This window comes from Homo sapiens, chromosome 2, assembly GCF_000001405.40.
Source record: "Homo sapiens chromosome 2, GRCh38.p14 Primary Assembly".
Classification (NCBI taxonomy): Eukaryota; Metazoa; Chordata; class Mammalia; order Primates; family Hominidae; genus Homo; species Homo sapiens.
The window spans coordinates 37,920,506-38,456,078 of NC_000002.12; the positions used below are offsets into that span (position 1 = coordinate 37,920,506).

The window sequence follows — 535,573 nt, forward strand, 5'->3', positions numbered from 1 at the left end:
CAGAATATTGTATAAAATCCACTTACCACCCAAGTCCAAAATGAAATTTTTTTCCAATTATTATATGTAATTAAGCATATCCAGTTATTTTAACTTTTTGTACACGTGTTAACAACATTTTGTCTGATGATGATGAATATTCACCTTTATTTTTAATTAGCGCCAGTGAAACTGACCTTAGCTTGTGAAGTTGATGTATATACTGTCAACAGTGTCCCTGAACATCATCTCCCAGGATGAAGAAAGAATGCAGAGGGAGGGGCAAAACCACTCTTCCTCTGAATCTGTCAAGTTCCACTTTGGATTGTATCCAAGGCTGTGCTTTATTTACAAAGGCCATGGAAAATCAGTGGAGGAATGTGACTTAAAAAATCTTCCACAATTTTTAAAGAAACGTCATTCTTTTCTTGAATCATCACCGAAATACTGCGGAAAACCACTGAGCAAGGTTAGTACATGCCTTTTTGAAAATGACTTTTTTCATGGAACAAAAACTTAATGTTTCTAATGAAATAGAAAGTTTCTAATAAGAATTCTATATCTTAATTAGGTATGTATACTTTTAATAAATTGATTCAACATTGAACTGCTAAGTAGCATAACATAAATATCGTTGTTAATTTTTCTTTCATACATATCTTCCTAAAATACCATTTTTAATTTGTTCAGTATAGGAGTATTAGGCCAACCATTTTATTGGATTTAAGTGATTAATAATTTATTGCACTAATCACTTAGTCTATGGAAATATTTAATAAGCTTATCCTAATGCTTTTTTCAGATAAAACATTTTTACCTTAGAAAGTCCAAGTTAGTTTCTTTTCAGAAATTTTTTTTGTAATTTTCCTGTGTTCTAGAGACTGCCTAATTTTTTTAAAACTACATCAGACATAGTATTATATTCCTCTTTTCCCCAAATTCTATTCCTAGCCTAACCTGAATATCATAAACACAAAGTAATTTTATACTCTGTGGATTAGAGGTTGTGGTAAACTGCAGAAAACCCCCCATGGGGCAAATGATCAGATTTGAGAATTCAGTTTCTCCTCTAACAGAAGCAGTGAAAGCTGAACCCTAAATAACTGAAGTGGGGGATACAAATGATGTAATATCACATTAGAAGGGCTATGATGTTCTTGTAAATGGTGCTATGAAGAGTCCCTTCAAGTGTTCTATCAAAGGCAGGGTCTGGGGGTCCAAGATGGGCTGGGTTAAGAGAAAAGGCTCTCAGACAAAGTTAAGTTTGATATTTGTCTCTAAAACTGACTATGTGGCCTGGGACAAGTTTCTTCACCTCTTGAAGCCTTGGTTTCCTCACCTGTATGTTATTTACTTCATTAGATTGTTGGGAAAATGGAATAAGATAATTCATATAAAGAACGAAGCTTGAAAACTGTGTAGAAGACTCAATAAATGTTCCTGCTGTACCTGTTGCTGCTGCCCTTTGCTCCTCCTCGTTTACAAATGATTCGGGGAACTCAGAGCTTCGGTTACACCTGGGGGACTTCTTCCTCTGCCCCTGCTCTTTGCCTGTGCGCTTCTCCCTCTCTAAATCCCTCTCTCTCAATGGTTAGGGTGTTCTTAATTTAAAAGTTTTTCCCCAGCTATTTGCAGTAAAATATTTCCTTAACCCTTTCCTTAAAATACTTTCTTAAAACCAGCCTGGAAATGAAGGTTGATTCTGCTCTTTGAAGCGGGGGTTGGGGATTTCATAGTGGTACTAATTATACCTGCAGCTCAGCCTTCAGTTTACAAATTAAGAAATTCAGCTTGTAAGTTTGATAAGATTTGGAAATAACAACAAGGAACTAGAAAATGAATAGTTAACTATATAGCATATTGGTAACTGTTAAAGGGTTAAAACTAACTTTGTCATTCAATTGCTTCCTGGAAATAAAACCACTCAAATAAAACCTAAAAAAAAAAAAAAATTGACACTCCCATCTCACATTACTATAATGAAGGACTATACATTTCCTCATGCTTTTCCCTCAAATGTACATACTACTTTCAAATAGTTATCTAATATAGAGGGTGTGCACCATGCCAGGTTCCCAAGATACAAAGATAAATGCTACCATCCTTGAAGATGTTCACAGCCTCACAAACACACAGTCACTGGCAAGCAGTAATTATATAGTGTACACCAGAGAGGTTTGCTGTAAGCTAGCAGGGAGGCATTTTGTATTCATTGAAACTCCTGGTCCTTCCATAAGTTTTGATGGGGCATGGATGAATACTTCTTATGGGGAAGGAGAGAGTGTGTAGCTTCTCAAGGGAAAGAGGTTGAAGTGGTTGAATTGGTTTTGGACGGGTGGCAAGCAACAGGATATTCCAGGCACAAGGAACAGGATAAAAAGGATACAGCTTGTGGAGAGACGATCAGTAGCTTAGCTAGTGCTGAAGTGTAGAATGATGTCTGGTGGAAGTAGCGGAGAAAAGCTGGAAAAGTAGGTTGGGGCAAATCGTGAAGGGTCTGTACCCACTCCTCCCAAATGATTGTCATGCCGTACTGGTTTGATGAATAACAGCAACTCTGAGATTCTTAGTATGTTCTGGTTTTTCCTTCAGATATTCCTTTTAGACTGACATTCCTAGTAGTGGGGAGGGGAATCATTTCTGCTTTTTTATGTCACCCCTGCAACAGTACCTGGCAAAGATAGCGCCTGTCTTTGCTATTTAGTTACAGCTTTGCCAAGGTCAATGGTTGTCACTGTCCCTGAGTTTCTACCTTTCAGATAATTTTTACTCATCAAGGAATAGAAACAAATGTATTGGAAAGGAGCAAGTGTGACATAGTCTATGTCCTGAACCTGAAGATCAAGTCAGTATCAGCTGCCATCTTCCTCTTGGAATAGACTGGTAAGGCCTTGTTCACAGCCCATACGTCACATTTTTATTGAAAGCCTCTTCTGTGCAATGTGCTGGGGATGCAGCAGTGAACAACTCAGTGGGCTCCTGGAAAAGCTTAAATTTTGTTTTAAATACTGAAAAGCTCCTTTTAAGTATTAGCGAAGAGACAGTCATGTTTCTTTGGTATCTAAATCTTGTTAAAAGAGAAAATTGTTTTGCATGATCGGTTTATATCATATTGTATTCTAGTTAAATAAAGCTAGCATTATATTGCAAGATTGCTGCAAACCATAATAAATAGGAGTGAAGTGGGTTTGTAGAAGGTAATATTTTACTAGTTCCAAATCTGAGAGGTTAAAGATTAATCTGCTCTTTTTCCAAATACAACTTAGGTTTTTGCTCTTGTTTTTTGAGACAGAGTCTCATTCTGTCCCAGACTGGTGAGCAGTGGCCCGATCTCGGCTCACTGCAACTTCTGCCTCTGAGGTTTAAGCAATTCTCATGCCTTAACCTCCCGAGCAGCTGGGACTACAGAAGTGCGCCACCACACTCGGCTAATTTTTGTATTTTTAGTAGAGATGGTGTTTCATCATATTGGCCAGGCTGGTCACGAACTCCTGGCCTCAAGTGATCCGTCCGCCTCAGCCTCTCAAAGTGCTGGGCTTACAGTCGTGAGCCACTGCGCCCTGCTACAAATTACTTTTAATAAAATGACCATGGCCAGGCTTACTTATTCTTCAATGCGGCTTGCCTGAAGCTCAAAAAATCATCTTAAAGAGCCTATAGAATCCCTGAATCCCTATCCGTAAACAGTAGTATATGGATTGCAAAACAAGCCTTCTGGATTCTTCATGGCTTTATGGGTGTTGTCTGCTGTTGCTGTTTTGAGAAAGAGTGTACCCATTTTTAATTCTGCTCAATATATTGGTGGGAAGTTTAGAGATTAATGTTATGCAAACCTAAGCTTGAGGCAGTAATACTCAAGGTGCGGACAATACAGAAGCAGTGTATGTACTGTTTTGTTTTTGTTTTTGAGACGCTCTATCACCCAGGCTGGAGTGCGGTGGCGCGATCTCGCCTCACTGCAACCTCTGCCTCCGGGTTCAAACGATTCTCCTGCCTCATCCTCCCAAGTAGCTGGGATTACAGGCGTCCACCACCACGCCCGGCTAATTTTTTGTATTTTTAGTAGAGACAGGGGTTTCGCCACGTTGGCCATACTGGTCTCGAATTCCTGACCTCAGGTGATCCGCCTGCCTCAGCCTCCCAAAGTGCTGGGATTACAGGCGTGACCCACCGCGCCCGGCCCAGTTTTTAAGAGCGTATTTAGCAGAATTAGTTTCATTATACAAACCACAGAAAGCTGGGTAAAACCTTAAATGTCAGGCATCTGAAAAAACAGCGGCTTTCATCTAAAGGCAACTCGGAATGGCGGGGAGAAGGAAGAGGCTGTCAAAATTGCTCATTAAAAGAAAACGTGAGATAAAGCTATGAACACGGGGCTGCAGATATCAGTAATTAGTGCAAGGCGTCTGCCTTTAATTCAGTCGTGAGGAGTAAAGTGCAAGGTTGTGCCTAGAAAGGGCACAGAAAAAGGTTTAACTAGGGGAGAGGGAGTGGGTTTGAGAGCCGGAACGAAGCGAGCTGGCGGTGGGCGTGCGGAGTGGCAGCAACGCGAGAGGGAACGCGCTGGGGCTAGCGCGGAGGCCCAGAGCCCAGGCGGGGGAAAAGGTGCCGACCGGCTTCGAAGGGAGGCGACGGCCGAGACACACGGTCCGGCGCGAGCCAGGCGCCCCGCGACGTGCAATTTTATTTTGCAAAAGGTGCACCCAACGCCAGTCCCGGTAGAGTTGAACCCACCACGAGAGGGAGAGGGGGCGGGAGCGGGGGGCCGAGCGGCCGCGGGCTCCTCCCCCGGCGCCTCCGCTATCTGGGTCAGGACGCGACGGCCGCGGCGCGGGACCTTAGGACCCGCGGGCTCCAGGGCTACTGTCCGTCCGCCACTGCGCGCCAGCAGGTCCTGGTCTCCGCTCTCCAACAGCTGAAAGGCCGGCGCAGTGAACACAGGTGCGTGCGCAGTCTGGGAGGGGGCTGCTCAGCCGCTGGGGGCCGGACCGCGCCGGGGACTTGCGGAGGGAAGCGGAAATACTTGCGGTGGGGGCGACTGCACTTCCGGGTCGGTGTGTCCCTGGCGAAGCTTGAGCCTGCTAGCCAGCGGTGCTCTGCGTTCCCGGGGCTGGAGCAGCGGCCCATAGTGGCTTCCCGGGTTCATCCCTCGCTGACCCTGCGCCACGGAAGCCCTAGCCCCGGAGGTCGCTGGTATTTCCTCGCACGCGGACCCTTCTGGGGTGCGTGGGGAACAGGCAGTTTGCTGCCTCGGCCCGGCTGGTCCCTGCAAACCCCAAAGAATTTCAACAGAGACACTTGCTGGGCTCTCGCTCGGCTTTCAGCCTTGCGCAAACATTTTGTTTTTGTTTGTGTGGGGTTTTTTTTGCTCTCAGACTCCGTCTGTGCCTATTTCACACAAAAACGAAGGCCGGATTATCAGTGCTGCCAACATAGGGGAATGAGGCAAACACTTGGGAGCCCTAAATTTAAAATAAATTATAAAATACAAAAAAACCATGAAAACCTGATGAAATGAACAATAGAATTCACTTCGAAAGTACCAGGTTTTCCAGGACGCTGTAGGAAATCTGATCACTAGTTCAAGGTCTCAGTGCAATTCTCTTAGGAAACTTAAACCTCGGGCTTTTTTGTAATGTCTCTTTATCCTTGCAAAATTTGTCATACCTTCCCCGAGTTTATTAGAGTTATGCATTTTATATTTTTCTCCTCTAAGGGTCTGCTGATGAAGTTAATGAATATCTGTGCTAGATTTATGGTGAAAGCATTATAATTAATTTAGTAAAGCATAATTTCTACATCAAAAAATTAATTTTAAATAAAACTAGAACATGGAAATGAAATGTTTCTTCAGACATTTCTTCAGAAAACATTTCATATTCTATTTTCTTTAGAGTCAACATTTTGATGTCATTTTAGAATACTTGATTCTCATCTCAACCTTTAATATTACACAATAATACACATTAATTAAGTGCCATAATCTATATTAAAATGTCATTTTCCATTGTTATTTACTAGCACCTTACAAATTGAAACGTAACATAATACTTTGTATCTGATTATTAAAATATTAGAGTTTTAAAATCTGTTTGGTAAAGTTTTTAATTACTATATTTTTTTATACTACAAGTGTATACTATTAACATAATTAGAAGTATGAAAGCTAACAAGGCTGGAGGCAGTGGCCCATGCTGCTTATCCCAGCACTTTGAGAGGTGGAGGCAGGATTGCTTGGGCCCAGGAGTTCGGGACCAGCCTAGCAACATAGGGAGACTCACTCTCTACAAGTAATGTAAAAATTAGCCGGGCGTGGTTGCCCACGCTTGTGGTCCTAGCTACTAGGGAGGCTGAGGCAGGAGGATGACTTGAGCCCAAGTGGTCGAGGCTACAGTGAGCAGTGATTGTACCACTGCACTCCAGCCTAGGTGACAGAGCGAGACTCTAAAAAAAAAAAGCTATGTAAATGACTTCATACAACCTTTGAAATTATTCTGAAGGCAAGCAAGTACTCTGATGTATTTTGTACATTATTTTTAATGTGTCATTTTTCAAATTATCAGTGTTGAAGCACATTTGTTTTATGCTGTTATAAAACTCAAACATAGCTTGAACTGTTAGTCTTTAATTGTGTTTGTTTAAAACATCAGCTCCGTTGATTCTATTTTTTTCTAGTTAATTTTTGTGGTTCTGAAATAATATTTCAGCTTTGAGCATCTCTGTTCAGTCAGTACTCTCCTTCACCTCCTTGTTGATGCTTTCCAAATCTCCCACATGTTGTGGGTGCATCCAAGAGTTAGGAACAGGTTGTCAAAGGTGACAGTTTTCACTTCCCAGTTGGGTGATCACTGGGTAAGTGACTTGACACCTGTGTGCCTCAGTTCACTTATCTGCAAAATAATAATAGGACCTGCATGGAAGAGATGATTTGGAATTGGTGCAGTTCCTAAAGAAAGGGCCAAGCAAAATAAGACTTTCCCACCTGCTGAAACCTGGTCCTGTCTCAAGAATAAGTTCTCCTTCCTAGGTAGATTTTTACTTCTACTTATTTGCTTATTAAATGAAAATATTTTCAAACTAGGCTATATTTCTTAATGTAAAAGTCCAAGGTATGGGCAAAAGAAAGCAATCAGAATAGGAAGATTTCCTTTAATAGACCTCTATATCAGCGAATGGACATCCTGCCTGAATAATTTTATTGACAAAAATAAAGATGATTAAACTTGATGTGTGAATATTAGCTGGAATGCAGTTGTAATTAATGGGCATAGAGTGACTTATTTTTTTGCAATAAGCTTTCAAGATAATTTAGTTTTGTGATACAATTTTTTTGTAGAATACATTTACACATCTAGCAATAATTAGCTACAATTTCAGCTGAAGTTACAAATTGATTGGAATCTGTTGCTGGCATGTCTCCTGGATGAGCTGGGAGTGGGCAGATGGTTATAGTTCCCAGTTATACCAATTAGGTGAAAAAAAATTTTTTTAAGTTAATTCCAGGCAAATTTCTGTGAGGTAAAGCAGGCCAGATTAAGTACCAAGGCTTTCTCTGGAATCTTTGGTTTAAAAGAAGGAATTCTTAAATCTCTTGGATATAATATTCACTAACACCTGAGGTAATTTCTGGAAGATTATTTTAAAGTCAGTCCTTCTCTTTGACACTTAGGCCTGTAATGAAGTGTAGAACATCCAAACAGGATACTTTCTGTGTTCCAGGCATATACTCTAGTGAAATAGGAATCCAAAGACGTTCTTATTTTAAGCAGGCTTTTCAGAAATAGATTATGGCTGCTTGTTCTCTCAGACCCTCTTCCATAGGGCATTTGCGAGCCCAGAAATCCTAACCAGTAGACCACCAAGGAAGCATTTGAAACATTACATTTAGTTGGCCATTTGAAGTGTAAGAAACAATGCTTGGTAGAATATGTGGAATCACAGGATATAAAGCAGAGGATGGTGAATTTCGGGTATACAACCTAATTCAGAATTTTCATCTTACTGATATTTTTTCCCCAATTCACACTCCCAGCTATTTACTTTGCTTCCTATCTTCACTTCCTATCTTAGAACAGTGAAGCAATCAAAGAGAGCTTGCATAACCTCCCACCACTGCATCTACCCACCTATTTAAATCTCTGCTCACATAATCTGCCTTTTATGACTATGAATGAATGGTTTATGTTCCCATCAAAGGTCAACTCCTGTGCTTGTGCGATAGAGCCCACCTCCTTTGCCTTCTCAAGTTTATTGCTATGCAGTTTTCTATATGTCTACTTCATCAATTTTTCTTTTCTTTTTATGGACTCTTTTCTGTTGGCAAAAAAAACCTGTTATTTCTTGATCTTTTGGCACCATTTTCGCACTTAATAATGGCGTAATTTCTCTTCTATTTGTTTTCTATTTGCCCATCTGTTCTTTTTTCTCCTTTTCCTGCCTTCTTTTGGACCAAGTGAGTATCTTTAGTGTTCCATTTTTATCTCTATTATTGTCTTGATATGTATTGCCTGGGGTTTTTTTGTTTGTTTGTTTTTTAGTGGTTATTCTAGGGTTTACAGCTATGCATCTTTAACTTAATATGATAATTCTTCATTGTAATCTAAGACTCTTACAACAGTATACTTCCATTTGTCCTTTCCCACCCTTTGGGCTATTGTCCTACTTTTTGTAAATCCTGTGATGTAAACTTGGCTTTTGTTGATTGAAAAAGCACCTATATTTTTGTCTTGGACAAAGACATAAACAACATTCATTTACATTTATGTTTTTAATTTTAGAAACGAAAACCAAGAAATGCCTTATTCCACAAACAAAGAGTTGATACTTGGCATCATGGTGGGCACTGCTGGAATCAGCTTGCTGCTCTTGTGGTACCACAAGGTCCGTAAACCAGGGATAGCAATGAAGTTACCTGAATTTCTTTCTCTGGGTAATACATTTAATTCAATAACTTTGCAAGATGAAATACATGATGACCAAGGAACAACAGTAATCTTTCAAGAAAGGCAACTTCAGATACTGGAGAAGTTAAACGAATTACTGACAAATATGGAAGAACTCAAAGAGGAAATCAGATTTCTTAAAGAAGCTATTCCAAAGCTGGAGGAATATATACAAGATGAACTTGGAGGGAAAATAACTGTTCATAAGATAAGCCCTCAGCACAGAGCGAGAAAAAGAAGACTCCCCACAATTCAAAGTTCAGCAACAAGTAATAGTTCAGAGGAAGCAGAAAGTGAAGGAGGGTAAGTTTCTTTAAGATATTTCCTATGTTGAATTGGTTATTATCATTATTACTATTATTTAGGTATTTTCATTATGGGTTCCAGTCATATATCCTGCTGCTCACATAAAATGAAAAGGAGTGATATTTTGACTTAGATTATAATTAAAGTCATATTCAGTAGTCAGTATTTAAGCTAGTTTAGACCATATTGACAAAAGGAATATAAAAAACTTACTGGTAGCAGGTGGTATTATGTGAATATTGAGGAAGGCAGTAATTACTTGCCAAAGTGTATAACCTACTGTTTTAATGTAGCCACTCTGACTCCTTCTGAGAATTCTCTAGACCACTCCTGTTCAAAAGAACTTTCCGCAGTGATGGAAATGGTCCAAGTCTGTGCTGCCCAATGTGGTAGCCACTAGCCCCCTCTGGCCACAAAGCACATGAAATGTGGCTAATGCAACTGAGGAACTGAATTTTCCTTTTATGTCATTGAAGTTGTAATTTTATTTAATTGTAATTAAATTTAAATAGCCACTTGGGCTACTGGCTACTGAATTTTAGTGCAGGTCAAAAAAGACTTGAGAGTATATAGGTGACTCTGTCTCATCTTTGCATGGGTTAATCCAGTGGCTAGGTCTCTTTTCTTTTCTTTTTTTCCTTGCAGAAACCCTCAGCTCACCCGAGGGCCAATGGAAATTTATTAATTTTTTTGTCCTTTTCCATCCTTCCCCAAGTGGCTTTTCCTTGCAAAATGCCTGACATGACACCAGAGGGGAACCTGGGAGCGAGGGGCACCCCAAGGGGCAGCCCAGGGACTTAAATACAAGCTGGAGGGCAGGGCGCAGGTGGGACAGGCAAGAGACAGCACGAGGGACATGGCTTCTCAGGGAGACCAAAGACTTACTTTCTTGCAGGAAGCAGCCGTGCCAGAGGGCAGGGGACTAGGATCCTGGGTGCAGAGTGGGTGAGCAGAGAGGCCCCCAACCCTGGATGGAACCCACATTCCCCAAAGAAGTAGCAGCAGGGGATGAGGGCCTTCCCTGGTGGACTCCAGAGACAGAGGGGAGAGTGAGCCAGATGTGCTGCCTCAGGGAAAGGGAGGAGGTGCTAGCAGAGTGAGGGTTAAGGCTGGTGCCCAGCCTCTGGCACGGTGGGCCTTCCGCCTCCGCCTGACATGAGGACAAAGGGGCACAGTGGGCAGGCAGCGCATGGGTCTGTCTCTGGCAGGGCAGAGGGCGGCAGGAGCAGACTCCCTCCAGGCTCAAGACACAGGCCCAGCGCTGCTACCCACCCACCCACCCGCCGACTAGGTCTCTTTTCTGAGTCACAGTTTCAAATGATTTAAGATTATTTTAGATTCCTTCTGAATATTTTCCTTCCCTATTTTAAAACCAGTCAACAACTTTTTGTTGTTGTTCAAGAACACAAATTTTTTAGATCTTCCTAGAGCTATCATTTGTGGCTCTGCCCTATTTGAAAATTATTGAGAGTCATTGTTCTAGTTCATTTACAAATGTAGGAAGATCTAAAAAATTTGTGTGACTCAGAAAAGAGACCTAGTAGTTATTTATTATGGATGTAGAAAACAGCAGATTAGTACTCTAATAATGACAAAAATCCCAGTATAGCATTGAGCATCATTGAGAGTTATCGAAGACAAACCAGGTGGTTATCCTACCTGTATGTAAATCTGTGGTATTTCTTCATCGTGTGTCCTGTGTGCAGTTTTGGCAGTTGCATCTTAGAAAAGACCTAATGGAACTAGGGACTAACCAGAGAAGGTCTGCTAGACTGAGAGGAAAAATGGCAGTTCTGCTGAAGGAGTATAGACCAAAAGGGTGAATGGCCTTCAATCTAAAAGGACACTGGTTAAGTTGAGCTTAGGCTTATTCAAGAAGTTCTGAAATTCTAGAAAAAGAGGCAAACTTTGATAAGTTTAGGATTCATTTAGGACAAGTAAAAAGAAGATAATTATGGGACTTAATGAATTTCAAGTAATGGTGTAGGCACAGATGTTTTATGTGGGTTCAAGAAGGATTTGTGAAATTTATGAATGACAGTAACATACAGCTAGTTGGAAAAACTAGACACGTCAAAACTTCAAGACTGATGTCAGGAGAGACATTCCCTCCTCTTGCTTGATCCTGGGTGCCTTTGTTAGCAATAAAATACTAGAGTAGATGCAATACATCCCCAGTGCCTTGGACTACAGCAAATGGCACTCAGTAAAGAAGGGGAGAAGCTTTTTCCTGTTTAGCTCTCCTTTAGAAAAATAAACAAAAGCAGACAAACAGTTTGGATTTTTTTGAGAAAGGAATAAGATACAAAAAATTTATTTATTTATTTATTTTATTTATTTATTTTTTTAATTGATCATTCTTGGGTGTTTCTCGCAGAGGGGGATTTGGCAGGGTCACAGGACAGTAGTGGAGGGAAGGTCAGCAGATAAACAAGTGAACAAAGGTCTCTGGTTTTCCTAGGCAGAGGACCCTGCGGCCTTCCGCAGTGTTTGTGTCCCTGGGTACTTGAGATTAGGGAGTGGTGATGACTCTTAAGGAGCATGCTGCCTTCAAGCATCTGTTTAACAAAGCACATCTTGCACCGCCCTTAATCCATTCAACCCTGGGTGGATACAGCACATGTTTCAGAGAGCACAGGGTTGGGGGTAAGGTCACAGATCAACAGGATCCCAAGGCAGAAGAATTTTTCTTAGTACAGAACAAAATGAAAAGTCTCCCATGTCTACCTCTTTCTACACAGACACGGCAACCATCCGATTTCTCAATCTTTTCCCCACCTTTCCCCCCTTTCTATTCCACAAAACCGCCATTGTCATCATGGCCCATTCTCAATGAGCTGTTGGGTACACCTCCCAGACGGGGTGGTGGCCGGGCAGAGGGGCTCCTCACTTCCCAGTAGGGGCGGCCGGGCAGAGGCGCCCCTCACCTCACGGGGCGGCTGGCCGGGCGGGGGGCTGACCCCCCCCACCTCCCTCCCGGACGGGGCGGCTGGCCGGGCAGAGGGGCTCCTCACTTCCCAGTAGGGGCGGCCGGGCAGAGGCGCCCCTCACCTCCCGGACGGGGCGGCTGGCTGGGCGGGGGGCTGACCCCCCGACCTCCCTCCCGGACGGGGCGGCTGGCCGGGCGGGAGGCTGACCCCCCCACCTCCCTCCCGGACGGGGCGGCTGGCCGGGCGGGGGGCTGACCCCCCCACCTCCCTCCCGGACGAGGTGGCTGCCGGGCGGAGACGCTCCTCACTTCCCAGACGGGGTGGCTGCTGGGTGGAGGGGCTCCTCACTTCTCAGACGGGGCGGCTGCCGGGCGGAGGGACTCCTCACTTCTCAGATGGGGCGGTTGCCAGGCAGAGGGTCTCCTCACTTCTCAGGGCGGCTGGGCAGAGACGCTCCTCACATCCCGGACGGGGCAGCAGGGCAGAGGTGCTCCTCACATCTCAGACGATGGGCGGCCGGGCAGAGATGCTCCTCACTTCCCAGATGTGATGGTGGCCGGGAAGAGGCGCTCCTCACTTCCTAGATGGGATGGCGGCCGGGCAGAGACGCTCCTCACTTTCCAGACTGGGCAGCCAGGCAGAGGGGCTCCTCACATCCCAGACGATGGGCGGCCAGGCGGAGACGCTCCTCACTTCCCAGACGGGGTGGCGGCTGGGCAGAGGCTGCAATCTCGGCACTTTGGGAGGCCAAGGCAGGCGGCTGGGAGGTGGAGGTTGTAGCGAGCCGAGATCACGCCACTGCACCCCAGCCTGGGCACCATTGAGCACTGAGTGAACCAGACTCCGTCTGCAATCCCGGCACCTCGGGAGGCCGAGGCTGGCGGATCGCTCGCGGTTAGGAGCTGGAGACCAGCCCGGCCAACACAGCGAAACCCCGTCTCCACCAAAAAAATACGAAAACCAGTCAGGCGTGGCGGCGTGCGCCTGCAATGGCAGGCACTTGGCAGGCTGAGGCAGGAGAATCAGGCAGGGAGGTTGCAGTGAGCCGAGATGGCAGCAGTACCATCCAGCTTCGGCTCGGCATCAGAGGGAGACCGTGGAAAGAGAGGGAGAGAGAGACCGTGGAAAGGGGAGAGGGAGAGGGAGAGAGGAGTACAAAAAAATTTAGATGTGAAATCTTTCTAAATAAGTATGTAGAAACTCACTTTTTAAATAAATAAAATATTTTTCAGAAACAAGGTTTTTGTAAAGTACATTTGTGTAAATTTTAGACTGCCTGTCCTTTTATAATCTCCTGTGGGACTGAAGACTGGCCATGGGGAGGAAGAGTCATCCCCTCTTTCCCATTTTTAAGGTGGGATGTGCTCTTCATACACAAGTGTCCTTGATAGCAAAAATTAAAATATTAAGTGACAGTTACATGTTCCATATGTAACATTTCTCTTTTGCAATAGGTACCTGAAGATTTTTACTTCTTTTCAAAAAATGGATATCAGCCACAATTTTCTAATACTACTTGTTTCACACAAGAAAGGAAAAATATCTAATTATATCCTTAGTTGTTGACAAAAACTTGAGTGGAGGACTCATGGAATTTGGGTAGATCAGTGGAACATGTTTTCTGTAACCATTATTAGAATCTCTTGTATTCTGTCTCTTAGTACACAAGTATTATGGACCTATGCACTTATGCCTTTTCTGGGGCTCAGCTGATTTTCTGCTGGGTATGGTGGTGATGAACAATGCTCAAATTCTCATAAGGTGGCCCTCAGAGGGGTCTGTTAAGTTTGTGTCTGTGTCCTTTTTAGCACTAGTGTTAACATTTTGGAAAGCATCTTTGCTTCTTGGTAATCACATGTTGTTACTGATTTATTTATTTATATTTTATTTTTTATTTTTTATTTTTTTGTCACTCCGAGGCAGAATCAGCTATGCTGTGGCAGCATCAGTTTCTTTCAGTAAGAATAGTATTCGACCCCAAAAGCTGGGTATATGGGGGAGTACTATTTTTAGGGAGGATGATATCAGAGGCTGGTTGGGTCCCTTTGAGGACACGGTAAAAAATATACTCTTAAGGTCACTAGTTCACATTGATGTTTTCAGTTTCAATTTTAAGTTATTTCTGAAAACTTTTCAGTTCCTTTTATTTTTTTAAGCTTCCTACCTCTCTTTGTCATATTTGACTTACGTTGCTCTATCACTCTATGGGTCTAAAACTATTATTTGAATTACAATATTATATGAAGCTTTAGAAACATCTTTTTAAAGAGTTAACTTTGATTCCAGTTGAAAGTAACAAATTCATTATTCTTTCATTTCACTGTGGGCTTTAGGAAGAATAGATGAGTTTCAAAATTAGACTCAGGGTTGTATAGTGACCATATGGGTCTTTTTTCTTTTCTTCTTGCCCTAGATATTTTCATTTACTGTTAGGTTCATATGATACTCTCATATAGTATCAACAAAAACAGTACTGATTATTCGAAAATAACACAAAACACCACGAATCCACTCCCAGAATACCAGCATAATGTCAGGCATAGTATATATTGCCTTAGATAATATTACTTCGTAGATAATAGAGAATGATGATGAAAGTAAGACCACAGACAGATACAGATTTTTGAGGTTTTATTTGAAACTCTTAACTTTCACTTTCATGAGCCAAAAATATAGACAGTGCTTTTTGTTCATTTGTGTTTTTACTCTTAACATTACTTGCTCCTGTCAGGTCCGTTTTAATGTGGAACTTCAGTTGTTCAAAGCATGGAGATGAACAGAGATTCAGAAGCTCATTGTGTGGTGATTTATATGCCTTGCTGTTATAGTTGTCTAAATTTGCAAAACAAAGTTGTTTTCTACTTCTGATCTTTTAAAAAATGAAACATCACGTATATAATTGAAGTACCCTCTCTACTCCTTTCTGTCAGGGAAACTGTTATCTTGAAGTTGGTGTGCATTCTTCCTTTGAAAGTGTTAATGTTTCTCCTACATGTGCACTTTTATATAAACAAGACATAAATGGTCTTTTCTTCTTAAAATTTACATACATATCATTATATGGCACACACATTTTGTAACATGTTTTGCAATAAATTTTTTTGAGTTTTTTCCATATTGATATGTATATATATAAAATTATTTCATTCTTTTTAAGTGCTATGCTGCATTCCTTTGAATGAATATACCTTAATTTATTTCCCTATTGATGGATGTTTAGGTTATCATGTTTTTGCTCCTTTTTTCTTTTATTAACTTTAAGTTCTGGGATACATGTGCAGAACGTGCAGGTTTGTTAACATAGGTAGACATGTGCCGTGGTGGTTTGCTGCACCTATCAACCCGTCATCTATGTTAGGTAATTGTCCTAATGCTACCCCTCCCCATACTCCCCACCTGCTGACAGTCCCCGGTGTGTGATGTTCCCCTCCCTGTGTCCATGTGTTCTCATTGTTCAACTCCCAGTTATAGTGAGAACATGCAGTGTTTGGTTTTCTGTTCCTGTGTTAGTTTGCTGAGAATGGTGGTTTCCAGCTTCATCCGTGTCCCTGCAAAGGACATGATCTCATTCTTTTTTAGGGATGCATGGTATTCCATAGTGTGTATGTGACACATTTTCTTTATCCAGTCTATAATTGATGGACGGTTGGTTCCAAGTCTTTGCTATTGTGAATAGTGCTGCAATAAACATACGTGTGCGTGTGTCTTTACAGTAGAATGCTTTATGATCCTTTGGGTATATACCCCGTAATGGGATTGCTGGGTCAAATGGTATTTCTAGTTCTAGATCCTTGAGGACTTGCCACACTGTCTTCCAAAATGGTTAAACTAATTTACACTCCCACCAACAGTGTAAAGTGTTCCTGTTTCTCCACATCCTCTCCAACATCTGTTGTTTCCTGACATTTTAATGATCACCATTCTAACTTGTATAAGATGATATCTCATTGTGGTTTTGATTTGCACTTCTCCAATGAACAGTGATGATGAGCTTTTTTTCTTATATTTGTTGGCCACATAAATGTCTTCTTTTGAAAAGTGTCTGTTTATATCCTTTGCCCACTTTTTGATGGGGTTGTTTGCTTTTTTCTTGTAAATTTGTTTAAGTTCCTTGTAGATACTTAATATTAGCCCTTTGTCAGACGAATAGATTGCAAAAATTTTCTCCCATTCTGTAGGGTGCCTGTTCACTCTGATGATACTTTCTTTTGCTGTGCAGGAGCTCTCTAGTTTAATTAGATCCCATTTGTCAATTTTGGCTTTTGCTGCAATTGCTTTTGGTGTTTTAGTCATGAAGTCTTTGCTCATGCCTATGTCCTGAATGATATTGCCCAGGTTTTCTTCTAGGGTTTTTATGGTTTTCAGGTCTTAACGCTTAAGTCTTTAATCCAATCCATCTTGAGTTAATTTTTTGTATCAGGTGTAAGGAAGGGGTCCAGTTTCAGTTTTTTTTTGCATATGGCTAGCCAGTTTTCCCAACACCATTTATTAAACAGGGAATCTTTTCCCTATTGCTGTTTTTGTCAGGTTTGTCAAAGATCAGATGGTTGTAGATGTGTGGTGTTATTTCTGAAGCCTCTGTTCTGTTCCATTGGTCTATATATCTGTTTTGGTACCAGTACCATGCTGTTTTGGTTACTGTAGTATAGTTTGAAGTCAGGTAGCATGATGCCTTCAGCTTGGTTCTTTTTGCTTAGGATTGTCTTGGCTATACAGGTTCCTTTTTGGTTCCATATGAAATTTAAAGTAGCTTTTTTCTAATTCTGTGAAGAAAGTCAATGGTAGCTTCATGGGAATAGCATTGAATCTGTAAATTACTTTGAGGAGTGTGGCCATTTTCACAATATTGATTCTTCCTATCCATGAGCATGGAATGTTTTTCCATTTGTTTGTGTCCTCTCTTGTTTCTTTGAGCAGTGGTTTGTAATTCTCCTTGAAGAGGTCCTTCACATCCCTTCTAAGTTGTATTCCTAGGTATTTTATTCTATCTGTAGCAATTATGAATGGGAGTTTGCTCATGATTTGACTCTCTATTATTGGTTTGTAGGAATGCTTGGAATTTTTGCACAATGATTTTGTATCCTGAGACTTTGCTGAAGTTGCTTATCAGCTTAAGGAGATTTGGGGCTGAGACGATGAGGTTTTCTAAATATACAGTCATGTCATCTGCAAACAGAGATAATTTGACTTCCTCTCTTCATACTTGAATACCCTTTATTTCTTTCTCTTTCCTGATTGCTCTGGGCAGAACTTCCAGTGCTATGTTGAATAGGAGTGGTGAGAGAGGGCATCCTTGTCTTGTGCCGGTTTTTAAAGGAAATGCTTACACCTTTTGCCCATTCAATATGATATTGGCTGTAGTTTTGTCATAAATAGCTTTTATTATTTTCAGATATGTTCCATCAATACCTAGTTTATTGAGTGTTTTTAGCATGAAGGGGTGTTTTGAAGGCCTTTATTGAAGGCCTTTTCTGCATCTATTGAGATAATCGTGTGTTTTTTGTTGTTGGTTCTGTTTATGTGATGGATTATGTTTACTGATTTGTGTATGTTGAACCAGCCTTGCATCCCAGGGATGAAGGCAACTTGATCATGGTGGATAAGCTTTTTGATGTGCTGCTGGATTTGGTTTGCCAGTATTTTATTGAGGATTTTTGCATCAATCTTCATCAGGGATATTGGCCTGAAATTTTCTTTTTTTGTTGTGTCTCTGCCAGGTTTTGGTATCAGGATGATGCTGGCCTCATAAAATGAGTTAGGGAGGAGTCCCTCTTTTTCTGTTGTTTGGAATAGTTTCAGAAGGAATGGTACCGCTCCACTTTGTACCTCTGGTAGAATTCAGCTGTGAATCTGTGTGGAGCTGAGCTTTTTATGGTTGGTAGGCTATTAAGTACTGCCTCAATTTCAGAACTTGTTATTGGTCTATTCGGGGATTTGACTTCTTCCTGGTTTAGTCTTGGGAGGGTGTATGTGTCCAGGAATTTATCCGTTTCTTGTAGATTTTCTAGTTTATTTGTGTAGAGGTGTTTATAGTATTCTTTGATGGTAGTTTGTATTTTTGTGGAATCAGTGGTGATCTCCCCTTTATCATTTTTTTATTTAGTGTCTATTTGAGTCTTCTCTCCTTTCTTCTTTATTAATCTGGCTAGCGGTCTATCTATTTTGTAATCTTTTCAAAACACCAGCTCCTGGATTCACTGATTTTTTGAAGAGTTTTTTGATCTCTATCTCCTTCAGTTCTGCTCTGATCTTAGTTATTTCTCATCTTCTGCTAGGTTGTGAATTTGTTTGCTCTTGCTGCACTAGTTCTTTTAATTGTGGTGTTAGGGTGTCAATTTTAGATCTTTCCTGCTTTCTCCTGTGAGCATTTAGTGCTATAAATTTCCCTCTAATCACTGCTTTAGCTGTGTCCCAGAGATTCTGGTACGTTGCATTTTTGTTCTCGTCGGTTTCAAATAACTTATTTATTCTGCCTTAATTTTGTTATTTACTCAGTAGTCATTCAGGAGCAGGTTGTTCAGTTTCCATGTAATTGTGCAGTTTTGAGTGAGTTTCTTAATCCTGAGTTCTAGTTTGATTCCACTGTGGCCTGAGAGACTGTTATGATTTCCATTCTTTTACATTTGCTGAGGAGTCTTTTACTTCCAATTATGTGGTTGATTTTGGAATAAGTGCGGTGTGGTGCTGAGAAAAATGTATATTCTGTTGATGTGTGGTGGAGAGTTCTATAGATGTCTATTAGGTCCGCTTGGTTCAGAGCTGAGTTCAAGTCCTGAATATCCTTGTTAATTTTCTGTCTCGTTGATTTGTCTAATATTGACAGTGGGGTGTTAAATTCTCCCACTCTTATTGTGTGGGAGTCTAAGTCTCTTTGTATGTCTCTAAGAAATTGCTTTATGAATCTGGGTGCTCTTGTATTGGGTGAGTATATATTTAGGATAGTGAGCTCTTCTTGTTGCATTGATCCCTTTACCATTATGTAATGCCCTTCGTCTTTTTTGATGTATGTTGGTTTAAAGTCTGTTTTATCAGAGACTAGTATTGCAAACCCTGCTTTTTTTAGCTTTCCATTTGCTTTGTAAATCATCTTCCATCCCTTTATTTTGTGCATATGGGTGTCTTTGCATGTGAGATGGGTCCCCTAAATACAGCACACCAATGGGTCTTGACTCTTTATCCAATTTCCAGTCTTTTGATTGGGGCATTTAGCCCATTTACATTTAAGGTTAATATTGTTATGTGTGAATTTGATCCTGTCCTTATGATGCTAGCTGGTTATTTTGCCCATTAGTTGATGCAGTTTCTTCATAGTGTGGATGGTCTTTACATTTTAGTGTGTTTTTGCCGTGTCTGGTACCAGTTTTTCCTTTCCGTATTTAGTGCTTCCTTCAGGAGCTCTTGTAAGGCAGGCCTGGTGGTGACAAAATCCCTCAGCATTTGCTTGTCTGTAAAGGGTTTTATTTCTTCTTCACTTGTGAAGCTTAGTTTGGCTCGATATGAAGTTCTGGGTTGAAAATTCTTTTCTTTAAGAATGTTAAATATTTACCCCCACTCTCTTCTGGCTTGTAGAGTTTGTGCAGAGAGATTTCCTGTTAGTCTGCTGGGCTTCCCTTTGTGGGTAACTCGACCTTTCTCTCTGGCTGTCCTTAATATTTTTTCCTTCACTTCCACCATGGTGAATCTGACAATTATGTGTTTTGGGGTTTCCCTTCTCGAGGAGTAGCTTTGTGGTGTTCTCTGTATTTCCCGAATTTGAATGTTGGCCTGTCTTGCTATGTTGGGGAAGTTCTCCTGGATAGTATCCTGAAGTGTGTTTTCCACCTTGGTTCGATTCTCGCTGTCACTTTCAGGTGCACCAAACAAACACAGGTTTGGTCTTTTCAGATAGTCCCATGTTTCCTGGAGTCTTTGTTCATTCCTTTTCATTCTTTTTTTCTCTAATCTTGTCTTCACGCTTTATTTCGTTAAGTTGATCTTCAATCTCTCATATCCTTTCTTCCACTTGATCAATTTGGCTATTGATACTTGTGTATGCTTCACAAAGTTCTTGTGCTGTGTTTTTCAGCTCCATCAGGTCATGGTCATTTATGTTCTTCTCTAAACTTGTTATTCTCATTAGCAATTTCTCTAACCTTTTATCAAGGTTCTTAGTTTCCTTGCATTGGGTTAAAGCTTGCTCCTTTAGCTCGAAGGAGTTTGTTATTACCCACCTTCTGAAGCCTACTTCTGTCAATTCATCAAACTCATTCTCTGTCCAGTTTTGTTCCCTTGCTGGTGAGGAGTTGCGATCCTTTGGATGAGAAGAGTCATTCTGGTTTTTGGAATTTTCAGCCTATTGGCACTGGTTTTTCCTCATCTTCGTGTATTTATTTACCTTTGGTCTTTGTTGTTGGTGACGTTCTGATGGAGTTTTTGCGTGGTCTTCCTTTTTCTTGATGTTGATGCTGTTGCTTTCTCTTTGTTAGTTTTCCTTCTAACAGTCAGGCCCCTCTTCTGCAGGTCTGCTGGAGTTTGCTGGGAGTCCACTGTAGACCCTGTTTGCCTGGGTATCACCAGTGAAGGCTGCAGAACAGCAAAGATTGCTGGCTGCTCCTTCCTCTGGAAGCTTCATCCCAGAGGGCACCCGCCAGATGTCGACTGGAGCTCTCCTGTGCGAGATGTCTGTTGACCCCTGCTGGGAGGTGTCTCCCTGTCAGGAGGCACAGGGGTCAGGGACCCACTTGAGGAGGCAGTCTGTCCCTTAGCAGAGTTTGAGCACTGTGGTGGGAGATCTGCTGCTCTCTTCAGAGCTGGCAGGCAGGAATATTTAAGTCTGCTGAAGCTGCGCCCACAGCCGCGCCTTCCCCCAGTTGCTCTGTCCCAGGGAAACTGGAGTTTTATGTGTAAGCACCAGACTGAGACTACCGCCTGTCTTTCAGGGATGCCCTGCCCAGAGAGGAGGAATCTAGAGAGGCAGTCTGGCTATAGCTGCTTTGCAGTGCTGCGGTGGGCTCCACTCAGTCTGAACTTCCTGGTGGCTTTGTTTACACCGTGTGGGGAAAACTGCCTACTCACGCCTCAGTAATGGTGGATGCCCCTTCCCCACCATGCTGGAGCATCCCAGGTTGACTTCAGACTGCTGTGCTGTCAGCGAGAATTTCCAGCCAGTGGATCTTAGTTTGCTGGGCTCTGTAGGGGTGGGATCCGCTGAGCTAGGCCACTTTGCTCCCTGGCTTCAGCCCCCTTTCCAGGGGAGTGAGTGGTTCTGTCTCGCTGGTGTTCCAGGTGCCACTGGGGTACCAAAAAAAAAAAAAAAAATTCCTGCAGCTAGCTCGGTATCTGCCCAAACAGCTGCCCACTTTTGTGCTTGAAACCCTGGGCCCTTGTGGTGTAGGCACCCGAGGAAATCTCCTGGTCTGTGGGTTGTGAAGACCGTGGGAAAAGTGTAGTATCTGGGCCAGATATCTCTGTCCCTCATGGCAAGTCCCTCACAGCTCCTCTTGGCTAGGGGAGGGAGTTCTCCGACCCCTTGCACTTCCTGGGTGAGGCGAAATCCCACCCGGCTTCACCTCACCCTCCATAGGCTGCACCCACTGTCTAACCTGTCCCAATGAGATGCACCAGGTACCTCAGTTGGAAATGCAGAAATCACCCTTCTGCGTTGGTCTTGCTGGATGCTGCAGACTGGAGCTGTTTCTATTCGACCATCTTGCCTGGGAATCCTCATGTTTTGTTCTTATAAACAATGCTTTATTGAACACTTTCCTTCATAATTCCTTAGGCATATGTGGAAGAATTTCTTGAAAGTATACATTTGAAGTCCTGAGTTATAGATTAACTATATTATTATTATATGTTACTAAATTATTCCTTAAAGTGTACCAAGTTACCATCCTATGAGCAGTATATGAGAATTCTTATCTTCCCATACAAATTTTTATATTGTCAGACTTTTTCATTTTAGCCAACCTGATGAAGATGAAATCGTAACTAATTATTTTTCAATTTGTATTTCCCTGAAAACCAGTACGATCAAACTTTTCATCATTCATTTGCCATTTAGTCCTCTCCTATGAATTTCCTTTAAAAAAAGAAAAGTCACATTAACATTTGAGGTCCCCTTATTCATTCAGTGTGAGTGTCTACTCTGTGGCAGGCACTGTCTGAACTCTGGAGATCTAGCAGGGAACAAAGCAAAGTCTCACAAGTAAAACAGATTTTTTAAAAGAAAATCTAGCAAGATGGTAAAGAGTGATGCTTTTGGCCTTTTAGGATTCTATTAACTAGAACCCTAACGGCCAAGAAAAAAGCAATAAGTGCCAAGCACCTTTCCATCCTGCAGCCAGATGCTAGACCTTCCTGGGCAGGACTTGCTAAGAGATTGAAGCCACTGCCAGCATGAGCAGCCATCCACATGCCACCCATGAAAGGAACTGCTAAAGGCTGAGAGAAGCATTTCTCCCTGGAAAGCCGTTCGCGTTCTGGGCATCCCACTAGTATGTTTATGAAGCTGGATGCTGTGGGAATGGATGCCATTGCTCAAGCACAATGTGTAGCATGGGAAGAGAGAAGAGAGTGGAGTACAGAACTTTCTGGAACCAGTACTGAAGAAGTGGACAAAGGTGGATAAGCCTGAAAAAGAAGACAGATGACTGGTCAAAGCAATGAGCAGGGAACCAGAGGACCAAGGTGTCACAGAAACCAAGAGAGGACAAGATTTCCAGAATAGTGGTAAAAAGCCACAGGTTTTAGAATCTTTCTGATCCAAGCAGGAATCCCGGTTCAGCCTTTAACTAACCATGTAACTTCACTTCTCCAAACCTCAATTTATTTATCTTAAAATGTGGTTAATAATGCATGTCTCATGTTGTTTTAGATGCTAATGAAAGATGAGATAATAAAGTTGCTTTGCGTTATGTCTAAAATAAATTCTTTTAAAAAATGAATTGTTTTATAAAGTAGAAGGAAATGATCAGATGTATTAAATGTACTAGAACAGGAATTGGCAAACTTTTTCTGTAAGAATTTTAGGTTGTATATTTCATGAATCCTTCATTGCGCTCCATTCTATTATATATGCATTTTTCATGTTAAACTGCAGTTAAACTCCTCCCCTATCCTTCTAAATTAACTTTGCGAAGTTGGAGTGTAGTCTTTTCCCCCTTAGGCTATGTGTTAATTGAGGCTTTTTTTTCACCCTGACTTTATAATTTTTAGTACACAATATTTCTACTCCCCATATCTTTGCTCTGCACGGTCACCTTGCCCCTCCCCCACCACCTAAGAAAAAACGATGGTCATATGGTCATGCCAACAGGTGAAGTGTATAAGGTGTCTGCATATTTTGTGTAACTTCAGAGTTAGATTGAAATTACCAGGCACAGATTTAGGCTTGTCATTTTGTTTACACATAGGGGAAAACAATTCCATTTATTAAACGTTTTGTGTAACTGCACCACCCAAGTTTTGCCAAGCCGAAAACTTGGACCTTTTCTATTTAGTGACTTTTTAGTTTTAGTTTTCATAACCTGGAGATGAGGCCGTTGTTTTTGCATGATGTATGTAGTGTCTCATAACTGGAGTTTGCTTTAGTTTTACAGTATCTGTACTCCTTGGATTTTTCAAGAGTTATTTTATAAACAGGTGATGTATTTCTCATTGAAAACACCATTTAAAAAAACAGCCAATCTCAAAAAAAAAAAAAAAAGAATTTTAGGCTCTGAGGACCATACAGTCTCCGTCTCAAAACTCTGCCATTGTAGTGTGAAAGCAGCCATAGGCAGTATGAGTATGGCTGCATTCCAATAAAACTTTATTTACAAAAACAGGTGGCTGGTAGATTAGGCCCACAGGGTGTAGTTTGCCAACCTCTGAACTAGAAAAATACATTTAATAGTAGCCTTTCACTTCTAATGTGTTTGGTCAAGTAAAATAGGGACTGAACTGTGTTTACCGGATTTGAGACTTAGGAGGTCACTTATTGAGAAGCTTTGCAGGAGAAGTTGCTGGGTAGTGATAAGTACAGAAACCTGATCTAGGCCTGTACAAATGAAAGAGAGGTAAATATGTGGACACCAGAAGAGTAGACACTTATTTCAAGGAACTTGACTTTAGATGGAAGGAGGTTGTGTAATTAAGAAGGGGTATCAGGTCCAGAGAACATATATTTTATGTTTCACTTTTTGTTTTTGTTTTCACCTGAGAGATACTTGAGCGTATTTATGGGCCACAAGGAAGAAGCCAATACAGAGGGCAAGAGTAAAGATGCAGGAAAAGGGCCTTTTTAAAAAATATCAAGAACAAAACAAAGGAAATAACCTATGAAACAAGGTGTCACCTGACCTTTTTAGTAGCAGTACACCTTAGGTATTGGGATAACGTCGAAGAAAGAATAGTATCACTTGCAGACTCTTGGGAAACTTTATTAAGCTCAAGATAGTATCTGGTGACATGGAAACTGACAATATAAAGTAGCATTGCTGCCCCTAATAAAGGAGTAAGTACTAGCTTGAAAAGGTTAAGCTCTTCTCTACATTTTGTTATTTTCCTAATCAGTGTCCCTGTTACCATTAAATCTGTAAATATAATAACCAATAGATTCTTAAGAAAGACAGGAAGAACACATTTGCAGATTCATTCATTTCTAAAACAAATGTTTTCTGAGCAGCCACTATGAACTATACTCTTGTAGATGAGTACAGTGGTAACAAAGCCCTTGCACTCTTAGAGCTTACATGCTATTGGTCATGGATTCCAATTTGGACACATTTGTCTTCGGAAGTCTCATCTTCCTGTGCCTTCTTCAAAACTTGAAGTGTCCAACATCCATTCACTCTACCAGCACATCTACAAATGAATCTGGGTACCCCGATACCTTGGCACCAAGAGTAATACTTAGATTTCTACAAGTCTCTAATGCCTAGTACAAATAGATACAATATATACAAAATCAAAATTACAGATAAGGGAAAGAAAAAGACCCCAGTTCTGTGACTACACAGGTATTACAGAAGAAAATGGAAGTCATCTCCATCAATAATTTTTTCCAGATCCTGTCCTAAATGTTTTATATTTATTATCTCATTTAATATACACATTAACTCTGAGGTTTTAGACACAAGGCAGTGGAGTCTGGGAAAGATTAGGCAACTTACTGGTCAGGGACAGAGTCTATACACTTTACCACTCTGCTGCACTGCCTCTCGCCTTACTCATCCCCACTTAAGAAAGTACACGGTGTCAGAATGCTCTACAACAGTATCCTAGGGGAAGTAAGGTGAAGGTGCATATGAAATACCTGCTGAATTCAGACTTGACCTCTCAAGGTGAATACTCATGTATAAAACTCACCTCAATTCCATTTGAATACCTTTTTAAGCCTAACGTAACTAAGAAGGCACAGGTGGGTTCAACATACTATATTTCGTTAATTCTAAGATGAACATTTTTAACATTTTAAGTCTCAAAAATCAAATCGTATCTTACCATCAATTAATAGCGTTATAGAACTGAATCATAATTTTATTGGCAACAATTTTTTCTTTCTTACAATTGATGGTGTTTCTGACTCTATGAAATAGAAAGTAGATACCTTTGTGGGTGTAGGGGTTGGAGGTGTAGGGGGTTGGAAGTTGAAAGAGTTCCTGCCTTATAACTTTAGTTTTTTTCAGGGAGGGTGGACTGTAGGCCATCTTTTAGGGTGGAGGTGAATGGACACTGACACATTTGAGGAAGAAGGGTAAGATGCTTTATTTTTCTCTTCCCTATGCTACCCCTCTCCTCTCCTCTATCAATTTACGTGTCTTAGGACTTTGACCTCCTTAAGAATCTGCACTAATGTGTTTACTGTGGTGTTCCCAGTGCTTTGCACACTTTATCGTTTAGCACATGATACATTATCATGAAGTATTTGCATTAATGATGAATGAACATGTGAAGGAAGAAAGTTTGGAAGAGCAGGTGTGGAGAGTAGAAGAGGGAATTAACTAGAAACATGAATAAGGATTACTCAGGAGGTGGTTGCCCCATTTGAGATTCAAGACTATATACTACCAGTCTTCACTGTTGGATGATTCTTTTTTTCAATAGTTATTGCCATTTCATATATGAGAGTAAGAACCCTGGTGATTGAATTGATCCAGATTTGGGGATTTTTAGGGTGAGCTTCATAGAGAGGCAAAAGGCTGAGGATGTGGAGAGTATAGAGAAGAAAGCAAATTATCTAGTGTTGCTAGAATGCATATGTACTTGTTGACCTAGAATATATACTTATAGTTTTCATTGTTTCAAAACTACATCCAGCTTGTTTTTGCATCATTTCAAACCCTGGACTGTGTCCTGTTCTATATTCTTGACTAGAATGCCTTTAGTAACTGCTGTCTAGTGAATTTATTTTATTTTTTGAAATTATTTTTTTAATTTTGATTTTTGTAGATTTAGAGGGTAAAAATGCAGTTCTGTTACATGGTTACTTTGCAAAGTATGAGCTTTTAATGTAACTATCACCCAAATAGTGTACATTGTACCTGTTAGGTAGTTTCTCATCCCTCACCTCCTCCCACCCTCCTGAGAAGTCTCCACTGTCTATTATTGCATGCTCAATGTCCATGTGTACACATTATTTAGTTCCTACTTATGAATGAGAATATGTAGTATTTGACTTTCTGTTTCTGAGTTATTCAGTGAATTAATTTTAATAAACTTCTTTCTCTCAAAATAATATATGGATGAGAAAATTCTGAAAGTAGAATTTCTATAAAATAGAAATTTAATATGTATAAAATAACCAACATTTGTGCTAAATTCATTAAAAAAGCCATACTTTTTCTGCCTCGCAAGTCACATGCAGACAGCTGTGTCATCTGAGTAACAAACTACAAACAGGGAACTTATGTGGAGAGTTTAATGTTGTAATGAAAGGAAATACAACAGTTATCCTGGTGCTAATTTAAAAATGAATGTTGCTGTTACTGTCCACAATCAGGCACATTTGATAAACTATAAAAACAACTAAATTAATGTAATGAATTGAATAGTTTGTATTATTATTGAAGAATGATACTACACTCAGATCAGCTAAAGATGTGCATTTTTCAATAGCTGAATTCAGAGTACTTCACGATATTTGTTTTGAATAATGTAGAAAAACTTAAATTTGTCAATTCAAGTTAACTCAGTCAATTTTTAGTTTGGGGCATGTTCTTTGTGTTAAGGATTCAGTCCCAGTCAGGGTTCTCCCCTTGTGCCCCCTACTTCTCCCCGTGTGTAATGTAGATTCTCTGAAGAGACTTGTCATCTAGGTACCAGGAGGGGGACATTCAGTCCTAGTATTGTTCACTGTCTTTTCTAGACTCCAGCTTAGATAGGCAGCTGCTGTGAGGTACCTCAGAAGACGCTTCTGCCTTGACTCTGGGGGTCGTCATGACCCGTATGTTCTGGAACACAGCTACTCAAATTGTGGTCTGTGGACCAGCAACATCAGCATCCAGTCTTGCCTGTGAGAGTGTGGGAAATGCATGTTCTTAGGACATACCCCGGACCTAGCGAATCAGAATGTCTGGGAGCAGTGCTCAGGAATCTGCATTTTAAGAAGCTCTGTGGGTGACTCTTATACACCCTAACATTTGAGAAGCTTTGTTCTAGAAGATTTTCTAACATCCACATGAGCAATCATGATGAAATTTTTGTTGTAATGAGTGGTAATTATGGTTACAGATAAACAAAAGGTTCATTGGGCACAGTGAGTATAATGATGGAATACTGACCTAGGTGAGAATAGAGTGGCTGTTGCAGAAAAGGAGGAGGGTTGGGTGGCCATAGGGCATGATAAAAGCAGAAGGTACCTGGGGTCATGGAATTGATAATAAAGAGAATTGGGAATGAATTGAAGGACGAACATGTTTTAGATGCTTGTCATTATAAGGGGTTACTATTTGCTTTTGGGCTAAGTCTAATTTTGGTTCTCTTAAAAAGCCAAAAGGAGGCAATTTGCAGACATTTAGAGGGTTAGGTAAGTTCTTCACCTAGAACGATATTAATCAGCTTCTAGATATTTCCTGTACTGGTATGAGATTTCTTTTCTGATGTCTGAGCAGATCTGGATCTTCTTCCTCATCCCCCAAATGCGCACACACCTAAACACCGTTTTTTGTGTCTGCATAATCATAGATTTGCTTGAATAAGGTCGGGGGAGTGATCTGACCTCTTTATTACCTCGACTGAGCAGCAGTGATTGACAGTGTTGAGATTTAGTTACAAATAATTATTTCCTTTGGGGTAGCTCAGTGAGCAGATGCTTCTTTTAGAGGCCATTGGTGGGAGTGTTAAACAACAAGCTGGCCCAATTTTTCAAAGAAAAATTTTTTATAGAAACTTTATAAGCATTACGTATTATGTTCTTGCAATGTGCAAAAGAGATCCTTTTGGAAAATGACAATCAGACCTTAGTGCGGCTTAGGAACAAAAGACAGTAGTCTCACAAGAGAGGGAAAATGTAATAGATTGCTACAGAGACAGACAGTCCTCCTTGGGCTTCTTGTGCTCCCAGACATCTTGCTACATGAGCCATACATGTAAGGCCCTGATCATTCTTTATGTGGGCCATTTTTCAGGGTTCTGGTGAGCAACCTTGAAGAATGAGTTACTGTTTCCCTTCAGGACCAAGAGCAGGTTTAGCAGATTTGCTTACTACTTGCTATAGAAGTGGTAGATCATCTAAGCTCAGCGTTCTTTCCTGTAACACAATCCACTGTGAAGGCAAGTGTCCTTGGGCCCTCTGCATTGCCCCTGTGGCAATGTGGGACAAAGGAGAACTGATGTAAATGTCCTGGTGATTATGCTGCTTTGCTATGCTGTAAGTAACATAAGTCTTCTGTCTCTAACCCACGAATCTCATGTCTTCTGCCAGCATCCATGATACAGTAAGAGATTACTTTATTAGTTTGTATGTAAACTAAAATCAAATTACAAATCCGACCATTGTATGGTGAACGTTAGAGAGCTTTGGGTCTCTTAAAAGGAATTTGTTCAAGGGTTTCCTGCAGTAGGGTGTTAGGAAGGGAGCAAAGGCTAGAGGCGGTAGTAGTATTTAGGATCAGGAAATTGCACAGTAAATAAAAGTATTTGAGGGGGTGTTTCATGTCATAGGTAAGTATACACATACACGTATACCTGTTATGGGGACAATAGCCCAAATTGGTTTAGATAAGAAAGGACAGTGTTTCTTTTCTAATAACTCTATTAACCTTGCATTTAGGTGAGTATCAGTTGTTCTGAGGAGTGATAAATAGTGCCACAGCATATCCCCGTAATCTGTGCAAATGGCCCAAGCAGTCAGATGGCATACTTTACTGCCAAGGTGAACGATGCTTGTTTCCTTTGTGGTGGCAATGACATTTGCTACTTATTAAACTTTTTTTCCCTTCTCAATGTATCTTTAGGCCAAAGTCTCTAACATTTGCTTTTCCGTATCACTGAAGGATGCAAAAATCTGGGGTAAAGAATGTTCAAGTGAAAGAAGAAGGAGTTAGTAGTACAGGGGTGTGGAAGGCAGCTGGTGAGAGAGATGGTCCAAGGTGAGAGAGATGGTCCAAGGTAAAGGATTGTACAGCTGTCATATATGTTATTGTCCTTATCCAGCTGTTTTCCCACCCCTGGATTTGTTGGATGACTCCTCCAACAGTGAAGGTAGAAACACATTCCACAGCCATGTGAATTCCAACTTCGGAGAAAGGTGAGCTACAGAACAGTTCTAATATAAACTGATGTCATGAGATTCTAGAGTCTGCTGTCATCACATTCTGTGTTATTGCCATGTTAACTCCACATGCAGCTTGAGCATTCAGTCTTCTGACCTGTTCCACCTCTACAGGGCATTTTATGGCTTAAGGATGACGGCCTAGAAGGGAAGGGAGAGACTTACTTTGGATTAAATTTACAATGGGAAAGTGCTTAAGGTAAGCCTTAGAAAAAAACTTCAACATGTGCTAAAAGAACATTGAAAATATTCATAAACGAAGCTTTAGTGCTCTCCTTTGTTTCCCATAATAACTGGATATCCTGGACTGTCCAGATATTCACTTGAAACATTCTCCCCAGAGAGATTGTGCTTCATCCATGGTTAATATTTTAAAATACAATTAGTCAACAGAATATAAGTTTATTCTCCTTAACTCATTTAAATACAGTAGTTAGTAATCTCCAACAGATATTGTGGTTTATTACCTTTAAAACCAGTTCTATCTTTTCCTTTGGGAATCTTTTTGTTCTGGTATCCTTGCATATGTTTCCCCTGATCTTTCTTTCTACCTGCTTCCCTGATTTTTTCAACTTCTCTTCCCAAGGTTTAATAGAGTGGGTAGGTACTGTGTAGGTAGAGATAACCTCTTAGACTCCCGCATTCTTTTGGGTACATCTGTGTGACCATTAACTTAAGCTCCCCTATTCTTCTTATTCCCTGCTGTTTTCATATTAGTATGGAAACAATACCAATTGGTGGACACCAAAAGGTGGATATTATTCTTCAGGAGGCTTGGCAGGTCTCCACTCTGCTCCCTATTTTTTTTCCTCATTTGACCCTTTTCTCACTCTTAGCTGCTGCAAAGAGGACCAGAGCTTCCAACGATGTTCTCCAGAAGATCAAGTTAGTACAGACGCCCAGCATCGTGGAGCCTCTTCTATTTCACAACCAAGTATATCTCTTGGTCATAAAACATCTTATTCCCCTGTAACACATAAAGTCAATGCAGCCAAAGCAAGTAGAAGGTTATTATCTGTATCAAGTCCATCTTTCTCTGAAAGAAGATATTCTTTATTTGTTGGATTTCAAAAAAGAAATGCTTCCCCTTACTGGCAACAAAGTAGAGCTAACTTTGATTCTGAAGAAGACACAGGCTTCACTGATATAAAATCTTCCTCAGACCATTGTGGTAGCTTTATTTCCCGCAGAAGACGTTTCTCATCCCGTAAACTAAGTATAGTTTCCTATTACAAGAGTGCCATTTTTTTTGATCCTCAAGCAAGTGGCCAGAATGTGTTTAATCTAAATGAAATCGAAATCTTTTCTAAAACTTCAAGTAATACTGATGCTAAAAAACATATAACCATCTCTGCTCCTGAATATAACACTAAAAATTTTAAGAATTTTGAAACAAACACTACTTCTCCAGCCTTTGGGAACACTATTGATACAGCCTCCTATCAACAAAGCACATCATCCTTCTTTTCTCTTGCAAGTGATATTTCCTCTCCCGATCAACAAAATGGAATTGCCAATGATATTCAACAAAGGGGCCAATTATGTAAAGATTTAAAAGATTTCCTTCATCCTCGTCCTGAAAGTTACAGCACAGATCATTCTCCAATCATGATTCCACAGCATCCCTCTCAAAGTGGAACTTTCCCATTCCTCCATAAAGCTGGATTTTCTTCATCTTATAAAAATTCTGGTTGCTTTATCCCACCTCAAAGCGAATTAACTTCAGGCCTGTTTGAAGATGAAGACTTTGCTGTCTTGTTTCAAGATGAAGACAGATCTTCACCTATTGAAATTCCTAAAATAAGGTCACCTCAGACTTTACCCTCTCTTAGAAGGGCACCTCAAATAGTTTTCCCACCAGTCACTTTCATAGCCTGTAGAATTCATTTCTCATAACTCCCCTTTCCTCACAAAGCTTCACTGCATTTTCTGAAGAAGATTCCTACATTGCAGTGTAAATTTAATTGCTGTAGTTTTGAAAGTTAGTTTACTGATGTTATTGGAGTATGGAAGTCAAAGATGATTTTGTTTCAAGCTTTTTTCAGATTTACTGCTTAAAGATGGGCTAATCTCAGATTTCTGAGTGACTATTATAATACTTTTGTGGTCTGAAAATAACATCAAGCCTTGATGTATGGACTTTCTAAAAGTAATACATTCTTTGAGAGTTTAGTATCCCCTTTTATCATACTCTAATCATTAGAAATAGTATTCTTACATAATCATTAGAGCTATTTTCATCAATTCACACATTTTCATATATATCAGCCTTGCTAGCTATATTTCTCATGCCTGATGTTCCACTGACAGATAATGTTTTTATTAACACAAGAATCAAATTAGAAGTTAAAAATATTATAGCGGAATATGTAGAATATTTAGAAACCAGATATTTTAACTAAGTAATTTTAATACACATTCATGTATGTGCAAATCTGGGCATTCAAGGAATTCTGAAATCAGGAAAAAGTATGTATATTAGTCTCCCAAAATTTTATTTTTAAAAATGAATATTTTTCATTTTTTTCCGATTGTATTAACAAAGACTGTTATAAAGTATTTATCAAAGTAGCTAATGAATAAAAATGCATGTAAGCAATTGAAAACATTTAAGTTAGAATACAATTAGATTTTGTAGAGGAAAGGAATTTGCATTATTTCTAATTATCCTAATAAAATGTCCCCCAAATTTATTTCATGGGGCTAAGATGTTATTTTTACTTTTGTGGTTTTTTCTTGTTCTTAGCATGTGTCTTTAAAAAATGGCCTTTTGATTTTAATTTTTAAAAATTGTGATAAATATAAAATTTACTATCTTAACCATTTTAAAATGTGTGTTTCAGCAACATTAAGTACATTCACATTGTTGTACAGCCATCACCACCATCCGTTTCCACAACTCTTTTCATCTTGCAAAACTGAAACTCTCCACCCATTAAATAAGAACTCTCTACTCTCTCTCCCTAGCCCTTGTCAACCATCACTCTACTTTATGTCTATGATTTTGGCTACTCCAAGTACCTCATATAAGTGGAATCGTATGGTATTTTGTGACCAGCTTATTTCACTTAGCATAGTGTATAATGTCCTCAAGCTTCATCCATGTTACAGCATATGTCAGAATGTCCTTCCTTTTTAAGGCTGAATAATATTCCACTGTATGTATATATCACATTTTGCATATCCTTTATCCACCAGTGGACAATTTGGGTCACTTCCATGTTTAACTATTGTGAATAATGCACTGTCTATGAACACGTGCATGCAACTGTCTGTTCGAAACCTTCCTTTCAGTTCTTTTGAGTATATATCCAGAAGTGGAATTATTGGATCATGTGGTAATTATATTTTAATTTTTTGAGGAACTACCATATTGTTTTCCATAGTGGCTGCACCATTTTACATTTGCACCAGGAGTGTAGAAGGATTCCAGTTTCTCCACTACCTTGCCAACACTTATTATTTTGTTTTGTTTTTTGTTATAGTAGCCATCCTAATGGGTATGAGGTGGTATCTCATTGTGGTTTTTATTTGAATATCCCTAATGATTAGTGACATTGAACATCTTTTCGTGTGACTGCTGCCCATTTGTATATCTTCTTTGGAGAAATGCCAATTCAAGTCCCTTGATCCTTTTTTTTAAATCAGGTTGTTTGTTTTTTTGTTGATTTGTAGGAGTTCTTTATATATTTTGGATATTAACCCTTTAAAAAAGATATAATTTGCAAATATTTTCTCCCAATGTGTGGGTTGCCTTTTTACTCTGTTGATTATGTCCTTTGATCCATAGAAGTTTTCGGTTTTGAGGTAGTCTAGTTTATCAATTTTTTCTTTTATTGCCTATGCTTTTAGTGCCACATCCAATAAATCATTGCCAAATCCACTGTTGTGAAGCTTTTGCATTATGTTTTCTTTTAAGAGTTTTATAGCTTTAGGTTTTATATTTAGGTCTTTGATGCATTTTGAGTTAATTTTTGTGTGTGATGTTAAGTAATGGTCTTACTTCATTCTTTTATATGTGGATATCCAGTTTTCTCAACACCATTTGTTGAAGAGATTACCCTTTCTCCATTGAATGGTCTTGGAACCTTTGTCAAAAGTCATGTGATCATATATGTGTGGTTGACTTCTGGGCTTTCCATTTTCTTTCACCAGCCTATACATCTGTCTTTACACCACACTGTACCATACTGTTTTGGTTACTGTAGCTTTGTAGTAGGTTTGAAAATCAGGAGGTGTGAGACCTCCAACTTTGTTTTTATTTTTCAAGATTATTTTGGCCATTTCGGGTGTCTTGGAATTCCAAATGAATTTCAGGATAGATTTTTCTATTTGTACAAAAAATATCATTGGGATTTTCAGAGGGATTGCATTGCATCTGTAGATTATTTTGGGTAGGATTGACATCTTAACATTATAAACTTTCAAATCCACAAACATGGCATGTCTTTCTATTTGTATCTTATTTAAATTCTTTCAACAATGTTTTGTAGTTTTCAGTGTAGGTTTTTCATCTCCTTAGTTAAGTTTATTTCTAAGTATTTTACACTTTTGATGCAATTATAAGTGAAATTATTTTTTTATAATTCTTTCCAGATAGCTCATTGTTAATGCATAGAAATACACCTGATTTTTATATGTTGATTTTCTATCCTGCAATTTTGCTGAATTTTATTCTTATTTTGTGTATGTGTGTGAAATATTTAGGGTTTTTTTCCTACCTAAAGATTGTGTTGTCTGTGATCAGAGGATACTTTTGCTTCTTCCTTTCTAATTTGGATGCCTTTATTTCGTCATCTTGCCTAGTTGCACTGGCTAGGACTTTTAGTACTATGTCGAACAGAAGTGATAAAGAGCACCCTTGTCTTGTTCCTAATCTTAATAAGAGAGCTTTCAGCCTTTCACCATTGAATATGATGTTAGCTGTGGACTTTTCATATATGGCCTTTAATATGTCGAAGCAGTTAATTTTTATTCCTAGTTTGTTGAGTGTTTTTATCATAAAAAGGTGATAAATTTTGTCAAATGCTTTTTCTGCATCAATGGAGATGATCATGGGTTGTTTTTCCCTTCATTTTGTTTATGTGGTATTGATATGGTTTGGCTGTGTCCCCACCCAAATCTCAACTTGAATTGTATCTCCCAGAATTCCCACATGTTGTGGGAGGGACCCAGGGGGAGGTAATTGAATCATGGGGGCCGATCTTTCCTGTGCAATTCTTGTGATAATGAGTAAGTCTCAAGAGATCTGATGGAGTTTTCAAGAGTTTCCACTTTTGCTTCTTCCTCATTTTCTCTTGACGCCACCATATAAGAAGTGTCTTTCACCTCCTGCCATGATTCTGAGGCCTCCCCAGCTATGTGGAACTGTAAGTCCAATTAAACCTCTTTTTTCTTCCCAGTCTCGGGTATGTCTTTGTCAGCAGCATAAAAACAGACTAATACAGGTATATTACATTGGCTGATTTTTACATTGAACTTCCTTGCATTCCTGGAATAAATTCCATCTGGTTGTGATGTATAATCCTTCTAATGGGTTGTTGAATTCTGTTTGCTGTTATTTCATTCAGAATTTTTTTGTCAGTATTCATCAGGGATCAGGTCTTTAGTTTTCTTTACTGGTAGTGTCTTTGTCTAGCTTTGATATCAGGGTAATGCTGACCTCACAGAATGAGCTTGGGAGTGTTTCTTCCTCTTCAGTGTTTTGGAAGAGTTTGAGGAAGACTGCTGTTAATTGTTCTCCAGATGTTCTTCAAGTTATGTGACATCACTGTCAAACGCCACCAAATATTTGGGCTTTCACTTTTTGGGAGGTTTTTAATTACTTTTTACTAGTTATAGATCTATTCAGATTTTCTATTTATTCCTGATTCAGACTTAGTAGTTTGTGTGTTTCCAGGAATTTTTTCATTTCATCTAGGTTAATCAATTCGCTGGCATACAATTCTTCATATTACTCTTATAATCCTTTTTATTTCTATAAAATCAGTAATGTCCCCTCTTTCATTTCTGATTGTATTTATTTAGTCTCCTTTTTTTGTAGTCCAGCTAAAGGTTTATCAATTTTGTTGATCATTCTGAAGGACAAACTTGGTTTCATTGATTTCCTCTATTGTTTTTCTATTCTCTAATATGTTTATTTCTGATTTAATCTCTCTTATTCCTCTCTTCTGCTAGCTTTGGGGTTAGTTCTTTGTCTAGTTTCTTAATATTTCGATTTAGGTTGTTGATTCGGGACATTACCTTCTTTTTTTTTCTTCTTTTTTATTTTTTATTATACTTTTAAGTTCTGGGATACATGTGCAGAAGTGCAGGTTTGTTACATAGGTAGACTTGTGCCATGGTGGTTTGCTGCACCCATCAACCCGTCATCTATGTTAGGTATTTGTCCTAACGCTACCCCTCCCCTTGCTCCCCACCCCCAACAGCCCACAGTGTGTGATGTTCCCCTCCCTATGTCCATGTGTTCTCATTGTTCAACTCCCACTTATGAGTGAGAACATGCAGTGTTTGGTTTTCTGTTCCTGTGCTAGTTTGCTGAGAATGGTGGTTTCCAGCTTCATCCATGTCCCTGCAAAGGACATGAACTCATTCTTTTTTATGGTTGCATAGTATTCCATGGTGTCTATGTGCCACATTTTCTTTATTCAGTCTATCACTCATGGGCATTTGAGTTGGCTTCAAGTCTTTGCTGTTGTGAATAGTGCTGTAATAAACATACAGGTGTATGTTATTTTTATAGTAGAATGATTTATAATCCTTTGGGTATATATCCCGTTAATGGGATTGCTGGGTCAAATGTATTTCTAGTTCTAGATCCTTGAGGAATTGCCACACTGTCTTCCACAATGGTTGAACTAATTTACACTCCCACCAACAGTGTGAAAGCTTTCCTATTTCTCCACATCCTCTCCAGCATCTGTTGTTTCTGACTTTTTAATTATTGCCATTCTAACTGGCGTGAGATGGTATCTCATTGTGGTTTTGATTTGCATTTCTCTAATGACCAGTGATGATGAGCTTTTTTTCGTATGTTTGTTGGCTGCTTTTAAGAAGTGTCTGTTGATATCCTTCACCCACTTTTTGATAGGGTTGTTTGGTTTTTTCTTGTAAATTTATTTAAGTTCCTTGTAGATTCTTGATATTAGCCCTTTGTCAGATGGATAGATTGCAGAAATTTTCTGCCATTCTGTAGGTTGCCTGTTCACTCTGATGATAGTTTCTTTTACTGTGCAGAAGCTCTGTAGTTTAATTAGATCCAATTTGTCTATTTTTACTTTTGTTGCAATTGCTTTTGGTGTTTTAGTCATGAAGTTTTTGCCCATGCCTATGTCCTGAATGGTATTGCCTAGGTTTTCTTCTAGGGTTTTTATGGCTTTAGGTTTAATCATTTAAGTCTTTGATCCTTCTTGAGTTGATTTTTGTATAAGGTATAAGGAAGGGGTCCAGTTTCAGTTTTCTGCATATGGCTAGCCAGTTTTCCCAATACCATTTATTAAATAGGGAATCCTTTCCCCTTGCTTGTTTTTGTCAGGTTTGTCAAAGATCAGGTGGTTGTAGATGTGTGGTGTTATTTTTGAGGCCTCTGTTCTATTCCATTGGTCTATATATCTGTTTTGGTACCAGTACCATGCTGTTTTGGTTACTGTAGCCTTGTAGTGTAGTTTGAAGTCAGGTAGTGTGATGCCTCCAGCTTTGTTCTTTTTGTTTAGGATTGTCTTGACTATATGGGCTCTTTTTTGGTTTCATATGAAGTTTAAAGTAGTTTTTTCTAATTCTGTGAAGAAAGTCAATGGTAGCTTGATGGGAATAGCATTAAATCTATAAATTATTTGGGGCAGTATGGCCATTTTCACAATACTGATTCTTTGTATCCATGAGTGTGGAGTGTTTTTCCATTTGTTTGTATACTCTCTTATTTCCTTGAGAAGTGGTTTGTAGTTCTTCTTGAAGAAGTCCTTCACATCCCCTCTAAGTTGTATTCCTAGGTATTTTATTCTATTTGTAGCAATTGTGAATGGGAGTTCACTCATGATTTAGCTCTCTATTATTGGTTTATAGTAATGCTTGTGATTTTTGCACATTTATTTTTTATCCTGAGATTTTGCTGAAGTTGCTTATCAGCTTAAGGAGTTTTGGGGCTGAGATGATAGGGTTTTCTAAATATACAATTATGATATCCGCAAACAGAGACAATTTGACTTCCTCTCTTTGTATTTGAGTATGCTTTATTTATTTATCTTGCCTGGTTGCCCTGGCCAGAACTTCCAATACTGTGTTGAATGGGAGTGGTGAGAGAGGGCATCCTTGTCTTGTGCTGGGTTTCAAAGGGAATGCTTCCAGCTTTTGCCCATTCAGTATGATATTGGCTGTGGGTTTGTCACAAATAGCTCTTATTATTTTCAGAGATGTTCCCTCAATACCTAGTTTATTGAGTGTTTTTAGCATGAAGCCGTGTTGAATTTTATTGAAGGCCTTTTCTGCATCTATTGTGATAATCAATAGATCATCTCATTGGTCTCACTTGTCATTGATTCTGTTTATGTGATGGATTACGTTTATTGACTTGCATGTGTTGAACCAGCCTCGCATCCTTAGGATGAAGCTGACTTGATTGTGGTGGATAGCTATTTGATGTGCTGCTGGATTTGGTTTGCCAGTATTTTATTGAGGATTTTTGCATCGATCTTCATCAGGGATATTGGCCTGAAATTTTCTTTTTATGTTGTTTCTCTGCCAGGTTTTGGTATCAGGATGATGCTGGCCTCATAAAATGAGTTAGGGAGAAGTCCCTCTTTTTCTGTTGTTTGGAATAGCTTCAGAAGGAATGGTACCAGCTCCTCTTTGTACCTCTGGTAGAATTCAGCTGTGAATCCATCTGGACCTGGGCTTTTTATGGTTGGTAGGCTATTAATTACTGCCTCAATTTCAGAACTTGTTATTGGTCTATTCAGGGATTTGACTTCTTCCTGGTTTAGTCTTGGGAGGGTGTGTGTGTCCAGGAATTTATCCATTTCTTGTAGATTTTCTAGTTTATTTGCATAGAGGTGTTTATAGTACTCTCTGATGGTAGTTTGTATTTCTCTGGGATCAGTGGTAATATCCCTTTTATCATTTTTTATTGTGTCTATTTGATTCTTCTCTCTTTTCTTCTTTATTAATCTGGCTAGCGATCTATTTTGTTGATCTTTTCAAAAAACCAGCTCCTGGATTCATTGATATTTTTGAAGGGTTTTTCGTGTCTCTATCCCCTTCAGTTCTGCTCAGATCTTAGTTATTTCTCATCTTCTGCTAGGTTGTGAATTTGTTTGCTCTTGCTGCTCTAGTTCTTTTAATTGTGATGTTAGGGTGTCAATTTTAGATCTTTTCTGCTTTCTCCTGTAGGCATTTAGTGCTATAAATTTCCCTCTAATCACTGCGTTAGCTGTGCCCCAGAGATTCTGGTATGTTGTATCTTAGTTCTCATTGGTTTCAAGGAACTTATTTCTGCCTTAATTTTGTTATTCACCCAGTAGTGATTCAGGAGCATGTTTTTCCATTTCCATGTAGTTGTGCAGTTTTGAGTGAGTTTCTTAATCTTGAGTTCTAATTTGATTACACTGTGGTCTGAGAGACTGTTATGATTTCTGTTCTTTTACATTTGCTAAGGAGTGTTTTACTTCCAATTATGTGGTCAGTTTTTGAATATGTGCTATGTGGTGCTGAGAAGAATGTATATTCTGTTGATTTGGGGTGGAGAGTTCTGTAGATGTCTATTAGGTCCTCTTGATCCAGAGCTGAATTCAAGTCCTGAATATCCTTGTTAATTTTCTGTCTCGTTGATCTGTCTAACATTGACAATGGGGTTTTAAAGTCTCCCACTATTAATGTGTGGGAGTGTAAGTCTCTTTGTAGGTCTCTAAGACCTTGCTTTATGAATCTGGGTGCTCCTGTATTGGGTGTATATATATATATTTAGAATAGTTAGCTCTTCTTGTTGCACTAATCCCCTTACCATTATGTAATTACCTTGATTTTTTTATTTTGTTGTTTTAAAGTCTGTTTTATCAGAGACTAGGATTGCAACCCCTGCTTTTTTTTTGCTTTCCATTTGCTTGATAAATATTCCTCCATCCCATTATTTTGAGCCTATGTGTGTCTTTGCACATGATATGGGTCTCCTGAATACAGCACACCAATGGGTCTTGACTCTTTATCCAATTTGCCAGTCTGTGTCTTTTAATTGGGGAATTTAGTCAATTTACATTTAAGGTTAATATGTGTCTTTTAGTTGGGGCACTTAGCCCACTTACATTTAAGGTTAATATTGTTATATGTGAATTTGATCCTGTCATCATGATTCCAGCTGGTTATTTTGCACATTAGTTGATGCAGTTTTTTCATAGTGACATTGGTCTGTGTATTTTGGTATGTTTTTGCAGTGGCTGGTACTGGTTTTTCCTTTCCATATTTAATGCTTCCTTCAGGAACTCTTGTAAGGCAGGCCTGGTGGTTACCAAATCCCTCAGCACTTGCTTGTCTGTAAAGGATTTTATTTCTCCTTCGCTTATGAAGCTTAGTTTGGCTCAATATGAAATTCAGGGTTGAAAATTCTTTTTTTATGAATTTTGAATATTGGCCCCCACTCTTTTCTGGCTTGTAGGGTTTCTGCAGAGAGATCTCCTGTTAGTCTGATGGGCTTCCCTTTGTTGGTAACCTGACCTTTCTCTCTGGCTGCCCTTAACATTTTTTGTTTGTTTCAAGCTTGGTGAATCTGATGATTATGTGTCTTGGGGTTGCTCTTCTCGAGGAGTATCTTTGTGGTGTTCTCTGTATTTTCCGAATTTGAGTGTTGGCCTGTCTTGCTATGTTGGGGAAGTTCTTCTGGATAATATCCTGAAGAGTGTTTTCCAACTTGGTTCCATTCTCCCTATCACTTTCAGGTACACCAATCAAACGTAGGTTTGGTCTTTTCACATAGTCCCATATTTCTTGGAAGCTTTGTTTGTTCCTTTGCATTCTTTTTTCTCTAATCTTGTCTTTACAATTTATTTCATTAAGTTAATCTGCAATCTCTGTTATCCTTTCTTCTGCTTGATTGATATGGTTATTGATACTTGTGTATGCTTCATTAAGTTCTTGTGCTGTGTTTTTCAACTCCATCAGGTCATTTATGTTCTTCCCTAAACTGGTTGTTCTAGTTAGCAATTCCTGTAATCTTTTATCAAAGTTCTTAGCTTCCTTGCATTGGGTTAGGACATGCTCCTTTAGCTCGGAGAAGTTTGTTATTACCCACCTTCTGAAGCCTACTTCTGTCAACTTGTCAAAGTCATTCTCCATCCAGCTTTGTTCCCTTGCTGGCAAGGAGTTGTGATCCTTTGGAGGAGAAGAGGCATTCTGGATTTTGGAATTTTCAGCATTTTTGCACTGGTTTTTCCTCATCTTCGTAGATTTATCTACCTTTGATCTTTGATGGTGAGGACCTTAGGATGGGTTTTGCGTGGGCGTCCTTTTTGTTGATTTTGATGTTTTTGCTTTCTGTTTGTTAGTTTTCCTTCTAACAGTCAGCTCCCTCTTCTGCAAGTCTGCTGGAGTTTGCTGGGAGTCCACTCCAAACACTGTTTGCCTGGGTATCACCAGCAGAGGCTGCAGAACAGCAAAGATTGCTGCCTCCTCCTTTCTCTGGAAGCTTTGTCCCAGAGGGCCACCCACCAGATGCTGACTGGAGCTCTCCTATATGAGGTGTCTGTCAACCTCTGCTGGGAGATGTCTCCTCGTCCGGAGGCACAAGGGTCAGGGACTCACTTGAGGAGGCAATCTGTCCCTTAGCATAGCTCAAGTGCTGTGGTGGGAGATTTGCTGCTCTCTTCAGAGCCAGCAGGCAGAAACGTTTAAGTCTGCTGAAGCTGTGCCCACAGCCACCCCTTCCCCCAGGTGTTCTGTCCCAGGGTGATGGGAGTTTTATCTGTAAGCCCCTGACTGGTGCTGCTGCCTTTCTTTCAGAGATTTCCTGCCCAGAGAGGAGGAATCTAGAGAGGCAGTCTGGCTACATTGGCTTTGCTGCACTGCAGTGGGCTCCACCCAGTCCGAACTTCTGGTGGCTTTGTTTACACTGTGTGGGGAAAACCGCCTGCTCAAGCCTCAGTAATGGTGGACGCCCCTCCCCCACCAAGCTCAAATGTCCCAGGTAGACTTCAGACTGCTGTGCTGGCAGCGAGAATTTCCAGCCAGTGGATCTTAGCTTGCTGGGCTCCATGGGGGTGGGATCCCCTGAGCAACAACACCTGACTCCCTGGCTTTTGCCTCCTTTCCCAGGGAGTGAACAGTTCTGTCTTTCTGGGGTTCACACCCCAGATGTGACTGGGGTACGAAAAAAAAAAAACTTCTGCAGCTACCTCAGTGTCTGCTCAAACGGCTGCCCAGTTTTGTGCTTGAAACCCAGGGCCCTTTTGGTGTAGGCACCCGAGGGAATCTCGCGGTCTGCGGGTTGCAAAAAACATAGGAAAAGCGTAGCATCTGGGCTAGATAGCACAGTCTCTCATGGCACAGTCCCTCATGGCTTCCCTTGGCTAGGGGAGTGAGTTCCCCAACCCCTTGCACTTCCTGGGTGAGGCAATACCCCACCCTCTTTGGCTCGCCCTATGTGGGCTGCACCCACTGTCTAACCAGTCCCAATGAGATGAACTGGGTACCTCAAATGGAAATGCAGAAATTACCTGCCTTCTGTGTTGGTCTCGCTGGGAGCTGCAGACCGGAGCTGTTCCTAGTCAGCCATCTTGCCTGGAACCACAGAAGCATCTTTTTTCAAATCTAGGGCTCTGTGAAACATTTTGAAAACAGTCGATCTGTGGTTAATAGTTGGCAGTTAAGCCTGAGCTTCTCCAGGTGCTTCTGTTACTATACCCTTGAATTTATTAATTTGGCTTCATACACGTGAGTTTCTTTTTTTTTTTTTTTTTTAATTGATCATTCTTGGGTGTTTCTCGGAGAGGGGGATTTGGCAGGGTCATAGGACAATAGTGGAGGGAAGGTCAGCAGATAAACAAGTGAACAAAGGTCTCTGGGTTTCCTAGGCAGAGGACCCTGCAGCCTTCCGCAGTGTTTGTGTCCCTGGGTACTTGAGATTAGGGAGTGGTGATGACTCTTAATGAGCATGCTGCCTTCAAGCATCTGTTTAACAAAGCACATCTTGCACTGCCCTTAATCCATTTAACCCTGAGTGGACACAGCACATGTTTCAGAGAGCACAGGGTTGGGGGCAAGGTCATAGATCAACAGCATCCCAAGGCAGAAGAATCTTTCTTAGTACAGAACAAAATGGAGTCTCCTATGTCTACTTCTTTCTACACAGACACAGCAACAATCTGATTTCTCTATCTTTTCCCCACATTTCCCCCCTTTCTATTCCACAAAACCGCCATCGTCATCATGGCCCGTTCTCAATGAGCTGTTGGGTACACCTACCAGACGGGGTGGCGGCCGGGCAGAGGGGCTCCTCACTTCCCAGCAGGGGCGGCGGGGCAGAGGCGCCCCCCCACCTCCCGGACGGGGCGGCGGCCAGGCGGAGGTGCCCCCCACCTCCCTCCCGGACAGGGCGGCTGGCCGGGCGGGGGCTGCCCCCCACCTCCCTCCCGGACGGGGCGGCTGGCCTGGCGGGGGCTGCCCCCCACCTCCCTCCCGGACGTGGCGGCTGCCGGGCGGAGGCGCTCCTCACTTCCCAGACGGGGCGGCTGCCAGATGGAGGGGCTCCTCACTTCTCAGACGGGGCGCCTGCCGGGCGGAGGGGCTCCTCACTTCTCAGACAGGGCAGCTGCCGGGCGGAGGGGCTCCTCACTTCTCAGACAGGGCGGCTGCCGGGCGGAGGGGCTCCTCCATACACGTGAGTTTCTTTGGTTGAGTCCGTTGTACAAAAATCTTCCTTCTTTTAATGTAAGCATTTCCAGGTATAAATTTTCCTCCTATCACCTCTTTTGCTACATCCCATAAGTTTTTGGTATGTTATGTTTTCATTTTCATTTGACTCAAGATGTTTTCTTATTTGCCTTGTGATTGCATCTTTGGCCCATTGGTTGTTTAAAAGTATGTTTTTTAATTCTCACATATTTATGGATTTTCCAGTTTTTCTTCTGCTGATTTCTAGTTTCATGTTTATTGTGATCCAGAAAATATGCTTCATATAATTTCTATGTTTGTAAATTAACTAAGACTTATTTCGTGGCCTAATATATTATCTACTTGGAGAATATTCCACATGCATTGGAGACGAATGTGTATTCTGTTATTTTTGGGTGGCATGGTCTATATGTGTTGTTAGGACCTACAGGTTTATAGGTCTATAGTGATGTTTAAGTCCTCTATTTCCTTACTAATCATCCGCCTGGTTGTTTTATCCATTATTAAAATTGGGTCATTGAATTCGTTTACTATTACTTTATTATTAAAGTAATGGTATTACTATGGTATTATTATTTTATTTTTACTATTATTGTGTTGCTATTTCTTTTTTCAATTCTGTCAGTGTTTGCTTCATATATTTAGGAAGGATGATGTTGAGTGCATTTAGTGTTATTGTTATATCTTCTTGGTAATTGGCTCTTTTATTATGTCCTGCCTTTGTCTCTTGTACAATTTTTGACTTAAAGTCTATTTTGTCTACTAGTATAGCCACTCCCACTCTCTTTTGTTTACTGTTTTCATGAAATATGTTTTTCTGTCCTTCCATATTCAACATATGTGTGTTTTTAGATCAAAAATTAGTCTCTTTTGGACAGCATATCGTTAAATCCCAATTTTTAAAACCCATTCTGCCAATATACCTTTTGATTGAGGAATTTAATCCCATTTATATTTGAAGTCATTACAGATAGGAAAGGACTTATTATTTCATTTTGTTATTGATTTTGTATATGCCATAGATTTTTTTGTCCCTCATTTTCTCCATTGCTACCTCTCTTTGTGTTTAGTTTTTTTTTTTTTTTTAGTGATATGTTTTGATTTCCTTTTACATATATTCTATAAATATGTTTTGTGGTTGCCATGGGGATTATTCATAGCATCCTAAAGTTATAACAACATATTTTAAATTCATACCAACTTAATTTTAATTACATACAAAAATTCTACTCCTTTCCAGCTCCACCACCCATGTATTTTGTTGATATTACAAATTACATCTTTATGTTGTATTATCATTAATCTAGAATCATTAATATAGATTCATAATTACTTTTTACTTTTCTCTTTAGATGATGTAAAAGAATAAAAGGTGGAGTTATGAGCCAAACTTAGAATAATTCTGTTATATTTTCCCATGTCTTTACCTTTACTACAGAATATTATATTTTTGTATGGTTCAAGTGACTGTCTAAGGTCCTTTTTGTTTCAACTTGAGGGACTCCTTTTAGCATTTATTGTAGGGAAATTCTAGTGATAGTGAACTTCCTCAGCTTTTATTTAGAAATATTTTAATTTCTCCCTCATTTTTGAAGGACAGTTTTGCTGTTTATAGAAATCTCAGGTAACAGGTTTCTCTTTTCTTTCAGCACTTTAAATATATCGTCCCACTGCCTTCTGGTTTGCAAGGTTTCTGCTGAGAAATCTGCTGATGATTTTATTGAGGAATCCTTAAATGTAATGAGTTGCTTTTCTTTTGCTGCTTTTGAGATTCTTTTTGTCTTTAGCATTCAGTACTTTAAGTATGATATTCTTGGTGTGGATCTTTTTGGGTTTATCCCACTTGGAGTTTGTTAAGTTATTGCATTTGTGGCCGGGCGTGGTGGCTCACGCCTGTAATCCCAGCACTTTGGGAGGCCGAGGCAGGTGGATCACGAGGTCAAATCGAGACCATCCTGGCTAACACGGTGAAACCCTGTCTTTACTAAAAATACAAAAATTAGCCAGGTGTGGTGGCAGGCACCTGTAGTCCCAGCTACTTGGGAGGCTGAGGCAGGAGAATGGCATGAACCCAGGAGGCAGAACTTACAGTGAGCCGAGATCATGCCACTGCATTCCAGCCTGGGCAACAGAGTGAGGCTCTGTCTTAAAAAAAAAAAAAAAGTTCTTACATTTGTATTTCATTGTGTTTCCTAGATTTGGCTTTGGCCGTTGTTTCTTCAAATTAGCTTACTGCCACTTTCTCTCTCTTCTCCTTCTGGAACCCCTACAATATGTGTATATGTCTGCTTCATGAGGCCCCGTAGGTCCTTTAGGCTCTATTTACTTTTTTTTCATTTTTTATTCTTTTTGTTCCTCAGAACCAATATTTTCAAATGACCTGTCTTAAAGTTTGCCTGGTTGTTTGTTTGTTTTTTTGCCTGTTTGAGTCTTCTGTTGGTCCCTTCCAGTAAATTTTTAGTTCAGTTATCATATGAGAGGGTCTTCAAAAAGTTCATGGAAAATGAATATTATGAAAAAACTATGCACTGGTTTCACACTTTTTTGCACCAAAATAAGCTTATGCTAACTCACCATAATATATCTGAAAAAGATCTAGTTTGAGACACTAAGAAGGATAAGACATTAGTTTGATAAAAGCCCCTATCAGAGCAACATGCATTTTACTAAAATTGAAGCAAGAACAAACATCAAATTTATGGTGAAGCTTGGGTGGAAGAATGGTGAAATCATTGATGCTTTACAAAAAGTTTATGGGGACAGTGCCCGAAAGAAATAAGCCAAATGGAGAGCTCATTTTAAGAAGGGATGAGGTGATGTTAAAGATGAAGCCCACAGAGACACTTCCACATCAATTTGCAAGAAAAAAATGAATTTTGTTTGTGTCCTCTAATTGAAGAAAACCAATGATTAATAGCAGAAATAATAGCTAGTACCATAGACATCTCTGTTGGTTCTGTTTATACTATTCTGACTAAAAAATTAAAGTTAAACAAACTTTCCATTGAATGGGTGCTAAAACTGTTGCATCAAGATCAGCTGCAGAGAAGAACAGAGCTTTCAAGAGAAATTATTAACAAGTGGGATGAAGATCTTGAAGCATTTCTTTAAGGAATCATAACAGGAGATGAAATATGGCCTTACCAGTCCAATCCTGAAGACAAAGTACAATCAAAGCAATGGCGCCCAAGAGGTGAAAGTGGTCCAATCAAAGCAAAAGCAGACTGGTCAAGAGAAATGTCATGGCAACAGACTTTTGGATGCTCAAGGTATTTTGCTTGTTGACTTTCTAGAAGACCAAAGAATGATGACATCTACTTATTATGAAAGTGTTTTGAGAAAGTTAGTCAAAGCTTTAGTAGGAAAATTCTGGGGAAAGCATCATCAGAGTATTCTTCTCCACCATGATGATACTCCTGCTCATTCCTCTCATCGAACAAGGGCAATTTTGCAAGAGTTTCTTTCAGTGGGAAATCATTAGGCTTCCACCTTAGAGTCCTCATTTGATTTGGCTCTTTTCAACTTTTGTTTCCTAATCTTAAAAAAAATTTTTTAAAGCACCAATTTTTCTTCAGTTAATAATGTACAAAAGACAACATTGATATGGTTCAATTCCCAGGACCCTCAGTTCTTTAGAGATGGACTAAATGGCTGGTATGTTCACTTACAAAATTGTCTTGACCTTGATGAATTATGTGCTGAGAAATAAAGTTTATGTTTTGTATTTTTATCTTTTAATTCCTTTTTTCCGTGAACTTTTTGAAGTCCCCTCATACTTACCAAAGCTCTAGATGACATAAAATTTCAGGACATGTTGTATGTGGTAGTTTCTTGGTCTCCCACAAAGATATTTCAGAAAGTCTGTTGTTAGGCTAGGTGCAATGGGTCAAGGCCAAGCATGGTGGCTCATGCCTGTAATCCCAGCACTTTGGGAGGACGAGGTGGGCAGATCACTTGAGGTCAGGAGTTCGAGACCAGCCTGGCCAACATGGTGAAACCTGGTCTCTACTAAAAATACAACAAAATTAGCTGGGCACCGTGGCAGGCACCTGTAATCCCAGCTTGGGGGGCTGAGGCAGGAGAATCACTTGAACCCGGAGGCGTAGGCAGCAGTGAGCCGTGATCACACCACTGCCCTCCAGCCTGGGTGACAGAGCGAGACTCTGTCTCAAAAAAAAAAAAAAAAAAAAAAAGAAAGTCTGTTGTTGTTTACTTGATGTTTTCATGGGGAAATGAGGACCTATTTCAATGTAACTCACTCCTGATGTACTTATGTAAATACACTCTTTTATTTTCACAGTAAATAATGTCTTTTTCTCCCAAAATAATGCAACTCTGCTTTCAGAGATGCTGTTGTTGCTATTGAAATAAACAGTTGATCATGCAGAGTTGAAGGGATAGGAACAATGGCATAGTTTTTGTGAAAATTTAGAGCAGAAGAAAGGACCAGAAAAGTGCATGTAGAACAAATGTTTGTAAGCAAATTTGACATCTTAAGATGAACTTCTCTAGACCTGCTGAAAGGCTATTAGAAAATTCTAGGTTTGACATCAGATAATCTATGAAATGCCTTTGGGAGGAGGGCTGGGTAGTACAAAACTAATTTCTAACCCAAAGTTAATAAATACAGTTAAATTTTCTCAATAATGCATGGATATGCCCTATTTTTAAAATTCTCTTTCAGAACTTTCTTATAAGTTTCTGAGAAATATCCAGTTTTAAATAGAAGATCCCTGTTCAAAGTAGGAAACCAATTTTCCCACAGCTGGGTTTTTTTTTTTTTTCAATGTGGGAAATAGACTAGCGTACATGTTCTCTTTTGTTGCCCAGTTTACCTGTTGCTATACCAATACCACATTGACCCAGTTTCTTTAGCTTTATCCTTTATACTGCAGTTCTGATATTGGTTCTTCAAAATTGTCTTGGCTCTTCTTGCACTTGCCTTTCCATATTAATTTTAGGGTCAGGTCTGTTCCATAGAAAATTCCATTGGAATTTTTCTCAGAATTGCATTAAAAGTATAAATTAATGTGGAGCCTTATGAAATTGTTTTAATTAAATTTTCGTATCCATGAATATATTGTTTTCCATTTACTTAGGTATTCTTTAATGTTTTCAGATATTATTTTGTAATTTTCCCCAGAAAACTCATTTTAAAACTTTTGTGAAATTTTTTCATAGGTATCTTATATTTTTCTTACTATTATAAATGTTATATTTTTATAAAATTATATTTTCTTGTTTTATAGAGTATAAGAACAAAATTGATTTTGGAAGATTTATTATAAATCCTAATTAGTTCTAATTACTTATATGTAAATTTTGTTAGGTCCTCTATTGAATAATCTTCAAAAAATAAGATTGTTTCTTTTTTCCAATTATTATAATTTTTGTTTTTCTTTTAATATTGTGCCAAAAAGACTTCCAGTACAATGTTGAATAGAAGAGCAATATTGGACATATTTTTCTATTCTTGATTTTGAAGAGACTGCTTCTAATGTTTCATAATTAAGTGTGAAATGTATTATTGTATTTAGCATATAGCCTTTTTCAGGTTTGAAAGGCTCCTCCCTCCCTCCCTTCCTTCCTATTTTTTCTTTCTTTTTTTTCTCTCCTGCTTGCTTCCTTGCTTTCTCTTTCTTTCCTTCCTTTCCCTTTCCTGTTTTCTTTCCCTTTCCCTTTTCAACAGTTTCTTACTCTGTCTCCCAGGCTGGAGTGCAGTGGCACAATCATAGCTTACTGCAGCCTCAACTTTCTAGACTCAAGCTATCCTCTCACCTCACCCTCCTGAGTAGTTGGGACTACAGGTGTGGGCCACTAAACCCAGCTAATTTTTTAATTTTTTGTAGAGACAGTGTTTTGCCATGTTGTGCAGGCTAGTTTTGGACTCCTGGGCTCAAGTGATCTTCCTGCCTCCTGAAGTGCTGGGAATATACCGCACCTGGCTGCCTTCTATTTCTTGTTTAAGGCTTTGGTATTTCTTTTGTCCTGAAGTGGTGTTGGAATTTATTGGAAAAAAAAATTTTTTTGGTAATGACTGAATTGATCAGATAGGTCTCATCTGTTGCGCCAGAGAAATTGTCTAATGTCAAACTGTGCTTGTAATTTCTAGTATAATCTCAATTTGGTTGTAATACATAATTTTATATTTGTTGCAATAGCTTGATTGATATTTTATTGAGGATTTTTGCATTTATGTTTATGTGTAAGATTGGCCTATAATTTTTATTTTTTGTAATATTCATGTTTGGTTTTTGTGTCAGTTATATTAGTTTTATAAAATAAACCTGAGGGGCATTCCATCTTTAGTAATTCTTTAGAAGAATTTGAATAAGCCTAATTATTTGGATATATGGCAGATTTCACAATAAAACTATTCTATGTGTGCATGGGAGAGACAGAATTAGAGCAAGAGATAGAGAGCAAGTTGCAGTAGATACATAATTCTGATGTAATTCATTTAATGGCTATAGCAACATTTGAGTTTTTGTTCTTATAAAGAATAACATAAAGATAATAGCTTTATACCTTTATAAAAGCTGTATATTATTTGTTACCATAAAGCTCCATCTTTTAAATTACATAATTTGGTGGTTTTTATTTGCAGAGTTGCCCATTTTTAAATTGAATTATTTGTCTTTTTATTGTCGAATTGTTAAGAGTTTTATATATATTTTGTATACAAGTCTCTTATCAGATATATGATTCATAACATATTTTCTTCTATTCTGTGGGTTTTTTCACTTTTTTAATGGTATCTTTTGAAGCACCTAAGTTTTTCATTTTGATAAAGTCTAATTTATTCATTTTTTTCTTTTGTCACTTGTGCTTATGATGTCATGTCTAAGAAACCATTGCTTAATCCAAGATCACAAATATTTGCTCCTATGTTTTCTTATGAGAAAGAAAACATATACATATAAAATGTTGTCAAACATTTTATAGTTCTAGCTCTTACACTTAGGTTTGATACATTTTGAGTTAATTTTTATATATGATAGGAAGTGAGAGTTCCTTTTTTGCATTTGCTTATCCATTTGTTCTAGCACTATTTGTTGAAGAGTATTGTTTCCTCCGCTAAACTGTCTTGGCACTCTTATCAAAATAAACTGATCATAATTTTAAGAAATTATTTCTGGACGCTTAATTTTGAATAGATGATCCATAATGTCTATTTCATATGTCTTACCCCAAGGACTAAAATATATTCGTCTGTATTTTGTACTAGATTTTTAAAATATATAACATTTTCTTAAACTATCCAGTTATGTTTTTTAAAAATATAAGGTAGAGTTTCAATTTCATCTTTTTCCATAGAGATAACAATTTTTCCCATCTGAATGCCTGAATTTCCTACTGATCTTACATGCCAACTCTCCCATGTACCACATTTTCATATGCATGTGGGTCTGTTTCTAGGCTCTGTTCTATCATTCACTCATCTATTGCTGTACCAATACCACACTGTCTTTAATTATTATAGCTTCATAGTAGGTCCTAAAATCTGGTGGGGTAAGTCTTCTCTCCTTGCTCCCTTTAAGAGTGCTTTGGCTGTCCTGGGCTCTTTGCTTTTTCATATAACTTTTAGAATCATCTTATTTAATTCTACAAAAATTCCTATTAGGCTTATAAAGTTTGAATTGCATTGAATCTATAGATTAACCTGGAAAGAATTCACATATTTATGATATTGGGTCTTCTAAACCATGAACGTGATATATTTCTCCATGAATTTAGGTCATTTTAGAAACATCTTTTAATATGCTTTTATAATTTTCTCCATTGAATTTTCACATATCTTTTGTTAGATTTATTCCTAGCCATTTGATATTCTCTGAGGTCACTGCAAATTGAATATTTTATTTAATTATGTTTGTAGTTTTTTGCTGATATGTAGAAATTAAACTGACTTTCATATGTTAATATTATATTCAGCCAATTTGCTATACTCTCCTATTAATCAAAATTTGTAGAATTTTTATTTTTATGTAAATAATCATAACATCTGCAATAATAAGAAGATTACATTTGAACAAAGATATGAAATATGCAAAGAAATAAACTATATGAATATCTGGAGAAGAACATACCAGGCAGAAGAAAGAAAAAATACAAAGGGTTTAAAGCAGGAACATGACTGATATGTTCAAGGAATATCAAGGAAGTTAGAGTTTCTGGAATGCTGTGAGCAAGCAGGAAAGTGATAGAAGATAAGACCAGAGGTATTGGCCAGATTATGTTAGGCCTTGTAGACCCCTGAAAGGACTTAGGTTTTCACTCTGACTTGGACATCTGATGGAGGGTTTTGAGCAAAGGAGTGACGTGATCTGAGTTATTCTTGCTACTCTGTTGAGAATAGAATATAAGGGTCAAGGACTAAAGCAAAGAGGTGTGATAAGGGGTCATTGCAGTAATCCAGATGAGATGATGGAGGCTTAGACCAAGGTGGTAGTGGGGAGAGGTGGGGAGAAGTGGCTAGATTCTGGATGTATTTTGACGATAGAACCAGCAGGATTTGCTAACAGACTGGGTATTGCTTAAGAGAAAGAAAAAAGCATCAAGGATGATTCCAAGTTTTTTGGTTTGAGCAATTGGAAGAGTAGAGTTTCCGTTAGTAAAGAATGTTATTGAAGAAGTGGGAGATCAGTTCATACAGTATCTTCTTTGTAAGGCATATGAAAGAAATTTAAGAACTTGCTTTGTTAGTTTTTTTGTTTGTTTCTATCTAACGGGAGCTGCAAGTTGTGAAGCTGATTGCATTGCATGCTAGAAAATGAAGAACATTTGTGTCCTTTGTAGCAAAGGTATAGCTATCTAAAATTTGTGTGTTTTTTATATTGACTTCATTCACATTTGGCCTTTGTCTTTTTTCACTATTTCTAATTTATTCTCTTATATGTTATATATCCTTGTATACCTCCTTAAAACCTTTTTAGAACAGGCAGAGTCTGAATTAATAAAAATAAGTTGTTTGTATTGTTTGCTGGCAAAAATGAAATGTAGGCAATAGTATTAATTTTTAAAAACCACGTTAAAGTTTAAACTTAGATCATCTTGAACTATAAATATGTGTTTTTGTGAGTTTACACACACAGTTTTGAGTGCCTGCTGAGTTCCTACAACTGTATCATCCATTCAGCAAATTCAGTGAATAGTGCTGTTCTAGGCACTTGATACATCAGTTAATGAACCTACCATCAGGGAGCTTGCATTCTCCTGGGGAGGATACTGACAAACAGCACATGTAGTAGATTAGTAAATTATACAGTATGTTAGAAGGTAATACATGCTATGGGAAAAGAAAAAAGCATTATGAGGGAGGTTAGAGATGAAGGGAATGTGGGGATTGAGGTATTAGAGTGGTCTGGATGGGCCACATTGAGAAAATGAAATTGGAGCAGAGACTTGAAGGAGGTGAGGGCGTGAGTTATGTGGCTGTCTAAGGAAACGGCGTTTCATTAAAGGGAACAGCAAGTGGAGGTTCCGAGGTAGGCACGTGATTAGAATATTGAAGGAGCAGCTAGGTGACCTGTGTGTATTTGAATAAGAAGAGTAGTAGGAAATGAGATCAAAGAGGTAACGAGATCGTGGGCAAATTGCGCAGGGACTTGTAGACTTCTGTTAGGACTGGAGCTTTTTCTGAGTGAAAGCACGTGCCACTGCAGAGTTTCAAGCATAAGAGGGGCATGATTTGACTTGCATTTTAAAAGGAATGCTCTGGCTATTATACTTAACTTTCAAAGGAGTTGATGATTATTTCTGCGATTTTAGGTATATTACAGCTAATACTGACACAGAAGAACAGAGTTTTCCAGTCCCTAAGGCATTTAACACACGTGTAGAGGAATTAAATTTAGATGTCCTTCTTCAGAAGGTAGATCATTTACGTATGAGTGAGTCTGGCAAGTCGGAGAGTTTTGAACTACTTCGTGACCACAAAGAAAAGGTAAGAGACATAACAATAGCACTTCGTATAGTTCCATTTTTTAATTTAATCTGCCATCTGTTTCAGTTATAACTATAATAATTGTGTCATGGTTCCCACATTTTGATGATTGATGTAAAATTTCTCTATAAAATGACTAAAATTTTTTAAAATTTATTTTTTATTTAAGATGCATAAAATTTTAAAAAAGTAAATGTAAAAGTTTATTAGACTCTAAGGTCATAAAAATGAGAACCAGAGCTATAATTACGCAGATTTACTTTTATTTGATTTTTTTTTTTTACTAATTTATATATTTAACAAATATTTTGAGACAGATATGGGTATTCAAAGCTATTTCTACCAATGGTCATTTGTTGATTTTGCAGTGTTTAGTGTTGGGTCTGAATAAGAAAAGCCTGTCCAGAGCTCTTACCACCACCACTAAAAAAAATAAAATAAAATAAAATAAAATTAAAAATTAAAAGTTTGCAGTGTCCCATGGAGAAATAAATCTCTATTTGTCTGAGGATTTAGCAACTCTAAACACATTGTCTAAAACTTGATAGCTCTCCAGGATTATATTTAGGTAATTTGAGTAAAAAAAGTGACTGCTCTTTTGAGTATATGCATTTTCAATTTACAGATATTAACTGAGATGCTCATTATATTGATAATAGATAACTTGGAAAGGAAAAGAAGAAAAGGATGCCACAGCTCAGGAAGAATTTCTAGATTTTGGTGCCTATCAAATCTCTTCTCTGCATAGATGGAGCTAGTGTCTGGATAATATTAATTGGTTTTAAGATCCAAATGTAACACTACATTAGGTCATATTTCTTAGCCATGAGTATTTGGATTAAAAATGTTTCACACGAAATATGCATATACATAGATTCAATAATCTATAAATACCAGTTTACCTGCCTAAGTTTTTAAAAAGTTGCAGTAGAAAACAAGAATAGAATAGACAAGTTACCAAGTTAATTTAACAGGCAACTCCATCTTTTCTTTTCAGTTTAGAGATGAAATAGAGTTTATGTGGCGATTTGCTCGTGCTTATGGAGACATGTATGAACTATCTACAAACACACAAGAAAAGAAACATTATGCTAATATTGGTAAGCATTTTGTAAAGATTATTCTCAAGTAGCAATTAAGATCTATAGTAAATCATGCAGCCGTAAAAAAGGATGAGTTCATGTCCTTTGCAGGGACATGGATGAAGCTGGAAACCATCATTCTCAGCAAACTAACACAAGAACAGAAAACCAAACACTGCATGTTCTCACTCATAAGTGGGAGTTGAACAATGAGAATACATGGACACAGGGAGGGGAACATCACACAACAGGGCCTGTCTTGGGGTGGGAGGCTAGGGGAGGGATAGCATTAGGAGAAATACCTAATGTAGATGTCGGGTTGATGGGTGCAGAAAACCACCGTGGCACGTGTATACCTATGACCTGCATGTTTTGCACATGTATGCAAGAACTTAAAGTGTAATAAAAAAAAAGATCTATAGTAAATCACTAGTGAATGTTAACTAAAGCTAAATTATCTTAGCTAAAACCAGTATGTTTAATCTATTTTAATATATTATGGTACAAAAAAATGTACACTCTCAGAACAGAAAGGCATTTTAGGGCTAAAGTATATGTTCTTCAGAAATATTTGAATATATTAGAATAGGTAACTGAAAAAAACTTAAATTTCATCTTTTAACTTTATAAAACTTAGACAAGAAATGTAGTGGCAGTGTTTGAGAAACAATAACAGGCAGAGGACAAGTGTCTTCAGCAGTTGTCAACCACAGTTAAAGTAACACATCTTACTTCCTGTAATGTAGAACTCTAGGGACTACGAAGAATAAACTCGCAGACTTTAATGTTTTTTCCAAATGTATCTTGATGAAACAAGATTAACCTTGTTAAAAACTCTGTTTGATAATTGTCTAAGCTGAATGATGATTACATGTTGGTTCATTATTCTGACATCTATACTTTTCTACAAGTTTTTGAAATTTTTCATCACAACAAGAACAACTAAATAGATAGAATATCAAACTGTTATTTTTATACCTCACCTTGACTCTTACTGGATGTCAAAATGTGTCCTTGCAAAAGCCCCTACCTGCCATCTCTCTGAATGTCAGCATAGTACTTTGACATCAAAATCTTTTGAATTCTTCATTTATTCCGAAGGCTTCTCATTTCCAGGCTTTTCTTCTAGAAAAGATAGCAAGAGGAAGACACAGCAAGAAAGATTTCTTCCCAGTCTAGTTCTCTGTAATTTTTATTTCCAAGTAGAAAGTTTTACCAAACTCCTTGTAATTATATTTTTCCACTTGGAGATTCATTTGCTGAATGACCTCTGTGCTTTCGTTTCCCCCAGTGGGAGGAGGATGAGAGGGCTTCCCCCTCTTGTTTGCATATTCATCATCAGCTTTGTGGAGTTTTTCTGTAGCATTCCAGTTTGCAGACCATATACAAAACAGAATTCTAGAGAAGAGATGTATTAATTTCAACATAAATAAAAACTTAACCAAGGAGAACAAGGGGATTTATTTTCATATCTACTGAGAAAATCCAAGTATATCTATGTAAAGTGTTCCAACATTCATCAATATTAAATACATTTTTTTCTTTTTTTTTTTAAATTTTTTTAGTATTTATTGATCATTCTTGGGTGTTTCTCGGAGAGGGGGATTTGGCAGGGTCACAGGACAATAGTGGAGGGAAGGTCAGCAGATAAACATGTGAACAAAGGTCTCTGGTTTTCCTAGGCAGAGGGCCCTGCCGCCTTCTGCAGTGTTTGTGTCCCTGGGTACTTCAGATTAGGGAGTGGTGATGACTCTGAACGAGCATGCTGCCTTCAAGCATCTGTTTAACAAAGCACATCTTGCACCGCCCTTAATCCATTTAACCCTTAGTGGACACAGCATATGTTTCAGAGAGCACAGGGTTGGGGGTAAGGTTATAGATTAACAGCATCCCAAGGCAGAAGAATTTTTTAGTACAGAACAAAATGGAGTCTCCTATGTCTACTTCTTTCTACACACAGTAACAATCTGATCTCTCTTTCTTTTCCCCACATTTCCCCCTTTTCTATTCGACAAAACCGCCATCGTCATCATGGCCCGTTCTCAACGAGCTGTTGGGTACACCTCCCAGACGGGGTGGTGGCCGGGCAGAGGGGCTCCTCACTTCCCAGACGGGTCGGCCGGGCAGAGGCGCCCCCACCTCCCAGACGGGGCGGCTGGCTGGGCGGGGGCTGCCCCCACCTCCCGGACGGGGCGGCTGCCGGGCGGAGACGCGCCTCACTTCCCGGATGGGGCGGCTGCCAGGCGGAGGGGCTCCTCAGTTCCCAGATGGGGCGGCTGCTGGGCGGAGGGGCTCCTCACTTCTCAGACCGGGCGGCCGCTCAGAGACCTCCTCACCTCCCAGACGGGGTGCCAGTGGGGCAGAGACACTCCTCAATTCCCAGACGGGGTCGCGGCCGGGTAGAGGCGCTCTTCACATCTCAGATGGGGCGGCGGGGCAGAGGCGCTCCCCACATCCCAGACGATGGGTGGCCGGGCAGAGACGCTCCTCACTTCCTAGATGGGATGATGGCCGGGAAGAGGCGCTCCTCAGTTCCCAGACTGGGCGGCCGGGCAGAGGGGCTCCTCACATCCCGGACGATGGGCGGCCAGGCAGAGACGCTCCTCACTTCCTAGATGGGGTGGCGGCCGGGCAGAGGCTGCAATCTCGACACTTTGGGAGGCCAAGGCAGGCGGCTGGGAGGTGGAGACTGTAGTGAGCCGAGATCACGCCACTGCACTCCAGCCTGGGCAACATTGAGCACTGAGTGAGTGAGACTCTGTCTGCAATCCCGACACCTCGGGAGGCCGAGGCTGGCAGATCACTCGCGATCAGGAGCTAGAGACCAGCCCGGCCAACACGGTGAAACCCCGTCTCCACCAAAAAATACGAAAACCAGTCAGGCGTGGTGATGCGTGCCTGCAATCGCAGGTACTTGGCAGGCTGAGGCAGGAGAATCAGGCAGGGAGGTTGCAGTGAGTCGAGATGGCGGCAGTACAGTCCAGCCTGGGCTCGGCATCAGAGGGAGACCGTGCAAAGGGGAGGGGGGAGAGGGAGGGGGAGGGAGAGGGAAAGGTAAATACATTTTTTTCATAAGTACCTGCCCTACCCTGGGTATTATGTACTAAGGTAGGAATAGGATAGCAAAATAGACATGTTTTCAGGCTACAGGGGAGCTTATGGCTTTGTAGGGGAGGCAGCACTAGTCAAATAATCATACATATACAAAAACGAATGGAAATAAGCTCTTATTAAAGAAGAGTACAGAGGCTGGATGTAGTGGCTCATGCCTGTAATCCCAGCACTTTGGGAGGCCAAGGCGGGCAGATAGCTTGAGCTCAGAAGCCCGAGACCAGCCTGGGCAACATAGGGAGACCTTGTCTCTACTAAAAATAACACGACTGAGGTGGGAGGATCGTTTGAGTCCAAGAGATCAAAGCCACAGTGAGCCATGATCTCACCACTGCACTGCAGAGTGGGTAACAGAGCAAGACCCTTTCTCAGATAGATAGATAGATAGATAGATAGATAGATAGATAGAGAACAGGCTGTTTGCGAGCATATGTAGCAGAAAGGAGAATATGATGGCAGAGGATGGAGGTTGATGCAGGGAAGTCTTTCTTATGGAAGTTACAGTTTGCCATAGGTAAAATCGCTCTGGATCTCTATTCTTAAATGGAATGGGAGTTTAACTGAGTTAATGTCTTAGATGGTGAAATTCGTAAAGAAATAGGTTGAAGGGAATTCAGGGGCTAAAATGAAGCATAGAATTGAAATAGGATATATCCAAAAGAGAAGAGTTTATAGTGCCAAAGAAAAAGGAGTAGAAAAAGCCTCCGATGTGTTCATTCAGATATTGAAATAAAAGTAAAAGAATTCCTTTAATTTATCCATTTAAGAAATATTTATTCAAAATTATTTTGTCAAGGAACAGTGTGAAAACGAAGGGTGGAGGGAAGGGGAGGAGGGAGAGAAGGAGAGGCATAAATAAGATGAAGGCTGCACAACACTACGGAACCTATTCTATGGAAAAGATAATAAAGGGACAGCCAATTATATTCAGTGTATAAGGAGTAAGTGCTTAGTAATGGTAATGACCAAGTATACTGGAACTGAGAGCAAGGCAGGGGCTCAGACCAGCCGTGGAAGAACGTTGGGGTTCAGCATGAGGGAGGAAGTGCAGAAGATTTCTTCTCATAATAGCATGTTTAAGGTTGTTATGCTTAGTACAGATTTGATCACTGGAGAGTACAAAATTCTTTGATAAAACTCAAAGTGAGTATATCATTATGCAGTATGTTTCTGAAGTATTATGATATGAATCTTTATTTAAAGAAACATTTTTCTAACTTTCCTAATTAAGTAATCGATATGAATGCATCATAAAGATCACAAAATACAGTTCTCTAAAGGAAATAGCTTTACTTTTATTCTGACTGCATAAGTGAGGCTATGAATCTAGTTTGTATACTACCCGGCGTCTTTTTATATTCTTGGAGTGATGGAATCACTTCTATTTCAGGCTTCTGGCAGTACGCTGAAAGTTTTATTCATTTGGTAATGTAGCTAAAAAATTGATTTAGTTTTTAATGTTTTTACATTAAAAAGCATGTTTTTAATCATTCATTTAAAATTGCTAATTTCTTTAATATTTGTTCACACTGCAGTTAATTATTATTAAAATGCTTCACTTTTTAATTGTTTCCAATTTATGTCGATTTCTACACAGAATATTTATCTTAATGGATAGAACTGTAGAATGCCACCTTAACAAATTAACAAATAGAACCGTGGTTTTAGAATAAAATATTTTTATTTATAAAGATTATCTCAACCACTTATTTAGAAAAGCATTTTGCATATCCTTGGATAGTCTCTTCAAGATAATAATAATGGATCAGGGAGAAAAGAAGTTATAAAACAAAAGGGCCCCTTTTGAGAAAGATTCTCAGAACACAGTTCTGTTTTATTTGCAGGTATTTAGATTTTCCAAGCCATAAACAAACCTCTATCCAAATTATTATTATTTTTGGTTTTTTTTTATTTGAGACAGAGTCTCGCTCTGTCCCCCAGGCTGGAGTGCAATGGCGCAATCTCAGCACGCTGCAACCTCTGCCTCCTGGGATCAAGTGATTCTCCTGCCTCAGCCTCCTGAGTAGCTGGGATTACAGGCATGCACCACCACGCCCAGCTAATTTTTGTGTTTTTAGTAGAGACAGGGTTTCGCCATGTTGGCCAGATTGGTCTCGAATTCCTGACCTCAGGTGATCCACCTGCCTCGGCCTCCCAAAGTGCTAGGATTACAGGTGTGAGCCACCAGGTCCAGCCCCAAATTAATTATTACATGGTTAAAAATTCCTCTAAAACTAAGTAAAATAATTTGGGGGAATTATTTATGTCACTGGCCCTGTTCATTATTGTGAATGATTAGGCAAGAACTTCTCAGGGAAGCCTTCCCTTACTCCTTCAGGCAGAGTTAGAGTTACCCACTCTGCTGTGCCCTCTTTTTCACCTTGGTCTTTTTTTTTTTCTTGCATGTAACTTACTTGTTTATATGCCTGCAGCATACTGAACGGTGAGCTCTTGGAGGTCAAGGACTCTGTCTTATTTTACATTTTATTCCCAGACACTCACACAGTATGGCACATAGTAGGTACTCAGTAAATGTTGTTTGAATGGAATACAGAAAATTTCTATTACGCTTTGTAAGCAGTAATTAAATGACGTTTCTTGCACTTGGTTAAGTTGCTTAGTCTAGTGGGTGTCAAACCTTAGCATACATCAGAATCATTGGAGGCTCATTAAACCACAGATTATTGGGCCCCAATCCCACAGTGTGTGATGGAGTAGATCTCCAATGTGGCTGAAAAGTTCTTAAACAAAGTTGCCATGTGATGCTGATGCTTCTGGTCTTGGGACCATACTTTGTGAACCATGAGTTAATTCAATAATCCACCTCCTACCAACTCACATGAAGGTATTAAGTGTAAGTACTTTTATCTTTCAGGAAAAACTTTAAGTGAAAGAGCTATTAATAGAGCACCCATGAATGGACATTGTCATCTGTGGTAAGTGTATAGGATTTATGCAGTCTTTTAAATTCTAACCTGCCTCTTTATAAATTAAATGGATTTTTCAAAATACTATTGACTCATACGTTTAATCTGTCAGTCACATTCACTGAAAAATATGTATAATAGCACAGTAACTGTTCTTATTCTGTTTATTCACATTTTTATTATGCAGCCTTGAAATATATTTAAGGGAAACTTTTATTGAAAAATTATTGAATGAATCTACCAAGTCTACTGGCTTTGAAGATGATACGTTATAATTAAATCTAGTTCAGTATAACATTTTGCTTGAACACAAATACTAAAATGATAGCATGTTTCTAAATGAAATGTAGAAAAGCACATCAACCATTTCTTATGCATTGATGCATCGTAATATACAAATTCCACAGATCAAGGAAAAGCCATTTATGATATTAAAAGTTCAAACAAAGAGAATTTAATTAGTTAGATTGGTATAGGTAAATATCCTTAGAGCAAAAAAAAAATCATTCTTAATTGTGTTTGGACCCTTTGTATGTTTATGTAAACATTATTTTATAAATATAAATTATAAATTATAAAACAATAAGGAATATATTGTTTTAAATTATTATTCTTCCTTTTTCTTGTAGTTGCATTTTTACATTTGTTTTCTTTTTCTCTTGGTTTCTTTTTCTCTCCAGCAATACAGGTGCCCCAGATAGTGGGAAGATACAATAATAAATGTATGACCCTTTCTTCAGCCCTAAGTTTCCAGAAATCCACCCTTCTTTGCGGTTACTTTATTTCCCATCCCTATGATGTAGGGGCACTCTTAGGCAAAATCTCTCTTAAAATGACTCCCTTTCCACAGGTCCACATTTGTCCCACAGAAGACTCATTTTTGCCCCACCAAAATCTGAAGTACAAACCATTTCCTCAAAGGAGACCTCTTTTTTCACTCTGCCACCAGCAGGGGGAGCTCCACTCACAAACTCTCACTTAAAATTCCCTGGGGAGGAATCCGGTAACATTTTATTTGTCCGAACTCAAAGGGACACATGCCAAAATATGAATAGACTTTTTGATGCTGCCCTCACATAGCTTTAGATGAGATGCAAGCCTAGCCCCTGCCCTCTGTCATGAGAGAGTGGAAGGCAGAACCCACAGCACCCTAACCCTGTAGAAATCCTCACTCCCAGTCTCTTCCTCCCTCTGGTGAATTATTTTCCTTATCTTACGTAGCCTGGAGAAGAGTGAAGGGCTAAATCTGGCAGAACCTGTGAATAATTTCTTAGTGTGTCGCGGATGGATAGTAGAGAATCTTGCTTTAGGGATTGGAGTACCTAATAGATAAAGTATTGTTTTGTACTCGGTGCCTCTGCCAAAATTCTAGGGAAAAAGGTAATTTTTCAGGTAACAATTTGGTACAGACTTAAGATCATTTCCCTAGAACAGAGGGTCTTGGCAATTATTTATGTTAGCCAGGTTTACCTAGATAATCTAATTTACATAATAACACTAGTAAATTAACATATATGTTAAAGTACTTCTGTTCCTACGTTTAGTAGTAACTGTAATGAATTTGTGGTGATCAAGCCCTACTCTCTCTCTTCATCGCGTTTGATAATGGAGGTATTTGGGAACTGGTTAGCCTAATTAGGATGCAGAAAGAACACCGAAGTCCTACTTTTAACTCTCAACTCCTCCTCCTCCTCCCCTACTCTTCCTGTCTCTTACCTCTGACTCCTCTGTTCCCTCCCCTCCTCTTCCTTCTCTTCTTTCTCTCCCTCGTCTATTGCTCTTCCTTTCCCATCCTCTGTCCTCTTCCTTCTCTCCCACATGCATCTGTACCCATGAAGAATCACATTAAAAATGTGCATTTGGTGTAAATCGTCAATTTGAGGTTATTTATCAGTGTGGGTTTCCAAATTTTCATAGAGGAGCAATGTTGAATTTGAATTTTCTCTGAGGGCTTCATTAAGTACCTTGAAATGTATCTTGTGAGCATAGATGATGCTGAACTCTGGGTTTCCCAGTCTGTCTTCCACTAATCTGGTTACATCTCCTTTGTTCATCTTCTTTTACTTTTTGTTGAGAACTAAATGCCTTGTCTTGTTTATAATCATAGCATTTAACCCCAGTATTAAATCTTATCAAAACACAGAGTAGTGATTCAATTGTGTTTCACCTAATTTCTTATTCAGTATCAGTTTTGAATTAAAAAAATAAAATTAATCAGTTGATTAAGATTTGAGAAATTTAAATGTCAATTTAATCTTAATTCTTATACTATATCCCACTGAATGCAAAAGTCCTCCTTAAATTAAATAGTAGATGTTTGAGGGGATGAAAAAAGAAATTTAAACTTTGACTTGAGAAGCAATGGGTGAAATTTAGGTGGCCTGATTTTATAATTAATTATAATAAAATGTTCAAATCTTATTCTGCTGGACTCTCTTTAATTATGTTAAAACTGAATTAAGGCTGAATTTATTAGTATGATAATAAGACATATTCTCATTCATTCAGCATGAATGACAAACTATAGCCTGCAGATGAATTTGACTGCCTGTTTTTGTAAATAAAGTTTTATTGGATCACAGCCACACACAGGCATTTTTGCACAGCAGCAGAGTAGTTGCAAAAGACTGGCCCCAAAGTCTAAAATGTTTACTATCTGGCCCTACTGCAAGAGTTTGCAGACCCATCGTTTACAGTATTATATGATGGTTTACAAACCTTCAGTTTGAAACAAAAGATGTAATCTTTAAGAATAAATTTCAAAAAGGGTTAGTATGATTTGGGAATGATTGAAAAATACAGATCATTCTAATGACTTAGTTTTATCTCTATCTTTTCTAAAATGAAATGACTTTGTAACTTTAAGGCTGTATATGCTTTCTATAAGATTCAGTTGTTTTTGTTCTACTGACAAAAAATATTTAATACTCCTGGAATCAAGAGAATGAGAATAAAGTGACCAATGGATTTGCAGTTTGTTGGCCAAATAAGCCAGACCTTAATTATAAGTAATGTCTTACATATTGGTTGTGCTCTACCCTTTGCAAATTATATCCACATGTCTTAGAACATGTGATTTACAGAGCAGCTTGTTTTCACTTTATAGATGGGGTAAGCAAGGTACTGTGTGTATGTGTGCATGCACGCATGAATGTGTGTATTGATTAGTAATCAGAGCAATACAACAAGTGGAAAAACAGAAACTAGAACCCAGTTTTGTATTCTTATATGCCTAGTCATTTTTCTGTTAACAGTATGCTGCCTCTGCTTTTTCATAGTATAAACAGCATTGGTGCTGAATGAGAAATACTGCAGGGAAATTAATGGAGTTGTTTTAGTAGTTGTTGAAACAGTATGATAGTCAATGATTAAGGATATATTCACTATCAATGCAAAGAAAAATACAGTGTTCTTGTCAAAACATATGTAGTTAGAATGACCTCTAGATGGAGGTAATATACCATGTTGTGAATTAACTTTTTTCAGAATTTCCATCAGCCTGAGTATTTGAGAAAAAAAAATAAAATTAAGTATTTTAAATGAACAGTATTAAAAAATCAGATACACACACAAACATAGGTAGAATGGATTGAAAGAAAAGAAGTAATGACCCTTTGGGAGAAAGTGACCAGGTAGCTTTGAATTTATGATACATAAAATGATAGATAATATTTTAAACTTTAAAGAAGCAGATTCCAAAAAAATATGAAAAATGTAACTCTAGGGGCAGATTATTTAAAAGGGAAAATGTACATATTTCATATTATGGTATTTATAAATCATGGGGTTTTTTTTCCCTTGACTCAGAGTAACTTGGAGAGAATATGTTGAGAGAGCAAAATAAAAGCCTAGAGATATCCATAAGTAGTTCTGATTTGCAGAAAATAGCAGAAGATAGATTCTACCACTATAGACCAGTGAACATAGCATCTATGCTTTTCATTCCAGCACGGTTAGATGGGTTGTTTTGTGCATCTCTAGATAAGTGTGTACGCTGAAAGAGAACCAAGACAGATTTTTCTAAAAAGGTGAAATGATCTGTTTTTTATTTATTTATTTATTTATTTTGCTAGTAGAGTAGGGAAATCAATCCAGTATACCTGGATTGAAGTAAAGCACTGAGGCAAGTTCACTCATAACATTTTTTGGACAAGATGTAGAAATGTGGTCAAGCTTTGAGTCAGCTAACCCATGCTGACTAAACGGTTTGAGGCTCAGTTATGCAACAGATCACTGTCAATCTGGGGGTGATTCTAGGGCCAGGTCTGTATCTTGGTCCCCAGTGTGTTCAGTAATTTTGTTGGTGGGTGAAGATATAGAAAGTATGCTTGTAAAAGTTACAGAGAACACAAAATTAGAAGTAACAGGGTATATGATGGATCACAACAGTAACTCAAAAGATTTTAACATGTTGAAAAAGATACCTAACAAGTTATGAATTAATAGAAGTAAATATGAAAGGAAGGATGGAGAGAAAGATGTCAAAAATGACTAAGGATAATAGGGAAATATGATAGAAATTTGAATAAAATATAGATTTTAGTTAATAGTGTATTAATATTGGTTCATTGTGACAATTTTGTATCAATATTGTATATCAATATTGGTACAGTTTTGACAAATGTACTGTAGTAATGTAAGATGTTAACAATAGGGAAAACTAGGTGTGGCATGTAAGGGAATTGTCTGTACTATGAGAATTTTTTTGTAAATTCAAAGCTGTTCTAAAAGTATATTTAAATAGAAAGTGGCCTAAAGTTTTAAGTCCAAATAATTTGGAAAATGATAATGCCCATGACAAAAATAGAGAGTTTGGGGAGGTAGTCATATTGAATTTGGAAGGATTAGAATTGTTCCCCAAACTGGAACTCGTTGAGAGGAAACATTGAACAGAATGGCAGAGGCCATTTCAAAATAACATGGTGAGTAGATAATTTGAATAGGCCTACTTCTATTGAAAAAATGGAATAAATAATTTATAATTTTCCAAAACAGAAAGCATCAGGACCAGACGGGGTCATTGGTAAATTCTACCAAATACTTAAGGAGAAAATTATACCAATTACATAAGATAGAAGTAGAGGGTACACTTCCTAACTCATTGTTTGAGTGTAGCATTACCCTAATACCAACATCAGACACTGGAAGGAAACTGTAGTAGGCCATTATCTCTCATGAATATAGAAGCAAAAATCTTCAATAAAATATTAGCAGATTGAATCTGACAATGTGTAAAAAGAATTATATAACCAAGTGAGATTTATTCCTGGTCTGCAAGACCAGTTCAACATTTGAAAATCAATTACTATAATCCACCACATTAACACACCAAAGCAGAAAAAAATTACATGATTATTTTAACAGACACAGAAAAAGCATTTGACAAAATCTAACACTCATTGATAGTGCAAAGAAAGAAACTCTCAGCAAACTAGCAAACTCTCAGCAAACTTTATCAAGTTGAGGAAAATTTTATCAATTTTCCTCAACTTGATAAAGAACATTTACAGGAAACATACAGCTAACATTATACTTAATGGTGAGAAACTTGCTTTCCCACCATTGAGAAACTAAGATCAGGAGCAAGGTAAGGATGTTCCCTCTTACCACTGCTTTTTAACATTATACTGAAAGTTCTAGCTAATGCCATATAACAAGAAAAGAAAATAAAAGGTATGCAGATTGGGAGGGAAGAAATAAAATTGTTTGCAAAGACAATGATATGATTGTCTTTGTAAAAAATCTAAAAAAAAAATCTCTTGGGATTAAGCAATTATAGCAAGGTTGCTAGATACAAGGTTAAGGTACAAAAGTCAATCAGTTTCCTCTATACCAGCAATGAAGAAGTGGAGTTTGAAATTAAAAACATAACACTATTTACATTAGCACCAAAAATATTGAAATACATAGATGAAAATGAACAAAGTATGTACAAGATCTCTATGAGAAACGCTTAACAAATATTCAACAGGCGAATGAATAAAACTATGGTATATCCATTCAATGAAAAATTACTCAGGGCTAAACAGAAATGAGCTATCAAGGCCATGAAAAGATGTGGAGGAACCTTAAATACATATTACTAAGTAAAAGAAGGCAATCTGAAAAGGCAATATACTATATGGTTCCAACTATATGACATTCTGGGAAAGACCAAACTATGGAGACAGTAAAAGGATCAGTGGTTGCCAGGGGTTGCGGGGAGGGAGGGATGAATAAGCAGAACACAGAGGATTTTTATAGGAAGTAAAACTTTTATGTAACACATTACAACAGTATACACATGTCATTATACATTTGTCAAAACCCATAGAATATTAAACACCAAGTACAAACCATATTGTAAACTACGGACTTTGGATGTTACTGATGTGTCAGTGTAGTTTCATCAGTTTTAACAAATGTACCACTGTGAAGTGGGATGTTAATAGTGGGGGAAGTTGGCCAGGCACAGTGGCTCTTGCCTGTAATCCCAGCGCTTTGGGAGGTCGAGGTGGGCAGATCACCTGAGGTCAGGAGTTCGAGACCAGTCTGGCCAACATGGTGAAATCCCATCTCTACTAAAAATACAAAAATTAGCCAGGCATGGTGGCACATGCCTGTAGTCCCAGCTACTCAGGAAGCTGAAGCATGAGAATTGCTTGAACCTGGGAGGCAGAGGTTGCAGTGAGCCAAGATTGCACCACTGCACTCCAGACTGGGCGATAGAGCATGTCTTCATCTCTAAATAAATAAATAATAGTGGGGGCTATAATGTAGGGGCTAGGATAGGAGATATATGGGAATCCTCCATACTTTCTGCTCAGTTTTGCTGAGAACCTAAAAGTGCTCCAAAACATAGTTTATTAATTTTTTAAATAAAAGAACATAGGCCTGAGGCAACAATAAGTTTTTATAAAGCAGTTTGAGAGTCATTTTCTGTTAATCTGCTTTTCTTGAATTTGAAATCTCTGGAAAGATTTATTGTGGATCTAGAGAGGTACATGAAATTCAGTCTGATTTTAGAACTCGTGAGTAGTAGTGTATCCTAATCTAGTTAAGTTCTGAGGTTGTTTTTAGTACGTTGATATGGTCCTCCTCCTTGCTTTTACTATAGCAGATTCTGTTGATTATACAGAAACTGAAAACAGAGATCAAAAAGGTCATAACTGAAAAGTGGCCATTTTATTGGTTGTCCATATGTGGTATGAATTAAGTTATCGTTTGTGTCTAGGAATGGTCTTACTGTTCCAAATTAAAATTATTCACTGTTTTTTTGTACTTGGAAGTTATGGATATTCATAGAAATGGCTGAGATAAATAACATCCAAAGTTACATTTTTCATCTTAGTTACTATGACAATGCAAGTAAAAATTAACACCTACTCGAAATATTTAAGTAAATGGATATTTTACCTTAGACAAAAACACTCTGAAATACTTCAAAGATTTTTGTACAGGTAGAAACACTCTGAATGTGAAAAGCAACATATCTTCAATTTTTCCAGTAAATAAGCAAATTGCTGAACAAATATTGCATGCAACTTAAAGTCAAATAACTATTTGTATAAATTTTTGTATTCTCAGTGGAAACAAATAAATGACCCATGGGATGCACTATTCTAGCAATGAAGTGTTTCCAGGAAGGGTTGAAGGAGAAGGGGAAATTTTTTGAAAAAGCATACTCTAAAATTACCTTTGATTTTGTTTTAATCGTGGTATTTATTTGCATATTTATTGGTATTAAAGGAGCTCATGAAATTGTAAGTTTTTTAAAGGAGGGAATGAATTTTTTAAGTTGACTTTAACAGTATTTTTAATGTTATAAATCTGTTGACAATATTTTTTCTAATTTAATGCTTAATGTGATTAGACTTTTTCTGAGAGTTTCTTCATGACTTTAATATTGATGATGATGATAGCGGCAGGTAACATTTATTGAAAGTCCTTATGTCCTGGTCACTGTTCTAATCACACTACCTGTTTTGGCTTATTTTACCCTCACAGTATACATGTAAATATTGTTAGTATCCCCAGTTATAGATGAGAAAACTGGCCTCATGTTAATGTCAAGTATTTATTATTGTTAGGGCCCTTATATTTATATGAATACTCCTGTTAAATATGAATGAATGCTTTAGAGTTTCTTTTAATGTTATGTTTTGGTGGCATTTTGTTAAAAATTTACACAGTGGCCACTGTTTTTGTCTGTTTTTGTCCTTTTCAGGTATGCAGTTTTGTGTGGCTATGTATCTGAGTTTGAGGGTTTACAAAACAAAATCAACTATGGGCACCTCTTCAAGGTATTTCTTTTTTTTTTTTCATATTTCTTTTCAGATCCAGACATATGGAAGGGTATTTATTAATAATAAAAATGTTTTAATGTAGCCATATGTTCCATCAATGGGTATAAACCAGATTATTCAACAGATTAAGCTCTGGGAATTTGCTTTTTTGTTTAAATGTTAGAAAATGAAATTATACTCTTTAAATAGTACTGTGACAAAAAGAATTAAATTATTTGGGTGATTAAAGATTATTATTAGTTGGCCGGGCACAGAGGCTCACGCCTGTAATCCCAGCACTTTGGGAGGCCAAGGTGGGTGGATCACGAGGTCAGGAGATTGAGACCATCCTGGCGAACACTGTGAAGCCCCATCTCTACTAAAAATACACACACACAAAAATTAGTGGTGGCGGGCGCCTATAGTCCCAGCTACTCAGGAGGCTGAGGCAGGAGAATGGCATGAACCTGGGGGGCGGAGCTTGCAGTGAGCCAGGGTCACGCCACTGCACTCCAGCCTGGGTGACAGAGTGAGACTCCGTCTGAAAAAAAAAAAAAAAAAAAATTATTATTAGTCCAGATTCTGAAAGAAGTCACGGAGTAGATGAGTATCACTTTTTCAAAGATTAAGAATTAGCCGGCCGGGTGTGGTGGCTCACACCTGTAATCACAGCACTTTGGGAGGCTGAAGCGGGCAGATTGCTTGAGGCCAGGAGTTCGAGACCAGCCTGGCCAACATGGTGAAACCCCATCTCTACTAAAAATACAAAAATTAGCCAGGCATGGTGGCGGGCGCCTGTAATCCCAGCTACTTGGGAGGCTGAAGCAGGAGAATCGCTTGAACCAGGGAGGCGGAGGTTGCAGTGAGCCATGATCATGCCACTGCACTCGAGCCTGGGCAATAGAATGAGACTCCATCTCAAAAAAAAAAAAAAAAAAAAAAAAAGGCCTTTTGGTCATAAGCTCAATAACATCTTAAGTGTGACCAGCACTAAGTAGTTAACAATCTCTGCATATTGATTTGGTGGAGGAAAAGTAGGATCCAATGTAGGATTTAAGTTTGCCATGATAGACAAATAAAGTAAGTAATACACACACACACAAAATGTAGTATTTGCCTCCATAGCTCAATACATAACCCCTCAACGTCAATAATTACAGAGATGAATAAACTGTTCTTCCCTATTTTCCAGCTCCCTATAACCATTTGATAATGCCAGAGGAATAGGTTTCTCCCCCATCTAACTCTGCTATTTTTTCTGCCATTATCCCCTATTCCATGTCATTTGATATTTGTAAGCTCACCTCAGAATCAGTAACTATTCACTAGTCAAGTCATGGGTAGGCAAACATATGACTTCGGTGTTTTCAATTTTTATAACAGTATTTTGGCTTTAAATTACACATAGCTTTATTAAATCCTAGTCACAGTTCTGGTTCTGGTTGTAAGCAATCATTTTTGGTAATTTAGTTATTGATAAGATTTCATTGTATTAATGATAGGGATGGGGAGAACTGAGACAATATTTTAAAACCACTTTTGAGTTACTAGGCTTTGGTGTAGTTCCAGTCAACAATATCTGAAACTTGGGAGATGATTTTCCTTTGGATGCTTTTTTCAGGAACATCTAGATATAGCAATCAAACTTTTACCAGAGGAACCCTTTCTATATTACCTCAAAGGGAGATACTGCTATACTGTAAGTTGAATGCCTTTATTTATAAACTTTATTTGAATATACTATGATTATAGGATAAATTTTCAATGACTTATTGTTTTATTTTTACCCAGTGCCTACTTTAGGGAGAATTATAATAGCAATAAAATTTTATTTTAATGTATAATATATATGTTAAAATTGTATCTGAATTTATAATTTATACATTATAATTTTAAAAGCTATAATCTATGTATTTTATAATTTATAAACTTGTAATTTATATATATTTGTATGTTATATGCCACATTTTATATATATGTGATCTTTTTCTTTCCTGCTTTTTCATTTCTTTTTGCAGTAGTCACGTTCCCTCCCTTTGTGGCTGTCTCAGTTTGGGATCAACAATCCACACACACACCCTGTGTCTAGGTACACTATTCACGGTTCTGTGAGAGGACTTTTTTTCATCCAGTAGTGTATACTGAGCACAAATTATGTGCTAACTAACTGGCCAGGGATGAATAAAACACTCCTTGCTTTTAAGGAACTTAATTTGGAAGGGATACGCGACATATATAGCTCAAATAAAAGCAGCTGGTCCGTGTCTTAAATGACACTATTAGTTTATAGAAAATTACAGAATGTGAAAATGTATCTTAAGAATATGTGAAAAAAATTATCGTGAAAGGACAATGCCATTTTTGAATGATAAAATTGGGGTAGGCAAAGAGATAACTTCTTCATTGCAGCTGAAAGAGAATTAGAGGTGAAGAAGGAAGTTTGCTTTTATTGAACACCTGCTCTATGCCAAATATGCATTCTGTCCTTTATATTTCTTGCTGCATTTCATCCTTAAAACAGTGCTGTGAAGCAGTTATTATTATACCAGTTTTAAAAGATTAAAAATCTGAGTCTTCATGATGTTAAGAACCTTCCCAAAGTCCCATTTAACTAGTCAATGAAAGAGGCAGCATTGAAATTGAAATTGAATTCCAAAATTTATGCTCTTTATATTGTGTTACGTACGAAGAAAACTTACATTTTGTTAAGGAAAAAGGAGTAAAGGTATATCATCTGTTTTTCTCTTTTTTTCCTGGTTGTAAGATGGCAAAGTCAAATAATAGAATGATTACAACACTCAAATTTTTATAACCTACTTAATGTTGTAAAATACACAATGATGCCTTCATTCTCTGAAATATTGCACTGTTGAGTATACTGTTAATTTGCTAAGTTTGTATTACCTTCCAACAACTCACATGTTTTACTTACTGTTTCTTTTCTGTTGATCCCAAGTTATCTGAAATCTCTTCAAGGAAAGAATGCACATTTTACACTTCCTGGTAATTTTTCTTCAGCATCTAGCTCAGTTTTTTGCACTTAAAATAAGCTGCTTCTACAAGTATTTGTTTCTTAAATGATTGATTCACTAAAACTAGAGAAAAAGTACAAAAAAAACAAAGAATAAAAAGCAGTAGTAATAATGGCTAATGTGTACGTGGCTCTTGTAAGCATTTTATGTGACTGTAAACATATATTGTAGCTCACTCACTTTTTCAAAAACCCTATAAGGTTAATAAGGTTAATAATTTGCCCAGGGTCACTCAGCTAATAAGCAGGAGAACAGGATTCAAACACAAGCAGTTTGTTTCTTTTTTTTTTCTTTTCTTTTCTTTGACCAAGTCTCGCTCTGGCACCCAGGCTGGAGTGCAGTGGCATGATCTCGGCTCACTGCAGCCTCCACCTTCTGGGTTCAAGTGATTCTCTTGACTCAGCCTCCCGAGTAGCTGGGATTACACGCGTGTGCCACCACGCTCGGGTATTTTTTTATTTTATTTTTATTTTTAGTAGAGACGGAGTTTCGCCATGTTGGCCAGGCTGGTCTCACACTCCTGGCCTCAAATGATCCACCTGCCTCGGCCTCCCAAAATGCTGGGATTACAGGCATGAACCACCGCACCTGGCCCAGGCAGTTTACTTCTAAAATCTTTGCTCTTAACTAGTAAGCTCTACTGCCTATAAATTATAAGTATAGATAATGAATATGAATTGTGGAAGAGGAAGTTGGAACTCTTTCCACCAGGGGGAATCAGCTTCCGCCAAGGTAATAAAGCAAGTATGAGCAAATGTGTAAAGAAAGTTTCCAGCATATGCAGACTAGAGAACTCAAAATTTTCTGGCCACACAATATCTTAAAGTGTGTGTTAGTCTGAAGTGTGTATGTCTGTTTCTAATCAGGTCAATGGAAGAACCTACAGAAAAAAAAAAAAATAACAATAAGGGGAACAGCCAAAGGCCAGAAACAAAGCAAGAATACCAGTTCCAAGTACTGGTAAGCCAGCCTTGAAACCACCTGATAGTCGGAGGCATTTACCAAGGCTGGTAACCTAAAGCTTAGTCTGTAGACCTTTGTTGGGACTGGGGGACTAGAGACCTGAGCAGAGCAGAGAGCAGCTTGAAGACTGCCACAATATATCTGGGACTCCAAAAGTACAATGCCTGGTGGGGGGTGGGGGGGAGATGAACTTAAATAAAATTTATTCAGCACAAGCTTACAGCAGTGAAAATTCATTTTCAGCCTTAACAATTGGGAAGATAGAGTTGAAAGGAGGAAACGCTGCTAAGATTTAAAAGCCGTTTACCCAACCTCACAAGTGTCTGGAGCTTCAATGTACATTACCTGTCTAGACTTAAAAGCTCAAGAAAGAAATTTTAATTCAAAATGGACTCTGATCTTCACACCATAGAGAAATGGCAAAAGCACATGCTAATCCTCTGTAGAGGAAGGTACCTTTAGATAGGCTTTGTCAAACTTTCACAGAAAGTGTCCCAACAATGATGAGTTCACAGTCAAAAATTATAGACTATACAAGGAAACAAGCCAACAGTAATGACAGTCAGCAGAAAACAAAACAAAAAACCAGCAGTGGACCTAAAAAGACTTCAGATTTTGGAAATGTGGGATACAGAATATTTAATATGTAGCTATAATGTGTTTTTTAAAATAAGAGGAATTGGCATCGGATAGATGAGCAGCATGAGCAAAATTCAGTGCTGCTTTCTGAAAATAAACTGTTACGGCCATGTAACAGGACAAGCTAGAAATTTCAGAAGGACTTAACAGAGCTTTTCTCTTCCTCCATGATGTCAGGCAGTCTTTATAACATTACCTATGCTAATTACAGCATGTTGTCCAACACCAATTATAGCCATAAAATTAAATTGAAAAGATGAAAACTAGAAGTGTTTCCACATATGTTTGACTGTTTTCCAGATCACATTTCAATTACTTAACAAAAGAAAGTCTGTGAGTGGTAAGCAAGCATATGAAAAGATACTGATCATCAGTAGTCATTAGAAAAATGCAAATTAAAACCACAGAGAAAGACCGCTATTTATTCACTTTTTAAAAGGGCTAAAATTTAAAAGATGACAATACCAAGTACCAGCGAGGATATAGAGCAATTGAAACTCATATGTTTCAATGGGAATATGTGAATAATAAATACATTATCAATTCCTAAGTATTCACCAAGAGAAATAAAAATATATGCTCACACAAAGACTAGCATATGAATTTTCATAGCAGCCTTAGCAGCATAACAACATGCATGACTCTTCAAAGCATTATGCCGAGAAAGCTCACAGAAGACTACCTAATTGCATTGATATGAAACTCTAGAAAAGGCAAATTATAGTCAGATCAGTATTTGTGTAGGGCTAGGAGCAGGTTAAGGAGATTGACAGCAAAGGGGTATGAGAGAACTTTTTAGGATGATGAAAATGTACTATATATTGGTTGTTGTGGCAGTTACAGGATTGTATGCATTTGTCAAAACTCGCTGAACTGTACACTTGTAATGGAGGAAATTTTATTTTATATAGATTATACCTCAGTAAAGCCAATTTAAAAAATACCTAGTGACTGAGAAACATAGAAAGTAAACATGTAGAAAAGTTATATCAAATAGTAACCAAATAAATAATAATCAAACTAAAACATATATATGGTTTCAGGCATCTGTTGGGGGTCCTGGAATATACCCCCTGAAGAAGAGGGGATGACTACTACTACTACTACTACTACTACTACTACTACTACTACTACACACACACACTCATAAATTTTAAGGCAAAAGTATATCTAGAGATAAAGAGTGTAACTATATAGTAAGTTTAATTCACAAGGAAAGTGTTTATAAACTAGTGTGCTTGTAATAACAGCCTCAGAACTATAAAATAAAAATTGACCAAATTATAAGGATAAATGTACAGATCAACCATATACTGGTATTTTCACCCACCCCTTTTAGTAATTAATGGAACAAGAAAACAAAAATGTATTAGTTTGTAAAACATTGGAGCCTCACATTTAATAAGCTTGATCTAATAAATATGAAGCCATGTGGCTAACCATTGGAGAATAGACATCTTTTCAAGCATATGCAGAATGTGTGCTAAAATGGACCATATATGAGGCTGTGAAACTAGTCTTAATACATTTCAAAGAACTGATGTCATGCAGTTTTTCTGATCATAATGCAATTAAACTAAAAATTTAAAAAACAAAATTATAGAAATGATAATGAAAACCCCAAGTAGATGCCATTTTATTCCTATTCTTTTTATAAAAATTGTAAAATCTCAGTATGAGGTGTTTCAAGGATATGTATGGAGCAGCGGGAATTATTAGATTGCTGTGGAAACATAAATCAGCGCGACTACCTTGGGAACCATTGATTAGCATCTTTTAAATTTGACTGTTTGCCTGCCATGTGATCGTGCCTACCCTACAGAGACTCACAAATGTGCTCCACTGTTGAAATGATGAAATATTTCAGTTATTTAAATGACTGAACTTCAGTCATACTCATTATCCTGGATGAAATCTTAGAATCATACCATTAAGTGAAAAAGCAAGTCATATAAGGAAATAAGCAATATATTATTTTTTACAAAGTTCAAAGCGAAGCAAAAATAAGCATACGAATAAGAAAAATTATGTCAAAAAATAAGGAAATAATTTTTAAATTAGAGGATAATGGACTGGGCAAGGTGGCTTATGCCTGTAATCCTAGCACTTTGAGAGTCTGAGGCAGGAGGATCTCTTGAGCCCAGGAGTTCAGGACCAGCCTGGACAATATAGGAAGACCCTGTCTCTACAAAAAATTTAAAAAATTAATTGAGCATGTGATGCACACCTGTAGTTCCAACTGTTCAGGAGGCTGAAGTGGGAGGATTGTTGAGCCCAGGAGGTCGAGGCTGCAGTGAGCCATGATCGTGCCGCTGTACGGTATGATCCAGCCTGAGCAACAAGGTGAGACATTGCCAAAAAAAAAAAAGAAAAAAAAAAAAAAAAAGAGGATATTGGCTACCAAGGAATCTAGGTGATGGGACTGAGAAGGAAGATAATTTATGGGGTTGGACAAGCATCAACTGGGTCAATACCCTTTTAAGTGTTCATTTTTGAGCCAGTTTAATCTTTTAGAATGAACATCTAATATTTATATTTGGGGAAAGAGCAAAACTTTTTAGAAGAAAGCAAAAAAATCAGTGGTAATATGAAATTTAGTTTTGGTGGTTACTGATTTTTTAAAAAATCTTCGGGATTGTAAATATGTATAGTGGGTCCCCATTCCCTGCTCCTTCTGGCTTGAGGATCCCTATTCTATTTACATATCTGAGATGCTACCTCTGGGTCAGGAGGCCAGTTGGCAGCATGGAGTAGGCAGGAGGAGAGCAAAGGCGGAGTCTTGTAGCCCCTGTGTGCTGTACGAAGAGATACACCGTAGTTACCTCAGAATCCAGAATCAGATGAACAAACGGGATCAGCATTATTTCCCACCCCACCCCTTTTTCCTCTGATTTGACACAAATCTTCTTATCCAGAGTATTTCAGGTTGGTTTTGAAACCAGTGCTTCTGGACCCCATGGTTCTTTAGAATTGTGAAAAAGGAAGGTAAAATATTAACATGAATACCATGAGGGTGGTATCTCTAATATATATTATTTATGGATATATGTTTTCATTTGTATATGTTATATCTATACACACACACACGTATATACACATAACACACACACGTCTAACTGGGGAGAGATAATCCATTCAAAAGGTGAACAACTTTCTAAGAGTGATGTTGTTGTGTATTTGCAGGTCTCAAAACTGAGCTGGATTGAGAAAAAAATGGCTGCTACTCTGTTTGGAAAAATACCATCTTCAACTGTACAAGAAGCTTTACACAATTTCCTTAAGGTACATTTTGTGTATCCATTATTTTAGTGTCAGACTGATTACCATCTGCACCAATCCCTGCTGCCGTTGTCAAGGAAATCTTTTCTCCATGTGGAGCCTCAGTTTGAATCCTGGTTTTGGCATGTTCTGTTTTAAGCCCCTCATAATGCAAGTTATTAATATGTTTTAAGTCTAAACTCCTTAGAACAACTAGTTATGCCCTAGGTTCTAGGAATTACAAACTACTTTTTAAAAATAACCCAGCAGCCTAAATGAAGGTTTAGGTTTGACAGCTCTTACTGCTAAGTCCAAGAACAGCTCTCTGAGTCACTTGAGCATGTGCAGAAACAGTCACGCCCTGATGGTTAAACTTAGTCCCAGTCCTCCTGATTAGCCTAACATAGAACCAGTTTAATCTTAAGGAAATAAAAGTGCTAAAGGAAGAGTTATTTTAAAAGCTAACTCCTAAAGTTGCAGACATTTCTCTGGAAGATTCTTGGGGTATCAGACCAAATCAGTATTCTCAATCCTGTCTTAAAATGTATAATCGCTGTACTATACAACTCTAAGCAGTAATATATGTGTGTGTGAGCTCACATGTAAATGTATAATATAGCCACCCATATAATCAACTTCCTGTGGGGGTAATAATCCCTTTACCTTTCTCTGGAACCAGTTTCAAAATTTTATAGTTACTAAATGTGTTTTCCTTCCCAACCTACCTACTTCAAGTTTACAAAAATACAGACAAGGCTGCATGCAGTGGCTCACCTCTGTAATCCCAACACTTTGGAAGGCCGAGGTAGGAGGATTGCTTGAGGCCAGGAGTTTGAGACCAGCCTGGGCAACATAGCAACATGCCATCTCTACAAAAAAATAAAAAAATTTGCTGGGCATGGTGGCATAACAACAGTCCCAGCTACTCAGGAGACTGAGGCAGGAGAATCACTTGAGCCCAGTAGTTCAAGGCCGCAGTGAGCCATGATCACACCACTGCACTCCAGCCTGACCAAAAGAGCATGACCTTATCTCAAAAATAATAATAATAAACGTCTTGTACATGCTAATATTTGTGCTGTATTTCAGGGAGCAGTTTTGTAGAACTGAGAGGGAATTTGTAGATCATGTAGTCTAGGTTTCTTCTCACTTTCTATCTCTCACCCCCAATGGCCAGTGGCTGCCTCAAGTGAAAAAATAAGTGTCCTGAAATCAAGCACAAGCCCAGCAGAAAAGAGTTCAAAAAATAAAAAAGAAACGGGCTGTACATTTCTTATTTTTTATGTAATGTGATCCCTTTTTTTGTTGTATAAAAAGGGAGTCAATACCTCAGGAACTTAATTTGTTGCATTTCACACAATGACAATCAAAGATTTGATTTAAATATAAGTGAAGGCTAAGACTGTATCACTCCCATTTCTTCACCCTTTTCCTACCACTGAAAATTAGTTCCCTCTTTTTAAATTGTATAAGAATGTAGATTATGATCTATTTAAGATAAAATATTTATATAAAAGATGCCACATTAACTAGCAAAAATGTTATCTGTACTCAAAACTCATTTCCTCATAATATCAAAGTTATAATTGAGGAGCAGGTTTTCAGAACACTGTAGAAAAGTTCTTGAGATGCTAATGTGCCTGAAATAATACACAGATGAAATCAAAAGTGGTAAGTAGCACAATAATGCTGAGGTAAAGAATGCAAATTTCGGAACCAGACTACCTGGTTAAATCTCAGCTCTACCACTTACCAGCTGATTAACACTGCGCAAATTGCTTAACCTCTCTCTCAGTTTCATCAATAACATGGAGATAATAGTACTTACCTCATAGTGGTGTTGTAAGGATTATCTACATTCTTACAAGTAAATTGCTTAGAGTGTGCCTAGCACCCAGTAAGTCCTCAGCAAAAACTCACGGAATTTTAATTTCATTAAAATTTAAACACCTCAGCAAACCATCTTGGGGAGCCCCGCATTAGGTCATTACTTAGACTTTAGTCTCAAAATGCCTTCCATGTTGTTTGTCAAAGAAAAGAGAGGAGGCATCAGGAATGCTTCTTGCCATATTTACTAGAACAGCTGAGAGGACTGAGGGGTCTGGAGTGCTGAGGCTAAGGCTGTGGTGGAACTAAGAAATCTGGGAAGTGGAGGAGATGAAAGGGAAACAGCACAGACCCTGGCTCCCACACCCAGGAGAGTCTGCAACCCCCGGGTCCTACAACACAGGAGGCCGTGTTGTTGGTACCCAGACTGCCCCGAATCCACCCCTCCAAAGAGCGTTCACAGGGGCCAGGAATGTGTCTCTAGAGCCATCCAGCTGGATCCCGTAGAGGTTGAGAACACTAGGTTTGGAGTTGACAAGTGAAGTTGAGACCTGAGCCTTTCCTGTCTGAATGACCTGGACACACATTTCCTTAGTTCTCCCACTCTCAAATTCTTCATCCGTGAAATGGCCATAATAATACCTACTTTGTACAGTTTTTGTGAAGGTTACAGAAAATAATATATTTTATATTCTTACCCCAGGGTCTAACATGTTAAATGTTCTAACTAAAAATCAATGTTAGCTACTATTGTTTTGCTATTATAGCAGGGGAAAATTGGTCCTCCACAGCCTCAAAGCATCTAGGGAGGTGGTTTAGACACCTGTAGGAGTCATCTGTGAATCCCCTGGGGAAATTCTTTCAAACTATAGCATGCTTCCCACCTCATCCAAAATTCTGGCATGATTCCCTAGGGCAGTGGTTCTCAACCTTGGCTGTGCATTGCAGTCATCTGAGGCACCTTACAAAATGGCAGCCCAGGCCATGACCCAGACTCATTGTTTCAGAACCTCTGGGTATCTTGAAGTATAGTTTATAAGCAATAAATTGTACCCATTTTAAGTGTACAGTTCAGTGAAGTTTGACAAACTTATATACCTATGTAACCACCACTGTAACCACCACCATTTCAAGATAGCATTTTCATCATCCTAGAGAGTTTTCTTTGCCTCTTTGCTGTCAATTTCCCCCATCTCCTGCCCCAAGTAACCACTGATCTGCTTTCTATCACTATAAATTAGTTTTGCCCATTCTAAAATTTAATATAAATGGAATCATACAACATGTACTTTTGTGTATATCTGGCTTTTACTCAGCATACTGTTTTGAGATTCATTCATTTTATTGAGTGTATCAGCAGCTCCTTTTCATTGCTAAGTAATATTCCATTATATGGATATACCATAATTTGTTTATGTGTTAACTTACTGATAGACATTTGAGTTGTTTCTGGTTTGATGCTATTTTGCATAAAGCTTCTGTGAACATTCAAATGCAAGTTTGGTATTGACATATTTTATTTCTCTTGGATAAGAACCTAGGGGTGGAATTGTTGTGTCATATGGTATGTGCTTTTAAACGTTGATCAGTGTTTTTAAAGATCATAAAACTATTGATTCCAATGGCAGCTGCTGGCATGGCTGGAAACCACTGGATCAGAGGATGGGTGTGTGTAGTAAATGACAGGTGTGGCAATGTTGGGAGACAGGCTACCCTGATTGCACTTATTGTTTGCAGTCATATGATCCCTGAGTCTGTACTAGTGGCTTCCCCAGCTGCAGAACTCTTGGCTGTGTCCTGATATGGTATAAGGCTGCTGCTTGAGCTTATAAGATGTTTTAAAGAAGAGCTAATTTGTTCAACAGTGTTTATTAAGCACATAACTAGTGCCAAACATGGCATCAAATACTGGGAACACAGAAATGACCAACAAAGTTCCTACCTTCAGGGAACTTGGATAGCCAAGACAAATTAAATATGTATAATATTCTTTGCCAGGTGTTATGATAAAGAGTGTTCTAAGGGCCTTTCTAGAAACTGCCTCATCATTGGAACATTACATTGAAACATTAGCTAATGCTACCCTCCTTGTAATTCATCCAAGTCCTTTTGTGAAAGGTCAGAATCTGTTTTACCTTAGGAATTCAGTGTTGTTAGTTGCCTGTCTGTGTTCTGTTGGGCTTCAGATTTTTAAACCATGAGAACAAAAAGAGATGTTCTGATTTATAATCACTTTAGTTAACTAAACATGGGTGTTAAGCTATATATCCAGAATTAGAATGCCAGCATTAAAGAAATAAGCTGTTTACATGCATACACTGGGGCAAGTTATCCCCAATATGGGATTCGGACAGAGCTGAGGCAACTACCAGGCATAGAAGAAGGTATAATTGAATAAAGTTCAGTCTTAAGTCCCTCTTATTAGAATGGCTCAAGAAATGCACTTACCAAACTAGAAGACTTGAAATGGAAATGATTAGACAAGAGAGAAACAGGAGAACCAGAATCCATGGATAAGAGAGAAGAAGCAGGAAAACCAGAATCCATTGATTAAGAGAGAAGAAGCAGAAGAACCAGAATCCATGGATGCCACTGTAGGATGGTCAAGGCTCTGGCTTGATTGAAATTGACAACTTCCTTTAATTTGTTGGTAGCTTTGCTGTCTCTCCAGCAGGTTTCATTCCACGCCCAGACACTGTTAACCTACCTGGTCTTAAAGATTTATACCGAGTCTGGCTCCCTACCCTAGTAGGAGATTTTTGTCCTCCTTCTTCTAGAACCCTTCTCTTTTGGATTCTGTACAGAATAAAATGTCTTTTACAAGGGATGTGCCCTTATAAGGTGTTGGACCACTTCTTAGCACCCTGATTTGGATTTATCTTCATTAGTATCTATCTTTAAAAATATATATATTATTTTGACTCAGCAATTCAACTTCTGGGAATCTCCCTTACAGGAATAAACACACATGTACACAAGCATATGGGAAAAAGTATGTTAATTGGTTATTAGTAGTAATAATGAAAACGGAGAATAAATCAAGATGTCCAATGGAGAATGCTTCCTTTCATTATGATTCATGCAGAATATGAAATACAGCTATTGAAAATGATGAAGTATATCTATGCTGACATGAAAATGTGTTTGTAATATGGGAAAAAAAGTCTGGAGCCAATATGTAGATTTTCTATCAATGTGCACATTTATTCAGTTTTATGTATTTGTGTTTTTCTAGCTTTACTGAGGTATAATTGACAAGAATTATATATCTGTAAATTATATATATGTAAAATGGTTCCATTTTGTTTTGTTTTCAAAAGCCAAATATCTGTTTTTTTATTTGCCTATACTTGGCAAAGAGTCTGGTAGGTTACATGTCAAACGGCTGATAGTGGTTACCTCTGTGGCATGAGCCTGAAGTTGAGAATAAAACTGGGAAGGAGAAACTTTCACTTTTTAATTTTGGAAATGTCTGAATTGTTCATATCTTGTGAAACAAGGATATTTTTGTAAATTTTTAAAAGTATCCTCTTCTCTTGTGTTCTACCCCCCTCTAGGGTGGAGACTCCAGGTTGTAAGCTTGCTTGCCTGGGCCTTCAAAACAGCGAAAGCTGACTCTGAAGCAAGACTGACTTAGGTTCTAAGAAGAGCTGTCTAGTGACAATACCATACCTGAAAGAATTCTTATTTCCCAGAGATAAAGGAACTGGTACATAAAAGATCAGTAGATAGGAGAAAAGTACCTTTATAATACCTACTCATGTCTACTACCTGAACTGGATGTTTCAAGGATCTGTCTTTCCTTTAAAAGTCCATGATTTGATGGACTTCAGATATTATTTAACTCCTGTGGAATATGTTGAAATCACAAGAAATCAAATATTAATCTAGTGGAAGATGCTTGCCATGGGGTACCAGTCATGCTCTACTCTTATTTTCTAAATAGATAGTGAGGCTGGGAGTGGTGGCTCATGCCTGTAATCCCAGCACTTTGGGAGGTCGAGGAGGGTGGATCACCTGAGGTCAGGAGTTTGAGACAAGCCTGGACAATATGGTGAAATCCCATCTCTATTAAAAATACAAAAATTAGCCAGGCATGGTGGCAGGTACCTGTAATCCCAGCTACTCTGGAGGCCAAGGCAGGAGAATTGCCTGAACCTGGGAGGCGGAGGTTGCAGTGAGCTGAGATCGCGCCACTGCACTCCAGCCTGGGCAACAAAGCAAGACCTGATAGATAGATAGATAGATAGATAGATAGATAGATAGATAGATAGATAGATAGATAGGCAGACAGACAGACAGACAGACAAATATATAGGACTTGTCCTAGGAATATCACCAGTTGTTTTTGTTCTTGAAAAGAAAAGGATAGAGAAAGAAGACTGAGGAAAATGATTATGTAAAGAAATCTGAAAACCATAAAGTATCTCATTGCTTTGTAAGCTTTATGACCATGGTAATCAATTTTATTTTAATGGCTAAATGCAAAGGCTATGTTTCCACCCAAAAGATACTTAAACTGATCAAGTGATTCAAATGTGAAACAACCAACCTAAATTCTTAGGGCAGTTTGGTTCATAATATTTGATTTATTTAAATATATTCTCTTCACTTGTGGTTACTGTTATTTTAATATTGCCCTGTTATTCTCTCATGTTTTTCTCTCAAATCAGGCTGAAGAACTATGCCCTGGTTATTCTAATCCCAATTACATGTACTTAGCAAAGGTAATGAAGACCACTGTTCTGCTTTAAGATCACTTTGAACCTATCGCATAAAAACGGATTATGTTTAATATTGGTTATTTCTCATTTCCAGTGTTATACTGATCTTGAGGAAAACCAGAATGCTTTGAAGTTCTGTAATTTGGCTTTATTGCTTCCTACTGTTACCAAAGAGGTAAGTCCAGAAAGTGACAGTGAGTGCTGTTGTCTTGTTAGTACTATTCGAGCTCAAAACAGGAATAACTCGCTTAGATACATTTGTAGTTTTCTCTATTCAATTTTATGTATTTATTTTTATTCTACCTTTATTGAAGTATAATTGACAAAAACTATATGTATACAGCATGATGTTTTGATAGACATATACATTATGAAATGACTACCACAATCAAGCTAATTAACACATTCATCGCCTCACATAGTTACTTTTTTTATTGTTGAGAACATTTGAGATCCACTCTCTTAGCAAATTTCAAATATACAATACAGTATTATTAACTACAGTCACATTGCTGTCCTTTAAATCTCCAGAACCTATTCATCCTGCATAACTGAAACTGTGTACCCTAGACCAATATCTCCCCATTTCTCCCACTCTTCCAGCCCCTGACAGCCACCCTTCTACTCTCTCCTTCTATGATGGAGTTTTCTTTCTTTTTTTTTTTATTATACTTTAAGTTTTAGGGTACATGTGCACAACATGCAGGCTTGTTACATATGTATATATGTGCCATGTTGGTGTGCTGCACCCATTAACTCGTCATTTAACATTAGGTATATATATCTCCTAATGCTATCCCTCCCCACTCCCCCCACCCCACAACAGGCCCCGGTGTGTGATGTTCCCGTTCCTGCGTCCATGTGTTCTGATTGTTCAGTTCCCACCTATGAGTGACAACATGTGGTGTTTGGTTTTTTGTCCTTGCGATAGTTTGCTGAGAATGATGGTTTCCAGCTTCATCCATGTCCCTACAAAGGACATGAACTCATCATTTTTTATGGCTGCATAGTATTCCATGGTGTATATGTGCCACATTTTCTTAATCCAGTCTATCATTGTTGGACATTTGGGTTGGTTCCAAGTCTTTGCTATTGTGAATAGTGCTGCTATAAACATACGTGTGCATGTGTCTTTAAAGCAGCATGATTTATAATCTTTGGCTATATACCCAGTAATGGGTCAAATGGCTGGGTCAAATGGTATTTCTAGTTCTAGATCCCTGAGGAATCGCCACACTGACTTGCACAACGGTTGAACTAGTTTACAGTCCCACCAACAGTGTAAAAGTGTTCCTATTTCTCCACATCCTCTCCAGCACCTGTTGTTTCCTGACTTTTTAATGATTGCCATTCTAACTGGTGTGAGATGGTGTCTCATTGTGGTTTTGATTTGCATTTCTCTGATGGCCAGTGATGATGAGCATTTTTTCATGTGTCTTTTGTCTGCATAAATGTCTTCTTTTGAGAAGTGTCTGTTCATATCCTGTGCCCACTTTTTGATGGGGTTGTTTGTTTTTTTCTTGTAAATTTGTTTGAGTTCATTGTAGATTCTGGATATTAGCCCTTTGTCAGATGAGTAGATTGCAAAAATTTTCTCCCATTCTGTAGGTTGCCGGTTCACTCTGTTGGTAGGTTCTTTTGCTGTGCAGAAGCTCTTTAGTTTCATTAGATCCCATTTGTGAATTTTGGCTTTTGTTGCCATTGCTTTTGGTGTTTTACACATGAAGTCCTTGCCCATGCCTATGTCCTGAATGGTAGTGCCTAAGTTTTCTCCTAGGGTTTTTATGGTTTTAGGTCTAACATGTAAGTCTTTAATCCATCTTGAATTAATTTTTGTATAAGGTGTAAGGAAGGGATCCAGTTTCAGCTTTCTACATATGGCTAGCCAGTTTTCCCAGCACCATTTATTAAGTAGGGGATCGTTTCCCCATTTCTTGTTTTTGTCAGGTTTGTCAAAGATCAGATGGTTGTAGATATGCAGCATTATTTCTGAGGGCTCTGTTCTGTTCCATTGGTCTATATCTCTGTTTTGGTACCAGTACCATGCTGTTTTGGTGACTGTAGCCTTGTAGTATAGTTTGAAGTCTGGTAGCATGATGCCTCCAGCTTTGTTCTTTTGGCTTAGGATTGACTTGGCAATGTGGGCTCTTTTTTGGTTCCATATGAACTTTAAGGTAGTTTTTTCCAATTCTGTGAAGAAAGTCATTGGTAGCTTGATGGGGATGACATTGAATCTATAAATTACCTTGGTCAGTATGGCCATTTTCACGATATTGATTCTTCCTACCCATGAGCATGGAATGTTCTTCCATTTGTTTGTATCCTCTTTTATTTCATTGGAGCAGTGGTTTGTAGTTCTCCTCGAAGAGGTCCTTCACGTCCCTTGTAAGTTGAATTCCTAGGTATTTTATTCTCTTTGAAGCAATTGTGAATGGGAGTTCACTCATGATTTGGCTCTCTGTTTGTCTGTTATTGGTGTATAAGAATGCTTGTGATTTTTGCACATTGATTTTGTATCCTGAGACTTTGCTGAAGTTGCCTATCAGCTTAAGGAGATTTTGGGCTGAGATGATGGGATTTTCTAGATATACAATCATGTCATCTGCAAACAGGGACAATTTGACTTCCTCTTTTCCTAATTGAATACCCTTTATTTCCTTCTCCTGCCTGATTGCCCTGGCCAGTACTTCCAATACTATGTTGAATAGGAGTGGTGAGAGAGGGCATCCCTGTCTTGTGCCAGTTTTCAAAGGGAATGCTTCCAGTTTTTGCCCATTCCGTACGATACTGGCTGTGGGTTTGTCATAGATAGCTCTTATTATTTTGAGATACGTCCCATCAATACCTAATTTATTAAGGGTTTTTAGCATGAAGTGTTGTTGAATTTTGTCAAAGGCCTTTTCTGCATCTATTGAGATAATCATATGTTTTTTGTCCTTGGTTCTGTTTATATGCTGGATTACATTTATTGATCTACGTATGTTGAACCAGCCTTGCATCCCAGGGATGAAGCCCACTTGATGATGGTGGATAAGCTTTTTGATGTGCTGCTGGATTCGGTTTGCCAGTATTTTATTGAGGATTTTTGCATCGATGTTCATCAGGGATATTAGTCTAAAATTCTCTTTTTTTGTTGTATCTCTGCCAGGCTTTGGTATCAGGATGATGCTGGCCTCATAAAATGAGTTAGGGAGGATTCCCTCTTTTTCTGTTGATTGGAATAGTTTCAGAAGGAATGGTACCAGCTCCTCCTTGTACCTCTGGTAGAATTTGGCTGTGAATCCATCTGGTCCTGGACTTCTTTTGGTTGGTAAGCTATTAATTATTGCCTCGATTTCAGAGCCTGTTATTGGTCTGTTAAGAGATTCAACTTCTTCCTGGTTTAGTCTTGGGAGGGTGTAAGTGTCGAGGAATTTATCCATGTCTTCCAGATTTTCTAGTTTATTTGCGTAGAGGTGTTTATAGTATTCTCTGATGGTAGTTTGTATTTCTGTGGGATCGGTGGTGATATCCCCTTTATCATTTTTTATTGCGTCTATTTGATTCTTCTGTCTTTTCTTCTTTATTAGTCTTCCTAGAGGTCTATCAATTTTGTTGATCTTTTCAAAAAATCAGCTCCTGGATTCATTGATTTTTTGAAGGGTTTTTTATGTCTCTGTTTCCTTCAGTTCTGCTCTGATCTTAGTTATTTCTTGCCTTCTGCTAGCTTTTGAATGTGTTTACTCTTGCTTCTCTAGTTCTTTTAATTGTGATGTTAGGGTGTCAATCTTAGATCTTTCCTGCTTTCTCTGGTGGGCATTTAGTGCTATAAATTTCCCTCTACACACTGCTTCGAATGTGTCCCAGAGATTCTGATATGTTGTATCTTTGTTCTCGTTGGTTTCAAAGAACATCTTTATTTCTGCCTTCATTTCTTTATGTACCCAGTAGTCACTCAGGAGCAGGTTGTTCAGTTTCCATGTATTTGAGGGGTTTTGAGTGAGTTTCTTAATCCTGAGTTCTAGTTTGATTGCACTGTAGTCTGAGAGACAGTTTGTTATAATTTCTGTTCTTTTACATTTGCCGAGGAGAGCTTTACTTCCAACTGTGTGGTCAATTTTGGAATAAGTGTGGCATGGTGCTAAGAAGAATGTGTATTCTGTTGATTTGGGGTGGAGAGTTCTGTAGATGTCTGTTAGGTCCGCTTGGTGCAGAGCTGAGTTCAATTCCTGGGTATCCTTGTTAACTTTCTGTCTCGTTGATCTGTCTAATGTTGACAGTGGGGTGTTAAAGTCTCCCATTATTACTGTGTGGGAGTCTAAGTCTTTTTGTAAGTCACTAAGGACTTGTTTTATGAATCTGGGTGCTCCTGTATTGGGTGCATATATATTTAGGATAGTTTGCTCTCCTTGTTGAATTGATCCCTTTACCATTATGTAATGGCCTTCTTTGTCTCTTTTGATCTTTGTTGGTTTAAAGTCTGTTTTCTCAGAGACTGGGATTGCAACCCCTGCCTTTTTTTGTTTTCCATTTGCTTGGTAGATCTTCCTCCATCCCTTTATTTTGAGCCTATGTGTGTCTCTGCACGTGAGATGGGTTTCCTGAATACAGCACACTGTTGGGTCTTGACTCTTTATCCAATTGGCCTGTCTGTGTCTTAGTTGGAGCATTTAGCCCATTTACATTTAAAGTTAATATTGTTATGTGTGAATTTGATCCTGTCATTATGATGTTAGCTGGTTATTTCGCTCATTAGCTGATGCAGTTTCTTCCTAGCCTCGATGGTCTTTACAATTTGGCATGTTTTTGCAGTGGCTGGTACCGGTTGTTCCTTTCCATGTTGAGTGCTTCCTTCAGGAGCTCTTTTAGGGCAGGTCTGGTGGTGACAAAATCTCTCAGCATTTGCTCGTCTGTAAGGGATTTTATTTCTCCTTCACTTATGAAGCTTAGTTTGGCTGGATATGAAATTCTGGGTTGAAAATTCTTTTCTTTAAGAATGTGGAATATTGGCCCCCACTCTCTTCTGGCTTGTAGAGTTTCTGCTGAGAGATCAGCTGTTAGTCTGATGGGCTTCCCTTTATGGGTAACCCGTCCTTTCTCTCTGGCTGCCCTTAACATTTTTTCCTTCATTTCAACTTTGGTGAATCTGACAATTACATGTCTTGGAGTTAGTCTTCTCGAGGAGTATCTTTTTGGCGTTCTCTGTATTTCCTGAATTTGAATGTTGGCCTGCTTTGCTAGATTGGGGAAGTTCTCCTGGATGATATCCTGCAGAGTGTTTTCCAACTTGGTTCCATTCTCCCTGTCACATCACTTTCAGGTACACCAATCAGACGTAGATTTGGTCTTTTCACATAGTCCCACATTTCTTGGAGGCTTTGTTCGTTTCTTTTTATTCTTTTTTCTCTACACTTCTCCTCTCGCTTCATTTCATTCATTTGATTTTCCATCACTGATACCCTTTCTTCCAGTTGATCAAATTGGCTACTGAGGCTTGTGCATTTGTCACGTAGTTCTCGTGCCTTGGTTTTCAGCTCCATCAGGTCCTTTAAGGAATTCTCTGCGTTGATTATTCTAGTTAGCCATTCATCTAATTTTTTTTCAAGGTTTTTAACTTCTTTGCCATGGTTTCGAACTTCCTCCTTTAGCTCGGAGTAGTTTGATCGTCTGAAGCCTTCTTCTCTCAACTTGTCAGAGTCATTCTCCGTCCAGCTTTGTTCCGTTGCTGGTGAGGAGCTGCATTCCTTTGGAGGAGGAGAGGCGCTCTGATTTTTAGAGTTTCCAGTTTTTCTGCTCTGTTTTTTCCCCATCTTTGTGGTTTTTTTCTACCTTTGGTCTTTGATGATGGTGACGTACAGATGGGGTTTTGGTGTGGATGTCCTTTCTGTTTATTAGTTTTCCTTCTAACAGTCAGGACCCTCAGCTGCAGGTCTGTTGGAGTTTGCTGGAGGTCCACTCCAGACCCTGTTTGCCTGGGTATCAGCAGCAGAGGCTGCAGAACAGTGGATATTCGTGAGCAGCAAATGTTGCTGCCTGATCGTTCCTCTGGAAGTTTTGTCTCAGAGGAGTACCCGGGCATCTGAGGTGTCAGTCTGCCCTTGCTGGGTGGTGCCTCCCAGTTAGGCTACTCAGGGGTCAGGGACCCACTTGAGGAGGCAGTCTGTCCATTCTCAGATCTCCAGCTGCGTGCTGGGAGAACCACTACTCTCTTCAGTGCTGTCAGACAGGGACATTTAAGTCTGCAGAGGATTCTGCTGCCTTTTGTTTGGCTAAGCCCTGCCCCCAGAGGTGGAGTCTACAGAGGCAGGCAGGCCTCCTTGAGCTGTGGTGGGCTCCACCTAATTCGAGCTTCCTGGCTGCTTTGTTTAGCTACTCAAGCCTCGGCAATGGCTCGCTCCCCTCCCCCAGCCTTGCTGCTGCCTTGCAGTTTGATCTCAGACTGCTGTGCTAGCAATGAGCAAGGCTCCATGGGCATAGGACCCTCCGAGCCAGGAGAGGGATATAATCTCCTGGTGTGCCACTTGCTAAGACCATTGGAAAAGCGCAGTATTAGGGTGGGAGTGACCCGATCTTCCAGGTGCCGTTTGTCACCCCTTTCTTTGACTAGGAAAGGGAATTCCCTTACCCTTTGCACTTCCCAGGTGAGGCAATGTCTTGCCCAGCTTCGGCTCATGCTCGGTGCACTGCAGCCACTGTCCTGCACCCGCTTTCTGACACTCCCCAGTGAGATGCACCCGGTACCTCAGGTGGAAATGCAGAAATCACCCATCTTCTGCATCACTCACGCTCGGAGCTGTAGACTGGAGCTGTTGCTATTCAGCCATCTTGGCTCCACCCCAGAGTTTTCTTTCATACTAAAACCTTTGACTTGGATTTTACATGTACTATAAAGTTTTAAAATTTGCTGTATCTCTGTAAGATAACCTGTCACCAGGAGGCCCCTACCAGTTAAAACATCCTGATCCTTGTTAGATGTAAGACAGCAGGGAGTGAAGCAAGCATAATTCCTTCAGTGGGAAGGAGGGGGCACAGCATAATTCCGGGGAGCTGGAGATTAACTATGTAGGCAGCAAACAAGCTAGACAGGTGGCCCAGCCTAGAGTAAGGGGAGTGACCATGGGTTGCCATCCTCAGTCCTCAATTCACAGCAGGTGTGGCTATCCAAGGCCATGACAAAGATGAAAAATATGTAATAACATGTTCTTGGTTTTTGGACACTGGCCATTAATGAAAAATAAACTATTGCCCTGTCTCTTGCCCTTTGATTCAGTAAGTCAGGATTCTGGGTATGCTTTAAGTTTCAAGCATTCCACAGGGTTAACAACTCAGTCTGCTCCTGTGAGCTGTTGACTGGTGTTGTGGGAACAACAACAAAAAAATAGGTATATATTTTCCTCCTTTTCTCATACCACCAAACACTATCATCCTCTAAATCATTAACAGAAAATAAATGCCTCAGTAAAAAAAACCCTCCTCTTTTTCTGTGTTGGAGCAATACAAGTTCCAATATTTATTGTGATCTGAACTATAAACAAATAAGACACACCTGTTGCCTTCTAGGAGCCTATAGCCTAGAAGGGAATATATGATGTGTGTCCAAATAACTATAGCTCGAAGCAGAAAGCATAAGGTACTAAGAGAAGTACAAATCATCAGTTATGGAAATTTTCAAAAGGGAGAAATTATTTTTACCTAGAAGAGGCCAGGTGGCATCAGAGGTAGACTTTGAAAGATCTGTATAATATGGAGTTGTGGGCAAGTATATTGCAGGTCATGAACAGAGGCACAAAAGTGAGAGAGCAAAGCTCGGTTTGCCTGGAGCAAAAGGAATGTGCCCACTTTCCCCCGGACCACAGATTGTACCAGCCTCCCAGTCATTCTCCTCACAGCTTCCTTGCCTCCCGCCAGGCCACTCTTGACTCCCAGTAGCAGCCCAAGCAACAGATTAAATGTAAACGTCAACATGTCACTTCCCTGCTCAAAACCCTTTGCTGCTGGGATGAGGGTCAGAATTTTTAGCATGTCTTTCAAGGCTCTGACCCAGCTCCTACCAATCTCTCAAGCTTCATATGTTCCCAGCTCCCCTCTCCTCTGCACCACCCAGCCTGCCCTTCACCCTTAGAACATACTGTTCCACTTCCTGAAACACTCCTACCCACCCTCTGCTCCTTCCACTAGCTTTATTCCTTCCTATCCTCCAGGCCTTACCATGGATGCTGTTTCGTCAGGAAAGACTTCCTTGACGCCTGCTGGCAAGAAAGCCCCTATACTTTTCCTTGCTATCATTTCACACAGTTATTATGTCATTATTAATGTGATTGTTCCATGAAAGTAACAACCAGGTTTGTCTCATTCATCACTGTACCCCTAATCCTGTGTAACTGCCTAGCATATAATAAGCACTCAGTAAGTGTTGATAGAAAGAACCAAGGCATTAATATCGTACAAATAAAAATAATAGTGTCAATAGTAATAATAAAGAGGACTCCTAATGAATGTAAGAAGGCTAGACATTGGAAGTATTTCTGTAATAAGCAAAATAGTATGAGCAAATATTTCTCACATTGCATTTTTTTCCTCAGTGATGTCTCCATTTGTATTCTTAGCAATTTTTTTCCAAGTAGTAAAGGTATGTAAGGTATATTTCCATTTCTTTTTCCATGAGAAAATAGGATGAAGTGAGTTATATGTAATACCCCTCCATCTCTATAAAGTTTTTTCAGATTGAAATATACCCCATTAGTGATTTTGCTAACCAAGTTTATTCATTTCCAAAATGTCTAGCAATGCCACTAGTTACAAGAGGACAACCTAGCCATCAGTTTACTCTCTCGTGTGACATTTCATAAGATGTTTGTTTCTTTCTTGTGGCATTTATAGCTTCTTCCTTGCATTATAGGCATTTGTGGACATGTCTTCTGTCCCCTATTAGGGAACTCTCAGCTCATCACACTGCTAGTTGATATTGGGAGTGTCAGTCGTTTGGTCTCTAGAGCCCAGATTCAAAGGTGTAAGCAGCTTTACATTCCCAGAATTTGAAACTACAGTATTTTTATTATTCATGTGGACTTTTCTTGACCCTAGGAAAGTAATCTCAGATCCTGAGAAACATTTCTTTTTTAAAAAAGGGATTTCTGTGTCTAAGACAGTGTGAGAACGATTGCTGAATGAAATAATGACTTCACTGGCAACCTGAAAGTTGTTTGCCTGGAGGCAGTATTAAAGTTCATCAACGTGGAGCCTACTGAGAAAGCTCAAATATAAAAAGCATTATGTAATGTTGTATGATAAGAGGTGCTAAACTGGTAAAGAAAAACCCATATTTTAAAATTGCTGAAACATTTTGAAATGGCATTAGTCACCTTTCTAAGACAAACAGACTCATAGACTAGTAAATCCAATGTTACCAGAAACAAACCACAAAAAGAAGTGTACTCTGGGAGTGCTAAAAGTTAAGAGCACGTTATATTTAGCAAGTGGTATAGTTGTCTTTGAAATGGCCTGTTGATTAAAGTTTTGAGCTGTATTTCCAACCTGTTTTATGAGTTGAGAAGCATAACTCTCATTGGTAACTGCTCTTAGTAACAAAATCCTAATTCTGCTTTAAATGCTCTTTCTTAATTAAGATATCATATTTGATTATGATATCTTGAAAACATTGGTTTTCTGGATAAGTTATAAAACAGAATTTGTATCCATTCACTCTGCCTTCCTGTTATAGAAATGCTACAGCTCAGGGTAATAAATGGGTCTCTTGTCAAAATCCTGTAATGTTGTCTCATTTGCTAGAAATTCTTGTTTGCCCATTTCTTTCTGGTTGAAACTTATTTCTTGTAAATTAACTCATCTGTGCTATCCGTGCCTGGAGAATTATTCCTAGTACTTTTTAGAAAATTAATAAGGCAGCCGGGCGTCGTGGCTCACGCCTGTAATCCCAGCACTTTGGGCGGCCGAGGCGGGCGGATCACCTGAGGTCGGGAGTTCGAGACCAGCCTGAGCAACATGGAGAAACCCCATCTTTACTAAAAAAAAAAACACAAAATTAGTCGGGCGTGGTGGCACATGCCTATAATCCCAGCTACTAGGGAGGCCGAGGCAGGAGAATCTCTTGAACCTGGGAGGCAGAGGTTGTGGTGAGCTGAGATCGTGCCATTGCACTCCAGCCAGGGCAACAAGAGTGAAACTCCGTCGCAAAAAAAAAATTAATAAGGCTATTACAGTATAGATAGTATAGACAGACTTTTCCCGCTGTCTAAACAGTCATTTTCATGATTTGTAGAAAGTCTGTTTACAACCCGCTATTTCTACTCTTTTGACTCTTACCTTCTTGTCATTTGCATTTAAAATGTATTATTTCTTAAGATTTTGCAATATATGTAATGGTCTTGGTTGTATTGTTTAAATTGATCTTAAAAACACTCTAAAGAAGTTTCTTAGAACCCTTTTATTTATTTATTTTCTTAAAATAATTGATGATACAGCATCAGTTTGGGACTAGCTGTTCTTAACCAGTACCCAGTCTCATGAAGTTGGTGTGTGATAGTCACTACCCAAATGCTAGGAGAATAATGACAGTTTAATGTAAATAAGTCTCTCTCTTATTTATCCAGTCTTTAGCAGAGAGCATTGATGTAGTTTTCTAAACCATATTTTTCCAACACTATCAGATGAAATAAATCTATATTTTTGAATATGTGTGTTTGGGTGAAAGAGAGAGATTATCTTTATTCAGTTATTTTACAATTATAGAGGTGTACTCTGCTAGAGGCTTGTGATACAAAGAGAAAAAAACAGATACCTCTGCCATCATGAATTCTGTGGTCTAGTGGGAAAGGCAGGCACTGAAAAAGTCATAGCAATAAAATTTGATGAGTGTTTTGGAAATAAAAGCACAGAGATTTATGAGAAAATAAAACTGGTACTGCAACTTGGGCCATGGGCCAGGAAAGGTCATCCTGAGGTTTTGCTATATAATCTAAGGAAATTAGAATTTAAACCCAGTTGTTTAAATATTTAAGACTTGCTTGGACAGTAGAGGGCTCATTAAAAATACAGGTTCCTGGCTTTTTCTAGAAAGTTAGAAGGAAGCTCTGAGCTCCCGAATGTGGTAACCCCAACCCCAGTATCATCGTGGTCTCAAGTTTCTATCTGTCTGGGTTCTGCCCTTCTGGCTTAGTGCTCAGATGGCCCCTGAATGAGATTACAGAGAAAGACAGGTGGTGACTGAGTTCTTGACAGTACAACGATAGGAATTGTTGACCCTCGACTGGGCGTGGTGGCTCACAGCTATAATCCCAGCACTTTGGGAGGCAGAGGCGTGCAGATCATTAGGTCAAGAGATCGAGACCATCCTGGCCAACATGGTGAAACCCTGTCTCTACTAAAAATACAAAAATTAGCTGGGCATGGTAGCACGTGCCTGTAGCCCCAGCTACTCGGGAGGCTGAGGCAGGGTAATCACTTGAACCCGGAAGGCGGAGGTTGCAGTAGGCGGAGATTGCGCCACTGCACTCCAGCCTGGCAACAGAGCGAGACTCCGTCTCAAAAAAAAAAAAAAAGAAAAAAAAGGAAATGTTGACCTTTAAGGATAATGCTTTGGATTTTACTCAGAAAGAGTAGACTCTGCTAGACCCATCTCAGAGGAAGCTGCACAGAGATGTGATTCTGGAGAAAATCCTCAAAACCAGCATCCGGGCAAGAAAGTCTTAAAAACAAAGACAGAACTTCCGTGTAGAATATCTACAGGAAGGAGCGATCTAACAACATGTCAATACTGAGATTCGTAAGGGTGAACTCTGTTCCTCCACAGCAGAATTGGCCTGGGGAGGGCCAAATTAGGAATGCAGCACAATCATATGACTTTAATTTGAGGCTAGAGAAAGTGTGCTATCTCAGCTCAAAGGTGTGGATAGTTCAGATTTGGGAGAAAAGGAATAACCTGAGCTCCAAACCATAACCTGAGTTCTTATAAGAGGGCAATTGCATAAATATAGCCAATATATTAAGTGCTTGAAACATAATGAAAACCATAAAATTAATCATATAGCTATGCAGCTGACCTGCTACAAAGGAGAACACTTCTGTACGCAAAGGAGAGTAACACACTGTATCAGTGTAACCAACGTGGAAGACGTTAACTAGAGACTATACTGAATGCTCGGCATCAGATTCATATGTGGGAAAATAAATGAATAAATGAAGGTATTTGAGCAAGGCTCTAACAGCCTGTTATGTCCTCAGTAGCAGAGATGTCACAGTGGAGAGGAGCCCTTGGAATATAATGAGTATGAGGAAGTTGTCACAGCTCAACATTGACTCAGCATGTGTTAGCTCCCACTGGAGGGAAACTCCATAAATGTAATGAATGTAGGAAACACCTCATCCAGAGAGTTAACTTTTATTCATACCAAAGAACTCTTTGTCTGTAGTCAGTGTGGAAATGCCTTCAGTGACCATTTATCCTTTAAACAACACCGTGAATTAACACTGGAGAGAAGCCATATGAATATGATCTGTGTGGGAAAGCCTTCATTTAATGATCTCACCTTAGTCATAATGAGACAATGCACATGGAGAGAAACCCTATAAATGTACAGCATTTGGAACAGCCTTCAACCTCAGCCCTAACCTTTATAGGTGGTCTCACTCAAGTTTCCATCTATCTGAAAGATGCCATCTTTTAGATACCAGAGAGCTCCCACAGGGCTAAACCCTACACCCTTCAGGCAAAGCTCAAGCCTTGATATGGAAAAAAAACTTAGAGTAAAACAGGAAAGAAAGTGGCGAGCTTTTTCCAGGAGGAAGAAACCTGTTGGGAAAATACTAGATACTTCATGCTGGAGAAGGAATTCAATGAAATAAACATGATAAACCCTTTACTCATAGAGCGACACTCCAGGACATGTGAGGATTAATGCTGTATAAAACACTCACTAAGAGAAAAGCAACTTGTTACAATGAAAAAAAAGAAAATTATTAAAAAAAATAATAAAACACTGTCAATGTCCTGAATTAGGGAAAGTATTTGGTGATTGCACGTACCCTCATGAACCTTAAAGTTCTCATGTTGGGGAATCTCCTCAAGTCAGTGTAAGTCTGTTTCAGCATGCTAGAGTATCAAGATGAATGCATGAAATTTCATTATGTATTTGTATTTTCTTTATAGGATAAAGAGGCACAGAAAGAGATGCAAAAAATAATGACTTCCTTGAAGAGGTAAATAAACGAATTTACTCTTCAACAAATCAGATGTGGTCTACCAAAATTTAAATGAATCAAAGTTGTGCTTTTATTATCCTTCATTTTTGATGTAAGGGTATTGTGCTTAGATTTGAAGGTAAAGCCATGTTTCTGCAGAATGCATTCCACTAGTAGCACTACAAAATTAATTATGTTATTTGGAGAATCTATATACTATAATGTCAATACATAATCTATAAACATGTATGCTTTATATTTTTCTTATCAATAAACTGCAGCCTTAAGAATATTTCTTTAAATAAAATATTTAAATCCAATAAAATGAATTCTCATGAATATTTTATTGTTTCAATGGAGACTTCGTAAGACAAAATAATTTCATTAATGTGGATGAAAAATGGAAAACTCAGCAAAGGACATGAACAAGTTGTTGGCAGAAGAGGAAAAACAAACAAATGTAGTATTGTAACTGGTAATCAAAAGATGTGAATAAAATTACAATAAAATACTGTTTTACCATCAAACTAGCTTTCACTCGTGTCCATGTGAAGAGACCACCAAACAGGCTTTGTGTGAGCAACAAGGCTATTTCATCTGGGTGCAGGCAGACTGAGTCCGAAAAGAGAGTCAGCAAAGGAAGGTAAGGGTGGGGCCATTTTATAAAATTTGGGTAGGTAGTGGAAGATTACAGTCAAAGGGCCTTGTTCTCTGCCTGGCAAGGGTGGGGGTAACAAGGTGCTCATTGCAGGAGCTTTTGAGCCAGGATGAGCCCGGAGAAGGAATTTCACGAGATAATGTCATCAGTTAAGGCAGGGACCGGCTATTTTCACTTCTTTTGTGGTGGAATGTCATCAGTTAAGGCAGGGACCAGCCATTTTCACTTCTTTTGTGATTCTTCACTTGCTTGGGGCCACCTGGACGTATAATGCAGGTCACAGGGAATACGATGGCTTAGCTTGGGCTGAGAGGCCTGACACTAGCAAGGATTTTTTTTCTTCATTCGGAAAGCATTCAATGCTAGCAATATTGTCATGAGATGGAGCATTCTCATACACGGTTAGTGAGAGAATATTTTGTCACTTGGGTACATTAAATATGAAAATATAAAAGAAAAAATTTAAAAAGTATTTTGGCACAAACCTTTGGTAAAATTTATCGAGAGCCTTTGAAAAGTATTAAATCTTTAGTCATGGAAATAATCATAAAGAGTAAAGTGCAGTGACTGATTCACAGATGTTCATAACAGCATAGCATTATGTCCAACAGTAAGAAAGCAGCTAGCCACACTGAAATATAACTACAATCGAATAACATTTTGACATTAAAAATAATTACAAAAATGTTATAGGCAACGGCACAGAACATCTTAAGTGCAAGTACAAGTCAAAAATAGTACATACATAGGATCTCAACAGTATAAAAATAAGCACAGAAGAGCATCTGGTGGGGAATACACTAAAATAGTAGTAGTTTATATTTCTGTGGAGCTGTATTTTTCCTATATTTCCCAGTTTTTAATAATAAATAAAGTGATTTTTTTAGGTTGAACTTAGCAGTGAGCTATAAAGATTCCCTGCTACCTCTTAATCAGCCTCATCTTGGAAGTCAGAGTAAAAATTTGGATTTTCTGTTTACTGTCCCAAATACATGGGTGCACATGCACGCACACGCACACACGCACACACACATTTATACACTTAAAATTTCAAGCCGTGATAGACATTCTGGTTAGGTAAATTAAGCAACCCCCTAGCCCCATCTTCTATAATGATCAGTCAAGATACTGAATCAGTCCAGCTGGTTCTCACTTTGCTCTGACAACTGGTCTAATGTTGAAACTCTTGGCTAGATGGGGCAAGAGTCTTGCAGGTTCTCTCGTGGATATGCTGAGAGGCTATGGATACCTCTGGCTATCTCTAAACAGCTAAAGGAATGTGAAAGTATAGAAAGGTGAATCCAGCTAGCACCAAATGACATAGAATCAAGTATGTTGTAGGTTTTGTGGGAGCAACTCATTCCGGCAGAGTGGTACAAACACTTCCTTTACGAATTATGAGGACTACCAAGAAACACTCCTGGTGGGTAGCAGTGGGATTTGGGACTCATAATTGGAACCTGACATAAGATCTAATCAGTGTTCATGTATTATATTTTAACAAAATTATTGTTTCTCATAATATGTCTTCAATGGACAAGTTGATATCCGTTGACTGGGTAATCAGTGTAGTTGTTTCTGGATATGAGCTTGACCCAATAGAAATGTAGTACTCTTAATTCAGTCTTTAGAGAATTAGGAGTTTCTGACACATTTGGCCTTTTCTCCAAATGGGTATTAACAAAGGGAATTCCCCTCCTCATCCTGGTAATAACCTTTCAAAGGAGCATTAACTCCCTGCTGTATGCCCCCTTCCAGAGTCATACTGTCATATCTGTATTCCTCATAAAGCCATTTAATCAGAGAAATTATGTTCGGGAGGCTGAGGCGGGAGGATTCATTGAGCTCAGGAGTTCAAGACAAGCCTGGGCAACATGGTGAAATCCCATCTCTACAAAAATTAGCTGAGCGTGGTGGTGCATGCCTGTAGTTACAGCTACTTGGGAGGCTGAGGTGGGAGGATTACTTCAACCCAGGAGGTCAAGGCTGTGATGAGCTGTAATTGCGCCACTACACTCCACTCTCCACAGCACTCTGGGTGACAGAGTGAAACTGTTTCAAAAAAATTTTTTTTAATTTAAAAATAATTTTTTAAAACTAAAACCATTGCAAATAATTGCTAAATAGCTAAAAAACCGTGAACAGGACTAGAATCTGATAACCTAGAAGGGTGTGCTATACAGCAGTGGTCCCCAACCTTTTTTGGCACCAGGGGCCAGTTTCATGGAAGACAATTTTTCCCTGGATCCGCGGGTGAGGGGATGGTTTCAGGATGATTCAAGTGCATTACATTTAGTGTGCACTTTATTTCTATTATTATTACAGTGTAATATATAATGAAATAATTATACAACCCACCATAATGTAGAACCAGTGGGAGCCCTGAACTTGTTTTCCTGCAACTAGATGGTCCCATCTAGGGGTGACGGGAGACCGTGACAGACCTATCAGGCATTGATTCTCATGAGAGGTGACAGCATGCTGGCAGCCCTCGCTCGCTCTCTGCGCCTCCTCTGCCTGGGCTCCCACTTTGGCGGCACTTGAGGAGCCCTTCAGCCCACCGCTGCACTGTGGGAGCCCCTTCCTGAGCTGGCCAAGGCCGGAGCCGGCTCCCTCAGCCTGCGGGGAGGTGTGCAGGGAGAGGGTGAGAGGGAACTGGGGCTGTGCCCGGCGCTTGCGGGCCAGCTGGAGTTCCGGGTGGGCGTGGGCTTGGCGGGCCCCACACTGGGAGCGGCCAGCCGGCCCTGCCGGCCCAGGCAATGAGGGGCTTAGCACCCAGGCCAGCGGCTGCAGAGGGTGTGCTGGGTCCCCCAGCAGTGCTGGCTCACTGGCGGTGTGCTGGATTTCTCACCAGGCCTTAGCTGCCTCCCGGCAGGGCAGGGCTCGGGACCTGCAGCCCCCCATGCCTGAACCTCCCCCGCCTCCTTGGGCTCCTGTGCAAACGGAGCCTCCCCCACGAGCGCCACCCCCTGCTCCACGGTGCGCAATTCCATCGACCACCCAAGGGCTGAGGAGTGCGGCGCACGGTACGGGATTGGCAGGCAGCTCCACCTGTGGCCGGGTCTGGGATCCACTGGGTGAAGCCATCTGGGCTCCTGAGTCTGGTGGGGACTTGGGGAACCTTTATGTCTAGCTAAGGGATTGTAAATACACCAATCAGCACTCTGTATCTAGCTCAAGGTTTGTAAACACACCAATCAGCACCCTGTGTCTAGCTCAGGGTTTGTGAATGCACCAATCAACACTCTGTAGCTACTCTGGTGGCAACTTGGAGAACCTTCATGTCCACACTCTGTATCTAGCTAATCTAGTGGGGATGTGGAGAACTTTTGTGTCTAGCTCAGGGATTGTAAACACGCCAATCAGCACCCTGTCAAAACGGACCAATCAGCTCTCTGTAAAACAGACCAATTGGCTCTCTGTAAAATGGAGCAATCAGCAGGATGTGGGTGGGGCCAGAGAAGAGAATAAAAGGCTGCCGGAACCAGCAGTGGTAACCTGCTGGGGTCCCCCTCTGCACTGTGGAAGCTTTGTTTTTTTGCTCTTTGCAATAAATCTTGCTGCTGCTCACTCGGTCCACACTGCCTTTATGAGCTGTAACACTCACCGCGAAGGTCTGCAGCTTCACTCCTGAGCCAGCGAGACCACAAACCCACCAGAAGGAAGAAACTCCGAACACATCCGAACATCAGAAGGAACAAACTCCAGACACGCCGCCTTTGAGAACTGTACCACTCACCGCGAGGGTCCACGGCTTCATTCTTGAAGTCAGTGAGACCAAGAACCCACCAATTCTGGACACATAAGGAGTGTGCAACGTACATCCCTCACATGCACAGTTCACTGTAGGGTTGGCCGTACAAATCCCACCACTGATCCAACAGGAGGAGGCGCTCAGGTGGTAATATGAGCAGTGGGGAGCAGCTGTAAATACAGATGAAGCTTTGCTCACTTGCCCACAGTTCATGTCATGCTGTGAGGCCCAGTTCTTAACAGGCCACAAGCCAGTTACCAGTACGAGTACCAGCCTGTGGTCCGGGGTTTAGGGACCCCTGCTATAGAGGATACATAGGATATTTTGTCAATTTAATCCTCTGTCCAATCCAGTGAGGGAGGTGTTCTTCTTTCCATGTAGGTAATGACATAACTGAGGCTTGGAATAAATAACTTGTCACAGACCTTTCTTAACAAGTGGAAAGAGTTGGTACTTAAACACGGCTTATTTCGACTCCTTAATCTAGTCTTAGTTACTCACAACGGATATATAAAAGGTACTGTGTAGATAAAGATGAGGAAACAAACCAAAATAAAGAAGTTATCTGTAATGAGGCCACGTAAAAATGGTTTCTATATTAAATACACCTATTTTCTAAAAACTGAGTGATTTTCTTGAATGACAGGATTATATGTAGAACATTATGCCTACTCCAGGGAATTTCACACAAAGTGAGCCATGGGGAATCTCGTTTTCTATGGTTACTTCACTCACCACTCATGGTGCTTGACCTCAGAGAAGACAGAATAGCTGCAGAGTGTTCCTGAAATGAGGATTGTTCCTGCTAGATCACGAAGTCCAAGCTGATGGTACACCTGCCACTCACAGACGAAGTACCCAAACTGCTAACTTCTCAAGAGACTTCGTGTACAACTTTGGAAAGCGGGAGTTCTGACCCAAACTTTGAATATGCTTGATTTCAGAAGATAAGAATCAAACTGTATGTTGCAATTTCTCATAAAACATTAAAGAAGTAACTTAGTGGTCCACGGAAATTTTAGTGATGTCCATGTAATTGCGATGTTATCTTTCTTACTAAATAACAAATGGCCTTCATTGTAACATGAAAATCCATGCCACTTCTCATTTGTGCCTAAAAGTTATCAAAAGGCTTTTCATTTGATAATATTTTTATACTTTTCGATTTCAAAAAGCAGTGGTACAAGCTGAATGGGGTTAGCTTTTACACTAAACTTCTCATTTTTACCAATAAACAGTTTAAGCGTTGATGTGTAAGTGACAGGGTCGGGGTCAGACAACTGTAGTGACCAAGCCAGGATTGCGTTCCAGCCCTTGGAATCTCACTTGTGCTTTCTTTGAGCCCGGGGCTGTTTATGTTTAATTGATTGGAGTCCAGTGTGTCTGATGTAGAATGGGGGCTCTAAGAATGGTAACACTTACCTGGTAATTACCTATTCCAAGTGTTTTTCCTATATTAACAATTTTAAACCTCACAGCAACCTATGAGGAAGAAACATTTGATATTACCCCATTTAAGATAGGGGAGCTAAAGCACAGGATATTTCCATGCCTAACACCATGAGCAAAAGATTTGGAGTTGGGCAGACTGCTCCAGAGTCCATGCTGTGGTCAGCCACTGTACAATCCTGCCAGCAAATGGGAGAATTGAGATGTGGGAAGTGAAAGACAGTGGAAAGACAGAAGGTAAAAAAGGAAACAAGGGAAAGGAAAAAAGAATTTTAAAAGGTAGAGAGCAGTAAAGAAAGAAGGAAAACAAAGCTAGAAAATGTAAAGAAAAATCTTATATTTGTATTTTGAATATTGATAGACATTTTCTAGTTTTGCATCATAAATTCCCAACAATGTATTTTGTATCTTTTATTTTTTTCATATGCCCGCCTTTTCCTTCCCCTCCTCCACAAGATAAGGTAGTGAAGCCTGTTTTTAATGACTTGATCTACTTGAACTGAGTGTGTTGAGAAAGGTTTGGTTATGGACTTTGTGGCCTGTTGATTGGGAAATTAACAAGAATAGTTGATTTCACAAAGACAAGATACATTTTAGAACCAAGTAAAGTTCATACTTGAAGTACTGTGATTTTGAAGCCCCTCAACCTATGTTTTGCTTTAGATACTTGAAGCCAAATCATAAGGTTGGGTTTTAAAAAATATTGAGATACAATTGACATACAAAAAAACTGCATGTATTTAAAGTGTATAATTTTATAAATTTTGACGTGTACACCCACGAAACCATCACCACAGTTAAGGTAACAAACATTTTCATCACTTCAAATGTTTCTTCATGCCCCTTGGTAATCTCTCCCTCTTGCATCTCTCTCTGCAACCCCATTCCAAATAACAACTGATCTGCTTTCTGTCATTATACATTACATTTTCTAGTATTTTATATAAGTAGAATTATGTGTTATACACCCCTTTGTCTGACTTCTTTCCCTCAGCATAATTATTTTGGGACTCATCCATGTGGTAACATGAACTAATAGTTCATTTCTTTTCATTTCTGAGTAGTATTTTATAACAGAAATATACCATAGTTTGCTTCTCCACTCATCTATTGATAGACATTTGGCCTGTTTCCAGTATTTGATTATAACAAACAAATCATCTATGAAAATTCATATAAATGTCTTCGAATGTACATATACTTTCATTTCTCTTGGATAAATACACAGGAGTAGGAAGTATGGTAGATGTATTTCTACCATTATAAAAAACGGTCAAACTGTTTTCCAAAGTGGTTTTACCATTTCACATTCTCACCAACAGCGTCTGAGAGTTCCGCTTGCTTTACTTTCTTGACAACACTTGGTAGGGTCAGTCTTTTTCATTTTAGCTACTGCACTAGGCATGTAGTATATCTGATAGGGGGTTTAATTTGTATTTTTCTAATGACAAATGATGTTGAGCATTTTTTGGTGCATTTATTTGTCATCTGTATATCTTTTATGGTGAAGTATCTATTCAAATATTTTGCCCATTATTTAAATTGAGACGTTTTGGTTTTTGTATATAGTTTGGAGTATGGCTTGAACTTTATTTGTTATAAGTTATTTGGATATCTAATTATTTCAGCATTTACATTTACAAACTTGCAATCTATCTAATACTCTATAACATATCTAATGAAGTTTTGCCTCCAAATCTGCTGAAAAGACTGTTGTTTCTCCATAGACTTGCCTTTGTACCTTTCTCAAAATCAGCTTTCCATATATGCATGGGTCTGTTTCTGGACTTTCTATTTTGTTCCATTGATCTATTTATTGATCTCAACACCAATACCACATCATGTTGATTAATGTAGTTTTCTAGATTTGAAACCAGGTAGTGTTACTCCTCCAACTTTGTTTTTGTTCTGTTTGGACTGCTCTAGGTTATTTGCATTTCCATGTGAATTTTAGAATTAGTTTTTAAAATTTCCATCAAGAAAAAAGTGGTTGTGATTTTTGATTGTGATTACATTGATCAATTTCAATTGACATCAGTTTTAAGTCTTGCAACCCATGAATATAGTATACCTCTTAATTTATTTAGGTCTTTAGTTCCTTTCAGCAATATTTTGCAGTTTTCAATGTACAGGTCTTTCACATTTTTGTCAAACTTATTCCTAAGTATTTCATATTTTGATGCTCTTATATATTATATTTTCAATTTCTGATTTTTTATTGTATATAGAAATGCAGTTGTGTACACTGATCTTGCATCCTGCAGCCTCTTTAAACTCACTTATTTCTGGTAGCGTTTTTGTAGATTCCATTAGATTTTCTACTACTGTGATTATATCAGTTGTGTATAAAGACAGTTTTACTTCTTTCTTTCTAATCTGAAGGTTTTGTTTTGTTTTTGCCTTATTGTACAGGCTAGAACTTTCAATACACCATGGAATAGAAGAGGGCAAGCGTTCTTATTTTAATTTCTGATCTGAGGGGAAAGCATGCCATTTTTTGCCATTGATCACAATGTTACCTGTAGGTTTTTTTGGAGATACGCTTTTTCTAGTTGAGAAGCTCTCTTTTGTTCTTATTTTGCTGAGTTTTTTTTATGGAATTAATACTGAATTTTGTCACACTTGTGTTCATTGAGATGATCATATGGTTTTACTGTTTTAGTTTATATGATGAATTATATTTGAATTTTAAAATATTAAGACAGCCTTGCATTCCTGGGATAAAATTGACTTAGTCCTAATGTGTTATTCTTTTTATTGTATCAGTGGGTTTACTAAAATTTTATTTTAAGTTTTTGCATAAATATTTACAACGGATATTGGTTTGTAGTTTTCTTGTAAAGTCTTTTTCTGGTTTTGGTATCAGAGTAATTCTGGCTTCAGAGAATGAGTTGAAAAGTACCCTGCCTTCTTCATTTTCCTTAAAAACTATGTAGAATTGATATCGTTTCTCCCTTAAATGTTTAGTGGAATTCACTCGTGAACCCATCTGAACCTGGAGTTTTCTTTGTTGGGGGAAGTTTTCAAGTACAATTTCAACTTCAGTTCTTTTAAGAGATACAGGGCTATTTAGATTATCTTTCTTCTGGAGTGATCTTTGGTAGTTTGTATCTTTCAAAGAATTTATCTATTTTTCTATTTCATTTAAGTTGTCAAATTTGTTGGCACAAATTTAATAATATTCCCTTATTCTTTTATTATCTATAAAATCTGTAGTGATGCCACCTCTCTCATTCTTGATATTTGTAATTTGTGTTTTCCCTATTTCCTGTTTTCTATATTTGCTGTTACCCTACAGGTAACATTATAACCAATGGCTGGAAGTTTATCAATGTTGCTGAGCTTCTGAAATTAACAGCTTTTGGGTTCATTGATTTTTCTCTTTTTCTATTTTCTATTTCATTGATTTCCACTCTCAACTTTATCATTTTCTTCCTTCTCTTTACTTTGGGTTTTATTTACGCTTCTAATTTCTTAAGGTGGGAGCTGAAGTCATTGATATAAGACTTTACTTGTTTTCTCTTTTTCTTTTTTTTAATTATACTTTAAGTTCTGGGATACATGTGCAGAACATGCAGGTTTGTTACATAGGTATACACGTGCCATGATTGTTTGCCACACTCATCAACCCATCATCTACATTAGGTATTTCTCCTAATGCTATCCCTCCCCTAGTCCACTTCCTTTCTACTATAAGCATTTAGTGCTATAAATTTCTAAGTACCACTTTAGCAGTATCCTACAAATTTTAATATGTTATATTTTCATGTTCATTCAATGAAAAATAATTTCTAATTTCCATTTTGCTTTTTTCTTTCATTCATGGGTTATTTAAAAGTCTGTTTTGTTTCAGGTTTTTTTTGTTTTCAGGTATCTTTCTGTAATTGATTTCTAATTTAATGCCATCATGGTCAGCAGTTTGTACGACTTGAATCTGTTCAAACTTGTTGAGACTTGTTCTGTGGCCCAGAATATGTTCTATTTTGGTAAACATTCCATGTACACTGAAACAGCATGCATATTCTTTAAAGGTGACTTACATCAAGTGTCTTTCAAGCCCTCTACCTGCTTTGGTCTCCCCATAGCCTCAGCTCTGTCTTTCCTCAGCACGAGGAGATTTCTGGACTCCTTTTGTGTTTCTGCTCCATACACAGACCTGGATGCTCTCTCAAAGCAGTAAGCTGGGACAATAAGAAGGTTCATCTTGTTTGTTACCCATCTCTCAGGGGTTGCTGTACTTTCTTTCTTGCTGTCCAATGTCTTGAAAACCATTCTTTTTATACCGTGTCCCTGTTTTAGATTTTGAAAGCCAGAAGTTGTAACTTTTGAAAGTTGTAACTTTGTAGCATTGTAATATTTTAAAAATCTGCTCCTCACCACACTTTCCAGTCCTATAAACCATTATTTTATAGATTAAAAAAACCTCGAAAGTATTACATTTCTTTTTAAAATAAGTTTTTATAATGTTTCAAATGCTTCCACTCGATAAAATAAAGCAAATTGACATACTTGTACTATGGAATTACTTATTAAATTAGACATTGGTTAGAGCTCTGAGACAATTTTTTATTTGTCCATTTTTCAATAGTAACCTTGTGCTTTGACAAATAAAATTGCATGTGGAGAGTTAAATTATACTTTTCCTCCTTCTTGAATACTTTATATTTATACAACCCACCTAATTTAAAATTGGGAAACCTAATTGGGAAAATAATCTGCTGAAAATCGCATGTGGAAATGCCATTGGAAATTATTAATGCCACAAAACTGTGGCATTAATAGCTAAGCCCTAATTGGACTGCCACTCTCAGACAGACTGGCCCCACCATGTAGAGTGTGGAATTCATCTGGAGCCCAACATTGACTGTCCTGATCTTTAAAACATCCCAGATATAATGATAGTGACCTCCCAGCCAAGCCACTAATTCATTTATTTATTTTGTCTCTGTTGAAATGCATGTTATTTCCCTTGTGTTCTTCAGTCCTCAGAGCTCAATGTACTTTGCAATTGTAATTAATCAAACATTTATTGAGCTAAAATTATGGGGACTATCCAGAGGCTGATCCAAATTTCAGGGACCCCGAAGCTTACACAATTTGGAGAATCTTTAAGAAAAAGAATACAAAATTACAAACACAAAATTAAGTATGAAAGTGACTATTTATTTAGAATGCAAAAGACAGCATGACAAATTATAAAATTTTCAAAGCTGACAAATACTACAATTATCACGTCCAGAAAAATAACATTTTATTATTATTTATTGACTGCATAGTACATCTAGAATACTTTCTTTTACATACTCTTTGTTTGCTTCATTGTATGGCATTAATTTTAATGTTATTTTCTATTGAAAGGATAGAGGATGAAATATTGTTTTTTCCACTAACACAATTAATTGACATTTTTCTTTCTTATTATGGATCATTTAGAAAAGCTCCTCTCAGCTTCACTTCTTGCTAGTAATGGCATGTAGCAACTTCCTCAGCAGCCCTTCTTCCCAGGGTGAGCCCTCCAAGAACTCCAGCCCTTCGAGCCCATTAAGCTGGGTGCAAATGGCTGTGCTGCAGCCTCTGGTCCAGCTCTGCCCGCTGCAGCCCCTGGGCCAGCTTTGCCCAGCCTCTGCACCTCCCATTCCTACCCCCATCTCACCTCCAATTGTGGGCGGGTCCCAGTAAGAGCCTTAGTCACTGTGGGCGCTGAGCAGGGAACCAAGCAAGCCCCTTTTTATATCCTTCTCCTTGGGGGTCAAGGTCAGGGTCTGAAGCTCAATGCAGGCCCCCAGAAAAAAGCTGTAACTGGAGCCAGCTGATGCGGAGGTTGGAAATTGCCTCCTGACCATCCCCAGAGTCAAATCTGCCATGGCTCCCTCAAACCACTTTCCTGAGGCTGCAGCTGTTTTTATGTGGGGCAGGAAGGCAAAGAACAGGAGACTGGGCGGGCACATATCCATGCAAATAAAGTCCTGTGAGTAAAAGCAGACTAACAGCAATATTTTCCCACCTTCTTTCACAAGGCCTACAGTATAAAGGCTGAAGTTCTCAGCAGGCCTTTTGTGTACCCCACGCTCCCACCCAGTCTGCCTTTCCAGCAGATCTCCAGCATCCCCAACTGCACACACACACTGTCTACATTCCAGGCACACGGGATTGAGTGCTGCTTGAAACCCACCTGGCACTCTTCTGCCCTTTGCTTGGTTTTTATTCTGCCTTTGGGGCCACCTTCCCCCATGCCCACTCATGGAAATCTCCCTTCCCACTCAAGGCCTGGGCCAAGGGATGGAAGTTTTGCCACAAAACCTTCTGATCCACATAGCCAGTTGTGCTCTCACCCACCTCAAAGCCCTGGAGCATTTTTTTGCATCTTCGTTTAGTTTGACCTACCCTAAGATCTTCAATAACGTGAGGACAAGGACCTCATATTATTTACCTTTGTATCTCCTGCCTGGCAGCCTGTGCTCAATTAACATTTGTTAAACCAAATTAAACAACTCAAGAAGAAGAAAAACATTTCACGTGTTCCTAAGTTTCCTTTAAAAAAAAAAAAAAACTGAAAGTAATTTCTACCCTCAGATATGATGTGACAAGGAGAGAGTGGAGAAAGAGGGAGAGGAGGACTAGGGAGCAGGGAGAGTGGAGGGGAGGGTGGGGCAGGAGGTGGGGAAGCCTAGCAGATCAGGCACAAGAGATAGTGTATTAGTCCGTTTTCATGCTGCTGATAAAGACATACCCACCACTAGATAATTTATAAAGAAAAAGAAGTTTAATGGACTCACAGTTCCACGTGGCTGGCGGGTCCTCACAATCACGGCAGAAGGTGGAAGGCAAAAGGCACGTCTTACCTGGTGGCAGGCAAGAGAGAATGAGAGCCAAGCGAAAGGGGTTTTGCCTTATAAAACCATGAGATCTCATGAGGCTTACTCACTACCACGAGAACAGTATGGGGGAAACCTCCCCCGTGATTCAGTTACCTCCCACCAGGTCCCTCCCACAACATGTGGGAATTATGGGAGCTATAATTCCAGATGAGATTTGGGTGGGGACACAGCCAAGCAGTATCAGACAATGAGTCTGTGACAATGCCAGCGCCAGCCTTAGACCAAATTCATGATACTCTTTTTACTCCCCACAAAAACATTACAGATCTGTGTGCATTCTACTTTATTTTTTACTGTTACACCCTTCATTGGATGAAGTACAGACCACATATGAAGGTTAATCATTGTATCATTTCTCTGACCCAGTTGCTTGCTTTTGTCTTGAAATTATAATTCTTATCCCATTTCTAGGCTTCAGTTCCCAGGCTGTTTTTTTAATAATAAAGTAACTTCTGCAACACCTCAGTATGCAACTTAAAAAATATTTAGTGCAGTCACAGAGGATCATTCTTAACAACCTGTTAAGAGAATTGGAAAAGTAAAAGATGACTGATGATGTTTATTGCTTTAGAGATCCAGTCCATATAGTGAAAGCACATATATTATGTTTACAACATGTTAAAAGTTTTCTTTTAATTGTAAAAAACTGGCTTTACATGGATTTTTATTAAACATTTAATTTTTCAAACTGTTACCACATCCAGTATTTCAGTGAAACCTTTTTACTCACTAAGATAGTTTAAGAAAATGATATCACCATCATTTGACCATGGAGAAAAGTGGTACAAAGGTTAGATTTGCTGAAGGTCACACACTTTGTTTCTAAGACTGTGAAGACTAAGCCCAGGTGGCTGACTTCCAGCTCTGGCCTGCACAGCGAGAAAATAACCACATTCAGAGCCATACAATGTCTTAAATTATTTAAAATGTAATGTCCTTAGGGAATTCTTGATTGTTTCCTTTTCCTTTGTTTTCATTTTTCTAAAAAGTGCTTAAGGCAGCTAAAAAAGATAGACTTCTAAAAAAAAAAAAGACTTCTTGAAATTTGCTTAATTGGCCAAGAACATTTGTTTAATTGGCCAAGAACATTTAAGTGTCTCCCATAGGGAGGGAAAATGGTTCATTGGAAAGGAAAACAGTAATTTAAGATGGGCCTTGGATAGGAAGTTTGGTTTCTAAATGAGATAATTCATGGGAATGGCCTAGTAAGGTGCCCTGTACTACTTAAGGAACCCTTATTTGCACATGATGTTGGCCATTTCTCCACAAGAGAGTTGCTCATAGTCATACTTTGTTTCCCTTTTTTTTTTTTTTTTTTTTTTTTGAGATGGGCTCTTGCCATGTTGCCCAGGCTGGAGTGCAGTGGCCATTCACAGATGCAATCATAGCTCACTGCAGCCTTGAACTCCTGGGCTCAGGTGATCCTCCCACCTCAGCCTCCCCAGTAGCTGAAACTACAGGTCCCTTTCCCACCTCCCAGCCTCCCCCACCAGTGCTTTGTTTCCTTTTTTATTTTGATGTAATGCTGTGAATTTTCACTTCTACAGAACTGTAATTTACATTTCATAAAGTAGTTGAGATTATGATCTACCTAACTGTCACAAATCCCCTCCCGCAAATGAACTCTTCCATTTGTCTCCCTGAACTGGCCAGAGAAATCTGTGGATGAGAGGAAAGTTTATCTGGGTTTTCCTACATTCACTCAACTAAGTATTAGTGACTATTATCAACACCTGGCTTCTTTACAAAGAGAAGAAATTACTGGAGGTGCAGAAGCAAAAGATGCACATCCTCATTTGACCTCCCTTCTCAGTTTCAAGGCTGAGCATGCTTCCTGAGCAGACGCCTTCCTCGGGATGCCTGGAGCCCATGAGGAATGCAGTGACCTAACGCTCCCAGAACACAATAATGAGACCCCAACTTAAGTTTCTTGCCCAAAGAAGGAGCCCATAAATTGAGTCAGGTCTCAAGAGAATCATACAACAAAGCAGATTGTGCACAACAATGCCGCTGCCTATCACTCAGCCTCAGTCTTCTAAAAAAGAAAAAAAGTGAGTGCTCTCTCTCTCTCACTGGTTTACCTGTCCCTAAAACCCATTCATAGAAAGAGTGCCTCATTTTCTTTTTACATTAACTTTATTGAGGTATAAATTACATACAGTAAAATGCACAAATTTTAATTGTACAGTTTGATGGGTTTTGACAAATTTTAACACCAGCGTAACCCCTACCACAACCAACATATAGAGCATGACCATCGCTCCAAAAACTTCCCTTGGCTTCCTTCCCCTCACTCTCCCACCTACCTGTACCACAGCCTCAGGCAACCACACATCTGCTTTCTGTCACTATAGATTAATTTTTTTACAATACCATATTAATGGAATCATAGAATGTTAACTGTTTTAAGTCTGTCTCCATTTGCTGAACATTTTTGAGATTCATCTATGATATTGTATATATCAATAGTTCATTCCATTTTGTTGCTCAGTAGTATTGCATAGCTTGAATATGCCATAATGTAATTATAAATTCACCTGTTTGGGGTTGTTTACAGTTTGACATTATTATGAATAAAGCTGAAATAAACATTCACTTACAGGCTGGGCACAGTGGCTCATGCCTGTAATCCCAGCAGTTTGGGAGGCCGAGGCAGGCGGATCACCTGACATCAGGAGTTCAAGACCAGCCTGGCCAACATGGGGAAACCCCGTTTCTACAAAAATACAAAAATTAGCCAGGCATGATGGCGGGTTCCTGTAATCCCAGCTACTCAGGAGGCTGAGGCAGGAGAATCGCTTGAACCTGGGAGGTGGAGGTTGCAGTGAGCCAAGATCGCACCACTGCATTCCAGCTTGGGCAACAGAGCGAGAGTCCGTCACAAAAAATGTAAAAAAAAAAATCACATATAATTATTTCAGCAGACATGTTTTTATTTTGGGTTGGGGGCAGGGGAGGGGAGACATAAAAACCCCAAAGTGGCATTGTTGTGTCACACAGTAAGTATACATTAGCTTTATAATAAACTGCCAAACTGCTGTACCATTTTACATTCCCATTGAAAATACATGAGAATTTCAGTTGCTCCATGTTCTCGTTAACACTTGCTATGGCCAGTCTTAATCTTTAATTTTAGCCATTCTAACAGACATGTAGTAGTATCTCACTGTGGTTTATTCATAGTTCTCTGACCAGTGACGTCAAGCATCCTTTCATGTGCTCATTTGGCTTCAGTGACACCAAATTTGAAAATTCTATAGCCAAAAGCACCTTTGTTAGTTACTAGTAGATTTTTACTTTCTCTTTCTTGCCTTAACACTGGCAGTACACAAACTAGCTAAAAGTAGCTGTCCTTTCCTTCCCATCCCATGGTGAGATCATCAAAACCTTCAGAAACCCACTCTATAGAAAGTCAAGCAGACTTGACTAGATTAAGCCTATGGTCTCAGAACATTGTTGTTGGAAGGGGGATGAAAGTCATGTGTCCTTCTACCTCTCTTGCTCTGCTATACTTAAAGAAACTCCTAGTGATACAATCCCAACAATCAGTCATGAGTTCTCTGACCTTTCACAACACCATCTATGTTTCTTACATTGTTATCCAATTCTATATTTTTTGAATTGTTATCTACTCCATGTGGACACACATTCATTCTCCGCATAGATTAAAAGACTACATCTGATCTTGCTTCTGTGTTTTCATAGGGCTCAATAAATACTTTTAAAGTTGAATTGAATTTGCAATATTCACTATATAATTAAGAGAGAAAATTTGAGATCAAATTTACTCTAGATTTCAGATCAGTCATTTCATGGGAATCCAAACTTTCCATGTCCAGGAATTCATGAGATTCCTCCCCCAACCTCCTGCTCTTGTTGACAATGTAAAACAAACCACAGTTAGCCTGGGAATTATCTTTACGGAATATATCAGCATATTGTTTTGAGTTTTTGCACTGCATGTATTAATCAACCAAGAACACATGTCTTGGTTCAGTAAAAATTTGCAGAAAGCTAGGCATCCTATTAAAAGAATCTGTTGACGTTTATCCCCCCAGCTAGCTTTTCCTATTTTGTAACTACAAAGAATATTAGTGTTTCTTTACTTTTCAGAATCATCTACTCAGAAAGACTTCTAGCAGTGTCCTCGACAGGAAGTCACCACTGTGCTGAGGCAAGGCAGTGGGTCTTTAGGAGGTCAGGTTTCTTCCCACCCTTTGACTGCTCTGCCTGTAGATGTGTCAGCTCTTATCCCACTTCTGCTGAGAAGAGCATCCTTCAGCCGTGACACTAAACTTGTGTGAGGATGATGCAGAGAGGCTGGGCACAGGCCACATAGGCTCACCCTCTACCACTATCTTGGACATATTAGGTTCCTACATGATGGGGAGATCAGGAGGGCTAGGGGAGCCTAGTTATAGTTGCTTTATTGGAACTGTCTGGCATAGAAGAAGACATTCAGAGGGCAATAAAGATCAGACTTTTTCAGAGGCAAACAGGTGAACTTCCAGTGATTTATTCTTAGTTAACCAACCTTCAACCAACTGATAAGATAAACAGTATCCCTAATGCTGATCCTAAAGCATTCGAGATCCTGAAGTATCTTCAGCATTATCAAAAAGGATTAAATTGTATTGTGGTAAACAATGATATTTTAATTTTAAAAATTTATTATAATCCTCTAAACCCATGCTCTCCAAACTTTCTTATTTTATGCTTGAATCGGTTGTAAAAATTGTCATCCCCTAATATATTTATATTTATTTATTTATAAATTATACGTATTAATACCCTACTAAAATTTTCATGATAAAACATATACAAATATAAAATATTTTAAAGGGCAAGAATGTTTTCTTGATTTTAAAATTTAATAAGTAGAAATAAAGGAATACTGTTTTAATATTTAAAAAAAAGCTTTTTATCTGAGCTCATCATGCCTACTAACAAAGTATTTAGAAGCATTTATGCTGAAGTAAGGACAGGAAAAATGACACTGTCACTACTATTATTGAATATTGTTCTAGAGATACTAGCTCTAATTAGGAAAGACAAACAAATTAGAATATTTGAAAGTAATACATTAACAGAATATGGTAAGTATCATTTATGTTGGCAAATAAATTCACGTGTGAAAAACCTGAAAGAACGAACTACAAAACATTCTTCAACAATAAAAGAATAAATATATAGAAATCAGTAGCCATGACAAATACAGATGGCAGCCAGTTAGAAGGTGTACTGGAAGGTAATGCCTCATTTACCCTGAGTAAAACAAGATCAAATATCTAGGAATAAATATAAGAATCATGTCTGATAGGCAAGCAGAAATTGAAGGAACCCCAAAAGTTTGAACAAATAAAAAGACACACTATATTTTGATTAGGAAGACAGCATCCTAAAATTATCCAATATCCTTCAATTAATCTACAAATTTGATAAAATTCCAATACAAATACCAACAAGATTCTTTTTATGTTCTGAGGTTCAAATGGAAAATCAAACAAGTAAGAGTAGTTGTGAAAATACTGAAGAAGTCAAGCAATGAGGGGCAACAATACCTACCAGATAAGAAAAAATGCATAAAGCTATCATACTCAAAGAAATATGAATGAATAGACAAATCAGTGAAATAGAATATAAAGTCCATAAATACATCCTAATACACATAAAAATGTATATGATAAAAGAGGCATGTAAAATGAGTTATTCAATAAATGAGTCCCTGGAAGATAAGGAGGGTGGGAAACAGATAGGATAGGCTATGAATTATTAAGCAACTGGTTTATATCTAGTTTAACCAGCAAGATGCAGGAGCATCTTCAACTTAGTTTTCTCATAGCACCATGATGTCCACAAATCCACTTACAAGCAATAGTTCTGTCTTTCCCAATGTTACATTCCAAGCATTCACAACCGTATCTGGACACAGAAACTCTACCATGGTACCAAACAGTAATTACTCTGCAGAGGTAATAGGTGCACACACTATTTAGGTCTGAATACCACAGCAGGGAAAGGTATGCCAGCTAGGAAGGAAATAAAATCTCAGGAAAAACGAGGGCAAGTAGAAAAAAAAAAAGATAAGAGGAACTAAATAGCCTCGCTGGGCACATACTCATGGGAACCCTGCTGATGTTGCCCAACTTGAAGATAAAGAGATGCCTATGATATAGAATCATGAAGATCTCACCTCAGAGAGATCCGTGATATGTCACCCAGGAGCATCCGTCACCTGCCGGAGCACTGTACCAGGAAACCAGAGGCATGGTTCTGTGTAATCTCGAGCAAGCTAAGTGGCCATGATGAGAATGCTTCTTCCTACTGTGCCCAGCTACAGGATTTATGTAAGAATGACACGAAATGACAGATGTGAGTACACTTTGCAGCTCTGATCAGTGGTATCCTAATAAAGAAGAATTGTTAGCTTTGAGTTGAGCCTTGTTTGTAACAGGCACTCACTTCACTGTTGTTGCCTTTTATGTTCCGGAGTCCTGCATGATATGGACTCCAGGATAGCAAGAGTCCACATACCCCTCCCCAAGAGAAATTAAGCTGGGAGCCATGGAATTATCATCATCTCCTTGCCACCCTGTCCAACTGCAGGTCGTGGGAAGCTGAATTTACCCTGTGAGACTTCTGCTTCATTTACATTCATCTTGGCAGGCAGTGGTGGGTCGTGGGGAACCTGTTGAAAGCATGACAGCAATGAAGGCTTTCTTACATGCTGAACTCACATCAAAGCTCTTTTCTTCTGTGCTGACACATGTAACTCTTTACCAGTCTGATGATAACACATACAGAGACAGACCCTCGGATTCCTGCTGGGGAGAAAACAGAGCCAGAGATATGCTGTACTGAGCTGGCAAATACAGTGTTCTTTCTGTTAAAATCTGATGGGAAAGTAACTAGGCAAAAATCCATGGTGCTGGCTACGGTACAAAGATGACCAAGGCTGTCTCAGGTATCCTGGTGGCTTTATTGTCTATTTCCGGGAAAAGAGTAGGTAGGGATCAAGAGCAAAGAACATGGGAAAATGTGCTGCTTTGTCATTGCAGTTCATTTATTTCCTAGAAATTTTGGCTTCTAGGGAAAGGCAGCGTGATATAAAAAAGAAAAAGGTACTGGACTCAACCTGATTTAAATCCAGACCTGACACTTTGCTACCTGGATGAACTTGGGTAAGTGACCTAAGCTCTCTAAGCTTCAGTTTCCTCATCTGTAAAATGAGGATGAAATTTTCTATGCAAGATTTTGTAAGGAAGATCAAATAAATGGACATAAAGCAATTGACACATAAATATGGAAACGATTTCTCAGCTTTCCTCCCTGAGGGACAGAGACTCTTCAGGCTACTTAAATTCTCCCCAGACTTTTCCAAGTTGCTCTTTATCCTCATACCCTGGCCACACCACAAAAGCTGCCCACATAGAAGAACTTGGTGAAGACTTGCTGACTATTCCCCTAAATTCTGCTTGTTTAATAAACATCTGCAGAGACAGGCTCAGCAATGGGCTCATTGTGGAGAATCCCAGAAGTGTGTGGCAACACCAAAGGAATTTTATGAAAGTCCCAGGAGAGAGAAACTGTCGTTCAAGTCATCACATAGCAAACTGCCCCTAACACGTGCTGCACACACATTAGGTGGTGACTCAGTTTTGGTGTTTGACTTGAGTCTTAAAACATAGTTCAGAACCTGATGATACTTCCCTGAATTCCCATTTTTAGTGTGAAAGTGTGTTCGGCTTCCCGTTGGCTATTGGGAGCTTGAAAGAAATTCAAGGAAGGAGACCTACAAACTGCTTATAAAGGATACTGCGTGAGCTTTATGCACTTTGGCTCTTTTAATCCATTCCACAAGGCCGTGATGCCCATTTTACAGATGATGAAACTCTTTCTGAGGTTAAGTAGCTCACACGGTGCCACAGCTAGCGACTGCGTGAGCTGAGTCACATCCAGATCGTTCAGTATGAGAATTTTAAGAGAAGATAAACATGTGATTCTCTCGAAACTCGGTGTTCTGTAGCCTGCAAACCCCTCTGGAGCCTGGTGTTTGCTTTGCTTGCAAGCCTGACCTCCGAGGCTCCTGCCATCTTCCTTCCCTCTTCTCCCCTCCATTCTCCCCTTTCCCGAACCGTTTCTTTCCCCCATTCCTTCCCCATCTAAACCACAGAAAAGCACTTCCAGGCTCCATTTCAGCCAGCAAAAATCTCAAGCCCAGGGGAGGGCTTCCGGGACTTTCCACTGGAGGCTCTTAGACTTAGACGCAGCGTCCTCTCCTGGAGGGAGCGCAGCGCCCCCCGGGCGCAAGGGGGACGCGTTCAAGCGAGGGCGGACGCCGACTGCGAGTCTCTTTGTGCAGCACTTTGTCTTTCTCTCCCTTGGGGTGTTTTTGGGATTCCCCAACAATAGAATGAGCTGAGTTCTGCGTTACTGATTCAGTTATCTCGGTACAAGGCGGAAAGTGCCGGGAGGAAAACTGATACCCCGTATTGAGCAAGCTGTTTTCTGGGAAACTCCGAACTGTCTCCTGCACGGTTCAGGCCCGGTTACCGCTGCCTGCAACCCCCGCCTCGGAGCCAGCTGCGCCTGGAGCTAAAGCCTCAGCTTTTTAAGGCATGGTTTGCACTCTTTTATAGTTGCTGAGCTACGCTAGGGCCAAACCAACCACTCATCATCAACCTCTATTCACAGCATCTAGAATAAAACCTGCCACATGGCAGGCACCCAGTAAAAGCCTTTTGGAATCGGAATAGAAGGTGGGTTGATTACACTGGGTGCTTCTCACAGCCCACAGGGTTGGGACTGACAAGTATTCCGGCATTAGTAAGGGCAGAGACACTTTGGGCTGGCCAGACCTGATCCTGGGGAGGATCACTGGGTCATTTCTTGGCATCTCCCATCCCATCCCTGCCCTGATAGGTTTCGCCCCTTTCAGCACTCGGAGGGCCAGGCTGGTGGTTCCCATAGAGGTGTACCGCCTGGCAGCCAAACAGGGAAGGGTGTTCCCTTCTGCTCAGTTTTGATTTGAGCTTTGCAAGTGACAATGAAAATAATATTTTTGAGCAACAGTTTAAAAGCCAGATGCTATACACACACACACACACACACACACACACACACACACACACACACACAGAGAGAGAGATAAAATGTTCATGGATTAAGATTATATATTCATATAATTTTAACTATATTCATATGGATTAAAACTAATCCATATGATTATGGTAAAATAATTTAGTCACTTGGGATTGTCCTTATTTTACAAATGAGAAAACTATGGCTCAGAGAGGATAAGGAACTTGCCTAATTTCACTCAACCGGTGAGTCACAGAAATGGGATTCTAACTCACACTTGTCTGGTCCCGAAGCCCATAGATCAGCCTCGGATGGAAGCCAACATACAGTCTTTTCAGTTCTTCCTGGGCACCCCCAGGCACTCCATTTTCCCATTTCTCAGAAGTCGCTGACCCTTCTTTTATTTAAGGAGCACAGTCGCTGCTATCTACAGCCCCCGCTTCTCTGGGAAAATACAAAAGGTTTACATCATTTCTGCTTTGATGGGAACATTCACCCTCGCCCTGATTTTGTCATTTTTTCTGCCTTTTCACTCCTATCATTAAGTAGAAAGCCCTGACTCCACCTGGAGATAAATTAGGTTTGAAACAGAAGAAGGAAGTTGTCTCTCACTCCCTTGCCAGAAAATCACCCAGTGTCTGAGGCTGCAGAATGGGTTCCCTGAAGGTGCACATGGGGTCAGAAGGGACAGCTGGGAAGGGTGCCAGGCTGGCCCTGCCCTCCCATGAACCTAACTTTTCCAGTGTCGCCATCTGACCCAGGATGTCAAGAATCGGACCATGCCATAAGGATTAAATGAAACAATAAGCACAAAGGTACCCAGGACAGTGTCTGACAAATGCACACTGTGTGCCCTACCTGCCCCTTCCTACTACTTTTTAGCATCTCCTCCTCTTTGGTTTTCTCCTGTTTTCTTCTAGAAGTTGTATAGTTTTGAATTTTACATTTAGGTCCATGATGCATTTTGAGTCAATGTTTTTGAACAGTATAAGGCCTGTGTCTAGATTCATTATTATTATTATTATTATTATTATTATTATTATTATTTTGCATATGGACATCCAATTTTTCCAGTACTACTTGTTAAAAGACTAGTCTTTATTGAATTGCCTTTTACTATTTGTCAAAGATCAGTTGACTATATTTGTGTGTCTATTTCTAAACTTTCTTACCTCTTCCATTGATTTCTGTGTCTATTCTTTTATCAATACCACGCTGTCTTTATAACTTTATAGCTGTATAGTTAGTTTTTGCTATGGTCTGCATGTTGGCATCCTCCTAAAATTCACATGCTGGAACTTAATGCCCGATATGATGGTATTAAGAAGTGGGGCCTTTGGAGAGTGATTAAGTCATGAGGGTTCTACTGTCATGAATAGGATTAGTGCCCTTATAAAAGCAAGCTCCCTTGTCCCTTCCATCATGTAAGGACACAGCAAGAAGGTGCCATTTATGAAGCAGAGCAAGTCCTCACCAGACACCACATCTGCTGGTACATTGATCTTGGACTTCCCAGCCTCCAGAACTGTAAACATAAATTTATGTTGTTTATAAATTACGAGTCTAAGGTATTTTGTTGTAATAGCCAAACACACTAAGACAGTCCTGAAGTCAGGTAATTTTAGTTCTTAACATCATTCTTCAGTATTGTATTGTCTGTTCTGGGTATTTTGCCTTTCCATATAAAATTTAGAATCAGAGGGGCACTATCTAAAAATAGTTTACCTAGATTTGGAGTGGAATTTCATTAAATCTACAGATCAGGTTAGGAAAAATTAATATCTTAAACACTATTGAGTCTTTTAATCCATGAACATGGGATAGCTCTTCATTTATTTAGATTTTTTATTTCTTTCATCAGAGTTTTGTACTTTTGCACATATAGATTGTGTACATATTTTGTTAGATTTTTACCTAGGTATTTCATTTTTGTGCTATTGGAAATGCTATTGTGTTTTTAATTTCAAATTCCAATTGTTTATTACAAGTATATAGGAAAGCAATTGACTTTTGTATATTAACCTTGTATCCTGCTATAATTGTTTATTAGTTGAAGGAGGTTTGGGTTCATTTTGGGGGGTTTTCTACATAGCCTAACTTCTCCAGTTTCACCATCTGACTCGGGATGTCAAGGATCAGGCCTTGCTATAAGAATTAAATGAGACAATCAACACTAAGGCACCCAGCAGTGTCTGACAAATGCACACTGTATCTACTACCTGCCCTCCTCTCCTACTACTTCTTAGCATGTGTTCCTCCTTGATTTTTTCCTGTTTTCTTTTAGAGGTTTTATAGTTTCAAATTTTATATTTATAACCATGATGCATTTGAGTCAGACATGTCATCTACAAAGACAGTTTTATTTCTTCTTTCCTCATTTTTTTTATTGGTTTTTTTTTTTTTTTTGGACGTTTTGTACTAAGCAGGACTTCCAATATGATGTTGAATAAGACTGGTGAGAGGAGACATATATACTTTGTTCCCAATCTTGAGGAGAAAGTACCCAGTTTCTTACCATTAACTATGATGTTAACTGTCGGCCTTTTGTAGATCTTCTTTATCAAGATGAGAAAATTCCTCCTTTTTACTGAGAGTTTTTGCTGAGAGTTTTTATCATGAATGGGTGTTGGATTTTGTCAGATGGTTTTTCTGCATTGATTGATATGATTATATGAATCTTCCTTTTTAGTGTATTAATGTGATAGATCATATTAATTAATTTTCAAATGTAGATTAAGCCTTGCAAATCTTGAATAAACCCCACTTGGGCACAGAGTATGGTTGTAGTTTTTTTTATACAGTGTTAGATTCAGTTTGCTTATATCTTCTTAAGGATTATTTTATCATTTTCATAAAAGATATTGGTTTGTTGTTTTTCTTTCTTGTGCTCTCTTTGTCTGATTTTGGTACTTGAAAATGCTGGCCTCACAGAATGAGTTAGGAAGCGTTCCTTCTGTATTCTACAAGAGATTGCAGAAAATTGGTATAATTTTTTCTTTGACTGTCTGGTACAATAACCAGAGAAACCATCTGAGTCTGTTGCTATCTGCTTTGGAAGGTTATTTATTATTTATTGCATTTCTCTAGTAAATATAGGCCTACTTTAAATTATTTATTTCTCTTTGTGTGTGTTTTGATAGTTTGTGTTTTTCAAAGAATTAGTCCAGTTCATCTAAGTTATCAAATGTGTAGGCAGAAAGCTATTTATACTCTTTCTTTATTGTCCTTTAAATGCCTTGCGATCAGTACTGATAAACCCTCCCCAATCTCTGATATTAGTCATTTGTATCTTCCTTGTTTTTTCTCTTGGTGAACCTGGCCAGAGATTTATCAATCTTATTGATCTTTTCCAAAACCTCCCCCCGCCACACACACACACACACACACCACACACACACACACACACCACACACACACACACACATCAGGTTTTGGTTTAATTCATTTTCTCTATTTTTCTAACAGCAGTTTTGGTTTCTACTCTAATTTTTTTTTTCTGCTTTCTTCCGGCTTATATTGTTTTTCTTTCTCTAGTGTCATAAGGTGGAAGCTTAGATTGCTGATTTTAGATCTTTATTCTTTTGCAATATATGCATTCAGTGCTATAAATTTCCCTCTAAGCACAGCTTTCACTGCATCCCACAAGTTTTGATTAGTTTTCTTTTCATTTTCATTTAATCCAAAATATTTTAAAATTTCTCTTGAGATGTCTTCTTCAATTACTTTGTTATTTATACATTTTTAATTTATTCCTAAATATTTGGGATTTTCCAATTATCTTTCTGTTATTCATTTTTAGCTTTATTCCATTATGGTCTGTGAATATGTTTGTATGATTTTTAATTTCTTAATTTGTCAAGGTATATTTTATGGCCTAGAGTGTGGTCTCTCTCAGTGAATGTTCCATGTGACCTAGAGAATAATGTGTATTCTGCTCTATTGGATGGAGAATTCTATATCATTTATATCAAGATGATTGCCAGTGCTGTTTAAAGTTAGCTATATCCTCACTGATTTTCTGATTGTTTTATCAGTCTGTTGTTGAAAAGATGTTGAACTATCCAGCTATAAGAGTGGATTTGTCTATTTCTCCCTGCAATCTTAACTGTTTTCGCCTCACATATTTTGACAGTCTGTTGTTATGTGTGTACACATTGAGGATTGTTATGTCTTCTTGGAGAATTGTCCCCTTTAAAATTATGTAGTGACCATCTCTGTGTCTCTGACAATTTTTCTTAGTCTCAAATCTGCTTTGTCTGAAATTAATATAGCTACTGCAGCTTTTTTAAATTAGTGTTAGCATGATACAGCTTTCTCCATCCCTTTACTTTTAATCTGTGTCTTTATATTTAGTGTAGGTTTCTTATAGGCCACATATAGTCAGATCCAATCCATTCTGACAGTCTCTGTTTTTTAATTGGTATGTCTACTACGTCATTCACATTTGAAGTGATTGTTGATATTATTGGATAAATATCCACCTTGTTTGTAACTTATATATTCATTGCACTTGTTCTTTGTTTCCTTTTTTCATCTTCCCCTCTTCTTCTGCCTTCTCTGGCTTTGAGTATTTTATATGATTCCATTTTCTCTCGTCCTTTACTATATTATAATTCTTTCAAGAAACATTTTTGTGGTTGTCCTATGGTTTGCAAAATACATTTGCAAGTAGTCTAAGTTAACTTTCAAGTAACACTGTATCATTTCATGGGTAGCACAGACATCTTTTAGTAATATATTCCAGATTCCTCCTTCTTATCCTTTTTAACATTGCTGTCATTCATTTTCCTTATCCATATGCCATAATCGCCCAATACATTGATGCTATTATTACTTTGAATAGTTATCTATTAGATAATTAAGAATAAGAAGAATAAAATGCCTTATTTTACCTTCACTTATTCCTTATCTGATGTTCTCCTTTCTTTATCCAAGTGTCTGATCTATATCATTTTCCTTCTCTTTTAGAAATTTCTTTTAATATTTCTTGCAAAGGAGGTCTACTGACTTTGCAATAGATGTTAAAATATTTTACTGACCTGCCTTGCAAGAAAATTATCCCAGTTTTTGTTTGTCTAAGAAAGTCTTATTTTTTCCTTCATTTTGAGGGATAATTTCACTGGATACAGAATTCTAAATTTGTAGTTTTTCTTTTTTTCTTTCAACACTAAATATTTTACACTCTTCTTCCTTGATAAGAAATCTGATGTAATTCTTATTGTTGTCTCTCTACAGGTAAAGTATTTAGTTCCTCTGAATTCTTTCAAAGTTTTCTGTTTGTCTTTGGTTTTCTCCAGTTTGAATATGATATGCAGATTTTGTTTTCGGTATTTATCCCTCCTGGTTTTCTCTGGGCTTCCTAGATCTGTGATTCAGTATCTGTCATTATTTTGAAAACAGTTCAGTCATTAGTACTTCAAATATATCTTCTGCCCTTTTGTTTCTTTTCCTTTTGTTATTCCCATTTCCCATTATGCATATGTTACACCTTCTATAATTGCCTCACAGTTGTTATATGTTCTGTTTGGGTTTTCTTTTTTTTTTTCCATTCTTTTTTCTGTTTGCATTTCAATTTGGTGAAGTTTCTGTTGACATGTCTTCAAGGTCAGTGATTCTTTACTTGGTTGTGTTCACTCTGCTGATGAACTATCAAAGAATTCTATATTTTTGTTACAGCATTTTTGATTTCTGGCACTTCCTTTTGATTCTTTTTAGGGTTTCCAGCTCTCTGATTATATTACCCACCTATTCTTGCATGTTGTCTACTTTTTCCATATAAAGTGCTTTATATAAATATTATGAAATTCCTTGGTAATGCTAGTATAATGTAGGAGTAATGCCCAAGTAAAACCCTAATCCTAGTATAATAGGTTTGATTACTTGATTTGGCAAGTGACACATCCAAATTTGTGTAGTAAGAGCTGTGGTGTAATATAGCCCCATGCATTCAAGCTCTTATTCTAGATATTTTTTTTTTCTGTTTTATGGTATCAAATAGTAATAACATGATTATTTTTGTCCTTTTTGTCAAGAGTAGGTTTATATAACTCTGTATGTTAATTTATTAAAAGAGAAAGATCCCAATGTGTATCTAAATTTCATTTGAAAGTGCAATAGAAAATACGTAATTTAAATAGTATTTTGGCTTTAGAATGCAGGCTTCTGATGAAAAGTTCTGGTTTTCTTCTCTGTATATGCTTTTCTTTTTATTTATTTCCCTATAGAAGAAAATTAGTAAGGGCTTTTCAACAGTCGAACCAGTTTTGCATTTCTATGACTATCAGAGGAGACAATGCCTGTAACACTCTTACACTCTTAGCACAGGCTTAACAGAAGAAACTGCTGCACAAATGTAGGCTCCTGTTATACATATTAGATTTATAAATTCTATGCATATGTTTTTAATCTTGATGTTTGCATCTCATCTCACCTAATCTTTAAAAAGGAGCAGGCAACTTCTTCCTCACCTTTTAGAATGGTGGAACAAGGAGCTTTAGAAATCCTCTTCCCAACCACCCTCCACCAAAATAATGATAAAGCTAGATAAAATTGTAAAAAAGCCATTTCAGAGTAAAATGATCAAGGAAATTGATCAAATACATAAAAAAATTAAGAAGCATTAGTTAGAGTAAAATCACTAAAGCTTAGCTAAGAATAGTGAGCATCTGAAGCATTTTTGCCTGGAGCTGCTCCCAGCTCTCCCCGCCCTTCTCCCCCAGCTTAGTTGGTATGAGAGTTCTACCAAGGTGGGCAAGCAATAAAAGCTAGTGGCTTCACAATTGATGCTGCAGACTTGATTTGGAACAAAGCATGGCAAAGCATGTTTATGGCCAACAAGTGTTGCCGTAAATTGTGACCTTGGTGGAAAACAAACATGAAGGCCAACATTGCAACTAGCCCGAGGTTGTGATCTTGGTTCAGGCAAGCAACAGAAAGACAGACTACCCAGAAATTTATCAGGATGACTCAGGGAATGAGGTCGCCATTGTAGGTTCTCATATATTCCTGGTAGTCTGGAAAACTGCACACATACCCAAGGCTACGCATCCACTCAGACCAGAGATGGCCCTAGCTATTCACATATCCCTGACTGAATATGAAGTTTTCCACATGCACAGAGAAGACACATAAGAACTTTCAAGACAGTAAAAGTCTGGGGCAGACTTGTAAACTGTCTGACCTTTGAGTACATATCCCAACTCACTCAAAGATTCATTACCAAAGGATATAACCCTTACTGCCTGCAAGTATTTGAGCATAATCTCTAACCCATCATCAGCTGACTGCTAAACTATGCTGTTCCAGGGAAACCCCAAAGAAACCATGCTTTAAAATAAGAACAATAATAATAATATTTTTTAAAAACTGAGTGGAGATAGCAGCAGCAGAGAAAAAAAAGCAGAAAAATATCTGATGAAATAATGACTAGAAATGTCCAAAATTTGATGAAAAACATTAGATATCTATGAGGCTCAAAGAATTTAAAAAAAGATAAACAAAGAAATCCACATCTAAGAGACCCACATGCTAAGCACATCATAGTCAAATTGTTAAAAACTGACAACAAAGGAAAAAATCTTAAAAGCAACAAGAGAAAAAAAGACTTCTTATATTCAGAAGAAAAATAATTAATAGCTAACTTCTCATTAAAAAAATAAGAATCCAGGCCCGGTGCGGTGGCTCACGCCTATAATCCCAGCACTTTGGGAGGCCGAGCTGGGTGGATCACAAGGTCAGGAGATAGAGACCAGCCTGGCCAATATGGTGAAACCCCGTCTCTACGAAAAATACAAAAATTAGCCAGGCCTAGTGGCGGGTGCCTGTAGTCTCAGCTACTCGGGAGGCAGAGGCAGAAGAATCGCTTGAACCCAGGAGGCGGAGGTTGCAGAGAGCCGAGATTGCGCCACTGCACTCCAGCCTGGGCGACAGAGTGAGATTCTGTCTTGAAAAAAAACAAAAAAGAGCCCAGAAGATCAGAAGAAAATGGGAAGAAATACTCAATATTATGAAAGGAAACAACTGTCATTTGAGAATTCTATATCCAACAAAGCTGTCCTTCAAAAATGAAGACAAAATAAAAGACATTTTCAGATAAACAAAGACAGAGAGAATTAATTGCTAGCTGAGTTTCCTCAGAAGAAATACTATGTTTTTAGACTAAAAGGAAACGACATCATATGGTAACTTAAATACACATGAAGAAATAAATAATACTTGAAAAGGTAAATACGTAAGTAAAAATAATTCTCTATAAATATGTTCGTATAAAGATTTGTATGTGAATATTCAAAGCAGCAATATCTATAATGACCAAACAGTAGAAATAATACAAATGTCAATCAATTAGTGACATTAAAAAAGTAGTATATCCATATAATGGAATATCATTCAACAACAACAAAAAATGTACTACTGATACATGCTACAAAGTAGATGACTCTTCCTAACATTATGCTAAGTGAAAGAAGCTGGATGCAAAACAAACAAACACAAAACACATATATGAGTTTTTTGATTTATGAACATGAGATGTCTTTCTTACCACTTAGGCCTTCTGTGATTTCTTTAAACAATTTTTTGTTGTGGTTTCCAGAGTATAAGTTTGCACTTACTTTGTTAAATGTATTCCTAAATATTGCATTCTTTTCTATGTAAATGGAAAAAAAGTTTGACTTTCTATATTTTAAACTTTAAAATAAAAAAACCTCTCCCATGACGGTTAACTGTCTGCATCTCATGGCAAATCATTGAGTTCCTGAAGTGAAGTCTTTATGGCAGATATGTGTGGCTCTTCTTTCTCTTTTATCATCCCAATCTCATTCATTTCTTCTATTTCCTTCTATGTCTTCATTCCACTCCTTCCTTATATTGTTCACTGCACTTGTGGGAGACAAAAATTTTGTCTGATATTTCTTACCTAAAATACTCTGATCACTCTGACTTTAATCAGAAAACTCACTGAAATGAAGGATTGAGGTTAGCCAGATGTGCTGATTACCTGAGATGTAACACAACTTCCTTTCATTGAAATCAAAGTTTCAGATCTATCATTCTAAACTTCATTTCTCCTTCTTTGGCAAGTATGTTTGTGTGAAATCAGTTGCTGAGATATATAGGAGGCAGTAAAATTGGCTTTGCTGCAGTCCTCCCTGTCTGGGACTTCTGTATGTGCTACATTTTCTTACACTCCTTCTTCCTAAAGGTAGAGTGAAATGATTGGGTCCATTTCCATTTGAGTGTATGCAGCATGTGCTAAAACATAAATCAATAACAGGCCTGGGATATGGGCCCCAGAAGAACACCGGCCTTTACTGAAGTGGCTATTTCTTGGGCAGGACTTTACAAATTTATCCTTGTCCCCATTCCCTGACTCCTCTGGAGAAAGGAAAACAGCCTCCAGGGACTTCAGGAAGCTTTCAGGATTACCTGTGGCTTCATGCTCCAGAGAGGGGCACAGGAGAGCTATTGTGTCCTAGAAATTACCTGGCATGTGAGCTGGCCCGGCCCTTCTCCTGTACAGCAGGCCCAGAACTGATCTGTGAAAGTGTGGATCTAGACTACCTCTGTAAACAGAAACCTGAAGACTCAGAGTTGGAGTCAACACATCTGGAAAATGACCTCCGACAAACAACAGAACCACCAGGTAGTCAGGGATCCTTCCCAGTGAAATCTGCTACCTTTGGGACTGATCTGCAGAAGAAGCAAGTCATGGAAACATCTGGACTGCACCATCCCACATGGACGATAGAGAAGGGGTGGAGATTATTAGCACTGTCGCAACTTAGAGGCAGGGAGAACTACAAATCTATGAGTTGGCAAACCTGAGTTCCATGTGCAGTTGCACAAAAGATTTTAAATATGGCTTTAATTGATTGACTAACTCATTATGATCATTCCACAAACAGGTATTGAGTACCTGCTTACTGTTAGACATGGTATTTGGTGATAGGGCCATAAGATAAATTAAACTTAGCCAATGCTGTTTAGGAGCCTGCTTGTTGACATTTTAAATCATTCTGTTTATTTTCTAGTCTGTAGAATATGGAAAATATAATCCCATTTGTTTCCCAGGAAGCTGGCTATCAAATGAGTCTAGTTCCCTCATAGTTTGAGGGATTGTTTCTTATTACACGGTCGCCTAGGATGGAGCAAGTCAGACCTGGAAAGTCTACCTCATTAGGAGCCTTCCTCCTCCATGGGGCAGAAAGAAAAGGGAGTAGAAGGAAGGAAGGGAAGTTGGGAGGGAAAGTTAGGACCATCAGTCAGAGAAGCAGCATGATCAGCAAAGCTCTCACAGTGGACTGGACCATCCCAGGTCAAATGGACATCTAGAGGCCCTGTCCTGTGTCCTCGGAGATGGCACCCCAGACTTCTCCCAGACCTTCAAATCCCTGCTAAGAGTGGAATGTGAAGGCTGTGGAAGTGATTATTTAATTCTGTGTTTTATTACCATTTTTTACACATTTCTCTCAAACACTAGATTTTCATATCCTCAGTCACAGACCATGGTTCCATGGTTTATACATCATTTTGAAATTTTTTATTGCATTTTAGAGCCAAGGTCTCACTCTGTCATCCAGCCTGGAGTGCAGTGGTATAATCATAGCTTACTGCAGCCTCAAACTCATGGGCTCAAGCAATCCTCCTGTTTCAGCTTCTCAAGTAGCTAGGACTATAGGCACATGCCACCATGCCCAGCTAATTTTTTATTTTGTAGAGATGGGGTCTTGGTATGTTGCCAGACTGGTCTCGAACTCCTGGTCTCAAGTGATCCTCCCACATCAGCCTCCCAAAATGGTAGGATTACAGGTGATGACAAGATTATTGATGGTTTGTACATTTTTTATCATCTTGCTTCCCCAGCCCTGTGCCTAATACTGTCAGTAATTATTATTGTTACGGCTAATTATTGCTGCATGCTTACTTTATTGTAAGTACTGTGCTTAAGCTAATAGCATGTGTTATTAACTTGAATATTTGCAACAATCAATGAATTTGGGACCTTATTTATCTCCATTTTACACATGAGGAAACAGCCACTTGAAGAGGTTCACTTGCACAAATTCCCACATTTCTACAAACTGGCAGAGAGGATTTGAACCCAAGATTTAAAGAAAAGTTTTAAGCCTACATAAAATGAACTCTGTGAGACCTCGCACCATGGCCCCACATGATGTGCCTCCACTCCTCTCATGCCTCCTCAGGGACTTCACTTCTACAACCAACTTTTATTTACCCTGCCTCATCCTTTTCTGTCTCCCTGCTGCACCAATCTCACCAGTGTACACACATGCCTAAGTATCCCCTATTAAAAAAAAAAATAAAAAAAAAACCTTCCCTGACCATATATCCCCACATACAGCCCCAATTTCTCTGATTCTCCTTTTGTGTTCCTGAAAAAGCAAACAATGTCACTAGCCCATCATATTTTTTCAGGTCCCAGACATTTTTGCAGAGCCTTAAAAAGCCCGTAGGGACTATGTGCTTGCTGCCAGACTGGGATGCAATATAGTTTTAGTTGGTCAGAAAAGCTGACCTAGATATCCTACCATGGTTCAGTTTCCAATAGAGCTCCTAAGACAGAAAAGGATGAGGCAGGGCAAATAAAAGTTGGTTGAGAGAAGACACAATTCTGCACGAACTTCCACATATGTTAATGTAAGAACAAAGAACAATCTCATTACATGGTGGTTGTTTTTTGTTCATTTGTTTTAGTTTGTTGTTGTTGTTGTTTTTTCTGAGACAGAGGCTCGCTCTGTCGCACAGGCTGGAGTGCGGTGGCACGATCTCAGCTCACTGCAGCCTCCGCCTCCGGAGTTCAAGCAGTTCTCTCACCTCAGCATCCCACGTGGTAGCTGGGATTACAGCTGTGCATTACTACGCCCGGCTAATTTTTTGTGTTTTTAGTAGAGACCAGGTTTCACCATATTGGCCAGGCTGGTCTCAAACTCCCAACCTCAGGTGATCCGCCCATCTCAGAGTTGTGAAGAAGGAAGAGCAAGCTGTAACATGGCCTAGTGGGGCTGGCTGTGCCCCGAGGAATGAGCCTCTTTAGGAAAGACATCACCAACACCAGTGACAAGGATTAAGCTAGACTTGAGGGCATGAAACCTCAATAAATCAGGCTTCATTAATCTGGAATTCATGCAATTAGACTGAGTCTGCCAACCCTTTCTTCGGAGTCATGCAAATTCACCGTAAAAACAAAATTGTAAAAGGAGTGTTTAAGAGAGGTAGTACATCCCTCATATTCAACTAGAATGTGTCTGGAGGCACTGGTGAATGGTGATAGAACTTTAAATTCCCTCTGTACAATGCAATCAGGTGGAAGGAAAAATTTTGAGTGACTGTTCTTTTTTTAGTTTTTTATCTATTCGTAGTATTTGTACATATTTATGGGGTACATGTGATATTCTGACACATATAAAATATGTAATGATCAAATTGGGGTATTTATGATATCCAATCACCTTTAACATTTGTCATTTCTTTGTGTTTGGAACATTTCAAATCTTCTAGCTATTTTGAAATATACAATATGTTATTAACTATACTCACCCTTCTGTTTTCAAATACTAGAACTTATTTCTTCTGTCTAGCTGTATGTTTGTACCCATTAACCAACCTCTCTTCATCCTCTCCCCCTACACATACCTTTCCCAATTTCATTCTACTCTCTCTCTCTACCTCTGTGAGATTAAAGTTTTTAGTTCCCACATATGAATGAAGACATGAGATATTTGTCTTTCTGTGCCTGACTGATTTCACTCAACATAATGACCTCCAGTTCCATCCATGTTACTGCAAATGACATGATTTTTTTTTTTATGGTTGAACAGTATTCCATTGGGTATATACCACACTTTTTAAATCCATTCGTCTGTTGATGGACATGCAGGTTGATTTCATGTCTTGGCTATTGTGAATAGTGCTGCAATAAACATGGTGCAGGTATCCCTTTGATATGCTGAGTTCCTATCATTTGGATAAATACCCAGTGGTGGGATTGCTGGATTGTATGCTAGTTCCATTTTTAGTTTTTTGAGAAATCTCTACACTGTTTTCCATAATGGCTGTACAAATTTACATTCCCACCAACAGTGTATAAGAATTCCTTTCTCTCTACATCCTCCCCAGCATCTGTTACTTTTGGTCTTTTTGATAATAGACATTGTAACTGTGGTAAGATGATATCTCATGGTGGTCTTATAATAATTTGCATTTCTCTGATGATTAGTGATGTTGAGAATGTTTTCATATACCTGTTGGCCATTTGTGTGTCTTCTTTCGAGAAATGTATATTCAGATCCTTTGCCCACTTTTTAGTGGGATTATTTGGTGGTTTTCTTTCTGTTTTGTTGAGTTCCTTGTATATTCTAGAAATTAGTCCCTTGTTGAATGAATAGTTTGCATATATTTTCCCTCATTCCACAGGTTGTCTCTTCATTCTGTTGATTGTTTCCTTTGCTGTACAGAAGGTTTTTGGTTTAATATAGTCCCATTTGTCCATTTTTGCTGTGTTGCTGGTGCTTTTGGAGTCTTAGCCATAAAATCTTTGCCTACACCAATGTCCTGGAGCAAGTAGTTTTATAGTCCCAGGACCTTCATATTCTTAATGATTCTCTATAGTCATGTATGAACTTGGCTAAGGATGCTTATCCTCAGACAACTTGTCTTTTTACTGCCATCACCAGCAATTGGTGTTTTTTTTCTGGGGCCATTATCCTCAAACTTACTTTTCTCTGTTCCCAAGGATTACAGGAACTCTGAAGTCAAGTAGAAAATGTTAATGCTACTTTGACATGAGGGGGTGGGCAATGCTGCACTCACTAGCTAATGGATTCACTCCCATACACTAACCTTGCTGTCCACAGGATTCAAATTTATGCCTCAGCAAAAATCACTGTGTGGAATGGATCCTCAGTCACTAATTCCATGACTGCCAACTTTACAGATGTCAAGGCTGCCAAATGTCAAGGCTCTGTTATAGTTCAAGGTAGCAGGTTTTAATCTCAGCTGCATCTTAATTCATTGTGAGATTAAAAGTAATATTTTTTTAAAATGTACCCACAGGTGCAAATAATTCCCATTAAAAATAAGTAAGAGTGAGGGTGGTTGACTAAAGATTATCCCTACAATAACATGATTTTCTTACTCAAATTATGATTTTTTTTGGAAGGAAAAAATAGTGCTGTCTAAATATAATTGCCAAAGACCCACAGCCTCACTTACCTAAGACCAAATATACAACAAGTGATCATTATGACGTTATCATTAGCAGTTGGGTATTTTCAGTATTATTGGTTAAAACTTCCTGAGAAGCTTTTGAGGTTTCGTGGGAATGTCAAACACACACACATTATCTACCATATGTGCCACAGCAGGAGAGAGCTTTAGAAATGCTGCTGAAGAAAGTGTATAAGCTATTTTCAAGGGCTCCAAGAAGTTCCAGTTATTTATCCACAGACACTTAAAATATTAAATTAAAAGTCTCATCTAGTCCACAAAACGGTTTGCAAAGAGCATGTTACTAAGGAAAAAATTTACCTGAATGAATTTTATTAATTCCAATAGTAACTCAATTTAACTGTAATAAAATGCATTTTAAAATTTAGATCCCAAATGGTTCATATAAACGTTTCTATGCTAAGTTGAATTAATTTTCACTATGTGAGCTATTTGATCTTATTCAGTGGTTCTCAAATCTGGCTGCATATTAGCATTTACTGGGGCACTCTGAAAAAAATACCAATGCCAGGATCCTACCCTAGAGATTCTGATTTAATTTGCCTGGGGAGCAAACTCACAAGCATTATTTTTTTCAAAGTTCCAGGTGACTCTAATGTGCAGCCAGCACTGAAAACCTCTCATTTTAAATAGTTATTTTGATAGACAGAGAGTTAGAGGAAGTAAACCTACCAAGAACGACTCATTGGTTGAATTTATTATTCAGATATTCTAGGAGTTTTATTGATTAATTTCCAGTTGACCACTTATCAGATTACTGTACTCACCTCATTCCTATGAACTATACTAGTAGATGCCCCACACTCTGAACACTAATGGCCAGTGGGCTAATCTTGACTTTGCCTGTGCACTTCTGCTTCCTCAAGTTGAATTCTGTTTATCTAGAATCATTTGGGTTTGTTTTATGCGTATTATTCCCAAAATTACATAATTTAATTTATTAAATAGTATTAAACTCATCAAGTAATACTGTGAAAATAAAGAGCTGCTGTACTGATGAACACAAAAAAGATGAATGCTTTGGAAAGACTCAGTAAAGTTGACATGCTAAAAGTATTTTACTGTTAGATTAGGCAACTATAAAACATTGGAGAAAATATTAGAACAATCTTAAAAATTCTACATTCAAACTGATCTGCAAGTATTTTTTAAATTTTTGCTCCACTTTAAATACACAGAAACTACACATCATAGGTGATGCATTATGGATATAGTTCACTTAAAAAATATACCCCAAATTCCAAAATGGAGATGCATGGTTAAAGAAAAGACTAGAGTCTTACATCACAAGATTAATAAATGAATGCATTTTCCTCCATGTTTATTGTCCCCTCCCGTGTGCTTTGTTGCTCCAGGGTTCAATTCTCTGTTTCTTTTGGGTCACTCTGTGGCTTGCAGCATGACCACCTACCCATTTATGAATTCTCTTCTCTCTTCTCTACCATCTTTCTTAAGGAACATTTCTGCCATGATTTGCCAGCCAGCTCCATGCAGTCAAACTACCCAGTGCACGACTCTGGACACCTCACTACTGGACCATCCCTCTTCAAGCCCACACTTAATATAGAATACAGCACAGGACATGCTCCATAGTAAGGGCTCTGCTCTCTCAAAAGGACGGGGGGACAAAGGGCTCCAAGTGTCCCACCAGGAAATTATTTGGATATCATGTTATATTTGTAAAACTAATAAAACACATTCAGAAAGTTACCAGAAATGTCTTATGTACCATAAACCATATTTTTAGAACAGTATATTATCAGTTTTGTATTGCAAGCATTGCTTATTATATCTCTGAGATGTCTTTCAAATCCCACTCCTTCTCTATTTCCTCAGTGAGGCCAGGACCAGGTCTACTTTCCCTCTTGCCTAGATGATTTCATAGCCGTCCCCGCTTGATGATCCGCCTAGTTTCACTCCTTCCCTCTAAGCCATTGTCACATCTTGCAGTCAAAGTTGCCGTTCTAAAGCACTTGCCTGTTTTAATTCCTCCTGTGCAACCCACCCCAGGATCCTATGGGAAAAAAAAACAGACTCCTCAACCCAGCATGTAGCCTTTGCAGCCTGCCTCAACCTACCTCCCCAACCTCACCCTCACCCTATATACATAGCTGACCCATCTGTTAAAATGTCTTTGGCTCTTAGAACCAGAAATAGAAAATCCTTACTCAACTGTGTCCTATAAAGTAGGAAATTAGTTGTCTCACTTTGGAGGAAAATCAGAAGCGTAGGAAGCTCTAAGTTGGTTTACTTAATGGCTTGATGACCCCATCAAGGACAAGATCTTTGCATCTTTTCATACAGTCATTTTTGAAGTATCAGCTTGGTCCTCAGGTTAGCTCCCTTCATGACTACAAGATCACTGCAGGAGTCACATCCAGACACAATAGCATTCGACAGAGGAGGATGCACTGTCTCTTACTTGTGTGTGTGTCTTTTAAAGAACAAAGAAACCCTTCAAGCAGCCCTTCAATAGACCTTCCCCTTGCAACTCATCAGCTGGAATAGATTGCATGCCCCTGTCTATACCAATTACTGCAAGGGGAATAGGAATTTTATGATTGATTTAGGCTAGTCAGGATTTACTGTGAGTTGAGACAGAGTCATCTTCCCTGAAGACTGGATAACTGGAAAAAAATCAAGGTTCTGTTAACAAGTAGGGTGATGGATATTGGGTAGACATTAACAGTACCTGCCACACTCCCTCACCCTGACACACACACAAATACACACACACACTGCATGCAAACACATACGTGTGCTCCCCACCTCACCTGGATCATTGCCACCTCCAAGCACATCACATTCATTCAAACAGATATTTTATTACTGAGCACATAGGACGGGGCAGCACTGTGCCAGGCACCCGGGATCCAGTGGGGAGCAGGTCCTTTCATCACGGAGGGCGTTGTCCAGGATCCTCTCATCCTCCCTCCCTGATATTGTGTCTCTCTAGTCAACCCCTAAGCATCTAGGCCCAGCTCATAGGGCATCTCCTCTATGGAGCCTTTCCTAACCCTCATGTCCACACAGTCTCTAGGAGAATTACGTAGTTCTTAATCGTTGTTCCCAAAGCACTTCATACACCACTTACTACAACATCAATCACACTGTGTTGGGGCATGCCGGTGTGTCTCCTCAAACAGGAAATGAACACCTCTGCATCAGGGCATGTGTTTATTTTTATAACAGTTTTATCTTAGAATAGTATCTACTAGTGCTTAACAATGCTTAGAGACATAATAGATGCTGAATAAATGATGGCCTGGATGATCTGAATGTATATAAAACTATATTACACTTGATTTACTGTGCTCAGCATGTAAGAACATATAATAATTCTCCCAAACTTATTTCAGGGTGTCCCATGTGACTAGATAAGAGAATGAATTTTGTTTGATTAGGTGCATTCTTAGGCTATGTGTAAGAATTGTGAAATTATGACATACCCCTAAATGATATAAAATGATGGAGACCCAATTAGGAAGAAGAACTTAATTAAGCAAGGGTTTTAAGTCCTGAAATTATAAGCTTTTTTCAGTTTTGTTTTAGTTATGTTATTACACTGTGTGGGTCTGATTTTTTCCTTCCATTTAACTGCTGCATTCTCTAGTCTATGCTAAAATGCCTCCACTTGCAATATGGAATATTGCCTTTGTGAAAAATGCCTTTGACCTGTTTCTGCTTCCTAGTGCCTTATTTGGGGTCTTAGCTTTGTGGGTTCATGACTCTCTGTGAAGCAGCATCAACTGTCCAGGGCTCTAGCACAGTCCAGGGCCATTCAAAACAGAGGTGGAAATGATGTACATAGAAGTGATTTGTCAACCATAAAGTGCTTTAGAAACATGAAGAGGTTGTTACTATTACTAGTTGGTGCTGTGAGAAATAGATGGTGCAGACCAGGATTGGCAAACTTTTCCTGTAAGAGCCAGGTAGTAAATATTTCAGGCTTTGCAGGTGCCTTGTGGTCTTTGTTACAACTACCCAACTCTGCTGCTGTAGTACAAAAGCTGCCATAGGCATTACAGTCAAATGAGCATGGCTGTGCTCCAACATAACTTTATTTATGGATACTGAAATTTGAATTTCATAAAATGTTCATGTGTCATAAAATACTTTTCCTCTTTTGATTTCTTTCTACTATTTAAAAGTGTAAAAATAATGCATAGCTCACAAGCTATGGAAAATGGGTGGTGGACCAGATTTGGACCATGGGCCATAGTTTGCTGACCTCTGCTGTAAACCACAGGAGATTCATCTTACCAAGATGCTGGTAGCCAATGGAGCCTGATATAGAAACCACTTTATTTGATATGGTTTAGATCTATGTCCCCACTCAAATCTCATATTCAATAGTAATCCCCAGTGTTGGTGGTGGGGCATGGTAGGAGGTGATTGGATCAATGGGCAGAGTTCTCATGAATGGTTCAGTACCATCCCCCTTGGTACTGTATAGTGAGTGGATTCTCATGAGATCTGGTTGTTTAAAAGTATGTAGCACCTTCCCCCTCCCTCTTCCTTCTGATCCAGCCATGTAAGAAGTGCCTGTTTCCCCTTTGCCTTCTGCCACGATTGTCAGTTTCCTGAGGCCTCCCCAGAAGCAGAAGCTGCTGCTATACTTTCTGTACAGCCTGCAGAACCGTGAACCAATTAAACCTCTTTGCTTTATAAATTACCCAGTCTCAGGTATTTCTTCATAGGACTGTGAGAATAGACTAATACAGAGCCCATTGAGGCTATCTGAACAGTAGCAGAGTAACTACCCAGGAAAATGTCCGACTCATAATAGCAGCATTAGAAAGCCACCTTAACTCTTGGAAATTTAACCTTTTTTCTTTGGAAATAATTGTGCTCCTCACATGCCTTGTTCTTTTGACCTGAGTTTATTTTCTACTGGAGATGTTGACTTCTCTGCCTTTGGGAAAAACCCAGGTCAGTGTGAGTCAGCCCTGTGGGCTAGGGAAGGGGGTGAAGGAGCCCAGGGTGGAAAAATCTCAGGTATCTGAAAAATAGCATTCAATCTCTCATCATCCATTGACATAGCTCTTTAGGTCAAGCCTTCAAGCTTTGCCCTGCAGGAAGAAGCAGCATGAGGGGAAGACCCTCTTTGAACTTTAATTCCCAGCCTTGGAAGGGAAGGCTTGGAGAAGCAACGCCCCAGATTCTGTTAGCCCTCATCAGCTTTTCTCAGCTCTGCTCAGGCAGGGGACTTCAGGACCAGAAATTGTGTCTGCAGGTGTGGGGGCTGCTTGTCCCAAGGCAAAGGTGAAGGAGAAGCAAGAGCAGAACCCATAGAACATAAGGAACCATAGCTTTGAATTTCCTTGTTTGGAGTTAACTTTTCCACCAAAATATAACCTTATGTGGATCGTCTTCCTTACTTTTATCAAGGTGTTCGTTTTCTGTGTTTCAGAACTGAGGTTATGGGCAGTTTTCTGTTTCAGACCTACCTACTCTAAGAAGCTTTCTTTTATTTCCTATTGCGACCTGAGTTTATTTTCCACTGGAGATGTTGGCTCCTCTGCCTATGGGAAAAAGCCAGGTCATTGGAAAACGCAAATCTCTCCTTTCCTTGAAGCACATTATCTGAAACTACCTGAAAACTCTTGTGTATGTATCTTTATATTATATTTATGTTCACACTCACTTACTCGGAGGAGGGGCCCCTGAATCCTCCCTGAGTATTTCTCATGATTCTTATCATAGTGTTTTACCCAAAGTAGTAATAAATAGTTACCAATTGAATAAAAGTAAAACGTCCAATAAATTGAAATGGGTTCAATTATAGAAGCACTGTCCAATAGAACTTTCCGCTATGATGGAAGCGTTTTATATCTGTGCCTCTCACAACAGTAGCCACTATCCCCATGTGGCTTCCAAGCACCTGAAATAAGGCTGATGTGAATAAGGAATTGATTTTTTAATTTTTTTAATTTTAATTAATTTAAATTTAAATAGCCACATGTGACTAGTGGCTACTACATTGTACAGCACAGGTCAGTAGGACAATAAACAGCTGGCTTAACTAATTTCTTTTTGTGAGTAGATTATTTGGGCAGTGATCATACCATCAGAATTTAAAATATAATGCAAACCAGTGGTTGGATATTGTGTAGAAAATCCAGCAAGATGATTGGATATTCCACTTTCCAAGGAACATAAAAATGTCCACCCCTGTAGAGTTTATATCCTGGGAACTGGAGTGGGGACGGAGACAGACAGTAAATCATCATCAAAATGTAAAGGTTATTTTATGTTATATTAACAGGAAATAAATGTTTTATGTGTTGGGAGCGTAGGGAACAGAAAAAGTAGAGCAAGGTAGGCATGTCGAGGGAGCTTGTGGGGGCAGGCTAAGTATTAAATAATGTGGTCAGAGGAGGCTTCATTAGAGAGATGAGAGATGAACTCAAGCTAGACTGATGTAGGGACGTGGGCAAAGAAAATGAGAAAGGTGCTGACCTCTGCAGAGCCAAGGGCAGGTCTGTATGATGACCTAAACTCCCCTACACTCTGTTGCAAAGAAAATAAGCCCTGGCGGGGCACTGAAGAAGAAGGACAGGGTTTTGTGTGTGTGTGGTTTTTTGTTGTCGTTGGTTTTTTTTGTTTTTGTTTTTGTTTTTTTGTTTTTGAGACGGAGTCTCGCTCTGTCACCCAGGCTGGAGTGCAGTGACTCGATCTCGGCTCACTGCAACCTCCGCCTCTCAGGTTCAAATGATTTTCCTGCCTCAGCCTCCCGAGTAGCTGGGACTACAGGTGTGTGCCACGACGCCCAGCTATTTTATTTTATTTTATTTTATTTTATTTTATTTTATTTTATTTTATTTTATTTTATTTTTTTTAGTAGAGACAGGATTTCACTGTGTTACGCAGGATGGTCTCGATCTCCTGACCTCATGATCCGCCAGCCTTGGCCTCCCAAAGTGCTGGGATTACAGGCATGAGCCACCACACCCGACCATTTTGTTTTTTATTAACAAGGCCTTGATAGACGTTTCCAGAGCTATCTCTTGAAGTTAGAAATCAAAACAAGAGAGCAGGCAGGCTTGCCCATTTTTACAGCAATCATTCCTGGAAACCACATTGGAAAACACACAGTGAAAAGTTAACCTTATTCTTCCACCGCTTTGTCCAGCCTGTGTTTCCCCACTTTTTTCCTCAATATCAGTGCCAAGCTCTAGAATGCCAACTGGATTTGCTTGCGGGCTGTGGGAATTGCAGAATAAGAGTCTCAAATTTAAATACTGATTGCTGGGATGTGCAGTAAGAGAACAGAGGTGGCCCTTTGGCCTTCTGAATGTGAGCAGGGAGAGTGACAGGGGAGGTGCAGGAAAGACAAGCTCAGAGCATCCTGGGATTCACAAACATCCACCAGATCCAGTGGACACCAGCAGCTTTCAGTATTGTGGGTCTGGGAGCTGAGTGGTGCTCTCAAAGCTGATATGACCTGACTTGTGGGGTCCAATGGCCTAGATAATGGCCAAGGGCTGTGGGGTTAAACAATAAAGTTAGAGACAGCCAGGAAAGCATGCTGGGTACACAGCACAACACCAGGGGATGGGAGATCCCCCCAAACAGAACACGAGGCTGCCTGCTTTTCTCAGCAACCCCACTGGGATGAGGGTGGAAATCTTTTTCAATCAGATATAATAAAACTTTGACTCAAAGGCTAGACATAGTGTAGAAAATGTTCCAGGAGAAGTTCCATTAAGTGCTTAAAAGAATCAGTGTGGAGTCCTTTGGTGCACATAAAATTAAAGAATCATCAGGCCATTTTAAATTATATTTAAAGGCATTGTTGAAAAGTATGTTAGTTCCAAGAGCCTGTTTGTTCTCTGGTTATTCTTTAGGAACAAGTGAGTAGTCAGGGAAGCCTTCCTGAAGGAGGCAACACCAAGGAGTGGGCATTAAGGACAAGTGTCCTCTTACATCCTCCCCATGTGAAGGAAATGCAGGCACTGAGTTATCAGATTTGCTTCAGTGCTCCAAGGGGAAGATGATTGGAATGAGCTCAAGAGTCAATGGCAGGGAACGGTCTGGACCCACCAGTGCCATCGGCCAAGCCAGAAGCCAGTGCTGATTATGGGCCAATGTCATCTGCTGTGGAGTGCGCTGAGATTATTTTACTTCAGACTGCCCTGATTTTGTGACCATAAAAATCAATTTAATGAATTGCAACCCTCTTTTTTTTTTAAGGTAATTATACTATCTGGTAACTCAGTGCCTGTATTTTCTTCACATGGAGAGGATGTAAGAGGAAGCTTGTCCTTAATGCCCACCCCTTGGTGTTGCCTCCTTCAGGAAGGCTTCCCTGACTACTCATTCTAAACAGTGCCCCCTCACACACAGTACACACACACACACACACATACACACATATACCACTTATAATTAACTGAAATCTTATTTTCTCTCCTGCCACCCATCCCACTAGAATATCAGCTCCATGAGGTCAGGGCCTGGGTGCCTTGTTCATTATTATATCATCAGTGCCCCAAACAGTGTCTGCCTACTAATAGGTGCTCAATTAACACTTATGACATTGAATTAAAATTGCCTCGGCTGGGAGGTTCCAGCTGTTGCTCATCCCAAAGGCTGGTATTCTGCCTCCTGTTCTGCTCTGAGAATCTGGCACCACTTTACCTCTCCTGCAAGGACTTCAGCACAGGCCATGATCCTTGTTCACATCTCTAGGCCTGACCTTCTTTGTTCAGTGTTGCCATCTCGTTTCCTTGTCTGCCAGCAGCTGCCATGCTACCTGCCAATGTCAGTTCAGCTTCACTTAAGTTCATTTGCACCAATTCCCCTTTAACATTTTTTCCAATCACTTTTCATCACTTTTTGGTGTAGTTGTGTGAATTTTAACACATGTATACATCCATGTAACCACTGTCACAATCAGAAAACCTTCCAAAACTCCACCAGGCTATCCTTTTGTAGTACTCTCCCTCCCCTTTAACCCTCGACAACCACTGATCTACTCTTCATCATGACACTTTTGTCTCTCAGAGGCTGTCGTAGCAATGGAATTGTGCAGTGTGTAACCTTTTGAAGCTGACTTATTTTACTCAACATAATTCCCTTGAGATTCATTCAAGTTGTTGTGTGTATCAATGGTTCATTCTTTTTTATTACCGAGTAGTATTCCATTGGGTGGATGTAACAGATTTTGTATAACTAATTGCCCTTTGAAGGAAATTTAGGTTGTTTTCAGTATGAAGTCATGATGAATGCAGCTGCTGTAAACATTCATGTATAGCTTTTGTGTGAATGTGTTTTCATTTCTCTAGGATAAATACCCAGGAGTGGGGTCATACTGTAGCATTTTTTTTTAATTTTATTATTATTATACTTTAAGTTTTAGGGTACATGTGCACAATGTGCAGGTTTGTTACATATGTATACATGTACCATGTTGGTGTGCTGCACCCATTAACTTGTCATTTAGCATTAGGTATATCTCCAAATGCTATCCCTCCCCCCTTCCCCCCCCCCACAACAGTCCCCAGTGTGTGATGTTCCCCTTCCTGTGTGCATGTGTTCTCATTGTTCAATTCCCACCTATGAGTGAGAACATGCGGTGTTTGGTTTTTTGTCCCTGCCATAGTTTGCTGAGAATGATGGTTTACAGTTTCATCCATGTCCCTACAAAGGACATGAACTCATCATTTTTTATGGTTGCATAGTATTCCATGGTGTATATGTGCCATATTTTCTTAATCCAGTCTATCGTTGTTGGACATTTGGGTTGGTTCCAAGTCTTTGCTATTGTGAATAGTGCCACTATAAACATACATGTGCATGTGTCTTTATAGCAGCATGATTTATAATCCTTTGGGTATATACCCAGTAATGGGATTGCTGGGTCAAATGGTATTTCTAGTTCTAGATCCCTCAGGAATCGCCACACTGACTTCTACAACGGTTGAACTAGTTTACAGTCCCACCAACAGTGTAAAAGTGTTCCTATTTCTCCACATCCTCTCCAGCACCTGTTGTTTCCTGACTTTTTAATGATCGCCATTCTAACTGGTGTGAGATGGTATCTCATTGTGGTTTTGATTTGCATTTCTCTGATGGCCAGTGATGATGAGCATTTTTTCATGTGTTTTTAATTCAAGATGGATTGAAGACTTAAATGTTAGACCTAAAACCATAAAAACCCTAGAAGAAAACTTAGGCAATACCATTCAGGACATAGGCATGGGCAAGGACTTCATGTCTAAAACACCAAAAGTAATGGCAACAAAAGCCAAAATTGACAAATGGGATCTAATTAAACTAAAGAGCTTCTGCACAGCAAAAGAAACTACCATCAGAGTGAACAGGCAACCTACAGAATGGGAGAAAATTTTTGCAACCTACTCATCTGACAAAGGGCTAATATCCAGAATCTACAATGAACTCAAACAAATTTACAAGAAAAAAACAAACAACCCCATCAAAAAGTGGGCGAAGGATATGAACAGACACTTCTCATACTGTAGCGTTTTGCACTTTCCCAAGCAATGTATGAAAGTTCCAGTAGTTTCACATCCTCCCCAATACTTGGTATATGTTATCAGTTTTGTCATTTTTTTAAAAATTTAGCCACTATGATAGGTTTGTAGTAGTATTTCACTGTGCTGCATTTCTTATGAAAAAAATTTAAAAATATATTCCATCACAGAAAACAATAGTGAATCCTGTTTGTGTGTGTGTATGTGTGTGTGTGTATATATACATACATAAATATATATCTATGAAGTACACACAATCACATGTAGAGATATGTACTAAATCATGTAAAATATATTGCATACTGTGAGGCTATGGTTTAAAAAATTGGAAGCCATTGAGTTGGCATTTCTGCTTTCTTCATAGTGACTAAGCAGAAACCTAAAAACCTTGAATAAGCTCAATTTGTAAGCAAAGAGAAGAAACTGAGATTAGGGGCCGGGTGCATTGGTTCACACCTGTAATCCCAGTACTTTGGGAGTCCGAGGCGGGTAGATCAGGAGTTTGAGACTAGCCTAACCAACATGGTGAAACCTCGTGTCTACTAAAAATACAAAAATTAGCCAGACATGGTGGTGTATGCCTGTAGTCCCAGCTACTCGGGGGGCTGAGACAGGAGAATCACTTGAACCTGGGAGGCGGAGGTTGCAGTGAGCTGAGATCATACCATGGCACTCCAGCCTGGGTGACAGAGCGAGACTCCATCTCAAAAAAAAAAAGAAAGAAAGAAACAGGTTAGACTTCAAGAGTACCAATTGAAAACTGAGTCATGGAGAAGGTGAAGAGATCATCAGTGCTGAGAAGCAGGTGCGACAAAACTCACTCCCCTTTTTTCACCCTTGCTTCTGTATATACAATATGATTCCATAACAAAATTGTTGGGACTTAGTCCCTGCTTTTCAATGAATATACCATCGAATAGTGGAGATATGATGTAAACACAAATATGACTATGGGAAGTATTGAAAAATGAGGGTAGATGTCTTTTTCCTCGTTAAAAAAAAAAAATCTATGTAATGCATCTCTCTCCCAAGAGGATATATTTCATTTAAAAATAAAGAGGTCATGCCATGTGTTGGTGGGGAAGTGGGTACAGCTTCCCCTCATGCACAGCTGATGGGAGTGTGGACAGATTTGGCATTCTGGAGAACATGCAATATTTAAATTACATAACGCACTCACTTGCTGACCCAACACTTCTAATCATGCGTATGGCATGCATTACAAAGTTTACATAGGAGGGCAAGTAAACACATACCAAGCTGTTCCTCGCTGCATCATTTAGGGGCTCACAAAGTTGGAAGTTATCCAGGTATCTATTCCCAAGAGAGTGGATAGAAAAAATGTGGTGGATAAGTACCATGGAATACTAGGCAGCAGCTATAAGCTATGGAATTACACAGGGATGGAGCTGAGAAAAGATTAAGCAACAGGATGAGATATGTACAGCACTTACATAAAGTAAAACATATATATTCAAAACAATAATACAAATTTTGCTGGAACACGCAAACAAAAAGTGCATATTAAGCATATTGTAATACTTATCCATTGAGAGAGAGAGAAACAAATGTAAGGAAATAGGAATAAATTTTAAAAAAAAAAAGAAAAAGAAAGAGGCTGGCTGATTTTTCGGGCTTGCTCAATGACTCTTAGCTCTGACCCAAAGGGATCTCAGTGCTGTTAGGCTTCTACTGTATAACATTGTCTCACCTAAAGGGGCCTCAAATGATTCAAAACTAGTTCTGGTAGGTCCAGTCATTCTGTTTGCAAAGGCAAGCTTCCCATCAAAAAGCTTGTTTCGTGCCTTGGTTCTTCTCTCTCCCTCTGGCCAGTGCTCACGGGCTCTGAGAGACGGAAGGGTTCTGATGAGCCACATACACCAACACTTAGGTGATGCATGGCTATCAGATGGACAGGCCATGTCCCAGGAAACTGGACCAGCCTAAGGATGGCCCTGGCTCCAACAAGGAACCTTGGTCCAGACAGGTTCTAGGACAGAAGTTTTAGGATTATAAGACAAAGCATGACTGCTTGTTTGTTTGGCTTTTGGTTTTGCCTAAAGAACAGTTTAAAGGGGCTTTTCTCAGAAGAGAGCAGTGTGGTGAGGATTCCCGCACAATGTCAGTTACTGCCTGTCTGTAGTGTGGAATGTGCCTTAGACAAAGGAAGTAAATTGCTTGCGAAACTCCCAGGATCTTATGGCCTAAAAAAATAGACGGACTACCCTATAAATCCAAACACAGGCACACTGGGAAGGGACAAACTAGGGTACAAAGATAATGGGCTTTGAATTAGTTCATCTCCAGGGAAAATCTGGATGAGAATACTTCTAAATATATAATTTTGGCCCATTACTTTATCGCATCCCTCTGAAGACTGTTAGGCAATAATGCATTAGAGTTTAGCATAGTGATGCAAAAATTGTAAGTGCTCAACATATTTTAGTTCCATTTCTTCCCTCCATATCTGACACATGTTGAAAAGTGTGCATGAAGAGCACAGCATTTGTCCTCAAAGCCTGTATGTCGCTTAGCAGAGGTGCTACAAGCATGAGCTGTTACCCATAGCGTGTCCATACCTATGTAAACTAGATTATTTTCCTCCATAATTCCAAGTTAAAAAAATTGCTTTTAAATGTATTTGAATATATTTAATTTTTTTCTTCTTTCCTTTTCACTTTCTGAGATTTATAACTAATAGACTGAAACTGGAGAGCAGAGAGCATGTGAGAGTCACTGAGCCAAAAAACGGAGAGTTAACAGCCAGTGAACTTCTGTTGCACTGGTGCAGAAAAACAGACTGGCGTTGAGGTTGAAGAAACAACCTCTGTGAGTTTCTAACAACCACGCCTGTCTTACTTATGTCCAAAGCTGCATTCATTTCCCACCCTGTACTCCGGTCTTATACTCTGTTGGATTGATTGGGTAGAATCCAACTCTGCTAGACAGTTGTGCAAAAACTGGCCCCAATTATAATTATTTAAAGGAATATTTTTCCCATGAAAATATTTCCTTCACTTATTCTTAACTGTCCTGACATTTCCAAGATCCTACTGTCATACATCTGGAAAACTAGTGAGTATTCTCTTAAACCACTCCATAGCCATACCTTCTGGCTGCTAAAGTGAGGTTCCCACGCCAAAGTTTCAATGCCATTTTGTGCAATTTTTACTTCTTTTCCTGTTTTCACATTAATAGGAGCTGTAGTCTGGAAGATAAAGAGCCTTTGGTACCGCAAGCCCTGTCATCTGTGAGTGTGGCACAGTGAAGGCCTGGAGAGTCATGACCTAGGCCCTGTGAAGTCAAGTATTTTTACCAAGTAAAAAGATTGGCAATAAAACATTTCCACATAGTACATGACAGAATACTTGTACCCATCTTATTTTATTGGACATTAATTGCACTAATTGAGGCACATGTACCTTTAAAAAAATGAAAGAAGAAAATACTCAGAGAAAGGACTGGTATGAGGCTGAGGAAGAAAAATGTGTACTGCATTCTTTAGATGAAGCAGAAATCGATCAGCAACTTAAAGTCGCAATCTATTCAATCTTTCAACATTGCAAATTAATTCTCATTTGGCTTGATTGTTTGATTGAAATGTAACCTCCGTGTTGGTTCTTAGAAATTCAAAAATATAGAGATTAGAAATTTGGTTGATGAAAACCTACGGGAAAAAAAAGCATGTGGCCTCGGCCTGAAATGTAGAATGGACAAATAAAATGTTTACAGTGCAATATTTTAATTGAATAATCCATAGTAATAGTTGAAATAAAGTGATACATTAGACTATATTTGCTACAACATAAAACTTCATAACAAGATTATGAAAGTGATTTTTATTATTTTGGTAATGGTGTCCCAGTATAAGTAATGAGATACAATTTTTTTTTAATTTGGTATATCAAACAGTAAAGGCTACATATAAATGTTGTTTCCCCAGAATGTACTTTGTCTACAACTATGCACTGTAGCTATTATGCACACACTAAAAGCATTCATGATAAAGTACAAAAATAAGAAAAGATTAAATAAGAAGGTATCCTTGAGTTATAAATGTCTACTAAAGTATACCTTTTAATCACACAGTTGTGTCACAGCTAAAAACACACAAATTAACATATACTGCTATGCAACTATTTGATCTAATATAGATCTACTAGGAAAATATTAAGGCTGTAGTAACACTTCACAGGTAAAGGCTAAGTTCTGGGACATGAAAGCTTTTAGAAAATTCACAAAACAAACCTGAGACATCTTTTTGTTTTGGAAAAAAGCAATTTGCTTATAGAGTCAAAGCTTTGACATACAAATGAAGCATTTAATAAACATTATACTTTATTGCAATAACCTGGAGTAAAACTTCTGACTTTAATGGTTGTCAGCAAATACATTCTCTCTCCGGTAGAAACACAATGAGGGTTTCTGATTAAAGCAGTAATCTGATTACTCCAGCCTCCAAATTCAGTTATTTTCATTCGTTTTTTGTTTTCTTTTCCTTTCTTTAACTAGGTTATAAGCATATTAAATAAGCCAGGTAAACTCCAAGCACCTTACTTTCTTCCATATAAACACAGCTTTCCTTTTGCCGCAAGCATCTGATGACGACTGGGCCTACATACGTAAAAACAGATTATAGCACATCTGGACCTGGTTGACATAATGAGGCATCCAGATTGGTTCATGATTATTTTTGCAGCTACACATTTCTCAATCTAAAAAAATAGGCTACAGCAGCCCAAATTCACTGTCTCAGCCTTGGTGGGGCATAATATTTTGGAATGGCAAGTGCCAAAAAATTTAAATGTACTGGGCAAGCCTGCTTTGTGTAGTTGACTCTAATGCCTTTAAAAATACTGGCATGATTTTTTATATTCAAGAAGTACAGCTATGAAATTTTAAAATAAAATTACATGAAGTTTTTTAATATTCCAAACCACAAAACAGATCTGCTATGTTGTAGACTTTTTTAATAGCCTATTTGAGATTTAACTCTGCTACGCCAAACATCTTTCTTCTAAATGTCCATGCTTTGAATTTTGTGCTCCAAATTAATTAATTCAGAATGAGTGGGAAAATGTTTAACCATCTTTCCTTCTTTTCAGTGTTTCTCTCTTTTCTCTTACCATCCCCCCACCCCACACACACATACACACAACTATCAAAAACTCCCTTTTTTAAAATTTTGGTACAAAGATTCCAAAAAGCTTAATAAAATGTAATAAGCACTTAGCACTTAGGACACTGTAGAACTTTCTTTGGAAGTTTAATTGCAATGAACTTTAAAACTTGAAACTTCAATTCACTTTTCTAAATGTGAATGCATACATTTCATTTGAGCTTTATGCTTTCCCAGCTACCAAAGTAATTGCCATCTTAAAAAACACAACTGACCTCATCTCCACTGTCTTTTCCAAACAGCTTCCAAGACTATCTTCTGATTCTGACTTTCCAAAAAGCAGGCATTAATGTTAACTTTCAAAAAATCATCTAGAAGAGAAACTTGGTCAGTTGTAATGGGAGTTCTGTCCCCAACTCTTGTCACCTCGTAAAAAGAACATCCAGGTAATTCATGGCATTTTCCATTATTCATTGGGCAGACACAGCTTAGATTTCTCTGCCTTCCACAGGAGAATGTTCAGATTTCCACTAACTTCAACTGGAACTCAATAATCAGAATGGCTTTAAAATTTAGTTAAAATTTAAGCATGCCATGAATTTGGAATTTTAATATATTAATTAGGTTATTTTCAAAACAAGATTCTGTATTATAAATAGAATTTCAATAAAGATGTTATAAAAATAAGAACACATCTTAGGATCTAATTTTGAGATTCGCCAAAATTTGAGTGAAGAAAAGAAACCCTGCTTCATTTCCATGTCAAAAATAGGTGGTTGATTTAATCAAGCTCATTTTTAGCACACTTGGTTGCGTTAGTTGTACTTTTCAATTTTCAATATTATACAAGGCATATATTATTCAACCTTTTCCTGAACAAGATAATACTAATATACTGCTTACGGACAGTTAAGTAATATATTTCACACTATTTGGTGACTTTTTTTTTTAACCTATGAGACTTACTGAAATCAGTACATTATGGTCACATAATTTAAAGCTTGGCTGGCTTTTTTTTTTTTCTTTGCTGATAATTCAAATTCTGTACTTTGGCAAGCAAAAGAGGTACAACATCACCTTGGAGTTTTACAATTTAATAATGCATACTTTAAAATTCATGATAACTCATGGAACCCCACTATACTCACTAATTCAACTATTGATTTCTTTTTGAGCAACTGACTTTATGATTTATCCTTAAAAGTAAGGAAGTATACCAGAAGGCAAAAGGATAAATCCACCCATAAATACTAGAGTCTAAGTTATTTTCCTGAAAAGGTGAAAAGGGAATTTCTGGTCTTTATCTTTTCCCTTATCACCTTCAATCACACACTTTACACTGAAATTACTTGTCTCTGTCTCTTCAACAATATACTCTGAAACTTTGTTTAATATACTTTTTGTCTATTTCTGCATATGGGAGACCAATCTTGGATTCCCACCAAAAATGGCCTGGTTACCAAAATACTGCTTCATTCAGTAGTTTGGTGTAAGTGTTTGGGTGTATGTGTCTATATGTGCATTTTAACTCCAAAGAATGCTACCTTCAGAAATAACCAAGATGCAGTATGTATATAATAATTCATTGGGCCCTTTAAGTCTTTGACTCAAAAAAATCTCCCAGAAGCTCCTGCATAGCCCACTACTCATGAAGAACCGCTGGGTATGGAGCACACCTCACCTGATGGACAGTTGATTTATGCTCACCTTAAACGCTAATTGAGAAGCAGCACAAAAGAGGAACTGGAAAAAAACTGAATTTTACTCCTCATCTCCGAAGATGTGAATATTTCTAAAATTTCAGCTTGCCTCTTGCTTCTTATTGGCAAGTTTCCTTGGCTTGTAAATTTTGGACAGCACTATCAAGGAGCTCCATGGACTCTCTGAGAGTGACATTGACTTTAAATGACTTGGGTTTAATGGTTAGACCATAACTGAAATTCATTTTCGCAGGCTCATTTGGGTTGGCCCTGAAATCGCACTGGTGAGCCAGGATGGAGATGAAGAGAAAAAGCTGCATCTTAGAAAGTTCTTCGCCAATGCACCGCCTTTTGCCCACTGAAAAAATCATCACTCTGCTGGTCAGGTCCTTGTTGATGAGGCCATCCTTGTCCAAGAATCGAGCTGGATCAAAGTTCTCCGGGTTAGGCCACTTCAGTGGGTCATGATTCACAGACCACTGGTTGACAAAAACCACAGTGTCCTTGGGAATGTGGTAGCCCAAGACAGAGGTGTTGGCAGTGGTGGCATGAGGAATAGTGACAGGCACAAAGCTGGAGAAGCGCATGGCTTCATAAAGGAAGGCCAGGACATAGGGCAGGTTGGGCTGGTCACCCATACAAGGCAGACGGTCCCTCCCCACGACCTGATCCAATTCTGCCTGCACTCGAGTCTGCACATCAGGATACCTGTTTGGTGTTTAATGTGGAGAGAGAAAAGCAAGTGAGCAAAATTCTTATTTCATCTAGAAAGCACATTATAATTTATTTTAATTCCACTTTTTCTTAAATAGGCTATCTAGCTCAGTGACTAAATTAATATTTCTGGGAAAAAAATCTAAAACAGCTTCCTAATTTCTCACTAAATTACAAGATGGACTTTAAGAATTATATTTCCTGTAATAGGCCTTGCATGACTAATGCTGTCTTTCCCATTATAAGTCAAAAAACTCTTAAGTTTTCCCAGCCTCAAAAAGCACAATAGTAGATAAGGCTGACTTTTCCATTGGGTACCGCAGGGACAGTGCCTAGGGCTCACAACACTTTTTAGGGGCCCATGAAAATATTTTTACGTCTTTTACAATCTTCAGACCTAAAAAAACTCACTTTTAGTTAGAAGAAAATATTTTCATACATCATTTTAATGCATTCATCTTTATATCAGGGTAGTCATGAAATTTAATTTTTAATTTTTTTATAGTATAAGGAATCTACAAAGGCAAAAGCACCCAGGGCCCACGAAAGTTACAATGTGAAAGTAAATTTTTTTTCTCCCTCATTTCCCTGGACAATTCCAACAGACATGCTGTTCTCATTTTATACAAAGATAATTGGTGTCCTGATGGATAAAGCTACATACTGTATTTTTTAAATTTGAAAGCAAATACCCAATGTTCATAAAATTATGGTACAAACTGTAGTACTTATTCACTGTTGATGATACAAACTGATACAATCTTTTTAAAAAACAAAATCTTAATACGAGGCAAGAGACATGAAGGTAACCTCTTCCCGCCTCATTTTAAACCCAGTAATCCATGCCTAGAAATGTATTTTCAGAAAATAATTTAAGAGATACAAAAATATGTAACCACAACAGGACCTAAAATTCTAAAAATTAGCCAGGCATGGTGGTACACGCCTGTAGCCCCAGCTACCTGCCAGACAGCGGCGGGAGAACTGCTTGAGCCCAGGAGTTTGGGACCAGCCTGGGTAAGGTAGTGAGACCCTGTCTCTAAGGTAAGTAAATACATAAAATTAAAATAAAAATTTTAAAAATGCAATCAAGGCCAATGACCAACATTAAAGTTCAATAAATGATTATATATAACTATACATTATCATAGCAAAATACTATATAGCCATCAAAAATTACCAAAATAAATATTAAAAGATTAGAAATGTCCACTACCTTGAGTCAAAGTGTTAGAAGTCAAAAAACAAGTAACTGATTGTTTGCAACTCCGAAAAAAAATGTATACACGTATGTGATGAAGTGGAGTTATTTTTAGAATCGCTTCTTCAACATTATATTGCAGGAGTCTGCCAACTTTTTTCATAGAAACATGTATGGTGGGGAGAGCCAGAGAGTATCTATTTTAGACTTTGTGGACCAAACCCTCTTTGTTGCACTACTCTGCTCTGCCTTGTGTTGTAGAGTGAACGCAGCCATCGACAATGTATAAATGAATGGGCATGACTGCGTCAATAAAACGTATATACAAAAACAGATCGTGTAATTTGCCAAGCCCTGTCATACGTCTTTTCACTAAAAAGGAAAAAAAAAGTATCAGCATATTGAATTGAAAGTGACCTCCAAATTGTTTTATTTCTTTTTGCCGCCTAATTGGAGTACTCGGAGAACTATTGTGGTTCTAATGAAAAACAAAGGCCGTTTCAAAAGTTAAAATGCCTATCTGCGGATGCACAAAAACCTATGGAACCTATTCCGGGATTTCCTTTTCCCTGATCTCTGGTTGACTTTTCTTTATTCGATTTCTGCCTCTCCCTCACCCACCATGGGTGTTTCTATGATTTTAATACTAAAAAGCCATTTTAAGTATACAGAAACTTTTAATTTGTGAAGGTAGCTGTACAGTATCTAAGGAAATATAGATTGCAGTGGATTTTAATAAGGAAAGAGTCATTCTCTGCCTTCCAAACACCTTTCTGTGGCGCCTGCAGATTCAGCATCTCCAACTGCTCACTTGTGCTCCAAGAAATGACACAAAACCAGGATTTCTGGTCTCTTCGGCAATCAAAATTTGCCTTGCGAAACATTTGCCCCTAGGGATAGTGTTTCCACAGTAAATACTACAGGCCGCCCAGTTAAATATGGATTTCAGATCAACAAGGGCTAATCTTTTAGTGTGAGTATTCCCGTGTAAAACTTACTTTTCTTTTGCCAAATCTGGCAACCCGACACCAGGGACCTGTTGAATCCGTGCTTAGTAGAGACCAACGTGGGCATCAGGGGGTCCGCTAACTGAGCCAAGCGCAGGGGCCAGAAACGTCTGCAGGCGCCTCCTGGATATCCCATCTGCCTTTCTGAATGCTACTCTGCTTTCGTAAAAGTGACTGCTTCTTGTCTTCTACCCCGGCATTTCTCAAACTCCTAGCGCGGAGGTTTTATAAACCTAGCGCTGCCCGCTAGTTGTGGCCGCCTTCTGAAAGTTTCTGTGCGGGTTACCTGTCGGCTGGCCCGGCCTCCATGGGCTTCCTTGGCCTGGAACAAAGCCCTGACGGGCGGCCCGCTTTTAGCGCCAGGGCTGGGCGGCCTCGGATGCACGCCGAGGACTAGCCTAGGAGAGGCTGCTGTGTTTAACATATTTATGACATTACCTTTTCTTTCGGAACTATTCCAGTTCTGATTGTAATGCGCCAGGGAGAGAGATATCAGGGCTCATCTCCAAGCATTTAAAAACTCTTGTTTTTCCGGGGGGTGGAGGGGTCTTTGCAAATGTGTTCTCACTCGCAAGCAGGGGAGGGGACGATAGAGACAAGATAGGAGACCGGAGGGGTCGGGGCACCGCTGGGTGGGGCGCGTGCGCGTGTCGCAGCCCTCACTGTGAGTCCCTTTACCGACGCGATCTTGGTTTTGAGGGGTGGGGACCTGGAGCGAAACCCCAAACCCGGGGCCCTGCTTGCAAACTCAGCATATTCTGTCTCTACTCCGCCTTTTTCAGAGGAGAAAAGACCTGGCCCACGCCTCCCAGAGGCTTTACCTGGTGAAGAGGAGGAGCAGCCACTGCAGCGCGGTGGACAGGGTGTCCTGGCTGGCGCCGAAGATGTCAGTGATAGTGGCCGGTACGTTCTCCAAATCCAGCCGCGCGCCACCACCGTGCGAGTCCCCGGCCGCCTTCTTTTCCGCAGAGAGGATAAAGGCGTCCATCATGTCGCGGGGGGCGGCCCCGGGCCGAAGGCTTTCGCAGTGCCTCAAGAACTTGTCCAGGATGAAGTTGCTGAAGTTGCGGTTGAGCTGCTCGAATTCGCGGAAAACGGTGCGCACCGGGTTGGGGAAGTACTGCAGCCAGGGCATCACGTCCACCAGGCTGCCCGCGCCCACCGTGCGCCCGAACTCTTCGTTGTGGCTGAGCAGCTCACGGAACTCGGGGTCGTCGTGGCTGTAGCGGCAGCCGAAACACACGGCACTCATGACGTTGGCCACGGCCACGACGGTCAGCGGCCTCGGGTCGAGGAAGGCGCCGTCCGCGCTGCCGCGCACCAGCAGCGCCACCAGCTCGCGCGCCTCGCTCAGCACGTGGCCCTCGAGGACTTGGCGGCTGCGCGGCTGGCGCGTGAAGAAGTTGCGCATCATGCTGTGGGCTGCGCGCCGCTGCACCTTCCAGTGCTCCGAGTAGTGGCCGAAAGCCATGCTGCGGCCGCCGGACACCACACGGAAGGAGGCGAAGGCCGGCCGGTCGGCGAAGGCCGAGCCCTGCTGCACCAGGGCCTGGTGGATGGCGCGCTCGCCATTCAGCACCACTATGGGGCAGCTGCCCAGGCGGATCTGGAAAACGTCGCCGTAGCGCCGCGCCAGGCGAGCGAACGAGAGGTGAGCCGCCTGGCCCACCGCCGCCGCGTTTCCGATCAGTGGCCACGCAAACGGGCCCGGGGGCGCGGACCGGAGCTGCCGCCTCCGTTGCCTCAGCAGCCGCTGGCCCACATGCACAGTGGCCAGCACCGACAGGAGTAGCAGGAGCGTGGTCTGCTGGATGGACAGCGGGTTTAGCGGCCAAGGGTCGTTCGGGCTGAGGCTGGTGCCCATGCTGGGGACAGAGAGGAGAAGGCGTGACACTCAGGGGTGCAGAGACAGGAGCGGGCGCCCCACGCCCCTACCCCAGCCTCTGGGGACTGAGTGCCGTTGGGTGGAGAGGTCGGAGCTGACTCTCTGGAGAAATGGCCGAAGACGCCCCTTCCCATCCCCAACCCACTCTCCCTTGGAGAAGAGAAGGGGCGTGTTTCCACCTCGCTGTAACCCAGCGCCAAACCCTTCCCCTCCCCGCAAGGCGCGTAACGGTTCCTGCAATCTGGGGACAACGCTGCGGGCATCGAGGCGGTGGCGCTTGATTTCCTTTAAAGTACCTACCACGCCACCCGCTACCTGTAATAATCCATCTGAAGAGGTCGCCGGGCAGCGCCTCGGCAGACAGACTGACCTGCGGGGAGGTGCGGTTTCCAGTGGCGCGGGACAGCCGGCTCCGAGAAGGAACTGGGACCTTTGCCTAGGGCAAGACGTCAACAGGAACCCGCAGGCCCGGCCTGGACACCTGCTGCCCTCACTGGAAGCTTTAACTCCCACTCGAGTCTCTTGGCGTCGTCAGTGCCAGGAGCGCTTGGATTGGGATGGGGACGGAGAAGGGTGCCTCGCTCGCCGAGCCCCGCTGCCCTTGGGGACCTGGCAAAGTCGAGGTTTCCTCACAGCGTTGAGATTGAGACTGGGGGTCGGTGAGTGGCGTCAATTCCCATGCCCTTGCGGCTCTCACAACTGGAGTCGCAGAAGCGCTCGCTCCCACTCCCACTCCAGAGTCAAAGCGCGCCATCCCGCTCCTCCGGGTTTTAAGGACTGGGTAGAAGGAGGGCAGCGCGACCTGGCAGGGCGGGGCCTGCGGGGGGCGGGGCGCGCCGCACACCAGGCCGCTTTGACCCGGACTCCCGTCCAGGCGCACCGGCCGGCCTCGGAGCTCTACCAGCAGGCTTTCATGGGAGCGGAGGTGCCCACGTTTCCATTGTGCGGTAACCGCGCTTCATCACAGCCACCTCCAATCGAGGCCGCACGGTGTCCCCAGAACCACGCTCGGTACAACCTGCCCCGGCCGCTGCGCTCGACTTGGGAGCGCGCCCCGCCCCGAGCGCACGACCTCCCTTCCCTCTCCGCGACTTGAGCTTGCTTCCCGGAAAGCCAGTGTAGTGGCAGCGGTTTGCCTCACAGCGCCCCTGGTTGGTTGTTTAAATTTTATCTTAGGTTCTCGCAAACAAATTGCCACCTCAGTGGAGGCTCTTTGGCATGCTAAATTTTTTCCAGTTCTTGCGGCGAGATCAGGAATCCCTAAAAGTAGCCGCTCCCCCGCCCCGGGGCCCCGACAGTGCTTGGGCACACAAAGGCTCCTGGGGCGCAGCTGGCCCTGAGATTTCCCGCGTAGAGGCCACTCCAGGTGGCGCCGCCCGCTGGTGGGCGCGGGGCCGCCCAGGCTGCGATGGAAGCCGTTGGCGCAGGGCGGGGAGCCAAGCTGGGGCGACTGGGGGGGCCTGGGGGAGCTAGCGGGGCGGGACCCGAGCGGGGCGGAGAGTGGCAGGAGGAGGCGAATCTCCGCGCTCCGGCGAACTTTATCGGGTTGAAGTTTCTGCTGTCGCCTCCCCTTTGCGTGCGGAGCTGGGCTTTGCGTGCGCCGCTTCTGGAAAGTCGGCTCCAGTCATATCCCTGGGCGCTGCCTGCGGCCGCTCCTCCCGCGCTTCTCACGGCACCTGACACGCGGAGGCGGCGGCCGAGGGTGGGGTGCCGGCCACCACCACCCTTGGCGTGGGGTGCCGGCCGCCACCACCCTCGGCTGCGCACGCACAGTCGCGCCTGCCAGGCCAGCGAGGCGGACGCTTGGGCCACCACCCGCAGGCCGAGCCCGGGCGCGTATCGCCACCTCGCTGCGCACCGGCGGCTCTGTGGTCTTCCTGGGCGCGCTTGCGGTCGCGAAGGGGGCCCTCCCTTTATAAGGGAAGCCGGAGGCGCTTGGGCGGGGGTGGCTTCCCCCGCCTGGCGCGCCCTTTCCTACATGCTGATGCATAGGATTTTCAAGACAGCTAAGAGAACAAGGACTTCACGAGGCGGGGGGAAGGGCGAACTCGAGGGAAGAGGTGGGATGTATCTGGTTAACCAGGTAGGAATTGTACTGGCTTCATCAAAGGATAAATATAAAAGTGATAGGTTCACCAGGGACAACCCTGCACTTTGAGCTCCACTCGCGCTGCGAATCTCGTGCTATTATTGACCTGTTTACAGATGAATAAACTAGGGTTCAGAGAGGTTGCGTGACTTAACCCAGGTCGCGCAGCCATCAAGAAGTGGAGCCAGGGCTTGAAGCCACCAAGTCCCACTCCAGATCCTTCACATAAGTTTACACGGAAGAAAATTGCAGATAAGAGGCCCAAATGCCTTCTTTCCTGCCTCCCTTAAAAAAAAAAATGCACGTGGGGCTAGGCGCAGTGGCTCACGCCTGTAATCCCAGCACTTTGGGAGGCTTAAGCGGGCGGATCACTTGAGGTCAGGAGTTCGAGACCAGCCTGGCCAACATGGCGAAACCCCATCTACTAAAAATACAAAAGTTAGCCGGACGTGGTGGTGCACACCTGTAATCCCAGCTACTCGGGGATCAGGGGGGAAGGCAGCAGAATTGGTTGAACGTGGGAGGCAGAGGTTGCAGTGAGCAGAGATTGCACCACTGCACTACAGCCTGGGCAGCAGAGTTTAAGTGAGACTCTGTCTCAAAAAAAAAAAAAAAAAAAAAATCAGCTGGAAGAACTTTTTAATTATTGTTTTTGTTTTCATAATTGAGAATTCTGAGAATAGCAGAGAAGAAATAGTATGCTAACCCTTTGCAATTAAATTGCTTATGAGGGAGGCCAGGGGAGTGTGCCTCATAGCTGACCCTGGAATGACTGATTACATTGTAAAGAAACACAAAGGAGTGTCTGAAAAGAATCTGACTTCTTGAGAGATTGAAACCAGCAATCAATTTGCTGACCTGATAAAGAAATGTCTTTTCGTGATGGCTTTTTTTATTTTTATTTTTATTTATTTATTTTTTTTGAGATGGAGTCTCACTCTGTCACCTGGGCTGCAGTGCAATGGCGTGATCTCGGCTCACTGCAACCTCCGCCTGCCAGGTTCTCCTGGCTCAGCCTCCCAAGTAGCTGGGATTACAGGTGCGCACCACCACACCCGGCTAATTTTTGTATTTTTCTAGTAGAGATGGGGTTTCACCATGCTGGCCAGGCTGGTCTCAAACTCCTGACCTCAGGTGATCCACCAGCCTGGGCCTCCCAAAGTGCTGGGATTACAGGCATGAGCCACCGTGCCCGGCCTGTGATGCCTTTTATTCGGTATCTTTTGAAGAGTTTTCTGGAAATGATTTCACACACCATGATGGGGAACTTAGATAGTGATGGAGTTTTAGTTTTTGAGCAGTTGCATTGGTTTAATAATAAGCGTTGGTTTCCCAGAGGTGAGTTGGCCTACACAGCCTTTGAAATGAGTTTCATAGCAACCTTCCCATGTCCAGCTTTAGCAAGATCCTTGCCTAATAATTCAAGACTCTGGTGCATGCATCAATCTCTCATAGACTTTAATTTAGTAGACGGGAATTATCTATGAGCTAATGCCAATCCTGAGCTGTTGACATTCCTGAAAGCCTTTATCACAATACCTCTGCCAGAATGAGAGCAGATGGAAGTTGCCTTTAAGTAAATTCCTATTTTTAAAAAGTATAAAACGAGGTTGTTCCTAAGACCGCCTGTCCAACTCCTCAATAATGCCATCTAGTTTTTAGATCAACTAGATGCATGCTTTCCTGCCATCGCAGATAGATCAGATATATCCTCCAAGCTGTAGTTCCTTGGGCTCAGCTCTTTTTCTAGGACATGACTCAAAAATCAGAGGAACTAGGTTGGTAAGTGCTGTCAGAAAGATAAGCCCTTATCGGTTATGGCAAACCAAAATGACTGGCTATGGTAACACTTTTTGCAGAGAATCTTCAAGCCTGGAGTTCTTAGGGCTTTATGGTGCAAACTTCATTGAATGCCCCATCCGGTACCCTGATAAGGACTTCGGATAAATCCAGAGCAGCCTGTTGGCACCCCGACCCAACTCAAGGCAGAGCCCTGCCTCTAGTGAGAATCTACGCAGGCTCTTTAATTATCATCACAACTTCTCAACCAAAGCAGGGACCTAAGGCCCAGGAATCTCCTTTCAATCAACACAGAATATGGGCATTCTGCCCTCCCAAATCTCAAACTTGAATTGTTTGTTGCAAATAACTTTCAAAAAGAACAGCTAAGCTAGAGGGATAGTTTAAAGTAGAGAGAGGTTTAAAATATCTTATCTTGTATTGACTCGAAGGAACAACTTAAGCTTGTTTAAGCAGAACAGGAATGCACTGGCCCATGTGCAGAGAAGGATAACCGTGATGCTTCACAGGATACAAGGACCCAGGCCGCTCTACCGGCTCTCTGCCTATGCTGGTCTTTGCTTGGGCTTTCTCTCTTTGCATGGCAAGGAAGCAGCTTAAAATTAACAAAACAAAGAGAAAGAGAACAGCTCTCTTCCAGGGTCCTAGAAGGACTCCAGGGGGCCAGGCTGGCATCAGGTTTTTACCCTGTGGGCAAGGGCTTGTTCTGTCATCAGAAAAAAAGAGATGGCAGAACATGCTAGGAAGCCAAAGAGCTGACCCAGTCCACTCCATGTATACATGTCTGCCCACTGGTTTCTTTGGGTTGGAGGATAACCTAAGGAAACCCAAAGCCATTATTGTTATTATTATTTTAAATCAGCAGATATATGCATTGCCCTTAGAGCCAGTAGCCCAGAAAGCTCTGCCCTTCTGCTGTCAGGCTGGAACTCAGTTTTCTTCATGGTCTTCCTCTCTAGTGTGACCCCTAAGTCAGTTTAATGGGTAGCCACTGTGCTTTTCCAGTCATCTCCAAACACACATACCCACATGCACTGAGGAGAGTGGAGGAGAATAAGCCATCTCTGGTAGGCTCTTGACATTTGGGTGGGCAGGATTCAGTCATCAGGCACATGCTGGTAGGCAAGAGGAGCAGAAATAAGGAGACACACCAAGTGGCTGAGGGTGCGATAGAGGGAGGAACTGTAGGATAATGCACACCAGGGGCTGGACCATGAAAGGAATCTTAGGAATTGATACCAAAACCCTGTGCCTCACCTGAAATGCTCCACTTCCTTCCTCCTGGCAATACACAGGCAGAGAACCACAGAGCTAATAGAAAGGTATTTTATCTAATCTCAGAAGCCATCATTTGTAGGATGCACCCTTATTTTTATGTACTAACATAAAGAAAGGAAGCTACCAATTATAATTGCATCATCGACTCTAAGATACATCCAGATTTCGGAGATGTAAAATGGAAAGTTGAGGGTATGATTTGGAGCTGACAAAGCATTATACATTTCATGCGCGTCCGTGTGAAGAGACCACCAAACAGGCTTTGTGTGAGCAATAAAGCTTTTAATCACCTGGGTGCAGGTGGGCTGAGTCTGAAAAGAAAGTCAGCCAAGGGAGACAGGGGTGGGGCGGTTTTATAGGATTTGGGAAGGTAAAGGAAAAAGGGGGGTTGTTCTCTGGCGGGCAGGAGTGGGGGTCACAAGGTACTCAATGGGGGAGCTTTTGAGCCAGGATGAGCCAGGAGAAGGAATTTCACAAGAAAATGTCATCAGTTAAGGCAGGAACAGGCCATTTTCACTTCTTTTGTGGTGGAATGTCATCAGTTAAGGCAGGAACCGGCGATCTGGATGTGTACGTGCAGGTCACAGGGGATATGATGGCTTTGCTTGGGCTCAGAGGGCTGACATTCCTGTCTTCTTATATTAATAAGAAAAATAAAACTAAATAGTGGTAAAGTTTTGGGACAGCGAAAATTTTTGGGGGTGGTATGGAGAGATAATGGGCGATGTTTCTCAGGGCTGCTTCAGCGGGATTAGGGGCGGTGTGGGAACCTAGAGTGGGAGAGATTAAGCTGAAGGAAGATTTTGTGGTAAGGGGTGATATTGTGGGGTTGTTAGAAGGAACATTTGTCATTTAGAATTATTGGTGATGGCCTGGATACAGTTTTGTATGAATTGAAAAACTAAATGGAATAAGAGAAGGAGAAAAACAGGTATAAAAGGTCTAAGAATTGGGACAACTCAGGACATCTGATTAGAGAGTGCCTAAGGAGATTCAGCACAGTCCTGCCAGCAAAGATTATTTATTTACTTCAAGAGTTAAGAGTGGCAGTTTGGGGATAGCACCAGGAGATATCAGCTGTGATGGCTTGGAGAAACAGCGTAAACCGGCAGTGTAAATAAGAGCAGGGCGTGTATGAGTAGTTGAGAACGGTGAATAGGAGTATGACTAGACAGAAGATAATAGGGATGATAAGTTTTTTTGGGGCACAGTCTAAGTTGGTCTGGTGTCTGGAATGAGACTGGGGCCTAATAAAAAGGAGCGTCTATACAGGAGCTCAAATGGGCTGTACCTTGTAGCATTCTGAGGACAGGTCTGACTTCTGAGAAAGGAAAGTCGTAAAAGTATTGTCCAGTCCTTTTTAAGTTGGTAGCTGAGCTTGGTGAGGTGTGTTTTTAAAAGACCTTTAGTCCGTTCTACTTTTCCTGAAGACGGAGGACCATAAGGGATATAAAGATTTCACTGAATACTAAGAGCCTGAAAAACTGCTTGGCTGATTTGACTAATAAAGGCTGGTCTGTTATCAGACTGTATAGAGGTGGGAAGGCTAAACTGAGGAATTATGTCTGACAGAAGGGAAGAAATGACTGCGGTGGCCTTCTCAGACCCTATAGGAAAGGCCTCTACCTATCCAGTGAAAGTGTCTATTTAGACTAAGAGGTATTTTAGTTTCCTGACTTGGGACATGTTGAGTAAAGCTAATTTGCCAGTCCTGGGTGGGGGCAAATCCTCAAGCTTGATGTGTAGGGAAGGAAGGGGCCTGAATAATCCCTGAGGAGTAGTAGAATAGCAGATGGAACACTGAGAAGTTATTTCCTTGAGGATAGATTTCCATGATAGAAAGGAAATGAGAGGTTCTAAGAGGCGGGCTAGTGGCTTGTACTATAGCATAGCCTGCCTTTGCTGGTGTGTGGCGATTAGGCCTGGTGGAACTGCCATCAATAAATCAAGCGTGATCAGGGTGAGGAACAGGAAAGAAGGAAATATGGGGAAATGGGGTGAATGTCAGGTGGATCAGAGAGATACAGTCATGGGGGTCAGGTGTGGTATCAGGAATAATGTGGGAGGCCGGATTGAAGTCCGGGCCAGGAACAATAGTAATTGTGGGACTTAACAAAGACTGAGTACAGCTGAAGGAGCCGGGGAGCAGAAAGTATATGCGTCAGGTGTGAGGAAGAAAATAGATTTTGGAAGTTATGAGAAATGTAGAGAGTGAGTTGAGCATAGTTTGTGATTTTTAGGGCCTCTAAAAGTATTAGGGCGGCAGCAGCCGCTGCATGGAGACATGAGGGCTAGGCTAAAACAGTAAGGTCAAGTTGTTTGCATAGGAAGGCTACAGGGTGCGGTCCTGGCTCTTGTGTAAGAATTCTGACCGCACTAACCATGCCTAGGAAGGAAAGGCGTTGTTGTTTTGTAAGGGATTGAGGTTTGGGAGATTAATCGGACACGATCAGCAGGGAAAGCACGTGTGTTTTTATGAGAATTATGCTGAGATAGGTAACAGATGAGGATGAAATTTGGGCTTGACTGAAGTAATGGGGGCTGTCTGTGAAGCCTTGCGGCAGTACAGCCCAGGTAATTTGCTGAGCCTAATGGGTGTCAGGGTCAGTCCAAGTGAAAGCAAAGAGAGGCTGGGATGACGGGTTCAAAGGAATAGTAAAGAAAGCATGTTTGAGATCCAAAACAGAATAATGGATTGTGGAGGGAGGTATTGAGGATAGGAGAGTATATGGGTTTGGCACCATGGGGTGGATAGGCAAAACAATTTGGTTGATAAGGCATAGATCCTGAACTAACTTGTAAGGCTTGCTTGGTTTTAGGACAGGTAAAATGGGGGAATGGTAAGGAGAGTTTATAGGCTTTAAAAGGCCATGCTGTAGCAGGCAAGTGATAACAGGCTTTAACCCTTTCAAAGCATGCTGTGGGATGGGATATTGGCATTAATCGGGGTAAAGGTGGTTAGGTTTTAATGAGATGGTAAGGGATGCATGATCGGTCACCAAGGAGGGAGTAGAGGTATCTTATATTTGTGGGTTAAGGTGGGGGAATATAAGAGGAGGACGCAAAGGAGGCTTTGGACTGGGAAGAAGGGCAGCAATGAGATGTAGCTGTAATCCAGGAATAGTCAGGGAAGCAGATAATTTAGTTAAAGTGGCTCGCCCTAATAAGGGAACTGGGCAGGTGTGGATAACTAAAATGAGTGCTTAAAAGAGTATTGTCTAAGTTGCCACCAGAGTTGGGGAGTTTTAAGAGGTTTAGAAGCCTGGCTGTCAATACCCACAACAGTTATGGAGGCAAGGGAAACAGGCCCTTGAAAAGAAGGTAATGTAGAGTGGGTAGCCTCCGTATTGATTAAGAAGGGGACGGACTTACTTTCCACTGTGAGAGTTACGCGAAGCTCGGCGTCTGTGATGGTCTAGGGGGCTTCCAAGGCAGTCGGGCAGCATCAGTCTTCAGCCGCTAAGCCAAGAAGATCTGGGAAGCAGTCAGAGAGCCTTGGGCCAGAGTTCCAGGGGCTCTGGGAGTGGCTGCCAGGTGAGTTGGACAGTCCGATTTCCAGTGGGGTCCCACACAGATGGGACATGGCTTAGGAGGAATCCTGGGCTGCAGGCATTCCTTGGCCTGGTGGCCAGATTTCTAGCACTTGTAGCAAGCTCCTAGGGGAGGAGGTTCTGGAGGAACGCCTGGCCGCTGCGGTTCAGGCGTTTGGAAGTTCTTGTGTGCTGGAGATGTGGCTGGGGTTTGTCTCACAGTGGAGGCAAGGAATTGCAACTTTTTTCTATTATTGTACACCTTGAAGGCGAGGTTAATTAAATCCTGTTGTGGGGTTTGAGTGCCAGATTCTAATTTTTGGAGTTTTATTTAATGTCGGGAGCAGATTGGGTAATAAAATGTATATTGAGAATAAGACGGCCTTTTGACCTTTTAGGGTCTAGGGCTGTAAAGCGTCTCAGGGCTGCTGCCAAAGGAGTCACGAACTGGGCTGGGTTTTTATGTTTGATGAAAACGCTATCTGATTTGGGATAAAGAAAAAGGAGCATTAACCTTGACTGTGCCTTTAGCTCCAGCCACCTTTTTAAGAGTCAATTGCTGGGCAGGTGGGGGAGGGCTAGTCACGAAACGAAACTGTAAGGCAGACCAGGTGTGAGGAGGGGAGGTGATAAAAGGATTATAGGGTGGAGGAGCGGAGGCTGAGGAAGAATTGGGACCTAGCTGGGCCTGGCGAGGAGCAGCCTGGGGAGGTGGGGAGAGGTCAGATGGGTCCGTAGAAAAGGAAGATTAGAAAGCCTCAGCGACGCTTGGGGTTGGGACTGAGGGGACAGGTGGGAGGGAAAGAAGGAAGATTTGGGATGAGTTGCATTGGGAACAGAGACTAGAGAGGGACCGATGTGTAAAAGAATGCCTGGATGTCAGGCACCTCAGACCATTTGCCCATTTTACAACAAGAATTATTTAGATCTTGTAGGATGGAAAAATTGAAAGTGCCGTTTTCCGGCTATTTGGAACTACTGTTGAGTTTGTATTGGGGTCAAGCGGCATTGCAGAAGAAAATAAGATGCTTAGATTTTAATTTAGGTGAGAGTTGAAGAGGTTTTAAGTTTTTGAGGACACAGGCTAAGGGAGAAGAAGGAGGAATGGAGGGTGGAAAGTTGCCCATAGTGAAGGAAGCAAGCTTAGAGAAAAGAGAGAGTAGAGACATGGAGGGAAGGGGTTTGGGGGTTCTTACCTTCCAGAAAAGCGGGAAAGGGGTTGGGGCACGGAGAAGAGGTTGGGGCACGGAAATAAGGGATGGGGGCACAGAGATTAGAGGTTGGGGTGTGGAAATAAGGGATTGGGGCACAGAGATATAAGAGGTTGGGGCGCGGAAATAAGAGATTGGGCGCAGAGATAAGAGGTCGGGGCACGGAAATAAGGGATTGGGGTGCAGAGATACGAGGTTGGGGTACTTGCCCCTCCTCTAGAAAAGCAGGACTTGCCGCTCAGGGTGAAGGAGAAGGGGTTGGGGATTTCTTGCCCCCCAGAAAGGAGGAGAAGGGGTAGAGACACGGAGAGAAGGGGTTGGGGTACTTGCCCCTTCCCCAGAAAAGCAGGACTTGCCGCTAAGGGTGAAGGACCAAGGCAGGCGTCCCTGCATGGTCTGACACCTCTGAAACCTGGGTGAATAATCATTGCAGTCCCTGCAATGATTAAACACCAAGGGAAGGCTGCCTTCCCAGTCCCTGACCGGCGCCGGAGTTTTGGGTCCACGGATAAAACGTGTCTCCTTTGTCTCTACCAGAAAATGAAAGGAATTGAAATTAAGAGAAGGGAGAGATTGAAGAGTGGAAAGGAGAAAGTGGTTGAAGGACAGTGAGAGAGGTTGGAGAAGAGAGTAAGAAGAGGCCGCTTACCCGATTTAAAATTGGTGAGATGTTCCTTGGGCTGGTCGGTCTGAGGACCTGAGGTCGTAGGTGGATCTTTCTCATGGAGCAAAGAACAGGAGGACAGGGGATTGCCCTCCCAAGGGAGGTCCCCCGATCCGACTCATGGCACCAAATTTCATGCATGTCCGTGTGAAGAGACCATCAAACAGGCTTTGTGTGAGCAATAAAGCTTTTAATCACCTGGGTGCAGGCGGGCTGAGTCCAAAAAGAGAGTCAGCCAAGGGAGACAGGTGGGGCCGTTTTATATGATTTGGGTAGGTAAAGGAAAAAGGGGGGTTGTTCTCTGGCAGGCAGGAGTGGGAGTCACAAGGTACTCAGTGGGGGAGCTTTTGAGCCAGGATGAGCCAGGAGAAGGAATTTCACAAGACAATGTCATCAGTTAAGGCAGGAACAGGCCATTTTCACTTCTTTTGTGGTGGAATGTCATCAGTTAAGGCAGGAACCGGCGATCTGGATGTGTGCGTGCAGGTCACAGGGGATATGATGGCTTAGCTTGGGCTCAGGGGCCTAACAATACAGGCTGACAAGGATTCTTTCTTTGTATTAAGCACTTTCTAGATTTCTTGGAGTGGTTAGCACCAAGGGTATTGGCTACCAATCCTCATTTCTATTAATATTATTTCATGTAGACAAATGTAGACAATTGATGTTTTCTCAATCCTATGTAAAGTTGGTGAGAAGGTGATTTAGAAGATTCTGCTATTTTTATTGACCTAAATTAATCTAAGAAAAGATAGTCACTTGCTAAGTAGTTGCAGCTTAAAACAAGTTTCCTACTCCTGCTCCCCTTCCAATCTCGTTGCCCATGAGCTCTGTCTGGTATTAGTGAAAGTGACAGAAATACATGTAGTGAAAGCTACATGTATTCTAGTTCCTCACCAAAATGCATATTTAGAGGTAAAGGGGTGTAATGTCTGCCACTTACCCTCAAATGGCTCAAGGAAAAAATAGAGGGGTTTGGGGAGAAGGAGAGGGAGAGAGAGGAGAATGAGAAAGTAAGTGTGGTCAATGTTAATTGGAGAATCTGGGTAAATGGGAGTTCTTTGTGATTCCTTGAAACTCTTCTGTAATTATATCAAAATTAAAAGTTAAATATAAGAACATAAAAAAAGATCTTCCCAACATTTTGATCTTACATTGCCTTCTTAGCTTCTCTTGAGGGTTTCTTGTAAGCAAGGACAGTGGAAAGAAAGTGGGATTAGTCTGCTGTTCAGGGTCCTGCATCTGATGTGTCACTCCTGGAGTTCAGGACTAATAAAAAGTTTGTGCTCAATTGCAGTCTTTCTCCTCAGCACTATGGATTATAACCTGTACTTTCTGTGCCGTCCTTGTTCTTTGAATGGCTTGAGTGTGTCTTGTCTCTTTTATCTTAGGCTTTCTTCAATTCCTTTTGAAAGCAGAAGAAATATGATATAAGGCAGTGTCATGCCCTTAGTTCTACTGTGCCCCTGTGTTAAGGGGCATAATCTACTCAGGGTTCTATGTGCTTCATAAATGCAGCAAATGGTGCTGTGCTTTAATGGTTTTTCCCAGCATCATTCCCAGTTCTTTCCTTTGGTTTGCTTCCTTCTGCCCTTTTCCTTCCCCTTGCTTCATCCTTCTTTCTTCTCTCTCATTCTGTCTCTCATTTTCCCTTTCTCTGGGTCCACTCCTATCTTCCTCACCCTCATTCCCTCAAGACCTCCACTCTCGTCTCAGGTGCCCCCTTTTCTGTTCTGCTGTCTCCCTTCCTCTCTTCATTCTCTCTCACACAGAAGAGTAAAGAGTCAGGGCAGAGGGGAAAAGAGTGAGGGAAATAAGAAGGGGGAGCAGAGAGATACAGCAACTAAGAAAAAGAAAAAGAAAAAAATACCCAGCCCTGGGGCTAAAAGATAGTCACGGTGGTCAGTCACTTTGTCTGGGCTCTCAACTGGTGTACTTACCTCTCCTGCTCAACGTTTGAGCATGTGCCTCTGCTGCTTAATATTTGTGGGGTGAAGCTCCCACCGACTTGGCACAGTGATGATTCCATACGAAGGGAAGGGACGCCAGGGTCTGTGGTTGTTTTTGTACGTTTGTTCTCTGAGCTTCTACTACCACCTACTCTACTTCCTGAAATAGACTTTTCTCTCCTCCTTTTCCTTCTCCTTCTTCTTTCTTTTTTTTTCAGAGTCTTGCTCTGTTGCCCAGGCTGGAGTGCAGTGGCACCATCTCGACTCACTGTAGCCTCCACCTGCCATGTTCAAGCGATTCACCTGCCTCAGCCTCCCCAGTAGCTGGGACTACAGGGGTGCACCACCATGCCTGGCTAATTTTTGTATTTTTAGTAAAGGCAGGGTTTCACCATGTTGGCCAGGCTGGTCTCAAACTCCTGACATCAGGTGATCCACCTGCCTCGGCCTCCCAAAGTGCTGGGATTACAACCATGAGCCACTGCGCCCAGCCTGAAATCAACTTTTCTAACAGTGAAAGAGGGAGCCTACTGTCCACAACTTTGGTCAATAGGGAAACACTTTACTTCCCTAATTCTTTGACCAACCATAGAAAACCTTTAGGCAGATAAAGGATACTAGTTTTCCTTTTTATTTTCATTTTCTAAAAATAAATATTTACCAGGTTACCAAGAAAATACATAAAGCAACAAGTAAAACACCCCACCACCAAAAGAATGTACATTTGGGCTCAGCTAAGATCACAACATCTAGCCATGGACATGTTGACTGGTACAGCCTCCAGGTTTTTGGATGGTTAGCATCCAGATTCTAGTCTTTCTTTCTCTCTCTGTCTGTCTGTCTGTCTGTCTGTCTGTCTGTCTGTCTGTCTCTCTCTCTCTCTCTCTCTCTCTCTCTCTCTCTCTCTCTCCCTCTCTCCCTCTCTCCCTCTCTCCCTCTCTCCCTCTCTCCCTCTCTCTCTCTCTCCCTCTCTCTCTCTCCATTCACCTCTTAGTTTTTAGCATTAGATCTGCATTCCCTCACAGGTTTTTTTCTCTTTCCACAAATGGACCAAAATTCCGGTTGAAAACTCTGGGTGTATCCAGGGTTTGAGAAAATAATTGATAGTTAAATAACTTAAGTGGTTAGTCCTCCCCTGCATGATCCCAACGGAGAACACAAAGGCTGGATAGTTATACGTCAGCTTTTTTGACCATTGACTCCCAACAGGATTTTTCCCTTCTACTATTGAAGTGATCATTTCTCAACTGTTGTCTGTTCTATTGTTGGACTGCTTTGGTTAGAAAGCTGTAGATGCTAGAAGGTTCTTCCCAATATTAAGAAAAATTCTGGAGTGAACTTTCTTGCCTTCTGGTAAATCTAGAGCTATTCTTTGGAGTGACATAAAGCAAGACTCATTCTCCTTTGCTGTCACATGTTTGAAGATGGAATTGTGCTGCTTCTGAGCCATCCTTCCACCAATTAAAAATGCCCCAGTTCCTTATCTCTGCCTTCTGGACAATGTGCTTTTTCAGTATGTCCATCTGAGTATGGGCCTGAAACTGAACATAGTATCCCAAATATGACATTCTGTCTAGCCCAGGGGGGTGTGGTTACTTCCCATTAGACATAGTGTTACTTTCAATGCAAACAAAGTTTTTGCCCTGTTTTAATATATTTGCATCCCACTATTAAAACATCTATATTCTACTAAGATTGTGATAAGCAAAAATCTTCATCCTTTAATATAGGACTTGGTAGCTGGCTGAGTCTTCAGTTGTACTTGTATTATTGATTTTTCAAAAAAATACTACATGTGAGATTTTACATTTATTTCTATTAAATGCATCTTGTGGCTTTAGGATGGTGTTCTGGCCTACAGAGGCCATGTTGATACTCCCAGGAGCACAGACTAGGACAGGACAGGAAGACTATCCAGGGAAAGCATGGCCCAGTCTGGACTACTTCTAGGCAAAAATCTTTGGACTGCGGTTTATGTTATATAGTTGCATCATTATACATCCAGAATATTATGCATATTAAATTATTTTTCTATTTTGGCCAGATATTTATTCTTAAAACACACACACGTAGTAACATAGATTCTTGTTGCAAGAGAGTCAATCAGTATATAAAAATATGCAGAAAAATGAGAATAAAATGAGAAAACTCACACTCCCACCCCTTCCCAGAGTAACCATGGGTACCATGTGCCTTCTATTTATGTACATGCATACGGTTGTACATATAGATAGATAGATAGATCTACTTCATGATTTTAAACTACTGCATGGTATGACCATGACATTATTATTGTCATTACTATTATTATTGAGACAGGGTCTTGCTCTGTCACCCAGGCTGGAATGCAGTGGTGTGATCTTGGCTCACTGCAACCTCCACCTCCCAGGCTCAAGCAATCCTCCTGCCTCAGGCTTCCAAGTAGCTGGGACCACAGGCTCGTGGCAGCATGCCTGGCTAATTTTTGAGTATTTTTTAGAGGTGGGGTTTTGCTATGTTGTCCAGGCTTGTCTCGAACTCCTGGACTCAAGCCATCTTCCCACCTCAGCCTCCAAAGTGCTGGGATTATAGGCGTGAGCCACTGCGCCTGGCCAACATTATTTTTTCAACCATCAACGGCGACTTAGATGGTCATTTGTGTTGTTCTCAACTCTATTATTAGAGACTCCACTGCAGTGATTTCACTTTTCTGTGCAATTCTGAATCCATTTGCAAATGTTCCCCCAGTATCGATTCTCAATAGAAATGCTTGAGCCATAGGGATATATGCATATATGCTACATCCTCACTGTCTTCTAAAAAGGTTTGCCAATTCCCATCTCTATGAACCTTGGCTTTGTACCAAGTAGAATGTACCTAAATACTTTTCCTTCTATAAAGGATGGTTACTTTGACTTAGGTTTGCCAACATGGAACAAAACAAACAAAACAAAAATTTTACTTGTCTTTCAGACCTATTTCTTCTCTTAAAGAATACATATGCCTGTGTTCAGATTATCTCCTCTTCCTGACAAATGAGGGAAATCCCCAGATGAAAGCTGATAAAACATTAGACGGGGGTGATTCCGGACCTCCACATCCCTATGGAACACATCACAGAAGCCAGGATTGGAGAGCCAACTCCACACACCTCCATATCCCCTCTTAGATGAATGGCAATTCTTTACAGGCCGTGGGCGCAGGCCCAAATGCCTTCTGGGCTTGTCTAATCCTCCAGAGGATATCAAAGGCAATACAGCCAGCATACCCAATCATTAGGAGTTTGGCTTCTGGGACCGGGCACTCTTGGGTGTGAGCACCAGCTCTCTTATTTATAAGCTGTAACCTTGGCCATGTTATTTAACCCTTCTGAGCCTGACTTTCCTCACTTGTACAAGACAGGTAATATACCAACCACAGAGGGTGGTTTTGAGGATTAAATGAGATATTGATTGTAAGAAAACAAATAGCATAGTTGATGGCAGAGTGAGCACCCAATAACAGTTAGCCATTATCATTATTACTACTACTTACTAAGTCCTTACTTCTGTCCAGTAAAATCCAAGACATGGCAAGGACTTGAACCTCGCAGGAATAAAAACATGGCCCACTTGGTTCAGCGTGACAGCTCTCAGGGTGGCGTGCCGTTACCCACCTGCAAATTCCTAACAGCCCAAAGTGGCACCAGTCACTTCCTCCTTGCGTTTCTCAGGCAGCACATTGAGTGGCTGCTAGCATCACTCCAGAGCCAGACTGAATCTGAATCTGGCTCTCCTACTTACACCGGAGTGACTTCCATGCTAGAAATCGCTTCTCTGGGTCCAGCTTACACTTAAGTGAATGGAGATGTAAAATGGAGACGATACCAGTACCGATTATGCAGAGTTGTGGTGAGGACTGAATGAACTAATACATGTAAAGCTTTTAGAAGGGTGCCTGGCATGTGGTGGGTGCTCAGGCATCATTAGCTGTTATCATTATTCTGTGGGAGGCCATTTGCCGCTGCCTTAAGAAGGCTGATCTCACAGAAACATCTGCTGTTGGCAGAAGAGCTCAGCACCAATAGCCAATTTGTGTTTCCCTCCAACTCCCAGATGGCAGCTCTGCAGCACTTTCTCCTCATCTAATTTCTCCTCACCCAGACGCGCTCCACATCAGGACCCTTAGGTAGTACAGAGACAGTTCTTTAGGCAGGGGGATGCCATGTTCCCAAAAGAGCCTGATGAGGCCATAGTAGGCCTCTTCCACCAAGCTATGCTTTCGGTCAGTCCCTCTGTGACTGTTACGGATGCTTTGTAGCCCTGTGGCAATGAGGCTCCAGGACAACACTCATGCAATTCCCTGCTGAGGAGAGTTCAGAAAACTCCATGCTGTGCAGTGCAATTGGGAGGAAACTCAAGGGAGTGCTGTCGTGGGACCTCCCGGTGGTGATTTGTACAAATGACGCAACGCTATCCAGCTTCCCAGAAAACACCGCCTTTTTTTCTTACATTACAGCTCTGAGTCAAAGTGTACTGTGGCCTCAGACCTGGGGCATACAGCCCATTTGACAGCCACAATGAGGGAAACAGCCTACTTCTGGAGCCTGTACCAGAAGGCAGAACGGGAGACTCCCAGCTCTCCCTTACTAAAGGCCAGGGAGGAAATTGTCTCGAATGCTCTCCAGTCCAAAATGGAAAGTTAGATTCAATGGTCTGTACTCTTGGGCTGACTAACCTCCGTTTTTCCTTTTCCCATTGTGCTGAGTCAGCCACGGGGGGTGGGTTGTGCATTTTAAGGGTTTGAATGCAGAAGGAAGGAAGGCTTCCCAGTTTCTGAGCCTTGAGAAGGTGGCACTGTGGCCTCCAACCAGCAGCCATGCCCCCAGGCACCTCATTCTCCTACACTATTTCAGGGACTTTCTGGTGCAATAAGGATGTGACTGAGCCCTGAGCCCCCAGGTTACCAGCCACACCCCAGTGGAATCCCGGGAGCTACGGGGTAAAATGGAATCCTCTTCCACAGCAAGTGCACAGAAGGCACTCAGGGCTGGTGGGAACCTCCATTTCTGCCCTCATTTACTCTGGACTCTGAACCTAATACCTGAGGCTTCCTGCAGCAAATCAGAGAGGTGAAGAGCAACTTACACGTATCTTTTTTTTTTTTTTTTTTTTTTTTGAGACAGGGTCTCTCTATGTTGCCCAGGCTGGTCTTGAACTCCTGGGTTCAAGGGATCCTCCTGCCTCAGCCTCCTGAGTAACACATATCACTCAACAAGGAATAAACACCACAACAATTTTGAGTACCACAGTCGGAGCACTGTGTCCTGCTAAATGTGAGGAGCATTCTCTCTGATGTTATCATCATAAGGCCAGGGCCTGTGGCTTAAGCTCCTCCGTTCCCTTAGAGTCTCCCACACCACACAACAAGTTTGGAGACAGAGAAAGTAGCTAATATTTCCCCCTAAGTGCCAGGCACTGTTTTCTATTTTTTACATTGACAGTTTCATTTATTTCTCCCAATCATCCTAAAAATATTGGTATATTTAGCCTGCTTTATATACAAAGGGATTAAGGCTCAGAGACAGTAAACTATTTGCCAAATGTCACAGAGGTTGCAAGTGAGAGGGGTCAGGATTTGAATTCAGGTCTGCAGGCACCAAAGCCCATCTATACCACACCAGTACACATTTGTTGACTCACTGCGTATCATCCTAAGTCTTACAGAAGCCCCACCCCTCTAACTACAGTAACTGTAGAGGTCTCTAGTACTGTTATGCCTATTAGGGACCTGGGCCACCCCACTGCCTTCTCCTGCCCTGTGAGCTGACTCCCTCCAGGAGCCCAAGACCACAACAAGCAAAGCCATCTTGTTGCCAGAGCCTGATGCAACTCACACCCTCTTCCTCCCCTCCCCTTGCAGAATATCCTTGGTATCTGCCCAGCAATTTAATCTCCACAATTTACAATCAAATCTTGGGATGGCTTAGAAAATCTTCCTTTAACACAGTGGCTGGAACATGCAGAGAGTTGGCATGCAGCCTCCACATGGGCTTCATGACTAGATCTGCTACACTCAAACCCATTATATTGAAATTACCATAAAATTCACACTATTCCAATCCTCAGAAATGATGGTTTTATTTAGAAGTAAGTGAGCAAAAGCAATGATTTCATAGGCCCCAGTGCCAAAATCTTAGCTCAATGTTTCTCAAATGTTTTGTTTTCAGAACCTCTTCAAAGTCTTAAAAAATATTGTAGAGTCCAAAGAACTATTGTTTAGCTAAGTATCTATCAATATTTATAATTCTAGAAATTAAAGCTGAAAAACTTATAAAATATTTGTTAGTTCATTAAAAATAATAAACCTAATACATGTTAACATAAATAACATTTTATGGAAAATAACTAGTTTCCAAAATTACAAATATTTAGTCAGAGTGGGCAGTTTTAAAAAATATTGTTACAAATCTCTTTAATTTATGACTTAACAGAAGATAGCAGGTGACTCACATCTGTTTCTGCAGAAAGACCCCCCAGTAAATTTGTAAGAGAATGAGAGTTAGAAATGCAAATAATGTTTTATTCCCACAGCTGTAACCTTGTGGGTTTCCTGGAAAGGGTCTCAGGGGCCATCCCGACGGGGTGCCTGGACCACACTTTGAGAACCATTGTCTAAACTTAAGAGTGTGTTTTTTGGGCCGGGCGCGGTGGCTCACGCCTGTAATCCCAGCACTTTGGGAGGCCGAGGCGGGTGGATCACGAGGTCAGGAGATCGAGACCATCTTGGCTAACACGGTGAAACCCCGTCTCTACTAAAAAATACAAAAAATTAGCCTGGTGTTGTGGCGGGCGCCTGTAATCCCAGCTACTCAGGAGGCTGAGGCAGGAGAATGGCGTGAACCCCGGAGGCGGAGCTTGCAGTGAGCCGAGAGAGCGCCACTGCAGTCCGGCCTGGGCGAAAGAGCCAGACTCCGTCTCAAAAAAAAAAAAAAAAGTGTGTTTTTTGTTTGTGTGTGTGTGTGTGTGTGTGTGTGTGTGTGTGTGTGTGAATGTCTCTTCATCCAAGAAAAATCTAAATGGGCTATTGTCTTGGCGTAGGAAGTAGGTGAGGGTGCGGTGGATTTCAGAAAAAATAATGTCCCAGTTACTGATTTTAAGAGAATAGCCCTGAGACAAGTGTGGGCGCATTGAAACACCACTGCAACCCTCTAAACTATTGCAGAGTTGCCACCACCAGGTGTCTGGCTAGAAAGATGTCATCTTCCCAAGACAGCTACCTGCCCAGATGATGTACCTTAGCCCCAGGAAGGAGGAGGAAGAAGAGGCAGACAGAATGATGCCCAAACCCCTGCGGCCCGGAGACGAGGTAGTGCCTGAGTCAGGAAGCTGGGAGAGCCCAGCTCAGTGGAAGAGGCATGTGGATCCTGGTTAGGTGTGAAGCCAGGAGGGCTTCTTAGCCACAGCCTGAAATCGAAGCCCAGGATCGAGCCACAGTCTGAAATTTTTGGATCGCAGCTCTGCCAATTAAACCAATGGTAACAATAATAATGTACTGTCATATATGTAAGAACTGCCATATATGGAGCATTTTGAGCCAGGCAATGTGCCAAGCACTTGACAGAAATCATTTCATTAATCCCACACAGCCAACCCTTTGAGATAACCATTGCCCTCATCCCTTTTTTACAGACAAATAAAGCAAGGCAGGAAGAGTTGGAATTATCAATCAAGGTCACACACACTATGTTGGTTGAGCTGAAATTTGAATTCAGTTCCGCCGGGCTGCAAAAACTCTCTGCTGCTTCCCAGCTGCACCAGCTAGGCAAACTCCTGCCAGAGGAAATCTCACAGTTGGAGTGCAGTAGGCATAGATTTCTCCTACTTAACTGGGGGGAGGCTGTAGTCACAGCGAAGGGAATATTATTGTGTCCCATGGGAAGAAACATGAAGACGGAGTGGACGCTTCATTCCTACTCCAATCAGCCATCTGGAGGGTTCAGGGCTGAACTGTAGTGGGGGCATCACAAAACTTAGGGAGGTGAGGAGCCTCCCTTAGGGAGGTGACAGCCTGAGTACATGGCCCCCAAGCTTTCAGATCCCTTCCTGCACCCCTCCCCACCTAGCTCTGCACTTGGCATTGTTGCTACTAGCCAGGAAGTCTGAGATCTGCGCAAACCCCGCCCTTCCCCGCCGCCCCCGTAAGCACTACCGTCCCTTCAAAGTTCAGACGTGGGGTCCTTTGGAGCCCTGCTCCCTAGAGGGTCGCCTGGCACATGGCCACCTCCACATCCCGCCCCTTCTGAGCTCAGCCTCCCAGAGGTGTGAACTTCTTACAAACACACACTATCACCCAATTCCCTGGAAAAACAAACAGGACAATTGTGTGAAAATTCCATTCTAAGGCATCCTCCCTTCTCTGTAACCAGAGGCTCCAAGGAGTTCAGCATAGCACGAGCTTTTAATTTGCGTGCAGACAAGCACAAAAGGCACAACCGGATATACCTGTTATTTCCCAATGACCTGAGAGCCCGAAGTTTATGTTAAGCCTTGGGTTATGGCACAGCTTGCACGCAAGGCCCTGCAGCTCCTGCAGGCAATTGAGAGGTGGTGGTGTACAGGACAGAGGAACAACTCTGAAGTGACAGCACATAATTTAATTCCCCCTAAGCTTTCCAAGCATGCAGACTGTTCCTTTTTTGTCAGCGTATAACCTAAGTGATTTGTTCTACTCAGGCAAGAAATGTCTAATTTAAACCACATTGCAGCTAAGCCCTTAGTGAAGAAGGAGAACTCCTTGAGGCTTAGCCGTGCGTGGTTAGGCTGGTGGTAGCTGAGGCAAAGCAGACCTCTTTCAGCCCCTGTATTTCTTACTCAGGTCATGACTGGAGATACGTGGGTTGGGGGGCTCTAATCACCACACTCACTCTTCTGTCTCACACTTCATCCCTCGTGAATGGGTTTAGTTTTAGTAAGAATGTTTACAGGAGAGTGTTGGCTACATGTCCCCAACATCCCGGGTTTGAGTCCCATCTGAGCCACCAGGAGTTGGGTGACTTCAGGGAAACCTCTTAAACTCTAACCATTGTTTTTTCTTCTCTGAGAAACAGGACAAATCGGTAGTGGGGGTGCACAGATTGGCACATTTTCGTGGCAAGCGATCTGGCTTAGGAAGCAAGAGATCTGTGCTCCAGCCTAGCTTTGTTCCCAACTAGCAGTGGATTTGCAGCAAGGAACTTTTCTCTGGGCCTCAATTTCCTCATCTGTAAAATAAGCAGGCTGGATGAAATGGTCTTTGAAGTTCCTTCAGCTATAAAATACTATGTATGTCTTAAATCACTTGGAGTTTGACAAAATAATAGTTATAATAATTTTAATTATTATTGTGATTTCTTCCTACAATCCCAAAGATTTCACTAGCCATGCAAATCTTTTAAAATTCTTCTTTAAAAGTACTTTTCTTGGCCTTACTGACATGAAGCAAAGAAGGATTCTAGGCCCCCAGATGGTAGGATTTGGGGTAGACATTCTGTGTCTGTCTCATTCCCCATGGAATTATCAAATTTCCCCCCTAGCCACGCCAGACTGCTAAATGGTCTCTAAGTATAGCCTACATTTCAAGGCTGTTTCCTCAGCCAAAAATGCCCCTTCTCCTTGTCTGCTGTGAAACTCCCTTCCTTTTACCCTCCTCTTTCCATTATGGGACAGTTTTCTCTTCTGGGCTCCCTTGAGCACTTCACACTATTATTCCATTGACTTCATGCTGTTATTTTTGGTTTTGTATTCAATATATCTTTGCTCAACTAGACCCTCAGGAACTCTGTCATCTGTACCACCCAGCCTCTCCTTCCCAGCCTTCCCCAGCACCTGGTACACATTCATGGAAGAATTAACTTTTGAACCCTGTGGATTTCATCACAATAGGATAAGAATGCTGCATGGGTTTAGGATAGACGTTCACAATCTGAGATGAGCAGTGCTAGCCCCAGTCCCCAAAGGAAACCTAGTTAGGGTGGTGATTAGAGACATTTTGAACAATTACTTCAGGAAAGGATCAAATTCATTGAAAAGCTGCTTATCTTAGTGAAAATGTTGTAACTGTGGAAAGACATAAAAGACAAAATGTTCATAACTGTATCCTTGGAAGTGCCTTTCTTTAAAGAATAGGAATCATCTCACCAAAGTATTTGAAGAAGAATGTGTGTGGTTGTTTGCATGTAGCTGCCTATACTTAAGAATGTTACATATTTCATTTCTCCCAGGATCACTCAGCCTAAGAGAAGAATTCGAGGTTACTTTTAGGGAGGAAAGGACACTTACACTGGGAATTCAATCGATGGTAGTTAAGCGTCCTTTTTCTTTAATAATTGGGATAAGTATGACACATACAACTTTACATAGCATGCTCGGGGAGTGAGGAGAGAAGCTAGAGAAGACTGAGATGAGTGAAATGCAGGCTTGATTGAGAAACTAAGCAGAATTTCTACTAACAGTGAGGATTGAGGGAGAAGCGTTCCTGTAATGGAGGGGAAATGAATAAAACCTCGACTCCCAGCTCGACAGGGACCTTTCTTCTCCTAGCCAGCTGGAATGCAAGCTTTAAAAAAAAAGGAAGTGTGGGGAGGGCTATTTTTTTTAATAAGACGTCTCAGAAATGATCATGAACACAGTAAAGCTGGTTTTCAAAAAAGGAAAGTGAGAAAAGTAGTGACAACTTGAAGCTGGTAGTTGAGGAAGAAGGAGAACTTCTGAACCCATGAAGAGAGTATACCCGGTTTGGGTGGGCAGGACTCCAAAGCCTTTAGGATCGATGGACCAGAACAGAGAAATGAAAATGCAACAAGAACAGCTGTGGGGAAAAGGCAGAAGGGGGGTAGGAAGCGAAGAGGGTGTGTACTTTTCCTTTCTGATCTGAGAAAGGGAAATTTTGTGCTGGGAAGAGTTACGCGGGAGGAGGAAGGAAAGGCGCCAGGAATGCCTGGAAGGTATATGATGTCTGACCTTATGATCTCTTGCAACAATTTCTACACCGATTGTGTCCCTTCACCTCTGCTCTAAAAATGTGGTTAGGTAAATATCTGTTTTATTAACATTGTGAGAAATTAGCCTCGTTTACAGAATTCCACAAAACAACTTGCAATAATGAGAGGCTGCTAGGATGTAGGTGATACTAGGAGAAGCAATGCCTTGTCTGAACCCCCAGGGCTCTGGAGGCACCGCTTTGGGTTTAAAATCTTTCCTTAGTGACCTTGAACGTAATGAAATAGGAGAGAACGTTGATCTTAGAGTAGTAATAGCACAAACCACAGCCTTAATGCCCAGCAGGCTTAGTTCGCTGGAATAATTAGCCTAGGAAATGCATGACTTAAGATGTCCCCACAGTGGCCCCCACAAAGTCTGAAGGGGAAACAAAGAGAAAGCCAGAGAGCCTTTCATAGAAGGGAACCAACTGCGTTTACATGCAAAAGATCCATCTCCTGTGGCTACCTAAGAGCAGTGACTCTCTGGGGGTGGAATAATTTATACATGTGTAAAAACATTTATTTTTCTACATATTTACTTCAAGCATGTGTTAAAATATCTGCAAACAACTCCAGACCCCCTCCCCATCTTATTTTTATCCTAAAGGCAGTGTTACATGGATATCCAAATGTTTAGAGAGGACAATCTTAAATATACAAAAGAATGATAAATAAATAAATAAATAAATAAATAAATAAAAAAAAGATTTCCTAATTTGTCACCACTTGCATGCTGGAAACCGACAGCGCTAACTTGGGTAATATCCTTTTAACTCTGATTGAATTATATGTTAATTCCTTGCGGTGGTCTTAGATTTCAGACGCTATTAGCAAATTATGGAGGAAAAGCAAGATCATATGATTCATGAACTATCACAGCAGCAACAGTTTCTAATTTCCACCCATCCTCTGTGTCATGTGATATGTTTCAGAAACTCACTTAAAATTGAGAAAATAAGCCATTCCTAATTGTACTTAAGTAAGGAAATAGCTCATTTATGAATCTAAGAAGATTAAAGAATATGGCTTTAGTGTGTTTGTTTAGAATCTATGCCAAAATTTTTTTCCGAAGCATAAATCTGGTTTTTTTTCTTTTCCTTAAAAAAAACTTTAATAAAGCCAAAGAAAGAAAGAAAGGAAAGAAAGAAAGAAAGAGGGCTCCACATGCAGTTTCAGCACTAAGGGATCCTGACAAGTAATTCACCTCTGCTTTGAATGTGGGATTTTTGCACTCTATGATATATACCTTTGGAGTGGTTTTGTTTTCTTTGTGGTTTTTTTTTTGTTTGTTTTTTGTTTTTTGTTTTTTTTGTGTGAGACAGTGGATTTTTTTATCCATCATTGCATTATTGGAGTTTTATGTGATTTAATGTATAAAAAGTGAGGCTATTCTCCAACTAGTTGTTTGGGTTTCTGTAAAGTTCAATTTCCACAGTTTACCTCAAGAGGTCTTTTAAAAATGAAATTTCAAGCATGTTGCTTGATATTCTTTAACATGTTCTCAATTAATTTGCAATAAAGTCCAGCCCCCTTCCTATTGCACACTATTGTACCCTTCCTGCCTTTTTCATGCACTGCTCTCCACCCACCCTGGCTTCCCGGCTTTGCCTCCAACGTCAGAGTGATTTCTGGGCTTGCTTTTTTTTTTTTTTTTTTGCCTGGAAACTTCTTCTCTGAAGAACTTTCAAATGGCTGCCTTCTTCATGTATCTCCTCTCGGAGCATCATTCCCTGACCTTCCTTTCTAGGGCTCTGAATCCACCCCATTGCTGTCTATCCAGTCAGTCTCTCTTTTCTAGCTGGCATCCATCACAAGCAATCTGCTTATCTTGTTTTTGGTGAGTTTATATCTGTTTCTACCACTGGATTATAAATACTTCCAGGATAGAGATCTAGTTTATATCACTCACCATTCTCTTCCCTTAGTGCCTGGTATGTAGTAGGTGTTCAATAAATGTGTACTGAAAGAATGGATGAGTGATATGATATTGATCTGTACCTATTTTTTCTTTTTAGTCTATCTTTGTTGAGTTTTGGTATTGATTTTATGTGTCAGTACCTGAGAAGGAGAGAAGTCCTTGAGTTGTTTCGTAAATGTGGCTCAAGTGAGATGCTGAACAGTGCCAGCCATGTGGACTCTGCCACAGTGAAGGAGGAAGGTAGAGAAAATGGGTTCCAGTGTGTGTGTATGTGGGGGTGGGAGGGGTGTGTTGATTTAGGGGTGTACAGAAAATGGTGGTGTGCTTCATGACTTTTTTTTTTAAAGAATGAAACCAGGACATCAACTGAGCATATAAGAGGGGAAAGTGGTGCAGTAGGGTTAAGGCATAATGAAAAGATTTAGAATTATCCTAAAAGAGTAGGAAAGCAAACCACGTAGAGATGTATAATAGAATTCCAGTGTTGAGTTTCCATTTTATCATCATGAATTTGAAGTGAGACAGCTGGAATTTGGGATTTCCCTAACACTTGAGCTGGGAAGGTAAATTGTTAATCACTTTTATGGAGCCAGTGTCCTTTGACCAAGCAATCCTAGTCTAGGAATTTATCCTAAAGACAATTGGACAAGTTTGAGAAAATGCATATACAAAGTCGTTTAACAAAATATTTTATTATAATTGACAACAAATAAATGGAAAGTACCTAAATATTCAGCAATATGGGATTGGATAAATTCTGAAACATACAATGGGATATTTTGCAGCTATTAAAGACTGTCTGTCTATATTCATTGATATGATGAATAGGTATGATGAGTTATTGGTGAAAAAAATGCAGTTTTCAAACTAGCACATAGTGTAAAACCCTTTTTTAAAAGTCGTTTACACTCATGTATTTTAGCATAAAGAAAGACATGGAAGGATGTTCACCAAAATGTTAAATCTTCTCACCCTCTTCTATGTATCTTTTTGAATTGGGTGAAATGTTCTATAATGAGTATTTGAAAACAGAATAAACAGAAAAAAAAAGATTTAATTAGATCCCATTTGTCAGTTTTTGCTTTTGTTATTGTTGTTTTTGGTGTCTTTGTCATGAAATCTTTGCTAGTTCCTATGTACAGAATGGTATTGCCTAGGTTGTCTTCCAGGGTTTTTATAATTTTGGGTTTTACATTTAAGTTTTTAATTCATCTTGAGTTGATTTTTGTATATGGTGTATATGTAGTCTTCTACATATGGCTAGCGAGTTATCCCAGCACCATTTATTGAATAAGGAGTCCTTTCCCCATTGCTGGTTTTTGTCAGTTTTGTCGAAGATCAGATGGTTATAGGCGTGCAGGCTTATTTCTGGGCTCTTTATCCTGTTTCATTGGTCTGTGTGTCTCTTTGTACCAGTACCAGGTGGCTGTGGTTACTGTAGCCCTGTAGTATAGTTTGACGTGATGCTTCCAGCTTTGTTCTTTTTGCATACAATTGCCTTGGCTATGTAGGCTCTTTTTTGATTCCATATAAATTTTAAAATAGTTTTTCTTTCCAGTTCTGTGAAGAATATCATTGATAGTTTGATAGGAATAGCACTGACTCTGTAAATTGCTTTGGACAGTATGGCCATTTTAATGATATTGATTCTTCCTATCCATGAGCATGGAATGTTTTTCCATTTGTTTGTGTCATCTCTGATTCCTTTGAGCAGTGTTTTGTAATTCTCATTGTAGAGATCTTTCACCTCCCTGGTTAGCTGTATTCCTAGGTGTTTTATTCTTTTGTGGCAATTGTGAATGAAATTGCATTCCTGATTTGGCTCTCAGCTTGGCTGTTGCTGATGTATAGAAATGCCAGTGATTTTTGTACATTGATTTTATATCATGAAACTTTGCTGAAGTTGTTTATCAGCTGGGATCTAATGAAACTTAAGAGCTTCTGCACAGCAAAAGAAACTACCAACAGAGTAAACAACAATGATCTACAGTATGGGAGAAAATATTTGCAAACTATACATCTGATAAAGATCTAATATTCAGCATCTATAAGGAATTTAAATTTACAAGAAAAAAGCAACCCCATTAAAAAGTGGGCAAAGGACATGAACAGACACTTTTCAAAAGAAGACATACATGTGGCCAACAAGTGTATAAAAAAAGCTCAATATCACTGATCATTAGAGAAATGAAAATCAAAACCACAACGAGATACTATCTCACACCAGTCAAAATAGCTACTATTAAAAAGTCAAAAAATAACAGATGCTGGTGTGGTTGTGGAGAAAAGGGAATTCTTATACACTGTTAGTGGGAGTGTAAATTAGTTCAACCATTGTGGAAAGCAGTATGGCAGTTCCTTAAAGAGCTAAAAACAAAACTACCATTCGACCCAGCAATCTCATTACTGGGTATATACCCAAAGGAATATAAATTCTTCTACTATAAAGACACATGCACACATATGTTTATTGCAGCACTATTCATAATAGCAAAGACATGGAATCAACCTAAATGCCCATCAGTGGCAGATCAGATAAAGAAAATGTGATACATATATACCATGGAATACTATGCTGCCTTAAAAAAAACCAGATCATGTGCTTTGCAGAAATATGAATGGAGCTGGGGGCCACTATCCTTAGTAAATTCACGCAGAAACAGAAAACCAAATACCTCATGTTCTCACTTATAAGGAGGAGCTAAATGATGAGAACACACGGACACAAAGAGGGGAGCAACAGACATTGGGACCTATTTGAGGGTGGAGTGTGGCAGGAAGGCGAGGATCAGAAGAAATAACTTTTGGGTACTAGGCTTAGTACTTGGGTGATGAAATAATCTGTACAGCAAACCCCCATGACACAAGTTTACCTAGGTAACAAACTTATACATATACTCCTGAACCGAAAATAAAAGTTAAAAGAAAAAAGAAAGACCCATCTGTATAGTGCTCTCTCTCTCTTTCTCTTACTTGGTTTATTCTCTTCCTTATCCATTGCATGCATTAACCCTTTAGAACTTCCGGTGTTCTGGGGACCCTGAAAGATCAGCTAGCAGGATTATTGCGGGGCTCAGTGCAGTGATGCAGAGGCCTCCACCAGCAATCCTGAAGTTGAAAGAGAATATCCACCTCCCTTATGCATAAGGGATAGATTTGGGGGTGGCATTGAAGGTCTTTCTCTCATTTTGCTGGCAGCTGTAGCAATGCATTGATTAGCAGGAGAGGTTTTCTCTCTAATGAGCCAGAAACTAACACTTGTGGAGTTCCTGCTATACACCAGCACTGTGCAGGGTGCTTTACATTTAAAAAATAAATCTGGGCCGGGCGCAGTGGCTCAAGCCTGTAATCCCAGCACTTTCGGAGGCCGAGGCGGGAGGATCACAAGGTCAGGAGATCGAGACCATCCTGTTTAACATGGTGAAACCCCATCTCTACTAAAAATACAAAAATTAGCTGGGCATAGTGGCAGGTGCCTGTAGTCCCAGCTACTCGGCAGGCTGAGGCAGGAGAATGGCGTGAACCCGGGAGGCAGAGCTTGCAGTGAGCCGAGATTGCGCCACTGCACTCTGGCCTGGGCAACAGAGCGAGACTCCATCTCAAAAAAATAAAAAAATAATAAAATAAAAATAAAAAATAAATCTGTTTAATCTTCACAATAATTCTACAACGAAAAAATTGTTATCTCCATTTTATAGCTGAGAAAAAAATGAGGCACAATGAAACAAAAGCACTTGCATAGCACACAATATAGGAAGGAGTGGAGTGAGAATCTAAAGTCAAGTTTACAGCATGCTGTTTTCAAGGCAAAACTACTTTTGATTTAAAATCATATTCTTTTCTCTCCCCAATCTCCTCCAGCTAGCGTTTCATCCGTGTGGATTTGTCAGGAGACAAGGAAAATCAAATTTCCAGCAATGCGTATCTAGTGTTTAACAATCACATCATTACACATGAAAAAAATTTGAAGCTTGTCAGATCACCATTGTATGAAATATTTCCCACTTGGGACCATACAGCTCTGTATTTTTCTGATCAGTTACAATTTTTAGGATCTAGTCTTTATCCCAGAGACCCAGATCTGTGTATTCTGTATTCTTTTGTACCCTGTGTTATTGCTTCACCAAGAGTATACTCCAGGTGATTTTTTTGTGTGTCCTTAATTTTGTCATTTTGTGGTCATTAATAACATCAGTTAACAATAATATTATTATACTGTCCACTACAATGTGCGTTTGTGAGCACTGGCAACAATTTAGCAGAACAGAATGAGTTAGATTCCCAATTGTGGTAGATCACGTGTAGTAGCGAACAGAGCACAGAAACTCCGGATCCTAATTCTTGATTTCCTGGCAGTGATACCTTCCCATTCCATTACATAAGGTATAAGTGGCAGAAGATCAGGGAGAACCACAGGGCTGTAAGATATTTTATAAGTTGTTAAATAAGGGGACACTGCTTTATTTGGGGCATGTCACTCAATCTCTTCAACATTGTGTTAGGTAGGTATCATGAACTAAATTGTGGCCACCCAAAACTCATACCTCGAACCCCGGGTACCTCAGAACATAATTGTATTTGGATATGGAGTCTTTAAAGAGGTAATTAAGTTAAAATGAGGTTGTTAGAGAGGGCTGTAATCTAATATGACTGGTATCCTTATAAGAAGATTGAAAACACAGATGTGCACAGAGCAAAGACCACGTGAAGACACAAAGAAAACAGCCATCTGCAACTCAAGAAGAGAGTCCCAGAGCACATTGTGATCTCTGACTTCTGGCCTCCAGAATTGTGAGACAATGAATTTATATCGTTTAAGCCACCAGTCTGTTGTACTTTGTTATGGCAGCCTGAATGGGCCAATACAGTGAGGTTCCCTGGAAGACTTTCAGATGGGGACTTGCATGCAAGAAGTTTAACAGGGAGAGCTCTCAAGAGCAACCCCCGGAGGGAGAGAGGGAGGAAAGGAAAATTGGGCAGAGAGAGAAGCTGACCTCTGATGCAGCTGCTACAAGGTTCTCAGCTGATCCTAGGGTTCTCAGCTGATCCTACAGGGTGTTCTGGAGCTGGGATGGCCCCGTAGAGTTGCCTGGAATCAAGGCAGGGCCCAGGGAGGGAGATAACCTTGGCAAAGGCAGCTTCCTTCAGCGGGGGAATTCCCAGTGAGGGACTCAATTGTGGCTGTTTGCAGTGGGCACTGGACAGCTGGGGAGTGAGTTTCTCCGCCCTGACGAGGGGTCTGGGTGACATCTCACAGCATCCATCGCAGACCTGCAGCTCCTAGTCTGCAGACCAGGATAAGCACAATGCCTGTGGTGCATTTCCCCGCAGGCGGCTGTGAGGAGCTAATGAGATAATGGATATGAAAATGCTCTGCAAACTGTGAAGACTATCAATATGCTGTTATGCATCATTCTCTGTTATTTGTTGCTATCCTGTCCTTTCACCTTCCCCAGGCCGGAATGATCACATTTTCTCTTTCCCTAGCTTTATTCCTGGGTCACTAGCACAGGGAAAAAATAAGAAGAAAAATCAGAGTGGAATTCTAAAAAACAAAGGTCCTGTGCTTTTCTGCCTAAAATATGTACAATCCTCAGTTGGCACTGTCAGGAATGGGGACCGCCCTCATGGAGAAGTGGCACTTCCACTCCTAGCCAGCCTCTGTGTGAGCTGGACTCTAAGGTCAGGAGAATGAGGAGGCCGTGAAGGTCTTGGCCGTCTCTTTTTCCCCTCATCTCTACTGAGACATAGATCGAGACAGGGACCCATAAATCACCTTGGAGTTAAATCAGGGGAAAAAAGAAAAGCCCTCTCAGGCAACAGCATTTCACAGCAGCAACAGGAAGTTGTAGGGAAAAGAGAAAAGTCAAAACTCAAGTGAAAATCTGAGTCATGGTTCAGAGAGGCCACAAATACCTTTCTTATGGAGAGTCAGAAGAGGGAACACAGAGAAAACTGAGAGGTTTTTTTTTTGTTTGTTTGTTTTGAACTTTTTAAAGGAGAATTTGTTTTTAATCCTGTGAAGCTAGTAAACATCTCTTTAAAGAATGTGTGTGGTCACACAAGTTGAAGGGCTAGAAAATTACCTCCTCACAGCCCAGATGGTTTTAAGTGGGAACAGATAGGAAGGAGCGTGAGTTAAAGCTCCCACCCACACTACAGGACCCTGCTGTTCCAGCCGCTTTCCTCTGCCACTAGCTCAGGAAGAGCGAGGGCTGCCTCTCAGACACAGGGAGTTCCTGCAGGCTGACTTCAGGCACTCCAGAATGAGGTGTCCGTATTTTCCTAAGTGCTGAGGGTCACCCTACCTCCTCCTCTTTTATTAAGATTCTCTGAACCACTCAGAGAATACACAAGTTAAAAATAAATTACTTCGGCAGATAGTGAGGGTACAGAAGTCCTCGGTAAGGTTTTCCTTTTAATGAAAACCAGCCCCAAATACTTTTCCTTTCTAACAAAGAGCAGCCTGTGAAATCAAGCTACAGACATAGATGCCAGCAGAGGAATACTACCTGGGACTAGGCATGTTCAAAATGGCGGTTCCATCTTCTCTTCCTTTTTTTTTTTTTTTTTTTTTTTTTTTTGGTTAGTTAGTTTGTTTTTGTTGTTGTTGCTGTTGTTTGAGACGGAGTCTCGCTCTGTCGCCCAGGCTGGAGTGCAATGGCATGGTGGAGGCTCATTGCAACCTCCACCTCCCAGGTTCAAGCGATTCTCCTGCCTCAGCCTCCCAAGTAGCTGGGATTACAGGAATGCACCACCGTGCCCAGTTAATTTTGTATTTTAGTAGAGACGGGGCTTCACCATGTTGGTCAGGCTGGTCTTGAACTCCTGACCTCGTGATCCGCCTGCTTCGGCCTCCCAAAGTGCTGAGATTACAGGTGTGAGCCACCGCGCCCAGCCCATCTTCCTTTTCTCAGTGCCAGCCACGTGTACATTAAGGAACAGACAACATGGCGCGGGTCAAGTGGAAAGCTCTTTTGCATAGTAAGATGAGGGTGAGGTAGCCAGCCTTCCTCCTGCTATGTAAACATCACACCTAATCGAACTGATCTGTGGGCCCTATGTAAATCAGACACCGCCTCTTCAAACCTGCCTAAAAATTTGGAGAATTCCGCCCCAGCAAGTCTTTCCCTTTCAGAAGCCCCGCTCTCTCGCTAGAGAGAAAGCTGTTCTCCTTTCTCTTTCTTCTGCCTATTAAACCTGCGCTCCTAAAGGCCTCCTTTGTGTCCCTGTCCTAAATTTTCTTGGCGCCAGGTAACGAACCCTGGGTATTTACCCCAGACAACGAAGCCGCTTCAGAATGACAAAACAACAGACATGGGGACTTCTGGCAAACAATAAACCACAAATGAACAGAGAGAGATTAGAAAATAAATCTAATCACAGCAGAGGAGGAGGGGAGAAAATAGCTTCTCTTCCCAGAAACACAGGAGAGACAGAAAGCAGGCTGCCCTGTTCTGCGCCTGCTCCATTCTCCAGTAACATACCGTCCTGGTGTAGTGAGACTTTTCGCATTATAGGGCCCAACTAGAGATCCAGTCATTTTTACTTACGCTGTGAGCCAAGATTCTGAGTAAATGGGTTTATCTTGATTGCAGTTAAAGTATCTGGTTGGGCACATCCTAACATGAATATTATACCAACAATAAAAATCGTGGAAATGTGGGGAAATGTCCACGATATGTTCATAACTTAAAGTAGGTTAGCAGTGCATTGTCAACGTAAATAAAACAGTATATTGAGTGTGATTCCAATATTGAAAAACAAAATAAAGAGCACTAAATCTGCCAAGTTCAAAGACCAGAGTGCCAGATGCAAAATGTTTAATGTTTCTTTCTGTGATGGGATTATTTTTTTCTTTATATTTTTCTGTATTTCCTGATTTTTTTCTACAATAATCATGTTTCTACTGTAATCTGAGATATAAAACATTAGAAAATTTGGTCAGATGAGTTGTTCCAGGATTGTGATTATTTCTCCACAAACAGATGCTCCTCAACTGATAATGGGATTTTGTTCCTATAAGCCCATCATAAGTTGAAAATACCGTATGTCAAAAATGCACTTCATACACCTGACCTACTGAACATCATAGCTTAGCCTCGCCTACCTTAAACATGCTCAGAACACTTAGATTAGCCTACAGTTGAGCAAAATCATCTTATGTAATTTATTGGCTACCATACCGAAAGTGAAAATCGAATGGTTGTGTTGTTCGTTGAAGTATGGTTTCTACAAATACATATTGCCTTTGTGCCATCATAAAGTCAAGAAATTGTTAAGTCAAATCATGAGTGAGGGATCATCTGTACATTCATACACACACGGTATGAATACATGGGGGTGTGTGTGTGCATGTGTCTATGCATGTAAATGTGTGTTTCAAAGCTCTGGGGTCCTTCTTCCTTCCCAGCTAGGAGCCCCTTTTCCTCTGCTGAGCTCTCGAATCTTGCATAATTGCTCACCACATTTCTGAAAAGACAATCTCTTGGTACAGCACCCCCAGCCTTCTACCAAGGGATTCCAGCAGATGTTCACTCCCAGCTCAGCTTGGATAGGGCCACCAAGGAGCCTGCCTTTGGTCTCCACAGTCACTTCCTGAAGTAAGATTGAAGAGGGTGGGAGCACCATGGTTTGTTGACCTCCAGCTCTGCTTGTATCTCCTTTGGCAGAAGGGGTCCCAGGTGGTGCCTACATTCTAGATTTTAGAGAGGACACCACCTCCAGAGAGCTGAACCCAAAAACTGATGAGCTCCAAAGACGTGAAAAAGGACAGACCCTGCCAGACGAGCACCCTTAGGTTGTTGGCACGGAACTGAGGGAGGAAACTGGGACTACCCGCCTGATGTTGCAGCTTTTTTATTCTCCCCTCGTCACTGTGAGAGGTCTGGACTTCTTCTGACATAAACAGCCTCCTTTCATCAAAGGATCGTGCCATCCTTTCTATTTTCTAAGCATTAAAAGGCAGTTTAAGCAGATCAGTGAATTAGGCAAACGTTTATATTCTCCCTTGCCCTTTTCTTTTTGCATCTGGTAGAATTTCTCCTGTTCTATTGTTGATCTCTTTGTAAAAGCCCGTACATTCTTAGCTGCCAGGGCATGTCTTTGGAAGCATTACCACATACCTGTGAATGATTAATAAGCTGTGTTTGGTTAATAAGCAACATTCAGCTCTCATATTAATCACAGATTTTTAAAGTTAGACACAGCTGGTGACAATTTAGTGACACAGGGTCAGCTTAGCTTTTCTTGAGCATTAGCTGGGAGGAGAGGCTGAACGCTGCCAGATGTCACCAACCAAAAAAAAAAAAACCTAACTGGGTCCTCAGAGAGGACCTGGGGGATGCAAGTGCACACACACACAAGAGCAAGAGATCCCTGTTCTTTTCAAGAACTCCTTTTCTGGAGGACTGTCACCTCCAGAGACCCCATGCTTCCTCCTCATGGTTATAACTTTCCCCAACTCTTCAAGTGTCTAGAGAAAGCACATTTTCTGAACCAAAAATCAGGGTTTATTGATTGGCCATGAGTCTCAAATTAAGAATGCCCTGGAAAAACTGGAGAAAATATTGAGGCATTAGCGGCATTCTGCATAGGCTATATTTGTTCAGCCACATTGAATAACTTACTCTATGCTTAGTACCTCCAGAGAGTGGGGTTACAAAGAAGAATACCCCCTGTCTAGTGGGCCTTCACTGGTGTGTGAGGCTCCTCTGGGCAGGAACTCAATTCTGACTTGTGCAGGTTGCAAGTGGAGGGTCGGCCGTGCTCAGCTGGGCTGATGGTTTCCCCTATTCGAGCCCTTCCTGGCACAGTGTGTCTCCTCTGATTTCTCGTTCCCAGAGCCTTTCCTCAAGTAGGGATTGCAGTTCTTGCTCTCAGTTCCTTCAGCTAGAGAAGCGAGGTCCTTTCACTGGCCCTCTTCAGATCCTGTTCTTGAGCTCAGTCCAACAGGACACCTGGCTTCTCTGTTCACATAGGATCTTCTTTGGGCCAGGCCAAACTTTCCTCTTCCATCTCTCAAATTGGCCCTTCCCTCTCTCAAGAACTGGCTACTTCTCATGGCCCTCTTCTTCATCTCTTCATTACTCCCAGTCTGACAGTGGCTTTGCAAAAATCTTTCACATTTCTCCTCACCATGGTCTCTCTATCGTAAATGAAGATCCAGAAACGTCTTAATTTATCTTTAATGGATAATATAGAGGGTGATTCCTGTCTTCAATCAAAGAGAAAGAGGTATAAGGACAATACACCCAGGCCATTTCACCTACAAATGCTGACCTTACAAAAGACCAGTGGGTGGGGACAGGTGAGTGAAGGTCCTAACCCAGGGCTTCTCTGTGCTGGGAAGTCACAGTTTTTCTTTTCTTTTCTTTTCTGTCTTTTACTTTAAGTTCTGGGATACATGTGCAGAAAATGCAGGTTTGTTACGTAGGTAAACATGTGCCGTGGTGGTTTGCTGCACCTATCTACCTGTCATCTAGGTTTTAAGCCCCGCATGCATTAGGTATTTTTTCTAATGCTCTCCCTTCCCTTGGCCCCCACTTCCCGACTGGCCCCAGTGTGTGATGTTCCCCTCCCTGTGTCCATGTGTTCTCATTGTTCAACTCCAACTTATAAGTGAGAACATGAAGTGTTTGGTTTTCTGTTCCTGTGGTAGTTTGCTGAGAATGATGGCTTCCGGTTTCATCCATGTCCCTGCAAAGAACACGAATTCTTTTTTATGGCTGCATAGTATTCCATGATGTATATATGGCACATTTTCTTTATGCAGTCTATCATTGATGGCTATTTGGGTCGGTTCCAAGTCTTTGCTATTGTAAATAGTGCTGCAACAAACATACATGTCCTTGTGTCATTATAGTAGAATGATTTATAATCCTTTGGGTATATACCCATTAATGGGATTGCTGGGTCAAATGGTATTTCTGATTTTAGATCCTTAAGGAATTGCCACACTGTCTTCCACAACAGAACTAATTTACACTCCCACCAACAGTGTAAAAGCGTTCCTATTTCTCCACAGCCTCGCCAGCATCTGTTGTTTCCTGACTTTTTAATAATCACCATTCTAACTAACGTGAGATGGTGTCTCATTGTGGTTTTGATTTGCATTTCTCTAATGACCAGTGATGATGAGCTTTTTTTCATATGTTTGTTGGCCACATAAATGTCTTCTTTTGAGAAGTGTCTGTTCATATCCTTTGCCCACTTTTTGATGGGGTTGTTTTTTTCTTGTAAATTTGTTTAAGTTCCTTGTGGATTCTGGATATTAGCTCTTTGTCAGATGGATAGATTGCAAACATTTTCCCCCATTCTGTAGGTTGCCTGTTCATTCTGATGATAGTTTCTTTTGCTGTGCAGAAGCTCTTTAGTTTGATTAGATCCCATTTGTCAATTTTGGCTTTTGTTGCAATTGCTTTTGGTGTTTTAGTCATGAAGTCTTTGCCCATGCCTATGTCCTAAGTGGTATTGCCTTGGTTTTCCTCTAGGGCTTTTATGGTTTTGGGTTTTACATTTAAGACTTTAATCCATCTTGAGTTAATTTTTGTATAAGGAGGGGGTCCAGTTTCTGTTTTCTGCATATGGCTAGCCAGTTTTCCCAGCACCGTTTATTAAATAGGGAGTCCTTTCCCCACTGCTTGTTTTTGTCAAGTTTGTTGAATAGCAGATGGTTGTAGATGTGTGGTGTTATTTCTGAGGTCTCTGTTCTGTTCTATTGGTCTATATATCTGTTTTGGTATCAGTACCATGCTGTTTTGGTTACTGTAGCCTTGTAGTATAGTTTGAAGTCAGGTAGCATGATGCCTCCATCTTTAATCTTTTTGCTTAGAACTGTCTTGGCTATACAGGCTCCTTTTTGGTTCCATATGAAATTTAAAGTAGTTTTTTCTAATTCTGTAAAGAAAGTCACTGGTAGCTTGATGAGAATAGCATTGAATCTATAAATTACTTTGGCCATTTTCATGATATTGATTCTTCCTATCCATGAGCATGGAATGTTTTTCCATTTGTTTATGTCCTCTCTTATTCCCTTGAACAGTGGTTTATAGTTCTCCTTGAAGAGGTCCTTCACATCCCTTGTAAGTTGTATTCCTAGGTATTTTATTATCTTTGTAGCAATTGTGAATGAGATTCACTCATGATTTGGCTCTCTGCTTGTCTATTGCTGGTGTATAGGAATGCTTGGGATTTTTGCACATTGATTTTGTATCCTGAGGAAGTCATAGTTTTTCTATGTGCAGTTCCAAAGCCCCTGAAGAATGATTAAAGAGCAAATTACTTTCTCTTTTGAAGATTAAAAAGAGACTCCTTTTTAGCAAGATCAGAGTTAACAAATTACTGGCCCCATGCCCTTTCCTACCCATGTGGAGTCCTCGCCTTGCATCAAAAAGGGAAGCTAACCTGCAACAAGGGAGCAGCCACTGCCAGGAAGAAATGCCTTTGTGCCTTCCCTCTTCTTGCCCTGCTGCCTTCTTCCCAAGTCAGCACTCCTCTCTTCCCTTTCCACATGCTTCCTCTTTCCCCTCTTAGGAAAAAAATATAATATTGGATCGGCTGTGTGTCAAGCATCTGAGGTTCTAACCATAGCTCCATTACTACCAGTCCGTGTGACTTGGGGAATGCTGCTTACCTTCTTTGAGACCCAGTTTCTTCATTACAAGATAAAGAGCTTGCTAGGTGAGCTCTGTGACTTCTTTCTACTTAAACATTTTGTGATTCTGCGTTCTTAGACTTTGTAATAATTCTCTCTTAAGGTATTTGTACATTAAGTTTTACATGTCATTGTGGAATGAACAGATTTATCTCTAGTTACAGAATCCCAAACTTCAGCAGAAGGTGCAGGGAGAACCAAAGAGGTGAGGGATAAAGAAAGGGGCTCCGCCAAACCATATCTCTCATCTTGTTCTTGAATTACCAGCCCTCTGGCAGTCAACTTTCTTAACTGGCTTCCTTCTGGAGCCCAGATTTGTTTTTCCTTGCTCTCTTAATCTCTGTTCACTATTTTCTATAGAAATTACTTTAGAGAGAAACCCTCTTCCAATTGTATTTAAATCCACCCCCCAAATATAATTTATTCTCTTATGAAGCTTTGAAATGGAAAATTTTCCCCAGAAGTAACCAGGCATTGTGCAAAGTCGCATCCATTTTGAACACCAAAGCAGCTGTAACAAATAAGAGATGACAAATGCCATTGTGTAATTTAGTTCTTCATATCAGTTTGTCATTCTGACTCCTTTCTATTTAACTGGATGCTTTGTCAGACTTTGTAATCTAACCATGTGAAGGGCAGTGAATAAAGGATTAACGAAACCCTTTCCAGTTTTGCATGAGCATTTGATTTTTGGCTAACTTCCTAGCTCTGTTCCCATGGAAACCTGATAAAGGAAAGTACAAGTGGGCCCTGATTGGTAAATCCTATCTGGATTGGGACAACTATAAATACCAGAGAAGAAGCCATATTTTCGAGTTTCCCTAAGTGCAGTGACCCTTGTAACTGGCATGACCTTGAGAAGACCATGAAAGTTATGGCCATGGAGTTCCTCCAAGAGATATTAGCTGCTGTGAAATACAGGGCCTCTCATATAGTGTGGCCTCCACACCCCACTGATGTGAGTCTCATTTCTTCACAACTCAGTCCACATGGGGGCCAAAGAGAATAGCTTCTGCCCACTGTGTGGATGGCTTTGTGGTCTGCTGCGAGGTCCCGCAGAAGAGGAAGTCTGGATGTGCCCTACTGACATGCTCTGCCTCCTGGCCTATGAATCTTCTGGGTCAACTGCTGTCTAGAGTGGGCCTTGGCAGTCTTGTGAGTTTGCAGGTTTAATAGAGCCTTATGAGACCTCCTGGTGGGTCTTGTGGATGGAGGTTTTCACTTTTACTGGTTTGAATGAGTGCATTTGCCTGTGAAGCTGTGAGCATGAGACAATGTCCAGTCTTATGGTTTTTACTAATTGCCAGTTTTTCTTTACAAATTAAAAAATAATTTTGTAATGAAAATTGGCAGGTCCCACTTGAGAATATTATACTAAGTGAAATAAGCCAGTGACAAAAAGACAAATACTTTTTTCCACTTCTCTGAGGCACTCATATTCATAGACATGGGAAGTAGAATACTGTTTGCCAGGGGCTGGGAGAGGAGGTAACGGAAAGTTGCCGTTTAATGGATGCAGAGTTCCACCTTTGCAAGATGGAAAGAGTTCTGGAGACTGGTTGGACAACAACATGAATGCACTTAACACTACCGATTGTGCACTTGGTTTAAAAACTGCACATTTGTAAAATGGTTAACGTGGCAAACTTTATGTTATATGTATTTTACCATAATTTAAAAATTTTTTTTAATTGACAGTTTCCTCTAAATATCACACTTAAATCATGTTTTCAATACACAGACTAATTCTAAGTGTTTCCAAATTTCCTTCTAAGTAATATAGGAAGATTTTGTGTTACTTTTCCAATTTCATCCTGCAACCACGGTTAAAAATCACTACTATTCACTTCTTACCATTTGATCTGTTGACAGTTTCAGCCATCAGTCACTGCCGGCTCCCACTTCATTTAGTTACCATGTCCCTCACTAACACAAGATCGCCGTCTAGGGGCCAATCGTAGAACTACAGGCTACACAGAGGAGAAGGGAGCCAGGCCACCTTTCCCATGCATCCCACTCCTTGAACAGAAAGAGCAACTAAAAAGGGAGGCAGGAGTTCTAAGCACCATCTTTTTTTCACCAGTACAGTTTCCAAGATCTTGCTGCTATGAAAATAAAGATCTCCTAATATTTATAGTACTTGAGGTTAGAATAGTCTTCTAGGTAGAGTACTAATATCTTGCTGATAAAGCTTTTGATGCTGAATCCTTGATTATTCTCTTAATATAATATCTTCTGTGCGAATAAGGCTAAAATGCTTGCATACACTCTTGTACTCACTTAGGAATGTAATAGAGCAGTTTGGGAGAGTGACTGAATGCTTCTGCTTTGGGCAAATTTGCCACAAAATCATATTATGCAATCACAGGGTCACAGAACATTAGAACTTAAAGAGCTTTAGAGGCCCGTGGTCTCTAGCAGATCCCTTTGAGAGTCTGATAAAAATTAGAGGTTTACGTACCATAAAATGCTATTTTGCACAAAGCTTTGAATACCATTTTAAAATTTCATCATAGATGAAGAATTCCAGCTTGAATCCCACCCCATAATTTGGAAGTGAAGTTTCTGAGAAGCATCCTGTGTGAAGAAGCAGCTAAACAGAGGGGAATGGGAGTCAGAACTGGATGTTGGAAAGAGATGTGATCCCACAGACAGTGTAATGCTGGGTTGGAACCAGCCCTGGTCAAACCCATTCCCCCGAGTGCACATGTGTTCCAGGGAGAAGCTTGCTGGGGAAGAGAGCAGCAATTTGCCCACCAGAGGCCCAGATCTCCTGGGAGAAATCAGCTGCCATGGAACAGGAGTTTTTCTTCATGCTAGAAAGGGAAAAGAACATGAATAAGTGGCAATCCAGGGACAGCCAGAAGGAACCTGGACAATGGCTCACCGGCTGAGCAGAGATAGAGTTGCACTGGGTGGGGGGGGCGGGGGTGGGGGGCAGTTGACAGCAGCCTGGATTGTGAGCAAGGAGTACGAAGAAATAATAATTGAAGTAGCAGAAGGTAGCAAGGGGTGCAGACCAAGAGCACAGGCACTGCAGAGAGAAGTCTGGATTATTTGTGAGGACTTTCCCTAGGGACTTCTAGAAAGAAATCACTAGTGAGGTCTAAAAGAAGACTGGACTTCCAGTGTGGTGATAGGAACATTGCTCTTTGAGTTCTTACTACAAATGAGGAACTTTGATTTGCCAGGAAACAAAGGGTTCAAAGAACCAATTGTGATATATTTTGGCTTAAATCCCCCCCACTGAAATATGACAGGAGTCAAATTGGGGTACCAGGTAAGTCTTGTGAAGGTGCTGCCTGGGGAGTACCCAGCTGTCTGGCACTTTCATAATATCTTTCTGAACCTCAGTTTCCTCATCTACAAAATGGGATTAGGACTTGTTGAGCATCAAGGTTCCTTCCGACTTGAAAAATCTTCTGATTCTATGACCAAACTGGAAGGCCTGGGTTGGGCTCTCTCAGTTCTGCAGATTTAAATGAGTCATTTCTGAACTGTTGGCTTAAGGCCTATCCTTTTCACTCAAATATTCCCTTGAGGCATCATTTTTTTTTTTTTTTCAAAATTGGGAAAGCGAAGGATACAAGAAGTTGGAAGGAAAGCCCATGAAAGAAAAAAACATTTACTATAATTAAGAAAGAAAATTAAACAGATGATGATCAGAACTGCGGTTATAAATTAAAGTTAACTGATTCCAAGAGTGTACGCCATCAGAATTCGCCCTCATAACTGGAAATTTAGAGGCAGGGCAAGCTTCAAGTTTGCCTAATTCAGCAGTTCCAATCCCATTTCCTTGGGATTCTCAGCTCTGCCTCATCTGTGTTCAGTTTAATTCTCAGGCTGGGGATAACATGGCTATTGCAATAATAGGGCCAAGCTTGACAACATCCAGAGGGAGAGACTCTCTTTTCCTATGGCTCTCTCTTAAAGGTGGAGAATTTTCCAGAAGCCCCAGCAAACTTCCCCATAAATCTTATTAAACCTAATTGGTCCATATGCCTATTCCTGAACCTCTCACTGGCAGGGGGATGAGATTATACTTAGACAATTTAGGCCTAACCTGGAAGTACAAAGACTGCAATGGGGAAGGGGTGAATATTTGAAAAAAATCAGGGTTTGTTGGAATGAAGTGAAGAATGGCTGCTGGGCAGACAGTCAGCGGTATCTTGTCAGAATCAGCTGTTGAAATGCAGTGGGGCGTATGACCATGCTCCCCATTTAACAGATGGAGTAGTTAGGCCCAAGGTCACACAGTTGGGTTAGAGCTAGGGACAAAGACCTTTCTACTCAAAACCCGAGGCTTCTCTATGTACATTTCAAAAGGCTTAAATTTTGGCTTATCTTTTTACCCAGAAAGTCTACTTCTGGGAATTATTATAAGGAAATAATGAATGGGAATAAAGAGTTAGAAACAATAATTTTTAACCCAGTATATTTTTGTGAAAAAAAAATGGGAATAATGTGAAAGTCTAATAGTATGCAGTTAGTGAAATCAATAATGATACATACATACAATGGAATACTATGCAGCCATTACAATTATACCACAGAAGAAAAGGCAATGGCCTGGAAAAATATATTGTTCATAATATATTGTTACATAAAAAGTAGGCTATAAAACTGTTGTTTAACAAAACAGATCTAGAAAGATTAAGAGATGTATACAGCAACATTTTACCTGTAGTTTCCTCTGCATGATGGAATTGTAGATGATTTTAATCTCTTAGTTTGTGCTTCTTTTTTCCAGATTTCTTTGGTTGAGGATATGTAACAAAGAATATCTTTGGTGAGAACATTGCAATCAGAAAAAAATGTCCGTGTAACCATTTTTTAAGATTAATTCTATTTTCACTAAGAACACTGATTTTCAGACATAGCTATAGGTATCACAGGGTTCTATATGGAATTTCTAGAAATACAGTGGGGAGTTCATGGCAACAGCCTTCTCAAGACCTGTCTTCCATGCCCACGAATTCCTAGGATAAGAAACAACACTCGGGAGGTTTCTAAAGTTCCCGACCTCAACTGCCCTCAGAGAGGGGTCATTATATCCAGGGCAATGTTAGTGAGCCACAGTATGTGCGTTGGGAACCATGTAGAGAACAGGAAACTACAGATGCTTTTTAAGACACTTATGAGAATTGTTCTTTCTAAAGTTTAAAGTGCCTGGCACATATTTGGTGCCTAATACTGGCTAAATAAGGAGATGTTGGCTGTGCGCAGTGGCTCACGCCTGTAATTCCAGGACTTTGGGAGGCCAAGGCGGGTGGATCACGAGGTCAGGAGGTTGAGACCATCCTGGCTAACACGGTGAAACCCCGTCTCTACTAAAAACACAAAAAAAATTAGCCGGGCGTGGTGGCGGGCGCTTGTAGTCCCAGCTACTCGGAAGGCTGAGGCAGGAGAATGGCGTGAACCCGGGAGGTGGAGCTTGCAGTGAGCCGAGATCGCGCCACTGCACTGCAGCCTGGGCGACAGAGTGAGACTCTGTCTCAAAAAAGAAAAAAAAAAAAGATAAAATTACCAGAAAATATTAAACAGGTAAGTATTTACCTGTTTAAAAGAAAAATTACTAGAAAATATTAAACAGTGAAATGACCAGTGTGTCCTCAGCACAACACCTTCTACAAATTATATTAGGAGTAGCAAACAAGGCAGTGGCTCACACCTGAAATCCCAACACTCTGTCTGGGAGGCCGAGGTGGGTGGATCACCTGAAGTCAGGAGTTCGAGACCAGCCTGGACAACATGGTGAAACCCCGTCTCTACTGAAACTACAAAAATAACCTGGACATGGTGGTGGGCACCTGTAATCCCAGCTACTCAGGAGGTGAGGCAGGAGAATCACTTGAACCCAGGAGGCGGAGGTTGCAGCGAGCCGAGATCGCGCCACTGCACTCCAGCGTGGGCGACAAGAGCAAAACTCTGTCTCAAAAAAAAAAAAAAAAAAAAAAAAAAAAAAGGAGTAGAAAACAGAATGACTCTCAGGGGCACTCCGCTTTTTCTGGAGTTGTTCCTGGGTCTCCTGACCACCCAAGTCTGACTGAGTTCTCCCACATTTATCCCAGCTGTCACGGATGAGAGGCACTTTCTCTTCTGCTGACCTTCTGGCTCCTGGTGATACTGTCTACAGCACAGATGGAAAGTACCCAGGAAACAGCATAACAACAACAACAAAAAATCACATTTTTTAGCTTCAAAGCAAACACCAAAGTTAAAAGCCCAACGCCTGAAGGAATTTAAGGACCAAAGTTATTTAGGGCAGAAGCTAAAAGGAGGTGGCCTACCCCCTACCCACGGACCCCAGGCTTCAAATAGGTGAAGGTTGGAGGCTGCCAGGCCCTGAGCAAGCATCATCAAAGAAGAGCACATCCAAGAGTACCCCAGTGCTCACTCTGCTTTGAAGACAAACAGCCCTCCTAATTAGAAACAGCTTCATTCACATGCCAGATGTCCATGCTTCCCTTCCAATTATTTTCAGAAACATCATAAAGAACCATTAGCGGCAGTGCAAAATATCCTGGGTTGTTTTTTAAAAGAATTTGTCCATTCTTATGAGTTCAGTTTGATATGAAGAAGATTGCAATCCGCCTATTCCTAAGAGGTTTTTGGAGCAGGAGAGGGACTCAAGATAAGGATGTGTAAGGATTTGATCACCAGAAATACTACCACATATTTGGTTTAAGCATAAAGAACAAGCATCTTACAAAAATGTTAGCCAAATGTCTCTTTACATCACACACACACACACACACACACACACACACACACACACGATTAGTACACCCTGAGCATTTATCTAAGAATAACATGAACAATCAAAAGTTTTTGGAAGCAGAGGATCTAGATCATGAGTTATAGTTCTGAATTCTGTGTTGGTCAGACTACTTCGAAATACATTGTCCACTTCAGGAAACCACATCTGGAAAGGGACATTGACCAATTCAAGAAACCCCAGAAAGTGGGAAGAGCACAACCATGGTGGACCATAGACTTCTTTAGGGCAGGGTCTGTGCCATGCCTTTGCTCACCCCCACTGCCCTGGCACAGTGCTTTATACATAGACCATGCCGTAAGATATTTGTTGAATAAATGAGTAAATAATTCATATGTCATGCATAATTGTTGAAGGAAGTACAGTTGGTTAACTCAGAGAATAAAAGGTACAGAGGACATGACAGCTCATGTCACATACCTAAAGGGGTACCACAGAGAATAGGGAAAAGATGTATTCTCTCTTGGTCTTTGGATCAGAATGAAGACTATTTAGTGAAAGCTACAGGAAAGCAGCTTTGACCCAGGATTATTATTATTTTGTGTATCCACCATAAATAACTGTGTGAGGCTCGGGTACATTCTCACACTCAAACTTTAATTTGAGCATTAGAGGGATATAGAAAGAAATTTGGGCTTGTGGCCAGATTAATAACTTGTTCAAGAAATCTTTACTGAGATAGTGCCAGAGGATGCTGAGAAGCAGGGTGAATAAGTAACCAAAAAGGCAGGGTTTCTTCCTTTTTGAAGCTTCCGGTCTATTCAGGAATGCAGACAAGTCAGCAGGTAATCACGGTGTGCACAGGTGAGATGGACTGTGATAAGGGAAGTTCGGGCGCCTCCTGCAGTGGGTGCTCCAGCATCCCAGGGGGCTTAGATGAAGCAAAAATGGGGGATGTGATAGGGGTGGAGGATGATCCAGCATGCATATGAGCTCTAAGGCAGGACAGAGTGGCACTTTGGAGAACCCTCCACCGTCCTTAAACCAGCCCCACTTCCCACTTCCAGTTCTACCCACTCTTGGCTTAGGAAATTTTCTCCTCTTTTTGCCCTGAAAATTAGCCTTGGTGGCTGAGTTTTGCTTTTCAGGTTCTCATTGCTAGTGCTTATTTTGACGCTTAGTGACCATCTCATTCCTACTATTGGCCCGCAGTAGGGAATCAGACCTTTAGTAGACACGGAGCTCTTCAAATACAGAGTGAACTTGGGGCATCTGATCATGTGGGTCAAGATGAACACTACAGAATACAACTGAGAGCCACATGTGAGTGAAGCTGTACTCGAGCTGACAATACTGACATTCAAAAAGCAACAGGATGATGAGAATGTTCTGGAATTAGAGGGTAGTGATAGTTACACAACCTTGTGAATATACTACTGCACACCTTAACATGGTGAATTTTATGGTACGTAAATTACATCTCAATAACATTTAAAAAAAAAAAAAAAAGCAGCAGCAGATGGCTGCTGGAGGAGGCTGAGCTTAAATACCCCTGGTTACACTTCCTCCTTTCCTTGTATTTACTGGAAGGAGAAGGATTTGTCCTAAGATGAATAGTTTTTTCATCTTCAGAAATTCCTGACAAGCTACTACCCTGTCAAGGCATGAAAAATTTCATTAGTGCTGACTTGGTACACAGTCTATTAATTAGTACCTAAATAATTGCATGTTGCCTCTGTGTCATGATTTATAATTGTATGCATGCTTTGATCTTTCTCATCACAGGCAGCACTGAGAAGTGAAGGAATATTTGGGAGGATCAGAAGCTTGGTCCTGATTTTGCCATCAACAGGAACTTGATGACTTCAAGGGAGTCCCCAAACCCTGGGTTTCTGTTTTCTCAACTCTAACATGAGGGGCTAGATGCATCTGGTTTAGTTAGTCTCCATGATGGTTTAGTTCGTCTCCATGATCCTGTGAATTTCAGATGTTGAAAATCTTCGGAAAAGCCCTGAAAGATGAACAGGTAGGAGTTATTGTCTATATTTTACCCATGAGGAAACTAAGGACCTGGGAATCTAGAGGGCTCATTAGCTTTTGAACCAGTACTAGCAATGAGTTCATCTGAATTCTGGTCCCAAACTCCTAGCATGAGAGAAATGTGGACCTTTCATTCCAGGAGTTTAGCATGTAGGAGGTATTCAGCTGGTGAGGGATTAAGGCAAGATTACAGGTTCTTGAGAAACATAAGCGACAGAGACAAGAACATCAGAAAGGGCCGCTGTGACTCGGGTCGTGGCTGCCGATGGAGCTCGTAAGTCAGGAGAGGTTGTTTGCTGAGAAGCTTGCATTCCCTAGAGCCCAAGTGGGTGTTGCCAGGAAACCCTGAGTTTTCCAACTTGGCAATCAGTGCACAGCTGAGTTTTTATAGGAAATTGCCCAGCTCTTTGGAAATTGTATGTGGTATAAATATGGTTTTGAAATTCTATATATTAGCTTAGCAAAAGGCGGAAATATTTTGAAACCCATGGATTTGGGAGATCTGCCGGCATTGCTATTAAAATTACTTTCAGCAGAATTGTACAATATGACATTATATTGCTCAAAATGACTCAATTTTCTAATCTTTGAGACTTCTTAAAAAGAAATGAACCCCAAGTAGAGTAAAGGTGGACTGCAAAAAACAGCTTAGTCTGAATGAAAAAAATTCATCCTTGGCTCTGCATCTAAGAAACTGGCTGTGTGTCCTCAGACAATTCACTTAATGTCTCAGATCCTCAACGTCTTCAACTGCAAATAAAGGGGTTAGAGGAGATCATCTTTAAAGCCCAACTCAGCTCTAACATACTATGATTGGATACCATACACTTGTCCACATTCTTTTCTCTAGCACTTGGGGATTTCTGCTCTTCCAGCCTTTACAAATACAACCTTTCACTGTCACACTCATTCTTCCTTGTCCTTAAAACAGAAAGCCCAGGCATAGTCTGATGCCACTTCTGAGGGCTATAGCAGGTGGCATCTAGTGTCTCTATAGTAACTATTTACACTCCTAGGGAAAATTATCTCACAGAAGCATAGAGAGCCTGACCTTGTCTATAAAGACAGTAAGGTACAATGATTAAAAGAATAGGCTCTAAAGTCAGGCAGACCTGGGTAAATCTGCCACCTACTAGAGAGCTTGGGCAAGCAAGTTCACCATGCCTGGTACCTAGTGAGTGCTGTGGGCCTCTATTCTGGAGGGACAGCAGGGCCTTACGAAACCAGCATGAGATTGTAAATGCCTTGCAGGCTGGATTTTCAAGAGGAAATGCTACCCCCTTTTTCTCCAACATCTCTGGCAAAATTGCTAACCCAAAGGTACTAGGCCCAGCTAGTTATGAAGGGGATGGAAGTGATCTCTATCCAAGGGAAGAACATTTGAATTGATGTTTAAAGGAGTTGTTTAGATTCTTATGAAGGAATAGAGGAAGAGTAGAGGCAAAGACAGAGAAGGGGATGGATGAGAATAAAGAACAAGAAAAGAAGCAGTAGGAGACAAATGAGAAGGTTAAAGCTGATAATTTTTACTTTTATGATAAAAGGAATTTCTAAGCAAATTCTAACCATTTTATCAAGAAGAAACAAATTCACTAACTTATATTTCTGCTTAAAGAAATGCATGGGCATTTTCTTCGCATGTGCAGTTTGTTTAAAAATTAGGCATTGAATGCTTTTTAAAAAATATCTAGATCTATTCTGGACATGCACATTCCAATTGATAGATAGATCAAAATGTCTGATTTTCTTACTGGTAACTTGGCACCAGTTGCCAGTGGCTTCATATGAACCTATCAGCTGCTGTGGGATGGCAGAGCAGTTAAGAGTCCAAGACTAGTCCACGCAGGCCTGCAGCTCCCACATTCTGATGCATCAAAGCCACAGCAAGTTCCTAAAACATAGGCTCTGGATCCAGATGCTTTTGGTTCAAATTTTCACTTCATTATTTCTCAGATGTGTGACTTATGGCAATTACTTACTTCTCTAAGGCTCACTTTCCACATCTGTAAAATAGGGCTAATGATAGTATTTGCTTCATAAGATTGGGGATTGAATGGGATAATGCACTTAGCTCAATACTCACCCATAAACTTTTTTTTTTTTTTTTTTTTTTTTTTTGAGACAGAGTCTTGCTCTGTTGCCCAGGCTGGAGTGCAGTCGTGCGATCTTGGCTCACTGAAATCTCCACCTCCCAGGTTCAAGCAATTCTCCTGCCTCGGCCTCCCATGTAGCTGGGATTTCAGGCACACACCAACACCCCCGACTAATTTTTTTGAATTTTTAGTAGAGACAGGATTTTACCATGTTAGTCAGGCTGGTCTCAAACTCCTGGCCTCAAGTAATCCGCCCACCTTGGCCTCCCAAAGGGCTGGGATTACAGGCGTGAGCCACCACTCCCAGCCAACAATATTCAATTACATACTCAATTACTATGTTCTTTTTCTGGTAACTAGAATGTAGGATCTTATGATTGGCCCCAAGTTCAAAGATATGGGCAAGTAAGTATAATATAAGAGTGTAGATACAGATTTTGTAGGATATATGCCATGGCCTCTGTCCCATATCAGTTTAATACCTATTTTCCAATGTAATGCCCTGAAATCCCAGAAGAGGAAAAAAGAATTTTTTTCTAACAATTAGAAACATGATAAAAAAAACTATCAAAGGTATATTCATTCAGCCATGCAAATTGTAAAACCATAGCAATCATTCTATTTGTTTGGTCACAGTTTAAAAAAGGAAATTTGCTATAAGAAAAATAAATACAAACAAACACAAAAAGAGTTGAATGCCACCTGCAGAAGAAGCACCAATCCAACTATTTTACCCTGCCCACATTCACCATGTTTCTCACAATTGCCTATAAAAAGTAGTCACCATTTATTGTACCAGGCAGTGAGCTAAGTGCTTTATGGACCCTGTCTCGTTTAACTGTCCCCAGAGTCCTATGAGTAGGTATGTTAGTGCCATGCCCATATCACGGATAAGGAGATATGCCAGGTCAGAGAGGCGAGTTGGGATTCACACGCAGCAGACTTGCTCCAGGGCCTGTGTTCTCAACACTGCATGGTGCCGCTTCTGATCTGGATTGTTAAATCTCAGCACCCAGCACTCCTGGCTTGGGTAGAAGGGAATGGGCCCAGAGGTGCTGAGAATGGATCTCATGTACACCTAGGGTCGAAGTTGGAACAGAGAGTATGTGGAGAGCCTGGGCTAAGACTGAAGCCGCCATGATGAAAACCAAACTCAAGCAGTCTTGTTTTTTAAAACCAATGGGAGTAGTAAAGTATAAATGTAAATCTCAGTTATCTTATCATGCCACCCTATAGGTGTTTCCAGTAGTTACTTTAGAGCTATCAAAGATACATCTGAAATAACGGTACTGTGTATATACTTGAGTCCTCTTCCCCAGCTTGACACTCCTAGGAGTCAGGTGTTCTCTGGGCCAGATCATTTGCCCACAAACATAGCAATATGCCTAGCCTTCTCATTATATAAGGTCCCCCATTATATGGGGGACCTTATATAATTTCATCATATGGATGAAAAATGGGATTATTTTATTATTTGACTCTTCTCTCTAGGATTCAAAGTGCTTTTATTTATAGATTTTCATGATTTAACCAATTCACCCAAGAAGTAGGAAGAGGGCAGCTTTATTATTTTCAAATTGTGGACTGAGAAACTGAGATATGCAGAAAGAAATAAAGCTGCTCTGCAATTTGGAAAACCATCTGTGATGCTATAAAAACGTCTCACTGTACTCTCAACCACATAAATCACTATTTTTATTGCCTTCTCTCTGGATGAGATGTGGCTTAATTTGAGAGAGCTGTTTATCATTTGGCAAGCTGAAAGAACCTAATTTCAAGTCTCCATTCTAGTGGGTGGTAAGAATAAAGGGAATTTGCTTTAAGGGAAGAGGAAATGATAAGAATGGGAAGGAAACGGTTAGACCTAAAAAAAATCGATTTTGAAACCCTTTGGATTATCATGGATTTAATTTGCCAAGCATGGGTGAGGGGTCACATGGAATGGGTTTGAATTCTAAGCCACCATTATGACCACTCACTTAATGTTTCTTCCTACCACTCCCATTCTACAGTGAGCCCATGATTAAGATAACAACAGCTTAAATGAGTTAGTGCATAGTATGGTTTGGCTCTGGGTCCCCACCCAAATCCCGTGTTAAATTGTAATCTTGAGTGTTGGACGTGGGGCTTGGTGAGAGGTGATTTGATCATGAGGGTGATTTCTAATGGTTTAGCACCATCCCCACAGTGCTGCCTTATGATAGAGTTCTCAGGCGATCTGGTTGTTTGAAAGCATGTAGCACTTCCGCTGCCCTTCTCCTGCTGGCCATGTGAAGGTGTGCCTGTTTCTCCTTTACCTTCTGCCATGATTGTAAGTTTCCTGAGGCCTCCCCAAAAGCAGAAGCCTTTACAGCCCACAGAACTGTGAGCTGATTAAACATCTTTCTTTATAAATTACCCAGTCTCAGGTAGTTTTTATAGCAATGCAAGAACAGACTAATGAAGAAAATTGGTACCAGAGAAGTGAGGCATTACTACAAAGATACCTGAAAATGTGGAAGCAGCTTTGGAACTGGATAATGGGCAGAGGGTGGAACAGTTTGGAAAGCTCAGAAGAAGACAGGAAGATGAGGAAATGTTTGGAATTTCCTAGAGACTTGTTTAATGGTTTTGACCAAAATGCTCATAGTGATATGGGCAGAGATGGCCAGGCTGATGAGGTCTCAGATGGAGATGAGGAACTTATTGAGAACTGGAGTAAAGGTCACTCTTGCTATGCTTTAGCAAAGAGACTGGTGGCATTGTGCTCCTGCTCTAGGGATCTGTTGAACTTTGACCTTGAGAGATGATTTAGGGTATCTGGCAGAAGAAATTTCTAAGCATCAAAGTGCTCAAGATGTGGCCTGGCTGCTTCCAAAAGCCTAACTCATCTGCATAAACAAAGAAATGACCTGAAAAGGGAGGCAAAGCATAAAAGATAGATAGGAAAATTTGCAGCCTAGCCATGTGGTAGAAAAGAAAAACCCATTTTCTGGGGAGAAATTCAAGCCCAATACAGAAATTTGCATAAGTAAAGAGGAGCCAAATATTAGCAGTCAAGACAATGGGGAAAATGCCTATGAGGCATTCCAGAGACCTTTGGGGCAGCCCCTCCCATCACAGGCCTGGAGGCCTAGGAGGGAAAAATGGTTTCATGGGGCCAGGCCCAGGGCCCTGCTGCTTTGTGCAGCCTTGGGGCATGGCACCCTGCATCCCACTTGCTCCAGCTACAGCTGTGGCCAAAAGGGCCCCAGATACTTCTCAGACTGCTGCTCCAGAGAGTGCAAGCCACAAGCCTTGGTGGCTTCCATGTGGTGTTAAGCCTGCAAGTACAAAGAGGATGAGAGTTGAGGCTTGGGAACCTCCACCTAGATTTCAGAGGATGTATGGAAAGGCCTGGATGTCCAGGCGGGAGTCTCCTGCAGGGGCAGAGCCTTCATGGAGAATATCTAGTAGGGCAGTGCAAAGGGGAAATGTGGGGTTGGAGCCCCCACACAGAGTCCCCACTGGGGCACTGCCTAGTGGAGCTCTGAAAAGAAGGTCATCCTCCTCCAGACCCCAGCTTGCACTGTGTACCTGGAAAATCCACAGGCACTCACATCAGTCCATGAAAGCAGCCACAGGGGATGTACCCTGCAGAGCTGCCCAAGGCCTTGGAAGCCCACCCCCTCCATCAGCATGGCCTGGATGTGAGACACAGAGTCAAGATTATTTTGGAGCTTTAAGATTTAATGACCGTCCTGCTGGGTTTCGGACTTGCATGGGGCCTGTAGCCCCTGTGTTGTGGCTGAGTTCTCCTTTCTGGAAATGGAGTATTTACCCAATGCCTGTACTCCCATTGTATCTTGGAAGTAGCTAACTTGTTTTTGATTTTACAGGCTCATAGGTGGAAGGGACTTGCCTTGTCTCCGATTAGACTTTGGACTTGGACTTTTGAGTTAATTCTGGAATGAGTTAAGACTTTGGGGGACTGTTGAGAAGGGATGGTTATATTTTACAATGTGAGAGGATATGAGATTTGGGAGGGGCCAAGGGTGGAATGGTATGGTGGGGCTTTGTGTCCCTACCCAAATCTCATGTTGAACTGTGATCCCGAGTGCTGGAGGGAGGGTTTGGTGGGAGGTGATTGGATCACAGGGGTGGTTTTTAATGGTTTAGCGCCATTCCCCCAATTTCTTAGGAAATCTGCTTGTTTGAAAGTGTGTAGCATCTCCTTTGCCCCTCTCCTGCTGCTAATGGCCTGTTTCCCCTTCACCTTGTGCCACGATTGTAAGTTTCCTGAGGCCTCCCCCAGAAGCAGAAGCCTGTACAGCCCACAGGAACCATGAGCTGACTAACCATCTTTTCTTTATAAATTACCCAGTTCTTTATGGCAACGTAAGAATGGACCAATAGAGCACATCACTAGGGTAGCACAAAGGAGAGGGCCCAGAAGCAGAGGAGAGATAAACAGCTCATTTTTTTCATCTTTCTCAATGTTTCTTGCTCACTCTCTGTTGTTTGCATCCATTTTTCATTTCATCCCATTTCCTCTTTTTTCCCTTTCATTTCCTCATTTTGGGACAGCAAGAGGTCATGTTCTTGCTGCCAACAGTTACGACATTTTCAGTAGTCATGACAGCCACAAAGCCAGGGCTGGACTTGTCCAGAAGTCTGATCTGCAGCAGGAGGGAGTCTGTAGTGTGCAGGGGCTCTCCAGCTGTCACTTAGATCCCAAGCTGCCCCTTCACTTTTAATTTTGCTGATGGTGGCTTTTGTCAAAGGCAATTTAAAATTTAGGGCTAGGTAGTCTAATCTGTCAATCTTTTCTTTTCTTTGTGGTTTCCAGGTTTGTGTCTTACTTAGGAGGGCCTTCCCAATGCTAAAATTATATATATAAACAGATATACCACAATTGCCTAAACAGAAATTTGGGCAAGCTGGCACATTTGAAACAGGGCTGTCTCCTAAAATTTGGAACGTGTGGATAGCGTGCATATGCTTGGACTCTAGGACTTACTTTCTCTGGAAAAATCCGTCTAGCTTCCTCACTCACTGCCTCTGCCTCCCAGCTCCAGCCTAGCCATTTCATCTTATGGTGGGGGAGCACTCAGTTGCTAGGGCCAGAAACCCACTCAGAGTAACTTAAGTAAATGGGGATTACTTGCACAGTGATAACGGAATACTGTGAAACCCAGTTTGAAGAATTGCACCTGGATCACTGAAGGGCTAGAGTCTGGAGCTGCCCTTCCTCCTCCCTTTCTCTCAGTTATCTTTGTCTCTGCTCCATCCTCCCCCTTCGTCAAGCATACTCTGTTACCACATGACCTTAAATGACTGTCTAACTCAGTCCTTGAGCCCACAGAATCTTGTGAGTCTAGCACTCACAGATAAAAAAACACCCTCAGGCTTTCTGTGTCCCAACTCCAAGTTCTAGATAAAGATGTCTGATTGGTTAAAGTGGGTCATGTTTAAAGTGGGTCTACTCCCAATTCAGTTATTGGTGGCCAGGGCCATGAGCCACATGGTTGCCCCTTGGGGCAGTGGGCAAGGTAAAGTTCACAAGATGTGGTGGGGAGGAAATGACCACTGTAACTCTGTGGTCCAGTTCCCACACCCATATTGTGATTTTTGCTCCCCTTCAAGTTTGCCCTTGATGTTGTCTGTAACTGAATTCTGTTTTCTCCCATGGTTAGATTTATACCAGATCCAGGACCTTTTAGGGAGGGCTGTGGTCCTGTCCCCTTGGGGAGGCTCTGATCTAAGACTGCTCCCTCATGGAAATTAAGGAGAAGGGGAAAGCCTAGGCTACAGATGGAGAAGGATGAGTCATTCCAGCAGCCATGGCCAAGGGAACTCCTGGAGACGTAGGGACTGTTTATGTGGCCACTCACCATCATGCAGGCCCCCAATGGGGGTGAGGCAAGGAAGGACATAGAAAGACTGCTCAAGTGCATTTCTGGTTTTGCTTCCTACCGCAAACGACTCTTGTCATATGACTGGGGGAGTGTGGTGGTGGCAATAAGCAGAAAAATTTGAGTCTAAGAGTTGCTTTCTGAATTCTATTAGGGTCAATGTAGTCTAAAGAAGTTGACTTTTGAGGAAATAAATCTTTTCTGTTTTCTGCAGCCAGACTAAGGATTTAGTGGTGAATGGTAGGTGGGAACATAGTGGGACTCTGACTGCTCATACGGCCTCTGTGAGGCTCAATTCTTTTATCTCTAAAAGAGAGAACTGTCTACCTGGTAAGAGAAGATCTTTTGGGAGCCCACTAAACTCTAACATAATGTTATTATACAGTAAGTTCTCACTTAATGTCATCGACAGTTTCTTGGAAACTATAGCTTTAAGCAAAATGACATGTAACAAAAGCGTTTTTTTCTCATCAACGTTATAACAAAACGTTAAAGGAAGTGACATTATTTATGAACCTGCTGCATGTTGTTTTGCTTAAAGTTACAGATTCCAAGAACCTATCGATGACATTAAGTGAGGACTTACTGTACTAGTATCATTTATAACTTATAAAAATGACTTAATTAATATACCACAAAATATGCAGCTTTCATGTTAGAGACCAGATAAATATGAATATTTTGTTAAAATGTCTCTCTTCTCTACTTTACCAGTCTTCACCAACCTCCTCCCTCCAGAATATTCCTCAAGAATATAAAATGCCTCATCAACATGAGACAACAGCAGGAAGCACCCATTCGTAGTAATCCTCTGTATGGAGGAGGCTGTTACATAACCACAAAGGCACAAAGCTGCAGTTTTGAGAACATCTTCCCACGCCAGTTCTAAGCATTGACTTCAACTATGGTTGCTAACACAAGAATCGGCACTGGTGACTTTTGAGCCATCAATCATCCTTTCCTAACACATGAATCTTTTGGAAAAGTATGTGAGATTGGAGATTACCTGTGATGGTTTGGATTTAGATTTTGCCTCCAGGTTTAGGCAATGGTAAATAGGCAGGAGTTTAATAGGAACTAAGGTTATTTGATAATTCCTGGGCCACTGCAAATAGAAAGTGTTGGCAATTTTGTCTTTTGGGCTGCCTCTGATTGAAGGCACAGGCCTGTTTCATGAAGTTCTGAAACATGAACCGGCTGTATCTGCGTCAAAGTCAGTGGTAACCAGGTTAATAGCACTGACAACCATGTTCTTTTTACAGGAAACACAAACGTGAATCACTTGTTCTTACTTTTCTTTTACAGTGGTCTCAAATAGTCAAGACCCCCTGCTGGGAGGAGCTTCTATCCTGCTCTGTGGAAGAAATGGGCATGCCAGATGCCTGGAAGATCAGAGGCTCACATTCCAGGTGGGTCACCCTGGTTCTTCTCATCAGAATCAACTAGAGAGATGGGCTCCCTCTCCATCCCTACCCACGGGCATTGGTCAGGCTGAAAGCAAAGAAAGACAATCCATTGCCCCCAGGAGAACTGGTCTTACTCTAAATCAGTGGCCTGCAAACTGTTTATGTGGATGTCCGGATAGTACATTTTTTGCCTGTGTGGGCCTTCCAGTCTGTCTTAGTTACTCAACTCTGTGATTTTTGAGCAACCATTAGACAGTATGTAAATGAATGAGCATGGCCCCATCTGGCCCTCCACCCACAGGCCATAGTTTGCTGACTCCTGCAAGAGTAAAACCCTTTATGAACTAGAGAGTTCCAGGCTTGAACATGGGTCCAGAAAATATGGGAAGGCAAACCTCACACATTTGTGGTTGTGTGCCTCCTAAGTGCTTTGTGTCACTGTTGGCTTCCAATTCCTAGGAAGGGCCTTGGGCACCAACCGTATGTTGACCCAGGGAGAAAAGGACTTTTGGGAGTGAGAGTCAGAGAATGGGTACCACGTACCCTTCAGATCCCTCAGCTTTCAGATTGACACAGCAACAGATCATAGTCTCCTAAATTCTCTGGCTTAAAGCATGGAGCCACACTTATCCTGCCAGGCTGGGTCCCCAGTTCTTAGATGAGGCTAGCAGTAGCCATGAGGAGTGGGCATGTGGCTAGTACAAGAGAAGGAATGCTAGGTGGCACTTGGTCAGCAACTTTCCAATATCATGTTTCTTAATTGTATCACCAAATGTGTATTATCGTCCTGTCTTTTTTTTTTTTTAATTATTATACTTTAAGTTTTAGGGTACATGTGCACAACATGCAGGTTTGTTACATATATACACATGTGCCATGTTGGTGTGCTGTACCCATTAACTCGTCACTTAGCATTAGGTATATATCCTAATGCTATCCCTCCCCCCTCCCCACACCCCACAACAGTCCCCGGTGTGTGATGTTCCCCTTCCTGTGTCCATGTGTTCTCATTGTTCAATTCCCACCTATGAGTGAGAACATGGGGTGTTCGGTTTTCTGTCCTTGCAATAGTTTGCTGAGAATGATGGTTTCCAGTTTCATCCATGTCCCTACAAAGGACATGAACTCATTATTTTTTAGGGCTGCATAGTATTCCATGGTGTATATGTGCCACATTTTCTTAATCCAGTCTATCATTGTTGGACATTTAGGTTGGTTCTAAGTCTTTGCTATTGTGAATAGTGCCACTATAAACATACGTGTGCATGTGTCTTTAAAGCAGCATGACTTATAATCTTTGGCTATATACCCAGTAATGGGTCAAATGGCTGGGTCAAATGGTATTTCTAGTTCTAGATCCCTTAGGAATCGCCACACTGACTTGCACAATGGTTGAACTAGTTTACAGTCCCACCAACAGTGTAAAAGTGTTCCTATTTCTCCACATCCTCTCCAGCACCTGTTGTTTCCTGACTTTTTAATGATTGCCATTCTAACTGGTGTGAGATGGTGTCTCATTGTGGTTTTGATTTGCATTTCTCTGATGGCCAGTGATGATGAGCATTTTTTCATGTGTCTTTTGGCTGCATAAATGTCTTCTTTTGAGAAGTGTCTGTTCATATCCTGTGCCCACTTTTTGATGGGGTTGTTTGTTTTTTTCTTATAAATTTGTTTGAGTTCATTGTAGATTCTGGAGGTTAGCCCTTTGTCAGATGAGTAGGTTGCGAAAATTTTCTCCCATTCTGTAGGTTGCTTGTTCACTCTGATGGTAGTTTCTTTTGCTGTGCAGAAGCTCTTTAGTTTCATTAGATCCCATTTGTGAATTTTGGCTTTTGTTGTCATTGCTTTTGGTGTTTTAGACATGAAGTCCTTGCCCATGCCTATGTCCTGAATGGTATTGCCTAGGTTTTCTTCTAGGGTTTTTATGGTTTTAGGTCTAACATTTAAGTCTTTAATCCATCTTGAATTAATTTTTGTATAAGGTGTAAGGAAGGGATCCAGTTTCAGCTTTCTACATATGGCTAGCCAGTTTTCCCAGCACCATTTATTAAGTAGGGGATCATTTCCCCATTTCTTGTTTTTGTCAGGTTTGTCAAAGATCAGATGGTTGTAGATATGCAGCATTATTTCTGAGGGCTCTGTTCTGTTCCATTGATCTATATCTCTGGTTTGGTACCAGTACCATGCTGTTTTGGTGACTGTAGCCTTGTAGTATAGTTTGAAGTCAGGTAGCGTGATGCCTCCAGCTTTGTTCTTTTGGCTTAGGATTGACTTGGCAATGCGGGCTCTTTTTTGGTTCCATATGAACTTTAAAGTAGTTTTTTCCAGTTCTGTGAAGAAAGTCATTGGTAGCTTGATGGGGATGGCATTGAATCTGTAAATTACTTTGGGCAGTATGGCCATTTTCACGATATTGATTCTTCCTACCCATGAGCATGGAATGTTCTTCCATTTGTTTGTATCCTCTTTTATTTCATTGAGCAGTGGTTTGTAGTTCTCCTTGAAGAGATCCTTCACATCCCTTGTAAGTTGGATTCCTAGGTATTTTATTCTCTTTGAAGCAATTGTGAATGGGAGTTCACTCATGATTTGGCTCTCTGTTTGTTTGTCTGTTATTCGTGTATAAGAATGCTTGTGATTTTTGTACATTGATTTTGTATCCTGAGACTTTGCTGAAGTTGCTTATCAGCTTGAGGAGATTTTGGGCTGAGACAATGGGGTTTTCTAGATATACAATCATGTCATCTGCAAACAGGGACAATTTGACTTCCTCTTTTCCTAATTGAATACCCTTTATTTCCTTCTCCTGCCTAATTTCCCTGGCCAGAACTTCCAACACTATGTTGAATAGGAGTGGTGAGAGAGGGCATCCCTGTCTTGTGCCCCTTTTCAAAGGGAATGCTTCCAGTTTTTGCCCATTCAGTATGATATTGGCTGTGGGTTTGTCATAGATAGCTCTTATTATTTTGAGATACATCCCATCAATACCTAATTTATTGGGAGTTTTTAGCATGAAGGGTTGTTGAATTTTGTCAAAGGTCTTTTCTGCATCTATTGAGATAATCATGTGGTTTTTGTCTTTGGTTCTGTTTATATGTTGAATTACATTTATTGATTTGCATATGTTGAACCAGCCTTGCATCCCAGGGATGAAGCCCACTTGATCATGGTAGATAAGCTTTTTGATGTGCTGCTGGATTAGGTTTGCCAGTATTTTATTGAGGATTTTTGCTTCAGTGTTCATCAAGGATATTGGTCTAAAGTTCTCTTTTTTTGTTGTATCTCTGCCAGGCTTTGGTATGAGGATGATGCTGGCCTCATAAAATGAGTTAGGGAGGATTCCTTCTTTTTCTATTGATTGGAATAGTTTTAGAAGGAATGGTACCAGCTCCTCTTTGTAACTCTGGTAGAATTCGACTGTGAATCCATCTGGTCCTGGACTTTTTTTGGTTGGTAAGCTATTGATTATTGCCTCAATTTCAGAGCCTGTTATTGGTCTATTCAGAGATTCAACTTCTTCCTGGTTTAGTCTTGGGAGGATGGATGTGTTTGAGGAATTTATCCATTTCTTCTAGATTTTCTAGTTTATTTGCGTAGAGGTGTTTATAGTATTCTCTGATGGTAGTTTGTATTTCTGTGGGATCGGTGGTGATATCTCCTTTATCATTTTTTATTGCATCTATGCAGTTCTTCTCTCTTTTCTTCTTTATTAGTCTTGCTAGCGGTCTATCAATTTTGTTGATCTTTTCAAAAAGCCAGCTCCTGGATTCATTAATTTTTTGAAGGATTTTTTGTGTCTCTATTTCCTTCAGTTCTGCTCTGATCTTAGTTATTTCTTGCCTTCTGCTAGCTTTTGAATGTGTTTGCTCTTGCTTCTCTAGTTCTTTTAATTGTGATGTTAGGGTGTCAATTTTAGATCTTTCCTGCTTTCTCTTGTGGGCATTTAGTGCTATAAATTTCCCTCTACACACTGCTTTGAATGTGTCCCAGAGACTCTGGTATGTTGTGTCTTTGTTCTCTTTGGTTTCAAAGCACATCTTTATTTCTGCCTTCATTTCATTATTTGCCCAGTAGTCATTCAGGAGCAAGTTGTTCAGTTTCCATGTAGTTGAGGGGTTTTGAGTGAGTTTCTTAATCCTGAGTTCTAATTTGATTGCACTGTGGTCTGAGAGACAGTTAGTTATAATTTCTGTTCTTTTACATTTGCTGAGGAGTGCTTTACTTCCAACTATGTGGTCAATTTTGGAGTAGGTGTGGTGTGGTACTGAAAAGAATGTATATTCTGTTGATTTGGGGTGGAGAGTTCTGTAGATGTCTATTCGGTCTGTTTGGTGCAGAGCTGAGTTCAATTCCTGAGTATCCTTGTTAACTTTCTGTCTCGTTGATCTGTCTAATGTTGACAGTGGGGTGTTAAAGTCTCCCATTATTATTGTTTGGGAGTCTAAGTCTTTTTGTAAGTCACTAAGGACTTGCTTTATGAATCTGGGTGCTCCTGTATTGGGTGCATATATATTTAGGATAGTTTGCTCTCCTTGTTGAATTGATCCCTTTACCATTATGTAATGGCCTTCTTTGTCTCTTTTGATCTTTGTTGGTTTAAAGTCTGTTTTCTCAGAGGCTAGGATTGCAACCCCTGCCTTTTTTTGTTTTCCATTTGCTTGGTAGATCTTCCTCCATCCCTTTATTTTGAGCCTATGTGTGTCTCTGCACGTGAGATGGATTTCCTGAATACAGCAGACTGATGGGTCTTGACTCTTTATCCAATTGGCCAGTCTGTGTCTTTTAATTGGAGCATTTAGCCCATTTACATTTAAAGTTAATATTGTTATGTGTGAATTTGATCCTGTCATTATGATGTTAGCTGGTTATTTTGCTCGTACAGTTTTTTCCTAGCCTTGATGGTCTTTACAATTTGGCATGTTTTTGCAGTGGCTGGTACCGGTTGTTCCTTTCCATGTTTAGTGCTTCCTTCAGGAGCTCTTTTAGGGCAGGTCTGGTGGTGACAAAATCTCTCAGCATTTGCCTGTCTGTAAAGTATTTTATTTCTCCTTCACTTATGAAGCTTAGTTTGGCTGGATATGAGATTCTGGGTTGAACATTCTTTTCTTTAAGAATGTTGAATATTGGTCCCCACTCTCTTCTGGCCTGTAGAGTTTCTGCTGAGAGATCAGCTGTTAGTCTGATGGGCTTCCCGAGAGATCAGCTGTTAGTCTGATGGGCTTCCCTTGTGGGTAACCCGTCCTTTCTCTCTGGCTGCCCTTAACATTTTTTCCTTCATTTCAACTTTGGTGAATCTGACAATTATGTGTCTTGGAGTTGCTCTTCTGGAGGATTTTCTTTGTGGCATTCTCTGTATTTCCTGAATTTGAATGTTGGCCTGCCTTGCTAGATTGGGGAAGTTCTCCTGGATAATATCCTGCAGAGTGTTTTCCAACTTGGTTCCATTCTCCCCGTCACGTCACTTTCAGGTACACCAATCAGATGTAGATTTGGTCTTTTCACATAGTCCCATGTTTCTTGGAGGCTTGGTCCATTTCTTTTTATTTTTTTTCTCTAAACTTCTCTTCTCGCTTCATTTCATTCATTTTGTCTTCCATCACTGATACCCTTTCTTCCAGTTGATCGCATCAGCTACTGAGGCTTGTGCATTCATCACATAGTTCTCGTGCCTTGGTTTTCAGCTCCATCAGGTCCTTTAAGGACTTCTCTGCATTGGTTATTCTAGTTATCCATTCGTCTAATTTTTTTTTCAAAGCTTTTAACTTCTTTGCCATTGGTTCGAATTTCCTCCTGTAGCTCGGAGTAGTTTGATCATCTGAAGCCTTCTTCTCTCAACTCGTCAAAGTCATTCTCTGTCCAGCTTTGTGCCATTGCTGGTGAGGAGCTGCGTTCCTTTGGAGGAGGAGAGGCACTCTGAGTTTTAGAGTTTCCAGTTTTTCTGCTCTGTTTTTTCCCCATCTTTGTGGTTTTATCTACCTTTGGTCTTCGATGATGGTGACGTACAGATGGGTTTTTGGTGTGGATGTCCTTTGTTTGTTAGTTTTCCTTCTAACAGGCAGGACCCTCAGCTGCAGGTCTGTTGGAGGTTGCTAGAGGTCCACTCCAGACCCTGTTTGCCTGGGTATCAGCAGCAGTGGCTGCAGAACAGTGGATATTGGTGAACTGCAGATGCTGCTGCCTGATCCTTCCTCTGGAAGTTTTGTCTTAGAGGAGTACCCAGCCATGTGAGGTGTCAGTCCGCCCCTACTGGGGGGTGCCTCCCAGTTAGGCTACTCAGGGGTCAGGGACCCACTTGAGGAGGCAGTCTGCCCATTCTCAGATCTCAAGCTGCGTGCTGGGAGAACCACTACTCTCTTCAAAGCTGTCAGAGAGGAACATTTAAGTCTGCGGAGGTTAGTGCTATCTTTTCATTTGTCTGTGCCCTGCCCCCAGAGTTGGAGCCTACAGAGGGAGGCAGGCAGGCCTCCTTGAGCTGTGGTGGGCTCCACCCAGATCGAGCTTCCCGGCTGCTTTGTTTGCTTAATCAAACAACTAACTGGGCCACGGCTGGCGCCCCTCCCCCAGCCTCGCTGCCGCCTTGCAGTTTGATCTTGGACTGCTGTGCTAGCAATGAGCAAGACTCTGTGGGCGTAGGACCCTCTGAGCCATGCGCGGGATATAATCTCCTTGTGTGCCGTTTGTTAAGCCCATTGGAAAAGTGCAGTCTTAGGGTGGGAGTGACCCGATTTTCCAGGTGCTGTCTGTCACTGCTTTCTTTGACTAGGAAAGGGAATTCCCTGACCCCTTGCGCTTCCCAGGTGAGGCGATGCCTTGCCCTGCTTTGGCTCGTGCATGGTGTGCTGCACCCACTGTCCGGCACTCCCCAGTGAGATGAACCCGGTACCTCAGTTGGAAATGCAGAAATCACCCGTCTTCTGCATCGCTCACGCTGGGAGCTGTGGACCGAAGCTGTTCCTATTCGGTCATCTTGGCTCCTCCCCCGTCCTGTCTTAAAGAGAAGAAATATGAGTCTCTCCTGCCTGACAGAAAGTAAGTTCCAGGCAGCAGAAGCATGACCTTGGCATTATGGCAGACAGAGAGGTGTCCTTTGCTTGTGCCTTTCCTTCAACCTGCCTGACCCCGGCTCTGCTCAGCAGTGACCCATGCTCTCTTGACCACTTGTCTCCAGCAGACCTGTGATTTGTCCACCTTGCTGCATCCTGGGCTGGTGGAACTACCCTGTTTGGGGCTTCTCCTCCAGGGGTTCACCCAAGTTTAGAAAAGCAGTAAAACAGCCACCATGCAGACCAGCCTATCCTTTTAACAAACGTCTTTGAAGCTACCATGTTCTAAAACATTTTCAGCATGTTTTGAAGCTTTTTATTATTACTATAGGGAACACTCTGAAACTAATGCTATGGTTATAAGGAACTCGGAGCCATCCCCAGTATGATTCCATTTCCCAACAAGTTCAAGAAACAGAATCCAGGCACGTAGTATATGAACAATGCCAAAAGATGCAACCGATACAGTGAAACTTCATGGTGTTAGAGACAGGAAGGAGGTTGGAAATTACCCTCTAAGTTTGTTCTTTTAGCTCATTATTTACTTTTAAAGTACTGCTTGTGCAGAACCCAAGGACAGCTGCGCATTTATTGCACATTTATATTCACTGCTTCCTGATGACATTAAATGTAAGCACCTGCAGCAGGGTATTGGTGAACTGTCCAGGGGAAGCACAAATTAGAAAAAATACAAAATACGCTTCCCTGAGCCCATGAATTTACCGTATCAGGAATATGTAAGATACATTAATTAGTTCATCAGTAGGCTCCAAGACAGACATTGCAGATGGTGGGGAAGGTGGGGGTGGGGGCAGGTGGGTGGGCAGGCACCACTGACTCAAAAGTTATTGCGTGTGGGACACTTTGCCAAACTCTGGGGCCTGTGTGGGTTGAGGCACATATGTTGGGGCCTCCATCAGGGCTGGGTGGAGGCCAGGGCAGGACACAGTGGTCTGGAGCTGAGGAGTACGACACACAACTCCACAGGAGCCTCAGAGTTTAGCACGTGTGCAGGGTAGCATGTTTGGGCAATGTGTGTCTGTCTGAGAGTCTTCTACAGCTGAGAGCCTGGGGTCCCCAAGGAAATAGGGTGATGTCAGCAGGGAAGAGCCCAAAACGCTCATCAGCCTTCAAAATTCAGCATACGCTAGGGACCTCATGATTCCAAGCAGAGAAGCTAAAAGAAATGCAGTTCACCAAGGCATGTAGTTCAGGTGCCTTCTCCCAGGACCTATGTAGCATTGAGACTTCCCTGGGGTCCTTTAAATTATGCAATTATCAAGCCTTTTTTGAAGATCTTTTTTAAAATGATTTTTCTTTTTGCATTGTCTTTTGGTTTTCAAGGAAACATAGGTTCTTTGGTGAACTGTTTTATAACTACAGCATTTGCTGTAAGGAGGTGTTCATATTCTCTTAGTGTAATAACATCAAGAAGCTGAAAGAAGTCCGAGATCTCTAGGAGGGAAATGGCTTCAGAATATGCCTCTCAGGCTACCATAGATCTGACACCCCAGAAATATTTGGAAGACAGACTGGAGTTAGATTCCATAACTCAGGCTATGTGGCCTACCTGCTGGGGCTCCTATGGCCTTCCCTACCTCCACTCCCCAAGTTGTGGCAGAGAGCCCCTTCCAAATTGTCCTCGGTCTGATTAACCTCAGTATGTTAGAAGACAGGGGGTTGTCAAAGGCCAGGATGTTCTTTGCTGTCTCTCATTGTGCTGCAGTTGTTGAAGCCTGGAGTACCAACCGGGATTTCAGACAGCTTGGATGATGTCCCTTCTGGTTCTGCAATGGGTTCTCTTATTTGATGGGTAGCTGAGAAAAAGAGAGGCAAGGGGGCTTTAGATCTTCTGGAAATCTTGATTCGTCAGAGTTGATTGACTCGTCTCTTCCCTGGAGTCAGTGACAGGCAAATTCACAATTTCACTCAATGCTCGCACTGAATAGCTAAAAAATGGCCAGTATTCTGGGCTAGAACCTGATGACAGAAAGAGATATGGAAGGAAAACAGTGTCCTACCACAAAGTAGCAAAGACACATTGCCTTGGTGTCAACACACTTATACTTAAAGCTTGGTTCTGCCATTTATAATGAAGTGACCTACTGCTAATTGTTAACTTCTCTGAGCCTCAGTTTGCTCATCCATAAAAATAATGCCTCAGTGTTGCAGTGAAGGCTTACTATAAAGTGACCAGCAGGCAAGCTAGACATAGTAAGTGGTTGGTGCAAAGTAGCTGCTGTTGGGCTGCTTTTCATTCGGTTTAAGTACTCATCTAGAACTGATGCGCTATTAGATCTATTTGACTGTCCTGTGAACAAAAGATAAATTGTTTCCTAGGAGTATTTTATTTTTCTAAGCTAAACACTTGGTGCATAGGAGCTTACCACTTGCATGTAATTTTCTTGTTTTGTATAAAATAAACTGAAAAACCAGTTCTTTTTTTGGCTGAATTTAATCATCAAACCTATTTTTAAAATGCTCTTTGTGTACTTTCTTTCCTTTTTAGAAAATTCCTTTTGGTATTTAGGAAAATGTTTAATTTTGTTCTAATGGTTACCTTTGTAGTACTCTTTATTACCTTTTTAAGAATTTTTTAACCTTTTACCATATCTTTTGGCTATTACTTATAGTGTAAATTCAATGATCTTATTCTACGTTCTTACCCACTTCTCCCATTTTAAAAATTGTACTGTTTCTATTCTGTTAGAAAATGCAATGTTTAACTACCATTCTTATACCCATATCTCCAACCTTGTGTTAGTCCTAGATCTATATATGAAATATGTAGAAGCCCACCTTCAATCCTCCTGCTGAAGTGTCTGCAGTCAGCTCTTAGTTGAATAAAGTACACTTAATTCTGCAGTGGATTCGTCAGAAAGGACACGTGGGCACAGTATTCTTGTGTTCTTTCGTCTTCAAAACTGCTTTTCTATATTGTTAACATTTGAAGAACAGCTTGGCTAGATATAAAGTTCTTGACTTGCATTTTCTCAAGCTTCTCAAAGAGCTGCTTCACTCACGTCTTGCTTTATATGTTGTTGTTGAGAAATCCAATGTCAGCCAAATCCTCTTCTCCTTTCAAGCTATTTTATGTTTCCTCCAAAAGGCCATATGGATTTTTTTCTTTCTCTTTAAAGCTTAGCAGTTCTACTAGGATATGGCTCTGATATAATAATGCCAGGTCAACTTTTATAATAATGCCAGGTCAACTTTTTCAAGTGAACCCTTTCACTTGTAGATTCAATTCCTGATTTATTTCCAGAAAGTTTTCTTGGATTATAATTTTAAATAATAGTTATATTCCATTGTTTTGCTCTCCTCGTTCAAGAACTCCAGTTGGACATCCTTGGCTGGTCTTCCACTTCGATCACTTTCCTCTGACCTTTTTTCTTTTTTTCTTTACCTCCTTTTTGCTCTCTTGTTTTCTCCTGCTTTCCTTCAATGTCTTTTGTTAAATTTCCATTTAAATTTATTCTCCCTTGGGCCTCATAATTTTGTCTACATTTCTGGTATGATTTTGCCATTTTCTTTGATATTCTTCCTATGTTCAATGACTATCATTTCATTTCTTCCTTTTCTTCTTTCTTGATCTATTTGTGTTGCTGAGTTTTATATTTCTGATTCAGTTTTATATTTCTGATTCAGTTTTATATTTCTGATTCAGTTTTATATTTCTGATGCTTTTTACGTATCTCCAAATTCTATTTTGAGGAAAATTAATTTTTGTGGGAGTATTATGTTACAGTTTTCCTCAGCTCATTGTTCCCCCCACCACACCCTGCCCCTGAGGTGAGGGAGTATTTTCTTCAGCTGAATTACCTTGGTTCACTTTTTACGACAGTTTTATTTGGATATGACTGCGGTTTTTCTGTACCTCTTCATTCTGTGGAGAGAGTTCATCGTGTGACATCAGCATTTCCTTTCAGTTCTGCCCTTTTCTGTGAAGTTTCTTTTATGGAAGATGTTGATGGTGAAGTTAGGAAGAAAAAGAAAGGGACTACTGTGTCTTTCTTCCTAGAAACATTAATTTTATCTTTTCTTTTTTCTTTCCTTTCATTGCTATTTCACCGAGGAATACCACCACTTCTCTGTATCTCATTCTCCCTAAGAAGCCGTGCTTCTCCAGGGCTGCCACTTCTGGGCCTCACTCATTTCAAATCTTTTCCCTGCAGCTGGTGGTGTGAACTGCCAAGTTCCAAATTGCGTAGAGCATTTCTTAACGTAGTTGGGCTTTCTTTTGAGAGTGTGCATACCTTATGTAAGTCCTTAATGCCCTCTACTATTTTTGATACCATTCTTTAATACTTCCCTACTTCACTTTCCATATCCATAGGCTTGAAGCAGTAAGGCAAAAGGTAGCTGTTAGAATATGATGCATTTTTCTACTTGCTGATCATTTACAACTTGTAGTATTCTCCAATTCTTAGTAATGCTAAAGCCATAATGTTATTTTCTATTTTCACTCTATTTATTTTAAGGGTTTTTAAAGTTGTATGGGGAGATTTGAAGTCAAGCAGCTGCCATCATTTTCCATTCCTGTTTGGTGTTCATTGAACTTCTTGGATTTTCATGTTGATATTTTTCATCAAATTTGGAAAAAAATTTTGACTGCATATTTTTTCAAAACTTTTTTATCTCCAATCTCTATTCTTTTTTTTTCTCAAATCTCTCTCTCCTCTTTTTCTGGGACTTTAATTACATTAATATTTGAACCCTTAATACCATTTCACAGATAACAGAGACTACCTCTCTAGCCTTTCTTCTCTTAGCTTCAGTTTGGATAGTTTCTACTATTCTGTCTTCAAGTTCACTGATCCTTTCTTTTTCAGTGTCCACTGTGCTGCTAAGCCCATCCAGTGAACTTTTTATTTGAGATATTTTATTATTATTATCATTTTCATTTCTCTACTGAGAGTATCCATTTGTTTACTCATTAGGTTTATCTTATTTAAACCTGTAAACATATGCATAATGGCTGTTTTAAAGTCTTCGTCTATTAATTCCAACATCTCTGGGTCTGTTTCTATTTTTTGTTAATTTTTTTTCCTGGACATAGGTAACATTTTGCTACTACTTCACATATCTAGTAATTTCTGATTGTGTGCTGGTTATTGTAAATTCTTGAAACTCCCTTCTCTTGGCTCCTGTGACACAATGATCTCTGGGTTTTCCTACTACTTCTTTGGGATTCTGTCCACCTTCTTTAACACTCATTATCTTCTACTTGATTTTTAAATGTCATAGATCTTCATGGCTCAATCTTATATTTGATCTTTTCTCACACTATATTTTCTCTTTAGGCAGTCTCATCTACACCCTATGCTTCAATCAATCACCACCTACACACTGATGATTCAAAATCATATAAATTCAGATGAGACCTCTTCTTTGACTAACTTCAGACTAATTGCTACTTGTTTGTTTCAATAACACATCTATCTCACTATGTCCAGAACCAATATTGTGATTTCTCTGGCCTGCCTGCATGTGCAAACACACACACACACACCCACAATATGAAATAGGAAACTTCTTCTAGTGATATAAATTTCAGTGAATTACACCACCATCACTTCAATTATGCATGTTTGAAATACAGACACTTTGACACCTCTTCCTTCCTCATTCCCCATATACATTCCATCTTGCAATTTTATTGATTTTATACTTCCACTTGTCTCCATTGCCATCTCTCTCTGCCACTATCCAGTTTTTAGCTCCCACCACCTCTCACTTGCATTATGAAATAGCTCCAAATTTATTGTGCACCTCTAATCTTTCCCTGCTATAATCCATTCTCCAAATCATTGCCAGCATTACATTTTAGAAATGCAAATCTAATAATGCAAATCTAATTCATTCTCTCTCTGTATTTGTCTCTCTCTCTCTACATGCACACACACACACATACACACACACAGTTTTAAAGAAGGCTAAATTGTTGTCCATTGCTTTTTGGATGAAAACAAAAATCATTAACATGGGCTGATCCCTACCTGACTCATGTTACCATGCTTTCCTTGCTCTCTCCTATCCCTCTCTGTTGTCTTGGTCCTATATACTGTTCTGGATTTCCTGGAGTGTATCTGCCTCTGGTCTTTGCCTGTGCTATTCCATCTGTATTAACTGCTCTTTTCTCTCCTCATCACCTCCTCCAAACCTGAAATCAATTGTCCTTTTCTTGGGGGAAGCCTTCCCTGAATTCCTTGGCCAGTCAATCTCACACTTATGCTCACAGTGGCACAGTGTACCTCTCATTTGTAGTCCCTATAACATTTGTAATTTCACATCTATTTCCGTGATTCTTTCATTCAGGTATGACACCCCTACTGAATTATAACTGTCATGAAATCAAGAATTGTGTCTGTTTTGGCACACTCATATTTCTAGTATCAATCATAGTGTAGATGTTTAATAAATATTTACTGAATCAGTGAATAATGAATAAAAAGTACTCTTCCATGAATCTTTCTTATACTCATGCTTAGCTCTCACTCTACCTTTCTAACAAATGGCCTAAGCAGAGGAAGATGCTAAAGGGGCTGCTAAGGCAGCAAGAAAATCAAGTAACACAGAAACAGAGTCAGTTGGTTCTTTGCACTTAGGATTCTCAGAAGAATTTTTTGCTTCTGCCTTCAAAATTAAACTGGAATATTAAAACTGATCTTTTGGTCCCTGGAAGATGAAGTACAAACCATCATCAAAAAGTATCTACTGTTGGGACTGGTGACTCACTTTGTCCTTCCCTCCTGTAAGCCATGAGAAGGAATCAGAATGATTCTGTCATCAAGAGCATCACAAATCCTGGATCTTCACCTGATTAATGCTTCACGTCTAGCACAAGCACTTTCATTTTCAAGGGATTCCATACTGTATTGTCTAGCCCCTGGCTGGGTTGGGATATAGTTATCTTGGTGGCATAGGATCAGCATGTGTAAGAGCGGGATATTATTGGGCGCTGTATTGAAAAGAGTAACCCTGGGAAGGTGAGGGTGATTATTAAGACCAACTCTGAAGCGATGACTGGTGACCAGAAATGAGTTGATGTCAGAAATTTCTACAGAGATGGTGATAGCTTATAAAGGTGAAAATCCAGTAAATAGTCTGGGGTTTAAAAACTCAAGTAAGGGATGAATCAAGGGATGATGCAGAAATTATGTGTAGTAGAAAAGGCAGATGTCAGGGGTAGAAATACATCACCGGGCAAGTAAGGCCAAGTACGTGCCCATCTGGAACACAGGGCAGAATCTCTTCAGTAAGTTGGCTTTATTGGTTTTAGTCATTTTTATCTATTGCTGATGCTCATGTGATACTTTGTTTCTTGGGTGAATTTCGGTATCTCAGACAGACACATACAAGGAGAAAGAACAGAAGTTCTTAGGTAGTTTTTTAGTAATAGAAGTTCTTAGATTTTTTTTTTTTTTTTTTTTTTTTTTAGTAAGAAAGAAAAGTGCTGGGAGAGATTGATCGTTCCTTATAAAAAGGCCTTCATTCCTCACAAAAATACAACTTTCAGTCAAGAATTTGGTCCTTTAAAAAAGAAAGAGGAAGAAAAGAAAGCATGAGCTCTATCCCTCTTTTGACTAAATACTACCACTGACTTTCCTGTTTAGAACTAAAGGCTGTCTCTTGTTCCACAGGTCAAATGCATACTTTTTAAAATGCCACTTGACCCCTTGGGTTCCCCATTCTCAGTAGAAAAACAAAATGGTCATTAATTTATTTTGACATGCAAACTCAGCTGAACATTTTTTGGTGATTCAACCCCACAGATGTAAAGTGAAAGAGTGCCAGAAAAGCAAGTGAGAGCCATGAGATTACCACAAGTCTGTGAGCACATTTTTTTCAAGGCTTACAGAATCCCAAAGCTTGCCCTTGCTTCAGGAAAAAGAACTGGTTGACACCTGAGAGGTTTTAAGCCACAAGAAGCTGAGGCCCGTTGTGAGGAGGGCAGGGACAGTGGGGCCAGGCCACACGCGACGCGTCACCCACCTCCTGCCTCACCTCCCCCCACTGAGATGTCTGCTGGGTGGGAGGAGGCTTATTGCCAGAGAACAGTCTGGTGTTTTCTGTTCCTGCTTCAGGAAGTCCCCCTTCTCCCGCCACCCCCGCAGCTCCTCAGCCTGGAAACAACTTTTAGAGAGGAGAAGGGAAGCAAAGCTTTCAAAAGCAGATACCTGTGGGGTTTGAAGGGAGGTGCCCCTTGTTCAAGTATTTCTCCCCCAAAATTGAAAGGACACTTCAGATTCATTCATTTTAGTTTTGATGTATCTTCAGTAATTAAGAAGCCACTAAGAAAACTGACCCTGGGAAGGCAAATTCCTGAAGCTGAGTCAGATACAGCCAGCTCTTACCATACCATCTGACCCTCAGTTCCCTCTGACCTCATCTCTTCCCACCTCCTCTCTGTCTGACTCAGCAGTGAGGCCACACAGGCCTCCCTGCTGATTCGAGAATGGCTCCCACCTGAGGCCTTGGGCCCCCCTTGTTTTCGCCCCCACATACCCATCTGGCTTCCCCTTCACTGCTTCCAAGGCTCTCCTCAGAGAGCATCCTGTCAGACCAGTCTTTCCTGGACATGCTGAGTGTACCTTTCCCCTATTTCATTTTCCTTCGTGGCACCTTTTACCACCTGATATGTTCAATGGCTCTATGTTTGTTTGTAGTAAGTCTCGCCTGACTAGAATATAAGACCCATGGGAGAAGAGACTTTCTGCTCTACCCTTGGCACATACCGGGTGCTCAAAAAATATTCAAGTGCTCGCTTCGGCAGTACATGTACTAAAACTGGAACAATACAGAGAACATTAGCACGGCCCCTTCACAAGGATGACACACAAATTTATGCAGCATTCCATAATTTCGAGAAATACAAATCAAAACCACAATGAGATAACATCTCACACCAGTCAGAATGGCTATTATTAAAAAGACAGAAAATAAGAGTTGCTGGTGAGGCTGCAGAGGAAAGGGGAAAGCTTATATGCTCTTAATGGAAACACAAACTAGTTGAGCCACTGTGGAAGACAGTTTGGAGATTTCTCAAGGAACTCAAAATAGAACAACCATTAGACCCAGCAATCCCACTACTGAGTATATACCCAAAGGAAAGTAATTCATCCTATCTTAAAGACACATATGCTCCTATGTTCACTGCAGCACCATTCACAATAGCAAGGACATGGAATCAACCTAAGAGCCCATCAACAGTGGATTGGAGAGAGAAAATGAGGTACAAATACACCATGGAATACTATGCAGCCATAAAAAAGAATGAAATCATGTCCTTTCGCAACATGGATGGAGGTGGAAGGCATTATGACCTCCATAAATGACCTAATGTAAGAACCTAAAACAAAATATTGCATGTTATCACTTGTAAGTGGGGCCTAAACGTTGAAGACACATGATCACGAAGATGGGAACAATAGGCACTGGGGATCACTAGATGGGGAAGGAAGGGAGCAGGGGGCATGGGCTGGAGTGCCACCTGTTGCGTCCTATACTTATTCCCTGGGTGATGGGATCATTGGGATCCCAAGCCTCAGGGTGATGCAATTTACCCATGTAATAAACCTGCATGTGTACCCTTTAATCTATGATAAAAGTTGAAATTAAAACATAAACAAATAAAATCCTGAGTACTGTTTCAAAAAATATATTTGAGGAAAGAAGGAAGGAAAGAGGGATGGAGAGATGGAGGAAGACTAAAGGAAGGATCGTGGCCCTGAGAGAATAGAGCACAGGCCAGGGGTGAGATACAGAGTGAGATGGGAGCTGAATGGGGTCTCTGAAACTAGACATGGAAGACACCAAAAGAAACATTCCTACTTCATCTTTCCCTGTGCCTGGGATAATTTACTCCTGGATGGTAAAGATATGTCTTGGTTTCATCTGTGTTAAATAAACCTGCACGATGTTACAAGCTGGCATTGCTTCATAAGCTTGACCTTAGCTTTCAAATAGGACCTCGATCATTGCTCAATGACCAAGTCACAAAGTTGCCTAATGATATTGGCCCACAGCCATGTTATTGCAAACATGGCAATGACTGGCCAAAACCAGGTGTGCTCCTTACATTTCTGCCCGGGTGATACTCTCAGAGAGCTCCTCGCCATGAGAACTAAGTCAGTCTCCCAGTGCCAGGAGCCAGGACAATTACGGGGCTTTCCCTATTGTGTGTTCTTGCTGCTAACCAGCTCCCAGGCCTAGGCTTCTGAGAAACAGTGTAGGCACACAAGCTGCAGATCTCTCCTCCCTTTATTCTCTCTCCCCTTCCCCAAACCCACAATAGCCTCTACCATAGTGCTTATTCTTTTGACCTGTTCTGATCTGCTAGCCTAACTATTCCCCAACACCTTTAGGAAGATAGGTCTTCCCTGACCCTCAGTCTGAGGTCTAGAAGCCCTTCTGCCTTGCCTCACAGGCATCTTCCCTCCTCCCCCGTCCCCTAGACCAGTCCAACAGCAGCCCGTGCAGCCTCTGAAGTCCACTCCCAGTGCTAGCTGATGGGAACCCCATGGGCTCCTGTCTGCTATACAAATGGAACAGACTTTCTTCAGAGCCAACCCCAGCTGCCCCACTGAAGCTGGTTGCCACAGTGATTTTCAGTCTCATACCAGATTCTGATCTCTTCTCTTGCCCACCTTTGGTGCTGCAGAGTGGATCATCTTGTTTTATACTCAAGTCATCATTAAAATTTATAGAAAAAGAGAGAATTTAAAAAAAAAAACACTAAAAAATCACCTTGTACGCATATACCTCAGAAGATCTTTGGCCTAATGGTAATCTGTGACATTAAGGCAAATAACCAAAAATATGTAATTTTTCTATTTATTTCTTTGAGTGGGCTCAGTTGCAGATATATGAATCTGACCAGGGTCCTGATCACTTCCTGCTCCCAAAGACCACCCTTTGAGCCTGTAAGATCCAAAGTCAACTCAGTGGATTAATGTGCAAGTCTAGCCTGAGCCAGTAAGACATGGTTCCCTCTAAGATGCCAGGAAAGGACCTAGGGCTTCCCTGGGCTGAGCTCTTAGGTAAGCCATGGCCTGGCCTGGCCTCTTAGAGGTTGTGCAAGACCAGCCTCTGTGATCTGCGAAGGCCCTGAGTCCCAGACATCGTCTCCAACACTGACCTAGATCCAGTGCCAGCAGGACAAGAAAGTCCCCTCTGCTTTAACCTTTACATGAAAAGAAACTTTGAAATGACCAATCCACATTTTTTTTGTTTGTTTTTTTCTGCTTTCCACAGCCCTTTTCTGTCTGTAAAACCAACCTCCTCTTCTTGGCTCATCAGAACACTCATTCTATTTTATGGAATAAAGTGCTGCCCAATTGTAGAATCAAAAATACAGCAAATTAATGTTTTTTATATAAAGTTTTTGATACATAATAATTACACATATTTATGGGGTATCTGTGATATCTTGACACAGCCATAGAATGTGTAATGATCAAATCAGGGTATTTAGGATATCCATCGCCTTGAACATGTATCATTTCTTTGAGCTAGGAACATTTCAAATTTTCTCTTCTGGCTATTTTGAGATACTCAATATGTTTTTGTTAACTATAGTCACCCTACTTTGAGGCTGAATACTAGCGCTTATTCCGTCTAACTATATGTCTGTACCTATTAACCAACCTCTCTTCATCCCACACACCCTTCATAGCCTCTAGTAGCTACCATTCTTTTCTCTACCTCCATGAGATCCATCTTTTTAGCTCCCACATATGAGTAAGAATATGCAATATTTGTCTTTCGGTGCCTGGCTGATTTTACTTAACAAGATGCCCTTCAATTCCATACATGTTCCTGCAAATGATAGAATTTCATTCTTTTTTACGGCTTAATAGTATTCCATTGTGTGTGTGTGTGTGTGTGTGTGTGTGTGTGTGTATCACATTTGCTTTATCCATTCATCTGTTGATGGACACTTAGATTGATACTGTATCTTGGCTATTGTGAATAGTGCTGCAATAAACATGGGAGTGCAGGTCTCCCTTTGATATATTGATTTTTTTTCCTTTGGATAAATACCCAGCAGTGGGATTTCTGGATCACATGGTAGTTCTATTTTTAATTTTTTGAGAAACTTCCATAGTGTTTTCTATAATGGCTATACTGATAAATGAATTTAACAAGGTTGCAGAATACAAAATCAACATACATAATCAATAGCATTTCTATATACCAATAATTAACTTGCTGAAGAAGAAATCAAGAAAGTAATCCCATTTAAAATAGCTATAAAAAATTAATTGTCTAGGAATAAATTTAATCAAATTTAATAAATTCTTTCCGATGAAAGAAATTGAAGAAGACACAAACAAATAGACGTTCCATGCTCATGAATTGGAAGAATTAATATTGTTAAAATGACCATACTACCCAAAGTAATCTACAGATTCAATCTCTTATCAAAATACCAATAACATTCTTCACAGAAATAGAAAAATAATCCTGAAGTTTATATGGAACTACAAAACACCCCAAATAGCCAAGCAATACTGAGTAGAAAGAACAAAGTGGTAGGCATTACACAATCTGACTTCAAAATATACTATATTTGGTTACATATAGTAACCAAAATGGCATGATATTTAGTATAAAAAGACATATAGACCAGTGAAACAGAATAGAGAACCCAGAAATAAATCCACGTATTTATAGCAAACTATTTTCAACAAAGGTGCCAAGAACATACACTGGGGAAAAAATACTCTCTTCAATATACGGTGTTGGAAAAACTGGATATCCATATCCGGAAGAATGAAATTGGATCCCTATTTCTCACCATATACAAAAATCAACACAACATGGATTAAAGACGTAAATGTAAGATCTGAAACTATAACACTACTAGAGGAAAACACAGGAGAAATGCTTCAGGACATTGATCTAGGCAAAGATTTTATGGCTAAGACCTCAAAAACACAGGCAGCAATTAAGATCTTTAAACCAAATTTGTTGTAATTTTGTCTTATGACACTAGCAACACAAGTGAATTTAGAACCATTTGTCTGGTCACTTACCGTAGAATTAACCACCTTCAAAACATGTAACGACTTTACCACTTAAACCCTTACCATTTTGTTATGGTCAGGGATACTGTGGGCCAGGTATTCAATAAGGACACAGTAGAAATGGCTTGTCTCTGTTCCACAATGTCTTGGACCTTAGCTGGAAAGAAGCAAAGGCCAATGGTTACTTGATGGCCGGGAGCAAATATCATCTCAAGGCTCCCTTCCTCACAGGTCTGGTTCCTATGCTAATAGGACTCAAAGACGAGGATAGGTGACTCATTACCTACCCATGGCCTCTATACATGGGTTGGTGTTTTCACAACATGGTGGCCTAGGTATTCAGACTCAAGGCTCCAAGAACTAGTGTTCTAGAAAACTAAGAGGAAGCTGCGTCACTTTTTATGATTGAGCCTCAGAAGTCAAGCAGTATCACTTTCCCTACTCTACTGTTTGAACAATTACAAGCCCACTCAGATTCAAGTGGACTCCACGTCTTGATGAGGGGGAACTAAGGTCACAACGTAGAAGAGCACAGACGATAGGAGACACTGGCCATCTTTGGAAAATACAATTTGCCACTCATCATGTGTTAATGCACAGATGAGGAAGTGCTATCTGCTCTTCTCCCCTCCTCAGCTCACCCTGACTTCTGTGTTTCCAGTCCTGATTATTTATAACACATGTTCAATATAACAAGGATGTTTTGAAGCCCAAAGGAGTGAATCCTTTCCTAGCCTTTCAAACCAAGATAAGGAAAAAGTGGAAGAAGACATTAAGACATGCAGCTCTAAGGAACTATCCAAATTACACTAGGTAGATGCCCTGCAGATGTTTAACTTCAAGATTTCCAGAGGCCACGTGTGTGTCAGTATCAGAGAATCAAGTTTACATTCTCAATAAGTAGATGTTGAGAATATACAGCTGATCCCCACTATTTGAAGATTTTTGCATTTGTAAATTTGCCTACTGACTAAAATTTATTTGTAACCCCCAAATCAGTATTCAGAGTTTTTGCAGGCATTTGTAGGCATGCACCAAGTGGCAAAATATTGAGTTACCTTATGTGCACGTCAACAGACGAAGGTGAACAAGGCAATACTCTGCCCTCTTGTTTCCATTCTCATACTGTAAACAAGTGACCTTCTGTGGTCAACCTAGTGCCTTATTTTTCAAACTTTTGTGGTTTTGTTAGCAATTTCACTCTCTAAAAATGACCCTCAAGTCTAGTATTCCTAAAAACAATAAGGCTGTGATGTGCCTTACAGAGAAAATACATGTGTTAGATACACCTTGCTCAGGCATGAGTTAAAGTGCTGTTGGCTGTGAGCTCAGTGCTGATGAATCAACAATATATATTAAGTAAGGCATCTTTAATCAGAAACACACATAAAGTAAGGTTATCTATTGATCAGTTGGCAAAAATGTAACTAGAGGCTCACTGGAACCTAAACCTGCATTTCCCTTAGGAGCAGTGGTTCAATATTTGCTAATTCATTGTTTGCAGTGACTTTATAGAGCATAACTTATATTACAAATAATGAGAATCAACTGTACCGTAGATCAGGACTTTTATAAGCCCTGGAGATACAACAGTGACCAAGCAGACCAAAATCCCTGCTGTCATAGAGTTTATATTCTAGAGGAGAGGGGAAAACATAAATGAAATAAATAAATAAAAGATATGTATGTTAGAAGGTGATAAGTGCTATGGGAAAAAATAAAGCAAGTGATGGGAGGTGGGAGTGGGCATTCAAGGTGGCCTTTTTTGTTGTTGTTACTATTGTTTTCTGTTTCTTTACCAAAAAAAATGGCCAGGGTGGACCTCAATAACAATCAGATAACAGTTGAGACAGCTGGTGAAAGAGATGAGGAAGAACACTAAGCGATTTCCCGGAAGACAGCAGAAAGAACAACCAGTACACAGGCTGAGGATGTAAACAAACCCGCCATGTTGTGGAAACCAGGAGGAGGCTCATGTGCCCAAAATGCAGTCAGTAGGAGATAAGGTCAGAGAAGTAAGAAGGTGTCAACTCAATAGGGCCTGGCAGCCCATTGTAATGACTGGGGCTTTCACACTGAGTGAAAGATGGTAAGCATCCAAGGGAGAAACAGGAGAGCAATTAAAAGAGTGGCAAAAATCTAGACTTGGAGAGTAATTACCACCGATTATAAGAAGTGGTCAGGTTCCAGATGTCTTCAAAGGCAGAGCCAACAGGATTTGCCGGTGGATTGCACGTGTAATTGTGAAAGAAATGATGATGTCAAACATGACTCCAAAGTTTTTGGCCTGAGAAGCTGGAAGTTGCCATTCTAAGACAGAAAAGACTGTAGATCAAGCAGGTTCTGGAGGGGATTTCAATTCTACTCATTTTAAGGTGAGATGTCTACTTAATATCCAAGTGGAAAAATAAGGTAGGCAACTGGATATACAGGGCTGGAATTCAAAGAAGTCCAAACTGGTAATATACATTTTGAGTCCTCAGCATAAAGATGGAATTTAGAGACATGTAACTGAATGAGACCACCAAGGAATCGGTGTAGGAAGAGAAGAGGTTGAAGAATGGAATCCTGAGGCATTCCAGTGTCAAAAGAAGAAATTGAGAAAAGCAGATTGAGAAATGTGGCCTCCTGGAAGCTGGATGAAGAGAGTCTTCCTAGAAAGAGTGAATGATTGTTATGTCAGCATGCCCAGAAGTGGGGTAGGATGAGGACTGGGAAGAGAGAAAGTCCTGATTTGTAGAGTTTGCCAATTTCCATGGCGAAAATACTCCCACCAGAGTTGATTTCAAGCTGTTAATGTGATGTCATTGAATGCAGAGTTTAGAAGAGATGCACACAATTGGCTCTCAGGAGATATTGCAAACTGATCTCAGCAGACATTGCAAGCTGATCTCAGCACACCCCTGACAGCTAATGATATCCATTGCCTCAGCAGGCTTTGGCATCCAAGAGGGAACTAACTGCCCAAGCAAGTCTGAACGTGGCATGGCTGAATCTCTGTCATCTGGACAGGGCCAAGCAACATTTATCTTCAATATGGTAGGCTGGCAACTTTCTCAGAGGGCAGCCCAAGCTGGGCTGGGCAAGAGGGGCTCAGAAAAGGATGTCATGGTCCTTGCAGCCAGACTCATGCTAACTTTTAGCAGAGTGCATTTCAGTAATGAACAGCCTGAGGGATGGTCCCTCAGCCAACACAGAATGCAGACCTCTTTGCAGGCTTCCCAGATCTTCCTGAGCACATCTTTGGTGTCTGATTCAACAATGAGAGGGTCTGACTAGACAGATTTAAGTCTCAGATGGACTTACCGAGCAAGTACACTAAAGTAATCTGGACACTTTAACAAATAAAAGCATAATACTCTCTCTCAAAGAGTTGTTAAAACAAAATCTGATGAGAAACCTTCTTGGAAATAAGTCTCCCGGCTTATGGGAACCTTGTTTCCAAATCTGTTAGTATTCCCGCCCACATCCTGAGAATCCTTTTATGTTCTCTCAGACTCCAGACCCTACTTCATACATTTCCTGCTGCCTAGACTTTATCTTGACTGGCCTGATTACTGATACCATTTGGTTCCAGCCACTTAATTCCCAGCAGCCTGAAATGGCCACATCCCTAAAGCAAAATACCATCGGACTAGGAGGAACATCAACCTGCTTAAATTGTGGGCTCTGCCTTTCATTTACACACAGGAAGAATTTTCCAAGGAGGTTTTTTTTTCCCTTCCCTCTCTGGAAGTCTTTAAATGTGAGATTTTCATTTTTCATAAAATAATAATTAACAAACATACATCGATTACCTACTGAATGCAGCGCACCATACAGGATTCTATAAAACATACAAAGAATAATTAGATGTCTACTTATAATGTAGTTGGGAAATTTGTCATTTTCTTAGATAAAATTCTGACCAATGTGAGTGCCCAGTGAATGTCTCAGAAACCAGGTACTGGAGGACAGTGAGACACAAGAAGCCCACAAAGCTGCAGTCTACAGGATGGATAAGATCAAAGGAAAGGAAAAGGAATCTCCTATTTGCTTGCCACTTCTTTGTGCTAGAACTGTTTTAGACACTACATCTGTTTAATTACATCGCAATACTTCCTATTGCTATAAAAAAGGATTTTCCTACTTCTATGAAAAGAGAGTGTCATTCCTTTTTACAAATGAATCACAGAGTGGTAAAGCACTTAACCAAAATCCACAGAGCCAGTCAGTGGCAGAAGTGGGACCCCAACAGAGGAAAACATCTCCAAAGTCCTATGTTTAACTCTTACTACCACTTCACATTGCTTCCCTTAGACTGAGGAGTCAGTCGAATTGTGCCGCCCCTCTTCCCAAAGATACGTCCGAGTCCTAAATCCCTGTATCTGTAATGGGATCTTATCTGGAAATAGTATTTACAGATGTAATTAAAGTGTCTTGAGATGAGATTATCCTGGAGGTAGGGGCTGGACTGAGGAGCCAAATCCAATGACTGGCATCTTTAGAAGAGAAGGGAAAACAGACCCAGAGACCCAGAGGGAGGGCCATGTGAAGATGAAGGCAGACGTTGGAGTTCTGCACCCCCAAGCCCAAAACACCAAAGACTGCCAGCACCCCGCAGAAGTCTGGAGAAGGGCGTGGAATGAATTCTCCTTCAAGCCTTCAGAATGAACCAACCCTGCCAACACCTTGATTTTTAGACTTTTGACCTTCTCAACTGTGAGAGAATAAATTTCTGTTGCTTTAAGCCACCAAGTTGTTGTGATTTATTATGGCTGCCCTAGGAAACTAATACGGACAGTCAGGATGAGGTCAGTCTGCACAGAGACATGGGGGAAGAAAGAGAAGAAAAGATCACGAAATGTGACTTCTAAAGCTGAGCCAAAATAGGGTTCCTGGGAAGAGGGAGCTATACTCTTTTTGCTGCCAGTGGCAAGTCCTGAACTCCCATGTCTTGGTTTGATTCCAACTAGCGTGTCATAAACTATTCGGTTTGACTCTGAATGCTAACATCTAATCAGTTTCCTCAGCTTGCTGGTTTTGCTGGTTTCTATTGTTTGGGCAAGTTTGAGCTACACAGACACAGCTCCTGGTATACTTGTCCTCAAATATCAGAGAACATCGAATCATTCAGGTGCATCTTTGTGAGCACACTGAAGAGATAAGCTTCTAAGAAATAAAACTGATATCACTGGCAATGCCTACCATTGGTCAAAAGTAACTTCCTCAATAGCTCTTGGTGGTGCCTAGTTCTGTTTTTACATGGAGGCATCAGATAAAATGCAATGATTCCAATAGGATTCAGCTATCATCACCCATTAACAGGTCAGTTCTGAGGGAAGCAGCTCTCTGGGGATTTATTGTGGAATGAGAGAGGAGAGAAAACTTTATAGCCAAAGCAAAACGCAAAGAGATAGATCTATTTGAGAATCCTGGGCATTCAGGAATGTTAGCAAGGAATTGAGGAACAGACTGAAATGAAGATGACAAGGAATGAGAATAAATCATGGTTATGTCCAATTTTTTGTATGTTGGTGTTCAAGAACCATAAGTAGCCACTTACTGAATTCTGATTCGAGCTTACTAAGGACCTACTAAGGACAATGTACCCCATTAGGTGGGTGTACTAGAGCTATAAGGATGAATGAGTTCATCTGCTCATAGCATAAGGAGGCAAACTTTGGGGGTTGGGGGAGGTATATGTTGGGAGTCAGAGTAGAGGAAAGAAAAATGATGCCATATCCCTCAGCTTCTGGGAGGTGATCCCATCAAGAGTGCAGTGGAATTTTTAATGTTGAGAACTCCATGAAGTTCTGTAACCAAGTACCCCCCATTGTTTCTGAGATAGAGAATGAATTATTTTTTATTTTCTCTTCTCTCTTTCCCCCTACTCCCCTGTTCCCCACTTCCTATTTAGCTCTTTAGAAATGCAATGATGATAATATTTTACCTTCCCTCCACCAGACATCCCTACAGGGCAAGCTTATCTGACTATGTGCTTACTTAAAAGCTCCAGGACAGAACTCTGTCCTACCAGGAGATTTCCTCAAAAGACAACAGTCAATACGCAACCTAAAGTACGCCCACTATGAAACCCTCTCCCACCTGGAAAGTATCTCGAGACAAGGCCACTTTACAACCTAGTTCTGCCCGGGATGGTGCCAGCTCGACCACCTGGTAGATAAGGCACAAATCGAGTCATGCAGACCCCCACCTGCTCACGCCCTCCCTTGCATGCCATTCATGCCAAGTCCCCTTTTAAAAGTTTCTGCTTTCTGCTCCAAAAGCAAAGTGGTACCCATAAGGCAGGCAGCCTGTACTTCCCTAAGCTAGCTTTGGAATACAAAATCACATTCCTTATACCAGACTCCGCTCTTGTTCATTGGACTAAGCAGGTGGCAAGTGACTAAACCTGTATTTTGGTTACATTTCTACTGAGAGGAATCCAGGGACACCAATAACAGGCTGAGAGTTGTCTGGCTGCTCAGAGCTCCACACAAAGGTCGGGTATTTGTCAGAGGAGGAAAAGTGTGGCATCTTTATATAGACCAGGGCTCACCGGCATATACTTTGCCATTTCCTGGGAAAGGAAGCTTCTGGCTCCTGGAAAAATGGCAGAAACTTGAACAGAGGATTGGTGAAGTCTTTTGGTTTATGTGGCCAGATAGTACAAGGTTCCTATCAGGAAGAAAAGCACATAGTGTCTTTCTTCACTCCTTTGGGTTTGGGAAACAAAAAAAATACACCAAAGGCAGTGAGGCCACCATAAAACCCAGAGTGGGGGCAGAGGACAGGATGCTGGGGAGTTCAGGGGAAGGGCTCTTCTGAGGTCTGAGTTTCCCTGTATCTGCGCATTTATCCCAACTGAACTTTTCCACGGGAGTGCTTCTGGCCTCCTCTCAGCCTAACCTCCCCACCTCTCCACATCCTGAGCAAAGGTTCCATGTGAATGAGCCCAGATGGAAAAACACTGGAGGAGTTTTTCTTTGTCACTACAGGCAGGAAGAAAATGGCAAATGGAGACAATTATTTGCTGAATTTGGTCTCCGTAGACTCATACTTTTTGCTTAGTTTTCATTATTTGAGGATAAAGATTGCTTTTAGGCCTAAGAGACTCAGCTAACTGGACAATTTTTCAGTTCATTTTTGAGAAGTAGGCATGGCCTTGGGAGAACATTTTTTACCCTCTCCGCACTCTCATTCCATCTCACATACAAATACATTAAGAAAATGAAGCCAACTGAAGCAGAGGTCAGGAGTGAAAGAAAAGTTGATATAAGAGCTTCAGCAACAGCAGCTGGCCCCAGGCACTAGCGGCTGATAAAGGAAACTCTGGGCAGAAGAGCCTGAGATGAATGGGATATTAGTGAGAGGAGCTGAGCCGGTCACATAGCCAAGTTTTGCAGGAGGAAAAAAGAGAATGGGAAATTAATTATAATCAATTCCTACTAAAACCCTGAGAATTGGAGACAACACATAGGCTATTGAGAGGGCGATTTCTCCTAATTCTTTCTGCAAGGTCTTAGAGTGCTTCTTACCCACAACAGAAGGTACGAGAACCTCTGCCAAGCATATGGAATTGCCAACTTCAAGTCAGGAGAACTTACTTGTGAGCCTCCTGGAGATGGTTATGTGGACACAGATGATGGGTTTTCTTTCTGTTTAGTAAGGAGTTCAGTAAGGAGTAAACCTATGTTTGTTTGGTTCTCATACTCGTCTCTACTCCCTGCTGATATTTCCCTTGGCAGAAAATGAGTGCACTGACCAAGCCAAATGCAAGCAATAAATCCGGTGGCACTTTATATCGTATTAACTCCAGAGAGGAGTTAGAAGGCCTCAAGACAATCATGCCTATCGTGATATTGGAGGTTCGCTGTTTGGAGGGCAGACCAAAACCTGGAGGGGTCTAGATATGAGGATCAGAGGCTGAGAAAGGGTATTGGGGTAGGGAGTGACTCCAACTTTGCTTTCAGCCACCCTTCTCAGAGGACAGTGGGCAGACCAGCAAAACCATTCTGGAGGGAAAGCCAAAAAAATTAGGGTTCCAGGAAGGCTGAAAATGAAGGCGGCCTTTTCTAATAAAGTGAACAGGATCAAGAGGCTGCCAAATGCTGCTCACTCCAACCCCTTTTATTGGCAGTGAAGCAAGTCAAATACTTACTAGGAACACTAGCCCTTTCTTAGAAGCGACTCTTGTTGAAAAAAACATCCTGTGCTTTGCGAAGTGATTTGTCCCTGAAGAACTCTATGAGTAAAAGAGACTCTAGCTGTGACTTTGGCCAAGTCAGGTGGTCTTGCTACTGATGAGGGGGCTGAATCCTGAGCATTCTCTTTGATACGGAAAATAAAACGGACTAGGGGAGAAGGTATAGAATGTAACGCACTAGGGGTTTTTTGGAGGGAGGATAATCTCTGGGCAGTTCCCTACTCTTGAAACCTAGCCTGGAATGGGCTTTCACCTCTGTGCTATTTATACTAAAACTGAATTGGCCTTAGGGATGGGATGGAAAGTAATTAGGATTCCCTATTACCTGATGATTTTGAACCCAAACTATTCCCTTGTGGACACAAATGGGTATGGTGGAGTCAAATGCATTCCGTGAATTCTTCCCCTATTGTTTTAATCAAAGCACCGATTTTAGCACAGACTCATGTGCCAAACAAACTATTGAAAAACTACTGTGATACACATTTAATGAGATGATCTAAAGTGTTTCTGGGGGCTTGTCATGGGACTGCTGAGGTGGTCTCCAGGGATGCTTAGAGGAAGGATATGGGAAGTGAGACATGTGGGTTGAATTGCCCCACTCCTAATAAGGCTGATAAATTGAAAAACCAAGGTATAGAAGTGACCTTTTACGTTCTGGGGCAACTTTTCATCTGTGCTTAACGAGAGAAATGAAAATCGGATGGATTTCCACTGAAAATTTCATGTCACGATTTCATGTGAATGATCTAATATCTAGCTTTCCCCAGGAGCCAGTGAATTATATATCCAGCTGTGGAAACTGAAAACACCATGAGGCTGCTCATGTTAGGCACCTGCTGTAGAGAAAGACCTTTCGCATTTGGGAGGAGGGGCAGAAGGCTTGTTTGTAAAACAGCCTGGTGTGATGCTCTTTTCTGAGCATTTTTCTCTTGCTCTCTCTGCCTTGCCTGAGTTGTCTCTTCTCAGTGACTTTAGGAGACATACCTTTGGGCTATCTTCATAAATCTTTTGCTATGAATCAGGATTTAAATCATTAGGGTTTTCACTCATGCCATTTAGGATACTGAAAACAAGTGTGCACTTTTCAGACATTCTGTCTTACACCTGTAGGTCACAAGTCTTTCATGCCTATGGTATTTTGTTACAGTCTATATGGTTTACTGTTGCATCTCTCAATCCATTGAAGTCTATTCCCTAAAAACTTCTAGGCATGGAGTAAATGTCAATTACAAATGACCAGAATTTAACAACAAAAAATTTCTAGGCAGGAATGTTACAGCCCATCTTCAGTTCTGGAGGAAAGCTGGGATAGTTCATAAAATAATTCTGTCTGATTTGTTTCTATGAGAATCTGTGTTTAGGGTATTTTCAGGAGAGAGGAATACACTTACTTGCTCTAAGGCCACACATCTTAAACCGAGATACATCTACTCTGGGAGGTTTGCAGCTGGAGTTTTCAGCTGAACTTTTAAAAACTTTGTTTAAAATAAGTTGCTTTACATTGGAACTTAATATCCTCAGTGGATTGAGATCGACATTCTGGGAATTGAAATTGTGTCTGGAGAAGAGAAAGGAGCAATGTTGCATTTTGCAGTAGAGGCAGATGGGCTAGGCAGGGATGGGGGAAGTCTTCTGAAAGGAAAGCAGTGAACAGTTGGGGAGGGGTTCAGAAATGGAGCTAGGGGACCAACCACAGAAAGGGTGGCCTACTTTGGGATTTTTCTAGCTGCAGCATAAATCTAGTACATCTTTTTATATTGAAACTAAATACAGATATGAAATAGAGCTTCATCTGGCAATGGCCTCATGAGTGTTGGGCAAAGCTGCCTTCTTCTGAGGCTGTTTCCTTCAGGCACGGGCTTGGGCTCCTCTTCTCATTCCCTCAAGCCCCACTCTCTCAACTCAGGTGCCTTTGTCAGCTTGACATAAGATCCTTTAATAAACCTAATGGCAAACATCAACGGGAAGCAAAAAATCCAGATCTCAACTATGGCATGAATAGTTGCAAAAGATCTAACTAAAGCCACCCAGCCACAGTGTGGCTTCCTTTCTGCACAAGTATTCTTGCTTCCTAAAAAAGGACCAACCTGGCTGGGAACGCTGGCTCACGCCTGTAATACCAGCACTTTGGGAGCCTGACGTGGGTGAATCACGAGGTATGGAGTTCAAGACCAGCCTGGTCAAGATGTGAAAACCCGTCTCTACTAAAACTACAAAAATGAGCCAGGTATGGTGGCGGGCACCCGTAATCTCAGCTACTCGGGAGGCTGAGGCAGGGAATTGCTTGAACCCGGGAGGCGGAGCTTGCAGTGAGCCGAGATCGCGCCACTGCACTCCAACCTGGGAGACACAGCGAGACTCCGTCTCAAAAAAAAAAAAAAAAAAAAAAAAAGGACCATCCTATACCCCATTCTCAGCACGTCATTCAGGTACTGGACAGACCTTAGTCTTAAAACCAGCATGCCTGGAGTGGGCTCTTACCCTCTATGGGCCTCAGCTATGGGGGGAAGAAAAGAAAAAAAAAAAAAAAAGCGTTAAACTAGGGACTCACCAAGGGCCCTTCCAGCTCTAGCTCTCTTCAATTCTACATACAGCATTAAAGAATTTCAGGATATATCTCCCTGGCTTGTTGTTAGTCTCTTTTTACTTTCTCCAACTTTCCCTAAAGCAGGGAATAGCAAAGAATAGCAAAGAAACTTGGTGCTGATCTGCAGAGAGAGCCTCTCCTCAATCAGAGATTCTGAGCCAAGGGGTTTGTGTGACCTTTGGAACTCAACCACAAAGCCCTGGAAGAACTGGTTACCACCAGGACCCTAGAGAACAATCCCAATATAAGCCACACTTTCTCTTGTTGTTCTCCTATCTCCATTTTTGAACCTCTCCCCAACCTTTTACTGCCTTGCCATCTAAGTCTACTGTAAAAATACAACATTTCTCCTTTCTCCTCTCTGTCCCAGGCAAAATTTCTATTCCTAGGATGTTGATCTCAATCTGCTAAGAATATTATGTTCTAATGTAAAGCAACTCTTTTTAAACACAGAGCTCAACTCAAAACAATCTTCAGTGATCTACCAAAAAGGAAGATATTTTGAATAAGAGACTTCCTTCAGATGAAATCAGTATAATTAATTCAAATCCCATCCATCCTCTCTTTATATAATCAAACTTCACAGCAGGACAGAGATAATATGGGTTAGCCAAGAAGAGAAAAGTTTTCAGTCCTAGAAGAAAGAAGGTCTCTGCTATCACCTCATAATAGCTTTGGGGCTACTCCCTCCAAGATCATAGAGCTCGTCAGCATAAATCATAGAGGAGCTGTTTGCATGCAGCAGAGGGACCCAGAGTGCCACCTGGCATGGTCCAACCTAAGAACCTAGGTGAGAAGCATGGGAAGCCAGGGGTTGCCATGAGAATAAAGGTAAAGAGACACAGTTTGTCTAATTCTTGGGTTTGCTTGGGGTCAGCTCTGCGTGTCGAAATACCCCCTTCCACCAATTTTCTAGGCTTGGCTTGACTCCACTTACACTCCCGTAGATTTCAGCTATCATCCCTGCTTCCCTCTTGGGAGTTTTTTTTTTCCTCTTGGGAGTGTTATTTAGGCTGGGGAGAACTTAATGCAGTCATCATGTTGATTCATTTTCACAAATACTTATTAAATGTCTGCTTTTGCACAGCTCTGTGGAAGGGCCAGAGTGGTATATAATGCATGATCTCTGACTTAAAGGAACTTGAAAGTAACCTGTGCCCTAACTTTGTTACCGACAGGGAATGATTTTGGAGGTTCTGGGAGAAGCAATCTGTTAGGTTGGTGCAAATGCAATTGCTGTTTTTGTCATTAAAAGTAATGGCAAAAACTGCAATTACATTTGCACAAACCTGACACTCCTGACACCTGAGAGCCAACTGCCAATCATTCCAGGATACACTGTGTGCACTTTGCTTTCTCACTGCAATCTTCTTTAAGCATTCATCTATCTCTCAATTTCCATCTAATTGAAACTGTGGCAGCAGCATTAGCAGCTGGTGGTGGTGGAAGACCTCCTGATTCCAGAAATTTCCCAGGGTGGCCCCCTACAGTTTGGATCTGCTGAGGAGCATGTGGAAATTCAAAGGCATGCTCTCTTATGGAGAACAGTTTGTTGGCAAAACATTGCCCGTTTGCTGCACATCTGTAAACTGAAGTAGACCTGTCTTTCTCGACACATTAAAAACTGGTCAAAAGCTTCACTGGCTAATTAGGTTAGTGATATGGTTTAGCTGTGTCCCCACCCAAATTTCATCTTGAACTGTAGCCCCCATAATCCCCACATGTCATGGGAGGGACCCAGTGGGAGGTAACTGAATCACAGTGGCAGGTTTTTCCCGTGCTGTTGCCATGACAGTGAATAAGTCTCACCAGATCTGAGGGCTTTATAAAGGGCAGTTCCTCTGCATATGCCCTCTTGCCTATCGCCATGTAAGACATGGCTTTGCTCCTCCTTTGCCTTCTGCCATGATTATGAGGCCTCCCCAGCCATGTCGAAATGTGAATCTGTTAAACTTCTTTTTCTTTATAAATCACCCAGTCTCGGGTATTTCTTCACAGCCGTAGGAAAATGGACTAATACAATTAGTTGCAAAATTAGGTTAATCACCTTCTCATTGAATGTAACTTCATCACATATATATAAATGATATATAGTGTACTTCATATAAAAATGGTTATATATACATACACACATATATATATATATATATATATATATAATGGTTTGTGTACCTTCCCTGAGAATGTGGGCAACTGGAGAACTCTGGCCATGGGTGCAAAAGGGCCTCCCTTGCTGTTCCATGATGGTGCTCCCTCAGGCCCCTCTTCATCTCTCCTCTCCAGCCCCTCACCCTCTGCCTGGGCTCAGGCCCTCATCTTCTTTTTCTTAGATTACCTATTCCAACAGCCTCCAAGCCTGTCTGCTGCAAATCCAGTCTGTTTACAACTTACATCTGACCATGTTTCTCCCCTGCCTCAGAGCTCCCTGAGACTCCCCATTCCCCAGAAGAGAACATCTGAGAAGCCTTACAAAGTGCTGTCTGCCTCTTCAATATCACTTCTGCCAACCTGCTGCCTTGCAGATGGGCAAGAAGTCCCTCACACACCCCAAGCTGTTGCTCAGCTTTGTGGCTTTGCAACTGCTGTCACCTTTTGCCCTCTGCCTATGCTTCATTTGGTTAACCCTACTCATCCGTGAAGGCTCGGCCAGGGGACTTCCCTGGCTGATTGCTCCCAAAATATGCTGTGATGGATAGCACCATCAGTGTGCTTCCATGAGGTATCGTAACTAACTGTGCAATGGTTCTCTCCTCACCGAGGACTGTGAGATCCTAGAGAACAGGGAATGGGTATTAGTCATCACATCCCCAACATTAAGGACAGTGATTTTGCCCCCCAGGGGATATCTGGCCATGTCTGGAGACTTTTTGGTTGTCATAACTAGATGGGGGTACTACTAATACCAACTAAGTGGAGGCCAGGGATGCTGTTCAACAGCCTCCAATGCACAGGACAGCCTGCATAACCAAAAGTTATCTGGCCCCAAACCGTCAATAGAAATCTTAATCTAGGACAAAGACTACAAACTTAACGCTGCTTAATGAATGATAAAGTGAATATATTTTACTGAATGAAACTCTGCCCTTAAGTAAGGTCCACGTGACAATTGTTGGATCATGGGAAAGAATTCAAGTAAATGTACTCCTTCTTTAGAACAAGTAATGGCATAAGCCTAGTCTTTTATTGTGGATTTAAGTTTGGCTCCAGTTAACAAGGTATTTCACGTTATCAACTGAGCAACTAGGAATAATATACCGAAGGCTATTCTCTACATAGAGTAAGAATTTCTAGACTAAAATAAAGTCAGAATGTCAGAAATAAAACAGGTGTTAAAAATCATCCAACTTGAGCTACTGATTTTATAAATGAACACTCCAGGTCCTGCATGATAAAGTGACTCCCCAAGGTCACCTAGCTAGGAGTGACAGGGCCTGGGGCCAGTGAAAAGAGAGCTTGTGTTATGACTTCACCAGAAATGAATATGAGACTACTGGGTCCATCTCTGGGATCCTAACAGAGATTAGGTCAGGGCTGGGGGTTTGGGAGAGGAGAAGAGAGAAATAGAGATAGCTGGGAGGTAGGCTTTGTTACATGTCTTGGTTTCTTTCCTGAACAGTCGGACCTTTCCTCACATCTCATGGCTACTGAATTTGAGGACTGCCTAGTGCCAAAGTCTGTACCTTGATACCTTAGATCACACACAATTCAAACTTTTCCACCTTCTGGGGTCTCTCACTGGCAACACTATTAAAATTTTGGGCAAGACGATTCTTGTTTGCAGGACTGACTCTTTGGAATACCTGGCCTTTGCTCACTAAATATCTGTGGCATCTCCAGGCATGATTATTAGAAAACAAGCGAGGATATTTTCAAATGCCACCTAGGAGGGTGGTACTGCCTCATTTTCCTGTCCCTTCAATTGAGGATCACCAAAGACCAGTTGGCAGGGTTGCATTTGTGTTGAGCAAACTGCATCTTGGTCAGCACAAGAAAGCAATCAGAATGATGGATGAGAATGGTCTTAATGACCACCTTCACCAAAATGACCTGTGTTGTCTGTTAAAAATAAAATTCTCAGGCCCCACTCTCAGGGAGTAGGATGCAAGAATATACATTTTTAATAGTCTCGCCAGGTGATTCTCATGCACACTAAAAGTTTAGAACCTCTGCCTTAGCAGTAGCACTCAACCCTGGCTCATATGAGAATTAATGTTTAAAAATGCCATTGTTCAAGCCCTACTGTCAGAGATCCTCAGTTTCAACTACAGTGAAGCCCTAGCCTTGCATGTTTTAAAACCTGCCTAGGTAATTCTAATATTCATCTAAAGCTAAGAAACACTACCATTATGAAATCTTGCTAGTTAAGAGGAAACCACAAATTAATCCCCTCACTTTCGGGTTAAATGCAAGAAACTTAATGTTTTCAACCTTGGCTGCACCCTTAGTGAGATTTCTAAAATCGCAGTGCCACACCCCATGCCATTGATATCAGAATCTTCTGAACTAGGACCCAGGCTTCAGTGTTTTTTAAAGCTCCCAGTTGACTCTAATGTGCAGCCAAGCTTGAGAACCATGGATTCAGAATATTTTCCTAAATTCTCCCATAAACCTCTGCTCTTGGCTTTTAGCTTTCCTCCTATCCCCTAGTTCAAAAGTTTGAGGTTGTGGGGGTCAGGGCAAGAATAATAAAGGGAGAAAGGACAAGATTCAATCCAATCCAGTTCTTTTCTCCACTTAATCCCTGGCTACCACTGACTCGGCACTCTGGGAGTAAAGAGCAGTGGAGAAAGCTCTAGACCTATTGGTGTATATTTCCAAGAGGAAGATCCTTGGACCAGCATCAAGTTGGCTTTTTATCTTGATTCTTCCCTGAGGTTTCTAAATATTGTTCCAGCATAGGAATTTCAGCTTTTATTCTTTTCCAACTTTTCATTTATATGGCATGCATGGGTCACAGAAGCAATGGAAAGTTGGAAACCATTGCCTTCTAATTAGCAGATGTCTCAGTGGCTAACATTATTTGCCAGTAGCAGTGCCAGCGCAGCGCTGGGAAAGTTAATTACTGTCGACAGTCCTCGAGCCTGTTTTCATAACTGGTAATGACTGTTAATATGTCACCACTGAAGTTAGAGATTCAGAAAAGTCTTTTGTCCTAGGACTATTAAATGTCATGGAAGAATAACCCCCAAATTTGCCTTTGGGTAGATAAAGTTCAATGGGACTGGCTGGGCGCGGTGGCTCACGTCTGTAATCTCAGCACTTTGGGAGGCCAAGGTGGGTGGGTCACGAGGTCAGGAGTTCAAGACCAGCATGGTGAAACCCCAGCTCTACTAAAAATACAAAAAAAATTAGCGGGGCACGGGGGCGCATGTCTGTAATCCCACCTACTTGGGAGGCTGAGGCAGGAGAATCGCTTGAACCCAGGAGGCAGAGGTTGCAGTGAGCCAAGATCGTGCCGTTGCACTCCAGCCTGGGCAACAGAACAAGACTCCAACTCAACAACAACAATAAAAAAGTTCACTGTGACCTTTTTAAAAGAAATGTTAAATCTGACCCCAGTTGCTAAAGGCAGAAGAATAACACGAGATTTGAGACCAAGCCAGTTCCTGTTTGACTATTTTGACCCCATTTATAGTCATGTCAAATGTCCCCCATTTCTGCTGGCTCCAGCCCCATCTTGTTGCTGCTTCCTTGAGATGTGAGGAACAATCATTCTTTCTTCTGTTCTAGGCCAGGTCCCAGATGCTGACAATAAAACTGTCTAAGTCTGGAGTGTTATGGCTCCTAGTGTTAGGTTCTTTCAACACACACCACACACACATGTTTTATGTAAGGTGCATCATTTGCAATGGGCTGGTGGACCCTGATATCGAGTTGGGGGTCACCAGTACATGTTCCCCTTCCCTAATGGTCAGTAGTCCTGCCCTGCCACATGGCCTTAGTTAGGACCAGATTTGACCATCAGATAGTTAAATAAATCAGAACTGCAAATCCATCAAGATCCTTTCTCCTTATGTGAGCTTATGTCTGCAAATAGATATGTGGTGAGGATGGGGGGAAGAACACAGCCTGACAACATACAACAATAGCATCCATGCCTCAAATCAAAAATGCCCTCCAGTGGGTGGATACTTGCCTGAAAACTGCAAGCCCCAAAAGAACCACTCAAATAGTTCTACCCAGATTTCCAGACATTTCCCAAGTGAAACAGCCTCTTAGAACTTAAAATGGGAACGTCAGAGACATTAATATCTCATTCCTACCACCTACCGCTTAATCAGTGTGTTGCTAAGCCCCTTACATATGAAATCTTTCTCAGTCTTCACACAACCCACAGAGGGGGACAAGATATCACCATCCGTACTTAACAGAGGAAGAAATGCGCTGAAGATTACACAATTAGGACGTGTAAGGATATGATTCAGGGTGTGTCTGGATTCAGAACTGCACACTGCACCTGCTGTGCTTTATTGCATTAGCTGCTGCTGCTGCTCTGACCTGGGCTGACGTTGCAGTGAGTCTGGAGAAACCCTTTGCCATGTTTCTGTGTTTTCATCACAGTTTCTGTCACTACTTTCTTGACCTTATCACTCTTACAGTCCTGGTCCTATTCTGTCTGTGATGGGAGAGACCTTTGCCAACCAGCCTCTCTGCTCATTAATTAGATCTCAAACATGGTGTCTTTGTGTTCTAGTCTTTCTATGGTGCCCTTGTATTATGAACATAAAAGTTAAGCTTCCAGATCTCTCACAGGTACCCCATTTTCTCCTCCCTGTGCTTCTCTGAACTTGTTTCCCTAACCACAAACAGAACAAGTTCTCTAGAGGTTGAGTCAGAAGAATTTTTGTGGTAAAGAAGACATTGAAAGGGGGTTGGTCTACTAAATGTCTTGTGTTAGGGTTCTCCAGAGAAACAGAGAAATATATATATATTTCTATATATATGTATATATATTTTTTATATGTGTGTGTATATATATATGTGTGTGTGTGTATATATATATATATGGAGATTGTTATGTGAATTAACTCATGCAATTACAGAAGCCAAGAAGTCCCACAATATGCCACTGCAAGCTGGAGACCCAGGATAGGTGTCATTCCGTTAGAGTCCTAAGGCCTGAGAACTGTCATGGGAAGACTTTGGATTCAGCCATGACTCAAGTGTACCAGTGGACTTTTCAGTTACATGAGAAAATGCATTGTCTTTCTCTTTAAGCAGTTGGGTTCATTTTCTGTCACTTGGAGGTGAAGGTTCCTAAAGACTACAGCATTCTTCCCATGGATCATTGGATGGCCTCATGCAAAAGTGTTGCCCGGACACTGTGTGGGACAGATGAACCCAAAAGCATTTCTTCCCTAATATGCACCCCAACACCCAGAATCTCATCTATGCATGAGAAACAGCTTTGTAAATAGTAAACTAGGTGTCAACATAAAGTCACATTCCTATAACTCAGTGTGAATTGACCTTCTTGATATGAGAGCTGAGTGAAGACAGAGAATGTATGAGGCTTTGGGTACAGGTTCCTGAGGCGTGCTCAAATGTACGTTAAGAGAAAAGACTGGAATAGGGAATGAGAGAAGGAATTGATGGATGTTAAAATGAACATATTAATTTTGCCTGTGGGCATGTTTCCATTAATTGGCTTTTGGATCTGAACCAAGAATAGCAGAATTGAAAACCTAATAAAAACCAAACCCATGAAGAGAAGAAAAATTTTCATAATAGCCCAAGTGAGAGTAATGACGTGAGCTAATCCAATTTGAAGTATAAACAAAGAAATTTCTTCACGCAAAGAGACTGACTTATTTTGTTTCAGAACTAAATACCACGCAGTAGAGGTTAGGTCAGGGAATCTGGCCTAAATATATGGGGGGGTCAGGGAGATGGAGGTTAGTCATTCCATTGGAGGACAGAAGAAAAAGGAACAAGAAGTTCTTTTATAGTGACTGACCATAAAGTTTTGAAAAAAGAGGTATTCAAATAGCACTTTAATCCACACTGCATGTTATGAGAGGCTATGGGGAGATGTACAATTTAAAAGCTCACTAAAAAATGGCAAATTAAATTTCATTTTCTACTTACGGTTGATAGACGTGACTTTTCAAGGTCAGGCATATTAATTGGCTTTCAGATATTAAGCACTGTAGAAAGAGGGGACATATTTAAACTTTCCTTTAAAATAGTGGTTTCCATCATTTTTCATGTTATTATACACAAAGAAAGTGACAATTTTACGGCACTACGGTAAATAGACTAGGTCATTTGAGGCAGAGATTGCTGGCCTGGGCCACCCCAGGTCCACCTAGGCTCCCCAAAGACTGAGGAATACCTATTTTGTATACAAGTGAGCTGCATCCACTAGTTAAGAAGCCAAATCAAAGACTGTCTATGAGGCAAAACATATACTGCAGCCATTTGGGGGAAAGAACAAAGCACTGAACTAGAGGGCAAAGACCAACATTTTGGTTCTAGCTCTGCCAAGTGTAGGACATTGGACTAGGCACTTAACTGCAGTAAGCCTCAGTCTGCTTGTGTACAAAACAGAGTAAAAGATTTCTTGCATTTCCTACTTTACAAGGTCAACATGAGGATCAAGAATACCATGTTCATAAACATCATGTACAACCATAGAGTCCTATAGAAATGTGTGGCCTGATGATGATAATGAGTATGACATTTTTCTTCCTAGTCCTACCTCCATTTAGACCACCCTTCCTTTCAAGAGTCCCCTGCAATGGACAGGAGTTGACACCAAGGAGAACAATACAGCTGCTAAATCTCAAGTGGCTAGGAGCACAGAGTGTGGGAAGCTATTCTGCAGCTGTGTTTTTGAGTTGGGCCAAAGAGCTAGTGGGGTTTTGGCTTCCCAAGTACCTTTGTTGAAACTCCCTGGGGAATTTTGCTTTATGAAATTTCCAGCAATTGGAGATCCCACTGGGTTGGTGAATAGAAGCCTAAAGGGCTCCCTGTTGGATGAAAAAATGTGTTTGAAGTCTGCTGGGAAGAGCTGTAGGAGGGAGCTGAGGGTTCTTCCATGACTCCTACTGTGCATTGACAGAAGCTGTCCCTACCACTGTTGATTGCCAATTATTTTTGTCTCCAGAGCCAAAGAAAATATATTTGAATTTGACCCATCTTTCACTAGGATCTACAGATGGTGAAATATTAATGAACAGGTGGGTTGCACAATATTCCAAGATTGCGTTAGAATTGATTTTTGTAGGCTAAATTATTAACACCAGAGTTGCTGACATATATTCTCATATGATTAGCAAACCCAGAAGCCTTAATATCAACACAGAATACATTCAGAACCATCAAACACAACATCTACTTTGCTGGGAACAGAATACTAGGTAAAGGAATTGAGATCTCACACAACACTCCTCTGAAAATAGGGACAGCTAATTTTGTAATGGATTGCCAGCAAAAGCTGTGACAATGCCTACTCTGGAAGTCTCTAAATTTCTTTTCAACCTGAGAAGGGTGTTCCATGATATTTACTGGAGTAAGAAGTGATGGAGGAGGTAGAATAGTTCTGGAAGTCAGGTCTCTAAATAGAACAAATCTTGGGATCCTCCAAGTTTCAGTCTATGCATGGAATTATGTTTAAAGAGGCAATATCTAGTAGCTAAATAATAGCTAAAATTGTTCCAATCATGACTTGCACCTCTCAAAGATCATTATTCAAGTAATGCTTCTATCCTTTCCTCCAGCTCAGTGTTTCCTGAACTTCCCCTGCACTGATGCTCTTGCTTACCTAAGCCTCTTCTTCAGCCTCTTCTCCATCCCTGGACAATTCAATGCACTGCATGGACCTTGCTTAGATTCTGATTTGAGCAAACCAACTTTTCTTCTTCTCCTTCTCCTTCCTCCTGCCTCCTTCCTTCTTCTTTCAGATAGCATCTCTCTCTGTTGCCCAGGCTGAATGGAGTGGTGCAATGACAACTCACTGCAGCCTCAACCTCCTGGGCTCAAGTGATTCTCCCACGTCAACCTCCCCCAGTAGCTTGTACTACAGGCACTCAACACCGTGCCTGGCTAATTTTTGTATTTTTTGTAGAGACGGAGTTTCACCATGTTGCCTGGGCTGGTCTCAAACTTCTGAGCTCAAAAGTGATCTGCCTGCCTCGGCCTCCCAAAGTGCTGGGATTACAGGCATGAGCCACCACACCTGGCCTCAAACCATCGTCAATGCAACACTTTGAAGACAATGAGGGAAATCTGAATTTGGATAGTGTATTAGATGATACCAATAACATATTATTAGTTTTGATAGGTGTGATTAATGGTATTGTGTTTATGTAAGAAAACACCACTATTTTTAGCAATCAACACTTAGATACAGAAAGCTAAAATGACACAATTCTGGGATTCGGTTATCATACATCAGCCAAAATAAAGGAGGAAGGAAGGAAAAATGTACAGAAGTAAAAGTAGGAAAATACTGATAATTCTGGAATTTAAGTGATTGATGTTTGAAGTCCAGTACTATATTCTCTATTTTTGTGTATGGTTGAAATTTTTCCTATTTCCTGGGAAAATTTTCCTTGAAAAACTTTTTAAAGAATTTTAAAACTTCTTTTCAAAAGAGAAAAAGAAGGACTGGGGTGGTGGATCATGCCTGTAATCCCAACACTTTGGGAGGCCAAGGCAGGCAGATCACTTGAGGCCAGGAGTTCGAGACCAGCCTGGCCAACATGGTGAAACCCCATCTCTATTAAAAATGCAAAAATTATCCAGGCAAGTTTCCACACACCTGAAGTCCCAGAGAATCTCTTGAACCCAGGAGCCGGAGGTTGCAATGAGCTGAGATGGCGCCACTGCACTCCAGCCTGGGTGACAGAGCGAGAACTTGTCTCAAAAAAAAAAAAAAAAAAAGGGAGAAAGAGAAAAGCAAATGCAAATATCTTCAAACGTCATAAGAAAAGGCAAAAGTGAATCCGATAAATATATTTTAAAACAATAATAAAAGAGGCATTTTGCTGACAGATAAATTCATGAAACAAGACTGACTTTTTTGAATGCCATTCATAGAACTGCCAGGTCAGCTGTGTAGTGTGAGGTATATTTCAATGCAAAATACTGAAATTATAAAAACAGGATTATGCACACAAATGTTTCAAGCCTTTATAATTTTTTTAAGTCCAAATGGCATAGGTCCATTTATAAAATATTTTCTGAATTTATATTATGATTTAAACTAGCAATATCCTATTAATTAACTTATTTAAAATTCATAAGGAGACAAGTTATTTAAAAAAAAAAAACACTCTTGAACTGAGTAAAAAATAGCACGAAGTGAGGTTCAGCTCTGGGGAGAAGGGAAGTTGTGCTAAAACTTTTCAAAATGGAATTTAACCTCAGACTTTTAAAGCATCACTTTCTTTAAGGATTCACGGCTTTCCTCCCACACTGGTCTGGGGCCAGTGTCTGGAGTAAAGTATTGCTACTCCTAAATGAGATTTTAGAAAGTAGCATAGTTTCTGAAAGGAGCAGCCACTGGAAACCAAAAACTTTCTCAGGGTACTCAAACGGTTTGAAGAGAACTGATATTTGAAAACGGAAATCCTTCCATTTGTGACAACATGGACAAACCTGGAGAACATTATGCTAAGTGAGATAAACCAGTCACAGCAAGACAAATACTGCCTGATCTTTTGTATATGTGGAATCTAAAATAGTTACTCTCCTAGAAGCAGAGAGTAGAATGGTGGTTGTCAGGGCTGGGGTATACAGGAAATGAGGAGATGTTGGTCAAAGGGTACAAAGCTTCAGCCATGCAAGAGGAGTTAGTTCTGGAGACCTAATATACAGCATAGTAACGACAGTTAACAATACCGTATTGTAGACTTGAAATTTGCTACAAGGGTAGATCTTAAGTGTTCTCACCACAAAAGAAAAGAGGCAGCTATGTGAGGTGATGGGTAAGTCAACTAGTTTGATTGTGGTGATCATTTTCCAATGTATACATATATCAAAACATCAAGTCATATACCTTAAATACATGCAATTTCTATTTGTCAGTTATGCCCCAATAAAGCTGAAATTTTTTTTTTAAATGAGAACTGATGTTTGCATCCAGTTGCTGCTAAAGGCACAAATTTTCTTTAAAAACTATTGAATGATTTTCCAGCTCTTACAGACATACTGGGAAGAAAAAAGTTAAAAACTATTTGAGAAATTTGGATTGAACTACCTCATCCTGTATGAGGTAAGGCCAATGTGCAATCTTGCATTGCTAATCACTCAAGCAGAGTGCTCAGAAGCTGGGAAACAGGCTGCGGTTAAGAACATTGCTTAAGGAAGAATAATTAGATCCTTTCCGTGTCTCATAGCCACAATTTTTTTCCAGCTTTGGCTGTTGTTTGAGCAAGACCTTGTGTATCAAACATTGATCTAGCCAAGTGGCTTAGTGGAGAATTTGCTCAAATTGGTTTTTTAGTATCTTGTTGGCAGGAGGGGAAATGACTGCTTGAACGTTTCAGCCTTAATGCTGACATGTGGTGACTTGAAGCCAGGTGAATGAAGGTTCCTCCAGCTAGAGAGGTAAGATGAACATGCCGGACCAGGAAGAAAGCAGGTCATCATGTTAGACAGGTGCAATTATGTGCAGAGACTATAAAAGAAGAGAAAAAGACATTTAGTCATCAGAGAGCAGCCATTCAAGTAAGACCTTGAAGGAAAGGGAGGGTGAATCAAACAGAAAATATAATGTAAGCAAACGCACAGAGGCTATACTGTGGAGAGGATGTGGGGAAGAGGGAAGTGGTCCATTTGACTGGAACAGAGGGTAAATTTAAGGCAGTAGGAGGTCATAAGACTTATGGAAAATTTGGAATGCCAAAATGGGACTGTTATGTGTTAGGTTGATACTGGGTGGGGGCACTGAGGATTTTTAAAACGTGATCAGGGCTGCCTTGTTGAAGGTAAACCTAGCGGTGGTAAGTCAAATGAAATGGAGTCATGAGAGAACAGGTGGTACTAATCACTACCAGTACTGAGTGCTTTGCAGATGCTACTTCATATACATAATCTGATTTAATTCTGATAGCAAGAACCGTTATTAGCCCACTTTACAGATGATAAAATTGAGGCTTAGGGTGATTAAACAACTTGCTCAAATTCACACAGCTAAAGCAGAAGAGGCAGTGTTTTAATCTAGACACAGGTACCTGCCCTTAATCACTATGCTTGACAGCTTCTTAAGCTAGAATGGGTGGTAGGTGACCGGGGTCTGAATTAGGAATTTGGAGGTAGTAATGGAAAAGAGGGATCAAATTCTTAGAGGTAGGATAGGCAAGACTTCACCAACAGGAGCCTACGGAGGTCTGTGATTTGGTGGCTGCGTGAAAAAGAAGAATGATACTGTTACTAACCTAAATAAAGAAACCAGAAGAAAGACTTGGCATCGATTAAAAGATTATTAATATGGTTTTAGTTATATTGACTTTGAAATGCCATGAGTAGATCCAGTGAAAATGTCCATCCAGCCATCGGAAATGTAGTTTGGTTGCTAAAGAGGGGAGATGGAGCTAGAAAGAGAAGCTGAGGCATCACGTGCAAGCAATAGAGGGGCAAATACGCAAGGGAGGGTGGCAGAAGAAAATCATCCCAGGTGTTTCTTTTCTTCTTACTCAGCTCGGAATAGAGATGACTTCTGAGTTTTTATCTACTCCCATTCAGGAATGAAATGGAGAAATGTAGGTCAAAATTTTACAAAATGGTCATGTAGAATAATTCTCTGACTTCCCATCTCTGGGAGGAAGAGAGGCAGCTTTAGTAGAAGTGTGAAGATTCTAAGCAAAATTTAAGTAAAATTATTAATTTTTTTAGAGATGGAGTCTTGCTATGTTCCCCGGGCTGAATTCAAACTCTGGGCTCATGAGATCCTCTCACCTCAGCCAAGTATCTGGAACTGCAGGTGTGCCTCACCACTCCTGGCTGTCTAACTAAAATTATGAAGGGCAACCCATTATCTCTTTACTTTCTCTTGCCCCAGAATAAGACAAGAATGCCGAGGCCTGGTCAGTATCCCAGGGTACCACCGCCAGTGCTGGCCAGAGCAGGCTCTGAGAGGCTAACACAGGCCACAGAGCCTAGGGCCTTGTTTTGGAGGGTGAGGTGAGGCTTAAAGCTGGTAGGATAGGCGCCCTCTGAGATTCGCCATCTGAGAAGTCAGTCAGTTCTTTATTAAACCATTCTAAACAACAGAAAGTGCAGTGGGTGGGCAAGATTCCACTGCTGAATTCTTCAGCAGGCCCTGCAAATGAATGACATGGTGTCAATGGGAGGGAAAGTGAAGCAATAAACACAGATGGTGTTTGTGCAATCTCATCTGGGTCAAGGAAATCACCTCATCACTCTTCTTTGATGGGCAGATTCCTATCTCTTAGTTTACCATTTTCCTTACTAATTCCCTCAGCTCCATCCAATGTGCATTCTTGTGTCAAATTGCATGTTCATGAGTATATTACATGTTCCTGTTGTGAGTATGCAGGGGTTACCATGGGATGACCCCTGTGCTATGAACTTGGAACCTCAAGAAATTAGATTGCCTTTTAAGAATGAATCAGAGAAGAAATACAGGAAACCACTTTAAATAACAAATGTGTTCCTAGGATAGCAAGATTTGACTGGACCCTGACTGACGAGATTACTATACCTAAAGAAAGAACGCATTCGTGAGAAGGAGAGTTCTGCTCAGTTATGAACAAAGCAACTGCATTCAATAAATATTTGTTGAGTACCTACTGTGTTCCAGCAGAGAGCTCGCATTCTAGCTGGGGAGACAGAAAACAAATAAGTGCATTTATAATTGGATGTCTGCTTGTGATATGTGTGTATCCCAGGCAGAGGGTCCACAGAACAAACAACAGCATCTAGTGTGGCTCGGAGATGTGCTCACTCAAGTTCTATGCCAGATTTGAGAAGCCTGCTTGACTCTAACATCCCAAATCTGCATTTCCAGCACTTGGGTGACATTTTGACCTACCTAATAGCTCTCGGGTTGATTTCTCCTGTGTGACTTTCATGAAGACATACATAGAGGAAAAAAAGCACATATCAAAAGTACTCAGGTCAATGAATTTTCCAAAGTGAGCACACCTATGTAGCCAGCACCCCAAATCCCTCCTTATAGCCCCTTTTACCACCCTTACCACTGAAATGTAACCACTATCCTGAGACCAGCACCATAGGTTTGTTTTGCCTTTTTCTGAACTTTATATAGATGGAAATATACAGTTCATACTCAATACATGCTGCATAGATTCTTTGATTCAATATTACATCTGTGGGATATATTCATGTTGTTGTTTGTATTGGTGTTTTGTTCTTTTTTCATTGTCAGATTTCATGGTATCACTACATCACAGTGTATTTTATTTAAATGGACATCAGGGTTATTTCCACTATGCCACTATTCTTTTAACAAACTATTTTTCTGCAGGAATCTGTTAGAAGTGGCTTCTGATGTTTGCAACTAAGAATCCTGCCTGATCCACATTTGTTTTAATTCTAAATTTGTATTGGGTTACCTAGGTTTTGTATTGATTAAGAAATCAAGTGAAAATTTCGGGGTTTTTGTAGAAATTCTTCTTTTTAAACTACGCTTTTGAAGACATAGACATATTTTTCATGAGCTATTTGCCAACGAAGATCTGCTTACTCTGTTTCAACAGTGAAGCCTAATGATAAAAAATAACATTCCATGTAGATAAAAGCTGTGACTTCCCAGCTTAAATACAGCACTTTCTGGAACTACAGCTATAACTTGTGTTCTCTTAGGTTGCTAAACAAGTTGGTTAGGAGCTTTTCTCCTCAGGGTTCAACCACATGACTGCTTCTGGGCAGTTCGAGTGGTTTTCATCCTCATTGCACAATAGCAGAGGTTTTGAGGTTGTGTTTTTCTCCACATTGCCCATTTCCCTGGCGGCCACTCTCAGGAGCTGTGAAGAGCTCAATTTAAAGACAGTCATATCAGTTATTCATCAATTACTGGGATCTTTTCATTTTTTAAGCATATCATATCAACACCCCTTTTGTAGGACTATAGCCTGTCTGAGCGGGGCTGTAGGAGAGAAGGGTATACCTCTCTGTCATTACATCATTTTCTTCTTTGTCCGGGCCATATCAATTGCCAATGCCTCATTCAAGGCCTGACTTTTGAGCAATGAGATGGACCAGCCAGCAGTCATTCCTCTCAGTGACTCAAGGAGACTGACATTTGTAATAACAAGGAGTTACTGAGCACTTGGTATGTATGCCAAGATTCTTAGTATGGACACCAGGGATCTGCAGAGCAAGCATGTCCATTTCATTAAAACCAATCTCTCCACTCGTGCTCTGGATACCATCCCCTTGTCCTTCCCAAAGACTTTCCTCCTGCAATAAACCCTTCTCTCCCTAACATGATCAATTTCTCTCTCCCTCCTGGATCATTTCCATGAGAAGGCAGATGTGTTCTGGTGCCTACTTTCCAAAAAAAAACATTCTCTCACATCATTGCTCCCTCCAGACACAATCCTATTTCTCAACTCTTTCACAGCATGCCTTCCTGCAAAGAATTGTCTGTAGTCACTGCTCCACTTCCTCACCTCCTTTTCTTAGCTCAGCCAACTCTGGTTAACTTCCTTCTCTCCATGCCCCTGAATCTGTTCATTTCAAGGTCATGAATAACCTCTTTTGCCAAACGCAGTGGCCACCACTGTGTCTTCATCTTATTCAACTTTCGAAAATATTTGACATAGTTGATCACTTCCTCATTCTTAAAGCTGTCTCCTCTCCCAGTTTCCATGACACCACTTTCTCCCCTTTTCCTCTGACCTCACTGGCTGCATTGTCTCAGGCCTTTTTGCTCGTTTCTCTTTCTCTGATCTCTCCTGGAATGACTCCAGGCTCTGTCCCAGATCTTCTTGTACTGTCCATCTATAAGCTCTTTGTAAGTGACTCATTCAGTCTCATGTCTCTAAATACCATCTACATACCGATGGCTCTCAAAATTAAAATTTCTGATCTTGATTTATCTGACCTATCCCCTAAGGTCAAGTTCTTATATCCTACTGACTTCTCTATATCACTACATGGGTGTCTAAGAAGTTTCTCAAATGTAGTATAGACAAAGGTCTTGGTTTCCCAATGTCCATCTTTGCCTCTCTCTGTTCTCCCTAGTAAACAGCAGCAATTTTCACCCATTGAAGGCAAACATTTAGAAGTCATCCTTAAGTTCTCTCTCCCTCACTTTCCCAAACGAATCATCGGCAAGTCCCGTTGGCAACAGTTTCATGTCAAGAGTTAATTTTAAGAATCTTTTATTCAATTTAAACTGACAATTTTTAAAAGTTTGGAAAGTGGGAGAGAAAACACCCATGTTTTCTCATAATCTTCATAATTATCATTTTAATAGCACATGCTGTATCATTGAGTAGACATATCCTAATTTACTTTACAGTCCCCCTAATGTTGTATCTTTGGAGTCTTCTCACATTTTATTTCTATAAACAATTTTCAATGAATGTCTGCATGCCTATATAGATGTTTTATTTTTGTTTTTAAAGTAGAGAAGCTGATTTTTGCTGTTGTTTTTGTTGCTGTATAAAAGATCACTGAGTGATTGCCTTAGTTATGCAACAATAGAGAAATAAGTGTCTATTATTCTGGTGTTCAGGTAAAGTAGAATTCTATCAAAATTGTCACAAAATTGTCTTTGATGAGAGCCATCATAGTGCAAAGTTGATGACTAAAAGGAGATGGTTAAGTTGTCTAAAGAGCAAGGCCATAGGAGAGAAGAAACTAATATTCAAAGCTTCCTCCCACAGTTCAAAGTTAGAGAAACCTGAGAGGGGTGTACTGGTATGACCACCCGAGATCCCATCGCTGAGAAAGATAATGGCCCTGGAGACAAAGACTGATGAAGAAAGACAGTATCCAGCTGTGATGCAGATGAAACATGCGGCATGGTTGCACTCACTATGCAGCCAAGGCTGGAAGCCACTCTGGATCCAGCCACTCTGGCACAGCGTTCTTGCTCTAGGAAGAACAACTGAACATGGCCACACAGGCCTCACAGCTGGCATATGGAGGCTGTTAATAAGCTGAGCTTGAGGCTTCAAAGGACTCTTGTAGCCTGTGCTGGATCTAGCAGTGACCAGTATGCCAGTGGCCATGGATGCCCAGGCCCATGTTCAGTAGTGAAGCAGGTGCTAGCAGCAGAAGCAATAGAAATGGAAACTGGGAGATCTGCTGTGGATGAATCTCATTATCTTCTTTCTCTGACCCTCTTTGGACTAAATAAACTCCCAGTATTCTTGACCAACAGAGGTAGGGTTGGAACAGAACCTCAAAAGTCATCATTAGACTTCCTACTAATAGGGCATTGGAAGTTCAAGCGACTAACTAGGAAACAGGTTAGTATTTGTACCCCTACACTGTGCAACAGATTACATACCATTTGCTCTATTTGGCATCCTTTCCTTAGGCTAGATTCCCAGAAGAAAGATTACTGATTCGAAGGGCATGAACATTTTTATGACTCTTGGCCTAAATTACTAGGCCAAGGTTTTTTCAAAGGGATGCACTAATTTTCACTATTTCCCCACACCCTTTCAGGTGATAAATAATTGACTTGATTTGTTTACACTGACGCCAAGAATTCTTGGGAAGAAGGATCAAAGTGAAAAGTGGTAGCCCATGGTGGGGAGGCCACACTCAGTGCAGTTGTGAAGTCAGCAGCATTTTTAAGCCCATTCATTGCCAGTAGCCCTGAGATGAGCATTCCCAAGCTGCTTCCCAGGTCCCTCCTCCACTCTCTCAGGGACATCCATTCTGTACCAGCCCCCTCAGATACTCATGCCCTTGCCCTCCCTTCTCCATGCTCATTAAAACCAGCTTAAGAGCAGATATGACATCAGTCACTTACCTTTTCGTGTGGCTCTAAATCAAAGTGTCACCTCTCCCAAGCACATGCTTGCATCTTAGCTCTGATTGAGGAATGAAAAGCTTTGTTCTCTGTTAAAAGAACTTTGAGCTTAGATGCCCCAGACTGAGAAATCCACCAAAAGCTGGACCTTTGACTTGAGCGGCAAAGGACCCCCATAGTCAGGCTGTGATTTGAGGAGCATCAAGAGGCCAGAGTTTCCAAGTTGGGACCCAGAAGGTGGGGTTGGCAGGGGGAGGGTAGGAGCAGCTGGAGACTCTGCTCTACCAGGGGAATACGGAGGTGGGGACCAATCCCAGGGTAAGGAATGAAAGTAGGAGCCCCAGAAGCTGAAAACATACTTCACCGATGTCAGCATTTTACCCAGAGCCATTCCAAGGTGACCATAACTCACTTAAAAGCCTGAAAGCTGTTTTATGCCAACTAATAAAGTGCAGTTTAATAAAAAAGTTGTCAATCATTTTTATATAAAATGTATTTGGGGCATGAATGGTTTTGATCTTTTATAAAGTCAAAAGCTTTTAGTGCTGCTCATGGTTATAATCACTGCGTGAGCCTGGGCAAGCCTCACAACCTTGCTGGCCTTGACTTTCTTATTTATGAGCTATAGACAATTACACCCAGCCTGCTGCCTGGAGGGCTGGGGAGAGTGGTGAATTGAGTGTTCAAGTTGAAAGTAAGAGGTGGTCTTCAGCGGTTGACTCCAAGCATTACTTATGATCAAGGTCTAATTTCTAAGAGTCCAAAATTAAATAACAGGTAGAATTGAATGCCTTGAGCTTGTCTAGTGATATGGAAGTGTAGCTAATAGCCTACAGCCTAACCGTGTAAGATACAACTGGAATATAATACAAACCCCATGGAGAGTAAAGGACAAAGAGAAATTAAAGTAAGAGGCAGGAAATAATAAAACGATATTTAATTTGGACATGTGCCCCCAACGCATCTGTAGAAAAATCAACAAAGCATAAATACCAATGGGAAAACCTAGCCATAATTACTCTAAAAGATATAGAGACAGGAAATTGGATAGGAGTTTGCAGTGTTGTTTTGGGCTGCAGGGATGCCCCTGTGTGCCTGCAAAGGGAAATGAGAGTTTATCTCTGAATAATCAGATGGAATTGTACATCAAATAAGGGTAAAATTGGTCATAGTCATCTCATGATTGCAGTGGTTTCTATGTTCTCCAGGTCAGTCCACCATCATTGAGGAGACGTGGGTGCGGAGAAAGGGGTCAGGTATGTGGTCAGACATCTCTGTGGGATCTCTGCTGCTAACTAGCTATGCCACATTAAGTATGTTTTAACTTGTCTGACCCTCCAGTTTAGCTCAACAAAATAGAAGAAAATCTCCCTTTCAAGGCTGTTGGAAGGACTACAGATGAAAAGTATATAAAGTTCCCAGCAGATGGAAAATATCAAATAAATGTCAGCTAGTAGCAGCAGCAGGAGCAAAGATGAAGGCCGACTCCTGAGTTTTCAGACTCCACAGATCCCAGAATCCTTCTCTGCTCTGAGTTCTGAGTCCCACAGTTCTGATGCATCCACCTGTGCACCTCACCGGCAATCAGTGGGAGCCTGGGAATGGTTAACTAAGAGGGGCTTGAGAAGGCAATGAGAGAGGAGCACAAGGAGGTAACCAGCCACTCCACTGAAGCTGTGTTTAGGTGGTGGATATGATCTGCCAGCGGCCCCTCAGCCAAAACCACCAATACAAATCCATGTAGACAGTTTCTTAAACAAACTTAGTAAAATCAAATCTAGAATATCTCCCCCTTTCAAACAATGCATTTTCCCAGTGCCAAAGTACAGCACTTTCTTAGCATCTTCCTTCTACAAATGATGGCGCGATGCAGTTTAAACACATACCTTGCCAATTCTTTTTAAAATGTAGGCTTATATGATAATTTTAATCACATGCTTTCCCAATTATTACATGTGTATGTTTATATGGTAATGTTAACCACATGCTTTGCTACATGCTTGCTGTGAGTGATGTTTTATTTTATTTTTAGAGACAGGGTCTCAATCTGTCACCCAGGCTGGAGTGCAATGGTGATCATAGCTCACTGCAGCCTCGAATTCCTGGGCTCAAGTGACCCTCCCACCTCAGCCTCCCAAGTAGCTGGGGCTCCAGGTGCACAACCACATGTTGCTGATTTTTAAATTTTTTGTAGGGATGGGGGTCTCACTGTGTTCCCCAGGTTGGTCTTGAACTCCTGGCCTCAAACGGTCCTCCCAACTTGACCTCCCAAAGCACTGGGATTACAGGCCCGAGAACCACACACAGCCTGCTGTGAGTGATTTTAAGAGAAGCTGTTAGAGATTGGGGCCCTAGCATCTCATTGAATCACTGGTTGACACCACCACAGCCTCCCAGCTCTCAAGCAATTCCTAGGAAAACAGGAATTCATCGGGAAAATATTCTTGATCCTGATACCAAAATTAACAAAGGGGGCTGCTTCTTGTGTTGTATTCTCAACAGCAGAAATGACAGTTGTGCCCATCAAAACCCCCAGAGACCCTGACCAGCAGGGAAGAGCAGTAGCAAGGAGATAGGAGAGAAGGGTGGTATAAAGAGTTTACCTTCTTTATTTTTCTCTGTCCACAGTTCCTTTACGCGGAAAGCTATTTACAGCAGCCACAGTCTCTGTTTGGTTTGGCATGACACTGACTTTCTATGGATAAGTCAGGATCTCATGTCCTCATCTAAAAATGGTACCATATTGAATGACGCTTTACCTTCATTTCTCTCACTTCACTGGTTTTGGATGAGCATAGGGGCACCTTTGGGTCAGAGTACTTTTCAGAGAGGGACAGTCAATAAAAAGCCTTCGTGTATAACTAGTCCATTTTCATGCTGCCGATAAAGACATACCTGAAACTGGGTAATTTATAAAGAAAAAGAGGTTTAATGGACTCACAGTTCCACATGGCAGGGGAAGCCTCACAATCATGGTGGAAGGTGAATGGCACGTCTTACATGGCGGCTGAGAAGACAGAATAAGAGCCAAGTGAAAGGGGTTTTGCCTTATAAAACCATCAGATCTCATGAGACTTATTCACTACCATGAGAACAGTATGGGAAAACTGTCCCCATGATTCACCTATCTCCCACCAGGTCCCTCCCACAACACGTGGAAATTAAGGGAGCTACAATTCAAGATGAGATTTGGGTGGGGACACAGCCAAACCGTATCAGTGTGCCCAGAGAGAGAGTGGGTAAGAGGAATAGACCAAAACTTGAACTATGAGAAAGAGAAGTAAGACGGTAGGGAAGACTGTAGTTCAGAATCTGTAAGTTATAACTGACTTCTCACAGCCTGGCAAAAAATTGGAAGCTGGAGTATAGGACATAAATTCATGAGCAGTAGCAATTTTAGCCAAGTCGAGAGAAAAGCATTGAACTTCAAATGAAAATAATGTTCAAAGAGGTGAACATGAAGTTCATTCAAGATGTGGAGGGAATTATGAGCAGGGAGATGCATGCCAAGAGAAACTAGATGGTATTTGAAAAAAGTGAGATTCAAATTAAGGTTCACACACAGAGAGAGAGAAAGAGGGATAAAACAAAAATATTTTAATGGTTTCCTTTTCCTGTGGTCTGCTTTAGAATTCACCCAAAAGCCAATTGTTTCTGTGGTTATTCAAATTTTGTTTCTCTTCTCACTCCCTCCTCTTGTCTATCCTCTGATCCCCAGCATTTGGACAGAATAAGAGAGAGGAAGTAAAACTCAAATCATTTTACTTTACTTTTTCTTGGCCATTTGGCTAAGAGATGTGTGGGGTGAAGAGGTGCTTGTGGCCAAAGTGTGATTTGTAAAATGTGTGGGTATTTTTTGTTTGGTTGGTTTTGCTTTTAGCTGCTATACTTATGTTACCCCAGTTTACCACATCCAGTCCTCTTTGGGCACAAAGGGAAAGACTCAACAAACATTTGTTGAGTGGCTTGACTCAGCTTTGCTCCTTCTCCTGAGTATTCCTCCGTGGAGTTTTAGCAACTTCCCATAGGAAATCCAGGCTAAGGTCTGATTCATCCAGTCCTGAATAATGTGTTAATCATGAATTGGATAAAAATCATGAATTGGATACTACTCAAGAGGATAAGCTGTTTTCAAACATCTTAGCAGTAAATATTTGCAAACCAACAAGAAACACACTAAATACAAATGGCGTTTCTCAATTCATTAGAGCAAGCCTGCAAGAACCTTGACCTGGGAGTAGTGAGGCCACTTTCTCAGCCACTAGTTCATGCCATTATATATACATACCAGTTTTAACAATACATTATTTTTATAATTTTCAATGTTTGAGATTATTCATGAACCTGAACTGCCCTTCAACCTGTAAATCTGAATAAGTGAGGTTTTACTATGATTTACAAAACCATAAAACAAGACAGAAAGAGGTCTGTTCATCTAATAGTGGCTGTTTGTTTCTCCTTTCCTTTTTGGAGAGGAGGGAAAAAAAGAGCAAATGTCTATCTAGCAAGATGACGTAGGGCTGGATAAAAAGATAAATGCCTCTGAGGTGTGTAGGGATATTACAAATGTGATTTGGAAGAAAGACAAGATCTGAGGGGGTGGGAAGTTCAGTGTAGAAAGTCTCTTCTATCAGGACATGGATTCTAATTCTCTCCTACCACACTGGGCATAACCATCAGGGAATTTAAAGTCCCTTCCATGCCAGGCATGCCCCATCACCTAGGAAGAAACTCAACCCATCAGCAGGCATCCAAAAAGGCGTCAGCCAGGTAGGGTCCCAAAGAGCCCCACACCTTGGGTTATCTGGGAAAATCCCAAGTTATTTAGAAGACAGTGTACCTCTTGCCTCTACCCTTGGTGGTAAACATTGCTTCAGAGTCACACACACACAAAAAGATAAGCTTTTTTCTCAATTGAAAACTGGAAAGTTGAAAGAGGAAGTAAAGAGAAAAAGAAAGACATATACTATAATCCAGGAGTCCCACATGTTCAGAAACTCTTCACCTGTGAATCTACATTTTACTGAGTTCACATCTGCCTTCTGAAGGGTAACCACTCTTTACCCCCCAAATTCAACTCATTACTTGTTCAACTTTGACCAAGAGGTTTTTTTTTTTTTTTTTTTTTTTTTTTGAGATAGTCTCGCTCTGTTGCCAGGCTGGAGTGCAGTGGCGCGATCTCAGCTCACTATAAGCTCTACCTCCTGGGTTCACGCCATTCTCCTGCCTCAGTCTCCTGAGTAGCTGGGACTACAGGCGCCCACCACCACGCCTGGCTAATTTTTTTGTATTTTTAGTAGAGATGGGGTGTTTCACCGTGTTAGGCAGGATGATCTCGATCTCCTGACTTCATGATCCACCTGCTTTGGCCTCCCAAAGTGCTGGGATTACAGGCATGAGCCACCGTGCCCAGCCGACCAAGAGATATTTTTAAGAAAAGTCTCATAAAAGCATAAAATTTTATATATGGCAAAAGCAATCAACATCTATAGAAAACTGATAAACACATATGACTCAGAGGAAGAAATTTCCCTCTATGTATTATTTACTGTTAAACTTACTATGGCTTATAAGGCCTTGATCATCTAAACACTTGTTTCGATTTATCCATTCTCTTCCTCTCCTCTTCAGCCTTCTTGAGATTGTGGGTCATCTCCAGGGATACTTCTCCACAGTTCTACTATCAGTGTCTAAGGGATTCAGGTTAGGGCAACACACACAAAAAGTCAAATTCAGTTATTCAAGCACCAATTAGATAATGAACATCTGCCTGGGGTACTCACGACATTCTGGGCTAAATATTCCCCCAGAGAGAAGAATAAGGGAGTACTCAGTGGGTACTAATGTCTGGTCTGTGACATGACAATGAAGTGAAGATTAAGTTCCATCTTTACCCCCATTCACCATTTATCTCCCAATCTCTCTTCCCAAGTCATTCTTTTTTTTTTTTTTTAATTATACTTTAAGTTTTAGGGTCATTCTTATCTTCTTCTCATCTCTTACCTGTTTTTTCCTGACCCTAATTCCTCAAAGAAGCTTAATTCACTTCTAGATCCCCTCCTTCCCCCATGAATATAAAGAAAATAACTATATCTAGTTCTTTTAGATGTTCAAATTGACTTGATTGCTAGCTGAAATCAAAATTGACCAGCTGAAGTGGTTTTCAAGAATGTTAATTCTTATTCTGACCACTGGATTAGCACAATGGGCCATTGTACACATAAGTACACCCACAAGGCAGTCAGTAAAATAGACAATGCCTAAAGCTGTAGATACACTATATACATGGCATGAATCTTTTATTCATTTGTTTAGTCTACAGCAGGAAGCCAACTGCCTCACTTCAGGCCAGAGGGAGAATGCTGAGATATTGTACGAATACATGCAATTTTCCAAGCTTCAGGAAATTTGAACTGAAACATTGACAGGAAAGAGCCCATAGTACACTTGCATGTTGAGCTGGTGTTTAAACTCTTTTTCCCATGTAATGAGCTCATATCCAAAATGTTGACTCAACGTGCATGAGGACTTGGCAAGTCCTGTGGGGAGGAGCGCCCTGTCACGGGAAACAGGAGAAAAACAAGGCCGGCTCAGCACATTCTCTCAGAGCACACAGGCCTTCATGGGCCAGAGTTTCTGTTATTAAAAATAAGAAAAGAAAAAAAACAGAGAATGTCTCCTCTTAATCCAGCAATAACTCCAAGAAGATAATAAGTCAACAGTCACTTTTTTCATGGCTACCTACTACAGAGTGTCCTAGTAAAATATATACTTGATACATTAATATACGCTTTAAAAAGAATAGCAGTTAGACATTAACCAATATCTGTTTTGGTTATGTTAAAGTCACAAATGTTTAAAATGCCCATCGTTTCACAGTCAACCACATATAAGATATATCTTGCTTTATTAAGTGTATTTAACACCTAAAAGTGCCACACACTTTCCAGGGCACACTCATCTGAGGGAGTTTGTAGAAGATGCAGTGCTCATGGGGCCCTAGGTTGTTAGCTCTGAGGCTGCCATGCTTCATTCACCAACATGTATTCCCTTACAACTTGGGCCCAGCAACAACAGATTTACTATATAAGCCTCCAGTACTTCCTGAAAAAGTCCTTTCCAAATACCCTCAAAAACAAACAAACAAACAAAAACAGTCCTCTTTCTGTGTTTCAATCAAGGCTATAAAAGTAACCCATGTTAAAAAGCCAGGATGGCTGCAATGAATGGAGCACACAGAAGGCCTCCTGAGCAGTATAGACTTTATTTTTCCATCGTGGGGCTCCTGTAATTTTTAAAAGTCTGTTTGAAGATATTAATTTGGCAGGAATGAGGAAGATGGATTCAAGGGATTAGGAACTGTAGGGAGATGTAGCAAGTGGATGAAGGCCTGGACATGAATAATGTTCACAAGAATGGGAAGGAGGGAAAGATTAAAAGGGATATTTAGAAAGAAGAACTGACAAGCCTTGGTAACGGAGCAGATATAGGAGATAATGAGGAGAGAGGAGTTGGAGTTGGAGTTGGTGAGGAGAGATGGAGTTGGAGTTGGATACAGTGACAACTTCGAAGTTTCTATCCAGAGGCTGGGAGTGTGATGGGCCATTGACAGAAATGGCAAACGGAGAGCTGGTTTGCAATGGATCAAGATGAGGGTTGAACTCAGAGATTCTTAAATCTAAAACATCTCAGAAGGCACCAAGCCCAATTTTATACTTCCTTTCTGTATATTAGAGACTGAGGCCCACAGAGGAGAGGATAAAGACCCGTTGAAGGTCTTAGTTAGTTGGCATGGAGCAGACACTAGTACCCAGTCTTTGGTCTCTTGTTTCTATGCCTATGATCATTATTCAATGGTCCTGTGCCTAAGCTAGAAATCTTTTGATTGCGAGTGATGGAGAACCCAACCCAATTTGACTTGAATAAGTAAAGGAATTTATTGGCTCTTACAAGTGTAAAGTCCAGAGGTTTCAGTTGAGGCATGGTCCAACAGCTCAACATTTTCACTGAGCACCTAGTTTCCTTTTGTCTAATCTCTGCCCAATATTGTTCATAGTTCCAAGATGTTCACCAAGAGGTCCCTGAGCTGTGTGCTTTCTCATTTACATCCAGCAGGAAAGAAAGAAGGTTTTTGTTCTAGAATTCCAAGCAAAAGTCCTGGGATTCACTCTAATTGGATTTGCTTGGTCATATGTCCACCCATGGCCAACCACATGGCTGGGGAGCCAAATGTGCTGGTCTGGGTCACATGTTCCACCCCTGGAGCCCCAGGTAGAATCAGATTCCATAGAGCCAAATGGATTCCCAAACTCCAATGAGGGCTGCTAGGAAGAAAATAACAGAAGCTACAGCATCAACCAACAAATGTCTATTACACATTGTTTGGCTAAATCTCCTTCTGTTTTTTCCATAGCAAGTTTATGACTTTTATTTTTATTTTATTTTATTTTGAGGTGGAGTCTCGCTCTGTCACCCAGGCTGGAGTGTAGTGGCACGATCTTGGCTCACTGCAAGCTCCGCCTCCTGGGTTCACGCCATTCTCCTGCCTCAGCCTCCTGAGTAGCTGGGACTACTGGTGCCCGCCACCACACCCGGCCAATTTTTTGTATTTTTAGTAGAGATGGGGTTTCACCATGTTAGCCAGGATGGTCTCGATCTCCTGATCTCGTGATCCGCCTGCCTCGGCCTCCCAAAGTGCTGGGATTACAGGCGTGAGACACCGCACCCGGCCTATGACTTTTATTGTTAGATACAATGATGAAGTGGTTTGTCCACAAGTTTTAAAAATATACAGAAATCAGAATTGCCATACTCACCATGGAAAAAAGGGAGCACAGCTTTAACAAGAACATTTTAAAGAGAAAGAAAAGTAATTAGGGTGAATAAATTCAAATTTTAGACAAAGTCAGTCATGGTGACATGTGCCTGTAGTCCCAGCCAGCTACTTGGGAGGCCAAGGTGGGAGGATCCCTGGAGCCTAAGAGTTTGAGTCCAGCCTGGGCAACATGGGAAGACCTTGTCTCTTAAAAAAAAGAAAAAAAGAAAAGAAAAAATTGGTAAATGCAGCCAAGTCTTTGTCACTAAAATATATTCTAGGCAACATTCTTCAAAGCCAAGCAAAGTCTGTGGCTGCTGTGTGCTGGGGCTATTTCCTCTCAATTCAATCATGGGTTGGGGTGATGGTTAATAACCCTGAAATTTAAGGTCTTTTGTCAGTCTGGCATCAATGATGAGTGGTGTGACAAGGCTTGGTGTATCACTGATAATTGCTTAGAAATGACTCCACACTACCCAGTTTTTTGGTGTATTTTTCAGCAGTATTGCATAAGAAAGTCTTTAGCAGCCACTGGTACATGCTTCTGAGAAGCATTTGACCACAGAATATCTTAGATTCAAAACACATTGCTTTGTGGGAAGAAAGGCACCACCCAGCACACACACCCATCCTAATTTTGAATGGACTTAATTTCTGAATTCTAGACACTGCCTCACAATGATATAAAAACAACAAGAGCCTCATTAAAACCCCAGAGGCTGAGCCCACAAACAGGAATTCATAGAGTCTCTAAGAGAAAGATATCTGGGCAACATTTCTAAATTTTGAGCTGTCTGGCTGGTTGAGACAGATGATCTGATGGCAAGAATGATTTGCAAAAAATTCAACACTGACCAATCAGAGCAGACAGTCTAAATAAACATCGATTCTTACAAGGCTACCTTCCTTACCAGTTAAATATCAGTCCTGCCTCAGAGAAACATAAGATCTAAAGAGGAAAATCTACACAAGATTGTGTGTGGGCCAGAAAGGCCGCCGTGAATGGTGAGAAGGTGAGTCAATCCATCCATCCTAAGTCAAAGAATCCAACCAGTTCCATGGAGGAGGCACAGAGGAAAAGAGGAAGGAACAAAGTGGAAGAAGAAGAGAATGAAGAGGTGGGAAGAGATGGGCAAGGATGGGAGAGCAGAAGCCAATCAAGAGAAGAAGGAAAAGCAAACAGAAGAGAGTAGAAAGGAATGGGGGCCAGAAACAAGCAGGAATCATGAAGAGTGGGGAAAGGAGAGACTTTGGAAATTCAAACAAGTAGAGGAGTGAAAAAAATAGTGATGAAAGGTAAGAAAGGTAAGGTAGGAGATGTGTGAAATTGCAATAAGAAAAATGGCAGTGTTTATGCGTGATCATTGAGTCTTACTTGCATTACACTTGCATTACACTTACACTGTGTAATGCAGGGCTCAGAAAACTTTTTCTCTAACCAGTCACATGGTAAATAGTTTAAGTTTTGTGGGTGGTGCAGTCTTTGCTCAGCTACTCAGCTCTGGTGGTGTAGCATGAAGACAGCCATAGACAATAAGTAAACAAGTGGGTGTGGCTGTGTTCCAGGAAGACTACGAATACCAGTGATGGGTCAGACTTGGCCCATGGGTCATAGTTTGCTGAATCCTGGTATAATATAAATCTTCTGCAGACAAAAGTGCTTCTTACATTTTTGGCACCCACAACACCTAGATACACAATACCAGGTATGTTACAACTGCATGGAAAAGCCACTTTATAGGCCAAATGGCAGCAATTTTCAATGGCTTTTTTTTTTTTTTATAACTTTTGACCTACAAAATGTCAGTTTCCTGTGATGCCACCCTACCTGCTACTAGACTGGCCATCTGATCCCCACTGGAGAAGCCACAATCATAGGGAAGGAATATTCCATTTGGGGACAGATAAAGTCAATGAAAAGATAGATGTTCTCAGTACAGCCCAGGCCAGCATGAGCAAAGGTGGATACTTAATGTCTAGTCAGCTTGCATGCCATGACAAAATACCACAGACTGGGGACTTAAACAACAGAAGCTGATTTTTTCATAGTTCTGGAGGCTGGACACAAGATGAGGGTGCCAGCATGGTCAGGTTCTGGTGAAGTCTCTCCTCCTGGCTTCAGACAGCTGCCTTCTCATTAAGTCCCATATGGCCTTTTCCTCTCTCTCTTCCTCTTCTTATAAAGCCATTCATCCCATCATGAGGACCCTAATTTCATGCCCTAATCTAACCCTAATTACCTCCCAATAAATTTCATCTCCAAATACCCTCACACTGGGGATTAGGGCTTCAACATATAAGCTTGGGGAGGGGGAGATACAAATATTCAGTCCATAACCCTTAAGAAAGGCCTTTCATTGATTTTCATCTTAAACAAAAATATTCTTACCTGTTTTTTCTGGAAACGAATAACCAGCCTGTATGACACTCCTTGGGCTCCACCTCTCACCTGGATATATTACAACACTGTGCATAGGAGAGATTCACCAGATAGCTGATAGAGAACTTTACATTCAGTACTTAAAGCTTTCCTATTGTGAGAGAGAACTCCATCCAGCATAGGAAATAGCTCCACAGAGTTTTTATCTGAGCCACATACTGCCTCAGAGATCAGAACCCAAGCAAAAACTCTGCTTCTTTAATTCATACGCTCCCTTATTTCCTCACCTTGGGCTCTTCAAATGCCCCCAGCTTGACTGTGGAGCTGGCTTCCTCTCCAACCATCATTAATTTCCCAGAGGGGCCTGTGGTACTTGGGAATAGCTTCGGTGATGAGAGGCAACAAGGTCTAGCCAAGCACAGCTCTCTAGGTCTTGAAACATCCTTAAGGCCTAAGCCTAGTATCATAGACACGGGCTTGTTCTAACCCCAAACTCAGACCTCTAACAATGACCTCACTTCCACTTGCTTCTTTTGTGATTTAGAAGAGCACCTTGCAGCCTCTGAAATGCGCAGTTCTTGCTTGGTGAAGGGTTCCTGTTTTAGGAAGCCAGCACTACTATTTCATTGCCTCTAAGGCACAATGCAGGGCATTTGAGGTTGATTTTGTGGTCGGTTTGTTTCCTTTATTTTCATTTGTTACCCAGCACCATGCCCATATTTCCAAGTTTGTCTTGGCTCCTGATTTCAGTCATTCTTTGGGCACCAATGGCTTTCCCAAGTCATTTACCAGGGTAGCACAAGATGCCTTACAAATTACCAGAGTAAAGTAATGGCCCCAACAGGTATGCTTTTGAGGCCACATGAGGAGATACACAGCTGCAGGATTCCCTATCAGCAAAGACTGAATGATGTCAAACGTTCAGAAAAGGAGAAACTAAGTGGGTGTAGCACAATCAATCACTTTGCATTTCAAGGTGAACTTGCAGCTCTTATGGGGAGGGAATTCTCTATGTCATTTTCCACGTAAATAAAGTAATGAGACCACTTTGTTGTAGCAAAGAAATTCAGTTTGTTTCTAGAAGCAGATGTGTGTGCATGGGTGAGTGGGCATGTGCATATTTGCTTTAAAACATTTTCCAATAACTGCTGACAACAGCAACCTGAAGCCTCCAGGCACCCAGTTTCTCCCCATCCTGAGATGATCTTTTTGCTCCTGGAGCAGCATTGACGTGTTCCATAGGATCATCCCTGTCCTCACTGGCCTGGCCTCTTCAGTGACCTGAAATCTGCATTTCCTGACCCTTCTTCCTGGGCCTCTTCTTCTCAGTTTCTCTACTCTTGTCACACAAAGTTACTCAACACCCAGTAGGAGCTTATCAGAGCCACAGCACCACGTTCCAAGGGCAAAGAAGGAGAAAGAGCTCCACATTTACATCCCAGCCTTGGATTTAAGCCTAGAGATCTTCCCTCCTCTACCCTCCCACCCCCATCACTTCCCCTTCCAGCACCCATCATTGCTCCCCCTGGTTGAACCTCGTCCTTGTGAGGTCCAAGTGAAAATTTCCCCTTTGTCCTCTGAAGGTTTACTGAAAATCACAGACAAGAGGTAGATTAATAGGAGAAAAGGCATGCAATTTATTGTTAATGTGTACACGAGAGCCTTCAGAATGAAGACCCAAAGATGCAAAGAAATTGTCCATGTTCAACAAAGTATGATAGCTTAGGTTCAATTAAGTATGGACAGCCATGTAGAAATATGATTCGACAAAAAGGCTATAATCTAACGCTAATAGACTGAGTGGGGATCCAGCAAGGCCTGTCTGCCTAGGTTCCTCTTGGCCTCTGTTCAGCATTCCTTCCTTCTGGTTATGGGCAGGACCCTCACTGGAATGGGGGTCTTATGACCTACAGTCAAACAAAGTAGGCCAGATAATTTCTTTGTGGCCAGTTTTTACGCAGAAAGGCAGGGGAATGTCAGAGTAATATTTTTAGGTTTTATGGCTGGCTTTGGAGAAAGGGGGTCCTGGTTTCTATGACTCACCTCGAAGATTCTAGTTTCCATGGCTAGCCTAGGTGGAGACTGGGACTGAGACAGGAGGGCAGGATAAGGTCAGGGCAAAACTTGTGCTTCCTTTGGGGCACTGCTTTCTAAGTCCAAACACTGTTTTCTGCAGCCCACTGCTCACCATTTTCCTTCATGAGGAGGAGAAAGTCTCAGTTTACTAAACTTTTCTAGCCTCTGTTCCTGCCTCTATAAATGGTGATAATACAGTTGTGCTGTGTGCTCGCCCGGGGCTATGGTGAGGAATCAATGAGGAAATATACAAAAGAGCCCTAGCACAGAACCTGATTCATCACTGATGCTCGGTGAGTGTTCATTATACACCCCCAACACCTCTACTAACCATGTTGACTGTGACTAAAGTAAATGTAGATTGGCAAGTCACACTCTGGAATAAAGCTTCCCAACCCTGACGCCTGACACAATCACCTGGGAGCTTTAAAAAGCACCATGCCTGGCCGCCACAATCATCTCTTGCCCTGAAATATCCTGAGGGTTTGGCCTCCCTTGTTCCTTGTTTTGATATTAGGCAACATTCCTAGGCCACCAGAGCAGCTATTTGATTTTCTTTTTCTTGTCCTTCTCTTTCTCCCTTTTCCACTAAGTTTTGGGGATAATCTGTTGCACTGCAATAGATACCTAATATAGTCCTCTTTTCACCACGTGGCATTCTGATGTCCCTGACTTTCATAGCTATTTCATTTTTGCATGACTTTTCTTTCCCAGAAATAAAGTGTTCATTAAATTTGCATGTCCTGATGCATTCATGCATTATTCTTTAATTTTGATATATTGGCCTGATCTGTTAGCCTTCTTAAAAATGAATGTGGCCAGGCATGGTGGCTCACGCCTGTAATCCCTACACTTTGGGAGGCCAAGGCGGGCAGATTACCTGAGGTCAGGAGATTGAGACCAGCCTGACCAACGTGGTGAAACCCCATCTCTACCAAAAATACAAAAATTAACTGGGCATGATGGCAGGTGCCTGTAATCCCAGCTACTCGGGAGGCTGAGGCAGGAGAATCACTTGAACCCGGGAGGTGGAGGTTTCAGTGAGTCAAGATGGCGCCACTGCACTCCAGCCTGGGTGACAGAGTAAGACTCTGTCTCGGGAAAAAAAAAAAAAAAAAAAAAAAAAGAACACTTTCTTTAGTAGTAGTTGCTTCTCATTAGTGGAGCCATGTTGAGATTTCATCTCTTAAGAAATGAAAGATGACCTCCCTCCTTAGAATACTGAATAATTCATCAGGGCGGGGTACAACTGTGGAGCTCTCCTGCTACTCCTGATCTCTTGAGCCCCATTCCTTTCTAATTATTAAATGGCACAATGCCGAGGAATCCCTCCTGCTCCTGAAACAGACTTCTCCAGGGGCGTCATGGCTGACTCTCAGGTCCCTCAGTTTATTCTCTCCTGCTTGTGCAGAACGAAACAAATACAAATCAATATTTTAAAACAGACATATACTTAATATTTTTTAAAAGCCAGAATATCTACGTATACTAATTTGCTTGTCTGTTATATTCACCTCTTTTTGTATGATAGCTATGTTTTTATACACTTATCTCATTAGAGTATTATACCAAACTCATAGCCTTTCACAAAAACAACTTGCATTAATGAAGCCGTGATTGCCTTTTATTTGATGTTCACATTTTCACAGTGGGGCTAGCAAAAACTCCTTTAAGTACTGCCTCTGATATTCTCGAACACTCCTTTTTTTCAGTCCACAACAAAAAGATGTTCCAAGCCATCCTCGCTTTTTTTTTCCCTAAGACTGCAATTAACTAACTTCCAAGAAAATTTGATTGCTTTGAGAAAAGAATAGCATCAGAAATCACAATTCAAGCTTCTCACCTGTGCATCAGCAGTGAAGAGAAATGCTGGTCCTTTCACTACCGCCACTTAGGGCCTATTTTGTGACAGAGCCAGTAAAGATGTTTTTCAGAGTGAGGAATTCCTACTGATTTTCCTTACAGAATGTATTATGTTGCTATATATTGTTTTAGTCAGCCAGGGTCTCTTAAGAAAAATAGAGTGAGTATTACTAGAAAATCTAAATGTGGGTAGATTTCCAGTCAAGCAGCTAGGCAGAGGCGTCCAGAGACTCCCCGTGCTCAGCATAGCGTTGTGCAGCCTTGCAGGGGGATGCCTTGGGAGAAGGGAGCAGTAGCAGGGCTCACAGCTGGCTCCGTGGCACTGCCTGTGGATCTGCATTGCCTTCTGTTAGGATTAATGCTTTGTCTCCAGTTTATTTTTTTTCTTTTTTTTGAGACAGAGTTTCGCTCTTGTTGCCCAGGCTAGAGTGCAATGGCGCGATCTCCACTCACCGCAACCTCCCGAGTAGCTGGGATTACAGGCATGTGCCACCACACCCAGCTAATTTTGTGTTTTTAGTAGAGATGGGGTTTCTCCATGTTGGACAGGCTGGTCTTGAACTCCCGACCTTAGGTGATCTGCCCACCTTGGCCTTCCAAAGTGCTGGGAGTATAGGCGTGAGCCACCGTCTTAGTCTCCAAATTTGTTACTGGACTCCGAGCAACCCTGATGCACTGCTGTAGAGTGCCAATCTCCCAGTTTGCTCAAGACTGAGGGGTTTTCCAGGATCCAGAATTTTCCATTTTCAAGCTGGGATTGTCCTGGGCCGACTAGAATGAGATGGTCACCAGGTCACCAGTGAGCTAGTAGCAGAACCACTCAAGGAGCTCATCACCTCCTGCACAGAGCAGGAAAGAGACACTCTGCCCTCTGCTCAGCAGAATACCAGAGGACAGAATAAAAATATATTTGGGACTTACTCAGAATCAATGGGAACTTAAGAGTCCCGCTGCAGTGCAGACAGATTCTTCAGTGCATAGGGCCAAGGTAATTACAGGCAAAGCTAAAAGAGGTTGTGGTAAACATATAGCTGTGAACAATCGTCTTATTAACAAAGTCCTGGTCTAGCTGTAAAGCCTGGTTTTCCTTCCCTGTCTCAGAGAGCTCTGTGGAAGGTAGTTGGTAGATCTGAAAGTCCACAAGCAGATTCTCCAGGTGCAAGGAGAAGTGTACAGAGGAAAGCCTTTGTAAATCCACACTCAGAAACTGGGCCTCACATTAGAGGTCAAGTTTAGGTGGGAGTGTATTCACAAGTACCCTCATGCATATTGGTTTTACTATTCTACACTCAGAGCCTTGGCTACCCAAGAGCCAAATGTGTCCATGAACTCTGGGAAGATCCTGCGAAGGCCAGACAATTCCTGGGGCATTCTGTGAAGCTAGGAAGCCAGAGTTGGAAGGGTCCCACTCTGCCTCAGCCCTCACATGACCTGGTCCAACATTGCCTTACAGATGAGGAAAACTGAGGCCTAGAGAGGTAAAGAGACTTACCTAAAAGGCATGGTTGGCCACTGTTAAAGTTGGGATTTAAAACCCAAATTTCCCAACTCTCTGCACTAAATAAATTCTGCAATGCTGCTTCCATTGCAATGAGAGTTTGAATACTGAGTGTGAGCTACTTTTCTGGGCTTCTAATTTCTGAGAACAAAGTTTAGCAGAGGAAGAGAATCGTGAAATAATTTAGTTCATTTCATGGGGCACCAATAGCATTCAAATACTTTCAGTCGAGGTCATGTTCATCCACAGCACAGCCTTGACCTTAGCAAGAGCAGCAGGCAGATTGAGTGGATTCAATTCCAAGATTGTCTCCTATTTTGTCTCTTTAGGCTTAAATGCTTTAGCACCATTTCAAGGGAGAAAATTCACATCACAGAGGACAAAAAAAGCTGTCATTCTTTCTAAACACTAAACTTATTGTCATCTTAAGGTCTTGACTGTTGGTGTTCCTTCTGCTTATTTACATTCACATGGCTTCTTCCTTGTCCTTGGTCAAGTCTCAACTCAAATATGATTCCCTCCAAAAAGCCTTTCCTTGTTACCCCAATTATAGCAGTTTATAATCAGCCCCAATCTTAACTCATCTGTAGTGAATTAAATAACATCTCCCAAAAATTCACCTCCACCAAAGCCTCAGAATGTGACCTGATTTGGAAATGCCATCTTTGCAGACATGATTAAGGTAAGGATTGGAATAAGATAATCCTGCATTAGGGTGGGCCCCAGATCCAATGAGACTGTCCTTAAAGTCCTCCACAGCCTAACTCCAGGCTACCTCGCCAGTGTGGATTGTCTACACTGACTGCCTGCTCCTGGAAAACTGATCTTCCTACCAACCAAACAGCTGGCTTCAGCTTCTCGCCATGCAAGTTCCTGCCACATGCCACTTCTCTACCTAGGAAGTTCTCCCTCCTTTCACCTGAACCTGTCCAAATGTTACTCTTCCTTCAAAATAGGGCTCCAATCTCAAAATTTCTGCTCCCATGGGGTCTTTCCTGATGCCGTGCTGCCGGGCACAATCTCAGGAGACTCCAGCACCACTGTTTACACCACCCTTGTGTGTGTGTGTGTGTGTGTGTGTGTGTGTAAGTGGACCTCCAATGGACTATGTGCTCCTACAGAACAGGAGCTGTATTTTGAAGTTGTTTTGTTTGTCTACTTGTTTTGGTTTTGTTGTTAGTGTTCTTTTCTTTCCAGGCCTTGAATGCTCTATGGACTATGTGACAATATGTAGAATAAAAGACAGATTGCTTGGTTACATGAACAGATTAATAGCATGTTACTTCGCTCCACCCTAAAGCAAGTCCTCTCAGCCACACCCCACTGCAATGCAGTCTACATGTGACTTCTTGGCCATAATTACCAAATGGATTCAGAGGCAGAGAAGAGGGAAAATGGCAAGTCCCTTTTCTCAGGCTGCTGAGATAATTTGCTTAGAGGACTTAAGAGGTAGCTCTTTAGGATTCCCAGAAATAATTGGGGAAATATTTGAGGGTCCCACACAATCAGGGAAGATAGTAAAAAAATACTCACCACTTTACTTTGAGGTCACTGTTGCTGCCATCATCACCCCAGAGTTGTTTCCTACTCTTGGTTATCTGGAGTCACACTGAGCTCAAAACAGATGGCCCTGAAACTGCTCTCTGAAGCAGTGAGCACACACCGTCTAAACACACAAATATGCGCATGCACGTGCACACACACACACACACACACACACACTTGTATGTCACCACTGAACTAGTAACCCCAAGCAAGCTGACCAAGTGCTCTTCTCCTGAAGTTTCAGAGATTTCATTGCAGAAACACAATTTACTTTTATGAGCAGCACTTCTGTCCCAAGGCCTCAGACTAAGCTGGTAAGTACTGATTCCAGGACAAAATGTGACCCACATCCCGAAGTGTCCTGCATTCCTCTTTCTGCCCCTTATAGGTTCTTTACCTGCAAACTCTCTCCCTCTTGTCCAAAACATTTTACCTGCTCTGTCACCTTTGCATGATCACAGGTCCTTCGCGTTCCACAATCAGTTATTTCCGTACCAGGTTTGTTTTATCACTTTGAACCTTAAAACACAGGGAACAAAATTTTACCCACTGTCAAACTGAATCTGTCCATTGTGAGATGCTACACCACTGAATTTTGCTGTGCATCCGTCCAATTGGAAAAGGAATGAATGTGAAAGTTTCATTTAAAACACTCCTTCATGAAACTCTCTGTGCATCAAATAACTGAAAGCCCAAACCACTGATCAGTTAGTAAAGCTGTGAAGCCCTCTCAATTGTCAGAAGCAATTTGAAATTGAACTGAAAAATATCTCACGGTCTCTTAGAAACAGACACGAATTGTGGTTTGTAACCCAATGTGGAAATAGTTACGGAGAAAGTGACAACCTCTTGTGAGGTGTGTGCGCTCTTCCTCCAAGTTCTTTGTTCTAAGGTCAGAGGGCTGATCACCTCACTGCTGCCCTACATAGTCCCCTCAGCACCAGAAAATGCTCACTTACCACCAAATTTACTTCCAAACTGTAGTTTATCAGAATATAATTTTATTTTCTGAAAGAAGTGCTTCAACTTTGTGTATTGGCACAAGATAACTATAAACAATACCAAAGAAAACGGTCCCCTATAATCTGGCCATTTATGGACACAGCACCAGAGGGAAAAAAACTTTAAACATAAATTAAGAAAGTTCTCTGTAAGAGCTCTTGTTGAATTATAGCTGACAACAGTACACACAGCACAGTCACGCCACTGAATTCTTTCCAGCTCCAGCTCCATAATTCACCTTCTCCCACATGTCCTCTATTCTTGAACTTAGAAGACTTTTCTCAATAAGGGTCACTAAGGGGATCCCAGTTGGGAATAGAAGAACAAAAAAGTTTAGTAACTATTCCAAGAGTCATAACATCGTAGGCAATAAATGCTGCATTTAAAGACTACAGATTTAAGATTGTGAGCAGCTTCTACCAGACACTGCATTACCCTGGTAAAGTCACCTGCCTTCTTTGAGCTTCAGTTTTCTCATCTGGCAGTTGTTCAATGGGTTTAGTCATTTGCAATCATTTTTATTACCTTCTAAGGTCCCCTTTAGGTACTGTGATGGAGAGGTAGACAGACAGAAAGATGATAGATAGATAGATAGATAGATAGATAGATAGATAGATAGATAGATAGATAGATGATAGATAGGTGGGAAAGCCTTAAAAACTCAAAAAAGTAAGGAAGGATGATCCCAAGAAATAAGAGGAACCAGAGCTCTTCTCCCTGGGTCTGAGAGAAGCTGGCCCAAGCCATCCTTCCCTGAGTCCTATCCTGCTCCTGCTTGGACTTCCCAGGACAGAATCCTCCCTGCTATGTGTGAGGCAGCCCCAGGCCCTTTGTACTGCTCCAGAGGTCTGGGGAGCAGTGTTCGAATGGGAAGAAAAGCATCCAAAAAAGAAAAACCAAAGAGCCAATGCCATAAATATGTAAATGCCCTTGAACTCTACTGAGAATTCCTCTGTGCCCCAATAGTTTCCTCCCCTCCATGTGGGTTATATTCTATTTTCCCAGGCATGGAGTAAGGGAGAAGAATAAAATTGGAGCTGGGTGGTGGGGGAGTAGCCTGGAAAAGACACTTATGAATGCAAAGAGGCCATAGATTTCATTACCAGGTGCATAGTATCATCAGCTCCCGGTCCAATGCTTACTCATAGCACAAGCTGATTAAATGGTTGTGGAGGAAGGGAGGGAAGGAAGGAAAAAAAGAAGGAGAGAAGGAAGGAAGGAAAATTGGTTCTTATGCTTTCTACTGGAAACTTTTTATCTATTCAAGGAAGAATTAATTTTTGATGTTTACTGGCTATATATTTTGCACTCTCCACCTTGCCACCACCACATATTTATACTGTGACCAACCTAGCTGAAATGAACTTATATTTTAAATGAGTCATTTTGCAGAGCAAGTAATAAATCAGCTATCAGGAGTAAGGAGCTCTCAGCAGGCCATACTGCTCCATTGCCAGGAGGGATTATTTTAGTAGTATCACACTAGGATTTCTGAATTTATGCCCTTAATTTATGAGACATTCATTGCAGGGGCTTTCCCAAGTGTTATTTTCATAAACAGCAGATTAATATAGGGGCTTTTTCTTGCATTTCTTTGGAAAAATCTTGCCCCCATGTAGAATATTCAAGCTCTGCTACCTATAAATAAGCTAATGTCTTTCCTCTGGGCTGTTGTCCCTTAGCCTTCAACATCTTCTAGTCTGAAGCAAAAATCATGCTTCATTTTGTTTTGCTATCTTTCTAATACAGTAAGAGCTTCAGGTCAAAGAACTGAAGAGAATGTGAGAGCTTGACCCTCTGTTATGTTTTTCGTTATTTGTAGATTTTCCTTATGCACTTGCCCTTCTGTGGAATCTTTCCTCTTCATTCCCTTATCCCTATTAGGATTCTACCAATTTATTGTTCTAACCTTGAAGAAACAGCTTTTTATTTACCTTCAGCTGTAGGTGGCCCACCAGGTGTCAACAACTGTAGAGTTCCATCAAGAGTCATCATTTTACAGTTACAAGTCGGAGGGGCCTTCACAGATCCGTCAGGCTCAACACTGCCTCCTTAGTGAGCCTGTGAACCACCCAAGACGGCTGGTCATCAGTGTCATCCTCTTCCTTTTCCGGACAACTATCTTTAAAAGAAAAAAAAAGAGTGTCTTTGAATGTATCCATTTTATCCCCAAATAATCTTGTTTAATAAATTCCTTATTAGGCCAAATCCAATGTGCTGAAATATCTGCCAAGCATGTCATTCTACACAAAAGGGATTTGCAAATAGCCAGTAGTTGGCGTGAAGAAAGGACATGTGAAAGCGCTGGGTGTGGAATTTCCCATCCTCGGCCGGAGGTCTACTACAGCTCGCTGTTTGCAGATCTGGGCTGAGCTATGCATCACATTGTTCATGAAAGAAAAAGCAACTGCTCTCCCCAGTGCCCCTTCCCCGCTCCACATGGCTGCGATCAGCAGCCCCAAGACCCTAATTGCCACAGCCTATTAGAAATAATGAGACTTACATGGCAGAAGCCAAGGGTAAAAGCGACATCTCGCAACACGAAAGGTTAATATCAACATATACAGCTAGTGAGTGCAAAGGGCACCTCAGTTGGTGGCTCATTATGGCGGGCTGACCCATAGGGAAAGTGTCATTCTGCAGAGAGGCCTTTCTCAGGATGTGGCAGCAAAAGTTACAAAAGATAAGGACTTGCCTGTGAAACGCACTCAACTAATGAGAGCTGAAGATTGTTTGAAATATCCCGATGACCTCACAGATGGGGGATGCTGATTAAGATGGCTACAGGAGGCTCCTTTCTTGTCTGACAGCCCATTGAGAAGCTTTGGTGAGATGTGACTAACAGGCCGTGAAGGTGTCTCCATCTTCTCTGACATGGTCCATGCTTTGGGCAAAACAAACATGAAAAATAAGTCTGAACTGACACACATGTTTGAATTTAGTTTTCAGAGCCATATTTGGGGGAAGGAGCACTGGTGGGGCCGTCAGCGATGATTCCTTTATGGTAAAGGGTGTTCGTGACTACTTGCGTGACTAATCGCATGACTGCGCTGGGGGGTGAGCCAACGGCAAATTGAGGTCTTGAACACTTGACAAAACAACCCCTGTTCTGTGGGTGAAATTCTATAGAGCTTCATGCGTAATTAAATGAAAGTTTCACAAGAGTCTACACCTCAATCATTTAATGCCGATATGTAGCACAAAGGAAGGATTTTTGCCACATCAAAATACATCCATGAAACAATGGAGAAATGTCCCAAGTTTTCAGAGTCAGAGATACTCACAGAAGAAACCCTGGAGTTCTCTTGACCTTCATTTAGTGCCTGGGACTCTGAAAAGAGATCACCATTATGCTCTCCTCTACCTCATACTAGAGGTGAGGATGAGAGCGCACCTCATACTGCATATCTTAATTCCTCTCCCAGGACAACTGGAAGGAACACCTATCCGTTTGCCATGTCACTAAAACAAAAATCACTCGTGTCTTGCAAAAACAGTTCAGATCTTTCTATTTAAAGAGCTTATCACTATATTAAACAAGGTTATATTGGAGTTTTGTCATGAGATTTAAGAACATTTCTTTCAAGTCTTTCTAACTAGTTGTTTTAGTTATTGATTGCTGAATAACAAATTAACTCAAAAATTAGTGACATCACAGTAGAAAATAAAATTACATAAAGATTTTTATAATGAGATTTAAGAAAGATTTTTCAAGCTTTACTAACTAGCTGTACTAGTTAATTAATTGCTTTATAACAAATTGCCACAAAATATGGTGGCATCAATGACAATAAACATTTATTATCTCATATAGTCTCTGTAGGCAGCCTCATAAGGTTGCAGTGCAGATGTTGACCAAAGCTGTGATATCATGTGAAGGTTTGTCTGGAGCTGGATGATCCCTCTCAATTTGGTTCGCTCACATGTCTGGCAAATTACTGTTAGTTTCATTCAGGAGGCCTCCGTTGCCACATCAGCTTCTCTACAGAGCTGCCTGCATATCCTCACGACATGGGAGCTAGCTTCCCCTACAGCAATAATCCAAGAGAAAAAAAAAACCCACAAATTCTTTTTTAACCTAGTGTGTCCAAGGTCATGCCCCACCATCTCCACAATATCCTAGTGGTCACACAGGTCAGCTCTATTCAGTGTGGGAGGTGAATACACACAGGCACGAATACCAGGAGGCAAGAATCTCTGGGAGCCATCTTGCAGGCTGGCTATCACATTTATTAAAAGTATTTCTTAAAGTATCTTCACCTGACCAAAAAATATAAAAACTATGATCATCGATGTGGTCGGCAAAAAGTCTGCAAGCGAGACAAAAATCAAAGAACTCTATGGTACACTTTGTAAAGAACGTATATTCCATTTGACTGAAAATATTTTCTTCTACTAACTGATACGTGTTTACATGTGGCACCTGTAAGACCAAAGTGAAGACATGAATTAAGAGATTACTCAAGAGAAATTGATTTTAGTAGATAAACAAGGTTTTTTGAAACAATTTGCTCCCTTTTGATCACAAGAGCAGGATTTTTGGCCTAAAGCATCTAGAAAACTGCAGTCTTCCTTTTCAGTGCATATCCATGGAGTAGTCTACAACCATTCACCACTGTGCCAGGCATAGGGAATTCAAGAGCAACAAGGTGAAGAAAATCTTAATCAGCTGATTGAGAATCCATTTTATGGAAAGATCCACCTCTTTGGGGAAATGGACTTGATATTTAGAAACTAAAACAATATAAAAATTTTCAACAATAGAAGGACAGAAATAGGATATGAATTAAACACCAAGCCTGTGGTAAATTTGCTTTCAGTGAAAAAGATGTAGAAGAGGAAAAAAAAAATAAGGAAGAGACGAAAGGAGAAAGAAGGAGCAGTGGACGTAGCTGAGGAGAATTATTTCCAACTTTTGAAACCAACAGTTGAACAATTGAGACTTATGGTGGTTTAGCACTACAGTCAAAACATCTTGTCTCCCACCCCAACTTCTATGACCTAAATAAATGCAGAGAGATAGCATATTTATGGATTACAAAACTCTATATTGTTAAAATGGCAATGCTGCCCAAATTCCTCCCAAGATTCAACACAATTCCAATCAAAATTTCTATAAGCATTCTTATAAAAATTGACAAGCTGATTCTAATATTTGTATGAAAATTCAAGGAACCTAGAATAGCCAAAGTAATTCGAACAAAGAACATAGTTGAAGGACTTACTCTATTTGACTTCAGTACTTACTATAAAGCTATAGTAATTCGTTCTGTTTAATATTATGGTAAAGGTAGGCATATAGATCAATGAAACAGAATACAGTCCAGAAATAGACCAGCTGAGTTTTGACAAACAAGCCAAGGCAACTCAATGGGGGAAAATAAAGTCTTTTTAATAAATGTCATTCAATAAACTATCCATTTTTTTAAAAAAAATCAATCCTACTCCCTACCATACACAAAAATCAACTAAAAATATATTCCACATCTTAATGTGAAATGTGAAACTATGAAACTTCTAGAAGAAAACACAGGAAAAATATTTGAGATCTTAAGGCAAGCAAAGATTTCTTAGATGTGACACCGAAATCACTATCCATAAGAGAAAAAATGTTGGTAATTGAACTTTATCAAAATTTAAAACTTTAACTCTTTGGAAAGCACCAATAAGAAAACAAAAGACTCATAAAAATATTTACAACATATTTATCTGGTAAAGAACTCACATCTAAAATACAGAAAGAATGCTTATAACTCGACAAAATGTAAACAGACTTTTGACCAAAGTCAAGATATGAATGGACAATCAACACATGAAAAGATGTTCAACATCATTTGTTATGACATATGTATACACTGCAGATTAAAACCTTAATGAGATACCACTACACGCCCATTAGATTGCCTAAGATTAAAAAGATCGAATAATACAATGAGCCTGAGATTCACTTAAAAATAAAAAAAATAATAAAAAAAAAAGATCGAACATACTAATCTTTTTACCAAGTGTTTGTGAGTATGGGGAAGTGGAACTCATATACTAATGAGGGGAATATAAAATAGTACAATAATGTGGTTTGACTGTGTCCCCACCCAAATCTCATCTTGAATTGTAGTTCCCGTAATTTCTACATGTCCTGGGAGGGACCCTGTGGGAGGTAATTGAATCATGGGGCGATTTTCCCCATGCTGTTCTCATGATAGTGAGTGAGTTCTCACAAGATCTGATGGTTTTATAAGCACCTGGCATTTCCCCTGCTGGTACTCATTCTGTCTCCTGCTGCCCTGTGAAGAGACCCCTTCTGCCATGACTGTAAGTTTCCTGAGACCTCCCCAGCCATGAGAAACTATGAGTCAATTAAGCCTCTTTCCTTTATAAATTACCCAGTCTCAGGTATTTCTTCATAGCAGCATGAGAATGGACCAACACATCCAACCACCACCAAAACAATTTGGCAGCTTCTTAAAATGTTAATTATACACCTACCTTGCAACTCAGTCATTTCACTTCTAAGTATTTAACCAAAAGGAACTAAAATGTACGTGCACACAAAGATTGCACATGAGTGTTCTTAGCAGCTTTATTTATGATAGCCCAAACTGGAAACTATTTATCAACAGGTGAATAGTTAAATAATGGTATCATATCATACAATGGAATACTATTCGTTAACTATAGTGATGAACTATTGACATAAGCAAAATGGCCAAATCACAAAATCATTATGAGTAATGAAAGAAAACAGACAAAAACAGACAATACAGAGTTAACAATTCATTCCTGGGCATGAACCCAGAGAATGCATATAACCACTAAAAACATTTACACAGGAATGTTCAAAGCAGCATTATTCATATCATCCCAACATGGCAAACCAACCAAAATATCCATCAACAATAAAATGGACTTTATAAATAGTGGTATGTTCCCATAATGGAATATTACACAGCAGGGGTCCCCAAACCCCAGGCCACACAGACCAGTACCAGTTTGTAGCCTATTAGGAACCAGGCTGCACAGCAGGAGGTGAGCAGTGGGTGAGCAAACATTACCACCTGAACTTCGCCTCCTGTCAGATCAGTGATGGCATTAGATTCTCGTAGGAGCACAAACCCTATTGTGAACTGCACATGCAATGGATCTAGGTTGCATGCTCCTTATGAGAATCTAATGCCTGATGATCTCAGGTGGAATAATTTTGTTCCTAAACCATCACCTCCCCCAACCCACTGTCCATGGAAAAATTGTCTTCCACGAAAGTGGCCCCTGGTGTCAAAAAGGTTGGGGACTGCTGTTATACAGTGAACAAACTACCTCTACATGCAAAAACATGGAACATTACAAACATAATGTTGAATGAAAAAAGATAGTCACCAAAGAGCACAAAAGTTCAACTACATTTATATAAAGTTCAAATACAGGAAAAACTAATTCATAATGTTAAAAATTATGATAGTGCTTACTATTGGGGTGAAGTGGATAGTGACTGGAAAAAGCACAAGAGGTGTGTCTGAAGTGCTGGTGATGTTCTATTTTTTTTATCTTGGTGCTGGCTACAAGAGTGTGTTCGCTTTATGAAAATTCCTCAAATGTACACTTATTATTTGGTACATTTGTCTGCATTTATGTTATATGTCAATAAAAAATGTACCCTGTAAAATCATGTTTTATGGTTAGATGATGCAGTTGAAATTGAAAATGATGGGTTTTGTGGAAATACAGATGTTCAGCCAACAGGAAGAAAAGTGACGTATACTTGGAGTTGACAGGATATTACTGGAGATAAATATGTCATTCCTTACAACAGTCACAGATAATGATAAAGGCAAAGGGAAGAGAAAGCTAAAGAAGGAATCTTGGTGAATGTTTACCTGTAGGTGTTGGAAGAAGAAAACAAAGAGATGGAAAAGGACCAAGACATGCATGCACATAGAAGCCAGGCTAAAGAATGCTTCAAAGAAGAGACAGGGGCAGCTAATCATCAACACAAAAGCAGCACAGTGGTTAAGAGTGTGGGCTTTGGAGCCAGAATTTCTGGATTCAAATCTTCCAATTTTCATCTATAAAATGGGGCTATTAGTTGATACTACTTCATAAAGTTAATTCATTTGAACAGTGGCTAGAATGCTCAAAAAGATGAGAAGTATAAGAAAAGATTGCTGGATTTAGTAGTTAGAATCAGGCTACAAAGTATGGTGAGAAAGTAGATGCAAAAAGAGGATTTTAATGAGCAGCCAGTGTCCATCCAAAAGGCCACAAATTGATTCTCCAGCTTTCTAATATGACACTAGAGTATGTCCAACCTTTCTAGTTCCGAAGTACTCACTTGTGGAGGCTACAGATTGGCTTAGGTCCCCATTAGGAAGGGACCTCAAGTTATCTGATCCAGAAAGAAACATTGGTTTTTTTCAGTTTTCTGGGAAGTTTGAATGCAGATATACTCACCTTATAGAAGTAATGCCTGGGGTGAGTTTCTGTTTCTCAGGTTAAGAAGTTTCTCCAATAAAATTCATCTCAGAAAAGAGAGAGGAGGAGGAGTCCTAAGTAATTATCCATAGAAGGCCAACTAACAGTTCTATCTAAAGTTTATTTTCCAGTGGTGCCACTGATTGGAAGGCCACTGGCTGAAATGCACGTGATGTAACTCAGTATTGCAAGTTGAGTCCTTCAGGGTTTCAAGTAAGGATGAGACTGGACCACAACCACAGAGAACTAATGTAAAATCCAAAAGATATGACATTGTGAAGAAATTACTACACTGAACACTGAGCATAAATTTCTATGTTCCTTGTAGAGAGTGCCAAACAGTATATCACAAAATTCATTTAAAAATATTCTTTGACTTAAAAATAATGTATCCTAAAAAAGGATACATTTATCCTAGAAATTTATCCTAAGGAAGAAGTTCAAAAGAGGCCAAATAAAAAGCTATATGTAATTTTGCAGTGTTGGTTCTAATAGAAAAAAGAAGTAGCAATAATAACCAATAGAAAAAAAGTTTTTAAAAATAGGCCTGAAAACAGCGTAAGTATTAGTGGCTATTAAAATAGTAATTATGAAGTCTATATAAACACATAGGGAAATGTTTATTATATCTTAAAATATAATAAATGAAAAAACAGGAAATAAAAAGGTACATAGACTGATTACTATTTTGTACAATATTGTATACATGTTGACAAGAAATCAAAAGGAATATATAAAAACAAAAAAAATGTCAGGAATAGATAATGAGTGGATAGTTTTTTCTTTTCTCAAAAATGTGTCAAGACTCCTGCTTCCAAACTAACACAGGAACAGAAAACCAAACACCACATGTTCTCACTCATAAGTGGGAGTTGAACGATGAGAACACATGGACACAGGGAGGGAAACATCACACACTGGGGCCTGTCATGGGGTGGGGGGCTGGGGAGGGATAGCAATAGGAGAAATATCTAATGTAGATGATGCGTTGATGGGTGCAGCCAACCACCGTGGCACGCGTATACCTATGTAACAAACCTGCACGTTCTGCATTTGTATCCCAGAACTTAAAATATAATAAAAAGATTTTTTTTAAAAATGAACAATTGAAGAAATAAAGAAGACTCCTGTTTCCAGGAAGATGAAACAGATATGCTTTTCTCATTCCTCTAAGTACAAGTGAAAATGCTGGATAGTATATATAAAGCAAACGTAAGATCACTTTGAAAGGTGAAGAGAAGACAGTAGAACAGCTAGAGACAGTGATACCCATAGAAAAATATGGTGAGTTCCATGGGTTTTCTTTCTGCCTTATATACTCCAGACTTGGAACTAAAGAAGTAGGTAACCTAGAAATGCCAACAAACACAGACCAAAAAACACCCCCAACAAAAGCTTACTCTCCTCAAGCCAAAGGACTAAGAAAAGAGCCGCATAGAAAGACAAAACAACTTTTAGATAATTTAGACAATAACCACTCTACCCTAGCTAAACCTCACAAAAATAAACAAACAACAACAACAACAAAAACCTGTGAGCCCATCCTCACCCACACAGGCAAGGGCAAGTGAGAGCCTAGATTTCCACCCTTGCAAGGCTCTATCGAGGCACTCCAAACCTCTTCCAGGGTGGTATTAGAGAAGGCCAAGAAGGCAACTAGGACTTTCATCCCAGCTGGCCAATAACAACCCACCTTCCTCCCTCATGGTACCAGTGGACAGCTTGTAGAGAACATGAACTTCTTCCAGTCCCACCTGGCAGTAACAAGGCATTTCTCCCCATAAGGTGGTATCAGTCAGGTAGAGAGGTGGGACTTTAATCATCACCCAGCAGTAATGAGGCTACCCTTACCACAGTGTCAGCAGAGACAACATGGAGAGCTGGAACTCCCTCTGCTCAGCAGTAATGAGAAGCCACCCTACCAAGAATTCATAAAGACTGAGTGGGGAACCTAGACTTCTATCTCTACTTGAAATTAACAAAAGAGCACTCTGCAACCTTTCCCTGACACAGTGACATCAGGGAAAGCCAGCCAATATTTTGCCAGCTAAACCAAAATATTGGAATAAAATCCAGAGTCTGATAATATAAAATGTCCAGATTTTAACTTTAACATTTACTCATCCTACCAAGAACTGGAAATATCTCTAATTGAATTTTTAAAGATAAACAATAAATGCCAACACCAAGATGAGAAAGCTGTTAAAATGTTTTCGACAAAGATTTCAAAGTAGTCACATTAAAAATGCTTTGACAAGCATTATAAACATACTTGAAATGAATACAAAAATATAAATTCCCAGCAAAAAAAAAAAATGTCAGGAAAGAAGTAAAAGAAATAGAGGAGAAGCAAATGAAAATTTTAGAACTAAGAAATAAAATAACTGAAATAAAAAGCTCAGGGGATGGGCTCAACAGCAGAATGGAGAAGATAGAGAAAAAAAATCAGTGAATTGGAACATAGAACAATAGAAATTACTTAGCAAATAGAGTGGGAGAAAATATGCATAAGGCCTCAAAGAATAGGGGGACAATAACAAAAGATTTAGCATGTATGTCATCAGAGTTCCAGAAGGAGACGAGAAAGAGGGTTGAAAGAGACCACTTGAAGGAAACAGGGCTGCAAATGTCCTAGCTTTGGCAAAAAGATATAAACCTACTTCTGAAAGCTAAAAATTAAAAAAAAAGTTTGAAAGCAATTAGAGAAAAATGACACCTTACCTGGGGGAAAACGATTAGAATGCCAGCAGATTTCTCATCAGAAAACATAGAGGCCAGAAGGAAGAGGCATAATATTTTCCAGGGGCTGAAAGAAAAGAACTGTCAACTGAGAATCCTATACCTAGTGAAAATATATTTCAGGAATGGAGGGGAAACTAAAGCATTCTAAAATGAAGGGCTAAATGAAGTTTTCTGAACAAAAGAAAAATAAAAAATAAGGAACTTGGAACATCAGGAAGGAAGAAAGAATTCAATAAACAGTAATGTGGGTAAATAAAATAGGCTTTCCTTCTCCTTATGAATGTTCTAAATTATGTTTGATATTTGATATTTATAACACTGCCTGACAATGTTCTAAATGTGTGTAGAGAACATATTTAAGACAATTATAAACAGGTAGAGGGAAAGGGGTATAAATGGAGGTAAGGTTTCTATATTTCACTCAAACTGGTAAAATGACAGTAACAGTAAACTGTGATGAGTTGTATATCTAATGTAACACTTATGGCAGCCATTTGAAAGGTTAAACAAAGAAACACACTTTAAAAATTGTAGATAAATCAATATAAAATTCTTTTAAATGTTTAATTCATAGGAAGGCAGGAAAACGAAAGCAGAGAAATGAAAAACAGAGCAAGCAGACTTAACTCTGAGTCTATCGATAATTACATGAACTGTCAATGGTCTGTATACAGCAATTGAAAGGCAGAGATTGGTAAAGTAGATTAAAAAGCATGACCCAACTATATTCTGTCTACAAGAAACTCACTCAAAATAATATATAGGCAAGTTGAAAGTAAATCAATCACATATGAGATGTCACACACACACCTATCAGCATGATTAAAATAAAAAATAGCAATGCTGCCAAATACTGGCCACATGTGTAGAAACTGGATCATTCATACATTGTTGATGGAAATAGAAAATGGTACAGCTATTCTGGAAACAGTTTAATGGTTTCTAAACAACTAAATATGCCACTATCATACAACCCAGCAATTACTCTTCTGCACTCCGGGGCATATCATTTATCCCAGAGAAATGAAGGCTCTTATTCACACAAAAACTTGTACACAAATGTTTATAGCAGTTTCTCTCATAATAGCTAAAAACTGGAAACAGCCCAGATGTCCATCAATGGAAAAATGGTTAAATAAATTGTAGTACATCCATATGATGGAATACTACTGAGAAATGAAAAAGAGAATAATCTTCTGATACGTAAAACAACCTAGATGAATCTCCAGAAAATTATGCTGAATGAAAAAAGGGAAGTCAAAAAGGTTGCATACAGTATGAGTCCATTTATATAATGTTTTTGAAATGACAAAATTATTGAAATGGAGAAAAAATTAATGTTGGTCAGTGATTATGGAAGGGGTAAAGATGGGAGGTAAGTATGTATGGCTATAAAAGGAGGAATCTGGCTGGGCGTGGTGGCTCACACCTGTAATCCCAGCACTTTGGGAGGCTGAGGCAGGTGGATCACCTGAGGTCAGGAGTTCGAGACTAGCCTAACATGGTGAAACCCTGTCTCTACTAAAAATACAAAAATTAGCCAGGCGTAGTAATCCCAGCTACTCAGGAGGCTAAGGCAGGAGAATTGCTTGAACCTGGGAGGCAGAGGTTGCAATGAGCCAAGATCACACCATTGCACTCCGCCTGGGTGACAGAGCAAGACTCTGTCTCAAACAAACAAAAAAAAAAAAAAAAAAGGAGGAATCCTTCTGGTGATGAAAATGTTACATATCTTAACTCTATCAATGTCAATATTCTGGATGTAGGATTATATTATCATTTTTAAAATGTTACCATTGGGAGAAACTGGGTACAGGACACACAAGATTTCTCTGTATTATTTCTTACAAGTGTTTATGAATCTATAATAGTTTCCAAATAAGAAGTTTTTTATGTATCACATTCCTTTTTATAGCAGACTCTTGACATTTGAGAATAATATGTCCAAACCTTCAAGAATCCTCAAATACTGGAAAGAGGGCATGTTTGCATAGGCTTTCTCTCACATCACACTTCCTGTAGCATCATGCATTTCCTGTACACATCCTCATACCACCTCATCACATTTCAGCTTTTACTGGTGCTTCCTCCTCCCTTTATGTTCGTTTTCCACAACACCATCCTCATTCCTCCAGAGCTACTAGACACAGAGAAAATCAAGAGCCTGGTGCTGCTGCAGGGAGCAGGTGCCAGGTCCCGGGCTGCTACAATCCGTGCCTCAGTAAAATGCCAAATTACCACCAAGCATGAGCCTCCAGGGAGGCTCCTGATCAGTGAGAACCACAGTGCTAAATCTAGAGATGCCAAAGGCATGCTGTATCACTCTCTTGATGATTATTTCTCATAAAAGAAAAACCAACATTAGTGCCTTTCCGCAATCAAAACCTCACCATAGCATCAGGACAAATGACATATGCTGGTGGCAACAGGAAATTTAAAAAAAAAAAAAGAATGAATCTTCCTATTGACTCAGACTGATGCGGAGTGGCAGACCTCAGCAGAGCAGGCTCAGAATGACAGCTTAGCAGACCTGGTGCAGTTATGCATGGTGCCTGGGTGGCTGTCACTGAAGGCCCTTTGAGTACCTCCCCAGATGAAGCCCCAGCTGGATGCCTGAGCTGTTTTTTTAACCCTAACAAGATCTGTCATTAAACCTTACTGGAGCCTGACTTTGCCTCTTTCCCTCCAGGCCTTTCTAGTGGTGGTCAAAGGTCACGTCATCCTTCAACACAGGCTTCTGGGCCCCCGGCTTTTGTTCCCCAGACCGCATAGTGATGATGGGCAAACAGCCTCTTGGCCCTTGGAAGACACACATGAAATCAACGAACCATGGTCCTTAACAAATGGGCCCCTTCAAGGCCAGCCAGCCAGCTACAACTACTTATGATATTTACAGCTTTCTGTCTGCACAGATTAAACCCAGGGAATGAAAAATGGACTCCTTAGTCTGGTAAACTTATGTCATTCCTTATTAAGACAAATTGAGAACAGAACTAGATTTTGTTGAGAAACAACTTCTGCTTCTAAAAACAATCTGGGGTGAGAATAGGAACATTTCTGGGGACAAGGACTTCTTATACAATATTACTGTTTGGTGACAGTGTTTTCTGGTAATTTCATAAACACACTGTGTTGTTTTCTAGCAACAGAATATATTTTGGCCAAGAACAATATTTATCACTTATTTGTTGTCAATTAGTGCTGTAAATAGACACCTTGTGAATGCATTCCTCAGCAAAGAATCAACATGAAAGCAATAAGACCTTGGCAGCCCAAGTTATCATCTTTTTGTTTGAAATGTGGACATTGTTTCTGAAGACACATCAGCACTTTGGATGCTGAGGCTGAGGGAAGTGTTATCTCATTATCTTTTCAATCTAAGAATCATACATCTAAGGGCAGTGAATTTTGGCTGGGTAACCCTTTTTCCAAAGAAAGCATATGCACGAGCTCAATGCGTTGATTTAAAACCAGAAGTGCTTTGATTCAAGTTAAGTAGGAGGCCAGAGCTTGGCCTGATCAGCAACTGTACCTGTCCATGCCCACGCCATCCCACAGCCCCCCACCCAAGAGCCTTCCTTGAAGAGGTTCTATAGAGCATAGCTTGAAAATCAGGTCTGTCAAATATGTCTGGAACTAGTTGCCAGAAGATCAGGGTGCCAGATGAACCTTCTGCAAAACGATGGAGCTTGGGGAACTGCCACAGTCCCACTGTGCCTGGTTTCCTTATCTAGTAAACACAACTCTCCTTTTCTGCTGGCCCCAAGGAGCTATAATGAGAATGACTATGGAATAGAGAGGAAAGTGTGTTGATAAGCCCATGTGTGGGGGTTATAGCTCATAATAGCTGTTATTTTAAACAACTTCATTGATGTAATTCACATACCATACAATTCACTCATTGAAAGTGTACAATTCAATGGTTTTAGTGTATTAACAGAGTTGTATGAACATCGCATTCAATATTAAAATGCTTTCATCACGCCAGAAAGAAACCCCATACTCATTGGCAGTCACTCCCCATTTCTCCCCAGCCCACACACAGCCCCAGGCAACCACCAATCTACCTTTTATCTGCACAGATTTGCTTATTCTAGATATTTTGTATAAATGGAATCATGTAATACATAATTCTTTGTAACAAATTTTTTAAATTTAGCATAATATTTTCAAGATTTATCACTATTTTATTTCCTTTTATTGCAAAATAATATTCCATTGCAGGGATACACCCCACTTTGTTTATCCATCTACCAGTCATGAACATTTGGGTTGTTTCCATATTTTGGCTGTGATGAATAATGCTGCTATGAATCTTCATGTACAAGGGTGTTTTTTTGTTTGTGTTTGTGTTTGTTTTTGTGGACATGTGTTCTTATTTATCTTGGGTGCAATACCTGGAAGTAGAACTGCTGAGTCATGCAGTAGCTCTGGGTTTAACCTTTTGAGGATTTACTAGGCTGTTTTCCAAAACTGTTGCACCATTTCCCATTCCCATCAGCAATGTATGAGGGTTCTAATTTCTCCACATCTTGATCAATATTTGCTATTACCCATCTTTTTGACCTGCCTTTTTGTACTCACCATGCTACTGAGTGCAAAGTAGTATCTCCTTGTGATTTTGATTTGCATTTTCCTGATGGCTAGTGATGTTCAGCATCTTTTCATGTGTTCATAATGGGTCTTTACTTTTTAAGATAATGGCAGGAAATTTAACAGAGAAAAGTATCAACATAGATAGAACTCCACAAGCACCAATCGTTTTCTATGTGTCAAATGTACTTCTCACTTGAAGACTGGAAAATATTTTTGCTTAAATTATGACAACTATCTGTCTCCTCCAGTATCCACCCCTCCTTCCCAAATCACCTAACGCCATTACTATGTTTCAAATTGGGCCAAACTCTAATGCAAGAAAGATGTTTTCTTCATTAATCTGAAAAACAAATGAGCTCCAAGACCTAGTCAGTAACTCACTTTCTCAACAAATGCCAACATACCAGATCATCCAAATGGCACAAGACTGCCACTCCTCACAACCCTGGAGGGCAGGATTCACATGGCAGTCTGTGTGCCTAGCATCCATGGGAGGCAGGCCCCCCACAACACACCTTTATTGGACTGCATCCCTGTGAGTAGTTCTTTGGTCAATCATGGGAGTGGTTTTGCACTGGCCCAATGGGCATCTACATGGTGGCCAGGTAGGGTGTAAGGGCAGAGTTAGACTGGCTTCATGGATCTGTTCTGTTTACCTAACCATTGATTTAACAGGCTTGCCTAGAGGAGTGGCCACCCCAACATCTACAGGAAGTACTTCCTCAGGCACAACCAGTTACTGATGACAGCTCTGTACAGTGGTTAGGAGCAAGAGCTGGCAATGACTCTTTGATCAAGGAGTCTTGATCAAAGCCCTTCCCCATCTTCTGCAAGCTCCATGATCTTACAAAGATTCCTTTATGCTTCTGGATCTTAGTTTCCTCCTCTGTGAAACAGTGTGATTAATAATACATCGCTCAAAGAGTTGTTGTGAAAATTAAGGCAACAATGTATATAAAACATTTAGCAGAGTGCTTAGTACATAGTAGGTCCACAGCTGGTGTTTTTATTATTTTTATTACCAGCAGTCCACTATTCACAAGGATTTCTGGCTTCCAAGTCTTCATATTAACTGTTCCCTTTGTCCAGAATGCTGTTTCATACACTTTTCCCAGTTAATTCCTACTAATCCTCTAACCTGGCTTACAGGGACCCCTCCTGGAACCCTCCCTTCCCTCTACTCCCAAGAGTAGGTGCCCCACATATGAGCTCACAAGCTCCAGATGGTCCATATCACCCTGTCTCCAATCGCCTGTGTGCTTGTCTGCACCAGCCAGCAGACACTGGGCTCCCGCAGTTGGTGGGAACTCCATCAATATTTGTCCTCGTTTTGCCGGTCCCTGAATCTGAGTAGCAGCCTCTTTGCCATCCTCAATGCCTCCTTCAAAGGAAAAGAATCTAATATTTTCTGAGTGTTCACCGTGTGCCAGTAATTTCCCTATGTTAGTTCATTAATTTGCCTAATAGAAGATTGGGTGAGGTAGGCATTTCCCTGTTTTTAGGATAAGGAATCAGTGGCTCAGGGGGTTAATTAACGGAATTAACTAACCACAGTTTGCCTAAGGTCTCACAGGCACAGGGCTGAGGCTGGCACCCAGAGTCAATGTTTTTGCAACACATCCCCAGAGTTTTGCCCTGTCTTATGATTCAGTCCCAATTAAGCTACAGGGATCCACAGGCTCACTCAACTACTTTCTCTCTCTCTCTCTTTCTTTCTTTCTTTCTTTCCTTCCTTCCTTCCTTTATTTTTCTTTCTTTCCTTCTTTCTTTCCTTCTTCCTTTCTTGCTCTCTTGCTTTCTCTTTTCTTTCTTTCTGTCTCTTTCTTTTTTATTTGACTTATAAGCTACAAACATTTATTTCTCATAGTCTGGAAGCTGGACGTCTGAGATCAGGGTGCCAGCAAAGTCGTGTCCTGGTGAGGGTGCTCCTCCAGGTCGCAGACTGCTACCTTCTCCCTGTGCCCTCATAGGGTGAAGGCACCTCAGCTACTTCTTGTTATCGGCCGCCTGAAAGAATACATTTTTTCCCCCGTATGCTTTATTATAAAAACACCCAATACTTTACTAAAATGTGCTCCTTCTGTCTAGCTGGTTTGGGATGTTTAGGAGGAGTCAGGGACAAATCCTCCCTGGGGGCCTTTCCCAGGGAGCGCTGAGGTCTGGTAGTCAGAGACGGGTCCTCTGGGGAATCAGAGATGAAGATGACAGAGGAAAGGTGGAGGTTTGGCAGGGAACAGCAGACAATGGCTGTGGTTGTGCCTCTGGCTGATGGTTTCCTGAGAGGCTTTGCAGTTTGAGCTGTTACACATCTGCTCTGGGTCAGTGTCCCCAGACCTTCTCTGTGCTGCCCCAGCCCTGCCAGCAGGCAGGACTATTCACGAGGAATCACATGGGATTGTAAACCCCTGGGGCTTGGAGGAACCTCTCCTCCTCATGGGGAGACTGTCATAAAGGTGGCTGCTTCCAGGGAAAGGCTGTGGCTGTACACAAGGACTCATTTTTCTGTCAAAATGAAGAACTCCAGAAGCGCACATGTATTTGGCAGCGCATCTACTATTCGCCAGCATCTGTTTTGTGCAACATGATTGTTAATGAACTGAAAAGGATCCTGCTGCTGCTGCTGCTGTTATTTTGAGGACACAGGAAGCAAAATCAGGAATTCATTTGTTCCTTAGTTTGTTCAACAAATCTGTACTGAGCACCTCCTCTTTGCAAAGTAAAGAAGAGAAAAAAATGAGATGAGGTTATGTTCTGGGTCCTCCAGACAAGTGTTGGGGGAAAGGCTGTATTTGTGAGGAACTGTCGTATCTGTGCATCTCATGCACATTGAGCCCTCAACAAAGGAAGGGACCCAGCTACAGCAAATCGGTCTGCAACGAGGAGGTGAAGAGTAGAATCTCCGCAGGCCAGCAAGCAACAAAAAGCACTCCAGGTGGAGGGAAAAGCATTAACAAACGTGGAGAAGGGAAAGCAGAACATATGAGAGAATTGCAAGTGATTTCTTTTTGACTGAAACAAAATTATATGAAGGAAGGAAATAATTCTGGCAATGCAATTGGAGCAGGATCCTAAGGGCCTTGAATGTCACACTAAGAAGTTTGCAAGCCACCAAATAGCTTAAGTAAATGATAGAGTGTCCTGACTGGGACTATATTTCAGAAAGATAAATTTGCAAACAGCATACAAGATGGACAATGGTCAAGGTGGGAGAGAATAAAACCAAATATAACAGAATCTGATAAGAGGCTTGCATCAATCAGCATAGACTTAATTATATTATAGTAACAGACAACCCTCAAATCATAGCAGCTGAAACAATAAGCGTTTATTTCTTGCTCACGCTATATGTCACTTGTGAGTTGGCTAGAGGCTCTGCTCTTCATACCCTCTCTCCCAAATCCAAAGTGTCAAAGAAGCTAGGATTGCAAATACTGCCAGATGCTTTGACAGAAGGGAAGTTACCTCATACCGTATACAAAAATGAACTCAAAATGGATCAAAGATCTAAATTTAAGAGACTAAATTATAAAACTACTAGAAAAAAACATAGGGGTAAATCTTCATGACCTTGGATTTAGCAATGGATTTTTAGACATGACATCAAAAGTACAAGCAATCAAAGAAAAAATAAATAAATGTTAGACCTCAACAAAATTGAACACTTTTGTGCTTCAAAGAACACCATCAAGAAAGTGAATAGACAACCCAAGGAATAGGAGAAAATATTGACAAATCATATCTGATAAAGGACTTGTACCTAGAATACATAAAGAACTCTTACAAGTCAATAATAAAAAGCCAAATAACCCAATTTGAAAATAGACAAAAAAACTGAACAAGTATTTCTCCATAGAAGATACACAAATGGCCAATAAGCACATGAAAAGATGTCCAACGTCATTAGTCATTAGGTAAACACATGCCAAAACCATAATGATATAGCCACTTCACAACCAATAACAGGGCTGTAGTTTTAAAAAGTCAAATAATAACAAGTGTTGGTGAGGATGTGAAAGTATTGAAACCTTCATACACTGCTGGTGGAAATATAAAATGGCACCATCACTTTGGAAAACAGTCTAACAGCTCATCAAAAATGTAATCACAGACTTTCCATTTGGTCTAGCAAATCCACTCCTAGTTATATACCCGAGAGAAATGAAAACAGGACAAGGCATGGTGGCTCGTGCATGTAATCCAAGCATTTCAGGAGGCCAAGGCAGGCAGATCACTTGAGGTCAGGAGTTTGAGACCAGCCTAGCCAATATGGCAAAACGCCATCTCTACTAAAATACAAAAATTAACCAGGCATGGTGTGTGCCTGTAATCCCAGCTACTCAGGAGACTAAGGCAAGAGAATCGCTTGAACCCGGGAGGTGGAGGTTGTGGTGAGCCAAGATTGCGCCACTGCACTCCAGCTTGAGCAACAGAGTGAGACTCCGTCTCAAAAAAAAAAAAAAAAAAAAAAAGGAATAATAACAGGTCTACACAAAAACTTGTATGTGAATGTTCACAATGGCATTATTCATAATAGCTAAAAACAACCCAAATGTCCAACAGCTGATGAATAAACAAAATGTGGTATATATGCACAATGGTATTTTATTTGGTCATAAAAAAGAATGAAGTACTGATACATACTACAACATAGATGAACCTTGAAAACAAGTGAAAGAAGCCAGTCACAAAAAAAGCGCATATTATATGATTCCATTTACATAAAATTTCCAGAATAAACAAATACATACAGATGAAAGTAGATTAGCTTAGGGCTGAGGGGGATGGGGAGATTGGAGGGAGACAGCTAATGTGTACAGAGCTTCTTTCTTAGTTGATGAACTATTCTGAAGTTCATTGTGGTGATGGTTGCACCACTTCATGGATATATTAAAGCCATTGAATTGTACTCTTTAAGTGGGTGAATGGTATGGCATGTGAATTATATCTTAAAGAAGCTATTACAAAAAATGGAAGTGAACATTGCCTTAGAGCACTTAATGTTCCTAAAAAAAAAAAATGGCTTCCAATTTCATCTAGCTGAATTGTACATTAGGCATCCTTATATCCCACAGAAGAACCAGAAATGCATGCCTGGCCTTTCCTGGTTTCTGTACACATAAGAAGAGTAAGCAAAATGTTTGCACTACCTCTGACTTCAGCCAATACCCAGGGTCTTACTGAGGGTCCACCCATTATACTCATTGGACTCCTAAGGATGTCTGTTGTCCTGGATGAAGAATGTAACAGGGCATTTTTGGTGGCTTATCAAAAGCTGCTATTCCCAACACCCACTGCTTGGTACAGAACTCTGGAGGAAAGAGATGGGAAATGTTAATGGGGCTCAAGATGCTTCTAAGGAGGAAATGGACCATGACCTGCAGCTTTTCCCTTAAGGAAACCAACGTTATTAGATTCTTTGTAATATACTGAGCTTTAACAGATGTTCTCAGTCAAGAAAGGACACCAGTTAGAATCTCAACAGGTGTGAAAGGAGTCTAGAACAAAGACTGGCTCAGGGGCAGGCCCTTGGCTGTGGTAGAGGGAATAGTAGAGACCATCCAGGTGTCCCTCATGGTCCCAGGACAGGAGCAAGCAGGATGGTAAAGAACACTCACCGACTTAGGTGTCTATACGGTGGAAAGCCTCCTAAGAAGGACAACCTAGAATTCCTGCCCAGAGCACACAATAAAGATACTGTATAAAATGGTATGACTGAGGCACAGCTTTGTTTGCTGGTTCAGGATATTTAGACCTCATGCTTAACTAAAACCTGCCAGCAAGCAATTCTCCAATGCCAGTTTTAATGAGATATCACCTGTTAATTCTGTAAAGATAATTATCTTCAGTTGAATTTAAGATTAGCATTATGGTATTACTGGAAGCATCATGAAATGTATATCTACCTTCATTATTTCTGGAAGAGAAATTGCAGATAGAAAAAAACTTTTTATTGCCATAATCACTGCAGTTGTTTATTGAATGACAGCAAGTCAGTACTTACACAGGCAGGCTATCCACATCATATGGGCCCCAGGATTAGTCCATTCTCGCATTGCTTTAAAAAAAATACCTAAGATTGGCCGGGCGCTGTGGCTCACGCCTGTAATCCCAGAACTGTGAGAGGCCGAGGTGGGTGGATCACCTGAGGTTGGGAGTTTGCGACCAGCCTGACCAACATGGAGAAACCCTGTCTCTACTAAAAATACAAAATTAGCTGGGCCTGGTGGCATATATCTGCAATCCCAGCTACTCAGGAGGCTGAGGCAGGAGAATTGCTTGAACCCGGGAGGCAGAGGTTGTGGTGAGATGAGAGTGCGCCATTGCACTCCAGCCTGGGCAACAAGAGCGAAACTCTGTCTCAAAAAAAAAAAAAAAACCTAAGATTGAATAATTCATAGAAAAGTAAGGTTTAATTGGCTGGAGGTTCTGCAGGCTATACAGGAAGCATAGTGGCTTCTGCTTCTGGGAAGGCCTCAGGCAACTTACAATCATGGCAGAATACAAAGGAGGAGCAGCATAAGGAGCAGCAAAGTGGGAGGGAGGTGCTACACACTTTTAAACAACCAGATCTGCTGATAACACACTCACTCACTATCCTGAGAACAGCACCAAGGAGATGGTGCTAAACCATTTATGAAGGATGCACCCCCATGGTCCAATCACCTCCCACCAGGCCCCACCTCCAACACTGGGGATTAAAATTCAACATGAAATTTGGGTGGGGACACAGATCCAAACCCTGTCAGCCCCCAACATAAACATGGTTCTGTCTGCTTCAAGGAAGATCCTTTTGCATGTTCCATAGCTTGTTCTCAAACTGCCCATATGATAACTCAATTAATCTCCACTTTTCCATTTTCAAACACCCAAGAAACCTAAATCTGAAATTGTTATTTGACCTCATGATCGTAAACACAAGCACTAACACTGAAATCATGAGGTCATATCTAAGGATCTTCTACAGCAAAGGTAGGAAATTTTTCTGTAAAGTGCCAGATGGTAATTATTTTAGGCTTCATGGGCTATACATTTTCTGTCACAACTACTCAACTCTGCACCATAAGACATTATGTAAACACGTAGGCATGGTTGTGTTCCAGTAAAACTTGTTTTACAAATAAACAGGTGGTGAGCCAAAGTTAGTCCAAGGGCCATAGCTGGCTGAGCTCTGTCTAGAACACCCTTAAATTGCCTTAAATTTTATACAGTAGTCTACCCTTATCCACAAGGAGTATGTTCCAAGACCCCCAGTGGATGCCTGAAACCTCGGATAGTACGGAGTCCTATATATACTATACATACTGTTTTTTCTGTATGTACATACCTATGTTAAAGTTTGAGGCATGACAACAAAACCAGCACAGATTTCTTCTTCCCTCTCCACAATTTCACAGATAGAAGGTTGGTTCTCACTACAGATCCTAGCAACCTCAGCATATAATTGTTTTTCTTTCCTTATTAACTCAAGGACTTTTACCTTTTCACTTAAAGGAAACACTCTACCACTTTACAACATCTCTTTGGCATATCTGAATTGCCAGCATCAGTACTCTTGTACTTTGGGGCCATTATTAAGTGAAATAAGGGTTACTTGGACTCAAGCATTGTGATACCATGACAGTCGAGATGTGGCTACTGGTTAAGTGGTGAATACATTGTGAATATGCTGGACAAAGGGACAATTCACATCCTGGGCAGGACAGAGCAGGATGGCTCAAGATTTTATCACACTACTCAGAACTGCATGCAATTTCAAACTTATTGTTTATTTCTGGGATTTTCCACTTAATATTTTCAGACCATGGGTAACTAAAGCCACAAAAAGAAAAAGCACAGTTAATGGGGGACTACTGTATTATAATTAAAATACAAACATAAAATTGTAAAATTATCTTACAGAACTCTTGAACTTTTGAGAAGGTGGATCTAGGGACTTGTTCGAGAAGTGCTTGCCTGAGGAAGCCAGAATATGGATACACACCAGGAGAGGAGAACTTTGACACACTTTGTGAGGCAAAGTACATACTGTGAAAATGACCTCAGATGGCCCCTGAGGATAAAGGTTTGAATTTGCTATGCCTGTGGCCCCCGTTGGGTCTAGTGTAATGTCTTAGCAACAGAGGGTGCTCAATAAATGACAGTCAAATGGATCAAGTAAAAATCAACAGAGGACTTCCAGTTTAAGCTCTTACATGTAAAGAGCTTGGAAGTCATCACTCCTGTCTTCACAATGAGAAAAAAGCTGAACAAATGAAAAATCAACAACTTTTTTTGGAACCATCAGAGAAGTGAAATTGCAGGGCAAATCGCCCATCCCAAAATCTGGAGAGACTGGTGAATACGGAAAATCATAGCCGAGATCAGCTTACCTGAAGCAGAAGCCACTAGAGCCAGTAACTGGGAACATTTTGATGGTAATTTTGAAGAATTGATGGAGGCAGAGTGTGGACTACTTAAGGTTTAAAAACCCTGGGGGCCTAGCCTTGGGGTGGCAGTAGGGGTATGCAGGCTTTCCTGGTTTTTACCTCAAGGATCTCCAGCAGGTCCTCACAGTGCAGAATGAAGGAAAAATCTCTAGTAGTGGAGGGTAAACAATAGGGGAATACAACAGGGGAAAAGTAACAGAGGGGAACCATGCCCAGGGCATCTTCATAACAAAAGCCTGTGCTCTAAGAGAAAGCACTTTACCAGAGCCCTATCTGGTCTAGGGGAAGAGAAATTAGCCAGTTCTAATCCCTCTGGGCTTCTTGTCTCATAGAAGGAAAGGGAAAGGGCTAGGAATGCTTCTGAAGGTCACAGTCCGGAGATTCAGGCCCACTTTCTTAAAAGGGGGGATTTAATCTTAAGATTATGCAATGCTTCCCTATTCCCACTCTCCTCATGTCAGCAGGGCTCTAGTATAACAACAGTGCAGTGCAGCAGAGAGAGCTGCACAGCTCAGATTCCATTTAAAAAGGAGTTCTTGGGGAGATGTAAAGACAACAGGAAAGAAGATAAAGGAAAGTGAAGCCTCTGGCACCCACAGCTACAAAAGGCATTAAACACAGCCCAGCTCCTAGCCTGTTACTAGAAAACTTCACTCCAAAAGTCAATTTTCTCAGTTTCTTTACCTAGCACATCATGTCTAGCTTTCAACAAAGAACTAAAAGATATACTAAAAGGAAATTTTTAAAAAACACAGGCTAAAGAGACAAAACAAGCATAAGAATAAGGCTTGGTTATAACATAGATTTTGAGATTATCAAATAGGGAATTTAAAATAGCTATGATTAATAAGTTAAAGAATCCAAAGGAAAGTGAGCCAACATACAAGAACAGATGAATAATGCAAACAAGGGATGGGACATCTAAAAAGAATCAAAAGGAAATCTGAGAAATCAAAAATATTGTCATAGAAATGCAGAATGCATTTGATGGGCTCATCATTAGACTGAACACAGTTGAGGGAAAAAATCAATGAGACTGAAGAAATGTCTATAGAAACTTCCCAAAACAAAAATACAAAGAGAAAGAAGGATGAAAAAATATGAAACAGAATACCCAAAAACTGTAGGACAATTACAAAGGGTATAACATATGTGAAATGAAACTGGTGAAAGAAGAAAAAGAAAAGGGAACAGAAGGTATATTTGACATAGTAATAGCTGAGAAATTCCCAAAATTAATGACAAACACCAAACCACAGATCCAGGAAGCTCAGAGAACACTAAACACGTTAAATAGCTAAAAATAAATACTTAGGCATATTGCACTGCAGAAAACCAAAGATATGGAGAAAATTTTGAAGGAAAAAAAGTTAACCTGTAGAAGAAGAAAGATAAAAATCATATCATGCTTATCTTCAGAAACCATCCAAGAAAGAAGACAGTGGGGTGAAATATTTCAAGTATTGAAAAAAAAAAAACAAAACACCAACCTACAGTCCTGTATCCAGTGAAATATCCTTCAAAAGTGAAGGATAAATAAGACTTTCTCAGACAAACAAAAAACTGAGGGAATTTGTTGTGAGTAGACTTACCTGTTCAAGACTTGCCTTGCCTTGCCTTCCAAGTGAAGGAAAATTATATAGGTCGGAAACTCAGATCAACATTTTAAAAAGGAAGAGCACCAGAGAAGGAACAAATGAAGAAGAAAGTAACATTCTTCATTTTTCTTATTCTTAACTGATCTAATAGATGACAATTTGTTCAGAGTACTAATAGTAACAATGTACTGGGTGATTATAATGTATGTATAAGTAAAGTAAACAGCAGCAATGTTATAAGGGAAGGAAGGAAAGAACTTTGAATATTCTGTTATAACAAAACTGCACTACCTAGGAAGCAGTATACTATTATTGGAAAGTAGACTTGATCAGTTGTAAATGTATATAGCAAACTCTAGGGTAACTACTAGAAAACAATTTTTAAGATGTGTGATTGATATGCTAAAAAAAATAGAAAAATTTATAGCATTATATCCATATATTGGGAAAGAAGAAAGATCTAAAACCAATCATCTAAGATCCCACATTAGGAAACTTAAAAAAGGAGAGCAATATAAACCTAAAACAAGCATAAAGAGTAAAATAATAAAAATTAGAATAGAAATCATGAAATTGAAAACAAATTAATAGAGAAAACAACAAAACCAAAATCTGGTTCTTTGAAAATGTCTGTAGAACTGATAAACTTCTAGCTTAGCTAACCAAGAGCAAAAAAGAGAAGGCACAGATTACTAACATCAGAAATGAAAGAGGGATCAATACTACTAATCCCATGGACATTTAAATGATACTTTTAAATATGTATGAACAATTCTATGCTCACAAATTTGGTAACTTGGTAGAAATGGACCAATTCTTTGAAAGACACAAACTATTAATACCAAAACTCACACATGAAGAATAGAATATCTGAATAGGGCTATATTTATTAAAGAAATTTAATCAACAATTAATAACTTTCCAAAAAAAAGAATGCACCATGCCCAAATGTCACCAATAAATTTTACCATTTTTAAAGAAATAACAATTCCCTACAAGTTCTTTAAAAAATAAAAGCAGAAGGAACCTTCTTAACTTATTCTATGAGGCCAGCATTACCCTAACACCAAAACCAGATAAACGCATTGTAATAAAGAAAAACAGACCAATCAATATCTCTCATGAACATAGATACAAACCTTCCAACAAAATACTAGAAAATCAAATAAAACAATATGTAAAAAGAATGATACAATATGCCTGAATGAAATTTAATCCAAGTATGCAAGCTTGGCTTAACATTTTAAAACCAATTAATGTAATTATAACATTAACAACCTAAAGAAGAAAAATCTTATGATCATATCAACAGATGCAGAAAAAGCATCTGAAAAAATTCAATACCCATTCATGATAAAACTGTCAGCAAACTAGAAATAGAGGGAAAGGTTCTCAACTTGATAAAGAACAGCTACAAAAAAACCCCACAGCTAACATTTTATGTAATAATGGAAAACTAGATGCTTTCCCCCTAAGATCACAAATAAAGCAAGGATGTCTCCTCTCACTGCTCATATTCAAAATCACACTGGAAGTCATAATTTGTGAAATAATAAATAAGGAGATAAACACTATACAAATTATCAAAGAAGAAATAAAGCTGTCTTTTGTTTGCAGATGACATGATTGTCTACATAGAAAATCCCAAAGACTCAACAAGATCAACAACAACAACAACAACAAACCCTCCTGGAACTAATAAGTGATTATAACAAAGTTTCAGGAAACAAGGTTAATATATAAAAGACAAATCTTTCCTATATACCGTCAATGAACAATTGGAATAAGAAATTAAAAGCACAATACCATTTCCATTAGCGCACACACACACAAGGAAATACCTAGGTATAAATCTAACAATATATATACAGGATCTGTGAGGAAAACTATAATATTCTGATGAAATAAATTTTAAAAGATAGAAATAAATTTTAAAAGATCAAAATAAATGATATTTAATCATCTATAAATATCCAAATTTACACGTATAAAAATTTACAAAATATTTATCTGTAAATTTGGTATTTAAATATTAGAGATATTCTATGTTCATAAACAGGAGGAGTTAATATTGTTAAAACATTGATTATTTTCAACTTAATTTATGGATTCAATGTACTCCAAATCAAAATCCCAGCAACATATTGTGTTGCTATCAACAAACTGCTCCTAAAGTTTATATGGAAAAGCAGAAGTTTATATGGAAAGGCAAAAGACCCATTTATTATTTTATGAATTAGCCACAGAATACAGAAGAAGAATAAGGTAAGAGGACTGACACTACCCAACTTCAAGCTCCAGTAATCAAAATGTCTTGATATTGGAGAAAGTATAGGCAAATAGATTAGAACAGAATAGAGTCCAGAAATAGACCCACACAAATATAGTTAACTAATCCTTGACAAAGGAACAAAGGCAATTCAGTCAATAAAGAATAGTCTTTTCAACAAATGATGTTGGAAAAATTGAACATCCATAAGTAAAAGAAAGAAGAAAGAAGGAAGAAGGAAGGAAGGAAGGAGATGGAGAGAGGAGAAGGAGGGAGAAGAAGGAGGGAGGGAGGGAGAAGGAAGGTAGGAAGGAAGGAAGGAAGGAAGGAAGGAAGGAAGGAAGGAAGAAAGGAAGGAAGGAGCAAAGACCTGAATCAATACCCAACTTAAAAAAAAAAAACCATACAGAAGCACATGAAAAGATGCTCAGTATCATGTGTCATTAGGGAAGTTGCAAATTAAAACAACAGTGAGACACTACACACCTATTAGAAAGGCTAAAATACAAAAAATACTGACAGTACCAAATGCCGGTTAAAACACAGAAAAACAGAAATTCTTGTTTCTTGCTAGTGGGAATGCAAAATTGTACAACCGCTTTGGAAGACCATTTGGCAGTTTTTTCCAAAGCTAAACACAACCTTATCATACGTTCCAGCAATCATGCTCCTAGGTTTTTGCCCAGTTGGTTTTAAAATTTATGTCCCCACAAAAACTTACAAATGTTTATAGCAGTTTTTGCAATAAGTAAAATCACAATCACCAAAAACTGGATGGCCTTCAATAGGTGAACGAATTAAAAGGTAGTAGTGGTTGGGCGTGGTGGCTCACGCATCCCAGCACTTTGGGAGGCCGAGGCAGGAGGATCACTTGAGGTTGGGAGTTCAAGACTAGCCTGGCCAACATGCAGAAACCCCGTCTTTACTAAAAATACAAAAATAAACCGGGTGTGGTGGTGCATACCTGTAATCCCAGCTACTCGGGAGGCTGAGGCAGGAGAATCGCTTGAACCCAGGAGGCGGCAGTTGCGGTGACCCAAGGTGGCGCCATTGCACCCCAGCCTGGGCAACAAGAGCGAAACTCCATCTCAAAATAATAATAATAATAATAAAAAGTAGTGGTATAGCCATACATGGAATGATTTTTTCATAAAAAGAAATGAGCTATGAAGCTATAAAAAGGTATGAAGAAACCTTAAATGCATATTGCTAAGTGAAAGAAGCCAGTCTTAAAAGGTTACATACTGTATCATTCCATCTAGATGGCATTCTGGAATGGCAAAACTATGGAGATAGTAAAAAAAAAAAAAAAAAAAAAAAAAGTCAGTGGTTGCCAGAGGTTGGGAGACGGAAGGGGAAGAGAGATGAATCGGTGAAGCACGGGGGATTTTTAGGGCAATAAATCTCTTCTCTATGATACTGTAATGATGGATATATGACATTATACATTTGTCTAAACCAATAGAACTATACAACACAAAGATGGACTTCAATGTAAACTATGAACTTTAGTTACTAATACTGTATCAGTATTTTTTCATTAACTGCAGCAAATGTTCCACACTAATACACGGTGTTAATAACAGGGATATAGTAGAACACGTGGGGAGAGGAGGTTCTGTACTATGAGCTCAATTTTTTGGTAAATCTAAAACTGTTCTAAAAAATAAAATCTAATAATCCCTTAAAAATCAACACGGTAAATTGCCACATGTAAGATTCACAGAATAAAAGAATGATTTTACAAAAAGAATGATAAAGATCAAATAGTTTCAGAGCTAGCAGAGGCCTTAGAACTGGTCATCCTCTCACCAAATCTTCACTGGGCAGTTACAGAGTGTCACTGTCTGCATGAGGCACTGCAAGTATAGTGAAAACTAAGACAGCCCCTGTCACAATATAGTATTAAGGGAAAAAGTTCAAATGATTTCATTTTTGATGTGTGTATGTGAGAGAGAGAGAGAGAGAAAGAGAGAGAGAATAGAGGTAGGGAGAGAACATTGAGAGGAAGCTCACCAAGACATGAACAGTAGTTATTTCTGGATGGGCTTTTATTTCCTCTTACTAGTTTCTATCACTTTATAGTGTTTCTATGATAAGCATGCTTTGCTACTGTCATAAGAAAATTAAATAATAAAATGTTCCTTTATTCTAATGATGGCACTTCAGAAAATGCTACCAATGAAGTAAATTTGAAGTCAGGATTATGAAAGTAAATGAATTGGAACAGGTGGGTGAGTAGCCGGGACGACCCATTTCTCACAGGGAAGGTGCACAGCAGGGAGCCCCATGCACTGCATGAAGTGTGTTTGGCAGCCACAGAGGACAGGCTTAGCAGCTCCGTGGTGGATTTCACTCAGTGGCAGCAACACTTGACCACCAACAACTATGGCAAGGCAGCTTTGCCATCCTGATAGTTTTTGACACTAATTTCTACTGAGTTTCCTCAAAGAATGTTTCACAGAAAACTAGTTCTCAAAATATTCGTAGGTAGAATTCTATTAAATTAAACAAAACTAGCACAATTATTTATAGAAGAACATACCAAAGCATTTATTATTCTATGATACAATGAAAACAGAGAGTACAGTGTTTCCCTAATTGGAGAAAAAGTAATTCTCCCTGCTTTTCCTTTCTTTCCTTCTTCCTTTATTCTTTCTTCCTTTTTCTCTTTCTCTCTCCAGTGGGGACAAGAGAATTTCATGGAATGGGTGTCATTTGGTACATACTTGGAGAGCTGTTACTCTGCCAGATGTCACACCAATTGTTTATGGGCTATGATTTATTGTGTTTGTCAATATAGCTCTCAGTATTCCTACCACCAAGCACAGCAGCTAGCACATAGAAGGCTCTCAATAAATACTTGTTAAATAAGTGAATGAACTCTTTTTCCAGCTGGAACCATGGAGGATGTAGAAGAGAAGAAGAAGAAGGTTCCTGTTATGCCAGAAACCCTTAAGAAAAAGGGAAGGAATTTCTCAGAGCTGAAGATCAAGTGCCTTTGAAAGAAGTTTGCCTAAAAGATGCTTTGAAAGGCAAGGAGGAAGCTTATCTATGAAGAAGCAAAGCACTATCACAGGGAATAAAGGCAGATGTACAGAACTGAAATATGAATGGCGAGGATGGCAAGAAAAGCTGGCAACTTCTATGTACCTGAAGAACCCAAATTGGCATTTGTCATCAGGATCAGAGGTATCAATGGTGTGAGGCCAAAGGTCCGAAAGGTGTTGCAGCTTCTTCGCCTTCGTCAAATCTTCAATGGAACCTTTGTGAAACTCAACAAAGTTTCAATTAACATGCTGAGGGTTGTAGAGCCATATATTGCATGGGAGTACCCAAATCTGAAGTCAGTAAATGAACTAATCTACAAGCGTGCTTATGGCAAAATCAGTAAGAAGCGAATTGCTTTCTTTGACAGATAACACTTCGATTGCTCAATCTCTTGGTAAATATGGCATCGTCTGCATGGAGGATCTGATTCATGAGATCTATACTGTTGGAAAATGCTTCAAAGAAGCAAATAACTTCCTGTGGCCCTTCAAATTATCTTCTGCATGAGGTGGAAAGAAGAAAAGGCCACCCACTTTGTAGAAGGTGGAGATCCTGGCAACAGGGAGGACCAGATCAACAGACTTATTAAAAGAATGAACTAAGGTGTCTACCATGATTATTTTTCTAAGCTGTTTGGTTAATAAACAGTACCTGCTCTCAAATTGAAAAAATAAATAAATAAAAATAAATAAACAAATAAGTGAATGATTGAATTTCATTAAGAAAAAATGAATTACTACAAAACTCTGTACTTTCTTATCTCACCTAGATTTGACTTGCACTTTCCTACAGAGAAAAGAAGTCACCCAGGTTCACAATGAGCAGCCCAACTTGGACAATTTACCAAAGCACAGAAGAATTCAAAATCTAGATCTTCTCACCAGGACTCTCTCCAGTGGCTGTCCTACTTGCAAATGTAATCATCCTCCCAGAGGAGAGTCAGGCACAAACCAGGGAGTGAGTTTGTTGTTCATCTTGCAACACCTCTTTCAATGAATCTAACTTGCTTCACAAGAGTCCATTGGGAATGGCCCCCCAAAAAAACAGTCGCTTGGATTATTTAAGTGAACACATGACAGTCAATGCAATAAGGCCTTGCCCTCCCCACTTCCCCATCAATATTTATCAAGGACATGGTTTTTCCAAGGGAGAAAGGAGCATAGTCTTGTAACAGCTGTTCCAGAGAACAGACCGTACATGGATTAAAACTAACTCAAGTCAAGAAGAAATTATGTACAGTCTTATAAAAGAGAGATGCGTCTTGAGCTGAGAAAGTGCATGTTCCCTTAAATATTTTCCTGCCCCCACATGCTTAGCCCCTTCAGTACTTGGTGTCCCTACCTTCTGCCAGCTTCTGACCCTGAGGAATGATCAAACCTCGTTTTTCTAGGAACTGAAGGAGCTCTTTAGCCCCTCAAAATACATCAAAGGAAGACTCAATGCAGCCAAAATTCAAGCCTAAATTTTGAAATACAAATATTTGAACTGATCATGATGTCCACGTCCTACACAAATAAAACTTTCTTTTAGAAAAGAAACCCCTGCTGGTTGTGCTGTAATTATTTTAGGCAGAATGCTTTTAAGTCTAAAGCCATTTTAAACTCTCAAAACTTTATACATCCAAGGAAAGCAAACTGAAAGTGAGCATCACTAAGTTTACTCTTATTTCTAAGATTAATCTCAACCTCCCTGGATTTCAACACTCACGCCGTTGTCCAGACTACTAGATGCAGCTGCAACTAGGGATTTCTTAAGTCACATAGGGAACCTGGACTAAATTAATCTGGAAGGATATGTGCCATTCCTAAGTTTGCGATTTCCTTCACTATGTTTAAAAAAGGGTTATTAGGTACTAATGCTGCACAGATTTTCTAAATACTCTATTTGCCAGTGGCAGAGCCAGATGTGGACCACATTAGGAGAGACATGCGTGACAGCGTTTTGCTAAATGTCCGTGATGAATTTTAACTTGCAAAGGGGAAAATTATAGCTGTGTGGTGCCAGGATAATTTCCTCCAAATACCACTCCCATCAGGTCATTTTCTCCTGTGACTCACCAGCTCCTTTTGAGGAAAGCGTAAAGTCTGGCATTAGAGGCCTCAGTCATCTTCTCTTCCTCCAGACTATCCCAAAGGATCCCTGTATGCCAGGACCACCTCTTGACTCTCCTTCTGCGTATTTTGCTTGGGTGGCTCCCTCTGTCTGGAATACATAGCTCTTACACCCTTCAAAACCTGGCTCGAATCTCATCATTTTCAAGGAGGCTTCCCTCCCCAGCCTCCCTCCACTGATTATTCTCCTGTATTTGGCATTCACTGCAGGTATCCATAGTTGTCTCTATGACTGTTGGTGGTGGCCACTGGAAAGCTCAGCATCGAATGTGAGGCCCCATAAAGCAAGTGTAGGGAGCAGCCTCCCTGGGGGCATTTGCACACTTTCCCCTTCCCCCTTCACCGTATGTCCCATCCTTGATTTTGCTTTGCTTTTTCATCCGCTTTGTTGTCTTGATTTATTTTTAAGTGATATCTTAAGTCCTTTCTGAATAAGAATAGAGTGAACATGCGAGTCTTTGGACTACGTTGGCATGTGTTTTTTTCCCAGCACATGTTCTCTGTGAATGTCTGAGCTTCCACTACTTCATATGCTCCTCTAAGAAAAAAATAATCATCTCAGAAGCAAGATGTCTTCCTCTGTTCTAATTTCTGGAACTAACATTTTTTGTTTTTCCTTTGATTAAAAGAGTATGTGTGCAAGACCCCTTATGTAATGTCACCTACAACCCAGAATTATCATCCCATGTTACACATGAAGAAGCACATAATCAAAAGACTAAACAGACAACCCATAGACTGGGAGAAAATAGTCGCAAACTATGCATCCAGTGAAGGACAAATATCCGGAATCTATAAGGAACTCAAACAAATCAGCAAGAAAAAAACAAATAATCCCATCAAAAAGTGGGCAAAGAACATGAATAGGCAATTCTCAAAAAATATACATGAACAGCCAACAAACATATGAAAAAAAAATGTTCAACATCACCTTACTCCTGCAAGAATGTCCATAATTAAGAAGTCGAAAAACAACAGATGTTGGCATGAATGTGGTGTAAAGGGAACACTTTTACACTGCTAGTGGCAATGTAAATTACCACAACCACTACGGAAAACAGTATGGAGATTCCTTAAAGAACTAAAAGTAGAAGTACCATTCGATCTAGCAATCCCACTACTGGGTATCTACCCAAAGGAAAAGAAGTCATTATATGAAAAAGACACATGCACATATGTGTTTATGGCAGCACAATTCACAATTGCAAAGATATGGAACCAACCTAAGTGCCCATCAATCAACAAGTGGTTAAAGAAAATGTGGTATATATACAACATGGAATACTACTCAGCCATAAAAAGGAACAAAATAATGCCTTTTGCAGCAACTTGGAAGGAGCTGGAGGTCATTATTCTAAGTGAAGTAACTCAGGAATGGAAAACCAAATATAATATATTCTCATAAGTGGGAGTTACACTATGAGGATGCAAAGGCATAAGAACAATATAATGGACTTTGGGGATTCTGGGGGAAGGGTGGTAGGGGCGTGAGGGATAAAAGACTACATATTGAGTACAGCGTACACTCCTTGGGTGACAGGTGCATCAAAATCTCAGAAATCACCACTAAAGAACTTATCCATGTAACCAAAAACTGTACCCCAACTATTGAAATAAAAATAAAAATTATTTAAAAAATACTAAATGGTTGACCCAAAGTCACCCAGCTTATACGGCAGAGTCAAGACTTGAACCCAGGCCAACCTAACTCAAAATGCCTTGACTCTGTATTCTCTAAAAGCGTCTAGCACCAAAACACACACCATGAAGTGTCTAGCACCATAACAGGCACTCATTCATTATTGAAGTATGACCCAAAACATTTGGTACAGAATTGAATAAAACCATGAAGGCAAAGCTATTGAAAATTGAGCTTGCAAAATTGGTAGAATTGGCTTCATGAAAAACTGAGGAGATTCTAATTAGGTCTATCAGAGAAAGACAACACAGATCTACAAAACATTCTGGATGTAGGTGAACAGAATACTAGAAGAGATGCTGTGAGCTGATGTCCATGTTTGAATACAAAAGAAAAATAGATGGGCACGCTGGTTTAGATTTATAGGTCCAGGGCAAACTGATCCAACTGTGGAATCACTGAACCCCCCTTGGGTTTCAATGAGGGTACCCTTGGTAGTTACTTTCGGCCCTAAGGGGTTTGACAAAATGGGACAGACAGGGTTTTTACATCTGAAGCCAGAATACAGAATCTTTGTTCATTGAGGATCTTCATACATGTTACCTTATCTAATACTTTCCCTAACTTCCCCCAGTGTTTCATGTTTGTTATATTTACACATGGTCTTATAACGACGTGTCTATGTCTATCTTGCCACATTGCCCAGGCTGGTCTCGAGCTCCTGGGCTCAACCAGTTCTCCCACCAGAGCCTCCCAAAGTGCTGGGATTACAGGTGTGAGCCACTGCACCCGGCCTAGTTCTCAAATTATATGGAGGAACAAAGACCTAAGAGTAAATAAAGCACTCCTGAAAAGGAATATCAAGACTTATTCCAAAGCTAAAATAACAAAGACAGTGCTGTACTGGCACAGAAATAGACAAATTGCCCAATGGAACAGACTAGAGAAACAGAGACAGAGAGAAAGAGAGAAGGGTGGGTACTTGAGGATGGAAGAGAAGGCACTGCGGATGACAAGGAAACAATGAACTCTTCAATAAATAGTGCAAGGCCACTGGTTACCTACATGGGGGGGAAAATACTGTGACTAATCCCTGCTTTGCACCATGCAGAAGAATCAAATGCTAGCAGATTTAAGATTTAAATACACAAGGCAAAACTCTAAAACTTTTGAAGGCAACATGGGAGAATATCTTTAGAACATCAGAGAGGTGAAGGTTTCTTAAAGAAAACACAAAACTATGAAAGAAAAATAATAAATTTGGCTACATTCAAATTAAGAACTTCTGTTTAACAGTAGACCCCATGAAGAAAGTGATCAGAAAAGCAACAATGTAGGAGAAGATATTTGCAATATATATAACCAATATAATCTACATAAAGATGATGTATTTTTTAAAATCTTTTCAAAGTTCAATAAATAAGTTAATAAATACACAGTTCACAGAGCAGAAAATATGAATAGCCCATAAATATATAAAAGAATACACAACCTCATTAGTAATCGCAGAGACACTAAGATACCAGTGGGACTTTACTTTTTACCCACTGGATTGGCACAAATTAATAAGGCTGATATTGTCAAAAACTTGGGCTGGGCGCAGTGGCTCAGGCCTGTAATCTCAGCACTTTGTGAGGTCAAGGCAAGTAGATCGCTTTGAGCTCATGAATTCGACACCAGCCTGGGCAATATGACGAAACCACATTTCTACAAAAAATACAAAAAACTAGTTGGGTGTGGTGGTGCACACCTGTAGTCCCAGCTACTTGGGAGACTGAGGTGGGAGGATGGCTTGAACCTGGGATGCAGAGGTGTGGGGGTTCAGTCAGGATGGTGGGAGAAATTGTAAAATTATGGGAAATAAACGCAAACCCTCTTGGAAGGCCTGGAGGTCTGCATAAAGTGTTTGGCTGAAGGCAGAATTCTCTTAAAAGCTCAGGGCATGGATACATAGGAATGTAGAGTAGTTTATCTAAATAGCTTGTTTATTCATGTGGTCCTAAGACCAACATTTGGTCAACCACAGATGCATGATTGCTCTCTACTCAGGAGGTCAGCAATGTCAATTACCCTCTAGTGGTTTTTACTCAAGACCTTTGTCATCTAATCTATACTGAATAAATGTGAGCTTCGCTGACTGAATGGAGCCATGGCTGCTACTCTTTACAGAACCTTCCTTGGTGTCTGTGAGGGGCCCAGACCCTTAGCTGGACTGACAGGCAGAGTATCTGTGTCAGTGTACATTACTCATCCGTTGTTGGGTGAGGGTCTGCAGAACAAATGCCCGCACAGAGGTTGCAGTGAGCTGAGATCATGCCACTGTGCTCCAGCCTGGGCGATAGAGCCACACCCTGTCTCAAAAAAAACAAAAAAAAAAAGAAAAAGAACTTGGAAAGAGTATGATTCAACTGGAATCTTTATTCACTCTTGGCAGGAGTCTAAATTGGTATAACCCCTCAGAAAAAATAAGTTAAATATATTCATATACCTTATAGCCTAGCAATCCTACCCTAGAGAAACCCTCGCACACGTGCACAAATTCATGTGGTTGTACTTCTAAGTATAACCCTAGAGAAATTCTTGCATGTGATTTACGTATGGGAATGTTCACAGCAATATCAAAATAACAACCAGAAACAACCCAAGTGTCCAAAGTGTTCAGAGAAAGAATAAACAATTATTTATAACTACTCACACAATAAAATGCTAGAGACAGTAGTGAAAATAATGAACTACATGCAACATGGATGAATCTTAGAAACAAAATACTGAGTGGAAAAAAAGCAAATGAAAAGAAGACTGCATGTAGCATAATACCATTCTGATAAAGTGGACACAATCAAATAATATGTTTCTTAAGGTTATCTACATATGTGCTAAATTATTATTTTAACCAGGGCTTTATAGAAATAAAATTCGGAAAGCTGGTTACTTCTAGGGACTTGCAGGGGATGGCATAGGAAAGGAGCCCACCAGCTACAGCAATGATATTGATCATGTTCTAGTTTAAGGACGACTCACAGGTGTTCTTCCTGTTATTACTATGCCTCATCCCTTAACTGTGTGATACTCACATTATTTTGCATATATCAGCTATTACATAATAATAGCAAATAAAAATAAAAGAACAGGCAAGGCACAGTGGCTCACGCCTGTAATCCCAGCACTTTGGGAGGCCCAGGTGGGCGGATCACCTGAAGTCAGGAGTTCGAGACCAGCCTGGCCAACATGGCGAAACCCCATCTCTACTAAAAATACAAAAATTAGTGGGGTGTGGTGGTGAGTGCCTCCAGCCCCAGCTACTCAGGATGCTGAAGCAGGAGAATCGCTTGAACCCGGGAGATGGAGGTTGCACTGAGCTGAGACCACACCGTGGCACTCCAGCCTGGGTGACAGAGCAAGACTCCATCTCAAAAAATAAATAAATAAATAAATAAATAAATAAATAAATAAATAATAAATGGCTGCAGTTTTACGATAGTCTCAAAAAAGAAAAACAAAAAGAATAAAAGGAAAAAAATCAGGTGTCCACGCTTTTCTGAGAATACAGAAACAAAAGTCTTTCAGTTACTCACAATTTTTCCATACTCACCAACACAGAATGTCAGAAGTGGACCCCAGCAAGGCCCTGTAGACCCATCACTAATTAAGTAGATGAGGAAACGGAAGCTCAGGGATAATACGTGACTGCTCCATGATCACCTGGCAGAGCCAGGAGCCAAACCCAGGTCTCCTGATATTTCTTCTCTTAGATCAAGTCCCCAGGCAGTGGCCTTCAGTCTGGTAGATAATAAAAAGAAAACTCCAGTCTTCTTTATCTTTGTATCTCTAAGACCTAGCAAAGGGCTTAATAATTTGTTGGCCCTCAAAATGTTTTGTTTCTGAATATTATGGAATTCCCATTGGATTCGTCACAAGAAGTCCTCAAAGTGGTAAAAATTCTCTCTTCTGGTTCGGTGGCTTCAAACCAAGAAAAGGTTCCTGGAAGCAAGACAGAAGAAACTATCGGCCATATCACTAATGGGCATTGCCAGAACTCATATGTGTGGCCATACCGGAGGAGATCCCTGCGGCAGGCAGGGCTGCATTTTCTAGCCGGTTCCAGCAAGCCAGCCTCGCGTGACTGACTTCTTTAGTTTAAGGTGCAGAACTCAAGGGAAAGGAGCCAAACCCTATGAATGTGTCTGTACTGCCTCCAAGGCAAGGAGTGGCCAGGATCTGTGGCTTGCCTGTGGAATGAGCAGTGGAAACACTCTCTTCCATTATGTCTGCAGAATAGGCTGGCGGGTGCCACATTACGTTAGTAAGCTCCTGGCAAGGCACGTGGCTTCCATCTCACTTCATTAGCAGCTTTCCTGAACTTCAGGTTTTCCCGGTCCCTGATTCTAGGAGTTAAAGTTCCCTCTGGTACCATTATTCTTCCTCCGTGGGTTTTTCTAGACCTCCCCCATCCCCAAGGGTCTGACGCAGGGCCCTGGTTTGTAGCTCCTATCTGGGAGAATGTGCAGCCAAGGGTCACAAAACAGACCTGGGGGACTGGCCTCCCCCGAGGGATGCTGGGTCCCAAGCGTCCAAAGGTGCCCTGATTTTCCCACCTGCAATGATCAGTAGCCAAGTTCTCTGATTTTATCTCAACTCTTTCTTGAGCGCGTTGAGATGAATTTTGAGTCTCTCCATTCATGACATGTCTCCCTTTATTCAAATCTTATTTTATATCCCGCAATAAAGTTTCTTGTATTCTTCATCAAATCTCCACATTCCTCAATAACTATATTCCCAGATGTGTTTCATTTTGGGTGACTTGGGCCAATAGTCTAATGAGGCAAAATAATGGGCTGCTTCTGTCCTGAGATGCCCGCTGGCTGGGAGCACTAATGATGACTTAAGGCCGAGATGCACCAGTTGTTTATGGACCACGGATGGCTTTTCTTCTGGGATGAAGCTCTACCTTCCTGCAGGTTGTACTAAGACCAGATGCTTGTTTGTGATTCTGGTTTGTGCAGGTCACTCCCAGGGGTCTGTGCAGTGGGAGCCTCAGCATGGTTTCCCACATGACAGTCCTGCCAAGAGCAGGGGTGGCCACCCCAGCTGGTCACTGCACCTTGGCCCTCTGCCTACTACATGCAGAAGGGGCTGTGAGCAGGTAAGAGAAAAATGCTTTCTTCTCATCTGAGGCTCATGGGTACCTGGCTCTTGGGAGCACCAGTGGCAGGTGCAGCTCGCAGCCGACTGATGTCCTCTCCCTTCAATCCAACAAGTGCAGCTTCTGAACTTACACCTCCTCTGTGGAGCTTTCAGGATACAGAGGGCCTCTGGCTTTGAAATCAGTTTCACTTGGATGTGTAAAGCCCAATTTATAGACTTTACTTATCTTTGTGTTGTTTTGTTAAACCGAGTTTTTAATTCCCAGAAATTGTGGGCTTCAACTTCTGTGCCTGGTTTTTCATGTTGCTGATCTTGATGGTCCACCTTTAAGACCTGCTGTCACAGGAACTGTCATCCACACACGGGACACCTGTACGTGCTAGAAGACGTCGCACTCCGGTAGGCCCAGCAGCCTAAGTAGCTGGCAGAGGGAGGGCAAGGTCTCTGTGACTGGGGGAGGCAGACATCCAGATGCTTGTGAGGGTTCTGCCTGCCCTGCTGCCATCCCCACTTGTCTCCTTCGGGAAACCGTATTTTAAAGAAAGTAAAACAGCCTACTCCTTTTCAACTGCTGTAATGTTTCATTCCTAATCCTGCAGAAAAATTCCCTTATGTTTCACAAAAATAACATAACCTTGGCAGTGTAAAATACCAGACATCAGGGTAAAAGGTGGAAAGAGCACTGGGCATGGGTTCCAAAGAGCTGTGCTCCAGGCAGATGTTCCTGAGACAACCTACAGCATCTCAGGCAACCCAGGGTCCCCTTACACTTTGTCCCATATGATTTCACGAGAGCAGTAACACCTACATAATAATGTGGAGTGAGACCAAATGACTTGGCCAAGAGCTGTGCAAATCTTATGTATTATAGACTAATATAATACATAAGATAGCAAATAATATAGCAAATGTACCATAAATATCTCATTTCAGGACAATGATTTATTTAATGACTCCCAACACACAGAATATAAGAGAGTCTTTTAACACTAGAAAGTGACAGCAAGAAAAAAACAGTAATACCAGTTCCTATTTATTGAGCACATACTACATGCCAGGCACTATGCTAAGGCCTTCACATGAAGTATTGTATTTAATCCTCAGGCAGGTAATTTTATTCACCTATTTTTTAACCAGAGGAAAGAGAAAAAATTAAGTTTAGCAAATTTTAGCAAGCTAAGTGACTTGGCCAAAGTCACTCAGCTTCTAAGTGGCAGAGCTGGGATTCAAACTCAAAGTATCAAAAATTTGAGTCACGCTCCAAGAAACGTCCAAGCTATCATGAAGAATAAAACATAACCATGAATAAGACATAGTCACAGAAGAAGAACAAAATTCATCATATTTACAAGTCAACAACATTTTATAAGGTGTACTGTAGGCATATACCATCGATTTATCCAATGTCAACGGAACCAGAAGAGGGGCAGAGAGAGAGAGAGAGGGATGACTGATAATTTGGAAAGACATCATGGAGAAAATGGTCTGTTACCTGTGCCTTGAAGGATGAGGAGTATTTCAACAAATGGAGGAGAGAAAAAATATGTCCCAGGCAAAGGCGGGTGAGCACGAAAGCTCGGAAACAAAGCACATGTCGGGTAACATACTTTGTGCAGCTGGAATGTAGGAAAAGTAAAAGGAGACATGGCTAAAAGCAGAGACTGCTAATTGTTCTCTAGTATTCATTTGTCCCTCTTCCTTTTAGTGAGAAAATCCCTCATTTTATCTTGACATGCGACTGCCCAGCAGAAGGCTACCATTCCCAGCCTCTCTTGCAGCAATGTGTGGCCACATGACTAGGTCTGAGTGCTGGTCCTGGAGCTGAAGTGATGTGCTATGAAAGCACTGCCCCAGGACTTCCCTCTTTCCCCTTTCTCCGGGATGGAAATGGTGACAACTAGCGCAGCTGCCTGGGACCCAGATATGGCATCCACAGGCAGAGGGTGACAAAGCTGCCCACCCACACCCGGACACTTACCTGTAGACACATGGGAAAGGAAGAAGCTTTTATCTTATTTAAGTAATGGTAATTGGGATTCTGGAACAAACTCCAGAATCACAAATATTTACTGTCTGACCCCAAATAATACAGGGCCCAGTCTTATAGGGCCTTAAATTCCATGGCAATATTTGGAAAATAGTTGGCAGGCAAAAGCGTGTCTTGGTTTGAAGCATCCGTGCTCACACAAAGAGGTAGCATCACAGTTCTCTTAAAGAGCACTAATGTATTAATGGAATGCCTTTAGAGCAACTGAGTTTTAGATTATGTTAGAGCTAGAGCTTGAGGGTCAGGAAAATGTGTTTGCCAGGATCTCACAGCACAGGGTAGTACTGGTTTTATTGAGAGAACTTTGCTTTCAAAACCATAAAAAGGGAAAGGAAAGTATATGAAATATGTGTCTGAGCAAAATTCCACAAGAAATTATTTGCCCTTGAGCTTCACTAAAGTGCTGTTCCCAGTTATTCTGGAATAGGATTAATCCAAGGTGGGCAAAGTTTAAACCAATGGTACCCAAGTAACATCCACCATTTTTCTTCTTCCATGTCAGAACACAACAACAAATTAGACTAAGAACTAAAGTAAAGCCTGTCTCATCTATGTGCTTTTAAAAGAAATGGGTATTTCAGATAAGTTAATTTTCCAGATAGCTGAAGGTTAAGTTCCCTTCTGTTACTTTATCATTGGCCAACAACAATTCAACTACTGCTACTGTTTTCAAGATGATTGTAAACAACTGCAAACACAGGCACTAGACTGCATGCCAGCAATCATCAGAAGATGATCCTCTGGGTAATCAGAACCAGCATGCTTAATTTCTTTTAGATTGCCATTGTAACAGAAACACAACATTTAAGCATTTTCTAGAGAATGCAGGATAAATCCGTAGCTTTCGTGCTTGAGAAATGCAATTGTAAGCAAAAAACATTTTGAGAAATGTGGTCTATTAATTAATCACTGCTCTTTCATAAATATCACTTTATAAAATATATTCAAGACATTATTCAACATGTGTTGTATATTAAGTATTTCCACTACACAGACTTATTCCCCATGGATCTGTGCTGAGGGAGGAAAAATTTAAATGAAAAGCAAAAGTTTGTAGTTCTCAAATTGCACCTAAATCAAATAAGCAAAAAGTCGAGATACTTTCACTGGAAGATAAAACAGTCCATTGGTTTACAAAGTACTTGCATTCTTAGAAAACTAGTGTATTTTACCACCATGTATAAAAGTATTTGTGTTTATATGTAAAATGGAGTTCACCTCTAGGTTCGGGCACTTACAAATGGTTTTGTACCCACATGAATTTGTGGTGGAACATTAAAAAGCACAGGATGGGGTCAGGCATGGTGGCTCACGCCTGTAATCCCAGCACTTTGGGAGGCTGAGGCAGGCGGATCACTTAAGGTCAGGAGTTCAAGACCAGCCTGGCCAACATGGTGAAACCCCATCTCTACTAAAAATTAAAAAATTAGTTGGGTGTGGTGATACATGCCTGTAATCCCAGCTATTCGGGAGGCTGAGGCACAAGAATCACTTGAACCCAGACAGTGGAGGCTGCAGTGAGCTGAGACTGTGCCACTGCACTCCAGCCTGGGTGACAGAGTGAGACCCTGCCTCCAAAAAAAAAAAAAAAAAAAAAAAGGCACAGGACGGTGCTCTGCATAGCAGGATGACCAGCATCCCTGAACCCACCTATTAAATGCCAGCAACACTTCCAATCATTGTGAAAGTAAAATCACTGCCTCGCCAAAACTCTCAAAATGCTTCCCTGGGGGCAGTAGCACTCCCTCTGAGTGAGTACCACCGTCAGAGTGCCTCGTCCAAAGCGCTGTCTTGATTCATTTCCTGAGGCATATGGCAGTGCACCTGCCGCACCTCGGCTTGGACATGTGCACTGGAAAACTGGCAAGGGGAGGTGTTCAGACAAATTGTCAGACTTGCTGCTGGCTTCAGGTTAGATGAGGCGCTGAGCCTGAGTGTCTCACGCTCTCAAGGAAAGCATTTTTTGCATCACTGAACTGATGCAAGAAAAGAGGTGGAAAGAGGAGGAAAGCATTCTCATGGTTTGGGCCTCCTCAGTCAGCCTTACCTGCTCAGGGCCCCACAGCACTGGGTAGAAGAGGTAACGACCAAGTGGATTTTAGCCACAGTGATAGTGAGCATTAGGGACACAGGCCATCACCCCCAAAAGCTCTTTTCTTTCATTGCCTAAAGGAGAGCAAGGAGTGTGGTAGGGAATTGCAACAGGCAGGTGGGGCTGGAAAGGTGGAATGTTAAATTCTCCTGAGAGAGGAGAGGGCAGAAGGCAGAAAGACAGGGACATGAGTTGCCAAATCTGAAAAAGTTTGACTGGCATCTTCAGGTGAAGGCAGGGGATGTTTTCTCTGCCCTCCTGTTTTAGGGCAGCTATAGATGGCCCAGGTTTAAAGAGTATTGTGGACAGGAAGGCAAAGGAAGGCAGGAGAGCCCTGCAAGCTGAAATCCTCCCGAAGAATGAGGTCTCCAGCTAACTGGTAATGAGGTAGGAGGCAGGTTGGGCTTGACTCCCAACCAGATTTATAAGACTGGCCAAACCAGGAAGAGGTGCAGAAAGCACCTCTCCATGAGACACGCCCACCAAAGCCATGACAACTTACCATTACCATAGCAACATCCAGTAGTTACCGCCCATTTTCTAGCCATTTCTGCATAACTTGCCCATTAAGTAGCATGTCATTAAAAGTGGGTATAAATATGATTGCAAAACTGCCCCTAGGCTGCTACTCTCTGCATGCTGTTTATGGGGCAGCCCTGCTCCACGGAAGCTGTCACACTGCCACTGCCTCAGTAAAGCTGTTTTCTTCCTCCACCTGTTCGCTCTTGAATTCCTTCCTGGGCAAAGCCAAGAACCTGCCCTGCATCAGTAACTCTAAAAATAGCCTAGGTTAGTTGAAACCACAGCATTCCAAAGATTCGAATGATTCTAAGCTAAATGTGCAGGTCTGTACATCCTCAGGAAGGAAGGGAGATAGGCTGGGAATCTTGCAAGGAGAAATGACTAGCTGTGAGATGCCTCTGAATGTAAGGTTTTCCTTCCTGGAGTCAGTCTAGCAAGGTTCTTTAACCACTAAGAAGTAGAAGAACATCCGTGATACAGGCTCCAAGCCAAATTCGGCCTTTCCTTGCTTTGCTTTCTGAAGTTCTATCATCTCTATCTCTATCTCTACCTCTACCTCTATCTATCTCTAGCTCTATCTCTACCTCTACCTCTATCTATCTCTAGCTCTGTCTCTACCTCTACCTCTATCTGTCTTTAGCTCTATCTCTTGTTCTCTCTCAGCATTTTTTCAGTTATTGAAACTAGTCAGCCAAGATTTGTTTATCGTGCTTTTGGTAACGCTAGAGGAATAGAAATAGCATTATTTGCTATGGGATTATTTTTTCTCCTTATTTTCAAAGATCTGTGCACAAATTGGAAACTCTGCAAATTAATAGCTTTAAATTCCAACCTGTAATGTACTGAATGCTGTGGGGCTCTGCCTAGACCCCCACTTCAGGAACAAGGCTCACTGCCCCAGCTTCTGGGGGTGTTATCTGCCGATGCACTCAGTCAAAGGGAACTGCCTCACCCAAAGCTACAGGGCCTCCAGGGAGGCAGCAGGTATGCAATGGGTGATTGATGCAAAGGGACAGAGGCCTGAGCCCTGGGCCTTAATTTGGAACATCTGTGAAGGGCTTTTCCAGCTCCAGAGCTCCCCACGTGATAGGCTGAGGCCTCTTTCAATTGCACCACTGTTCACCTTCTCTTTCTGCCATCCTGCTTTGCTCAGACCCTAACAGATATCTTTCCTGAGACCATTCCCTAGTAAATTGCGTGCACACAAATCTCCATCTGAGAGTCTATTTCCTGGGGAACCCAACCACAACAGCAGATGTCAGGAGTGGTTCAAGGTGACTGACTCTAAAATAGGATTTAGAGCTGGATAACCCTCTGGCTGGCTGGCAATGAGAAGCCCATCGATGATGGTGGGGGGTGGGCTGAAAGGCCCTGGCATATGGTAGCAATGCAATTGTCATTGATTTTTTTATTTGTTTGTTTTGAGACAGGGTGTCACTCTGTCACCCAGGCTAGAGTAGAGTGGTACGATCACAGCTCATTGCAGCCTCAACCTCCTAGGCTTAAACAATCCTCCCTCCCGAGCAGCTGGGACTACAGGTATGCACCACCATGCCCAGCTAATTTTTTATTCTTTGTAGAGATAGGGTCTCGCTATGTTGCCGAGGCTGGTTTCAAACTCCTGGGCTCAAGAGATCCTCCTGGCTTGGCCTCCCAAAACGCTGGGATTACAGGCATAAGCCACCACGCCCAGCCTCGTTGCTGTTTTTTAATGTCGCTGTTCATAAGCTGGAATGGAATACAGATAGAAGGGAACTCATGGGTGGGTAGACTCTTTCAGGCATTTGAGAAGTTCATGGGAAGTAGTCATTTTGAGAATTATAAGAATTATGGCCATTTCTGGGAGATATTGGTTAATCACTAATTTAAGGCAAAATAAGAAAGCCAGAAGTCCTCCTTGACAAATTGTGAAGACTTTGCTCCCCTGACGTTGGAAGGCAGAAAGAGCTGAGGCTCAGACCTGGGACTCATTGATAGGAGTTCAGGAGTTCCAGAGAAGGTTGAAATCTCAGCCCTAACTCATCTGATGATATCTGAGAGGGCCTGACCCACAGATGGCTGTGGAGGTGGGTAACAGTGCTTGGCATCCCCATAGGCAGGATAGGAAGGCAGCTTAAAGAAGTACTGCTCAGTCTCTACCACCAAAAGATATTGAGGATGGACCATCAGGAGGCTGAGGGTGGCCAACTCAATTAAAAAGCCATGATCTCTTCTGGAGCTGAGCCAGTTTTCAGACCTGGAACCCATTTACTAAAAATGATGCCAAGGTCCAAGAATGAAGACCCTGCAATGCCTTGGCAAGTATATATGGTAATGATTACCTCATTTCTTCCCCCCCAAAGCACTTACACCCATTTGCTTGGGTAACCATACACAGAAATAAGGACTATACCTCATCACTTCAAGGACTGTTGGACACAGGGTCCAAATTGACCCAGGGATACCATCCACCACCCCAGCTGCCCACACAGAGATTGTTAGACTGAGTGCCAGGTCATTGATAGAGGCCTGGCCCAGGTCTGTCTCACAGTCCATCCACTGGGCCTATGTACCCTCTGGTTAATCCCTGGTCCCTGAAGGTAGAATCGAAATGAACACACTTGGTAGTTGACAGGACCCCCTTATTGATTTCTTCATCAATGGGGTAAGAGCTACCACAATGAAGAAAGGCAAGTAGAGGCCTCTGAAAATATTCCTTCTACTCAGACCAGACAGTAAATCAAAAACTATGTTGTATCCTGAGAGAAATGGCAGAGTGCTACCCTTAAAGACCTAAAGAATGCAGGGGTGGTAAGTCTCCTTCACATCCCCACTGAATTCACCAGTCTGACTCCTGGAGAAAACAGATGGACCCTGAGGATGACATTTGGACTACCAAAAACTCAACCAGGTAGTTGCTCACTTGCAGTTGCTGGGCCTATGTGGCACAGTGGCCAGGGCACATGAACACGGCCTCAGGTATCTACTGCACAGCTCCTGACTGGTGGGTGTGTTCTTTTCCATCTGCATTAATTTTCTACTGCTGCTGTAAAAAATTGCCACAAATTTAGTAGCTTGAAATAGCACAAATTTACTATCTGACAGCTCTGTGGGTTAAAAGTCTGACGTGGGTCTCCTTGGGTGAAAATCAAAGGGTCAGCAGGGTTGCATTCCTTTCCAGAGGCCCTAGAGGAAAATCTACTTTCTTTTTCCAGCTTCTAGAGACCACCCGCATTCTTTGGCTCATAGAAAGCCAGTAACATTGCATTTCTCTGATCATTCCTCCATAGTCACACCTCCCTCTAACCCCAGCTGGGAAACGTTCTCCAATTTTTAAGGACCTGTGTAAATATATAGGGACCACCTAGATAATTCCTCTGTCTCAAGGTCCTTAATCGTATCTGCAAAGTCTCTTGCCATGTAAGGTAACATATTAACAGATCTCTGGGATTAACATGTGGACATATTTGGCGGGGGGTGAATTATTCTGCTACCCTATCAGGAAGAATAATCAGAAGCAGTCCTATTCATATGGAATCAACAAGTATATATGTTTGCCATATATTTATGGAGCAACAATATACATTTGCTCGATAGCAATGTTAATTCTCCTGCCCTTTGTCATAATATAGCCTGAAGGGTATCACATTGGTTCACTATATCTATGACATCATATCAGTCATATCAGCTTAGCAAGAAGGGAGAAGTACATTGCAGGCCTTGGTAAAACAGGCACTCTAGAGGGTGGGAGATAGAAAAACCTACAAAGATTTGGAGACTTGCCATGTCAGTGAAGTTTGCAGGGTCTAGTAGTCTGAAACATACTGGAATCTCCCCTCCAAAGTTAAGGACAAATTACTGCATGTTTTACCTCCTATTAAGGAGGATGCATAACACTTGGTCCTCCTCTTCAGGTTCTGGAGGCAGCATATTCTACACATGGAAATACAGTTCTGACCCATTTACTGCGTGGCACAAAGGGCTACAAGCTTCGATTAAGAACCCAGAAGAGGAAAGAGCTCCACAGCAGGTCCAGGCCCATGTCGAGCAGAACCTCTGCTACTAGGGATACCTCTGATGGAGAAAGACACCATGTGGAAATTATGTCAAATTCCAGTGGGAATATCAGTGTAGACCCTCTAAAGTTCTAGAGAATGTCCAGACTATCTTTAGCAAAGAACTATACAGTACTTGAAAAACTGTTTCTGTTGGGCAACATAGTGAGGCTTCATTCTACAAAAAAATTAAAATTAGCCAGGTGCGGTGGTGCATACCTGTAGTCCCAGCTTCTTGGGAGGCTGAAGAAGGAGGATCCCTTGAGCCCAAGAGTGTGAGGTCACAGTGAGCTATGATGGCCCCACTGCACTTCGGCTTGGTGACAGAGTAAAACCCTTTCTCTAAAAATAAAATAAAATAAAAAAATAAGTGTTCCTGGCATGCCACCGGGCCCTGGAGGAGATGAAGCACCTGCCTATGGAACCCAAAGTGACCCTGAAACCAAAGCTATGCATCAGGAGCTTGGTACCATTGGACCCAATAAGCCATGAGGTCAGGCCCAGCAACCATCCATCTCAAGATGGAAGTGGTCCATAAGGACAGAGGACACAAGTATGCTGCATGTGCAGGTGGCCCCAATTCCCCAGTCATCCACTGCTTTTACACGAGTGCCTCTCCTCAGCTCTCACTTATGTGCACAGGAAATGGGGCAGAGCAGAGTGGGGTAAAGAAGGATTCTTTATGAGCAGCTGTCAGAAGAAGGAAAGGGCCAAGCTTGATTCACAGATGAGTCTGCTTGGCACATGGGTATAATCTGAAAATGTTTCAGGCCTTCACAATAGCCCTATCCAGGTGTGGTCCTGAAAGACAGTGGTGAGGAGAGAACTTGCCAATGGCAGAGCTTTGAGCAGTACACCTGGTCATCACTTTGTTTGGAAAGAGAAATGAAATGGCTCAAGGTAAGAATATATAAACACTCATGGGCAGTGCAGAATGGCTTGGCTGGTTGGTAAGGGCTCTGGAACGACAAAGACTAGAAGATACGGGACAAGGCAAAAAGACATGTGGAAGACCTATGGTAGTGGACACAAAGTGTGAAAATCTTTGTATCACATGTTAACACCAACTCACCTACCACAGATGAGATAATAAAAAACAAGTAGACAGAATCATTTGACCAGGTGACGTTAGCTAGCCTCTATCACCAACCACCCAAAGGCTGGCACAATGGACTCATAAATGAAGTAGCAATGGTGACAGGGATGAAGGCTATGCATGAACCCATTTTCATGGGTTACATCTCATTAAAGGTTATCTAACCACTGGCATTGCCAAATATCCAAGCTTCTAGCAACAGAAATCACTCTGGATCCCTGCTATGACACAATTCCTCAAATACATCCATCAACCATTTGGTGGCAAGTTGATTACATCAAGCCCATTCCACCCAGGAAGGAACAACAATTCATCTTACCTGGAATTGACACATATTCTAGGTAAGGGTTTGTCTTTCCCATCAACAGGACTTCCTTAGCCACCACCACTATCTGAGGGATTCCAGAGTATTTGATCCACTAATTTGGAATTCCACGTAATATTGCATGTGACCTAGGAACTGATTTTATAGCTTATGTTAAAGGAAGTGCAACAATGAGCACATAACCATGGGATCCACTGGTACATTCTGAACCATGCAGAAGCTGCCTGCCTGGTATGACAATGGAATGACCTTTTTAAAGTGCAAAAGATGTACAAGCTTGGAGATGCTCCCTGGGCAACTGGAGTGGCATTCTCCAGGACTCAGCATGTGCCCTAAATCCATAGCCATTATATGGTGCTGTGTTTGCAAAAGATAGAATACATGGTTATGGAAATGAAAGGGAGGAAGGAGCCCCAATTATAATCATCTCCAGTGACCTACTTAGAGAATTCGTGTTTTCCATCCTCCAACTCTAGGCTCTGTATACCTAGAGGTCCCAGTTCCCAGGAGGGCAACATCTCCACCAAAGGTGACAGCAAGAGTCGAACTTTAAACTACAAATAGCCTGTCACGCTAGCCTCCTTATGTTAAGAGATGACCAGGAAGGAAAGGAGGTGTAATTCTCACAAGGGTAGTCGACTCTTACCATGAAGAGATAGGCTACTTTCACACAGTGAGGACAGAGAAGAATGTGTTTGACATGCAAGTGATCCACTGGGTGGCTCTTGGTACCTTCTTTTCCAATTTTAATAATAAATGGGCAAGTGCAACAGCCACAGCCTGAAGAGGGCATGGTGACCTGGAGTTTGGAGCTCTCAAGAGTGAGAGTCTGGGTCACCTCACCAGATAAGCCACCTAGATGAGGAAAGGAGCAGACCAAGGCTGAGGGGCATCTACAATGGGTGGTAGAAAAAGGAGACAATGAGCACCTCTGCAGGTGTGAGACCAGCCACAGCTTCAGGGCATGTTGTTTGTCCTTTTAACCCTCTTATCATAATTTTCCCCAAAAAAAGAGATTAAACAGGTTCCTGGATGAACTTTCCCAGATGGAGCAGACTTACTATGCAGAGCAAACGGATCCAAAAAACCAAAAGATAGACTCTAGTGGATGATGTGGTAGACCATTCAGATGTCCCTGTCAGGACCAAGACACTCATTCCATCATCTTCCAGGAATGTCAGCTGCTGATGGCTTATAGGAATTGTGTTGGCCAAGGGGGTCCCCTACCCAGGATTTGTGCTAGGCCAAAGGTTATGTTCTTTCCCCACTGGAGTTCACATATAATGATTGTTGGCTGCAAAGGTATGAAGGCATGGCCCCTTTGATTCAGTTCAGGACATGTTTAAAGGGTCATCCCAGCTGCAAAGCTCCCTGCAGATTGGCTGAGACCTCTGTTACTACTGCATCATAGTTCACTTCCTCTTCCTGCCCAGCCTTGGGTGCCTCAAGGCTCATAGCTGTTGCTCCTCAAAAAGTACCTGAGTGCAAATGTCTGTCTCAGAGGGCAATTCCTAGGGAAACCAATCTAGGAATCCTAACGTTTTCAGAAAAAAAAAAAAAAAAAAAAATCACATGATCATCATAAAATATTTCACTTTTTAAGCCTTATCTGTCTTGTACACAGTTAAATACACCATAGTTTCTGAAAGGCTGAAAAACAGTGCCTAGGAATATCACTTTTGGGAAATAGACTTGAATTCTTTAATTTACATAAGCAACACATGCACAGGGTTTGTGAAAATCTATTCAGATTTGTATGTATTATATTGAGTTCTGTGGTCACGTGCCTCATCCAATATTTGGCTTGTAATAAATTCTCAGAATGATAGCTAATGCCATTTTCATCATTGTCTACATCACCATCACTTGGCATCTTTTTTGCTTGCCTCGTTACCTGATCCTCATCACCTTCTCTACTCTCCTGCTGCCACACAGCATTCAACTGGGCATTCTGCTCCCACTCCAGCTATCCCAAGGGTCAGATCTGTCCTCCTACCCCATGGCTCATGGTTCGCCTCAATCCCACTTTACCCTGCAAATAAGATGAGGCATTATGCCTTGCTGAGATGACACAATTGCCTCCGTTAGTACCACAAAATATAAACCCCCCCAAAAAGCTTAACATGATTTTAAAAAACAAAATCCAAGTAAGCAATGATTTGCCAAGAGGAATGTGAAGTTTCAAATTTATTTAGTTTCCACAACTCTTTGTAAATCTCATTTGTAAACTTTCAAAAAATATATAGTCATCCCTTGGTATGCAGAGGATGGTTCCATGAACCCCATGTATACCAAAATCTGAGTCTTGCAGCCTGGCCCAGCAGAATTCACATATAAGAAAAATTGGCCCTCTGGATAGGTGGGTTTCACTACCCAAGAATACTGTATTTTCCATCCACATTTGGTTTAGAAAAACCCAAGTATAAGTGGACTCTTGCAGTTCAAACCCATGTTGTTCAAGGGTCAACTCTACTTTATTACTTTATTGCAGGTTTTGTGGGGTTTTTTTTGTTTTGGGTTTTTTTGTTTTTTTTTTTTGAGGCAGAGTCTTGCTCTGTTGCCCAGGCTGGAGTGAAGTGGTGTAGTCTCGGCCCACTGCAACCTCCGCCTCCCAGGTTCAAGCGATTCTCCTGCCTCAGCCTCCCGAGTAGCTGGGATTACAGGCGCCTGCCACCATACCTGGCTAATTTTAGTATTTTCAGTAGAGACAGGGTTTCACCATGTTGGCCAGGCTGTTCTGGAACTCCTGACCTCAGGTGATCCACCTGCCTTGGCCTCCCAAAGTGCTGGAATTACAGGCATGAGCCACTGCTCCCAGCCTATTGCAGTTTCTTAAAAGGCAATTCATTTTAAGATAGAGCTATAGTTAATAATATGGAAATATCTTTAATACATATTAATTGGAAAAGCAGATTGGAGAACAATATGTTTAGTATAATTCCATTATGTATATCTTTTACATTGTTTACATCTGTCATACCCATATTTATTTTGGTTCATTTGCTCTTTCAGAGACCTACATATATACGTTAAAATGGCCTAATATTAAAATGCTTTTTCCCATTTCTCCTTATTTTTTTGCTTGAAAATGTTGATATTATTTTCAACATTTGGCATTTAGCCATTTTTTTAGTCAGTCTTCCTGAATTTTTAAATTTTAGTTACTCTCTTATATATGTCATAAAATTGGGTTTTGTCTTGTGATATATCTAAAAGTCTTTTTGTTTAATTGATAAAAGCAATGTGTCTCATTTTTATGTTTTTGTTTTTATTGCCTTTGTAAATATTTTATTATATAGAATCTGCTGTATTTGTGTTGTATGTTTCTTCTCATAATTAAAAACATGTGTGTTTTTATCCTAGAGGCTACTTTTATAATTCAGACTTCATCAGATACCCTATAACTCTATATTCGTAAGATCTATCAGTTCCCTCCTGTGATCAGTAAAAATAATGACACAGGATTTTCATCTTTGTCACTTTGCAAGCCGGGGACCTCTAGCCAGTGACACCCTGCCTGGGCCTTGCTTAACCACACTACCTGCTGCAGGAGATAGCCCTCCCACTTGGCCTGCCTGGGGCCAGCCCCGACTTGCGCACTTCTTGAGTTCTCCAGTTCTTGTCCTGTGCCAAGAAGAATGAGGATGTGCTGACAATCAGAGTGAGCAAGGTGGGGAGTTTTATTGAGTGATGAAACAGCTTTCAATGGAGAGGGGACATGGCGGCGGGGGGGGGGGTCTCCCTACCTGAAGGCGAGAGAGTCCCCTCAATGTGGCTGAGTCCGGGGCTTTTATGGGTTCAGAATGGGGGAGGGGCAGGCCATAGGTAATATTGGAAAAGGCAACATTTGATTGGTTAAAAGGCATTGTTCAGAAAGAATCAATCGGGAAAGGGAGAGCAAACAAGAACAGAAGTTCTCACTCTGGGTTGTGGGTTTCATCCTGGACCAGCAGCAGTCCAGTCTTTCAGCCCTCAGGCTGTTTTTGGCTTGAAGGTTGGGTTTCACTGGGGACCCACCCTTGTCTGCCTAGGCATTTGGCTGCCTCCTGTTGCTGCTATCAATAATCATTCTATTTCCTCCCTTTCTCTACTCCTGATCACTCTTTTATTAGTGTTTTTTTTGTTTGTTTGTTTGTTTTGTTTCTTGGTTTTTTTTTCAGACAGGGTCTCCTTATGTCACCCAGGTTGGAGTACAGTGGCACAGTCACGGCTCACTGCAGCTTCCACCTCCCAGACCCAAGCGATCCTCCCACCTCAGGCTTCCGGAAAGCTGGGGCTAGAGGCACATACCACTACGCCTGACTAGTTTTTGTATTTTTTGTAGAGACAGGGTTTCGCCATGTTGCCCAGGCTGGTCTGGAACTCCTAGGCTCAAGCAGTCTGCCTGCCTCAGCCTCCCAAAGTTTTGGGATTACACATGTGAACCACTACACCTGACACTCTTTTAGTGTTTACCTTAGAATTGTTACATACACTTTTACTACTTAATTTGTCAGTTTTAAATAGCATCCTTTATCCCAGGGGGTCAACAAATTTATTTTGTAAAAGATTAAATAGTAAATATTTTAGGCTTTGTGATTCAATCTTTATCACGACAACTTAACTGCCGTTATAGCATGAAAGCAGCCATAAACAATCTGTAACAAATGAACATGGCTGTGTTCCAATAAAACTTTATTTATACAAAAACAGGTGGTGGGCTAGATTAAGCCTGTGAGCGGTAACTTGCCCATCCCTGCTTTAATGTAGCAATTATAGTAAGCACTTATATAACTTTTCACCTTCTTTCTCTTGTTACTTTCCAACTTTTGTTAGTTACATATGGTTCATATCATCAAGGAAAATAATATTTACATTCTCTTATGTCACCCTAATTTCCATATTTACCTAGGTCTAGATTCTACAGTTCGATGGATTCATTCAATGTTCACCACCAATGTTTTTATCAGTTTTCCAGGCTTCTTGCAGTTGAATATACTCTTTTATCTAGTAAATTACTTAAGAACAGTTCATGGGAACTATATTCCCTGAGTTCTTGGATGTTCAAATGGTAAGTTGCCTCTATAACTGAATAAAAGATTGGCTGGATATAAAATCTGCAAATCAAACTTTCTTTCTGGGAGGATTTTGGAGTCACTGCTGTTCTTTGTTTGTTTGTTTTTTGAGACAGAGTTCACTCTGTAGCCCAGGCTGGAGTGCAATGGCACAATCTCCACTCACTGCAACCTCTGTCTCCCGGGTTCAAGTGATTCTCCTGCCTCAGCCTCCCAAGTAGCTGGGATTACAGATGCCCGCCACCACACCTGGCTAATTTTTATATTTTTAGTGGAGACAGGGTTTCGCCATGTTGGCCAGGCTGGTCTTGAACTCCTGACCTCAGGTGATCCACCCACCTTGGCCTCCCAAAGTGCTGGGATTACAGGCATGAGCCACCGTGCCCAGCCTGTTTTCTAGCATTGAATGTTGCTGTGGAGAAACCAACGATCAGTCTGCTTATGCTTTATACATGACTTGATCTTATTGCCTGGATGATAAAACATAGCAAAGAGTCTATACAGTGAAATATTTACGGAAGTGGTCAAAACAAAAACACAACATAAAATAACAGACTTATTGCTTGTATAAATTGAAGAAAAAGACTTGTAGACAATCTCACAAAACAAAATCTAATTCCATCTATTGTTCATTTTGTTTCTAAGAAAATAACTAAAATGTTTAAAATTTTAGGAAGGTTGACTATAAAAGAATGGCAAAATGCCAAACAGAAAGAACATAGAGGTTACGATTATGAACTCAGACAATGCTCCCAGGAGTCTTTAAATAGAGTTGAATTGCAGTATATTTATTAAGATCTGTCTTCATGTCGATCATTCTTGGTCAATTTTCTCTGAGACCCTGTTTACTTTTCCATTAAGCACATTCAAGTCGCTTATTGCAGGAAGTTGTGTTGAATTATATCAATAAATTTGTGTTCTGTCCCATTCATTTCATAATTTTTCTCTTGGTCCTTCACTTATTCATATTTCCTTTCCCTGTCTTCCCATTCCATCATTTTCTTTCAACCTTTTTCTTTTTCACTCTCAAATTTTTGTCTTTTTGTTTTTAAAGTATTTGCTTTTTACTTTTTAGAAGTTTTGCCTTTTTCAAATAAGCATGCCTTTACTTTTTATACTTCAAATCCTTAAGATAATATAGTACTATAAATGAGACTATTTTTAAAAATCTATACCTCAATTTGTAGAAGGATAAAACTCATTTTATGGAAGGTAAAAGGTAAGAGTCTGTTCTAAGAGTACACAGGCTAATAGTGTCTCCTAGCCTTTGAAATCCTTTTTTGTTTTGCTCAGATTTCTCATGTATACCCTCTACAATCAACAGTGTCAGTTTTCCTTCATGTTCCTTCCAACAGAGCCCTAATTTCAATTATAGGGTCTGTTTTTGTTTTTGTTTTAAATTCTAGGCTCTGTGCTTGTTGGGGATGATAGATGTTTGACAGCTTTCTCGCTTTCTTCTAATGTAATTGGTCCATATAGATATGTTATCATCCCTTGAAACTTATTTGGTAAATTATATTATCCCTATTTATATATTAGCAACTTTTAATTCAATACATCTCTCCCTGATCTTTTTGTCTCTTTGCTTTGGGTCCTTGGTTTAATTACTTTTAAAATTAATTCTAAAATATTTGTCTTTTTTTTTTTTTTTTTTTTTTTTTTGACAAGGTCTCACTCTGTGGCCCAGGCTGGATTGCAGTAGCATGATCGTGGCTGACTGCAACCTTCATCTCCCAGGCTCAAGAGATCCGCCAGGTGCGGTGGCTCACGCCTGTAATCCCAGCACTTTGGGAGGCTGAGGCCAGTAGATCACCTGAGGTCAGGAGTTTGAGACCAGCCTGGCCAACATGGCAAAACCCTGTCTCTACTAAAAATACAAAAATTAGCCAGGCGTGGTGGCATGCCTGTAGCCCCAGCTACTCGGGAGGCTGAGGCAGGAGAATCACTTGAACCCAGGAGGCGGAGGTTGCGGTGAGCTGAGATTGTGCCACTGCACTCCAGCCTGGGCCACAGACTGAGACTCTGCCTTAAAAAAAAAAAAAAAAAAAAAGAGAGAGAGAGAGAGAGAGACAGAGAGAGAGAGAGAGAGAGAGATCCTCCCACCACAGCCTCCGGAGTAGCTGGGACTACAGGCATGCACCTCCATGCCCAGCTAATTTTTTTGTACTTTTAATACAGACAGAGTTTCGCCATGTTGCCCAGGTAGCTCTTGAACTCCTGGGCTTAAATGATCCACCCACCTTGGCCTCCCAAAGTGCTGGGATTACGAGCCACTGTGCCCAGTCATATTTTTTTTTTAAATAGACTTTATTTTTTAGAGCAGTTTTAGGTCCACAACAAAATTGAGCAGAAAATACAGTATTCATATATACTCCCTGACTGCATGTGCATATAGCCCCCACCCCACTATCAACATCCCCCACAAGAGGGATACACGTGTTATAAATGATGAGCCTACAATGACAAATCAATATCACCCAAAGCCATAGTTTACATTAGGCTTCACTTTTGGAGTTGTACATTCTATGGATTTGGACAGATATATGGCATGTATCTACCATTATACTATCATAGAGAGTAGTTTCACTGCCCTAAAAATCCTCTGTGCCCCGCCATTTCAGCCCTCCCTCCCCCAAACCCCTGACCACCACAGATCTTACTACTGTCTCCATAGTTTTGTCTTGTCTAGAATGTCATATAGTTGGTATCATATGAAGCCTTTTCAGATCGGCTTCTTTCACTTAGTAATACGCATTTAAGGTTCCTCCGTGTCTTTCCATGACTTGATCGTTCATTTCTTTTTAGCACTAATTAATATTCCATTGTCTAAATGTACCACAGTTTATTTATCCATTCACCTGCTGAAGCATATCTTGGTTGCTTCCATGTTTTACAGTTATAAATAAAGCTGCTCTAAACATTTGTGTGCAAGTTTTTGTTCATTTGGGTAAATACCAAGGAACATGATTGCTGGATCGTATGGTAAGGGTATGTTTAGTTTTGTAAGAAACTACCAAACTGCTTTGCAAAGTGGCTCTACCGTTTTGCATTCCCACCAGCAATGAATGAGAGTTCCTATTGCTCCATATCCTTGCCAGTATTTGGTGTTGGCAGTGTTTTGGATTTGGATTTTGGCCATTTTAACAGGTAAGTGGTATGGCCTTTTTTTTTTTTTTTTTTCTTTTTGAGATGGAGTATCACTCTGTTGCCCAAGCTGGAGTGCAGTGGCACAATCTTGGTTTACTGCAAGCTCCACCTCCCAGGTTCAAGCGCTTCTCCTGCCTCAGTCTCCCACGTAGCTGGGATTATAGGTGCCTACTACCATGCCTGGCTAATTTTTTGTATTTTTAGTAGAGATGGAGTTTCACCATGTTGGTCAGGTTGGTCTGGAGCTCCTGTCCTCAAGCAATCCATCCACCTCAGCCTCCCGAAGTGCTGGGATTACAGGCATGTGCCACCATGCCCGGCCTCATTCTTTTTTAATGTCATAGTTTTATGACATGGGCTGCAACATTCTTCTAGAGTCTGCACTTCATTTGATATTTGTTTTTCCTACTACTTTCCTTCTTTCTTCTTGTAACATCTTTGTATATTAAAGATCCTGTGATGGCTCCTTTTTTATTACTTTTTACAGAAACAGTTGATTTTTTTTCCTGTATCAGCTTTTTGCTTTCTTACTCATGTGATTTTCCTGTATTAGCCAACCAATTACGGTGAAAATGGTGACACAGAAGGACAGGGGGAAATGGGGCAACTCATAGTTCCTTTTCCCTTCAGTTGTTCTTTTTCCTTTCCTTTTCTTTCAAAAAAGAGAGAGGGTCTTGCTCTGTTGCCCAGGATGGAGTGCAGTGTTGCAATCATGGCTCTCAGTCTTGAACTCCTGAGATCAAGCGATCCTCCCAGCTCAGCCTCCAGGGTAGCTAAGACTACAGGCCTGCACCACCACGCCAAGCTAATTTTTAATTTTTTTGTGGAGATAGGGTCTCACTATGTTGCCCAGGGTTGTCTCAAATTCCTGGCCTCAAGTGATCCTCCCCTCTCAGCCTCCCAAAGCACTGGGATTACAGGTGTGAGCCTGTGCACCCAGCTCAGTTTTTCTTTACTCATCAGTAAGTCAAAGGTACAGACTGTTGGTAGAAAGTCCTCATACAAAAAAATGAAATGAAAACAATCTGAGCTCATTTTGTATAGCATTTCCATTGTTCTGGCAAACACAAAATATATATGAATGTACAAACTGAGAAATATAAATTGTATAATTTTAGTGATTCTGCGTAAAATTTAAATGTTCTTCTATTTACATTTAAAATTGCCATTTTATGCTAATATCATTAAATTTTAATTTTTCTTTTCTTAGAACAACAATAAATTTTAAAAACTTCATGACAAGTCGAGAGGGAAAGTACAGAGGAAAGGAAGGAATTTTATGTTTTAGTAATTTTCACATCATTTTTCCTTGATTTTCGAAGGAGGGCCTTGCATTTTCAGGCCCTGCAAATTATGCAGCCAACCTTGCATAGGAGGTTAGTGCTGGAAAGACCTTAGAGATTATCTAGCTCAATCCATTCATCAGACACAAAAGATGGACTGAGAAAGATGAAATGATATTTTGCTTAGGAAATTAAAAGGGGAGAGTAGGATGGGAAAAACTTCCTCCATCTTCAGATCTTCAGGAGTGAACGGTGGTTTCACTGAAAGACACTAAGTCCACGGGGAGCCGCACCTCTCAGATCTGTCTCTTTGCAGGTTGTCTAACGCCCACTCCCTCCCGTGTTGATCTGGGCTTCTCTCACATTAGAGGGCAGTAGAGCCAAGTACCCAGATCCTTTGCAGCTGCTGCATATTTTGGCCCCACGTCCACCATCCTGGGTTTCCCCCTGTGGGTGTCCTTCCCACACATTCAACATCCAAGCAAGGTCCTACACCACCAAGAGAGTCCCGCCAGCCCTGGGCACCTACGGGGACTTCCAGTGGACACGTATTCTATTCTTGGGAACTTTCGGTTTCTAAGAAGTCCACAAAGCCTTTAAAAGTTTGGAAAAAGAGTTGAAAAGAATCGTAAGAGGTAGGATTTAGAGGAGAACGGGGAGTCCCGATGCAACGCCCTGAGTCTTCCTCCCTTAGACAACTTTTTCCTTCCTGTGAAGACAGTATGCAAGGAAAAAAAGAGAGTGCTAGAACTGAATTGGGAACAATGTAATGTCTTTTTCTATTGCTCTGGCAAAATCCTTGCTGAGAAACTGAGAAGTGTTGATTCTGAAAGCTTTTTTAGAAATTCTTTCCAAGGCAACTTAATTCAACAACACATTTAACAAGAGTCTTTTGTCAGACATCCTGTCCTCTGATATTTTAGAAAACACCACACACACACACACACACACACACGTGCACATGCATGTATGCACACACACTTTATTTTCACTTTTCTTCCCATCCAGCCCAAGGCATGCCCAGAGCACAGCAAAGCAACGCTTGGAGCTTTGAAAGGACACCATGTCCTTTCAAAACATGATTTTGAATTCCATCCTGCCTTCTCTCCACCTACATTAAAACTCTTGAAGGACATTTTCTTCTAATACTGTCTTTTTTGGGACTTCTTCATGTTGCCTGCAAATTATCTCTTTTCGAATCACAGCGTTTTGGGCACAGACCATCACTGCCCACGGAGTGATGAAGCAGACCGGGGCTGTGGTTACAGAGTCAGAAAGAAGGGTCTCCTGCCCCAGGGACCACCACACCCTCTCCCAGCATTCAAGCTGCCCAAGCTTTCTCAGAAAACATCTTTCCAGGCCATCACCAGCAGCGGGTTTTACCAAAAACGTCCCACTCTCTGGCTTCCTTGCTGATCTGTGGGCCTTGCTGGATCCACCCGCTCACGCACGGCCCTCCCCACAGACCTCTGCCTCGGCTGGATTCTTCCCTTCCACTGGCTCTTATGTGCTGGACTTCTGGATTCTCATTTGCTTCCTGAATTTTGTCGCCAGGACTCAGAATTCAGTCCTCCTGTCCAGTTCTGCTCTTGCGAGAGCCAACTCACATGCAAGCCCTCAAATCCTTCCTCATTGCTCTGAGGCTGGTTCTGGAGCACTTCGGCAGGGCCTGTATTCTAGCATAGTATCATAGTGCTTGCCTCCCCCACTAAAATGAAAATCAGGGACAATGACTCTTTCTCCAGGCCTCCTCTTCTACCCAAATACCTGGTGCTGGACTGGTATGCCGGCACACATTAGATGCTCAGTAAATAATTGCTGTCTAAAACAGATGTTCTCCACTGCAAGCACAACATTCCTTGTTAACATATCTGCACAAAAACCCAGAAAACAAATGTGGTTGTAACTTTGATTTCAGTTTGACAAACGTCTTTCAGTTGTGTTTCCAGAACGCCTCTTCCATCAACTTCAAAAGGCTGTGAACCGGGAGGCTGTCACACACGTAAGATCCAAAAAGCCACGTGGACTGCTCTGCCCAGCTGCAGGGCACTAGGGGCTGTTGTTGAGCTCTGAACAGATCCTGGGATTATTTATAATTGAAAATCAGACTCTGAGAGCCTTTAGAGTCATGAAGGAACTCATTATTCTCCTTCCCCACGTGCTTCTCCTCTGTTTTTCCCACCTCTGCCTCTGACCTGACATCTGACCACACTCACAGCAGGCTCTTCAGATCCCCTAGGCCTCAGAGCACCTGTGCTTGGCAAACAGCTGCTTTCCTGCTGGACTGAGACCCGCAGACCACCTGCATGCCCACACATACCCTTCTGACTGCAATGGAGCATCAAAGACTGAGAGCGAGGACCGGGTGGCCAGCTGAGGCGGAAACTCCGCCAGAGCTGACTTATTCCCAGGCTTATCTCAGCAGGGGCCTGCAGAAGTGGGGACACGGAATTGAGGCCACTGTGAGTTTTCGGTGTAAGCTTAGTCCCATTTCCAATCCACATGATCACCTCCCTGCCCCCTCCCCCTCCACATTCTTGGCCTGAGCCAGTCCCTCCCGTGAACACAGCAAAGGCCAGGTGACCAAGAAAGTGGAATAATAAAGGATTTTAGACTGGGGGAGGCAACTAATGGTCTTCTAAGCCAGTGAATAAAAAACTGTTTTAGCTGCCCAACCCTTTCTTCAAAAGAACCTTATTGGAAAGTCAAACAGGCAAAACCTATAAAAACCCAGAAAGAACAATCCACACTTCTGCTCTCTGGTTTTGCTTCTATCTGGCCATGATGTTTTCATCATTTTACTCTTCTGCCTTAGCTCCCTTTCATTCCTGACAAGCAGAGGCCTCTGACATCTCTGAGCCCAAACATGGGTACAGCAGTGCCTCTGAAGCCAGCAGTGCCAGACCAGCAGCAGAACTTCTCTTGCCCATCTGGGAATGGTGTTTACTGAAAACCAGAGAAAACAGGCACATTGATGAGTCCATCAGTTAGATTATTCTTTCTTGAGAGTGGCTGAAACCTGTATGAGTTTGTTCTCACATTGCTATAAAGAAATACCTGAGACTGGGCAATTTATAAAGAAAAGAGGTTTAATGGGCTTATGGTTCTGCAGGCTGTACAGAAAGCATGGTAGCATCTGCTTCCAGGGAGGCGTCAGGAAGCTTCCAATCATGGCAGAAGGTGAAAGGGGAGTAGGCATCTCACATGACAGGAGCAGAAGCAAGAGAAGGACGTGGGGGAGGAGCCACCCACTTTTAAACAGCCAGATCTCACGAGAACTCACTCACCATCATGAGAACAGCACCAAGGGGATGGTGACAAACCATTCGTGAGACATCTGCCCCCATGATCCAATTACCTCCCACCAGGCCCCACCTCCAGCACGGGAATTACAGCTCAACATGAGATGTAGTGAAGACACGGATCCAAACCATATCAAAGCCCAATACAAATAAGTTTAATTAAAATGGGGCTTTATTGGAAGGATAGTGGAACATCCACACACATACCTGGGCTCCCAGTAACTAGAATCCAGCCTCAGTGCCATGATGATCCCTCTTTCTCTGTCTCTCCTCTCTCATTCTCTCCAGTAGAGATGAGTTTTCTCTGTGTGACCACAAACATAGCCTCTGGGAGCTCTAGATTCCCATCCCTCCAGATTCCCATCCCTCCAGACTCCCTGAGCCAAAAAGCCCTCACCACCAACTTCTTTTAAAACAATCCTAGGAAAGCCTCTGATTGGTCCAGATTCCGCCATGTGCCCATCCCTGAACCAATCACTGTAGCCAGAGGGATGGACACATGTTCTCCCCATGGCCAGGATGCAGAGTTCTGGGATTGGCAGCTCCTTCCGGGCCATCAGCAAGGACACCGGGAGGAAGTAGTTCCGTGAAGAAAGAAGGGCTTCTGTTAGATTGATGGCAAACAGCACAGGTTCTTAATATTTTGATAGAGACTCTCTTGGAAACTCCTATAGCCGAAAAGATGCCTTAACCAAAAAGATTGTACCTTTGACTTCAGAATCAAAGTAACTGTAACTGAATTCCATAACTAAGAATTTAGTCCTCCTGTCCAGTTCTCTCTATTGCTCTTGCAAGAACCAGCTCAAATGCAACCCCTCAAGGCCTTTGTCATTGTTCTGAGGCCTGTTCTGGAGCATTTGAGCAGTGCCTATATTCTAAAATAGTATCTGATCTAATTAATGTTTGCCTCCTCCACTAAACTCTAACACAGGAACAATGAGTCCAGCTCCAAGCATTAGAGGCTGGGGCAACAGAGCCCTGCAGAGCTCCTCAGGCCACGCGCAGAGGGAGCCCCCACACTCCTTCCCTACACACCAGAATTAAAAACCAAACATTAGCTGGGAGTGCATGTGTTGCTTTTCTTTTGAGACTGGATTCAACTTGAAAGGACTCTTCATCTTATCTTGTGCAAGTGAGCAAGGGGAAGAGTGTTGGTTCTGTGGTGCAATAAATAACTTCTCATTATGAGAAATGCGATGCCCCTCTCCACCTAGCCATTTGGAAACCATAATCTGACATTACAGAAGCTTTTCTTGTGAGACCAGAGATATCTGAACCACTTCTCTTTTCAAGCAACTTCAGCAGGCTTTCCATGCTATTAGTGGAACAAGTCCAAGCTATCTTTGATTTGTGGTCGCTTGATTGGGTCCTGAAAGGACAGGCTCTGCTTTGTGAGGAGGGATAATTGCTTGGGAATCCTGCAGAGTAATTTAATTCCTGTGCAGTTAGAGGGACCACAAATTTGGAGAAACTTAACTCCTCTGGAGAGATGACAATATATGTGAAGGTTCCTCTCCACCATATGGGCCCTTCCTTTCCTCTGACAGCTCACTTCAGCCCTTTCTGCCTCATAAATTTTCCTGACACTGGGAATGTTTTCCTAGAAAAGAGGAGGTTCTTCTCAGATCCTGCCACACAAAGCCTGAGGCCACTTAGAAAATGATCCAGCTGCACAGCCTAACAGGTCAAACCACCATATCCTTAGGCACAATGTCATCACCTAACTCTGTGAATTTCAAACTCACTCCAGCAACCCATAGGGCAGTCAGAGTGGGAGGGTAGTAGTGTGTGAGGCCAAGAAATTGACCATCCTTTACTGATAGGAAGGGAGAGACCAAAGCTGCCTGAACCTGAGGGCCCACAGGCCCATTATAAGAGTCTTTGGTACCATTTGAACCAAAAGAGTTGATAGATCACTGCTATGGATATTCACAGGTTGAAGGAAAGATACCAATGAGATCGCACTTGTTTTGACGTTGGAAACCTAGCTTCATTTTCAGAACCATAACAACCAAAGGTTATCTCAGGCTAGGAAGGGACTTTTTCTTCTCAATAAACTTTCTGTTTTGGAATAATTTGAGAAGTACAGAAAAGTTGCAAATATAGTACAGAGAGTTCCCATATGCCTTTGACCCAGTTCCCACTAGTGTTAACATCTTTCATTACTATGCTACATTTGTCAAAACTAAGAAATGAACATTGGTACAGTACCATCAATTAAACTGCAGACGTGATTCAGATTTCATCAATTTTTCCACTAATGTTCCAGGATCTCATCCAGGATCCCACATTGAATTTAGTCAACATGTCTCTTTCATTTCCTCTGAGCTGTGATAGTTTTTTAGTTTTTCCTCATTTATCATGACCTTCACAATTTTGAAGGATACTAGTCAGATATTTTGTAGAATGTCCCTCAATTTGGGTTTGTCTCATGTTGTCTCCTGGTTAGACTAGGGTTATAGGGTTTGAGGAAGAAAAGCCAAAGGTGAAGTGCCTGGAAGAGATTTTTTAAAAGAAGAACAGGTAGATCAGAACTTACAAACTGACTTATCTTCAAGCCAAATCCTGTTTTGTTTGTTTCATCCTATGTTTCTTAGAAATGTTGTATTAATTTTGTACTGAATTTTTCTAATTCACATTTCCAGTGTCTCTTAAAAAATAGAAAGAGCTAGTGATTCCAGGCCTCCGAGGTAGTCAGAGGTGGGCACTGAGAAATGGTTGGCCCCTCCAGGGCTGTGTCTTCTTTGGGTCGCACCAGTCCTGTGGCCTACTCAGCGTGGAGGTCCAGCATCAGCTACTATTGATCATGTCCATAATGCTGGTTTTCTTACGGTAAAAAGAATTATCTATATTTCTATCATAACAGAAACAGACCCTGTATTAGTCCGTTTTCATGCTGCCAATAAAGACATACCCAAGACTGGGTAATTTATAAAGAAAAGAGGTTTAATTGACTCACAGTTCCCATGACTGGGGAGGCTTCACAATGTGGCAGACAGTGAAGGAGCAAAGTCACGTCTTACAAGGAGGCAGGCAAGAGAGCTTGTGCAGGGGAACTCCCACTTATATAACTATCAGATCTCATGAGACTTATTCACTACCACAAGAACAGTATGGGGGAAGCCACACCCATGATTCCATTATCTCCACCTGGCCCTGCCCTTGACATGTGGGGATTATTAAAGTTCAAGGTGAGATTTGGGTGACACAGCCAAACCATATCAGACCCAGATAATCTCACCCTTCAAGAGGAATAAGGCAAGAGCAAGAAATGTGGGGAGCTGAGTCTAAGGAAAGTGCATTTAACAGGAAGTGGTGTGGATGAACTCTCTAAAACCTCCATGTGACTCCCTGTGACCACTGTCCGTGTGACATGGTCTTCACCTATTTGGCAACAGAAAAGAGAGATGTGGGTCAGGAGGGAAACCAACTGTAAAGGAAGTGGATGGATGAAGGGAAAGGATGATGAAACTTCCACCTGCCCTGACTTCCTCCCAACACCTTTCTCTAGGCCAAATCCATATCACCTCCCAGGGATAGCCCTGTGGCCTGCTGGGACACAGCCATCTGGCAGGGTCTGCATGGCTGGGCCTCCTCTGGGCAGGGATTTCCAGTGCGGCCAGTTCCACCTCAGCAGCCTGTTAGAGGCATGGTGGGGGTCTGCCTGAGGTCTCCCCTACTCTCCCGCCCATGGTGCCTGTGAATGAGATGTGCCCTGTCACAGGAGCTAGACTTCTGAGCCCCAGTCACCCCTTCCCAGGAAAAAATGGGGACAAAATCCCCAACTTCTCTTCTTTCTCATCCTCCTCCCCTTTCCCATCCTGCCCCAAGACCCTAGCCTTGAAAGCTTTAGGATCTGCCTAGAATGTGTGCCCACAGTGGGTGCCAAGGCAGTGACCAAGCCAAGTCTCCCAGCACCCACTCATATGATAAGGCCTACCCAGTACACCGTGAAAGCAGACCTGGGGCAGAATGGGGGGTGAGTGGGTAGGACAGTACCTCAAGTGAAAGGAGTGAGCACTGGACCAGGAGTCTGAGGATCTGGACCCCAGTCCTTGTTCCAGTGCAGTGTGGTGCTAGGCAAATCACTTAACCCCTCTGAGCCTGCGTTATCTCATCTCTCAAATCAGTTGACACTTTTACCTGCCTTGCCAACCTCCTGACTTCTGGGATATGTAAAGATGATCAAGCCTGACTCATTCCCCTTACTCCCAAGCCCAAGTTATATCCCTCTCTATCTGTCCACAGAAGCTCAACTTTCTCCTTCACTGCACTTACATCACATCCCCGCTTACTTGTTAAACCTGCACCCCTGCCATTAATAAAATTGCCTTGGGGACAACACACACATATTTAGACATGGGGCCTAGTGCAGTGATACCTGTTCCAGGACTTGATATAGGACGTGCTCAAGAAATGTTAAATGAACAAATGAATTCAGCAAGCAAGTAAATAACAGAGTGTGTGAATGTGTCTTTTCAACTATCAGGCTTGATCTAAATGTAAAGGACCAGGGATGAGACCTAAGTAGTTCCTGGGTAGCTGACCTGCCCTGGCTCACAGCCAATGCCAATTACCTGCCCCTGCCCTCCAGTCAAAAATGATTGGATTTGAGGTTGACACCTAACTCAAATCTGTTCATCTATTGGCTGACAAACTGCCAACCAGACTCTTCCAGTATTTGAACTGTCACAGAAATAATAAATCATGAGATGAAAGTAGGTGATTGAACAGAAACATTATGTAGAGTCATGGTTGGGACAGCCATATTGGTCCATTACACTAGAAGCAACCAAAGAGAGAGGACACAGAGAGACAGAGATGAGCGAGATCATCTGAGCCTTGGAATTGGAGAGGAGATCTCAGTTCCCAACATTCCAGTCGCATTTCCAGTCTGACTGTACTTTGTGTCTTGTCTTTGGAAGTCTGAGAGATTTTCCCTTGAAGTTGTAGAAGAAATCCTTTGCTTAGGCTGGGGTTGGAATGGGGGTTGGAGTATCTGTTCCTTACACTCAAATAATCTCTCATTAAAACACTGGGAAAACAAGATACAATCTCTTATTAACAGGTACAATCTTATCTACAAGGAGAAGAAAAAGACACCCACAAGGGCTGAGGCACATGTACTCATCGGAGGCAGGAGTAAATATGAGGGCCCCCCTCTGGCCCAGGGCAAACTGAATCCCAAGGCTGATGGTGGGAGTGGTCATTCTCTGAGGATTTCAAAGATACTTCTCTTGGATGAGCAGAGGAGGTTGAGCCAGAAACCAGGAAAAAGTTCCAAAGAAATAAAGCGTCAGCCTGGCATGTTATTGCTGGAGCTGAGGGCCAACAGTTGGTGCCCAGTGTTGGAGGCAGCCTCCCAGGACCCTCTGCAGAGATTGGCTGACTTGAAGGGCTGGGAAACCCATCAAACCAAGAGATGGCCAAGCTCACAGTAGGCCAAAACGCAAACAAATCATAGGCACAAAGCAATATAACTAAGAGAAGGAGACATGGCCAACTTTGGGCATAATCACTGGGATCCTGGTAAGAGTAGATTTCTCATCCAGAGCTGTAAGTAACTCAGATGGTATTTGTCATAAAATTATGAAACACTGTGGGACTTGCGGTTTCTGTAATTTGTCTGCCTCAGAAGAGCTAATGTTTATTGATTTTCTTCTGTACAAGGCAGAATCATCCATTTGGTTTGCCAGTGTTGAAAGTTCTCAGGTTTCTGGAAGAAGCATGAACCAAAAGAATTAAAATGAGTATCTCTATATCAGTTTTCTTCCTAGTTACAGAGAGTGAATATTGCTATAATGAAAGCTTTCACAAACATCCGAAATTTAATTCTTTTGCAAGTCCTCAGAAATTAAAAATGATGGAAGGAAATAAGCATTTATTGAATACCTGACATGTCTCAGGCAGTGAGCTAGGCCCTTTCACAAATTCACAGCAGTGAATTTGATCCTTTGAAGACCTCCAAGAGTTATTGTACTATTTCACTGAAGAGAAAACTGAAGTTTACAGAAACTAAATAGCTTGTCCAATGCCCCACAGCTGTTATGGAGTCAGACTGAGATTCTGACCCATGTCTGTCTGTCTCAAGTCCCTGATTTTTATGTGTCATCATACTGCCTTTCTATGACTGGCTTCCCCAGGGCCTTGGGAACCTAAAGAGCCCATGAAGTACTTAGGCTGCTTGTGGGGCGCTCATTCTTGACTTACAGTTTCATGTGAAACTCTTGGGGTAGAAAGGATGGGAAACATGGAAACTCCTTTTATTAATAAACTTTTTCTAATATGCTATTTTTAATTTTTTTTTTTCCCAAAATGGAGTCTCACTCTGTTACCCAGGCTAGAGTGCAGTGGCGCAATCTCGGCTCACTGCAAACTCTGCCTCCTGGGTTCAAGGGATTCTCCTGCCTCAAGGGACTACAAGGCCACCACACCTGGCTACTTTTTGTATTTTTAGTAGAGACGGGGCTTCACCATATTGGCTAGGCTGGTCTCGAACTTTGGGCCTCAAGCAATCCACCTGCCTTGGCCTCCCAAAGTGCTGGGATTACAGGCATGAGCCACCATGCCCTATATTCATATTTTTAATCCACCTGGAATTTATTTTTGAATGGGATCTGAATTAGGAGGGTTTTATTTTTGTCTAAAGGCCTACCCATGTATGGTAGTACAATTTGTCTTTTAAAGTATCCTTTTCCCACTGAATTGAATATGTTACCTTTGTCATTCATTATGTTTTTATGTTCATTCACTCTACTCCTAGACTCTCTTCTTCTCTCCACTGGTCTATTTTAGCACCAGTTCCTTACTGTCTGAATCCTGTAGCTTAGTTTTAAATTTAACTACCTGGTAAAGCAAGTCACCACTCTTAACTCTTCTCAGACACTTGTTCTTCCATATCATCTTTAACATCTTTTTGTCTATTCCTCTCCACTCACTGAAAATAATCATTTTTATTCCAATTAAATTTAATTATATTTGTATATTAATATGGATTATAAACAAGAATTGGCACTGTAAATTAAATCTTACATTATAAATTTAGTGTCTATTTCTTCATTTATTCGATTTTGTCTTATGTCTTTTAACACAATTTTATGTTTTTTTTCAAGTATGTCTTTTACTCATCTTATTGGACTCACTCCTGAGTATTTTGTAGTTTTTGTTTCTATCAAGAATAAAATTTTTTCTTATTTTCATTTCTAACTGGACATGCTCATTTAGAGAAAAGCTATTGATTTTTTATGTTTCTCGTATTCAGCCATCTTAATTCTCCTCTCCATCCTGGTAAGTTATTTAAGTCACTAAGTTCTAACAGATTATCTAAGTAACTGAATTATGTTTATATTTTCTGCAAAAAAAAAAAAAAGAGATAATTTATTTTGTTTTTCTCCAATATTTTACACATTGTACTATTGCATTATTTAAAACTTCCAAAACAATACTAAATAATGGTAACAAGGGTGGGCACCGTGGCTCACACCTATAATCCCAGTACTTTGGGAGGCCGAGGCGGTCAGATCACCTGAGATCAAGAGTTCGAGACCAGCCTGGCCAACATGGCAAAACCCTGTCTCTACTAAAAATATAAAAATTAGCTGGGCGTGGTGGTACACACCTGTAGTCCCAGCTACTCAGGAGGCTGAGGCAGGAGAATCGCTTGAACCCAGGAGGTGGAGGCTGCAGCAAGCCCAGATTGTGCCACTGCACTCCAGCCTGGCCGACAAAACAAGACTCCATCTCCAAAAAAGAATAATAATAATGGTAATAGCAGGCAATCCCTTGTTCCTGATTTTAAAATGGCTTCAGTATTTCATAGCTTGCTATAGTTATTATTATGTTTAAAAAGTTTTATTCTCCTATTTTACATGAAGTTTTTATTAGTAATTTTTAAGTTTTATGAAATGCCTTTTATAATTTACTGTTATAATAGTTATTTTCTCTTTTCATCTGTTAACCTAGTAGATATATTTTGCTGATAAATATTCTAATTTTAAACTATCTTTACACACCTAAAATAAACTTGATTCAATTTCTATGTATTATTTTTACAATTTTCTATAGGATTTATTGACTAATTTTTGCTTAGAATTTTTGCTTCTGTATTTGTAGATGAAGTTGCCTAGTTTTTTCTATCTTTATCATGCTTTAGTATTAATTATTCTAGCTTTATAAAATAAATTTGGAGCTTTTTTCATATTTTCCTGTGGCCTAGGATAGTTTAAATAATAGCCCGCTACTGTTTCATGGATACTGACACGACACTCCTAAATCAGAGACAAAAGACTATTTATTACTCACAGCAATAGCAGTAGTCAGATATCAGCATCTGTGCACCAATTTCCTAAGCCCTATCTCCCCAGGCCGATGTGAAGAGAGACAGCTGACACCTGCACACACAGAAGGATGGATTACAGGAGAGGCATCCTGAGCTTAGGAATCTGACTGTTTCATAATAAGCATGAAGCATAACTACTCTTCACTCCAGAAAGAGACACTGTTATCTTCCAAGGTTGTAAGCAAACCTACCCTTTACTCTGAAGAGAAACACTGTCTCCATCTTCCAAAGTTATTTACTACACTAACAACCTTGAAAAGATAGTCCAGGATAAGGGACAGTCGGTATTTCGCTCACAGATGCACAAAACGGTAGGAGACCCATGAATAATTATTTCCCAGCGATGCGTAGCTGAGGCTGAAAGGACAAAACATTAGTACTTATTAATTATTAGACAGTGGGCATATGAATGTCATTACACTATTTTCTGACTTCTGAAATAGTTTTAAAACATCTCCCCCTTGGCCGGGCGCAGTGGCTCACGCCTGTAATCCCAGCGCTTTGGGAGGCCGAGTCACTAAATTTATTTAAGTCACTGATCTCAGGCAGATCACCTGAGATCAGGAGTTGGAGACCAGCCTGGCCAACATAGAGAAACTTCGTCTCTACTAAAATACAAAAATCTGCCGGGCGCGGTGGCTCACGCCTAAAATCCCAGCACTTTGGGTGGCTGAGGCAGGCGGATCACGAGGTCAGGAGATCGAGACTATCCTGTCTAACACAGTGAAACCCCGTCTCTGCTAAAAATACAAAAAATTAGCTGGGCGTGGTGGCAGGCACCTGTAGTCCCAGCTACTCCGGAGGCTAAGGCAGGAGAATGGTGTGAACCCAGGAGGCAGAGCTTGCAGTGAGCCTAGATTGCACCACTGCACTCCAGCCTGGGCGACAGAGCTAGACTCCGTCTAAAAAAAAAAAAAAAAATTAGCTAAGCGTGGTGGCACATGCCTGTAATCTCAGCTGCTCAGGAGGCTGAGGCAGGAGAATCAATTGAACTGGGGAGGCGGAGGTTTCAGTGAGCGGAGATCGCGCCATTGCACTCCAGCCTGGGCAACAAGAGCGAAAGTCAGTCTCAAAAAAAAACATCTCTCCTTTGTCCCCAAAAAGAAAAAGAAACGAGACTTGTGTAATAAGGGAGTAGTTGCCTCAAGATTTAGTGGCTGTTCCAATAAAATATGGGTGACTTCCCTTCAGGAATATTGAATTTGATGGCTGGGGCAAGGTAGGGGCCTTTTAATTCAAACAATCTGCAATGTTAGATGGTCAAGTTAGAAGGCATTCCAAAGAGTCCCTTAGCTATTCCTACTTGGTACCTCCTCATTTCAACGCATTCATAGGTGGATCAGGAACAGATGATTGGAAAACTCTCGGAAATCTCTCTCGCTCTCTCTCTCTCTCTCACACACACACACACACACACACACACACACTACTCAAACACAATTACCAAATAAATCGTGCCGGGTGTTATCCATGTTTCTTAATCTCTCTAGACTTTTTTAATGAGGTCAATGGGAGGGCTGTTATTTATGATCTTAAAGCACTGGTATATGGAAAACATAATGGACATAGGAAAGTCAATGGTGAGCAAAAGAAAAATGACCCTGTTCCACAGAACTGACTAGGTAGTGGGGAAGATAAATAATTTGATAGAATAACAAGATGTGACTGGATCCCAGATCCACTAGAAATTGATTTAACCTCACCTTCCACATGTACTCATCCACTAGCTCCCTACGACGTCATAATCTGAGAGAGTAAGCACAGTTTTCTTGTGATTGTTTCTAAGAGAGTAATAGAACAGCAGGGCCAGGGAAACCTTAGATTAAAAAAAGACCCAGCAGGACACTGGTTAACAAAAGGTGTTTGCTTAGGTGACTTCTCTCTCTAGCTCAGATTTTCCTTCACAAAAGAAATTCAAACATCTAGCTTCATACCTCAAATAAATACTGCTTTAAAGCACCCAGCAAATCTAACATAGCATTAAAAAGTCCAAAATTAGAAATATTCTTCTGAGGTCTCTGCCCAAAATGCAAGACCAGCATCCCCAGGACCTTCCTCTCTCCTGCCCCTTCAAACATCACGCAGACAAAATTCTTGTGGACATAACAATATATAAAACACACACACACACACACACACACACACACACACCTTTACTTTCTCTCTGTTTCTGAAAATTTCCCCTTATTCACTCAAAGTCTGAGAATGTATTGGGGGGGGCTCTTATTGCTGAAACAGACGAAAGATTTGCTAATGAGAATGATGGTTTCTTTATCCATACTCTTAGCAACAATAAAAATGTGGCTGCAGTTCAATTTAAGCGAACACCTAAATAAAAATTTAGACTTATGTAAAGTATTAAATTAATATTAAACCAATTTAATAGTCTTTATTTTTGAAAAGAATCAGAGTAGGCCAGGCTGCGGTGGCTCACACCTGTAATCCCAGCACTTTGGGAAACTGAGGCGGGCAGATCACTTGAGGTCAGGAGTTCAAGACAAGCCTGGCCAACATGGTGAAATCCCCATCTCTACTAAAAAATATAAAACACCTGTAGTCCCAGCTACTCAGGAGGCTGAGGCTGGAGAATCATTTGAACCTGGGAGGCAGAGGTTGCAGTGAGCTGAGATTGCGCCACTACACTCCAACCTGGGTGATGGAGTGAGATCCTGTCTCAAAAAAAAAAAAAAAAAAAAAAAACAGAGTAGAATTATTTTATTTAGCAACCTCTCCTAGCAACTGTTTCAGAAAAATATTTACTCTGAAAGATGAAATGTACCTGCAGTTCATTGTTTTTCCCCAGATTTGATCCCAGGGATACCTAAAATGAGATAATGAATGAGCATAAATGCAAAACCAGATCCTAGTTTCCTTTGAAAGCTGGACTAAGTAACAATTACAATCAGCTACATCAGATATGCTGAGCTACCACAAATGATTTTGAAAGATGGGCTTCATCTGCCCCCTGCTGTACTCTAGGTAAATAACAGGACTTATTAATTTAGCATTGGTAGACAAGATTATTTGGCATCCCTCGCTAAAATGTAAAGGCTACGGCAAAAAAGACAGCATGTGTTTCACCACTGTGTCCCCACCATGTAGCATAGTACCTGGGATATAGTAGGCACTCAATAAATGTGTTGAACAAATGAGCATACAGATAAGTAAAGTATGCTTACAGACTGAGTAGGCATAATACCAAGTTTTACAGGCCCAAGAAAAAAATGCAAATGTTTTGCAACGTTCATATGTTTCTGAAAATAACTTGGTGCTTACCGAGTATGCATTGTCAGCAATTCAAACTTGCTATCCTCTAATAATTCCACTAGACTGAAAAAACTAATTAGAATATTCAGACTTAAGGATATACGTAAATTTTCTAAATGTGACTGTCAAGCAATAACTTTTTGAGAGCTTAGAATCTGAAAGCCATAAGGTAAAAAACCATCCAATTGTCTCCAAGACGGCAGAACTTGCAGAGATCACGCAAAGTTCCCCGTGCCATCTCCCATCCCTTGCCTCAGGTGACCCCTGCAGCCGCCAGCCCTCCAGTGATTATCTCCATCTCTCTAGGATTAGTGAAGGCACAGATTGGAAGATAGGCATCATATTTAATTGGGGGTACATTTATTGAATATGAAAGAAGTCATGCGAGGGCCAAGATTTCAACATTTCATATACAGGCATACCCTGGAGATACGGTGGGTTTAATTCCAGACAACTGAAATAAAGCAAATACCACAATAAAGCGAGTCACACAAATTTTTTTGTTTCCTAATTCATATACAGTTATGTTTACATGATACTGTAGTCTATTAAGTGTGAAATAGCATTATGTCTAAAAAAATGGATTTACGTTAACTAACAAATACTTTATTGCTAAAAAGTGGTAACAATCATCTGCGCATTCGGTGAGTCTTTTTGCTGGTGGAGGGTCTTGCTTAATGTTGATGGCTGCTGACTGATCAGGGTGGTGGTTGCAGAAGGTTGAGGTGGCTGTGGCAATTTCTTAAAGACAGTGAAGTCTGTGGCATCAGTGGATTTTCCCTTTAATGAAGGATTTCTGTCACAGGTGATGCTATTTGATAACATTTACCCACAGCAAAACTACTTTCAAAATCGGAGTCAATCCTCTCAAATGCTGCCACTGCTTTAATCAACTAAGTGTATGTAATATTCTAAATCCTTTATTGTCATTTCAACAATGTTCACAGCCTCCCCACCAGGAATAGATTTCATCTCAAGGAACCGCTTTCTTTGTTTATCATCAAGAAGCAACTCCTCATCTGTTAAAGTTTTATAATGAGATTGCAGCAATTCAATTACTTCTTCAAGCTTCATTTCTCATTCTAGTTACCTTGCTATTTCCACATCTGCAGCTACTTCCACCACTGAAGTCTTGAACTCTTCAACGTCATCCAGGAGGACTGGAATCAACTTCTTCCAAATTCCTATTAATATTGATATACTGACCTCCTCCCATGAATCACGAATGTTCTTAATGGTATCTAGAATGATGAGTTCTTTCCAGAAGTTTTTCAATTTACTTTGCCCAGATCCATCAGAGGAATCATTATCTATGGCAGCTATACCTTACAAAGTATATTTCTTAAATGATAAGACTCGAAAGTCGAAATGACTCCTTGACCCATGGACTGCAGAATGGATGATGTGTTAGCAGACATGAAAACAATATTAATACATATTCTTATACAAGCCCATCAGAGCTCACAGGTGACCAGGTGCATTGCCAATGAGCAGTAATATTTTCAAAGGAATCTTTTTTCTGAGCAGTAATTCTCAAGAATGGGTTTAAAATATTGAGTAAATAATGCTGTAAACAGGGGTGCTGTCATCCAGGCTTTGTTGTTCCACTTACAGAAAACAGGCAGAATAGATTTAGCATAATTCTTAGGGGCCTTAGGATTTTTTTTTTTTTTTTAAGACAGAGTCTCACTCTGTCACACTGGAGTGCAATGGCACCATCTCGGCTCACTGCAACCTCCACCTCCCTGGTTCAAGCATTCTCCTGCCTCTGCCTGTAATCCCAAGTAGCTGGGATTACAGGCACCCACCACCACACGTGGCTAATTTTGTATTTTTAATAGAGACAGGGTTTCCCCACATTGGTCAGGCTGGTCTCGACCTCCTGACCTCAAGTGATCCACCCACCTCGGCCTCCCAAAGTGCTGGGATTACAGGCATGAGCCACTGCACCCGGCCAGGATTTTCATAATGGTAAATGAGCATTGGCTTCAACTTCAAGTTGCTGGCTGCATTAGACCCCAACGAGAAAGTCAGCCTGTCCTTTAAAGCTTTGAAACCAGGGATTCATTTCTCTCTAGCTATGAAAGTCCTAGATGGCATCTTCTTCCAATATAAGACTATCTCATCTACACTGAAAATCTGTCATTTAGTGTAGCCACCTTCATCAGTGATCTTTCCTAGATCTCTTGGATAACCTGTTGCCACTTCTACTTTAGCACTTACTGCATCACCTTGATTTTACGTTATGTAATAGAGATGGCTTCTTTCCTTAAATATCATCAACCAACTTCTGCTAGCTTCAAACTTTTCTTCTACAGCTTCTTCACCTCTTAGCTTTCACAGAATTGAAGAGAGTTGGGGCCTTGCTCTGGATTAGGCTTTGGCTTAAGAAAATGTTGTGACTGGTTTAATCTTCTATCGAGACTACTCAAACTTTCTTCGAATCAGCAGTAAGGCTGTTTTGCTTTCTTATCATTTGTATCTTCACTAGAGTAGCACTTTTTCTTTCCTTCAACAACTTTTTCCTTTGCATTCACAACTTGGCTAACTGGTGCAAGAGACCTACTTTTTGACATATCTTAGCTTTCAACATGCCTTCCTCACTAGGCTTAATCATGTGTAGCTTGTGATTTAAAGTGAGAGACATGTGACACTTCCTCTCACTTTGTGGGGAAAAGAAAGAGAGATCAGACTGTTACTGTGTCTATGTAGAAAGAAGTCGACCTAAGAGACTCCATTTTGTTCAGTACTAAGAAAAATTCTTCTGCCTTGAGATGCTGTTAATCTGTAACCCTACTCCCAACCCTGTGCTCACAGAAATATGTGCTGTGTCAACTCAAGGTTTAATGGATTAAGGGCTCTGCGGGATGTGCTTTGTTAAACAAATGCTTGAAGGCAGCATGCTTGTTAAAAGTCATCACCACTCCCTATTCTCAAGTACCCAGGGACACAATACACTGCAGAAGGCCGCAGGGACCTCTGCCTAGGAAAACCAGGTATTGTCCAAGGTTTCTCCCCGTGCGATAGTCTGAAATATGGCCTCATGAGAAGGGAAAGACCTGACCGTCCCCCAGCCCGACACCCGACACCCATAAAGGGTCTGTGCTGAGGAGGATTAGTAAAAGAGGAAGGCCTCTTTGCAGTTGAGATAAGGGGAAGGCATCTGTCTCCTGCTCATCCCTGGGCAATGGAATGTCTTGGTGTAAAACCCGATTGTATATTCCATCTACTGAGATACGAGAAAACCGCCTTAAGGCTGGAGGTGGGACATGCTGGCAGCAAAACTGCTCTTTAAGGCATTGAGATGTTTATGTATACGCACATCAAAAGCACAGCACTTTTTTCTTTACCTTGTTTATGATGCAGAGATATGTGTTCACATGTTTTCCTGCTGACCCTCTCTCCACTATTACCCTATTGTCCTGCGACATCCCCTTCTCCGAGAAACGCCCGATAATGATCAATAAATACTAAGGGAACTCACAGACTGGTGCTGGTGTGGGTCCTCCGTATGCTGAGCGCCGGTCCCCTCGACCCACTTTTCTTTCTCTATACTTTGTCTCTGTGTCTCTTTCTTTTCTCAAGTCTCTCGTCCACCTGACAAGAAGCACCCACAGGTGTGGAGGGGCAGGCCACCCCTTCATCACTTGAACACTTAGAGGTCATCGTAGAGTTATTAATTGGCCTAATTTCAATGTTGTTGTGTCTCAGGGAAAAGGGAAGCCTGAGGAGAGGGAGAGTGATGGGGGAAGGCCAGTGGTTGGAACATTCGGAACACACACAACATGTATCAATTAAGTTTGTCATCTTCTTTGGGCACAGTTTGTAGTGCCCCAATTACAATAGTAACATCAAATATCACTGACCAGAGATGATCATAACTGATATAATAATAAAGAAGATGTTTGAAATACTGCAAGAATTACCAAAATGAAACAGAGGCACAGACTGAGCACATGTTGTTGGAAGCATGATACCAATAGACTTGCTTGAGGCGGGGTTGCCACAAATTTTCCATTTTAAAAAAAAGCGTGATATATGCAAAGAACAATAAAGCAAGGCACAATGAGATGAGGGTTGCCTGGCCCTATCTATGCACCTTCGTTGGAGCAGCCTAGGCTTACCTGAGGAGTCAACACAATTTGCATGTGTGGGGCAATACTAAAGGGAATATAGGTAAGTAGCAACGGATGTGACATAGACAATGGCTAGAGGACTCCACACAAGGGAAATATCAAATGGGCCTGACCTCTCAGGCATGAAGAAGCTGAGCCTTGGGAGACATAGATATGAATCACCTACACAGAACGTGAGCATTTCACACTGGGGGAAGTGAATGAGTAGAGACAGATGGAGCACTGAGCATGCCCTGAGATGCTCTGGAGAGAGAAGCAGCTTTTCTTCTGTTTGATAAAGTTGATCCCACCTTGCTTTTTTTTTTCTTTTTTTTTTGAGACAGGGCCTCTCTCTGTCGCCCAGGCTGGGGTGCAGTGGCCAGGTTGGTTTCAAACTCTTGGCCTCAAGTGATCCGCCCACCTCGGCCTCCCAAAGTGCTGGGAATCCAGGCAGGAGGCACCGCACCCAGCCCCACCTTGCTTAAAGACTCTGTAATAGCTACCTTAATGATATGCTAATTTTCCTCATGTCATTTCTACTGGACCTAAACCTATAATTATATCCATTTATCCCATGAGGCCAATTACAAAGTCGAACCCTAGAGAAAACACATACCAAAACCAAAAAAAAAAAAAAGCTTTTCAAATTTTGCTTATTTACTCAGAAAACCTGAGTAATACTATTCGTGAGAATGGATTCTGTGGATGATAGATCATGCTAGATTGGGCTACATTGTAACAAGAATTCACTTTAGAGATTCCAAAGTTAAATGATTAGGCAAACTAGGAGAGGTTCTAATGGTTTGCCCTAGGACATAATTCTAATTATGTCCTAAAATCTGGACTCAATAGTGACCTACACTAAATAAAGTTGAGATGTCAGGAATTCCTGAGTACAATGTAAAAGACTGTCTCCCCAGCCACTCCAGTGCCTGCTTGATAGCTTCAGGAACCCCGTCATCATGGAAGGAGGAATGAAGGGGACACTTGGGCTCAGCAAACAGACTTCACACCGAAGCTAATCTGCCTACGACCATGGCTGAGAGCCCAATCTGTCAACTCTGAGCTTCCAGTACGGTACAGGAACCCAAGGAGATTAGTTTGGCATCTGGTTAGAAGGTTACAAAGAGCCGGGCGCGGTGGCTCACACCTGTAATCCCAGCACTTTGGGAGGCCAAGGCAAGCGGATCACCTGAGGTCAGGAGATCGAGACCATCCTGGCCTATGAACATAGTGAAACCCCATCTCTACTAAAAATACAAAAATTAGCTGGCTGTGGTGGTGTGCGCCTGTAATCCCAGCTACTCAGGAGGCTGAGGCAGGAGAATTGCTTGAAACTGGGAGGCGGAGATTGCAGTGAGCTGAGATCACACCACTGCACTCCAGCCTTGCAAGAGATCAAGACTCTGTCTAAAAGAAAAAAAAAAAAAGGTTACAAAGAACCACTTTCATCACAGAAATGCTGCAATTTCTCTCCACTGAGACACTCATTCTGGCTATGGATTAGATTCCCCTGCATGGTATCCTTTGCAGACATACTAAATACCTTAATCATGACCATAATATTCCACCCAAAGGTGCTTTTATTTATTTATTTTTGAGACAGAGTCTGGCTCTTGTCGCACAGGCTGAAGTGCAATGGCACGATCTCAGCTCACTGCAACCACTGCCTCCTGGGTTCAAGCAGTTCTCCTGTCTTAGTCTCCCGAGTAGCTGGGATTACAGGCTCCTGCCACCACGCCCGGCTAATTTTTTTGTATTTTTAGTAGAGACGGGCTTTCACCATGCTGGGCAGGCTGGTCTCGAACTCCTGACCTCAGGTGATCCGCCTGCCTTGGCCTCCCAAAGTGCTGGGATTACAGGCGTGAGCCACTGCGCCAAGCCCCAAAGGTGCTTTTTATGAAGAAATTTATTTTACAACGAAAGTAATAATGCAATAAGCCAGTGCTCACAGGATATATGGCAAGACCAGTGAATGCTTTTGCTGTGAAGCAGGTAACTTTATAGAATGGCAGAATGGCCTTCTGAACTCTCCAGTACCAGCCAAGAGACAGCACTTTGTAAAACTGGGTGTTGTCCTACCATGTGCAGGACACATGCTGTTAACAGGAATCGAATGGTATTTCGCCAACAACCAGAATTTATGTCTGGGTATCAATAAATAAAAGTGAGTGTGACAACTTCCACTTTAGATTTTTCGATCCAATTGCAAAATGTTTGTTTGCCATCCCTGTGATTTTAGATTCTGCTAGTTTAGAAACATGAATGTCCAAGAGAGAAATGTTTCATCAGAGCAATGCTTCTACCAGTTGAGGCTGGCACTCACCATTTCAGGCTCCTTACACAAAATCACTAAACAAGCAAATAATGGGTAGGGGCAGGGGGGAGGGGCAGTGTTACCATTTTATCTGAGGTCATTGATCCTGAGCATCAAGGGAAAATAGGATTTGTACTACATGAAACAGGCAGGTAGGAATGTTTGGAAATTAGGGGATCCTCTGAGGGCTCTTCTCATACTGCCTTGTTTAATGGTGAAAGTTACCAAAGGACTAGAGCAACCCTAGAGAAGTAGAGGACCATCAAGGGCTCCAATCCCTCAAGAATAAAGGTTTGGGTCACTCCACCAGGTAAAGCCAAAGGTGTGGCTAAGGGCAATGGGAACAGGAGATAAGTAAAGGTCAACTATGGCCTTATTTTTCTCCTTCCTTGGTGGGTTTTAAATATATAAGTATGTATACTAATTCTTTTTATGCCCCTTCATCCTTCTCCAATTATTCTATATAATTGGTCAGTTACTTTTACAATTTATATATAATTTTCGGGATATAAAGATGGAATGGTAAACATCAAACAAAAATCTTGAATTTAGAGCTAACTGCAATAAATTGGGATCTGGGGCTTCCTCTTTTGAGGAGGGAGTAGCATGTTTTGTATAAGGGATAGTGGCATGGCTGTTCAGGTTGGAGATGTGAAGATAGAGTAAGGGTCTATGTTGACCTTGCACAGCCAGAAAGTGAACTGCAGGGAACTCCGTCATTTGAGCCTACTTTGAGTCTTTCAAACACACTCTCCCCACTTTAATCACTCCCCAAGTGTTAATCCTTCATCCCTCATATAGAATAATTTTTATATAGTGCATTGAAATTAGGCTATCAACAGGTGTATTAGCTTCTACCAATCAGAGATACATACACAAGACTTTATTTTGAAAATGAGTTTTCTATGGCTAGGCGCAGTGGATCATGCCTGTAATCCCAGCACTTTGGGAGGCCAAGGCAGGCCGATCACCTGAGGTCAGAAGTTCGAGACCAGCCTGGCCAACATGGTGAAACCCTGTCTCTACTAAAAATACAAAAATTAGCCAGGCATGGTGGCAGGCACCTGTAGTCCCAGCTACTCGGGAGTCTGAGGCAGGAGAATCACTTGAACCCGGGAGGCAGAAGTTACAGTGAGCTGAGATTGTGCCACTCACTGCACTCCAGCCTCGGCGGCAGAGTGAGACTCTGTCTCAAAAAAAAAATGAAAATCAGTTTTCTGAGAAAGACCAAGACAGGTATTTCACTGGCTCAAGGGCAGCAAAGGCAGCCTGGTGATGAAGTCAGTGGTGATGGCAGCTGTTTCCACCACCCACGGCAGAGGCTATGTTATGGCTCCAGTTCTTTTACATGCTCAATTTTGAGGTATGGTTCTGGGAGCTTTCCAAAAAGGTAAGCCTAGCTTCTCTAAAACTTCTGTGGGTTTCAAATAGCCTTTGTGCTTCCCTTCCTACTTAAATTATCTAGCATGCATTCCACTGTTAGAACAAGGAAGGCTGATGCATATAGGAAAGTTTCATAGCTGTGCGCCTGTGGACAATTGGCCCTGCCACTCTCAGCCTCAGTTTCCTCATCTTTGAAAACTTTCAAGCACTGTTGTAAAAATTAGAAACGTTACAGGCAAAGTAACTTATATCTAGGAAATACTTACATCATGACTTCTCAATTCATCAAAATATATTCAAAGTCTACTTCTTTTCATGTGACCCAGGGTCATTATTATCGTGCACCTGGACTATTTCAGTCACTTCTTAATTAATCTTTTTCTACTCTATCCCCTCCTTACCCTCAAGTCTATTCTCATCACAATAGCCAAGATGACCCAATCAAAATTTAAGTCCACTTCAGTCACTCTTTTGCTCAACATGACCTAATGGTTCCCAGTTTCCGTCCTACTAACAATTCCTTTCAACAGCCTACAGGACCTCCAAGGCCATGCCCCCTAATACTTCCCCGATCTCATCACTTTCTGCCCGTTGTTCATTCCCTCCTAGTCAGACTCACCTCCTTCCTATCCTTTTAACATGATACCCACACTCATTCTGCAGGCCTTAGCATGCCTGTTCCTTTTCTCTGGAATACTCTTCCCCAAAATATTTGCATGGCTCATTGCTTCATCTCCTCCAAGTCTTTGCTCAAATGTTGCCTCTCAAGAATGCTTACCCTCACCATCCTATTTCAAATAGTAAACCCTCGCACCCCCAGCACTCCTCATCCTATTCTATTTTTTTCTATAGCACTTACCACATTCTAACAAACCACTGAATTTACTTTATTACATTTTTGCCTGACTTTCTACAAAGACTGACATTTTTGTCTCTTTTATTCTTTGACATTTCCCTAATGCCTGTAACTAGTACCTGATAAATATCTGTGAAATGAATAAATTGATCAAATGAATAATTACTGCTCCTACAACTGCTATCCTCCTGCATACAACATATGGTACCATATAAATATTTGGTATTTATACATGACATATGGTACCTAATAAATACTTGTGGAATGAATAAACTGAATGATCAAATGAATGAATGAATGAATGACTGTTTCTATAATTGCTGTATTACTACTACTGCTACTACCACTACTGCAGCCCTCTTCCTTGGCCCTTCCAACTTCATTTTCTACATTCACCTTGAAAAATTCTGCCTGAGCAAGAAGTCAGATTCAGAGCAGGAAGTTACTGAGTCAACAGCATAATCTTTCCTCAGGTTCCTACAACTGTAATGATAACTATCTCAAGAACACAAAGCTTTTAATTCTGAAATGCAATTTTGTTTGGGGGATAGGAGAAAGAGAAGGTAGAAGGAAGGTACTGGGTGTTTTCATTTGTTTGTACTAAAACATGCCCTGGTCAATGAAACCTAAAATGATTCATGCTAGATGTGCAACTTGTAAAGAATTAAGAGGTAAGGTAGATGGATCCCCCTTAAATTTTGAGAAAATCAGTGATGCATAGAGCTCATGCCACCCAACGTGGCAACGCACATGAATACTAAGTTCAACCTCTTGTAGTGGATGGTCAGGGACATTGGTGATAACAAAGATATTCATGAGACAACTGGGGAAATTTGAATGCTGACTGGATATTTGATATTAAGTAATGATCTATTATTTTAGGATAAAGGTATTGTGGTTACTGATATATGCTGAAGTATTTATGAGAGAAATGATATAATACCTGGGATTTCCCTCAAAATAGTCAAGCTTCAGATGGGGGGAATGGAAGTGTGTAGATAAAACCAGACTGCGTATGTGCTGATAACCATTTAAACTGGGTGATGGGTACATGAAACTTCATTACACTATTCTCTCTACTTTCATGTTTGAAAATCTTCATAGTAATGTCTTTAAACATCCTTTTAAATCTGCCAGGCTATAGGTAGATTTAAAAATTTTCTGACTGACAATTGGTTGAGTTTATCTGAAGACCTGGGATAAATAGAAAGGAAATGTCTGGGTTAAGATAAAAGATTGTGGAGACCAAAGTTCTTATTTGCAGAGGAAGTCTTCAGGTAGCAGGCTTCAGAGAGAATAGGCTGTAAAACGTTTCTTATCAGACTTAAAGTCTGTGTTGATGTGAATGCCTGAGAGGTTTAATGAGGCATGTCCGACCCCCACTTCCTATCATGGCCTGAACTGGTCTTTCAGGTTTAATTTTAAGAGTGCACTGGCCAAGGACAAAGTCCATTCAGATAGTTGGGGGACATCTTAGAATTTTATTTTGGGTTGACAGCTGAGTACCTATTTCAGAATTGTGATAATGCAGTTGAAGATACTCTAGTCAGGGCTCTCCGCTCCTCCCATTTGACAGACAGCCATATCTTCTCGTGTAGCACCAGCCACATCCTGAGATACCATGGTTAAGGTGAAGGCCAGAGTCAACAGATTTGGCCACATTGGGCACCAGATCACCAGGGCTGCTTTTAACTCTGGTAAAGTGGATATTGTTGCCATCAGTGACCCCTTCACTGGCCTCAACTACATGGTCTACGTGTTCCAGTGTGGTTCTACCCATGGCAAATTCCATGGCACTGTCAAGGCTGAGAATGGGAAGCTTGTCATTAACGGAAATCTCATCACCATCTTTCAGGAGCGAGATCCCACCAAAATCAAATGGGACAATGTTGACGCTGAGTACATTTGGGTGTCCACCGGTGTCTTCACCACCACAGAGAAGGCTGGGGCTCACTTGCAGCAGGGAGCCAAAAGGGTCATAATCTCTACTCCCTCTGCTGACGCCCCCATGTTCATGATGGGCGTGAACCATAAGAAATATGAAAACAGCCTCAAGATCATCAGCAATTGCCTCCTGTACCACCAACTTCTTAGCCTCCCTGGCCAAGCTCATCCATGACAACTTTGGTATTGTGGAAGGACTCATGACCACGACCCACACCATCACTGCCACCCAGAAGACTGTAGATGGACCCTCCAGGAAACTGTGGTGTGATGGCCACGGGGCTCTCCAGATCATCATCCCTGCATCTACTGGTGCTGCCAAAGCTGTAGGCAAGGTCATCCCCGAGATGAATGGGAAGATTACTAGCATGGCCTTCCGTGTCCCCACCACCAATGTGTCGGTCATGCATCTGACCTGCCATCTGGAAAATCCTGCCAAATATGATGACATCAAGAAGGTGGTGAAACAGGCATCAGAGGCCCCTCAAGGGCATCCTGGACTACACTGAGCACCACGTTGTCTCCTCCAGCTTTAACAGTGACACCCACTCTTCCACCTTCAATGATGGGGCTGGTATTGCCCTCAATGACCATTTTGTCAAGCTCATTTCCTGTTATGACAATGCATTTGGCTACAACAACAGGGCAGTGGACCTCATGGCCCACATGGCCTCCAAGAAGTAAGACCCCCAGACCACCAGCCTCAGGCCCTCAGCTGCTAGGAATCCCCTATTGCACTAGGTCTCCTACCACACTGAGAATCTCCCCTCCTCACAGTTTCCATCCAGACCCCCTGAAGAGGGAGGGGTCTAGGGAGCCCCACCTTGTCATGTACCACCAATAAAGTCCTCTGTGCTCAGCCAAAAAAAAAAAAAAAAAGATACTCTAGTCAGCAGGATTCCATGATTTTCACCAACAATATTCAGCTGCTAGGTATAGGTACAGGTAGAGACTTGGGTTTAAAAACAGAGCTGAAGTTTCATCAAGTGGGTACACAGGGTAGCTAAGGATATTTATAAAGGAATGGTTGTAGTGCTGGACCACTGCATCTTAGCTGAGTAAGAAGGCAAGGAGATGAGGGCAATATGTATGAACAAGCAGTAGGGTGAAAGGATAAGGCTTCCATGAGATTAGAGGATTGTTTGAAAGGAAACACTGCAGTCAATGAACTGAAAGGAAGCCATAAAATCTAGATTTGGGAGGTAGTAATGACATAGTAGAAGGGTATGACTTATGAATGAGTAGACATGGAGGACAGGAGGTCTTTTGGGGGCTGAAGAAATCAAGGGATGGGATGGGTCATTCATGTGGCATTAAGGATCCAAGAATGACCACAGAAGGAACAAGAGAAAAAGGCTGGAAGCCAGGTGCCAGAGTTATCAACGAAGGAGGAGGGGTGGTAGGGAGGTCAGTAAGATTGCCCACAGTAAGTTGGGGTGACAAGTGGAAAAGTCTGATAACTTTAAAGAAGCTGTTTTATTTGTTGTTTAATAGAAAAAAGACTTGAAAGGGTGCAATGGAGCACAGGAACATCACCTCTGTTAGGACCGGCAGTAGCTAGGGAGGGAGCAAGTCAGCCTTGAGAGGGCTGCAGGGGAGACATTCTACTAGGGGAATAGAAGACACCAGGGTTTCAGTTAAAGTGAAAAATGAAGAGAAAGCACACACAGAGAAAAAGTGTTTTGGCAAATTGCTAATAACAGACCGTGGATTATAGAGAACACAAAAGACAGGTGTGGGAGGCCATGGAAGAGTTGAAGGTGGGGTTAGATTAGGTAGTGGTTCTCAGTCCTAGCCGCACAACAGAATCATCTGGGGAACTTTTGAAAGTACTGATGCCTGCACACAGATCAACTGAATTAGAATCTCTAGGGGGTAAGGCCAGGGTATGTACAGCCCAGTAACCAAACTTTCAAATACAGTCATCCCCCAGTATCCATGGGCGATCAGTTCCAGGATCCCTGTGGATACCAAAATCCACAATGCTCAAGTCCCTTACAGAAAATGGCCTGGTATTGGCATAGAAGCTACACATATCCTCCCATATGATTCAAATCATCTCTAGATTACTTATAACTAATACAACGTCAGCGCTATAAAACTAGTTGTTTAGGGAATAATGACAAGGAAAACAAGTCTGTATTGTACATGCTCAGTACAGATGCAACCATCCACTCTTTTCAATTTTCCACCCCAGGCTGGCCGAATCCATGGATGCAGAACCCACAAATACAGAGGACTACTTCCTTGTACACACTAACACAAGTAACAGATGAGAAGGGGGAAAATGGCATCAGTGTTTATCTCTGATGAGTACATCAAAATCTTAAGGGTGAATGTCTTTATACTTTCAGATTTTCTTGTGCATTTTTCAGATTGAATTAAAAAAGGGGGCTTTTGTTTGTTTGAGGGGGATTGCTTAAAGAAAGGGGTTTATAGTACAGTCTCAATTTCTACTGTTTACACATGGAATTTATTTGGTCTGTCTGACCCAATCTGTTTCTGGTAAAGGTGCATGAAATGAGCTTTGAAAAAATATCTAAAACTTAAAAATAAAGGAAAAGGCAGTAGATCATGTCCTTTCAAAGTCATACAGGGACATTGCTTAACATGCCTATCAAGAAGGCTTCTAGGCAAATTGCTGAAGAAATGTATATATTTCTTTATGCATTGAATCCTAGCAGATTGTGTGTGTATATATAGTGTGTGTGTATATATATATATACAAACACACAATGAACTATTATTCAGCCTTAAAAAAGGAGATCCTGCCGTTTGTGACAAGGAACCTAGAGGACGTTATGGTAAGTGAAATGAGTCAAACACAGAAAAATACTGCATGATCTCACTTATGTGTGGAATCTAAAAGTAACAGAAAGAAAGAGGAAAAAAAATCAAATACACAGTAACAGAGAGTAGAATGGTGGTTACCAGGAGCAGGGGAAATGGGAAGATGTAGGTCAAAGGGTAAGTCTAGAGATCTAACGCACAGCATGAGGACTACAGTTAATAATATTGTATTGTGTATTGGAAATCTGCTAAGACAGCTTTTAGATGCACTTAGTACAAAAAAAAAAAGGAGGGGGTAACCATGTGAGATGATGAATATGTTAATTTGCTTGACTATAGTATCATTTCACTATATAAAATGGCATATTACATACTTTTAATATATGTAATTTTTAAAAGTTAACATATAATGAGCTTATTTTTTAATGTTTTAACATTTTTGTTTTAATTTCTAATAAGATAAATATTGGCAGATCATTTGGAGGCCTCAATTTTTAAGAGCCAAAGGGGATCCTGAGACTCAAGTCTGAGACTCACTGATCTATATTTGTTTGGCGTTGCCATTTACTACTAAGGGCGCACATTACTCAGCATACTCATTTCAAAATGCCCTTCCTGGTGGACTACATAACTCCTATTTCTCCAATTCTGCTTTGAAACAGCCTTTTGCCATCTCCGGTTTCCTCATTAAGAAGTTGAATAAATTTTATTATGTATTCATTGTGTATTTGGACAACAGTCATGTATAATTTTAAGGATTATATTTTGATAGAAGGTACGATCTGCTGATTTATACAATTTAGTCCTGAGTTTCTTTTCTCTGTATTCAAAAGCTGATGAAAGAACAGGGAACATTATGAAGTCTCATAATCATTCTTAAACATTTCCCTAATGAAATGAAAGAAGACTGCAATCATCAGCTATGTCTAAAACTATTGTGTTCCTTCACAAAAGTATTTAAAAGGAAAGAACAAGTACAAAGTTTGTGAAGCAAAATGACATAGTTTTGAAAGAAGATCCAAGCTTGAGAATGGGTCTCTAATTTGAGAGATAACATTTACTTTAATATGGAAGAAGAGCACACTTTCAATCTATTGCCAAGATCTTTCCTTCCCAATACAAGCTCCACCTTCCTCCCAGGGAAACAACACAGTACAACAACATAATTTCAGCTCTGTCTGTGCAGAAAGCTTTCTTAGTCAGGAAGGTATAAAAACAGCAGGAGAAATCCATAATTCTGCTACTCATTAGGAAACACTTAACACTGATCTCAGGCTTCAGTATGCATTAGAATTATCTGAGAGACCTGGTAGAAATACAGATTTAAATTCACTATGCAGGGTGGGAGGGATAGCATTAGGAGATATACCTAACATAAAAGATGAGTTAATGGGTGCAGCACACCAGCATGGCACATGTATACATATGTAATGAACCTGCACGTTGTGCCCACGTACCCTAGAACTTAAAGTATAATAAAAAATAAATAAATTCACTATGCAATGTGGGGGCGGGTGGGGGGCGGCCACACAGCACTCCAGGTGACTCTAATCGAAAATAAAAAGCGAGCCAGGTGGAGTGGTGCATGTCCATAGCCCTAGCAACTTGGGAGGCTGAGGTGGGAGGACTGCTTGAGCCCAGGAGTTTGAGACCCCACCCCCATCCCTTAAAAAATAAAAAATAAAAATAAAAATTCATACTTTGGGAAACTATACTAAAGTATTAGAATTGGCCGCATAGCTGTTGTGTTTTTCTAAGAATCGTCCGTGTAACCTTAATATCTAAATGTCAAGCCCCTCTACCTGATCTGAAAGGCCCTTCACAATCTTGCCCAGGTCTTTAAACTTCAACTCCACTCCTACATCCGTCTCTGCCCTTCAGTAACTCCCTAGTACAGCCACGCTGAACCATTTCTGTATTCCTTCCTGATATCCACCCTTCTCTCTCTTTCCTCTTCTCTGGGTGGGACTATTTATTCTTCACAGCGGTGTGATAGGGTGGGTAAGTACATAGCTCTCTGGACTCTAAAGCCAGTAGACCTGGTTTCCAATCCCGGAGCACCCTCACTTTGGTAAATGTGGTTGACCTCTCTGAACCTGAGATGCCTCCTCTATAAAATCAGAGATAAGAATACCCACCCCAAGGCTATTGCATGAGCACTGGCAGCATTCAGTATAGATGCTAAACATGTTTATACCCCCCAACACACAGAAAACCTTCAGTCTTCCCAGGAAAAACTGCCCTGTCCTCTCTAAATAATATAAACATCCCTCTTGGAGATAAACACACATTATACAGGCCTGTAAACCCAATTCTGGTAGGACTTATAAGCAGATACTTAGGAAAATGCATTAGATCAAATCAGTATACTGAAGTTTTAAAAATAACACAGGCCAGGTGCAGTGGCTCACACCTGTAATCCCAGCACTTTGGGAGGCTGAGGTGGGTGGATTGCCTGAGGTCAGGAGTTTGAGATCAGCCTGACTAACAAGGTGAAATCCCATCTCTACTAAAAATACAATAACTAGCCAGGTGTGGTGGCAGGTGCCTATAATCCCAGCTACTCGTAAGGCTGAGGCAGGAGAATCGCTTGAACCTGGGAGGCAGAGGTTGTAGTGAGCCGAGATTGTGCCACTGCACTCTAGCCTAGGTGACAGAGCAAGACTCCATCTCAAAAAAAAAAAAAAAAAAGGAGAACCCAAATCCATAAGGTAGCCTACCCTCACCATCCCCCAAAGTTATTTTACCAGAGGGTTTTTAATGATCATATTCCTTCATAGTTTGATTATTTTGATGCCAAGGGCAGAAAAAGCAACCACTGATATTTAGGATCCCACAGTTGCCAAATAACCACTAAGCTTACCTACAGCAGGTGGCATATGCCTAAGTATGGAAGGCAGATTGAGGTGAAGTTGACTAATCCAGTCCATGTTAAAACATTCTGAGCATTTAGTATGCACAAAAATGTTTGATAATGTAAAAAAAAAGTGCACAAAGTATGGTTTCTTCTTTCCGAGGAGCTCAACCCATTTAGGGGAAAGTACTGACAAATGCTTTCTTCCATAGACAAAAATAACAATGACCACCATCCTCCAAAATTCACCTTGTTTATCCTCTTCAGGAAACAGAGGAAGTTAAAAATAAGTACGATTTAGAAGACAGGTGTTTGTTTACAAATATCAACGCCATAAAAAAGATTTAAAAGTCTGCCAGGATGTGGAAATTCTCATCACATCCTCCTAACATCTGTGAGGGGTAATATTATTCCTATTTTATAGATGAAGAAGCTGAGGCTCAACTGCTATATAAGCGTTAGCACAAATTCATGAAGCTTGCGTGGTGGAGCTAGAAACAAAGCTCAGTTTTAACCATAAGGTCATCTCCTTTGCTTAGAATTGAAATTTAAGCATTCTTCCAGATCTAGGTTGAGTTTTTAGGTAGTCTTCATGTTTTGTAACGGGCAAGTCTAAACCATGCCATTTTAGATGACCTCTCTTGTCAGGGGCTGCAGACCCATTTGGCCAGAATGAGTATGTTGTTTACTAATTACCATAAAAATTTGTCAGAAAGTTAGAGAACTCTTAAATAACAGCCCAAATGCCGGGGATGGGGTGGGGGTGGTCGGGGAGTAAGTTATGGACAAGCTTCAAGTACAGGTGGCCAAACAGTCAGAAGATGCAGCCTTAAAACAAGCAAAATTGAGGGCACGATTTTCTGTTCTTGTACCTGCTTCCCAAGCACCCTTTCTTCACATTTTATTTGATTCTCTCAACAATCCTATTATAGGAGGAAAACTGTCATAAAAAGAAAACTCTTAGCAGTTGTTTTAGTCCATTTTCACACTGCTGTAAAGACATACCCAAGACTGCGTAATTTATAAAAGGAGGTTTGACTCACAGTTCCACGACTGGGGAGGCCTCAGGAAACTTACAATCAAGGCTGAAGGCAAAGAGGCACGTCTTACGTGGCAGCAGGTGAGACAGATTGAATGAGTGAAGAGGGAAGAGCCCCTTATAAAACCACCAAATAGATCTCGTGAGAACTCACTATCACGAGAACAGCATGGGGGAAACTGCCCCCAACAATCCAATCATCTCCCACCAAGTTCCACCTGGTGATTATGGGGGTTATGGGGATTACAATTCAAGATGAGCTTTGAGTGGGGACACAGAGCCCAGCCATCTCAGCAATGATCCCAGGTCTATTGTTCTCTCCTTAAAACTCCACCTACCCTAAGAATCAAAGTAACCATTAAATAATTACATAATGACCTAGGAAAATATCCCATTACATGAAAAAAAAAAAAAAAACATCATGTACAGGATAATTCTATTTTTATGTAAAACAAAAAACAAGTATGTTTTATGCATATACAGACTTGTCAATAAGCAGAGGGAAGGTTTCAATAGCACACACCAAAGTAATGGTTCTCTCTCAGGTGTACAATCAAATGGACAGGAACATTTTCACTTTTTGCATCGATTCATTTTTTAGAGTGGTAATGTTATGGGTAATTTTCAGCTTGTTTCGGTATTAGCAAGATGTTACTTTCTCCACTTAGTGCCTCTAGGAATGCAGCCAAGACAGTCCTTGCATCTTGAGTTGGGAACATTACTTATCATTGTCTGAAGCTTCAAACAGATTCAAACTTCTGGAGGTGTGTAGTAGAGTCCTAAGTTGCAAGCCTGAGATGCCCAAGGTTCTTTTTGATGGTTTCCTATCTATCACACAGGACTGCCATGAGTATGGAGAGTACTAACATACGTATGGAGGTGCCTTATTGAGCTATGCAAAGGCTGTGACTTCCCTCCCCTAAGCCCTTTCATGTGTATCTCTAGGCAGTTTGGACCTATTCAGCTGATACATTTGGCTGCAGATTTCACGATCCTAAAAGGATATAAAAGTTGTATTTCACTGAGTACATTAAGGGCAGCTCAATTCCTCGGTCTAACTTCCAGCAAAATGTAAATCTGAAAGACAGGAGTTCCTAGGATCTAAGACTTCAGTAGAGAAGGTAAGGGAGCAATTCTCTGTGCTGCCTGGGAAACCCCCAATCTAGCTTTGACAGGAACCAATAACTGGAAGACTCCCCAAAGTCGCATTCTCTTTATGGCAGAGGCTCCCAACAGAATCCAAGTACAATAGTCATTTGATGAGTAATCTCTGGCCAAGTGAGAAGATGGCTACCAGATGCACAGCAACTCAAGCTAATTTTCATCCTCACTCCACGACTATCACACGAATGGAAAAAACCTGAGATGCGCAGATCCATTCTGGTCAAGTTAGAGGAAAGGAGGGAATCCAGGACATGAATGTTTAGGCTAAAGCTTAAAAGTGTGAAATGGACTTAAATCCTGTAGAGAATTGTCTTCTTTGAGTAAAGCACTCTTTTCTGACAAGAAATGTAAGAAAGCCAATGGTCTAGATTTTATAACTTTTTAAAAGTAAGCTGTCTTTAATTTCAGAAAATCTGCTATTATACAACAAATTATTTTTTCATTCATAAAAAACAGTCCACAGCATTCATAAAACAGGGTGGCAGAAGAAATAAAAAGACACTTTTCAGGTGGATTCTTTAAGAACAGATAAGTTAGCAATTTAATACAGATGAAAACAAATACAATCCATATAAAAACAGAATCTGAATGGGAGTGGGAGCGAAGATGTATCAACCAAAGTAAATTCAGAGTTTTCACACATGCAACTCAACACCTGCATTCTCTTCGCTTAAAAAGCAAACTAAGGGCCGGGCGCGGTGGCTCACGCCTGTAATCCCAACACTTTGGGAGGCCAAGGCAGGCGGATCACAAGGTCAGGCGATTGAGACCATCCTGGCTAAAACGGTGAAACCCCATCTCTACTTAAAATAGAAAACATTAGCCGGGAATGGTGGCACGCACCTGTAGTCCCAGCTACTCAGGAGGCTGAGGCGGGAGAATCACTTGAACCCAGGAGGTGGAGGTTGCAGTGAGCCAAGATCGCACCACTGCACTCCAGCCTGGGTGACAGAGAGAGACTCCGTCTCAAAAAAGAAACAAACAAAACTAGGTACTTTAATCGGTGTTCACAAAGAAGACCACAAAAGTACTGAAAAAATGCTAGCCTTACATATACCACCAAAAAAAAAAAAAGAGAGAGAAAGAAATTAACAATCCCCATCTACAACTAGGCTAATCATAGGTTTTCCCTTATAGAGACAGACACAGAAAAGTAACTTTTTACAAGCTTAGTTTTGAGGTACAATGCCTTAGAGCTCTCAACTGGGGTGTTTCCTGCTCATGCTCTTTTCACTATAAACAAATGTGGTTTATGAAGTGGAATACATACTTGAAAAATTCCTTAAAAAAGAATCACAAGTTTCATTTTATATATACAACAAATTTTTAATTATGTACTGAAAATAAATTACAGGAAATAACTTTAAAATGCAACAGAGGACAAAGTCACAATAAACATTCCCATTGAATTCCCTTGGTGGGCGGGGGGGGGGTGAGATTGCAGTGCTCAAGATAAATATCACAAATATATCAAAAACTTCAAATTGTCTATGCATTCACACACTGACATGAGCCACAAACATTCCTTTCACAGGGACAGTACTTATTTAGCCTACCACAGGACCAGATTTTGCCATAAACTACAAAACTTTTAATACAAAATCGTATTTATATATTTATAAGTCATATACATGCCCTATCTGTGATTTTAGAAAATAAAAGCTACACACTGTACAGACACTCTTAACTCATAGCTGTAGGCAACATTTTTGGATGGAATTTCTTCCCCAATAAAATTAATGGCATATTTTATATACATGAAGGCTAAACTGCAAAAAGACAGTTCAGTTTCCCAGATATGCATCTCCTTTTAGGGCAAGTTTATAAATTTAAAAAGGCAAGACAAATGTACACCTCAGAATTACTTTCTTAGCTACAAGAGTTGCCATGTAATTTCTGTGAAGTTTCTGATACATGCATTGATGTAATACTGGTATTGAAGGCAGTAAAGCAATATATACTTTTAATGTAGTGGCTCAATAAAGGCTTCATTGTCTTTCCAATCTGGTTCTTGAAACAGTGATTCATAAATTCTCTAAAAATTAAAATTTCAATGGGACACTGTGTTAAAGAGACTCTAAATAGATTTCTGAAAATATTTCCCTGAAATATCCTTTTACATAAGACAAATTCACTAACATTAGATTAAGTAAAAAGAAATAAAAGAGTTAAACATGGCACAAAGGTGCATGATTAACCAATGCTCCTCAGTCCATCTGCATGTCTTAGGAGCCATTAAAAGAATGCTTAAAACTAACAAACAATCTTCACACTCTGTGGCAGCCATCTGTGAAGCCAGTTACACTAAACTACTTCTACAGTTGATTGTAAACTTTGGTTTATTTTTATTTGAGTTCTCATTGTACAGCAAGCATGAAAAAAAAAGAGAGTGGAGTCCGTGAGGAGATGAACTGTCAGTCTGTCTTTAATCTGGCATGATGAGACACCTGGTCAGTCAGGCCTGCTTTGATAGAGTTTGTTACAGACTGCCTTATGTTTTCCTCCATCAAATTATCACCCAGGGGCTTCAATACCTGTGGTATGAGAAATGTGCAAAACAAACAAAAACATGAGGTAAAAAAAGAGTTACATATAAAAATAGATATAAAAATTCAATTCAAAGCAATGATGAAAATAACCAGGAATATGGGAAATAAAAAGATGCTTCTCTCAAAAAAACTTATGATGCTACTAGACATTTTATAATGCAACAAAAATTACTTTCCTCTTATTCAAACCATTTACAATTCCTATGAGATGGATGTGCAATTCCATACCCTATATGCAGCATCAAATCTGGTATGTATACAGCATTTATGCAGACCGGCCCAGACGGTCCTGCTTATTGTCCTACATGTGTAAGTGTGAACACTTCAGATAGAGAAAAAGGTTAAAAATACTGTCTAATTTTTCTTCTTGTTATTGTTGGATGACAGTCTCTGTCGCTGTGCTGATGAAAGAGCACGGTGAACCATTCGACGTCTAGTAACTTCAAACAGTTTGGAAAACACCTAAAACATGAAGTGATTTGTTAGGAGAATGAATCAGAGTGCCTCGAAGCTAAAGAGTTTAAGACTACAAGAATTTGAGACTGTAGGTTTCTCACCTTCCTGGGACTCCTCTGAAGCAAAAGAAAAGAGAAATGCAAAGAAATTTAGACAAGGTTTGTTGACACAGCACAGATCTCTGACTAGCTGATTACCTTACCTAAACTATACTGAAAATGATTTTATACACTTTAGATTCTTCCATTTAATTGTTTTGTAATAATGGTACCTCCAAAATCCTAGAATCAATGCTGTTTAAGAGATGAATATTTCTCAAAAGAAGATATTGTACAATTATTGAAAATTATATTGCAGAAAATGATCCAAAATTTTAAAATAGCTAATTTTTTCTTAAAAGTGAAGTTGCGATAGCTTTGCATCCATCTTCTATTAGAAGATATCAAAGAAACATCAAGTAGTGAGATTGAGATAAAAATTTAAATAGAATAAATATCCAAACATAAACTTCCCAATCGGATCTGAATAGAGCATTTCTCTAAAGAGTAAACACAAAATCCAAATTAATATAGTGGGTCACTTTATAAAATAACATCATTACAAGAAAAGTCAATATCCAATCAACTTTCTTCAAAAAAAATGGTCTGCTTCTTCGGTCTTCAAGTTTATAGCCAAAACAAACATGGACCTGCATATCCTAGATCTTCAAAATAAGCTCAATATTTCATGAGCCCAAAAATGGCATCTCAAATGCCTATTATAGCGTTCGTCATTAATAACCGTAGCTTTCATTCTGGTCCTTGACATGATGTTCAAGTATTTCACGAAGATCATCTTAATGACATCCATAAGCGGTCCACAGGTAATTCCAGCACACCGGAGGCAGATACACAAAATGGCTTTCCTTAGCAGATACTTGCAGGCAAGAGTTCACAGCCTGGGGCTTTGAATTCTGGTTCGAGGTAAAAGATTACGACGGAGCATGGTTCTCTGTTCATGGCGCTTTGCTTTACTAATTAATATTTCCAAAACACAAAGGTCAAAGTTTCCTTGGTAAGAAATCCCTACGGGATTGTTCCTCATAGTACATCAGGAAATCACTACCATCTTCATGGAAGGCAATGAAGACCTGTCTACCATCCAGCATTTCTCCTGCATTGCTGCTTGCCAATATTAGGAAGAAACTTCTTTTGCTTTCCGAAAGCACCACTTCCAAACTTCTTTTCCTTACCTTGAAAATCATTCATTGTTTATATTTTCTTTCCTCAAAGAAAAAAATCATTACAGACTCTGACCCTGCCCACCGTCTGATACAATCAGGCCTACAACTAAGAATCTATCCAGAGGATAGTACAGATTTAGGCTAACCAAAGTACATTAAAATTATAACTTTAAAGAAAAAATCTTCAATTCATAAAGATTCTACATCTGAACAAAACAGAAGACATCCTTTTGACATTCCTCACATGAAGGCAAAGTCGGAGTACAAATACTGCAAAGGATGGAAAGTCACAGGAAAATAAGATTAGTCACTAAAAAACCAAAAGATAGATACCAACCTGTTCCCATAGTGTTTCAGCAATCTGATCAATCACTGTTCCAATTTCTCTGAACTCCCCAGAGTATTTAACATATGCCCAAGTACAAAGAAATATCAGTGCTAACCCCATGACAAGGTTACACAAGACAGCTATAGAGTTTAGGCCAATGAAGCCAGTCAGTCCTGAGATTATATACATAGCAAACATGACCGCAAACAGTGTGGCTGGGGTACGAGCAGCATAGAAGATATTTTTGCCATCATTGTGCTTTATAAAATTTGCATAGGTTTCTTCAATTTCAGCTTCAAGCTGGTCCTGATAACGACGGCAGAACTCATCTCCACCCATCTTTTTTACTGAACGAAATTGTTTTATCGCCACTTCCTTGAGATCCAAGTGTTTTCGCTCCAGATCTGAAGGTGCAATGTAAGGCTTGTCCCCTCCACATACCTGGACAGACAGAATTACAGTATTACATGCTAGAAATAATTAACACTTGAAAGAAGTTCCTGTTCATAGTTTTTAGTCTCAGAAAGTCAAACCACTTACATGATTGAGTCAGTTTTAAACTCACTTACAATACCTCACAGGTTATCATAATCTAGTTATTGTTTATATGTTGAACCTACTCAAGCAAAATCATTTTCCAAATATGACTAACGGAAACTGAAGACAAAAAAATTTTACACTGTGCTCTGTATCTGCCTTCACTTGACCATCATATACCATAATAGCACACAAAATTGCTGGCAAGAGAACGGGTAAAAGATGATAATGCCCCAAAAAGATATTTTAATGTTTGAGCAAGCAAGTACAGAAACTGCTACTGGCCTTAAACTAATGCTACCAACATCAGAAGTCACCAATAACAGCACTCTGAATCACACATTTGTCAGAAGATATTTCAGTAGAGTTTATATAATAATTTACTAACTCAAATTCTGCTCTCAAATAATGTGAATTATTTTCTTATAGTTTATTTCCAGCAAAGACCATAAAGGGGAATTAGGGAATAATGTACCATAAGCTGCACAAATTCGCTCAATTATTTAAAAAATTTTTTTAATTTTTTTTTTTTTAATTTAAAAATCTTCTCACTCCAGCATCAAATTTAAATTTTAGGTACAAACCTGTTCCATACTTTTACAATAGGTATCTCTTGCTCCTGCTACTGCAGCAAGATTATTAGCTTCAGCTGTTGCCTAAAAAATAAAATATGCCATTATTATGCAAAAAATACTCTATGACTCTAAAAATTCTGATTAACACAATAAGTTATGTACAATAAACAAGTCTGAAAATGAACCAGAGAAAGTAACTTCCAGTTTTTCTTTCCTATGCAAGGGAACGTTGGTATAAAGGATATAATGGTAAGTGGTTCTAATAGGACTGCCTGCCTGATTTTGTTTTGCTTAGGTTGATGTTAAAGTGTGTCTGCAGAAAACACCACATATGCTCAGGAAATGGATAAAGATAAATAGATATAACCCTAAAATATGTGGATCTCCAGGTGTTAGGAATCGAGAATTACCCATATGGTTCTCTCTCTCATAATCAGTATTATACAAGACATTTTCAAACCCACAAACCTTACTGCACGAAGTTTTATCGGCAAATACTGTTTAATCTACTATAAAATGGAAAAATAGCCTAAAGTAGTAAATGTTTTAAAATATGAATGGGGTAAAATGACACTGTCCCAAAAGACCACCATTTGAAAGACAGAAAAAGAAGTGAGACTATATTCACTAGAAGTAGCTCTAAATCATTAACACCAAATAAAAATAAGACTTATTCCAAACAACATTCATTGTCAAAGACTCAGAATAGAAGCAGCTTAGTTCAGAGAGGCCCACATCAAGCCATCTTATCAAATAGAAATTTTCCTATACTTTGAGCATCTGAAGAGAAGGTACTGAGGACTCTTATTTCTGGTGGCCTGGACACATGGAAGGCCTACAATCTGCAGTTACAAAAAAAAAATTGTATGAAACCTTAGGACCCACGACACATACGGCCTTAAGCAAAATGTGTTTGCATGCAAAAAAGCACCCCCCATTTTCAGCATTTCTCTCTAAAGCAAAGATTTTTATTCTCCCTCATAAATAAGTATATGTACAACACATATCACTCTCTCTCTCTCTACCTGAAGCATGGACTTTGGATGTGGAAGTTCTTCTCCTTGATAGATTTTGATGTAAGCCTAAAAAGGGAGAAGATTTGTTAGACTGACGGATTATGCAATTTGGCTCCACATCCCCAAAGAAAGAAAAGTCATTAAATATAAAAATAATTAACACCATTAAAAGTAAATTCTAGGCTTTAAAAATCACCTTATTCCAACAAAGTTAACCCTATTCTCAATATTATTAAATTATATGCTGCTAAATAATATCCTAGGTATTTCTATAACAAATATAACATAAAAGTTATAACTCAAAGTTAGATATAAAATGCCATCTTCTTTATGAAAAGAAATTCACAATTACCCCCTATTGCCAGTGTTTTAATATTTTTAAAAAACTTTTTTTTCTCTTTCTTTAGAGATGGGGTCTCACACTGACACTGAGGCTGGAGTGCAGTGGGATGATCACAGCTTACTGCAACCTCGAATTCCTGGGCTCAAGTGATCCTCCTGCCTCAGTTTTCCAAGTGGCTGAAACTACAAGGTGTGTGCCACCACATCCAGCTGAAGAAACAATTTTATCCAGTATTTTACTTTGACCAGCTTAAATTGTATTTCAGCTCAAGAAGGAAAAAAAAAAAAAAAACTAATTTGTGGTTTAAGAGTAAGAAGGAAAAGATAAGAGTTTGTTAGAAGTCCATATAGGGTCTTTCATCTCAACTTTCTTTTTTTTTTTTGAGAAGGAATTTCGCTCTTATTGCCCAGGCTGGAGTGCAACGGCACGACCTCAGCTCACCACAACCTCCGCCTCCTGGGTTCAAGCAACTGTCCTGCCTCAGCCTCCCGAGTAGCTGGGATTACAGGCATGCGCCACCACATCCAGCTAATTTCGTATTTTTAGGAGAGACGGGGTTTCACCACGTTGGCCAGGCTGGTCTCGAACTCCCGACCTCAGGTGATTCGCCCACTTTAGCCTCCCAAAGTGCTGGGATTACAGGCATAAGCCACCGTGCCTGGCTCATCTCAACTTTCCACTGACAAGATTCATTCATAACTGGGAAGGAGGCAGAGCAAGATGGCCAAATAGAAGCCTCCAGTGATCACCACCTCCAAGGAATATCAAATTGACAACTATCTACATAAAAAACCACCTTCATAAGAACCAAAAATCAGGTGAGCAATCACAGTACCTGGTTTTAACTTCAGATCACTGAAAGAGGCACTGAAGAGGATGTGAAAAACAGTCTTGAATCACCTACACCACCCCTCCCCCATCCTCTCAGCAGCAACCACATGGTGTGGAGAGACAATCTATGTGCTTAGGGAAGTCGAAAGCAGTGACTGTGGAATTTTTGCATTGAAACTCAGCGCTGCCCTGCCACAGTGGAAAGAACTCAGCCAGCACCCATGGAGGAAGAATTTAGACCAGCCCTAGGCAGCCAGTCCTGCCACCATGGGCTACAGTGCTCTGAGGTCCTGAATAAACTTGAAAGGCCATCTAGGCCACAAGGACTGCAATTCCTGGGCAGGTCCTGGTGCTGGGCTGGGCTCAGAGCCAGTGGACCTGGGGTGCATATGATATAGTAAGACTCCAGCTGGGGCAGCCAAGGGACTGCTAGTGTCACTCCCCCTACACAAGCTCAGGCAGTGTAGTTCACAGCTCTGAGAGAGAGTCTTTCCTTCTGCGTGAGGAGAGGAGAGGGGAGAGTAAAGAGGACTTTGTCTTGCAATTTGGATACCAGCTCAGCCAAAGTAGAATGCGGCATAAGGCAGAGCCCTAAGGCCCCAATTTCAGTCCCCAGTTCCCAGACAAGATTTCTAAACACACCCTGGGCTGGAAGGGAACCCACTGTCTTGAGGGGTATGACCAAGTCCTGGCAGGGTTCATCACGTGCTGACTCAAGAGCCTCTGGGCTCTGAATAAGCAGTAGTGGTAGCCAGGCAGTACTCACTATGGGCCTTGGGTGAGATTCAGAAATGTGCTGGCTTCAGGTGTGACCCAGCACATTCCCAGATGTTGTGGCTATGAGGAGAGTCTCCTGCTTGAGTAAAGGAGACAAAGGCCAGGTGTGATGGCTCACACCTGTAATCCCAGCAATTTGGGAGGCCAAGGCAGGCGGATCACCAGAGAGCATCTCTGGACCCACCCAAGGCCAGAGGGAACTTGCTAGATTTGCCACCTGCTGATTGTAGAACCTCTGGGCCTTGACTGACCACAGGCAATAACCACACAATAGTCACAATGGGCCTTGGGCAAGACCCATTGCTGTGCTGCCTTCAGGTCTGACCCAGTGAAGTCCCAGGGATGGTGGCCACAATGGTGCTTGTGTCACCCCCTCCCCCAGCTCCAGGCAGCTCAGCACAGAGACAGAGACTCCATTTGTTTGGGAGAATGTAATGGAAGAGAACAAGAGTCTCTGCCTGGTAATCCAGGGAATTCTCCTGGATCTTACCGAAGAGCACCAAGGCAGTACCTCTACAAATCTGCAAGAGCCACAGCATTATGGGCTTGAAATGTCCCTAATGCAGATACAGCTGCAGTGACCAAGATCACAACACCCAAGTCCCTTCAAATAGTTAGAAAGCCTTCCCAAGGATGACAGGTACAAACAAGCCCAGACTGCAAAGACTATAACAAATACCTAACTCTTCAATGTCCAGACACCAACAAATATTCACAAGCATCAAGACCATCCAAGAAAACATGACCTCACTAAACAAACTGAAATAAAGCACCAGTGACCAATCCTGGAGAGACAGAGATAACTGACCTTTCAGAGAATTCAAAATAGCAGTTTTGAGGAAACTCAAAGAAATTCAAGATAACACAGAGAAGGAATTCAGAATCCTTTCAGATAAAGTGAACAAAGAGACTGAAATAATTATAAAGAATAAAGCAGAAATCCTGGATCCGAAAAATGCAACTGACATACTGAAGAATGCATCCAAACCTCTTTTTTATTTTATTTTTTTGAGACAGGGTTTTGCTCTGTCTCCCAGACTGGAGTGCAATGGTGCAATCCTGGCTCACTGCAACCTCTGCATCCCAGGCTCAAAGGATCCTCCTACCTCAGTGTCCCAAGTAGCTGGGACTACACGCGTGCGCCATCATGCCTGGCTAATTTTTGTATTTTTTGTAGAGACAAGGTTTCACCATGTTGCCCAGACTGGTCTCAAGTGATCTGCCCACCTCAGCCTCCCAAAGTGCTAGGATTACAGGCATGAGCCACCTCACCCAGCCTCAGAGCTTAACACAAGACCTGAACAAGCAGAAGAATTAGTCAGCTTGGAGACAGGCTATTTGAAAATACACAGCTGAGACAAAAGAAAAAAGAATGAAAAAGAATGAAGCATGCCTACAAGATCTAGAAAATAGCCCCAAAAGGGCAAATCTAAGAGTTCATTGCCTTAAAGAGGAGTAGCTAAAGAGACAGCGGTAGAAAGTTTATACAAAGCAATAACAAAGAACTACCCAAACCTAGATACCAATATTTAAGAACAAAAGATTATAGAACACCAAGCAGACTTGACCCAAATAAGACTACCTCAAGACATGTAACAAGCAAACTCCCAAAGGTCAACGGTAAAGAATGGATCCTGGCTGGGCGTGGTGGCTCATGCCTGTAATCCCAGCACTTTGGGAGGTCAAGGTGGGGGAACTGCCTGACCCTGGAGTTCAAGACCAGCCTGGACAACGTAGAGAAATGACGTCTCTGTTAAAAACAACAACAGGCCAGGCACGGTGGCTCACACCTGTAATCTCAGCACCTTGGCAGGCTGAGATGGGAGGATCACTTGAGGCCAGGAGTTGGAGACCAGCCTGTTAAACACAGCAAGGCCCCATTTCTATTAAACCACCACCACAACAACAACAAGAAGCACGAATGGATTCTAAATGCATCAACAGAAAAGAAACAAACAACATACAAAAGAGTTCCAACACATCTGGGAGTAGACTTCTCAGCGGAAACCTTACAGGCCAGGAGAGAGTAGCATGACATAAAGTGCTGAAGAAAAAAAACATTTTTCCTAGAATAGTATATCCAGTGAAAATACTTCAAACATGAAGGAGAAATAAAGACTTCCTCAAACAAAAGCTGAGGAATTTTATCAACATCAGACCTGTCCTACAATAAATGTTAAAGAGAGTTCTTCAATCTGAAAGAAAAGGATTTTAATGAGCAATAAGAAATGATTTGAAGGTCCAAAACTCACTGGGAATAGTAAACACACAGAAAAACAGAATATTATTAACAATAATTGTGGTGTGTAAACAACTCATATCCTGAGTAGAAAGACTAAAAGACGAACCTATAAAAAATATTAATTAACAACCACAACTTTTCCAGACATAGACGGTATACTATCAATAGAAACAACGAAAAGTTTAAAAAGTGGGGGGATGAAGTTAAAGTGTAGAATTTTTATTAGTTTTCTCTTTCCTTGTTATTTAGTTTGTTTAGGCAATCAGTGTTATCAGTTTAAAATAAATATATTATAGTTGCAAACCTCATGGTAACCTCAAAAGACATACAACAGATACACAAAAAATAAAAAGAAATTAAAACATACCACCAGAGAAAATCACCTTCACTAAAAGGAAGACAGGCAGGTAGGAAGACCACAAAACCACCAGAAAACAGTAACAAAATGACAGAGGTTAACTCCTTACTTATCAGTAACATTGAGTGTAAATGGGCTAAACTCTCCAATTAAAAGGCACAGAGTGGCTGAATGGGTTTTAAAAAATGGTGATACACACTTCATCTATAAAGACACAGACTGAAAATAAAGGTATGGAAAAAGATACTCCATGCAAATGGAAACCAAAAAAAAAGAGCAGAAGAAGCTACATTTATATCAGCCAAAGAAGGTCATTATATAATGATAAAGGGATCAATTCAGCAAGAGGATATAACAATTGTAAATATATATGCACCCAACACTGGAGCACCCAGATATATAAAGCAAGTATTATTAGAAACTAAAGAAAGAGGACCGGGCGCAGTGGCTCATGCCTGTAATCCCAGCACTTTGGGAGGCCAAGGCAGGTGGACCACTTGAGGGCAGGTGGACCACTTGACGTCAGGAGTTTGAGACCAGCCTGGCCAACATGGTGAAACCCCATCTCTACTAAAAATACAAAAAATTAGCTGGGCATGGTGGTGCGTTACTGTAGTCTCAGCTACTCAGGAGACTGAGGCAGGAGAATCACTTGAACCTGGGAGGTAGAGGTTGCAGTGAGCCGAGACTGCTCCGCTGCACTCCAGCCTGGGCAAAACAGCGACACTTGGTCTCAAAAAAAAAATCAAAAAAATTGAAATTATATCAAGTATCTTCTCTGACCACAATGGAATAAAATCAATAACGAGGAATTTTGGAAACTATACAAACACATGGAAATTATATTAATACAATAGGCTCTTGAATGACCACTAGATCAGTGAAGAAATTAAGAAAGAAATAAACACATTCTTGAAACAAATGAAAACGGAAACACAACATACCAAATATATGGGATACAGCGTTAAGCAGTACTAAGAAACTATATGGTAATAAGTGCCTACATCAAAAAAGAGGAAACACTTCAAATAAACAACCTAACCATACATCTTAAAAAAACAGAAAAGGAAGAGCAAACTAAACCCAAAATTAGAAGAAGTTAGCGAAATTGAAATAAAAACAATACAAAAGATCAATGAAGCAAAAAGTTGATTTTTTAAAAAGATAAACAAAGTCAACAAACCTTTAGCCACACTAAGAAAAAAAGAGATGACCCAAATAAATAAAATCAGAGATGAAAAAGGAGACATTGCAACTGATACCACAGAAATCCAAAGGATCATTAGAGGCTACCATGAACAACTATATGCCAATAAATGGGAAAGCCTAGAAGAAATGTATCAATTCCTAGACATATACAACCTACCAAGATTGATCCATGAATAAATCTAAAACCCGTACAGACCAATAACAAGTAACGAGATCAAAGCCATAATAAAAAGTCTCCCAACAAAGAAAAGCCCGAAAGCTAATGGCTTCATTGCTGAATTTTATCAAACATTTAAAGAACTAATACCAATCCTACTCAACTATTCCAAAAACCAGAGGAGGAGGGAATATTTCCAAACCAATACTACAAGGCCAGTATTACCCTGATACCAAAACCAGACAAAGACTCAGCAAAAAATTACAGGCCAATATCCCTGATGAACACTGTTGCAAAAATCCTCAACAAAATACTAGCAAACTGAATTCAACAACACATTAAAAAGATCATTCATCATCACCTAGGGTCAGGCAGGGATGCAAGGACAGTTCAACATACACCAATCAATCAATCAATCAGTCAGTCAATGAGTGTGATACATCGTTATCACCAGAATGAAGAACAAAAACCATATGACCATTTCAATTGATGCTGAAAAAGCACTGGATAAAATTCAACATCCCTTCATGGTAAAAATCCTCAAAAGGTACAGAAGAAACAGATCTCAACATAATAAAAGCTGTATACAACAGACCCACAGCTAGTATCTTACTGAACTGGGAAAAAATTGAAAGCCTTTCCTTTAAGATCTGAAACAAAACAAGGATACCCACTTTCACCACTGCTATTCTACACAGTACTGGAAGTTGTACTTCAGTACAAACTTTGAGAAAATGACAGTGGCTTCAATAAATGGTGCTGGGAAAACTGAATATCCATATGCAGAGGAATGAAACTAGACCCCATCTCTAGCCATATACAAAAATCAAATCAAAATGGATTAAAGACTTAAACCTAAGACCCAAACTATGAAACTACTAAAAGAACACATTGGTGGCCAGGTATGATGGCTCACACCTGTAATCCCAGCACTTTGGGAGGCAGATGCAGGCAGATCACCTGAGATCAGGAGTTCGAGACCAGCCTGGCCAACATGGTGAAACCCTGTCTCTACTAAAAATACAAAAATCAGCTAGGCATGGTGGCAGCTGCCTGTAATCCCAGCTACTTTTTTGATGTGCAAAACCTTTTAACTTGATAATGTGCTTGCAGGGTATTACTGAAGAAATCTTTTCCCAGAGCAATGTCCTGGAGGGTTTCCCCAGTGTTTTCTTTTCTTTTTTTTTTTGAAATGGAGCCTTGCTCTGTCGCCCAGGCTGAGGCCAGGCGAATTGCTTGAACCTGGGAGGCGGACGTTACAGCAAGCCGAGATCACGCCACTGCAGTCCAGCCTGGGTGACAGAGCAACGCTCCATTTCAAAAAGAAAAAAAGAAGAAAACATTGGGGAAACCTTCCAGGAAATTGGTCTGGTCTGGGAAAAGATTTCTTCAGTAATACCCTACAAGCACAGGCAACCAAAGCAAAAATAAACGAATGGGATCATATCAAGTTAAAAAGCTTTTGCACATCAGAAAAGTGAAGACGCAACCCACAGACTGGGAGAAGACATTTGCAAACTACTAGTCTGATAAGGGATTAGTAACCAGACTATATAAGGAGTTCAAACAACTCTACAGGGAAAAGAAAAAAAAATCAAATGATCTGATCAAAAAACGGGCAAAAGATCTGAACAGACATTTCTCAAAAGGAGACAAACAAATGGGATACAGGATATGAAAACATCACTGATCATCAGAGAAATGCAAATCAAAACTACAGAAAGATATCATCTTTCTCCATTTAAAATTGTTTTTATCCAAAAGACAGGCAATAACAAATGTTGGCAAGGATGTAGAGAAAAGGGAATCTTCGTACACTGTTGGCAGAAAGGTAAATTAGTACAACCACTATGGAGAACAGTTTGGGGGTTCCTCAAAAGACTAAAAATAAAACGACCATATGATCCAGCAATGCTGCTGCTAGGTATATACCCAAAAGAAAAAAATCAGTATATAGAAGATACATCTGCACTTTCATGTTTACTGCAGCACTAGTCACTACAGCTACAATTTGGAAGCAACCTGTGTCTATCAATATACGAATGGATAAAGAAATGTGGTACATATACACGATGAAGTACTACTCATCCATATAAAAGAATGAGATCCTGTCATTTCCAACAACATGGTGGAACTGGAGGACTTTATGTTAAGTGAAATAAGCCAGACACAGAAAAAACAAACTTCACATGTTCTCACTTATTTGTGGGAGCTAAAAATTTAAACAACTGAACTCATGCGATAGAGAGTACTAGAAAGATGGTTACTAGAGTCTAGGAAAGGTAGTCAGAGGGTGGAGGGGAGGCAGAGATGGTTAATGGGTACAAAAATATAGTTAGAATAAGATCTAGTATTTGATAGCATAACAATGTAGTTACAGTCAATAATAACTTACTATACATTTTAAAATAACAAAGAGTATAATTGGATTGTCTGTAACATAAGGAAGGGATACAGGCTTGAGGTGATGGACACCCTATTTACTCTAATATGATTATTAGACATTGTATGCCTGTATCAAAAATATCTCATGTACCCCATAAGTATATATACTACGTACCCACAAAAATTAAAAATTAAAAGTAAAAATAAATTTTAAAAAATTCATTCATAACTAAACAAAGATAATATGAGAGTAACTATCAAGTATCCAATAAGTGAACAAAATACACTCTTAGTTAAAACTACTACAAATAATACAACCTTCCACAGCGGTCTTGTTCTGGCAGGCAAGCTATAAAGACTAGAGAAGAACAGAGGGAAAAAAAAAAAACCTAAGAGTACTTTACTTGAACCAATATAAATACTTTCAGCTGTTCTTATCAAGTCCTCAGAACTCTGAGGGAGTGTTTTTGTGAGAACTTAGGATGTAAAATTATGCTTTCCATTCCTATTATCATTCACTAATGACAGAGTAGTATTAGAGTATGATGAATGGCTTGTTCTCTCCATATCTGAGATGGAGAAAAAGTAAGATAATTCTGTAAATAAATTAAATCACTGTCTAGGAGACAGAAATCTGCTATAATCTTTTAAATATCCTTAAATACAGATACATCTAATTCAAGGCAGAAAGATAAATCACAAATCTTACTCTTTTTTGTTTTAAAATAAAGACAAGAAATTTCTTATACATACAGATGAGTTTTAAGTCAACTACATTTCTATCTTAGACAAAACTGTTTAAGAGCTCACCTACCTTAAAATATTCTACAAGATCTCTACAAGTGACTTTAGATCCACTTATCTCTTTTTCTACCAAATTTTCAGGGGCAAGCAGCAATGGAACCAGATTTCGAAGCTCTCGTTTAAAGTCTTCATCAATATCTAGAAAACAAAAAATTGAGCAACATATTAGTCCAAAAAAAATTAGGTCCCCACTGGTACGATTTCATAAAATTCTGTTTTATGAAATAAGAATACATAGTATCTATTACTGAAGTGGATTCATTTTTTAAAAAAAAGCTCATCCAACATGCCATATCTCATAGGAAAAAATATAATCCCCCTTACTCTACTAGCCCATTTTCCCCAACCCCCTAGTAACACTGCCAGTTCAAATAACAAATAAAACATCAATAAATTTGTGGACTACCAAGACAAATTTCACATTTAGTATTAACGAAAATGTCCTTTTCAAGAGGCAAACAATTCATAAAATTGTATTAAATTTTACTACTAGATTATGTTTTACCAGCCATACTGTAAAAGTTTTGTCAATCCCCAAATGTTTTGCCAACACACTCAAAATAATCCTACAACATACATAAACTGTACTATCACTCCTGAAACAGACACTTATATCTGATTTCATCAATATAATAAAATGATAAAGCCTTTTAGCAGACTGCAATCAATTGAAAAGAAATGCTCTCAGCCTTCAGAATTTTCAGGACATCACTGCTGAGCAACAGACATTATAAAATAGGTTAATCAATATGCTAGACAGCTGCAAACAAATCAATGGAATGCTAGAGAAACAACACAGAGCATTACAACCACAACATGAACAATGCATCCAAACATTCTCCAGTATAAGACAGGACATTTAAGGCGTCATGTATTTTCTTAAAAAACTTTCCACCTCTAATAAATAAGTTCAGATTTTAGCAAGAATGGGAATTCCCACCTTTCAATCTCCCATCAAAACTAGGATTAGTTGCAACTTTAAGACCAGGATGTGGCAAAAGGAAGCAACCAAGATTTGAGAAACAATTGTGTATGTGCTTCCTTACATTCTGAAGCTCTTCATGTTGATTTTGTTTTACCTGAGGGCGGAGAGAGACAGGTGAAATTGTAAACAGAAGAAAGAAAATTTTTTTAAAGAAAATGCACACAGACTCGCATGCACACTATGCACACTTAACTCAGATGGTACTCCTAAGGAGTCTTTTTTGACAATACAAAAAATTATGAAGGCCCATTTCTGACCACTTTGTTAAGACCCCACTTTTTTTTTTTTTTTTTTTTTTTTAAAGACAGAGTTTCGCTCTTGTTGCCCAGGCTGGAGTGCAATGGTGCAATCTCGGCTCACCGCAACCTCCGCCTCCCAGGTTCAAGTGATTCTCCTGCCTCAGCCTCCCGAGTAGCTGGGATTACAGGCGTGCACCACCATGCCCGGCTAATTTTGTATTTTTAGTAGAGACAGGGTTGGTCAGGCTGATCTTGAACTTCCAACCTCAGGTAATCCACCCGCCTCGGCCTCCCAAAGTGCTGGGATTACAGGCATGAGCCACCGCACCCAGCCAACCCCACATTTTCTTAAACCACAAAAGATGTTTTTCCCAAGTAAGCTGCCTGGAACAGCAAAAACTACAAATAAGGTAGTTAATCACAGTATCTAATAACCAAATAACAAATTATGGCTGTGACTTATACACCAGTAAATAAATTAAGAATTTACCTTTAAAGTACTTACAACAGCAACAAAACAGAACAAAACAAAAAAAAAAGTATAAATTTGCCTACAAATAAAAAGTTTAGCCCCTGAACAAAGTAAAAGCTAAGATAAAAAAAATTACAGTGCAGTACAAAGACCTTAGAAATGTGTTAGAATTTCAGGTCCCTCTCTACATGATTATTTATGATTTATGCTAGTTACCAGAATTTTGAGAAGGGAAACTGCCATGTATTAGGGGGAAAAAAATCTTAAACTTAGAAACATTTTAGATAATTACTCATTTATCCCAATATAACTCACACAGTCTCCTAAACACTCTTCTGGAAAACAATTTTAACAAAATATGCGCTATTTATAATTAAAACCTGGAAACTACCTAAATCTCCCATCAACAGCAGAATGGAAAAACTGTTGTCTATTCATTCAATAGATACTATACAGCAATGAGAATAAATAAATTAAACTATATGCAACATGGATTAACCTCAGAAACATAATATTGGGTAAAAAAAGCTAGACTCAAATACATTCTGTATGTGATTCCATCCACATAAAGTACAAAAACAAAGCCTGTGAGAAGTCAGGATACTGGTAGAGGGTTTTGGGGGAAGGTTGCTGTATGGAGGTGAGTGCTTCTAGGTGCTGGCTAAATGGCTATGTTCATTTTTTATAAATTCATCAAGCTACACACTTATGATTTGAGCAATTTTCTGAATATATGTATAACATTTCAATAAAAAGTTTAAAAACTTTCTTGTCTTTGAGTTACATAATTCTGAGTTTAGTTAGTATGTCTATTGTGCTTTGTGTTAATTTCTTCTGAACAAACCAGAAACAGAAAATGCTGATGACTGAAATTATTTCCAAAAGTGGGGTCTGGAAATGCCTTTCAAATAATCTAAGAATGTTGAATTGGTTTTAATCTCATTTTAAAACTAAAAGAAAATTATATCATACCCCAAGTCTTTAATGCAGTTGAGAAACCAAATGCATCATTCCCATAGACAAATAAAATCTTATCAATGAAAGACAGCACCCTCCTAATGAATAAAGGGGTCTTTATGTATCCTTTGTGTGTGTGAGTAGATGGGTAGCCTGTAAGTATCTGACCTGCAGGTTTCCCAAATTGATATGGTTTGGCTCTATGTCCCCACCCAAATCTCATCTCAAATTGTAATGCCCATGTGTCGGGGGAGGGGCCTGGTTGGAGGTGATTCATGGGAGCAGAAATCCCCCTTGCTGTTCTTTTAACAGTGAGTGAGTTATCACGAGATCTGGTTGTTAAAAAGTATGTGGCACTTCCCCCTTCACTCTCTCTCTCCTGCCATCTTGTGAAGAAGGTGCTTGCTGGCTGGGTGCGGTGGCTCACGCCTGTAATCCCAGCACTTTGGGAGGCCGAGGTAGGCCGATCACAAGGTCAGGAGTTCAAGACCAGCCTGGCCAACATGGTGAAACCCCGTCTCTGCTAAAAAATACAAAAAATATGCCAGGCGTGGTGGCGGGCGCCTGTAATCCCAGCTACGGGAGGCTGAGGCAGGAGAATCGCTTGAACCCGGGAAGCGGAGGTTGCAGTGAGCCAAGATCGTGCCATTGCACTCCAGCCCAGGCAATAGTGTGAGACTGTCTTAAAAAAAAAAAAAAAAAAAGAAGGTGCTTGCTTTTCCCTTCACCATCCGCCATGATTGTAAGTTTCCTGAGGCCTCCCAGTCATGCTTCCTGTTAAGCCTGTGGAACTGTGAGTCAATTAAACCTCTTTTCTTCATAAATTACCCAGTCTCAAGTAGTTCTTTATGCTGTGTGAGAACAGACTAATACACAAGTACTTCCATGGGGGGCTACCTTTAGGAATAAAGGATCATGATCCTTAATTTTGATTCAAGGACACTGTCTTCTTTGGTAGGAATGCAACCACTTTACTTTTCATCAATTACAAACAGAGTCACTTGGGCTAACCTGGAATACTTTATTCCAACGACACGTAAATACTGGTAATGTGACCAGCAGTCCGGACAGCCCACCCGTTTGCCTAGCTTGGTGCTTATGTTCTCCTCTTTAAGCATTAGGGTCTTACCTGTAATCTCTTTTCAAGAAATTGCTTTCCACCTTCCAAACCATATGAATGTTCATAAGGATAGCTCCAATCTCGAATCAAAAACATTAATGTCTATACACAGAAAAAATAAAAATTGTTTATTTTACAATAAAGAAAATTTACGAAAAAATCACAACTCTTAACAATTGAAGCCTCTCTTACTCTCCTAAACAATCCTTATCAAAAGTTATAGTAACTAAATGGTCAGTACTGGTCATGGTTATATCAAGGACCCACTTAAACAACATTCTCAGGCCCTATACCAAGCAATCGCTGCCACTGAAGAACTTCACTAAATATAAAGAAAGAGTCACCACAAGCAGTAATACAGGACTTTAAAAATGAAAAATGGGTGTATCAGGACACACGGATCATAATTTTAAATCATGGTTGTGTAACTACAAGACCAACTAATTCTAGATGGCTATCTAGACTGATTATAGATCTGGGGTCAATAAGGACATTTTCACTCACAGAGGATGTTTTTACTCATATAGGGTTAGATTTCTCAAATGCTGACATTTTGGGTCAGCACTGCTGACATTTTGGGTCAGTTAATTCTTAGTTGTGTGTGGCTGTCCTGTGTATTGTAGAACGTTGAACCATATTTCTGGCCTCTATATGCTAGATACCAAGAGGCACTAAGCTCTCCCACAAAACTGTGACAACCAAAAATGTCTCCAGACATTAGCAAATGTCCCCTTGGGTGGCAAAATGATCCCAGTTCAGAAAAAACTGATATAGGCCAAATAGGGTATATTTCACCTATATATCCAAAAACGAAGGCATCATCTGCTCAACTACTTAATAAAAGTGACCATACTAGCCAGACAAGAGTGAGGCAGAATCAATGTAAACCCATTAAGATTAACAATCAGTAGCAATGCTGTCATACCGGAAAGGCTTCACACACTTAGGAGCAAACATGGTAGAGTCATGCTCTCCTACTGTAACTGCAGCTCACCAAACAGTATTAATGGCAACTTACAAATTACACTTGCTTCAAAAAATAAACTATCTGGAACTTTTCTATATGAAACCAAAATAAAGAGTAACAGAACTAATTTCAACTTGTAGTAAACCACAAAAAAGAAACCTGTAACATTCTGTAGTTACCACGTATAAAAAAAAAATGGCATGACTGTCATATATTTCCTATTGTCTTAAGTTTAGAATAACATCTGTTAAGAGAAACATTACTCCCCTTAATCTAAGTGAAAGCATTAAGAATTAGCCTAGATTCATTTATTCTATTTATCCTGTTCGCCTACTGATAAGTATGCTGATGATACTACCAAAGGTTAGTTTCGATTGCACTGAATCTGTTGCTAGCAATGAGTCTATTGTAATATCCTGGTGTCTCCAAAATTACAAACTGAGGTGGCTTCACAACTTCTCATAGGCTAATCTTTAAAATGTTAGAATAACTTTTTTACCTGAAATGGTTTCTGGTAGATTTCTTCCATCGCAAGTCTTCCATACTCTGTAAATAACTATTAAATAGAGTTAGTTAAAATAATGCCTCTAAAGAGATTGAAAGAAGACATGTGTAAACCTGTTCCACACCAAAGCTCCAGGTACCAGAACCTTTAAAATCATTTCAAAGCCAAACATTTAATTTTCTAACACACTAGGTATGTACAAAATTTCTTCCAGTTAAGAAGTCATACACCAGTTTAAACCCATATAACATTCAATCGTGTTACCAGTATTATAGGCTTCCAAGTGTAAATTCATAATAAAGTGAGAATTAAATTTCAATAGTTGGCACATTTTCTTTAAGAAATATGTGCTCGCAGACGGGCGCAGCGGCTCACGCCGGGTAATCCCAGCACTTTGGGAGGCCGAGGCGGGCGGATCACCCAAGGTTAGAAGTTCAAGACCAGCCTGACCAACATGGTGAAACTTCATCTCCACTAAAAATACAAAATTAGCCAGGCATGGTGGCACATGCCTGTAATGCCAGCTACTTGGGAGGCTGAGGCAGGAGAATCCCTTGAACTTGGGAGGGGGAGGTTGCAGTGAACCAAGATTGTGCCACCGTACTCTAGTCTGGGGAACAAGAGCGAAACTCCATCTCAAAAAATAAAAATTAAAAAAAGAAATACGTACTTGCAAATGTTGAAGATCATCTTCTTGAATATTCTGAGACAGATTATATACCTGTTGAAACAAAATTTATTTTGTTTTTTATTAGTGTTTTGTTCTGAATACCCAGCTTCTGTATAACTTTACTTGTGGAAAAAAGGTTATTTTGTATCTCAGCGCAAAGGAATCATTTAACTACTATCTTGACAACTGACATGTGAAAAGGATTTTCTCTTTTTTCCTAACAATAGTCAAGATAGAATATTAAGGAAGAAGCAGTGGTGGTAAAATATGCAAAAAGCATGAATATATGTATACTCATGGCCTAAAAGTGGTAGAAGAACAAGTGTGGTATCTAGTAGGTTTCTTGTACTCCTTCTCTAAGCTCTTTAATGTTAAGATACGATCATTTTTTAAAGAGTGTAGGTTATTTCCACCATCATTTTTCTAAATTAGTGAATATAAGGGGCAACAGTTTACAAAGATAAATTCTTCCCTGGTACAATCAGAGTATACAGTTACTCAGGGGTACCTCCACTACTACTGACTCTAGTGTGGTTCTCTTTTTACTCACACTCCTCAGTTTACTTACTCATCAGTTTTCACTTACACTCAACATGACAATTTTACTGGCCTGTGGAAGCTAATAAAAGTAACAGTAGGTGGCACTCTTGCCCTTTCCAGAATTTTTTGGAGGAGACTAGAGTTGATAAAGGAGGGTCTAAGTATCCTCAGGAAACGGGGATTTTCATCCATTAATTCTAAGACAGATCTTTAGACAGTAATCTACACTGCCACAGGAGAAAAGTGGCCATCAACAAATATCACCTCTGCTAAGAAATAACTTACATCTTAGGAACCAGGGTGACTCCGAAGAGAGAACAATCTGTTCTAGGAGCAAATAAGTGATACTCTGGCTAAACCACTTGGAGGTCAAGAATATAGTCAATTTAGGCCAGCAAACCTAAAATGATATTCTTAGCTACTAATTCCAAACAAGGATTTAAAAAGTAATTGATGACTGAGGTGATTAAACTTTAGATTTTAACATAAACCCTGACACCATGACCAACCTATGTGGGCCTCTGCTTTTAGAAAATAGGTCTGGATCCTTTCATTGTCAGGGCCAGGTTGCAAACAGCAAACAGAGAAAGAGATTTATTTAACTTAGATCATTAGTACTTAGCATACTGTCTTGTATGTAACAGGTGCTCAGTATGTATTTGTTGAAGGAATAAATGACAAGAAGATCAAATTATCATTTATCTATCAGCCAGATATCTTACATAAGGAAAGAAAACTACCCCCCCCACCCAAAGGCAAGGAAGAAAATAATCATAATCTTAATCTTCTTGGTTATTTATACTTTACAAAGCACTTTCATATGCATTATCTCATTTAGCTCTCATTTCTGACTGCACACAACAACCACATCCAAGATAGGCAAGATGAGTAAAACTCATTTTACAGACAACAAAGTGGCTGCACAGCTTTAAGTGGCTGTCTAAAACCAGGTCTCTTACTATCAAAAAGTTGAATAAATAAACAAAAAAAGACTAAGGGATAAGTTTTAGGACAGAGAACTCGAGAACTCCCTCTAGAGCCAGCTAACCTGAGGGGCTTCTGCTTGCTTCAAGGGAATCACAGCTGTGCCATCTTGCAAGATCAGAGAAAAAAAGAGACTTAGAGGGTCCCCACCAGCGTCACTTAGTGGGTAATGACAAATATCCCAACCCTATAATAAACTGAAGCCAAGCTGAAGAGTATTCTTCTTTTAGCTCAGGTTAACAGCCAACCTTCTTTCCACTCTGATGGCTAGGTACTTCAAACTGAGGAAGGAGGAAAATGGGAGCTTAGAGAGACGAGTCATATGTTCCAGACATTACTGGAAAGCATAAAAAAATCCAAGACACTGTGACAGCATCACCTATGATCTACCATTGATAAGAACAATTTCTTATCTTGGGAGGATCACATACCCATTTTAAAAAAATATTTGCAAATATACTTCTTGATACACCATCACCAGCTGGGCCTAACCGCCATACTTCAATAATTCATTTTTCAGAGATGTATCAGCCACAGATGATCTCAGAAAAGAAAAAGTAAAGAAACACCAAATGACATGTGGTAGTTTAATTCAGTCCAATCCATCTAAATTATACAGAAAAGAAATGGCCTAGCCTGAAGAAACTAGAACCGGATAGAACACCAAACACAATTTGAATATAAGTGAAAAAGAGAAGGGATTTTATCCCTTCCTAAATGAAGGTGCTAAAAATCCTCAGTTTATTATTACATAAGCCTTGTCTGGGTTTCCTAAATTAAACATTAAGTAATTACTCTGCTTTTATCTCCTTTAGTTCAAATAACTGAGTACCACTTGTCATAGATACAGAATAAAAAACTAGACTTCTAAGCTTAATTACCTGGGTTTTTTGTTTGTTTTAGCCAAAAAAACAAAAATATACTCTCCATATTACTGTGTCTGGTAGCCATCTATCTGATTTCAATTACAGATAACATGTGATATCTTTTCCTTTAAAAAAAAAAGTATGTATTCCATAATGAAAAACTAAAGAGACTGGTTGTTGGTTTATTGCATCCTTTGTAACTATCCAAAGTACAAAATTTCACATCATAAGCCAGAAAACCATGCATGGAAATGTAAATAACCAATAAGAAATGTAAATAGCTCTCAAGAAATGTAAATAGCTTCCTTTTTTTTCCCTTCAATCAAAAGGCATTTTGCCAGCACAAGGTGGCATATGCTGACAGTCCCAGCTACTCAGGAGGCTGAGGCAGGAGGATCACTTCAGCCCAAAAGCTAGAGTGTGCATGATCACACCCATGAATAGCCACTGCACTCCAACCTGGGCAACATAGTGAGAATCCATCTCAAAAAAAATTAAAAAGGCATTTTCAAGAGGGGCAAATGCCAGGCTCAGTGGCTCACGCCTGTAATCCCAGCACTTGGGGAGGCCGAGGTGGGCGGGTCACCTGAGGTCAGGAGTTCGAGACCAGCCTGCCCAACGTGGTGAAACCCGTCTCTACTAAAAATACAAAAAAATTAGCTGGGCATGGTGGCGGGGGCCTGTAATCTCAGCTACTCGGGTTAGGAGAATGAACCCAGGAGGCAGAGGTTGCAGTGAGCCGAGATCACGCCACTGTACTCCAGCCTGGGCAACAAGAGTGAAACTCTGTCTCAAAAAAGAAAAAAAAAAGGGGCCAAATGATTACGTGAACTGATCGCACCACTTAATCTTGTGTCTCACCTGGACAGAGCTAGTCATAGTGCTCAGAGCAAACACCGTTGCACAGTCTTTGATAGTTGACTGGCTATCAAAGGCACCCTGGGTATCCATAAGCAGCACAGCAACCTAGGAATTTGAGAGTTTAAAATATTTAGTAAAACAGTTGCCAAAAATGACTATAAAAAAAATCAAATGATAAATTTGAAAAGCAGTAATTAAATCAAGAAAAGTACTTATATCTCATACATTTGACATAATAATCCGTATGTTAAAGTTATCAAACATTAATAGTTCTGTGTTGTTTTGATTTTTAATACTGGAAAATAGCCCAAGAAAGAATACAGGGTAGAAAAGTATAAACAGAATTTTACTTTAGTTCCATTAGGTCTGTCAATCACAAATACTTCATTCCAAACTTGTATGCCTGTTGTTTCTCTTTCACAGCCACCTCGCCATGTAAAGCCTGTCAATGGTTCATTGTTTCCACCAATCCAACTTTGAGAATCCTGTTAAAGTCAAGGATAAATGTAAAATACAACACAATTAAGAAATAAAAGAAACCAAAAAATCACCCATTCTTTATTTTACAGATGGGGAAGCTAAACCCGGAAAGACAAAAAAAACACTGTGTAACAAACAAGTAGTTACAAAGCAGTCCTTAAATCCCATGTGGGGTTCTTTTTCTTATAGAGACGTGGTCTCCTCCAAACTCGAATCTTCTCAAATCAGCTCACACTACTACTCTCTAGGCTTCTAAATAAGTGGGGTTATACTCACTTTCCCCCTTTTCTGAAAGATATCCTGGCTGGGCATGACAGCTCATGCCTGTAATCCCAGCACTTTGGGAGGCTGAAGTGGGCATATCACTTGAGGCCAGGAATTTGAGACCAGCCTGGCCAACGTGGCAAAACGCCATCTTTACAAAAAGTACAAAAATTAGCCAGGCGTGGCGGCACACTCCTGTAGTCCCGGCTACTCAGCAGGCTGAGGTAGGAGGATCACCTGAACCTGGGAGGTTGAGGCTACAGTGAGCTGAGATTGTGCCACTATACTCCAGCCTGGGTGACAGAGTGAGATCCTGCCTCAAAAACAAAAAAAAAAAAGAGAGAGAGAGAGAGAGACAGAGAAATATTTCCTAAAATGTTAAAAATCATAAAAAACTCGGCACCAATTATTTTAACATGTTGTTACACAGATAAGCAAAACTAAGTTCCAGGTAGAATGACTGTCAAAACAGCACTGCTTTCTCAGAATAGCTTACAGTAAGTTTTCATACTGCCTTCATTTCCTCTTTAAAAAATAATCAATTTTAGGCTGGGTGCAGTGGCTCATGCCTGTAACCCTAGCACTTTGGGAGGACGAGGCAGGTGGCTCACCTGAGGTCAGGAGTTCGAGACCAGCCTGGCCAACATGGCGAAACTCCATCTCTACTAAAAATACAAAAATTAGCCAGGTGTTGTGGCATATGCCTATAATCCCAGCTACTCAGGAGGCTCAGGCAAGAGAATCACTTGAACCCGTGGGCAGAGGTTGCAGTGAGCAGAGATCGCGCCACTGCACTCCAGCCTGGCCAAAAGAGCGAAACTGCGTCTCAAAAACAAAAACAAAAAAAATCAATTTAAAAAATAACCCCAAGACTTGTTTGGAGCCTGATTTAAACAAACCATCTATTTAAAACGTCTTTTTTAAACCAACAGGAAAATATGAACCCAAACTGGTTATCTCATTAGATGGTGTTAAATTAGGGTAAGGAAGATTGTTTGGTGTGCTAATGATACTGTGGTTAGGAAAAAAAAGAGTCCTTATCTATTAGATACTCAAGTATCTGCAGTGAAAGGATATGCCTGGCATTTGCTTTAAAATATTCCGGGAGGTAAGGAAAAAAGAGAACAGATAAAACAAGACCAGCAAAATGTTGACAAATACATTGGAGTTCATTATACAATTCTCTTTATTTTAGGGTATGTTTAAAATTTTCCATAATAAAAGTTTTTAACTAGAACCACAGGGCTAAATTGTTATTATGAAATAATACAAAAGTTAACATATAAGGTAATTTTTCTAGAAAATTAAATGTGGGACATAATAAATGAATACCTTTGACAGACGTCAAGATCCCTAAAGTTTAGTATACTTAAAGCCCACATAGCCTTTACTCAATGTACCCCACAGGAAAAACGCCTTTGTTTCAGAAATACTTCTAATAAGCTTGGATATCTAGTCTAAAACAAATTACAAAGCGTGAATTAGGAGTGGAGAGATGGTTAAGACAGGACCAATGAGGGATGAAGCAATTTATGAAAAGCAGACACACAGTGGCAAAAACAAAAACAAAAACAAAACAGTGTCAGCCAGGCACAGTGGCTCACGCCTGTAATCCCAGCACTTTGAGAGGCTGAGGCAGGTGGATCACTTGAGGCTAGGAGTTCAAGACCAGCCTGGCCTTGGTGAAACCCCCTCTCTACCAAAATGACAAAAAAAAAAAAAAAAAATTAGCCAGGCGTGGCGGCACATGCCTGTAATCCCAGCTACTTGGGAGGCTGAGGGAGGAGAATCGCTTGAACCCGGGTTTCAGGTGGGTTGTGGGAGGTGGAGGTTGCAGTGAGCTGAGATCGCACCACTGCGCTCCAGCCTGGGCAACAGAGAGAGACTGTCTCAAACAAAACAAAACAAAACAAAAAGACAGTATCATTCAGACCATCACCTAACATAGCCTTAAACTTCAAACCATCTTTAATTATTATTATTATTCCACAAAACTCCCATCCCCAGTAGGCCACCAATCCTATCAATTACAAACTTCTCTTGGATTCATTTCTTTTTCTTCAGTTTTCAATACCTACAACTTAAAGACCTCATCTATGCTGGTCAGAAGGGGCTGCCACCTGAGACAATTCCATTCACAGTATATATGATGGACTTGTGTTTCAGGAGGCACCCTTCACAGGAATCAGAAGATTATTTTGACACTCCCCGGACAAGTAAAACTGGTGATCCTGCCCCTTGACTACATATTTGGATACTTCATATTGGTCTCTATGCAACTCCTGCTCTATCCTCTAACCCATTTTTCCATAGTCACTGAATGTTCACAAGAAATGTAATCGTGCCACTGTCCTGCTGAAAAGTCATCTGTGGCTCCGCACTACCAATAAGACCATCTGGAGATCTGCTGCATAACAATCCTTTTTTCTCTTTTTCTTTTTTTTCTTTTTTTGAGACAGGGTCTCACTCTGTCACCCAGGCTGGAGAGCAGTGGCACAATCAGAACTCAATGAAGCCTCATCCTCCCGGACTCAAAGGATCCTCCTACCTCAGCCTCCTAAGTAGCTGGGACTGCAGGTGCACACCACCACACCTGGCTGATTTTGGTATTTTTTGTAGAGAGGGGGTTTCGCCACGTTGCCCAGGCTGATAACAATCCATCTTTAATTTACTCTTCTTGTCTGTGCTCCTGATACTCCCCATAGATCTCAACACACATCTTCCTGATTCTACCATACCAAAAAAAGTTACCATTTATAAGGAGTTACCTTTATATGGTTTTGCAGTTTTTTTGTGAGTCTCTTGAGAGCAAAGGCTACAAACAATCATCTTTGTTCACCAAACTGCTCCTATCAAAGTGCCTTGCACTGTTGTAAGTTCTGACATGGAGAATCTCATTCCCCCACAATGTCAAAAAAAAAAAAATCTGGTACTTAATGAATTTATTATTTGTAAAAGTTACAGGCTACACAAATAATTCCTCTAAGAGAACTCTGGTTTTACTCTACATTTTACTTATTTCTATCTCCTCTACAAGAAGGTAAGTTTCACAAAAGTTTTGTTTGTTTCATTCTTACAAGTATTCCCATCACAGAGAAGTGTGCCTGGCTTGTAGTTGGTACTCTAAGTATTTCTTAAACAAACAAAAAAGTTTACTTATAAGCTTCAATGTACTCCCTTTTGAGCATGGGTAATAAATCCAGAAGAAATATGATCTTTGTTATTATTCCTAGAAACAATACAATCATAAAAAGACAGTAAAAATAAATTTTTATAAGTATAGATGACTGAAATCATAGGCTTATATGTTTGCCAGCCCCCTCTTCCAAAGAAACTTTAAAAAGAATTGGTGTCTCATAAAAATCTACTATGTATCATCTCTTCCTAGGTTACCTTGTAATGGAAATGTTTAAAAAAAAATACTAAACTGATTAGTCAGCAAAAGGATGAAAGAAGCTGAGTGTGGTGGCTACACCTGTAATCCCAGCACTTTGGGAGGCCAAGGCAGGAGGATCACTTGAGCCCAAAAGTTCAAGGCTGCAGTGAGCTATGATGATGCCACCACACTCCAGCCTGGATGACAGAGTGAGAGACCCTGCCTCTATTTAACAACAACAACAAAGATGAAAAAATAAATCAGAGAACTAATCAGATTCTTTAAAACGTGTAAAAGTGTATAATTTCTCTAACATAGTGAACACTGACAGCTTTCATAAAATACAGTCATTCATTCATTAAATATTTGTGGAACCTCTACCATGTGCCAGCCATTTTTCTAGGGATACAGCAGTGAACAAGAATAAACATTCCTGCCCACAAAGAGAATTTTAGTGGGAGCTAAAGGCAGCCTTGCTGATAACAGACCCTATTTGCTGTGATAATTTACTAAAAGCAAACCTAAAAACTCAAAAACACTAATCTGATACTATTTACTACTATGGAGACAAAAGCCTCAAAACTCAGAAATGCAAAAGTAATCCTATTCCACCAGACATATAAAGTAAATAGGAAAAAAAGAAGTATTTATAGAATAAAACTCAACTGCAAAAGGCAATCTGAAATCACCAGAAGTTTTTTTTTTTTTTTTTTTTTTTTTTGAGATGGGGTCTCACTTGCTATGTTGCCCAGGCCGGTCTTGAACTCTTGAGCTCAAGCAATCCTCCCACCTCAGCACCTCAGCCTCTCAAAGTGCTGGGATTACAAGCATGAGCCACCATGCCCAGCCTGAAGTTTAAGTATAATCAAATAGTGAATAAATACAGCCCTTGCCAAAAAGACGTTCTACATAATATAATTATCAGCAATTAAGAAACCTTACCTATTCTAAACAGTAAGAAACAAATTCATATTTTACCAAAGGAAAGGTATACTCCCTAGCAACAAAGTGAAACAACTATGTAACCATTTATTTAGTTAGTTAGACAGAGAGAAAGAAAACGAGACAGACAGACACAGACAGGGTCTTGCTCTATCACCCAAGCTGGAGAGCAATGGCACGATCATAGCTCACTGTCCTCGACATCCTGGGCTCAAGTGATCAAAGGGTTGGTTGTCCTGCCAGGCCTACATGTATCAGAGCACACCCGCTCCTGACTGCTGGCAAGCTGACTCCCTTTCACAATGGATAGGCTGGAAGAATAAAGGTTCATACAAAAGCCATAAATCATCACAACTGGGAGTAAAAGGAATAAAAAGAATGAAATTAAGATCCAAGTGGGCCGGTAAGGTGGCTCACGCCTGTAATCCCAGCACTTTGGGAAGCCGAGGCGGGCGGATCACCTGAGGCTGGGAGTTTGAGACCAGCCTGACCAACATGGAGATACCCAGTCTCTACTAAAAATACAAAAAAATTAGCCAAGCATGGTGGTGCATGCCTGTAATCTCAGCTACTCGGGAGGCTGAGGCAGGAAAATCGCTTGAACCCGGGAGGCGGAGGATGCGATGAGCCAAGATCGCGCCATTGCACTCCAGCCTGGGCAACAAAAGCGAAACTCAGTCTCAAAAAAAACAATCCAAGTAGTGCTACAATAATAAGCGAGATCCTCCCTAGTTGCATGACATTCCCCACACCACCACAAATGAAAATCTTCATGTGTATAAAACTAGTACCTAATCAGGAGACAGGTTATGAACACTCAGCACCCAAAGTGATGGACACAATAAATACTGTACACATTCTAACCACCAATTGTATTTACTGTTTTCATTTGAATATGTGAGAATACTCTGCAAGTCCTGGAACAAATTATAAAACATTTAACTTTAAAACAGTTTAAAACTGTCTAACATCTTATCCAACCCCATTCCCACCCCATGCCCAACTCTTCCCATCTGGGGCTGGACAAATCAATGAAATTATGACTGACCCAAGTCATGAGCCCAGAAAAAGGACAACTCTAACTACTTAGGTACATGCTGAAGAGGAATTTAACATATTTTGATAAAAGGTTCTGCTCAAAAGGTGTCTTTGACCTTGAAGACACTATGCTAAATGAAATAGGCCACACACAAAAGGACAAATATTCTATGATTCTACTCATATGAGGTGCTTAGTCAAATTCATAGGGACAGAAAGTAGAATGGTGGATGCCAGGGGATTGGGGAGAGAAATGGGGAGTTAGTGTTTAATGGGCACAGAGCTTCAGCTGGGGAAGATGAAGCAGTTCTGGAGATGGATAGTGGCAATGGCTACACAACAATGTGAACAGACTTAGTGCCACTGAAGTGTACACTTACAAATGGTTAAAGAGGTAAATTTTATGTTATGTATATCTTACCACAATTTTAAAAAAAGTTGCCCTTGAGGGCTAACAAAACGGAAGGGGCAGACACGTCTTGTAATTAAACTGAGATTTGACTTTAGAGTCTTCCATTGGACTTCCAGTGTCAGCTTTCTCATGTAAAAAGTTTAGAAGTCATCAGACCTATCTTTACAACAAGAGAAAAGCTTAGCAAACTGAAAAATCAATAAACTCTCCTTTCTTAGATCAAAGAATTGAGATCACAGGTCAAACCATCCCTGCAAAATCACAAGAGACAAACTAACACAAAGGATCAGGAGTTGAGGTCAGCTTACCAGCAACTGCTGCAGCAACTGGTAGGAACACTTAAATGGCAATTTCAATGAATTGTCAGAAGCTGAGAGTGAACTAGTTTAAGCACTAAAAACCCTAGAGGCTCAGTCTAAGAAAACACCCCACTTTCCTGAATATTATCTCAAAGAACTCCACAAAATTCTCAAAGTAATTACGGAAGAAAGTTTCCCTCATGACTGACAAGGGGAGGGGAAGTAACACTTTTTAAGTTCACCCTGGGAAAGTAACCACTATCTACACACACACCAGTACATACACACACACACACACACACACACACACACCAGTACACACACACACACACACACACACACACACACACCAGTACACACACACACACACACACACACACACACACACACACACACACACACACACACACACACACCAGTCCCCACAACAAAAGCCTGCCCTCCTGAGAAAACTACTTTACCAGAGCTTTATCTGACCCTAGGGAGGAGCAATTAAATTAGCCAACTCCAGCCCCATCTAGGCTTCCTGTCTAGTTTAAGGTTTTGTTTGTTTGTTTGTTTAAAAAAAAAAAAAAAAAAAAAAAAAGAGGGTCATAGACCAGGACTCAGGCCCACTAAAAAACTAAGGAGCCAGGTGCAGTGGTGTCTGCCTGTAATCTCAGCTATTCAGGAGACTGAGCTCAGGAGTTCCAGACCAGCCTGGGCAACATAAGGAGACTGTGTCTCAAAAAAGAATAAAAATAAAACTAAGATTTAACCATAAGGTGGCATACGATGCTTCTGCTCTCCTACACTTTACCACCTCATCAACAATGCTCCAATATAATGACAGTGGATTACAAATAAAAAAGCTGCAAGACACAGATTTTGAGTTCAATAAAAGTTCTTGGGAAACCCCAAAGACAGTGAGAGAATAAGGAGAAACTGAAGCCTCTAGGACCTGCAGCTAAAAAACACGTTAAACACAGCCCATCTCCCAACTAGATTAACATATAACCTCATAATAGAAGCCTAAATCTTCAGTCTTTATTACCTGATACTTCATGTCTGGCTTTCAGCAAAAAATTACAAGCCATGCCAAAAGGCAAGAAAAAAATAGACTGAAAAGACAAGGCAAACAACAGAACCAGACTCAGATATGATATATTTCAGAATTAGAAAATAGGAAATTGATCCAGGAAGAGGACAGAACACCAAGCAGGATAAATACCAAAAAAATCCACACTAGGTATATATTATAGCCTAGCTGCAAAGTAACACAAAAAGAAAATCTTGAAAGAAGCCAGGAACAAAACACTTTTACCTACAGAGGAACAAAGATAAGAATTACACTGGACTTCCCATTACAAATCATGCAAGCAGCTGGGAGCAGTGACTCATGGCTATAATCCCAGCACTCGGGGAGGCCGAGGCAGGTGGATCACTTGAGGTCTGGAGTTCGAGACCAGCCTGGTCAATACGGCAAAACCCCATCTATACTAAAAATACAAAAATTAGCCAGGCGTGGTGGCACACACCTGTAGTCCCAGGTACTTGGGAGGCTGAGGCAGGAGAATCACTTGAACCCAGAAGGCAGAGGTTGCAGTGAGCCAAGATCGCACCACTGCACTCCAGCCTGGGCGACAAAGCAAGGCTCCATCTCAAAAAACAAAGCAAAACAAAAATCATGCAAGCAGGAAGGAAATAGGGTGAAATGTTGACAAAGCTGGAAAAAAGAAAAAAAAACCCCACCAAACTAGAATTCTGTATCCAGTAAAGTTATCCTACAAAAGAAGTAAAGACTTTCTTAGCCAAAAACCAAGGAATGTTGTCGCCAATACGTCAGCAAAAAGGAAAATGATATAGGTCAGAAACTCAAATCTACATAAAGAGAAAGAGTATCAGAGAAGGATAATAAGGTAAAATAAAATCTTTTAGGTGGTTATAGTATATAGATAAGGGAAACAAATGACAGCAATGTATAAAAGAGAGGAGGAATTAGGAATACGCTAAGGTAACTGCACTATCCATGAAGCAGTATAATATCTGAAAGTGGACTTAGCTTAGTTGTAAATGTACATTGCAAACTCCAGGCAGCCACCAAAAAACACGTTTAACAGATATATTAAGAGAGTACAGAAAACGCAATCAAGTAAAATGTTCAATTAAAATTGGAGAAGGCAGAAAAAGAGGGGAATATAAAAAAAAAAAAGTACAAAAAAAAAAAAAAAACACCAGAAAACAATTATAAGCATGGCAGCTACAAATCCAATTATATCAACAATCACTTTAGATGTGAATGACCTAAATACACCAATTAAAAGAAACTGTTGGCCGGGCACAGTGCACATCTGTAATCCCAGCACTTTGGGAGGCAGAGGTGGGTGGATCACCTGAGGTCAGGAGTTCGTGATCAGTCTGGCCAACATGGGGAAACCCCGTCTCTATTCAAAATACAAAACTTAGCGGGGCGTGGTGGCGGGTGCCTGTAATCCCAGCTACTGAGGAGGCTAAGGCAGAAGAACCATTTGAATCAGAGAGGCGGAGGTTGCAGTGAGCCGAGATTGTGCCACCGCACTCCAGCCTGGGTGAGAGAGTAAGATTCTGTCTCAAAAAAAGAAATTGTCACAGTGGGTTTTTAAAAAATAGAGCCAACTATATGCTATCTATTTTAAAAACTCCACTTTACAAAGACAGACACAGGTTAGAAGTAAAGGTATGGGAAAAACATACCATGCCAACACTAATCAAAAGAAAGCTAGAGTAGCTATGTTAATTACAGACAAAGCAGTTTTCAAAATAAGGAAACATAAAAACCACTTCAGAACAAAGATTAAGAGTTGCATTACACCAAAATATGTGAAGCAAAAATTGAACTCCAAAGAGTAACAGACAAATCCACTATTATACTGGGAGACCTCACACCTCTTTATAGGTAGCTGACACACCCAGCAAGTAGAAATCCAATAACATAGTCGAGCTGAACAGCATCAACAATCAAATGGATCTGACATTATAGTATATTTCATCCAACAACAGCACAATACATACTCTTCTCAAACTCACAAAGAACATTCACCAAGGTAGACCATATCCTGAGCCTTAAAATACACCTTTAAAAATTTTAAGGGATAGATAATACAAAGTATGCTCTCATACCACAACAGAATTAAACTATTACTAGAAATCAGTAACAGAAACACAGCTGGAAAACTCCCCAAATAGTTGGAGTTTAAAACAACTCACCTCAAAATGACACAGGAGTCAAGGAAATCTCAATAGAAATTTTAAAATATATTGAACTAAAGGAAAATGAAAATACTACCTATTAAAATATATGAAATGCAGCAAAAACCATGATTACAGAATTTATAGCATTAGATGCATACAGTAGGAAAGAAAATAAGATCTAAAACCAATACTCTAAGCTGCCATCTCAGGTAACTGGAAAAGAAGAGCAATATAAACCTAAAGTAAGATGAATAAAATCAGAGCAAGAACTGATGAAATTGAAACAAGAAAACAGAAAATCACAACAGAAAAAACAAATCAGTGAAACAAAAAACTGATCCTTCAAAAAGATCAATATAATTAACTGAAGAGAGAGGGGAGAAAAAAGATAAGACAAACTAGTATCAGAAATCAAAGAAGAATCTTCATTACTAATTCCTTGAACATTAAAAAAATAAAAGAATACTAAGAACTCTATGCCCACAAAGTTAGTAACTTAGTTGAAATGGAGCAATTCTTGGAAAGAAACAAACTACCAAACTCACACAAGGAGAACTAGATCATCTATTTAAAAAAAAAAAAAAAAAAAGGCCAGGCGTGGTAGCTCATGCCTGTAATCCCAACACTTTGGGAGGCCGAGATGGGCAGATCACCTGAGGTCAGGAGTTCAAGACCAGCCTGGCCAACATGGTGAAACCCCCATCTCTACTAAAAATACAAAAATTAGCCAGGCATGGTGGTGGGCGCCTGTAATCCCAGCTACCCAGGAGATTGAGGCAGGAGAATCGCTGGAACTCAGGAGGCAGAGGGTGCAGTGGGCCAAGATCATGCCACTGCACCCTAGGAGACAGAGCAAGACTCCATCTCCAAAAAAAAAAAAAAAAAAAAAAAAAAAAGATCAATAAATAACCTTCCAAAAGAAGGATTTACAAAGCCCAACTGACTTCACTGGAAAACTCTACCAAGCATTTAAGGAAGAAATGGTAGCAGTTCTCTACAAATTCTTTTAGAAAATAAGCAGAGGGAATACTTCCTAATTAATTCAAAGTATTACCCTAATACCAAAACCAGACAAAGATACTACAAATAAAGGAAAACTGCAGACCAGTATATATCATGAATATAAATGCAAAAATCCTTGACAAAATATTAGCAAATCAAATCTAACAATGTACAAAAAGAATTACACACCATGATCAAGTGGGATTTACTCCAGGAATGCAAGGCTGGCTCAACAACTTAAAGTCAATAAATGTAATCCATCATAACAATAGTCTAAAGAAAAAAAATCAGCTGGGCATGGTGGCTCACGCCTGTAATCCCAACACTTTGGGAGGCCAAGTCGGGCAGAATACCTGAGGTCAGGAGTTCAAGACCAGGCTGGCCAACATGGCAAAACCCCATCTCTACTAAAAATACAAAAATTAGCCAGGCACGGTGGTATGCACCTGTAATCCCAGCTACTGTGGAGGCTGAGGCAGGAGAATCGCTTAAACCCAGGAAGCAGAGGTTGCAGTGAGCCGAGATTGTGCCACTGCACTCCAGCCTGGGTGACAGAACAAGACTGTCTCAAAAAAGAAAAGAAAGAAAAAAAAAACACATGATAATATCAATAAATACAGGAAAACTATTTGACAAAATCCAACATTCATTCAGGATTTAAAAAAAAAAAAAAAACTCCCAGCACACTAGGAATAAAGAAAAACTTCAATTAAAAAAAAATCTACAAAAAATCCTACAGCTAACATAGTAGTGAGAAACTAGGTGCTTTCTAGAAACTAGGTTAGAAAACAGACAAGGATATTCATTATTTATCACTTGTACTCAATACTACCAGAGGTTCTAGCTGGGACCATCAGCCAAGACACAGAAATAAAAGGTTCCCAGGTAAGAAAGAAAGAAGTAAAACAATCATCATTTGCAGATGACATGATGTTGTATATAGAAAACTCGAAGGAATCCGCTAAAAAAATTATTGGAACTAATGAACAAATTCAATTTGTTTCAAGGATACAAGATCAATATGCAAGTCAAGTATATGAACTATACACTTGCATGAACAATTCAAAAATGAAATTAAGAAAGCAATTCCATTCATAGTAACATCAACAAAAGGAATAAATTGAAGAAAAGTGCAAAACTTATACTCAAAAACTATAAAAAAATGTTTGGATCTAAATAAATGGAAAAATATCCCATATTCATGGACTGTTAGACTTAATATTGTTAACACAGTAGTATTTCCCAAATTGATCTTTCAGATTCAACCAATCACTGATAGAATCCCAGCTAACTTCTTGTAGAAACTGAGAAGCTAATTCTAAAATTCATATGGGATTGCAAGGAACCCAAAATAGCCAAACAATCTTGAAAAAGAACAAAATGGGACTCACTTCCTCACTTCAAAATTTACTACAAAGCAACAGTAGTGAAGACAGCGTGATACTGGTATAAGAACAAGACATGGCCGGGCGTGGTGGCTCACGCCTGTAATCCTAGCACTTTGGGAGGCAGGCAGATTGCCTGAGCGCAGGAGTTCGAGACAAACCTGGGCAACACGGTGAAACCCTGTCTCTACTAACATACAAAAAAAAACTGGCCAGGTGTGGTGGCTCATGCCTGTAATCCCATCACTTTGGGAGGCCGAGGTGGGCGGATCACGAGGTCAAGAGATGGAGACCATCCTGGCCAACTCGATGGTAAAACTCGATCTCTACTAAAAATACAAAAAGTAGCTGGGCATGGTGGCGCACACCTGTAGTCCCAGTTACTCAGGAGGCGGAGGCAGGAGAATCACTTAAACCCGGGAGGCAGAAGTTGCAGTGAGCTGAGATTGAACCACTGCACTCCAGCCTAGCAACAGAGTGAGACTCTGTCTCAAGAAAAAAAAAAAAAAAAAAAAAAATTAGCCGGGCATGGCAGCGCATGCCTGTAGTCCCAGCTACTTGGAAGGCTGAAGCAGGAGAACTGCTTCAACCCAGGAGGCAGAGGTCGTTGCAGTAAGCCAAGATCGCACCACTGCACTCCAGCCTGGGCAACAGAGCAAGACTCCATCTCAAAAAAAAAAAAAAAAAAATAGAACATGTATACAGATCAATGGAATAGAACTGAGAGTCAAGAAATAAATTCATATATCTATAATCAACTGGTTTTCAATAAGGTATCAAGAGCATTCAATAGTGGAAGTGTTGAAAAGTCTTTCCAAAAATGGTGCTGGGACAAATAGATACATAACCAAAAAATGAAGGAAGAACCCTCTTTCACATCATTATTATGACATATACATATATAAATATATTTTATGTAATTAACATTATATATTAATATGATTATAGCATTATTCCTAATAGTCATAAAATTGCAAACAAACCAACTGTCCATTAACTGATGAATGGATAAAGTGTGGTATATCCACACAAGAGAATATTATTCAGCCATAAAAAGTACTGATACATGCTATAATATGGATGAACCCTGAAAACATTATGCTAAGTGAAGCCAGTCACAAAAGACCACATTTTTTAAGATTCAACTTACATGAATGTCCACAGAGACAGAAAATAGATTAGCGGTTCCTTCAGGTTGAGGGTTTGGAGAAAGGATCTGGGGGTAACAGCCAAAGGGCTGTCACAGGGATTCATTTTGAGATGATGGAAACTTTGTTTCTTTTTGAGACTGTGACTTGCTCTCTCCCAGACTGGAGTGCAATAGCACAATCAGGGCTCACTGTAACCTCAACCTCCTGGGCTCAAGACATCCTCCTGCCTTAGCCTCCTGTGTAGCTGGAACTACAGATACACACCACCACGCTCGGCTAATTTTTTGATTTTTGTAGAGATGGAGTCTCCCTATGTTGCCCAGACTGGTCTCAAACTCCTGGGCTCAAGCAATCCTCCCACCTCGGCCTCCCAGAGTTCTGGGATTACAGGCACGAGCCACCATGCCCCGCCAATGGAAACATTTTTAAATTAATTGGGGTAATAGTTGCACAACTCTGTGAATATACTAAAAACCACTGAACCGCACACTTTAAGTGAATGACTTATATGGTAAGTAAATTATATCTCAGTAACACTGTTAAAGGAAAAACAAAAAATCAAATACCTTTAGTGTACAAGTTCAACAAAGACTCCTAGTCACACAAAACCCACTTGTATAACACTACCAGAGTCCAGGGGAGAATGAATGGCCCACTCAAGTTTCTGTTGACTGTCCATATACTAGTACAATGTGACATAAATCTTATGCCTTGAACTTGCTTCTTGATGAAAGAATTATGGTATACATTCTCCAATCTATACAAAATGTATCCTATTAAAGGAAAGAAATTTGTGAGAACAAAGAAATTCTGAAGCCAGGCTCAATGGCACATGTCTTGTAAGTCCCAGCTACTTGGGAGGCTGAGGCAGGAGGATTGCTTGAGACCAGGAGTTCAAGGACAGCCTGGGCAACAGAGTGAGACTTGATCTGAAAAGAAAAAGAAAAAGAGAAAGAAAAGAAATTCTGAACTAAAATTTATAAGCTGGGCCACGCACAGTGGCTTACACCTACAATCCCAGCACTTTGGGAAGCCAAAACAGGAGGACTGCTTGAGCCCAGGAGTTCGAGACCAAGCTGGGCTAAAAAGTGAGGCCCTTCAGGGTCGATCACCTGAGCCCAGGAGTTTGAGGCTTCAGTGAGCTGTGATTGTGCCTCTTCACTCCAGCCTGGGCAACAGAGCGAGACGATATCTCTAAAAAAGTTAAAATAATTTTTTAAAAAATGTACAAGCTAAATAGCAAAATTGTCCTGGCAGAGTGAGGGAAGGAGGTAGGGAGTTAATTACCTTAAAAAAAAAGTCTCCTCCAAAAACAGTTAGTATTAACACAAAAGGAACTTATATTATACAAGATGGCTTAACTCCCTAAATGTTCTAAAACTGGTGGTTGAGTAGTCAGTGTTTATGAGTAACAGTTTGTTGCTTGAGGTATTTTTCAATAAATAGCCTAAATAAAACCAGTTACTTTAGAAACAGTTAATGTAACCTACTGGAACAAAGAGTTTGGAATGAAAAAAGATCTGTAATTTATGTTCTCTCAAATCCAAAATGGAAATATGTGATGATAGGGGTGCCATAATATTTATGATACTGCAAAAGAGGCAATACATACATTTGGGACTTAAAGCTGGAAAAGCTGCAAAGGACAGAGTATTTTCAGGCAACAGGTTCAGGAACGTAACCAAGAAAGTCTCTCCTAAAATGCTGCAATAAGGACTTCAAACAATATTGTAAACACTTCCATCTCGTTTATTTCTGATTCCTCTAGCTTTGGTAACATTTGATGAAGCTTTTCTGACTCAAATCTAATCCAATTTAAAACCTGCATAGGGAAGAATTAAAACTTAGTTTTGATTCCAAAATCAAAGTCTCAGCAGCAGGGACCCCAATATGCTAAGGGGAAGATAGTCCACATAACCTCTGTATCCAATCCTCTTTTTTTTTTTTTTTTTTTGAGACAGAGTCTCACTCTGTCACCCAGGCTGGAATACAGTGGCATGGTCTCAGCTCACTGCAACCTCTGCCTCCAGGGTTCAAGAGGTTCTCCTGCCTCAGCCTCCTGAGTAGCTGAGATTACAGGCACCTGCCACCACCCCTGGCTAATTTTTCTGTTTTTGGTAGAGACGGTGTTTCACCATGTTGGCCAGGCCGGTCTTGAACTCCTGGCCTCAAGCAGTCGACTTGCCTCGGCCTCCTAAAGTGCTGGGATTACAGGCATGAGCCACCGAGCCCAGCCCAATCCCCTTATCTTATATTCAGGTAATAATAATAAGCAGCAGCAGCCCACAATTTTTATTTCCTTATTGACTCTTAAAAATCTGGTCAAGGCCGGGCACGGTGGCTCACACCTGTAATCCCAGCACTTTGGGAGGCTGAGGTGGGCGGATCACCTGAGGCCAGGAGTTCAAGACCAGCCTCAACATGGAGAAACCCCATCTCTACTAAAAATACAAAATTAGCCGGGCGTAGTGGTGCATGCCTGTAATCTCAGCTACTCAGGAGGCTGTGGCAGGAGAATTGCTTGAACCTGGGAGGCGGAGGTTGCGGTGAGCCAAGATCGCGCCATTGCACTCCAGCCTGGGCAACATGAACGAAACTCCGTCTCAAACAAACAAACAAACAAAAAAATCTGGTCAAAGTTTGCCTGCTTCTCACATTGGCAAAAATAATAATATAAAATTCAAATTATCAGCATTTTGTTACATAAGTTCTATAGTTTCAATAATAATATTCAACATTATAGTTATAATTTATATTCAATATTTATATATTATATAATATATATTATATAATATATAATATATATTATTTATAATATATAAATATATTTATATATTATAATATATAACATTTATATAATAAATATAATTAAATAAGCTAAACTTCTACATTAAATCTGGCAAATAGTTTATGAGCAAATGAACTTGTATACAGACGTATACAGATAATTTTAAATCAACAAAATACACATCAGAATAGCTAACATTAAAAAGATTGACAATACAGTTCACAAGATATACAGCAACTGTAAGTCTCTCACACTGCTGATGGAAGTGTAAAATTAATGAAACCACTTCGGAAAAAAATTTTGGCAATCCCTACTAAAAGTAAACGGGTATTTCCCCCTGTGACCCAGCAATTCTACTCCTGGGTATAAACCCAACAGAATTCAGTGCTTACATCACAAAGACTTTACAAAAATGTTCATTAGCAGTTTTATTCATAACAGAAAAAAACTAGAAACCCATATGTCTATCAGTAGAAAGGGTAAATTATGACATATTCATCCAATGAAATATCACTCAGCAATAAAAATAACATACAACATATTTCTGACACATGTAACAATGTGCATACACCAGCCTTAATGCTTAGTGAAAGAAACAAGACACAGGAGTACATACTCTATGATTACATTTATGTGAAGTTCTATAGTAGGCAAAACTAATCTACATTAATACAAGTCAGAACAAAGGTGGCCCTTGAGAGCCGGAGATAGCAGTAACTGGGAAGGGGAATTAGAGAGCCTCCTAGAATGCAGGAAATGCTGTCTTGTTCTGAGAGACAGTGGTTACTATAACATATATATATATAAAAATGCACTGGCTATATTAAGGTTTATACACTTTATGTATGTAAGTTACACCCAATAAAAAATAAATAATAGGCCGGGCGCGGTGGCTCACGCCTGTAATCCCAGCACTTTGGGAGGCTGACACAGGCAGACAATGAGGTCAGGAGATCAAGACTATCTGGCTAACACAGTGAAACCCCGTCTCTACTAAAAATACAAAAAACTAGCAGGGCATGGTGGCGGGAGGTACTTGGCAGTCTGAAACAGGAGAATGGTGTGAACGTGGGAGGCGGAGCTTGCAGTGAGCCACTGCACTCCAGCCTGGGCGCCACAGCGAGACTCTGTCTCTAAATACATAAATACATAAATAAACAAATAAAAATAAAAAGACCCAAGGAAGCAGCATTTAAAAATATTGTTCCTCCTCCAAATACATTTCAGTCTTGAGAAAGAACATAAGACAGTTTTTCTTCATGTATTTGCACATTTCCCATGAAATCTCAGACACTGTTATCCTTAAAGAGGAAGGTAAAATCAAGTTCAACATCCCATAGGGCTCATTCTGAGATATTTGTGCTTGTGGCAAGTTATATGTAGCAGTGCGTATGATTCTTAAAGATAGTTTTTTACTCCTGGTCTCTGGCAACAGTTTGGGGAGCAGCTCTTTAAATAGCAAAGAATAAAAACATAAAGGACAGTTTTTTTAAAATGCCATTACCAAATATGCTGTAGAAGGAGTCAAAACTCTTGAGTAGCAAATACAGCAAGGATCCTTTATTTATTGAGCTTAGATACCAGTGCATAGCAAGAAAAGTTACATTTGTACTCACACATATCCTCCCATCAGTCTAGTTCAACTCTGAAGTAAACCAAAGTAAATATTTATAAAAGAATAATTTAGTGTAGGTATATCCTATAAAGTAACCTGTACTTTACTTATTGTAGATATATGGGAAAATGACCAAACATAATTTTACATAATAGTTTTTAGAATAAAGGCTCTGGCATCAAATTGCCTAGTCTCGAATTTAAGTCTTGCCACTTACTTTGAGTCTCGTTTCTTCAACTACCAAGTTGAAATATAATTATCACTGCACAGGGTTATTTCTGAATACTAAGTAAGATAATGCCTGCTAAATGCTTAGTAATCAAAATACCAAGAATTCAGTAAAGATTCAAAAACCGTTACATCACAAAATAGTATGTGCTTCCTAATGGAAGAATACGTCATCATCTATGAAGTACTCTTGCCAAAAGAGCGTCAAACTTGAGTCTGATGAAGTCTCTAGATTCAACTAACAACTTACAGAAGATTCACAGAATGCAGAACATGTAAAACTACACCAACGGGATGTAATCTGCAAATCCAGAGTGGGAAACCCTATAACCAACAATCAGTATCTTCAACAAATAAATTGCCAAGAAAAAGAGAGGGAGGGAGGGAAACCTAAAATGCATTAAAACACTTTGAAGACAACCAATCACAATGTGGACTATTAAAAAAAACAAAAACAAAAACGAAAAGCAGTTGAGGTGGCCAGGCATGGTGGCTCACACCTGTAATCCCAACACTTTGGGAGGCTGAGGTGGGAGGATCATTAGAGGTCAGGAGTTCCATACCAGCCTAACCAACATGGTGAAACCCCTATCTCTATTAAAAATACAAAAATTAGCCAGGTGTCGTGGTGCGCACCTGTAAACCCAGCTACTTGAGAGGCTGAGGCAGGAGAATTGCTTGAACCCAGGAGGCAGAGGTTGCAGTGAGCTGAGATCACATCACTGCACTCCAACCTTGGCGACAGAACAAGACTCTGTCTCCAAAAAAAAAAAAAAAAAAAAAAAAAAAAAAAGGCAGTTGAGGCAACTTGAAAATTGAACACTTAAAAGACATTAATATTAAGGGATTATTATTTCTATATTATTGTAATGTTCAAAAAAGTCCTTATTTTTAAGAGACACATACTGTAATATTTATAAATTAATTGATCACAGGGATTTACTTCAAAATAATATATAAGGTGTAGACTGAGTTAGATTATAGATGAAATGAGATTGGAATTGATAAGTGCTAAAAATTGTTTAGTATATGGGCATTTATTATATTATTGCCTACTTTTACATGTATTTATTAATAAAATTCTTCATAATAAAGTTTTACAAAGAAAAAACAGGAAATGGTATAAAAGTAGAAGCAACTCCATAGAGAATTAAGAATCCTTATCTAGGAGAATTTAGTAATAATAGCTATCACCATTACTTAGCATCAATATCGTAAGCACTGTGTTTAGTTTCATGTATATTATATAATTCTACTAAATTAAGTTTTGACCATTGTAAACTGATTCCTAGATTTCAAACTACAACAGCGAGACGTGACAATCTAATCAGCATTTTTCTAACAGTTCCTACAGACACTGGAATAATCTATTTCACTTTGAAAAGGTTTAAAATCATGCAGCCATAAAAAAGGATGAAATTATGTTCTTTGCAGCAACATGGATGCTGCTGGAGGCCATTAGCCTAAGCAAATTAATGCAGGAACAGAAAACCAAATACCACGATTTTACTTAAAAGTAGAAGCTAAACAAGGGTACTCACGTACACAAAGATGGCAACAACAGACAACGGGGAGTACTAGAGGGGAGAGGGAGGAAGAGGGCAAGGGTTGAAAAACTATTGGTTACTACGCTCAATACCTGGGTGACAAGATCAATTGTACCCCAAACATCAGCATTAGGAAACACACCCTAGTAACAAACCTGCACATATAGCCCCTGATTCTAAAATAAAAGTTAAAATTATTTTTTTAAAGTAAACACTTTGGATTGTAACTCAAGTATAAATGAGCCCACACTGATATAAAGGATGGAATGAATAAATAAATAAATAGGGAGAAGATACACCTCTTCCCAACAGAAGAATCCTAAATAATATATTTAGATGTCTTCCTCCTATCAGAAGGTAGAGCTTAATCCTCCTCTTTCCCTGTTCTTTGAGGTTGGGGTGGAATTAATGACTAAAAAATATCAAGTCTGCAGTGGTGAAACCTGGCAAACACTAGCTTAACCAACAGGTGAAGAGTACCATTCCTAGCAGTACCACGTGACTATACATACCCCCAGATACAATGTGATGAGAAGGGTACTTGACCTCAGGAGTATTCTTTCCAAAATCCCATCACCCCAGTCTAACCATGACAGAAATGTAAGACAAACTTAAATTGAGGAACGTTCTTCAAAATAGCTTACCAGTATGCCTCAAAATAGTCAAGATCACCAGGCTCACACCTTTAATACCAGCACTTTGGGAGGCTGAGGCGGGCAGAATCACCTGAGGTCAGGAGTTTGAGACCAGCCTAGCCAACATGGTGAAACCCCATCTCTATTGAAAATACAAAAATTAGCTGTGTGTGGTGGCAGGCACCTGTAATCCCAGCTACTCAGGAGGCTGAGGCGAGATAATCGCTTGAACTCAGGAGGCGGAGGTTGCAGTGAGCCGAGACTGCGCTACTGCACTCCAGCCTGGGCAACGAGGGAAACTACGTCTCAAAAAAAAGTCAAGATCATGAAAAAAGGGAAAGGCTGAGAAACTCACAGACCAGAAGAAACTAAGGAGACATGACAGCTAAATCTAGGAATCGTATTCTGTATTAGAGATCCTGGAATAGAAAGAAGAGCACCAATGGAAAAACTGCAGAAGCCGGAACGAAGTCAAGGACTTAGTTAATAGTAATGTACCAATCAATATTGGTTTCTTAGTTTTGCAAATGAATCACACTAATGATAACATTAGAAGAAACTAGGTAAAGGATTCAGGTATACAGGCTCTCTTTGTTATATTCCAATATAAAAAATGTGTTTGAAAACTTAAAAAAATATGACCTCTAATATTGTGTTAAAAATGAAAAAAACACTTCTAAAAAATCAGCTGACAAAAAATTGTAGTATCAAAGCAAAAACCCATCAACAGTTAAATGGATAAGCAAAATGTGGCATAATCATACAGCAGAATATTTATTTTTATTTTATTTATTTATTTTTGAGACAGAGTTTTTCTCTTGTTGCCCAGGTTAGAGTATGATGGCACAATCTCGGCTCACTGCAACCTCCACCTCCCAGGTTCAAGTGATTCCTCTGCCTCAGCCTCCCAAGTAACTGGGATTACAGGTGCATGCCACCGCGCCCAGCTAATTTTTGTATTTTTAGTAGAGATGGGTTTTCACCATGTTGCCCCAGCTGGTCTCGAACTCCTGACCTCAGGTGATCTACCCACCTCGGCCTCCCAAAGTGCTGGGATTACAGGCGTGAGCCCCAACACCCTGCCCTCATACAGTAGAATATTAAAGCAACAAAAATAACGCAAAAACATGAGTACATCTCAAAGTTATAATGTTAACAAAATAAGCCAAACACATAATACCTATGGTATGATTTCATTCACGTAAAGTTCAAAAACAGTGAAATGAACCTGTGGTGAAAAGTTCAGAACAGCAGTTAGTTTTGGTGGGGGGGGGGGGGGGGTAGACATTAACTGAGAAGGAACACAAAGTGGGGGTTGTTCTGTATTTTCATCTGGATGGTGGTAGTAAGGGTGTATACCTATGTAAAATTTCATCAAGCTGTACACTTAAGATTTGTGCACCTTTTCTGCATGTAAATTATACTTCAAAGGAAAAAAATTTTTAAGGAAAAGATACATTTATCTAAAGCACACCCCTAAATAAGCAAATAAGAATTAGAAGTGGGGGGGGCAGGGCATAGAATACTTGAGTGTAACATTTATTTAGGAGGGGAAAGCCAACATCCCCCACACCATAACCATACCCACCAATTCTGTCTTTGATTACAGATTTTAATCTCCTCTTATAAAACTACTCACTACTTTCATCAACTGCATACTTACATACATTGACTCAAGTCAACACTGAAAACTTAAACTGTCAGTATGTCACTACTCTACTTCTTTCAGCTAGCATCCCACCTGTGCAGGCATACAGGTTAATAAAATAAATCCAACTACCCCATTATTTCTCCTTCTTTACTTTCATCTCATAGGAAAAGCATGACCCACCACATGATCAGTTTAAGTGGAGGCACATTATCCAAAAATCAGATACCATTTAAATGCAATTTTTGATTGACAGAATAAGGTGATTTATATCAGGAATTCTATAGGGCAATACTATAAATGAAAGCCAATAAAGACATTTCAGCTTAGAAGCCACTAACTAGATGTATAACCTCACTCAAGCCATCATAACCTTTGCATGGCTTCTGCAACTCCCCCAGGAAAAGAGAGTTCCGTTTGTGCAGAGATTGCAAATACACGGCAATGGGGGGCTGCTACTCCACTCTGAACAGCCACTACTAACTGATCAGAGATGGAAACAGAAATGGCACCTGAGGTGAAACTTATCTGTCATTCCTAGATAAGTGATCTAAGCTTCCCTCCCCTTCTAACTTTCTACTGTCTGTGACCTACTTGGAACAAAATACATTTGCACTAAACAGCTTAGACACAGATAGATACAATATACACAAGCTAACTTAAGGACTTAAGAGGACCTCAAAATATAGAAATCCTTTATCATCTTTAAATGTACAGTTTTTTTAAAAAATATGCCACTACTTAAACATTTCTCTATTTCAGATGTAAAATTCTAGATCAAGTCTAAATAGGAAAACTTTAGCTGAGCATGGTGGCTCATACCTGTAATCCCAACACGTTGGGACGCTGAGGTGGGAGAATCACTTGAGGCCAGGAGTTCAAGACCAGCCTGGACAACATAGTGAGAACCCCATCTTTACAAAAAATTTAAAAATCAGCCAAGCATTGTGGTGCATGCCTGTAGTGCCAGCTACTTGGGAGGCTGAGGTGGGAGGATCACTTGAGCAGAGGAGGTTGGGCTGCAGTCTACTAAACTGACACTAAAAGCCATGTTCACACCACCGCACTCCAGCCTATGTGACAGAGTGAGATCACGTCTCAATCAATGAGACAAACTTTAAAATGATGTACCTTTCTCAATGTCCCAAACATGTAAAACAAAGTTTTCTAATATAAACTATGCTATTGATACTCAGGTATATTTGAGAAAGCCTGAAATGATCGCCATGAAAAAACTTTACTGAAAAGCTTCCTGGAAAACCAAATGAGAATGTTTACCTTATTTCTTACCTCGAAGAGAATGCACACCCAATTACAAATGTCACAGAACTCATAAAGGTGAGCACCCTGACAGGTGTTTAGACAATTACCTAATTCTGTCAAAGTATTATTTCTAATAATTCATGTGGCTTCTGAATGTCAAAAGTTCCCTATATAGCAATTCCACTAAGTGCTCCACTCCAAAATTTCCAATTCCTTCTCCTGTTCCCTTTCAAACTCCCATTCCCTCAGTCCAACTTGCAATTATCAGAAAAACATTCCAACTCGAGTGAAAAAATTTTTTTTGCTTTTTTTTTTCAGGAGAGAAAGTCAGAGTCAGGGAGAGATAGGTAAGTAGCAATTGTCTGGTACCATCTCAAAGTGAAAATGTATAGAAGGGAAAGAGATTCATCAATTAAAATGTAAGTATCTCCTAAGACCCAGTTCTTGTGCCAGGTGCTTGATAATCAACAGAGGGCCCACCCATGACAGAGATTAAAGTAGCCAGAAAAAAATAAGCAACTAAAGTAATATCAATAAAACATACAACCTGTACCATGAGTTAGGAAGAGGATGTAATATAGTCCTAGATGTCAGGGAAGGCCCCCATGAAAAGATGAGCCAAGAATACCATAATATTTGAGGAAAAAACATGGCATACTCAAGGAACAGCAAAAACTATAGTTTATTTGACATATGAAGGGCAAGAGATGAGATTCAGAGATCATGGATGGCTGCAGAAGCCACTCTAAGGAACTGGACTTTATCTCCAAAGGTAATAGTCACTAAAACTGACTTGTTTGAGGAACACAGATATACTTTTTCAAAGGTCTCTATCCACCTACTTTACTCACTGTAAAGGTGGCCAAAAGGAAAGTGTGAAGAAGTAACAAAAAGGGAAAGAAGATAAACAGTACTTCAGAGACTTCTAGGATATACTCAGACAACTTGGGTTAGAGCCACAATGCCTGGAACACAGATGCTCAATTATATGTTTCCATATGCAGTATATGCAGAAGGGAATTATGGCGATGAAGAATCAAGAGCTCAAACTTACATTACTGTATTGACCAGGAAGTCCTATAAAGAATTATATTTCTATAGAATTAAAAATGCAGTTCTGTCAGCCTGGACAACAAAGTGAGACCCCCATAGCTACAAAAAAAAAAAAAAAAGTTTTTTTAAGAGTTGGGCATGGTGGCACACGCCTGTAGTCCTAGCTTCTCGGGAGGCTGAGGTGGGAGGATTGCTTGAGATTGGGAGGTTGAGGCTGCAGTGAGCCGTGATCACACCACTGCACTCCATCCTGGGTAACAGAGTGAGACCACTTAAATTAAAAAAAAAAAAAAAAAAAAAAAAAAAAAGATATAGTTCTGGTTTTTGTCTATTTTTTTAACAGGCATGGTTGGTACTTTTTTCTTTTTAATTGGGTTCAATTTAAAAGACTATTCACCTTGTTATACATGTATCTAAGCATGAAGTCCAGTAGAAATGACTTCCCTTTACGAAAAGCTCCTGCCACAGATACCACTACTATGTTAAGATCTCGTATGTGCTCCTGTAGCAATATCTGCTCCAAAGCTTCTTCATCAAGTTCAAAGTTATGGTCATCTTCATGAGCAAGAACAATCTGTACTGGACATGGTTTCTTCATAACCTCATCAGAATTTACTAGGTCATCATCTTCATAATTCTCACCTAGAATTTAAAAAGAAAGAAACTGGTTACTTTAATCCCTATATTACGAACTTTCATTAAGGACCACAACTAAAGCAAAATTTCAAGTAAGTAATTGCCCCCTCCCCCCATTATAGATCATTATAATGTTCCTTTGGATTTCTCACTCCCTCTGTGACAGGACAAAGAATGCTGATAAGATTTCCCACTTGATATGGTTGGCTGTGTCCCCACCCAAATCTCATCTTGAATTGTAGCTCCCACAATTTCCACATGTTGTGGGAAGGACCCAGTGGGAGGTAACTGAATCATGGGGGAGGCTCTCTCCTGTGCTGTTCTCATGATAGTGAATAAGTCTCACGAAATTTGATGATTTTATAAGAGGTTTCCCTGCACAAGCTCTCTTCTCATCTGCCACCATGTGAGATGTGCCTTTCACCTTCCGCCATGATTGTGAGACCTCCCCAGCCACGTGAAACTTTGATTCCATTAAACCTCTTTCTTTTGTAAATTGCCCAGTCTCAAGTATGTCTTTATTACCAGCATGAAAATGGACTCATACACCATTATACATACAGATAAACAATAATACTAAATATGGCCTCTATCTCAATGAAGTCTTAACTTCATTGAGAATGTTCATGTCAACAGCACCTGTTTCTGAGCCCTGTATTATTCTGTAAATAACTTTTCCAACTGTATGCACACATAAACTAAAGAGGGGAAAAATCAATTTCACCTGATACTTCAAATCCCAATTTTCCCTGTAAGCATCACCTAGAAAATTCACAAACATTACTCTACTTTACAAACATTAAAAACATATATTAAAATTGTTCATGTGGCTGGGTGCAGTGGGTGTAATCCCAACACTTTGGGAGGCCGAGGCAGGCAGATCACCTGAGGTCAGGAGTTCAAGACCAGCCTGACCAACATGGGGAAACCCCGTCTCTACTAAAAATACAAAAATTAGCTGGGCATGGTAGCGGGCGCCTGTAGTCCCAGCTACTTGGGAGGCTGAGACAGGAGAATCGCTTGAACCTGGGAGGCAGAGGTTGCAGTGAGCTGAGATTGCACCACTGCATTCCAGCCTGGGCAACAGAGTGAGTCTCAGTCTCAAAAAACAAACAAAAAAAAATTATTCATGTTATTTTTCATTCTGAAACTTAAAGGGGAAAATTAGGGTTCTAACAAGTTTCCAAAAATGATACTTACAATGAGTCCCTAATTTAATAACAGTAACCTAGTACTACTACAGCCTCCTCATTAAAGCAAAGCACAGGATTAATGTTTCATTAAAGAAGAGTCAGTGAGATGCATTTATATCTCAGAATTTCATCTCCCACTGGAGCTCTTTCTCACCAAACACTACAGCTGTTATAGCTCCCGAAAACAGCCATATAAACCCTTCCTTTGTTCACCACAACACATTAAAATAAGGTAACCTTTGCAGACATAACTTTACTGAATAGTGACGAAGAAGTACAGAGAATGTAAATAGCAGAGATAAACTTCCAAAGTCTAGGTTTCTGTTCTTCTTTAAAAAAAACACCTAGCTTCAGAGGACACATACCTTGTCTGACTTTCTTCTCTACCAACTGCTTGATCCCACGTAGCAACTAGTTACTCCTGGGGACCTTATCTTCTCCCACATCAAAATTTCTAAGAGATCCCCTCCTTGAGCCTGTCTACTAAGTGTCAGTTTCCACTCTAAGGACACATACGGTATCCACTGTTTTCAATGCAATCAATGACTGTCCTACTCTGAGGAGAAAGCCAGTCCACTAAGGCGTGGTACATTATTAGTGAACAGTTCAGTAATACCTTATCCACATAACCAATATTCACAGAGCAAAGATTATATAACTACATTAGTGGATTTTTAATCTTATTACCAAAAGAAGCATCTCACTTATCTGATTTGCAAAGACTATTAGAGCCTCTACCTCCACATCACGAGGCACCTTTAACTGTATATAGCAAAGTCAACAGCACTATTTCAAAATGTGCTGAAAACAATGACAATGCATTATAAAGAGCAAGCCACTTCAAAGGAGAATCTTTGAAAGTAAAAGCAATCAATATTTAGTTAAAGGGGACATTATCACTGCCTGTATCAATGGTATATAGCAATAGTCAGGTATGCTATTTGAATGCATGCAAAAAGTGAACTTTCCAGGAAAAGTTGCAATACAGTTAAATTCTAAATTAACGTCTCATTAGGTAGGTCCAGATAAATAACAAAACAGGATGCAAACGGTATAAGTTTCTAAGCTTAATTAGTGGTTTAAGACCATGAAGTAGGGAGCAAACTGCCTCGATGCATGTCACTTAACTTCTCTGCACCTGTTTTCTCATCTGGAAAATGGGTGTGTGTCAAACAGGCATAGCATTACCTAACTCATAGGGTTGTCATCAGGATTCAATGAGTTGAAATATGTATGCTACGCAGTAAGCACCATAGGTGTAAGTTAACAGTAATTTCAAAATAACCAATCCAACAGGAGAAGCTTTTATTTTCCCCTTGAAATGCCAAAATGCTATGGTGATTTTCACTTGACCAGTGTAGCTGCGTACTGACACTGCCATCCACCCATCTGCTCTGGCACAGACTTGCTGGCTGTCCTTGACATATAGAGATACGTCTACGTGTCTTTTACTTACCCCTAAATCTAATCAATAACCACCTTCTTAATTTGTCTTCATTTCTGAATCTCTATTGATAATATTCCTGCACTTGTCACTGCCACAGTACCTCACACTGTAGCATCTAACTGGTTTCCCTTCATTAATACTCTTGTCCTCTTACCCAATCCAATCTAATCTCCACAGAGTAGCAACTAAATAATATAGTTACATGTAAAGTTGACCAGGTTACCCTCCTTAAAATCACTGTTACAGAGGACTAATGACTAAAATCCTACACATGCTCTATAAGGTCCCGTACTCACCGCCAATCTCTGTTGCCTCTTTTGGTGCTATTCTTCTCTTTAAACCAGCGGTCCCCAACCTTCTTGGTACCAGGGTCTGGTTTCATGAAAGACAAGTTTTCCACAGAAGGGGGAGCAGTGGTTTCAGGATAAAACTGTTCCATCTCAGATCATCAGGCATTAGTTAGATTCTCATAAGGAGCACACAACCCAGATCCCTCACACGTGCAGTTCACAATAAGGTTCGCGCTCCTATGAGAATCTGATGTCACCATGGGTCTGACAGGAGGCGAAGCTCAGGCAGTAATGCTCGCTCGCCTGCTACTCCCCTCTTGCTGTGCGGCCCAGTTCCTAACAGGCCACGGACGAGTACCAGTCCACGGCCCTAGGGTTGGGAACCCCAGGTTTAAACTAGGTAGCCAAACTAACCTTTCATCAGATCCTCATGCTGCTAAGCTCTTTCTAGACTCTGCTTTAATATTCCTCTGCCTAGAGTACTCTTTCCTTTGTTGTTTCCTAATAAATTCACACTTACTCCTTAAATCTCAGCTTAAAAGACACTTTCCAGGAACAAGAATCTTCCCTGAGGCTTCCAACCAAGTTTAGTCATTCTATACTCCCCAAATTTTAATCTATCACTTGAATATTTATGTAAGTACTTATTTATTAAATGTCTCCCCTCTTGGATTGCCAATTTACCACTTAGTTTCCCATCATAAGCAGAAAATAGACAAACAAAAGAAGAAAGCCCTTAAATACCTTACCATGGCTTCTATAGTCGTATGCGATCTGGGCCCAGCCTCCTCTCCATAGCAGAGGGCCTTATAAAGCACATGTCATCTTACAACACACTCCTATTCATTCCCAAAGCCTGGACAATCTGGCCTTCTTGCTGTTCCCTGATGAAGCTAACCCTGTTTCCCACCTTAGAATTTTTGTCCTGTGTTGTCCCCTATCTGGAATGCTCTGTCCCTAGAAATTCACATGGCTTATGTCTCCATCATCCAGCTCTTCAGCTCAAATGTTATCTCCTCAGCATGGCCCTCCCTGACCACTCAATCTAAATCACAGATCCCTTTCCTTAACACTTTAATGAAACAGGTTTATTCATAGTTTTTTTCAATTCCTAAAACAACCTTTTTTCATTCGTTTAAATGTGTACCTGATATCTCCCACTCCACAGAATGAGTGTGCCACTAAAGTAAGGATCCCAATCACCCTGTTAACCATTCTCTACCAGCACCTACAACAGTGCCTGACACCTAGCCTAGCAGGTTCCTTGTAAATATTTCCTGAATGAATGAAATTTAAGCATTTTACTCAGGAGTCTTACATCTGCCCTTACCTTTTTTTTTTTTTTTTTTTTAAGGCAGAGCGCTCTGTCACCCAGGCTGGAGTGCAGTGGTGAGATCTCGACTCACTGCAACCTCTGCCTCCTGGGTTCAAGCCATTCTCCTGTCTCAGCCTCCAGAGTAGCTGGAACAACAGATGCCCAATGCCTCGCCAAGCTAATTTTTGTATTTTTAGTAGAGACAAGGTTTCCCCATGTTGGCCAGGCTGGACTCAAACTCCTGACCTCAGGTGATCCACCCATCTCAGCCTCCCAAAGTACTAGGATTACAGGCATGAGCCACTATGCCTGGCCCTGCCCTTACCTAGTTTATAAGCAAATATGATAATCAAATAGCTTGGGGAAATACCTCCGACAACTCAAGAGTATTAAGTATACGTAACACAAAAATTCCATAAAAATTATGAAGCTTGGCTAGGCGCGGTGGCTCACGCCTGTAATCCCAACAATTTGGGAGGCTGAGGAGGGCGGATCACCTAAAGTCAGGAGTTTAAGGCCAGCCTGACCAACATGGAGAAACCCCATCTCTACTAAAAATACAAAATTAGCCAGGAGTGGTGTTGCTTGCCTGTAATCCCAGATACTCAGGAGGCTGAGGGAGGAGAATTGCTTGAACCCAGGAAACGGAGGTTGCGGTGAGCCAAGATTGCGCCATTGCACTCCAGCCTGGGCAACAAGAGCGAAACTCCATCTCAAAAAAAAAAAAATTATGAACCAAGTAAAACACTTTAAAAAAGAACTCAAAAGTAATAACTGCTAAAATATCACAATGACCAAGTGTGGAGGTTGGTGATTTTGCTAAAACAAACAATAGTTTTGCTCTTATTGTAAAGAAAGCATTAGTTGGTTTTTTAGAAGTTTAAGAAAAAAAAAAAACCCAAAAGCCAAAATTGACAAATGGTATCTAATTAAACTAAAGAGCTTCTGCACAGCAAAAGAAACTACCATCAGAGTGAACAGGCAACCTACAAAATGGGAGAAAATTTTCGCAACCTACTCATCTGACAAAGGGCTAATATCCAGAATCTACAATGAACTCAAACAAATTCACAAGAAAAAAACAAACAACCCCATCAAAAAGTGGGCAAAGGATATGAACAGACACTTCTCAAAAGAAGACATTTATGCAGCCAAAACACACATGAAAAAATGCTCATCATCACTGGCCATCAGAGAAACGCAAATCAAAACCACAATGAGATACCATCTCACACCAGTTAGAATGGCGATCATTAAAAAGTCAGGAAACAACAGGTGCTGGAGAGGATGTGGAGAAATAGGAACACTTTTACACTGTTGGTGGGACTGTAAACTAGTTCAACCATTGTGGAAGTCAGTGTGGCGATTCCTCAGGGATCTAGAACTAGAAATACCATTTGACCCAGTCATCCCATTACTGGGTATATACCCAAAGGACTATAAATCATGCTGCTATAAAGACACATGCACACGTATGTTCGTTGTGGCACTATTCACAATAGCAAAGACTTGGAACCAACCCAAACGTCCATCAATGATAGACTGGATTAAGAAAATGTGGCACATATACACCATGGAATACTATGCAGCCATAAAAAATGATGAGTTCATGTCCTTTGTAGGGACATGGATGAAATTGGAAATCATCATTCTCAGTAAACTATCGCAAGGACAAAAAACCAAACACCGCATGTTCTCACTCATAGATGGGAACTGAACAATGAGAACACACGGACACAGGAAGGGGAACATCACACTCTGGGGACTGTTGTGGGGTGGGGGGAGGGGGGAGGGATAGCATTAGGAGTATACCTAATGCTAAATGACAAGTTAATGGGTGCAGCACACCAGCATGGCACATGTATACATATGTCACTAACCTGCACATTGTGCACATGTACCCTAAAACTTAAAGTATAATAATAAAAAATAAATAAAATAGGAAAAAAAAAACCCCACTGGGCAGAAAACCTTTGTTAACTCGAAAATTCACCTATATTAGTTGGCCAGTCACTATGCAACCAAGTTTATTAGCACAGACAAAGACAGGCCTTTCAAATAGACAGAATGTGTCTACATATTTGTCACCATATCTAGTCTACAGCCTTTTACAGAGAAGGGTAGCAAATAGATTTCAAAAGTATAATGGAGCCTAACAATGATGTGATACACCTGCATCTATCTACTTACTCCCCATGGTGATTTCTCTACCAAATATGGACTAAATACAGATAAAGTACTCCATCAAACACTGATATAAGCAAATGAATAAAAGAGAATTGTATGTAAATTTCATTAGGATACCTGTAAATACTGTACTAGCATTTAGTGATTGCCTACAATTAAAAGTCTCTAAATTCCACACCACTCTAAGATTTTAAACTGAAGTTACGTCCTGTGTATAGAATAGTGATTTTATTTCCATTCTTCAATGCCAAAAATTTACTAAGACAAGTAGATTTCAGCCCCCCAACACATTTTTGTGATTCACAGTTCCAAGTCAGTTTTCCCTACGCTAGCCCCCAGATGGGTCTTTCAAGGTCAAAGCTAAAAGACACCTAAAGATGATCACCTGCTTCTCAAACATCTCTCCACACATTAACACTAAGGTACCTACCTAATATCTATTTGCCACACGGCCTAACAAAAGAAAGGTGTCTTAGTAAAAGGACCTGTGATTGCCAGGGGTTAGGGGGATAGGGAGGGATGAACAGGCATAACACAGAAGATTTCTTAGGGCAGTGAAACTATTCTCTATAATACGAAATTGGTTGATACCTGTCATTATACATCTATGAAAAAAACCATTGAATATACAACCCCAAGAGTGAACCATAATGTAAAACTATAGACTTTGGATGATAATGATGTGTTAGTGAAGGTTCATTGATTTTAACAAAAGCACCACTGTGGGTGAAACGCTGATGGCGGGGGACAGTGTGTATATGGAGTGGCAGGGAGTACGTGAACTACAATTTCGCTTCATATTGCTGTGAAGCTAAAATTGCTCTAAAAAAAAAAACCAAAAAAGTCTATTTAAATAAGACACCTGTCTTTTTGTTGTCTAATCACACATTATCTTAAATCTGCCAAATTCAGACACTCAGCATGTATTCCAACAGCAAAATTTACACTTCAGGGCTGACCTAGATCCTCAGCAAATTTCAAGCTTAATTATAAACTAAGATAATAAAAAAGTGCTACAAATCTTCATTATAATAAAATGTAGCATTAATGTTAGATTACATCAACCCAAAACTAAACTTATAAAAAGAGAACAAAGAATAATTCACCTTTCAAAAGGAATGAAAAGTATATTTTATTATTCACATTCCAAACAAAAACTTGAAACAAATTTTCATGGAAAGTAACCTTGATTCAGTCTATTCAGTCTACTTATAAAAAAATTAGTTATCCCACAAAAGCTAAGTAACGTGTTAGTGCCTAGTACTTGAACCTCAACATTTATATTTCATACCCAAGTGAAAACAGTATCTAAGTATTCAAGTTTATTCTAGCACATATTTTTTAAGAGCCTTAAAGAGGTTATACGATGGTTAAATATATTTCTAGGGATTTATTATAAGGAAATAAGGACACTAATTTTATTCTGGTGGCAAAAATTAATGTTGCGTACCTCAAAACTGGAAAGTGGCCGAACAGTTATTTTAGCCATATACTGACATATTATGCAGCCTAAAAAACACATTTACACTCTAAAAAAATTATACATATATATATTTAATTTTTTTTTTTTTTTGAGACAGAGTTTTGCTCTGTTGCCCAGGCTGGAGTGCAGTGGCACGATCTCGGCTCACTACAACCTCCACCTCCCAGGTTCAAGCAATTCTTCTGTCACAGCCTCCAGAGTAGCTGGGACAACAGGCACCTGCCACCACGCCTGGCTAATTCTTTTGTATTTTTACTAGAGATGGGGTTTCACCTTGATCAGGCTGGTCTCAGACTGCTGACCTCAGGCGATCCACCCGCCTCCGCCTCCCAAAGTGCTGGGATTACAGGCGTGAGCCACCTCACCTAGCCAAAAAAATCTATGTATTATTTTAAACAGCATAAAATTGGCCGGGTGCAGTGGCTCACGTCTGTAATCCCAGCACTCTGGGAGGCCGAGGAAGTCAGATCACCTAAGGTCAGGAGTTTGAGACCAGCCTGGCCAACATGATGAAACTCTGTCTCTACTAAAAATACAAAAATTAGCTGGGTGTGGTGGCAGGCCCCTGTAATCTCAGCTACTCGGGAGGCTGAGGCAGGAGAATTGCTTGAACCCAGGGGTGGAGGCTGCAGTGAGCCAAGATCGCGCCATTGCACTCCAGCCTGGGCGACAGAGCAAAACTCTGTTTCAAAAACAAACAAAAACAACAACCAAAAAAAAAAAAAAAAAAAAAAAAAAACCACCATAAAATCAAGTGGGAAAAGGGCAGACTACAAAGTAGTAAAAATCACCCCCAATTCTATTTTGCATTTTTTAAAACACAGGTATTTGGGGGAGGGAGGATATTTGAGACTTCTAGTCATTAGAGTAACTGGTATCAGACTGGCCCTCGACCGTGGCTATAAAATTAGACAAAATACATGAAGCATTGTTTTTCAAGCAATGGACAACAAGTAGCACAAGGACACTTTCAAGGTGAGTGCCATGATCACTCCCAGCTCTCTGCCTGGGAACAATTTCCTAACTATAGAGTGAAGAACTAGAGCACAAAGATCTGAATTCAAGATTGCTAGAGCAGTAGGAATCTGTGAGGCAGGATACCAGAGAAAAAGGATCTATGCAGAGGTGGAGCCCAGAACTCCTTGGACAAGGACAACAAGCATCACAGGTGCAGGGGAACACAACACTATGCAATGCTTAACAGAAGGAAGCTACTACAGGGTTGAGAGAGAAACAGAAGTCAAACATTACTGAGACACTTTGGAGTTCTGGCCCAGCCAGAGTGGAAAGAAACATCTATACCTTAGGCATCAAGCTGAGACACTAGAATCGACATATCTTAGAATTAAGGGTCAAGTTCTAGAGTAAGGCCTACTGACAATCCATCCAATCAAAGCCTAAATAAAACCAAGACTTGAAAAGATCTGCAAGGTACACAGTTTGGAAATTTAGTCCCACTAAGTTAGGGAGATTTCCTCTAAGCTTTCCACAGACCCACACTAACGAAGTATGAAGCAAAGCCAAGGTCAAGATCCATCAGTAATTAACCTGCTTGCCAAACCAAAAACAAGCTAAGAGAATCCAAAATCTCTACAATGCATAACATTTAATATACAGTATATAAATCAGAAATTACTAGACATACAAAGAAAGAAGGAAATGTAGCCCATAGTCAAGAAAGAAAAGCAGTTAACAGTACCAATTCTGCCATGACCCAGATGCTGAATTTAGCAGACAAATGCTTTTAACCAGATACTGTAAATACGTTCAAGGACTTACAGGAAAATAAAGTCTTAATAAATAAATAGATGAGGAGTCTCAGCCAAAAAACTATAGAAACTATTAAAAAACAAATGAAAATTCTAGAACTGACAAGTACAGTAATTAAAATGAAATACTCACTGGATGGACAACAGCAGACTGTAGGTAACAGAAGAAAGTTTGTAAACTTGCAAAGAGATCAAAAGAGATTTTCTAATCTGAAGTACAGAGAGAAAAAAGAATAAAGAAAAACTAAGAGAGTCTCACGAACCTATGGAACACTATCCAACCTGCATTTAGAATCCCAGAAGGAGAACAAAGTGAGGCTGGAGCTGAAAAAATATTTGAAGAAGCAATAGTCATAATGTTACCAAAATTTGATGACAGAGATTTACAGGTCCAAAAAGCTCAGCAAACCTCCAGTACGGTAATACAAAGAAAACCACATCAGCCAGACTGCTAAAAACCAAAAACCAAAGATAACAGGACACAGAGCAGAATATTCAAGTAATTATTGTATAGTTATGTAATAATTATACAATTATACAGAGCAGAATAATTCAAATAACTGCTGCTTATCACATCATCACTGAAGCACTGGAGGCCAGAAGACAAGGGATTGATAGCTTTAGAGTGTTTTTAAAAGAAGTGTCAACCTAGACTTTTATATTCAGTGAAACGATCATTCAAAAATGAAAGCAAAATAAAGACAGCAAAAGCAAAAGTATGGCCGGGTGCGGTGGCTCACGCCTGTAATCCCAGCACTTTGGGCGGCCAAGGTGGGCAGATCACGAGAGGTCAGGAGATCGAGACCATCCTGGCCAACATGGTGAAACCCCGTCTCTATGAAAATACAAAAAATTAGCCGGCGTGGTGGCACGCACCTGTAATCCCAGCTACTTGGGAGGCTGAGGCAGAGGAATCACTTGAACCCGGGAGGTTGCAGTAAGCGAAGATCGTGCCACTGCACTCCAACCTGGCGACAGAGCAAGACTCTGTCTCAAAAAAAAGCAAAGAGTATCTGTCATTAGCAGATGTGCATTACATGAGAGCTATATAATGTTCTTCAGGCTGAAATGAAACATTATCAAATGGAAAGTCTCTTTATTCCTTCCTATTGATCTGAATCCAAAATAGTAAACAGATACAAATATAAAAGACTGGTTCTTTCTTCCAACTAATCTCCCTAAAAGATAATTGATCAATGTGGGGTTTATAAAGTATGTAGAAGTACAAAATTTTAAAAGACATGTTATGAGGCAAAGTAAATGAAATTACACCCTAAGGTTATGATTTTAAAGTGGAAAGTGGTAAAACATTGATTCTAAATAGGCAGATATATTAAAGATGAATATCATTAGCCCTAGAGTAACGGCTTTAAAACAAACAAAAAGAAAAAAGGTATAGCTTAAAAAGCCAATAAGGGGCCAGGTGTGGTGGCTCACGTCTGTAATCCCAGCACTTTGGAAGGCCAAGGCAGGAGAATCACCTGAGGTTGAGAGTTCGAGACCAGCCTGACCAACATGGAGAAACCCTGTCTCTACTAAAAATACAAAAATTAGCCAGGTGTGGTGGCACATCCCTGTAATCCCAGTTACTCGGGAAGCTGAGGCAGGAGAATCCCTTTAACCCAGGAGGCGGAGGTTGCAGTGAGCCGAGATTGTGCCATTGCACTCCAACCTGGGTAAGAAGAGCGAAACTCTTTCTCAAAAACAAAAACCAAAAAAAGCCAATAAGAAACCAAAATAAAATAGTAAAAAATATTCAATGAACCCAAAGTAAAAAATAAGAACAAAAGACAAAAGAGATGAATGAAAAACACGCAAGATGGCAACCTTAAACCCAACTAAATTCAATAATTACATCAAATATAAATACACTAAACACTCCAATAAAAACGCAGAGACTGCCAGACTGGGTAATAAAAGCAAAACTATATACTGTATTTCTTTGTTGTTTTTGAGATGGAGTTTCGCTCTTGTTGCCCAGGCTGGAGTGCAATGGCACGATCTCAGCTCACTACAACCTCCGCCTCCTGGGTTCAAGCAATTCTCCTGTCTCAGCCTCCCGAGTAGCTGAGATTACAGTCGCCCTCCACCATGCCCAGCTAACTTCTGTATTTTTAGTAGAGACAGGGTTTCATCACATTGGTCAGGCTGGTCTTGAACTTCTGACCTCCCTCATCGGCCTCCCAAAGTGCTGGGATTACAGGCGTGAGCCACTGCGCCTGGCCATACTGTATATTAGAGATGTCCTTTTAATAAAAAGACAGAGCTTGGTTCAAGTAAAGTTTCAAAGTAAAAGGGGAAAAGGTATACTATACAGACATTAATCATAAGAAAGCTAAAGTAGCTACATAAACATCAAAGCTGGCTTCAAGACTAAAAGCATACCACATATAAAATGTGTACTCATCAGAAAGACATAACAATGCCAAGTAAGAAACTCAAAATACACGAAGCAAAAATTCAGAGAACTAAAAAGAAAAACAGATAAATGCATAGTCACATTTGTTTGGTTCTTTTTTTTTTTTTTTTCTTTGAGTCTCGCTCTGTCACCCAGGCTGGAGTGCAGTGGTGCCATCTCGGCTCACTGCAACCCCCGTCTTGCAGGTACAAGCAATTCTCCTGCCTCAGCCTCCTGAGTAGTTGGGATTACAGGCACGCACCACCACGCCTAATTTTTGTATTTTTAGTAGAGACAGGTTTCACCATTTTGGCCAGGCTGGTCTTGAACTCCTGACCTCAATGATCCACCCACCACCTCGCCCTCCCAAAGTGCTGGGATTACAGGCATGAGCCACCATGCCTGGCCACATTTGGAGAGTTTAACAACTCTAAGTAATCAATATAATAAGAAAACAAAAAATTACTATTAAGAATATAGAATAGACAACCCTACCCACAAGAAAAATTAGCCACATATGTAATTTTAAGTTTTCTAAGTCACATTTAAAAAAAATCATTTAAATAATATTTTTATTTACTAACCCAAAATATTAGCATTTCAACCTACTCAGTATTTTTTACTTTTCTTTCTTTTTTCTTTTTTTTGAGACAGGGTTTCACTCTCATCGACCAGGCTGGAGTGCAATGGTGCGATCTCGGCTCAAGCAATTCTCCTCCCTCAGCCTCCCAAGTAGTTGGGACTACAAGCGTGAGCCAGCTAATTTTTTTTTAAATTTTTTGTAGAGATAGGGTTTCACCATGTTGCCCAGGCTGGTCTCGAACTCCTGGGCTCAAGTGATCCACCCACCTCACTCAGCCTCCCAAAGTGCTGGGATTACAGGCATGAGCCACCACGCCTGGCCCATTATTACTTTACATACAGTCTTCTAAATCTGCTGTGTATTTTACACCTACAGCACATTTCAACTTAGACACTAAATGCTTATCAGAAACACATAATCATTTAATTTCATAAAACTTACAACTGAAAAAGTAGACATGTATAAAAGTTGTTCCAACAAAGTTTTCCAGTATAACCAAATCAAATATTAATCATTTTCCACTCATATTTGTATCCATACTAACAAAACTGTTAATGTAAATAAAATTAAATAAAACTGAAAATTAAGTTCTTCAGTCACACCATTCAAACTGCTTTAATACTCATTTCTTTCACTAACAACCATTTCTATACATGTTTCCTCTTGTATGAACGGTCTATTCACAATCTAGATAGTTTTAAAGAAATGTTTAAATTACCACCCTAAAGTCCCTTTAATTCTACACTAAATCAGATGTTTAAACAGTATTTTACGACAGGTTTTTTAATTCAAAAAACTTTGTGTTTGCTGTAAACTGGAGTACCTTGTATACAGTACATAATTTAATGCTGGAAATCTAATTTAAAAGGTTTAGCCGGCTGGGTGCGGTGGCTCACATCTGTAATCCTAGCACTTTGGGAGGCCGAGGCAGGTGGATCATGAGGTCAGGAGATCGAGACCATCCTGGCCAACATGGTGAAACCCTGTCTCTACTAAAAATACAAAAATTAGCTGGGCATGGTGGTGGGTGCCTGTAATCCCAGCTACTTGAGAGGCTGAGGCAGGACAATTACTTGAACCCAGGAGGCAGAGGTTGCAGAGAGCCAAGATCACGCCACTGCACTCCAGCCTGGCAACAGAGGAAGACTCCGTCTCAAAAATAAATAAATAAAATAAAAAGTTTATAGTTACTATATATATGTTTGTTTAATATACTTATGATTTACTTCCTACAGAACCCTCAGTCAGAAATGTTTCCTATCACATTTGGGATTAAGGAAAAAAAAAAAAGAAGTAGCATGGTGAAACCTCATCTCTACTAAAAATACAAAAATTAGCTGGGCGTGGTGGCACACCTGTAGTCCCAGCTATTCAGGAGGCTGAGGCAGAAGAATCGCTTGAACCCGGGAGGCGGAGCTTGCAGTGAGCCAAGATCGCACCACTGCACTCCAGCCTGCGTGACAGAGCAAGACTCCGTCTCAAAAAAAAAAAAAAAAAAAAACCTCTAGAGATACTTTTTTATATTGGGGAGGAAAAGCATTTTCCAAGAACTACAAGGTTTTAGGCATTAATAGAACATACATATACACCCTAGAATATATATCAAGATACATGACAACATTCAAGTTCTAGTACATATGCTTAAAAATTAGCCTCAATACTTAAAATTAAAACTATTACATCACTCCCACAGGCTTTATAGATTATGCAGCCCAATTTACTCATTTTAAAAATAAGAAAAACATACAATTAAACCACTGTTTGGGGGGAAATCAAGGCCAGGTCTTATTTAGTGTTATTTCCTCCACAGCAGTGCTAGTCAAGCTTAACATGAATACACATCACCTGAGTATCTTGTTAAAATGCATATCCTGATTCAATAAAACTGGGATTGAGCTTGAAACTGCATTATTATCAATCCAAGATGATGCCAAAATTGCTGGTCCTCAGGATATATGGACTAACAAGGGTCACTCTATTTCACAAGTGTTTAGGATGTAAGTGTCATTCATTTAATTCTATTTCATGTAGTTTCTAACAATATTAAAATAAAATTTTCAAGGAAGAAAAAAAGTTTTCAAGCTAAACTGTAATGCTCTATTTTTCCTGGGAGACTGCTAATACTGTGATACAACTAACCACTCCAGGGTTGCTATCAAGGGTTTGATATACCAAAGTTCAAAAAAGTCGAGGTACATAAAACAATCTCTACTTAAAAAAGGAAAAAGCTATAGAAATTATTTTAAAATGGCTGGGCGCGGTGGCTCACACCTGTAATCCCAGCACTTTGGGAGGCCAAGGCGGGCGGATCACGAGGTCAGGAGATCGAGACCACAGGGAAACCCCGTCTCTATTAAAAATACAAAAAAAGTAAGCCGGACACGGTGGCAGGCGCCTGTAGTCCCAGATACTCAGGAGGCTGAGGCCGGAGAATGGCGTGGACCCAAGAGGCGGAGCTTGCAGTGAGCCGAGACCGTGCCACTGCACCCCAGCCTGGGCGACAGAGCGAGACTCCGTCTGAAAAAAAAAAAAAATTATTTTAAAACGTTAACATGATATACGGCTAGGATTGAAAACTATCAGCTAGTTTAGCTCTATTAAACTATTAGTCTAGCTCATCCAATCACCTGGGTGAGCTTTTATAACAGTGCTGGGTCTCCCCCACAAGACTATTGCAGCCTGGGATACAAGTATTACAAGTACTGACAAAGACACAAACTTGGACTTCGATAAATTTTTTTTGAAGGAAAAAAACAGCTACTAGTCAAACAGATACTACAAGAAAATATTTTAACTTATAATCTGGTCCTGTAAAACATTAAGAACTTATAAACTCATATTTCTCTCATATAAAATTAGAACTACAATGCAAATTACAAAAACAAAAATTTTAAAGACTCCAGGAAACGACTTATTAACAATTTCAGTTATCAAATATTTTCTCCCTTAGACTTGTCCCTTTCTAGCCAACAACAAAAGACCATCCTAAAATAGACTTTTAAAAATGCTTTAAAGAGGGCAGCTGCAGTGGCTCACGCCTGTAATCCTAGCACTTTGGGAGGCCGAGGTGGGTGGATCACCTGAGGTCAGGCGTTCCAGACCAGCCTGGCCAACATGGTGAAACCCTGTCTCCACTAAAAATACAAAAATTAGCCAGGCGTGGTGCCACACGCCTGTAATCCCAGCTATTTGGGAGGCTGAGGCAGAAGAATCACTTGAACCCCAGAGCCCGGGAGAGGGAGGTTGCAGTGAGACAAGATCCCGCCATTGCACTCCAGCCTCAGTGACAGAACCAGACTCCATCTCAAAAAAAAAAAAAAAAATGCTTTAAAGAGTATATAATACCATTCATCTCCTTCCTTCATTACTATTAAATCAGGAAACAAAGAGTTGTTTTTCCTATAGGATTCACATACTATTTTCCACTTGAAATGTACCCCGTTTCCATAGTAACTACCACTGATGTCACAGAATTTTTGCTGTTCCCACTTAAAGAACACTAAGGCAAAAAATACTTTTATGCATTTATTAAAATAGACGAAGAAAAATGTAAAATGGTTTATAAATGTATAAACTCAAAAGTATTTTTCCCCAAAGTTTGTCATCAAATATTACCCAGTTCTTAAAAGCATACACCTGAATATGTAAGTGTACTTAAAAAAAATACTAAAGTTGGCCGGGCGCGGTGGCTCACGCCTGTAATCCTAGCCCTTTGGGAGGCCGAGGCAGGTGGATCACTTGGGGTCAGGAGTTCAAAACCAGCCTGGCCAATATGGTGAAACCCCGTCTCTACTAAAAATACCAAAAAAATAGCTGGGCGTGGTGGCAGATGCCTGTAATCCCAGCTACTTGGGAGGCTGAGACACGAGAATCACTTGAACCTGGGAGGTAGAGGTTGCAGTGAGATGAGATCGTCGTCCACTGTACTCTAGCCTGGGCAGAGCAAGGCTCCATTTCAAAAAAAAAAAAAAAAAAAAAGAATACTAAAGTAAATTTAAATTTGGTATTTTAAATGACGTTAAAATTTAGGAAGTCAACTTTGTTAGCTAGTCAGGAGATTCTAGAATAAGCGATGGCTCAGGGGATTCTTTTTTTTTTTTTTAAGATTTTGGGTGTTTTGCTTATTTGTTTTGAGATGGGGTCTTGCTCTGATGCCCAGGCTGCAGTACAGTGGCACAATCACAGCTCACTGTGGCCTTGACCCCCAAGGCTCAAGACATCCTCCCATCTCAGCTTTCTGAGTAGCTGGGACCACAGGCATGCACTACCACAGTCAACTAATTTAGTTTTTGTAGAGACCAGGTCTCACTATGTTGCCCAGGCTGGTCTCAAACTCCTGGACTAAAGGGATCCTCCTGCCTCAGCCTCCCCAAAGTGCTGGGATTCCAGGAGTGGGCCACCACACCCAGCCTCGGGGAACTCTATAATCAACAAGACAGAAATTCAGACATTTTATTCAGGTTCTGCAAGTCTCTTCATTTTCTTCTACAGAGAAGTCTTGAAGAAAATCTCACCTCAAGTCAAGACCAAAAAAAAGGGTCTTAGACGGGCTCTTAGGTACTTTTTTGGGGGGAAATGAGGGAGAACATACTTTTGTTATGTGGACCAGATTTTTAAAGAATGAGAGTACACAATATTGAAACTTTCTTACTTTAATATTTTTTAGGTAAGTTGTTTATATCCTAGAGAAATTCCTGCATACATATACAAGAAGAACGAAACATGGTTCCTTGTTCACCAAAGTATTGTTGGTAACTACAAAAAAAAAAATTGGAACAACCTAAATACCCATGGATAAATAAAAAATAAGTCAGAGAATTGAAATTAATGCATAAGATCTAAATATTTACATATGGATAAGCTTCCACACCAACGTGGAATGAAAAAAATTAAATCAAGCAGCCAGGCGCGGTGGCTCATGCCTGTAATCCCAGCACTTTGGGAGGCCGAGGCAGGTGGATCACGAGGTCAGGAGATCGAGACCATCCTGGCTAACGTGGTGAAACCCCATCTCTACTAAAAAATACAAAAAATTAGCCAGGCGTGGTGGCACACACCTGTAGTCCCAGCTACTAGGGAGGCTGAGGCAGAAGAATGGCATGAACCCGGGAGGTGGAGCCTGCAGCGAGCCGAGATCGCGCCACTGCACGCCAGCCTGGGTGACAGAGCAAGACTCCGTCTCAAAAAAAAAAAAAAAAAAAAAATTTAAATTAAATCAAGCTACAAAATACAGTCTGAACCACTCACCATGTTTTAAACACAACACAATACTGTATATTATTTATGAAATATACAAATGTTATAAGCTATTTAAAAACCAGAAAGCATACACCACTTTCAGGACAGGTGCATATCTACGAAGAAAGGGTAAAAGAGAAAGGTTATTGGGTGAACCATTCAACTGCACAGTAACATTTTCTCTTTTAAAAAGGATTCAAAATCAATATGGCAAATATTATGTATTAGATTAATGCAATGGCTACTTGGGTATCTATTTTATCTTTCTCTGTCATTTTTGTAAGTTTGAAATACATTACAATTGTTTTTAATGAAACATTTTAATTTGCCTCAAAATTTACTTCCACAGACAGGCAAGAAAACTTACCTTTACTGAAATGACTCAATGAAATAATCCTCTCAACAACCCAGTAACTTAGCTATTAGTCCCATTTCACAGAGAGGAAATGTGGATCTTCGAAGATGTTTTTTTAAAAATTATTTAAGATTCTACAGTTAAAAGGTAATGCATGCATCAAGATTTCTATCTTTTAAACCCATGCTGTTTCCACTATACCAAACTGCTATTCGATGTTATAGGATAATTCTTAAACAGATCAATCACTGTTCCCCAGTGATACAGCCATAGAAAGGAGACTCAAATCAGTCCACATAATGATGCTTATCATTTAAAATAAATCCCTAGTATTAGCTAATCGACTCTTATGAGTAAAAAACTACAAGCGCAGAATAAGAATAGGTTTAAAGGGCTTGTTTTTGCTTGGGAAAGGTGGATTCGCTAACATCTGGTATTTGAGATTTCTAGCTCCCTAAAGTTCCAGATTAAACTAGATGTTTAGGAAAAAACTAGAGCAACCAAAATAATCACAATTACAAATACACATAACCCTTCCTTACCAGACATATCACGGGGCAAAAAACTGCTTACTAAAGAATGGTCAACACATTTGTAATTCAATTATTTATCATGGGCCTATGACTGAGTTAATACTGTCAATATTTAATTAGCCACAGCCACACCGTACAACAGTGAGTCTCACACCCACTAGAGTTTAAGAACCATCTGGGTAACTGGCTCAGAATACAGATTCTTAGACCCCACCTCCAGAGTCTGATTCAGCTGATCCATGGAGTCCAGAAATCTACATTTTTAACAAGCACCCCACTAACCAGCACCATGCTAATTCTGACACAAGGGGTGAAAGGTCTAGAACTGGAGGTGCATAAATCTTTATTCTTTCAATAGTCACTGAACACCTACAACACAGTTCTGAGAACTACAGATTCAGTAGTAAAACAAAATTAAGAACAACAACAAAAATCCTGCCCTTAGGAGTTTACATCCTAAAGACAGAGCAATAGAAAACATATGTGTGATGTCAGCTAGTGTTAAGTGCTACAGAGAAAAGTAAAGCGAGCCAAGGGAAATGGAGGCAGGAGTTGTCATTGAAGACAGTAGTCACAGATAACTTCTCCTACAAGATGACATTTGAGCAAAGAACTGAAAGACATGGACATCTGGAGGAAAAGAGGAAAACATTATTAGTAACTTTCTCATCCCTCAAAATAATTCACTGTATGAAATAATTTTAGGTGTTGTAGCTTTTACTACAGAAGAGTGAAAAACACAGAGTGCCGACTATGTGCCTATTATCTCTTTAAACCTCAAAATCACTTTGTGGAGTAGCTATGAGTTTCCTTGTTTCCATAAAGGAGTACACTGAAGCTCAGATAAAGCAATCTGCGAGGATACACATTTTGTAAGTAATCAACTGAGGATGCACAACCAGGTCTTTCTAATTGTCAAAATGCATCATCCTCCAACTAAGCCAAACTGTTAGCATCTTTATTATCAAATGAGCATGTCTGCTGAATAAACTCAGATCTGAATTCTTATATGCTCAGTACTTCTAGAAACCTGAAAAAAGCTACCAAAAATACAAGTTGTTTATTAAAAAGGTGGGGGGGGGGGTTATTTATCATCTTTATAACAAATCTTGGCATACAGCTATTTTTCCAAAAATTCCCTAGTTAATATGTATTTATACAGTCAGCAAATCATTTACACAGTCTCCCAATATTTGGGGAACAATTTTTTCTTCATAAACTTTCTAGAAGGGCAAGTATTAAATTGCATACCTTTAAAATATAAGATGCAATAAAAGTATATTTGCCCATCTTTGGCAAGATAAGCACATATATTTAAATATAAGTAAATGTGTAACTCACTGTTTCCTATTCACCAACTCCAACAATTCTCAGGACACCTACTATCCAATCTGTCATGAATTACGAGGAAGACCTCCCATCCTACCTACTTCACACTGGTAACTAGAGAGCAAGGCACTATACTAGACAGAAGTATAATTCAATAATAACAGTCTTTACTCTTAACGGTTCTAACACAAAAAGTATAAAAGGATACTGTAAAATAAAGGAAATGCTATTTGAGTACAAAAGTAGCCCTTTTTGGATTATCTAAACTAGGGTTATCAATAAAGACATTCTGAAGACGGCTGCACCTCTTAAGCCCTGAGGATCAGATTAAGGCTAACTTTAAAAATGTAGTCTAGGCCGGGCACAGTGGCTCACGCCTGTAATCCCAGCACTTTGGGAGGCCAAGGCAGGCAGATCATGAGGTCAGGAGTTGGAGACCAGCCTGACCAACATGGTGAAACCCTGTCTCTACTAAAAATACAAAAATTACCCGGGCGTGGTGGCGGATGCCTGTAATACCAGCTACTCAGGAGGCTGAGGCAGAAGAATCACTTGAACCCGGGAGGCAGAGGTTGCAGTGAGCCGAGATTGTACCACTGCACTCCAGCCTGGGCAACAGAGTGAGACTCCATCTCAAAAAATAAAATAAAATAAAATAAAAATAAAAGTATAGTCTGAGAATGTTGGACATCAACCCTGAGGAATACCACTGACAATTTCAGAGCAGAGGAGAGAGAGTCAAAGCTGTGTTGCAGAGATAAACTCAAAGTGATGAGTAAGAAGTGTAATGCGCAAATCAGATATAAGGCAATTTCAAGAGCCCGAATATAAAGTGAGAAGCCCAAAGTCAAGAGGTGACAGTAAAAATGGAAGAGCTAGTTCTTAAACATCATTCTCTGTGGCCTTAGGCCAAATTATTCCATATTTGTTATATGAAACACTCACTTTTCTTACATGCCTTATAAAACGACAATGTACTACATTCCTATTTCCGGAAGTATTTTTAGTACAATGACTCTAAGAGCTCCAAGATTTTGTAGCACACGGATCAAGAATTAATCGAAAACACAGAAGGTTTCCTTGACTCAGGCATATAGTTTAAGAATTCTCTTTTAGGCTCAAAAAATAACTTTGTTGGCTAGGCACAGTGGCTTGCGCCTGTAATCCCAGCACTTTGGGAGGCTGAGGCGGGTGGATCACGAGGTCAGGAGATTGAGACCATCCTGGCTAACACGGTGAAACTCCGTCTCTACTAAAAATACAAAAAATTAGCCATGCGTGGTGGCACACGCCTGTAGTCCCAGCTACTAGGGAGGCTGAGGCAGGAGAATGGCGTGAACCCGGGAGGCGGAGCTTGCAGTGAGCTGAGATCACGCCACTGCACTCCAGCCTGGGGTACAGAGCGAGACTCCGTCTCAAAAAAAAAAAAAAATTACTTTAAGAGTTGTAAAGTATCAAGCCATAAAAGAACTCTGAAATTTGGGATAGCCAGTTAGCAAGGGAATCATACACACACACACACACACACACACACACACAAATACACACACACACACACACACAAATACACACACACACAAATTTAGAATATTTAAATTTAGAATAGACACTTAGATCGAATAGGGCTACTATGACAAATTTCAAAAAGCTTTAAGCCAATACTCTGGAAATTTAGACACTAAGTTCCATTCTGCCACATCTCTCTACCTCAGATGACTGTTACAGCAGCAGTTTAAAAAAAGAGAAGGCCGGGCACAGTGGCTCACACCTGTAATCCCAGCACTTTGGGAGGCCGAGGCAGGCAGAACACCTGAGGTCAGGAGTTCAAGGCCAGCCTTGGCAACATGGTGAAACCCTGTCTCTACTAAAAATACAAAAAATTGGCCAGGAGCAGTGACTCACACCTGTAATCTTAGCACTTTCGGAGGCCAAGGTGGGTGAATCACGAGGTCAGGAGTTCGAGACCAGCCTGCCCAACATAGTGAAACCCCATCTCTACTAAAAATACAAAAAAATTAGCCAGGCGTGAGGGCGGGTACCTGTAGTCCCTTGGGAGTAGCTACTTGGGAGGCTGAGGCAGGAGAATCACTTGAACCCTGGAAGCAGAGGTTGTAGTGAGCAGAGATCATTCCTGGGTGACAGAATGAGACTCCATCTCAAAAAGAAAAAAATTCGCCAGGTGTGGTGGTGTGTACCTAAAATCCCAGTTACTCGGGAGGCTGAGGCAGGAGAATGGTTTGAATCTGGGAAGCAGAGGTTGCAGTGAGCCAAGATCGCGCCATTGCACTCCAGCCTGGGCGACAAGAGCTAAACTCTGTCTCAAAAAAAAAGAGGTAAGTATTCACTCAAATTCCAGACTTGGCTCAATACAGACAAAATTCCTACTACAAGAGCAGCCGTGAAAAGAAGGGAATGGTGCCAAAAGGAGACAAATAAACACCCCTCCAACTAGATAAAATGTGACTAATTTGAAAAAAAAAAAAAAAACAAAGATAAAGTCAGAGCTTCGCACTATACTCTCCTTTTGTCCCCTCTTAGTTTGGCAATTTGAGGGTACATGACAGGATTCCTTGTAGTAAATAAACACACACGCTCAAAAACAGGATGAAGGAAGGAGATGTTAGCACAGTTTTTAAGTTGCATTTTGAGCTCCTCAGATAATTTTTCCAGGAATTATCCAGTTACTTAAACCAATTATTTGCTCTATTTGGCTACAGGAAAATAGCCCCATTCCTTTTTTTATTAAACATACTCTAATACCATTTGGTCTTTCAGTTGCCTCTATCTAATTGCTTTTAAGTATTTTTTAAGCATCTCTTTTAGATTGAAAATTCTCAGAAATCAGGGTCAAATGTTTAAATTATGTCATAAAAAGTTACCAAAATACTGCCTATCTTTTTTATCTTCAAACCAGTGGCATAGCCTACACTTTGCTCTCTAAGATCTACCCATTCTTCAAAGCACGACAAAGCCTCCCTCTTCCATGAAGTATTCCTCAACAACTCTAGCACACGGCAATTTCTACTTCAGAACATATAAGCTTAACGATAAACTTAACTCACAAATATGCATAAAGTCTCTATGATCTACGTGAAAGCTTAGAACAAGCATCTGTCTACATTATTTTTTGTAGGTATTCACTATAAGCAGCTCAAAAGCCCTTTTATAAGGTAGGTACACAGTATGTCAACTAAAACTATCAAGGGAAAAAAGCTAATTATTTGTCTAAGTATGGTCCTCTATTTGCCTGTCCCATTCCGGCCTCTAGTCCCAAAAGAAAACTAACCCCAGCCCCTTCATGTCCTACCCTCAAGAGAAGAGATGATAACTTTGTGCACTTAGTACATGCCAAACACTTTAAGACATTATCTTTATTACTATTATTATTTTTTTTAGCAACAGAGTCTCACTATGTCGCCCAGGCTCAGCTCCATCCTGCAGCCTCAGCCTCCCAAAGTGCTGGGATTAAAGGCACGAGCCACCGCACACAGCCAAGACATTATCTTTTAATCTTAGAACTTTTCAGGTAGGTTTTTTTTTAGGTTTTAAGAAACTAAAACTTATTTGTAGAGATCTGAACCTAGCTTCTAAGCTTGCTTTTCTTCTACCACGCTACTAGGCACTGAAACAGATGCCCACTCTCCGACAATAAAAAGAGATACGAATAAACAATCAATATATGATTAACAATTTAAGGCCGGGCGCGGTGGCTCATGCCTATAATCTCAGCACTTTGGGAGGCCAAGGCGGGCAGATCACGAGGTCAGGAGATCGAGAACATCCTGGCTAACACGGTGAAACCCCGTCTCTATTAAAAATACAAAAAAAAATTAGCCGGGCATGGTGGCGGGCGCCTGTAGTCCCAGTTACTACAGAGGCTGAGGCAGGAGAATACCATGAACCCGGAAGGCGGAGCTTGCAGTGAGCCACTGCACTCCAGCCCGGGGAACAGAGCAAGAATCCATCTCAAAAAAAAAAAAAAAAAAAAAACCGCCCATTTAAAACAACTTTTTTTTTTTTTTTGAGACGGAGTTTCACTCTTTTCACCCAGGCTGGAGTGCAATGGCGCGATCTCGGCTCACTGCCACCTCCGCCTCCAGGGTTCAAGTGATTCTCCAGCCTCAGCCTCTGGAGTAGCTGGGATTACAGGCGCTTGCCACCATGCCCAGCTAATTTTTGTATTTTTAGTAGAGATGGGGTTTCACCATGTTGTCCGGGCTGGTCTCGAACTTCTGACCTCAGGTGATCCTCCCACCTTGGCCTCCTAAAGTGCTGGGATTACAAACGTAAACCACCACGCCCGGCCTAAAACAACTTTTTTTTTTTTTTGAGGAGTCTCGCTCTCTCTCCCAGTCTGGAGTGCAGTGGCGCAATCTCGGCTCACTGCAAGCTCCACCTTCCGGGTTCACACCATTCTCCTGCCTCAGGCTCCCCAACAGCTGGGACTACAGGCGCCTGCCACCACGCCCGGCTAATTTTTTGTATTTTTAGTAGAGATGGGGTTTCACTGTGTTAGCCAGGATGGCCTCTATCTCCTGACCTCATGATCCACCCACCTCAGCCTCCCAAAGTGCTGGCATTACAGGCGTAAGCCACCGCACCTGGACTCTAAAATAAGGACTTTTTTTTTTTTTTTTTAATTTGAGACGGAGTTTCACTCTTGTTGCCCAGGCTGGAGCGCAATGGTGCAATCTCAGTTCACCTCAACCTCCACCTCCCAGGTTCAAGCGATTCTCCTGCCTCAGCCTCCCTAGTAGCTGGGATTACAGGCATGTGCCACCACGCCCGGCTAATTTTGTATTTTTAGTAGAGGCGGGGTTTCTCCATGTTGGTCAGGCTGGTCTCGAACTCCCCACCTCAGGTGATCCGCCCGCCTTGGCCTCCCAAAGTGCTGGGATTACAGGCATGAGCCACTGCACCCAGCCATAACAACTTTTTAAAAGCACTCCAATAGCATGCCTAAAGACTAAGACTACCACTAATAAGTTCAAAAAAATTGCCAATTTATTTAAGAAAAACATGAAAGAAACCAACACACACAATTCTCACCAAAAAAATACAAAATTAAAAAGCAAATATGAAAAATAATTTCCTGCATGCAAACAGGCTTTTACAAAACAATAAAAGAAATACTGGGAAATGCTCAAAAAATATTAAAAAGCAATTAATAAAAAGAAGTCAGAGCTGGGCACAGTAACTAACGCCTGTAATCCCAGCACTGAGAGGTGGAGGTTGGAGGATCGCTTAACCCCAGGAGTTCGAGACTAGCCTGGGCAACATAGTGATACCTCATCTCTAAAAAAGTAAATAAACTAATTCACATTTTCAATTTCCATATCACTATTCCAACATCAACTACAATCAAAAAATTGCAAATTAAACTGTAATATGCCCATTTTTACCTATATGTTGGCATTTATTTTTAATTAACACCCACTGTGAACAAAGATACTTGCAAACAAGCACAAACCTAACCCTGATGAATAAATGGGTAAAACCTTTCTGAATGGATCTAGCTTTTTCTTGAAAATGTACATGTCAGGCCAGGTGCAGTGCCTCACACCTGTAATCCCAGCACTTTGGGAGGCCAAGGTGGGTGGATCACCTGAGGTCAGGAGTTCAAGACCAGCCTGACCAACATAGTGAAACCCCCATCTCTACTAAAAATACAAAATTAGCTGGGCGTGGTGGCACATGCCTGTAATCCCAGCTACTTGGGAGGCAGAGGCACGAGAATCAGTTGAACTCAGAAGGTAGAGTGAGCCGAGACTGCTCTACTGCACTCCAGCCTGGGCGACAGAGTAAGACTCTGTCTCAAAGAAAAAATAAATAAATTTTTTTAGTAGAGACGGGGTTTCACTATGTTGGTCAGGCTGGTCTCGAACTCCTGACTTTGTCATCCACCCGCCTTAGCCTCCCAAAGTGCTGGGATTACAGTCGTGAGCCACCATGCTCGGCCAATTTTTTTTTTTTAATTAGCCAGGCATGGTGGCACACACCTGTAAGTCCCAGCTACTCAGGAGACTAAGGCAGGAGGTTCACTTGAGCCCAGAAGGTGGAGGCTGCATATTTGAGACCCTATCTCAAAAATAAGTACATAAATAAAAAATAAAAATTAAAGTGCTGATAAAAAGAAAACAGCAATTTATGAAGATGCTATTAATAGCCATCTTGAAAAAATTCTAAGAACAGGGGTGTTTTCCCGTCAAAACTCCTCTCGGATTTGTCATTAAAAAAAATCAAAGCCGGGCGCGGTGGCTCACGCCAGTAATCCCAGCACTTTGGGAAGCCGAGGCAGGTGGATCACGAGGTCAGGAGATTGAGACCATCCTGGCTAACACGGTGAAACCCCGTCTCTACTAAAAAAAATACAAAAAATTAGCCGGGCGAGGTGGCGGGCGCCTGTAGTCCCAGGTACTCGGGAGGCTCAGGCAGAAGAATGGCGTGAACCCCGGGGGGCGGAGCCTGCAGTGAGCCGAGATCCCGCCACTGCACTCCAACCTGGGCGACAGCGAGACTCCGTCAAAAAAAAAAAAAAAAAAAAAGAAAGAAAATCAAGACCGGGCGGTCGCTCACACCTGTAATCCCAGCACTTTGGGGGCCGAGGTGGGTGGATCACCTGAGGTCAGGAGTTTGAAACCAGCCTGGTCTGTCTCTACTAAAAATACAAAAATTAGCCGGGCACGGTGGCGGGCACCTGTAATCTCAGCTGCTCGGGAGGCTAAGGCAAGAGAATCACTTGAACCTGGGAGGCGGAGGTTACAGTGAGCCAAGATCGCGCCACTGCGCTCCAGCCTGGGAGACAGAGTGAGACTCTGTCCCAAAAAAAAAAAAAAAAAAAAAAAAAAAAAAAAAATCAACCCAGCCAGCACAGTGGCTCATGCCTGTAATCCCAGCACTTTGGGAGCCCAAGGCGGGCGGATCACTTGTGGTCAGAAGTTTGAGACCAGCCTGACCAACGTGGTAAGACCCGTCTCTACTAAAAAATACAAAAATTAGGCGTGGTAGCGGGTGCCTGTAGTCCCAGCTACTTGGGAGGCTGGGGCAGAAGAATCTCTTGAACCCAGAGGTGGAGGTTGCAGTGAGCCAAGACTGTGCCACTGCACTCCAGCCTGAGTGACAGAGCAAGACTCGATCTCAAAACGAAACAAAACAAAACAAAACAAAAAAATCAACCCCTGGCCCAGCAGGGTAGTGCAAGCCTGTAGACCTAGCTACATAGTAAGCTGAAATGGCGGGGGTGGGGGGTGCACCCCAGAAGTTCAAGGTTGCAGCGAGCTATGATTGAGCCACTGCACTCCAGCCTGTGCAACAAGGCTAGCCCCTATCTCGGGGGGGAAAAAAATAAGGAAAAAAATACAAAAAGATAAAAAAGATTAGGAAATGGCAAAAATCAACTCCCCCATTCTGATAAAGGTGAAATTAAACCAACTTTTGGCATCCCACAAATTCATTCACTGAAATTTTTAAAAAGCTCTCCATTTACCATGCCAACTTTCCTCCTTTGAGGAGTTTCTTTATAGAAGGCTTTCAAATTTCTAAATGGCATTTATAGGGTTTATCTCTTTAATTAAAAAAAAAAAAAAGAAAGAAAGAAATGGCTGGGTGTGGTGGCTGATGCCTGTAATCCCAACACTTGGGAGGCAGAGATGGAAGGATCACTTGAGTCCAGAAGTTTGAGACTAACCTGGACAACACAGGGAGACCACATCTCCACAAAAAATTTTAAAAACTAGCCAGGTGTGGTAGCACACTCCTGTAGTCTTAGTTACTGAAGAGGCTGATTCAGGAAGATTACTTGAGCCAGGGAGGTCAAAACCGCGGTGATCACGCCACTGCACTCCAGCCTTGGCAACAGGGCAAGACCTCGTTTCAAAAAACATAGAAACAAAACAAAATTTTTAAAAAAATTACTGTAAGTTTGCTAGGGTAGATATTAACCACTGGGAAGGAAAAAAAAAAATGTTACAGAAAAACATTACAGACCCAGGCAGGGTGCGGTGGCTCATGTCTGTAATCTCAGCACTTTGGGAGGCCAAGGTGGGTGGATCACCTGAGGTCAGGAGTTCGAGACCAGCCTGGCCAACATGGTGAAACCCTGTCTCTATTAAAAATACAAAAATTAGCTGGACGTGGTGGCACGCGTCTGTAGTCCCAGATACTCAGGGGCTGAGGCACAAGAATCGCTTGAACCCACGAGGTGGAGATTGCAGTGAGCCAAGATCACGCCACTGTACTCCAGCCTGGGTGACAGAGGGAGGCTCTGTCTCAAAATAAATAAATACATAAAAATAAAACATCATAGACCTAGTATTAAAATCCAAGCCTCCATTCTAAATCCATTTCAAAAATCATAGGAAGTTTGCAGAACTCAAGTTAAAATGTTAAAGATGGATGTAGTTCTAATCACTGTCCATGACTCTATTCTAAAGGATTAAATGAAGGGAAAAATAAGGTTTTTATGAGATTCACTGTTAGTATGGTTTCATGTTAATTGTTTTTTTTTTTTTTTTTGGCAATCCTGTGCATAACAGACCCAAGTTAGATTTTGCAGATTTACTGTTTGAAAAGCCAATGCACTATACAGTCAAGTCAGCCCTCCATATCTATGGGTTCTACATCCATGAATTCAACCAACCAGGAATAGAAAAATTATTTAACTGCATCTGTACTGAACATGTACAATTTTTTCTTGTCATTATTCCCCAAGCATACAGTATAACAATGATTTACATTGTATTAGGTATTATAGTGTAGAGATTCAAGTGTACGGGAGGATGCACATAGGTTATATGCAAATACTATACCATGTTCCAGGGACTGGAACATCCTTGAATTCTGTCATCAGAGGGAGGTTCTGGAACTAATTTCCCATGGATACCAAGGGACAACTGTACTTGGAAACTGCCATAACCTTAAACTATGAAATTAACTCATATGAAATCCTGCAATTGAAATAAACAATTCCAGAAGAACTACTTTGCCACAGGATTGTCTAAAATGCACATTTATTAAAATGAAGATAGCTAAGAAGCATGAATGATCACATCTTATGTTAATAACTGAACAAACACCTTCCAAGTTGCCTATTTTGAAAATTACTTTTTAGTTCAAAGTCTCATCTTAAATAACCACCCATTATGGTAATAACCACCTCCGACAGAATATTTGGCAGTGGGTTAAGCACTTTTAACACATTTGATACTTACAATAACCCTATCATGAACATATTATCAGCATTTTACAGCTAAAATTTAAAACTTGCCTACCACCCTTGCCCAAACTAAATCTCTGTCCACAGGAAAAAATTATAACTTTTTATTGCAAATATACACATTATATATAATAGCATAATAACACAAGTAGTCACACTGGTACATTCTTACATATATGTTACTGTGCCTTAAGACAGTTTTACAAACTTTAAAGTACTACAAAACACTTGCACCCTATCATCTGTTTCCCACGACAGCCTTGTTACGGATTATCACTACCTTATATGAGGGCTCCAGGCTCTGAGAGCTTAAGTGAAATCACTCATTTGATTCCTCATTCTTTTCCCACTACATTATCCTCCCTATGATTAAAGAAGCATTGCCGCCACAATCAGAGCATCTTTGCAATAAAAGATAAAATGTTACTAGAGAACCTAGATAAGTATTCTTCACCAGTTACATACTTCTCCAACAAGTTATTAGAGTTACTGGCCAGCAGGATATCCAGCTAGCCTCTAAGTGGTTGTTTGGGGACCAATCATAAAGTTGTATGAACAGGAGTTGTATGAATACTTTTTATTAAGCTAGTAGCTTAGCAAGGGAATCCCCTACATTCTACTTGTACTGGTCCGAAGACCAAATCCAAGGTCAATCAAAAGTACATATTATCTCCTTGGGAAAACAGAGGATGTTAGTCTTTTATGACTTAAAAGTTGTTTCTAGTAACTATCATCCGACCATACACCACACAGCCATTTGTCTCAGAGTAGGTAGTGAAGGTGGCTACTTAAATACACACATTTTTAAAAAACTGTATCCAAGTTTAGCAATATGTGTATATACCCAAGCACACAGAGACACGTTCCATAACTTGGAAAATCATCTGTAAAAGTTATTTTGGCTTTGCACTTCTGAATACTTCATGCTTCTCCATGACCATAACAAACAGAATTGTTCTACTTCCTTTACTAATTGTTCTACTTCTTTCTATAATATCTACCAAGTATTATCCTATTGCCATCATATTTTCAGGTTGGTACTTTCTTCCTGCTATCCTTTTTATGGGGGAGACAGAGTTTCGCTCTTGTTGCCCAGGCTGGAGTGCAATGGCATGATCTCGGCTCACGGCAACCTCCACCTCCCAGGTTCAAGCGATTCTCCTGCCTCAGCCTCCTAAATAGCTGGGATTACAGCCATGCGCCACCACACCCAGCTAATTTTGCATTTTTAGTAGAGAGGGGGTTTCTCCATGTTGGTCAGGCTGGTCTCGAACTCCTGACCTCAGGTGATCCACCTGCCTCGGCCTCCGAAAAGTGCTGGGATTACAGGCGTGAGCCACCGCACTCAGCCTGCTATCCATTTTTAAAGCCATAGAGAAAGCCCTCGAGTGTTGTGTATCATGTGCTGTGTGGAGGACTAACGGATAGGAAGAAAACTACTAAAGTAATGAATTCACTGTGGAATCAAGTTCAGTTATTCTATGTTCACATCTACATTCCTTAAAGTAAATAACTCTCAAATTTTCTAGAAAGTAAATAATACACCTGGACTTTGAAAACCCAAAATGTCTACAAAATCAGAATACCATTACACGTTAAAAACAAGAAAGAAAAGAAGAAAGCTGCTTCCCTGCACCTATCTGGAGAAAATCTTTGCGCTGTAAAGCTCTAAACCACCATTACCAAAAAGTTTAACTTCTACTCCTATGCCTTACATTTCTGGCTCTTAACTTTTTAAGGGCCTGACAAACAGCTTTGCTGACAATTGTGTGTGTCAAACAGGTCTTCCAAATGACCATCAACAATTTTTTAATACATCTTGCTATGAAGTCCCAAAATTTAAAAAATATATGTTGAACTCCATCCAGCATTATCAAACTAGTTAATCAGTCTCCCCGTACTCTTAGCAGCTAGCTGCCTAATACCAACTGTGGAAAAAGCCTAATTTTGGAAAAGGTCTAACAATTTCAAGAAAGTTACTTATACTTGTGAATATTCCAAAACTTTAAAGTTACAATACAGTCACAGAAAAACGAATCCTGAAATACACCTATGTGCACTCGACTTAAGGCCATAATCTTATTTTCACTCAGGGTTTCTTTTCCCTATAATATCTTTACTGTAAGGCAGCTACTTCTCCCTAAATAATTTCGAAGAATTTCAAAACACTTTACTAAATAGATTTAATCATATCTACAGAATCCTATCAACTTAAAAAGCCAATAAAATGAGTACTTATTTGCTTTCTAAAGATCCTACATTCCTAAAAGAATAAACACAAAGCCTCTCCCTAACACTAAACTACTCAAGTGACACTTGACCCCAACTTGGTTTTTGAAGCTATTTCTCCAGGAAGCAGAGGGAGACAAAGAGTTTCTACACAGTCAAAAATAGATGAGTCCTTTTCATTCAGTCTGTTTCTTCTCACTTTAAACACAAATCCTACCAAGCTCATTTAGTTTTTAACTCATTAATGAGTGACTCGGAGCAAATTAGCAGGTACAGGGACTGTTTTAGGCAATCATTTGCTAGGAATGGCTATCAAGTGAAGGTCTTGCTGATCCGTCCTAAAAAACAAAGGACAAAAACCTATGAGTAGCAGACAAAAGCATTTATTAAATAATAAATGGTGGGCCCTATTTCAACAACAATCTGAAGAGTATCATCTCTTCTCAAGATACCACAGCACAACAACGTTCACAACCATAACTGAAGTATAAATTTATGTTTCTTCTAATAAGGTAAATACATAGAATATTTTGAAACTGCATCTAAAACTCTTACCTCAAAAAAAGGAAAGAAAGAAAGAGAAAGAAAGAAAAGAACACACACTTCTTCCCCTAGGGTCCAACCAAAAGAGCGAAATTAATCCATCCGCATTCCAAAACAATTAATTACTTAAGAAATCCAACCAGCACACATCTAAGGCGAAGCTGCTTCTTTGGTAGTTTTTTATTCTACAGAGTGCTACCACTGTACAAACAGTCAAGCGTTTTGGTTGGCAGACAATAATAAAATAAGCTTTATTTCCTTTTCTTCTTCCCTTAGCAAAACTCCAGTCTGTCATCACCTCTGACATGCGCCAAGAACTACCAGGAATGATGAAGTATATTTCAAATAAACTTTCCTATTAAAGTGAGTCCTTGTGGTTAACATCATACCAAAATGCTTTACATTTTATCCAGCAAAACCTTTACACACCGTAAAAAAAGAAATCTTAAGACACGAGCTCGTATCTGTATTTAATAATAAACTCTTATCTTGGCCGTACTTACCAAATCGTAGGCTTTTACTATTTATAAGCCTTTGAAAAAACTTTATGCCTTTCTTAAGTACCATCAAAATTTTCAATCAGGATTTCATGCGATCAATTCGCACCACAGTGAGAGATCAAACGCTAAACTCCTATAAATAGGGGTGTTATGAGTGAGAGGGATACACTGCGCTGCCAACGCAACTGCGTCTTCGAGGGGGCAGGGGCGCTCCTGGTACACGTACAGTAGGAGCTCACATTCAGCAAAACCAGGGAGCCAAGGATCAGGTGACTTCACACTACAGACACTTTCAGAGTGATCAGGCCTTACTATCGTCCAAGTGACTCGTAAACGGCTCATAACCCCAGTTTGACACGAAAATCTAGACTTGCACCCTAGCCACGCACAACCCGCGCGAATGGGTTCGGGAGCCGAGGAGCCCCGAAACGCGAGCCCGGGGACAGAGCCCTGGCCTGCGGACTGCGGTTCCCTCCAGGAAGGGTGTCTAAGGAGCTTTCGGACCCGGCAGCAAGGTGTCTGCTCCCCGCGCGACCTCCTCCTCCGCGGGGCCCATCATGCCCTGGCCACCCCTTCCTCCCTGTCCGCGTAAGGGACAGCGAACGCCCACCAGCTAACGGGTCGCCCCGCCGCGTCCGGAGCTCGCCGGACGGAGCGGAGCCGCAGCCGACCTCCCCGCGCCCCGGGCAGGCGGCCACGGCTCAAGGCCGCCCCCTAAGGTCGGGGCGGACACGGCGGCAGCCACGCGGCGGGCTGGCGGGCAGGGGGCCGGGCCGGTCGCAGACGCGCGCGCCACTGGTTCTCCCAGCAGCTACTGGAGCCGCGGCCCACGAGCCGCCCTTTCAGGCCGCGCGCTGCGGGAGCGCGGGGCGCGGCTGAGGCTAGGCCCGGCGGGCAGGCGCGGCGGCGGGAGGAGACCTGAACCAGCCGCGGACTCCGACCCCGCCGCCTGCGGCCGGTGCCCGCGAGCCCGAGCAGCGAGCGTCTCTCCCCATCAGGGCCCCGCGGCCTCTGCCTCGCTGGCCCGTACCTAGGGAGGTCGTGGACGAGACGTGGTTAACCGCGGCGCTTGGGTCGCTGGTCCGTCGCCGGCGCCACAGCCCCTGGTGCGGTTGCTGCCCTCGCGCTGCCTCGTCCCCCTCCGCCATCTTGTACCGATTTAAAATTAACTCCCCACTGACGTCAAACGCCGCCGCCGCTTTATCAACCTCCCGGGAGCCGGCGGGGTGGCCGGCGGGTCCTAGCGCCGCTCTCCGCCTGTATCTCCTCGCCCTCCGCCTGTATCTCCTCGCCCTCCGCCTGTATCTCCTCGCCCTCCCTCCGCCCCCGCCCCGCCCATCGCTCGCTCGCTCCGCCCTCGCCCTGCCCGCCTGCAGATCCGTCTCCCCGGCTCCAAGTTTCTGGTTGGACTGGGGCGGGGGTGTCCCTGCCGCCGCCGTCTCACACCCCCACCTCCCTGAGCTCAGCACCACACCCCCTTAGCGCTGGGCCAGGCTCTGCAAACGCAGAAGGGAGCTCCAGAGAACTAAGTCCCTCCCTCCCAATTCGCTTTACATCTCTAATCGTTGATTCGTGCGTCCTGCACGTGAGGTGGCTTTCGCACCCCTTCTCTCCTTTTCATCGCCCCCTCCTCATCACAGCCATTCCCCTCCTCTCTCCCCATCCACCCCCCAAGTTGTTGCCAGTGCCCTGCTTTTCCTCTTGATCTTTTCTTTCCTCACCCAAGTCCCTACTGTTGCTTCCCCTCCCCCCCACCATCCTAAGGTTTGTTTGCATTCGCTCCCCATCTACTTATGAGACCTTCCCCCATCTTCTCAACTGTGTATACCCTGGCCCTGTGCTCCTAGCACCTTGCAGAGGCATGCCAGAAAGCACTCTAATCGGAAAATGAATCGTGGCAGGTTCTTACCTAATTGTGATGAACCTTCTTCTGGGGATCCAGTGACATCCAGTAGAAAGTTCAGGTCACTTTTTAAATTACAAGTCAGCCCGTGGAGGCGTCTGTGAAACATGATCCCTTTGGATTTTTACCATACTGCCAGCTGCATTAGAAATTCCTCTTCTCCAGTAAAAACAGATGTCCGGGTGTACAAACAGCTGTTTTGTCCAGGTCTTTTCATAAGTCTAAAATTCACAGCATGCACAATCTCTAGAAAAGCACTGGTGTTATTAAAGCTTTCAAAATACCATTCTAGGTAGGGCATGGTGGCTCACGCCTCCCGGGTTCAAGCAATTCTCTGCCTCAGCCTCCGGAGTAGCTGGGATTACAGTCCCCCGCCACCACACCCTGCTAATTTTTGTATTTTTATAGACACGGGATTTCACCATCTTGGCCAGGCTGGTCTTGAGCTACTGACCTCGTGATCCACCCGCCTCAGCCTCCCAAAGTGCTGGGATTACAGGCGTGAGCCACTGCGCCCGGCCCATCCAAATATATTTCAACAGAATATGGAGTTTGTCATCATTGTCACATAAATCTAGGAGAATAACTATATACGTGTTCTTGGCAATATTCTTTGAGTTACTAAGATTCTAGTTCTGGGACTTGAACCACCTCCACAATCTAAAGTACAGTTACCCTTCCCCCTCGTTCATATTGATGGCAGGATCTTTATCAACTTGTTAAGTGATATTCCTCTTACGTCCTTGTGATATATGATTTGGAGAGCTCACTTTGTCAAGACATTTTCTGTTTTATCATTGGCCTGAAAAACGTAGTATTGAAAAGGAAGAAAAAGAAGAAGCAGAAGCAGAAGAAGGAGGAGGAGGAGGAGAAGAAGGGCAAAAAAATCTTCACGAGGATTGTTCTACAAAGATTTATTTACTGTCATTTACTCACTAAAAAACATTTGCTTAGGCACATAGAAAAAAGAAACCATTTACAAACAGCACAGCATAGGCCATTTGCTAAATTAAGGTTGATACAGTCAGTGACAACAAAAAGCTACCTGAATCCTTACCAAAGTGCAGTGTTCACCTAAGCCAAATCACCCTCTATGCTTAGTATAGGCAGTCCTTTGGAAGATATTGAATATCTTACATGTAATAAAAGACCTTATGGTTTCCCTCACTGTGCCTTCGATTTTAAGGACTTCAATTCTATCTACTAATCTAGGCTGCTACCCCATGTGTTTCGTGTTTTGCTTTGCTTTTCTCTTTTCTTTTCTTTTTTTTTTCCTTGCCTATGTTCTTCTCTTTTTGGTGTTCTGCCTATCTTGGCTCCCAAACCCACTCTCTCCCCCATCTGTGGTTACTATGCCTGAATCAAGAGAGGTCAAACGCTTATTTAAAAAAAAAAAAAAAAGGCTGGGTGTGGTGGCTCATGCCTGTAATCCCAGCACTTTGGGAGGCCGAGGTGGGGCGATCACCTGAGGTCAGCAGTTCAAGACTAGCCTGGCCAACATGGTGAAACCCCATCTCCACAAAAATACCAAAATTAACTTGGCATGATGGCGGGTGCCTGTAATCCCAGCTACTCGGGAGGCTGAGGTGGGAGAATCACTTGAACCTGGGAGGTGGAGGTTGCCGTGAGCTGAGATCGTGCCATTGCACTCCAGCCTGGATGACAGCGTGAGACTCCATCTCAAAAAAAAAAAAAAATAGGCTGACCCTGGGTACACTGCCTGTGAGTTAGCCCTACTCCGCAAGGAGCAATACCATTCAAAAAAGACTGCTGCTTAACACCACCAGCTCAAAAAAAAAAAGAATTAATTAATTAATTTTTTGCTGTCCGGAAAAAAGTCAGTGATTCCTAAGGAAAATTTTTCCTTGCCACCTCTCAGGGAGACATTCCGTCTTATAACTCTTCTATGGGAAAGCACGGGGTACTGAGAATATGAGAACTGACAAGAACTTGCCCTACAATCATTTTAACCTTCATGGAGATGGTGTAAGATAGAAGGAATGGGCCAGGCGCGGTGGCTCATGCCTATAGTCCCAGCACTTTGGGAGGCCAAGGTGGGTGGATCCCTTGAGCTAAGGAGTTTGACACCAACCTGGGCAACATAATGAGAGCCTGTCTCTACAAAAAATACGAAAATTAGCCAGGCACGCACCTGTAGTCCCAGCTATGGAGGAGGCCAAAGTGGGAGGATTGCTTGAGCCCATGAGGTCGAGGCTGCAGTGAGCCAAGATCACACCACTGCACTCCAGCCTGGGTGGCAAAAAAAGAAAAAAGATAAAAGGAAAGTTCCTCCCTGTGAGAGGTAGAGATTTAGATATCCATTAGTGGAAACCACTCACTTGCCTGGGGTGATATCAGATGGACGGGGCAAGGTTAGAGTAGAGAGAAGCCAAAGACAAATATAAAGCAGTGTTGTCAATAGAAAAGGTGTTGGATATTGCTGAGGCTGAAATGAGATAAACTACACTCTCCGAGAATGAAAAAGGCTGTCTTTGTTGTGGGCAAACTGCATCTCTGCAGACCTTGTTATCTTTTCAGTGATGCGTTTCCTGAAAGTTTTGTTTAAGCTACACCATGCTTGCAAACTGTTGCTCCTTTTCTTGTGCAAGAATGGTTGACAGAAATGAAGAAGTTGTTTCTCTGAGACTATGTGAAATTCTGGACGCAGGCAGAGCTGCTTCAGGGCCAGGTTACAAAAAGCAGAACAGGGCTAGGAAATTTTCCTCACAGACCTGAAGCACTGGAGGTACTACAGAGCAACGAGCTTGACTCAGTCGCCAATATTCTCATGATGGACTCTGTAGGCTCCGTTCGTTGACCTGAGGGGTACAGACCATTGATTTGTCCCAGAAGTTGTACAGTGACTGTGGCTAATGAACCGATTTGCCACAGGCGAGGCTTCCTTTGGGGGAGGGGCCAGGGAGGAAATATTTTGTAGGGACAGAGGGAAATCGGAGTTCCTGCTAGAGTAGATGTGGACAAGAAAATGGACTCTAGTCTTGGCTTTATGTTTGTACTTGAAAAGTAAGTAAATAGAAGAGAATAGAATAGGGACTCTGGGTTATTGACTGGCAGAAAAATTTTATTTATATCCAAAGCTAGTGATTCAGGGTCATTGGGATAGACCTTCTAAAGGAGATTAAATTAAGAACATCAAGAATTGCCAGGTGCAGTGGCTCACGCCTATAATCCCAACATTTTGGGAGGTCGAGGGCGGGGTGGGGGGGCGCGGATCACAAGGTCAAGAATTCAAGACCTGGCCTGGCCAACGTGGTGAAACCCTGTCTCTACTAAGAATACAACAATTAGCCAGGCATGGTGCCTGTAATCCCAGTTACACAGGAGGCTGAGGCAGGAGAATTACTTGAACCCAGGAGGTGGAGGTTGCAGTGAGCCGAGATCCCACCGCTGCACTCCAGCCTGGGCAACAAAGCAAGACTCCATCTCGGAAAAAAAAAAAAAAAAAGAAAAGAAAAAAAAATCAAGGGTTTCTGTGGCTAATATTTGTTGTAGGAGCCTGGACATGGGCGCATACCTCTCTGGCACAGCCATTCATGCTGATACTTGCAGGCATCTTCAAAGGCATGTATTAGCCCCATATGAAACACTGTGAGTAGATGGGTTTCTGCCTGGGTTTACTGCTTAATATTAGGTGTTCCTTTTTTTTCTAGAGCAAGGGATAGATGGCTGTCCCTTGTTAATGCAAGAGGGAAATAATGATTCTTCCCAGCTGAATTCCTCTGCAGAGGCAATGACTTAAACTGGGATACATGAGTATCAGTAGGGCTTAGTGGAAAGAACAGCAGCTTTGAGTTCGCACCCCAGCTCTATCTACCTCTTGGTTTTATGACCAAGATCATTAACCTCTCTGACCTTCAGTTTCCTCTGCTGTAAAGTAAAGGTCTCTTCCTTGCATGTTTCATTATGATCATAGATCACGTAGATAAAGTATTTAGCCTAGTGCTGGCACATGGCAATAAATGATAGCCATCATGATTAATGCTCCAATAAAACAGCTCTTTTAAGTCTAAGAAGGGATTAAAGAGCAAGAATACCATTAGTAATAATACCTGTTCATAATTTCATTTAATCTACAAAATACTTTGATGAGGCAAGGATTATTGACATCATCCTCACCATCAGCATTCTACAGAAACGGGGACTTTAAAATGTTACTTAATTTCTTCAAGGCCATATGACTACTAAATTGAAGAGCTAAAATTTGAACCCCCAAATTCTGTCTGTTCTGAGAGCCCATGTTCTATTTTTTTTTTTTTTTTTTTTTTGAGACCGAGTAGCTGGGACTACAGGCGCATGCCACCACACCCAGCTAATTTTTTGTATTTTTAGAAGAGATGGGGTTTCACCATGTTGCCAGGGTGGTCTCGATTTCCTGACCTTGTGATCCGCCTGCCTCGGCCTCCCAAAGTGCTGGGATTATAGGCATGAGCCACCACCACTGGCGAGAGCCCATGTTCTTTTTTTTTTTTTTTTTAAAGACGGGGTCTCAGGCTGGGCGCGGTGGCTCATGTCTGTAATCCCAGCACTTTGGGAGGCCGAGGCAGGCACATCACAAGGTCAGGAAATCGAGACCACCCTGGCTAACATGGTGAAACCCCGTCTCTACTAAAAATACAAAAAATTAGCTGGGCATGGTGGCACGTGCCTGTAGTCCCAGTTACTTGGGAGGCTGAGGCAGGAGAATCACTTGAACCTGGGAGGCAGAGGTTGCTGTGAGCCAAGATTGCACCACTGCACTCCAGCCTGGTGACAGTGTGAGACTCCATATCAAAAAAAAAAAAGACAGGGTCTCACTCTTGACACCCAGGCTGGGGTGCAATGGCACGATCTCGGCTCACTGCAACCTCCACCTCCTGGGTTCAAGCGATTGCCCTGCCTCAGCGTTCCCAAGTAGCTGGGATTACAGGTGCGCGCCACCACGCCCGGCTACTTTTTGTATTTTCAATAGAGATGGGGTTTCACCATGTTGGTCAGGCTGGAGCCCATGTTCTTAACCGTGTATCTTCAGATAACACACTGGCATTGTGGCTAGGCACTGAAAACTCTACAATCACCTTCTACAGACAACTAAATAGCTAGAAGCATAGCTTCTGGATGTCCAGAAGACTGTTTTGAATAGCTGGAGAGGATGAGGTGCAGATTTAGGGCACCCATGATCAAGATAACTGGCACTGTCCTAGATGCAACTGGTAGCTCCTACTTGAACGACTGACTACTATAGAGTTCATAGGTGTCTTGCAGTTACTAAAATGATTTAGTAGCAGGAGGAACAAAAGTTCAAATCCAGAAACTGGACTTGTTTATGTTTGGAAAAATAGATAGATACTGGTTTTTTAATTACAATTCGCATACAAAAGAACACTGGCAGGAACTCTAGGCACAATATAATATCCTATAGTACATTTTCAAAAATAAAAATGAAGGAGTGGCCAGGCGCAGTGGCTCACGCCTGTAATCCCAGCACTTTAGGAGGCCGAGGCGGGCGGATCGCCTGAGGTTGGGAGTTTGAGACGGGCCTGACCAACATGGAGAAACTCCATCTCTACTAAAAATACAAAATTAGCTGGGCGTGGTGGCGCATGTCTGTAATTCCAGCTACTCGGGAGGCTGAGGCAGAAGAATCGCTTGAACCCAGGAGGCGGAGGTTGCAGAGAGCCGAGATCGTGCCATGGCACTCCAGCCTGGGCAACAAGAGCTAAACTCAGTCTCAAAAAATAAGTAAATAAAAACAAAACAAAAAAAGGAGTGAAAGTAAACACCATTACGCAGAAAACATGCTTGTAGCTTGAAGCGAACATGGCCGTGTGCTTTAGGCTCCTCTGAAAACGGGGTGGTGAATGGTATCCTCTTTGAACAGCCTGTCTGGACCGCGCCTAATGTGTTTCTCATAACTGGCCTGCCCTCAGGAATGCCTTTGAAATCAGTGGGAAATCCAGACTGCATAGAAGGAACTGTATATCTTGGCCTCTTTTAAGATTAAGACAATATCTACATAGGCCTTATTACAGCCAACATACTGTTCTTGTAACTGGAGAGCAGCCAAATCTTTCTTTCCAACTCACACTCAAGCTAAATTCCTAACTTCTAAAAACTGGCTGGCTGGTTGGTAGGAAGAAACACTGCACCTTGACAATGTCCTTAGAGTCACTGTCCATGTTGTAACCTATTTAATTCTTGGATTCACGGCCACTAGAGTCATTTCGTTATTATACTTTGATGGTGAAATCTGTACTCACCTCAAACACTTCCTCCTAGACTCACACCATTTCTCCCCTTCCCAAATATTCTTGGGGTCTGTCTTCAATTATAAATGCTCAGAATACGAGTTCCATCTTTTCATTTTCCCCACAGTTCTTTGCTCAGACTCAAATATTGCATGTAATGCCACTGCCACTTGGTCGGCCTGGCAAATATTTATCTTTCAAGCTTATCCTGATCACCCTCCAAGAAGGCGAGCTATAGTAAGACATAATAAAATGACTGTTGTTTTAAGACATTTTGTTTTGTAACTGGAGAGCAGCCAAATATTTCCTTTCATCTCTGTAATTTGCTATAGAGCAACTGGTAACCAGAACACATACCCTTGGTGTCATACCAATATATAAACATATATATGTGGTAAATGCATAAGCAAATACAGAGCAATAATAAACTCTGAATTCAGATAGTGCTAATCACTCTCTGTTAAAGTTACTTGTTTGCTTCTGCTGTCTAAAGCAGTGGCTCTTAATTTTTTCACATTGTTTTGTTTTACAGTGATACAAATGACAAATGGCACTCACCAACAGGACATGTTCCATAGGTGTGCCCCAATATCCATTGGTGGCCACTGTAAATGAGACTATGCGCCATGTAGCTCCCATCAGGAACAGATTTAGTATTTTGGGGGTCCTGAAGCTTCTACAAGTTTGAGAAATTTCTTTAAGAAAACAAATTGTGAGGCTAGGCTTATGCCTGTAATCCCAGCACTTTGGGAGGCTGAGGCAGGTGGATCACTTGAGTTCCAGACCAAACCAGGCAACATGGCAAAACCCCATCCCTACAAAAAAATACAAAAAATTAGCCATGTGTGGTGGTGCCCACCTGTATTCCCAGCTACTTGGGAGGCTGAGGTGAGAGGATCACTTGAGCCCAGGAAGTTGAGGCTGCAGTGAGTCGACATTGCACCACTGCACCCCAGCCTCGGCAATGTGAGTGAGACCCTGTCTTGAAAAAAAAAAACAAAAAAACCCCCACAAAAAACAAATTGTGAATTAAAACAAATTATATAAGTAAATGCATATTTAGCATAAGAAAAGAAATCCCCTCAAAATACCAAATTTTATCTAATACATACTACAATACAGAAAAATAATTTTTTTATTTATTAACTTCATAGCATACCTTTCTAATACCACATTTTCTTTCTTTTTTTTTTTTTTGTTTGAGACAGAGTCTTCTCAGCTCTTTTGCCCAGGCTGCAGTACAGTGGTGTGATCTCAGCTCACTGCAACCTCTCCCTTCCAGGTTCAAGTGATTCTCCTGCCTCAGCCTCCCACATAGCTGAGATTACAGGTGTGCACCACCATGCCCGGCTCATTTTTGTATTTTTAGTAGAGACAGGGTTTCACCATGTTGGCCAGGCTGCTCTCGAACTCCTGACCTCAAGTGATCCGCCCACCTCGGCCTCCCAAAGTGCTGGGATTATAAGCATGAGCCAACTCGCCCAGCCTAAACCATTTTTTCTGATCTTTTCACTGTATGGTCTTTGACTCTTCATATTATGCCAATTTGGGGATATCATTTTCTGAAGAGAGAATAGAAAGGCAATTCAGTTTTTCCTGTAGTGTAGTGAATAAAGTTTTTATTTGTCTGTGACTTAGAAAATTCTCTTTCAGTCTGGGTGTGATGGCTCATGCTTGTAAATCCCAGCACTTTGGGAGGCCAAGGCGGGCTAATTGCTTGAGCCCAGGAGTTCAAGACCAGCCTGGGCAACATAGAGAAACCCCATCTCTCCAAAAAAAACACAAAAATTAGCCAGGTGCGATGGTGTGCACCTGTAGTCCCTGCTACTCGGGAGGCTGAGGTGGAAGAATTACTTGAGCCAGGGAGGTTGAGGTTGCTGTGAGGCATGATCATGCCACTGCACTCCGGCATGGGTGACACAATGAGACCCTATCTCAAAAAAGAAGAAAGAAAGAAAGAAAGAAAGAAAGAAAAGAAAGAAAGAAAGAAAGAAAGGAAAGAAAGAAAGAAAGAAAGAAAGAAAGAAAGAAAGAAAGAAAGAAAGAAAGAAAGAGGGAGGGAGGGAGGGAGGGAGGGAGGGAGGGAGGGAAGGAAGGAAGGAAGGAAGGAAGGAAGGAAGGAAGGAAGAAAGAGAAGGAAAGAGAAAGAAAGAAAGAAAGGAAGGAAGGAAGGAAGGAAGGAAGGAAGGAAGGAGAGAGAGAGAGGAAGGAAGGAAGGAAAGAAAGAAAAAGAAAAGAAAAGACGGAAGAGAAGGGAAGGGCAGGACAGGGCTCGGCAAATTAAAAATGATGGTTCATGGTGGTTAGGTGTAAATGGGCCTTAGTCATGCCTTCTTAGCTTCCCTTGGCTGGGACCCAGAGGTCACCACACACACTATAGAGGATTAGGGAGGTAGCTGAGTTAAGAACCAGAGGTCATCATAGTGGTACAGTGGTGTTCAGTCTATGCCAGGAATCAGATGGATGCTGGAGGTGAGATTCAGACAGGTACACCAAGGAGACCTGAATCACAAAAAGGAGCACCAGGACCTGAGTAAAAACCAAAGAACAAAACATAGGGTCAGCTCCAATTCCAGGGATATGAGCGCAAGGGACCCAGGAATCAGACTAGCCAACCCACCTCACAGCAGAGCCCACCGAAGCCCCACACAAGAGCACTAGGATCCAGGCACACATCCCAGGCCTCCTCCCCGCTGCTAGGTGGTCACACGAGAAAGCTTCCCACGCTGTCTGCAATCTTGTTCCTTTAGTTGTTGTTTTAGGAGGGAGTAGAAACAACGGAGCCTAAGATACCCAGAATCAGATTCTCAAGTCACAGAGGAAACTCCCTAGAATCGTTTGCTAACACTTAAAATAACATCTAACATTTATCAGGTACTTACATGTGCCAAGAATTCATATGAAGTAATAATTTATTAGTTTTTTTTTCTTTTTTTTTTTTTTGAGATGGGGTTTCACTCTTGTCGCCCAGGCTGGAGTGCAATGGCACGATCTTGGCTCACTGCAACCTCTGCCTCCTGGGTTCAAGCAATCCTCCTGCCTCAGCCTCCTGGGTAGCTGGGATTACAGGTGTGTACCACCACGCCCAGCCCATTTTTTTTTTTTTTTTTTTTGAGACGGAGTCTCGCTCTGTCGCCCAGGCTGGAGTGCAGTGGCGGGATCTCGGCTCACTGCAAGCTCCGCCTCCCGGGTTCACGCCATTCTCCTGCCTCAGCCTCCCAAGTAGCTGGGACTACAGGCGCCCGCCACTACGCCCGGCTAATTTTTTGTATTTTTAGTAGAGACGGGGTTTCACCATTTTAGCCGGGATGGTCTCGATCTCCTGACCTCGTGATCCGCCCGCCTCGGCCTCCCAAAGTGCTGGGATTACAGGCGTGAGCCACGTTAAACCTCACAATAACTCTAAAACAGAGACACTATTACATTTAACATTTTATGCTGAGAAACCTGAAGCCAAGAGAAATTAAATAATTTGCCCAAGACTACCAGGTGTATAAAATAGTGGAGTTGGGCTTTGACCCCACAGATAGAACTCTGGGGTTCACACTCAGACTACTAAACTCTGTTGCCTGTAGTAGCTTGAAGAACTCCAGAGGTATGATACCAATAGCTCCTTGGGGTTGGCCTAACCATTCCCAACCACAGCTCCTTTCCTTGAATTAGGATTTAGGTGATGAACAAATCATTCAAGAGTCCAGGGTTGTCAACTCTCCACTGTTGAGTCAAATATCATGTCGAATACCGACAGTGTTTCCATTGGGTTTTTTTTTTTTTTTTGGCCACCACCAACACCATGTGACATCAGTGGCAGATCTCAGAAGATAAAATGAGTGCTGCTCCAATGTATTCAGTGTAGTCTGCTTCTCAAATTCAGAGCGCAGGTTGCTCGGTTGCTGGAGAAGCAATGTATGCCTGCCATCACTACTCTGTGGATACCACACTGGGGCTGTTACCCATTGCATTGAGTCACAAAGGCATTGCAGGGCCTATGTGACTTAGGTGGACCCCTACCCTGCTTTTGTTGCCCAGTGCAATGCCTATGTGACTTAGCAAAATTCCTACTCTGCTTTGACTCTGCATATTTTCAGAAAACAGGGGACAGGCGCAGTGACTCAGGTCGGTAATCCCAGCACTTTGGGAGGCCAAGGCGGGTGGATCACAAGGTCAGGAGTTCAAGACCAGCCTGACCAGCATAGTGAAACCCCGTCTCTACTAAAAAATACAAAAATTAGCCGGGCGTGGTGGCACACGCCTGTAATCCCAGCTACTCAGGAGGCTGAGGCAGGAGAATCGCTTGAACCTGGGAGGCGGAGGTTGCAGTGAGCCGAGATCGTGCCACTGCACTCCAGCCTGGGTGACAGAGCAAGACTCTGTCTCAAAAAAAAAAAAAAAAAAGAAAACAGGATGTCTGATGTCTGTGGTCAGAGGTTCCTTCTTAGGCAGCTTACCCCACCTCTGAAGAACCTCTAACTTCATTATAATCCAATTTCCATACTAAATGACACTCCCAGGGGCGCCATGACAGTTGACAATTACCATGACAACAAAAGGAGGAAACCAAAACAGGACAAAAGGGAGGCGGCTCCTTGATTCCAAGTAAATCTCTGTCCCTTCCCAAGAAAAAGCATAAATACACCTCTCCTTGATCTTAATGCTCAGCCCCTTCATCAAGAAAACCCTACATGCGGAACTTCCCAGTTCCCAGGAGCCGAGAAGTTGATTTGTGAGCTGTGCTCCCACTTCTCCCATTCTGTGGCCATGAAATACAGCCTGCACTGCTTGACACTCACTTTCAGTTTTGTGTGCACCGAGCAAGAAAGAGCCCCTCTTGGGGTAACCAGGAGACCTGGTAGTAGGGTTGTGCTGGCAGCAGCAACCCACCCCCTCCATCTCGTACCCATTTTCTGCTCCATTCGAGAAGCCTCTGCAGCATCTCCAGGGCACGCTCTCTCCCAGCACAACCATGTGTTGCATATTTTTAGAAATAACCACACTTGCTATGGGTAACCCAGAGACTGGAGCAACAGGGCTCCAGATTCCAATTCTGAATTTGTGATAAGAACCCTTGAAAATGTGTTTAACCTTTATGTACCTTCATTACCACAAAACTGAAGGGACTGCAACATACCAGTATCATTTATAGGCTTGTTGCATGGTTATTTCTTGAGCAAGTGTTGATGTTCATGTGATTCTCCAACACCCTCTCCATCAGCATCTGCTTCCCTCAGCACTCTCAAGACAGAGCCATATCCTTGCTGCTGCTGACAGTGCCCATAAAGAAAGCCAGGTCTGTGCAAAGCCTGCAGACCGCTGATGCTCCTAGAGTCTCTGGTCCACTGGGTACCACAGCTGAGGAGAATTCTGTGCACAGCCATGCTTTGTTCCTAAGCAATTCTGCTTGTGCCTAAAGATTCCCAAAGTCTCTCATAAATAGTTTTGCAGTTTCTTGCTCTCACCTCTTGCTGGGAATGCCTCAAAGTCTCATGAAGCCAACTCCTCTGTTTCTGGCCTCACTGTTCTAACCATGGGTCTCTGACACCTTCCAAGAGGGCAGGCAAGGAACAGAGACTGTGCCTCTCCCCCACCATTCACCTCTGAGGCCTTGCTTGCAATGAATCCTACCTGTCTTCCCCACAGGGGCCTGGATGTTTGACCAACCCAGCACAAAACAAGGAGACAACAACAGGTGCAAATTGACACTGGGAAGAGGGAGGCAGGAGCTGAAAGGGACTTGAAAAAGAAATATTGTCCTCACTAGCTATATTTTGGCCCCAGCTTGGTAGGTCAAAGTTGCCCCATAGCAGATGTTTATAATAATCATAGTTAGTAATTTCAGCATAGATTAAGTATTTTCCTCCTGTTCTTATTTTAAGTAGGGAGAACCAAGAATATGCAGGTCCATATGGGAAAACAGCATTTTTAGATTCTAGTTCACGGGCATATTTAAATCTGAAGGTCAAGACCTATACCACCCTTGTATCCCAAATTAGGGCTCTCTCCTTACATACGTTCATGTTTTCCTTTATTTCATCCTTAATTGATGGTGACTGAGAGGATTTTATCACATACAGGTCAATGACAAAAAGCTAGAAGGAATTCACCATGTCTGTAGGTTGGGTACTTGTTCTCTACAAGATTGGCAGGTTATTTCTCTCATAAAAGTTGCAATTGTGTAAAAGAACACAGACTCTTTCAGTCTAATTCTTTGACAAGGAGAACTACTGTTGAGTGGTTTTAATATCATAATGCTTATATGAAAACTGGAGAGCTGGTAGCCATTCTGCAGGGAGCCGAAAGCAGTGGAGATTAAGCACTATATTCAGAAGACTGCTACGTGGCTATTTCCCCCAAGTAAATCAGGAGAGTTCCAGGAGACCACTGCAGTTCCAGGTACACACCCAGACGCTCTCAGAAGGGTGGAAGCAAAATAACAGGCCTCTGATGAAAAGTCAGGAAGATGAATATTATGGGATGAAGGAGCTCCTTGTGAGCAGTTGAGAATGGGAAAGAGGGACTAAGAGGAAGTCAGGTTTATGAAGGTGTAACTGAAGCAAAGGAGTATCCATTGTGTGTCCAGTGGGAGGAAAGAGAAATTAGGCACCAAAAATTCTGGAATGAAAAAAAAAGAAATAATGGAATGTACTCAAGTCCAATATGATTCTGGAGAATCCGAACCCAATCACTAGACAATGGAGGTCCCAAGCCCCACAAGCAAGGAATGAAGAATAACATCTTACTTTCTGGTCTATCCTTTCCAGCATTCACTAAAGCAATTCCCCAAAGCAGTAATTTGGCCAGCTATTCATTCCCCGTTGCGGGGCTGGGAGAAGGACGCAGACAATGAAGGTGGGAGGGAAATAGAAAGGACAACAGCAGCAAATACTTTAATAGAGGAGAGATTTATGAGGTGCTGCTGGGGAAACAGAAAGAAATGTAGGAGCTACAGGGGGTGGGGATCTGGTAGACCCAGCCTGGGGGAGCAGTGTCTGCACTGGGCTTGCAAATAGTGATCACAGCCAAAAGGTACTTTGTAGGATTGAGATCCTTTGATAATCTGGACCCTTTACAGTTCAATAAGCATGGTGATTTAAGTCTAAGACTGCAAAGTCAGTCTCAGTGGCTCATCCTGAAACCCCAGGAACTTGGGAGGCTGAGGCAGGAGGATCACGAGGTAGGAGAATTGCTTGAGGCCAGGAGTTGAAGACCAGCAGGGCAACGTAGAGAGACTCTGTCTACACAAAAAATATAAAAATTAGCCCAGCATGATGGTGTGCACCTATAGTCTCAGATACTAGAGAGGCTGAGGCAAGAGGATCACTGGAGTCCACCAGTTCGAGGCTACAGTGAGCTATGACCACACCACTGCATTCCAGCCCAAGTAACAGAGACCCTGTCTCAAAAAAGAAAAAAAAAGAAAAAAAAACCTCCAAGATGGCACTTGATTCCCCACATAGTACACCTAGGGATATGGTATGGAGCACAAGCTCCCAATCCACCACAAATACCCAAAATAGCTCTCCTCTCCCACCAGTGAGACCTCTGATCACACCCACGCCTTGAGCAGGTTCCTCCACACACAGACAGTTGTAACCTGTGGAGGCGTTTTCTTTGAGCATAAAGGCCAACGTTAGCATTCGTATCCTGCCTCTAGTAAGTTCTTTGTGGACACAATCTAGTCTTGAGGGGAAAGCTGGTTTTTTCAATATATTTTTTATTTTTTATTTTTTTTGAGATGGAGTCTCACTCTGTCACCCAGGCTGGAGTGCAGTGGCGCGATCTCGGCTCACTGCAACCTCCGACTCCCCAGTTCCAGCGATTCTCCTGCCTCAGCCTCCCAAGTAGCTGGGACTACAGGCGCCCGCCACTACACCCGGCTAATTTTTTGTAATTTTAGTAGAGACGAGGTTTCACCATGTTAGCCAGGATGGTCTCGATCTCCTGACCTTGTGATCCACCCGCCTCGGCCTCCCAAAGTGCTGGGATTACAGGCGTGAGCCACTGTGCCTGGCCGGTTTTTTCAATATTCTAAGTGGAAAATCACTGATAATACATTTTTCAGTTAGGATGCTTTAGCAGAAAGTAACAGAAAACCCAACCAGAAATGGCATCAATAAAAAGGAGAAGGCAGGCTGGGCGCTGTGGCTCACGCTATAATCCCAGCACTTTGGGAGGCCGGGGGGGCGGGGGGGGGGTGGATCACTAGGTCAGGAGTTCGAGACCAGCCTGGCCAATATGGTGAAACCCCATCTCTACTAAAAATACAAAAATTAGCCGGGCGTGGTGGCGCCTGCCTGTAGTCCCAGCTACTCAGGAGGCTGAGGCAGAAGAATCACTTGAACCTGGGAGGTGGAGGTTGCAGTGAGCCCAGATCACGCCACTGCACTCCCACTTGGGCAACAGAGCGAGACTCCGTCTCAAAAAAAGAAAAAAAAAAAAAGGAGAAGGTAATATCTCATATCACAGTAAGTTCAAAGGTAGGATGGTTTCAGGGTTGGGTTAACTCACTGTTCAATTACAGCATTAAGGCACCTGTTTTGTTTTGTTTTCCAATTTTCTGCTTTTTTCTTCCTCTATAAGTTGACTTTTGTTCGCATATTTATCCTGCATAGCTCAAACTGGTTGCCAAAGCTGTAAGTGCCCCGTAAAGATACAACAGGGGAACAAAAAAGAGTCTACTTTCTGCCTTGAATCTCTTCTTATTAGAAGGAAAATTTCCCAGAAGCCCCCTTAGACTTTTCCTCAGTCTCTTGTGTACTCACAAGTGAAATACATGTCCACTCCTAAACGAATTTCTGGCAAGGAAAATGGACTCACCATGATTAGTTTGATGTAATCAAGGTCCACACTGCTCTGGGCTGGAACCAGTTTTCCCTGAAACATATTAAGTGGCCTGATACCTGAACAAAATTGGGATATTGTTAGCAGGAAGAAGGGTAGAATGGCTGATGGAAGGGCAGCCCGTAATGTCTGGCATTGATGAGAACACTGGGCATGACTTCTAAGCACACTCTGACCTACCATCTCCTCTTTTTCTCCTATAATCCACTTGTCACGAGGTAAATGCCCCTTTCACTTGGGTATAACTAAAGTAATGAAGGCCTTTATACAACAGGAACCCCCGAGAACCCGTCAAGAATTCTACAGTTCCCAGAGAAATTAATGTGAGCTACATGTGGTTTATATTGAAACAAGCCACCAATTGAGAAGCTTAAGTTACACCATGGATGGTGAGAAAGGACCTTCCAGTTATCACTAAGCATCAGGCATGTGCTGTCCTTGTTCTTCCCTTGACCTGGGTTGTGTACAGAGTTCCTGGGTTTCAGCGATGCCTTGCTGCATGGTTGAAAATCCTGTTTATCTTATTGTCACATGCATCCTTATAATATAGCCCCCCATAAATTGAAGTGACTTGAATAAATGTTGGGTTTTTCCCCTCAGAAAATCAATTTAGCCAGGAGACAGGATTGGGAGACTGAATGAAACCTGAAGCTTCGTTTTGTTTGATGCTCATATAGTTGGCTTACAAAGTGATTTTTTTAATTTTTAAATTAATTACAAACAATTAAAATCAGAAAATTACACACATTTTTAAAAGTGTGACCCATCTCTACAAAAAAATTAAAAATTACCTGGGTGTAGTGGTACATGGCTATAGTCCTAGCTACCTGGGAGGCTGAGGGTGGGTGGATTGCTAAGCCCAGGATGTCAACACTGCAGTGAGCCATCATCGTGCCACTGCATTTTAGCCTAGGCAACAAACCAAGACACTGCCTCAAAAAAAAAAAAAAAAAAAAAGTAGATTTCTGGTTTAAAAAACTATCTGAAGATCTGACCACCGGAGCCAGTCTACTTATATAGTGACCACTGTCTGAAGCTGACTAGTGGGTCCCCCTTTGATCAGAAATAGATTCTCCAACTTGCCACAGACTCCATTTCACACTTGTGCTATCTGCCTGGCCCATCTCAAGCATTTGAACTCATGGCCCCTGGCTACCTAATCAAAAATGCCCATGGAGTTACCTAATGGACCTAACTCAAGAGTCATAGCCAGTATAGTAACCAAAACAGCACGGTAGCAGTACCAAAACAGACACATAGACCAATGGAACAGAATAGAAAGCCCAGAAATAATGCCACACTCCTACAACCATCTGATCTTTGACAGAGTTGACAAAAACAAGCAATGGGGAAAGGACTCCCTATTCAATAAACGGTTCCAGGATAACTGGCTAGCTATATGTGGAAGATTGAAACTGGACCCCTTCCTTACACCATATATAAAAATCAACTCAAGACCAATTAAAGATTTAAACATAAAACCTAAAACCATAAAAACCTTGGAAGATAACCTAGGAAATACCATTCTGGACATAGGACTGGGCAAAGATTTCATGACAAAAATGCCAAAAACAACTGCAACAAAAACAAAAATTCATAAATGGAACCTAATTGAACTAAAGTTTCCACACAGCAAAAGAAACTATCAACAGAGTAGTAAACAGACAACCTACAGAATGGGAGAAACTATTTGCAAACTATACTCGTGACAAAGGTCTAATAACCAGAATCTATAAGGAACTTAAATTTACAAGCAAAAAACAAACAACTCCATTAAAAAGTGAGCACAGGACAAGAACAGACACTTTTCAAAAAAAGACATACATGTGGCCAACAAGCCACAAAATGCTCAACGTTACTAATCACTAGAGAAATGCAAATCAAAACCACAATGAGATACCATCTCACACCAGTCACAATGGGTATCATTAAAAAGTCAAAAAATGCAGCCATAAAAAGAATGAGATCATGTCCTTCGCAGGGACATGAATGAAGCCGGAGGCCATTATCCTTAGTGAACTAACACTGGAACAGAAACCAAGTCCTGCGTGTTCTCACTTATAAATGGGAGCTAAACATCAAGTACACATGGACACAAAGAAGGGAACAACAGACACTCAGGCCGACTTGAGGATGGATGGTGGGAAGAGGATGGTGGGAAAAACTACCTATCTGGCACTATGCTTATTACCTGGATGATGAAATAATCTGTAGACCAAACCCCAGTGACATGCAATTAACCTATATAACAAACCTGCTCATGTAACCCTGAACCTAAAGTAAGAGTTAAAAAAAACAAAAACAAAAACGCAAGTTGGCCAGGCTTGGTGGCTCATGCTTGCAATCCCAGCACTTTGGGAAGCCGAGGAGGGTGGATCAGTTGAGGCCAGGAGTTAGAGGCTAGCCTAGGCAACATGGTGAAAATCCCATCTCTACTAACAATACAAATATTAACTGGCTGGGTGCGGTGGTTCACGTCTGTAATCCCAGCACTTTGGGATGCCAAGGCGGGAGGATCAGCTAAGGTCAAGAGTTTTGACACCAGCCTGACCAATACAGTGAAACCCCATCTCTATTACAAGTACAAAAATTAGCCAGGTGTGGTGGCAGGCACCTGTAGTCCCAGTTACTCAGGAGGCTGAGACAAGAGAATTGCTTGAACCCGGGAGGTGGAGGTTGCAGTGAGCCACTATCATGCCACTGCACTCCAGCCTGGGCAACAGAGCGGGACTCCAACTCAAAAAAAAAAAAAAATCGCCATATGTGGTGACACACACCTGTAATCCCAGCTACTTGGGAGGCTGAGGCAGGAGAATTGCTTGAACCCAGGAGGCAGAGGTTGCAGTGAGCCAAGATCACACCACTGCACTCCAACCTGGGCAACAGAGCGAGATTCTGTCTCCAAAAAAAAAAAAAAAAGTTATAGCCAGTTCAGAGAATGAAAAGCAAATACATTGATGAGGGATTTCAGGAGATCAGAGACATGAGTCCCATCTCCAAAGAAAAAAACACCCTGAACCTCACAGCCCTCCTCCCTCTCCCCACAAACCTTGGGAAGCTGGCCAACCCTGATAGCAGAAGAGTAGAGAATAAAACATCCCCTTGTTTCTAGTGTACAACAGTCACTGAGTCATGGGAAGCCCCGGAGCGCTAGATCTGATTACCTGCTGATCATGATTTCAGCTTGCAGAACAAGCCTGTTCCCATTAGTGACAGTATACAATTACTAGCTGACATGCTTACAGGGATCTTACCACAATATTCTTTTCAGGAATGTATTTCTTCTACCATCCTCTACCCACAGACACACACACATCCTATTTTGATATGCCTGTCCCAAATGGATTCTGAAAACTGGTTCAGATAGACTCTGTTTTATTAGCTCTCTCTATATGTTTCTCAAGGTCCAATTTTCTTCCTTCTTTAATCCCCATGTCATGATTATGACCATTAAAAACCATCTTTTTTTTTTTTTTTTTTTTTTGAGGTGGAGTCTTGCTCTGTTGCCCAGGCTGGAGTGCAGTGGCACGATCTCAGCTCACTGCAACCTCCACCTCCTGGGTTCAAACGATTCTCCTGTCTCAGCCTTCCGAGTAGCTAGGATTACAGGTGCCCACCACACCTGGCTAATTTTTGCATTTTTAGTAGAGATGGGTTTTCACCATGTTGGCCAGGCTTGTCTCAAACTCCTGACCTCGTGATCTGCCCGCCTTGGCCTCTCAAAGTGTTGGGATTACAGGTGTGAACCACCGTGCCTGGCCTTTTTTCTTTTTTTTTTGAGACAGAGTCTGGCTCTGTGGTCCAGGCTGTAGTGCAGTGGCATGATCTCAGCTCACTGCAACCTCCGTCTCCCGGGTTCAGGCGATTCTCCTGCCTCAGCCTCCTGAGTAGCTGGGATTACAGGTGACTGCCACTGCGCCTGGCTAATTTTTGTATTTTTAGTAGAGACAAGGTTTGGCCATATTGGCCAGGCTGGTCTCAAACTCCTGATCTCAGGTGATCCGCCTGTCTCAGTCTCCCAAAGTGCTGGTGAGAGGTGACAGTGTGCTGGCAGCCCTCACAGCCCTCGCTCACTCTCAGCGCCTCCTCGGCTTCAGCGCCCACTCTGGCCACGCTTGAGGAGCCCTTCAACCCGCCGCTGCACTGTGGAAGCCCCTTTCTGGGCTGGCCGAGGCCGGAGCCGGCTCCCTCAGCTTGCGGGGAGGTGTGGAGGGAGAGGTGCGGGCGGGAACTGGGGCTGCATGTGGCACTTGCAGGCCAGCGCGAGTTCCGGGTGGGCATGGGCTTGGCAGACCATGCCTGCCCGAGCAGTGAGGGGCTTAGCACCTGGGCCAGCAGCTGCAGAGGGTGTGCTGGGTCCCCCGTGCTCGATTTCTCACCAAGCCTTAGCTGCCTCCCCACAGGGCAGGGCTGGGGACCTGCAGCCCGCCATGCCTGAGCCTCCCCCTGCCGCCATGGGCTCCTGCGCCGCCCGAGCCTCCCCGACGAGCACCGCCCCCTCCTCCATGGCACCAGGTCCCATCCACCGCCCAAGGGCTGAGGAGTGCGGACGCAAGGTGCAGGACTGGCAGGCAGCCCCACCTGCAACCCTGGTGTGGGATCCACTTGGTGAAGCCAGCTGGACTCCAGAGTCTAGTGGGGACTTAGAGAACCTTTATGTCTAGCTAAGGGATTGTAAATACACCAATCAGCAATCTGTATCTAGCTCAAGGTTTGTAAATGCACCAATCAGTGCTCTGTATCTAGCTAATCTAGTGGGGACTTGGAGAACTTTTGTGTCTAGCTCAGGGATTGTAAATGCACCAAAACGGACCAATCAGCTCTCTGTAAAATGGACCAATCAGCAGGATGTGGGTGGGGCCAGATAAGGGAATAAAAGCAGGCTGCCCCAACCAGCAGTGGCACCCTGCTGGAATACCTTTCCGCGTTGTGGAAACTTTGTTCTTTTGCTTTTTGCGATAGATCTTACTGCTGCTCATTCTGGGTCAGCCCTGCCTTTATGAGCTGTAACACTCACCGTGAAAGTCTGCGGCTTCACTCCTGAAGCTAGCAAGACCATGAATCCACGGGGAGGAACGAACAACTCCAGACGCGCCACGTTAATATCTGTAACACCCCGTGCGAAGGTCTGCAGCTGCACTCTTGAACCAGTGAGACCAGAACCCACCAGAAGAAAGAAACTCTGAACACATCCGAACATCAGAAGGAACAAACTCCAGACATGCTGTCTTTAAGAACTGTATCACTCACCGTGGGGGTCTATGGCTTCATTCTTGAAGTCAGTAAGACCAAGAAGCCACCAATTCCGGACACACTGGGATTGCAGGCGTAGGCCGCCGCGCCTGGGTTTTTTTTTTTTTTTTTTTCTGAGACAGAGTTTCACTCTTGCCCAGGCTGGAGTGCAGAGGTGCAATCTCCGCTCACTGCAACCTTCACCTCCCAGGTTCAAGGGATTCTCCTGCCTCAGCCTTCTAAGTAGCAGAGATTACAGGCCCGTGCCACTGTGCCTGGCTAATTTTTGTATTTTTAGTAGACTTTCGCCATGTTACGCAAGCTGGTCTTAAACTCCTGATTTCACCTGATCTGCCCACCTTGGCCTCCGAAAGTGCTGGGATTACAGGCCTGAGCCCCCACATCCAGCCTAAAACTCATCTTTCTTGTTGGATGGTGGGGCACAAAACTGAAAGAAAGCCTAGGAGGGATATTTCCACCAATTATTTTCAGTAAGTGTGTAATGCCAAACTCAGTACTATGTAAAGCTAGTAAAGTGTAGTAGCTTAACATCTCAGGATCTCAGTCCAGAAATAGTATTCAATATGAGCAAAAATATGCATAGCATGACATAGTGCTGCATGTTGAAACACGCCATTGAGTACAAATCCTTTAGCTTATGAGAGGACAGAAATAGTTCTTAAAAATTAGTACGGCTTCTTAAAAAATTAGCCAAAAGGGGAACTAAGTGTCCTAGAGATTAGTGTGGCCTTCGGAGCAATTTCTATCAAACTGGATTCAGCCATAAGGAAATCGGGTTAGTGTTGTAAGATCAGACATTTTGACTCCGAAACATTTCTTTAAGCATGGAGGGACACCACAGTGCTCTTTCCTAACAAGCCAGAGCAAGAGTCTTCTGTTTTTGCTTTCTGGTAGTCTAAGGTACATGCCTCAGAAAATGCAGTTGAAAATAAAAGGGCTGCAGGAGTTTTGAGACCGACCTCAGCAACATAGGGAGACCCCATCTCTAAAAAAAAAAAAAAAAAAAAAATTTAATTAGGCATGGTGGCACACACCTGTAGTCCCAGCTACTCAGGAGGTTAAGGTGGGAGGATCGCTTGAGCCAGGAGTTATGCTGCAGTGAGCTATTATCGCATCACTGCACTCCAGCCTGGGCAACAGAGTGAGACCCTGACTCCAAAAAAAAAAAAAAAAAAAAAAAGAAGGGCTCATCCTACCTAAAGATTTTCAGCACTTGGAATGTAGGCTCTGGAAGAACACAGGATTTGGATATTTTCTAGAATTTCTTTCTCTTGGTCCTTTCATCACCTTAAGAAGTACCTGAGCCAGGCACAGTGGCTCACACCTGTAATCTCAGCACTTTGGGAGGCTGAGGAGGGTAGCTCACCTAAGGTTGGGAGTTTGGGACCAGCCTGGCCAACGTGGTGAAACCCCGTCTCTACTAAAAATACAGAAATTAGCTGGGTGTGGCGGTGTGCCTGTAATCCCAGCTACTGGGGAGGCTGAGGTGGGAGAATTGCTTGAACCTGGGAGTTAGAGGCTGCAGTGAGCCGAGATCGCGCCACTGCATTCCGGTCTAGGCAACAGAGTGAGACCCTGTCTCAAAAAAAAAAAAAAAATAAAAGAAGTACCTGAAAATGGGGTGATTAAGCAGAGAACTGTGAACAGAGAGATATTCCATTGATTTTGGTGGGCTTGCCTCTGTCATATTAGTTCAGCCTAATTCAATCAGAACTTCCTCAGCACCTACTCTGTGCCAATACTGTGCTAAAGGCCATAGCAACAGCAGAAGAACCCTACAACACAGCCCTTGACCTTAGGAAGTTCACCATCTTGTTGAGTGGGCCAAACCTATACACATGAAGGAACTAGGGGACAAGACTAGGGGACAAGATATAATTGGGCATCAAAATTGGTCTAATTTCCATCTAATCTTAGTTTTCTTATGCATCATTTCACAGTTGTATTTAAAAATCATAAAACATTAATCTGTCCAGGTACAGTGGCTCACACCTGTAATCCCAGCACTTCCGGAGGCCAAGGCAAACGGATGGCTTGAGCTCAGGATTTCAAGACCAGCCTAGGCAACATGGCAAAACCCTGTCTCTACTAAATATACAGAAATTAGCTGGGCATGGCGGCATGTGCCTGTAGTCCCAGCTACTTGGGAGGCTGAGGTAAGAGAATCACCTAAGCCTGGGAGGCAGAGGTTGCAGTGACCCAAGATGGTGTCACTGCATTCCAGCCTGGGAGACAGAGTGAGACCCTGTCTCAAAAAAAAAAAAAATCAAATTAATCCTAATTTAAATATATTAAAATCCATTATGGGTCACATTCAATCATGGCTAAAGTGAAAAGCTAGACAATGCCAAGTGTTGACAAGGTTGTGGAGCAACTAGACCTCTCATACATCAACAATACAAGAATAAATTGGTAAAATAACTTTGGAAAACTGGCAATGTCTATGAATATATGTATATCCTATAATCCAGCAGTTCTAACCCTGGATTTATACCCAACTGAAATCCTTATATCTTTTCACCAAAAGATATAAGGAATCATCATAGCAGCACTAGTCATAATAGAGCCAAAGTGAAAACAACACAAATGATTATCAATAATAGAATGGATATGTAGTATATTCAGACAGTAAGATAACACAGGGTAGTGAGAATAAACAAAACTATAGCTACCAGCAACAATATGAATAAGTCTCACCAACATGATGTGGAACAAAAGAAGCCAGACCAAAAAGACTGACAATATATTACATGAATCCATGTATATAAAGCTCAGAAGCAGGTAAAATAATTCATTGTAGTAGGACTCAGGATGGGGTTACCTTTCCTTGGGGATGGTATTTATTAAAATGAGGCAAAAGGAGAACTCTCAGGTCTTGGTTTCTTGATCTAGGAGCTGCTTATGTGCTTGAGTTCACTTTGTGAAAATTCATTGAGCTCTATATGAGTTGCACCCTTTTTTATGTATGTTATTTATCAATTAAAAATCCATAGAAGGGTAACATTCAAGTATTACAAATGCATCCATATTTCTTCAAAGATTTCTGTTAATAGGCTGAGCACGGTGGCTCACACCTGTAATCCAAGCATTTTGGGAGGCCAAGGCAGGCAGATCACCTGAGGTCAGGAGTTTGAGGCCAGCTTGGCCAACATGGTGAGACCCTGTCTCTACTAAATATACAAAAATTAGCCAGGTGTGGTGGCGTATGCCTGTAGTCCCAGCTACTCAGGAGGCTGAGGTGGGAGAATCACTTGAACCCGGGAGGTGGAGGTAGCAGTGAGCCAAGATCGCACCACTGCACTCCAGCCTGGGTGACAGAGTAAGACTCCTCTAAAAAAAAAAAAAAAGATTTCTGTTAATGGAAAATTGAAGCCTAGACAAGTTGTGGAAATTGACTTCCAATAGTCTTTGACTAGGACCAGGAATTTCATGCTTCCTAAGTCCCTGTTCTGTCACTGATTCTCTAGGCAATTTTAGAAAAACATTATTCCTATTATTATTCCTATTACCTCTATTTCTAAAAATAGTGAAGTTAGCTCTCATTCTTCATTCACCGTCATTAGATTTGCCTTTAAGGTGAAATATGTGAAATTGTGCTGCAGTCAATGCTTTTGACATTAAATCAAAATGACAATTAAAGTCCCTCACCATTTTCATGACAGGTGAAAAAGTCTACTGCACTGAGGGAGTGTGTTATTACTGTCCAACCTCAATCGTTATCATTCGGTCATAATTAGCCTGACTGGTAAACCACAAGTGAAGTTTGGGCTCTCTGTCATAAACCTTCATATGGAACCCAAGCTCTCTTTTCCTTCCATCTGAGAGAGAGGTGCTTTCTCATACCTTACATGGATGAATTCTTTTGTTCTAAGGAGCCAGGAGAAATAACAAGATTTAGAAATATGAGACCAAATGAGAAAAGAGCTGGTCTTGACAGAAGAAGACGGCTGCTGTCACTTATTGGCTGGAAAATTTTGGATAAGCCATCCCACCTCAATTTACTTAATTTGTTTTAAAGATGAGTCTCAATTTACTCATCTTTAAAACAGGGACATTAACTACCCCTCTCCTACTTACCTCATTGGTTGTTTTAAGGTGGAAATGAGACTATGTATGTAAAAATCTTTTGAAAAGTAAAAAGTACAGATGCAAAATATTATAATTATGTAAGAATGCTGTCAGTGAACTCTATTGGAGTCCTTAAAAAATGAGTGTCCATGGCTCTCGCTCTCCCTCTCCCTCTCTCTCTCCCTCTCCCTTTCCCTCTCCCCTCTCTCCCTCTCCCCACGGTCTCCCTCTCCCTCTCTCTCTCCCTCTCCCTTTCCCTCTCCCCTCTCTCCCTCTCCCCACGGTCTCCCTCTCCCTCTCTTTCCACGGTCTCCCACTGATGCCGAGCTGAAGCTGGACTGTACTGCTGCCATCTCGGCTCACTGCAGCCTCCCTGCCTGATTCTCCTAACTCAGCCTGCCGAGTGCCTGCGATTGCAGGCGTGCGCCACCACGCCTGACTGGTTTTCGTATTTTTTTGGTGGAGACGGGGTTTCGCTGTGTTGGCCAGGCTGGTCTCCAGCTCCGAACTGCGAGTGATCCGCCAGCCTCGGCCTCCCGAGGTGCCGGGATTGCAGACGGAGTCTGGTTCACTCAGTGCTCAATGGTGCCCAGGCTGGAGTGCAGTGGCGTGATCTCGGCTCGCTACAACCTCCACCTCCCAGCTGCCTGCCTTGGCCTCCCAAAGTGCCAAGATTGCAGCCTCTGCCCGGCCGCCACCCCGTCTGGGAAGTGAGGAGCGTCTCTGCCTGGCCGCCCATCGTCTGGGACGTGAGGAGCCCCTCTGCCTGGCTACCCAGTCTGGAAAGTGAGGAGCGTCTCTGCCCGGCCGCCATCCCATCTAGGAAGTGAGGAGCGCCTCTTCCCGGCCGCCATCCCATCTAGGAAGTGAGGGGCGTCTCTGCCCGGCCGCCCATCGTCTAAGATGTGGGGAGCGCCTCTGCCCCGCCACCCCGTCTGGGATGTGAGGAGCGCCTCTACCCGGCCGCGACCCCGTCTGGGAGGTGAGGAGCGTCTCTGCCCAGCCACCCCGTCTGAGAAGTGAGGAGACCCTCCGCCTGGCAACCGCCCCATATGAGAAGTGAGGAGCCCCTCCGCCCGGCAGCCACCCCGTCTGGGAAGTGAGGAGCGTCTCTGCCCGGCAGCCACCCCATCCGGGAGGGAGGTGGGGGTCAGCCCCCGCCAGGCCAGCACCCCCGTCCGGGAGGGAGGTGGGGGGATCAGCCCCCCGCCCGGCCAGCCGCCCCGTCCGGGAGGGAGGTGGGGGGGTCAGCCCCCCGCCCGGCCAGCCGCCCGTCCGGGAGGGAGGTGGGGGAGTCAGCCCCCCGCCCGGCCAGCCGCCCCGTCCGGGAGGGAGGTGGGGGGGTCAGCCCCCCGCCCGGCCAGCTGCCCGGTCCGGGAGGTGAGGGGCGCCTCTGCCCGGCTGCCCCTTCTGGGAAGTGAGGAGCCCCTCTGCCCAGCCACCACCCCGTCTGGGAGGTGTACCCAACAGCTCATTGAGAACGGGCCATGATGACAATGGCGGTTTTGTGGAATAGAAAGGGGGGAAAGGCGGGGAAAGGATTGAGAAATCGGATGGTTGCCATGTCTGTGTAGAAAGAGGTAGACACGGGAGACTTTTCATTTTGTTCTGTACTAAGAAAAATTCTTCTGCTTTGTGATCCTGTTGATCGGTGACCCTACCCCCAACCCTGTGCTCTCTGAAACATGTGCTGTGTCCACTCAGGGTTAAATGGATTAATGGTGGTGCAAGATGTGCTTTGTTAAACAGATGCTTGAAGGCAGCATGCTCGTTAAGAGTCATCACCACTCCCTAATCTCAAGTACCCAGGGACACAAACACTGCGGAAGGCCGCAGGGTCCTCTGCATAGGAAAACCAGAGACCTTTGTTCACTTGTTTATCTGCTGACCTTCCCTCCACTATTGTCCTATGACCCTGCCAAATCCCCCTCTGTGAGAAACACCCAAGAATGATCCATTAAAAAAAAAAAAAAAATGAGTGTCCATGGCTGGGCACGGTGGCTCACTCCTGTAATACCAGCACTTGGGAGGCTGAGGCAGGAGTCTCACCTGGGGTTGGCAGTTCGAGATCAGCCTGGTGAACCTGGTGAAACCCCATCTCTACTAAAAAATACAAAATTAGCTGGGCATGATGGTGCATGCCTGTAATCCCAGCTACTCGGGAGGCTGAGGCAGAAGAATCGCTTGAACCCAGGAGGCAAAGGTTGCAGTGAGCCAAGATTGTGCCATCGCATTCCAGCCTGGGAAACAAGAGCAAAACTCCATCTCAAAAAAAAAAAAAAAATGAGTGTCCATGGTCAGGCGCGGTGGCTCACGCCTGTAATCCCAGCACTTTGGGAGGCTGAGACGGGCGGATCATGAGGTCAGGAGTTTGAGATCAGCCTGACCAACATGGTGAAACCCCGTCTCTACTAAAAATACAACAATTAGCTGGGCGTGGTGGTGTGCGCCTGTAATCCCAGCTACTCAGGAGGCTGAGGCAGGAGAATCGCTTGAACCTGGGAGGTGGAGGTTGGAGTGAGCCGAGATCGTGCCACTGTAGTCCAGCCTGGGTGACGGAGCGAGACTGCGTCTCAAAAGAAAAGAAAATAGAGCAGAGTGGTGCAATAGAAAGGGTCTAGAAGGTTTCTTTGGTTGGGTGGTCAGGGAAGGTCTCCTTGAGAACCTCTGAGAAGGTGGCAACATGTGAGCTACATCTTGAATATGAGAATGAAATTCTGGGGAAAGAGTGCTCCAAGCAAAGGGAAGAGCAGATGCAAAGATGCTGAGATGGTGGGAGGCCGAGGCAGGCAGATGACCTGAGGTCAGGAGCTCAAGACCAGCCTGGCCAACATGGTGAAATTCCCGTCTCTACTAAAAATACAAAAATTAGCTGGGCATGGTGGCACGTTCCTGTAATCCCAGCTACTCAGGGATCGATAGAAATGTTCAGGTTAAGATAAAAGATTGTGGAGGCCAAAGTTCCTTTGAGGTCTTACAGTGACTGTCCTTAGAGACAATAGATGAGAAATGTTTCCTATTCAGACCTTTAAAAGGTACTAGACTCTTAGTTAATCTCTTTAGGATTAGGAGGGCCTTTTTCTAGCTACAAAAAGATCTAGCTATGTTAATAAAGATTCTTTACAGATTCAAATTCTCCCCCACAAAGGACAGCTTTGCAAGGTCAGTTTGGTGTGGTGGCTCATGCCTGTAACCACAACACTTTGGGAGGTAAGGCAGGCAGATCACTTGAGGTCAGGAGTCTGAGACCAGCCTGACCAACATGGTGAAAACTCAACCAATTGTCAACCAGAAAATGTTTAAATTTACCTATAGTATTTCTCAAATGTGTTTGATTGATGTCTCATACCTCCCTAAAATGTATAAAACCAAGCTGTGCCCCAACCATCTTGGGCACGTGTTCTCAGGACCTCCTGGGGTCTGTGTCACGGGCTCTGGTCACTTATATTTGGCTCAGAATAAATATCTTCAAATATTTTACAGTTGGACTCTTTTTGTCTACACAACTCACCATAATGTAGAATCAGTGGGAGCCCTGAGCTCGTTTTCCCGCAACTAGATGGTCCCATCTGGGGGTGATAGGAGAGAGTGACAGATCATCAGGCATTAGATTCTCATAGGAAGTGTGCAACCTAGATCCCTCGCATGGGCGGTTCACAATAGCATTCACACTCCTATGAGAATCTAATGCCACTGCTGACCTAACAGGAGGCAGAGATCAGGCATAAGGCAAACAATGGGGAGCAGCTGTAAATAGGGATGAAGCTTCGCTCGCCCTGCTCACTTCCTGCTGTGTGGCCTGGTTCCTGTGGCCCAAGGGTTGGGGACCCCTGGAGTAGGGAGAGGGTATAGATAGAAAAGAGAGCACGAGACTAAGACCTATTCATAGCAGAGGAAGAACTGGCAGCAAAAGACTTTTCCCCAGGAAAATTGCTGTGCGATCATATAATCAGGCCTGCCTTCAACTTGGAATATTTTGGACAAACACCAAACAGAGATTCAGAGGTGGCTTCACTGTAAAGCTAATGAAGCATTATCTTCAGGGTGCTTCACTTGTGCAAGCCCTTTCCGAGGCCCTGGGAGGCACCCCAGCTTCTTGTAATCAAATTTTGCATTTTTTCTTTAAAAGAACTTTCCCCAAACCTGCCCCTCCACCCTTGAATACATCCAAATGTCATTGCAAATTTCTGACCTTCAGCAACAAGTCAGTACCTAGAGGTTTGTAAATACGCTTCCTTTGGTAGGCTCAGAGTCCTTCCATCCAGCACAGAAAGTCTGACATTGACGTACATATCTTTTTTACTTTTTATGTTTTTGAGACGGAGTTTCGCTCTTGTTGCCCAGGCTGGAGTGCAATGGCGCAATCTCGGTTCACCGCAACCTTGGCCTCCCGGATTCAAGGGCTTGTTCCCTTGGGGGAAAACAAAACAAAACAAAACTCTTCCTGAAGTCCCAACCAGAAGCAAAACTTTCCCAGCCCTGTCTCAGGCCATTTGTCTGTCAGGCCTCTGGATGGTGGAGTTGGTCTCAGTGTTTACTAAACAAACCAATGTGGTTATCCCATGGAGATCTGAAAGAGAAAGACAAAAAATTAGCATAAATACAAGGCCACCTATTCAATTAAAGCTGCAAACCAGGGCAGCTAGAAAGCTGAATATAAAACAGTCAGGGAGAGTTTTAATACAAGTGAGTTACATAACTTGAGACATGCTTGAGACTCAAACAAAGGCATTCTTATCTCAAGGTTAAAGGAAGGAAGGAAGACCAGCAACAGTTTCCAAGCACTTTTCCTATAAACTTTCTACCAACAATGAGACTCAACAGTTGGGAACTGGCGGGGGTGGGGAGGACAGAAACCTCCACAGCTAATCATTCCTTTGGGTTAATTAGGACGTCCTCTGCATAAGGTGTGGTTCCCTACTGGTGGTGGAGTCACAGGCTTTCAAAATTATCACCATTTCACAACCCAGGAACTGCTCCAGTTGGAAGCAACCTTTGAGACCATATGGCCAACCCCCTCCTGTTACGGATAAAAAACACCAAAGGTCATTCAGCTAGTTACTACAGAACAGGGACTAGAACCCTTGTGGTCCAGGCCAGTGCCACTTCCACCCCTGTGCCTGCACCTTCAGACACATCCACAGACCATCTGTCAGCAGCCCACGGCTGGGAGGGCAACTGAGTATAGCCTCTCCAACAAATTTGCTGGTGCTAGACTTGACCCTCCTTCCCTGAAGCCTTCCCTTTCTCCTGTTTTTTTTCCTCCTCTCTTCTTTCAGCCCTCTTTTCTTTGTTCACCTGCATCTATGTCCTCAACCCACTGATGGCATAAAGAGGTCCCTAAGCATTGTTTTAATTTGCCAGTGGCACTGGGAGGCGCTGGGATCTGGGGACAAAATGTTTCCTCCAGGCCAACTCCTGGAAGAGGTCAACTCCCTCTTTTCCATCTCTTCCAGCCTAAGCCTTGAGAATCAGTGACAGAACAAGGAGTTAAAAAGCATAAAATTCCTGATCCTAGTCAAAGACTGTTGAAAGTCAACTTCACAGCTCTTGTGGGCTTTAATTCTCCATTAATAGAAATCTTTAAGGAAATGTTGATGCATTTGTAGTACTTGAGTGTGACCCTTCTATGAATGTTTTTACCAGAAAACTGTTTCAGGCAAAACCTTCCACAAAATAATTACATTTTTGTAGGTTATTCTTTTTTTTTTTTTTTTTGAGATGGAGTCTCGCTCTGTCGCCCAGGCTGGAGTGCAGTGGCACGATCTCGGCTCACTGAAACCTCTGCCTCCCGGGTTCAAGCAATTCTTCTGCCTCAGCCTCACGAGTAGCTGGGATTACAGGCATGTACCACCACACCCAGCTAATTTTTGTATTTTTAGTAGAGATGGGGTTTCACTATCTTGGCCACGCTGGTCTTGAACTCCTGACCTCATGATCCACCCACCTTGGCCTCCCAAAGTGCGGGGATTACAGGCATGAGCTACCGCGCCCAGCTTTTGTAGGTTATTCTTTAAAACTCAACAACTTTCAATCAGACACGAAGTCCTAACAGTGGACATATTAAAAAGAGAAATACATGGAGGCAGGACCTTCCTGATACCCTTTAGGTCATAACTTTGAACAGTCCAGTCTACTTCCTGTGGCTAAAAGGGGAAATCGGACCTGCCCAATACCCCTATGCCAACATCGGGGAGCAGAGTCCATTCCTAGTGTCCATCACTTGCCCTGGCAGGGGAACTCTTTTTTTTTTTTTTTTTTTGAGACAGAGTCTCACTCTGTTGCCCAGGCTGGAGTGCAGTGGTGCAATCTTGGCTCACCGCAACCTCTGCCTCCTGGGTTCAAGCAATTCTTCTGCCTCAGCCACCCGAATAGTAGCTGAGACTACAGGTGCATGCCATCATGCCTCGCTAATTTTCGTATTTTTAGTAGAGACGGAGTTTCACCATGTTGGCCGGGCTACTCTCAAACATCTGACCTCAAGTGATCCACCCACCTCGGCCTCCAAAAGTGATGGGATTACAGGTGTGAGCCACTGCACCCGGCCTGGAACTCTTCCGTGAGTGTCACTAACATTTCCCATGTTGTGGTCTGAGGTCACACCCTCTGGTGCTGTCCTCCATGGGGATGTGCAACACTTCTCATACCCTCTGTTTCCTCTCTTTTGTTATAGATGAAGGGGAAGAAAAAGATAAAACCAAACACAGCCCAGAAATTCTGGCATACAAATCAGAAAAGAACTACTTCTTAGCCACCTGTGCCAGGTAGGTGGGTGGATTATAGATTTAAATCCAGCAGAATGTGGTCCAAACTGGTTCTACAGACAATGAAGTGGTTCTTTGTTTGGGGGACCTGCCAGGCCAGGTTAAAGTTGGAGACAGGCTCTTCTAGGGTTGGTAGGCTCCCAGAAGTGTTGGGATTACACAACCCCTCACTGGATGTACAGGCAGAACTGGCAGGCTCGCTGGAACAGAACAAAGCCTTGGGAGAGAAGTTTTTTTTCCTGCAACTCTGCCAGCATCCCTAAGTATTCTGGCTCTAGATCTGGGGACTTTAAATGACAAAATGATAAGTCTAAAATTTATTTTGCAGTTCCAGAGAAAATTGTAAGACTCTTTATGGGCTAGAGAATTTTACAAGTCTTACTTGTGAATAATTGACTTTTCCAAAATTCTGTAACGTCAGCAAAGCATGCCACAGAGAATGAAAATGTGTGTTTCTATGGGGCCAGGTCCTGCACAGTTTCATTTCTCTTTCTTGAGCCATGATTGTCTTAAATTTGCATTGAAATAAAGGGCACCAGCATCAAACTGGGTGGCTGTTGCTGGGTTGTTTTGCATTTTTCCATCATCTTATTTGGAAAGCAATGAGACCTTTTTCAATCCTTTGGGCTTCCTCCAAGTGGAATGGTCTTTTAGATCTAGTGTCTTTTGGGGTAAGTAATGAGCCCAAGAGAAAACATAGAGTGAGTGTGAGCATGTGTTTAAATTTTCTAGTGCTGTTTTTAGAGCAATTCAAGAATGAAATCTCCCCAGGGTGCCCAACTGCTCTCAGAATGCAAACCCACACAAAGAGCCAGAGAGGGAGAAGGGATGCTTAAAACAGAGAGGGAGGCTCCTCTTCAGGGACATCCAAGGCTTGGGCCTGGTGGCTTCCTTTTTTTCCTTTTTCTTTTTTTTTTGAGACAGAGTCTCACTCTTTCGGCCAGGCTGGAGTGCAGTGGTGCAGTCTTGGCTCACTGCAACCCCATCTCACAGGTTCAAGAGATTCTCCTGCCTCAGCCTTCTGAGTAGCTGGGATTACAGGCATATGCCACTACTGCCCGGCTAATTTTTGTATTTTTAGTAGAGATAGGGTTTCACCATATTGGCCAAGCTGGTCTCAAACTCCTGACCTCAGGTGATCCAGCCGTCTCGGCCTCCCAAAGTGCTGGGATTACAGGCCCGGCCAGGCCTGGTGGCTTCTGATTGCACTTCTAGAAGCCACCATCCACCTTTACTGCGTGTAGCCAAAGGAAAGCACCATAGCGCATCTCCATGGTGTTTCCTCATGGATGTTGTTGAAAACGGGTTGTATTCATTATGCAAGATGTCTTTATGAGGGTTCTCAGGATAAATTTCGTTTTGGTCCTGATACCAAGGATAGACATACTTTTCTTGAGCAATTATGCTACCTTTCAGGATTTTAAAAGATATGCAAGCAGTCTTCAGAACCCAGCCACATATTGTGGATAGATCCCCACCCAGATCCTAGTTCAAGAGGCCTGATCCCAGCCCAAAAGCAAATCCCTGGATCTGAGTTTCTGTTGACATATCATTCATTCAACAATAAATCTTTTATTATTATTATTATTATTATTATTATTATTATTATTATACTTTAAATTCTATGGTACATGTGCACAAAGTGCAGGTTTGTTACATATGTATACAGGTGCCATGTTGGTGTGCTGCACCCATTAACTTGTCATTTACATTAGGTATACCTCCTAATGCTATCCCTCCCCCCTCCCCCCACCCCATGACAGGCCCCAGTGTGTGATGTTCTCCTCCCTGTGTCCAAGTGTTCTCATTGTTCAATTCCCACCTATGAGTGAGAACATGCGGTGTTTGGTTTTTTGTCCTTGCGATAGTTTGCTGAGAATGATGGTTTCCAGCTTCATCCATGTCCCTACAAAGGACATGAACTCATCCTTTTTATGGCTACATAGTATTCCATGGTGTATATGTGCCACATTTTCTTAATCCAGTCTATCATTGATGGACATTTGGGTTGGTTCCAAGTCTTTGCTATTGTGAATAGTGCCACAGTAAACATATGTGTGCATGTGTCTTTATAGCAGCATGATTTATAATCCTTTGGGTGTATACCCAGTAATAGGATGGCTGGGTCAAATGGTATTTCTAGTTCTAGATTATTTAGGAATCGCCACACTGTCTTCCACAATTTTTTTTTTTTTTAAGATAGGGTCTTACTCTGTTTCCCAGGCTAGAATGCGGTGGCATCATAGCTCACTGCAGTCTTAGACTCCTGACCTCAAGCAATCCTCCTGTCTTGGCCTCCCAAAGTGCTGGGATTACAGAATTGAGCCACTATGCCCAGCCCATTCAATTAATCCTTCATATGACAAATATATATAAAGTACCTATTATGTGGCAGGAGATATAGTTGTAAACACGACAGGCAAAATAAATCCTTATTTTCACGTTTGCAATCTAGAGGGGTTAACTCTGCTGGATGCACTTGAATTTGTAGATATGGTAATGAAATTGGTGAAACTGCCTTTGCAAAAATTATAACTGAGGAAATTATGACAGTGAAAGACATCAGACCTAACTGACTCCATCTTTTCTCTTTTTTTTTTTTTTTAGACAGAGTCTCACTCTGTTGCCCAGGCTGAAGTGCAATGGTTTGATCTCGGCTGACCACAACCCCCATCTCCTGGATTCAAGCAATTCTCCTGCCTCAGCCTCCCGAGTAGCTGGGATTAGAGGCATGTGCCACCACGCCCGGCTAATTTTATATTTTTAGTAGAGACGGGGTTTCTCCATGTTGGTCAGGCTGGTCTCGAACTCCCAACCTCAGGTGATCTGCCTGCCTCGGCCTCCCAAAGTGCTGAGATTACAGGTGTGAGCCACTGCACCCAGCCTCCATCTTGCTTCTAACCTTTAAGTTGCCCTTCTTCATTCCTGGGCAAAGGCCGAACTAACCTTGGGAAGAAATTTAGTTTATGCTTCAACTGCGAAACAAAATTGGTAATAGTCCTTTCCGAAAAGACCCCCTTCTTGTCTTGGGACCAGTCTGCCTTTGCAGGACTAACAAATTAGCTACAAGATTAGAAATTATGGTTAAGGGGTCATGCAGCCTCTGGCTGCAAGAGTCTGAGCCTCCCCAAATTGCTCCTGGGGATAACATCACTGTTGTAAAACCTAAGTTCAGTGCTTGAGATATTTTGCAGATCCTGCACTTGATGGATCAGCTGACACCACCCAGACCATAATCTGGCTCAACCAGTTCTGCAACTCCACCCAGGAACAGAAGACAGCAAGAAAAACTCACTTCGACCCCCTATGATTCCATTTCCAACCTGACCAATCAGTGCTCCCCACTTTCCAAGCCCCTACCCACCAAATTATCTTTAAAAACTCTGATCCCTGAATGCTTGGGAGACTGATTTGAGTAATAATAAAACTCTGGTTTCCCATACAGCCGGTTATGCATGAATTACTCTTTCTCTATTGCAATTCCCCTGTCTCGGTAAATTGGCTCTGTCTAGGCAGCGGGCAAGGTGAACCTGATGGGCAGTTACCTAGCAAACAGCTAAAGTGGAAACCTCAGAAAAAGACTAGAAGACCAAAAAGACTAAAACAACACAGGTGTGAGTCAGAGTGATTAAGACATTTAGAAAAAATGAAAGAATTATACTCCTATTTGCTGTGTGATCTTGAGCAAATGACAACCTCTTAGTCTCAGTCTCCTTATCTAAAAAATGACGATAGAGACTTATAGTGAGAAATAAGTGAGATAATATGAATTAGGCTTTTCACACAGTGCCTGCTCATATCACTTGCTCAATAAATACTGGCTGCTACTACTTTTATCCCAGGAGCACCAAGAGGAGAAGAGCCCTTGGTATGGGCATTTTGACCACATGAACTGTTCAGCCTGGTGTCAGAAATGGGAATGTGGAGAGAAGCAGGGTTTCCATTCTGTAGAGGCTATGCCCATGGATGTCACCCAAGTCCTAATATTTCCAAAAGAAACCATACCTAGGCCAGGTGTGGTGGCTCATGCTTGTAATCCCAGCACTTTGGGAGGCCGAGGCAGGTGGATCACCTGTGGTCAAGAGTTTGAGACCAGCCTGCCCAACATGGGGAAACCCTGTCTCTACTAAAAGTACAAAAATTAGCTGGGCATGGTGGCAGGTGCCCGTAATCCCAGCTACTCAGAAGGCTGAGGCAAGATAATCGGTTGAACCTGGGAGGTGGAGGTTGCAGTGAGCCAAGACTGCACCACTGCACCCCAGCCTGGGCGACAAGAGCAAGACTCCATCTTAAAAAAAAAAAAAAAAGAAAAGAAAGAAACCATACCTAATATACCTAAGCTACCTTTATTTTTTTCCTCTTCCATCTCAATAATTCTAATCATAATCCTCATTCGCACCCCCTATTTTGGCTAGAAGATAATTTCCATATTTCCATTTAACCTTTCCATTTTACTGATAAGACCAGTTTTTTTGTTTTTTTGTTTGTTTGTTTTGAGACGGAGTCTTGCACCATCGCCAGGGCTGGAGTGCAGTGGCGTGACCTCGGCTCACTGCAACCTCCACCTCCTGGGTTCAAGGAATTCTCCTGCCTCAGCCTCCCAAGTAGCTGGGATTACAGGCGCCAGCCACCACACCTAGCTAATTTTTTTGTATTTTTAGTAGAGACAGGGTTTCACTATATTGACCAGGCTGGTCTCAAACTCCTGACCTTGTAATCCTCCTGCCCCAAAGTGCTGGGATTACAGGCATGAGCCGCCGTGCCCTGCCAAGGGTGGTTTTCGTCTTGGCCAATGTCCTAGAGTTAGCACAAATAGAAACTCCAAGCCTTCTCACTCACATCCCATGTTTTTCTGTTATTTGTTTTGAAGGAAGGGGGAAATCGATTTGCTTTTTGCTTTTGTCAGTAGCAAGCAGTGTCACATACCATGGACAAAGATCTAAATGACACATGTTATAATCTTGGAGTTCCTTGCAACTGGCTTTGGGGTTGCTCACTAAAGTCCCTAGGCAGGTGCTTCATTAAATATGACATCTAAATGACTCACCTAGAATTCTGAGATATACACAAAAGAAGAAAGGAAAAAGAAAAGTTCCAAGGACGTGGGTCCCCTTTGGTTCACATTCCAGCCTCAATGAATGGCCCACTTATGTTTCAAGATCTTAAATCTTGGCCAGGCGCGGTGGCTCACGCCTGTAATCCCAGGCGGATCACGAGGTCAGGAGAGCGAGACCATCCTGGCTAACATGGTGAAACCCCGTCTCTACTAAAAACAGAAAAAATTAGCCGGGCCTGGTGGTGGGCACCTGTAGTCCCAGCTACTCGGGAGGCTGAAGCAGGAGAACGGCGTGAACCTGGGAGGCGGAGCTTGCAGTGAGCCGAGATCGCACCACTGCACTCCAGGCTGGGCGACAAAGCAAGAGTCCGTCTCAAAAAAAAAAAAAAAAAAAAAAAAGATCTTAATTCTTGATCTTGAATGTACAATACAGACAATGAAAGCCATAAATATGTTTAGTCAAGAAGATCCCCAAATCCCAGGATCTTGAAAACTTCACCTCCTGAGCTTCATCATACCATCAGCCCACACGCACACTCATTTCTCCGTCTACCCTCACCATTCCTGATCTTGAAGAACTTTCTCCAAGGCCAAGGACAGAGTTCTATAAACAAAGTGGTAAGTGAGAGCGAATATCCACATGCCCCAAACTGGGCCCCTCCCCACACTTGAGAGACCACTAAATGAAATGGCCTTACTGTGTAAAAACCAGGGAGGGATAGGAGATAATGGACAAATAGCAGACCAACTGTAACTTCTGCTCATCTAAGATGATCAGACCAGTAACATAAACAGAAGAGGAATGATTCTATGAGTCCCAACTCCAGGCCCTCAGGCCGTTATTCTCCATAGGCCTTAGAGCACAAATGAGCTGCACATAGCATGTCCTCTGTTATCAAACAGGCCAGCCAAGAGATGGCCTCTCTCAGCTGGCTGAGCTCAGGTACCTTGGAGCTAAAAACATTCACTATCTCGCTGCAGTCTAAAGCTTGGAGCAATTCCTTTTAGTCGATGTACTAGAAGGCAAAGGTCAGGCAGACAATTCTAGGTACCCTCTGTAAGCATTTGGCAGAGATCTCTGAGCATGGACCTGTGCCTAACTGTTCAAGCATAAAGGAAGAGGAGAAAACTAGTCCCAGGCAACAGGCCTCCACATTCTCCATCACTCTTCTGCTCTTCCAGTGGCTCTGAAGTTGGTGGGAGCATTGCGTTGTATCCTGCCCTTCCAGTCTACTATAAATCATATTAGATGGTTCTATGGCCTACTTTGTAGCCCAGTGAAACAGCAAAACCTACCAGGTGTGTATCACCTTATATATTTCCTTGCCTCTGTTCCCCTGTGGATGAAACCGGACTTACCTGAACTAAACAGATTATATTATAAAAACTTCTGGGAAGTCTCAAAAGAGTATTATCATGTTCATTTAAATGATCTTATAGTTGCTACAGACTTTGCTTTTTGAATGCAGAATATGCATTGATTTTTTTCATATCCAAAGCTCTAGGGGTCTCTTTATTAGCATACTTTAACTATTGTGTACTCTAATTAAATGTGAATATAGCCTTAATCTAACTGACTCCCTTGATATTACCCCAATCAGAGATCATGAAACATAGTTATAGCGCCCATGTATTGAGTGTCTACTATGCACAGGTCAGGAAATGTGTCAGGGACTTTACATATGTTATTTTGGTCCACCTTCACAAAGGATTTGTAGAATTAGCTTCAGTTTACAGCTGCTGAATCTAAAATGCAAAAAGGACAAATTACACAAGAGCACAGGTGCAAGTGGCAGAACTCAAATGTACACTCAGCTACGTTCTGGCTCCAAATCCAGTGACATGACATCCTTCTTTGTCTGAGTAGGAACAGTCATAAAAATATTGGAAGGAATTCATGGAGCCTTCTTTAAATAAAAGGCTCATGGTGTCCACAAGATGATCCCACGCTACTCCACCCCAGTGACACCTTGTCTGGGGTGTTGTGAACACTTGTAAAAGCCACATTTTTTTTTTTTTTTTTGACGGAGTCTTGCTCCATCACCCAGGCTGGAGTGTAGTGGCGTGATCTCGGCTCACTGCAACCTCTGCTTCCTGGGTTCAAGTAATTCTCGTGTCTCAGCATCCCTAGTAGCTGGGATTACAGGTGCCTGCCACCACGCCTGGCTAATTTTTTAAATTTTTAGTGGAGACAAGGGTTTCCCATGTTGGCCAGCCTGTACTTGAACTCCTGACCTCAAGTGATTCACCCGCCTCGGCTTCCCAAAGTGCTGGGATTACAGGCATGAGCCACCACGCCTGGCCAAAGCCACAATTTAATACGAATTAATACTGGCAAAGGAAGTTGACAAGACAAAGTGGGTCTGAAAATGCAAGGAACTGTTGAAGAGTAATTAGTTTGTTGGAAAAAAAAGATGGAGAATAGGAGAAACAATCTAACAACTCTCTCAATATTTGAAAAGCTGTAATGTAGTAGAAATGGATTTTGTTCATTCACTCATTCATTCATTTCTCACACATTTCTCAGACACCAAACATGGGCCAGACACTTGCTAGCCATGGGAGAGCAGCTAGAAAGAAGTCAAATGTGCCTGCACAGCATAGCAAGAAAACCAGATGTGAAAAAGCATTGCAAGTGTGATGATTTCTGCAAGGTATAAAAAGGAAGCAAGAAGAAGTCTTTGGTCTTACTCCCTAAAATTCAGTAACACAGAATGACTACTCCTTTTTTTTTTTTTTTTTTTTTAATTTTTGAGACAGAGTTTCACTCTTGTCGCCCAGGCTGGAGTGCAGTGGCACAGTTTTGGCTCACTGCAACCTCTGCTTCCCAGGTTCAAGCGATTCTCCTGCCTCAGACTCCTCAGTAGCTGGGACTACAGGTGCACACCACCACACCTGGCTAATTTTTGTATTTTTATTAGAGACGTGGTTTCATCATGTTTGCCAGGCTGGTCTCCAACTCCTTACCTCAGGTGATCTGCCCACCTCAGCCTCCCAAAGTGTTGGGATTACAGGTGTGAGCCACCACGCCTGGCCTAACACAGAATAACTCTTACTGGGTAGAAATATCAATAGGTAAAAATAAAAGGGAGGCAGATTTCAGGGCAGAGTAAGAAAAGCTGTCCTGAGTCCCCAACAATGAGGTAGGTGTCAGGAAGAAGTGAGTCCCTGGCAGTGGGAGGGTTCCATTGGTGGCTGACTGACCCCCTCCCTGACACATTCCACAAGGGATTCCCTCATAGGAGAGGAGGTTAGCATAAGCACTGTCTACCAGCACAGATGCTGAAGTCCTAGAGTCTTGGACCTCATCTTCGACAGAGTGAACAAAAGTTCTCTGAAAGAAGGGCGTTTTTCAGTAATGCTGTTCAGCTCTTCCAGTGTGCTACTGTCCAACAATTCAATATTGCTGTCCAGTCTGCAGGGAAGAAGGCAAGGGGCAACTTAATCCCAACTAAGTAACATCCACTTACCTTTAGCAGGTAAGTGAAACCTCCCCAACCCATTGTTAATAAAAACTTGGGTGAGGGAGAACTTACTGGGTAGAAACTGTAGCATCCAGAACTTAAGAGTTAGCTGTGCCAGCTGCCAACAATTTTTGGACAGAGAAATGTTTGTAGGAATCCATTCTATCATTGCTCTGCACCATAAATTCCGGAGAGCACCCTTTCTTATCTGCTCAGCCTTGCCTCTTAAGAATGGTTGACTGCTCATCAACGATTCATTCTGAGAGAATAAGGAAGAATGCTCTTGTTTTCTATGACAAAGCCTCCATTTTCTATTTTCATGCTGAGGCAAGTAGCTGCAAGCCTGAGAGATTTATTATTTTATGACTTATGCCAATTTTGGAAGCTTGCAACTTTGAATCAAACTAGGAATGTGAAAAAAAGGGAAAAAAATTGTACAAACCTAGCAAGCCAGTGTGGAAAACTCCGGAGATAAAAAATATATCTCCTTTGACCAAATTATTCAAGTTGGAAACATCCCACCTCACAGATCAATTGCCCATTTAATCATAATGCCTTATAGCCACGTGGCACTTCAGGGACAGCTTACAAAGCATGTTCTTGTTTATTATCTTCTAGCCCTCCCAGCAGTCCTCTGCAGTGGGTATGGCTCGTGCTATAACAGAGGAGGTGTTGGACTATGAACCAAAAGAATCAGGCTCTATCTCCAGCCACCTCTTTAATTGATGTCTTTGGGCAATTTCACTTAAGCTCTCAACCTCATTTTTTTCTTCTGGCCAAAGGAACTGAAACACCCAGAGGCAGATGAAGCTCACAAAGCTTCAGCTTCAGAGCCTGCCACTTGCACAGGTTGTGAACCTAATTTTGAATTCACGGTTTTGTGTTCTTGTCCTTAAAAAGGGCTCCCCGAATTACAATTTCAGGCCACACAAAACCTAGATCCACCTCTTAATAAAAGTATACCTCCTCAGCCTAATTCTAGGAAGCCAAATTACGACAGGTGTCTCTATGATCTCAGCTCTGCCCAATGGCCTGTGTTGGTCCTATGGCTCCTCATGTCACAGGTGAACTCTGTTGGTGCCTCTCCTTGATGGCTGCAAAGGGCTCACAGCTGGCCTCTTCTCCAGAGAATGCCCTCAGCTGCACAAGAGGCCCTCATCCTGGAGTGTACACCACCACTCCCATCCAGGATAGCCAACCAACTCCTGATTGACGGGGAGTGATCCCCTATACACAAGGCTGCACCCCTGTCTGAAGGTCAGAGCAACTCTGTGGTGCAAGTCATGTCCTTAGGGGCCAGACTGAAGCTAGACTCCATCTGGGATCACATTCTTGCTTGGTTCCTTCCCATGTCTCATCCTGTTTCACACACCCCTTTCTGCTACACCGCTGCCCCATTAACATGTGCACCTGAACCCTCACCTGGGGATCAGCTTCTAGGGCACCCAACCTGAGACGTAGAATGATAAGAAGAGTGCCATTTATTTCCTATGTTGAAGACTGTCTGGTTCACTTTCAAACATAGTCAAAGAGCCATAAGCCTCCAAAACCCCTTGCAGCTCAGTCTATGGTGGAGATGGGTGTATATATATGTTCCTCAGCCAGCAACTTGGTCTGAGACCCATCCTGTGCCCCAAAGTCCACGGTTAAGAGTTCTAAGTACATTAGGAACAAGTACATTTGGGAGGGTGAAGGTGGAAGAGCTGACTGTTTTGTGATACCCTACACTGTGACCAACCACCCTAGTGTCTTCTCAGAATCTTTAGCTTTGGGTGTTAGGAAGGACACCAAAAGACGAGAAAAGAATGAACAGTAGCATCGTGTCACTTTCATTCTCTTGGCACCTTCTACCTGCAGGAGATTTATAGCTAGTTCTTTGTGCTGGCTAAATAGAGGAATCAAAGAGCTCTCCAATGTTGTCTGTCAGTTTAGAGAGAGGCAGAGTTTAGGAGTAAAGGGATTTACAGCCTGCTTCTGTCTCACCTCGTACTCAGTTTGTGGCTTTAAAATGAATTAATCATTCATTGCCCTTTAGCACTCCCATGTATGGCATGCAGGTTTACTTCCACATCTCACAAAGACCAAAGATCCCGAAAAGGATCATCATAACAGCAAGACTGCCATCCATAAGAGAGACATAATTTTTAAAAATTAAAAAAGATAGGCTGGGCATCGTGGCTCATGCCTGTAATCCCATCACTTTGGGAGGCCGAGGCAGGCAGATCATGAGGTCAGGAATTCAACACCAGCCTGAGCAACATGGTGAAACCCCATCTCTACTAAAAATACAAAAATTAGCTGGGCATGTGGCGCTTGCCAGTAATCCCAGCTACTCAGAAGGCCAAAGCAGGAGAATTGCTTGAACCCAGGAGGTGGATGTTGCAGTGAGCCGAGATCATGCCACTGCACTCCAGCCTGGTTGACACAGCAAGCTTCGTCTCAAAAAAAAAAAAGATAAAGACAGAGTCTTGCTATGTTGGCCAGGCTGTTTTCAAACTCCTGGCCTCAACCAATCCTCCTGGCTCAGCCTCCCAAAGCACTGGGATTACAGGTGTGAGCCACTGCCCCTGGCCAAGACATAATTTTTAATCATCAAAAAGGACACACAAGAAATTCCTCATGAAGGGGAATAAAATGTGAGGCAGGAAGGAAATATTCATTACCCAGACGGGTGCTTGCTCCCCTAGACTCTTACCCCGAGGGATCTGGAGATAACTAGTGCTCTATCTCCTTCCATTAAAGAGATAGGTATGGGCTTTGCAGACAAACTGTGAGGATCTAGGTCAAATCCAGGGTCATCATTCAAGGGAGAGATCATTCAAGGGTGGGCTGATGAGCTGCAGATTTCAGAATCAGGCTACAAGAAGTTGGGAAAGAGGCCGGGCGCGGTGGCTCATGCCTGTAATCCCAGCACTTTGGGAGGCCGAGGCGGGCGGATCACGAGGTCAGGAAATCGAGACCATCCTGGCTAACAAGGTGAAACCCCGTCTCTACTAAAAATGCAAAAAATTAGCCGGGCATGCTGGCGGGCGCCTGTAGTCCCAGCTACTCGGGAGGCTGACGCAAGAGAATGGCGTGAACCCAGGAGGCGGAGCTTGCAGTGAGCAGAGATCGCGCGGCTGCACTCCAGCCTGGGCGACAGAGCAAGACTCCGTCTCAAAAACAAACAAACAAACAAGAAGTTGGGAAAGACTGACTCAGAGACAGGGGCCCATGGCACTCACCCAGATGGGGCTCCCAATGCCCGATCCAAACCTTAGCAGAGCCACGGATATCTCTTTATGCAGAACCATTGGTTTTCTGAGCCAGCAGCTTCCTGTAGACTCTTGGAACTGATCTAAGGATATGGGAGCCTTGAACTTGAGCAGGGAGCAAAATAACTGTATGTGGCTTTGGTTAAATTGCTTGCTGTCCATTCCCTCATGTCTCCTTTACTCATCTTTCAAGGCTGATATCAGATTCAGATTGAAGCACTATGCATGAAACTGCTCTGATGTAAACTGTAAAGTAACAAATGTAAATGTAAGACAGTGGTAACTGTGGAATAAATACCAAAGAGGGCGAAGAGGAAAGCTCTTCAGAATTGGAAGTTCAGTCTCACAATGCACGTAGAGCCTTCCCTACTGTATTAGTCGGTTCTCACACTGCTATGAAGAAATACCGGAGACTAGGTAATTTATAAAGGAAAATATTTCAATTGACTCACAGTTCTGCATGGCTGGCGAGGCCTCAGAAAAACTTACAATCATGCAGAAGGCACCTCTTCACAGGGCGGCAGGAGAATGAGTGCCCAGTGAAGCGGGGAAGCCCCTTATAAAACCATCAGCTCTTGTGAGAACTAACTCACTATCACAAGAACACAATGGGGAAAACTGCCCCCATGATTCATTTATCTCCACCTGGTTTCGCTCACACACGTGGTGATTATGGAACTACAATTCAAGATGAGATTGGTTGGGAACACAACCAAACCATATCACCTACCGTTGAGGGGGAGGTGAAAAGAGTCCCATGCCCAGTGTTCCTGGCAAGAATGAATCTGTGTCTATAGGAGTGTGCACCTGTAGTCTCCCTATCACAAGCAACTGCACGTGGCCCATCTGTATTACTGTTCTCTGCAGTGACCTCTGGTTCCAATTACCTTTCCAGCTCCCTGTCCTTCCATGAACCCTGGTAGCACTGGCTGGGGCCCTGTTTGTTCTAGTCTCTTCCCCAGGACAGATGGATACTTGAATAAACATGTTGGATACAAATAGCGCACCCAAACTCTCCTTAGAAATCTCATTTTGTGCCCTGCATGTTCAGCCCAGATAGAATCTCCACAGACCAGACCAGCTGGATCAGACTCAGCTCTACCCTAGCTTAGTGGTTTGGACCACAGGTCCTCCTGTGGAGGAGGGGTCTCCAGCCACTTTCCCCAGCTCTCTCCCCTCCACTCTAAGTCAACATTGGTTCCAATTACCTCCCTCCTCCTCATTAGGAGCCCACAGTACTGATAATGACCATTTTAAATATCTTTTTCTAAAAATATCACCAAAAACAAGAAAGGCACAAGATAGAAGGCTCAAAGAAAATACGAAACATGTAGCTTTAAATTTTTCATCCTTCAAAGGAAGGACCAAAGATAATTAAAATATTAGTGAAGGAAGTACAGGTAGATAAAAATAGGTATTTACATATATGCTGCCCCTTTGGGGGGGACTTTCAATTTTAAAAACTTAGCTGATAAAAACGATAAAGCTGGCCGGGCGCGGTGGCTCACGCCTGTAATCCCAGCACTTTGGGAGGCCGAGGCAGGCGGATCACGAGGTCAGGAGATCGAGACCATCCTGACTAACACGGTGAAACCGTGTCTCTACTAAAAAAAAAATACAAAAAATTAGCCGGGCGTGGTGGCGGGCACCTGTAGTCCCAGCTACTCGGGAGGCTGAGGCAGGAGAATGGCGTGAACCCAGGAGGCGAACCTTGCAGTGAGCCGACATCACACCACTGCACTCTAGCCTGGGCAACAGAGCGAGACTTCATCTCAAAAGAAAAAAAAAACAAACGATAAAGCTTGCAAAACCCAGGATGCCTGTGAAATAAACATACCTTGTATGTGCTGCACAAATTGTCAATGATTTTTTTTTTTTTTTTTTGAGATGGAGTCTGGCTCTTGTCGCCCAGGCTGGAGTGCAGTGACCTGATCTCAGCTCACTGCAACCTCTGCCTCCCGGGTTCAAGCAATTCTCCTGCCTCAGCCTCCTGAGTAGCTGGGATGACAAGCGCCTGCCACCACGCCCAGCTAATTTCTGTACTTTTAGTAGAGATGGGGTTTCGCCATGTTGGCCAGGCTGCTCTCGAAATCCTGACCTCAGGTGATCTGCCCACCTTGGCCTCCCAAAGTGCTGGGATTACAGGTGTGAGCCACCACACCTGGCTATTGATGATTTTATAGTGTATAAATATTGTTGATGTACTGGGTGTGATGGTTAATTTTCTGTCAACCTGACTGGGTCACAGAGTACCCAGATATTGGTCAAACATTATTTTGGATGTGAGAGTGTTTTTGGATAAGATTAACATTTAACTTGATAGACTGAGTGATATGGTTTGGATCTGTGTCCCTACCCAAATCTCGTGTTGAATTGTAATCCCCAGTGTTAGAGGTGGGGCCTGGTGGGGAGTGATTGCATCAATGGGCAGATATTCACCTTTGGTGCTGTTCTCATGATAGAGTTCTCAGGAAATCTGGTTGTTTAAAAGTATGTGGCATCTCCTCCCTCTCTCTTGCTCCTGCTCTGGCCAGGTAAGATGTGCCTGCTTTCCCTTCACCTTCCACCATGATTTTAAGTTTCCTGAGGCCTCCCTAGAAGCTGCTATGCCTCCTGTACAGCCTGCAGAATGGTGAGCCAATTAAACCTCTTTTCTTTATAAATTACCCAGTCTTGGGTATTTCTTTATAGCAGTGCAAGAATGGACTAATACATTGAGTAAAGCAGATTCTCCTGTCTGATGTTCAATAAGTTGAAAGACTGAAGAAAACAAAAGTTTGACCCTCCCCTAAGTAAGAGAGAATTCCTCCTGCCTGACTGCCTTTGAACTGGGACATTCGTTTTTCCTGCCTTCAGACTCAAACTGAAACGTCAGTTCTTCTTGGGTCTCAAGCCTACTGGCCTTCAGACTGGAACTACACTATCAGCTCTTCTGGTTCTTAGGCCTTTCCACTTTAACTGGAACTACATCACCGACTCTCCTGGGTCTCTAGTTTGCTGAATCACCCTGCAGATCTTGAGACTTGCCAGCCTCTAAAACTGAGTGAGCCACTTTCTTTACACACACACAAACACACACACACACACACATCCTACTGGTTCTGTTCCTCTGGAGAACCCTGACTACCACACTGGATCATCCTCAAATAAAACAGGTATTAAGCTGTTGGACCAGAGTAAGATTTGTTTTCTCCTGCAGTCAGAACTCAACCTACTGACCTCTAAAATTCATCATTCTTGTAGCACCAACGATGACTACAGCCCAAAACTTAGACTATCCAAGCATCTGGAACTGAGATTCATAGTTTGTTTAGTGGGAAGTCCCGACTTCTTTTATCTTGACTATTGTGTTAGTCCATTCTCACATTGGTATAAAGAACTACGTGAGACTGGGTAATTTATGAAGAAAAGAGGTTTAATCGACTCACAGTTCTGCATAGCTGGGGAAGCCTCAGGAAACTTACAATCATGGCAGAAGGTGAAGAGGAGAAGCAAGGCATGTCTTCTCATGGCTGGAAAGCAGAAAGGGAGAGAGAGCCAATTGGGAGGGGCTATGCACTTTTAAACAATAAGACCTAAACACCCAGATCTCACGAAAACTCACTATCACGAGAGCAGGAAGGGGCAAATCCACCCCCACAATCCAATCATCTCCTACCAGGTCTCTTCCCCAACATTGCAAATTACATTTCATCAAGATTCGGGTGAGGACACAGAGCCAAACCATACAAACTATTAAGAAATATGATTAACCATTTAAGTCAAGTCTGGCAAATAAAACAGGTCATCGAGTGGGTAACATGTTTTGGGACCCAAAATCCTACAGTCTGTATAGTGAAAGGATGTAGGGCCTCTGACTAAAATGGCCATCAGGGGTTTTGCTAGAGCTGGCTGGTTATAAACGTGGAGAGCAGAAGGTATATCCTGTCAGAGAGCAAGAGTGACCAGTGAGAGAAGAGGAGGAGGGAACTTCATGTGGGCCAAAAGCTGGAATTGCCACAGTTACTCTCCTACTTAAAATTCTTCTTTGGTTTCCCCTTGTCAATGGGGAAACTTCAATTTCCACTGCCCATTAACGTGACACACAGGGTTTGGCTCAGCCCTATCTCTCTCATTTTTAAATGTTTAAATTTTTTTTTTTTTTTTTTGAGACAAGGTCTCACTCTGTCATCCAGGCTGCAGTGCAGTGGTGCAATCATGGCTGGCTCACTGCAACCTCCACCTCCCAGGCTCAAGCAATCCTCCCTCCTCAGCCTCCCAAGTAGCTGGGACTACAGGTACTCACCCCCATGCCTGGCTAATTTTTTAAATTTTTGTAGGGATGGGGATCTCACTATGTTGCCAGGGTAGTCTCAGGGGCTCAAGCGATCCTCCCATCTCAGCCTCCCACAGTGCTGGAATTAAAGGTGTGTGCCATAGTGCCTGACCTAGCCCTGTCTCTTCACATGACCTCCAGACTCTCACCTTCGGGCGTCCAGACTATTTGGCAGCTTGGTTGACCCAGCGGTGTGACCACATATCAGCTTTTCTCCCTCTGGAATAATCACACATTCTATATGCCCATATGCCTTGGAATTGCCCGCTCATCCTCAAAAATTAGCTGCTCCCTCCCCAGTAACTCATCTCCCAGTTGACCATTCCCTCTTGGGCCACTACAGTAGCCTCAGCAATTAGTTAACAACTCTGTAAATCCCTCCAGGTGGAGATGACCATGTCTTATCAGCCACTCTATTTCCAAAGCCCAGCACTGTGCATGCCACATAGATACTTAACCGATGTTTGTTGAATCAAATTGGATTTAAATTAGCTGTGATTCCAAGGTAACAAGCCATTTTCTTTTTCTTGGTTGATTCATAAAAAGTGTGAGAAGAAAAATAAAGTTATAAGTGTATATCGTCCCCAGACAAATTAAAAGACAACTTCCATGTGAATTTTGGATATGGATATACTGGACTGGGCTCAGTGGCTCATGCCTATAATCCCAACAGTTTGGGAGGTTGAGGTCGGCAGATCACTTGAGGCCAGAAGTTCAAGACTAGCCTGGCCAACATGGTAAAACCCCGTCTCTACTAAAAATACAAAAATTAGCCAGGCGTGGTGGCAGGTGCCTATAGTCCCAGTTACTCAGGAGGCTGAGGCATGAGAATCGCTTGAACCTGGGAGGCAGAGGTTGCAGTGAGCCGAGATCACACTACTGCAACTCCATCCAGCCTGGGCGACAGAGTGAGACTCTGTCTCAAAAAAAAAAAAAAAAGAAAAAAGAAAAAAAAAGGCGGGGCACAGTGGCTCACTTCTGTAATCCCAGTGCTTTGGGTGGCTGAGGCGGGCAGATCACCTGAGGTCAGGAGTTCGAGACCAGCCTGGCAAACACAGTGAAACCCTGTCTCTACTAAAAATACAAAAATTAGCCAGGTGTGATGGCAGATGCCTATAATCCCAGCTCCTTGGGAGGCTGAGGTGGGAGAATCTCTTGAATCTGAGAGGTGGAGGCTGCAGTGAGCCGAGATGGTGCCATTGCACTCCAGCCTGGGCAACAGAGCAAGATTCCATCTCAAAAAAGAAAAAAGAAAAAGAAAATTCTGCCAGGATGTAGATGGAGGTAAAACCAAATTTGTCTCCTTAGTTTATTGTCACACTTTAGGCCCAGGATTACACTCAGTTAACTTTATCTATTAGTAATTGTAAGAGGAATGGATGTTCTGGTTAAGCAAACAAAGAACCATATAAAAGAAAACAGAAGGCTTGGGTTCTTGTCCTGATTTTCCACTTACTACCACCTATGGACTTTGGGCAAGTCCCTTCATCTCAATTCCTTCAGTTTTAAAATATGGTTTATAAAATGTTCTTGCTGAAAATGCGGGATAAGCTGGAAATAAATCTGCCAGTTTAAGGTATTATTAGGCATAGATAGCCAATTTCCCAAGAATTAACTTCAAATATATTTAACACCATAAAATATTATACAAATATTGCAGCTTTCTTGCATGATTCAGAAGGCAGTTAAGTGAGTGCTCCAGGCTCTTCATGATAAGTATCATTTACCATTACAACATAAATTTGTGCAAATACCAGTTTATAGACAGTTTCATTTGATAGAATGGTACATAAGCCACTTTTAAATAATACTGTATCATTTTGGTATCGGCACCCTGCAGAAAAATCTAATGAGATGATCACCAAGCCAAGCTTTAAGGTTTCAGGAGTTAAATGGATACTTACGGATGTAAAGGTTTGTTTCAGCTCTGTCAGCATAATCACTGTTTACTGGTCCGGAGTGGGTTTGGAAGGGTGGTGGTAAGCATTATGATGTGTCGTCAGTGACTGACATCCAAATCATTGTTTTCAGGCCAGTGCATCAAATATTTGGCCTTGTAAACTTCTTAGTTACAGGGAGGTTGGGCAGCCTTGGGGATTAGTTTCATCCAAAGAGAATTTGAAAGGCTGTCCTTGACTGCAAGCCTGAAAATTCTTCTTTACCACGGTGACATAGAAACTGCATTCGAGGGAAAACATCAGTGCTCCTTCAGACTTTCTAGAAACTATACATTGTGATGGAGGTTACTTCATAAAGAAGTGGCCTGGGAAATGAACGAAAACTAAACACTGAGTCTACTCTAATTTTACCCACCATTAAGAGATGCTAATTTCGTTCCCGGGTGGGACCAAAAAGAAAAGGTGGAAACTATTCTTGGTGCAGACTATGCATTAAAATCTCTAGATTAGCCAGGAATGATGAAACACACCTGTAGTCCCAGCTGCTCGGGAGGCTGAGGTGGGAGGATTTCTTGAGCTCAGGAGTTCAAGACCAGCCTGGGCAACATAGCGAGATCCCCCCCATCTCCAAAAACAAAAAAATCTCTAGAGAAATAAAACTAGTTTGAATAGAGAGAGGAGGCCAGAGAATTGAATGAATGAGAGATTCAAACTGAGAAAGGACTGGAAATGAGACCAAGAAATAAAAAATCATGGTAGAAGGGAAAAAGAAGCTACTGGAGAGACTTTGGAAGAGAAGATTTCCCCTATGCAATGTTGAAGGAAGCTTTGTAAAGCTTTCGCATTTTTGACATCATGTCCCAAAAAAAAAAAGCACTGGCAGTGATCCAGGCGGTAACAGTGATCTGGGAGGTGCTAGAGAGAACCAGAAGTCAAGAGTAGCAGCAGTGACAGAGAGTGCCATTGCACTACTGCTTTGAAGGTACAGTCTGTGCCGGGCCTTACTTCTCCAGTGAGGTCCCTGGAGCAGCAGCCTCACTGGGAGCTGGTTTGACGGGAAGAATCCCAGCCCTTAGAGGCCTACTGAATCCGAATCTGCATTTCAACAGGATCCCCAGGAAACTGGATGCACTTTCGACTGAGCCTTCACCTTTTTTAGGGCTCTTGCAACCCTATCTCCTTCTTCTATTTTTTTTTTTAAATTAAGACAAGGTCTCGCTATGTTGCCCAGGTTGGTCTCAAACTCCTGGGCTCAAGCATTCCTCCCGCCAGGGCCTCCCAAAGTGCTGGAGTTACAGGCATGAGGCACAGTGCCCACCCTCCTTCTTCTATTTTTTCTTTTTCTAGAGACAGAGTTTCCCTCTGTTGCCCAGGCTGGAGTGCAATGGCGTGATCTTGTCTCACTGCAACCTCCGCCTGCTGGGTTCAAGCGACTCTCCTGCCTCAGCTTCCTGAGTAGCTGGGATTACAGGCGCCCGCCACCACGTCACGCTAATTTTTATATTTTTAATGGAGACGGGGGTTTCACCATGTTGGTCAGGCTGGTCTCAAACTCCTGACCTCAAGTAATTCACCCACCTTGGCCTCCCAAAGTGCTGGGATTACAGGCGTGAGCCACACTGCCCGGCCACCAGTTTTTCTTCTTTTCCCCTTCCCTTTTCATCATCTTCTTCCTCAAATTCCAAAAAATGGTCACGTGTGACAATCAATATGGTGGGTGTTTACATCTCTTCCTGGTCCTAATTCAAAGCCCAAGCTAGCCTCAATTCATAAACACGTGAACAAAACAGTTGCGCTGGGCCCCAGAAAGCCATCAGGCAAGATGAACCCTCCCCCATAACATCTATATTTGTGTCACTTATTTATACAGAGGCTTAAGTATACACAGTGCTCTGTAGGGGAACATGCCAAGAAAAGAATACAATCCCTGCTCTTTACAAAATATTTTTCTTTTTCTCTCATAACCCTAGGGAATAGCCAGGGTGGGGATGGAATTACGAAATCTTTGAACCAAAATATATAAAATGAATAGAAGGAAGCCGTAGGTATTTTTTAGAGCCTCCAGACCTCTAAGAAAACAAGACTTTCCCAAACAATATGCATGAGCAGATTTTCGCTTCATGTGAAAACAAGCTCAGTTATCTGAAGGAAACTCAAACACACACACACACACACACACACACACACACACACACACACCAGAAAAGACATTTTAAAGGCATTTTGTCAAAGATATTTATAAAAGTGCATTTTAAAAGGCTGGAGTGAAGTGGTGCGATCTCGGCTCACTGCAACCTCTGCCTTCTGGGTTCAAGCGATTCTCCTGCCTCAGCCTCCAGAGTAGCTGGGATTATAGGCATGTGTCATCATGCCCCACTAATTTTTGTATTTTTAGTAGAGATGAGGTTTTGCCATGTTGCCCAGGCTGGTCTCAAACTCCTGGCCTCAAGCGATCTGCACGCCTCGGCCTCCCAAAGTGCTGGGATTATAGGCGTGAGCCACCACGTCTGGCCTGGAATAATTTTAAATTTATAAAAAAGTTGCAGAGATAGCTCAATGAGCTCCCATATAGTTGCCCCCCAGCCTCTCCTAATGTTAACATCTTATTCAACCAGGGTACATTTGTCTAAACTAAGAAATCAGTGTCGTTAGCTGGGTACAGTGGCTCATGCCTATCATCCCAGCACTTTGGGAGGCCGAGGTGGGTGGATCACCTGAGGTCAGGAGTTCCAGACCAGCCAGGCCAACATGTTGAAACCCCGTCTCTACTAAAAATACACAAATTAGCTGGATGTGGTGGCGGGCACCTGTAATCCCAGCTACTCAGGAGGCTGAGGCAGGAGAATCACTAGGACCCGGGAGGCAGAGGTTGCAGTGAGCCAAGATCATACCATTGCACTCCAGCCTGGGGGACAAAGCGAGACTCCGTCTCAAAAAAAAAGAGAAAGAAAAAGTAATCAATATTGTTACAATACTATTAACTACAGACTCTTATTCGGACGGCACCAGTTTTTCCACTAATGTTCTTTAGTCCAGGATTCCATGTTGCATTGAACATTAATACATTTCAGTAAAACAATACAGTGAAGTCACAGGATAACACATGATAATTGATTATCAGATGCAGATGGTGAAAAGAGCTTTGCCTCAGGTCAGGAGGGCCTAACACTCATCTCAGCAGTGAAGGGACGCAAGTCGCGCCCGCAGGGGTGTGAGGTTGTTTCACACAGCGTTGGGGCAGGCATTCCAGCTCTCAGTAAGAACTAATATGGTTCAATGTACGCTAACTCCCCCAAGGAATCTGCAGTTCACATTAGGCAAAGGGTATAAAGCTCTAATTATGAACTCCGCAGCCAGAGTGGACCATGAAGTTGAACATTTCCACAAAGAAGAGGAGAGACTTACTTTCCCATGCTCTGAAGTCACACTTCCTGCCCTGTACTCTAGGAGCGATGCGAAGCCTCAGGACTCAAGCTTATTTCTGAAGCAAGGTCTCAAGTCAAAAAAAAGAAAAAGAAACATTTAGACTTGCCCCTTCTGAGGAGTCGCTATTCTGTGCCTCTCTAGGGGCCACCTTTGCTCAGAGGCTCCGTTAGGCTGGTGAAGCAGGGGGCTACAGTGGGAGGGAGAAAGGCTGAACATTCCTCAGCGTCGGCGTCGGCGTCCATGGGGGGCTCTGAGCGATGGCCTTCTCCGCTTGCAAGGTCATTGGTCTTTGAGCCGGACTCGCTGCCTAAGGCAGGCTAAGACTGGCATATTAGCATTCCATCTACATTTAACTTGGAATAAATTCTAGATTTAGCCCTGCAGCTAGGATGGAATTTTTCCCCTTCCGCTGCCCTCCCGCTTCCTGCCTTAGAGCTGGGTCTGGGGTGAGGCAGATGAGGGGCTAACAGCGTAACATGCAGAGAGGCTCTTGCACCACCGTGAGAGTGAGCGCATGTCTCCTACAATTTTTCCACTCTAGGTCCTTTGCTTGTCACACAGCGTGGTTACCTCTTCCTCACCTGCAGCTTCAGCCCCACTGTGTTGTCATAATGACTTAGCACCTACAAAATGAAAAGAGGGCCAAAAAAACCCCCCAAAACGTCTAGCTTCCCCCTCAGTTAAGTGTTCAAAGTGTCCTAACTTCCAGCTTTGAAATAGGACTGAAGATGAACCATGCTCCTGGCACCCCCTGTTGAGAGCCCAAGTTCAGCAGATTGCGGCCATGGGGGACTGAAAATGGAGCCCTGGACAAAGACACTTGCTGGGTGACCCAAGGCAAGGTACACTTTGACTGGCACATCTATTGAATGAGTATATTAAGAGTTTGGGGTTTTAGGCTGGGGGCGGTGGCTCACGCCTGTAATCCCAGCACTTTGAGAGGCCAAGGCAGGCGGATTGCCTGAGGTTAGGAGTTCAAAACCAGCCTGGCCAGCATGGTGAAACCTCATCTCCACTAAAAATACAAAAATTAGCCAGGCATGGTGGCAGGCCCCTGTAATCCCAGCTACTCAGGAGGCTGAGGCAGGAGAATCACTTGAACCTGGGAGGCGGAGGTTGCAGTGAGCCGAGATTGTGCCATTGCACTCTAGCCTGGCAACAGAGTGAGACTCTATCTCAAAAAAAAAAAAAAAGGGTTTGCGGTTTTAGAAAGAAGAGAGATTCTAGAATCTCAGAGATTTCCTTTTTTTTTTTTTTTTTTTTTTTTGAGACAGAGTCTCATTCTGTCTCCCAGGCTGGAGTGCAACAGCACAATATCAGCTCACTGTAGCCTCTGCCTGCCAGGTTCAACCAATTATCCTGCCTCAGCCTCCTGAGTAGCTGGGACTACAGGCTCCCACCACCACGCCCAGCTAATTTTTGTATTGTAGTAGAGATAGGGTTTCACTATGCTGGCCAGGCTGGTCTCAAACTCCTGACCTATAGAGATCTGCCTGCCTGGGCCTCCCAAAGTGCTAGGATTACAGGCGTGAGCCGCTGCGTCTGGCCGACCCTCTCAGATTTCCGACTCAGAAATGTAAACAGTGGAAAGAAGGCGAGAGAGCAGGCTAGTAGTCTCCAGAGAGATCTAATTGGCGGATAACAGAACTATAAGGGTTATTCTTCTGCCTCCAGATTACCTGGACATCCAAGCAGGGCTAGCAGCTCAGAATTGCCCCCAAGCACTTCAGTCTTAATCTTCTCATATGAAAAATAAAGGAATTTTGATTAGTGAATGGTTATCAACCATGACTATTCATTAGCATCACAAGGAGGCTTTGCAAACATCAGTGCCTGAGCCCCACCTCTAGAGATGCTATTGAATTAGTCAGGCCTAACCACTAGTCCTTTTCAAACTCCCCAGATGGTTCTACTCTACTGCCAGGCTTGAGAACCTCTGTGATGGGTGATGTCTCAGATTCCCTCGCTGACACACTATGATCCTGAGAGATAATAGTTAACTGCTTTTTGACTTGGCTTCTCTGGACAGAACCCAATTCAAACATTCCCATTAAAATGACCAAAAGTGTAAAGAAAGGTAAAGGGTCTTTAATTAAGTCTCTGGCCCCCTGGAAGAAGGAAGCTGGGGAAAAGACAGCCATGAGGGCAAGGTTAATGGTACATTTTTAAGTAAAAACGGCTCCAGAGACTCACAGCCACAGTGGCAGCTAAAAAGTCAAAATTAAGTTTCTCTATGTGCTCTGGCCCAGCCTAGGGGCATGGCCTTGTAGCCCTGATCACTATGCAGTTATTCAGCCGCCCTCCCAGGCGGGTGCAGGCCCTTGGGTAATCAGCCGACAATCTCAAGTTGACCTCCTGGGAGGCCACCAAAGCCAATTAAACTAGAGGTCACCTGGGTTCGGCAAGAATGGTGGCCAGCCTAGGCTTCACTGAGCAGCAAGTGAACAGTAGGCTGCAGTGAGTACAGTAGGTGTTAGAGCCTCAGCAAGCTGATCACATGCTGAGCACAGTAAAAGCCTGAAAGGCCCATGGAAGATTGGGCAACAGTGGATTGCAGGACCAAAGTCTCAGGGCAGAAGTTTATCTAGTACCTCACAGTAGATATTCCTAATCCAGCTGCCCAGTGCATTACACAGGGCAGGCTCTTTTCCAGGGCATAAAGGTGTTTTTTCTGTTGTTTTTTGTTTTTAATTCCCCTCCTGTTTTCTTTAGTTTTGCTTTTGTTTTTTTATTTCTCTCTAGACTTTCCATGTACACTATGAATGCCAAGTGCTGTGAATACCAACCCATGCTTTCAAAGAGCCTGCTGCCTCAGAGCATGTGATGTGGAACTTTCTGGTGGCCTCGGCGTGGAGGTTCTCAACCTCAGCTGCACACTGTGTTTAGTTGGTCTGGAGCGAGATCTAGGCATCAGTATATTTTTTAAGCTCCCCATGTGATTGTAATATGCAGCCAAGAATAAAAAAAAAAAACACTGGGCTAGGTCATTCCTGGCCGAGGTGAGGAGGTGGTGAGATGGATTGGAAGGGGACCATGGCAAGGATTCTTAGGGGTGTCAAGGAGGAGATGAAAGGAGGACTCAGACAAGGGGATCTGGCAAGTTTTCAGAAATCACCTGCTGATGCCTTTTAAAGCTAATGCCATTATTGAATCTTAGTCATCCATTCATCCTCTACTCACCAGTGACTAATATTGATGTGTTTTAGACATATAAAGATGAATTAAGACCCAGTCCCTGCCCTTAGGCGGCACACAGTAGGAGAGACAGACTCATGAACACATGGTGGTGTAATCAAAGTTAGTCATGGACTGTATATGTACTCAATTCTGGGGCCCACAGGGCACCCCATTCTGTGGGTAAGGGGCAAGCTCACCCCAATGTCAGGCATACTAGGAAGAGGCTAAAGCTAAAATATCCAATGAGAGCCTGCAAGGAGGGCCTTGGACAGGGGAAAGACAAGAACTTCTTGGGCTTTCTGGGCTTCCTCTCCAGAGCCTGTGTCCTGAGAAGTCTGTGAAGTAGGTACACTCAAGGTTACTCTACTGGACAACTCCGGGGGTGTCATTCATTTGTATTTTATGAAAACACTGCCCACTAGAGTTGTGCACCTAGATGGCATTGCGAGTGTGGTAAGAGAAGCTGACTCTGACCAGAGGGCTCCGGAAGGTGCCTCTGCCGTTTGATAAGGAAGCTCCTATGAGAAACACGGGAACAGATCTATGCCTGTGGGCTCTGAGAACAGCCACATCCAGAAGCCAGGCAGAAGATCCTCTATTTTTCTTTCCGGTTTTCCCAGAGCCTTCAGTGAAGTAGAATTAAGAACAAGTCTGTGGCCACCCTTTGGGCTGGCATGGTTCCAGACACTGGCATCCTCTAGGGCCAGGGTAGTTGTGGCATCCCCAGAACTGCAGAGAGGCTCACCACAGCATGGGCAGGGCTATGGTTTGCACGTGTCTCCCAAAATTTCATGTGTTAAAAACTTAATCCTCAATGCAACAGTGTTGGGAGGTGGGACCTAGTAAGAGGTGACTGGGTCAGGAGAGCAAAGCCCTCATGAATGGATTAACATCATTATTAAAAGAGTGGGTTGTTACAAAGCAAGTCTGGCTCCTGGTGCCTGTTGGTCTTCAGTGCTCACTTCTGCCTTCACCCTTCCACCATGGGATGACCCTCACCTATTGTCAGTGGCATGCTCTTGGATTGCCCAGCCTCCAGAACTATAAACTGAATAAATCTCTTTTCTTTTAAGTTATACTGTGGTTTTCTGCTGAAGCAGCAGCACAGTGAACTAAGACAGGCAGTGACCCAGAGGGATGAGGTCCCATGACTGAGACCTCACCCAATCACCCACAGAAATATACTAGATGGAAGGGAGGCTAGAAAGGGGAGTTGAGGTCCTGCCACCATGCTGGTGGGGATGTGTAGCCCATGGGCTTGGGTTTAATTTTTTTTTTTTTTTTTTTTTTTGAGATGGAGTCTCACTCTGTCACCTAGGCTGGAGTGCAGTGGAATGATCTCGGCTCACTGCAACCTCTGCCTCCCAGGTTCAACCGATTCTCCTGCCTCAGCCTCCTGAGTTGCTGGGATTACAGGCGTCCGCCACCACACCTGACTAATTTTTGTATTTTTAGTAGAGACGGTGTTTCACCATGTTGGCCAGGCTGGTCTGGAACTCCTGACCTCAGGTAATCTGCCCACCTTGGCCTCCCAAAGTGCTGGGATTATAGGCGTGAGCCATCACACCTGGCCACCGTTGCCAATTCTTGATGACGTCCAGAATTTTTTCTTGCTACCTGTGCCACATCCTGCTTTTGGAAGAAAGGAGGAGAGCGGTGGGCTTCTGTTGAATCACTCACCACCCACGTTTCCCCATAGCTGACAGGGAAGGAGTTGGCCATGGCCTCTATTGCATTATCCATTGTTCATTCCCATAAAAACAAAGGGATATCTTTCAATATCTAGGCAATGCAAAAACCTTGCCTTCCAAATAAGGTCTAACCTCTCTGATTCAACTTATCAAATAGCTAGCTCTACAGCCAAGGGTAAAACAAAGAGACCTCAGCTTTGGGCTGCAGGATTCAGCTTCCCAGATGGGAGGTGAGAGCTTGCTGGGCAAGTTCCTCCTCCATCTCCCACTAGTTCACTTTGACCTTCCTTTGATGGTCAAACCCATTTCTCCCAACCACCAGCATGATTCTGATCACTGTTTGGGTCAACCTGCTGACTCCTTCTCCACTTGGTCCCCTGCAAGAAAGCAGTGTGAAGCCTCTGGGCTTGTTGATTCAATAATCATCTTTATACTATACTTACTTAGGAAAAAAATGTCTTTGTGAGAAAAGACAGACAACAGACACCATGCCTGATACAGCGTCAGAAAGAAGCACTGTTTATTCAACTGACTTGATTAGTGAGTGCCAGACAGCTATTAGAACAAAAATCATGTTTTGGGGCAACAAAATCATGCTTTGGGTCTATTTGTGTCATGGCAAGCCTCCACAGAGTACCCAGATAATGCTTGTTATCGTCACCCATATTAGCCAAATGTTTGGATAAATAAAGATGTTGTATGAAATTCCCTATCTGTTGCTTTAACATAAATTCACATGGAGTGGTACACTGGTGAGTCATGTTCCATTTCATGGCTATATGGTTTCCATGGCCAAAAAAATGAGAAGAGGGCTTCCTTGGGCTGGGAATCTGTGTAAGAATGTGCTTGCTTAATCTGCTGCCCTCCTGTTTGCCTCCTCTGTGTACATACACCAGGTCCACCCCCAAGCCTATGGTTCATTGCACATTAGGTGACCTAATCCTTGAGTGGTTGCTGGAATTGTCCACCTGGGGCTAGTGTTTACTCTAAATAGACCCACTACACACACAGGTCAGAAGCCAACACAAGTGAGCCTTGGGCATGCCCATCCCGTTGACAGCCGCTTTCTTAGATCATCTACCTTTGTTTCCACTAGGCTCTGACTCCTTGCTCCATTTTGGTGTCTAGCTGGCTTGAAACCCTTTGGGCTTTGTGTCTTGTTCCCAGGCCCTGGTTGAGTATGATCTAATTCTGTGTCCTTGCATTTGACTGTCAGCAGTGGGCTGGTACCAGCCCTGAAGCTCCCTTGTAACCATACCCCAGCCTATCAGCATCAGTGAGGCCCCTCCAACTCTCCTACTGGACAAGTTCTGGTTTCCCTCATGGACGAGGGTTGAACAAAAATGAAAGATAAGTCAGTTGTTATGACTAGAAAAAGTGATTACCAGGCCCTCCCTAGAATCCCACCTCTTTCAGAGATATCCAAGTACAACACAGAGAACCAGAAGTGGCCAATTCATTTTGCCAATCAGGCTACATAGACTCATGAGTCACCTAAGATAGACACACCTTTTGAAAAACAGCTGCAAACAGACCTGGAACAAACACTTTCTTTTGCTGAGAGCAAATAAAAAGATTACGTTAGATGGATCTAGAAACATTTCTTTTATTTTTTTGAGATGGAGTCTAGCTCTGTCACCCGGGCTGGAGTGCAGTGGCATGATCTCAGCTCACTGCAACCTCCACCTCCCAGGTTCAAGCGATTCTCCCCCTTCAGACTTCCGAGTAGCTGGGATTACAGGTGCCCACCACCACACCCAGCTAATTTTTGTATTTTTTTTAGTAGAGACAGGGTTATACCATTTTGGTCAGGCTGGTCTCGAACTCTGACCTCAGGTGATCCGCCTGCCTCAGCCTCCCAAAGTGCTGAGATTACAGGCTGAGTCATCACTGACAATACTAGGAACATTTCTAAGATTCAAGGAAGAATCAAATAATCCAGTTCTTAAAAAGGCTTGGATGCAGCTGAAATTCACAAACAGCTAAAACCAGGAGCTACATCTCTGCCAGTCTCTGCTTCTTCCTACAGGAGGTCAAGTTCCTACTCATCTCTAAAGTCCAGCTTTCTCTTCACAGTTGAAAACCTGGCCACCAACAACTCCTGGCTATTTCTTTTTTTTTCTTTTTTTTCTTTTCTTTTCTTTTTTTTTTTTTTTTTTTTTTTGAGACGGAGTCTCGCTCTGTTGCCCAGGCTAGAGTGCAGTGGCACAATCTTGGCTCACTGCAACCTCCACCTCCCACCTTAAAGCGATTCTCCTCCCTCAGCCTCCTGAGTAGCTGGGACTACAGGTGCCTGCCACCACGCCCAGCTAATTTTTGTATTTTTAGTAAAGACAGGGTTTCACCATGTTGGCCAGGCTGGTCTCGATCTCCTGACCTCATGATCCACTCACCTCGGTTTCCCAAAGTTCTGAGATTACAGGCGTAAGCCACCATGCCCAGCCTAGCTTCTGGCTATTTCATCTTGCAGGTTCATCCACCGGAGAGAGGACCTCCACCCCCGCTCTCCTCTAGTCAGCCATCCTAAACCCTCAGAAGGAGCCATTGGTCCACCTTGTAATACGACTGCTTCTACTGCAGTCCCTTGATGGGGGCGAAGGTGCAGCACGACATGACAGTCCCAAAGGAAGGGAACTGCTGCAAAGGGCCAGAATAGGTGAGATTTATCACCTCATCTTGGTTCTCAGTTCCACCAATCCCAGCCCCATCCAGCAAAACAAGAATTCCCCTGTTGTGTTCAAGCTATGTCCAAAGATGAAGGCTACAGTCTGTTTTCCACAAACCACTTTTGGAATCCTTACCAAGTATTGGCTTGCAATACAAAGGATCCCTTCTCTATTACTATGTAACTAAAAAAAAAAAAAAATTGAGCTGCCCCATCTGAAAAGTCCCTGTGTCTTAGAAAAAGGCTTTGTTCTGTATTCTGGATGAGGCCAATCCTCAACAAAAGGCAATATAACAGAGAGGTTAACTTCACAGCTTCTGGAGTTAATTTAGGGATCAGTTCAAATCCCTGCTCCAACAGTTATAGGTGTATGACACACAGCCTCGGCTTTACTCTCTATAAATGAAGATAACTGATAGTCACTTCCTGGTGTTGGTATGAGGATAATTTGGGGCAAGGCATGAAGAGCACTTAGCATGGCACCCGGGACACAAAAGACCTTTAATGACACTGGATAGACTTGGTCTTCAGTGATGTCCTCTGCCTTTTTCTGCCATCTTCCCCCTCCTGCCATTCCCCAGGGAATCCAAGGCTCTGCCTCCAGGAACAGATGTTTCCCACCTGTTCCTCTTCCATATGACTTTGCAATGGATCTTCATGAAACATACACTCCCACCCCAATCTAAGACCCTTCATGTCTTGTTAAAACAGTGAAGATAAAGTTAAACTTCCCTAGAGTGGGCCCCAAGGCTACTTTCAATTTGGACCCTGCCTGCCTCTCCTACCTTGCAGTGTCTCCTTAAAAAAATCTCACCATGCTAGATCACTTGCTATTTCTCAGATATGTCATGCTCTTTTACCACAATGCATGACTGCAAACACTGTCCCCTCTTCCTGGAAAGCCCCTTCCCTGGCTAGCTCCAACTAGCCTAACCAGTTTTCATGATGTTTGTGATCAGGGGATTCCCAGAAACTTTTGCTGACCCCAACCCCCATTTCGAGTTAGACAAGCTTCCTCTGGCTCCATTCATGCCCACGTTTCCCTCTATCAGAGTCCTTATTACACTGTATTTGCTTGTATGTCTTTGTTATTAAATTCTGCTCTTCTTGAGAACAAGACTACATTTCCAGCATGAAGCACAGAGCCTGGCATAAAGGTAATGTTCAATAAAGTGTGATTGTCTGAAACACCAATGAGTATATTTAGGAAGCCATGTGTCCTGGTAAGAATGAAGATGAAATGTACAGTCCTTTTCCTCTTGTAGCTAAGTGAGTCACTGGGTACAAAACCCATGACCTTGCCCACAACACTCCAACTGGCACTTTCAGCTGCTTCATGGGAAACAGAATTCAACACTGCATGTAAAATACTGGATTTTAAATCCAGAAGCCTACCTGCAAAGTCCCTCTTTCTTGTGATCTTGGTCAAAATGCTTAGCCTTGTTTGTCTTGCCTATGAACAATTTTTTTTAATACTTGGCTATAGAAAATAAATACAATTATGCCTATAAAATTAAAAAGTATCTTTGATGTTTTTTTCCTACATGGCATTGTCATGGCTGCTATTGAAAAGATGACAATTATCCCAACCTCTAAGCCAAAGTTAGTCCTTGTTCCTGAATACCATCAAGTCATTGTCTGTTACAAGGAAACACTAGACATATTTTGTGCTTTTCTGGTGTCTGAGTATTGCATCTCAAGTGGAGGCCTGGGTCTTTTGTATATGTCTTGTATCTCTCATGACTTTTTATAGTATTCACTAGAGCCCGACTGTGGCCCAGAGCTGTCCTCAGAGGCTATGCTGTGGGACAAGGCCACAAGCAAAACTATAATGAGCTCTTCCTGGTGTTGCCAGAAAAAAGAACTCTTGGATAAGGTCAACGAATCTGTCCTTACAAAGATCTCTGTGTTTTCACAGGTCAGCCTCTAGTGAGGTAAGTAATAAAAAGGAAAAGCTGAAAATAACTGCAAGAACAAGGGTTGCATTATTCATCTGTAAGGATTACATATTGGGTTTTAAGGATGCATATATTAAACATTGCTAAGCTTCATCCTGTCTATAATTATTAACACGTTGCTGAGGGACTCATGGTAATTATCATCTGGGAATCCCACTCAGATACTGCACAACTCTAAAAAGGTGGACTAATTCCTAAGGTAAGGCAATGTTGAGCAGGAATGTCAAAGTGAGCAGCATATAAAATAATAAGGTGTCTGGGCGCGGTGGCTCATGCCTGTAATCCCAGCACTTTGGGAGGCCGAGGCGGGTGGATCACAAGGTCAGGAGATTGAGACCATCCTGGCTAATACGGTGAAACCCCGTCTCTACTAAAAATACAAAAATTAGCCGGGCATGGTGGCGGGTGCCTATAGTCCCAGCTGCTGGGGAGGCTGAGGCAGGAGAATGGCGTGAACCCGGGAGGCAGAGCTGACAGTGAGCCGAGATTGCACCACTGCACTCCAGCCTGGGCGACAGAGCAAGACTCCGTCTCAAAAAAAATAAAATAAAATAATAAGGTAACCATGAGCAATAAAGCCATAAATACATCTAAGAGGCTTGAATGACCCAGCCCAGGAAGGAGGAACGATGGCCTTGTTAAGATTCACACATTTCTTAACTTTATACTGTTACTAATGGAGCAATCTGTGGTTAGCGTCCCCTAGATAACCAACATATAGAAGCCAGAATGTAACTGAGACAGAAGTCAGCAAGCCTTTGTTCATTGCACAAACATTTAGGAAGCACTCACTGAGTGCCTGGCACAGCAGCAGGTCTATTAAGATAAGTTCCTGGCCCCAAGGGGGAGGTAGACGTGTAAACCAGTGATGTGATAAGGGCAGCGTTCCGTGTGTACACAGAGCATCAGGACAGCCCCAAGAAAGGAGTGGCTAATTCTTCCTGGGAACATTGAAAAGGATATCTTCGAGGACGTGGGTTTTAAACTAAGTCTTGAGAAGCTCCTTTGGCTGAGAAGTGAGGAAAGGGCATTTCAGATGAAAGAGTAAAGCAAGAGCTATTGAACCCCTGCTCACCAGGAGCCAAAATGGGGCCCTCCAAAGCAAGTTGGCCAGGAGCCTTAAAGCCAGGCTGAACAGGAGTCGGGAGAGCCAGAGAGGAGTGCCAGTCAAGCCCTTTAGAGACCTGGGAGGTCAACATAGACAAATCCAGGTCAGATGGCAACAGAGTCAAAAGATCAGAAGCAGGTAGAGCAGGAACAAAGAGGTGGGCTGCAGGAGACGGAGGCTCCTGTTTATTGGTGGCAGCCACTTCGTGGGTGGGTCTGGTTTAAAAGCGCAGGGCCAGAATAGACAAGTTTCTAGGCACAGAGCTGGGTGTTTGGGGAACCGTAAGCATTCAGCAGAACAGGAGCAAGTGTTCTTGAGGAAGCAGAGAGGCAGGAGGAGAGCCCAAAAATTGGGGCAGGAGCCAATCGTGGAAGGTCTTGGCTGTTAGCTGAGGAAGTGGGGAATGATTATGTTACCTTAAGCTGGGGAGTGATGCAGAGTCTATTATGACCCACCTCGCCTGGTCTGGTATGTTTATCTTGCTATCTCACGTGTATCTATCCACAACAGTGCAATAAATGCTAAATTTGAAGGAAAAAAAAAAAAGAAACTCACAAGAACATATTCAACTTCTGTGAATTATTTTCATAAAATAAGGGCAGACCATGCTCTATAATGCTGAGTCCAGTGGTTTTCAACCCTGACTGCATATTAGAATCACCTAGTGAGCTTTTCAAGATTATAATGAGGGTCAGGAGTGGTGGCTTACACCTGTAATCCCAGTACTTTGGGAGGCTGAGGCAGGTGGATTACCTGAGGTCAGGAGTTGAAGACCAGCCTGGCCAACATGGTGAAACCTCATCTCTACCAAAAATACAAAAATTAGCCAGGTGTGGTGGCACATGCCTGTAATCCCAGCTACTCGGGAGGCCAAGACAGGAGAATTACTTGAACCTGGGAGGCAGAGGTTGCAGTGAACTGAGATCGCGCCACAGCGCTCCGGGGTGGGCAACAGAATGAGTTCCATCTCAAAAAGAAAGGAAAAGACTATAATGAGACTGTCAGGTGGTAAGGGCTCCCTGGCAAAACTCCGACCAACCTGTGCACTGGGAGAACAGGGTGGAGCCTTGGGAAGTTCACACCATTTGCAGGAGGGAAGAGCCAGGCATCCTCTGTTCTCCGGTTCCTTTTCGCCTAATAAATTCCATTTTTCTCATCCATCAAAGTGTCTGTGAGCCTATTTCATGGCCAGGTGACAAGGACCCAGCTCTTAGCTGAACTAAGGAAAAGTCCTACAACAATAGGAACCTGGACCCCATCCTAGACCAATTACATCAGAATCTTTGAAGGAAGGGGCAGTCCTGGCATCCGTGTATTTCCAAAACTCCTCCAAGAATTCTAATGTACAACTGGCGTTAGGAACTGATAATCAAAAATGGCAGAGAAAGGAAAAGGAGTTTTGTTACTTTTCCCTAATCAGCATGAGAATACAACATAGTAGAAATGAGAAAAGTCAGCAATTTGCAGGCTATAAAGACTCAAGGCTGGATTTCATGGCATTAATCTGAGAGAGCCAGTTTAACATCTTTTAAAAGAATGTGTGTTTTCTTCTGCTCCCAAAGTGCCAAGCTTTCAAGAAATGCATATCTTTTCATTATCCCTGTTTGGAAACCAGGACAACAGATGGCAGGATAATGGATTGTGTCGGCTCAAGTGAGAGTTGCTTTAATTTGTGAGATATCAAATTCATATTGACTGTGGGGACAGGCTGATATGATTTATTTCAAATGGAAATGGAGCCTTCATGGGCTCTGTCTTTGTCCATTACCATAAGACAAAGTCTCACCTTCATAGGTGAGACATATTGGATTGCCATTGATAGAAACTGTTTGCAGGGGCTGCAAGAGGTAGCTCTTGTTCTCAGTGACTAAGTGTTGGAGAATCTCCAGATGCCCAACCAGGAAGCCTGAACTTCACAGCAGTGAGGGCTCCCACCCAGCACCCCGCTCCTCCAGATCAGTCAGCAAAGTACAAAGGAAGCCTTGTTTATATTTATTTTTCTTTGCGGTTAACACTTTATATATTCCTACATGTACTCTCAAAAATGCAGCATGACATTTTGAAAAGAAAACGCAATAGGTGCAACCCATTCATTCCTGAAAGAAATTATCTTCAGGGACAAGAAACAGATCCTGCTTGCGGCTCTTGGCAATCCCTCTTCAGCATAGCAGTGTGAAACCCTGAGCCAACAATCAGTCGGAGGCTGCTTGCTGCCAGAAGTGCTCCTACCTCCTGGCGAGGGTGGCTTAGAGAAAATCCCCAACCTCAGTGGGAAAGATAGAGCAAAAGGAGAAGGAGCCGAGGGAAGAACAGGAAAGGCTAAAAGGCAAGCAGTGATTGTCCCCTTCCTGGAAAGAGGTAAAGAGTAGAGCCAAGCCTCAATGGCCAGGCACCTGCTATCTCACTCTGACCTAGCAATGCTTAATGACATTTGGAGAAGTGTCAATGATATGAAATTGGCCTGATATGGTTTGGCTGTCTCCCCACCCAAATCTCATCTTGAATTGTAGTTTCCATAATCCCCAGGTGTCATGGGAGAGACCCAGTGGGAGGTAATTTAATCATGGGGGCAGTTACCCTCATGCTGTTCTCCTAATAGTGAGTGAGTTCTCACAAGGTCTGATGATTTTATAAGGGGCTTTTATAAGTGCCCTTTTGCTCGGCACTTCTCCTTGCTGCCTACATGTGAAGAAAGACGTGTTTGCCTCCCCTTGCACCATGATTGTAAGTTTCCTGAGCCCTCCCTAGCCCTGTGGAACTATGAGTCAATTAAACCTCTTTCCTTTATAAATTACTCAGTCTCAGGTATGTCTTTATTAGCAGCATGAGGACGAACTAATACAGGGCCTTAGCAATCTTCTAGTTCAGAACTCCCAATTTACAGTTGAGAAAATGAGGCCAGAGAAATAACTGACTTGCCTAAGATAGTGAAATAAATCCAGAGCAGTGTTCAGAATTCAGGTCTTCTGATTCTCAAATCCTTTCACTTTGTATCCCCAGTAGATTTCAACCTTGGCTTCACATTATAAATTCCTAGAGAGCTTTCATAAAAACAAAACAAAACAAAAAAATACTCAGCCCCAGTATTGGTGGTCTGGGGTACTTTATAGCTCCCCAGGTGATTGTCACTGAGAACCCCTGTATGCTGGCCTAGCCTGACTCAGTGGTCTGTTCCATTTCGCACCATAATGAGCCAAGCCTTGTGCTAAGGACTGGAGCTGTGAAAATGAATCAACTTGCTTCTGAAGCTGCTCAGCATGTGGCAGAGGAGCATGCTGTGAAGAGCTCATTCCAACAGCAGCGTGATGAGTAACACTATCAACATAAATAAGTAATAGCAGTGATTAAGTCTGTATGGGAAGGTTGAGGGAGGTGGCATTTGAATCCACATTTAAAGGATGAATGGAAGTTTGTTGAGAGGACAGGATGCAGAAGCATTTTCCAGAGAGAGGGAATAGCATGGACAAAGACCTGAAGGCATGAACAACACAGCGTGTTTGTAGTTTAGTTTATCTAAAGCAAGGTGCAAGGTAGGAGCCGTGGAATCAGAGCTATGGAGGTAGGTAAGGGCTGGGTCACACAGGGCCTGATAGTAGAAGCCATTCTAAGGGTTGGGGATTATCCTGAAATGATTGTAAGCACTGAGATATGCTATGCAGAAAAATGATAAAGTAAAACTTGTAACGGGAAAAGAACCCTAATGGTGGTGTCGAAATGAATCGGAAGGGGAAGAAGCCAGAAACAGGAGGAGCAGTTGAGAGAGGAGGTGAAGAGATGATGAGGGTCTGAATGAGCTGGCAATGTGGACTGACAGCAGAGGACAAATTAGCTGTGTCCCTAAGTCACTGCATTTATTTATTTATTTATTTTTAATTTTTATTTATTTTTTTTTTTGAGACAGAATGTCATTCTATCACCCAGGCTGGAGTACAGTGGCGTGATCTCGGCTCACTGCAACCTCCACCTCCCAAGTTCAAGTGATTCTCCTGTCTCAGCCTCCTGAATAGCTAAGATTACAGGCATGCACCACCATGCCCAGCTAATTTTTGTATTTTTAGTAGAGATGGGGTTTCACCATGTTGGCCAGGCTGGTCTCAAACTCCTGACCTCAGGTGATCTGCCTGCCTCGGCCTCCCAAAGTGCTGGGATTACAGGCATGAGCCACTGTGCCCAGCCAGCCATTGCATTTAGAGAGTAGAATTGATAGGAGACAGACGGTAGATTAGCCGAAGGGTAGAAAGGTCTAACTCCAACCTAAGTTCTCCCTATTCTCCTTCATATACTCTGGACTGAAAAACTCACTCTCCTCTTCCTTCAAAAATCTAGTTGTTGTTGCTTTTTTTTTTTTTTTTTTTTTTTTTTTTTTTTTTTTTAGAGACAAGGTTTCATTCTATCACCCACGCTGGAGTGCAATGGCACAATCATGGCTCACTGCAGCCTCAAACTCCTGGGCTCAAGCGATCCTCCCACCTCAGCCTCCTGAGTAGCTAGAACTACAGGTGTGAGCCACCATGCCTGGCTAATTTTTTTTATTTTTTTGTAGAGATAGGGTCTTGCAATGTTGTCCAGGCTCTACTCAGCCTCCCAAAGTGCTGAGATTACAGGCACAAGCCACTGCACCAAGCAAAAATCTAGTTTTTTAATGAAGGAAGGAGTAAAGTTCAGCAAGTCCATGCTCCATGTCCTGAACAGTAGGAGGCATGTTGCCTCCCGAGAATAGTCTTCTTTCTCATCTGCATGGTAAATTACCATTCCTCCAAAACTCTGTTCAAAGTCAGCTGCTCTGGGAAGATGTCCTTGGCCCCTAGAGCCATGGGATGGGTGCCCACAGCACCTCTATATTCCTATAAGTATTAAGAGAATTGTCCCATGGCATCAGTAGTTATGACTTTACACATGCACCCTTTTCCCCAACCCATTGCTGACACACAAACTCTTTTAAGACAGGGGCACTGTTTTTTTTTTATTGTCTCCTGTCCTAACACAATGCATAGAAAAAATACTTGATAAAACCTCACTGAATGAATGAATGTCAAAGGCTGAATTCATGAATTCTAGGGACGTGTTCTACAATAGTAATGATGATGATGCTTCTAGGACACTGCAATCTCTCCCTCATAAGTGAGCACCTCGGATTTAACTGTCCAGCATCATTTGGAGCACAGGGCGGAGGATTATACCGAGGAACCACACCCATGTCATTTGAATTGTCCACAAGACCACTATAAGGACTTTCCAGGACCATCACAAGGCTGCAAACCGCATTTGAAGTGCTGCTTCTGGGGCATTCTTTCCAAAGAGCCTTTTAGCAGGGCAGGGAGTGAAAGGTGAGGACAAGCCTAGGAAATACATAATCCAAGGCTAGGGAGATAGAAGCTTAATATTTACTGCCGTGCCTGGGAAAAGTGAGGCTTGTCGTTGTCATCTGGGCAATTCTCCCTCGGACTAGCTCCTCTCTGTGGCCTCCTGGGGTAACTAATGTCTTCCAGCAGCACTTCTTGCTCCAGGAATCTGGAATCTTAGCTGAGTGCTATGAAGACGGTTCTGATTAATTGATACACTTAAGGTATGCACTATCGGTTGCTATCCTAATCCTCCCAGGAGATTACCTTTTCAAAGCGCTGGAAGATTAACGAGAATTTCAGATGCCGTAGCAATTTGAAGGGAAAAAATTGTGGCCTCCACAGTGCCAGCTTGCCTGCCATGAGGGAGACATATTTGAGAGTCCTTCAGCTCCCTGTGGGCTGTACATCCAAGCAAGAAAGTCCAGATCTTGCATCTGAGTTGGCAACTGAAGGAAGAGACCTTGAATCAGCACAGCAGTCAGAATTCTGCTTGAGGGCAGCTTTGCTGAAACTAAAAGGAACAACTTTATCTAGAACAGTCTCTCTGCACATTCGCTTTCCCCTGTGGCAGTTGCGATGTTAGATTAAGTCTATGTATATGTAGGGCAGAAGCGAAGTGCAGGAGGGGGTGGAGAGAATGATGGGAAAGAAAAGGCTCCTTCTAAACACACATGTATGTCAGCATTACCAGGTGCTCTGCTGAAACCGGTAGGATGAACACCTTCCGAACAGGCTGCATTCCTCCCGAGGAAACTGAAGAGTGTAACCTCACAGTGAAATTCCCCCCAAGTCTTTGGCTCTGCAGGAAGCTTCTGGCTATTTTTCAGGAGATGCGTTTGCTGCAGGAGGAGGTATGGAGGTTGGGCAAGGCAGGCCTGGTAGGGCTGGCCCAGGCTGTCTCTCTCAGACAAGTCTAGACTCAGGACTGTCATGCTACCTGGAAATGAGTTCTGGTAGGAATGTCCAGGCAGAAAAGCTGCTCTTCTTGGGAAAGTTGTCAGCTTTAAATTACCTAGAGAAATTCTGGGGTGGAGGCTCAGCTTGGCACCCTTAAGGTAGTTGCAAATAAGGGGTGAAAGAAACGCTGAGGACAAGTTTAAAACAAGTTAGTCAAAATGAAAAACACGACATCTGCATCTAGAGTTTCTGTAGCACCTATTGATCAGATGGGTCAATGTGTTCTTTCAGGGTAATGCTTGGAAGCCTTCACAGGCTTTTTCTCCATCAGGTTGCTTGACTTGATTCCATTATTATTACTATTATTTTATTATTTTTAATTTTTTTTCCTTTTGAGACGCAGTCTCGCTCTGTCACCCAGGCTGGAGTGCAGTGGCGTGATCTCGACTCACCACAACCTCTGCCTCCCAGGCTTAAGCGATTCTCCTGCCTCAGCCTCCCGAGTAGCTGGGATTACAGGCATGTGCCACCACGTCTGGCTAATTTTGTATTTTCAGTAGAGACCGAGTTTCTCCATGTTGGTCAGTCTGGTCTCGAGCTCCCGATCTCAGGTGATCCACCCACCTCGGCCTCCCAAAGTGCTGGGATTACAGGTGTGAGCCACCGTGCCCGGCCTGATTCTATTTTTTAAGGCTAGATTCTTATTGCCCTAGACCTTAAGTCTGACTGCCAGCATTACTGGACCGGGGCCTCACTATTGACCATTTGAGTTTTCAGTAAAAACATCCCTGTGTCCCCAGATTATATTTTTTCCTACTCTGATTTTAGAAGGAGCTTCTTGCCTCTGTCTCTCCAGATTTAGCTATAGAATTTTCCTACCTCAACATGAAGTCCTCCCAGACTCTAACCCCAGAACATTCAGCATCATCTAAAGCCTCCAAAAGAGACCATCCCCAAAATAGGGTTCTGGGTGGATCCAAGGTTTTATTTAGCAGCTCCTCTTTTTTCCAGGTCACTACCTACCAAACAGAAAGGCCATTTTTCCAAATGGCCTTGAAGCTTTCCCTAAATGTCTCCTTCTGGATTGGTTTGGCAAACATTATCTAAGTATCCGTCATATGCCAGCCACTTTGCTAGACATTGGGAATACAAAGACAGTAAGACTAGAGAGAGGAAATAGCAAGCTCGAAGGTTCTTTTCTCTGCTAGGAGTGGAGGACTAACCATAAAGTCTGACAGCTCTTAAAGATAGCTTCAACTGAATGGTCTCAGATGGTTTTACATCCCAGATTTTTCTGGGGCTCACTTGCTACCGTCACGGCAATTAGTCTTCTGAGTGTTGCCCCACTGACAACTAAGCCAAGCTCTACTGCAGTTTTTCTCCTGGCACAAATACATATCTTTGATCCTGGAGGAAAGGTGTCAAAGAAGAGGAAGCAGGTGGTGGGGAAGGCCAAGCCACCCCATGCATTCTGCCTGTAATTTGGCAGTGCCGCCATCTGTTGGTTTTTTCATATGTCCAAAGCCTGCAACTGCAGTCTTCATGTCCTTCCCTTTCCCTGCAGAAATGGGTCAGGAATATACAACTACGCTAAAACCAGTCTGAGAGTCTTGACCCACTTTTGAGAGTTTCCAGACCAGTGCAGCTGAAGCTATCCTGCAGCTGTGCCCTTAAGAGAATGATGCAGGCAGCCGGGTTCGTCTTTCTCTGAGCTGCCATGGGGAAGGTGTGGTCTTTGTTTCTGAACATGTTTCTTTATTGCCAGAGTCTGAAGACTTGGAGGAATTATTGCAAAACAGCTCACCTTCCCTCTTCCCTGGGAACACAGGTTGAAGGAAACATCAAAGTCTTAAAGAGCCATTACATTCAGAGCAAGAGTAATCAATGGGCATTTTCATTCCCTTCCTTTACAGTTGGTACCAGTCTTCAGTTCTCAGCCTGTAGGCCCCTGACATGGGGCACTACTCTGTACAGTTCCAGAAACCAACAACAGCCATTTAGCAGGAGTGTTGAAACTGCAGATTGTTCTCCACTGTTCTTCACTGTGGCTGTGTTTGGAACTACCAAATACTAATCCTCAGAACTTGGTCTTGGACCTGGTTATAAATCTCATTCCTGCAACTCTGAACAGTGTGATCTTGGGAGAGTTACTTAATTTTTCTGAGTCTCAGTTTTTCTTATCTATAAAATGAAGTTAGTAATAGTATGGACTTCATATAACGTATGTGATGATTAAATTACAGAGCACATGTAATGTGTGTAGCACAATGCGTGGTACATAACTAGGCCTCAACAAATGGCCCAACAATGTGTTGTTGGTCTAGGGTGGGAGACAGTAATCTCCCTTTGACTGTCATTATCTTTTGACTGGGAAGATTGGGTAGGCAACAATGTTGCCTGTTTGCTGTACTTAGCTCTACTTTACTTTTTATTTTTTTATTTTTTTGAGACAGAGTCTCACTCTGTCACCCAGACTGGAGTGCAATGGCACAATCTTGGCTCACCACACCCTCCATCTCCCAGATTCAAGCAATTCTCCTGCTTCAGCCTCTCAAGTTGCTGGGATTACAGGCATGTGCCACCATGCCCAGCTAATTTTTTGTATTTTTAGTAGAGACAGCGTTTCACCATGTTAGCCAAGCTGGTCTCAAACTCCTGACTTCAGGTGATCCACCCACCTCAGCCTCCCAAAGTGCTGGGATTACAGCTGTGAGCCACCGCACCCAGCCGTCTACTTCATTCTTGCTTGGTTGTTTGCTTCCTGCTCTCACCAAATTGTAAAGCTCACTGAGGACATGAACTAAGATTCTGTGGCCAACAGGGTCTTTCTATATAGTAGATAGTCAATAAATATTTGTAGATGGATGCATGGATATTTTTTCAACTGACTATTTGAATATGACTTCTGATACATATGAGTATCAGTACCCAGGGAATACATGATCCAAGGCTGGGGAGACATGGGCTTAATATTTACTAACATTTTCCCTTACCTGCCACCTGCTTCTCTTGAGACATTAAATCCAAAGGCTATAAATCCTGCTGCTTTGCATGGCTGGGTTAGATTGCATATGAGAATTTTGCAAAGCAAAAAAGATACATCACACCAACTGGCCTCTCAATGTATGCTCCCCTCAAAAGGCTTTCAAGCCAAAAATCCCTAAGCAGTAATTATGTGCAAGGCAAAGAAATTAAGAACTCTGACTGGGAAGACATTAAATGAGTCTCTGGAATGTTGTAAAAGACTTATATGCAAGGCTCTATCCTCCCACTGGATTCTTTTCTGGCTCCTTGCCATAGGATCTATGGAGAACAAGTTCTCATACAGGAATTTCCCCTTGCATATTGGGAGAAGATACATTAAAATCTGGTTACGAATCACAGCTGGGTGCTTTGAATTCAGTTACGTCCCCATGCACAATAATGGTGTGTACAAGGCATCACTCCTAAAGACAACAAAAACCTATAAAATAGAATTTCTAAGGCACAGAGTCCCTCAGTAATAAAAATCTGCAAGGGCCAAACAACCTAGGAGTTATCTTTATTCCCTTCCATTAGCAAACCAGAGAACATCTTCTGGGCTTCCCCCTACTGATCTCTTAGGAATCACTGTGAATGTGAGAGCTTAGGGAAGGCAGGTGGTTGATGAATATGAGTGGGGTATTATAGTGGGATATATTTAAAAGATGAGTCTGTTTGAAAAGGAAGCAAAGGCCCAGCCTGGCTTGTAATGACCCTGAGGGAATCAGAATCCCAGAGAATCCAGAGTGAGTTTTGTTTGTGGGGTTTTTTTGTTTGTTTGCTTGCTTGTTTTGTTTGGTTTTTTTTTTTTTTTTGAGATGGAGTCTGGCTCTATCACCCAGGCTGGAGTGCAGTGTCATGATCTCGGCTCATTGCAACCTCTGCCTCCCACGTTCAAGCGATTCTCCTGCCTCAGCCTCCTGAGTAGCTGGGACTACAGGCACCCGCCCACCACACCTGGCTAATTTTTGTATTTTTAGTACAGACAGGGTTTCACCATGTTAGCCAGGCTGTTCTCAAAGTCCAAACCTTAAGTGATCTGCCCACCTCGGCCTCTCAAAGTGCTGGGATCACAGGCATGAGCCACCATGCCTGGCCTTTTGTGGGGTTTTGTTTGTCTTGTTTTATTTTTGAGACAGGGTCTCACTTTGTCACCCAGGGTGGAGTGCAGTGGCATCATCATAGCTCACTGCAGGCTTGATATCCCAAGCTCAAGAGATTCTCCAGCCCCAGTCTCCCAAGTAGCTGGGACTACAGGCATACACCACCACGCCTGGCTGATTTTCTTTTTCTTTTTCTTTTTCTTTCTTTTTTTTTTTTTTTTTTTTTTAGTAGAGACAAGGTCTCGCTATGTTTTCCAGGCTGATCTCGAACTCCTGAGCTCAAACAATTCTCCCATCTTGGCCTCCCAAAGTACTGGGATTACACACACAAGCCAGCACACTGGCCTGTGTTTGTTTTAATAGAGTAATATGAATAGGAAACGTTTCTCAGTGCCATCTGTAGATTTGCTGCTTGAAGGAAAAAGACTGTGATAATGATGAGACTTCCTCTTTCTTTTCTTTTTTTTTTTTTTTTTTTTTGAGGAGTCTCACTTTGTTGCCCAGGCTGGAGTGCAGTGGTGCCATCTCGGCTCACTGCAAACTCCACCTCCCAGGTTCAAGAGATTCTCCTGCCTCGGCCTCCCAAGTAACTGGGATTACAGGCACCTGCCAGCACACCCGGCTAATTTTTTAAATTTTTACCAGAGACAGGGTTTCACCACGTTGGCCAGGCTGGTCTCAAACTCCTGACCTCGTGATCCACGCACCTCAGCCTCCCAAAGTGCTGGGATTACAGGCGTGAGCCACCATGCCCAGCGAGACTTCCTCTTTCATCAGGGAGAGGCCCCAAAGGCTATTACCAAAGCTTTGCCTGCCTGGTGAGCATGGCTAGGTGGTCGCCCTTCCCGTCTTCGAAAATCATTTCCTCTGGGAATCCCTGCCCAGCTGACTCCATTCAGCTTGTTTGCCAGATCACCCCAGGAAGCTCTTAACCCTCACCCACTAGAACATGAGGCACCCACATGGCCCAGGGTTTCCCTCCAAAGATTTCACCATAGTCCCCACAAGTAGGCTTGTGTCTAACAGGTGTTCTCAGTGGGGAAGGCAGAGGTTGGAAAGAGCGTCCGTGGCGCACATCTCTGTAATAATAATGGATCCCGTTTCCCAGGTCCTCACCTCTTCATGCCCCCTCCCAGGGAGGCCTTCTCAGATATGCTAAATGAAGTGGCCCTTTCCCCCCCCCAGCACTCTCTATCTCCTAACCTGACTTTACTTTTTCCCACAGAAATTTTCACCTTTGACACAATTTATTTTTATTTATGTGCTTTCTGTCTTCTTTCACAAGATTGTAAGCTTTAAGAAAGTGGGGATTTCACTCCCGCCTGAGCGACAGCAAGTCTCCATCTCAAAAGAAAAAAAAAAAAGGAAGCAGGGATTTTTGTCTATCTTGTTCTCTTTTTCCAGCACTTAGAACAGTGTATGGCAATAGTAAGTACTCAATAAACATTCTTGGAATCAATGCCTACTGAGAGGCAGGTGCTTTGCATTGATCACAACCTCCTGCAAGTGAATATTGGCCTCCCAGGGAAGCCGAGAGTCCTCCCCATGCAGGGGTTGGGTGTTCTAATAGGGTATGTTTTCATGGCTGTTGTGTTAGTGAGTGGAGTCATTCTGCCTGGTTAAAAATCTCAGAATATATGGTATGTTTTCTTCTGTTTCTTTCTTAAACTGAAACCGTTAAAAGAACCAGACTCTGCCCTCTTCCTCCTTCTTTTCTCCCCATTGGCTTCGCTTCTGTCAAGAGGTCTGCAGAAAGAAGTCAGCCTTGGCCTGAAGATTAATCTACCTGGAAAATGGCGGGTCACCTGCTTCCTTGTTCTCACTGGAAGAGGTGGCTCAAGGTGGAAAGGGCCAGACTGTCAGCCACGGTTCTTAGTTGGACAACAGAATCCCAACTGTCTAATTTAAGTAGAAAATATGTTTTTTTGAGAGTGGTAGGTAGTTCACAGAATTTCTGGGAAGGTCAAAGAAACAAGCCTAGAGGCTGGGCAGCTGGAATAACGCCCCAAATCACTCCACAAAAGTGGTCCTGGGGAGTCAGCGTTCTTGCCACTCCTGGGCTCACGAGGGCTCACCCCATCAACACCCAGGCCTGGAGCACTGAATGCTACTACAGGAACCTCATCCACGCTGCCTGAGAAAGTGGATGTGGCTGATGCCACTCTCACTTCAATAGGTTCACACAGCACCCACTCCCTATATGACTTGCCATGTTGAGCAGGTCTATGCCAACCTGCAGACCTATCTCCAAAGGCCAAGGATGCTGAGAGGGGGAAGAAAGAGCCTGACAAATTCAGTTTCTCAGAAGGAAGCATTTAATAGGGAACTTGGGAATAGCAGCCATGTCTGGGGCTGCTGCTGCAAGACGGCGATCCACCCTCCAGAAAGTATCCTTTCTATAGTAAGATTTTAGGGTAAAGTATGGGCAGCTGGTCACACTTTAGACTCATGGCTGCTAGGGAAGTTAGATACACATCTCTGCGAAGGGTTATCTATGCTACAGGCATTGTTTCTTGAACTCGCCGTGGGAATGCCTTGGTATACGGGAGTCAGACATCGGTCATTATGGTGGTTTTGCTTCAAGATGTCATTATTCTTGCTGTGCAACAGCCTGTTTTCCTACAATAACCAACTACAGAGTCTAGCAAGTGTGTCAGGCTGAGCCTGGCTCATATGCTGGCCCTTAGGCAGCAAGAGAGGCTAGGGAGGCAAGCACTGACTTACCTTCTATTGTGGGAGGTGAGTCCTCATAAAATGGGGTGGGGCACTCCCCAAATGCTGAACCATCAACAAAGTATGACAAATGTCCACCTCATAGATACACTTAGGTGTCCCAGCCAAGTACACTCTTACTAGTACCTTACTCCAGCATTAATTTTTCTTTTTTTTAACAGCTTTATTGAGATAGATTTTCATGTACCATATAATTTATCCATTTAAAGTGTAAAATTCAATGATTTTTAGTATATTCAGATTTGTGCAACCACCACCACAACCAATTTAGAACATTTTCATTATCCCAAATAGAAACCCCATTTCCTATGGCTATCATCTCTATTCCCCTGTTCCTCCCAGCCCCAGCCAACTACTAATTTACTCTCTGTCTCTAGAGATTTGCCTATTCTGGACATCTTACATAAATCGAATCATACAATATGTAGTCTTTTGTGACTGACTTCTTTCACTTAGCATTCATGTTGCCAAGTTTCACCCATGTTGTAGCATGTAACAGTACTTCATTCCTTTTTGTGGCCAAATAATATTCCACGGTATACAGACACCACATTTTGATTATTCATTAGTTAGCTGATGAACATTTGGGTTGCTTCCACTTTTGGCTGTTGTGAACAATGCTGCTATGAGCATTTGTATACAAGTTTTTGTGTGAATGTTTCTGTGGATGCATGTTTTTGTTTCTCTTGGGTACCTAGGAGCAGAATTGCTGGGCTACATGGTAATTCTATATTTAACCACTCAAGGAACTGCTGGATTGTTTTCCCATTAATTTCTAATAGTGAAATCTTACAGTCCCCACTTCACAAGAGAGATGGACACAGAAAAGTTAGCAAACTTGCCCATGGTCACATAGCAAAATACACGTCAAAATGGGTATTCAAAGTCCCAGCCCACACTTACTCCACTGCACTTTCCTGCCTTCTACCACTGGTTGTGTCTGCTTTCCTATTCTTTTTTTTTTTTTTTTTTTTTTTTTTTTTAGACAAAGTCTTGCTCTGTTGCCCAGGCTGGAGTACAGTGGCACAATCTCAGCTCACTGCAACCTCTGCCTCCTGGGTTCAAGCCATTCTCCTGCCTCAGCCTCCCAAATAGCTGGGATTATAGGCATGTGCCACCACAACCGGCTAATTTTTGTATCTTTAGTAGAGAAGGGGTTTCATTGTGTTGGCCAGGCTGGTCTCAAACTCCTGACCTCAGGTGATCCGCCCGCCTCAGCCTCCCAAAGTGCTGGGATTACAGGCGTGAGCCACCACACCTGGCCTGCTTTCCTATTCTTTACTATCTAGGTCCTCATGTATATTTTCATTTTGGTCCCATCTCCCCTGTTATAAATTCCTGAAGGGGCTGTGTTTCACTTACTCTGTAACTCTGTCCTTGACCTTGTTCTTCCTTCCATCACCCTTCAACCCACTGAATAAAGCTGGGAGGGATGCCAGAGGTCTGCTGCATAGCTGGTGTTTGTCCACCCAACAGCCATTCCCCTTGGCTAACAGAACCTGGGTTTCTTTTACCTGACAATGGACTGGGCCTGGGATTGAATGGTAATTGGTCTAAACCAATCATGAAAATACCATCTTCCTCTGCTAGTGATTGGTTTAGCAATAAGCATGTGACCCAGTTCTGGCCAATGAACTGTAAGGAAAAGTCCACCTGGACTTCCAGAAAAGATTTTCTTCCCTCTTAAGAGAGAGTCCTGGGAGAGAACATCCCCTTTCTGCCTGCTGGGAAGTGGGTCTGTGAGGACAAGGTGGCCGCTGGTCACCAGCTGCCAAGCTGGGAAT

The 535,573-nt window shown here is 41.4% G+C and overlaps 3 protein-coding genes, 7 long non-coding RNA genes and 4 pseudogenes across 38 annotated transcripts, besides 52 other annotated features; 8 read left to right on the forward strand and 6 right to left on the reverse strand.

Annotated features, from left to right (window-relative positions):
- Positions 1-395: 395 nt before the first annotated feature.
- RMDN2 (regulator of microtubule dynamics 2) lies at positions 396-146,633 on the forward strand. 18 transcript variants are annotated; one of them, XM_011532615.4, is made up of 14 exons: positions 29,774-29,867; positions 30,006-30,090; positions 30,728-31,696; positions 53,535-53,709; positions 54,707-54,809; positions 60,778-60,838; positions 69,036-69,111; positions 70,715-70,792; positions 76,911-77,009; positions 83,486-83,539; positions 83,631-83,711; positions 96,681-96,730; positions 97,244-97,355; positions 146,477-146,633. In XM_011532615.4, exons 2-13 carry the CDS (start codon positions 30,074-30,076, stop codon positions 97,326-97,328), a joined length of 1,848 nt encoding a protein of 615 aa, XP_011530917.2. In that variant the 5' UTR covers positions 29,774-29,867; positions 30,006-30,073; the 3' UTR covers positions 97,329-97,355; positions 146,477-146,633. The 18 variants fall into 18 exon arrangements, 17 of the variants coding, with proteins under 17 accessions (XP_047299475.1, XP_047299474.1, XP_016858965.1 ...); XM_017003474.2 differs by lacking the exons at positions 97,244-97,355; positions 146,477-146,633 and adding an exon at positions 97,073-97,105; XM_017003476.3 differs by lacking the exons at positions 29,774-29,867; positions 30,006-30,090; positions 30,728-31,696; positions 146,477-146,633 and adding exons at positions 4,782-4,920; positions 8,757-9,224 and having other exon boundaries at positions 97,244-97,361.
- Positions 4,597-4,836: a silencer, noted in NCBI's record as "silent region_11366". NCBI's record gives its function as "represses an Ori minimal core promoter by ATAC-STARR-seq in GM12878 lymphoblastoid cells {active_cell/tissue: GM12878}" and the evidence as "EXISTENCE:reporter gene assay evidence [ECO:0000049][PMID:35858748]".
- Positions 21,043-21,544: an enhancer, noted in NCBI's record as "H3K27ac hESC enhancer chr2:38168691-38169192 (GRCh37/hg19 assembly coordinates)". NCBI's record gives its function as "activates a minimal SCP1, AML or CMV promoter by ChIP-STARR-seq in primed H9 embryonic stem cells {active_cell/tissue: H9 hESC(primed)}" and the evidence as "EXISTENCE:reporter gene assay evidence [ECO:0000049][PMID:30033119]".
- Positions 29,829-115,836, reverse strand: RMDN2-AS1 (RMDN2 antisense RNA 1). The gene is made up of 4 exons (NR_102712.1): positions 115,645-115,836; positions 109,350-109,415; positions 42,587-42,650; positions 29,829-30,032 (listed from the first exon to the last, which is right to left on the reverse strand). It is a non-coding gene; the product is annotated as an RMDN2 antisense RNA 1 (long non-coding RNA).
- Positions 59,866-60,229: a silencer, noted in NCBI's record as "fragment chr2:38207514-38207877 (GRCh37/hg19 assembly coordinates)". NCBI's record gives its function as "represses an EF-1alpha promoter that drives an FKBP-Casp9 reporter gene in an ReSE screen in K562 erythroleukemia cells {active_cell/tissue: K562}" and the evidence as "EXISTENCE:reporter gene assay evidence [ECO:0000049][PMID:32094911]".
- LOC100419680 (zinc finger protein 430 pseudogene) lies at positions 95,078-96,131 on the forward strand (annotated as a pseudogene).
- Positions 97,281-97,813: an enhancer, noted in NCBI's record as "NANOG hESC enhancer chr2:38244929-38245461 (GRCh37/hg19 assembly coordinates)". NCBI's record gives its function as "activates a minimal SCP1, AML or CMV promoter by ChIP-STARR-seq in naive H9 embryonic stem cells {active_cell/tissue: H9 hESC(naive)}" and the evidence as "EXISTENCE:reporter gene assay evidence [ECO:0000049][PMID:30033119]".
- Positions 118,092-118,161: a silencer, noted in NCBI's record as "silent region_11367". NCBI's record gives its function as "represses an Ori minimal core promoter by ATAC-STARR-seq in GM12878 lymphoblastoid cells {active_cell/tissue: GM12878}" and the evidence as "EXISTENCE:reporter gene assay evidence [ECO:0000049][PMID:35858748]".
- CYP1B1 (cytochrome P450 family 1 subfamily B member 1) lies at positions 147,004-155,646 on the reverse strand. Its single transcript, NM_000104.4, has 3 exons — positions 155,275-155,646; positions 153,841-154,884; positions 147,004-150,805 (listed from the first exon to the last, which is right to left on the reverse strand). The coding sequence occupies exons 2-3, from the start codon at positions 154,881-154,883 to the stop codon at positions 150,217-150,219; spliced, it is 1,632 nt and encodes a 543-aa protein (NP_000095.2). The 5' UTR covers position 154,884; positions 155,275-155,646; the 3' UTR covers positions 147,004-150,216.
- Positions 150,419-150,563: an enhancer, noted in NCBI's record as "145 bp 2:38298139 sequence used in MPRA reporter constructs". NCBI's record gives its function as "activates a minimal TATA-containing promoter with rs1800440 allelic activity by MPRAs in C283T melanocytes {active_cell/tissue: C283T}" and the evidence as "EXISTENCE:reporter gene assay evidence [ECO:0000049][PMID:36423637]".
- Position 150,491: a transcriptional cis regulatory region, noted in NCBI's record as "rs1800440 or 2:38298139 MPRA-significant variant associated with a GWAS melanoma risk locus at 2p22.2". NCBI's record gives its function as "allelic transcriptional activity by MPRAs in C283T melanocytes {active_cell/tissue: C283T}" and the evidence as "EXISTENCE:reporter gene assay evidence [ECO:0000049][PMID:36423637]".
- Positions 155,627-157,002: a promoter, noted in NCBI's record as "-1356/+251 promoter fragment". NCBI's record gives the evidence for it as "EXISTENCE:reporter gene assay evidence [ECO:0000049][PMID:8910454]".
- Positions 155,627-157,335: a biological region, named in NCBI's record as "CYP1B1 promoter". NCBI's record gives its function as "regulatory_interactions: CYP1B1".
- Positions 155,641-155,648: a transcriptional cis regulatory region, noted in NCBI's record as "Inr (initiator sequence)". NCBI's record gives its function as "contributes to promoter activity" and the evidence as "EXISTENCE:site-directed mutagenesis evidence [ECO:0005528][PMID:9334254]".
- Positions 155,642-155,731: a silencer, noted in NCBI's record as "silent region_11368". NCBI's record gives its function as "represses an Ori minimal core promoter by ATAC-STARR-seq in GM12878 lymphoblastoid cells {active_cell/tissue: GM12878}" and the evidence as "EXISTENCE:reporter gene assay evidence [ECO:0000049][PMID:35858748]".
- Positions 155,673-155,678: a TATA box. NCBI's record gives the evidence for it as "COORDINATES:motif similarity evidence [ECO:0000028][PMID:9334254]".
- Positions 155,685-155,714: a protein binding site, noted in NCBI's record as "ERE". NCBI's record gives its function as "mediates promoter activation by E2" and the evidence as "EXISTENCE:protein binding evidence [ECO:0000024][PMID:15126349]".
- Positions 156,464-156,489: a protein binding site, noted in NCBI's record as "XRE2; also known as DRE3". NCBI's record gives its function as "positive regulation of promoter activity" and the evidence as "EXISTENCE:protein binding evidence [ECO:0000024][PMID:12801909]".
- Positions 156,469-156,667: an enhancer, noted in NCBI's record as "-1022/-835 fragment". NCBI's record gives its function as "TCDD-responsive enhancer" and the evidence as "EXISTENCE:reporter gene assay evidence [ECO:0000049][PMID:8910454]".
- Positions 156,484-156,519: a protein binding site, noted in NCBI's record as "XRE3; also known as DRE2". NCBI's record gives its function as "positive regulation of promoter activity" and the evidence as "EXISTENCE:protein binding evidence [ECO:0000024][PMID:12801909]".
- Positions 156,569-156,598: a transcriptional cis regulatory region, noted in NCBI's record as "XRE4; contains DRE1 and E-Box". NCBI's record gives its function as "contributes to promoter activity" and the evidence as "EXISTENCE:site-directed mutagenesis evidence [ECO:0005528][PMID:10702233]".
- Positions 156,642-156,761: a silencer, noted in NCBI's record as "silent region_11369". NCBI's record gives its function as "represses an Ori minimal core promoter by ATAC-STARR-seq in GM12878 lymphoblastoid cells {active_cell/tissue: GM12878}" and the evidence as "EXISTENCE:reporter gene assay evidence [ECO:0000049][PMID:35858748]".
- Positions 156,656-156,685: a protein binding site, noted in NCBI's record as "XRE6". NCBI's record gives the evidence for it as "EXISTENCE:protein binding evidence [ECO:0000024][PMID:12801909]".
- Positions 157,122-157,151: a protein binding site, noted in NCBI's record as "XRE7". NCBI's record gives the evidence for it as "EXISTENCE:protein binding evidence [ECO:0000024][PMID:12801909]".
- Positions 157,306-157,335: a protein binding site, noted in NCBI's record as "XRE8". NCBI's record gives the evidence for it as "EXISTENCE:protein binding evidence [ECO:0000024][PMID:12801909]".
- Positions 178,676-179,176: an enhancer, noted in NCBI's record as "OCT4-NANOG-H3K27ac hESC enhancer chr2:38326323-38326823 (GRCh37/hg19 assembly coordinates)". NCBI's record gives its function as "activates a minimal SCP1, AML or CMV promoter by ChIP-STARR-seq in naive H9 embryonic stem cells {active_cell/tissue: H9 hESC(naive)}" and the evidence as "EXISTENCE:reporter gene assay evidence [ECO:0000049][PMID:30033119]".
- Positions 186,390-187,129: an enhancer, noted in NCBI's record as "H3K27ac-H3K4me1 hESC enhancer chr2:38334037-38334776 (GRCh37/hg19 assembly coordinates)". NCBI's record gives its function as "activates a minimal SCP1, AML or CMV promoter by ChIP-STARR-seq in naive H9 embryonic stem cells {active_cell/tissue: H9 hESC(naive)}" and the evidence as "EXISTENCE:reporter gene assay evidence [ECO:0000049][PMID:30033119]".
- Positions 187,130-187,869: an enhancer, noted in NCBI's record as "NANOG-H3K27ac-H3K4me1 hESC enhancer chr2:38334777-38335516 (GRCh37/hg19 assembly coordinates)". NCBI's record gives its function as "activates a minimal SCP1, AML or CMV promoter by ChIP-STARR-seq in naive H9 embryonic stem cells {active_cell/tissue: H9 hESC(naive)}" and the evidence as "EXISTENCE:reporter gene assay evidence [ECO:0000049][PMID:30033119]".
- LOC107985871 (uncharacterized) lies at positions 189,811-251,888 on the reverse strand. 2 transcript variants are annotated; one of them, XR_007086290.1, is made up of 4 exons: positions 226,330-229,661; positions 217,990-219,966; positions 197,658-197,730; positions 189,811-192,577 (listed from the first exon to the last, which is right to left on the reverse strand). It is a non-coding gene; the product is annotated as an uncharacterized LOC107985871 (long non-coding RNA). The 2 variants fall into 2 exon arrangements; XR_001739413.2 differs by lacking the exons at positions 189,811-192,577; positions 197,658-197,730; positions 226,330-229,661 and adding exons at positions 231,244-231,337; positions 250,047-251,888 and having other exon boundaries at positions 219,012-219,966.
- On the forward strand, positions 210,600-261,350 carry CYP1B1-AS1 (CYP1B1 antisense RNA 1). The gene is made up of 3 exons (NR_027252.1): positions 210,600-210,685; positions 211,006-211,109; positions 259,784-261,350. It is a non-coding gene; the product is annotated as a CYP1B1 antisense RNA 1 (long non-coding RNA).
- Positions 225,943-227,142: an enhancer, noted in NCBI's record as "P300/CBP strongly-dependent group 1 enhancer chr2:38373590-38374789 (GRCh37/hg19 assembly coordinates)". NCBI's record gives its function as "activates an origin of replication core promoter dependent on BRD2, BRD4, P300/CBP, MED14 and CDK7 cofactors, with strong dependence on P300/CBP, by STARR-seq in HCT116 cells {active_cell/tissue: HCT116}" and the evidence as "EXISTENCE:reporter gene assay evidence [ECO:0000049][PMID:35650434]".
- Positions 225,943-227,256: a biological region, named in NCBI's record as "P300/CBP strongly-dependent group 1 enhancer GRCh37_chr2:38373590-38374789".
- Positions 226,197-226,246: an enhancer, noted in NCBI's record as "active region_15601". NCBI's record gives its function as "activates an Ori minimal core promoter by ATAC-STARR-seq in GM12878 lymphoblastoid cells {active_cell/tissue: GM12878}" and the evidence as "EXISTENCE:reporter gene assay evidence [ECO:0000049][PMID:35858748]".
- Positions 226,277-226,376: an enhancer, noted in NCBI's record as "active region_15602". NCBI's record gives its function as "activates an Ori minimal core promoter by ATAC-STARR-seq in GM12878 lymphoblastoid cells {active_cell/tissue: GM12878}" and the evidence as "EXISTENCE:reporter gene assay evidence [ECO:0000049][PMID:35858748]".
- Positions 226,448-227,256: an enhancer, noted in NCBI's record as "H3K27ac-H3K4me1 hESC enhancer chr2:38374095-38374903 (GRCh37/hg19 assembly coordinates)". NCBI's record gives its function as "activates a minimal SCP1, AML or CMV promoter by ChIP-STARR-seq in primed H9 embryonic stem cells {active_cell/tissue: H9 hESC(primed)}" and the evidence as "EXISTENCE:reporter gene assay evidence [ECO:0000049][PMID:30033119]".
- Positions 226,457-226,636: an enhancer, noted in NCBI's record as "active region_15603". NCBI's record gives its function as "activates an Ori minimal core promoter by ATAC-STARR-seq in GM12878 lymphoblastoid cells {active_cell/tissue: GM12878}" and the evidence as "EXISTENCE:reporter gene assay evidence [ECO:0000049][PMID:35858748]".
- Positions 226,667-226,756: an enhancer, noted in NCBI's record as "active region_15604". NCBI's record gives its function as "activates an Ori minimal core promoter by ATAC-STARR-seq in GM12878 lymphoblastoid cells {active_cell/tissue: GM12878}" and the evidence as "EXISTENCE:reporter gene assay evidence [ECO:0000049][PMID:35858748]".
- Positions 226,910-227,016, forward strand: RNU6-951P (RNA, U6 small nuclear 951, pseudogene; annotated as a pseudogene).
- A 2,452-nt stretch (positions 261,351-263,802) lies between the features above and the next one.
- Positions 263,803-319,085, reverse strand: LOC102723739 (uncharacterized). 2 transcript variants are annotated; one of them, XR_007086289.1, is made up of 4 exons: positions 318,553-319,085; positions 281,997-282,184; positions 266,445-279,579; positions 263,803-263,890 (listed from the first exon to the last, which is right to left on the reverse strand). It is a non-coding gene; the product is annotated as an uncharacterized LOC102723739 (long non-coding RNA). The 2 variants fall into 2 exon arrangements; XR_427020.4 differs by lacking the exon at positions 318,553-319,085 and having other exon boundaries at positions 266,445-266,573; positions 279,494-279,579; positions 281,997-282,083.
- Positions 311,043-311,878, forward strand: RPL7P12 (ribosomal protein L7 pseudogene 12; annotated as a pseudogene).
- A 29,502-nt stretch (positions 319,086-348,587) lies between the features above and the next one.
- On the reverse strand, positions 348,588-351,698 carry LOC105374467 (uncharacterized). Its single transcript, XR_939973.1, has 3 exons — positions 351,537-351,698; positions 351,309-351,397; positions 348,588-348,723 (listed from the first exon to the last, which is right to left on the reverse strand). It is a non-coding gene; the product is annotated as an uncharacterized LOC105374467 (long non-coding RNA).
- Positions 356,546-357,529: an enhancer, noted in NCBI's record as "OCT4-NANOG-H3K27ac hESC enhancer chr2:38504193-38505176 (GRCh37/hg19 assembly coordinates)". NCBI's record gives its function as "activates a minimal SCP1, AML or CMV promoter by ChIP-STARR-seq in naive and primed H9 embryonic stem cells {active_cell/tissue: H9 hESC(naive and primed)}" and the evidence as "EXISTENCE:reporter gene assay evidence [ECO:0000049][PMID:30033119]".
- Positions 357,530-358,513: an enhancer, noted in NCBI's record as "OCT4-NANOG-H3K27ac-H3K4me1 hESC enhancer chr2:38505177-38506160 (GRCh37/hg19 assembly coordinates)". NCBI's record gives its function as "activates a minimal SCP1, AML or CMV promoter by ChIP-STARR-seq in naive and primed H9 embryonic stem cells {active_cell/tissue: H9 hESC(naive and primed)}" and the evidence as "EXISTENCE:reporter gene assay evidence [ECO:0000049][PMID:30033119]".
- GAPDHP25 (glyceraldehyde 3 phosphate dehydrogenase pseudogene 25) lies at positions 364,835-366,090 on the forward strand (annotated as a pseudogene).
- On the reverse strand, positions 373,449-458,079 carry ATL2 (atlastin GTPase 2). Of its 10 annotated transcripts, none has more exons than NM_001330463.2 (14): positions 456,638-456,768; positions 422,763-423,007; positions 398,380-398,514; positions 398,030-398,134; positions 394,779-394,829; positions 394,103-394,159; positions 392,646-392,738; positions 389,804-389,942; positions 388,874-389,001; positions 379,767-379,823; positions 378,751-378,822; positions 377,639-378,070; positions 376,181-376,195; positions 373,449-376,085 (listed from the first exon to the last, which is right to left on the reverse strand). In NM_001330463.2, exons 1-14 carry the CDS (start codon positions 456,753-456,755, stop codon positions 375,978-375,980), a joined length of 1,755 nt encoding a protein of 584 aa, NP_001317392.1. In that variant the 5' UTR covers positions 456,756-456,768; the 3' UTR covers positions 373,449-375,977. The 10 variants fall into 10 exon arrangements, with proteins under 10 accessions (NP_001317392.1, NP_001317390.1, NP_001129145.1 ...); NM_001330462.1 differs by lacking the exon at positions 456,638-456,768 and adding an exon at positions 457,517-458,079 and having other exon boundaries at positions 373,452-376,085; NM_001330459.1 differs by lacking the exon at positions 456,638-456,768 and adding an exon at positions 455,611-456,025 and having other exon boundaries at positions 373,452-376,085.
- Positions 422,728-422,928: a silencer, noted in NCBI's record as "peak3663 fragment used in MPRA reporter construct". NCBI's record gives its function as "represses an SCP1 promoter by STARR-seq MPRAs in K562 erythroleukemia cells {active_cell/tissue: K562}" and the evidence as "EXISTENCE:reporter gene assay evidence [ECO:0000049][PMID:32103011]".
- Positions 424,588-424,788: a silencer, noted in NCBI's record as "peak3664 fragment used in MPRA reporter construct". NCBI's record gives its function as "represses an SCP1 promoter by STARR-seq MPRAs in K562 erythroleukemia cells {active_cell/tissue: K562}" and the evidence as "EXISTENCE:reporter gene assay evidence [ECO:0000049][PMID:32103011]".
- Positions 431,045-431,545: an enhancer, noted in NCBI's record as "H3K4me1 hESC enhancer chr2:38578692-38579192 (GRCh37/hg19 assembly coordinates)". NCBI's record gives its function as "activates a minimal SCP1, AML or CMV promoter by ChIP-STARR-seq in primed H9 embryonic stem cells {active_cell/tissue: H9 hESC(primed)}" and the evidence as "EXISTENCE:reporter gene assay evidence [ECO:0000049][PMID:30033119]".
- Positions 433,018-433,519: an enhancer, noted in NCBI's record as "H3K4me1 hESC enhancer chr2:38580665-38581166 (GRCh37/hg19 assembly coordinates)". NCBI's record gives its function as "activates a minimal SCP1, AML or CMV promoter by ChIP-STARR-seq in naive H9 embryonic stem cells {active_cell/tissue: H9 hESC(naive)}" and the evidence as "EXISTENCE:reporter gene assay evidence [ECO:0000049][PMID:30033119]".
- Positions 433,520-434,019: an enhancer, noted in NCBI's record as "H3K4me1 hESC enhancer chr2:38581167-38581666 (GRCh37/hg19 assembly coordinates)". NCBI's record gives its function as "activates a minimal SCP1, AML or CMV promoter by ChIP-STARR-seq in naive H9 embryonic stem cells {active_cell/tissue: H9 hESC(naive)}" and the evidence as "EXISTENCE:reporter gene assay evidence [ECO:0000049][PMID:30033119]".
- Positions 455,860-456,361: an enhancer, noted in NCBI's record as "H3K27ac hESC enhancer chr2:38603507-38604008 (GRCh37/hg19 assembly coordinates)". NCBI's record gives its function as "activates a minimal SCP1, AML or CMV promoter by ChIP-STARR-seq in primed H9 embryonic stem cells {active_cell/tissue: H9 hESC(primed)}" and the evidence as "EXISTENCE:reporter gene assay evidence [ECO:0000049][PMID:30033119]".
- Positions 455,860-457,067: a biological region, named in NCBI's record as "H3K27ac hESC enhancers GRCh37_chr2:38603507-38604008 and GRCh37_chr2:38604009-38604508".
- Positions 456,188-456,687: a silencer, noted in NCBI's record as "silent region_11370". NCBI's record gives its function as "represses an Ori minimal core promoter by ATAC-STARR-seq in GM12878 lymphoblastoid cells {active_cell/tissue: GM12878}" and the evidence as "EXISTENCE:reporter gene assay evidence [ECO:0000049][PMID:35858748]".
- Positions 456,362-456,861: an enhancer, noted in NCBI's record as "H3K27ac hESC enhancer chr2:38604009-38604508 (GRCh37/hg19 assembly coordinates)". NCBI's record gives its function as "activates a minimal SCP1, AML or CMV promoter by ChIP-STARR-seq in naive H9 embryonic stem cells {active_cell/tissue: H9 hESC(naive)}" and the evidence as "EXISTENCE:reporter gene assay evidence [ECO:0000049][PMID:30033119]".
- Positions 456,688-456,937: an enhancer, noted in NCBI's record as "active region_15605". NCBI's record gives its function as "activates an Ori minimal core promoter by ATAC-STARR-seq in GM12878 lymphoblastoid cells {active_cell/tissue: GM12878}" and the evidence as "EXISTENCE:reporter gene assay evidence [ECO:0000049][PMID:35858748]".
- Positions 456,908-457,067: a silencer, noted in NCBI's record as "silent region_11371". NCBI's record gives its function as "represses an Ori minimal core promoter by ATAC-STARR-seq in GM12878 lymphoblastoid cells {active_cell/tissue: GM12878}" and the evidence as "EXISTENCE:reporter gene assay evidence [ECO:0000049][PMID:35858748]".
- Positions 457,138-457,187: a silencer, noted in NCBI's record as "silent region_11372". NCBI's record gives its function as "represses an Ori minimal core promoter by ATAC-STARR-seq in GM12878 lymphoblastoid cells {active_cell/tissue: GM12878}" and the evidence as "EXISTENCE:reporter gene assay evidence [ECO:0000049][PMID:35858748]".
- Positions 474,388-474,588: a silencer, noted in NCBI's record as "peak3665 fragment used in MPRA reporter construct". NCBI's record gives its function as "represses an SCP1 promoter by STARR-seq MPRAs in K562 erythroleukemia cells {active_cell/tissue: K562}" and the evidence as "EXISTENCE:reporter gene assay evidence [ECO:0000049][PMID:32103011]".
- Positions 476,485-476,985: an enhancer, noted in NCBI's record as "H3K27ac-H3K4me1 hESC enhancer chr2:38624132-38624632 (GRCh37/hg19 assembly coordinates)". NCBI's record gives its function as "activates a minimal SCP1, AML or CMV promoter by ChIP-STARR-seq in naive H9 embryonic stem cells {active_cell/tissue: H9 hESC(naive)}" and the evidence as "EXISTENCE:reporter gene assay evidence [ECO:0000049][PMID:30033119]".
- Positions 486,167-486,806: an enhancer, noted in NCBI's record as "NANOG-H3K27ac hESC enhancer chr2:38633814-38634453 (GRCh37/hg19 assembly coordinates)". NCBI's record gives its function as "activates a minimal SCP1, AML or CMV promoter by ChIP-STARR-seq in naive H9 embryonic stem cells {active_cell/tissue: H9 hESC(naive)}" and the evidence as "EXISTENCE:reporter gene assay evidence [ECO:0000049][PMID:30033119]".
- On the forward strand, positions 488,214-492,122 carry LOC105374468 (uncharacterized). Its single transcript, XR_939974.3, has 3 exons — positions 488,214-488,473; positions 488,588-488,678; positions 491,286-492,122. It is a non-coding gene; the product is annotated as an uncharacterized LOC105374468 (long non-coding RNA).
- An 18,666-nt stretch (positions 492,123-510,788) lies between these two features.
- Positions 510,789-513,068, forward strand: LINC01883 (long intergenic non-protein coding RNA 1883). Its single transcript, NR_146454.1, has 2 exons — positions 510,789-510,933; positions 512,834-513,068. It is a non-coding gene; the product is annotated as a long intergenic non-protein coding RNA 1883 (long non-coding RNA).
- Positions 515,742-516,036: an enhancer, noted in NCBI's record as "tiled region #2666; HepG2 Activating DNase matched - State 5:Enh". NCBI's record gives its function as "activates a minimal TATA promoter and a strong SV40 promoter by Sharpr-MPRA in HepG2 cells {active_cell/tissue: HepG2}" and the evidence as "EXISTENCE:reporter gene assay evidence [ECO:0000049][PMID:27701403]".
- Positions 515,742-516,036: a silencer, noted in NCBI's record as "tiled region #2666; K562 Repressive non-DNase unmatched - State 21:Repr". NCBI's record gives its function as "weakly represses a minimal TATA promoter and a strong SV40 promoter by Sharpr-MPRA in K562 cells {active_cell/tissue: K562}" and the evidence as "EXISTENCE:reporter gene assay evidence [ECO:0000049][PMID:27701403]".
- Positions 518,434-518,683: an enhancer, noted in NCBI's record as "active region_15606". NCBI's record gives its function as "activates an Ori minimal core promoter by ATAC-STARR-seq in GM12878 lymphoblastoid cells {active_cell/tissue: GM12878}" and the evidence as "EXISTENCE:reporter gene assay evidence [ECO:0000049][PMID:35858748]".
- Positions 518,704-518,753: an enhancer, noted in NCBI's record as "active region_15607". NCBI's record gives its function as "activates an Ori minimal core promoter by ATAC-STARR-seq in GM12878 lymphoblastoid cells {active_cell/tissue: GM12878}" and the evidence as "EXISTENCE:reporter gene assay evidence [ECO:0000049][PMID:35858748]".

What these genes read in the sequence shown, in the direction of transcription:
- RMDN2 (XM_011532614.4), top strand. An exon ending in ATTGAAATTCCTAAAATAAG is followed by an intron (nt 31,697 to 53,534) that starts GTCACCTCAGAC and finishes CTGCGATTTTAG; the next exon opens with GTATATTACAGCTAATACTG. An exon ending in ACTATGGGCACCTCTTCAAG is followed by an intron (nt 69,112 to 70,714) that starts GTATTTCTTTTT and finishes TGCTTTTTTCAG; the next exon opens with GAACATCTAGATATAGCAAT.
- CYP1B1 (NM_000104.4), bottom strand. Translation starts at nt 154,883, where the DNA reads ATGGGCACCAGCCTCAGCCCGAACGACCCTTGGCCGCTAAACCCGCTG. An exon ending in CTGCTCCTCCTCTTCACCAG is followed by an intron (nt 150,806 to 153,840) that starts GTAAAGCCTCTG and finishes AACACCAAACAG; the next exon opens with GTATCCTGATGTGCAGACTC.
- ATL2 (NM_001330463.2), bottom strand. Translation starts at nt 456,755, where the DNA reads ATGGCGGAGGGGGACGAGGCAGCGCGAGGGCAGCAACCGCACCAGGGG. An exon ending in TTAGATACATGTATAACAAG is followed by an intron (nt 398,515 to 422,762) that starts GTGAATAGTCTT and finishes TGACTTTAACAG; the next exon opens with GATTCTCAAAGTTGGATTGG. An exon ending in ATTGTAAAAGTATGGAACAG is followed by an intron (nt 378,071 to 378,750) that starts GTTTGTACCTAA and finishes CTGTCTGTCCAG; the next exon opens with GTATGTGGAGGGGACAAGCC.